At 45.8% G+C, this 576,716-nt stretch overlaps 3 protein-coding genes, 1 long non-coding RNA gene and 1 other non-coding gene across 8 annotated transcripts; 1 reads left to right on the forward strand and 4 right to left on the reverse strand.

Moving 5' to 3' along the window:
* Positions 1-55,792: 55,792 nt before the first annotated feature.
* On the reverse strand, positions 55,793-75,454 carry LOC119176045 (death-associated protein 1). Of its 4 annotated transcripts, XM_075876622.1 has the most exons (5): positions 75,255-75,454; positions 68,551-68,700; positions 67,354-67,468; positions 58,456-58,498; positions 55,793-56,284 (listed from the first exon to the last, which is right to left on the reverse strand). In XM_075876622.1, exons 2-5 carry the CDS (start codon positions 68,588-68,590, stop codon positions 56,168-56,170), a joined length of 315 nt encoding a protein of 104 aa, XP_075732737.1. In that variant the 5' UTR covers positions 68,591-68,700; positions 75,255-75,454; the 3' UTR covers positions 55,793-56,167. The 4 variants fall into 4 exon arrangements, with proteins under 4 accessions (XP_075732737.1, XP_037283058.1, XP_075732739.1 ...); XM_037427161.2 differs by lacking the exon at positions 68,551-68,700 and having other exon boundaries at positions 75,255-75,451; XM_075876624.1 differs by lacking the exons at positions 55,793-56,284; positions 58,456-58,498 and adding an exon at positions 66,794-67,035 and having other exon boundaries at positions 75,255-75,392.
* A 20,478-nt stretch (positions 75,455-95,932) lies between these two features.
* Positions 95,933-370,278, reverse strand: cv-2 (crosveinless 2-secreting protein). The gene is made up of 17 exons (XM_037427162.2): positions 370,064-370,278; positions 291,866-291,937; positions 254,078-254,160; positions 207,703-207,802; positions 206,872-206,954; positions 200,149-200,242; positions 179,215-179,300; positions 169,896-169,995; positions 143,580-143,686; positions 141,582-141,731; positions 138,627-138,783; positions 134,489-134,676; positions 134,251-134,389; positions 131,681-131,853; positions 129,398-129,567; positions 101,755-101,885; positions 95,933-100,226 (listed from the first exon to the last, which is right to left on the reverse strand). Exons 1-17 carry the CDS (start codon positions 370,143-370,145, stop codon positions 100,042-100,044), a joined length of 2,100 nt encoding a protein of 699 aa, XP_037283059.1. The 5' UTR covers positions 370,146-370,278; the 3' UTR covers positions 95,933-100,041.
* On the forward strand, positions 195,842-275,785 carry LOC142775282 (uncharacterized). The gene is made up of 3 exons (XM_075876617.1): positions 195,842-196,125; positions 205,292-205,367; positions 274,885-275,785. The coding sequence occupies exons 1-3, from the start codon at positions 196,122-196,124 to the stop codon at positions 275,141-275,143; spliced, it is 339 nt and encodes a 112-aa protein (XP_075732732.1). The 5' UTR covers positions 195,842-196,121; the 3' UTR covers positions 275,144-275,785.
* On the reverse strand, positions 200,861-200,933 carry TRNAT-UGU (transfer RNA threonine (anticodon UGU)). Its single transcript has one exon. It is a non-coding gene; the product is annotated as a tRNA-Thr (tRNA).
* On the reverse strand, positions 220,293-227,456 carry LOC119176047 (uncharacterized). Its single transcript, XR_005110399.2, has 4 exons — positions 226,650-227,456; positions 226,520-226,583; positions 224,886-224,979; positions 220,293-220,404 (listed from the first exon to the last, which is right to left on the reverse strand). It is a non-coding gene; the product is annotated as an uncharacterized LOC119176047 (long non-coding RNA).
* Positions 370,279-576,716: the final 206,438 nt, after the last annotated feature.

Genomic DNA, 576,716 nt, shown 5'->3' on the forward strand with positions numbered 1-576,716 from the left:
GTATGCCGGTAGGAGTAGTGCTTGTAGTGTTGTAGCACAAGGTCTGCTCTTTCATTTGGAAGGACTTCAATAGTAGGCACAGACCTTGATGTATTTTGTACATGTCATCTCTTGAAGGCTGCATATGTCATGGGGTTGTGACTGGGGTTATCAAATTTGCTTGAATAAATCGGGATGATGACAGTACAGCAATCACAGCTACCTTGTGTACACATGCACACACAAGTTTTGAATAAGCAATTAACATGAATCGGAAGGAATTAAACTAGGAAGGAGCATTACATCATGTAGCTAGCCTTTGGAAATCAATTCTTCGTGGTGCCATTCTCTTTGCCTCTTTCGAAACAGTCAGCTCATACAAGGTCTTGCTTGGCGAGCTTGGCTTGGTGGGCTTGGTTCCCAGTTGGCTTTAACTGCCAACCACGTGTTCCAGTCCTTTGCCAACCACTCTGTGCGAATCCCCTTCCCTCCTATCTGTAATCTATTTCCCATCTGCCAGCATAGGTTAGCTAACCATAAGCTTTTCTGGTTAACCTTCCTGCCTTCTGTCTTTTATTCTTTCCCTTCTCCAGGTGTATCCACAATACTAACCGTGTGCTGACTCTGAGGGCAAAAGCATGATGGTGGAAGACACCAAAAACCTACTCTAGAATGCGCATGTGTAAAACCAACTTGCGTGATATAAGTCTTGCAGTGCTCCCTCCAAGTTCTTTCCTTCTTCCATGTTCACATACTTCTAGAAGATCTTGTTTTGACTTTGGATGTAAACAGTGATGTTTATTATTGTAACTTCTTTGTGAAGATCGAGGTGCTAGGGCTCATGATAGGTATGAAGACAAAAAGTTTAATATATTTGTGTGCCCCATAATGACTAGAGGCACATTTGAAATTGTGCATGTCTTTGTTTTAAAGAAGGCTTTCACTGATATAAAAGGCCTGCATCTTGAATAAATTTTCTATAAAAAATTTGCATTGTGTAGTAAATTATGTAGCTATGAACTCGTATGATCTGAGTTTGAAGAAATAAAATTGTGGTTTTTATGCAGTCATAGCATGACTTCTTCTTTTTGCACGCACTGTAGCTGGGCTCAGATGGGTGATGGCCGACATTTAAATTTTGGCCTGAAAAAAAGATTGTGTATGCAGAAGTACAAAGCTCATATCTTTCAAGTACTAGTACGGTGTAGCACAGAAATGAGCTTCTGTACTTGTGCTACTGAAGTGCACGTCTAGTTTTGGAACTTTGTGCACTGTAGATGCTAGTTCAGTTGCTGGTTTGTTCTGCTTCTTTCGACATACGCATTTTCCAAATAATGAGTAGCAGGAAGAAAGTTGTGGTCACACAAAAAAAGGCAAGGATTGTGTTAACTACAGTTCTCACCAAAATGGCATGGTACATTTGGTTATAAAGAAGGTTAAGAAATTCGGATCTTCACATTTCCCCTAGACCTGCTTATAGTTCTCATAAGCAGGCCCAGGGAAAATATACGGATGTGCTAACGCCACTACCCTAAATTTTATAGACTTGGTGCCAATTTATGACACATGATACTCATGAAGTCTTTTTGAGCTATTAGTACTGTTCTCTTGTTTTGAATAGACTGGAAAGTTTAATTATTATTGAAGGGAACTATATGAACTACTGTTCCTCCAATTTGACATTCACACAGCCAACCTTGATACTCAGCAATGAGCCACTCTTGTTTTGTTTGCATCTAGTTGAAGCTAATGTGGAGCTGTATGATTATAGAGCCTCTTTGTGCCTCATCAAATCAGTTGCACTGAGATGAACATGGAAGTAGCAAGCTTGAATAGCAATGCATCTCATTTGAAGAATAAATGTCATTAGATTGCTCTTTGGGACATGCACTGATTTATTGTTATAAGCATGGAGCATTTGTGCATTTATTATCAATTTCCATCAGAAACTGACTGAACAGCGCCTTCCATGGACAGTACATGCTGGTACTAAGGGCTATACGTCGTCTGTCGCCACTGGTGGGGGTTCGTTATGTGTAGAGCGCATGTATACGTGGACGGCCGCTCCAGGTACTCTATTTGCACCGTTTTTTCGTGTTGCGAGCGCAGCCAGTAGAAGCTCCCACCTGCTGTGGGGGCAAGAGCCGTGCGCTGATCATTGCCGCGATAGCCCAACACGCTTGGACAAGTAGTGGCCTCACGCGGCGATCTCTGGAACGAGTGAGCGCGCCATGTTCAAATCCCCTAATGGCTGATAGATGGGCTTGCTACGTGTGATTTTTGGGTATATGGCGTGATTTATCGAGAGAAGAGAAAGCAATTCTTTCTGACTGATAATTTATTGTGAATTCCAGGCTGCGTGGTGCGCTATAATATTTGGCTCACAAGTTGTAGGGAGCTTCTACTACCAATCGGCAGCGTTTTCTGGCCATGCTCAGAAAGTGTTGCAGGGCCCCTTTAAAGTAAGCAATTAATTTGGTCTGAGCATTCTAAGACTTACCACATTTCAAATTTTCTTGTCTAATAAAATGTCCTATATGCACTTTCTTGTTGGTTATTTGCATTCTGCAGCTTATGTACAACAATATGAACCATTAATGGCTCAGAACCATGAAAATTTACCGTAAAAAAGTGTGCACAAAAAGAACTATATTTTATGCATTGTCATGGTATGAAACCATAAGCATGCAAGTTACTATAAAACTGATTACCTATTTGAAATGAGCATAAAATCCTATGCTTACAGCAAACATTTCATTTTCCTGGGCTACAGATGGAAGAAACTTTTTTTTTTTTCACGCAGCATCTCCTCTTAAATTTCGTATCATTCAAATGTTAGCAAAAATGAATTTCTCTTGCATGTTTCTTGGTTTGTATGGTCTGCTGGCTTCATTACTATTGCTATTGTTGCAGTCACGCACAAAAAAAAATGATAAAAAATGTTCAACAGTATATATATACACACACCCATGAAGTGAAGATTGTGTGACACAAGACATGCAAATTTCTGCTCAATTAATGTACAATCATTCCAATATAATGAATGACTGTTGGCCACAGCTCCTACTACAGGCTGAAATTTAAAAGGCTGTACATTCTTGAACTGTGTGAGAATGCTGCTTTTTCACAATTATCTTGTCCTGGGCACATTCGTTCCCATAGCATACATGGCATTTTTTAGATGCGGAGCATCTTATACTCGCGCCTTGTAGTGCGCCGTCCGCACCGCTTCTCGAACATTCGACAGCTGACGCGCGCGCATGCGCCGTCGCGCCGTCGCCCACTCTTCCACCATCTGTGCATCCCTTCCTCCTCTACACACCGCGCGCGCTTCACTCCTCCACCATCTGTGCACCCTTCCTCCTCTACACACCGCGTTCGACATCTACAATTCTCCTGATTCTCCAGTGGACGCGCATGTGGTGTCGCGCTTCGAGAACATTCAACAGCTGACAGTGCATGCGCCGTCGTGCTGTATATATACTCAAGGTCGGCGCTCGCTCGCTCAGTTGCCGCTCGTCGGTTGGTTTGTACGGCGCGTCGACGTCCAAGGTCGCGGTGAAATGAATTCCAACTAATCCACTAACACAATGATCGACGTCCCTTCGACCAGCGCCGCCCTTTCGCATACGTGTGTACGTGTTCACTCATTTAACACCCCCTCCTACAACCACGTTAACCAATTTAGCCATCGACCCAAGTAAGTCGCAATTTAACACCCCATTTCACAACCACGTTAACCAATTTAGCCATCGACCCAAGTAAGTCGCACTTTAACACCCCGTTAACCAATTATATGGTCCGCATCCTCCTCAGTGTTCCCCCGAGGGAAGCTGCGGGCAATTTTTTTTTACAATGGTTTACTCTATGGAAACACTGAAAATTTTCTTGCAGCTTAAATTTCAATGTTCAACAAACAACTTCACTTCTGCTACACAGTACATGTGTTCACATGCATACTGATATTCATTGGCTGTATCACGGCAAAATGTGTCGTCAATAGGAACATGCACACTCACACAATGTCAGTCTGCCGCATAAAAAAATACTTTTATTTGCTGCATAAAACAAAGTTTCACACTTGATAAAAATATCTGAAAAGTTTTTGCTGTCAGCTTTGTCTCAGACATAAGACCCAACAAACATCACATTATTACTTTGCTGCAATCAACACTACATTTCATGTAATTGTACATGAGGGCAAGAATTTTATGACTCTTCATTTGATAGCACCAGAAATACCTATGTCACCTTTAATATCAGAGCCAAATTTGTGATTTAGGTTAGTGACAAACAATGTTTATTTCAGCCTGTGTGCGAAGACATTAGCGAGTATGGTAAACTATGCGATGTTTAGCACATCGTCAATCACATTCCAGCTGGAAGTAGCAGAGAACAGATGCATATCTCCCTTGCATGTTGCCAACTATACTTTTATACTGTGCACTTTGAATGCCCATATGCAGCATTTTTATTTGCTCATGCATAAAGAAAGGACAACGACAAATATTTCATGCATATTCAGTACTCAAATTTATATAGAATCACATGTGTGCCAGATACAGCACCACATGTGCTGCACAGTTGAAATGTTTTGTACTTGACATAACAAAAAACACAAACTATGTAATTTACAATCAACGCTGTTATAAAAGAACGAGCACAAGTTTTTCTCGCATGTATGCATATCACCTTTGGCAAAAAATGCAATGATTCTTTAGGACGTTTTTTTTTTTTTTTTTCAAAGAATACCTAGTTGCTCAACACACGAACTTAGGACACTGGGAAAGCAATGACTGCACAAGCTGCACTGTGAAGGGGATCATCAGGTTGTACGTGCATCACAGTCTTTTGCATCACATATAACTTCAAATCGTGGCAAGTTTCTGCCACGTGCAATTTAATGTTCATTTTGCATTGAACCACATCTGAAAAAACATACGAGCAGAGAGACAAAAGGGTGAATTAACAGTGCACACATATCGGTAGATATTATAAGGGAGACTTAAAATATAAACAATTGTATGTGCTGCAGTACATTTTGCAATGCCTCATGTAGCTCTTCATACACTATGTCCTGGGACCTGTCCCCGACGGCGGCAGAGAGCCATTGTTATCATATTAGAAACAAGATGCCTTGTACTATACTGCACACATTCAGTATATAGCATGTCTGATGCAGACAATGAAACCTTTTTAATTGGACAAAACTAGGCCAAAGTTTATTGCTCTAAGCACCAAATACTCATGCCCTAATACCAACTGTTTTGGCTGGGTCTTGATGCTGACATCCGTTCGTCAGAAGTATGTATACCAGCAACAGAGTGACCCACTCATGAATTGTCTAGTATCTAAACCTGCGCTGTACAAGTGGGCGTCAACATTTTTTGAATAGGTAGGAAAATCATGACTTAGAGTTTCGGATGCATTAAATATTTAACATTCTAAAGGTGAAACTTCCATGTGGCACAACAATGCTTAAAGAGTTGACAAAGCTCGGTACAGTTTTTGCAAGGTATGCAAAGCTATTGAGGTGTGCACCAAAAACGGTCTGTAGTTTGTGAATCACGAGTTTTCATTGTTTGAAAAGTCTGATTTTGAACGCATTATGTCCAGCCCACGGAAAAGAGGGGTTCGAATTTTACAGCACTGAACCTCAAGACTTAGTTTTTCGCCGCTACTAAAAGGCTAGGTTGTCGAAGTATGATGAGACGCATGGTCATCTAAAGCAAGATTCTTCCTGTAACTGATCAACCCAAGTTGTACCAGGCCTCCACCAATGACAGCAGCGTCATACAATGCAACCAACATCATCTCGGGTCTACAGCCAAGTCTTTCACAGTATTGGACTTAGAGCTGGTGACATCTCGAACGACAGCCACGTGGATAGGTACCCTTGCGAGGTCTAACCACAGGAAAAAAAAAGAGCGCCAACTACTATGCCGTCTACACGAGAACCAAAATCGCTGTGTGAATAAAGGCAACCATGACGGTCAACATATGATGAAGATTTCATGCAAGTTATGCAAACTCATAACGTTCATAACTGCTTACAACTACTTTTGTTTGGTGGCTGATGCTGTGTATTTCAAGTGGATTTATTCTTCATCAAAGTGTTAAAGTGGTGTTTCGTTCAAAGAAAGGAAGATGTGCCACGTAGACAAACCAAAGTGATGCGTACATGCATGAAGCAACTCTGGTGCATGCTTGCCACTTGTGTGCCTTTTACTGTACTGAGCATAAAATGTGTGCTAACAAAGGCTGAGGGAGGTTTTTCATGTGAAGAGAGCTGGTTCAGCCTGTTACTTCGTCAACATGTCGAATGACACACTGCCAACTTTTGAACTTTCGCACTGAGCCGAGCTTAATATGAGGTAGGCACTTTCTTAATGACGGTTTACTCTGAATTTTAATGAAAGCTGTTGTGAGATCACAAATCGGGTCGCGCGACGTCGTAGTTGTCGGCCACCGTCGCCAGTGTCTGTAGTAACCACTATCGCACAAAACAAGAAAAAAAAACTTCGCAGGAAGGACACAGTGAAGCTCGAACCTGGGTCCGCTGTGTGCCAGCTCAGTATTCTACCACTGAGCCACGCCGGTACTTGGGACTTGTTCGTAAACTTGCCTGAGGCAGGCTTGATGTCGGGAAAGGAGTCAGGTTAGTATGAGTAACAAAACGTTTTAGAGCAGCAAAAAAACCAGGCATCGCACAATGTGAATAGTGTAGCGTGTGGGTAGTTCAATACTACAACCCTTTACAAAAGCTTGTTTTTGATGACCTATTAACTGTGGCGCATACCCACTTCAGGCATAATTCCTCATCGTCGTCAGCCACTGCATGAACAATTGGCACAAAATTTTTTGCAAATTTTTAGCGGATACCATGCTTCTCAGAAAAATAACCAAAAATAGCATAGTGAATGCCTGCCTACGACCCAGAAATTATCATTTATGCTGTAGTCGGTACCCAGCAAGTGTGCTTGTAGAAGTTACCTAATGAGTGTTTAGAAAAGGCTGTGTAAGGCTGCTCTTGTAGCTGCTGTGACTGTGCTGAGCCTTCCGTGCAGGCCTGGCGTTTTTTTTTTTAAGGGGTGAAGCTTCTAAAGGTGCGGGTCTGTCCATCCTTTGTATGTATGTACGTGACCGCATATAGTTCCACCTTTGCCAACTGCCCACTACTGTCTTGCAAACATCCCCCTACGCCCCATCACCGATCCATTACTTCACTGACATAAAGCAAATACTGTTGAGAAGTAGCCAATATGAAATGTAAGATGGTCGTGTACTTGTATCCAGTGGCGCATTAATAACCGTAGATTGTCCCACAGTGTCCATCCCTTGTTTGTACGTGACTGCCTATAGTTCCACCTTTGCCAACTACCCACTACCAACTTGGAAACATCCCACTACGCCCCATGACCGATTCACCACTTCACTGACATAAAGCAAATACTGGTGAGAAGTAGCCAATGTGAAATGCAAGATGGCCATGTACTTGTATCCAGGGGCGCATTAAGAACCATAGATTGTCCCACAGTGCCCATCCCTTGTTTTTACGTGACCGCCTATAGATCCACCTTTGCCAACTGCCCACTACTGTCCTGCAAACATCGTACTACGCCCCATCACCGATCCACGACTTCACTGACATAAAGCGAATACTGTTGAGAAGTAGCCAATATGAAATGCAAGATGGCCATGTACTTGTATCCAGGGACGCATTAAGAACCATAGATTGTCCCAAAGTGCCCATCCCTTGGTTTTAGTTCCACCTTTGCCAACTGTCCGCTACTATCTTGCAAAAATAGCACTACGCCCCATCACCGATCCACCACTTCACTGACATAAAGCAAATACTGTTCAGAAGTAGCCAATATGAAATGTAAGATGGCCATGTACTTGTATCCAGGGGCGCATTAAGAACCATAGATTGTCCCACAGTGTCCATCCCTTGTTTTTACGTGACCGCCTATAGTTCCACCTTTGCCAACTGCCCACTACTATCTTGCAAACATCGCAGTACGCCCCATCACCGATCCAGCACTTCACTGACATAAAGCAAATACTGTTAAGAAGTAGCCAATATGAAATGCAAGATGGTCGTGCATTTTTATTCATGGGTGCAATAAGAACCATAGATTGTCTCACAGTGTCCATCCTTTGTTTGTACGTGACTGCCTATAGTTCCACTTTTGCCTACTGCCCACTACTATCTTGGAGACGTCTCACCATGCCCCATCACCGATCCACCACTTCACTGACATAAAGCAAACACTGGTGAGAAGTAGCCAATGTGAAATGCAAGATGGCCGTGTACTTGTATCCAGGGGTGCATTAAGAACCATAGATTGTCCCACAGTGTCCATCCCTTGTTTGTATGTGACCGCCTGTAGTTCCACCTTTGCAAACTGTCCACTACTTTGTCCTTGCAAACATCCCACTACGCCCCATCACCGATCCATCACTTCACGAACCATAAAGCCGTCATAATGAAGCGGGAACAGAAGCGACGTATAGCTGCCCCTTACAAATACTAAAATTTCTTATATAAATATATACAGTATTTGTCACGTCTTTGATGTCGTAGTGCGCGATATTCGCGGATGGGTCATGGTTTAGCGATGAAACCCTCCAGTGCTTCGCCCCACTCATCATCATTCACTCCGTGTATATGCTGCGATTTATTTTTATTTTTTTATTATGAAGCATCGGGCCCATTGTGAAGATTTGAGAAGTGTTCAAATCAGTTCAGCTGCCACATACCTTGCTCTCACAATGCACATCACCCGAAGCTAATAAGACCAAGCACATGTTATACCAGTAGTTTCTTACTCCAAGGCATTGAATTTGTTAATCAGAAAAGGTTGGGTCTACCTGTTTTAGCTTCTTCATCATGAAAATTTCGATAATAAAAATTATAGCTCACTCCAAGAGACATACAAGATACTTCCAGTGAGCAGGCGTGGAAGTGCTTTTTAGTGTTTTGGAGCAGCTCGGGGAGCAGGAATAGTGCTGTTTTGGAGCAGCTTTGCGCAGTAAAAGAAGGGTTTCGGAGCAGGTTCGAAGCACCGAAGGGTGTGTTTCGGAGCAATGTGATTTAGTTTTGGAGCAGTTTTCTAAGGTCAAACGTCATCGTCAATTAAAGTTATTGCGGGTAAAAAAATTCCAATAGTTTTCACTAAGCATTCAGTACTAATGAGCTTGCGAAACCTACCATCTGCGCGTGCGTGTGTGCACGTGTAAGCGAGATACAAAATATGCCCATTTCATACTCAGCCTGAAACGAAAAGAAAAATATATCCTATGTGGTAAAAACACGGCGCTATTTCTTTACGCGGATGCATCTACTATACAAGGAGTCTTGCTATAGCCTCCGCAGCGTTGTAACTGATGCGCGAAATAGAGTATAGATGATCGTGGCGCACTTCACTTGGCTGAAGGTTATTAAAGACGATAGCCTTTCTTAGGGACCTTCGATGCAAAAATTTTGGTCTATCTATCTGTCTGTACATATGTCTGTTTGTCCGCTCTTAACGGCATCGGGTATTTGAAATGGCCGACTCTATCCGCAGCGCCCACCGATGTTGCTCAAGATTCAGCGTTCATACTTGTGTAATTGTCAATTAAAAAGCAATGATTGCGCATGTCTGGGCACCATAACAACGCGTATATATTCTGCATGTGTGTCTTTTACTAGGAAAGGCATGCGTAAGTAATTTTAAGGACCGTAGCGCTTATCACGCTGCGCTGACCATGCAACGCTTGCACGAAAAGGCGAGTGTTTCCAACGCTTTGCTAAGACGAGATGGTGGTGGCACCTACCCGTCACCTTGGGTTCTACACCTTATCACCTCTGAGACCGGTGCGCACACCCGTCTCAGAGCCACGCGCTTCGTTTTCCAAGAAAACTGCCAGATGGTGCTCATGTCTCACGTGTGACCTGAATTGATGCGTTCGTTCGCCTCTGCTGCACGCTCGAGGCACTCTAATGCAGCGCCTCCAGAATACCATTCACCGATTTTCTTGCGCAGAACATCAAATAAATGTTTTGTTCACTCTCTCCACAGGCAAGACTAACGTCTTTCGATGACATTTGCAGATTAACATGCAGATACGGGGCCAATTTTATCCTGACGCTAATTAAACACACTGCTCTGTTCATCTGTGCTCGGTCTGGAGTGAAGCGGGGACCAGCAAGTCACACAGCGAATCTGCACGCACGCTGAGCCGTCCGGCAGCAACGGTGCAGGCAGCGTAGGCGCCGCGCTGCACACAGCTAACCAGCAGATGATCCAAGTGCACGTGACCGCTCTGTGTTTCAATGACTTTGAGTTGTCGCTCAGTATCATATCGCGATAGAAAAGTGCACATATGAGTCGCGGAAAAATGATAGTGTTCGTTCTGTCGTTATTTCAGTCGCTGCATATCCCGGACACTGTAGTAATTTCAAAATGCTCCTTAATTGGTGTCGCCACTACACGCGATAAAATAATCGTGCGAGAATGCCAGTCCCATATGATTTTTTTTCCGCACTCGGGCAGAAAAAAAAATAAAAGACTCTCTGGTAGATACTTTGGGGGACATCCACTGTGATACTGTATTCGTTTATTGGTGGCGATGGGACACTTCAATATATTGCACTAGTAAAACTACCGCCATTTCGTGCCTGATCGTGCCGCGTTCCTGGCTGGTACAAATCATCAATATTTCACTGTACTACTAAATAATTAACAGTTACTCATGTTGTTGCCACCACTTTTGCAGGAAAACTACGGTGATAACAGCAATGAGAGCCACACAAATGAACCAAATTAAAACGCGATCGAAGTCCACTGGATATGGATGCGGCCGCGTCCTTGGTGTATAATTATTAGCTTGGTTTGACGTTTCACACTTCTAATCGACTGTTATCACGGATATTTCTGTTTATGGGCAGCCTGGCGCAGCAGGTCAGATTGGCGCAGAATGGCGGTATTGACACAGCACTATCAACCTCAAGTAAGGTACACGAAAAACAACAAGGCAGTTGCACTGTTCGAAATGCACACAACGGCAGCTCTATACAAGTTGGGCATGCAGCACAAGTCGAAAATGCACTTTGAGATCGCAGTACTCACTGTCGGCACTAATTAGAAATGAAAAAGAAAAAGAAAAAATCAGAGAAGGGGAAGGCGCTCGGCACAAGAGAGAGAGAGAGAGATGGGAAGACCGGAAGGTTAACCAGATATTGGCATCCTGTTTGCTACCCAACAATGGGAGTGGGGAAATAGGGAATCAACATATCTGCGCAGCGCAAGACTACGAGTAGTGACGACGTAACTACAGAAGAAAAGACAAGGACAGAAAGAGCGCTGACTTCAAGTCAAATTTTATTAGCGAAAACGCTGGAAATATATATACTCGTGACAGAATATCACCGCGCAATCGCACAACCTATTGCATCACAGCAAGACAATCATCATCTCATTATATGGTTACAACGCCACAGCTCAGCACAAATTCATAATCCATTGTGTCAAAGCCAGAAACTCGATTTCTTTTTTAGTCAGAGCTGGTGAAGGCATGCTTATACATCGATCACCCAGCATTTACATTTAATTGGCCTCCATTATTTCTCGTGTTAGCTGGTGACGGTGTTTGGCTACAACAGTGCACTTTTCGAATACCGGTCGGCAATTACAATCCCTACAATGGATGCCCAAATGACCTTGCACAGCTAAGTATACATTGTAAAGATGCTGCTTTAAACTTCACTGCCGCCATAATTCGGCGGCGCGCTCGTTTGTGACAGTCAGACATCAGCGGCTTTGCCTCCCCAGGTCGCTGGCTTCAGTTTTTTTGACGGGGGCTGCCTGAACGATGGCGTGTTGAGGTTGAAAATGGGGAAGGTGAAATTGATCGCCGAGGGCTTGGTGATCGATAGCGAGCAGGCGCTGGTGATCTGGGCTGATGCGGGAAACCAGCAGTTGAAAACGGACGATTGGACAAGTAATCTTCGATTTCAACGGGTCTTTCACCATCTCGGAGGCATGGCGCATTGACAGGAAACCCACGGAGACCAACTCGTCTATATGGGCACCACATTCTGTACAGGTGTCCAGCTTCGCGGCAGTGAAAACTGAGCGGCGTCTTGTCGGGTGTGCGCCAAATGTTGCTTTTCCATGGCCTTGGATCAGCTGGATAAGAAGAGCCGGTCGGTAACCACTGGGGGCTGCAAATAGTGGGCTGGCGTAAAGCATCGGTGTAAGTTGTTGGAGGACGTTCCTGCAATTGCTGTTCGATTCAAACAGGTAGTGTCTCAGGTTCCGCTTGTAGAATGGCACGACGAACTTCACCTCGAATCAAGGCATTGAGAGACAAAACCGGCGGCGCGGCTTGTGGGTGCAGTACCTTGTCGAGCTCTTCCTTGACAATGTATCGCAACATTTCCCCCAACGCTTCGCTGCTGCTGCCCAGATTTGCTGAGAATACATGTGCAGGAACACTACTGGCATCATGGTCGTATTGACGGGAACATTGCTGCAATGCCCGCTCTATGGTTGTGGCTTCGGTGCGAAATTCAGCCACTGTACGAGGTGGGTTGCGTACCAAACCGGCAAATAACTCCTGTTTGACACATCGCATCAAGAGACGCAGCTTTTTCTCTTCGGTCATGTTCAGTTCGGCGCATATGAAAAGGCGGGACATGTCCTCAATATAGATGCCGACACTCTCATGGGTGCGCTGGTTCCTGGACTGAATCTCTGCCTTCTCCCGACGATCGGTGCTGGCATATGTAGCTACTATTTGTCGTCGAAATTCGTCCCGTGTTGGTACGACTGCTTCGTAGTTTTCATACCATGTCCTCGCTACATCCTCCAATACGAAGTACATGTGACGTAGTTTCCTTGCCTCGTCCCAGCCATTGGTCTTCGCAACCCGCTCGAAGTGTTCTAACCAATCCTCTACATATTCGAACGGGTCGCCGTGGAAGGACTGAGGCATGCACGCTGGGAACAGGATAAGTTCCGATGCTGTCACCTGGGAAGCCATCGTTCCGTTCTTATCTGTGGACGCTGCCTGTTGCTGGAGCACTGGGGAGGGATCGGAATTCAGGCGGCTCTTCTCGAAGGTGGTGGCTTGAACGCTGATGTACTGGAGTCAGTTCGCCAGGTTACAATCGACGAGGATCAGGGCTCCGCTCTCTTGCACCAAGGGGGTTTCCAATAATACCCCGCTTCTCCACCAGATGTAACAGATTGAAGAGGACAAACACCAAAGACTAAATTATTATGTGTGCACTTGTGCCCTCAAAACTATAGGTGCAAAAATAATTTTTTTTTTTGCGCAGGTCAAACCCACACTGCCTCGTGCCCTTGCACGAGAGGCATGAGTTGCGCTGCCAAAAGCACGAGTGCACGCGAGACCATGGACGCTGATCCTTAATTCCGAATGCTTCATCATGTAGTTTGTCTTTGTGGCAATATCACATACGTTGTTCTTGGTTCAGTGCTTGAGTGCGATATTTTCGACGCCCCGTCTTCGTATCTTAATCAAACTTCCCGCGACAACCTGTTGAGCAGCAGGATAGGCCTAATCGGCGTAAGTAGCGGTTTGGTACATAATCAGCAAAAACTCTTCGCAATGGCTGCACTAGGAAGAGGAGGGATACATATCGTCGTTAATTAAAACAAAAGCGCCACGTATAGCACTTGATATATTGGTGGCTCGCGATTCGATTGTGATGTCTTGAAATTGGGTGCGTGCCCATGAAATCGAGCAATCGGAGTATTTCCGTGCGTGAAATTTTGAACGCGATTTGACATGGTTTCTATGTAATCGCATAATAAAGGTGGTCTGAGAAGCAGTCAGCGAATTTCCGCAATGGTGCTTTCTTTTGTTAGACCCCCTCACCTTTCACTTTAATTTCATTGGTAAAGCAGGTCTTTGGACGATGAACATTTTAACGCTTCTAAAATAGGAATGGTTTATGCACTAAACATCGCATATTTTGATTCCCGGGCATGCAAGGCTGCATGCTCAACATCTTTTTGCATAACTGCAGCCCTTGAAAAAAAATTGTTTTGTTTATATTGTGGCACCGCTTATAGTGCTAATATTCGCGATTACGGTGACTTACATTATAGCGGTTTGTGATACCTCACCACTTATATGAAAGGCTGCTGCCTTTGAAAGTTTGAACACACCTCAGCAAGCTGCAATGAGCAGCAATCAACTACGAATCACCGAAACTGCAACTGAAGCTGAATTGATTCATGGCACATTTATTGGCGGTGTTGTATGATTCTGGCATGCAAAAGGCAAAAGCTCACGCCGAGGTCACATTATTCAGCATCATACTACCTGAAACTTAATTTTTTAAATAAAGAGGCAGAGCAGTGAAAAACACAATGAGAATGCAAAACAAATGAAAGAAATTGTTTGGTATGAAACTTCATTTCTTTTATTTTTTCCCCCTCCCAACTCTCCTGCATCCCGGATGTTAAATTTTAGGGGAACCAATTGAAAGGATGTAAGAATAGGCTTGTTGGTGGTGAAACATCCTGAAAAATCTGTGGCGCACGAAAAAGACATGGACTAAGATGCACTGCAGACCACTTATATCATGTCCCGTCCTCTTTGTCAGTTCATGTCTATTTCATGCACCACAAGTTTTCCGGTGGCTATTCAGTTTGTTCGAAACTGTCTCGAAGAATGCACTTATGAAGGTACCACATTTTTTCCTTCGACAGAACGTGAAAGCTACATCAGCATGAAAGGCAATCAAGCGATGGCCACGTAATAGCTGCTTTTTAGCAACTGTTTGGCGGTGGAGATGTAAGAACCAGGGCCGTAACTAGGGGAAACTCCAGGAGGTTCCGACATCCTACCCAAATTAATTCATGCTTTAACTTTTCATGTGATACAGTATCCGCTAGCTCCTTATAACGGACCCGCATACAACAGACTTTCGGATTCAATAGACCATTATTCAGCCTAAGTTTGGTCTTTGTATTAAATTGAAGGGTCACTAAAGCCAAATAACAATTTACGTCAGAGTGAAAGCTCCATGTATGACAACCTCTAAAATGACAATATTATCGATAGCAGTACCCTACTTACCGAGAAATTAAGCTAAATGCACGAGAACAAATGTGCCACATTAGGACGTTCGAAAAATGATCGGGATGAAGTCAAAGAAACCACCTACAAATAATCACTAGTAATCAATCTATCCACACTAAATAAAGAGCCTTCTGTGCATCAAGAGACGTAATACCATGCTGCTTGCTCGTTTCTGCTAGATTCATGGGAAAAAGAACTGCCGAACGTTAGTACGGAGAATGGAGCGAGTGGTTGAAAAATTCAATTTTCGCCTAGTTAAACTGGACAGGTCGTGCCATCTAGCAGGGCCCAGTTAAACCAACCCCGCCCGTCATCTTGAAGGCCATGGCTAAAAATTGTTTAATGGTCCTTTTCCTGCTGTAGCTCTCACTACTTTATCTCTGCTGTTACTATAGTGTCGGCAGCCATGCAGCAACGTTGCGCATGGCAACAGTGACGTCAGACATTTCGTTGAGACGGGTGATTTGAAGTGCGCTAACCTGATGTAAAGCACTAAAACACGATATCATTTCGAAATATGCCCTTTCTTGGCACAAAAGTAACACTACGAGGTTTCTGGACCGCTATTTCAATCAACGTCGACTAAGTAGTTGCCTTAGTGTCTCTTTATTAAGGCGAAGTTCGCTCTAAACGGACCGCCATACAATGGGCTATCAGCTACAGTGGACGAAACTGGCGTTAATATTTGTCGAAATTGGGCGCATAAAGTGGACTTGTGCCATGTTGACGCGGGCTGGTAATAGATGTCACCACGCCGCTCTTTGTGAGCTAAGCTACGGTAATTTTAAATGGCAGCTGGGCACATTGGTGGCTCCCCACCAAGCCAGACCTACAGCTAAGCCAGCCTGAGAGCACATTGGCGACGGTAGTACAGTGTACACTGTAACGGTAGCGTCGGTAGGGAGGCTAGAATGAGGAGGTGTAAAAAGTGGCTGCTGAAACCAGTCGGCAAAGCACGCAGATGCCACTTGGGGCGCTGCACGCACCGGCACGGAAGTAGTGGTGGGGTTGGCAGGGGATAAAGCAGCCGGCGTCACAGGTGCAAGTAACACCTAGGTGCAGGACGCTCCAGCTGAAAAGTCACCGAATGTGATAATCGCCGGGGACTCGAGTTTAAATTGATGCGCTGAAGCAATCAAAGAGAGGGTAAGAGGTGACAAGAAGGTTGCAGAAGGAACGTTCCCAGGACGCAAGCTGGAAGCAGTCATGAGGCAAGCGAGCGAAAAACTTACTACAGCTAGTTGATAGACGAAACCTCGTGATAGTTTCAGGCGGTTTAAACGATGTCTTAAATGAAGATACAGAAGGACTAGCGACCACACTGGCGAAAGCGGTCGATGACATGCCACTTCTCCTCAGATACAGGTAGTGATATGCATGATACCGGAGGTACCGGTGCGTGACGGCAACCTGCAAGCGGTTGCCTAGGCAAACAAAGAGATATGGCGGATGAGTCGAGAGAAGGGTTTTGAGGTGGTGGAAATAAACAGAGAGGATCATAGGTGGGGTGGATTTCAACAAGACAGAATTCACTTTGATGGGCGGCTAGCTCATGAGGTGGGTTGGCGACTTGCAGGACGCACAGTAGCTTTTTGGGGAGGCTCGCGGGCCCTTCGGGGTGCAGGATAGCTAGTAATGAGGAAAACAACCAGGGAGACTCTTTGACAGGTGGTATGGACAGATACAATTTCAAAGTGGTACCATTATCTAAGACAGGTAGAGTCCGGGGCAGAAATAGACGTAGCCACGAGAGCCGAGCCAATTCAGACGTAGGGTATACTAACATGCAGGGTGGCAGGAACAGGCTGAAGTGGGAAGAGATAGAAGAACAGCTAAGAGAGGAGAGGCGTATGGTATACGGTTTTGTAGAAACACATCTTAGGTACACGGAACAACTTCCTAGCAATCAGGACTACGCGTGGGAATATTGTAATAGAACAGAAGGCAGCAGAAAGGGGGGGGGGTGCTATTGGGACATTCATTCATAAAAGTACAGACTGGCAAAGGGTCAAGCAGGAGCGCAAGGAGCATTTATTGCTAAAAGGGAAAGTGGCAGGGCAAATGACACTCCTTGGATTGGTGTACTTGTGGACGGGAACAAAGGCCAAAGGGGAAAACCAGGCAATGGTTGAGTGTATATCAAAGGACATTGAGGAATCAGGAGGAGAATGCGAGAGAAATATACTAGGAGATATGAATGTGCACATAGAAGATATAGGTGGGTATATCGACCCAACAGGCAAAATGATTATGGATATGCGTGAAAGGCATGATTTTATCATTTGCAACAGTACTGAGAAGTGTGAAGGGCAAATAACATGGGACGTAGGAAGGCTGCAGTCGATGATAGATTACGCAGTGATGTTACATAGGATGTATGATAGGCTCAGGGGAATGCACATAGATGAATGTGGCTCCAGAAGTTTGGGTAGTGATCACAAATGTATCAAGTAAGTTTTGGAAGAGCAGAAAAGTGAGAAGGAGACAAGATATTGAGCAACTACAGGAAAATTTTTATTCAGAAAGGCAAATACAAATAGCTACTAAACAAATAGAGAAAGTAATCACTGAGGATAATAAAACAGTGTGGACATACACGAATCTAATTAGACTCTTTGAGCTAGAGCTTGCTAAGACACTCGACAAGTCACTCCGGAAAAGAAGACACAAACCCAAGAGTTGGTGGGATGAGGAAGTTAAAAGCGCCATAGCAAAACGTCAGGAAGCCTCTAGGGAACACAGACATGCTATGCAGCGGGGTGAACCGACAGATGATGTTGAAAGAAAATGGGACATCTTTTTAAGCTGTAGAAGGGAAGCATCCCTTCTGATCAATGAAAAGATTAGAAGAAAGGGGGCTCAGTGGCTTGCAGAAGTACATAAAACGGATAGAAAGGCAGCTACGAAATTTTGGAACCATCTAAACTCCATCTAAATTATAATGTAAGGCAGTACACATTATACCTACGCCCTTTAAGTGTCATTTCTGAGAGCCATTCTCGAAAAGGCCTACGAGTGAGACTCGACAGCAACTTTCATGGACCTAATGATATTGCAGTTATTCGTGGCGGAGCTTCAGGCGCGCTAAGGAATGTAAATGATTTGAACATAGTAAATTCATTCAACACGGCGAGAAACTTCGGTACCACAGTTTCGTTTAGCTGTTCCATATGCATAATCTTGTGCGAATTTCTACAACTAAATATTCTCTTAGCGTTCAATTGTTGATCTCCAAATGTAACAGTTTTAGCGGCGTACAGTTACTCATTAACTTGTGTGAGTCACGCATAAAGAGCACAATAATCATGTGGCTCGCCGCAGATATGCGAACAGTTTTTTTACAAAAAACACTTCATTTTCTACTATTCCACGTGTTCACAACACTCATAGCTCTACTATCCCCCCTGCTTTTTTTCACATCAAGTTTGGTCCACGCCTTTAAAAAAGAAGTGGGACCGAGTGAAGAATACCATTGCACCAAAGGAACTCAGCAGATACAAAACCCTGCCGAGATACCACTGCTGCCTGGGCTAGCAGATTTAGTGGCGCATTTACTTTAGAAACGAACAGTATTGTATGCATTACCAGAAAAGTTATCGAATAGGTTGCTCGTTACGCCAACAAAAAAGAATCACATTAACACCCTACGTTGCCTAAAAAACGTAAATGCTAACCCTTACCGAAGTAAAAATGGCGCATCTTCTTCGATTATACTCCAAGGTCAGAAGTTTGAATCAGTGCATTCTCGCTGTGGGAGCCAGAATGACATCTTAATAAAACTCGTATTTATATTTCACATGTTAGAAAGCATTCATTAAGCCTGGTACCAGTGCCATAATTATTCTTGCTAAGCTAAACGTAAACCCACGTGTTCGTCGCACCAGGCACAACGAAATGTAGATTGTACCTACCCCTAGAACTGTATACGATGAACAATCATTGACCTGCAGGCTACCTTCCCTACTAAACGGTTTGAAGGGGCCCTGCAACACTTTTTGAGCATGGTCAGAAAACGCTGGCAATCGGTAGTAGATGATTCCGAGAACACGCGAGCCAAATGTTATAGCGCAGCATGCGGCCTGAACTTCACAACAATTTATCAAAGTCGGCTAAAAAATGCTTTCTCTTCCCTCGATAAATCCCGAAATATGCCCGAAAATCAAACGTATAGATGGCCCATTTATCAGCAATTGTCTGATTTGAACATGGCGCGCTCGGTCATTACAGAGATCACCGCGGGAGGCCGCGACTTGTCCACGTTCGCGTGCGCAATCACACTGACAAAGCCGCGCATTCAAAGAAAAAAAAAGTGCCGACGTCACGAGGAGCGCGTGACTTATTTATTTGCCCTTTTCACCCCTCGCTGCTTAGCTGCTATAGCGCTTTCGTCGGGACGAGAGAAGAGAGAATGCGTTGGCAGCGTGCTGCAAATCTTTGTAACTCCGCTCGTACAAGACAAATTCTTAAAAATTTTGCGGCGTTGAATGTGTGAGGCAGTAAGCTGTTCTAGTGAATTCTATGGTTACTCAAAAAAGTGTTTCAGGGCCCTTTAAACCACAAAAATTTTGATCCTTCGTATTCAAAATCCTTAATTTAAATGCTTCGCCCAACTCATTTAGTTTCCCGAATAGTGCGTGTCCCGAAATTTTGGTCACTCCTCTTATTGATTGTTCCTTTTCATGTTCATGCCGCATCGTGACTATACATATGTATTTCCTCATTCTCTATTTGTGCCACTTTATTTCATAAATTTTGTAGTACTTGATATCGTGTTATACTTGCAAAGTTTATTTTATATTCTTCGTGCATGAATGTCTGTCATACTGCTGCTTTGCTAACCTGTAACGAGGTCGGTACTTTGTTAATCTCTGAAGCTTTTAGTCCCGTACAACACGGTAGTCAACACGGTAGTCATTGCCGCTGGCTGAAGCCTGAGCAGCACCTCGGCCCATGACCGATTATTCCTTCGAAGCGGAGAACATGAAAAACGCGACCACTCAGAACGTCGTCTTCGTCTTTCTCCCCGCCACACCGGTCCTTGGGGCTTGTTGGCAAACTTGCCTTAGGGAGGCTTGCTATTGGGTAAGGAATCGCGTTATTACGGCTTATAAAACGTCTTAGAATAGCGAAAGAAAAACCAGTCGTTGCATAATTTGAATAGCGTAACGAGTGGGCTGTGCAATGCTCCAATCCATTACAAAAGCTTGTTTTTGATCATCTATTAGCTGTGGTGCATACCCACTTCAGGCATAGTTCCTCATCGTCGTCAGCCACTGTTTGAACAATTGGCACGAAATTCCTTGCAAGTGTTTAGCTGATACCACGCTTTTCAGAAGAATGATAGAGGATAGCATAGCGATATTCCAGCCTACTACCCAGAAACTATAATTAATGCCGTAGTGGGTACCCAGAAAGTGTGCTTGCAGCAGTTACCCAGTGAGTGTTTAGAAAAGGCTCTCAAACGCTGCTCTCCTAGCTTTCGCTGTAACTGTGCTGCGCCTTCCACGCAGGCCTGGCGTTTTTTACCTGAGCGAGGAATCTGGGCATAAAATACGTTCCTTCACCTTCTTTTCTGTAGCCGAAAGTATTGTTTGCGAGCTTTTGGAGTAATTTGTAGCGTTGCGTTTGGTAATGCTGAAATTATATCGTAAATGCTTTAATGCACCGTATAATTATTGCTGGCAAAGTCAACCAAGAACAATTACGCGTCACTTCGAAATGCCCGCCTAAATACCCTAAGAAACTAGCTCCTACAGTGAAGCAGTGTCTAATAGTGCGTACGCTCAAGCTTCGATGACGCTGAAACACGCTGTTTTCAAATATGGGGGGGGGGGGGGGGGGCGGTGGGAGGTGAAGAATGAAATATTGTGTGTGCTTTGAGCGTGTCCCCTTAAGAAAAAGAAAAGCCTTTCGGCGCAAACAGCCTAACCACCTCGATATGATATGTGGAGTTTAACGTCCCAAAACCATCATATATATGATTATGAGAGATGCCGTAGCTAGGGGAGGACTCCGGAAATTTCGACCACCTGGAGTTCCTTAACGTGCGCCCAAATCTGAGCACACGGGCCTACAGCATTTTCGCCTCAATCGAAAATTCAGCCGCCGCAGCCAGGATTTGATCCCGCTACCTGCGGGTCAGCAGCCTAGTACCTTAGCCACTAGTTCACTGCGATGGGGCGCCTAACCACGTCGAGAGCTAGAGTTACTGTATATGCTGCCTTTAGCTAAAGGTAGCATATACAGTAACTCTATCGAGAGCAGCCGGCCAACAGAGCGAGAGGGGTGACGAGTAATAGTTCTCGCCGGGTGCCAGTAACTGTATTGTGCGCGCCCCGCAAATGTTCTTGGCCTCTGCAACGTCCCAAGGGGAACACCCACTAAAGTGTTCTAGAAATGGAGATCAGTGGGAATCCCTGTCTACATAAAACCACAGAAAATGTCGATTGTACCCGAATACTCAGAGGAGCACACACCCTTACTTTAAAACCTAATTAAAATATCTTCTAAGCAACGCCCGCCCCTAATAATCGGTCAAAGTTGGCCCCGCATGCAGGAGTATACAACACCACAATCGTGACTTTCCAAATTTGGTGTCATGGGCCCTTTAAGATTTTCCAGAGCGGTGTTTGCGGTGTCTTGGCTGCTGTCTTGTTTCCATGTTTGCATGCCATGTTAGGGCCCTAAAACAGTTTCTGGGGCTACACAATCGAGCGTCTTTCATGGCGTTTCTCTTTGTTTCGGTGCTCTTTGTGACGCAAGAAAAATGATTCACGTAACATTATTAGGACACATACTCTCCAAAGGTCTATATACGACAAATATCAGTTGCGAATTGTTTTCTACCAGGCTTGGCCATGAATCCGCCCCCTCCCCCCCATTCTTTCTCGTGTCTCGCATAATTATTGCGTGTGATGACCTCGTTATTTTGCTGCATTTTGTGAGTTTCAGATTGCGCAAGTGGAAATAACAGATTGTAACCCACAAGCTTAAAATCCTGATAGACTCAACGCTTACCTATTACACCCGTCCTTCATGAAGACATATATGTCGAAGAGATACATCTGTAAGAATCGCAGTGAAGGGAGTGTAGTGGAGTGTAATGGAGAACATAACCAAAAGAAGATGGTCGGCATTATTTCATTCTCTCAATGGACGAATTTTTTTACAGCTAAGATGGCGAGCTTGCCAGAGCGCTTCGATGGTTTTTGCATATATTTTGATTGCGAGAAAATATTGTATGAACAGGCTTTGATCGTCGCTGCCATGTTCCATATAAATTCGAAATCAATAACTTCTTTACGCACGCTGTATGCTATTCCCGCGGATCAAAAATCTCGCGAGCGCTAGCGAAGAATACTGCTGAGGCATATATCTGAAACGAGCTGCCCATCTGCACCTCACGGATCGCGCATGCGATAACATCACTCTGCGTGCGATGCCTGCCATCGATTGCTCCTCAACCAAAGAAGAAGTTCCGCCAGTCTTTTGCTGGACGAAGAAGTAGGAAGAGATACTCAGAGAAGAAGCTGCGTGGTTCAAGCCGCGACTGTGAACTTTGATTAAAAGGGCGTAGTCAAGAGTACTAGCGCGCGCTATTTCATCAGGCGTGAGCGAGTGGCTCGTATACCACGCTATGATATCAGTGCACAAACACTGCTCTTTCCCCAGAGTGGCCGTATTCCCTTCTACCAGCGTTTTGTAGTTTTCGCGAGATTAGATGAAAAAGAGTTAGCTGCAGCCTGAGTTCGTTATGGGGCTTCGTGTTTCTATCGCATGGTGTAAAGCGTTAAGTCGTCGAAGAGTTTTCTGACTGGTTTTCTGAACTGTCGAAGTCGCCTGAAACCTATAGCGTGTTGTTCTCAAAAACCTGAGATAAGAAATGTTTTTAACTTTCTTAAGGTTGATGAGATTTCCGTACCAAACACTTAAGCCTCAGTCTTTTGAGGAATTTCAATGTTGTAGCAAGTTTTGGAATGCAGATATCCTCCTTAATTTTCATCACATTATGTGTGAATGCATATCAAAGTACGTACCCGAAAAATATAATAAATGAAACCCAAGACACTTATGGTACCAAGAATATATAATTAATCTCTCTCGTCGCATAAAGCGCTCATGTAAGAATTGTCATTCCACATGTAATGATAATGCTTCTTTATTTAATGCACTGAAAAGTAAATAAGAAGGTAAAAGTAAAAGAGGCTAAAGACTATAGTTTTGACAATGCCTGTGTTATGTTTACGAGAAAATTCATCCAGGTTCTCTAGGTCTATTACTCCTGCATCGTATGTGCCCTCATCCTTTACTCTTGATGGCCAGGATTCCTCAAATTGTGAAGCTATAGCTGTAACTTTAATAATTACTTCAAACCAGTCTTTTGCACCGATAACGACATCACTCTTTCATTTTCTGCGTGCAGTAAACTACCTGATCTTTCTAATCTTGAATTAAGCTCCTCTGGAGTAAATAACCTTTTTGAGCTTTCAATGTGATCTTCCCCAGTCAACATTCCAAATATGTTTTTTAAGTGGTTTTCAAAATGGTGCGCTTACCATATTACTGTAATATTTAAAAATCATTATTCTCTGCAGTAGTGCCCCAGCTGTGGAAACTAGCAAACGTCATACCCGTATTTAAGTACGGAAAGAAGCAAACTATACCTTGCTTTTTACCAGCTCTAAACTTTTAGAGCCTTTCATTAACAAGTACATTGTAGAATACCTAAATGCACACAATATGCTTTCACTATCACAGCATGGCTTTTGTGCTGGCTATTCTACTGTGACATATAGTTGCTTCAATTTACGCATGTCATTGCTTTTTCTCTTAATGACCGAAAACAGGTTGGTGTCATATTAACTGACTATGACAAAGTCCTTGACATGGTTTTCCATGATAAACTTCTAGCTTTTTCCTAATTTTTTGGCGACTACAAGCATGTAGGTTGATTGGATAGCAGAATATTTGCTGTCACGCTCAAAATGTGTTACGTTTAACCACGTGAAGCCATGTGACGTACATATCACAACAGGAAGGGGTCTCATGGTTCGGTGCTTGGTCCGCTTTTGTTTATTATTCATATAGATGATGAAGAAGAAATTATCAGTGATGCTCAAATTAAATTTAGAATTCACGCAGACGACTGCGTTATCTGTAGAACCATCTCTTATACTTAAGCTCAGGATGCGCTGAATAGTTTTTTATTTCGTTGTTCTGTAACAGGAGTGAAACTTCAAAAAGAATGTAGTCAGAACCTCTCCAAATAAGAAACAGTCTCTTCATTTTATATATACTGATCACGGTGTAAGTCTAGTAAATGTTATGTAGCTTGAATACATTGGTGTAACTCTCACAGCAAATTTAAAATGACACACGCACTTCGGGACAATCTGCAACAAGCTCTTCGAAAACTTTGGTGTCTCCGACACCCATTGAGCAACTAGATCTACAAAAGAATGCTGAATGACAGCGCATAGGACTTTGGTCAGACTGAAATGTGCGATGGTTGTTTCGTTGCCTCACCACAAAAATGACATAACTATGTTAGAATACGTAAAAAGAAGCAATACTACTTATATTTCGTCGCTACAACCACTGTTTCTTACGTATACTTCGCATGTGAACGCTTGCAAGTACCTCTCTCGAACATCGTCGCACTTGCATTCGTGCCATCCCCTTGCATACTCAAAAGATAGTTTACACTGCGGTTCGAGTGTTCTATCACCCATATCCTTCATTGCATCTTCTGCACACCGCGCCCAGGGATTTGATCCTCTAATTGTTGTGTCCGTTAGATTAATTCACAATTGTTTTCATTTTTGTTTGTTTGTTTTTTTTTTGCATTTCTGCAGAACTTGCATTTTTGGAATGAGCTCGGTGGGTATCTGCGCAGACTCGGGGTTGAGCAATTGGAAAAAAGAAATGTGTAAACGTGTATTTTGTTAAAGTGTATATTTTCAAGGTGCTGAAAGTTTGTATTTGCACTTGCATTGTCTGGAAAACTGAGACCACAGTGTTTGTAAATCAATAACATTAAAAACATGCTGCTATCACATTATTGCTTCGCCCTTTCGAGGAAACAATTTTTTTAATTCAAGGGACAAGTTTCTATCCACACCAACCCTTTAATCGTGATCCTACTCCACCCCCTACCGCACCGCGCCGCCACCGAACCAATAGGCCCCGGGCCGTTAACGCGCCGCCGCCGGCAATTTTGGTACCGGCACACAGGTATACTTGACACAGCACACAGCTTGTCGACCGGTCTAAACCAGTCATGAAAACTGCCCCGCTGCGGTGGTCTAGTGGCGAATGTACTCAGCTGCTGACCCGCAGGTCGCGGGTTCGAATCCCGGCTGCGGTGGCTGCATTTCCGATGGAGGCGGAAATGTTGTAGGCCCGTGTGCTGAGATTTGGGTGCACGTTAAAGAACCTCAGGTGGTCAAAATTTCCGGAGCCGTCCAGTACGGCGTCTCTCATAATCATATGGTGGTTTTGGGACGTTAAAACCCACATATTAATCAATCAGTCATGAAGACTGGCTACGCCTATACTTCCTTGTGAGGGAGAAGGGTGCCGAGGACGCGCAAAAATTTGAAACAAGCTGAAACCGATGTTTCAACCCCTGTGCCTTCCTTAATACAGCATGTATTCCCCGAATGTTTGTGGCAGGGGGATCACAAAGCTAAAGTGCATTTCTCTTTAAAACATTTTTTTTACTTCAGGGTTGTTTACTGGACCTTTAAGAAAGTTGGGCAGGAATAGAACACATTTTTTTCGCGTTTTTATCATCATCATCAGCCTGACTACGCGCATTGCAGGGTAAAGACCCCTCCCGCTCAGTGATCTGCCATCAACCCGGTCTTGTACTATCTGCTGTCACGTTATACTTGCGAACCTTTTATAGCGATATCAATCATATGGAAACTCGCAGCTGGATTTTGTCGCCGGCGTCGGCGTCAGTTACGCCCTCACCGTATATGTGTTGCGCACTCACCGTATATGTATACGTATCTATATATGTGAAAACGAAGAAAAGAAGAATAATCCAGAAAACAAATGCTGCCACAGGAAGCCTAGATTATACCAGTGAATTGAATTCAAAAGGACCAAAATAATTCTCCCATGGTAGCGAACATCAATTGCTAGCAGTACACGTGCGAAGCTGAGGTTACGAAATTTTCGCCGATAGTTGTTTTGAGGATGAGTTGCTCTTCGGTCACCACAGCGGTAGTAAAAGCCTTACCTTTAAGAATGCGCGCCAACTTTTTTCTCATATTAATACACACGCATTTCCAAGCGTACCCATTTGTAGCCAACCTAGAAATTACCCACCTTCCTTTTTTTTTTCTTTACAGCGAAACCTGTTATCAGATCACAACTCGGGTCATGCGCAGTTGTCCGTCGCCGCCGGCGTCCGTAACCACATCGTGCGAAATTAGAAAAAAAAAAAACCTAGCACTAAAGACACAGTGGGGCTCGAAACCTGGGTCTGCTGGTGCCAGCCCAGTATTCTACCACTGAGCTACGCCGGTGCTTGTGTCTTGTTGGCAAACCTAGCCCCAGAGACACAATGGGGCTCGAACCCGTGTCCACTAGGTCCCAGCCCAGTATTCTACCATTGAGCTACGCTGGTTTTTTTCTCTTTATTGACTACTTTTTACGCATTATTTTTCTTGATTGCCTTGCATATCATGACTTTTCACATTTTACATATTTACATAATGGTTCAAATTCAAGTGCGTCACAAATTACACCCACAGAATTCATTGAGGTACCGTCAGCGCTTGGCTGACTATTAATCAATACTTGGGCATTCGTAACAATCGCTCAATGCACCCAATCCAGTCTGGCACATCCTCTTGGCTTTTCAGCATTTCAAAAAAAAAAGGCACACAGATTTGCAAAAATATTGGCGCACAGCTAGCACTTCTACTTCCGCGTTTTCAAAGGCACATCGGGTTTACCATATACTGTGCAGGCCCAAAAGCATGATGAGATCATAAGGTACACCTGCCTCGTTTTTAACCGAAAGAAAACGGATGCCATGTGGACTTAACGGTAATTCTTTTTTCAAGGTTCTTTGCAGTGGGCCGTCGAATGCTCGAACCCATTACGAACGCTCCTTCTCGTTCCCCTATTAACTGTGGGGCGTACTCATTTCAGCCACAATTCCCCATCGTCATCAGCGAGTGCATGAACGATTGGCACGAAATTCCGTGCACGTGTTTAGTGGATACCACGCTTCCCAGAAGAATGAAGAAGGAAATATAGTATAGCGAATGCCGGCCAACTATCCAAAAGTTAATGTTATATTCCTATTGGGGGTATCAAGAAAGTGTGCTTGCAGAAGTTACCCAATGGGTGTTTTGAAAAGGCTCTGAAAGGCCGCTCTTCTAGCTTTAGCTGTGACTGTGCTGCGCCTTACGCGCAAGCCTTGTGTTTTTGTTGTTGATGAGCAAGCTTGTGCAAAAACGTTTACAGACCGACAGCGGCAAAATTGCTTTACATTCTCAGCAGCATTTGCATGTTGATTTGTGAAAGCTTGAAATGAAAACAAAGCGGGCTTAAACTGCCTCCTGTGAAATGACCGCCAAAAAGGACGGCCAACAGTGCGTTGTCAGTGGGCGGGAACCTCTAAGCCAAGCTTTTGATAAAGATCTCGGGCTGGAGCCAGGTGGGTCTCGGCCCGTCCAGCGAAGACCCAAACCCCGTAGCCCCCTCCTCCTCCGTTTTCTCATATTCTTCTCCCATATATGAAGTGCAGAAAAGTTTTCAATGCCCAGCTGCCAATGAACACTTTCCCCAATCCATTTCTCTGTCACCGAATATACCCTGGCGCCCATAGTACCAGTATCTGTAAGGTCTACTGGACAGACACAGCTACGCTAGCACACATGCTGTGAGAATGCGAGCCTAAAGCGAATTGTATCAGTCCCGATATTCTTTCGGCGAGGTGAGAAGCCGCTTTGCGGAGCTTCAAGTTCGCCGGCTAAGTCTGGGCAGTCCAGCAGGCCCGTGAAGTGGCGTAGAGGCAAGGTCTTGACGTCCCGACATTGGAGACCTGAGTCCGGGCCATTGATTTGCCGATCAATTAATTAAGTTTTCTCCATTCATTTATACGATCCTGGATGCAGTTTGAAGTGCAAAACCACTTTCGGTGCGGAAAGTTTTGGGAGGGTAGCGGAGAAAATTAATACATTGACTGAGAAGAAAAGGAAGAAGATGGCTTTCCCGCTCGCACAAGTCGTCTCAGGGGAATACAAAAAAAGTCCTCTTATTTTGTGTATTTGGTTTCAGAAAAAAAAACGGAAAAGTCTAGGTGGAATTTTCAGAACGCTAAAAAAACAAAAATGTTCTGATCAGTTCTACACCCAGCATACTTATCCAAAGGCGTTTGAATCATTCCGATCAAGGAAAGCAGGGCTAAATCGCAAATTGCAAATGAGTTACTGATTCTTTCGTATGGACTGAAACTTTTGGAGGAGCATAATAAAGCAATGAGTGCACCTCCTAAAAATTGAAATTTTTTTCGTGTGCGTTGAAACACACGTGAAAATGAAGGAAACTATCCGTACAAAGAATAAAAACGTGCAGCGTGCTTCATTTTCTCATGCATGCCTGTGACCCGAATGACGCAGAGGTAGACGCTTTCCAGGAGCACACGCCAGCTGGGAAGCGACTGTTTTCTCCAGGCTATTCAAGCATGCTGTAGTTGCTTTTCTTTTCTTTCTATCTTTGTTGGCAGCCGGAGTCTTTGATTGCGAATCCCCAAAAGAAAGCTATTCTCGAACTGAAAAAAATGAATATTCGTGCTTGCACAATCAGTAAAAACGTTTTTGAATACCTGGACATCCTCCGCCATCGACAATAATGTGGCTTTCCAGTGCACTACTATTTGTGTTTTTAATGCACGCCAGATTGAGCTGCGCACTCGCGCATCAGCAACATTGCATACTACGGGTCGATTGAAAGGTGGTGCTTTTTCCCCCACTTTGATTGCAACATAGCAATTTGATGTTAGTGAAGTTTTCTTCTCTTTCCGAGTACTAAACTATTCGAAAACAATTGGGGAAGGGCTTTGAGTACCAAACAGGATATCCAATATTTACGCGTTTCTGCCTCGTCACGTACTACTACGCTGGTGCCAGTTCATTTGATATATTTAGAAATGGAGCCTATATACATTTACATGTGTTTGTATATGGCCGATCACAATGAGACGTCCTGACAAATGAAAACCTACCAAGCAATAATTCCTCTGAATCATGCGAGGCAAGCAAAGCCATGGCATTGCTAAAGCGTGTCTTTAGATGTGTGTGCGCAAAGTAATCCGTTCGTGGAAGGATACAAGTGTGATACAATGCCTGTACACATGCGGCTTTAAGAAATGGAGCATGGCTCGAGTTCGGTAAAATAATAAATCGCAACAAATTCGCATATATACCATACATTCAAAAGTAAGTGTTTCTTATTGAATGACTGGTAGTGACTTGACGAAAATTATTATTTATACATTTTAGGTGAGGCAGAATATATATATATATATATATATATATATATATATATATATATATATATATATATATATATATATATATATATATATATATATATGTGTGTGTGTGTGTGTGTGTGTGTGTGTGACGTAAGAAGGCAGGGATGGTTAGGAGAAGTAGAGGAGGAAGAAGTGCAGAACGGAATAAACATAGGGTATGAGCCAGGCCACGTCTCCCGTTCATTGTAGCGTCACACGAGTCGACAGGATGGAGACCTGCATGCCCCTTCATCAGTCGCTCATCATGAACGCAGTTCCCCACAAGACACCCTGACCATAAATCATCTACCGATTCATCTTCAACGAGGACACAACGACCAGCACCATGACAGATTCATCGGCCGACCTTGACATCCCCAAGTACACCGGAGCAGCGGACGATGGACCCGTGCAGGACTGGTTCTACCTGTACGAGCTCCATGCTACCGCTGCATCATGGTCGGAACGGGAGATGATCATCAACTTTACCGACTACATCTCCGGTGAGGCTTTTAAATTCTACCTCACTCACATATTTCAAAATGACGAGTCATGGAAAAAGATTGAAGAAGAAATGACCATCCGATTTCAAGAATACAATGACGATTATGACGAAGACTCGCTTATAACCAACCATCCACATGCAATCGCACTCGGTTGTCAATTTCACAAGCAGTCTTCAAGCTCACGAATGCCCAGCATGAATCGACCACTGCCACAACAAAAAGTCGAACATGAGTACACTTACAAGCGACCAAGCGTATTTCGGGAAAACCACAGCCATCGCTCGGGCCTCCGTTTTACACGCAAGACGGCACTTCCAAAATCATCGCTTCAGCGTATGACACGAGACGTTGCCCAACCACGCCATGACGACTCGAAAAGGTGTTTTTCATCACAAGACTTTATTTCGATGGCTCAGCCAAGCTCTGGCCCTTCTATGCAGATGCATGCACCAGAAGAGCATGCATCGTTCGTTGCACAGAAAGACAGCCATTCCCAACTGGAATTTGACCAAACCACGCCTGATGCGGCGTCGCCATTGAAAACACAGCCATCTGAAAGTCCAAACACAGGAGGCTCGGAAGCGAATCCAACAGGTTTCCAGGTGCCAGAAGACTACGTAATCAATGCTGCCGAAGGCGCCTCTGATGTTCCTCCAGTCAAACCTGTCTTACCAACTTCGCTGCCTGAAAAGCTTTGTAACAGCTGCCAACTGAACAATACGTCAAATCGCCAAGAAAAGCATTGTCTAATTGCAAAAAGGCTGCCACCTCATCAACACTTATCGCAACATCAGCAAGGTCAGAACAATGAAATCGCCCAGATTAAGCGTCTTGTTATTCGAAACGGACAACTTGAGACGTCGGAAGAACACACATGGTGTCAAGAAAAACGTTTACAAACGACTCAACCGAAACGACAACATATTCAAGATGCCTCACTCGTGACAAAGAAAGCATCGAATTCCAGACGTTTTCCCAAGGGACGTCGAGTAAGTTTTCTCAAGCTGAGATCAATACTCAGGCAACATGACATACGACGACAGAAAAGGCGCAAATCAACACCCTGTAGTCCGGAAGGATGCGGAAATCACCGGAACAACCTTGGTCAACAAACATGCAGACGGGTGGCCCTGCATGTGTACCAATCAAGGCAAAGAGCACGACGCCTACGCAAATCAAGCTGCTGGTGCTCCAAAGCCTTCACACTACGTTCATTCCTTGCCAGAGTACAAACAGTTTCATCATCTGCAGTTTCCACGTTAAAGGTGTACTTGTGTTCTATAGTACGCAACAGTCAGCCTCGCCCACCAGAACTCTCGGACTAACCGGACTGCTGCACTCTCCCGTGAAGCTAGTGTGTTTACGGAAACTTCCTGGGACATGGAACGATCTTCCCTTTTTTGACTGTGATCACTTTTTAGTCCTGCATGTTCAGTTTATAATTTCTGTTAGTCTGACGCAACTTCTTTCGGGGGGAGGGGGAATCCTGTGACGTAAGAAGGCAGGGATGGTTAGGAGAAGTAGAGGAGGAAGAAGTGCAGAACGGAATAAACATGGGGTATGAGCCAGGCCACGTCTCCCGTTCATTATAGCGTCACACACACACACACACATATATATGTCGACACTCGGATCTATCCCATATGTATATACCCGAAAGACATAATGCACTGGTTTGGAGTCGGTGTAGATTGACCATGCATGTGGTGCTTCTTCAACTCGTCATATCGTCATGGACCAAATGAATCACTGACATAAAACTGCTTCATCAGGGGCTGTAGAAGCAGCAACCCATAGTTTATCGGAGGATACCGGGCGATTGTGGTATCTACGTAAGTGACCATGCAGATGAAGCAACCCGATCTGCTCATGATGCTATCCCTCAGGTAGCTATAATATTATCAAGAACAGACGTCGCTACAGGGCTTCGTTAACTTGGATGCGCATGAACTGACCCTCGCACAGTGGAACTCAACGGTTTTTTTACGGGCCTTAAAAACAGACTCTGAGCAGTGTCGTCTACCGCATTATTGTTAACCCCCTTTTTTTTATTTTCGGAGAACTGGCTAACCACCCTGTCCTTCCTCTTTCAATCCTCTTCCTACTCCTCGTTTTTTATTGTGATTGCGATTATATGGACCCTCGGCTGTATTTTGGCGTCGGCGTCACTCACCGCATATGTGTACGCATTTATATATATGAAAGTGCAAGAAAGAAAAATAATCATCCAGAAAAAGACTCTGGCGCGCGGAATCGAACATGTGGTCCTGAAATGGGAGTGCGAGCCGTTGACCACTGAGCTGCGGAGAAGCACTTCCGTCAACGTTCAAACGGCAAGCTATTCATATCTACCACTTACCGCTGGTGACGGGCATATTGGGGGGGGGGGGGGGGAGACTTATCATGCTTTCAGCATTACCAGCAAGATGGCGCAACGAGCGCGCGTTGCCATATCACTACGTGGCAGTGCGTGCTCTCATCCTCCACGCGTACTTTGCCCCGCGGGAAGGAGGGGTGGACGCTAACTCGCGTGCCCTCATCTCGCGTTGGAGAGAATCGTACGTCCTAGCTGGCTTTGGGCCCCCGCAGGGGCGCCTGCGCAAGTAGGCGTTTGGTGTGTAGCGACACCATGGACCCGAGCTAACGGGGGAGTCTCGGCTCCCTCCCACGCCTAGCCGTGCGTGGCTTTGCCGTGTCCGGGGAAAAGGGGATCCTGGGGGTTGAGCTGACGCTGGGTGATTGGACCTTTAAGGCCCCCCGGCAGAGGCAACACACCCCTTTGGCCCCGGCTTCACGTAGACGGCACCCCTGGGCTGACCCACCCAGGGGAAATTGGCAGTCGCCTTTTCCTATCTCTCTCTTCCTACATCTTCGTCTTTATCTCTCACTTTTTATCTGTCCTGTCATCTTCTCTTTTCCATTTACTTCCGAATTTCCTGGCGGCGAGGGTTAACCCTGTGTAGTTACCCAACCTTGGGTAGTTATATTCGGTTATAGCGGCGATGCATGGCTGGCGTCTCCAAGCGTTCAATAGTCAACCTTGTAGCGTCCCCTTGTTGGGCTCGGTGGTGGGTGGCCACCATCGCCGCCGAAATTTATTGTATTTTATGGCAAAAGCTTTTCCCTCCCTTCCTGATCGCTCCCTAAAAAGGTGGCGCACCGAAGATACTTTCCTTGCTAACACACCAAAGCCGACATTCCCAAAGTACCATGTAATCCACAGTCAAAACGAAAACAAGACAGTCCGAGCCATTTCACCTTTCCTCGTTTCCAAAACTCTCACAGAAGCAATAGGCCCAGGTTATAAAGTGACAAAGATGGGAAGTGGCGATCTTCTTCTGGAGGTTCGTGACAAAGCTCAGTATGAAAAGCTGTCTAAGCTTGTAGCCTTTGGGGAAACCCCTGTTTCGGTGGGCCCACACAGGTCCATGAACACTGTCCGTGGTGTCATTTCTGATGATGATCTTACTGAGCTTTCTGAAAGTGAGCTGCTCGAAGGTTGGCAGGACCAGAACGTGGTCAAAGTCCAACGAATAACAATAAGGCGCAACAACAAACTGACCCCTACAAAGCATGTAATAATTACCTTCGGAACAAGTGACCTACCAGAATCAATCGAAACCGGCTATTGTAAGCTTCGTGTAAGACCATACATTCCCAACCCTCGTCGATGTTTCAAGTGCCAACGTTTCGGTCATGGATCGCAGAGTTGCAGAGGGCGTGCCACTTGCGCAAAGTGCGCATCCATTGAACACATATCGGACAACTGCACCTCAGAAACAACCCATTGTTCGAACTGTGAAGGAGATCACGCTGCCTACTCACGAGCATGTCCCGCATGGAAAAAAGAGAAACAAATAGTAGAACTTAAGGTTATATTCAATCTCACATTCCAAGAAGCACGCCAACGTTTCGCAATACACAACCCATTTTATCCCTCCTTTGCAGATGTGACGCGCCGGGGCGCCGCGCCACATGCCTCGGCACCCGCGAATGTCACACAGTGTGTGGCCGCGGTCGTGCCGCCAGTGCCCCCAGCTGGAGCAGCCTGTACTGCTCCGCCACCTGACAAACAGGGCCGGCAGACCCCGGTGTCTGCCGAACCTGGGACCACTGCAGGCGCAGTTAGGTCCAAAAGTTCAGTGAATGTGCCTGCCCAGCAGGCACCATCCACCACTTCCCAAGAGGTGATGGATACAAGTTCCGCTCCTCCGGCGTCTCAAACGCCGATGGATAGGCGCAACTCCTTGGAGCGCGCCAAAAAAGAAAAACCTCGAATCACAGGGCCCTCAAAAGGCCCTGTAAACTAACGCAACACCTCTATACACACAGCACCACACTACATTAAAATGACACAAATACTACAGTGGAACGTCAGAGGACTGTTGAGAAACCTGGACGATATCCATGAACTTTTACACAAACATACACCTAAGGTGCTGTGCGTACAAGAGACACACCTGAAACCTAAACACACCAACTTTTTACGTCATTACGTTATCTTTCGGAAAGACCGGAATGATGCCATTGTGCCATCCGGTGGTGTTGCCATTATAGTCAATCAAGGGATTGCATGCACACACCTACCACTACAAACATCCCTCGAGGCGGTGGCTGTTCGAGCAGTTCTTTTGAATAAGCTCGTCGCCATCTGCTCTCTCTACATACCTCCGCAACACCGTCTTGAAAAGCATGAACTCGAGTCCCTCATAGAGGAACTTCCAGAACCTTATATCCTCCTTGGAGATTTCAATGCACATAGCAATCTATGGGGTGACTCTCGCTGCGATGCTCGAGGTCGCCTGATTGAACAGGTCCTGTTTTCTTCCGGTGCGTGCCTGCTGAATCGGAAAGAGCCAACATATTACAACATCGCTAACAATACGTACTTAGCAATAGACCTCAGCATAATATCCCCATCACTCCTGCCTCTACTTAAATGGGAAGTCATTAATGATCCATATGGTAGTGATCATTTTCCTATCGTTATTAGCACATCAATAACAAATACATGTCCTGCACAAGTTCCCAAATGGCTCACCGTCAAAGCCAATTGGGAAAAGTTTCAAAAAATGACTTTATTATCTTGGACTGACATGGCGGCATTGAGCATAGAGGATGCTGTATGCTACTTCACAGCTTTCTTGGTTGATGCAGCAACAAAATGTATTCCCCAAACATGTGGACCGTCAAGCAAACGACGAGTACCATGGTGGAATAATGAGTGCCGTGATGCTCGAAAAAAACAAAATAAGGCATGGAGGTTGCTTAGATACTCGCCCACAGCCGAGAATCTTGTAAACTTTAAAAACGTCAAGTCGCAAGCAAGGAGGACGCGCCGACAGGCGAAAAGAGAAAGTTGGCACAAATTTGTGTCGGGCATTAACTCATACACAGATGAGTCGAGAGTCTGGAGTATGGTTGGTAAGGTGGCAGGACGAGGAGCACATTCTCTTCCTCTAGTGAACACCCAAGGAGAGAGTTTGGAAGACCAGGCAAACACTCTCGGAGCACACTTTGAACAGGTCTCCAGCTCAACACACTATAGTGAAGCGTTCCGACGATACAAAACCGCAATAGAAAAACAGAGATTAGAGCGCAAGCCCAGAACACATGAGGCATGCAACGAACCTTTCTGTTTGGCTGAACTGCAGGCCTCACTTGCCTGCTGCAATAAATCTGCCCCAGGCCCGGACCGTGTGGCATATGAAATGTTGAAACACCTGCCCACTGAAACCCAGAAAGCTCTCCTTTCTCTCTATAATGCGATATGGTCTTCTGGCGAGCTACCCTCAGCCTGGAAGGAAGCTATCATTATCCCGATTCTAAAACAAGGCAAGGACCCGGCCTCAGTTTCCAGCTACAGGCCAATCGCATTAACCAGCTGTATTTGCAAAGTCTTTGAAAAAATGATTAACAGGTGCCTGAAGCACTTCCTTGAAATTAGTGGCCTACTTGACCCATACCAGTGTGGGTTTCGAGAGGCTCGGTCCACCACTGACCACCTTGTCCGCATCGAAGCACAAATTCGCGATGCTTTTGTTCATAAGCAATTTTTTCTGTCTGTGTTCCTCGATATGGAAAAGGCATATGACACTGCATGGCGCTTCGGCATATTGCGAGACCTGTCACATTTAGGTGTGCGGGGTAGAATGCTGACAGTTATCGAAAGCTACCTGTCCAACCGTAAATTCCGTGTCCAAGTTGGCACCGTCTTATCTCGAGTATTTGTCCAAGAAACAGGAGTGCCACAAGGAGGTGTATTGAGCTGCACACTTTTCATAGTTAAAATGAATTCCTTGCACCTGTCTCTCCCACGAAATATTTTTTACTGCATATATGTCGATGATGTGCAGATTGGTTACAAATCGTGCAACATCTCAATGTGCCAACGTCAAGTTCAACTAGGGTTGAACAAGGTATCTCAATGGGCAAACGAGAATGGTTTTATACTCAACGCGCAAAAGAGCACTTGTGTCTTGTTCAGCCGAAAGAGGGGCCTCCATCCTGACCCCGACATTGACCTGCATGGTCAACCTCTGTCAGTGAAGACCGAGCACAAGTTTCTTGGTCTCATATTAGACACTAAGCTAACCTTCATCCCACACATCAAGTATTTAAGGGACAGGTGCTTAAAAACAATGAACATTTTGAAAGTGTTGTCACGCACTACATGGGGTAGCGACAGGAAATGTTTAATTAACTTATATAAAAGCCTCGTACGCACACGCCTAGATTACGGTGCTATAATTTATCAGTCGGCAACACCATCAGCCTTGAAAATTCTCGACCCTGTCCACCATCTAGGCATTCGCCTCTCTACGGGTGCTTTCCGCACCAGCCCTGTGGAGAGCCTGTACGTGGATTCGAATGAATGGTCGCTCCACCTACAAAGATGTTCCCTGTCCTTTTTGTACTTTTTGAAGGTGAAGGCAGATAAGAAGCACCCTTCCCATTTCATAATTAATGATTTGTCTTGTTCTGGCTTGTTCGAGAACCGTCCTTCGTTTAGGCAGCCCTACGCGCTGCGTGTAAGGAGCCTGGCCGAAGAAACAGGTGTGCCTCTTCTTGAACCCAGTTTGATGGCTCCTGCAACATATCTGCCACCGTGGCAGTGGCAGCTTATAGACTGTGATATCTCTTTTGTTGATGTCACAAAGCACGCACCACTTGCACACATACATACATACTTCCTAGAACTACAACATAAATACACATGTCCTGAGTTCTTTTCCGATGCGTCAAAGTCAAACACTTCTGTGTCATATGCAGCGGTAGGCCAATCCTTTTCCGAGGCTGGCGTTCTTCATCCTAATGCAAGCATTTTCACAGGAGAAGCTTACGCAATACTGGCGGTCGTAAAACACATTAAACAGATAAAATTACAAAAGGCGGTAATATACACAGATTCCCTAAGCGTGGTCAAAGCCCTGAAAACTCCTAAAAAACACAAGAACCCCGTGCTGGTGTCACTCTACTCACTTCTGTGCACACTCTACACATCAAAACAGCATGTCGTTGTCTGCTGGGTTCCAGGGCACCGTGAAATACAAGGAAACGTTTTGGCCGACAATCTGGCTGCCTGCGCCAATGTCACTACTGCCAATGCATCAACACCAGTCCCTGCACTTGACTTAAAACCTTTTATAAAACGAAAGCTCAGGGAGTATTGGCAGAGGATGTGGGATAAACACACAGATAATAAACTCCATGCTATTAAACCGCAACTAGGTTATTGGCCGCCACTATCAAAATCACGACACACAGAAGTAATAATAACAAGGCTTAGAACAGGACACACACATTCCACACACTCATTTCTTCTGTCTTCCGGTGATCCACCATATTGTGAGAGATGTGGAGACCCCCTTACGGTTCTCCACATTCTCGTCCAGTGCAATGAGCTAGATGCTCTAAGAAAAAAGCACTTTTTACTGCCCTACCGACAGCAGCTCCCTCTACACCCTGGAATGCTCATCGGTAGGCATCCGCTTTTTAAACTGCAAACACTTTTTACGTTTTTAAAAGATGTGCAAAGCTTTCACCCGATATTTCGAGGTCACCCGTAGCACGACCTCTATAGTGTGGTCGTGGCTGCGGTGACTATATCTTCATCATGGTTTTATTATCATGACATTTTGCCATCAGCTATCACCACACATATGTCACGCCACTGTCATAATTTTATTACATTCATGTTTTAACCCGCGTTAGAGCGAGGAATTTTAAGGCCCCTTTACAGCCACGCACCATATCATTGTTCATATCTGTAGTCAATTGAAATGGCGCTCTTTGGCCATCAAGTGGCCCTTGCGCCACTAAAATCTACTCATCATCATCATAGCTGGCTTTGGGCTTTCATCGCAACGATTCTGTTGTAGCTACCGGGTGCACAAAGGTCACTGCAATCATCGCACAGTCTCCGTTTGTGAAAAAATCGCGCTTTTGAGACACAGCGAAGTAGCAACTGAGATACCTATTCGCGTTTATCAGTACTTTTGAGTTCGTTTCATGCGTCATTAGTGCGTGAGAAACAAGGGCACGTTTCGATATGCTCGCTATTCTGCGCGTGACCTTCCAATTTGTTGCTATCGCGTTCATTGCTACGCCTTTGAGGCAAAGCTGTGACTTTTTATCTCTTTTGGGTTACATCTGTCATGTTTTACTCCCCTCAGCCTTCTCTCTCGCTCAAGGTAGCCCAAGGAGGTTGTCCTCCTTGTCCTTCATTTCCTCTTCCTCCTCTCGAAAAAAAAATAGATATTTTGCAACCTCCAATAGTTAATTCTCGAATCGAATAACCGTAGAATAACTAAAATTATTTGTTTATAATTTCAAGATTCTCTTTACTCGTTCGCGCATTTCTATGGTAAGGTTATGCTCATTCCATCTGCGCAAATGCCATGCAGGAGGGATATATCAGTTCACAACTGGCTCTACGTATACGGTCGGCCTGCAGAAACTTTAAATCCTTATTGTTCACCACACTCTAGTGGTGTTCTGTGGATGGATAGATAGACAAATGAAGGACCAGAAAGGAAAAGTTACTCAATGGTTGGCACTAGCGCATTTGTGTGATCGGCACTATGTTTTTTTTGTCCTATTGAAATTGCACCACTAAGTTCATTCTCACTGAGGTGGTAATGATTGTGGTGGTGGTGATGATGATATGGAGGGTGATAATATTAAGAATAACAACAAAATGATTTGTAAATTCGCGTCTGTAATTTTCATTTTATTTTTCCATTCCTATTGTGGCATGACATATATGAACATCAGCAACCATCACAATAACGCCAATGTGGTGTTCGATTCTTGTGCGCGACCTATAGGCCCGAAATCATTCTCTTCGCACTTTCTTTTTTTTTCTCTACAGCTGTCATCTCGCGTTGTGCAGTATTTTCCTGCGCACTTTTCTTTCACCTTACATCACAGAAGCGGTGCGTTTGACGCACATTTCGGGAAGCTCTTCTTCCTGCTTGTACCGACTTCCTGCATCGCCGGTTAAGCTTCCGTATTGACGATAGAATGGAGCTACCCTTGTTCTGAAAGCATGCGTGTCTGTCCGATGCCTGAGGCGTGGAGCAATTATGCAACTGTCTGAATAGCTTTTCGAACGTTCGCTCGAAAACGATCAGCGATATGATCAACGTTGAAGATAAAACTTCGAAGGCTTCCTTCCATCCATTCCATATTATTCAACGCCTTGTGGGACTTTAAAGGGGTAGTAATGAAAAATTCTGACCTCGCTTTTTTTCTGCTGCAGTGTGTTGCTGGGAGCCTGTTAGTCTACACTTTGCTGTCTGGCGCTGGTTTTATACAAGTAAAGCATCTCAAAACATCTAAAAAATCACGCCCTATCCATGGAATGAATGATGAAAAGTGAGCAAAGCTCGAGAGGGGGGACATTATCGGTAAACCATAACTCTCCCCTGGAAAGTTATCCCATTACATCATTATAAAGACGTAAAACTTGGCGTATATTATACAAATCAACGTTTAGGTTGTTCTTGTTCGTTTGTTGTTTCGTTTCTTTGTTGTCATGACGGCCAAATCGCAAGATCCCATTAATATTACGGCTTTATGGGTCGTCAAATGAAGCGAAAGAGGCTGCAGTGGGAAGCTTGCAAACACTAAGTCTATGCACGCCCCTCGGATTGTAGTAGGTTGCATATGGATACGTCTGAGTGCGTATTTGGAAAGCATGTGCTGCACGATGCAGTCATTGGCAATAAGGTTCATTCAATCGTGCGTCCGTCCGTGTGTCTGTTCGTCCATGCGTGCGTCGTCCCATCCGTCCCTCCGTCTGTCACTAACAATAGTGCCAGCTGCTGAGCGAGTCATACTACGAACTGGTCACAAAAGAGATGCATGAACAGACTCACGGATTGTGGAGCTTCGCCCCTAAAATGGCTGATTCCATGGATATGTTGCGTGAATTGATTTTACATGCAGTGTTCCACGAATGGCCTTTGCGGCCTTTGTCGCTTTGAGGCAAGCGTTACCCGGTGAATCGATATATGTGTAAATAGGAACACAAACATGGAGTTATGGATACTATATAAGGGAAAGGAGTGTATACTTAAGGACTTGTTTTCCCATGTTTTGACACAACATTATGAGATCTAACAGACAATATTGCCAAGGAAGGTATAGGGGAAGTTATTAAAATAATTGTAATGTATATGTGAAGAAAGGAAAGTGGGGGAAAAACTTGCCGTGGGCAGGAAACGAACCTACAACCTTCGAATAACGCATTCGACGCTATACCACTGCGATACCACGGCGGCTATCTCTCGTTACTTCATTTGGTGTGTACACACACACACACACACACACACACACACACACACACATGCACACACACACACACACACACACACACACACACACACACACACACACACACACATTCCTACTCAACGCAAGTTATTTTTTCACCAACTTTTCTTTCTTATTTACATTATATTGCTTCTAATATCTTTTTCTATACATTCCTTGGAATTATTGTCTGTTAGATCTCATTAATATTGTATCAAAACACCAAAAACGAGCCCTTAGGTATACACCTCCTTCCCTTACATACATAAATACATATATATATATATATATATATATATATATATATATATATATATATATATATATATATATATATATATATATATATATATATGTGTGTGTGTGTGTGTGTGTGTGTGTGTGTGTGTGTGTGTGTGTGTGTGTGTGCAGCACAGAGACGCATACACAACGCCCGATCTCGGGCAAAATGAACAGACAAAACTGAAACTAAATGACATCACAACATATTCCCTTTCTTATTTTAAGGTTTTAGTGGTGTTAGTAGGTAAAGGAACGAAGTTAACAGAATATATTTACATAATGTACACACAAACTATTTGCATGTTCAGTCCTTAAACCATGCAGGTGCCACACAGGTCCCGTTAATTAGGGAGGCGACCGCCGAGCTAATTCCAAGGGCCGAAGTATCGGCCACCAAAACCGCACCACGAAAGCATGGACAATTTAGAAGTGGTCCTATTTGGCGCGCCAGCGGACGCCGGCTGTGGCCCAAAGAACAAGTCAGAGCCGAGAGTTGATAAACAAACAAAATTATATTCTCAATAATGGAAGATCGAAAACAATACACAAGTATGCACACTCCACAATAGTTGAGTACAATATGTCACCAATCAAACAACGTACTACACAGTACAATCAGCCACACTCGAAACAACGGACACAGACAACGATACGCACTACAATGCAGTCGCATGCATTGAACAACCAAGACACTTAAAGACTAAAGAGATAGAAAACCTATCCAGTCCAAAGTTCTTGGAACAAAAGCCTGGATGATACTCTTCCGAGAATCACTCACTCAAAGTCCAGCGTTGTCGTTCCGCAGCCCCCGAAGTTTCTCTTCCAGGAAACCTCGCCGAAGTTTCTCTTCCAGGAAACCTCACGTCTTCAATAGGCCACTCTCCAAGCTTCAAACTTCTTCGCCGGAAACACGTCGGCTTCACACACGCAGCTGTTGCCACGCGTCTTCGCTCGATAGCAGTAAACACACACTATTGCCTGTAGCTCGAGTCTTCACCCCTCAGGTGGAAATCATCTTCTTCTCCTGCTTTGTCTCTGCGAACAAAACCTTTGCCGACTACACGGCGGTATACCCTACGCGCTCTGGCGCTAACTTCCGTCTTCTCCTGACCTCTCATCTCGGCTGCTCGATTAAATACCTTCCGCGCGAGATTCCAGAAAGTTCTCGTCATTTCGTCGGCGTGATACGCAGCGAAGGCTGGGGAGAGGGCGAGACGGTTCGAATGCCGTCCGCGACGGATGACTCAACCCGGCATAAACCACGCCCCTTTCCATCTAGAAAATTCGAGTGCTTGCTCGGCCGCCGTGATGGGGTGAGGAGGTTCGTCGGCGAGCCTACGCTTCCGAGAGGGGAGGGTCGCGCGCCCGGGGAGTCTTTAGATGTTTGTTTTCTCTCTCTTTTTTCTTTATCGTTGTCCTCGCGGCGCCAATCCGGCGTTTCGTCGCGAGAATTTGGCGGCACGCCTTTTTTGAGCGCTCGTTCTGTGACACTGCTCCCCACTTTAAGAATATTATCTCATAATATTCAAAACCACACAAACGAGCGCGAACAGTCACCACACACTCCGAAAGACTGTAACATAGTCCGTCGCTCATGGCACGTCACATTCACAATATATCACTCAATACAACTGTACATTGCAATTCAATCTCACAACACATAGAGTATAGCCACAGGTGCATGAATACATTGCTCCATCACATATTCCAGACAATACAAATGTACAAAGTTCTTTCATTACAACCATTGTACAATGCTATACATCACATCACTGTAACAAAAATTTTGACTCACTCGACATACAGTTGTGACACAGGATAACAAAACACAACACATTGAGGCTCAACACAGACAAACGCATTCTAATTTGACCTCAGCACCTATCCTGAGTACTTCGAGCTGCGCTTGCGCCCTTTTTTGCGGTGCTCGCTCGACCTCTTCTTGTTTTTCCTCGTTCTTTTTCGACAAGCCCTTTCCAACGACGGTATCTGAGGTGGCGTCTCAGCCATCGTTGTCACTTCCGACACCGTTAACGGGTCATAACATTCGACGGGTCCTGTCTGTTTATTTACCAGCTTGTTCATGTCTCTACATTTGGCCTGGCTGGCCGACTCCGTCACCTTTACACTGCCGGTCGGTTGAGGTCGTGCCGACGTACGTCCAGCTGCCCAGCACGTGAACTCATTCAACACGATCATCTTATCATTCATGGTACCTTGCACCACGGCTTCACCTTGGGCTCGAGTGAGATCCGTCACGGGATGCTCCTCCACCGTATCTCGCGGCCGCTGGGTTGGCGAGGGCTCTATCTCAGGGTCTTCTCCTAAACATTCCGGATCATTCGGTCCTCACGCCCCGTCGATGTTTCCGATGACAAGGTCGTACAGGGGGGTCGTCATGCATAAAGCAGTAACCTTTCCGCTGAAGTATGGGGTTTACACCTCAATTTCTGCTTCGGGAAGCATCCGAACCGTACGGTGAATTAGGCAAACCGGTTTCGTTTTGCCTGTTAACTCACTTTCCCGTACCAAATTTTTCCGCACGATAACTGTGGAGCTACCGGTGTCTCTTAACACTGTAACCTTTTTGCCTGCAACTTTTCCAGGCAGCGTTGGCATTCCCTTCGTAACACCGGTTGGCTGTTTTGCCATTACAGCACCCAATATAGGAATTTTCTCCCCATTTTTCAACTCTACGAATCCATCTGGACGGCATTATTACCGGATTTCGGTGCCGCTTGCACACAGAATACCTGGTGAGTTTGACTCGCTCCGTTTCGACATGCGTCTGCTTTGTGCCCAGTCTGACCACACTTAAAACAATTTACTACCGTAGGGCTCATAAAGATCGTTCGACAGTTTTTCGCGCGATGACCCACTCGGTTACACAGAAAACATCGCGGAATGCTCTCTGGTGCACGCTTCTTTTCTTCGGGAGCCAATTTTTTCGAATCATCGGGACAATCCTTCTTGACCTTGGCCAAATTAGTACCACCTTGCGCTTCCAAGAATTGATCAGCCAATTCAAGCATGCCTTCAAGGGAGTCAGCCTTCCTCTCTTTCAAGTACAGCGACAGGTTTGGGTGACAACTAGTAAGAAATTGTTCTCTAATTAGGAGCTCTCTAAGCTCATCGTACTCCTGCGCTGTCCCTGAAAGTTCAATCCATCTGTCGAAATAATGGCAAAGTCGGGCAACATACTGCGTAGCCGTCTCACCATCAGCTGGCTTTCCTGTCCGAAATCTGTCCCGGAATCTTTCCACAGTAAATCTAAATCGCTTCAGCAAAGCAGTTTTCACCCTTGCATAGTTGGCTGCATCGGTCGGCGTCAGCCTACCATACACACTGAGCGCCTCACCACTCAAGCAAATACTCAAAGCAGTTGCCCATTGATGTTCCGGCCAATTCTGGCTCCTGGCAATCGCCTCAAATCGGTGAAGGTACGCATCAAGGTTCTCCTTCCTTTCATCAAACGCTACGAGCAGCTTGCTTGGGTTCAAGCGGAAGCTGTGATCTCCCCGTTCGCTGCTTTCAACTCTAGCTTGGACAATACTTTCACTTCGCTGTTGCAAACGGAGACGCTCGAGTTCCATCTCGTGCTGCCGCTGCCGTTCCCTTTCCTCTCTTCTTTCAGCTGTCGCTCCTTTGCCACTCTTTCTTCCTTCAGCTGTCGCTCCTTTGCTTCTCATTCTTCTCTCGCCCTTTCAGCTGCCAACCTCTCTCGTTCCAACTCAACTGCTTTTTCCTCCTTGGCTCTCTCAGCTGCCAACCTTTCTCTTTCCAACTCAGCTGCTTTTTCTTCCTTGGCTCTCTCAACTGCCAACCTCTCTCTTTCCACCACCTCTTTCTCCTTCTGGCTTACCCACTTCCGTAGTTCGGTGCCAGAAAGACCCATCTTCTCACCAAGAGCTATTAACTTTTCGAGATCCATGGTGTCTCGCAAATAAAGTCTTGCCGCGTGCAAAAAGTATCTGCCTAAATCAGTCTATCGGAACACTCCACTGCACTCGTTAACGAGAACACTGAGCAACACACAAAATCGTTCCGATAGCACTATCAACACTCGAGGCTCTTTCTCACTACTTTGGACGCACTGTGCACCAAAAGGGTCCTGTCGCGGACGCCAGATTTATTGCCACAAAGGTCCCGTTAATTAGGGAGGCGATCGCCGGGCTAATTCCAAGGGCCGAGGTATCGGCCCCCCGAACCGCACCACGAAAGCGTGGACAATTTAGAAGTGGTCCTACTTGTCGCGCCAGCGGATGCCAGCTGTGGCCCAAAGAACAAGTCAGAGCCGAGAGTTGATAAACAAACAAAATTATATTCTCAATAATGGAAGATCGAAAACAATACACAAGTATGCACACTCCACAATAGTTGAGTGCAATATGTCACCAATCAAACAACGTACTACACAGTACAATCAGCCACACTCGAAACAACGGACACAGACAACGATACGCACTACAATGCAGTCGCATGCATTGAACGACCAAGACACTTAAAGACTAAAGAAATAGAAAACCTATTCAGTCCAAAGTTCTTGGAACAAAAGCCTGGATGATATTCTTCCGAGAATCACTCAAAGTCCAGCGTTGTTGTCGTTCCGCAGCCCCCAAAGTTTCTCTTCCAGGAAACCTCGCCGAAGTTTCTCTTCCAGGAAACCTCACGTCTTCAATAGGCCACTCTCCAAGCTTCAAACTTCTTCGCCGGAAACACGTCGGCTTCACACACGCAGCTGTTGCCACGCGTCTTCGCTCGATAGCAGTAAACACACACTCTTGCCTGTAGCTCGAGTCGTCACCCCTCAGGTGGAAATCATCTTCTTCTCCTGCTTTGTCTCTGCGGACAAAACTTTCGCCGACTACATGGCGGTATACCCTACGCGCTCTGGCGCTAACTTCCGTCTTCTCCTGATCTCTCATCTCGGCTGCTCGATTAAATACCTTCCGCGCGAGATTCCAGAAAGTTCTCGTCATTTCGTCGGCGCATACACGGCGAAGGCTGGGGAGAGGGCGAGACGGTTCGAAGGCCGTCCGGGACGGATTACTCAACCCGGCATAAACCACGCCCCTTTCCATCTAGAAAATTCGAGTGCTTGCTCGGCCGCCGTGGTGGGGTGAGGAGGTTCATCGGCGAGCCTACGCTTCCGAGAGGGGAGGGTTGCGCGCCCGGGGAGTCCTTAGATGTTTGTTTTCTCTCTTTTTTTTCATTATCGTTGTCCTCGCGGCGCCACTCCGGCATTTCGTCGCGAGAATTGGGCGGCGCGCCCTTTTTGAGCGCTCGTTCTGTGACAGCAGGAGGTCGCCGATCTCGCTGCAGTTGCCCGGTTGGTTGCGTGGCAGTAGTCTACGCCGGCACAGGCTGCGACTACTAATCACCGGATGGAATTCAATGCATGCTAGTAGATTGTGGCACTGACGCCATAACAGCTGGCTCAGCAGAAGGCTGCGATATGGGCAACAACTCGGCAGGAGAAGCTGGCAGCCCGGAAAGCTCATGAGTTGGCACTGTTGAAGTAGCGGGCACTTCACAACAGCACAGCACGGCACAGCACACTCGCGCGAAAGTGGCAACCACTCAACGGAGCACTCACGCAAATGACGCTGGCTCTTCCTAGGGATTTGGACGAGTTTCGAGGCGTTCCAGATCCTAACAACTTGTTGCCGCAAGGAAGAAGGTCCTTGTTTCTTTACAACTTTTGTTGGTGTTGGAAAGACACAATCTCCTTTGAAACGAATGGACAACTTCCCAACACAAACATGCAGACTTCGCCTCATGCAGACTTGGGATCTTTAAAGACTCATCTCCAGCTCTCGCATTTCTTGTTACGCTGTTTTTGCTGCTCGATGCGAAGACACAATTTGAAAAGTTCCTCAGCCGGGTTTTCATTAAAGGCCTTAATCGAAAAGTCAACCATATGCAACGCCTCCTCCCGAGTAAAATGAACACGACGAAACAAACTAAAAGGATATCAAAAGATGTACCTGTTTGCATGAAATTACATATGTTTAAAAAAACCTTGGTCTATGCTAACTGCTGAAATGGTTTGATAGCACAGACCAACGACCAGCTCCTCCAAAGAAAACAATGTCGTCGTGCCAGCTTCCCTAGCAACCTCTTCAGTGCACGAAGCGAACACAGCGAATACTCCGTTTCAACACGAAGCGCAGGCGGCAGTAGGGTTGACCTCGATGACTGCCTGCCGACTTTGCGACGAACATGCACGTCGATACGAGGAACCGAGACACCGAGTGCTGTGCGGCGCAGAACGCTGGCGTACAGTGGGTTACCATCTTGGTTACGGTGGGTTACCATCTTGAAGTTGTCGTCCTTCTTGTCCGACCAATTGTCTACCTTCTCGTCGTGTCCCACTATCGTGGATGCGTCGTCGTCGTTTGTAGGTGCAATGGTGTCGCCACAGTTATGTCTGCCTGCTCGTTGGTCTGGTCGTTTCGACGGCGTGTGGGATGGATCAGGCGTCTGTCCTGGTCGCTTGCATGGTTGGGCTATGGCTGAAGTCCCAGAATGATGGCCTCACGCGAGAACGTGAGGCCATCAAGAGACAAGTTGATGAAATGCTGCGGGATGACATTATCCAGCCGTCCAAGAGCCCATGGGCATCCTCCGTGGTGTTAGTGAAGAAAAAGGATGGGACCCTACGTTTCTGCGTAGATTATCGCCGCCTGAACAAAATCACAAGAAAGGACGTGTATCCTCTCCCACGAATAGACGACGCACTTGATCGGCTCCATAACACCAAGTACTTTTCGTCAATGGACCTGAAGACTGGCTATTGGCAAATCGAAGTCGACGAAAGAGACCGAGAGAAGACGGCGTTTATAACACCGGACGGCCTCTTCGAGTTTAAGGTGATGCCCTTCGGCCTCTGCTCAGCGCCTGCAACTTTTCAACGCGTTATGGATACAGTACTGGCAGGATTGAAGTGGCAGACTTGCCTTGTGTACTTGGACGACGTCGTCGTGTTTTCCTCGAGTTTCGACGAGCATCTTCGGCGCCTTGAAGCTGTACTTCAAGCCATCAAGACTTCCGGACTCACACTGAAGCCAGAAAAGTGCAGATTTGCGTATGAAGAGCTCTTGTTTCTGGGGCACGTTATCAGCAAGTCTGGAGTTCGTCCTGATCCACGGAAAACAGCCGCCATCGCCGAATTCCCGCCGCCCACTGACAAGAAAGCCGTGCGCCGATTTCTGGGCCTGTGCGCCTATTATAGGCGGTTCGTGAAAAACTTCGCCCGCATCGCCGATCCTCTCACTAACCTTACCAAGGCCGACGTGGAGTTCAAGTGGGAAACGCCACAGGAACACGCTTTCCAGGAGCTTAAACATCGCCTCCAGGCGCCTCCGTTACTTGCCCATTTCGACGAATTCGCCGAGACAGAAATACATACTGACGCAAGCAGCGTAGGTCTTGGCGCCGTTCTTGTGCAGAGGGCTGACGGACTTGAAAGGGTTATTAGTTACGCCAGCCGATCGCTATCCAAAGCAGAAGCAAATTATTCCACAACAGAAAAGGAGTGCCTCGCCATCATCTGGGCTACGTCGAAATTTCGCCCATACCTCTACGGCAGGCCCTTCAAAGTTGTGAGCGACCACCACGCCTTGTGTTGGCTAGCCACTTTGAAGGACCCTTCAGGTCGCCTCGCACGATGGAGCCTGAGACTTCAAGAATATGACATTACTGTCATTAACAAGTCCGGCAAAAAACACTCCGACGCCGACTGTCTCTCTCGTGCGCCTGTCGACCAACCGCTACCCGACGACCCGGATGACGACTACTTCTTGGGAACGATAACTACCGACGACTTCGCTGAAAGACAGCGGGCCGACCCGGAACTTAAGGCCCTAATAGAATACCTCGAAGGCAGGACCGCCGAAGTCCCGAAGGTATTCAAGCGCGCACTTGCGTCGTTTTTTCTACGAAACGGTCTTCTACAAAAGAAAAACTTTTCACCGCGTCGGGCTAAGTATCTCCTTGTGGTGCCTTCAGCCCTGCGACCAGAACTCCTGCAGGCCCTGCACGACGATCCGACGGCAGGGCACCTCGGTATTTCTCGCACGCTCGCGAGGATACAAGAAAGGTACTACTGGCCGCGTCTTACCACCGACGTCACTCGTTATGTGAGGACATGCCGGGACTGTCAGCGACGCAAGACACCGCCGACAAGGCCAGCGGGACCTCTGCAGCCAATTGATCCACCTTGCCGACCTTTCCAGCAGATTGGTATGGACCTACTGGGGCCGTTCCCGACGTCGGCTTTCGGAAACAAGTGGATCGTGGTAGCTACCGACTACCTCACCCGCTACGCCGAGACAAAAGCCCTGCCAAAAGGCAGTGCATCCGAGGTAGCTAAGTTCTTCATCGAAAATATCGTCCTACGTCACGGCGCCCCGGAGGTCCTTATCACCGACAGAGGAACGGCATTCACTGCCGACTTAACTCAAGCGATCTTGGCATACAGCCAAACAAACCACCGCCGGACGACAGCGTACCACCCACAGACCAACGGCCTCACCGAGCGGCTTAACAAGACGATCGCCGACATGCTGTCAATGTACGTCGATGTCGAACACAAGACGTGGGATGCCATTCTTCCGTATGTGACCTTCGCATACAACACGGCGGTGCAGGAGACGACGCAGATATCTCCATACAAATTGGTCTACGGAAGGAGCCCGGCAACGACTCTCGATGCCATGTTACCCAACGTCACCGACGAAGAAAACCTCAATGTGAGCGAGTACCTTCATCGCGCCGAAGAAGCCCGACAACTTGCGCGGCTCCGTATCAAGAATCAACAGACGACCGACAGCCACCGTTACAACCTTCGACGACGCTTCGTGGAATACCAGCCCGGTGAACGTGTTTGGGTGTGGACGCCGATACGCCGACGTGGACTAAGTGAAAAGCTTCTGCGACGGTATTTCGGACCGTACAGAGTGGTTCGACGTCTCGGCCCACTTGATTACGAGGTTGTCTCCGACGGCATCACGAACTCTCAACGACGCCGATCGCGACCTGAAGTCGTCCATGTCGCACGCCTCAAGCCGTTTCATGCGCGTTAACAAACTGAAACAGTGTTTTTTGTATTATTGTTGTATCGTAATTTATTCATTGTACTTTCTTGCATTATTATTGTACCTTCATCTTTAGTTGAAACATCGAGACGATGCTTTTTTCAGAGGGGGGCAATGCCACGTTCCATTTCCCAAGTTTTTGTTATCGTCCCAAAACACCACACGATTCTCAGCGCAAACCGCGCCTGCAGTTTTCGAGAGGGTTCCGGACTGTAGTAGATCATTTTGATAAGATAACGCCCACTGTGCGAATGGTACAGATTGTTCTGGAACGTACGCCACCGCCAGCGATAGCGCTAGAACATTCGACGGCGGGAGTATAAATGCCGACGCGCTTCGCCGCTTGTCAGTTGTTGATCTAAGGCCGACGCTCCGTTCCCCGCTATCAGTCTGAGACTGCTATCTGTGCGAGACTGCTGCTGTAATTGGACTCTCTGTTTACCGGGCACAGGTTCGCCCAAATAAACAGTTAAATCCCAACAAGAAGTGTCCTGTCTTCGGCCACGTCACGACCCCGTGACAATATCAAGGGAGCGTACGATAACGTGGTTCAAGAGGAATTGTGGGGAATACTGAACACACTAGGCGTGGAACATGTAGTCACTAATCTTTTAAAGGGTATCTATAAAGGTAACAAGGTAGTTATAAAGTGGAAAAAACAGGTATCCAAGCCTGCAGAGGTAAAACGGGGGCTTAGGCAGGGGTGTCCCCCTGTCACCCTTATTATTCATGATGTACCTACAAGCATTAGAGGCAAAATTAGAAGGAAGTGGGCTGGGCTTCAACCTCTCTTTAGTCAAAGAAGGAAAACTTATTGATCAGGCACTACCAGCATTAATGTACGCAGATGATATAGTGCTAATGGCCAACAACAAGGAAGATTTGCAGAGATTGATGGACATCTGCGGTAATGAGGGAGATAGGTTAGATTTTAGATTCAGTAAAGAAAAATCAGCAGTCATGATTTTCAATGACAACGAAGGTAGTGAGCTTAGGATACAAGAGGTCACGCTAGAGATAACAGATAAATACAAATATCTGGGCGTATGGATAAGCAATGGGACCGAGTACCTGAGATAACACGAAATATACATGACGACTAAAGGTAACAGGAATGCAGCAGTGATGAAAAATAGGGCACTATGGAATTACAATAGGTATGATGTTGTGAGAGGAATATGGAAAGGGGTCATGTTTCGTGGGCTGACGTTCGGCAATGCGGTCTTGTGCATGAGATCAGAAGTTCAAACAAGATTAGAAAAATAAGCAACATGGAATAGGTAGGCTTGCTTTAGGAGCTCACGGGAATACACCAAATCAGGGAGTACAAGGTGATACGGGATGGACATCATTTGAGGGCAGGGAAGCTAGCAGCAAGATAAAATTTCAGAAGCGATTGAGAGAAATGAAGGAGGAGCGTTGGGCTAGCAAGGTTTTCGGCTACTTGTACATGAAGAATGTTGATACAAAATGGAAGAAGCGAACCAGAAAATTGACTTGTAAATGCTTAGAAAACAGCAGGGGGAAAAACCAAAAAGAATTATCGGTTAGGAAGAAGGTGAAGGAAGCTGAGATCGATATGTGGAGAATCGGCATGATTAAGAAGCCCGCACTAGAGATCTATCGAACTTTTAAGCAGGAAATTGCCGAGGAAAAGATCTATGATAATACTCGTGGTCGTTCTCTACTGTTTGAGGTCAGGATGGGAGTATTGCGAACCAATACATATCGGGCCAAGTACGAAGGGGTAGACGCGGTATGCAGTGCATGTGGAGAGGAGGAGGAAACTGCCGAACACTTGATAATGTTCTGTAAAGGGCTTCACCCTATAGTTCAGGAGGATGGCGCAGTTTTTCATAGCACTGGGGTTTAGGGACAGGGAGGGCAAAATAGTCTTTAAGCGGGTAGAATTAACTAGAAGGAGGTTATGTGATTGGTGGCTAAAGTCAAGACACGAGTGAAAATTAAACCCTTCACTGCAATGTACGAATCCTCAACCTCATTATTTAAAAGAAAAAAAAATCTAGTTTGTTGTTCATTAAGTATTACGGCTTGGTGGCACTAGCCACTGCCCTATCTAAAGGGTACAGCCATATCCTTCCATCCACCCATCCATGTTCTATATATATATATATATATATATATATATATATATATATATATATATATATATATATATTATATGACGCAATGTAATTTAGACACATATCGATTCGCCGGGTAACGCTTGCCTCAAAGCGAAAAGCCGCAAAGGCCATTTGTGGACTATTGCATGTAATGTAAAATCAATTCTCGCAACATATGCAAGGAATTAGCCATTTTAGGGCCGAAGCTCCTAAAGCCGTGGGTTTTTCCATGCATGTCTTTTGTGACCAGTTCGTTGTTGTATAACTCACTCAGCAGGTGGCGCTAGTGTTAGTGACAGACAGATGGAGGGACGGACGGATGCATAGACAGAGAGACAGACGCACGCATGGACGAACGGACGCACGGATGAATGGTCCTTATTGCCAATGATTGCATCGTGCAGCACATGCTTTCCAAATACGCACTCAGATGTATCCATATGCAACCTACCAAAATCATGGGATGTGCACAGACTTTGTGTTTTCAAGCTTCCCACTGCTGCCTCTTTTCGATTCATTTGACGCCCCATAAAGTCACAATATTCAAGGGATCTCGCAATCCAGCCGCCATGACAAGGAAGAAATGAAAAGAACGAAGAAATGAAACAACAAACAAACAAACAAAAGCAACATTTATGTTGATTTGTATAATATATGCGAAGTCTTCAGTCTTTATAATGATGTAATGGGCTAACTTTTCAGGGGAGAGTTATGGTTTTTCGATGATCTCTCCCTCTCGAGCTTCGCCCACATATCCTTCATTTTATGGATATGGCACGATTTTTTTAGATGCTTTGAGTTGCTTTATTGGGTTGGTATAAAACAAGCGCCAGACACTAGAGAGTAGGCTAATGCTGCCACGGGAAGCTTACATTATACCAGTGAATTCTATTCAAGATGGCCAAAATAATTCTCTCATGATAGCGAATACATTTGCTAGCAGAACACGTGCGAAGCTGAGGTTATGAAATTTTTCGCCGATGGTTGTTTTCAGAAGGAGTTGCTCTTCGGTCACCACAGTGGTAGTAAAAGCCTTGCAATAAAGAATGCGCACCATCTTTTCTCCCCATATTCATACGCACGCATGCCGAAGCGTTCCCATTTGTAGCCAACCAAGAAATTACCCCCCCTCCCCCCCCCCCCCTCCACCACATTTTCTTTCTACAGTGAGAGCTGTTGTGAGATCGAAACCCAGGTCAAGCGCAGTTGTCCACCACTCTGGTGTCCGTAACCGAATCGTGTGAAATTAGAAAAAACCTAGCACCAAAGACACAGTGGGGCTCGAAACCCGGGTCTGCTGGGTGCCAGCCTAGTATTTAACCACTGAGCTATGCCAGTGCTTGTGTCTTGTTGGAAAACCTAGCCCCAGAGACACAGTGGGGCTCGAACCTGGTTCCACTGGGCCCCAGTCCAGTATTCTACCACTGAGCTACTACAGTGTCTAGAAATATACTGCCTAGTGTGCTAAGCGCGGGCTAGGAGATGGTCCGCAGCTGATGACTGCCGGCGGCGCCCGCATGGTGCGCTGCTGTGCGAGTGGGTGCATTTGCGTTCAATCCTTGCTCTCCGCAAGCGCTGCCAAGCCTGCAGGAGGCCGAGCCGGGCGAGGCCAACTATTATTTTCCTGTATTTTCGAAGTGTTTTTTACATAATGCTTTATTCTATAAGAACGACTCGATTGCTTTCACTGTACTGGCGCTTTACAATACCAAATGAAGATCATTTCGTGGCATACATTTCGCCATTCGCTACTGCCCCCCCCCCCCCACACACACACACAAAAAAAAAACGCAGATCCCACGTAACTTGGGAATCAATATGCTATGCAAGGTGACTCTGTTGTAATTTTTTATTGGGAGAAACATTATGAAGTGGCACTAAATATATGCGAGAAATTGGATAGTCGACACTGGAACCAGCATTGGCGTTTCACGAACATTTGGCTTTTCTTGCAAAGTATTTCGAAGACCCTAAGCGGGTGATCGTGAGGGCACCCCAGACGTAGGCGATTCGATAGATAGATAGATAGGCAGACAGACAGATGGACGGACGGACGTATGGACAGACAGACGGACGGACGGATGGACAGACTGATAGACAGACAGGCAGACGGACGTACAGACAGACGGACAGGCAGACTGACAGACGGACGGACAAACAGACGGAGAGACAGACAGACGGAGAGACAAAAGGACGGGCGGATATCAGATGAAGAGATAGATAGGCAGATAGATAGACAGATAGATAGGTGCTCAAAGTGGTTGCAGTATGCAAAGAAATTAATTTCAAAAACCATTGACAGTAGAACCACCAGAGTTATTTTTATGACAATAACAATATATATAAACAGATCGCTTTTTCATTTGTATATTCTCAGCAGAGCGCACACTCTGAGAATGTATACAAATGAAAAAAGCAATCTGTTTATATATATTGTTATTACTTGTCATCTGCAACACGTATATTTTACATACCAAGTATCTTTGTAAGAAAACTATGCCATTTGTAATGCCGCAATTTACACGTGTATCTTGTAAAGCCGTATCACTTGCCAATGACTGACACAGGGTGATACCACACAGTGCTGTATAGATATATTTTTGAACACTGAAAACCGTTTTTGTGCTGATACAGAATAGCCTTGTTTGTTATACTAGGGGACGTGTTTTTACGGGCCTCGATGATTGACATATATAAGTATATGATTTTTATGCTGAAATGTTCATTGTGTGTGAATTACGCTTCTATATATATATATATATATATATATATATATATATATATATATATGCCTGCCCACAAACGTCCCCCCCACACTTATGATATACTTCCGGAGCCCCTGCAAATGTGACTAGCAAATGTTTAATCAAGGTTATACAGGTATACATAATCACTTCCCCTATAGCAGGAGTCGAAGATGACCACTCTCCTGGCAAAGGCATCTTCAAGTCACCCCGCCGTGTTGGCTGTAACACTCTGCAATGTGCTGGCAGTGATGTTTGAAGTTTTCCTAGAAAAGCTGGCATTGAATTCATGAACTGTCTGGGCTCATTATTAGAGACACGACCCTTCAGATGCTTGCATCTGTTGTTAAAGCACGAGAATGTTTCAACTTCAAGATTATGCAGCCCCTCTCATATGAAATTCGACAGAATGTTGCGGTTTTCGCACGTAAAAAAAAAAAAAACGAGAGCAGGGCCCATGAATTTTACGGCTTCCTGAATCTTTTGTCAGAAACTGCACAAAACTTGGGCAATATGTAACAAATCTACAGAGCAATAAACAAGCTCAGTTTTAAGAGAATCACCCTGTACATGCACTACACAACAACACATAATGTGCCAAGACCACAAGTTTATTCAAATGAAAACAGTAGTACAAGAAACCTCACAAGAGGTTTTGCTCAAAAAGTATACCAGGGAAATGGAAAGAGCTCTGGCACAAAACGATAAAAAAAAGCATAAGCCCCAAAGATTATAATTGCCCCAAATCAATTTATGAACTCAGCGTTGTCAATGGAAAAAATAAACAACAAAAATATCCCTGCAAAAGCAAGACCTCCACAGCAAAAAAAAAAAAAAATTACGAGGCACCAACAGTGACAGTGCACTGAATAACAAATTGAAATTGGTCCAAATGATAAAGTGCAAACATTCTCAGCAACTTCATCAAAACTGGCAAAAGCCACAATACACTGCCAAAGCACAGAAATGCCTACTTCCTAGGCTGCTGGATAATAGTTGGCTTGGAGGAACAGGCCCTATACTCATGTGATGGTTGTGGCTTGTTGTGGAACACCTGTACTGCTTCTGGAGGAAAATCTGCATCTCCCTAAAAAAAGCCAGGCAAAGACAAGAGCAACAATGCAAGAAACTGCTTCTTAGTGTAGCTCAGATATCTTGCATTCAACTAACTGCATGATAACTTGTGTGCTGTATACGCATGATTTAGGTCACATAACATTCATAATTGCATCATCGTTTTGGCATGCAGAACAGCATTTTACATTCTAAAACCATGATGCCAGTATGAAGCATGCCATAGTGGAAGACTCACTTTTTGTTAAAATTTGGTCAGCAGTGAATTCTAGTAAAAAATATTCTATTTTGATTTACCCTAATCGAAGAGCTGTCGCATGATATGGGTTCAGCATAAGACTGCCTTATAACATCAGTTTTTAATGCATTATATAGAAGAGTTTTCACCAGGATCAAACTAATTTGTCATAAAATGCAGGTCATAGCTGAACACATATAATCGAGGTTCTGCACTCATCCCTCGCTGCTATCTTCATTTAGCAAACACAGTGAAGAAATTTGTTTGCTTACAAAATGTTTTTCAACAGGAAACCCATGCATCAAAGCATGAATATGTATTTATTCGTGATGAATTGGCTGCCTACTACTCACGGTCGCAGCTTTTGTCCCAGTACAAAACTTTGGCAAAAGTTTCATGACCACAAGAACTGAAGCACCCTGCTGCTACCTCCACCAAAATTATCACACTTAGGAAAGGATTTTCCACAGAATTGATATAATGAAACTTTAGGCAAGAAGAATGGTTACCATAAAATCGGTGCTAGTGATATTTTTTTTGCCAAGAGTAACGCCAAGGAAGAGAGAAATGGCAAAAGTTGAGCCACCCAGACCACAGTGCTGTAAAGGGGTATAGTGTTTGGCGGCAAACTATTTATAATGTTGTTGGGCCTAACTTCATATATATTTTTGTGCATATTTCACAAAGCTCGACTGTGTACTTTTGCGGAATTTTCTTGTTTTGTGTCAAACAGTATGTGTGTGGCCATTTTCATGACAAATTTATTCTGTGCGACAAGGCTATTGCTTTAGGTCATATAGCAATTTCCAAGCCCTATCTAATCAATTCAGCCTTGGGCACACAAACCTAACAGGAGTTACTGTACCTGACAGATAGCGACTGGTTGAACAGCGAACACATCCACAGACATAAGAGAAACTAGCTTCAGGCACAGCTTCCAATTCAGTTTAGCAGTATATTTGGTTGAGACCATCAGTGCTCTAGCTGTGATTGCAATAACGCAGAGCTCGCACTTGAACTGTGCCAGAGACACCTAATCATTATCATCAGCCTGACTACGCTCATTGCCGAGAAAAGACCTCTCCCATGTTTCACCAATCAACCCGGTCCTGTGCTTTCTGCCGCCTGCAAACTTCTTAATCTCATCTGCCAAACCAATTTCTCTGTCTCTCTCATGTGTTTGTCTTCTCTTGGAATCCAGTCAGTTACCCTTAATGACCAGCGGTTTTATGCTAGAGAGACCTGTAATGGTCCAAAAAAATTTTCAACCTAGGGCCCCTCGTATAACTGACACATTACTATAGATAGTACTACCAGATACTACAAAAATCTCCAAGCCTCTCTCTCTACTGTCACTGTGCTCTATCCAAACAGACATAAAATGGGGGTCGTAGCAACCAGTAACTGCAATTGGGATTTGTGCGTGTTTGCAAGTTTATGGTGAAAAGAGGAGAGCCCGACAGGAAACAGCAGTGGCGAGCGAACGTTTTGAACTGCATGGACTTTTTTTTTTATATGCAAGTCGTATGAACAAGGTTCTGTTGTTTTGATAACTGGTTCTTGTATTACTGTAGCTTTTATGTGAAATTTGGTTGAGGCAGTTTATCAGGCAATATATGGCCTCAATAGTACAATTGGGGCCTAGTCAAGTCAAATGTTAGATGTCGCCCAAACAAATGAGGAGAGTTGACAGGTATGCAGTGTGTGCTGGTTGCTTGAGCACTATTTTGAAGATAACAATGGAGTAGTGCAAAGTGAACCATATTTATAAAACAATAGTTATTAGGGCTCCTCCGTACATTACAGAAAAGTACTACACACTTAAATCACTGGCACTGCTATGCTGAGCTGAAATTCCCTACAAAGCTTAATAAATTTCGAAATCTAAGAGTGCAAAGTGTGGCAAGGCAGTCAATGTATGGTGTAGACACACAGGACATACATACCTTGGCAACCACTCCCGAAATGACAAGATGTGGCTTTGGAGGGCTACAAAGGAAAATTAGCAGGTTATCAATAAACAAAGCATCAGTAACAACAAATTATTCACATCACTGCTGACTCAAACCCGTTTCACTATGCTCAGTGAATGACAAGCGCACTGCTGGCTCTGTGATGAAGGTTTTCAACCCATTTCCGCTATGCTTTAGGCCAGCGTTTGGAACTTTAAAAGAAAAGTGCTGAAGTTAAAACACATGTATTGGTTATATTGGCTGCTGTAGTGTGAGATCACGCCATGCACACATATTTTTATTTATTCAATACTGCAGACTCAAGGTCCAAGCAGGGTGGTAATACATATACAAATATAAATAAAATAATTGTGAAACGAAACAATAAAGGGCGAAAAAGGTTGTCTGGTAGGGTAATTCATTGATCACATGTATTAGTAAGACAGTTCCATTCACATATGGTTCTTGGCAAGTACGAAAACTTCAGTAGGTTTGTGCGAGTGAAGTATGGGATCAAGGTCTTTGGGTGGTGGTGTCGGGTGGGCCGGCTACTAAGGGGTGTCAAATACGGGGATGGGTCTACAGCTAGTTTCTTGTTCAAAAGTTGATCAAGGAATTCTAATTTAGCTTTTCGTTTTTGCGCCTGCAGTAAAGGAATGTTGTTGACTACATTTAATTTGAGGGTGAGTATAACTTGGAATACTTGTTGAATATAAATCTAACAGCTCTTCTTTGAATACGCTCAAGAGTGTATATATCACGTTTTGTATAATAAGAGTCCCATACTATGCTCGCGTACTCTAGTTTTGATTGCACAAAGACAGTGTAACAAAGTAGTTTAATATTCGTGGGAGCACTTCAAAGTTTATGTTTAAGAAGACATAGTTTGCAAAAGGTAGATGAACAAACATTATCAATATGGAGATTCCAAGATAACTTAGAAGTGAGTGTCACACCAAGGTATTTGTAGGAGTTTACTTGTTGCAGTGGTGAATACCCTAATATGTATATATATAATTGTGGATTCCCTTTGCGAGTCACTGGAAAGCACATACATTTGTTCACGTTGAGACACATTCCCCATTTGTTGCACCATTCATATATATTGCAAAGACTAGTGCTCAGATCGTTGAAATCGTTAGTGGAATGTATTTCTTTGAACAAAACACAACCATCTACAAACAATCTTATTTCTACACTATGGTGAATAACATCAACCATATCATTGATATACAATAGAAAAAGCAAAGGGCCTAACACACAGCCCTGTGGTACGCCCTATGTGACTGGAAGACAGTCCGAATATTGGCCCCCACATCAACGTACTGTTCGTAATTATTTAAATACGCAGAAATCCAACAAACGAATATTTCTGATATACCTATTGTTCTAAGTTTGGAAATGAGTTTACTATGGGGAACTTTATCGAAGCAGAAATCTAAGAAGAGCATATATGTCCTACTGTGTCTATCGATGTTTAATGCAAGAGAGTAAAACAGTGTGATTCGTGTCCTTCTTGTCTCTGTGTCGTCGTTTTGCTCTCGCGCTATAACTGTCGTCATTACCAGTTGAGTTGCGGTAGATAATTCTTTTGGAAAACCATGTTGATACTTGGTTAATATAGAGCGTTCTTCAATAAATGTGATCATACTAGTAGCTATGATATGTTCAATAATTTTACAACATTGTGAAGTTAGTGATATTGGACGGTGATTTCCTAGTGCTCAGCGGTCTCCCTTGCAACAAAAAATAATAACCAAAAACTTTGCTAGAGATAAAGCATACCATCACAGGAATCCGTTCGGTATGTTATCAGGGCCACAAGATGCCTTAGCGTTTAAATTTAGCAACATAGACACCACATCTGGTTAAGAAATAAACAGTGCTTCAGCATAAAAAAAAGGCTGTAGCATTAGATATGCAGTTGAAATCGGAAGCGTTGAACACACTCTGGAAATACTGATTAAAATGCCGGGCAATGTCTCTCTGATCGGTGACGTTGGTTCCATCAATTGATATTTGCGATACTGGTTTTTTCTTTTCACTGATAAAATTCCAGAATTCTCTGGGGTAGTTTGCAATAAAGTTAGACAATGAGGTTTTAATGTAATACTCCCTAGAGCTGTGCACAGTTTGAGCGAGACTGTTCTGCACATCCTGTATCAAATCAGCCGCTGCCCGCCTTTTTTTTTTTTTTTTCAGTCGCTTAACTTTGTCCTTCATATGAATGATGTTGCGATGGCATTAATTTTTTGTGTTTGGAAGGCACAAAATTATCTAAGCAAAAATGACATTTGTTTCATTTTTTTTTCATTTGTTTCATCATGTAGATCATAAAGCAGTGATCACCATAGTTTTTGTTGTGTCACAACTTCCACGCGCACCTTTGTTACCGAACGAGCCCTGGCGGTCTAAGTGGTTACCCCTCTCCCCCCGCTCGTTACAAGCGAGTAGTTTCTTTACGAAGTTCGGCTGCCACCCTCGACTAAAAATATACAAGTTTTTACCCATCCAGACAGTCTATGCTTTTTGGACCATTGCGCCTCGCACGTATGTCCTTGGGCTGACGAAAACTCCAGGTCCGGATGTCTTTAGACCTGATCCCCGCCATAATGAAATCGTTTGGAGTAGAAAACCGAGCTAACCGGCGAATAGCTGTTGACGTTCCGGGGCTACTTGACACACTTTCACCGTCTGAGCTAAGGTCTGATGAATCAGTCATTTCCAGAGTCTTCGATGCTACCACCATCACAAACTTCTGATGCAGACTCATCAGAATCTGTTGAAATTCGCTGTTTCCGAGGGGCAGCCACGTGCGACGTCGACGCCATGTTGAAAACAACAAGCGCTCGTCTAGCGCGATGTCTAAAGGCGCTTTAAAAATCCCTTCCCCGATGAAAAAAGAAAACAAAATCGAAACTAGAGAAAGAGTTCTCCTTTTATGCACTGGATTGCGCTAGTTGTCCCAGAACGCCCCGAACCCGAGAAAATGTTTATTGAAGCCATCAGCAGCATACTGTCGATGAGGATAGACGTGGACTAATGTTAAATAACAATTTATGTCAGAGTGAAAGCTGAATGCATGACGTCTAAAATGACAATATTATCAACAGCAGTGTCCTACTTACCGAGAAATTAGGGTAAATGCACGAGAACACATGTGCTATGCATAGGACATTCTCAAAGTGATTCCGATGACTTGAAAGGTACCGCCTACAATTAATCGCTAGTAATAGAACTAGCTGCACTAAATAAAGAACCTTCTGTGCATTAAGAGACATAATAAAATGCTGCCTGTTCGTTTCTGTTCGATTCACGGAAAAAAAAAATCACCAGAGTCAGAGGTTACTATGGGGGAATGGCACGAGTGGTTCAAAAGTTCAATTTTCGCTTTGTTAGACTGGACCCGCTAGATTACACCATCTAGCACTACACCAACTAGATTACACCAAATGGGCCCCGCTAGATTACACCATCTAGCGGGGCCCGGTTGAACCAAGCACACCTGCCATCTTGCAGGCCATGGCAGCAAATGGTTCATTGGTCATTGTTGCTGCTGTGGCTTCTACTTTTATTCCCTTGCTACTAGCACCAGAGGCTGCGCAGTAAGGCCGAGCAACGTTGTGCACGGCAACAGTGACACGACACATTCCGCTTGAGGCAGGTAACTTGAAGTGCACTAACTTGATGCGGGCCGCTAAAACGTAATTTTAAGCACTTCCTTGGCACAAAAGTAACACTAAAAGGTTTCTGTACTACTATTTTAACAATCAACGTCAACTTATTCGTTGCCTTTAGTGCCCTTTTAAACGCACCATTCCATAAGGCGAGACTGGGACGATCCAACTACGCATTGCACACTTTCTCTTCAGACAGCACAATACCGTTCAAAGCACCACAGGGCAAACGCCAGGGAGATGGATGTTTGGACGAGAAATGAGAACCCAGCTGACAACAACGCCGCATTGCGCACTTTCTCTTCAGGCAACACAATACCGTTCAAAGCACCACAGGGCAAACGCCAGGGAGATGGATGTTTGGACGAGAAATGAGAACCCAGCTGACAACAACGCCGCATTGCGCACTTTCTCTTCAGGCAGCACAATATCGTTCAAAGCACCACAGGGCAAACGCTGGGGAGATGGATGTTTGGACCAGAAATGAGAACCCAGCTGACAACAATTGTCCCGGAGCCCTCATCGGAGCCACCATCGGGGGGAAAAACTCCCGCGTAGCAGGAGAATTGAAATTGGACAATGTGTATATGCGTGCCAATTTAAAAAAAAAAAACGGCTGGGCTGAAGTGACAGCAAAGGCGTAAGTTTGCGGTCACGGCTCGTCGACATAGGCAGAAAGGCCACTCACCGCCACCTTAATCAGCTGCGAGATTCAGGAAATTTGCCAAGGGAGGCTGCCTTTCAAGCAGCACCCTGACTAAAGTGTCGTCACACCTAGCCTGGCATCTCACACCAGATGAATCGGCGGCACCACCAGCTGGACCTGAATGCAAGGACAACGACACGGAGGAAGCCGAGGTTTCTCCGAACGTGCCCAGAGTGTCCACGCACCCAAGACGATGCCCAGACCACTTCCAAGCAACAATCTAAGGAGGAAGAAGATGCTGTGTCCCGACTCCAACGTCACCTTTGTTCTCAAGGGAGCCCCGACTGTCAAAGCGGTTCACCGTACCTTCAGGGGTCCGGTTCTGAACTGCTCCCCTCTCATTACAGGCGAGTCATGACTCGTTTCTCATGAAGTTCAGCTGCCATCCCGCCCAGGAATGAACACGCTTTTACTCGTCCAGACCATCTATGCTTTCTGGACCACCGCGGCCTGCACGTACATCCTTGGGCCGACGACAACTCCAGACATAACAGTTATAAAATCACATAAAAGTGTATACATGTAAAAGTGTGTACGAGTTGTGTATGCAAAGTAGAGTAGAATTTCAAAATGTATACAGTACATCTATGTTGCCTAAACAGCTTTGCTGGTGATCCATTCCCACATGAATGCTGGGGCACCACAAATTTTTCCTAACCTGGACCCCTCTGAGACATTCGGGCCGCTTGAAAATTGGGCCTCTATGCACAGACACCCTTACAAGCAAGCATGATTGTTACATTACCAATGCTATGCTTAATTATGCTGCAAAGGACAATGCCTCGCTCTGGTATGGTACGCACTCTCAACCAGCGAGGCCAAGCTCTACATATGCAGACTGCACCATGCAACCCCTACACAGGCAGAACTTTTGGCCATGAGAACTGCCTTACAATACTACAGTAAGTGTTATACATGTTCCTCTGAAACAGTAACAAAAACTTGTTCTTCATTCCTTCCCAATTTTGGGCCAAGTTCTCACGACAAGTTCCTTTATTGCCAAAGGAACTTGTTACATACAGTTCCACTTCAGAAATTGGAACGTGTCGTTACCATTACCGCAACATTTGACTTTTCTGTCAAAATGTATTGTCTGGCGATCCCGAGGTGAAATGAAGAGAGCAATTTGAAGCTAACACCTAGCTACACATATTATGCGAATTTCACATTGCCAACAGCAGGTTATATATAGATGAAATCAATATAAATAAACGCTCCTGGAAGAATTTTTTCTAGACCAGTGGCAGGCACGTTTAGCTCCATCTTTTGTGCTTGTCTATTACAACTTCAACACATGTGCCACTTTCCACATCCGTCCTTAGGTGGGCAGTCAGGATACTGCACTACAGATATTCAAATGGATATTTCCACACCATGCCTTAATATAATTCAATTCCTTGCACAGGATATCACGTCGAAAGGAACAATACTTGGGTACTCAAACGAGTGCACATTCAATATTTCAGTATGAAGAAAAAATGATGTCCAGTATGCAGCCTTGCCACTTCCTAAACTCCCTTTTCACAATCAGCGAATGTATTTTCAAATATTTCTTTCTCTGCATTTTTCTTTCTCTATTTCAGATATCTTTACCTCTCCATCTCCCTCTACACTGATTCTCCCTCCTCACCCTAACTTTCCTTGCCCACCTCCTTGCTATATACTATACAATACAAGGCTATGCTATGCTCCACTAGTGTGCGAACATGGAAGAGAAACCTAAATCAATTAGTTTCCTCATCAGCCCAATTCATTAGGATGGTCAGTCAACTAGCACATGTATATGAAAAAATAGAAATGAGTGACTGATTGATATGTGGGGCTTAACGTCCCAAAACCTCCATAGGATTATGAGAGACGCCGTAAAGAAGGGCTCCGGAAATTTTGACCTCCTGGGGTTCTTTTAAGTGCACCCAAGTGTTAGCACACGGGTCTATGGTATTTTTGCCTCCATCGAAAATGCGAACAAATGAAAAGTTGGCAAGAATGGTATATTGCACTGTCATTGTGATTATCTTTACCACTGGAGTAGTGCATAACTAAAAAAGGCTGTTACTTTGTTTATTTGCTCAGGAGTTGAGTGCGAATTCTTTAGTGCAATGTGTTCATTATTCTGCCATAATACGAGCAGAATGAACAGGATAGTTCTCTATCTTTATTGAATTCCTTTCAAGAGCCACAACCATGTTGAACAAATACCCTGGAAGAGAGAGAGACAAAAGCAAAAACAGGTAGTTGAGTGGTTACGACGCTCACCTTTAGGTCGTGGGTATGCGGGTTCGAATTTCAACTCGCCAAGAACTTTTTTTCGTGTCTAAAATTTCTCTGTACTAGTTCCCTTGCCCATCAGTTATTGCATCCCACGCCAAACTAATCGGTTAAAGTGTTCTCGGAGTGAAGCAGAAGAGGACGAACAGGACGAAAAAAGAGAGTGCCGCTTCACGATCATGATAACTCATATATACGACACAAGAGCTCTGTAGGTAAAAAAGTAGCTGTTCCTCTTGCCAAGGTCAGTCTCGGCGTTGCACGCTTTTCTACACCCCCAATAGGCACCTTGAAGTGTTAACCAGAATGCACCACAGTCACATGACAAGCGAGCAGTACATTTTTCGCGCCTCAGGCGGTTGCCCATCCACCCTGTTCTGCATTACGTGCCGCTTACGTACACCTGTTTAATGTCATAGAACGTTTACAGAAGTTATGCCATTCCCTCTGCCGTTCTTTCGTACATTTAAAGAGTTTCGATTAAATTTCCACCGATCCTGAATGTAACGGTGAAGTTCCTCCATTCATTTCAAAAGGAACTAGTTTCTGGAACGCTGTTTCTTGGAATGTATTAAGCATTAAGAAAGAGAACCCCGACATGAAAGATTGCACGACTTTATGCATCTGCCAGATTCTCCGGCAAATACAGAATAAAACTAGCACTATGCCATGGTAACCTGGACATTAGGACATGCTGGTGCCCAAGCGTGAGGTAATAAAGTGGCCCACGACCTAACACTTTACCTTATCTCGTATCTCTCCCCAACATGGGTCTCCTGCTGTGGCTCCTTTGAAAACTTGCTGCCTAACCCTCACTTTGAAATAGCATTAGTGCAATGCTTTCTCTAGTACCTTAAACAAGAGAGACTCCCCTTCGATCATGGCACATACACCGACATATTTAATGACTTTACCTTTTGCTTGATCCCAGGAGATTTTAATGATGTGGCACTTGCAAACAACTGCGACCTCTGATGTAATCCATAAATAGTGGACTCTTGCCGAATGAAGAAGCACATTGACACCACTGCCCACTGCATAACCTTTTGTCACTCTTGACACAGAGCCTACACCCATCGGTGTGTAACACACTGCCTACTGTCCATACATATGAAAAGAATGCTAGTGTTTTTCAACATAGCTTGGCAAAAGAACACAAACACTACGATCAGACTGTCCTATTAGCCCACTTAAAGGGGCCCTGAAACACTTTTTCAAGTAACCATGAAATGAATGCAGTGGAAGAGCTTATTGCTTCACGAATTCAATGCGGCAACAATTTTAAGAATAACCATGAAATGAATGCAGTGGAAGAGCTAATTGCCTCACGAATGCAACGCCGCAACAATTTTAAGAATCCGTCCAGTACGAGAGGAGTTACGAATATTTGTTGCATGCTGCAATTGCATTCTCTCTTCTCTCGTCCCGACGAAAGCGCTGGAAGCTGGAACCTTGAGCACTATTTTCTTCTTTTTTTTTTCTTCGAATGCGCGGCTTTTTCGGTGTGATCACACGCGCATGCATGGACAAGTCGCAGCCTGCCGTGGCGATCTTTGTAATGACCGAGCGCTCAGTGTTCAAATCAGCCATTGGCCAATACATGGTCTTTCAACGAGTGATTTTGGAGCGTCTTCTGTCATTTATCGAGAGAAAAGAAAGCAATTTTTTGCCGACTTTGATCATTTATTGTAAATTCCAGGCCATATGCTGCACTATAATATTTGGCTCGCATGTCGTCGGGAGCCTCTACTACTGATCGGCAGCATTTTCTGACCATGCTCAATAGTGTTGCAGGGCCCCTTGAAGAGTTGCTAGTGACTTGGCACACAAGTGACTTTGCATATGCTTAGTTTCACTCCAATTTTTCCTCCTACCTCAAGAGAGAACTTTGGTCCCTTTCTTTCTTCAGTGAATTCATGATCACTGCAATAACAGCAACATTTTATGCAAGGAGTCAACTGTATTAGTTCACGAGTTACATGTATTGTATTAACAAAATCTGTACAACTCTAATTCTAGTGGTAAAGGTGCAGTCGGCAATGTGTTTTCTTTCACTGCAGCATATCTGCAGGTAGCCTGATACAAAAGAAACTGCGCGACGTGCAATGTAATTATGCCAGCATACTTTTAAACGGAAATAAAGTGAACACGAAACTCTCCATAGTGTGCATGTAGATACATACATTAACACAAAACACAACATCATCTACTAATTCATAAGGATTCGACAATAATACTTGCCTTGGAGAAACCTCTTCAACAACATCTTCTCCGTCATCCTTTTTTAACTCGGGGGCTTTCTCGTGAGTACTACCTGCTGGCTTGTGCTGTGTAATTCGCATGCCACCGGCCTTAACTGTAAACATAGGAAATATTGTAGATGAATTTCCAGTGAGTACTCAAGGTGTTTACACATCACACTGATTTTCGCATTTATAACAGTAAGTTATTGTACAGGCCAGCCTGTTGAAAGCAGCACAGATGTTATTTCAGACCCCACTCAAGGAATGATTACCTGGATGTAAGACAATTCTGCAAAGATGCATGGTTAGCATGTTTATCTGGCTGTGTAACTGCTTATAGATTCAGTATTTGCAGCTCCAATTTCACGAGTCTACTTGTCATTCCAGCCCAAATTGCTCAGCTCAGTGACTACAGAATAATTCTAATTTATACAAAAATACAAATGCATTCCCATTTTTAGGGCCCTTAATCACCAACAGACGTTTCCTTGCACCTCTTCATGCGTTTCTTCAATTGAGAACAGCCATCATGTATGAATAGATGATGTTGCGACCAATTGATGCTGTCAGTAGGCCACCAAGGGCCTGTTTTCTGCTAGCAGATATACACGCTTCTTGCATTTCTACCTCAGGTGCTGAGGAAGGGCCCTTAGAGAGGTGGATTGAAAGGCAACCAATGCGGCCTAACAAAGAAAAGAGTGAAACGAGGAAACGCACGTAACTCTGCCAGCGTTGTGAGTAGAGTCGTGCACAACTGCAACCCCACAACTAAATTTAGACCTCTAGGTGGTTCAAGTGCCCTTTAATCTTTTTTTGCCTCGAAAAAATAAAACCTACCATAATTGAAAGAACTACGCATAAAAGATTTCAGTAACAATGAAATTTTACATGTTGCTTCAAAAGTGTGATAAACGAGGACAGTACGAAGAAGAATTATTTAAGAATCGCCATAAATGTGTTTAGTATGTGAACTTAGTGCAGTCAAACCTTGCAGATATGTTCCAGTTTCATATGATTTTTTTGGTATGATAATACAGTTTTGAAACAAAACTGTACAATGTTTTAGTAAATTATGATCGTACCTTTTCCTAGATAGTAATTTTGTTACAGTCTTCTTCACTAACATTGATGAACAAGGTAATAAATGCTGTATTAAATTTTTCAGCATAAAGTAAGAAAAAAAGTGTATATAGACCTTTGCATTGGGCAAGGAAGACCAGTCTGGAAACCAGCATGTTCCTCTTTTCTGGCTAGCGCGCGATGGCGTGCAGTGCATGCGCTTGTGCTCAGACAAGTGGCATGGTTGTAAAACCATGCCGCAAACATATCGTGGCTGTAAAAAGGCCTAAAAGAGATATATACAACAAATGGAAGTTTGGTTCGTTTACTGGGGTGGGCAATGAGCTACATTTTGAAGTGGTAGGAGGTTAAAATAGATTAAACGTAGTTGACAAAAGATTAAAAATTGCAATGGTGTTTCGTGAAAATGGCACTATTGCCTCAACAGGTCCCTTGACCTCAAGGGCTTGGAGACATGCGCCTTTTAAACCTACCGCACCAGCAGCCTCTCTGAAAGAGGAATGGGAAACCAATATGCTGTGTTTGGTTGTTTTAACAGCTACAGAAAAAAGGAAACTGCCATCAATAAGACTTCGACATTCATCACCAAATGCGGAGCGTTTGTAGCCGTGGACTTTAAGTACGTCATTTTTGTTAAGCTACTGGTTTTAAATCAACAAATGCAGCAATATATCCACAATGCCCAGTGTTCCAAGTAGCCAAATGACAACTGGTTATGGCTAGAGCGCCCAACAAACGTAAGCTTCTGTTTATTATATTTTATTATGCGTTTGTTCTAACAATTAGCCTCCTAGCTTGGCTCAACAAGGCGATAGGTGCAGTTGAGTATTGGCAGAGTAACCCCTCTTTTTGCAATGGAGTAATCTTAGTCATAAATTAGTTTGTGCTACGTACTAACCTTTTAAACCCCAACATTCAATGAGTACTAATTGAAAAGGATGTTCCAAGATTATAATCATGAGGTTACAACTTTTCTAAAGACAGTGCGGTATATCATAGATGATATGCGATATGAAAGATGGATAGCAAACACGTTTTGTTGTTTTGTGCATAGAACAAATTTCTCTTGCTACTATGAGAAGACAATTTTTACATAGTCAAGCACCGTGCACGACGAATCGTACAATAATAGACAAGAATTGTTCATTCTCTTTTAAGCAACAAAACAAAAAGGATGTCACTACGCTTACTAGCATTTCTTGAACTGTTAATTTGGCTGCTTAGCCTTGTGGATGACAGTCAAAATTTCACAAAAACAGTAAATTTGGCTGACATAGTTATTAAAAAGAATAAGTACAAATCACCTCCAATGCCGATCTCACTGGTCGAAGAAACTTTCAAACCAAAGACCAAGAACACACACGACACAGCACTGTGTCCCTAACAGTTTTCACCTTATCTACGCTGAAGTAAATCAAATATCGCCACCCTCAGAAAAAGAGAGAAGAAACAGGTCATATGCCGGCATGTCAGCATCAGCATAGTTTTTATGTACCAGCATGTGTCTGCAAACAACTGTAGCTTTTCTACACCTTGAGGGCAATAAACGGATGAGTAACAAGAGGTCACTTAAAAATTGAGGAACAAGACGGACAACAGTTCGAGAGCAACACAAAGATGCCGTCATCGCCACAAATCAACACTGCGCACTCACGCATGAGTGTATGTACAAGCAGTAGTCAGGGAAAAATCATAAACAAAATGTGAGTGAAAAAACAAACTACAAAATTACAGTGATGGAAAAAATTTCATATTATGCCCAAAGGGTGCCAGTACTTGCTTGCCCTGCTAGAAAGAGTAAAAATATTTGTGCGTTTTTTCAGCATGATGACAACGTTAATAATGGATTCAAAGTCGGAGTCACTCCAGCAAAGTGAACTGGAACTCTGCATGATGCACTTCCTTTAACATGTTCTCCTTCTTGGGTGCACTGCAGGTAGTAGTTTGTTTTCGTGGTAATGGTGAATGACATGGATGATCAAATTGACAAATTGTGCAGCACTGCTGCTGCTGTTCGATAGCGACAGCTTTGAGTTAGAGAAAAGTTCCGGCACAAGTGATTCATTGGATAGTGACAACGACGTTGAAACTACTGTGCACGAGCATGCATTTGACAGCCGGGTGGAATAACTCTATGCAATATACTATGGGCAAATCGTCACTCGAAAGATTGAACTTCCGCTTCCACGTTTCTCCCGCAGCACGCGTTGCAAACGCGGATCCAAAATTGCTCTACGCCACAGTCAAGTGCTTGCTCATGGAGTTTGTCGGCTGGCCCGACTCTGCCATTGAAATTCAACGTAAACTAGCTTCCCCCCCCCCCCCCCATTGAATGTGTCAACAGTCAGAAACTTGCAATATAGGGTGATCTATAAACAGGGTGTCTACCAATTTGCTTTTTAAAAATTCTCTGACTTTTCCAGGTTTTCTATGATTATTTAAAGTGAATTCCATGACTGTTAAGTCTGTGGGGAAAATTGTGCACTGGAAACAGACTCTCGAGTGGTCCAAGAAAATCAGGCACTGCTATAAAATAAGTAAACAAATGTACAAGCGATCACAATGTTCCGAGAAGGTGAGGTAAATATGAAAAAAAATATGCATATTTGGCCAAAATAAAGCCTGCTAGCCAGAGAGTAAGCAAGATGGCTGGTTAATGTTTCTAAGAAGCAGAAAGCAAACACATGAGTTAAAAACAGCAGATAAAAGTTTGAAGGAGCCCACAACAGCCCTACAATGCAGCCAAAGCTGCTATAAAACGTAGAAGTGACACCACCTTATGGCATCTGTGTAAAAAGAGAATGCCGGAGCCTAGCCAGTTCCACCAATGGAATATATTCTAGTTCACTATAATGGTTACAGGCCAGGCTGCTTAGTATGTCTATTGGAATATATAGACTTGTATTACTAACTTTACTATTTAGGATGTGGATTCGATTGGTTCTGATGCAACCTGGATTGCTGTATTTACTATTGATTTGCGTCCCCATTTAAGTTGCACACCTCTAGTATATACTTTTCAGCAAAAAAAAAAAAAAAAAAAACACTACTCGCATATTCTGTTCGCCTTGCATTGAACAATGACTAACAATCTCGCAAGAGCGGTGCCGTACTATATGATGTTCCCCCTTTTTTTTTTTTCACGAAGAGCAAATGCATGTTGATGTTTTATTCCTCTGGGCTCTGACACTTAGAGTTCGACGAAGTCCTCAGATGCCTGCATTGAAAGCTAGAGGTAGCATTTAAAGTGATGACCTTTGAATATGTGCTGGCAAGAAAGAATCTGTCAGGGTGCAACAGCTCCCTTGAGTCCATAGATTCATCACAGGTGCCGGCGGGTTACCTCCATTTTTGTACTCTTGTTATATGAACATAACGCTAAAAAGTAATAAGAAATTTAATAATACTATCTCAAGATACTGAAATGAGAAATTTCGATGAAGTTACCCAACTCTACCCTTGAAACGCAAGCTAGCAGCAATAAGCGAGTAGCTGCGGACATTTGCCATTGCATCGCCAATAGTAATAATATTAGAAATAATAATAATAAAAGGCATGACATGACATGACATAGCCCGGCCCGGATTGCTAATGGCAATCCTAGCCGAACCAGAAGGCCTTAAAGCCGAGCCGAATCATGGTCAAGACAAGCATGCAGAAATTTAAAGATGCGAGCAATGTTGTGGTTCAAAAGTCAGATATGCTGTGTGATATGTAGAAGCAACAAACATCAAAATAGTGCATGTACCAACATGAAAGCTAAGGAACCCTTTAGACAACGTGAAGGACAAGTTGTCAAGCGAAAATTTCCACCGTCTTTTTTACTTTAAGCTGTCACGATTGTGACAACCAGTACATCAGTGAGACTACTGATTTCAAGGAAAGAGTTAAAGAACACGAATATGATGTAGGGAAACTATGCGTGACTTCATATGCCCTTCCTAAACAAGTGGAATCTACAGGCCACTAAACTGACTGGTCAAGTGCACGTGTTCTGGCCAAAGGAAAGCTTGCATCATGCCTGCACCTGGAATACCAGCACATGCAGACAAATGCACATATGCTGAACAGGAGTGAAGGGACACTTCCAACAATGTACTTCCAGTGCTTACATCACTTACTTAGGTGTACTAATATGCTGTGCCTTTCTTATGGCTATTGTTGCAAACAAGGCTCCCGTAGCGGGTGCCATGATGTCAGTGAACTTTGTATTCATTTGGTAGGTGTACCCTTCAGCGTCTTCACTAAGAAGCAACAGTTGTGCACTGCTTTTTTTTGCACATCTTTTAGCTGTTCACCGTAGTTGCAGCCGAAAGAGTCGCTTTGATTAAGAATAATGCTTGTATTTGTCACTATCGTGCAGACTGCCGTTAGTTTACATGACCGGGCCAGATTTTTCAGAAATTCCCCAATTTCAAATGCGTATCTATCTGTCTGTCTGTCTGTCTGTCTGTCTGTCTGTCTGTCTGTCCGTCCGTCCGTCCGTCTCCTCTTACGTTTGGGTGCTCTCGTGGTCACCACTTTAACTTGGCGTGAACCAAAATTAGCATAAGAGGGTAAGATGGTTTGACAAATATGACGTGCTTGTCAAAACATGAATAATGTCACGATGCCGTCGCATACCTCGTCAAACACTTCCTGCCAGACAGTGGCACATACCCACGGCTGGGTATGTGCCGCTGGTATGCAGATATGTGCCACAGGTGACTGACACTCAGTATCTGCCCAGGAACGACGAGAACACACATGGGCAATTTTAACGCACGAGCATCAAGAAATACCCGAGATCAGTAGTTTCGACCAGACGAATGCGAAGAATAAATGTCAGGGTCCCAGCTGGAATCGAACCCAAGTGCTCTGCGTAGCAACGAAGCATTTTACCACAGAGCTACGCCAGGTCTCGGAACTACTCTTCAAATAGACTCTAGTCTTCGTGAAACGTCAATAGTCGTTGCAGTGCTGCCTACCCAATTTTATAAGCACTACATATGTACTCCTTTGATACAGCCATCACATCGGGTTAATGCCAATTGTGGTTAGTTGCCATGCGCTGAAGTTGATTTATGTAGCAGTGTCCTGGGCCAGAATCCTTGCGAGCATCAGCGCTATATATCAGCTTCTGGTGTTGCTAATACGCATGTTTCAGTTGGCATCGTTGCACAAGCGCAAATAACTGGTTATATAAACATCTGCAACTTTTAAACATATGTCTGTGTGTGCAACATTTGTACATATATTTAGCGCCATTTCAAAACGTTTCGCGCAGAAAAAATTTCAACATGGTCACCTTCCCTGCGCATGCTTCGCATAACGTCGTTCCCTGGTACATGGGATCTGCCAAATTTTTTTCCTCACTTTTCCAGAAGGGTCCAAATTCCTGATTTATCCGGGTTTTCCAGGTTGGTAGACACCCCGATTAATGAGAAATTTTTCAGGAACACAGTTTATACCAGAAAAGGTTAAAGCTTGGGCGCATTGGTTCACGTACATAGTAAAAAACTTAGTGCTCTGTTCTATCTCCTCCCTTTCTTTTCTGTTGTTTTTGGGCTGTGTTTTCTTTTTACTTTGTTCCTAAACTGGAGACAATTTGAGTAAAACTGAAGAATAACCCCAAATGTGTAAAATTTGCCTTTCTTTGAGTTGGCAAGCATTCCAATATAAAGTTCAAAGAAGCAGTAACACTGTTGTTTCTCTCTTCGAAGAATTTCATGCAAGTGCACTCGTTTTTAAAGAACTGTGCCTCATTAAGAAGAACAAAAAAGTGAATCTAGTGCTCAACAATTCATCATATATGACACTGAATGACCCACAACGAAGTTCACCACTTTGCCTAAAAAAGCTCCACACGAAAATATGTGAAACTATCTAGCAATCAGCAACTTGGCAGTGAATGAGAAACTAGAAATGTGAACGTCATAATATCTACAAGTTATAAACACGCAGCTAAACCGAATGCTTTTTTTCCCAGTTTTCCTTTTTGTTTCCCTTCCAGCAATGTGAACTAGGCATGCATGCAACATCCTACCCGTGTGCGACACTAAAACCCTTTAGAGATGCAAATGAAAACGTGTCCGCACGTAACTATGTGTGCAAAATTTCATGAAATTGAAAGATGAACGATGAAGTTCGTCAGTGCTGCATGAATGCCTTCCTGATTTTTTTTTTTTATAATGCCACAAGTTAACTCGGAATCCGCCAACTGAAACCAACGTGGAGGCCACCATGACAACGAAAAAGGAAATGCGGCGTGTAATGTCCTGGGCTTATGCGTTGGCAGCACAAAAGCGTCCTTCCTCGATTCTCCAAGGTCATCTAAGCACGGTGTGTGCCGTTATTCTTGGCGACGTGTCACGCCGAAACTGGTTGTTTCACCACGTGGACGGGCAAGGGCTACCGACAGAATCTTCATATCAGCAAAACAGGTTACAACGAAAGTCAACGGGACCGGCGGAGGCAAGTTTAAGTTAGCCGCGATAAAAAGATGCACAGGTGACAGGGCTTGTCATGCGAACACTTCATGATGACAAGCAGGGCGCTTCCCTGGACGACACTGTCAGGCTGCCGCACTGCTCGTTTATGCACGCTTGTAGACAACGAAGCCATCACCACTGCACATGCGCACACCCAATCACACTGCAATACAACACAGATGCGCGGAGAGCAGTTTATAGAACAGATGTTACGTGACGAACACAACGTATTTGACGCTATCAGTATTTGTGCAGACAGGAACTGCGGGTAAGAGCAAACTGCGCTGCAACGTGTCGATCATAGTGACCATATGCATGAGAAGAAACCTATGAACAGTTGTTTTGTTACCTGCTGGAGGATGGCCGCCTTTGAGCTCACTACAGTCTTCGACAGCAGACATTTCCTCAACTTTAGTGATGTATGACAAGCTATCGACCTGAGTAACTTCGTTACTACTTCGCCAGGAGAGTAATCAGAGTGCACAACAGCGCAAACGCTTAGCGATCGAGCTACGTTTCCTTGAGCTTCTCTTTATCTGCTCCGCAAATGCATTGTGGGTACGAACCAAAGCTGTAAACAAGTTGCTCGCTCGTTTGTTTACTTTTTGGTGCTTCATAAAGTTCATTTCTAGTGCATTGCCTAACAAGTAATATTAAAAAATTTTTTTGAGTTGTTTAAACTTTAAAAATGAAACATTTAAACCAGTAATAGAGAGGTATTGTTTTAGGTAAAACAAAAATTGAATTTTGTATGTAGCGCCACCTCGAATAGGTAGAGGTCACGCACGGAGGAAGGAAAGGACCTTTCCTTCCTTTCCTCTGTGAGGTCACGGTACAAGTTTCTATGGTATGAATGGTGGTAGGTGCATCATGTGCGTTGTTCAATGCATGTGACGTGGTTAAATTAATCGTTCAGTTCTACGTTACGACTTCGTTGACTCGCTGACAGCGTAGAAGATTCAGATGTTGGCAACGAGCAGGACTTTCATCGGCAAGGCGTTCAAGCCTCGACTGCCCGTCCGCTGGGCATCATATGAAGGAGACGGAAAGACCACAGTTTCGGTGCTCAACAAGGACAGGGGTGACATGTTACTCGTGGATTCCTATTCTACAGCCGGGTTCCGTTTGAACAATGGCCTCTTTGTTTTTGGCCCGATCGCCCTTTTCCCGAAAAGTGTCCTGCAGTGGAAAGTGAAGTCTCCCGACGACATCACCAAAGAAGCGTTCTCGTTGTTCACCTTGCTTGAACCGAAGATAGACGTTTTGGTGATAGGCCTTGGTGACAGCGGCGAAACGCTGGACTTGTCGTTGATACAGTATCTTAGAAAACGAAGAATCGGCGTTGAGGTGCATCCTACGTCTGTCGCGTGCCCAACGTTCAACTTTCTTAACGTAGAAGATAGAAATGTGGCCGCCGCGATGATACCTCCTAGGCGTGTAGCAGCTGGAGACGAAGTTTACATTAGTGAAGGAAGAGATCGAAGAACTCTTTTGGCTGCTGAGTAGAAGGTGTAGTTACTCAACGTGTATTCATTGAAATCGTCATTAGGCCGCGCGATGTGTAGCTGCATGTAAAAATAAACGAAATCTGCCAAACAGTAAACAAAACACGGTGCCCCATTCGTTTCTGGCTCGATGTTTTTCTTGTACAAATGCCAACTCGATGGTTACCTACACAATGCTGCATTAAATTCTATTCTAGTGTTGCATTCGTTGTTGATAAGACTGAATGTTACTAATTAGGATAAAAGGTCGATAAGGTGATGTCGTCAATGTGCGAAAAGTAAGTTCCAACTAGACTATACTGTTACGTGAAATATAAGCTCATTGTTAAAGTCGCCTAAGGTGCTGCAAAAACCAAGAAAGAAAGGCAGGATGTTGCGCTCAAGCTTTCCTGGTCTATGTAGTGTGCGCATGCTTCAGGATGAATGGGCACAAACTACTCCACCTTGTAGCTCACTCGATCTTTATAAGCAACACAATCGGCTCTTGCTGCCAACTACGAGTAGCCAATGTCAGAGAGATATGTAGGTAGCCATGTATTTTTTTCTGGATGGTGCCTTTAACATTTATTCCATTTTTTTTTCCATTTTGCACTGCTTATGTGTACCTTGTTATAGTGGGTTATAACAATTTTGTCACACAGTCCCACAGATGAGTGAAGTTGTGGCACACACACACGCCCAAGAAAATAAAAACAGAACATATAGTGACATTAAAGACACATTGAAATTATTTCTTGACTTCCAAAAAGGTCCATCTGGATTCGCCATAGGACACCTTTTGGTGTTGCACTTTCGAGTTTTTCTGCACCAATCTGGTTAATCTTTGAAAGTACCAAAAGCACTTTTTAATTTTTATTTTATAATAACTATTTCCTTATTCACAACAAAAAGCTTACAGGTGAGAGATCACAATATGGTAGCGTGGAAAGTGCCGTGAAACATTTTTATACGAATTTTTCTATATGCAGTGAATATGGCCACATGGCAACGCATGTTGCAAAGAGTGAGCGGTTAGGGCTCGAGCGTGGTGGTTTATTGCACATGCATGTACTCTGTGCATGTGCGCCGTGGCTCGACATAGGCCATTGGCAGCTGTGAAGGCAGCACTGCTTCTCACAGTGCAACTCCTTTTTTTTTTACCTTGTAAGAAGCACGAAATTCAGTGGGGCTGCATAATAATACACATACTCTAATTTTGAGGACTAATTATGGTGTGCATGAGAGTACAGACTACGTACCGCTAAGTCATTGACTCCACAATTCAGCTTCAAGGCTCTTCTGCTAGGCTGCACGACATACCGGTTTATGGTTACTCATAAACGAGATATAATAATGTAAATCCTACTAACAATGGGGAAAGGATGCCGAATCTGTCATTGTATTTCACGGTCTTTTTCATTTCTACCAGGATTTAATCAGTTGTTGAGGCCACTTGTCAGTCCCTTTACCAATTAACATACCAATAAGGACATCTTCAAGATGGCTGTGCGCTTGGGATGTAACACTTCTACCCAAGCATGACATTGCGTCTGTTCGGGGCAGAACCTGGTGAATGAAACTAAGCACTAAGAAAGGAAAGTTTATCTTCATAATCCAATTACCTTATCAATTGCCTGCTATCCTGACGACAATCCCAGTCACAAGCGTTAGTGTCCTCTCATATTGTGCTTTCAACCCCCCAAACCCCACAGACTATTGAGTAATAGTACCCTGATTTAAATATTTTGGCATCAACATCATTACACTTCATGCTAAATGCTTGCATCAAACTCATTATTAGCAGTGGCAGCAGAATGGTCGCACATTCTTGATAAATTTTTTGCATCCCCCTCGGAGATTTCAAAGTAGTGCTTTATAGAATTCTTCACTGTCGGAACCTGGAATATACTTTCTTTGCCGAGTTCTACATGCTACATAAAAAAAAAGGGTTACATGTTACCATTGCATACTTCCATTCAAAACTCAATTGATTTTAGTTACCATGCAAGTACTATCCACGAATCTAATGGAGGAGTTGCTGACAAGTGAGGTATCCTCTGTATTACAGCCTCCCTGCCTTCATTCACCATATATAAATGCTGTAACTATAGTATCTATGCCCGACTACTTCACTGCATGCCCTGCACTGCTTCACACTTTGATTATCATCACAAACAATATCTGTTTGTTGTCCTCGCTCATTTCATTTCGAAAGATCAGTAGCTACACTGAAAACCTAAATATATGTGCATCCTGGGCAAAAGGACATAGCTTACGAGGACACCTTGCGTAGAAGACTGTGGTTATGTTGCCATGATAGTTGCATCTTGGCCCTCTCAAAAATGCTGCACTTAATAGTTCCTTGAGGATGGTGCTCTCAATAGGCCCAATGAAAAGTGGCCATCACTAGCAAGCCCTGTTAGCACTGCTGCGATAAGTACAGAATGCCCAAGTTTGCTGTTCAACCCACGCAGCTGCTGGTGACACTACCATGGGCATTGTTCTGTATTACCGCAGTTTTAGAAGCGAAGCTCCTTATGGAATCACCTATTCGTCTCCCATTATCATTTGTAACCACCGGTGGCACATACTCGAGAGGGCAGGTTTGTGCAACAGGGTATAGACTTTTAGGGGCGAAGCTCCTTAAGCCGTGGGTCATGCATCCTCAATGTATGTAGTAGGTAGCCATCTCTCTAGTTCTTCGAATGTCCCCTAGGTGGCGGTACTTGTAAATAATGAATATATGATGAAAAGATGTGAGATGGTGGTACTTGGAGTGTTTACTAGACGTACAGACACACGGACAGATCGACCCACGGTTGGATGAACGAACGGATGCTTCGCTCCACTCATCATCATTCAGTCCGTGGATATGCTGTGATTTTTTTTTTTCAAACTCAAGTACGCTGAGGTGCATTAAATAAGGTAAATGATTAATAAGTAGATGACTACACAAAAACATAATATATTTATGGTGAATGTCAGTGATTAGAAAAAGCAATGAATATGCTACAAAACCATAAAGTATGTCGCAGATTACGCATAATTACATCTAATTCATCACACACAAGTCTGCACCTTTATTTGAGAACTGTTTTGCAAAACGGTCCGAAATAGCCTGACACTTTTTATTCCTTACTATAGTGTCCTTACTATAGTGTCCTTACGATAAGTTATTGACTTGAAATCTAGCTTTCAACTATCATTCCTCACATACCATCATAAGACTTTGTTCATGCCATTTTTGCTATATACATAATCATCAATGAAGTGTGTAATAAATTCATCAGTAGTCGCCAGACATAAAGGGGAGCATAACCAGATCGCACGATAAATTTGGTTAATTCTTTAAAGTTGCATGTTTCCACCTGTGAAGCAATTTACTGAAATCTGTTAAATATTGCTAAAGGATATCGAACTGTGTTGTCATCATACGTCCAGCAAGTGAGCTTTACTGCCAAAGCCGGCAAGCTTCCCATTTGCTTCGGCAAGCATCCACACTCTTTCAAGTGTGGAAGGAGAGAGAGTACATCATGTGAATGTGATGAGCCCTGCTTGCTTTATTTTTCTATTTTTCTCCTCTGCACACTAGAAGTCTCTACATTGGATGAAAAACCAAGGTCACGTGCCATAATCAGTGACATCCCACGGCCAATCTAGAACAATCTGGATGCGTACACATGACTCCAGACCAGCCATGGGCATAGAGGTTGTGATTTGGGCATATGTGCATGTGATCTTTCACTCTCACAAAGAAGCTCCCATGAGAGGGAGGGTTTATAGCTTCTTGTTTTTAATTTCGATTGGTTTTGCACCATGTCAGTGTTTTATAATAATCTATGCTTTGCACTTGTTTGCCTTGTCCAAACCTAGTGAGTGGCCATTTAAATGTATCAGTCTCATTCTGTAAGACTTTTGGCTTCTTTAAGTCATTCCTTAGAAAAAAAATTTGAGAGTGGGGCTACCATCCTGCGCTTACAATGGATAAGTAACAGACTACTTATATTTCAAGAGGAATTTATTTACTTCATTCATTATAGTTTGTTCTTCTTTCATTCCTTGATTTTATGATTTGTTTCTTGAGGGCATTTTGATGTATTTTACATCATCGATGAAGTTTTCTCTAACATCTATTCTCTCTTATTCTGAGGTCTAGTGGGTAAAATAAATCAGTAGGTAATTAAAAAATAAAATTAAGGAACTGAAGGTGTAGGACAGCCACTTTGAGAACTGGTTAACCCCCCTTATCCTTCTTTTGTTATTTTTCCCCTCCTCCTTTTTGACATTTCATCTAAACGTGTGCATTAAGTTCATAATGCCGTCATGATCGAAAATGTCAGATGTTTAAGTGCTATGAGCCCTGCCCCCTCCCCACCCCAAAAAAAACTTCCTCTCCTTGGGTCTTCTGGCAGTGTTTAGCCCATCAGTGTTCGCCGGGACGTCAATATTTTCGTCTATTTTTTATGCCTGCTTGCAAGTACATACATTCCCTCAATGCTCGTCATCCTTACACAGTGAGGAGGATCACTAGACCAGGTAGAGAGCTAAGCCAATAAATGGAGCATAAAGAAGAAATGAGCAAGGGCTGATTTGAATTATCAAAGCATGTAACTCTGCTATTATGGCACAATTTCAAAATATTGTCGCGAGAGGAAATGATAGACAGGAACTCCAAGTGGACGACTGTTTACTCAGCCACAGCAGCCATTCAATTCTTCGCTCTCCTCTTCTGCCACGAAGACACCGTAGCATTATACCCTCTCCCCAAAGAAAAAAAAAAGAAGCATCGCATGAATGCCACTGCTCCAAAAAACAATGAAAGGTAATCAAAAATGTCTGTGTCCATAGAGAAGATAAAGGGTGGGGTGAAAAAAAAGTGAGAAAGAAATGTACAATTGTCTTTAAAGCTAGTGCCACATCACATAGTTCTTGACTTGCAGTCAACGCGAATAGTAAGGCTTCATCCTGGAGACATGAACCACATCCGAGGAGCATGGTCTACGAAAACGGTGCGACGTGTCTGCTAGGACAACTTCGTAGTTCACTTCCCCGAGGCGATGATGAACTCGGTAGGGTCCGAAGGACCGACAACAATTTTTCTGAGCCTCCACCTTGACGTATAGGAGTCCAAACCCAGACTAGGTCACTGCATGGGTTTGCATACTACTGCTCTGTGGTGGGTGTTGTACCGGCGAGCATCTTGATTTTGCTACCATAAAATGCGAAAGTGCACTAGCTGTTGGGAGTCTTTGGCATGCTGAACAAATGCATCTGCGTTCGGGGCAATCATGTCCGGCAGAGTTGGTTGCAGCATGGTGTCAGGCATTGTGGTGACATCGCGGTCGTAAACCAGACGAAAAGGAGCAAAGCCGGTGGTTTTCTGCAGAGCCACATTGTAGGCAAATGTTATATACGGGAGGATTTCAACCCAATTTTTCTGATCCTTGACGACATACATCGAAAGCATATTTGCAATCGTTTTGTTAAGGCATTCAGTTAACCCGTTAGTCTGCGGGTGGCACGCAGTTGCTGTTCGGTGCGTTGTGCCGCTCAGCAACAAGATCTTTTAGAGCAATTGTGCCGTAAAAGCAGTACCACTATCTGTGATGACAACAGCGGGAACACCGTGGCGGAGAATGATGTTCTTGACAAAAAAGTCAGCCACATCAGAAGCAGTTGCTCGCTGGGTGGCTTGTGTTTCACAGTACCTGGTCAAGTAGTCGGTGGCAACCACAGTCCAGCGGTTACCAGCCGTAGACTTCAGAAATAGGCAGAGTAAATTCATCCCGACCTTTTCAAAAGGTGCGTGAGGGGGGCGTAAAGGCTGAGCAGACCGGCTGGTTTAGTCGTTGGATTTTTGCGGCGCTGGCAAGCTGTGCATGTCTTGACGTACTGTCGGACAGTTTTCGTAACTTCCCACCAGTAGTATTTGTTCTTGATCCGCGCCAGAGTACACACAAAGCCAAGATGCCCTGACGATGGCTCATCATGACAAGCATGCAAAACATCATTGCAGAGAGCAGCAGGAACGACAAGGAGGTAAACAGTTTTCGTTGAATGAAAGTAAGAAGGTGTTTTGGTGTAGACAGAAAGATGACAAATCACGCGCAAACTGACGTGGGGGTTGTGGGTGACGTCCCTCAAGGTATTCTATCAGTGGTTGTAGTTCGAAGTGTTCGCGTTGCTGCTCAGCCTCGTTTAATGATGCGAGAATAGCAAGGCAGCTGAAGTCTTCATCCTTGTGTTCTGCAGCGATCTCGACAGGTGCGTGGGAAAGACAGTCAGCGTCGGTGTGTTTCTGGCCAGACTTGTAAACCATCATTATATCGAACTCCTGTAACCAAAGGCTCCATCTTGCGAGACAGCCCGAAGGATCTTTCAGATTCGCTAGCCAGCAGAGAGAGTGGTGTTCACTGAGGATTCGGAAGGGGCGTCCGTACAAGTAGGGCCTGAATTTCGTTATGGCCCATACAACCGCCAGACTTTTTTTTCAGTTGTCGAGTAGTTCTCTGCAGATGACAACGTGAGGATAGCGTAGGCGATGACGCGTTCCACGTCATCTTGATATTGCACGAGAACAGCTCCGAGGCCAAGGTTACTCGCGTCAGTGTGGACTTCTGTGCCTGCATCGGTGTCGAAATGACCAAGGATTGGCGATGTTTGTAGGCATTGTTGAAGGTCGGGGAAAGCGTCGGATTGTTTGGGACCCCAGACGAAGGGGACGTTGTCCTTGACGAGTTGTTGTAGAGGGTCCGCAATTTTCAAAAAATTTGGCACGAAGCAGCGGTAATAAGCACAAAGGCCCAGAAAGCGGCGTACATCATGCTTTTTCCTCGGTATCGGGAACAAAGCAACTGCCATAGCCTTCTCAAAGTCGGGGTGAACACCACTGCAGCTGACAATGTGGCCAAGGAATTTGAGTTCCTTATATCCAAGATAACAACACTTTTTCGATTTCAGAGAGAGGCCGGCAGTGCGAATGGCCAGAAGAACCACCTCAAGCCGCTCAATGTGCTGTTCAAAAGTTGTAGAAAAAACTACTGCGTCGTCTAAATACACTAAACAAGAGTGCCACTTTAGGTCACATAAAACTGTGTCCATCATTCGTTGGAATGTGGCTGGAGCGGAGCACAGGCCAAAAGAGAGAACTTTAAATTCATAGCGACCTTCAGGCGTAATAAACGCTGTTTTTTCTTGGTCCCGTTCATCTACTTTAATCTGCCAATATCTGCTACGGAGATTCATGGAAGAGAAATAACGGGCGTGTCGCAGGTGATCCAAGGAGTCATCAATGCGGGGAAGAGGATATACGACTTTTTTCGTTATCTTGTTCAGTTTGTGGTAGTCGACGCAGAATCATAGTGAACCATTTTTCTTTTAACCAGAACAACTGGTGACGCCCAAGGACTAGTCGATGGTTGAATTACATCGTCGTCGAGCATTTGTTTCACTTGATGACGGATGGCATCCTGCTCCTTCTGCGACACGCGGTAATTAAGGGTGTTGGCGCACGGGTTGGCTGTTGGGCTCAATGATAATTCTGTGCTTCATTAGAATTAGGGGCCTGCCGTACTTTCGACGTAGTGGCAAAACAGTCACTAAAGGATGAGAGGAGACTGAGGAGCCTTGCCCTCTTAGGTTGTTCTAACTGGCGACGTCAGTATCGCAGCTGTTCTCAGTCGAGATCGTCGTAATCAAAAGGAAGGCGTCCAAATCATCCAATGCCTCCAAGTAAGCTATGGTTGTGCGTTTCGCAAAATGCCTGTCTTCGCCACTGAAGTTCGTAACTAAAAGCGTGGTATGGCCATTTCGGAGTTGAACGAGACTTCGAGCAATGGCGACTTCCCGATCAAGCAATAACGTCAGGTTACTTTCGGCGATGCCCGTAATTGACTGCTCCCGGGGCACTCAACAAGCTCGAAGATACTACTGCAAGGTGGCAACGTGACGCAATCATAAACTGCACGTATAGGCCACGACACGATGTTCGTTCTCGATGTCGGAATCTGGAGAAACACAATTAGCAAAACTGACGAACAAATCACGCAGATTAATTATCGCTGCACACTCTTGCAGAAAATCCATGCCCAAAATGACCGGCTGAGAACAATTGGGCAGTACAAGGAATGACGCTACAAAAGCCGAAGCACAAATCTCAAGCCTGGCGGTGCACCTTCCTATAGGGGATACGAGGTGTCCTCCCACGTTGTCAGCACGTACCTTGTGTAGACAGGTGGCCTATGAAGCACTCATCACCGAGTAATCGGCTCCCGTGTCGACAAGCACAATCACCGGATAACAGTCGACGGAAACGGTAATGGCAGCGGACGTTCTATTGGTGGTTTCAGAAACTGGCTTTAATGGTACGTCGTAAGGCAGCTGCGAAGGGTATTTGTCAGTTCGGGTGACAGCGGCCTCACCTCCGGAGGTCGCCGTTTTCAGTTTCCCCGGCGTGGGCTTGCGCCACTGACACCAGGGGACCCAAAGGCGGGTCGGGCGCGGTGCGTTGATGCGAACAGACGGGGTGATGGTGACCGTGACTGTCGTTGCGGCGGGGCAGGAGCGTGATGGCTACTTTCCAAGTAATCCGCAATTTCTCGCGGGCACTCACCATAGCGTGGACAATGGGCATCTAGGTGGAATCCACGTAGGCCTATTTGTCGGCAGTAACAGTCACGGTACATGTGTCCAACTTCGTTACAATGGTAGCACAAAGGACGATTGTCGGGTGCACGCCAGACGGTGGACTTCTGCGGGACAGGACGAAAATTGGCCTGAGAATGTGGGCGATGGGCAGGACTAGGAAAGCGTCTGGGGGTCGCAGCAGGTGGAAGCAAAATGTGCCATCGACGGCGTAGAGATGCGTAAGGCATCCGCGTAGGAAAGCGTGGGAGCTTCGACTTGCGATGGTGGTGAGGAATGAACGAACTGCCTGATTTCGTTAAGAACGACGTCCGTAAGAGCAGCAATACTCGAAGGGGACGCTGCATGAGATTTCCGAAGTTCTTTGCATACAACCTGTCGTATGAGTTCTGTGAGGAACTCCCTGTTATCACCTCCTGGTACAAACGAGCACGCAGTGGACATGGTCGTCTGACGCTGATACTGCGACAACCGCTGCCGAAGCATGCGCTCCATAATCGTGGGCTCACGTATGAGCTCCGACACAGTCGTAGGAGGGTTGCGCGCAAGGCCCGGGAAAAGTTGCTCCTTTACACCTCGCATTAGCAGGCGCACCTTGTTGTCTTCTGACATGTGGGGGTCAGCCCGTCGAAACAATCGCGACATCTCTTCGACAAACATGGCGGCGCTCTCGTTCGGCATTTGAAACCATGAAGGAAGTGCCTGCTTCACTCTCTTTTTCCGTTCGGGGTTACGGAACGCCTCGCGAAGCTGCCGGTGGAATTCCTGCCAACTCGTGAATGAAGCTTCATGGTTATCTTACAACACTCTTGCCGCGTCTAAGAGGGAGATGAACACGCCCTTCAACTTACGGCGATTGTCCCAGTTGTTGATGGCAGCGACTCGGTCGAAATGGTCAAGCCAGTCTTCGACACCTTCACCGGTATCGCCGTGAAATAGCTAGGTTGGGTGTGCGAGGCGTGTTGATGACACAGGGTACGCGAGCGAATGGGTCATGCTCGGTTTGGGTTGCGGATGTGGCAAACATATTGTCCTCACGGAACTTGCCAAGGGGCCGTACTGTTGTGGTAAGCCTTGAAGGTGGCGGCTGCTTCGATGGATATCAGCAGACCCTGGTGCACTAGCGGTGGTTGCTTCTGGTTCAGGACCAGCAGGCATAAGACGTTGCAGTACAGTACCCAGTACCTCCACCAGTCTGTCGCGAGAGGAAACGATAGACAGGAACTCGAAGTGGACGACTGTTTACTCAGCCACGGCAGCCATTCACTTCTTCGTTCCAAAGACAGTGTGGCAATATTATGCCACCTAAGTGTTTTATTGTAGACTCGTGCGCAACTGCAACACCAGAACTCAATTTTGACCTCTAGATGGTTTAGAGGCCTGTAGCAACTACAAGAGGCACTCTAAGTTGCGACGATGGGGATGAGTAACTCAGAAGAGTGAAGATTGCTCTGGTATGAACCAGACTGCTTCAGGTCCGACTGGGTGAGTTAACATGCATGAGATAAGGGGAGTCGCTGGCCCTTCAGAAGAGCGAGGGCTCATCTGATAAGCCAGTGCCCGAGCAGAAGTCCACTGGTCCGAGCATGTGGGGGCCTACGTGAACTCAACCAAGCACCATCGAGTTAGTGAGGGCTCGTCTGGCAGCCAATGCCCATATGCCAACTCCAACGGTTCATGGCAAGCTTAAAAGAGTGAGAAACAAGGTCTACACCCTGCCAACGCTCAGGGGCGTCTCTGCTCCTTCGCTCTTGGCGGCTGCTTTTATAAGCTCACGGGAGGAAACAAGATTGCTAGAGCTCTAGAATGTTGAGAAAGTACAATGAGAGAGAGTGAAGATTTCTCTGTCAGACTGTAGAGCAGGCTTTCTTTAGTTTTATTTGTTATTCATTTAAAAACATTAGGTATAGCACTGCTGCGCTACAGGCCCTTTAATACAGAAGAGGAAAATTCTGGCAAGCCTCAGCGTTACTTATGTAGCTAACATACGTATGAATTTATTTTAGTGTTGTTTCCCAGAAAGTGAATGTGTCATGACATAACCCAGAAAACTGTGACTAGGTAGTTTAGGGGTTCTGCATCATTTTGTTGGGCAAGTATACTAGGACTTGCAGCATCCACTTTTATGTCTAGGGGTAGCAGCAGAGTGTTCACACATTAATAGAATATCTATTATGGTTTATGGGCTAGTTAATTGCCCAGTAAAATAACACGGGCTCCATGGTTCAACAGTTGATGTAGCATGGACACGTAACTACTGCTGCAAAATGTTGGTACATCATAGTGAAGGATAATGTACACTCTTTCTCTTGTGGTTTCTTTCCACACCCTGGTGCTATTCATCATCCTTCACTACAGACTTGTAACATTTCAAGGTGGGCTAGCTGGTGTGTGTTCACTTTATGCTGAGCAACTTGCTATAAATTTTATTGTCATTGTAAAAAAGAAAACGTTTATGTAAGTATGCATTGTATAGTTCAAGCCTTTGAAAGCTGTATCCTGAAAATCTTCCATGAACACATGGATTCTTAGGTGGGCTAGCTGGTTCCTATATGTCCTGCATGTCCTTTGTCCCGTTGTCTGCACTGTTTTGTCACAGTGTTTTACAACAGATATTGCATCAGCCTTGATTCAAATTCTAGACATACAACAAATCATAAAAAGTTGTAAAACAATGTCACTGTAAAACAAAATATAGTACAATAAGGTATATGCAGTCACTTGAAGAAGAAGACCAACTTCCATTCTCTTTTCCAAAGCACATGGTGCTTCACCAAAGCTAAAGCCTCACTTTTAGTGAAAAATATTTTCGTAGATTTTATGTGATCATGACACTTGTGAGCTGCCTCGTATGCCTTCTTATTATCTTTAACTGTTCTTTGTTCTAAAAGCCCCAGAAATTGTACTTGTTAAGTGTCAGTTGGCAAGTATTCAGCTATATCCCAGATCAAAATGTAAATACCTTATCTTGTGCTAGATCAAGCGAAGTCTTTTAATTGTTGCTTTTGAGTAACTGAAAATTTCTCATTGTTGAAGATATATTATATGGTTCATTGCATGCAGCTTGGCTAACTTTAATAACTTTAACCTATAATGCCTTAAAAATGATTGCTTTGGTGAAAGAATGAAGAGACTACAGGAAAAGCAATGCTGTGTGGAGGAAACATCAGTGAATATGTCCCTTGTGATAAGTACTTCATATTTATATAGGCCAGTGCTGTCTGTATTTTGAATACCTTCAAATTTCGATACCGTACAAGAAGGAATTTTCGGTTTGAACCACATGTCTTGTATGTACCTCAGTTGTTTTCTTCATTAGTAACAGATCAAGACATAGACAGTGAACTTCAGCTGGTGTTGTACTACTATATGGCACCATCAGAAAACACAGGCACTAAAGGAATTTCGTTAACACAGTGCCTTCAAGCTTTTCTTGTTAGTGGAGAAAAGTTATAACTGCTCCAGGCTGTCAAGGCTATAATAATGTTATTGTGCCTCATGGCTGGCAAGCGACAGTCACTTGGCTGACCCAACTGGGATGGTCCCAAGATTTGCCCTGACAATCTTTCCAGTTCCAGTATCCAGGCCAGGTTACGGTCTATCAACACACTGAGAAACCATTGGGCCTGTGTGTAGAGAAGGACTTCGCCACTTAAAAGCTGTAGCCATTATGTGTTTGCTAATTCCTGCCACAGCAGTTTAACTCTCTGGTGAGATAATCAGCCCTCATTAGCAAGATACAATGAACTGTTTGAAAGCCCTTGCTGAAGTCACCGCAGGGTTTTTTGATAAGACCATGATGCATTCTCTGTTCTATTGTCATCTGCATACATCATGACATGATGTCTTATCAAATGAATGACAGTGAAGTTGAACAGTAAAATGCATAGGGCTCGCTCTTCTGACACCCCCATTTTCAACAGCATAGCAGGATGATTTGATAGCCAGGAATAAAACCATTCTTCAAGGCCTAGAACTTCAAGAGCACCAAGAATGGTATAGGAAGAATATCTCATTGTCTTCACATGAAAATATATTGCATTTAGAACATTCCCTCACATTAGATGCTCTTCTCTCTAGGAGATGACAGCGATGTATTGTCCAATAATGATCCATCTGCTCTTCTGATATTTATTAATTAATTTCTTCTAGATAGACGTCTTGTATTTGAAGAGATTGTGTTGTTGTATAGCAAGTAGTTTTTATTAGCTTTCTCACATAGCCAAGCACAACTATATGGTTAAAGAATGCATACTTGAAGTTGCTTTTCAGGTATAATTATAAGTACAATTATAGCACACTTCCATTTGACATTGAATACCACTTAATTGTTTGATAAATTTTTCAAATTCCAGCAGTAAAAAGCGACTGTGGTTAAAAAGGTGCGGCTATAACTTGACAGCTGAGTTCATTGTCGTTTAGAAAAAAGATTTTTTTGGTATCAGTTGGCTATAGGTTAGCTTCCAAAACTAGCTTCCATGGTTACACAAAAATATTCGCAGAGGTTACCCTTCAAGAGAATACAATCAGCATGCATTGCGATTCAAGAGATTGAGAGAGAAGCCTGCATACTATTGTGCCATTTATTTCATGAAAGCATGATCGTGCTATGAGAGTGCAATGAAATCGTACAACTGTAGCTTTTGGCCATACATTCCTCTGATGATGTGCAAGCTTCTGACCATGAATTTTTGAACATGGAGTATTATGAAGGAAGTTCTGCTTTTGCTGTCAATATATACAGTTGAACCCCTTTATAAGAGGCATGCTCTGGGCAGCGATTTTCATCTTTTATATGAGATGTCTCTTATAAGCAGGATACCTCATATGCATTTTCTTGTCAACCCATATTTTACTGTAGGCACACCAGTGTCTCTTATACCCATTTGTCTCTTAATCAGTGTCTCTTATAAAGGGGTTCAACTGTATTTTCTTGAGGTAGTGTGTAACTCAGTGTTGTGCTCACTGCAAAGCATGTCAATTTGCAAGGTCTTTACAGTATTTACACTGATTCTTGCTCTGCACAGTTTGAAGTAGTGCAAAGATGTTTGTAAACATTCGGCACTGATAGGGTATATCAGGGTGCCAAAATATAGCTTCCTTTAGGCACTCGCATCTTCAGTCTTTCACACCTTAGCTAGTGGTATGTCATTGAGCATCTCAGGGTGAGGTACTGTTAGAAATTACTGAGAAATCGGAAAGGTTTTGGTTTACAAGTCTCATTGCTGCAGTGCCTTTATAGTAGAGTGCAGTTTTTGTCACGTGGCCACAATAAACATCGATTATGCATTTTCCTTCTTTAAAGCTGTGTGCTAACTACTTTCTTATCAAGAATGTCACAGGACAGTTAAACATGCACAATATGCATTTGTGACAGGAAAGTACTCAATATGCAGTAAGAAAAGTTTGCGTTCGTAAATGACTACCATAGTTGTGTGGCAAATTGTTTGATGAATGTGGCTGCCTGAAGTTTTTATTTGTTTAGTTGTCATTTCACTTGACAAATATTTGTACTAAAAGATTTTTTTCACTATTCAACCATTAGAATATCCAGTGTTAGCCAGATTTCCTTTGTCAATGGTACTGGACTCCTCTTATATCGCTGCAGAAATCATTGACATATGTTAAAGACTACACTCCTCGTGGTGAGCACTGTCCTCCTTACTATAGCATCATAAGCTACTCAAAGAAGTACATGTCCATTTTGTCCTGTTTCGGTTCACCATCTTTGTTCATGCAGACAGCAACATCACCTGTTGAAAACATATCTATGCTTGCGTTTTGCGGGCAGTGTTTTTATGATTCCTGCAGGCATACAAGAAAACATAGTATTGACGTGAATTACTTATCAGATACAAAACATGGTGTTGCTGAGCTAGATTAGTCGCGCCTATTATGGTGTAGTGGGTTGTGAAGCGAATGCAGTACATTTTGTTTTCTGTCCCATCATTAAGTAACTTTATTTTGTGCCCTGCTACACATTAATCATAAAGCTTTACATTGTGCAAGATGAGGAATGCTCTAAAGTACATGCATGGTCATATGCTTAGTGTTAATTTCCAAAAATGCCATGAACCTTGGTACAGAGCAGCCAAGTGAACAACCTTGTTGAGCGATCTCTACAAAGGCACCAATATGTGTCAGCTGAGGTTTGCATTTGGAGATGCTTGTGGGTTTTTCAGTGTTTTTAAGTGGGCCTACTATGTATATGCTCACATCTCCTGAAGTTTTTTTTTTGCATGTCCTTTTGTTTTAATAATTTTCCTTACTTTCTACATTTTACTTTCTTCAGGATACAATCATATTATCTGCCATGTTCAGATTATGAGCCAATGATGATATTGACCACTCACGCATGTAAATGAGTGACAAATCAGTGTACAGTTATATACAAGGTTTATTGGTCATAAATGCAATGTTGTGTTGAGTTGTCAATTTCGTTTGCCTTCATTATTATCATTTCGTGGTATTGGATCTGGCCTGAAGTTGGCAAAATGAGGCCTGTGCACGTTCCCCTTGTATTTGTTGGGTGTTTCCAGTCATATGAAATGCATCGTAGAGCATATCGAGACATCATATACTGCACAAGCCAGTCGTTCGAGAACATCATCGTCATCAATCGTAATGGCCTTTAGTGCATACTTTGCATGTGCTGGGCTACAACTGATGCCAATGTCGCCAACGGACAAGCCTCGGACTTAAGGAGCTTTGCCCCTAAAATAGCATTCCACACTTGTGCCAACGGCAAAAGGCAGCGCTGATTGACGCTCCCAAGTTTAAATGCACATAAATACTGTATAGAGTGGATGGAGAAATGATTGCTACCGTAGCTCGATCAGTGATAGAACATGAGATGAATTATTCACAAGTCACATGTTCAGTCCCTGCCAGTGGCAACTTATCTTTTCGTCAACTTTTACAGAGAAAGCTGTTATGAGATGAAAACTTAGGTCACGCGTGGTGGCTTAGTTGTCCGCCGCCGCCGGTGTTCGTAACCACTATTGCGAAATAAGAAAAAAAACCTAGTACCAAGGACACAGTGAGGCTCGAACCCAGGTCCGCTACGCGCCAACCCAGTATTGTGCCACTGAGTAATGCCATTTTTTTTTCTTTGTTATCTGAGCCATGCCAGTGCTTGATACTTGTTCGCAAACTTGCCTTAGGCAGGCTTGATATCAGGAAAAGAATCGCGTTAATATGAGTAATAAACCATTTTAGAACAGCAAAAGGACAACAAGCCATCACACAATGCAAAAAGCGTAACGAGTGGGTCGTCCAATTCTTCAACCCATCACAAAAGCTTGTTCTTGTTCACCTATTAACTGTGGTGCATACCCACATCAGGCATAATTCCTCATCGTCGTCAGCCACTGACGATTGTTGTGAATGCTGTTGTGAAAAATGGCAAAAAATACCATTGTGAATGCTGGTCTACTACCAAGAAATTACCAATATTAATGCCGTAGTAGGTACCCAGCAAGTGTGCTTGCAGCAGTTTTCCAATGAGTGTTGAGAAAAGGCTCTGAAAGGCCACTCTTCTGGCTTTCGCTGTGACTGTGCGGTGCCTTCCATGCAAGCCTGGCATTTTTTTTCTTTCTTTCCATTTAAATTACACTCATTTCTAATAACATATCCACTATACTTTCCTTGGCATTATTGTATGTTAGTTCTCGTTAACGTTTATTTTGCATGTAACACATATATATGCTCTGAAATGAAAGTGTCAAATGTGAATGTGTTTTATAATTGTAGACACTGTGAATGGCTCCAATACCTCAATGCAATGTACCTAGCATGTTCATATATGATATCCATTGTGCACATGCTAGAGATACCAGTAAAATATAGCTAGTGTAGTCAAACCACCATGAAAGGGACTTCTACCATACAAAATCAGCACATCATTGATTTATATATATATCTCAACAATGAATGTCATAGTGGTCACTGAGATTTCATTAAGAAAAAGTCTGTTTCTTGTTGAAGACACTGTATGCCTTTACAGCGTAGAAGTAGCCAGAGGGATGGTTGAGGCCTGGGTTCAAATGCTTGGGAAATTTTTTAGTTTATTTTTGTATATATGCTACAAAACATCACACACACATATATATATAGGGATTGGATTGCATGCTGCACTTTTAAATAAAGTCATGCCTCACCTCCTCCGTATATAAACACTGCTTTGCACAAACTTTTTCTATAGTTTCTGCCATGCAAACTTGTGTTATGACATCATAGATATGCTACAGCACATTAACTTTTTGTAAAAACTCTTGTATTTGTGCTTACTGTAAATTATTGGCTTCATTCTTTACCAATTCTTGTGAAATATGAGAGTATATGTGTATCCTTTGTCCTTACATATAGCCATTTAAGTAAAAAAAAAAGAGTGGGGGAAGGGGAGCATCAAGGACAGAGACTTTTTCATCAAAGAAAAGCTTTTGTACACAAGTCATTGTTATAAAGGAAAGAAGGTGACAGAACAATGCACTAAAGGATGATGCCAGAGAGTTGGCAATGTATCCAGGTAATTGTGTGCAAAATAAAATAATAGTCTTTGATGAAGAAATGTTTTTCCAACCATACCAAGCAGCCATTCTGTTGGGAAACAGAGTTTATTACTACCTATCTATTGCCAAGATAACATGTCATGGAATATAATGTGTCTGTACAATCATAAAAGTAGTAGAGGCACTGAGAAAATCGAGAAGTGTAACTACAGTTCACAGCACTTCTAATGAACTTTGCAAGCTTCTGCCTAACACATAAATTACATATTTTACAGCAGTTGTTTTAACGTATTCCATCTACAGTGTGACCTTCCAATATTCTATGCCTTTCTTTCTGAGATTCTCATCTACAGTGTAACATGGACTTGAGTACTCACTCCTCAAGGTGGCTTTTCATGAACTCTCTCTGTGGTACTGTTAATGAGTATCAAGCAGTTGGGTAAGAGGCCCTGTCAAACTTGTTTGATGACCGCACATGTGCCTATGCTTGGTCACTTTGACAGGTGCATTAAGTGCCATTAGAGGCTACAGCGTCTGCTGATGTTGCCAGGTCTTGTGTAAAGGTGTTACTGAATTGTATTTTCATTACATAAAGTACTTATAAGTGAAGCATTCTGAAGTGTTGAAAGTGAAAATGAGTGTATATAGACTCAAAGGACAGAAATTATAAACACTATAAGTTGACCCACCATTTAAAAAGGGTGGTGCCTTGGGTGTTATTTGCTGCAAGCATATCCTACAGCTCTAAGAAGCATAATACATGCACTGAAGCTCTTTTATTCTCGATAAATAATTTAAATTGCTTTACTTATGTGGACAACTCTCAGTTTTGGTAACTGGGTGTCGAGTTGGGCAATGACGTAGCAGTGTAGGTGCCTTGGTCACGTGACCACACAAAGCTGGGATGTATTGTCTGCTCTTGCACTCATGTGCCATACAAGCATATGCAAAACAAATTGCATATGCAACAAAAAGCATGCATATGTAACAAAAATGCATATGCAAACAAAAAATTGCTATGGCTAGCTGCAGCAGCCACAGAAGCTATAGCCATGGCACTCATCCCCAAACTGATATAATAGGCGGGAGGGCGCTGTGATGAACCTTCGTCCCCCATAAAGTGGAACCCAGGTGCACACCTATGCTCACTACAGATCTGGTTTATGTCACTACAACTTTTATTGTCCTTTCTATAGAGCTATGTCAGTGTTCGACACGCTAGCGGAGGGCCTCTATCGAGAGAATGAGCATTTAGGTACACTTTGAAAGTGAAATAAAATATATTCCAAACGTCTGCTGCATTCAACAATTCGTGTGGAGTGTTCTTGCAAACAAAGAAAACCCACAACGGGCTTGTTATAGCCTCAAAATATGATGGCGCCACTCCTTCAACCCGAAAGTGCTGTAAATAAGATAAAATGGCTTGGCTGTGGCATGAAGGAAGAAATTAGGCACTCACCTATAATTAAATCCTATAATTACACTCGTAGTGCAGCCTTCACCTTCTTTTACACAGAAAGACAAAAGTGGACCATCTCCTCGAAGAGAACCCTGATAAGATGCGAAGCAGCAGCGTTGGGCACAGGTGGCATCGCGGGTTAAACGGCGCTATCACGGGTGCTGCGGTGAGCTCTAGAAGATTTGGTTGAAGCGATGGCTTGCATAGGTCTTGTAGGTGACCCGTACAGACATGTTTCAACGCATACCTTAGGCACGCATCAGGTTTATTGCACGTGAACTGATGAGTCGGCGGTGTAGCAAGCGGCAGTCGCAGCAGCTGTTGCGGGCAAACAGACGAGGCGGCAACTACGGGCGCCGCAGGTGAGGGAGAGAGTGACGTCAATGTGCAGCAGTGGTGTGACCTAGTTAGCACTGTGCCAACACCTGCGGCGCACAGTGCATTGGTATGGAGAGAGTGTTACACAGGCTAGTCAAAGAGCTGCTTTGCATCTAAACAGCTTGGGGAAAAATGACCATACTTCATTTCAAAATGTAGAGTTTAGAAGTGGGATTCCTCATTGTGCACACCTGTGGTCACTGAGGCACCTTAGTTGGAAGATTCTCGTGGTAAAAGCACTTAATTGTAACTTGTATTATGCCTTCTTAGCTTTGGTATTACATTCTACTATTAAGAAAAGAAAGTTTTTGCTTTAACCATGCCTTTGCTTAACAAGGTCAGGCACTTTAGAAAGTTGGTACACTCGTGTTTTGTTTCTCAGTTCAGCACAAAAGGACTGGGATTCTATTTACGGTCATCTTATCACTATTCTTGATTGTACTAAATTTTGCACTGAATTTATTGGGTTACCATGTGCCGAGTATTCTTGCTTCTTGTAGCATTGGGCTATCAGAAAGTGAGAAAGGTTTACTCAAGTATTCTAAAACTTAGCTTTGTGGTACATGTACTCAATATACTCTTTTTATTTCAGTACATATAATGTGGGCACAGACTAGGCTATGTGGACTAAAGACAGACTTTCTGAGCATGAAACCACAACATTCTTTATATATCAACTATTATGTACATATAAGTGGCACTAACATCGTGCAAGCATTTATTATAGAAGCATAAAGCAGAAAGACAGGTTTTCTACACTAGTGGTGCATGTTAAGATTGGTGAGGAACACTATATACTACTGTCACAACAGGATTGCATAATTATACACTATGCCAATTGGTCCAGTGCTTTAACACACAGTTTACGAGTGTTCACTGTTCAGAGCTGCTGAGAACTAATCCTCCTAAACATAGCCAGATTTAATATTAAACTATTGAATTCACAAGTCACACTTTTACAAAATAAACTCGTATTGAGGACAAAAAAACTAACACACCTCTTATTATAAACCCACTTGAAGAATCCCAAGTTTAATTTTGTTCAGCTTAAAACAGCTCGTACATGTTTTTAAGATTTTTCGCAAAATGCACAGATGTGTGTGAAATAAGTTAAATGATTGAACATTAAGTACAATGCATATTATCACAGGGCAAACTTATACAGTAATTTTCTAAACTCTCTTTTTGCAAATGAATGCAACTCATCACTACCTCATAAATGGGATTTTATAATGCCACTGCAGACATTGGTACCAAGATTGATGCATATGAAAGTAGGGATGATGCTTTAACTTGGCAGGCAAGAAATGCAAAAAACAAATATAACCACTTGAATTGACAGTATAACCAAATGTTGTTCTTTTTACTAAAGAAGAATGAACTGTGATCAAAGTACACACATACACATAAAAAATGGTGCTAGAGAACCTAAATAAATTATATGGTCACAACAACATTCGTGCTTGACACAACAGTACACACAAAAAAAAGGACTACTGCCTGTCAACTCAGACTGGTTGAAAATAAAAATAAAAATAATAAAGTCAAGGGCATAAGATATTGAAGGACACCAAAACTGGACCACAGCATGCACTTAAAAGCAATGAGTCTGCTGTATAACCACAACATGCAGCGTAAACTTTTCTAGTAGACAACAAATACAATCTGTTATAATACTGAAGTGTCACAACAGCAAAGTACCCATGAGGTGAAGATTGGGGGCACCACTATTTTTAGCACGTACGAAAACCAGCATATATGCTGCCCCTCTTGATGAACAAAAAATATTGCAAAACCAAATTCTGCAACACAGAAGCTGTGACATCAAAACTAGTTGGCTTATTGTGAATCTTTTGTCTCTTTAAAGTTGTCAGACCTATACTTTCTACTGCTATGTATCGGAGCTTTTTTTTTTCTCAAATAGGCTGGTTTCAATTTGACACTTTGATTCTTTTCCTCAAGTTAAAAATAAAATGACACTTCTCTAAGTTATGAAAAAATGATATAATAAAAGTCACGTAAATATGTTGCAGAGAGTAATTCTCCGTAGAAAAGATAAAAAAGAAGTTCTGCTCGATAACCTTCAAATAATAACTGCCATTTCTAGGCGGCTGCATTATTAGGTGGCATTAAGGTGTTTCAAGTGACTAAACCTCATGGAAAGACTTGTCCTGAGGTGAATGGTGCCAATGGGAGCACAAAAAAAAGAAAGTAAAAAACTCATGATGCTTATCACTTCCACCTGGAGGTGGCACTGTCACTCAAAAACAGATGTTGCACTATGAACCTGCTTAGAAGAATATATATTGAAGGATCGTGCTCGTTTGTATTGCAGCAATTAATTTGACCATTTTCTGGCTGGTTTTTTAAACATTAAGCATAATTAAATATTGTATAATTTGTGTTCTAAAATTCAGCGTCTCACGTAATAAAAGTATCTGAGGCTGATACACATATCTGTCTGTTTTGTTCAGTTCATATTTAAGGACTGCCACTGGCAATTCCTCAAAACCTACATAAAAAAGAATGATACGCTTAAGATCATAGTATTAAAAGGAGTATTTTTTTCATCTCCAATTCAACCCACGTTGTGACAGTTGGTTTTGTAATGGGCTGAAGTCATCACAATATACTATTGCAGAGAGCTTTAAAACTTTATCTGCTCATGCAATGTCTGAGGTTCAACATTTTAATGAATGCAAATGATAATAGTAACGGAGAATTCCATACTGGCAATCGGAGGCAATGATAATGATTGACTGAATGCATACAGAAAAATTGAGATAATGATATTTATAACTGTTAAAACACAGTTAGACAGCTGCAGATGTTTTAAAATTTTCAACTGAGAAAGAAGACACCATATGAGATGCTGCAAGGCTAGTGCATGAAACTAACTGTACAAAACAATGAAACAATTAAGGTGTGTGAACTAATTGACATTTTAAAGCACAGCACTGCAATAAATTTTAAAAAGACAGTGTCTTATTCTTACAACATTTGAAGCCATGTTGTAACTTGGTGTAGGCTAATACAAGTTGAAATTTCTTTAATGCCAAATCAGCAATACATATATGTGTAACAGCTGCCATAACAATTAGCTAAGATACCATGATCTGCATGCATAGATCAGGTTAAAATAAAATGCTTGAAAATACACCTACAATAAAATTTTACATTCCTTGCAATATTGACAATTTATCGGGCATTGAAGACTTATTTTGCAAATTCCTTTAGCAAATGAAAATTGTAGCATTAGCTTATATGTGCTGCGAATTCCCATGAACATTTTCTACTGCAAGCAGTTTAGTATATGATAAATGTAATAAATATTTTCTTTTACTGAAGCCTATAGAATACACTCACTAGCATCACCAGGGTGCATAATAAAACAGGAATGGTGAATACAAAACAACGTCTTGTGGATGCTAGTTCAGATCTCTCATGTGTGTGAGCGGACCACGAAGGTTCTGAGAGCAATAAAAGCAGAGAGGGAACATAGGGCTGATAGAATGAAACATGATCTTATAATCTGTTGATTCTTTCCTCGCACATATTTACAGCTTTTGTTTTGGAACTTATGCAAGACTGAACAAATGCTATAAGCAGTAATGGTTATCGAAACTGAATGTGCAAGTATGAAACAAATGATGTATGGTAGCTTAAATCTTAGTACACATGTTTACGGCTAATAGCCAACCACGAACACACATGACATTTGATGAGGTACAATAAGAACAAATAGCGCATAGAACAGTGCGAGTACACAGTTTTCGACAGACATAAATATCAACAGGCTCGGAACGTGAATAACAAGCTAAGCTGCTCCGAGTCGATTGGACCAGAATGCTGATGCCAATGTCTGAATGCGGTCAGACCTGATGTTTTCACATTGGACCTGGACGCACCTTTGTTGAAATGATAGGAACCAAACAACAGACTATGACTGCCCCACCGAGGCTTGAACCTGCTACTATGTTGTAAGATCAACAGCAGCCACACCACACAGCACTTTTTGCCACCCCCACCACTTCCCTCTACATCTCTATATTGCCCTCTATATTGCAGATTAGTTTGCGGAACATGAATTACTTGACTGCCATGACCGCTTAGAAACTAGATAGAAATGGACACAAAATGTCAACAATTTAAATTACTGCAGTTTTTTTCTTGATGTTGTCTATTCATCTTAGAGATATTGCTAGAAAATTTTAGATTGTATTTGTGCAGCTTCAAATTTTTGAATGAGGTAGTATTAACATAAGTTTTGGTGTGATTATTTTGGAAAAAACATTGTCAGAACATCTAATGAATAGTGTTGATGGAATGTTGCCCATTTATGCAGCATATTCTGCAGGCAAGAACTGCACTGTACTGCCGATATCAGTGCAATAAACAGGAACCGCATTGCGTGCATTATAAACTACCAGACGTGGGGCAGGGTTCTATCCAAGAACACTGGCACCTTCACTACTCTTGTATCCCATTAATGCGTTAACTTGCATTCCAAGTCAAAGCCATAAGCAGGGTATGTGTTCACACAGCCTGCGGTTGAATCTAGCTTGCGGTAGAGTGAGCGTGGCTTCGAATAGTTCACAGGCCTCGGAGGGGGCAGGGTTGAAGTGGGGTGAAGGGGGGTTTGTTGACCAGGCAGCTGGCCCATCACGAGGCCACAGGGCACTCTCTGGGTGAAATGCAGTGATCCCTGTGCCACACAAGGCCTGGCTTGCACTGACACCCAGGCTGACACTTCCGTCGGCAAGGCCGCTCTAGATGGTGGTTCTTGCATGTCCGCCGACATGGGGGCCCACATGGTGTATAGTCCGAGCCTCTGGGGCAGTGCATTCCTGCATGCAGTGGCAGTGAGCCTTCAGCCACATGATACATAGGGCTGCACATGTTAGTTAAATTAAACTGTCCCATTACAGTTACATAAAATTAAATTTCGTGAAATAAAAGCTCCCTGTGACTTTATTAGAACAAAACTTTCTGCACTATATGCAGACTCATTCATCTGTCTACACATGTGGTTGATACTGATAACTTGCACGTCAGGACACGCACATACAAATGAATCTTCTTAAGCCTGAAAACACAGAGTGGTTGAAGGCTCTACATGGATCTTCATGTTTCTGTTGTTAGTTGTATACAAGAGGGCAAGATGCTTCACAAGCTGTGACTGTGGTCCAAATGTACCGTTACCATTCATATTATGTGCAATAATAGTATTGTGAGTGCATCACTTTCAATGGCATTCTTTATGTTTTGGGTGCTGTCACAGTTGATTCCATGAGATTTCATGTGTAACTTCAAAGAGATGCATGCACAAAGTAGTAGATATAATATTTTTTTGCATGTGACTCAGCTCTGCATATAACCTGCACCCCTACTTCAACTCTAAAAGAAGCAAACAACAACAAAAAAGCAACAAAAAAAAAGCATATAACCCACACCCCCACTTTTTACAGTGCATTCTGCCTTTCCTTTTTTTGATGTGGGTTATATGGTTGAAATTACAGTATATAGTGTAAGGAGGCTACTCGCAGTTTATTATTCACTGAATTGTGCTCATCATCTACCAAAGTACCATCTTTGGTGTCTCCCATAAGAACATGCTACTACATCCCAAAATTGTCACCTTAGTATTTTACCTTCTTGCTCCTGGGGAAGTGCATATGAACCTTTCCACCTGCTACTCTCTCTGTCACCGCATGCTGAACTTTGAAACGTATGCATTTGCAAATTGCAAAGTGTGCTGAGTAACTGCTGTTTCAGGTGATATTAGTACTGGGCTTAGAAGAGTGAAGAAACTATTTGTGCATCGGTACTTCCTCACGGTGATGAAGTAAAGAGGGTATATATATATATATATAACTTTCCAGATGGTATATATCACTTTAAAGGGCATCTTAACAATTTTCTGGCTTTTTCAGCTCAATGACAGGTAGGACCAGTACCACATGGGAAGCTAGTATGCATACATCTGTGTGTGCATGCAAGGTAGGGATAATACTGCTAATATTAAATTGTGTGGTTTCACTTGCCACAGCTATGATATAATTACAAGGCATGCCGTAGTGGGGCTTTCCTGATTAATTTTTACTGCCCGAGGTCTTTTCATGTGCATCTAAATCTAAGCAAACAGTTTTTTGTGCATTTGGCTTCATCAAAATGCAACTGCTGTGGCACCTGTGCTTAGAAATTCCACACCTTGGCTGCTAAGTTACCGTGGTAGGTATTTGTGCATGTAATACTGGTCAGCAGGCAAGTGTGGGCTGGCTGCCCTCCCTTGGTGAGGGAGCCTATTCTACGCTGCCTCCCCCGTGCCCCTCATGAATTGGCATTCGAGTCATGGCCAGGGCGACAGTTGCTTACCTTCACAGTTTGTGATGTGCTTCCAATCTATTTTGATCCCAGCCCTGTTGCATTCCCGCGCATAGGCATTGAGTGAGTCACAGTAACACTTGTCTGATGGGAGGCACTCGCACATGTCCAGCATGCACGATCTGGAAACAAGGGTGTAAAAAGAAAAAAAAAGGGCATTAATCAACTGAATCTCCCACAATTTGCCATGTATCTATGCATCTAATTGTGAACATTTTCTGATAATATATTGTACAAGAGGCTGGTGTTATTGACATGAGTAAGGATGTTAACTGCAGCTGTTGGTGTTATTTAACAAGGCGAATGAACAATGCTGTCTAACACTAACCATTCTCACCAATAGAAAGTCTTGACCACTGTAGACACCAAGGTTGCATATAAAAATTATGGGACGTAAAGAAAGCGTGCATGCACAATATGCACACATACTACAACTCAAGCCACTTTTGGTTGTAACTCAGCTCCAGAAATTTATTAACGTGAATGAAGTATTTTTAAGTAAATGCAGGAAGAAGTGGAGTGGGAATGGCAGAATGGTTGTTAGCTGCATTAGTATTTGGGGCCACGTACTCAATTTATTGTGTTATTTTTTGCTAGCAACAATTTACATAAGGTAAGATTTTGAAAATCACAGCTGCCTTCCCTGTATCACACGTTTAAAACTTTTAATTTTGTTTCTGTGCCCACGAAATGCTTCTGTAGTCGTGTATCTGTGGGAGCATGCACAGGGACACTAAAGGTACTGCCACGGTAAAGACATGCTGGATTTACCTCCTGCAACAGTTACTGTGGGCTTTGCGTGCACCAGGGATGTACCAGTTTTCTCTGGTCATCAAGAGGACATAGCGGCATTGTAAGCAGTGGCAAACCAAGAATAAGTCGACCAACCCCAAATTGGTCTTCAGGCATGTGCTAAACAAGACCGCAAAAAGGTGCGAGCTATATAAATGCATGCCTGGGAGCCTTTCAAAGAACTCTATAGGCTGAATAAATGCAAAACTTACACATGAGAACAAACAAAGAGAGTTCCCATTATTTTGCATGCAAACCTAGTTCATAAAGTAGAACATTATTATATAATCTTTTTTTTAACTAGCCTCACCATTCTGTGAATGTCCAAAAGGGTGGTGCTATAAGTTGCATCAAACTTTAGGGAAATATTCATTTTATTAGCTCTATTCAAAGTGTTTCAATGTGTTATAAATTACAGATTACAGAAATTTCTTACATTGCATAAAAAATAACCAGTTCTCAATATGAGTTTCCGTAAGCAAATCCATGAAAGTCACCCTGAACGTTAAACATAGATTGAGACACACTAAAGAATGTCAGAAAAAAGTCTATGTGGCCTGGTTATTTTTTATCCAAGAAAGATTCTTGACAGGACAATATGCGGCATTCTAGCGATGACATTATTTGGTTATGGAGCAAAGCCAGGGTATTATTGAGGGTTCTATCTCAATGCCTGTGTTTGATTTCTATGCAGTTGACATTCACTAATTTTGACAGGACCAATGAAATCGATTCAATTATCACGCTATTTGAGTTAAGCAAGAAGCAGAAATAACAAGAAAGCAGACTGCGGACCGATTTGGTAGTATTTATGTCTTGATGATAGCACATTGTTGTATTGACTGTGCACTATTTTATCTATATAAAGTTGTAAAATCATGTAAAAATTATATTGGTGTGTCTGAAATATATATAACCACAACCCAGACTGATGTTTCTTTTGCAGAATATATTTTCTTCAATTCTGGTAATAAAAGTCGAAACCAGCTATATTTATCTTCCCAGAAAGGCTATTTTCACTCTTTATAACAATGGCAGACAACAGAATGCTACATTTGTATGATTTCAGCATGCCTACCATTGTACCGTGTTGGCAATATTACATTAAAAAAATTCAAAATTATAATGCTGATTTTGCTTTGGAGCCTGATTGTAGTGCATACATAAATTTAAGCGGTACATCTCACAAAGAAAAGAGTGCTCATCAGTATCACGCAAATAGGGTACTGCATTTATGCAGTTGGTAGCCACTTTGATGTCCTGTATTTCTCAAACGACTCTTCAAAAATTGCAAATGGGATGGTGGCACGTGCCTCAACTGACTGCTAGTTCATCTGACACAGGTATAGCTATAATCGTAGAGAGCGATTTCGTTATCAGACTGAAAATGGCATGTTGCGTGATGGGCAAACTGTTGCCACTTATGATTGCCATATTGTGATTGCATAAGTGGCTGGCCAAGCTGACATGGAGAGAAAGTTGTTGCAAATGAGGTTTTAACAGAGGAGCTGTTTCACGTGAGTCGCACCGTTTGTCGACTGCACAAAAATAGTGAAGCGGGTGAGAGCGAAGCTAATAAAAGAGGAAAGCAGAGTACAGCTATGCGATGCATAATAATGATATTGGGGGGTTTTACATCCCAAAATCATGATATGAACATGAGAGATGCCGCAGTGGAGGGCTCCAGAAACTTTGACCGTCTGGTGTTCTTTAAGGTGCCCTGATATCGCACAGTACACGGGACCCTACTGCTGTGTACTGCTCACACCGGTGGCTAGATGGAACATAAGGCGATGAATTCGGAAAGCTGAAAGGTTCTTTCAAATGGTTTGTTATGACAGCCGTGCAAAAGGCGGCAGCCCAAACTGCCTGCTGCATTCAACATGGCTACTCCGCTCCCAGGCAGGTAGTCACCACAGCGATACCACCTGGCAGTACACAACAGTCCCTTCCCCCCACAATGTACTTCAGAGAAAGTCTTTAAGTAAGCTGGTCGCCTGACATGGCAAGGGCAGCAGCAACCCGCTTGAACTGTGTCTACGCGCGAGTTTTGGCCTAGCAGAGCTAGTTTCTGGCCTGTGGCTGCTCAGAAAACTCGGAGTCCACATGGTGACGCTGCATCTGGTCGACATGTCGCTGCAGTTCCTGACCGTCAGGCGTGTGAACCTGGTATGACAATGGTCCCACCACCTCAGCAACACTTGCTCGAACCCAGCATGGTCTAAGAGTGTAGTTTTGCACATACGCTGCGTCCCTTGAACGCAAAACTGCGCACTGGTATTTGCTCTTCTTTAGTGCAGACGGTCTGGCCTTAGTCATCTTTCATTCTATCGGGCTGTAGTCTGTCTAGAAGTGTGTTGGAACGGTGATTGATAAGTAGCTCTGCAGGGCTCCTTCCTGTACTAGTGGATGGAGTAACATGCTGATGAAGCAGGAAAGCTGTTAGATGTCAGTTCTAGTTGCCTTGGATGATCCATTTCAAATGGTCCTTAGTTGTTTTGACCATGCCCTCAGCCTGCCTATTGGCTGCTGGATGAAAGAGGTAGACGTCGCGTGGTGAGTCAGGTTACCTGCTAAAAACTGTTGCAACTCGTCAGACACAAACATGATTGATTGATATGTGGAGTGACATTTGAAGCATTCGAAGTGACAGGATGGGTGGGGTTACCTTGTCCAGCTCGAAAATTCCCAGGAGGGGTTGTAGTTTGTCACAATCATGAACTCACGCTCATATAGTCGTGAAATTTCTTCACGCTCGAAACTATGGCCAGTGATTCAAGATCAATCTGTGCATAGTTGCGCTCTGGCTCTGATTAATGTGTGCGAGTAAAATGCAACGGGTACCTACCTAGACTCTTCTAGTCTGTTGCTAACCTTTGCCCCAATGGCCACAGGGCTTGCGTCGCAAGCTAAAACCACAGGCTTAGTTGGGTCATAGTTTGTCATGACGGTGTCCGAGGAGAGGAGGCCCTTAAGTGCATCAAATGCCTTGCTGCCTCATTCCCCAGGCCCACACTGCCTTTGCGTCCAGAAGACGGTAAAGGGCCTCGGCAACTGTGGCCTCACCCTTCAAAAAACTGTGATAGAAATTGAGCAGGCCAAAAAATGCTTGTAGCTCTTGCTTATTCTTGGGAGGTGGTGCCTCATAGATGGCAGCAACTTTCTTATCCGTGGGAAGAATACCAGCAGCACTTACAAGAGAACCAAATAATTCTACTTTCAGCACATTAATAACGTAATTTCTCTTTTTGACCAGCAGGTTGGCATCCTTGAATTGTCGAAGCACCTTGTAAAGACATCATGCAAGTTCCGCTTGAGTCACAGCAGCAATAAGTATGTCATCAAAGTATGGAGCTACCCCAGGAATGTTCTTGAGGAGCCCATCCATTAGCATTTGAAGATTCAGGGAGTACTGCTTATCTTCACTACAGTCTCTTTACTATATATGCCCCTCAATTCGTGGCGATGGTCTGAGCATTGGCTGATGCTTCATCTACGGACAGTTGTTGATACGCTTTGGCAAGGTCTAAATTCACGATCGCACTTCCCTCCGGATAAACATGACAGCAACTGACTACAACAGGAATCAGATATCTGTTCGGAGCCTTGTTAATTGTGGATTTGTAGTCCCCACATATTCTAACATCACCATTGCTTTTGAATACGGTCGACCACAATGGGCGTCTCACATATTGGCTGTGTCACAGGCTCCAGCACTCCCTGCTGAACTAGGCGGACCAGCTCCTTCTCCACTTTCGGTTGAATTGCAAAAGGTAAGGTGTCTCCATGTATGAGCCGCATTGGTTGAGTGTTGGGGTCAAGGTGCAGAGATACTGGTGGGCCCACATAGTTCCCAAGGCTCTCCTCAAATACCTCACTGAACTCTGTGAGCGCAGAGTGGACCACCATTTTTTTTACCTGAGAGACACCTGTAATTATAATGCCGTGGTCTAAACCAGCCAACCCCCACCAGGTTGGGAGGGTGCCCCTTGCTACCATGCAGTACCATCACCAGATCTGAAAACTCCTTGTACTCCACGTGGACGTTGCAGGACCCCATAACATTCACTGGACTCCGCTGATAATTGACCACTGCTGAAGAGAAGTCAAGCCAGTGTCAGCTCTCCATTGCACTGCTGGAGGCGGCGAATGTCCTTTCGGTGAGGATCGAGAAATCCGATCGAGAGTCCATGTCTATTTCACAAGTCTGGCCCTCAATAGCAACCTTTGCTCGAAGCTTGCGAGACGCATTCTGCGCCGACGCGATTGATGTAGTAGAGACTGGTGTAGTAGAGCACATCATCATGAGGCAGTTCACGTCGTACACCACTTTGATATTCCGTGCATGGCTGTCGGGGCGGCAGGTTTTTGCTGCTGGTCGTTCGAGTCGCCACTGCGGCAGACTCTTTCGATGTGGCCGATTTTCATGCATGCTCGGCATTGCACGTTCTTGAAACAGCAGTTGGCGCCGAGGTGCGCTCCACCACAACCATAGCAGGTGCTATGACTCGTAGCTAGACAGTCCGTCACTCGAGTGCGCGGCCAGTTGCAGGCGTTTAATTTGGTTATGCAGATGTTCGAACAATCGGTTCTGCAGATGTTCGTCTCGGAGGCCTCACACGAGACAATCCCTCAGCATTTCTTCGAACTTGGGGAAATCGCGCAGTGCTGGGCCAGGCACCGGAACTCGGCGATCTAAAACGATACGGTCTCCTTCGGTGCACGATTCCGCTTGTAAAATGTATTTCTGCGGTCTGTTCCCGATGGCTGCGGTGAAAAATGAGCCTTGAGCACCTCGAACACCACGGCAAGTGTTTTGGATTCACGCTTCGCCGGGGCCACAAGTGTGATTTCAGTAATTCAAACGTGTCCGCGCAGCACACGCTGCATAACACCGCCAAACGACGCTTCTCTTCCACCACTGCGTTTGTATCATCATCATCATCATCATCATCATCAGCCTGACTACGTCCACTGCAGGACAAAGGCCTCTCCCATGTTCCGTCAGTTAACCCGGTCCTGTGCTTGCTGCTGCCAATTTATACCCGCAAACTTCTTAATCTCATCTGCCCACCTAACCTTCTGTCTCCCCCTAACCCGCTTCCCTTCTCTGGGAATCCAATTAGTTACCCTTAATGACCAGCGGTTATCCTGTCTACGCGCTACATGCCCTGCCCATGTCCATTTCTTATTCTTGATTTCAGCTACGATATCCTTAACCCCCGTTTGTTCCCTAATCCACTCTGCTCTCTTCTTGTCTCTTAAGGTTACACCTACCATTTTTATTTCCATTGCTCGCTGCGTCGTCCTCAATTTAAGCTGAACCCTCTTTGTAAGTCTCCAGGTTTCTGCTCCGTAGCTAAGTACCGGCAAGATACAGCTGTTATATACCTTCCACTTGAAGGACAGTGGCAATCTACCTGTCATAATTTGAGAGTGCTTGCCGAATTGTGCTCCACCCCATTCTTATTCTTCTAGTTGCTTCAATCTCGTGGTTCGGTTCTGCGGTTATTACCTGCCCTAAGTAGACATAGTCTTTTACAAATTCAAGTGCACTATTACCTATCTCGAAGCGCTAAGGTAATAGTGCACGTGAAGTTGTAAAAGACTATGCCTGCGTTTGTATCAAGGCAGAACTTAAACCTTGCCGGCGTGGACGTATCAAAAGGCTCGATCAGGCCTAGCATGGAAGCCACTGTCACGATGAATTTGCGCAATGTTTCAGCGTACGCACTTGACAATACAGTCCCGTCCTCGTCGCCACTGCAGTGTACTGCTCGCACCTGTGGCTACATGGAACAGGAGGCGATGATATCGGAGAGCTGGAAGGTTCTTTCAAGTGGTTATGACAGCCACGCAAAAGGTGGCAGCCGGAACTGCCTGCTGCATTTATCATGGCTACTCCGCTCCCGGGTCTCCCAAGATTTAGTCTTAGGGGCTTTTTTTAGGTCTCCCTAGAGTAACTGTATATGCTAAGGACCATATACGGTTGCTCTGGGTCTCCCGGGTAAAGAGCGACACCACCTGCCACCACAACTACAATTTCACCTCCATCGAAATGAGACCACCGCGGTGGAGATCGTCGAACCAGTGACCTTCCGGTCAGCAGCCGAGCACTCCAGCCACTGATTCACTGAGGTGGACAGCTGTGCAATGCAACAATAAAAAAAGCGTTGGAGAGTAAATGCATCGTTTAGTATAGCAAGGGGTGGGAAAGTGAAGTGAGGGAGAGTGATGGCGAGGATGAGAAATAGAAGGGGAGAGCGAAGACCATAGTGTAGAGAGAGAGAGAGAGTGAGCGAGCGAGCGATTGAATGAATGACTGATTGATATGTGCAGTTTAACGTCCCAAAACCACCATATGATTATGAGAGACGCCGTAGTGGAGGGCTCAGGAAATTTCGACCATATGGAGTTCTTTAACGTGCACCCAAAACTGAGCAGACGGGCCTACAGCATTTTCGCCTCCATCGAAAATGCAGCCGCCACCGGCCGAATTCGATCCCGCGACCTGCGGGTCAGCAGCCGAGTACCTTAGCCACTAGACCACCCAGAGAGAGAGAGAATGAGAATTTATTAGAGGGCAGAGGCGTCAGCCTGAGCTAATGCGCTCTAGCCTGCTACTCTACACAGGGGATAAGGGAAGGGGAAAGAAAAAGCCATGAATTGTATAATATAGCAAGGGGTGTAAAAAAGAAGTGAGGGTGAGGGATGAAAAGGAGGATGGGGATAAGGGAAAGCAAAGCATAACCATGCATAATATACTATAGCAAGGGTTTGGTAAAGGGAAGTGGGGGTGGGGAACGTACCAGGACGAGGAGTGAAAAGAGGATGGAAGTTAAATGAGAGCCTTGTGTAGAATAGTATATCAACGGGTGGCAAAGAAAAGTGATGGAGAAGAGCTAGTGAGGATGAGGACAGAGGGAGTAAATTATAGCATAGCTATGCATCGTATAACAAGGGATTTGAAAGAGAAGTGAGGATGAGGAGGGTGGAAAGAAGGATGTGGATAAAGTAAAGCATAGCCCAGCCATGTATAGTACACTATAGCAGGAGGCAGGAAAGGGAAGTGAGAGTGAGGAGGGGCGAGGGTAATGCATTAAATAGTCGTGTATATTATAGCAATGGGATGGGAAATGCAATTGAGGGCGAGATGTGAGCAGAGAAAGGAGGGAGAAAGGAGTGATATGCTTCATTCACACTTATACACAGCATACACGTGTATAAGTGTGAATGAAGCATATCACTATCATACCCACTCGATGACACGCTTGACTGGCCCCATTCTGGTCGCTTGTTTCTCAACGCTTGGCTACGTCGGCTTCACATCTAATTATGCGCATACAAATGTGAATATGTGCAGTTGACTCTCTTGCCGACTGTTCACACACCTCGCGAAGGCACATGCCCAGTAGCACATGTATTCTGCATTGACTCAAGATTTGTACGAGAATTGCTGTCTGCGTGTCCTTTTTTTTTTTTCGCGCCGTTACATCCTCAATCCACCACGTTACGATGCGTGTGGTAAAAACAAAACAAAAAAACAAAACAAAACGTGGCTGATCCTTCTTTCTAGGAATTGGTATAACACGAAAGCGAAACGCGTCTTGACAGAAGTAGTTTAGCGTTTATTGTGCCCTGCTTCGCCACAAAACGAAGGAGTGAATGCTGAAGCAACAACTTGTAATGTCGCGCGGGGAAGCAGCTCAAAACTTGCAGCGCGCACGTCACGCAGAAAGCACGCACGAAAAGCGCAAAACGACAAGACGAGCGCGGGCAAACAATTGTCGAAGCTCAAAAGCGCACTGCCCAAACGGAAAGGAAGATGCACGAAACGAGCGCGCAAGTATACACAGGACCGAGTGCGTCACAATTCTTACTTCGTCGTGCCAGCAGCCTTTCGTAAGCGCGACGGCGGCAGCGAGCGAAGTGACCTTCAACTTATTTGCGGTGGAAGCACAAGTGGTACGAAGTGCCCGAATCCCGAGATGCGCGAGCGACCACGCATGACCATTCCGTGTGGACGCGTGCGCACATGTCAACGCCCGGGACGATGACAGCGCGCCCGCCCAAAGCGTGCTCCTCGCGCCATCTCGCTACCGATGACGAAAACGTACTGAAGTTGCTGAGCTCGGAGGACTCCCAACTGTACATGCGTTATATTAACTCTATGGATAATCTTACCAGGAAACGTACATTTGCAGATATTTACGATGATTACATGCGACGGCAATGCCTGGCACACTGGCGGGCTGGGACCAGTCTCTATCCACTTCGTAGTCTTTTCTTTCAGGCAGGGACCCTCTACCGCTTTATGCCCCAATCCCACTACTGCCTTGTGGCACTACCCCGTGGCGTTAGAGCGCCGACCCGGCGCTTGTCACGAAAGGGGAGTGTTGGGTGACACATAAGGCTTCAGTCTTACGACGTGCCCAACAGTGGGTGGTGGTGGCGTTGAGTGCGCTTCGTCGACGACTCGCTGTATCTCGTAGCTGAGGTTGGTGATCTTGCGTAGGACTTTGTATGGTCCGTCATAGCGAAATAAAAGTTTTTCTGAAAGGCCAATGTGAGGACATGGGGTCCACAAGAGCGTATATGAATAGCTCACCGTTAAAAATGACAACGTACGCTCCGTGGCGTACTGGTTTGCGCAGCGCGCTGCGAAACGAGAGGTCCCTGGTTCGACACCGCGCTTTCCCTTATTGTTTGTGTCTTTGCAACCTGTTAGTAATATTTTACAGCGTCATTTACGTGACGGAAATACGTCAGCGCAGTCGTGGTGTAGCCCGACATAAAACGCTTTTGTGTAAATAATAAATGTCCAGACGATTATTTTTTTCGCGGTTCCCTGTGCAGAAGCACAGGTTGCACAGTGGCCTCATAGAACCAGAGCCCACAATTCTCCGTTGCTATCGGATGAGCGCTGTTGCTTTCCGCGACCTTCGATTGGCATGGCTACGAGCTATAACTGAATGGGCACTTGCAGAGCACGTAGAAACGCTCCTTCAGTTATAGGGACACTGTGTTGCTGAAGACGACAATGTAGTCATTGTATTACTCCTCCCATCTGCAGAGGACGGAATAGTCTTTTAACCAACTACTATATACCAACAATCCGTGTTCCTGAATTCCATCACCTCTTATATATATATATATCCCTGGAATTTGCGACATTCGCTGAATACACTTGATTTATAGCAATGTTTTTCACATACCCAATCTAATTTGTTTGATTGTTCGCATAACTTCGCTAAACCGAGCAAGCTCGGTTTATATTGTTGATTCATGAAATCATTCTGAAAGCATGACAAATATCGCGCTGAAAAATTCGGCAGATCCCCACGTACCTTGAGAAGCGATGTTGTGCGAAGCATGCGGATCGAAGGTGACGGTGTTTTAATTTTATAATTGAACAAAACGTTGCTAAGTGGAGTTAAAGATATCTACAAATGCACGCAACGACGTTAAACAGCCGTATATGTTTGATCCAACATCACCTGGATGCTATCACCCAGTATTTTGCCCGAAGTGACTGATTCAAAGATTATTTTTTTCCGCACACCATTAATGACTGGAACAGCTAACACACTTGTATTTTTCACACTTGTATAATTTGGGTTACTTATAATTTGTTTTTTTTTTGTTCTTTTTGTTTTTCAGTTGTATGTTAACGACTTTAGTTCAACCAGCAAGATTGTTTTACTTTTGGGTTGTATTTTGCCTACCCTGCATGGACGTTGTGTCCGCAGTATGTATTAAATAAAAATAAATAAATATAACGAGTTGTTTACCGTTGCCTAACTTTGTGAACAGCAACATGGATATTACCAGAGGTAAGCTGAAATGAAGCGCTGGTGCTCACGCTGGTGCTGCACGGCTACATAAAATAATCAGCAACAGCGGATGACGCCTAACTACAATTCACATTATTTCCGACGTGACGGCTGTATCATAGACGTACATATGTAATGTTTATAAAGTCGGATAGCCAGCACTGAAACTACAACCGACGTTTTCCGAACATTAGGGTCTACATGAAAACTGTATAGTTCCGAAACCTGGCATGGCTATGTAAAAGAATACTTGAATTGCCACGTACATAGCTGGGGTTCGATTCTTGCTGAGACCCTGACATTTATTCTTTGCATTTGTCGGGTCAACACTGCCGATGTCAGCTTTTTCTTAATGCTCACGCGTCAAAAATTACCTACGTCAGTTGTCGTCATTCTTGAGTAGACATAAACTGTCGATCACCTTGAAGTTTTTGCTCAAGCACACGGAGACAAAGATGAGAAACGCAAACGGACGCCCGTTTGTGATTCTCGTCTATGTCAAGGTGTGCTTGCGAAAGAACATCAAGATGAATAAGTTCCAACTAGGCTGAATTGAAGCTTTTTGTCTAACACCTGTGGCACACACTCGCATACCTGTGGTACATACGCGCCCGCGGCTGTATGTGCTGCACATCTGGCGTAGAGGGTTTGTTGACGTACGCGACGGCATTTTGACATTATATATTCATGTCACGACCAGCGAGTCATAATCTTCAAACCGTCTTTAGATAGATAGATAGATAGATAGATAGATAGATAGATAGATAGATAGATAGATAGATAGATAGATAGATAGATAGATAGATAGATAGACAGACAGACACAGACAGACAGACAGACAGACAGACAGATAAATAGACAGAGAGGTAGACAGTTAGATAGATAGATAGATAGATAGATAGATAGATAGATAGATAGATAGATAGATAGATAGATAGATAGATAGATAGATAGATAGATAGATAGATAGATAGATAGATAGATAGATAGGCAGGCAGGCAGGAAACACGTGTACCAACGCAGCTGCTCACTTTGTTGGTGCCTTTGTTGACGCTGATGATTAAATATGTCTGTGCACTTTGTAATCAGTGGGCCTTTGTCCACGAACCAGTTGTGCAGTTCACGCATTTTGACGCCTACCACGAACATTGCGTTCGTTATTATGGAAACTCCTCGCTAGATGACCCTCGAACAGTATTTTTTTTTCCTTTCGGGAAGCAGTTCCAAGCAGCGCTTGGCTTTGTGTTAGAACTCCTGCTTGCCAAGCAGAAAGCCTGGGTTTTATTTACGCTCGAACCAATAATTTTTATTTGTTTGCATCTACCTTGGAGCTTTATCTCAAGGATAAAGCCAATTTTTGGCTCACAACAACTGATGCCGACACCTATACCAGAATTTCTGCGAAAGAAGCTTTTTGCCTTTATAAAAGAAGAAACTGGCTGGTCACGCCAGGTTACTTAGCGAGAAAGCATCATCATCATTATCATTCGCTCGAGCAGCCAGCTAGCCGATAAATGAACAATATTTTTTTTCAGTCCAAAATTACTTTGTGTTTGAAAAACCATAAGCCTTTTACTTAAGATCCTGCCGCCCGGTTCTTGGCCGATCCCCCTTTGTGGGTGTGCGCCAGTGTAACAAGGACAAGGACCACCACCACCACCACCACCACCACCACCACCACCACCACCACCACCACCACCACCACCACCACCATCATCATCATAATAATCATCATCATTATAATCATCATCATCATCAAACAAACAAACATGGCTTCAGCTGCGCCACGCAGCGCAACGCACCACGCAGCCGTCCTGTAACCGATAATAAACGCCATCATCAATAACGATAACCTAGTAGCAGGACGTTATGCAAGAGGTACAATAGGCCCTACGCGTACCGGAGTCGCAGACATGGATGACAAAAAGGTGAGACTGCAATTTCCTCTGAGGCTTTTTTAATTCAGACACCACGAAAACAACCAATCTATTTTTTGGTAAGGAAATTTCATGGTATACCCATGCCCGTTACCGATAAGTTCTGACATTTAATGTAGTTTGCAGACCCGTTTACGCGTTGAAGAGCTTGAGTGCAGTATTTCTGGCAATTTACGGTTAGCGGTGCCAAACGGTAGCACACAGAACGTCCTCGCCAGGGGCGGCGCGCCAGGAATTTTTTACTTGGAAGAGGAAAAAGCCACACCAAACAAGAGTTCCTTCAGGGGTATAGGAAGGTATAAAATCAATTGAGCCTCCTGGCAAAAAAAAAAAAAAAATCACACTCCCCGTCATGGCTACGCACACAAACACTCGAAGGTTTAAGTGCACAGATATGCCCGATAATGTGAACGAGGAGACGACTGCGGCGTAGCTCGATTGATGGAGCATCCGACGCGCTATTTGAAGGTTGCGGGTTCGGCCCCTGTCGGCGGCAAGTTGTCCGCTTAAATTTTTTCACATTCACTGTATAATTGCTAGAAATAACGTCCCCCAGTTTCTTTGGCTTGATTGTCTGCTGGTTCTCATTAAGGTCGTTCGTATAAACTTACCCTCAGTGTGTGATTGCCTTGCGAGCTTCGTATAGTGTACAGTGGGAGGAATTCGAGCCAAGGTATGAGTGGTTCTTAATAAAGAGAAAGGAAGAGAAAAGTGAGCCCCGTTATTGTCTGCTTCAGTGAGCGACACCACCACAGGGCTCACAAGGGATGGGGGTGAGGAGGGATAAAAAGGGTAGCAGTAAAGGTATAGGAAAGAGGAAGAAGAAGCAACAACAAACTGAGGGGATAGGATAGACAGGAAAGATGGAAACACGGTCACTGGAGTCCGAGGACGGGGTACACTTGCGAGAGATGTTGTCGGCGTCTGTAGATGGCGTAGAGCAGGTCCAGTAAGTCAGAGCTTCACTGTCGTCGAAAGCCTTCGGCGGCAGGAGGTGACGTAGGGCCAGCCCAGTGGGCCAGACCTACGGTGACGCCGAGCGGGCGCACAACCGGTCGGCACGGAATCCAGCGAGCGAGTCCAACCGAGCCAAGGTAGCACACTACGTGATGACACTGTCTGCATGTTACGCTATAGCTAAAGCCACATTGTTTTTTTTTTGTGTGCATTGTGTCTTCGGGTAGCTTTGCGTCTAAGAATTTTGTGCAAGTTAACTGGTATAGATATCAAGAGATGAGAAGTGCAGCCAAGATGGCTAAATGTTAGGCGGAGCGACGAAACTGAGAAGTTAGCAAGGCGTCAAATGAATCGGCTCGCACCAGACATGGTGGGCTGGAAATATTGGGGAGGCGCCTTCATCCTAGAGCCAACATTGCTTAGGCTGATGATCGATTAAGTGATGTGTTCTTTGTTTCTAATGGCACACTAAAAAGAAAATTGTTTTTTCTTGTATTATAGTAATCACTCCTCTGCTTTACAATGACAAAATCACCACGTTTAACACAAGAAGACGCTTTTATAGTTTAAGCGCGGCCGCTGGATTAAACAGTGCTTTTTCATCTAGTGACCTTTGTATAAGCAAGGAAATATGCAAAAAGGAAATGCAGGTGGCGAGACCACCTTGAAGTTCCTGCACCAATCACCATGACGTCATAAGTTTTGACGGCACGTACTAGGACACTTGTCTTCGTCGTCTCTAACGGGTAAAAACGTAGTGCATTGTCTTCTGCGGTAGCCATAAATATAACATACCAACTTTCATGAAATTGTGTTGGGCTGATGTCGCCAAACTATGAAAGGTTCACTTTGAAATTCTTGACGTCATACGGGGAGATTTCAGAGCGAAATTTAAAAATGAGATTTTGACCTCGGTTTTCTCGTTTATTTTAAAGACATATGGTAGGGAAATGAACCACATTAGAGTTTTTCGACTAAAAACGATCAATATAAGTCAATTCATTGTTTCGATTTAGCACCCTTCTGAGCATCCGACACTATAGGGGAAGCATAACTGGAGGAAGAAATAAAGCCCAAGCCAAAGTACCTGGTGAAAATGACAGCCGGAATATTTGGATTCCTTCAGCAACGACTTAATAAAAGGGGTGAAACTTGCAGCGCAAAACGTTCGGGACTTCTTACTTCGACCCGCGTTTTTGGTAGTTTTCTCGGCAGTTCATGCGTCTAGCGACATCGATAGGACTATTGTGTTACTCGTTTTAACGTGACATTTTCGGTAGTTGCGCTATAGTTCTGTCGTCGACCATCTAGGAGAGTCTCTTCCCTCACGGCCAGGAAATCTCTACATTGCGCATTATTTGCTGAAATTTGCCGCAATGCACTGTCGTGATTCAATGGGAAACATTTTCGAATTACTATTTTTAAAAATATCGGGCGAGTTTCAACCATTTTCGATTGGTTGTCGAGAGCGTATACCTTCGAATAACATTCGTATTTACAGCAATTAGTGCTAACTTTCTTGTTCCGCACAGCAGCATTTTGGTCATGACTGAAACACGGCAGAAACGTTACGTTTAGGTGCCATAAATGCGCAGGCTCATCTGCACAAATTTCTGGACGCCGAGGAAGAAAATATTATCAAGTGAAAATGGATTAGCAAATTGCACTTCTGTCATACCAGACAGGTCGCTTGCAATGAGTGAAATGTTTTAGGCCACAAATGCAAAAAAAAAAATCCATCACATCACAAATCCATCAAACTGCAAAAATATCAGCGTGATACTCGATATGTGTCACCTTTGTTCTGTAATGCAAGAACACATTGAAACTCATAGGCGTATCTACCGGGGGGGGGGGAGGGGGGGCAGGAGAACGGAGCTACCCTCCCCCATTTTCGACGGTCTGTCGGCTGCACACTGAGAAATTACGCACTCTGGCGAAGTTTTCTTTCAACACAGCAGTCACGCTATTATATAAAGAGTTCGGTGCTTTCTTCTGCAAAAATTGTCTTCCGCGTCTCACGATCCCCCACTGCCTGTATATGCGATGATATGCCTGCCATATCATATACATATACGGATATATACATATACATATACGGAGTATATACATCCGTATATACTCCGTATATGCCTGTATATGACCAAAGTCCTCCGTTTTCTGTACCGAGGAGATTGAATTGACAGCCGCCCTAGTTGGTCTTTATTCATATTGAGTTGAATTGTACGGCGCGTAACACTTGCAACTCTGATGGCAAAGAAGCAAACATGACCAGCGCTGTTTCGTTCTCTCCCCCCTCTCAGCCAAATCTCAGCAAGCTGCTTTTACAGAACTGCATACGCTCAGGAACAGCTCAGCGTCGTTATATGCTAGAAATGATGATATTTCTTACACTTACATGAATTAATATCGCCAGCAGATATAAATGGCCTCTATATATCTGTGAGAGCGGTATCAGACGCATTCCGGCTATTTTCAAAGAAATTCATGTATACATAGTAATGCGGTGTTTATTGTACACAGATAATTCTAACGCGAAATTTCCCAGATTTTTTCACGTTCCGTAACAAGCGTGCGATTTTATGGCACACCGAGAAACGTTTGATGAATGGCGAATAGCCAACTGGTCAGAAATATCCTTTACTGAATACAGCGCGTTCGCTTATTCTTTTACGCAGTCGAGCATAAGTGGTCGCTACGTGACTGATCATTTTCGTGTCGCGTTACAATCAGGTGTTGGGCACATGCATCAGAAATTTTCGACGAGTCATAAACAGCTAACGATTAATGTGACTATGCGGGGTCGTTAAACAATATAATCACCCATGGGCGTCGGCAAAGGGGTGCAATAGTGGTACTTGTCCCCTTATAGCCTCACCAGCAGTAATATAATAAAAGTAACATAAAAAATAAGACGACTAATAATAATAATAATAATAATAATAATAATAATAATAATAATAATAATAATAATAATAATAATAATAACATATTAGAAACGCTTCTGGGGCTATAGCAACCAAGAAAAATACAAGAAAGGCAAGCCTGAATGTTCGCAAGAAAGTGCTGTATTAGCTTATGAAAAGAAAAAGTGCATTCATTGCTACCTAAAATAAAATCGCAATTATTAGTATAAAGTATGCATACTTGAAGTTGTTGCGTTAGTGTATAAAAAGTGATGCTTGTATAACATGCCTAAAACACATATCATATTGCCACACGCCACTCTTTCTTCCCATTCTTATGACAACACCCCATTACATGTTATCCGCTGCCTTGCGCGAAACGCGTCCTAATGACTGGGGACCATGTAGATTATCTTACCTCCGTATTCTAAAACGAGCCTCGATAAGACTTTCGTCCTTCACTTGACCGAGTTGAACACAGCGCCGCTGCTCGACTGAAGATTACGCTGTCGGCTTCGCAACCATCTCAGCAGATTGGCACTGACATACGGTGATTTGTTCTACCTAGAGGCCACGCTCCCGTCTACTTAGTCAAGTCAAGGTGAAATGCTGAGTGAAGGGACGTTTTGGAATACGTGGGCTAGAAACGTTCGATGTAATTACGCGTACCACGCGAAAACTTTAGTTTCTTTTGGAGGTTACGTGGCCGCCAGCGATTATACGCTGGAATCTGTGATGGAACATGTATAAATGCCGTCGCGCTTCACCACTTCTCAGTTTTTATCAACGGCCGACGCTCTCTTCACCGCTATAAGTGCCAGTATGTTTGGCTTTCAGGTTACCGGACACAAGTTTGGTCAAATAAACAGTTTCATTTTGGACATACCGATCCGCTGCCCGCTTGAACGTCATGGCCTCGTGACAAATGTGTGGATGTACAGTGTATTGTCGCGAGAGCAAGGTTTCCAGCTCCAGTATCTCCTCAGGAAATTTGTGCAAAACCAACTCCTCTGCTTCTTTTTTAAGTCTTTCTTTGTACTCTTCTAGCTTTGGGTTTGTTTCTCTGGCCATTACAGAGCTTTGGCTTTTGACTTTAATGGAATGTGGGATAAATTGTGTTTTCCAGCCTGGGACAGGCGCCTACACGCTGCATTTACGGCTTACCAACGGAGCAGTCAAGGCCGCCCCGTTCGGGATTAGAAGGGGAAAGCTTACTAGGAAAAGCGTCTAGCGGGAGGCAGGTCCGGCGCCACCGTCTGAGTCTAAGCCATTGTTAACAGGCACGCGTGTCATTGAGAATGACATGGGGACGCGACCACTTAGCCTGACCGAGACATAGTGGCGGCAGGTAAACGACCATATTCTCTCGCGCTGTTGTTAGGATGTCGGGGCGCCTCGCTGTCGCATGTCCACCTGGTAAGCAATGGTGTACCCATCGCCCTTAAGGACGCTTCTAGAAAGCAACAGTTAATGGAAGAACTTACGGGGTCCGAGCGTGGGAACGGCCGCCGACGGTAGTCGACCGAAGGAAGCAGCACGGCCTGGTATGGGAGAGAGTGTCACGTGCGGAGGACCTTTCCCTTTGCGTGTTTCATTTTGGTAAGGAGGTTTTTACAAATGTAGTGCCTTTTATGAAAGTGTTTCTGTGATTGGTTGTGATGCTGCGAGTCCCAACATGTGATTGGTTTTTGTGAAGACTCTTTGTTCGACCAAGGGTTAAAAAGAGGATGTTTGAACTTGAAAAGTGAGCAGAGCGGAGTCGGGGTCAACGGCGGATCTCACCACCGGAGACCAGCTATGCGGGCCGAGGGGTATGCCACCATTTTCTATGTTTTGTCTTTGTAACCCAGTGCATTTTGTAACTTGAAGTTGTGTTAGCTAAATAAACCCCCAATGAGTGCTCCCCGAATTCATCGTGTTGACGTCTCATCGATTGCCTCCGCGGAGTTTCAACCACACTTATTCGTCTCCCTGGTCGTCCGATGCGCCTAACTTGAACAACCCCGACGTTTCGCTACAAAGTGGTGGAGGTTGCTCGGTAACGATAGTCCCGCTCCGAAATTATGCCCCGAGTCAACAACAAATATAAGGAACCTACCTCTGACAGCTCCACTATGACGGAACCCCATACCTTCTTCTCTGCTATGTCTACCCCCCAAGCTAAACCATTCATCGGACCACCAGTCTTTAGAGGTGCGCCGGAGGAATCTATTTCCGAGTGGCTACTTTGCTACGAACATGTAGCATCACTTAATAATTGGGACCAAGCCACGAAAGTGAAATTTCTATATCTGGCCTTAGACGGAGATACGAAAAAGTGGCACAATACTCAAATTCTAACCGGTGCCCCTAATACATGGGAAGAATGGGCGACGCTACTAAAAACGTCCTTTACGAGTCGCCAATCAGTCGAGATCGCCTATTTGCGGCTACAAAACCGCACTCAATTGCCGTCCGAAACCCCCGAGCAGTACTACTATGACGTAGTACAGCTGTGTGCAAGAGTGAACCCGTCTATGACGGAAGATGATCGGTTGCGGCACCTTATACGCGGGTTACGTCCGGATGTTCAGGAGAAAATGATAATCGCAAACCCGGAGAGCTGCACTGCATTCCTCCAAATTTTGCAACGCATAAATCTGGCAGCTTTGATGAGCCGTGTGTCGGGGCTACAACCAATTGGCATCCAGTATTCCACCGGATCGCAGTCGTGGATGCAAAACATCGCGCATCCCGTAGGGTTCGCACCCGCCGCAGCGACAGGGCACCCTCCTCCTACGTGTGTCGCCACTTGCGCCGCGGCCGAATTGCGTTGCCCGCGGGAGGTTGCCGACCGCGAGAGACACCTGAAAACGATTGCGGACTCGGTTGCCCTGCTGTCTGACCGGCTAAAAAGCATCGAAGACGAGGTGCGTCGCCCCCCAATGCCTTGGCCTCAGAGAACTTGCCGTGCCAACGACGGGCGTCCCCGATGCCAGATTTGCAGCCGCATAGGTCACATAGCACAACAGTGCTGGCAGCGGTTCCGAGATGGCAGGAACGATCAGGCGGAGCTCCAAGGCAATCAGAATGTGCAGCCTAATCCTTCGGGAAACGAGAACGGCCGGGCCTAGGGGGCCAGCCCGGCCGCCCCATCGGCACATTGTCGGAAGGTCAGCTTCTCACAGTCCCCACACGAGCCAACGGTACAGAAACGTTGCAACACCGCCCTGGCCTCAAGAATAGAAATGCCGACACGCTTTCCCGCCTTCCTCATGATCCCGTGCCTATAAGCGAAGAAAACCCCTTACCGTTGCTGGTTCTGGATCAGGTGGATGTTGGAAAAAAGCAGAGGGCAGACCCATGGATGAAAGAAATTATGCAGCACCTCGAGCACCCGGATGCGCCCGTTGTCAGGAAAACTAAGAGAACGGCACGGAGCTTTCGGTTGATCGACGGTGTACTGTATCGAAGGGCGAAAGGGTTTCAGGAGGATCGTGCTGCGCTCGTTGTCCCCAAGTGCTTGAGATCTGAGATTTTAAGGTACTGCCATGACGCCACCACGGCAGGCCACTTAGGTGTCAAGCGCACATGGGAGAAAGTTCGTTGCCGATATTTCTGGCCGAAGATGTTCTCGTACGTAAGCAAGTACGTTCTCTCCTGCCCCGACTGCCAGACACGAAAGCAACCACCGGGGAGGCCGGTCGGTTTCCTCCAACCGATCCCACCTGCAGGTCGACCTTTTCAGCAGGTGGGCATGGACTTCATTGGGCCTTTCACTAAATCCAAAGCAGGGAACCGCTACATCGTCGTGATTACCGACTACCATACGAAATGGGTCGAGGCTGTCGCGTGTCCAGCGGCCACTGCCGCAGAAGCAGCCAGAGCTTTCGTCGAACAAATCGTCCTACGTCATGGTGCCCCGGAGAAAGTAATAAGCGATCGTGGGCAGCACTTTGTCGCCAACTTGACCGAAGAAGTATTCCGGCTCGTGGGTAGCGAGCATGCCACCACAACAGCATACCACCCACAGGCCAACGGCTTGTGCGAGCGTTTTAACCGCACGTTGGCTGACATGCTCAGCATGTATGTTTCCTCACACCACCGCGACTGGGATGAATTCCTACCGTACGTTCTATTTGCATACAATTCTTCCACCCACGAGACGACTGGATTCACTCCCTTCTTTCTTTTTCACGGACATGAACCGACACTACCGGTGGACGTAGGGTCGGGCGCGCAACGCGGATTCGACTACACCCTGGATGCAATGAAAGTGGCCCGCAGGCTGCGGCAGGCTCGAAAAATAGTAAATGAACGGGAGAAGCGTCAGCAGGAGAAGAACAAGCGCAGCTATGATGCTAGGCGACGAAGTGTTGTTTATCATCAGGGCGACTTGGTGTACTTGTGGACTCCCTCCCGGGCGAAAGGGAAGACGACAAAGCTTCTTCACAAATATCACGGACCTTTCCGTCTTGTGCGCCAGGTAGCCGAGAACAACTGGGAGGTGGTAGACCAAACTGGAAAAAAACGTGACGTTGTGAATGTGGCGCGTTTAAAGCCCTGCCACGTTCGATTGGGCTCCGATGCCAACGACGCGGACGATGAGTCTGATGATAATCGCGAGGTGCGCGATCTCGGTGGTGTTGTGCGCGAGTGCAGTGCAAGGAGAGATGACCACGGATTGCATCGAAGTGTTGTGCGCGAGTGCAGTGCAAGGAGAGATGACCACGGATTGCATCAAAGTGTTGTGCGCGAGTGCGGCTCCAATGGTGATGTGCGCGAGTGCGGTTCGCGAGTGGGTCAGGAACTCCGTTTGCAACATTGTGCGCGCGGGACACAGACCAGTGTTCCAGTACAGCAGTGCGAAAGCTACGACACGGACACTGAACTTTACTCGGACTGGAAGACATTTTCAAGTAATAACAACGCACAACAGAATGTCAGTGCTTACGAAACGGACACTGAATTGTATTGCAGTACCGATGAGTGAACCCATATATTTCTGTGTCCAATGATTTTGTTTTGTTTTTCATCTGTTGTTTTATGTAATTTTTTAAAAACATCTCACACACTTGTTGAATGCAAAACCTTTTTGTATAATTAGTCTATTTATTGTCGTGTTTTGCAGATAAAACGAGTGGGGCACTCTTTTTCGTAGGGGGGAGGTGTCGCGAGAGCAAGGTTTCCAGCTCCAGTATCTCCTCAGGAAATTTGTGCAAAACCAACTCCTCTGCTTCTTTTTTAAGTCTTTCTTTGTACTCTTCTAGCTTTGGGTTTGTTTCTCTGGCCATTACAGAGCTTTGGCTTTTGACTTTAATGGAATGTGGGATAAATTGTGTTTTCCAGCCTGGGACAGGCGCCTACACGCTGCATTTACGGCTTACCAACGGAGCAGTCAAGGCCGCCCCGTTCGGGATTAGAAGGGGAAAGCTTACTAGGAAAAGCGTCTAGCGGGAGGCAGGTCCGGCGCCACCGTCTGAGTCTAAGCCATTGTTAACAGGCACGCGTGTCATTGAGAATGACATGGGGACGCGACCACTTAGCCTGACCGAGACATAGTGGCGGCAGGTAAACGACCATATTCTCTCGCGCTGTTGTTAGGATGTCGGGGCGCCTCGCTGTCGCATGTCCACCTGGTAAGCAATGGTGTACCCATCGCCCTTAAGGACGCTTCTAGAAAGCAACAGTTAATGGAAGAACTTACGGGGTCCGAGCGTGGGAACGGCCGCCGACGGTAGTCGACCGAAGGAAGCAGCACGGCCTGGTATGGGAGAGAGTGTCACGTGCGGAGGACCTTTCCCTTTGCGTGTTTCATTTTGGTAAGGAGGTTTTTACAAATGTAGTGCCTTTTATGAAAGTGTTTCTGTGATTGGTTGAGATGCTGCGAGTCCGAACATGTGATTGGTTTTTGTGAAGACTCTTTGTTCGACCAAGGGTTAAAAAGAGGATGTTTGAACTTGAAAAGTGAGCAGAGCGGAGTCGGGGTCAACGGCGGATCTCACCACCGGAGACCAGCTATGCGGGCCGAGGGGTATGCCACCATTTTCTATGTTTTGTCTTTGTAACCCAGTGCATTTTGTAACTTGAAGTTGTGTTAGCTAAATAAACCCCCAATGAGTGCTCCCCGAATTCATCGTGTTGACGTCTCATCGATTGCCTCCGCGGAGTTTCAACCACACTTATTCGTCTCCCTGGTCGTCCGATGCGCCTAACTTGAACAACCCCGACGTTTCGCTACAGTATGCTGCGTAAAACTGAATTACGCACACACACACACACACACACACACACACACACACACACACACACACACACACACACACACACACACACACACACACACGCACACACACACACACACACACACACACACGCACACGCACACACACACACACGCACACACACACGCACACACACACACACACAGTCTGAGATGCTAGCCTCCACCGCCCCTCGTGAGCGAGTTGATAGGCCACCGAATTCACCAATGCTCTGGAGATACGGGCATGTAATTCAAGAACGGTAAATTTTGTGCTTACACTCTAAAAAAGTCCCAGTCTCGCAGGAAGGGCAAAACAACGAATGTGACAGCAACATATATTTGAATGTTATACGAACACTGGCGCGAGGGAAGCAACTTTCGTGATCTCTATATCGTTTCAACGCAAACTGAGTGGTGCGAACACAGCGGGACATACTCATACGAGCCGTGTGCTATAATCGCTTTCAAGATATGGGCGCACGCGGTCGCGCCCCGCCCCACAAAGAATGCAATTTTTGCCGAAGTCACAGCGCCCACGCACCAGAAACCCCCACAAGCTTTTCGCACGACGGCCCGCGAGTTTCCTCTCCGCTCATTGGCAGCGCTCTCATGCTTTCACTCGCACACAGAACATATGAAGCGCGGAGCGATGTTGTCGATTTGGACATTACACTTATGAGGGAGTTCCCCAATACACACGGAATAAGCGCCGCATTTGTTACTTCGCAGTGTCTGAAAAGTGCGCCCTTTTCGCAAACTGAGACTTTGCAGCGAGGGCAGTGGCCTTTGTGCACCCAGTAACTACAACAGAATCGTTCCGGTGAGAGCCCAAGGCGTACGATTCACCCCCCCCCCTCCCCGAGATCTGTAACTGTTGAATATATGTCTGTGCGTGTAACATCTGCACATATATTTCGCGACATTTCATAACGCCTCGCTCATTAAAAAAATTACAGCACGGTAACTTTTCCTCCGCATGCTTCGCATAACGTCGATTCCCAAGGTACGTAGGATCTACTGAGTTTTTTTTTTTTTACCGAGGTATGTACCACTCAACGGACTCCAGATTGCAAGTTATTCTACAATACCCCTAGTAGAGTGAATCATTTGACCGAGGCATTCTACGCATGTCAAAGTGAACTAATGAGACGGCACTGATTTCCCTAATCTCACCCAGTGAAAGAAAAAACTGTCCCGCACGAAATGTTCAGCGCTATGGGGTATATTGTGTGCAGTGGAAAGCCGAAGATTTAATATACTCTTTCGCTCTTTCTCGTTTTCTTGCAGGCCTGGCCAAAAGAAGTGTGCTCCATGATGTGGTGGTAGCACCGACTTGTTTGCGGTCAAAGGAGAAGACGCAGTTCTTGTGAACATACAGTAGCTTTCATGATGGTGTTTGTTTTATTTGTAATAGGTCTGTGTTTCGTGGGTTGTTTTTGCAGACCTTCGAGATAGCATGTTTTCCATCAATAAACGCCCCCCCCCCCCCCCCCCGGCTTTAAAAAGAGGGAGGAAAACACGAGAAAGAATAATAAAGATTCAAGCTATACAATACTTCACGCATTGAAGCGAAAGCTATGGGATTCCTGTTGGCCGCTAATTAATGACGAGAGCAGATTGCGTGTTTTCAGAGGGGGTAGGGTCGCTGATTGATGCTGATTTTAACGATTTCAAATGTTCGCTTACCACAAAAATAATGGCAGGCTACAGTAAAATATCAATATAACGCCGACATTACTTCGAAGAAAGAAAGGCAAAATGTGCAGTTACTATTTGAAAACAACCACTCGTTTTTTTAAAGCTTTCTTGGAATGCGCGGGTCAAACAACGCCCAGCACTCCCTGCAGACATTATTCATCAGCGAAGCTGCAAACGTGCGGCACCGGTGTTTGTTACTGGGAGAACCTCAACGGATGGCTAGTCTTCATCGCTTATTGGTAACATCCGTCCAAAATTTGATGTTTCCCGCATATGATTTATTCTCGCCCATTTTTAATGGTCCATTTACACGTACATTCAGTCTCTGCGGTCGTCTTCCTTCTTACTGGTACAGTGGCGAGTATAGCGACGCTTGCCCAATTTCTGTCACATACGCGCCGCTTTGCGCACGCAAAACACACAAATTTTGGTTTCTCCCTGTAAGGCATGTTCAAGGAAGGCGACGTTCTACTATACGACCGTTTGTCAAAAAGGTTCCATCCGTCAAACAGGAAAACGGTTACAGCGAGACGGGGAACGAAAGAGAAAGATCTTAAAGTCATTCGGGCCAGCAGAAACAGTTTAGGAACGCAAAAACATCTCAGCGTGCCGGTCGATGCGTTACTGAGACAACACGACAAAAAAAAAAAAAAAAGACAGAACATAATGGAAGTGGAAGTGCGCCGCAACACGGCCGCTGCAACGTTCACGGAGAAATCGGCCGCACCAACCGGAGACATTTCAGGGGCGGCCATGCTTTTAGCGCGGTGCTTCAAGCCGTGAAAAAAGAGCCGCTTCCGGTGCTCTTAGCGACGCCGTGCATACACACGCTTGAAATCTGGGGGGGGGGGGGGGGGGGGGTACTTTCTCGGACCTTGTCGGCTTACGATAATTTCAACTTTCTGAACGTTGTGAAAGAGCGCTGCGTCTGTTTAAATGAGAGATAGACGAAAAGCAAAGAAATTTTTTTTTCTTCTTCTTCTTCGCGGATTGCGTGGGGAGAAGCTTCTCGGCTCTGCCCAATAGCCGCAGAAAAAGCAGCGCTTTAGGTACGCAAACTTCGCAACATGGACGCATCAAGGTTCACGAAGGTGAAGGTAGAAATGAATGTAAAAAAAAAAGCGGGAAAGAGAGAGAAAATGCTTTTCTGGTGTGCTCTGAAATAGTGGTACGTGGCCACCTGGAGCGGTTGAACAAAGTCGAGAAGTACGGGACTGTTCTAGTTGGTTGACTTATCTGATTTAAATTCACAGTGCCGAAACAAACCAAGGACAAGAAGAACGTTAAAGGAAGACAAGTGCTTGCCTTCGCATATGTTCATTTTGTCATCGTTTCGTTTCTGCCTGAGAAATTTGCAACATGGTCTGGAAAAGCCTTGCGTGCGTTTGGCGTGACTCGGGTCATTTTTTTGTGCTTTATTGCCTGTTTCCAGACACTGTGTACATAGAATAATGCCGTAAAGTTGACGAAAACAAGTGGTGCACGTCTTATATACTGAATAGACACTAGCTTTAAAATTCCTCGAAAGCTGTAAGGGGTTCCACCCTCAACAACCACTCAGGAACAGACTCCTGTGTTTTCGTATGTTCCACAAATTTTCGCCATGTACTTCTGAAAGTACATTCTTGCGTGTCGTACATCTGAATCACAGTGAGAACCTGCCATACGGGCCCACCATAAACAGTGGAGGCCTGTTAACATTATTAAGTCAAGTGACAAACCATCCTCATTAATTGGTTGCACGTGCCACCTCTTTTTCGCCTGCATGCATGCCTCAGCATGCTAACTGTATACGTTGAGCGCATCTATCGAAGCTGCGGGCTGTAGCGCATTCTACGCCACGGGAGACCAATATAGTTCAAAACCTCTGCTTATGGTTGCTCGCTATACATCTGTATATTCGTAGTATACAATAAAGTCGAAGTCTGGGTGAGTTGGTACATGACGCTAAAGCATAAACCATTCATAGAAGATAAGGAAGAAAAGTGACACACCCAACGACTGGACCCAACAACACACCCAATCGCGCTGTGTGTCGCTTATCTGCCTTGTCCGCAGTCGTCTTGACTGGTTCATGCATATATGTGATTCGCGATATACACAACTCGTTGTTCAGGCTTCTCCGATTCAATATTAAATTTCACAAACACGCAGACCGTAGGTCCTGTAGGAATTTATGAGCGGAGCCATCATTCTTGGCATGTGCATAAAGATTGGGATCGCAATGGCTGACCACCATGCATATATGCATTTACGCCAGACCGTTGGCGGTGGTGCGCGATACCTTTGCAGCGTTATTGCGATAAGAAGCTCTCGGAAAACGTAAACGCGAAGGATCGCACAGACGCGTTATCACGCAGCAAGCGTAAGTGCTGACACAAACGCATAATAATACACGAAGACGCGAAATAACTAAACACATGCCACAGCACGCTGAAAATCCGAAACCGTGTAGGGAATAGCGTTTCGGTAATTTGGAGGCACATGGCTTAAGTTGCGTGCACGCGCGCAACATTTGGCTGAGATAGTTGAACTAATATTTCATAGGGACAACTAATCATTACGAGAGATAGAAGTGGGGCGCAATACGTAACAGCGACTAGAAGAAGAGAGCAGCACAAGCGCACGTGATGCGGCGTCACCCGTGCGTCCGAGCGCTTTTCCCCCGAAGATGCGATAAACGTGTCCCCCCCCCCCCCCCGCCCCATATTGATATGTCTGTCAGATTTGTTCCTTCTCTCGGTTTCTCCTCCAGTCCCTGTTACGTACAGCATTCCACTTCTATCTTTCATAATGAACCGCTACCAACCAGCCCAGTTGGCTGTTTTGCGACAACTAATCACTTACACCAAACTACAGTCACACGAGCAGCTTCCTATTGTATTGCGATTAAAGTTCGCACAATGAAAGTGTGCTACTGTGTGTTTAGTCAAGTGGTGCGAACAAAAAAAAAACATGTTTGATAGGACGTGCTGTTGGGCTAGTTGGTTCATACTGTGCAAAAGGTAATAACGCAGCGCGAGGTGATAAAGACAAAAGCTACTTTTTTCAGGCGCCTCTTATGCTTTCTTCAGCTTGCGTTGCGTTGTCACCTCGCAAAAAAAAGAGAGAGAGAGGCAGTTTTGTGAATATATACTGTGCTGACCAGAGAGTGCGGTGTTGCACGTAAGAATGACAGGCGTAAGTCCAGTCTCTTTTATTAATTGTAATAAGAGACTCTGTGTCCTTGAAAGTGCATACACGCCGACAAAACATCGATCTCCTCACCTGAAATAGGATGTTGCCTCGACGACCTTGTGGCACGCCTTGAATGGCTCCTGCTTGATGTGATTGCAGAGCTTCAGGTTTTGCTGGCGCAAGTTCCAGTGTTTGAGCCTGCAGTCCAAGGGATGACTGGCTCGAGTCGCTGGTCGGAAGCACCTTTTCCGACGGCCGACCTGAATGAGAAAGAATAATAATTTCTCCTGTAGACGTTGAAAGCGACGAAAACGTAGAGGAAAATAATGCAGTTTCTTTTAATCTGCCCAACAATTTATAGGTACGCGTTAATCTTCCGGCTTTATATACAATTAATTTCGCTGGAGTGTGCTCTAAAGTAGCGCCTTTGTGCAAGGTCTGTCCGCCAGTTAATCGTTCTTCGGCGTGACGTCATGCACAATAACTGGGTGCGTTTTGCGCACAGTGAAATTCAAGTTATTTGATGCGTCGCAGTCCAAGCCTACAGCACATCGGCGCGGTGGCCGAACATTGCTGAGCTTGGCAGCTTGATTTTCAAATATGACCGAAAGTTAACCTGAGCGAGAGTTACTATGTATATTTAATGCATATTAGGTCTGTTTGATTGTTTTTGCACTGCGTGATCCAGTTGAGTGGGTGCATGGGTTCAACGTCCCAAAACCACGATATGATTCAGAGGCGCCGTAGTGGAGGGCTCCGGAAATTTCGACCACCCATGGGGTTCTTTAACGTGCACCCAAATCTGAGCACACGGGCCTACAACATTTTCGCCTTCATCAAAAATGTGGCCGGCTTTCCGTCGAATTCATATTGCTAATTATATGCAGGGACATCTTTAAGTCACCATTTGTTTTAATGGGGTAGGAAGGCAGGGGCGGGATGGGGGGGTTGATGATTGTATAAAGCAGGTTTATACAGCACTCCACCGCTGTAATACCTGCGAGACAAGTGTACCAACAGAGATATCGTGAGGTAACAAAACATAAGGTTATAGCCTGAGTGCAGGACGATAGGATACATATACTGACGGACGTGTCGGTATACAGACCGTGCACTTCCATAAGTATTAAATTAGAGAGAGAGAACTTGATTGGTGTCAGTCGTCATTGACAATTTGAGAGAGTTATTATGACACGTAGATTGCCACTATCCCTCAAGAGGAAGGTATATAACAGCTGTATCTCGCCGGTACTTAGCTACGGAGCAGAAACCTGGAGACTTACAAAGAGGGTTCAGCTTAAATTGAGGACGACGCAGCGAGCAATGGAAAGAAGAATGGTAGGTGCAAACTTAAGAGACAAGAAGAGAGCAGAGTGGATTAGGGGACAAACGGGGGTTAAGGACATCATAGCTGAAATAAAGAAGAGGAAATGGACATGGGCCGGGCATGTAGCGCGTAGACAGGATAACCGCTGGTCATTAAGGGTGACTAACTGGATTCCCAGAGAAGGGAAGCGGGTTAGGGGGAGACAGAAGGTTAGGTGGGCAGATGAGATTAAGAAGTTTGCGGGTATAAATTGGCAGCAGCAAGCACAGGACCGGGTCAACTGGCGGAACATGAGAGAGGCCTTTGTCCTGCAGTGGACGTAGTCAGGCTGATGATGATGATGATGATGATGATGTCATTGACAATGCGACTAGCATAACGGCATCAACGTTGTGAAAATGCGCCAATAGTCTCATCGCACCAGCTTGCACCACGTAACATTCCCGAGGACAACATCCGCGTTGTGGAAACGCGTCTCGACGCGGTTGCTTGCTCACGGGACAATCTTAAAGGTGTCTGCTGCCTAGTGGCTAGATCGCTTGGCTTCTACTAGTTGCCCAGGGTTTCATGTCTATGCTCGCTTATCCAGTGTCAAGGGCGTAGGCAGAAATGTTTACCGGGGAGGGGGGGGGGGGGCATCCCCTTGAAATGGCAATTTTTCGCTTATGATACGGAGAAGAAAAACTTTGAAGGGGCGTCTCTCATAATCATATGGTGGTTTTGGGACGTTGAACCCCACATATCAATCATCAAAAACTTTGAAGGGGTGGGGGTACGGGCTCGTTTTGCTATCCCGTGGCTACAATATAATACTGTGCGGTGATGTGCTTACGTCACTCGCATGCACGGCTGACGCTACGCGCCAGAGGTTGGGCCGTCCACCCATCTAGAATCTGCCGTGCAAGTCGCCCCCTCCCCCCCACCAAGAAAAAGAAAGCTATTCACGTTTAAAAGGAAAGAAAAGAAAAAAAAAATGCTGCATATAATGCTAGCAATGGTGTTTCGCCATGCGCAACGACGTATATATGTTCACTTTTGAAACGAACCAGCCAGGAGTTGCCGAAAGCGTTGGGGTCCGCTAGGCGAGTGCCGTTTCTGGACACGAAATCGTCCTCCTGTTTGTCGTTGTAGTTGCCGCACAAACCACACAGCTTATTCTTGTAGGTCGGCGACACGGACACTTCCACGTAGTTGTCGCCATCCCAGACCACCTTGACACCTGAAAAAAAAAAATCCTATTACCAAAACAGTCTTTCCATGGCGTGCCAAAAAAAAAAAAAAGAGGCACAGGGTGAGCGCAAGCTAACGGGTCATACCCGCATATCTAATACGGGTGTCATCCTTAATCGTGACGTAACTGACGAGCACACCTTGTTATTGATATCATACGACCTATCAGTCACGTTAATCGTACATCAAGCTTCCAAGCCGATATTGGTATCTTGGGGAAGGGGGCTTATTTCTTTAACATTACCCATCCAGTAGTGAATCGGAGGTTCTGCACAACGAACATGACATCGCTGTAGATGCTAACGCCTTAAAAAACAAAAAAAAACATGACTGTTTTTTATAGCATTTAGGCAAAATGCATACACACTTCCGGTCGGGCGCATTTGTTGCTACCTGTTGTGTAAAGAAAAGCTAAAGATCTGTACTTTGACGGTTAAGTGCCACGCAACTCACTCAGGTGCGACTGCATCTGATTAACGCGTCTGTAGTGATTATGATTTACATGACTGCTCCAAGCATCTGTGTAAATATGGCGTATATGCGCCACACCCACGTCCACACGCACTCACAAATGCGCACACACGCGCACAATAGTGCTCGCAAGCCCCTCGCACGGAGCGAAAGAAAAGCTTTGCGACAGATGTAATTGCAGAATAAGCGCTGTTATCTCATTTATGCGAGTGGTTAGGCAGCCATAACCATGCACCGCGTATGCAGTCACTAATTGGAGGAAGAAAACACGGTTCAGCGATACACTGTCACATAAAGCGGCAGAACCACGCTGATGAACTGCGCGCAAGGACACTATAGACAGCTATAGTTTACCGTTAGCGTGATAGCGGAGGTTAAGGGAATGGCGTTACCGTGCAGCGAACGTTCGTGACGGAAAGTGTCTTATAGTTTAGCGGGATAGCGTTTACATGGTTTACGTGCCCCAACTGGGGAGGTGGCGCTACCTATTGAATGTTTGAGAAGTAAGAACAGTGAAAGGAAAAAGAAAACGAGAATGTCTGACAGCGCGAAACATTGTTACAACTTTATTTTAGTAACATGAAAAGTAAATAAATACGAACCACGCGAAAACACTTATGTTGCCGGTTTGTTTACACCGATCTTGTAGTTAAACCTAGACACGTTCGAAATGGGAATCTATCTTGAAAACTACGCCAACCTATCCGTAATACTCGGTCATCGAAGCTAACTGAAGGCAAGCGAAGCCACTTTAACCAGTCGTTTGCTGCGAAAAAAGTGAATCGTTCAACCACTATGCGCCAAAATCACTTCGAAGCGGGCGTCCGAGAGCCGCCATGTTTTACGTACACTACGCACACCTACGGTAACTCGGTAACGTTAAAGCTGAAAAATGGCGCGGGTACGGTAAGCGGTATGAGTAACGTACGTATCTGCGCGTGCGCACTTCGATCCCACTATCACGGTACGCCCGATATACCGGTAAGTTCGGTATACTAATAACTGTCTTATAACGCTTTTACTACGTGCATGCAAACAACAGGATCTTCGTCGTTAGTCCTTAAAGTTTTTGCTCGTTTATCTTCTTTCCAGACCGATACGTGTATTGTGCTTTTTTGGCATTACACAACTAACTCGGTGGTGAATGACACTGTACCGAGGATGTTTGCACAGGAATGATTAAATTCGAAACTGAAGGTGACCCCGCTATGACTTCAAGAAATGTCAGCTTCATACCCTCAATAGCTTATTCTCTCAATGAAATAAGCACATCTTCATTCATTTATTTCTTTTTTGTGTGTGTACGTGTGTTTGCACATATCTGAGAAAGAAAAAGAAAGAGTGCGCGGCAAGCGACCCTGTCCCACATTTTAAAGTGGATTTCCTGAAAAGGCGGAAATTACCTGCATGTGAAATCGTTATCTCCAAATAAAGGAGCAATGAAATAATGCATGTTTAGCCGAAGAGTAAGATGTATCTGTCTCAAATATGCGATAGGCGCTTCAGTTAAGAGATTCTCAGAAAGGTTCTTCCAGTGAATGAGGGGATCTCAACGGTAACGACGATTTCGCGGAATATTTTGACGGAAAGCTTGGAGATGGATACCTAGAGAAAGGTGCTGTACAGTCTTCAGACTTACTCGAATGCAATGTCATGATATCAATATGCATCCTAAAGCGAAATAGTGGGGAAAAAAGTACAGTCGGCAACTTGTCTTGAAATTGATTTCCCTCTTCAGGCAACCAAACTCAATAGGCACAGGCACGTTATGATGCGCTTCGTGTGGTTTTCAAAAGTCTTTTAGAAATAAAATACACAATCTGTATGGGGAGATGTATGGGAGCGCATCTGCACTATCCATCGCTGTTCTAACAGAAAGGCGATATTCTTTTGTGGGAACTATAGTTTCACACACCTTTGTTAATTCTGACGACGATGTTGTGATCTTCCTGGTTGATGTTGAGGACTTGCAGCATCACGTACGGCAACTTGACACGTTTCTTCTGTATCCGAACTCGCATAAACTGTCCCAGCTTCACCCTGACGTCCTTTATCTAAATGAACAGAAAAAAGACAATAGTAAACGACAGTTCACGACTGCGCAGCGCAGTGCTGGCAACAAGCGCGTGTAAAGATGAAAGTACAAGACGAACCTTGATGACGACAGATTTGGTCCATGAGAACGACTTGGAGTAACGGACGTCGTTCCACACTTCGATGGAAAATGTGCCGCCAACGCAGTCTGACGCGAGTACGTATCGACACGGGCCCTGGTAGTTGAACATCCTTCCATCGAACGTCCTGTAATGCGGGTCTCCGTACACCGTGCAGACACCGTCCTCTGCAAAGAGTAGAGAAGAAAAAAAAAAGAGATAAATACTGTTGATTCTCTTTATTGACTAAAAATCAGTTCTGTTGTGATCCTTTTCACATACAAAACAGCAATTATGTTTTCTCTTAAGATCAAACAATGATCCCCTTTCTCTTGTTTTTTTTCAGCGCGCAATAGATCTCGTTTCACTTCCATTGACAAGTTTCGTGAAGCTAAGTTTTAGAGAGACTAGGGAAAATCACTTCTCCAGTGGCTAAGTGTTCAATGTTATGTTATTTGCGCACCATTAGAAGAAGAAGAAGGCAGAATTTCCATAAAGCAAGAGTGTTATTTGCGCTTGTATATATGAAATTATCTCCTAGACGGTAAAGTGGTGCGCGAATAATATGACAATAAATGAATACCAACCAGTGCAAATAATAAGCACCCTCCTAATACCCCTGTCACGTGGGCACTTCAAAGACGTTTGAGCGAGAAGACTTCATAAAATGAGTTTTGCCCGCAGACACACGCTATAGCAGGTGATCACTTTTTCAGAAGTGGTCTTTTTTGGTAACAGCGATCCTCGACCTCTTTCAAGGCCGTATGAGAGTAGCCTCGATACCAGTGGGCGCCCGCAATTATGAAACGGTGAAAAATAGGCAAATGTTAATTCTGGCATCTAAGCTCATAATGCAAATGAATAACAAGCCGTTAAATTTACACTTTCCTTTATTCATAGCGAGTGTCTCGTTCTGGCTGACTTCACGTCATGAGGTGTTGTGCGAGGGATTAGAGTTACTGTATATGCTACCTTTATGTAGCATATACAGTAACTCTGCGAGGGATATTGGTCAGCTGACATCTCGTAATAATATTACGTGCTACGTGACGCCACAACAAGCAATAAGAGTGCTCTACACTCACCGCAGCGGCAACAGATGGCGCTGACTAAAGCTTTAACGTTTAAATGCATGTATACACCCTCTAAAGTGAACGGAGCGATGACCGCCACCGTCAGTGCTCAGTAGTAGAGTATCAGATGCGTTATTCGAAGGTCGCAGGTGCGTATCCTGCCGGCGGTAAGTTATCTTTTAGTCCGCTTTTCTCTCTTCACATTTACATTACACTTACTTTTAATAACAACCCCTATATTTTCCGTAACATTATTGTCTATTAGTTTTCATCATTATTGTGTCTAACAAATAAAACGAGCCATTAAATTTGCACTTTCCTTTATAGGTTGTAGAAGGCATACCGAGCCCTTTAAATTATTCTGTACTATCGTAAGCAGGTTGATATGGGGTCGGTGATACAATCCGGTACATGGTGACGCTTAGCGCGTCGCAGGCAAGGACGCAAGAAGCGCGGCATCGTAATTACGGCCAAAGTCGGTGACCGAAAAGTGAATGCAGACTATAGGCAACTTCTACAGGGATCCGAGAGAGACATTGCATTTTTGATATTGAGATACATAATTTTGTTTTCACTGATTTTGCTTTGAAAGCTAGCGCCACGGTTTCGGTGGTGCGTTCGGAACAACACACTAAAAAGAGATCATCGGTGCCGTGTGCCCGCGAGGCAGCGTCTCTTTAATAACCGTGTTTTGACTTTGTAAAAGACCGCTCACGAAAAAGACATTTTGCGTACTAGTGTTACAGGGGTATAATATTTGTCGATCTCCACACAGACAATATGGTTAAAAACGTGGCTGATCCCTTCACCGCGGGAATCGGTAAAACACGAAAGTGAAACGTGTCTTCACAAAGGTATAGTTGAGCGTTTATTGTGCATTGATATGTGAGAGCTCCAGTAGACATTTGAAAGCTGCCTATCGGCGTTTGGCAGCTACAGCACCATCGTCACGACTAAGCCCCATGATTATGATTGAAACATTCTGGTAGCTCTAGTTGTTCGCGTATGCCCGGACACAACATGTCGTGAACTCCGCGCAAAGATGGCATCAACAACCATATACAAAACTCACAGTTTCACCACAAGGGCGAAGCAATGAATGCGATAGCAACGAATGGGATTGTCCCGCCAAAGTGCAGCAAGCAGATCGAAATTTGCAGCTCTCTGCTCAAGTGCAAAGGACGCACGAAAAAAAAAAAACAGACACAGGACCAGCGCTACCAACTTTCACGGCTCGACGTTTCAAGCACGTCGCTAAAACACTACGGAGGCATAAGATAAACTCGTGAATATACTCAAAACGAGCGGTAACTAACAACGGTCACAGTTGTTGCTTCCTTGTGTTTTATCAGCGTGGCCTTCCTGCAAACATGGCAGCTGCAGCGAGCGAAGTCACCATCGTGCGCCCTGCAACTTCACGCAAACAATACGTTCAAAGCACAAGACGTATATACGAACTCCACTATTCTCAGGAGTAAAGCACCCGTGCACGGGCGACCGCGCCCCGCAGCGCTAAGTACAGGCGCCCGCGCATTGCAATGAGTGGGGCAAGGACCTTTACAACACGAAAGTGTTGTAAAGGTCCTCGCCGTGTTGTAATCAGCGAGATGGTTGCAACTGCCCTTCACGCAGTTGGAGTCATCTGGTTCATTACAACATGTTTAAGTGCCTCCAAGCTCCGCGTACCGCGAGTGGCTTATGCGGTGTGTATAAACAGCTCACCATTACTATATGCCGCGCAAATGTATACGCTCTGCGGCCGAGTTCGTTAAAACTGCGCGCTACGGAGCGAGAGGTCGTAGGTTTGATGCCCGGGGATGGAAAGTTTACTTGTTTCTTTGAGATCTGTTCATGTATACTTAAAACGTCATGTCCGTGACGGAAATACGTCCATCAAGTCTTGGTGGACCCCACATAAAACACATTTATGTTAAAAAAAATCTAAAGGCACAGTTACGTGGTGCGACATTTTCTAATAGCTCGTTCGTATCAAAACAAGTGAATACCACGTCGTCATGAAAGCTCTAATTTAGTCCATTTGTTTTTTATACTCTATTTCATAGGTCAGGTTTAATGGAATGCAAGCTATCGAGACTTCTCGTGGATCCCTTTGCGTTCGCACGAATAAATAGTTCTGGGATTTTAGCACCTGTAACGCAACGTTTTTTTTTGTTTTAGACTCAGTATTGAATGAAAGTGCTTTGTAACTTATAAATAAATAAACTCCGATATTCATACGATTGTCAACAAGTTTTTTTTAGGATCGCTTAGCATTTCTTTGTGCTCGTATACCGTCATCTCCAAGATTAGTTCTGGTAGCGTGCAGGCGAAGCCAATCGCAGAAGCCACGTTTACAACCACTAAATCCAAGCAAGAAGCGTGCGGAATCGCATAATTCTTGCATAACTTCCAAGGCGTTCCACCTGATGTATTAAATGAAGTATAAAGGCACGTTCATACCGAGCGTGGATCCGGAAAGCGGACGTGAATTATCCGCAAAAGCGAACTATCCGCGGCCGCTTCTCGGGATCGCGCCCGGGAACGATTTTCTCCGCGCGGAAAAGTTGGCCGCTTTGGCCGCAGCCAATAAGCAACCGAGATGCACGTGCGCAGTATCGCGTAGTGCCGCAAGATGGCGAAACGCCCACCGTGGATTGGTGGATTGCCTCGTGCCCGTGGCAGAGCGAGGAGAAGGGAACGCGATCGGTCTGAAGAGCCGCGCGCGCTCGCTGCCTCACCGCCCTCGGTGTGAACGCGCCCTCGGTGTGAACGCGCGATGCACCACAGATCCACGTGGTGCATCGCTCACGGAGAGTGATCGCTGAAAACGACAAAAACCTGCCCATTGTTTCGATATGGTTAGCAAACTCATCAAAATGTCAGCCGAGAGTTAATGCTTGTCGATGGACCAGTTGGTTTGGAAGCATTTTAATTTAAAGAAAAAAAAAAGGAGCGGAAGAGGACAGGGATGAAAGGGGCAACCACACGGAGCTCGTGTGTGTGCCTCTTCCGTCCCTGTCGTCTTGCGCTGTTTTTTCGTTAACAAGCCTAGAGTTAACGCTTACCTTCGACGCAAGTGGGACAACATTTGCCGGGAGGCGTGGCAAGCTTCTTCTTCGGGGGGCAGACTGGTGCGGATATGCATTCCTCCACACCGCAGCGCACCAGCCCGTGATGACAGGAACAGGTGGTGCACTTTTTGAGCTTCCATGTTTCACCGTTCTAAGTCGCATGCAAACAATGACTCGTGAACATCGTGAAGTACACACACGAAAAAAGGCATAATGCTTGTCGGGCGGCTTATGTTCGGGCTCTCAGTTTACCGCGGGTTTTACTGGCACCGCTAAGTGGCCCAGGGAGGAGGGGGGAGGGGATATCAATTATACAGTTGCGGTTAGAGTGACGGCAATGCGGCCGTTACAAGCACACGTATCGGTGTCAGCACTCGGAAGAATATAGACCTGCAGCTCAGTGCAGCAACAATATTTGCGCTGGAAAAAAAAAAAACGCACGATTTGGAACAATTATTTGCAGATCAGTTCTGCTGAATAAGGCAGTGTGGCGGCACTGAACTAGTGGGCGCCAGCACTATCTGTCCTCCCAATCAATCAATCAATCAATCAATCAATCAATCAATCAATCAATCATATACCAAAACGCCCAATCCTACTGTCCTTTACAGAAAGGAAAATTGACAACCACCTATTTACAGCACAAACCTACAACGAAATCTACAACGAAATTTACAGCACAAAGCTACAATGAAATTCCGAATTTCATGGATTCCCCTGAAATCCGGGATTTCATGGGGATCCATGAAGTCTATGCGGATATCATAGATTTCGTGCAAACGGGTGGTTATCAATTTCCTCTTCCTATCTTGGCGCAATGCAGTATTGTATACGTTACCGCCCTCCGTAACCTCGAAAAAAAAAAAGTTAGCGCGCATTACCGTTACCGCTGCTGAAAAAAAAATTACGTATGTGACTTATGCCGTTACTCCACGGTAACTTATTTTAATCAGTGCGTCTTCGCTGCTGAAACCTGATGAGCAATTCAACAAACCTCATTAATATTTTATACTAAGCGAAACAATGAATTTAGATTAATTACTGATATAACTAGTAAACTTCGCACAAGTTTGCCGGACTTTCGCAACATTGTAAAGGTCTAATGTTCACTGTAGAGCGGCATGTTACGGCCTATAACTTTGTGGCGCCTGGTAATGGCATTTCTCAAAGTTGTTGTCAACAGAAAATGAGATTTCATCATTAAAGCTCTTCAAAAAGAAAACATTAGTGATGACTTAAGAGAGAGAGAAAGAACACAAGGAGAAAGGCAGGGAGGTTAATTAGGGCTGAAACCCGGTAGGCTACCCTGCACTGAGGAAGGGGAGAGGGGAAGGAAAGTTATATAGAGGAGGAGATAAAAGGTCACTGACTGGGCCGACGCGTAACAGTTTCACCATCACAAACGATGAAATAGGTCGGTGTCTTTGAGAAAATGCAACAGTGCTTTCGTTGCCTTTTGAAAATTGGATTGGAAGTGCCATGGTCCCTATATACTTTTTCGACAGCGAAATCACTGAGTTGATTTAAAACACTGCGCAGGTGACGCCTCTCGTTTGTGTATGCCGGGCAGTAACATAAGGTGTGTTCAATAGTCTCATCGACGGCACAGTCGTTGCACTCCGCGCTGTCGGCCATCCCTATCTTAAATGAGTAGGCATTGGTGAAGGCTACGCCCAGACGCAGACGGCACAACACTGCACATTCCTCCCTAGAAAGACAAGAGGGTAGCCGCAGTCATAGAGATAGATCGAGAGAATATAGTCGTTGATGTGCGAACTGTGATGACTGCCACTTCTGGAGTGTCATGTCCTGCGCCAGCTTACTTAGGTATCTAGCCAAGTCAATCCTAGATAAAGGTACGGACACAGGGTTTTCTTGTACGTGTGCATTCTGGCTGCTTCGTCGGCGAGGTCATTGCCGGAGATACCGCAATGACTTGGTATCCACTGGAACACAATGTTGTGTCCTTGTTGGGTCGCATAGTGCACCATTTCTCTGATCTACCATACCCGTTTTTGTTCGTAGGACCCGCGACGAAGTGCCGACGAAAGACATTGTAGAGCCGCCTTGGAGTCGCAGAATACTGCCCAACGATTAGTCGGTTTTAGCAACAACAGGCTCACGGCAAGTTATTTTTCCACCGACTTTTCTTTCTTCTCATTTACGTCACATTGGTTCTAATAACTTCCCCTATACATTCCTTGGCATTATTGTCTGTTAGATCTCATTATATTGTGTCAAAACACGGAAAAACAAGCCTTTAGGTATACACTTCTTTCCCATATATATTGGTCAGCTATTGGTCAGCTGCCAGTTAGTTAAAAGTTCGTGTGCTACGTGACGCCAAACAGGCTCATAAAGAGTGTACCACACTCGCCGCCATGGCTACTCGTGGCGCTGACTGACACTCCCACGTTTAAAGTGACATAGATACCCAATAAAGTGGCTGGGGGGATAGCTGTCGTGGTAGCTCAGTGGTAGAGCATCGAACGCGTTATTCGAAGGTCGCAGGTCCCACGGCAACTTATCTTTTCACCCACTTTTCTTTCTTCTCATTTACATTACAATTGGCCTAATAACTTCCCCTATACCTTCCTTGGCTTTATTGTCTGTTAGATCTCATTAATATTGTGTAAAACACGAAAAACGAGCCCTTAAGTATAAGTATACACTTGTTTCCTTATATATATATATATATATATATATATATATATATATATATATATATATATATATATATATATATATATATATATATATATATATATATATAGTGTGTGTGTGTGTTCTAAGGTTGCACTCGTTTTTACAGCTCGGCAAGACCTTGCAACTCAAAAATTGCACATAGGCGCCTCTTAGCGGAAGTGCGACGGCAATGTGCGCACATAATGCACATCTCTGGGAAGGCCGACTGAGTGGCATGCATTGCCTGCTCAATCACAAACTCACGTATCGCTTCTGGCCGTTGTATATGCACATGGCTTTCTTCTCTTGGGGCCTTCGGCACTGCGAGCAGCAGCTGTCGGGGCTGGCTTCCTGGTGCTCAGGAGGACACTGTAGTGGCGGGCACACCGTCCGCTGACAGATGATTGTCCCATTCTGCAAGGACAACAGGTTTCGACATTGTGCAATGCAAGCTCCGGTTGCAGGGATGACACGCTTTCCGGCTGCCTATACTCCTAGCGCAAGAAAAAAATTTCGAGGCTCATTAGGACGCGCGGATGACAAGACGATACCGAACTTACTGAAGAAACGAAGAAGGAAAAAGATACAGCTATAAAATATTAGTTGTTTTTTTTTATTTCAGTGGCATTCTTTAGCTAGGGCGACGAGTTTCAGGATGAACGCCGGCTAAACACCGGATAAGCAAAAAATAAACCATTTACCATTACCAGGATTTGCGGACATCTGCACGTAGCGCCATTTCTCGTCGGCCACAGCGGCGGCCTGCCTTAATTGAATGGTAAATAGGCAGAAACATATCTGACGCAAATAACTAGTTATCACAAACTACTCCCGGTTCTATACAGCAGAGGCTTATTTGAAGTCTGGCAAATTTACAGTGTAGCACTACAAACCACGTGGCTTCCCAGTGTATTTGCCAATGGTGTCTTATGTGTTTCCATGGGCGGTGTTCAATTGTCCTGGCAAGCCACACGCCTTGTAGTGCGATTCTGTAATTTCACCAAAATTTAGCGTACGATGAGTTAAAATGCGACAAAAATGTGAAAATAGGGAATAATATTTTTTTTATTTCACTCTTTATTTACAATTAAATGCCAATGCAGAAACCTTCCTTTGGCTACAAGGCTGCATAAATATGGCCATGTTGCCACAGTTTAAAGCGGTGTTTTAAAAAAGAAATTTAAAAAAAAATGCACCAGATGTCTCATTTTGCCCCAACCTGAGGGGCAAAACGAGACAGTGTGAAAAAATTCCATCTCTTGAGATATTGCAGTAGAAGCACTTGAAATCGATTCCATGGGCCCCACGCAATTCTTTATGAGCCCACTCCTTTTACTCCACGCAATCAATACAGACAAAATCCGGCGCTGTGTTGCTACAAAACTCCTATAGCAGATGAAGCATCACCAGTCCTTCTTTGCGCTAATGGTGTCTTTTGTTGAACGCTTGCACTTCATTAGATCATTCAATGATTGGCGGCTAGATATGTCCTGACGAATCTTCTTCGCCTCTTTTCGCCGTTTTGATGCAGAAATCCACCGGCATTTCGTGCCTTTCAACTTCGTCAGCCGGGTTTTGTGAGGCGATAAATTTCGGATATTTTATAACTTGCTATATTTTAAATTTCGGTATGAAAAAAGCTTATTAAAACTCCATTTCCAGAACGTGCTTGTGAACAGCTTGACTTGGCGATTCTTTCAGTTTTTTAATGCGTGTCTCGAGAGCATCCTTGAGAACGCAGAACAGCCTCGATGTGGCGCGAATGAAGCGATTCCTTACCTCAACAGCAATCAGTGTTTTTTAATGTCGTTTTCTATCAACGATGCTCTATATAACATTTTCTTGTACGACCTAACATTCTTAAAGAAAAACACGTAATATACAATTAGTATGAGTAAATGGTTCACCTGATGAGACACCCTCTAAGGCATTTCAAAGCCGTTTTGTCGCGTTTTGCCCCTCCCACATGCCCGAATCGAAAACAAAATATGCTTTGACACCGTGTACCAAATGAACCAAACTTTTGGTGGCATGTAGCTAGTGGTATGAAGTAACAAAATAAATGTGCAAGTTTTACTGAAGTCGGAGTAGCTTCATGCACGGATCCGAAAGTTTGGCCGAGCAGCATTTCGCCCCTTTTTGACGAGTCACGAACACACCCGGAAACAAGCAGCCGTGTAATTTTTTTCCTCCGGGAGCGCTGCGGGTATGTGACAAACTTGCACTCGTAAAAAGGTGAAACAAAGAATACATCGCCACTACCTGGCATTGACAGTTGGTGCACTGGTCGTACGGCCACGTCGACTCGTTGTCGTACATGTCATCTCTCATTCTGCACTGTCCGCGCGAGTCGGCAAGCCTCATGCCACCTGTGAACGGGGTAAAAGAAAAAAAAATGCTCTCAGCAAGGCCATGACATACGGTTTATAGCACAGTAAGGTTACAGTGATTATTTGGGGGCACAGGCACAGAACAAGGCGGACGAACGAAGTTAAAACGATGCTATGCCTTGTAAATGTATACAACTCCTGCCTGGAACAAACGGTTGCATCTGGCCTCCGGCGGAAAGCAGGAACTTCACATTGGACGCACAGAGCTCTGCTTTCTTCGTGGGATATGCACGTGCTGTGATGCGCAACTAGAGCGAGCTGCAAGAACGGCAGCCCTAGCCAGTAGAGCCCTGGACTTGGGGGCTCCACCCATAGAGCTCATGACCCTTATAAAAATGTTTTCTCGCTCTCCTGGTAATTATTTCTGTTCAAGGGTGCATGATGTGCGTGAAGTAAATCTGAAGCCCTCTAACAGGAATATTTTTTTTGAAATTCATAACCATCAGCTTTTGCAGTGATCTCGACAAACAGAATTTGCACTAAGATTAATTATTTTTGTCTAGAAGGGAGAGAAAAAGACAAGTTTGCTCTGACGAGTTTCTATGCACGCAACCAAGGTGGGTGAAAAAAAATTACGTATCGCTATAGCCGGAAGGCAAGCGAAACGTGTGTTAGACCCTTAAATAAAACTGAATATGTGCGCTCGGGGCAAGAACTGCGGTGTGCATTCTAACACACTGTTTTGATCCGAGAGGTGCTAAGTGGAAACATCCTAGCAAATCGCATACGTGTGAGAAAGCGACAGCTGCAGACATTAATCAGGCCATGTCCAAACACTGCTAGACGCAGTGAAAGAACGTTTGAGAGGCGAAGCTACTCATGCACTGTGCGCGGAATACAACTTTCTTACGTGCACTGCCAAAGGAGTAGACCAACGTAGCTAACTGACTTTTTATCCTCATCGTAATGCGCGTTGCCCAGCCATCGTAACAAATGACGGAAGGAGACGAGTGGCCCGAAACTTTGAGCGGCAGGACCGAGGTCCAACGATGTGTCACGCACGGTGACGGTGGCGCGCGTGCCTATCGCGCCAAGTACGTCTGCAAACGCCAGTTTTGTTAGAACGCTTATAAAATGTTCCAACTGTTTGGTGAAGAGTATTGAATGCGCCCGTATACCCTTTCGTACCACTGGCCTTCCTTGCGCAAGCATATATACCGGCCTGGTTTAACCAAACTCTCCGTGACACATCGTTAAGTTTCTCGTGAGGTGGAGACGATCGGAGGTCTTAATGGATGGCGCTGTCCGTGGGGAAGTGGCGAACTCTCGAAGTTCTCTCGTGACCAGAGCGCGGCCGATCCAGGTGGCCCTGCGTGCGGACCCCTGGGCCGACGAAGCGCGTGCCACCTGGCAGCGCTCCGCCCTGTCGAACGTGGTAGCCAATCAGAGCGAGGGCCGACCGGCTCACGGGTGGTCCCGTGCGCTGATCGTAAACTGCGGCCCGCGAGAGACATTCATCGCCACAGTGGCCGAACACACGCGGCCTTGCAACTCAATCGGCGCGGCCACCCCGGGCGTGCTGCTATCGGCGCGTTGCAATTCATATGCGTTTGCGAAAGCGGCCCAAATGACCGACCTCCCGCCGACGGCCAGGGCCGGAGGTCAGCTCGGCGGCATACCCGCGGTAGAATGGACGGTCTCATCACGACCCTAAATTTGCCTTCGGATGCCGCCCTCCGAGGGACCCGTAAATTGTGTGTTTTTGCCGCTCGAGCCCCTCTTTGTCGTCGTCCAGGATCCGTCCCAGCGGGGGCTCCTCGTCTCGGAGGCTTGTTATGATTTCGCTTCGCTGCAGTGCCGACAGTCCTTCGCAGAGAACAAGCAAGGCATAGGACTCTCGGTTCTCCAATTACCATGGCACTGTGAAGATGCGGCCCCAAGCGGACAAGGAGACCCGCTATTTCGGTAGCGCGCTTCTGCGTGAAGTGCAGGCGACTCTCAATGCTCCCGGAGGCATTTCCCTGAACTTCCGCCTCTGTCGTAAGCCCGAAACTTACGCTGTAGACGCATATGATGAGGGCTCCAAAAGCCCTTATAAAACAAGAAATAATGATACGATAAGTGAGGGGCGTAATAAACCCCACGAAAAAGAACGAGTTTTAATTACACGACAAAGAATAAAGAACGCAGCCTCGGCGACTGGAGGATATTTACTTTCCTGCAAAGCACAAACAGCACATTTCCATTCGAATCAAATGGCCCAGGAGGCCATTTAGTTAGAATATCCACAGGCAATATAATAGACAAATATTAGTCACAATTAAATATATGCAGTCATGTAAAAAAAAAGAAGAAAAAAACATGTGCAAAATTTTTCTATTCTATACGTATTCCAATGTGCATTATTATTATCTTTAGACAATAGTGATTCGCTGGGCAGTCAGCATCCTCGACATGCGAGATAGCGTATAAACCAAATAAGACGTGTTCCAAAGGGCGGCTCCTCGTCGTTGCAACACGTCAACTATGCAGAAAGGCTATACCGTAGCGAAGTACATAATCGCTTGCTTGAGTAAACGAAGTAGAAGCTTTTTTTTTATCCGCCATAGGGGCACATTCTCGAAGTTTGTGAGCACTGCTTCCTGAAGGCAACATGTAACTTAACCTATAGACGATGATTAATGATCCTCAATTAAATTATTTTGCTGGAATAACAAAAGAAAATGCCCCTGGTATACTCGACACTGGCATATCCTAAAGGCAAACGGTGATCGCGCGCTTACAGGCGATGCCTATTGTTACAACATTCATGATCGCTGGTTCATACTTCCTAGATGCAGGCGGTTACTACTCGACACGTAGGCCGACCTTGGTATAGTACGTATTCCTTAGCAGCAGCTTACGCACGATGGAGAGCTTATAGTTGATGATGGGGTTAACTAAATGATGAGGAAATGCACAATGTAGACGTATACGTTTATAAAAGCCAATATTACACTCACAAAAGGGAAGTTCACTTATTTATTGTGGAAAGTGAGAACACTATCTTCCTTTTCGAGAGCGCGGTGTGACACCTGAAGATTGTGTATATCGAATATGCCAGGGGCATTTTCTTTTGTTATTCCAGCAAAATAACTTAATTGAGGATCATTAACCATCGTCTATAGGTTAGGTTACATGTTGCCTTCAGGAAGCAGTGCTCACAAACTTCGAGAATGTGCCCCTATGGCAGAGGAAAAAAAAAAAAGCTTTTACTTCGTTTACTCAAGCAAGCGATTATGTATTTCGCTACGGTATAGCCTTTCTGTTTACTATCCATATTTGTTTCTTACTTAAGTTTCTTGTTTAACTATACACTCTTAATCAGGTTAATATAACCAGCACAACCAGACATTTTTCATCTGGTTTCCCCGATATGGCCAGAATTTACCCAGGACCTGATTAAGACTGTAGTATTTTTTTTAACACAGTCACTGCCCCCTACAAACCACTGGTAATGCAGCATCGAATTTACCCACCAAACAGTCGTCTCCGAGCTGAGAAGGTCCGAACATGGCGCTTTACTCGAATAACTAAAGCAATGTGATCATTTGCAAGAAGGCTGGTAACGAATGCTTTCTAAAAGAGAATTTCACAGGAGATTGGGGCCGTGAATCCTTTTGACTAAAGATATTTGATGCGCGCAGTATAGGAGTGGTAGAATTATATAGGATATTTTAGAAAAGCCTTCTAAACGCAAGAAAGAACAGACAACAAAGCGTCAGGCTTAAACGCTACTTAAACGAGTGCGAAAAAAAAAGTAAAGCCCACTAAGTTACAAATTGCCGACATTGCCCTGCGAGTTATAAAATAGTCCCACCTTGCGAAGACTGCCTCGGGCTATAGCCCACGCGTTGGCGTCATAATTGCACAACACACAGTTTTTTTTTATTTCAGCATTTCTTTAATGGACGTACCGGTTGTGTGCGTACACGCAATAGCACTCGTCTCCTCATTTCTCCCTTACATCATGCGTGGTTCCAAGAACCGCGACGTGCATCATCCGTGGGCTCTTTAAACACATCGAATCGCTCTGACGTAACGACCTCCTTATTCTACTTCTGCGTCACGAGCAGAAGGCCTCCGTTCGCACCGGACGCCCTTCATCGGTGCAGACATTTCCTTTCGAGCATTGTTCTTTCCACCCGGCCTCCGTGCGCGCAGCAGCAGTGCGCGGCGCTGAACAGGTGCATCACGCGCTAGGGGGCGGCGGCAGGCGATGGAAGGAGATGGACGAGCCCCGCCACTGCGCCACCGTTTGTTGGCTCGGCCGTTGCTGAGGTGGGGAGGCCCGGCGTCGACTTTTTTTAAAGTAAGCAAAGAGTCGCGGGCATCTGCACTTGCTCACTTCGGCCTGCGCAAGTCATCGGTTCGGGTAGCCCCGTCCACGCAGGCTCTGAAGAAGCATTTCGCCAGCACCAGCCACACAAGGACACGAAGGTCTGCTGCGCACTTGGCCACTTTGAGCGTCCGTGACTAAGACGTGACCGACGTCTGCAACGCGCCTACGACCAGACATCACACATCTAAAACCACGAAAAAACTGTAGCAGTATTGTGTCATGGCGCCATATGTTTATCTCAGATCGCTCCTTCAATTGGTCTCATTGCGTCCGTCATCGCTGGCAGGCCACAGTCACTCGGGTATCCAGTGTCGACGCTCAGCTGAGTCATTTTACCGCAGTAGCGTTAAACAGCTCGTGTCGCAGTACATGAGGTGACGGCGTGAACGTCGGCGGTGTGGCCGCGAACTAAAAATCCCGATGGATGCAAATAATACCAGGGTTCGAGTCGGAATTGAAACCGCAGGCATTCTGCGTGGCACTCAAGTATTCTACCACAGAGCCATGCAGCACTGATTCAGAAAAAAGATTCTGTACATTGCTCATTACAGGCAAGGACTCGCATTAACAATTGTAGTATCGCGTGCCAGAAGCAGAGAATCGCACCAGGCGTCACACCATGGGAACTGGGCTACGACTGAGTGGCCGTAAGCTGCTGACCGATTACAAGAAGCTCAGCGTCACTACCACTACCACCATCCACAGAATCAACAAAGAGTACAGCTACGTATATGGGTGCACGTAGAGAGGCGTAGTTAGCACTTCGCAGCCGTGCTTTCAACAGGTGCGCTATATAGGAATGGCCAATGTCACGCGGACTGACGTTCCTCCCTCATCGAACGGTTGTATTGGCCAAAGAAAAGCGAAGCATGGCAAGCGAATGAGAAATCGAGGCAAACGGGACACGGTTATACGCATTCGAATTGATATTTTAAACGCGAAGTTTAAGATTTCTCCCAGTTTTTGTGCCACTTTATAGAATTTGTGAAGTCCCTACCGTAAGATCGTAAACACAGTGCTCTCTGAACACAAGCATCTCAGAGGAGACCCTAGGAGACGCCCAATCATCCTTAGTGCCGTGGCATAATGCACGGCCGGTATATAGCAACCACGCCGAACATTAACAATTGTCTTTAGTTCGCTGCATCACCTAAACGACTGTTCAAGCTTGCACGCGCTACTTACTACCCAGTTTTCGGCAGAGGTGAGCAGGCCTCATCTTGAACCCCGCAGACTTTGTCCGCTCGTTGCCTTTCAGTTCATCCGATGTCTTCACGTCTTGTGAAACCGGAACGATGACTTATGCATGCAGCGTTGTGCTTGGTTCTAAACATAAAGCTCCATTCCCGATGAAAGTGGAACGTGAATTCAGTTTTCACGTACTGCAGCGCTTTAGGTGAACGTTAGAAACCTTGTGGTGTCAAAGTTAATCCGGAGCCCTGCGATAAAGCTTGTATTTTTGCCCCTCAGTTGCCATGGGGACGTTGACCATAAAGCAGGTTAAGCAAACAACCTTGACTCCGCTAGACAGGGTGTCCCACATAACTTGAGCCAAAAATTTGAAAGTGAAAGGCACTAAAGAGGCGAATTGTACCAAACGCATATACTCGCACTAGGCTGTAGGTATTCAGGCAATTTTTTATTTTTCCCCATATGAATTAATTCATAATTCTTAATTATCCACTTTTATTTATCGGCTGGAAACCCAAAATATTAATATTGAGATGTAAGCCCTTTCAGAAGCAACCGACTAAATTGTTTCCAGTACGATACGTCTCACGCTGTTATTTTTTTCACGTTGCAAAGAAATCCCGCGAAACTTGAAAAGCCGTGTGACGGGCCGCGAGCGCACTGCTATAATAGTGCTGCTATAGGCTTTCCTTACAACGCAGAAAAAATAACAGCGCTAGACGTATCGTACAGGAAACAATTTTGTCGGTGGTTTCTGAAAGTGCTCCACATCTCAGTGTTCCTATTTTGGGTTTCCAGCTCATAAGTAAAAAAATAGGTACTTAAAAAGTATTGATTAATTAGTATGGGAAGTGAAAAATAGCCTGAGTACCTACAAGCTAGTAGTGCGAGTAGTACGCGTTTGGTTAAATTTGCCACTGAAGTGTCTTTCATTTTCAAATTCTTGGCTCAAGTTATGTGGGACACCCCGTATATAATTTACATCGCGGTATCTTTAGAGCCAACGCGTAAACAAAGAATAAAAAAAGAACCTATAATGGGCCAAAGATGCTGAGACAACTACTTTTTATCGACTTTCTACAGACTTTATGCTGTAACTGGCTGTCTGTATGCAAGCGCAGTTAGTCAATTTAGTTTCGTTGGTCTTCACAGCAACGTGTCATGTGGCAGTCATTAGTAGAGCTCCATGATCCATGTGCTGCTCTATGATTAGAAATATATTTCAGTGCTGTTTAAAGCTGGCAATTGGACGATAAGAGTTTAATCAAAATTATGCGAGATTTCCAAAAAAAAAGTCGTCAATTGCATTAGCAGATCAATGAAATGCACAGGCGTAGGCTTAGTAACAGGGAGTGGAGAGGGAGATCTGGGGAAGCACTCTCCTCCTCCTCTCCCCTCATACCCGCTGTTCTATAGGTAGAATCGGCTATAAGCCCCACCGAGCACACAGTACATGGGAGCGGTCACCATCGGCAGCGCGCAGGAAAATCAACCAACGTGAAGTTTTCTTTCAACACAGCAGTCATGTATAGCTAGCTATATTATGGATATATTTCTTTAACATACATACCCTGCTTCTGCAGTGAGGGCAGTATTTCGTGTCCCACCACGACACGGCGTATATAGGGCGCCTGCGGTGCAAGCTGCCTATGCGAAGATTTCTCGCCTATAGGCGCCAGTATTGTGAGCGAGGCCACCGCTGATCAGGGGCTGTATAGCGTCAGACATTGCCGTCCAGTTTTTATGCCGCTCTACCTGACGTCCAATTTACATGACCGGCGGCAAGGGCGCGAAGAAGCAACTTTTATTGGCCAGGCGAATCAGATGCTCAATCTGTCAGCAGTAAATTATTTTCTTTTTACTTTGAATGCCAATGTAATTGGCTGCTCTAACTAACCGGCAGCTACGAGTCGATGAGCCTGCAAAGATGTTCTTTTAGTTATAGCCAAGCTCGGGAGATGAACATTCCGCTTGCGTCTTTAATCAACTTCGCCTTGCTCAGCATCCTACGGCAGAAAAAAAAAAAGATACCGTGGGCTGGCGTCAAAACGTTAAAAACGCTACCTCAGCAAACAATGGTTCAACGTCGCAAAACCATAATATGAATATGAAGGACGCCGTATATTGGAGGGCTCCGGAAATTTCGACCACTGTATACGACACACGGGCCTCAAGCATTTACGTCTCTTTAAAGTGCGGCTGTCGTGCTTTCTCAGCAAATAAAACTTCGCAAAACGTTATCATATACGGACACCGATGAATCGCATGCATTTTACTACGATTGAAAAAATTTCTTATACGCATATAGTCACCATTACCAGCTGCTATATGAGTAGCCATTGGGAAAATTATCGGTGGGCTGTCACCTTCCAATTCGTTCCGCACACCGTCCAGGTATTTCGAAAAGCTTTAAGTGGCGAGGACTTATGCACTATCAGAAATAATTTGTCTTATGCTCTGCCTTATCAGATGAGCAGTCATTACGTCATGGGCCGTTTTCATGGTTCTCGCTGTATCGGGTTACACACAGGGGTTGTAGGCGTGGCCGAGATTTTAATCAATAATAAGCAGCTATCGTAATGACGAATACATAGTCGAAGCACTACGGGATTGTTTTTGCATTACACCAGCCCAGATATCATAGAAGCAAACTTGAGTTTGCACCACTTGTGGGCGTAATTATCGGTAACGACGGGAGGGTCAAAGAGACACACGCATGTCTTTACGCTGGCAACAATATAAGTGCAAGTATGACATCTAGGATTGGTAGATCTTCACAGCATGGTGTATACCTGCCTCAATACGCTTCCACTATAAAACGATATGAACTGAGCTGCTTTTCTCAAAAGTAACTCACACGTAAAACTCTGACAATCGGAAAAGCGTTCTTGGCTAATTTTCAGACTCCTCCAAAGCCTTTGAACTAGTCAGCCATATCATTTTGCCAGGATAGTTACAGTTTTATTGTATTATAGACATTCTTTACTCTCATATTGTTTACGATATCACGCCCAGATTGTAAAGATCACTCGCAGAGTTGTCGTTGGTGCCTACTTTGCGTCTCACTTTACGACCTCGTCTGGTCAACTGGTTGATACACCCTGTCCAAGTGTCTTCGCACTCAAACTGCGCACGGGGCTCGGTATACCCGAGTTCCAGCGTGGTTTAGCCAGCCTCGATGCAACTTTACAGCGGATCGCTGGCGAGTTGAGCCGCGAACGGGTGGTTCGCGGGGACGGCGAGGCACGACATCTCGCTGGCAGGGTCGGTCGCGTACTTTTCCGCGTAATTTGCGAAATGACGCCTTCCTTCCCCCTCCAAGCAGCCGCCACGGGTGATGCCACGGCCTTGCAGAGGAGACCCCGCCACTTCGCGCGCTCGGCCAGGCTGCAGCACCGACGGCGACGCGAGGTGCCAGCCAAGAGGCCTGCGTGCCCGTTGCCGCAGCAGTGCTTCAGCTGCTTAATGTTTCTTTTAGTTAGACCTGTTACCTTGGGAGTGCTTAATGCAGGAAAATTTTTTCACAGCTGCGGACTGTGCAGCGCAAATGATGCGACCACCGATGTGTATAACCAAAGCTCTGACGATGGCGCCGTTTTTTAACATAAGTGCATAGCATATGACCATGTAATAGGTCGATCACTATTCTAGTTAAGATAAAAAGGATCGAATGAGACCACCATAAAGATTGTTATAGCAGATATGATGATATGTGGGGTTAAACGTCCCAAAACCGCCGTATATATGATTATGAGAGACGCCATAGTAGGGCTCTGGAAATTTTGACCACCCGGGGTTCTATAACATGCACCCAAATCATGAGCACACGGGCCTACAGCATTTTTGCCTCCATCGCAAAATGCAGACACTGCAGTCGGAATTCGGTCCCGCGAACTGCGGGTCAGCAGCCGGGTACCTTACTACCACGGCGGAGTGGTTACAGCATATAAGGCAACAAGATCCTCCCGTGGGGACGAGATGAACTTCAAGTTGTTTGTTTTTAAATAAGTGAATTTATGACTGCAAAACATAATATCAAGTGTAATAATTCCACACGCGCCTTATTAGTTTGCAAGCTGCCATTATGTGGTCGCGCGCTGGCGTGTGCTATCCTCCTCCTTGGATTTGTAGTGCGGCAGTGGTCCCGCAACTACATTGCGGGCTTGGTTTGCGCACCAGTAACGTATACTAAGGCATTCACTTTTTCATAGAAGCCACTCTAATACGCTTGTACAGCTTGCAGGCCTATACAATGAGGTGGTTACACTTTCCTTTCGTAAACTGATTTCATAGAAGACAAGGTATTAATGAAAACTGACGGACAATTATGCCACAAGAAAAGTATAGGGCATGTTATCCGAAGTAATTGTAACGTAATTGTGAAGAAAGAAAGGTGTACGAAAAGGTAACTTGCCGTGAGTAGGGGGCCAAACCTGTGACCTTCGAATAACGCGTCCGCTGTAAGGTCACAGGTTCGGTACTTGCCCGTGGCAAGTTATTTTTTCGTCTACTTTTCTTTCTTCACAATTACATTGCAATTCTAATAACATCCCCTATACTTTTCTTGGCATAATTGTCTGTCAGTTCTCATTAATACTGCTTCTAACAAGGAAAACAGAAAGCGCTTAAATTTACCTTTCTTTCTTTCGAGCAGACAAGGAGGCAGACGAGGACGCGGCGAAAGTTTACAGTCATGAAAACTTGAAAAATTAAAGCTCCCGTGTAGTGATTTTTTTTTTTACATTTTCTTGCAAGCACTGTTTCTACACATAACACGCAGTGCGAGCCTTTCCACGCGCGAAAGTTCTGGATGCTACTTCCTGTATAGGTCTCAAGCATCGGTGAAAGCGTAAACAAAATTTTCCCTCGCTCTCTCATTCTTTTTTCAAACATTCTTTGGGCCATTGCCGCCAGAGCTCACACATCAATATACAGTACATCATATTGTCTTGTCATGTTATGTCTATCTTCCGGTTAACCTCCTCGATTTTTTTTTCACAGTGCACACACGGTTTAAAAGCTAGGAGCTACAGATCTCCCATTCTGTCGTTACTTTCACAGCTCTCATGTGGCTTCGGTGGAGGAGTGCATTAAAGAGCTTTTGTTTTGAGACCTTCCCTCTGTACTGCTGATTATGACTGTTGCTCTTGCTCGCTTGCCGACTAAGTCCCCGATTGGTGCCTGAGTGATGGAGGACGCAAACGTTTGACGCTTTTTTCCTCGAGCACTGCACACAAATGTGCCGAAAATTAGGCCAGATCACGCATGCGGCACTGATACGGCAGATAGTTGCCTTGGAATCCAGCTGCTGCCTGCCTGCATGTGCGTCAGTATAGCCCCGCGCGCGCATCTAAGGGGAGACCGGGTATTCAAAACACATGATACAGAAAGTCAGTTTGCCTTTTAGAGCGCCTATAGGTTGCAATGGTTGCACTGAAATAATCATTACACTCTTCGCCGACACAAGACCTGAACGTAAACCCGAGAGGTCAACAGAAAGTGGACCAAAAGAAGCGCCGCGCCGAGCAAGACTTGACTCCGATATGCTGCAGATAGATTTCAGCAGCAAACATTGGGTTTGCTGTCATGCTTTGAAGCCACGGCTAATCAATTTCGACATATTTTTTTCACTGTTTACGCGTTAAAACAATGACGAATGTAGAGAAAGCCGTATGTATGCGTGAACCCCGTATACACTGGAATATTCGAACTAATTTCGACAAATCGTCCTCGTGCTTAGCGTAACATGTTTAGCTTCTCAGCTTCCAAGACTGCCACAAAATTCACTTCGCGGAGGATGTTGAAAGCGACGGGCCCGCGAAATGAATGAAAACAGAAAGAGCAAAATATCTGTCGTTAGATTCCTCTTGGGCTCATTGATATGTCGTGTTTTTTTTTTTTTTTGTGGGAGTAAGATAAGTACTTTGGCAAGTGGCGCAAACAGCAGATCTTTTGATATCTTCTTGAGCTAGAGAAGCACAATTCCTTAAGCGTGCAACGCATTTTCAAGTTCGAAGGAGCTCAGCAACTATGTTTAAAAAATAAAAAAACAGCGGATTCCCCGCGCACTTATTGCACACTTTACTATAGAATGAGCGTAATCAGGGCCAGCATTCTCGGCCACGCACCCTTTGTCAAAAGACCCCTACTCCACACACCGTGGTAGAAAACGCTCTTGTTCAGTGATCGCAGCCATTCGGGCACGGAGTCTTCATAAAAAAACAAATAAGAACTTCGAAGCTTAGCGTGCAGCTTAGGCGCCTAAGCTTAAGGCAGCAGGTCCTGCGCGCATTTTATGCTGCTGTGCCCAGCCCTGCCGTACACGGCGCTTGGACCAAATGAGAAAAGCGTCATTTCTATACTTTAACGTTAGCAGGCGACAATGTATAGCGAGCTTCGTTATCACACTCGAGGGAAGGGCGCCATCCGAGCTCCCGGAGTAATCCGCTCCTTCCAAGGAAAGCCCACGCGCAGCGGGGCAGCGACTTCGAGAAAAGCACGAGAGGCTGTACTTGCGCCACTGAAATCTCACAGTGTCCGCCAGCACAATGAGACTGCAAAAGCGCATATCGTTAAGTCCGCCTGCCAGAGCGCCAGATGAGGGCGACGAGTGCTGACAAAAGGGCCGCTCCAGTTTTGTGGAATGGCTAATGCACAGAGTATACAGCAGCACCGATATGCGCCGACTCTTTCGTTATTTATATTTTCTAAAAAAAAGGTGAGACAACAGACGATGTCGTATCTTTCGAGAGCATTATGCACTCTTATTGCTTAAATCCCTCTTATCGCTGCTGTAAGCGCAGGAATTCGGAAAAAAAACTACACAAAGAAAAAAATATGAAGACATTTACGCTGCTGCCCGAGCGTTTTTTTTTTTCATGTTTCTTGTACTCCATGCATTATTTCACTCCCGCGCATAGCATTCAGCAGTCACCACTTTTTTTTCTCTCCCCCCGTTTCTAGTTTTGACGAGAACAGATGCAAGCGAGTGAGTGTTTTACACACTCATTCGATCTCGCCGAATGCGAACGGTACGATGTAACTTGTGGCGCGAAATAAGCGGTTGCCCGCAACGTTACGGACAGATGGAGGAACAAGACACGTTGAGGCAAAACAGGAATGATGCATTGCGGTCCCCATTAGCGTTTCCCTTCAAACCAGCTCAACACTGCATGCATGCAGCCACTTCGCCTCACGGTCTAATCAAAACGCAGCGCACCGAAAGGGTACCACTTATTCATACTTCCGGGATGCGAATCTTCCCAGCTTGTTAGCCACCAAACAAACAAAAAAAACCCCCTCCGCTGCTTAAACTGTAGTGAAATCAAGCAACATGCCTTTACAGCAAAGACGGCTGTATGTATGGCCGTGGTAAGACGAGACCGACACGAGGGCGACGTTGGTTGAATGTGTTATACGCCTCGAACGAGCCGCCATTCATGCAGCGAGTCTGGCAAGCACAACAACAACTGCAGGTCGTATAATGCAGCGAAGCCAAATTGGCCCCTATCGACATTACCGGGCGAGCGAGACGAGAATCGGAATGGCGCGCGCCGCGCATATTTTGATTTCCTCCGACTGATCGCTCCGGCTAAAAGAAAGCAAAAAAAGACGGACTCCGAAATTACGTTTTCTTGTAAATGTGAGTGATGCCAAACACAGCCCATACCACTGCCCGGAACCCCCGAATCATCCTGTCTCGTGCGTTCATTTTCCTTGCCGCCGCTTTGACTCGGTGCGCAGCTGCGTCGCCAGTATAGGGAGCGTACGCAGACGGCCCACGCGCAAGTTTGGATGGAGAGCCACATTGGACAACGGCAACAATGCAAACGGCGCTGCTCGAGCCAGACGACCGGAGCCCCCATCGCGGCTTGTATTATAATGCGCAGCGCAATTTGTCCCGGAAGAGAAGCACTCGCGCGCGCGCAGGCATACAAGAAATGTCGCAGAGGAAGACCTCTGAGAGGAAGGGGAGAAGAAAAAAGAAAACACAGAGTCCGCAATGTAAGCGAAAGCTCGTCTGTCTGAGTTGCAGTCCTCTCAGCGAAAAGGGGGCAACCTTTCCATCGCGTCTACTAGTCGGCGAGCGAGAGCAGTATGGAGGGGCTTTAAGGGCAACGATCCAATATACGGCGCGGGAACTGCGGCCCCCGTCTTGACACAGTATATGCGCACTCGCAGACGCAAAGAACCGCTGCGAGTGCCACTGTGATGCATGCAGCGCGCGCGCTGGCTGGGCCTGAATGTTTGCGGACCATTGTGTGCTGCTTATGGTGTTGCACGCAACCCCATAGTGTCTGGTTTTAGTTTCCGTCTATTGCATACACTCCACAAAACTCTACGCATGATTCGCCTGCTCCCACTGGTGCACGCCTATGCATATTTACGTGCCAGATTTGCGAACGTTATGGAATAAAAACAACCGATCACGTTTTGAATAACTACACTCAAAATAGAAATGGCTACGGTGACCGGTTATACTGTAATATATCTACGAAAAAAAAAACTGAACAAGTACTTAAGGGTGATGGACTACTTTTACATTAAATTAAGCTAATCAAACTGGCTGATCCGCCTCTTCCTGGAACGCCGATCGACAGCCCTTTCAGACGTTCGTTATATATCTGCGAACAAAAGCGACTCAAAATTTTTGACGGTCGCATTCGTTTCTTCAGAACACATCGAATACGTTTGAATACGTTTTTCCTTGACATAGTGCGTGACACTGAGCAATCAATCGATGCAAGCGCACTGGAGGATGACATTATTTGGATTTAATGTAACGCCCCGAAACCACGAATTTGATTATGACAGACGCCGTAGCGGAGAGCTTCGAAACGTTTTGACCATCTGGTGTTTTTTAATGTGAACCTAAATCTGATTCGTGGAGCCTTTAGCATTTCTCCTCCACGTAAAAGCGGCAACCAAGATCTGATCCGATGACCTTCGGGACAATGGTAGAGAAGCATGACCACCAAGCCACTGTGGCGGGTATCACAGGAGGATATAGCGCGCCGAAGCGCAGATTATGATACACTCAATGGATCTTCGTCGCGTCTGAACACGCGCAACTACACGAGCTTGCTGCGTGGTAGCTGGCATTGTGCTGAAGTACCCGAGAAATTCGAGAGGCCAAAGTTACGTCAGCTGTTGCAGCTTTTCTTGTCAGCAATGTAGTTCTTTACACAAGGAGCGCGCAATTAAATTATAGTGATAGTTACTGTATAAAACGTGACAAGGTACAAACTGCGTAAAGCAATGAGTCTGAAGTCAGTACTGCAGTTCATCGTGTACAAGTCGTGTGCGGGAGTGGGAGAGGGTAGATAAATCTCTTTCGTTGAATGTAATTCTAATTCCGAGAACAATACACAGATTATGGCATCTTGTTCAGCGGTATGGCGTAAACAGTCAAATATCGATAACACTAAGATAGAACGACGACGAGAGCTGCTGGCAAGTTATGTCACAAACTAGCATGCACAAATATTAGCTGGCAGTCCTTACTGATATTTCAAAATGATTCATATTTGGCTTGGAGTCCCGAAATATGCGATATAAATTATACGGACACTCAATACAGGCCGTCACCATCGGCGTGACTCGACGCCGTGAGATACCGTATAAAGTCAAAGACGTTGTAAGTGACAGTGAAAGCGTGTAGGGGCAGCCGACGATCGGGACTCAAGCGGAGGGGAAACGCGCTGGCCGTTTTCCTTCACGCGAGAGACTTATGGAAGTTCTCGGGGGCTGTGGCTTCGGCTCAAACTGCACATTTTGAGTGACATGTGGTGCGGTCGCGCGCGCCCATTTCTTGAGAGGAATTAGCAGACGGCTCATACATTTGTACGTGCTGCTGTGTTTTCACCACTGAGTTTGCGTTGAAGTGATAGTGATCACGAAGGCCATGTCGCTCACTGCCGCGGCAGCGTTTCCTTACAGTAGCGTTTCGCGGAATTACACCACGTCGGATGCTAAAGGAGTTAACGGCTATAGCCTTCTTATAATGCGGAAATTTGTTGAAATCGTACTCATTGATCTGCCCTTGCGGCGAAACTGTGACTTTTTGTAGCGAAGCTGTTTAGAGTGAGCGTTCAGTGTATTTCCCAGTGCGTAAACGAACCCTCCCAGAAATAAGTAAAACAATGTAAATATCTTGGTGGGTCTGGCTTTGAACTTGGGTGCCCACGCTCCAAAGGCGAGTTCATTAACCACTCGATTACGAAGCTCAATTGTCCTCATATCTGTTTAGAATGGCTACTGAATATTTTTGCCAATACACATCTATTAGTCAAAATAAAAGCAGATTTGCACACACGGACATGCTTCGCAAGAAACGTGTTATACTTTTTTCCACCTTACGAGCCGTTGTTGTTGTATTTTACGCTTCGAGTGCGTCCTTGCGGTAGTGCTTCCATCTTTGTTTATTGTCGCAGTGTTTTGCAGGCCCGTGTTAGAATGCTACCAGGCAAATCAGCCACGCTTCCTTCGAACGTATGATATCGGAGGAGAAAAACAAACAAACAGAAGGTTAGCCATTTCTCAGACCGGCTGGCTACCCCGTGATCGTGACAAAATAATTGACGCATGATATAGCTTACAAAATTTCTACAATGGTTACAGCTATATATCATATACGTGATGTAAGCGCTGTTTTCACTGTCCAGCACATTAATAGCAGTTCACATGTATGCAACAGACAATTTCGATGTGGTATGCCATTGTTTTTTTTGTTTTTTGTTATCGAATTGATACTAAACGTAATCACTTGTTTTTCATAATTACGCATTTAATTCAGCTTTATAATTTTCAAAAACCTCATTGAAATTGCAAAAATTTACAATTGTGTTTTACCTAAAGATAAATGATCGTTGGGCACATAATAGGCGACAGATGTTAACAGGAGCATGGCAAAAGGTGGAACCTTTCATGGAACAGAATGATAGTTATATACGTATAATGTTAGTACCAAAGCTCAGGGACATTGGGCAGCGATTTGCCATCGTGCAATATAACATTTTCGCCATCTTCACTGGGCGTTGTCGAAGAACAAAACTTGCTGGTATACGCACAAGTTCATTCCATACCGATCTATGAACACTTCCGTGTGTTCCCGTTAATACCTTCTAATTCTTTTAGAAAATAATAATAAAAAATGAGCACGTTAGGTGGGCACGAAATGGCAGTCAATGCAAGTTAAAGAGTTAAGCTGCGAATGCTGCTGCTGCTGCAGGGCAAACGAGCAATACCGACGTGGAGGGGCAGGGGCCGAAAACAGCGCTCGGACGAGTGACTAGTTTCGCGCGGGACAGAATTTGGCGCCCACATACAGCTGACATAACCCACCACTTGCCAAACAGATTTCACAACAGCCACGCCAAGGGATATCTGTAGCCGATCCTTCAAACAGGCCGCATGCGACGTTGCAAGCAGTAGCAGAAAATGCCTCCTTTTTTTTAACTGTTTCCACGTAAAGGCGCGGCACATCCGGCGAGTCCAGAGCTATGAATACCACCAAATGTTCTAAAAATGCTCTGCCGCGTCTCGGGCTCACTCGTGATGCGCTTGCGGCTTCGCGAGCAAATTCGAAGCCGCAAACGACAGCGCGTTGGCAGAAAGATGGCTTGAATTTACGGAGTCATAGCAACGTGAACGACATTACGCAGCGATGTACAGCGGCGCGCGTCACCGGGAAGGCGAACGAGTCTTTCCAGTATGACAGCGGCCCCAGGCCAAAAAGCATCGGCGCGAGCTTTGCGGCCGCCGGTCTGCGCGTCTTGGCAGGCCCGAGAGGAATCGCTGCGTCGGGGGCCCACGGCAGCGCGCGTAAATCAGTCAAGCCGCGGTCTGGTGCTCCAGTTAAACGAACACACAATCCGGGGCCCCCGTGCACCCCGACGCAAAACCGCAGAAAGACAGGCCAATGAAAACGCCGTTTGATCCAGCTACCGTCCCTGGGGCTCCCTTTTTCATAATATTTATTCCTCACGTCATTAAAGATTCTTTTTGTATTTCTCTTTCCCAGCAGCAATCTGTTTTATAAAGACGAACCAGAAAAGGAAAGGTGGAAAAAAAAGGGGGGGCAGACTGCTGGCAGGCAGAAAGAAAAAGCGAGCAAATGCAGGCGGATTTCCCTCACCATCGTCATTTCTGGTTCGCCTCGATCTTCGTCCGAGAAAAGAATGGGCCAGGGGGGGTTGCCGGCGACGGCTCCAGTGGCGAGGATTCGCAATAAATGTTTATGCTGCAAAACCACCGAGCTATATAGGCTCCCAGCGCACTATATACCAACGTTAGCTTTCTTCTGAGCGCCGAAAAACAAAGCGTGGCTGTAAACCGCCTCGCGCCCCTTCGTATACCCCGTTGCGATTTATATAGAGGCAATCGTGGCCCCAAGCAGGTGCACTTTTTCTCGTCCACCTTCATTCTCCCACTTTCTGGGCCTTTTTTTCTCTCAAACCCCTTACCTACCGATTTGACGCAACTTATTTTCCAGCATTTCTGTGCAGCGCGCGCTCTTGACCCCTGGCTTTTGTGTTGCTCGGGCGCCTGAGACTAAACACAGGGAGCGGTCTAGAAACAAATTTGCGCCGGCCCATGGGTGTTGACCCAAGGCCCTTGGGCGTGTTGCAACACTGTTGTAGAAGCCGGCCCGCCGCTTGTCTGCCGCAGACGCCACGCGAGCCGGCGGCCCTCTGCCAAGGAAAACCCCACAGGCGGCCGACCTGCTGTCATTTTGCGCGTCTCGGCAGCCTCTGCGTTTTTGCGCTGCCATCAGGCCGGCACGCCCAGGGGTGAAACAAAGGGATGCAGCACTCGCAAACGACACCATGCGCGCCGCCAGAGGCCACCGAGGCCTCGCCTGTACCAATAAAGCAGCAGTGTAGATGGGCAGCTTGCCCAGATTCCACTGGCGAATCACTACGTCAGAAGTATGGGTAGCTGGTGCACAGTTTCGAAGTAGTTACACAGGCCCTCGATCGCCGCGGAGTATAGGTCCGAGAAGCTTCAGGTATACCATAACGCGCGCCCTTACGTGGTTATATAGTCATGTTATGATGGCTCTGAAGAGTGAGTTCTTGTGTACGTGCTCTCTCTCTCCTCTCCCTCTTTCTTCATCTTTAAAACTCCCTCATCCCTTTCCCCAATGGAGCGTATCGCATACCGCTCCTTCTAGACTGGTTTACATTCCTGCCTTTCCTTTCCCTCACGTTCCTTCTTTTCCTCGTCGAAGCTTTAAATGCAGAACTTCATCGCATTGCGTTAGGTTCGACGCGATGCGTTGACAGCACTAAGGGACAGAAGGCGATACGAAACAGAGTGTCGCGACCTTGCTCACCTTCCTTTACTTCTTCTTGCAAACGGAGTTTCGCCAAAGCGTTACAAGCTTAGACATAGGTGCATCCCAAAGCACGCTAGACGGTCGAAATTAAAATACTGACCTCCTTCTCCCCATCATGGTAGTGTCTTGACAGGAAAAACCACTGACCCCAATTAAATAATTAGTTATCAATACAAATATCCTGCAATCGTCTCCTAGAGCAGACATCCCACCATAGTTTCGTTTAGGTTTCGTCATGCAATAAAACCATAGTGAAGAAAACGCGCGATAAGCCGCGCAGTACGTATACTGACGTATATATGCAGCCCAAAGGGCAATAGATGAAATAGAGCAGAAAGGAGCGGTTCTGGAAAATTGTGTTTATAGCACATACGGGTAGTGTAAGCCTTTCCCCCTTATATGGCCAGCTCAGCCACCACACGGTTGTCTAAACTCTGGAGGCTCCCGCGCGTTTTTAAAGAAAATAAACGAGTCTGTCAGGCATAGTCGTGTTTAAGCTCACATTTGGCGGACATTTGTCAATGAAGACCGCTTAGGAAACCATCTCTTTCGCAGAAATGATTTATGGGCTCATTTGAAGCAGGCGGTGCGGCGCTTCGCCGCATTGTGTGTATGTGCTTGTTCGCGCGGGTGTATAAATGCGCGTGAACAACAAGCGTGGCCGTTGTTGAGTGAACGATGCCCCCAACGATAGCCGCGAACGGACGGCATTTGTGGGCTTTCGATCGGCTAAACTCTTGGCGCGTTCAGTAGAGCTGCAGGATGGTGTAAGCACTGATTTACGGTATAACATGCGCCTATATCGAGATTCACAAAAGCGCAAAAAAAAAAAAATAGTTCCAGGCGCTGAAACGCTTCATACGCCATACGAAGTTTATTAGGCAAAGCGGTGCCTGCCGTTGTGCCCGCGATCCAGGCACTATATATGTATACGTGCATACGTCGCTCAAGTACACTATCGGCGTCTTATGAAACCGAACAACAGCAAGCATTATAAGTTGTGTAGTTCGTGCCATGCATCCCCGTTGAGGGGCGCACAGCACTCCGGTTTGGCAGCACCTGCACATGTGCACGGGCATGATCGGACGGCGCGCACTATAACATTTCTGATGTTTTCTGGTTCCTGTTTCATTTTACGCCACGATAGCGCATACATCCATGATAAAGGATATAAAATGGATAATGCAGGATTATAACAAAAATAATGTATTAGACATTCATTGCATCGCACCCTCTGAGGTATATACTTGCAATTTTCCCAATGATCATGTCAAGACGCATGGGGGAGGCCACTTTTCGATGGGGAAGCATTGAATGGGTCCAATAATTAAAAAAACACACCCTTGTGCGTTGATTTAGCCACGCGTTAGAGAACCCCGGGCGGTCGAAATTAATCCGAAATCCCTCTCACGGCGTGCAGCATATTCTATGGTGATTTTGGCACGTAGAACCCCAGCGGCTATTATTACATTCCGCGCATGGCTGAATTATAATCGACGTTTGTCGTGTAACATATATACGTTAAGCCAAACACTTAGACAGCTGCTTCAGGCTCGGCCTTGCCGCATCTTGCAAATGATAGCGCAATCTCCACTTCGCGCCGCGCGTGTTCCGACACTTTCAAGCGATCCGGAAGGAGGGAAATAAAAAGCAGGTCACTGCCGGCAGAGATTTCAGGGCCTCGCAGCTGCACTTCTCGGCATAAGTGCACGCGCGGAGTTCCCGAACGCTGTCAGGCTTGCCTAATTGAGCAGTTCTTCACACGGACAGTCCAGGACGAAACGCAAGCTCTCCCGCGTCGCAGACACTGTAGCTCAACTGGCACGGGGTCGCGCCCGCAGTTTATCATCGATGTTCGGCATCGCAGCGCAGCTTGAATACCTACATCTTTCGTTATTTCTGTCTTTCTTTTTTTGTTTCTGTCGTCTTTTCAACCGCAGCAGGATTCTGCCATCTCCTAAACATGGTCACCACAAATGACCCTTTCACTCGAGGGAAAACCAGTTTGGTTCCTTAAAAGTGCGCCTATTTGAAGGGTCTCACCTTGAAAAGTGCAATTACGCGGAATTGCGCCAGTCCCGAAGCGCCCCTTCGTCACAGCTCGGCCGAGCAAACGCGTCGCGTTTCCCCGGTCGAGTCGGGCTCCGTGTATGCTCATGCGCTCTTCCCCAGATTTTCTGCATCTGGGCCCTGTATGCACGAAGATTTTCCGTTCGCAACGGCTCCTTGCGATTGACCGAGCGCCTCAACTAATGATGAGTATATTCGTATTTATACAAGGCTGCCTATACAATGTCTATATCAACATATATAGCGCAAAAACTTGTTTCCGTATGTATGTGCGTGTGAATATGAGCCCTGCATGATGCGCCTGACGCGTATCACGTCCTGCTGCAAATGATGAACGCTTTACGCTGTTATCTCCCTTTTTTTTTGGGGGGGGGGAGGAGCTGTCATTCTCGTGAACATTAAAAAATGTGGAATTTCGGGCACTTGGGTAATTTACATTTGGCTAAAGGAAAACCAGTAATGATAGAAGAAGTCATAAAAGATTTGGAGAGCATGCAAAAAGGCAAAGCTGCTGGTTAGGATCAGGTAAACTCAGATCTGCTGAAAGATGGAGGACCGATTGTGTTACAAAAACTAGTCACCCTGTTTACGAGGTGTCTCCTGGCGGGAAGAGTACCAGAGTTTTGGAAGAATGCTAACATAATCTTAATACATAAGAAAGGAGATGACAAGGACTTGAAGAATCACAGACCAATCAGCTTGCTCTCTGTAGTATACAAGCTATTTACAAAGGTAATTGCTAACATAGTAAAGAAAACATTAGAATTCAATCAACCAAAGGAACAAGCAGGATTTCGAACAGGCTATTCAACAATCGACCACATTCGTACTATCAATCAGGTAATAGAGAAATGCTCAGAATATAACCAACCACTATACATAGCCTTCATAGATTACGAGAAGGCGTTTGAATCGGTAGAAATATCAGCCATCATGCAGACACTGCGGAATCAGGGCGTCGATGAAGTATATATAAACATTCTGGAAGAAATCTACAGGGGATCAACTGCTTCCATAGTGCTTCATAAAGAACGCAACAGAATACCAATCAAGAAGGGTGTAAGGCAGGGGGACACAATCTCCCCAATGCTATTTACCGCGTGTTTACAGGAGGTTTTCAGAAGCCTAGAATGGAAAAAGTTAGGGATAAGAGTTAATGGAGAGTACCTTAGTAACCTGCGCTTCGCCGATGACATTGCATTGCTGAGTAACTCAGGGGACGAATTGCAACTCATGATTACGGAGTTAGACAAGGAGAGCAGAAAGGTGGGTCTTAAAATGAATCTGCAGAAAACGAAAGTAAGGTACAACAACCTCTGAAAAGAGCAGCTCTTCGAGATAGGTAATAGTGCACTTCAAGTTGTAAAAGACTATGTCTACTTAGGGCAGGTAATAACCACGGAGCCGAACCACGAGATTGAAGTAACTAGAAGGATAAGAATGGGGTGGAGCACATTTGGCAAGCACTCTCAAATTATGACACGTAGATTGCCACTATCCCTCAAGAGGAAGGTATATAACAGCTGTATCTTGCCGGTACTTAGCTACGGAGCAGAAACCTGGAGACTTACAAAGAGGGTTCAGCTTAAATTGAGGACGACGCAGCGGGCAATGGAAAGAAAAATGGTAGGTGTAACCTTAAGAGACAAGAAGAGAGCATGGATTAGGGAATAAACGGAGGTTAAGGATATCATATTTGAAATAAAGAAAAGGAAATGGACATGGGCCAGGCATGTAGTGCGTAGACAGGATAACCGCTGGTCATTAAGGGTAACTAACTGGATTTCCAGAGAAGGCAAGCGGGTTAGGGGAAGAAAGAAGGTTAGGTGGGCAGATGAGATTAAGAAGTTTGCGGGTATAAATTGGCAGCAGGAAGCACAGGACCGGGTTAACTGGCGGAACATGGGAGAGGCCTTTGTCCTGCAGTAGACTTAGTCAGGCTGATGATGGCGAAAGGAAAACAGCACGAAGTTGACAGGTCCGTATCGCAGACAGGACAGATGCATGCCATGATTGCCTCATCTATATATGATCCTTTGAGTTATTGCACGGTTTTCCGTTATCCTATAGAATTCCCGTAACAACGTAGGGAAATTTCGCTGAAACAGCTGCTTGGGCGAGTTGGTTCAAGATTAAGATAGATTTACAACACACAAAAAAGATGGAACATCTAGGAAGAACACCGTGCTGTGTGCGTGTGTCCTTCCTAGATGTTGTATTGTTCTTTTTGCACCGTTAAATTTATTTTCGTCTGGAAATTGCCCGCAGTATACATTGTGAAACTCCGCTCGAGCATCACGACGGCGCTATATGGACCATTGTCCGTCCCTATACTTTGCTTCCTTATATCAACAGTATAGCCTCAACAACCTCCCCGCAGTGCAGCGACCATCTTACGGGCTGAGCACACGTTCGCACTGCAGTGCATCAGCGCATTGCTTTTTGACGTTTCATGCGCCGCGCGCACAGCTTCCTGTCTCTCTCTCTCTTCATGGAGAGGGCATGCGCCGCGCCCTCTCTCTCCCTCTCTTCATGGAGAGGGCATGGAGCCGCGCCAGAAAGCTAAGCGCTGACGCCCTGCAAAGCGAACCTGTGCTGAGGCCTTTACGCTCGATTATAAGATAAACTGTTTGTTAAGTGTCTTTGCTGAGCATCCCGAAAAATATTGATATCCCGAAATGACCTGCCACCACACACGACTTGTGCAGACACGTCATGCAGACGACGGCATCGCAATCTTTTATAGATAGTCAGCACAGCGAGCTCGCTGCATAGAAAATGCGAAGAGCTCTGCGGTTTTCCGTCAAACGCCTTTGCACGTTTTCCGCTGAGCCCGTGTGCCTACTTCGCCCACCTCCGCGTCCCAGCCGTGACCGCGCATTACGCTGTGATTATTCGTGTACAGGAAAAGAAATTTCAGCCAATACTGAAGCCAATTGGACTGTATACGAATTGTACGCCTCGTGAATGCGGCCCCTTGGGGTGTGGGGAGATTTCACTTCTTGCATCTTACTGCATGCCGTTTTGTACTGATCCGCTTCTTGGCTTCCATGTGGCTGTATTTTAAAGTTTACTTTGCCGGTGTGGATATATTCGGTTACTCAATCGTGTTTGTTCATTTCCTCGGCGACCGCGCTTTTCGAGACCGCGCGCAGAGCTCCTGCAAGGCAGTGCTTGTCATGTGCACTGCTCGAAACCGTCAAAGGCTGTGTGATTAATGGAGCGTGCGTGGGCAGCGACCGCAGAAGTGGATTCCGCTGCGCATCCCACGACGAAAAATGACCGATAGGCCGCCAAAGCATAGACGCGGTGGGCGACAGCCGAACGGTGTCTTTTTTCTTCAGATGCCACGACTGACGAAGATTAAACGCGCTAACGTGCACTACAGGAATAAATGTTCGCTCACGAATGCACGTTCCATTCAGTATCAAAAGGAATTCGACGTGCATTATTGCGTTGTGCACATAGTCGCCATTTTTTTTTTCATCCGACTGAACAACTTACGCCAACACGGCGCACCAAATCACATAGATTACAAACGACGAGAGCTGTGCAACTATCACTCGAGATGCGTTTTGTTTACGAGTCTCACAAACCAGCTTTAGAGAATATCCTATTCCTGCTACATAAATAAATCATACATGAGAGCATTCTCTTCACACTCGTGGGCACCAGAATGCGTGACTAAATCACGTTCGCGTTTTCTTACCAATTATGCGCATATATATATATATATATATATATATATATATATATATATATATATATCGGTCTTCGATCGACCAATATAAATGTAATATGTGTGACCAATATTATATGGATTCCGAGCCGCCTTTTATTAATGATGCGACATCGACGCACTTACGTCTACAGTGACTAGACATGAGGCTCACGATGGTTTAGTCAGCAAATACGTAAAATTTGTTATGATGAGCCAGTGAACGCGTTCAGATAAAAAGAGCACGCATGGTGCGCGTCGGGCACGGCATGATGTTTCATCTGGAAAACTCGCTTTTTTGTATCGAGGCCATAATAAAAAAAAAAGAATTTCTCCGTCCCACACCACGAGTGCATGCGGCAGGGCATGTTTGTGTAGAGTATGACTCGATGAAACCAACACTTATACAAAAATGGTACTGAGTTAATTACTAGGACGTCATGACCAACTAAGGAAATTTAGACACCGAGATGAAGAGCTTGACACTGCACGGTCGAAATCACGTGAATTATTCTTCGTTTCATTTATATGATTCAACACCACATTACAACGACGTTACGCTTAAAACGTTTTTTTTTTCAGCGGTCTTTCTTGCAACTGCTAGTGAGCACCAGATGCACGAGACTGGCGTATACTAAGCTCTCAGAGCAAGTTTAGGGGCGAAACTTTCGTTACAAAGCGCCGGCGTCATGCAGGTGAGGCTAACTTGCAAGATGAAGAATTTTGTGTCACGGTCACTCGATACTTGAGAAGGGAGCCAGTGGTGGTGCCCCAAAGTGGCTTGCATACACATGCTCTTGCGTTCCTTTTAAGCAACATGGAAAACTGGACGAGTTGGGGCAGATTCCTTGTGGCAACAGCGCGAGAGCCCAGACATAGACTAGTACCATGTCAGCTTCGTGCCGAATCGACTTCTATAGTGCCGTGTCCACATACTGCCTTGCCCACTTCTCGTCTATGTCGGGGTTTTCGCGCCGTTGTCACTATGTCCCTTTTGGATCCTAGCCGCAACCGAGAGAGAGAGAGAGAGAGAGAGAGAGAGAGAGAGAGAGAATTTATTAGAAGGCAGAGAGGTTGGCCTGAGTTAGTTCGCTCTAGCCTGCTACTCTACACAGGGGATAACGGAAAGGGGAAGGAAAGAGGGATGAAGAGTGATGATGGGGATTAGAAGAGGTGACGCGTATGTACAGTAGCCTCTTGGCATAGTACCCTACAGTATAGTTTCTAGTCCAGTGCTTTTTATAATGTCTAGAACAGTCTTTGTAGCAGTTTTTGACACTGCTTGGTCGTTCATTGCTCACAATATGTGGCTTTCACTTAATGGTGTTCGTCCGATGCTTGCCAACGTTGCAGTCAGCATTTTTCTTTGCGCCACGTATAATGCACAGTCACAAAGACACACAATGGGCTCGCGTACGCAAGCCACTTGCAGAGCCCTGACACTATATAGAACTGTCTCTCGCGCATCGTTACGTAACTGCTACGCGACAGGGACCCGTAAGATGTGAAAGTGAAAGCGCCCTGCACGTGCGTGAAAATATCAACTTACTTCGGCACTCCGGACAGCATGTGCCGGGTGTCTGGGCGATACGGCTCGGCGGACATGGCAGCACCGGGCACGACTTCTTGGTGCATGTCACGCGGCCACCCTGCGAGAAAAGGACGTACGCGTTTGTGCTCGAAGGAACGAGCGTACGACACACACATTCATTTTAAAACATATACGGCAATGTCGAGGACTCGTAATTTTTGAGCTGACCTTATCCAACGAGCTAAGAAAATGTCGGGCTCCGCTGTTGGTTCGTTCGCGCTCACTCGCCGCGAAGCCCGCCGCAATGTCACAATGGATATGGATCGTTACATGCCACGATGGGTACACCATAGCAAGACTATGCAAAAAAGCACATGAAAAAATTCAGAAGGTCAAAATCTCCGGAGTCCTCCACTACGCCGTCTCTAAGTAAACATATGGTGGCTTTGGGACGTTAAATCCCACATATCAATCAATTAAAAAACACGAAGGCAAGTGCAGAGGTCTTTCTTCGTCTGTGTTTTCCGGGCAACACATCTACACGTGTTCAAGAAGTCACAGCTTTGCCGCGAAGGCGAAGCAATGAACGCGATAGCAACGAATTGAAAGGTCACGCGAAGAATGGCAAGCAGATCGAAACGCACCCCGCGTTTCTCACACACAAATGACGCATGAAACGTGCTCACAGGTACAGATGAACACGAATAAGCGTCTTGGTTGTTACTTCGATGTGTCTGAAAAGCGTGCCCTTTTCGCAAACTGATACTGATTGATATGTAGGGTTTAACGTCCCAAAACCACCATATGATTATGAGAGACGCCATAGTGGAGGGCTCCGGAAATTTCGACCACCCGGGGTTCTTTAACGTGCACCCAAACATGAGCACACGGGCCTACAACATTTCCACCTCCATCGGAAATGCAGCCGATTCGGGATTCGGGCCCGCGACCTGCGGGTCAGCAGCCGAGTACCTTAGCCACTAGACCACCGCGGTGGGGTTCGCAAACTGATACTGTGCAGCGAGTGCAGTTCCCCCCGTAACTACAACAGAATCGTTCCGGTGAAAGCCCAAGGCGTGTATGGTTCTCCCCAGCGTCCATCCCGCCTCCTCTCCACGGGGCACAGTACGCGTGGGAAATGAGAGCGCGCGCCAATGCCTTGTGACAATCTGCAGCGACGCGTGCTCATTGCGCCATCTCACCGGTAACGCTGAAAACACGATAGCTCTCCCGAGATGGCCATCACCAGCGGTAAATATGGTATGACATGGTATGGTATGGTACGGAAAAACTTTATTGTGGTCCATCGGTTCTTGAACTAACACGTAGCGAACCGCTCCCACGTCGGGACAGATAAGCCTAACCTGTCCGCCACGTCGTGGCCACGTTGGACTGCCCATAGCTGCGTCCTTAAATCCACGCAGCATCCCACTTTGACGACGTAAAGTTTTCAACCTGTAACGCAGGGTACCGCCAGAGCAAGTGGTAGATAAAAATAGATTGCCGTTTGAACGTTGAAGGAGGTGCTCTTACGTGCTCAGTAACTAACGCCGCGCACTCACCAACAATTAGGAGGTCGGAAATTCGATTCTGCGTGCAGGGGTCTTCTTTCTGGAACATTTTTCTTTCTTGCGGTTCCTTACACACACACACACACACACACACACACACACACACACACACACACACACACACACACACACACACACACACACACACACACACACACACACACACACACACACACACATATATATATATATATATATATATATATATATGGGATCTAACATACAATGATGCCAAGGAATGTATATGGGAAGTTATTAGAACCAATGTAATGTAAATAAGAAGAAAAAAAGTGGGTGAAAAAAATAACTTGCCGTGAGCAGAAATCGAACCGACGACCTTCGAATAGCGCGTTCGATGTACACGGAAAAACGAGCCCTTAGGTATACACTTCTTTCCCTTCTATATATATATATATATAGATAGATATATATATATATATATATATATATATATATATATATATATAACGCCTCAGTCAGGAAGCTATTACGGTGGTATATATAGTTGCGGCGGCCTTTTAGCGATGAGTTTCGAATGCAAAAATACATGGGTGCACATTTATTTAGGCACACATATAAAAAATTTGTTTTTCATGATTAATCCAGATACTCATTTCTTTAAAGGACCCCTCATAGTGAACACGATAGTTGTGGAAAGTTGGGCGCCATTAGTTACTTAGCTAACAAAATTAAAGAGATTCCCGTCTTTCTCCTCGGCTATTTGACGTGCCTATGGCGCGAATGGCTTTATTACCAGCTAACTAGATGAGTGAATGCAGAACAATTTACTTTGTAACCGGCATACTTAAGCCTTCTTATCTGGACGTCTAAGGTGTGACGTAAAAGGGTACTCAGGCGTAGTTTTAAGCGTAGTGTATCCAAACTGGCAATCACTTGGCCATTCATGCTCGCCAACTTTACACACGCGTTTCGCCTAAGTCAAATATTTACGTGGCATCGTAAAGAGGCGCAATAGTTAAGAGAAGCAAGAGAGACAAAGCCAACGCCTTCGGGCACGCTGCACCTGGACTGGAAGCGTCAATTTCCTCCATGTGTATTCGGCGCACCCAATCAAATCGCGGAGTTCCAGAAACACAATGTCCTTGCCAGCTTGGAGCAATTCCAACCAAGTCGCGGTCGTCTGTGATAAATGTTCCTTCATAAGCCGTTCTCGCAGATCACGCACTATAGAGGCCAAATATCAAGCTCACACGTGTACGCGCGCGTGCCCACGCTAGTGAAAAGAAGAGAACACTCAGGCAAGTTGACGCTGCGAAGCCATGTCGCGAATTCAGCCGTGATTCAGCATGCCACGAAATCGGTACAGCATGCGTGTATACCACGGTGTGTTCTGCGCGACGTTCTACCACGTGGCCTCACTTAATTGTTAGTCCTATGCCGTTGAACAAGCTGCAGCAAAAAAGCACTAGTGTATACGGCTCTCGCACAGTATCTTGCGAGGCATGTACCACTTCGATGCGTGCAAGTCGCGCAAAGTGACGTAAAAATGTCCGTGCACTCCAATACAAGTGCACGTTAAGTAGAGTCAGGTGTGGAAAATTAACTCAGAGTCATTCACTGTGTACGGCGTGCCTCACAATGCATGGTAGTTTGGCATGAACAATGGCGTAATTTAATTTTTTTTTCGAGTGATGAATAGCGCATGCATAGGCAGGCAGCATGACCTCCATCAAATCACAGTGTTGCGTTTTATCTGTATTTTTAACACGAAGGTGTTTTATGCTGGTGTCCACGAAAACTTCAGAGACACATCTCCATTACCACACAATCAGATGTCAAACAAAAAGAAGTCAGCGGGAGTCAAACCCACAACCTGTTGGCACGCTACTCCAGATACTTGGCACGATAACCATTGCTCACGGTCACAAACACAGACGCGCCTTTTATATCTCCTTTTTTCTCGCTCAGTGTGTTTTGCCAGAGGGGTAGTGTCGCCCTTTCACAGTGGCAAAGCGAGGTGACGCATCATGACCAAGGCCTCCGCGATTGTCTCTTGCAACGCGTCATTGCTTTGCCTCCAGCCCGTTCAGCGCGTCTTTCAATAAGAGTATAGTACAATTTTGTAAACGCATGAAAGCACTGTGAGGTGGCGACCTCAGCCCTAACATTGCCCTCACTCGTAGCGCCCATTCATATACTAAAAATAGCTCAACAGTGCGTTTCCCGGTTACGTTCGTCCCAGGAAAAATCGCGGCCGGCCTCCTGGCGACATAGGACGCACATTGTGCTTCCCTATAGCCCGGTCTCCTGTTTTTTTTTTTTTAATTAACTCTTTTACATGCCCCAGGAGGGCGACCTTAGCACAAATTTTGTGTTTATTCAGCGATACTTTTCTGGCTGTCACACCACTTTTTCTGATCGCACTCTCGTCATTAAAGTCTAGAGCTACAACTATAGGGTTGTTTCATACTCAAGGGCGTTAGTCGCCGGGATAAAGGTATAGTACCAACAAGCGTCAACTTGGGTGCATACACGTTAAACGGTGTTGTAGCTGGCAACGCACCAAAAGAGACTGCAAGTTGTCTTATATCAGTGTACAGTAAACACTCAACTACTTCTGCAAGGACAAGTTTTACTTTCTCGCAATACTGATTCATGCGACGAAGGGATCAACCATGACTTCTACAGCTTTATTTTAACGCGACAGCAACTAAAGGGCCGATGGGACAGAAATTCCGGCTTCGGCGTCGCTAGTTACGAGCACAAAATTGGCGTTGTCAACAACAAAAAAATCGCGGAGGACGCACATTATGAACATTATGGGTTCGAGCTTGAACCAAACCAATGCAGTCTTCTTTGTGGGAGCCAGGGGTTCTATCTCAGAGCTACGTCCGTGCTTGAAACTTCGCCGAAAAAAAAAAAACCTACACGGGCGTCAAGGAGTCGCGCTACAGGCTCATTCGCATCCGCAGCTGGCAGTGGTCGCGCGACCGTATGCGACCAGCGGTCAAAAAGCGATCTTATGCTTCTTCAGTAACTTTCATTGTAGCGCCCTTAAAGGCCAGGGAAAAATGAAGCCATACGTGAAGAGACAGAGCGCCTGTCCTTTACGTGTGCTACAAGGAAGCTCACTGAAGATGCGCTACAAACAAGCGCGCATCGCATCCCTCGCGACCTTATGCGACCGATGATCGCAGCTGCAGCATGCGGCTTATGCCCGTCGACACACAATTTGCGCCGGCTCGCATTGCTATTGCGCCGCTAAATAAGTTGATTTCCCTGCTTCCGCAGGTGCGTCTTATTGGTGCAAAGGTTCGCCACTGCAGTGGCGTGGCTGAAAACAAATCGAGCAGTGAGCGGCTCGTCCATGGCCGTTTGCAACAAGTCGCTTTGCGATTGTAGCTTGGTGGTGCAATTAGTGCTAAAGTCTCAGTTGTGAACTAGGCTTAACACACGAAATATTCCGTGTCTGGAGTCTAGAATCGCACCAGGCGTCCCACCGTGTGAGTTGCGCAAGGAGTCAGTGGTTTAAGGGCCCTACCCATTACAAAGCAGGGTGTGATTATTCATCATTAGCGTCAGCAAGGTCCGTAGCTGCGTCTCGTATCGCCTTACGGACGCGAAGTTCGCGGGTATACTGCGCTAATTCACAAAAGGATTCATCAAGACGCAGTGGGCATTCCGAAACTGCAGCGTACGTGGAGCCTGCATGTACGCACACTATAGGAGAGTTTGCAGAGAGCACGCACACGGACTCTCTTTTCCCCATGAAGTATCCACCGAGGAGCGCCCACAAGGAAGTGAAGACTGTGTGAACGAGGCCTAATTGCGCTATCGCTGGTGAAACTCACACGTCCTCCACTTTTTATAGCCGATTGTCGAAAATCTGTATCGACGTCCATGCACTCCGAGCCTTGCACTTCAATGGCTTGTAACAAAGATGCGGAAAAGAAGATGGAGCTGATAATGCCACTCGTATACCTTCACGTTTCGTGCTTCTAGCAGCAGATGTTAAAAAAATTGAAAAGAAAACAAGGGTGCTGTCCATGTTTAATTCAACACGCGTACCCTTTCGAGTATATACTTTTGTGAGACGTTGCGTGAAAAAAGATAGTGCTGTTCAATTATGAAAGCGTTTATGCGGAACGAACATGACGCCAGGCATGCATATTTGAATAAGTCATACCTCGTGGCGCAATAATCGCGCGATATAGAAGCGCTCAAGAATATACCTTTGTCGTACGTGTGAATATCGAAGTTTTTCTCTCGAACGTGTAAACAAAAAGAAAACAACAACAACAACAAAATGAAACATTATTATTAACAAAAAAAAAAAGAAAGCAGGACAGACTGTGATGTTTCGACGCGAAAGGCTAAAGCTTGGAAAAGAGCGTGGATAGGTTAAACTTTGAGATCAAATAGGAAGAGCGTCCCATTATTTAAGCGTTGCTCGAACTAATGCAACTGCGCACGAAATAGATTCCTGTGTTGTTACTCTGAACGCATTTTGGGTTAATCAACTGTGATGGTGCGTGTTTAAGCCGAGGAATGATCCAGCTAAGGGTTGCACCCTTCTTCCTTGTTTTTGCAATGACAAAAATATAAATGTATATACAGGGTGTCCCACATAAATTTAGCCAGAGTTTGAAAAATATGTCGGAACACGGAACTAGACGCGACCAAGTGCATGTTGCTCTCCGTTGCCTGGACTATTTTTTGTGTGCTAAAATATTGTTTAAGTAGATCTTCTTAATTAACTAACTTTTGAAGGAACGAAGATGGATAAAAATTCCAATGAGAAAGTTGTAGATTGGTTTGCAAAACTTCCAAATAAATAGTTTTGAACTTTATATCTGTTAAGTATTGGTGTTTTCCTGCTAATTACATATGCCCGCGAAATACAAAAACACCACGTGACCAACCCGCTCGCGCGTCAGTTCGCATGATGATTCTGGTGCTCCCTAACGCTCCGCCTACGAACGACATGCTTCCCTCGCGCCGGTTCATGACAGTGATAAGCAGTCACAGCGGTTATCTTTTTTTTTTTTTGTGGCCGATAGCAAAACGTGTTCATCGTAAAGCCAACATCATCGTTGCGGCCCTGCCGAGACAGCACTATACGGGGCAAATGCTATGGTCTAACGTACGCGGAACGTTATAGAAGCACTAGAATCATTGTGCGCATCTGGCGCACGAGTGGGTTTGTCATGTGAAATTTTTGTATTTCGCGGGCACTTGTAATTAACAGTAAAACACTAATACTTAAAAACATAATGTTCAAAACTGCCTATTAAGATGTTTTGCAAACCGATCTACAACTTTCTAATTGAATGTTTTATCTATGTTCGTTCCTTCAAAAGTTAGTTAATTAAACATATATAATTAAACAATATTAAAGAACACGAAAAGTATTCTGAGTAACTCCAGGCAACGGTGAGCAGCATGCGTTTCGTCGCGTCGTAATTACGTGTTCCGGAATATTTTTAAACCCTGGCTGAAGTTACGTGGGACACCCTGTATGTTGGGTCACGAAGAAGCCCTAAAGTTATGAAATGCTTAATTATGCATCACTATAGCACACGAACAGGTGTAGCGTGTCCAACGTCCTGAAGTAAACAGTTGACTATCAGCGCATGCAAGATGCACAGTATGAATAGTCGGCGTATACACGCGGACTTTGAGTATGCTTTCGTGCGCATACTTTTGGTATACGTGCAGCCGCTATAAACACCGCAGCTTCAGCGCAACCATGGGAGGTGAAGCTTTAAGCAAGCCTGACTCAGTTTCGACTCTTGAAGCATGCTGCAGCTACCTCACTTTCCTGTACGACAGGATGTGCGACCTTCATCGTTGCTTCGTTTCCTACGTCCGATACGGCCTTCTACCCTATTTCAAGATTCCCGCCATTGCAATCGCACACACATTGCTACTATTTAACAATAGTAAGCGAACCGATAGCCCTTAGGTCTTTTTTTTTGTCGGGTTAATGTTTAGTCATACCACATGGGAGGAAAAAAAAACAGTAAGGCTGCACTGCAAAAATTCTCATGCTAGAATTTGACGGTGTTCCGTGGTCCTTAATTTCCTATGAGACAAACAATATTACGTTGTAGAGCCGAAAGGCGGGCGAGTTGGAACTTATCCAAATAGTGGGCAGCGCACATAATGAAAACGCACACAAAAATGGAAAGAGCACAAGCGCTGGACAAGCCATTGCCATGTTTGCGGTTGCACTCTTTTTTTTTTTTAGCAGACCTCAATCATTGATCGCTATCATAGTCACACGTGAGATAGTTGAAGCTTAGCGCATGGCGAAGTGTGTTGGCAATGGCGTTAGCCAGCCTTCTGTTGCTTTATCAGAACAAGAAATTTGCTTCATTGATCGGATGTAATCTTGCTGCTCGCATGATTTTCTCGCTCTCTCTTTATATATATATATATATATATATATATATATATATATATATATATATATATATATATATATATATATATATATATATATATATATATATATATATTGCGTGTGTGCTTTCTTTCAGATAAATTTTCTGTTCAGTGCTTGTCCTGTTTCGTTCTCTTTTGTGTTTTTTCATGTTGTGCTCCGCCCGCTATAGAAGTTTTTTTTTTTTTTCGAACAAAGGGAGAGTTTAAACAGATATGAACGTAAAATTCGCTCAGTGCCGAAGTCAGCCTCAATGGTGATCTACCACTTGAGCCGTCACTCTACGGCCAGAGAACATTCTTAGAAAAGATGCACATCACTCAGAGGCAGGTGAACTCGACTGTTTATAAGCGTAAAATGTAAACAACTGCACGCAAACTTGGCGAGTATACGGAAGGTGGCGTCGCGGTCCCGGCGTGAGGATGGCGTCCACCTGCGGTGACCATTGAAACACGTGGAGTGCTTGGGAAAGGACACGCTACTCTTGAGCGGTGGTCCCACGGTGCGCTGTGGGTAGCTAATTAAATACCCTCTCACAACAGAGGGACGCCGCCCGTCTCCCCGCTAAGCTTGGTGATTTTGTTTCTCGCGACAGAAGTATCCGCGGGGTGTGAAACGATCATATTAACACATTCTGAGAAGCAGTTGCCATTAAATGTAAATTGAGCCCCGAAGCTGCTGGCAATTACATCAACCGTAGACGTGCTGCGAGCGGCCAATTGTGGGCGCTGGCAAGTGTCCTACGCGATGCGCGTCGATCTGGCGTGGGTTCCCTTGGGCCCTCTTTCTCCCATTCGGCTTTTTATTTATGCTATAATCACTCTTCCCCAACAGCTCTATCTGCTGATACCCGATTAGCACAGAGAAATACAGAAAAAAGAGCGAAACGCAACCCTCCTCCCGTGTGCGGTGAAGAAGTGCGTCAGCACTTTTTTTGTGCACAACATGGCGCAGATCAAGCGATGGTGGCGTGAGGGCCGTACAGTATACTCATCGTTGTCTGCACAACACCAACAGCAGGCGCCCGACCTTGTCCCTAACACTACGTCTCTCGAGCATTCGTAAATTGTGTCGACGTCTTACACTTTTTCCCATAACACACACACACGCACCCCCCCCACACACACACGCACGCACGCACGCACACTACTTCAGTAAGCCATCGTGACGCGGTTTGGACGCGCGCACACACAAAAAGATTATACATACTCTGTTCTCTTTGTATATGTGCGCATCATAATAAGAAATGTTGCGATATTCACCAGTGTAAAACTAGTACTGCATCCCTGGTTCCACTCTTGTGAGTATCGTAACCGCAAAGCACGAATTTGACGGATATTTATGAAAGTGCATACGGTACCTTGCAGAGGCACACTACGCAGGGGTCCCGTTCGTACGACGGTACGACGTCTCCTTCGGCGTACTGCCTGCCGTCCACCGTGCAACCTGCAGAGGGAAGGCAGCAGTGCTGTCTATTTATTGTTGGCGGCAAATTCGACAACAGGAAACGTTTTTGAAACGTACAATACACAACTTTGTATTGAATAACATCAGCTTTGTTGGCCACTGTTTTTTTTTCACATTGTTATAATGTATGGCATAATTTTAGCAAAATATTACACAAGAACGATGCCAGGGCGCAGGATTATTTGACAAGATCACACTGCCATGCCATTTCGTGGTGTAATACAGATACGATGCTTAAAGGCTAATGTGTTTTATACAGACAAATCGCAAACGAACTTGAAACCCAAGAAGTACTGAACGCGGTAAGGTTTAACGCTGGTTCATTTTTTTTTTTTTACAGAACAGCTTCTAGTTCGCTGTTGAGGCTACATTTTCTCGATAAACACCATCTGAAGGGAAAATGGGAACTTTCGCAAAGTTTGTAGTCAGAGATGTGGGAACTGATGTACATATACTGAATAAACATGCCTTGCACACTGACTGCAGCTTCAAACATACAAGTGCACCATGTGGCCAGCGATTGATAAAAAAAATAAAATAGGAAATAGTTGCAGACTTTCGGTGAAGAAGTGTCAACCAATTATTATAGCACGATATGGAACGTCCGCCGATGCGAGTAATACGTCATCGAACGTTTACCGCACCATTTACGAGAATTCGTCAATTCGATGAGACGTCGTGTACTTAACATAGTCCAACGCAAGTAAGCATTCCGAGCTATCTTCTGGCGATACAAAAGAGGAAGAGAACAACAACAAAAAACGCAGAGTTTTCGCTCAGCAGCGAGACTTCACTCTTCTTCGATTCTCTAATTTTGGAACTATGGAAGCGAAACCTTTATTGCATGTACGACGATCGCCTTACCAGCGCTAACCTCTCTTATCTACGGTGTGCACTTCGCTTTCTGTGCCTCTTCGCGTCGTACAGGTAGCATAAACGCTGGCTAACGCAGCGCAGCGTAACGTAGACCCGAGCATGACGTGTTACTTCGCATATTGCGTGCGTCGAAGCGTACGAAAGGCTGAGCAAGCTCAGCGGCTTCACATGGTCGAAAGGCGGACAGGGCTGCGAAGGAGCCGTCATTGTCCTCCCGCTTGTTCGGGCACCGAAGCGAGCATCGGCGTCCGAGCGCGTTGGTCGGGCGGGCCCCGAGCGAGCGGCGGCGTTCTATGCGCGATGCCGCAACGAGTCGCGCGACTGAGAAGGACGCGCGCAGGATTTCCTGCCCGCCCCTAATGAAGCGCGCTGTCGCCGAGGATTGCACAACCAATAATCGCCCCGCGGCGGGCAGCCCGCGTGTCTGGCGCAGCAAGCATGGGTCGGCGCTCCGCCGTCCGGGGCCGACCGTTTAATTGGAAACTGGCGCCACTTGAGGATGTTTACAAGCGGCGCAGCAATAGCAGCTGGTCTCGTGCCCACTGACCGTGATGACAACGACGCGGGGGAGCACCTGACGCCGCGTCCCAGGTACACCATTGGGCCGCGCCAGGCGCGTGCATCACGTGGCGAGCCCCGCGCGCCGCCCTGGGCAAGCGCGTAGCGGCGCACCGACTTGCGCTTGGAAGCGATCGTGTGTGCTCTCTCTCTCCTACGAAATTATCTCAAGGCAAGTTCTTTTTTTCTTTTTTTGTCGGCATCAGAGAAACAGAGTGCCCGACGCAGCGCGAATGCGTGCCGTTTCTGCAACTCAACGATTGCCCTTCAGAAAATCGAATTTGCGAGCGCGGGATAGTGGAATTTAAAAAAAAAATTGAGAAGAAGAAAAGGTATGGCTGCATCTGGCTTCGTACAGAAGAAGAAATGAACGATCGAATTTACAAAATGAACGAATGTATACGTACAGCTTGTGCGAATGCGCACATACTACGGGATGAGCCATGCAGCTGCAGCGCGTATACGTCGCGATTGGTGCGCGCCTTATTGCTTGGCGCGTCTTCGTAAATGTGGCGATTTGAACGTGTTATTCTTTTTGTGACGTGATTGTACACTTAATAGATAGTGACTGCGGTCAGTCCCCTTGATATGCTGGCATAGTTCACCGGCGGTCTTGCAATTCGGAGTCAATCACAGCCATATATGCTGCGCCATCGACCTTGCCTTCGCATTACGCTGATACTAATAAGTCCTTACGGTACGCTGGCGTGATGTAATCACACTTCTCGCAAAGGACGCTAAGCTTTACTATAAGCATGTGCACGAGTAGGAATTGCGAGAATGGTGCGTGGGTCTGCCAAAGGTAATGGGCCAGAAGATAAAACATTACTTGACAGATCGAATTGTCTCGCGTAGGAGAGCGTGAATTAATGATAACATAATCTCAGAACTCGTTTGGCAAATGTTTGTATCGCCCTGAGTCCAGTGTATTGCATATAGGCCTCCCCAACGCGCATACCCGCTGTACTTGAAGTCAGTATATATACAAGGCCTTGACAACGCGATAAGAAACAAAGGCGACTTGTTGAAAGCCAGCGTAGCAGATATGTTTGCTGATTTTTTTTTTACTAATAAAGGGCGACAACTTATTGCAGACCTCAAATAAAAGGTACTTAGCTCTATGCCAATATTCAGTTACGGTGACATAGTTCGATAACAGTCGCCGTACAACGACACCACAGAAGCACATCACATAAGCATCACATAAGTGCAGTGTGCATAGCAACATTGCATATAGTGCAGCAACACATAGTACGTCCTTTGAATTTTGGACAGTAGACGTGTTTGTCATCATCAGTGGACTGCAGAACCTAACCATACCAATTCAAACAGCTGACAGTGTGTTTTAAGCGCAGATATTCAAGTCAAAGGAAACTACCGCGACCTCATAAGAAAGCCCAACGTTTCACGCGGAATTCACACGTTCCCGACTTACATAGCTGCAGCGGCCTCAAGGCCAACGCCTATACATTAGCGGCACACAATGTCAGCTTTGATACTTCGAGAAGCCGACGCGAATAAGGAAGGTGTTGTCCGGATATATATAGTTAACGCCTTCCGTTCTTGAAAGGTGTTAACATATGGTTCTGCAATAGGATGGAAAGGTGGGCTAGTTGGTAATTCATGATGGTTCAGCGAACTGGGAGCGCGGGGGTAAACACAGACACAAAGCAAAGAAGAGGCAAACAGCACGAGCGCTCATATGGTTCTACTCACTTCGCGACTGACACGTGCGGCTGAACGAAGCCGACCTTTGCTCTTGGCCAGTCGCAGATGAGCGCTCGACCTCCTCACATTTCTATATGCACTGTCGATTGGTCCTTGCCAGTAGGCTAGTGTAAATCAGGATTTTGTACAAGGGATAAACGCGCTGAGCGTAGAAATTTTAGTGATTGTTGTTTGGTTGCTCACTTGAGAGAAAAAGTTTTCCCAATAGAAAGAGTAATACCTGGTGTGGCGGGTACGCTCATCTCTACGAGGCGGCCCCTTCTTCTTGGCTTTTTTTTCACTCCCAACAACATTGCGCTAGGTTCCGTTATGGTTTACAAGAACAAGCGGTCTTTCCACTCCTCGAACCGATATATCTCCCTTAGCTGCAGCTCCACGCGCGCGCACGAAAAGCGTGAGATTGCGGGACAGCCCGCATCTAGAGATTCCACCCGAATTCTGACAAACATTCTGCAGCACCATCGGCAATAGTCACATTGTGGTGTGTCCGCGATGTATCGCGGAAACCGGTCAGCGTCCCGCTCAGGCCACGCCACGGATGGCCCGAGAATCGTGGAGTGCCGCAGGGACAGCGCCCTTTCAGGAGGTGCAGTACCGGATCCCATTGGGTCAAGGATTGCTGGCGCGGGCCCGCTTATGTATGAATTATTCGGGATGCACTGCTAACGCGTGTATCGCCTCGTAACGGTGTTCCCTTGCACCACAGGCGTCGACCAATGAGGCGCGCACGTGCTACAAACAGGAGTATACGCGAAGGAATGCGACGCGAAGGCATCTTTCTTGGCATACCCTCGCAAACATAGTTTTCAGCCGGAGCTGATTAGGCTTTATTACATGTACTTCAGTCTCGCATATACATTGCCTGTTTCTGATATTTATATTCGTCAGAGTCTTAATACTTTATTGTTACGCCAAACAATCCAACGTTTTTTTTTTCAATCCCAACGTTTCTGAAATATCGAGGCGTTCTGCGCATCTTGCGCGGTAATAACTTGACGTGTGATTACAATGTGTTCTGTCCATTCCGTATACTTTTGTTGGAGCAGACACCTGCCCTCTCCTGTAAGTAAGATTAGCTTTGGCACATTTTTTCTTTATTTTTTTTTTTGTCCTCAGGCAGTCGGCTTGACAGCATGCGCACGCGGGTTCCTGAACTTGCAAGGGTATACCTGGCACCGAAATCAGAGAAAATGATTGTATGTGCAGTAGTGCCGCGTAATACCTCGCAGCAACTTGCACGCTTGCTACAAGCCTCATCAATTTTTTCCCCAAATAGGTCAGCATGCGAGGTTCGTGGTTACTACTTGCCTAGTGCGGTGTCAGTCGGCTCGTGGCGCCCTTCGTGGGAATTGTCCCTCTGTGCAGCAATAGCTGGGTATACCGATAGAAGTGCATAGTGTCCGTTTGCGCGAGAATATTTAGTCGCTACCTGCCCTTTCTCATATAACCTATCACACTGCTTGAAATGTGCAGTTCAGGTCTGGTTATTGCAATCCAGTTAACTCGCTCGATGATACATTATTTATAAGTAGTAATCACCCGATATATGTGATATTTGCAAGTTTTTTCATCAGAGTCCTTATATTTCATTGTTGCGCCAAACAACCACTTTTTTCATCCCAACGTTTCTCAAGTATGACTACGCACCAACTAGGTCAAGCTTTCACTCTTGTGCGATATATGTGATTTTGCGTGGTGCATACGCCTCTCATGTGAAGCGCCATTGTGTTCACGCGTGTATTTTTTTCAGATGTCATTTATTATCTTGTTATGGTTACTTCTCCCCTGTGAGGAGAGGTCTTGATCCGCAAATTTGTTATCGCGGTTCATGCAACATCTGATGACAAAATGCTTCAATTAAGTGCAATTCTAATCACAATGGCACACTCACGAATGCTCAATCTTTCTTTGTCACCATCTCTCCTCCCGCTTTTTTTTTTCATTAGCATGTCGTACAATCTTCAGCTTGTATGTCTACTAAGCAACAAGAAAGGCGTGACAACATTTGAACATGGATACGCAAGCTTTAGCGCCAGCTAGGAAGCTGCCTTCAGCAAAACGCTGCTGTTCTCACTGCACATAACAGTAGACTTTGTTGCGCGTGACGGGAACCACTTGGACGTGAATTTGGAAAACATTTGGCTCTCATACGTGGCGCACGAGGATCATTTGGTTAGCAAGCACACCACGTGCACGCAGATCGGTTGCTCGTTAATTGAGCTCCCCTGTTGTAAAACTGCTTAACGACTCAATGCGGCGCGCTGCCAACACAGTGTTAGCCCGTTCCGTCACTCGACGTATCAAGCATGGCGCGAGAACAAAAGCACTCGCCGTATTCTCCCGTTGAAGGTCTTCACGCCTCGTATTACGCTCTGGTGTCGGTGGTTGCGCCCAGGTGGTCCGAAACCTACGACGTCTCTTTGACAAGGCACGTGAGAGTGGACGCAACCGACGGCCTGCGTCTCCAAGTGTCGTGCACCAGGCGGGCAGAGCTACTGGCCACCACAAAGGTGTAGCGCAGTAGCGACATGGACACCCCCGCGCTGCACTTCTGTTCGGTCGCGACGGAAGCAGCTTTCGAGTGTTGAAACAGGCCCCTGTCAGCGCTAGCGGGCGCGCAGGCTGCATGGCGCCGTCAAAGAAGCACGAGCCCCCCTTGTCCTCCACTACGCGCGTGTAGCAGCAGCATTTCGACCCTACACTCGTGGCAGGAGCGACGTGTTTGATCGCAGACCGCGACTGAGGTGTGCTTACAGAGGCAGCCTGCCAAGGAGTGAAGCACGGCCGAAGTAAACCGGTCCCCTCGGATGGGTTGATTAAGAGAAGTTCGGGAGGCCGCATAACACACAAGCGAGAGCATTTGGCAACTTTGGTTTTCTCCCTGACACCTCCAGGAAGGCCGCTCGACACACATCCAAACCAAGCCTCCCCCAGCTCCCCCCCCCTCTCCGACATGTCAGCGCCTCCTCATGCTCGATGGCGTGTCGCTCCCACGCACCATCCGTTTTAGAGTGACCCCCCCCCCCCCCCTCTCTCGCCCCGCACATACATCTGTCGACAAAGTAGCAAGACAGGTAGCGTCGACAAGATCGATTTCGAAAGGGTTGAGCTTCTCGGAGATGTCTAAAACTCCCTATATATATATATATATATATATATATATATATATATATATATATATATATATATATATATATATATATATATATATATATATATATATACGCGCACGCATATATGCTTTAACAAACATTTTAATATTTGCCGCGCGAAGAGCAGGCAATAAAGAACGAGGTGGGTTGGCTGCATATAATTCGTTTTGTAAACGTATTCATGAAGCCGTTAAATGTAAAATGACATTTTGCCAACTAGTAGAAGCATTACTACAGTGCGACATGTCGACGGAGTGAGCAATGCTGTCTTCGCTTTCAGCGGCATTTCGTGCTTGAATTCTATAGCTTCGAAGATTAATGTTCAGAGCTTCATATTTTCCATACGAGAGCGGGCAATGCGCTGCGAGTTAGTTACAGTTAGTTACATGAGAAAATATGGCACAGTCGCCAAGGGCGGATAAGTCGACCACTACGCTCGTGCCTCAGTATATATAGCAACTCTAACATTATGAAGTGTTCTTCGAAGACTTTCTCACCGTTTGGCATGCGCCAATGAAATTGAAGTGACCTATCTCTTTCATTTCTTTTCCCCCCACAGGGTGGATTATTGGCACAGCCGCATACCACAGACGCGTAGCGAGTTCGGATGTGTATCCATTTGCCGTTCACCGTTGAAAATATGTAAATCGCCGCATATCATATCGAATATGTCTATTGCTAATGGTGTGAGAGCGCGCGTGATCGACACGGCGGCGAGGGAGCAACCTTGTTCGCCCGCGACCCTGACAGCGTGGAGGAAAGGTCACTGGACGCTGCACGCAACGCATCCTGCGGGCCGGCTGCCAAATGCCCCACGGGTGCCACGAAACTTCGCACCTCGACCCACGTCCTGGGTTACCTCCCGGCAACCAGCGCTGTTTCGTGCGACAGACCGCCTGGTGCCGTGACGGCGCTCGTGCCAACGCCGATCGAGCCTCCCAACTACGTCAGTGTGGTCGCGACAGGCAACAAAGAGGCCGCCGCCGATTTATTTACGATCTCGACCTCCGTTCCGAGGTTATTAAGAATGGCCGCACAAAGGGAGCGACCCGCTGATTGCCACACGGCGCGCCAAAACCGAAGTTCAGTCGGATGGCGAATCACAATGGGGAACTGCGGATCTTGACGTCATACTGCGCAAATCGGTTTGCATCGACGCTCTCCCCAGGGGACGCCCTCTCCGTCGCTGCACACTCGGCGCCAAACGGTGTGGATTTCACCTCTTTTGCTTTTGCCGCTTCGTCAGGGATCTCAATGGCGAGATTCACCGATATATTATCGCCAGAATCAGCAGGTGACGCAAAAGAACCAGAGCCGAACGAAACGAGGAGTTTGTTGCACGGCACCGTCCATTGGTGGCTTGACTAGCTTTATTTGTGCTACTATATACTACAGAAGTCTATATTCGACTAGCCAACGAGTACAGGTTGAGAGTAAGAACGTGATATAATGTACATTTGTCGGGCGGGAATGAGTCAGTACCGAAATATTTACTGAATGAGTACCGAATGAGTCAGTACCGAAAGCCCACATTCTACTTCGTATTTCGAAGAATCTCGTCGTTGTCATTGGATTATGTATCCAGGGCCACTGCCTACGGTCACTTGAACTTACATTTCGGGTTCACTCAATCTTATAACGCAGTGACGATACAACCATTCTTATCGTTATGGTGATATACTGCGCCACAGATTGTGAGTATAGACCACTAAAAAATTATAATTACTGGTGTTTTACGGGCCAACGCCAGGACATGATTATATGAGACACGCCTTAGTTGGGGACTCCGCATTAATTTCGATCTGGGGTGCTTTAGCGTGCTCCCAAATTTTAGCACGCCGGTGTTCTTTGGATTCCGCCCTCATCAAAATTCGGGCTTCGTGATGTGGAGTCGAACCCACGCGCTCACGCTTAACAGCGCAAGACCTTACGCGCTAACCTAGTGCACGGCGGGCCACAAAGAATAAAATGGAAATCTCGTTAGAGAAACGCCTCCTTGTACAGAAAACGAAATTCACGCGAGTGCTGCTCGCGCGTTTACGCGGAGATAACTAAAGAAAGGAGGACAACTGGGCAAGTAAGTGAGATGGTATAAGACTACGCCAAAAAACAAACAAACAAAAAGAAACACAGGGATGACGAAAAGCTTGCGCTTGTCTCGGCGTGTTCATTCGTCCGTTTCCTTCTGCGTTGTATGCCAAGAAAGAGGGCAGGCAAATTGACAACTCTGCCTGTAGCCCGTATGCGGCCGAAATGCAGGGGCTCTTTATTGTGCGAATCAATCTAAGACGAACAGTGCCTGTGATATACTTGCCGGGGTGCACACGTTCGCGAGAAAATCTTTTGAGTTGGCATGCGGAGCGAGAGTCGCTTATCTAGCATAAATACATGCGCAGTCCAATATGTGGACCAACGCTCGCCCGGCGGCAATTTGAGGTGGCTGCAAACGGGAGCCGACGCTGGCGATTATACTGCACGGAGTGGGGCATCTCTGTGCATGAGAAGCCCACCAGGGTACCACAAGAAAGGAGACGTACACGCGTTTGCTTTATTAAAGATTTTGTACTGATTATCAGGTATGTCCGTTACGATGAGCATGTTGAGGTATCGGCGGTCTGCGTCATTTTACTGCGCGGATACGCTCGCAGAGAAACGAGTGCGCAACCAGGAGTCCATTCGTGGAGCTAGTTCAAACGGGGCAACATATCCCCAAATTTCAGAAGTTCAGAACTGGAAGTAGCACCGTGTTGTTAGCAACAACCACTATAGTATGTGGTAGTGCGATGTGGTGCGTAAGGGTCAAATCAATGAGGGGAGCTACCAGATAGTCTCCATCAGGAACGGACGGGAAGGGCGACAGAGGAATGTGCATAGCAGCCTGGGGCGGTAGCCGTAGAGACTCCACGGATCGTAGCCGAGTGCGACTTGGCGGAGTGAAATCGGAGCACAAAGGCAATTTGAGCCGTAAGATACCGGTAGAACAATCGATGAGGGCGGAGTGGGCGGTTAAGAAGTCAATTCCAAGGATGACGTCGTGTGGGCATGCATCGAGGACTGCGAAGAGAACGGAAGTGTGGTGGCCAGCAACAGTAACGCGGGCAGTGCACATACCAAGCACCGATGTTCGACTTCCGTTGGCAACTCGAACAGTAGAGAACATAGCTGGTGTGAGAACTTTTTTCAGGTGAGATCGAAGTGTAGAACTCATAACAGATACTTGGGCACCAGTGTCAATTAGAGCAGTAACGGCGTGGCCATCAACGAACACCCGAAGTAAATTGCGTCTTGAATTTGTAGCCGGTTGAGGGTTTTCGTTCCGAGTCGTCAACGCAGCGCCACCTCCAGGAGCTGCACTCGTCAGTTTCCCGGGGAATGGGCAGAATAAGCCGGTGATGCTAAACTGATGCGAACATTACGCGTTATCTTTTATACGGTGTTTTCAGTACGGATCTCAAGCTGCACGTGCAGTTTCACCTGCCCGTATGAACAGGACACGACAAAACTTGCCGAACGCCATGCACGCGCAGCCATTAGTGCGCGTCAATCATTCGGGTTAAGACAGTAAAACAGAACGGACGCGACTTCCTTTGGCGCGAACAATAAGAGAATTCGGTGCGAAAACGTGAACATTTGCTTGTTCTCTTGATGATTCTCCATATCTGTAATCTTAGAGGAGCTCGTATAGTCTGGAAAAGTATGGCGACATCCGCGAAAGAAGTGATCCTGCGTGCTGTGGGTCACAGTGAACGAGTTTCCATCTTTTCGGATGACAGGACCGAAATTACCGTATACGCAGTCACAACGAAAGACGCTGGGAACGTCAGGATCGAATCGTGCCGCTGTCACGTTCGTATTCAACCCACCGCGGTTGGACCACCTCCAAAAAAGATGCGAAAAGAGTAGAACTAAAGGTAGGTATACATTGAATAGTTCCAAGCAAAATGTGCAATTTCTTACCGCTCAGATAGCAGCTTAGAGGCTCCGGTGCAATCATGACAACACACGACATTACACAGCGCGAGAAGAAAAATTTGCAGATGGGGCAAAGAAGAAGATGAAAAGACAGGACCTTTCGTGCGTTTTTTTTCTTTTCTTCTCTGCTCACTTTTTTTTCCTTCACGCTGGAAAATGTTTGTGAAGTTTCAACTTGCCATACTTTTCACATTTAATAACAAAATGTTTTTTTGTGAAAGAAAAAAAAAGAGAACTAATGCTTACGAAAAGGGGAAGAAAATTCGGCAAGTTGATACCATACTGAATGCTATCGATTGATTGATATTTGGGGTTTAACGTCCCAAAAGCCACCCTATGATTATGAGAGACGCCGTAGTGGAGGGCTCCGGAAATTTCGACCACCTGGGGTTCTTTATTGTTCACCCAAATCTGAGCACACGGGCCTTCAACATTTGCGCCTCCATCGGAAATGCAGTCGCCGCAGCCGGGATTTGATCCCGTGACCTGCGGCTCAGAAGCCGAGTACCTTAGCCACTAGACCACCGCGGCGGGGCGTGAATGCTATCTAGGCAAACTGTCCATATACATATTTCAAAGCCTACTACGTGCGATGACTGTTCACGGACAAAGTTGTTGCAGTATACTCGGATGGTGCCCCATTCCCTAGATTTTTTTTCTACTGTGACAAACTCTTCTTCTCTTTCACTGTTATGCACCCCATTTTCCCCTTCCAAGTACAGGGTAGCGAACCGGAGTTTTACTCTGGTTAACCTCCCCGTCTTTCTTTTATATATCTGTCTCTTTCTGACGTGCGTTTAACTCAACGTGCGCGATGCAGAATACTTAAATGAAGACAGGCAAGAACAACCGTCACATTTGCCAGAAAACAAAAAAGCGGGAATAAATAAAAACTAGGAAAATAAAACAACGCGCGAAGATGCTACGCTCATTTATTTTTCCCGAGCGGTGACAGAAACCAGCTTTCAGGGTTAGAAGTTGTGGAATTTCGCATATACAGAATGTTTTTTTTTAGTGAATGCAGAATTTTCATAAAACTGCTGGGACAGTCAGATGCGCAATGTTGTCTTCGCACACAAACTCTCCGTCATGACGAATATACCTTGTTGAACCTAGAACTGCGCTGAAGTGGTTAACTAACAAGCATTAGTTAATTGACATCTTAGTATTAACTAGGGAGGAAACCCCCCGAGTCTTAGCTGAAGAAGAGTTTCTACGTGTAAAATTTACAGGACGTGACAATTTATGGCACAGCCTTTTTTTTTTAGGTCACCAAAAACACACGTAGTTTGATATATCAATCATTGAAATTGAAGGTTCGATTGGCGTGCTATCGAAACAGAGCCCTCCGGGCACGCAGAAAATGCCGCTGCAGTATGACGTCAGACCAGAATTTCGCGTGACGAAGTTTAAAAAAAAAATTAGAGGCGCCCCGGTAAGGTTCTAGTCGGGAAAAAATGGCAAGCCACCAAAAATACCTAAGTAGACAGCTTATTAAGACGAAAACCTTAAATGGCTCACGTCCGTCTTGGTCGAGCATTGGTTACGGTGCTCGGCCACTGACCCAAAGGGTCGCGGGTTCGATTCCCGTGGTCGCATTTCGGCGAAACGGTAGAAGCCCTGTGCAATGCCAGCGCACGTTAAAGAACACCGGATGTTCGAAATCTGCGGAGCCCTCGACTATACGGTGTCTCTCATAGTCATATCTTGGTTTCGGGACGTACAACTCCAGATATCATCATACTGCCGTTCTTCATGAGCAGGTTATGCAGCTACGCGCCTTTTCTTAAAGTTCGTTACGTGAACTTAGAAGTGTGGCAGTTTGGGCTAGCTGGTATGGCATGACGATAGTTATAGCGCGAGAACAAAACGACGACACAGAGTTCGTGTCCTTCTTGTCTCTGTGTCGTCGTTTTGTTCTCGCGCTATAACTATCGTCGTTACGTGAAGTTACGATTTGACGCGACACATTGGTGGCATTTCCTCCGCGCCCGCAGCGCACAGCTTCGATATCGCCCCGATAGGAACCTTCAATTTTGATCGTTAGTGTCTTGAATAAAGCGTATTTTCTTAATAAAGTATCCGTGTGCCGCAAACTGTGACGTTCAACAACGTTTCCAATAAATAACTGCTTTAAAACATAATAACAATTAGCTAACTACTTTTTTGTTAATTGGTCAATTACCCATTAGGCGCGGCACCACGACCAGTGGCTGACTCTGATAGCCTCCCCGACAAGTGGCTGACCCTGATAGCATCTTAATAAGATATCTCTATTGTCATGAAAGAAGAGAAAGAAAGAAAATGTGTACGAATGCCGGCCTCTCGCTCACATTTCTCCGTCTTGCACTAGGAACATCGTTTGTCGCAGTAGCAGTACCTGAGCATATGCTTTTTCAGATACGCGCCGAAGCTCACCGATTATGCGCGTATTGCTTGAGACCGCGAAACTAACAAACGTATGAAAAGCGCAAGAACATTTAGTCATGCGTATGACGACGAGTGCCGTCGGGAGCCTGACGTGGTGGCTGCTCACCACGGTTGCGTTGGCCGATGGAAACGCGCCGGCAACCGAGCGAAGCTCCGAGATGAGGGAAGACAGCGTGTGGGAGTGATCGGGCCGGCGCTAAGGCGGCCGCGCGGAACGTTTGTTCGCCACGAGAGCCCGACTTGGCTCCTGGCAGGGCTCTAAATCACGGCCTCTCGGCTACGAGCACGTGCACCTTTACATACAGGCAACGGGCGAGTGAAACAATGCCCCTGCCGCAGCCAGCTTGCCGGTCAAAGTAGGCAAACATGCCCACGCCGCCGTCGTGCCCCCGAACGGAAATTGGAGCTCCCGGCCAGCGCGTCCAGTGACGCGCGCGCCGAGAGGCAAGTGACCTCCCCGCCGACTTGGTTTGGCGCCGACGACAGCCCTCGTCCGCTTCCATGCCCCTGCGCGACCCCTTGCTTTCTCCAAGAGAAGAAGAAAGCCTCTCCGATCGCGGCATATGCACACTAACCGCAGCGGTTAAGGCAGCGCTTAGTCAAACGCCGTCAGCGCCAGACTCGCATGCTCACGCTGCGGGGGGGGGGGGGGGGTGCAGCGTTATCTGCGAGCGTACAGTCGGCCAAAACTGCCCCTATTATACGCAGCGGCCACTCTTTTGTATGTCAGCGCCGTACGAAACAAAGTTACAAAAAATTGCTTCGAGGAGATGTGCTCTTTGGGCATACACCTCTCTTAACCTTCTTGAAACTTAATCCAGCAGCATGGCAAAGATTCACAAAGAAAAACTACCACTCATGCAGAATAGCTAAAGTTTTGGCCGAATGTACCTGAAAAAGAAAGAAAAGACGGAAAGCTGCTCGCATTATTTGAAAATGCTCTCCATCTCGCTGCCGAAGGTATTTCGTATTGCAACCCAGGTCTGAAACAGGAATCCCATCCTCTCCGGATCAGCTGGCAGGCCCTTATAACGTCTCCGCGCTTGAGCTGTTGCAAAACATCCTTGGCGTCCTGCACGTTATGTCGGACGTAAGAACTTGGGGAAAAATTTGACGGCCCGATAAGTTGTTCGCGTCTCGATGGCACTAAATTTGAACGCCTGCACCGCTCTGCACATTGTTTATTCTCAGCAACAGTAACAGAAAGTAGTAATCAACAACGTAACCCCGGAAAAATGACCAGGATGCATACCAAAATGTGACACAGCGCACCATTTTTTTGTGTCGCTATCTATCGAAGAGACGGTGATTGGTGTATGTCGATAGGTGGGGTTAGTGCGTACAATCCTTATATATATATATATATATATATATATATATATATATATATATATATATATATATATATATATATATATATATATATATATATATATATATATATATATATATTCTTCTTATTTACATTCCATTGGTTCTAATAACTTCCCCTGTACATTCCTTGGCATTACGGTCTGCTAGATCTCATTAGTATTGTGTTAAAACACGGAAAAAACGAGCCCTTAGGTATACACTTCTTTCCCTTATATTATATATATATATATATATATATATATATATATATATATATATATATATATATATATATATATATATAATATATATATATATATATTCGAACATCCACACACCAAGGAACTAATCCAAAGGAGCTCGGACCCCTCTTCCCGAAATTAATTCCTGTACAAATTCTCTTTGGAAGGACTTGCCGTAATCTACATCTTCACGAACTTATATTGACGACGGGTAAATTGGACCCGATGCATGCTGCAGTATGCAGTAGTTACTGACAGCATAGTCATGGCCGAGGAATACACCATCGTTAGAGGCAGTCAGCAAGAGATTTGCAATCAAGTCCTGGAACTCTTTTGGAAGGTTTAGTGCATGTCGATGAATGGCTTCCATCGACGGAGGTGTTGGCTTGACCCCCAGCCACCGCCCGCGTTCCCCCCACCTTTGTAGCTCGGGAACCATGCACGTCCATTTCCTCCGAGCGCTGCGCTGTTTATAGATTATACGAGTCACTGGGGTTTAACGATACACACTGCAGCAACTGCCGGACAGACATCCTCCATTTGCGGGGACGCAACTTTCACGCGGCTTCTTAAACGTTTGCCCCCCGATCACTCGTAAATCTCGCGTTTACTGTAGCCATAAACTCTGAAGCCCCCCGTGTACGTGCTTGTTTACATACGCGCCATTACTGCGCGCGCACCAAACACTGAGATGTTTCGGCAGCCGCACTACACTGGCGTGTGACTTACAACAACATACACAAACAGGCCGCGCAAAGTGAACCAATTCTTCAAGGGCCGCCACAGACAGCTCCTGCAGCGATGGCAACGACCTGCTCCTTTTCCACAAACCGTGTTCCCCGCACGCGCGGACGTCGGCGGCGGCCGCTCGGGCGAATGACCGAGTTCCTCCTTTGTATATACGATCTAGTCACCATGAATACGGACAATTAAAAACGTACGTAAACAAACACGGAAAACGCACCCACCGTCAGGAGGAACGCCGGTGGAGGCCGAAGCGTGGAGTGAGTGACCTGATACCCTCTGCGCCCTTGTGCGTCATGATAATCGATTTCAGTTAGTGATGCTGCCGCTCCAGCACCTCAACGTAAAATGAGCGAATAATATTACCCATCACCTTCAAGTTCTTTTGCCAATTTATTTCTGGCAAAAGGCCAGAGCAGCCGGTCGGTTGGGTAGCCTCCCCTTTCTCTGCGTATAAGGTGGTCACGCGTTGTACGCTATGCACATTGCAGAAGCGATACTTCGGGAGCTGCCGCCAACACACGTTAAGGCTCGTGTGCGATGGCACTCTTGTCGTTTCATTTCGCGTACCGGAACAGTATCAGCGTTGTATTTGACCTAAAATGCGGCTTAGATCATGCCGGTCATTGTACGAACTAGATAGAATAGGGGCTGGTACCGAGGCGATAGTTCTACGACAAGATATTTCGTCTGAATAGAGTAAGGACTCACTGTCATCCACTGTGCCAAGGTTACAATGATTACGTAGCACACATTCATTACATATAGGGCCACCCTGCGCTCAGCATTTCTGCCCCGCCGCGGTGGTCTAGTGGCTAGGGTACTCGGTTGCTAACCCGCAGGTCGAGGGATCAAATACTGGCTGCGGAGGCTGCCTTTTCGACGGAGGCGAAAATGCCGTAGGGCCGTGTGCTCAAACTTGGGTATACGGTAAAAAACCCCAGGTGGTGAAAATTTCCGGAGCCCTCCACTACGGCGTCTCTCATAATCATATGGTGGTTTTGGGACGTTAAAGCCCATATATCAATCAATCGCTAAGCATTCGTACCATCTACGACAAAAAAAAAAGGGGGGGGGGATTATGAAGTGCGTCCACAGAAATAGTGATATCACTCCTACACAATCTCAACAGCCGCACTGCACACTGTATTGTTCTAAGGTTTCGCAACTACTCCTTTTGGACTGACTGAGGCAACCGGATGCCCGATCTTGGTCATTGGAGGCTACCCCATTTGTACACTCGTAAATATATCATAATGTAGTGCAGCGCGAAAAGCAGACAGCAAACGAGCGAGGGCACGAGGACAAGCGCAATCTTCCCACTAAAGTTGATTAGATTTGGACGCACGTATATGGTGCTCGCGGAGTGTGTCATTCAGACAGCGTCCCGTCTGACGTCAGAGGGATGCCGTACACGACGCCTTCAAAGCATCGTACGGGCTTACGCTTGCGGTCTGTGGTGCAGCCTCTTTTCTCTCTCATCCGAGAGGTTGAGAAAGTTCGTACGTTGCATTGAACGCGTCGTGTACGTCATCCCTCTGACACCAGACGGGACGCTGTCTGAAGGACTTACTCCGCGAGCACCATCACAGCGTTTACACTACAGTATCGGAGAACCTCGGCATCCATGTGCGGGACTGCAAGTGTAGCCCTATCTTTGAAAACATCGCGGCCCTTGTACGTAATCGAGACCAAACGGTGAGGGAAATCATCGAGGCTGAGGAAATCAAACGGTCTGGAGACGCATGGGTAAGCATGTCTTCCTTGCACCTTTCTGATAAAGAGCGTTTGTTTTTGGCGACTCATGGAAAGGGGGCGGTGTTAGCGCATGCGTGTGACTTATCAGCACTTCTCTAAATTTTACTTTTTGATTTTTACTTGGTTTTTATCTTTTCTTGATTTGCTTGTGTATATATGTACGTGCGTCCCAACCTAATACATTTTTGTTGGAAGATTGCACTGTGTCCCTATCATTGCTATAGCAGAAGTGATTTTCGTCAGCGAGACATCTGTAAAGATAATGAAACCGTCCTCTCGAGTAACACGTTCAGCCTCAGGGCCTGTTCACATTTACTCTCGCACACAAGTCTGGCGCAAAGCCTCTTACAAATGACAGTGCTGTTCAAGAAATAAATACGTGTCTTCTTCATTAACTACAGTACGACGGACCGACCCCCCACGAGTGGGCGAGCTCATATCCTGAGCCGGCGAAAAGCGCTGTCAAAGCTAGCTTCCCCATCATAAGAGACTTCTTGGGGTGAAGCCCACTTTAGAGTTGTTGTTTTTGTTTTTTTGCGTCACATCGTATGCAGGAATCTCCCAGGCGCGGCTATAACCAACAACGCTACTGTGTCAGCGATATGCCCTGCCTATGGTACGCATTGGTTCTGGATGGTCAATGCCGATGTCATTTTTAGCGATCGATAGCTATGACCGATAAGGCGTGCGCATATGACGTATGTAGTAAGGTTCTCAGATGTGTCAAGAATTAAGTGTGTGAGAACGCAAATTCCACACAACTCGGAACTGTTTCAAGTGTTTTCAAAGAGGCTTCATAGGTTATAGTCACAGGGGAGAGGAATGCTATCGGCAGGAAGTACCGCTCTAGATTGCACGAACTTTCGAAAAGCTGTCGTCGAACCATTCGCGTCGTATCACACAAGCGGAAGATAACCTTATGGTTTATAAAAACGGCGAGAGTGAATGCAATATTTTTTGGCAATAGAAAATTTAGGCGACGAATTCACGTGAAATTTGAAGGTTGGTCTGTCAAATTTGGCAGAAGGATTACGTTCTTTAGATGGAGCTTGATATAAAAAATATCGCAATATGAAGCTCGAAATTGAAGCTGCTATCGCAATTTCAGCACTGCTCCCCTATCATATACAGCGTCGAACCGAAGCATGATACCGGGTGATGCCGTGAAATTGTCTTGCAAATATTAACTCCCGTATGGCAGAGTGCTTTAAGGGTTAATATTGCGGAACCTCCTCACTGCTTCCCTATAGAGAAGGGGCAGCCGTGTAAACAGGTATGCACTCGCCGTGGCATCCCCGTTTTTATCTCTAATCCGCGTCACGACTTAGAAGAAAGTCCCTTATGCCACACGTACCAGCGCTCCGAGATTGGCCGACACGTGCCGTACGACCTTTGAGAGGAGGCTCTGATGGAAGCGGCGGCTTCGCCCAATAAATTCAGCCCGATAACCCCGACGCCGGTCGCCCGGTATCCAGCCGCGTGCGCAACTTGGTCGTGATGTATACTAAAGTGCCTGCGAGGCGGCGTCGGACGGCGTGCCATCGCCACGACCACAGCGCCGCGGGCGTCCGTCAGCTCTGGTATCGCGGCGGCAGTCAGCTCGAGGCTTAGAAGCGGCGTGTCCAAGTCTAAATACCTCGGTTGTTGACTGCTTCTCGGGGAGACCGCGGGCCCTGGAGTCACTTCGGCGCGTTGTGGATATCTGGAGGAGAAACACGATCATCGCGGTGGACAGCGGTGACGCCGCTAGGGGTTCGCTCTGCTCGCAGGTCACGTAGTATTGGTCACATGGCCTCGGTGCTCGGTAGAAGGGCGCCGGCCTTTAAACGCTCCGGCATTTCTGCGCGTCGTTGGAAGACTAGGCGAACCTCAAGTGCTGTGCGAATTCTACAGACTTTTGCGGGAAGGTGAGTCTGCCCAAGAATCGGGCTCGAACCAGTGATAGCGAAGAAAACTTTCGTGTTCACGTTCCGGAACGTCAAAGCACCGGGAAGCTTTAAAGAACTCGCACAGACTCACCTTAGGCCAGGAACGTCATCCAGTAGCCTCGAAGCTTTCGAAACGCCGTAAATTTAGGGGTGATGCTGAATCCCGTCAATCGAGATAAGAAATAATGCGAGCCAAACGATGCTAGTAGGACGGGAAGACACGGCGGTGGTCTGTCCTCGAGTTTTTGTTAGAAAGCTTTAGCGAATGTGATCTTGTACGCAAATTACTACACACTCTATCATTCGCTTACGTCAGCAAGCGACGCGAGTTGCAGGTGCTGCTAGTTAGCACTGAAGCGGCCTGAATGGTGGTGCACAAATGTGGTTGGAGAGCAGCAGCGTATGCTGTCAAAAGACCTACTTTTCTTGTGTTGCTTGTCACACATGCTAGCATTTGAATCATAGGAGCTGTAAATAACCAGACACCAAATAGTCTTCAGTGTAGCCACAGAAACTCAGCAAAACGCGTGGGCCACGTGGTGCGCAACAGTGCTTGATGAATCACCGAAAAGCAAAAGCGCGGGCTGCGCTGAACGTTACTTCACTTCGCCCGTCGTAAACAGTGTCTTCGGTTACTCTCTAATCTCCCCTCGTGTCTCGACGTCATGGCGTTGCAAGTTTGAAGTGTCCTATATACCAACAGCTGCTTGCCTTATCCCGCGTCAAAAATAATCGCTTGTGTATGAATACGGTCGGGCGTGCGTCACTTTATGGCTGCACTGATAATTGCGCGCGTGGATTTGATAAATACGATGGTATTTCTACACATCGCAGGACGACGCTGAGGAACCGAGCTTCAGCGCAGTCATTGCGCGGTGACGCTTCGAAGGAAGCATGCCGGCCAGCTGCGCACAACGGTCTGGCAGTCGCTGTACATTATCGGTATATCGACATCATTTATCGCAGGGATAATACTACCAGAAACCCGTGGATACACTTTGAGAGAAACATGCTCACTCACATGAGCGTGAGCAAAACTTACGGTACAAACAGAGAATATGCTATGAAACTAATAGCTTGAATACTAAATGTAGAGTGTATACGATAATAATAATATCTAGGTTTTTGCTTGCCAGAACCACGTTACGATTACGAGGTATGCCCGATAGTGGAAGGCTCCGGAAATTTTGACCGTCTGGTTTTCCTTAACGTGCAGCATACGGGCTCCTACTATTTGGCCTCCATCGAAAAGCGACCGCCGCGGCTGGAATCGAACACGCGACATTCGGGCCTCTATGCTACATACGATAAGCTGCAAATGTGCTGGTAGCTCAGAAATAGCCTCTTAATTGGCTCATTAACTGAGTAAAATGTTTGGAGTCTCTCGAACACGCACTGTGGAGATCGTTACCACGCCTGTAGCACGGTTACGATCCTTATTTATGTATATTTGGCAAAACATGGATAGGTAGGCTACGTTAGAGCCGGCTATACCAACATCATGACAGTGATGTACAAGATGAACACAAAATACAAAAAATTAAGAATAAAAGAAGACGAATATAATCAGAGACACTATATACATATGTACACTATATAGAGCTCATAACGCTTGAATGAGCACAGTATGTATGCATGGTCATAGTCCAGTTTATATATCGGAATCACATTGCGGATACAGTCCGTATTAATAATGGCAAGGTATATTATGAACTAAATATAGTTAATTAAATTTGTGTCCATTAAAACATTACGGAAGGCGCTTACTGCGCGCTTTCGATTATCGGGATTTGGCCACGGTCCAAGTACTTTTCCAATCGTAAATAGTTGTCTGTTGAGTCGATTCAAGGGATCACTTAGTTCAGCTATCCTAATCCTGATCTGTCACACATTTCGAGCGCTTTTGTTCGGTGCAGTATTTTTGGTTATACACGTATACTTCTCGACTATAAATGTAGCATACTAATTACAGAAATGACCTCCAACTACGCAGAAGTCTATCAAAGTGGTGAACGATGTTATGCCACAATGAGACCCTTTATGCAAAAAAAAAAGAACAACGACGATGACAACAACAACAACATACCTTCGCAGTAAGGGCAGCAGTGTCCTTCTGGCGGATTCCGAGGATTCTTGCAATTCACATGGCAGTAGATTCTTGACTCAGTTATGACACCGGACTGCAAAAAGAGCATATAAAACGCATATAGAAAGCATATAGAACGACAAGCACTTCAAATAAGGGTTATGGTGATCTGCGGTAGTGCTTGTGCCCTTCTATACTCTACGCACTATGAGCATCAGCGCCCCGCTCCCTTTTCTGTGCGCCATCGAAAGTCGAAAGTGTGGCTTTGTGTGGTCCGCGCGTCTGACACACAACGCAACATTAGTGTGGATGACGAAATAATTTTGAAAGACCAGAGTCTGCCCCAGCGAGCCCGGATCGAATTAGTTGAAATGTTTTATGGTAATAAAACAGCGCTTTTGCGGATGGGTATGGCACGCCACTGCGCACATCTTTGCGCGATGACTCAGCGTACAAACATCGGGGTTGATTGATATGTGAGGTTTAACGTCCCAAAACCACCATATGATTATGAGAGACGCCGTAGTGGAGGGCTCCGGAAATTTCGACCACCTGGTGTTCTTTAACGTGCACCCAAATCTGAGCACACGGGCCTACAACATTTCCGCCTCCATCGGAAATGCAGCCGCCAAGCCGGGATTCGAACCCGCGACCTGCGGGTCAGCAGCCGAGTACTTTAGCCACTAGACCTCCGCGGCGGTGCAGGAATGGGAGCCGTGAGCAGGAATCGAACCTACGACCTTCGAATAACACGTTCGATGCTCTAACCACTGAGCTACCACAGCGGCCAAACATCGGGGTATGACCAGGTTCAAGGTTTCTATGAAATTTACCTTTTACCTCCCTCTTTGAACACAGTGCAAAGAATGGAAAACCGTGGGCTAAGCTTTGTCACATTGACAATAAGGAATGAAACCAGTGATTCCAAGATGTCAGTGAAGCGTCGCAGATCCCATGACCGCAGATTATCGCTAAAAAGGCGGGAAGCTCTCGAGGTGGAATGACCGTTGCATGCTAGTGAAGTAACCGAACTGTAAGACAAAAGCTACATCAAGAGGCAGCGTGTTTGCTGGGGACTCGCTCGCTGGATACCGTGCCGACCGGTTATGCCCTCGCGATTTCCGACGTCAGCATAGCTCTGGCCGACTGGGCTCACCCTACGTCTTCTCCTGACGCCGACCTCCGACGACAGTCTATGACCGACTGGACTTGCTCTACGCCACCTCCTGACGCCGACAAGAGCTCTCGCAAGAGGTGCCCCGTCCTAGGACTCCTGTGACCGTGTTTTCATCTTTCCTATCTCTCCTATCCCCTCGATATATGTCGTCGCTCTCTGACTTACCACCTCATGCTTCTTTCTCTCTCTCTACACCTTCATTCCTATCCTTTTAATTCCTCCTCACCCCCATCCCATGTGAGCTACTGTTGAGGTGTCGCTCGCTGAAGCAGACAGTTACGGGGCTCACTTTTGTCTTCCTTTCTCTCTTAGAACCACTTAGTTGTAGGGACTTGGAACCACGTCGGGCGCTCTTGCGCATGCCAACGTGGAGAGGTAACATGAACGGACCAAGAGTTCTTGTACATGAGATGGCTGACGACCGGTCATTTGTGGGTGGCCCATCTTAATGGCTCCTCTAATGGTATAACTCCAATTACGCTTTATGTCGATTTGCATCCCCAAGCAGAGTCATTGGAAGCGGGGAAGGTAGGACCCTTATCTGATCGGGGAAGTGCTCGTACCGGGCCGCTCCCGCTGGGCCAGCACCGGGACACGTGGGGACTCGGAACACAACAGCTTTAGGGCTCTCAGGCAACAATCTGGAGGCAGATACGTCGCACCATTTGTCACGGTCCGCACAGCGAACACAGAGACCGACGCGAAGCCCCCTATTCAAAGGAATCACCACCAACGCACAGCAGCTCTTTTTTTTTCCTCCCTCAAGCTCAACGACGACGTCCGAATGTTTATTTTTCAAAGATAGGCGAAGCCCCTGGGTGTCTCTCAGCCGCATTCCTAGGCTACGGCTCATCACGTCTGGAAACTTGTTTTAAAGAAACTCGACCCTCAAACCAAACAAAGAGTCAGCCGGAACAGATGGACAAGGCAAGAGCAAGGCAGCACGACAGAAGTGACTCCAGTGGCACTCTCGGGCTGCAGACAGTCTCGCGCAAAGTCAAGGCTGAAACTCTCGTAGTCTGGCGTATACTGACTCATGGCCAGTCTGCCGTACGACAAGGCAGCCACAGTCTCTGCGTACGCTAATGGACAAGTGCCTGCCTAACAGGGCTCTGGATGCCAAGTTTACTAGTGGAATAAGCGGCTAATTCAAAGTAGGCTACGATTTGAGATCGCATCGAAACGATACAACCCGATTCGAGAAGGTCTAAATTTTATACATATCGCTTGGCTCGTCAACGGGTGTATAGTGAATGAAAAGGCAACGGGAGTTTAGCTTGCTTGTACCTGGCTGCTATTCACCGATGGCGGAGGCGAAAGAGTGCATCAAGAGGAAAAAGGAGAACAGGAGAAAAAAATATTGTGTGTGTGTGTGTGTGTGTGTGTGTGTGTGTGTGTGTGTGTGGGTGTGTGTGTGTGTGTGTGCGTGCGTGTGTGCGCACACACACACACACACACACACACACACACACACACACACACACACACACACACAACCACGTTCCCCACGCAATACGCAATATCGCAGAGCTTAGTCGTCTTCAAATAGTGGTGCAGTGCTCTTGTGACCCAGAGCTCCGGTCTTGCAGAGCCTACGTTGCAGGCATTTGTTTTTCTTCATCAAACGCCCTCCCATACATCATTCTTAGTGCCACGCGATTTTTGTCGTTTATTGCCAAAATAAGGGCGGACGATGGCAGATGATGATCTGTTATAGTATGTCCTCGTGACAACCAAGGTTCCCTTCGTAGAACACTGCCCACCCAGCCGAACCTAAGTGCGCGACTCGCTGAAGTTACTTCACACTCAGAACAATTATATGGCCGAAAGCTCAATGGAGCGTCAAAGAGCAGCCACGAGGTTGTAGATTCTGGCGAATTTCAGTTATCCAAAGCATAGCACGGAGCTAGTGAGCTGTAGCAAGGCACTCTTTCTTCAAGATCCAACTTACTTCCCCTGAACATTCCGCAAAAGACAATGTTGCTATGAAGCAAATCGGGCCTGAAGACCAAGAACACTACAGATGTGAAAGCTGCAGTGTCTAGTGAAAGCAAAGGCTGCCCCCAAGGCTCACTGCATCCCCGATGCCCCCTTAGCACTATACCAACAATCATTTGCACGACTTCTGCTCAGCCTTTGAGCGGATTCGCTTCATATATTTGAAACACACTCCAACACTAGCCTCGCAACTTGTCAGATGTCAAGCGTACAGCCAGTATACATTGTGGTCTGTTACAATGAGATAAAGCGCTTAAGCTACAGCGCTAATTTAATCGCATCAGTTGTGAACAGCACGACCGTCTTGCACACCGCTCAGCGAGTGAAATCGGCATGTGTGCCTTTCCGCACGCCTACTCTGCGTTGATGGGCGGCCGGCAGCAGTGTTTATAATCAAAGGACCTCCATGGCTTAGCGCTGAGCAAACAGGAAAGCCTCCGTCAACGTCACGATCATCTTGACACGGACAACCGGAATTGGACGTGTGGACCGGCGGTAATAAAAACCAGTTTGGAGCTCTCAAGGCGATAGAATCTCGCTTGGGCGGCCGCTTGGGGTTGCTCGGCAGCTGCCGATCCGTGTAGTGTGCGAAACCGCTCATGCCGCGCGAGACCTGCGACTTCTTGGGAGCTGCCTTAATGCAACAAGTGGTCAGTTCGCCTTCGGGTGGCACGGGTACCTATCCTCTGTGTGTGCGGCACCATGTCGCTTACAAAGTAAACGTCCACGCACACTCGTGCACATCCGGGTGCCTCATGTTGCTCTCTTCGCTCATTACTACAGAGAGAGAGAGAGGCCTCACTTGAAATATTCAGCAAGATTCGCAAGCTCCGGTAAATCTCAATTCAACTCTTGCGGACGATAACTTCAGCGACGCATGAATTCGGTCGCGTTGCCAGCATTCTGAAGTTTTTTGAGTTCAAGATGTGCGTTTGCTTGGGAGCTTTGGGAACAACAACAAAAAAGAAGCATCTCTGAGGAAATGCGTCTAGCATACATGACGTCCAATACTTCGCTTCTCATTACCTCCAAACTAGCGCGAACACGCCCTTCTCTTACATTACCGAGTTGATGTCTTGCAGCTTATAAGGAATCGGTCACAAGAATTCAACGGTAATACGAAGTGATCGCAAGCCCTCGAACTCAGTTTCGCACCACCCTGGAGAACCCCGCGCCGTGTTAGCGGAGGTGGGGAGATGCCCTCAAAAGAGCGGAGAATGTCTCTCGGACGACGAGTGCTTTACCCTCCACCGCTTCTTTCGCTGCCGCCGTGTGCGCTGTATCCGAAACACGCGAGGGCATTCCGTGCCTCCCTTCTTTCGCCGCACAGCGATAGCAATCTCGCGCGGTTCTCGCACACGCTCCGAAAAACACCTCTTGTACGTGTATATAAATATATATTTTCGTTCGAGATCACCGGCTTAAAAAGCCCATATAATGCGGCAATTAGGGCAATGAAACTGCGATACGACGCGATATCGGTCGCAAGCGCGCGCCACGCTCGCCCCCCTTCCCTTCATCGTCTTGCGGCGACCTTGCGGAGCGTGGTTTCCCCGCCAAGTGGACCATCGCCGCCGCCACGCGGCTTCGTCCAGTTTGGCCGACACGGCACGCATGCTAACGAGACACTCCATACGATACTGTCTCTTCCTTTAAGCATTCCGTGAGTGCGGGGAATGTTTTCGACACACCCGTCTGGGGTCCCGGCCGGGCCGGGCGGGCTTTTTGTAGTGGCCGCTACACATCGGCAGCAGGGGAGATGGACTTTCTCGTCTTCGCGGTGGCCGACGGAAAGGTGGCCTCCTCCTCGCCCGAAATCCGCGCTTCTCGTTTCGCCGGCCCGGCACTTTGCCTCTCCGAAAAGAGAAAGTCGACGGACGACTGTTGTCGCTGCTTGTACCTTTTTTTCGCCGGCCGTCATTCCTCGTCCGCTTATCGCGGTAGCGCGATTTTCTTTTTTCTTTACAGGTACGGCACTTTCCATGACGCAGCACTTTGAAGGACCCTACAATCTCGACGCGCAGGGCAGGGAATCCCGTGACAGGTGCGGTATACAAGCAGTGTCGGCGTTGTCATTGAAGTGTTAGCTTGCATTCTTTATCTCTCTCAATTGTGCCTGTAGCGCTGCTTCAAGCACCCCGAGATGGTCACAGTTTGTACGATGTCGGTACTCCTCACCAAAGAAAAGCTGTTAAAATACTGGGGACAGTAAAGGGTTTCATGTTGCGCGTCCTGTCAAACTACCTGCAACGTGACCTAAAGAAAACGCTGAAGAAGATGAGAAAAAAGAGAGGGGGGGGGGGAGGATGTGTTGAATTCACGAAGGCCTTGTTCCTTAAGGACTTCTTAATTACTGGTTGACCATTTTCGTAAATATGGTAACCTGCACAACGTATGTGCACTGTGGCGCTAGGAACATCAGTGAAAGCCGCCGACAGTGCAGCAGTCGAACGAAGACCTTGGTGCTATCGCCCACTGTATTTGAACAGTGTCATCATACGCGTCCATGGAATTTCATGTGCAGACGCTATTGCGGAAATATTGAAGTGGTGTTGTGGTATATGGTGGATTTTTTTTTATGTCACCAAAAATTGTGCCTTAATGAAATCATATACTTTCTATTACGATTTGTGATATAATCTGTTCGCTACCCATCACTGCTGTGCTTTGCAAGTAGGCTCGTTTTGAACTTTGTACATATCATTAGCCTTCCAGAAAATTACTAACCTGTTTTCGCTGATATGCGTCATTATTTTTATTTCACAGTCGTTTACTTAATCAGAAAGATGCTATAGAGGATCTAACGGTGTGCAAAGCACACCATTTTCGTTTTTATGCATGTGGACCAGCTGGAAAAGATAGCAGTACGAACCTCAGTCATGCGGTTTACATTCGAACTAATGGCCAAGTAATCCGCCATTACAAACGACAAATCAGAACACGACATTTGAAACTTAATTCCTCTTGGGCAGCTGCAAGTAATGCTTTTCGGAGGCGATGGGTCCTATGTCCAGAGAAAAAGCTCTTTGAGGCTTAACGAAGAGTCACTTTATATACCATGTCGATGTACTGTCCATCCTTTCACCAACCTCGCGTGCAAAGAGTAGCCTAATGTAATAATGTAAATGATCTCCCATCCTTCATTTATTCTCCATGTGCGCGGGCACAAAATAAAAATAAAAGATCAATCTCGTATTGCTGTGCATTCTTATTGTTGCATATATACGGACGGTTTTGTTCTGTTGAAAGTGCTTAACATTCGCATTACTCTTTTCTCTTAACGGCTAAGACTTCAGGATGCTGAAATGTACCATATAGTTTTTTTTGTTTCTTTTACACCAGCGAAACATGACACGAGGGAAGATATATGAATAACACGCCACTATTTAATACTGCAATGCACATACCTTGCGGTAGTTATACTGAATGACGACAGACATGTTTTTTTTCGCATATTAATATAGCGATCATGAGCTGCCTTTAGTTAGCTCTCACCTCCCTCCTACTAAGCGTTCGGATGTGGTTGGTGTGCGAGGATGGAGCCTCACCTGACAGAAGAATCGACGGCACGGATCGTGGGGATCAGTCCATTCCTCCGAGCTGGCGTAGAGGCGACCCTTGTAGAAGCAGCCTGTAAACGAAGTCGAGCGGACAGATCACTGTAAGGTCCAATAGTCATATTTTTCAGGTCACTGACAACACGCGTACGCTATACAAAAATACCAATAACTGTTGTGTATGCATTTATATAAACTGCGCTGCGCAGAACGTATAACTGCCACCTCGAAGGGGCTGTCGTCATAGCATTGTCTCAGTACTGCAGTGCAGAATTGCTTTTCATCGGGCCGAAGTTCTTTGTAACCACTTATTATGTGCAAATGGCGTGGCACTGCACGCAATTTTATGTAATGAGTGCACCCGCAATGGAGATGATTTGGTTGATGTGTGGGGTTTACCGTCCCAAAACCACCATATGATTATGAGAGACGCCGTAGTGGAGGGCTGCGGAAATTTCGACCACCTGGGGCTCTTTAACGTGCACCCAAATCTGAGCACACAGGCCAACAACATTTCCGCCTCCATCTGAAATGCAGCCGGGATTTGATCCCATGACCTTCAGGTCAGCAGTCGAGTACCTTAGCCACTAGACCATCGCGGCGGGGTATCCGCAATAGAGAGTATGCCCAGATTGGCAGATCTCTGTACACCGAGCTAAACGGTTGCCTCTGTACAGCTCTACAACGTGCACGCGCTCAGCCATCCGGCTCATTGCAGTTCGAGCTGAGTAGCGAATAAGCAAGGCTATACATGCGCAGCGTGGTGCCGTTCATCGCCTCCAACGCCATATAGAATGTGCGCGTGCCGCGGTAGCGCGTTACCTTTGCAGACGTCGCAGCACTTGTTTCCCTTGGACTCCTGCAGGAAGTAGCAGCCTCTCGGCAGGGGGCAGGTCTCGCGTCCGCACTGTACCACGCTGTTCTGCAAAGGGGCGGACAACAGGGAGCTGCGTTAATAGCTTTATTTATTCTGGAGTGGCCCGCGCAAGGCCCCTCATGTGCACATTGTAAGTGCAAACGGTAAGGCTAAGTCATGTTGGCGCAACCCAAACATGTTACTGACGATGACGGTGGTGTGAAAAAGTACGTCTATCCAAGTCCACGTTTCAAATTTAAAGATGCATTCTGGCGACCATCGTTCTCACTTTTTCCCAGCTGTAGGCGGTTAGTTTCCTTAGAAGAGGCAATTACGCAAAGAAGCCAATTAGCACCGCCAATCGCAACACGTTTCAGAGCTCCGTACGTCAGCACGAGAAGGTTTTCGGCGTACACAGTGGCGTGTCTACATCACGCGAGCTCTTTAGGGAAGGCCTCGCTTCACGACGCAGCGCGCAGGCGTTTTTGCCACTCGTGTCGGGAATGCATTACTGTCGTAAGCCGTGACGCTTCTTCCATCGCCTTTTCGTAATGCTTTTACGCTACACCGGCTCTTTTATCGGTGACCTGAACAACTGGGCGTAGTTACAGTGGCCTGATCTGCGCATGCCGGCAGCAGGGTACCGATGGCGACGACTGGTGGTTCGTGCAGCGAGCGCGCGTCCTTTCATGCGTGACAACGCTGGCAGCGTCCTCTGTGGGCCTGGAAATTGGCCGCGGCGAGGGTCACGTGCCCGGTCAGATTGCGCACCCGCTCAAGGAACTGGGCGGCGCAGACTTGGACGGCTGTTGCTCCACGCGTTGACCGGGGGCCGCGAGTGCGTTCCGGCCGCCGAGTACTGGAACGGGAAAAACCGCGCGGAAGGCGCACGTGTGTACGCGTTCAGGAGTGGCGACCATCGGTGCACCCTTCGCACCTCGGGGAGATATGCGCGGCGGTAGAAACGCTTACCGCAGGACAATCCCGGTAATGGAGCAACCGCCGAGAAAGCGATACGTCCGCGGTCTTCGAGCATGCAGCGCCAAGAAACAGACGCGGAAGGCGACGTGCGCAGTGGAAGCGTCGGAAACGCATCGTCGGCACTTTTCGTACACTCCGACGCACGCGGTCACGCTTGCGTAAGCACGACTGATACACCCCCACATTCCGACGGCGCAAACAGTGCGCCTAGCTGCATTCCTGTCCTCGACAGCCTGTGTTCGCGGCTAGCGACGGGTAGTAAACAACCGGCGTCAGTAGACTGCTGACCGAAGACTCACGAAATAGACCCGGTACTGCGCAAACGTCTGCCCTTAATGTATGCGGAGACCACGGATTATTAGTAACGTAGTTGTTCTTTAACGACCAAACTGCCCATGAACGCCAAATTATTTGATAAAGACGTCATGATATAGTTACACCACATTTGCCTAGCCTTTTCTGCTATTGTCATTGAAATTGTCCGATGCATACAAAGCGAAAGTGTTAGAAAAAAAAATCAGGGCACCAAATTAACTAATCGTGTGGCAAGTGTGTATATATATATATATATATATATATATATATATATATATATATATATATATATATATATATATATATATATATATATATATATATATATATATATATATATAGTAATAAAATGAGACAAAGACAACGCCCTTCCAGCAGGCCAGCTATTCTTTTTCTCCCACTTCTTCTTTCCCTTCGTTCGACTAACCTGCGCCCATGCCTGAGCGCCACTTTTTATCATAAATATGCATTTAATCATTATGCATTCAATCTCTGACCAAGGGTCAAAATCATGGGCATAATTATAATGGTTACCCTTTCACCATTGACTGGCGATAGCAAGAACTGACTGCTCGTCCCACCAGGGAGTAATATTTTGCTGATCCTCACAATCTTGCATGCGTAATCATGAAAAGCAAAATTAAACTTCGGAGCGAGATATCTAGGAGCATAAACATATTCAAAGAATTTTTCCTAGTGTGACTGCATAGAAACACGACTGCCTCCAACTTTTTAATGCAGACATGCTCGCTAACTGCAGTTACTAAAATTTAAATTTTTAATATTGTTAGTTGGTTGGGCAGCTGACAGCATTATTTTCTTACTCTGTGTCTCCCTGAACACACAACTTATCTGCAAAGGTGTTTTCTCTGTTCCTAGGGCTGAGTTTTAACGCAAATACAAAGCACATCTCTCAATGTGTCAGTGTTGCTTGATTAGCCTCTTATTGCCTATTTGTTTTGTTTTTCAAAATATACCGAGTGAGTTGCGATCCAGACTCGCATGTTATGTTTTGAGGTACTATGTGCAATTATCTATTAAAACTTTTTTTCTGTTATGATAAAACAGTAGCACGTTAATGATATTATTTCTATTGCAATATTCACCGTATATTTTATTTTATTACGTTTTTGTAACCTTAGTTATCTCATTGTCTCCTGGAAGTTCTCTTCATAAGTGCAATCAAGTGATTTCCTACTGGCATACTTGCCCATACCTAGCTTTGCCAATGCCTAACCATGTGTGACATTTCAGTGTACATGTTTAACATTGTCAATGATAACTGATAGATGGCATTCTGGAATATTGCGACTTGAGTTCATGAACTGCGGAGTGAATGGTGACATTTTTTTTTAACTGCATAACGATATCTCCTTGCTTTACTTTGTGTGACGTGTAATGCGAATAACATTTGCCCATTTTAACGTGTTAAAATCACGATATGATTATCAGGGACGCCTTAGTGAAGAGCTTCAGAAATTTTGACCACACGCGGTCCTTTAAAATACACCCACCTCAAACAGATGGGTCTCAGCAATCCTTCACTGAAAAAAAAAATGCGGCCAGCGCAGCCATAGTTTGATTTCGTGGCCTTCAGTTCAGCGGTCAAGGGTTACGTGGAGTGTATACAAGTTGTGGGCTGTGGTCTTGCTTCCAATGATGCATGCTATGTACGGCAGCTTGGCGCCAATTAGGCATCTCTGCTAGTTCACTGATGTTGTGTCTGTCGCATTTCTAATTTACTGCAATGTTTATTTTAGTATGCATGCATTTTTCAGCAGCTCTGGGTAGTGTGTCCTGATGTTGTTTACCACATTCCTAATTTTTTGCAACATTTAATTAATCTTGCGTGTATTCTAAGTTAGCTGTGAAGTTATGATTGTTCCTTTTTTATACCTTTTTAAGGCTACGTACATTTGTTATTAACCTATAAAACCGAACAGGTTACTGTGATGCCCTTTGCATATCGTACATCAGATGAGTAATTTGAATTTTCAAAGCTTATCTAAATAGGTCATAGTGTTTCGAATGCCTTGGAACTTGCCTTGTCGTAAAAAATTACTGTCGTGATGAGTGTGTTTTTAAGAAATTAATGTAGTCTTCATTCATAGAAAGATGCTGACTTTTAAAAATATTAATGATGTGTTCAAGCTTCATGGGGTCAATGCTCACCTCTTAATCTTACATTTCTTCAGCCACCGACAGATGTAAATTACCTGTTTGAATATTGCCTGTAAAATGCTCTACACCGTAGTACAAAATCATAATAAATCAATAATTTTGCAGAGTTTTGTATGCATGTTCATGTACAAGCCAATTACAGCAGCCGTATTATGCCGCACCATGCAGACAGTGCAATGGGCCTACTTCTGGTCTGCATTGATGGTGGCTACATATAAGACACATACAGGACCGACACTTCGAGGCGACATAAAAGCGGCGACCAAATGGTGACCGTTGGGAGACATACAGGTTGCGTCCTCATAGTGTTTCGGGGAACCATACAGTACACTTACAGGACGTTGCCATTTTCATACATATATATATATATATATATATATATATATATATATATATATATATACCAAGAAGTGGAAACTCTTTATTTTTCCTACATTTCAGCCGCGGACAGGCCTTCATCAGGGAAAACACGATACAAAAATGCGCTTTTCTTAAGTAGGCATGGTATATCAAGGGCCCCTGTCCCGTGAACTATCCCTATCATGCACTATCGACTGTGACGTGGTGAGTAATGAACAGCAGAGAATGTCAAAGCAATGCCAAACAAAGATATTACTGTACTTTTCAAACTGCTATTCATGTGATCTACTTGATGTAAACACCGTTAATGCATTCTCATAATCTTTCTAACTATCACTGGGCCAGAGTTCGCCCAACGTAGTTTAGGAAACTCTACGTGGTGACCCACGCTAACCCCACGACTTCCCTCACCTGAAAGCTGCAGACAATAGAAGTTATGATGACGTCATGGCCACCATTTTTTTTTTTTTGCCACGTTTGCTCCCGCCTCCAGCAGACTCTGCTAGCGAGTTCGTGGCCGTGGCGCACGCGTTAAAGGTTTTGTTTGGTGACACTGTTGTCCTGTTTTCTGTTCAAACGGACTTCTTGATGCGGACGATTTGAAAGTGCGTCGCAGTTTTGTGTGCTGACGTGTCGAACGTTGCACGAGCTAGATGTTGTTGGTTGCACCCGGCAGCTTGTCGTTTTCGGAGCTCTCTCAGACCGAAACTGAGACTGTTTGGTAATGAAGAGCCTGTAATTATCTGTTGCGCACTGAAGGAAACAATGTACCGCGTCGTGACTAGAGACCAGATAATAAGCCAACGCCTATATTGTTTCTTGCGTTCCTATCCTGTCACTTTGATATAAACGCTTGCGTCTAAATTTTTATAAGTACCTCCAAATGCCAATTTCAAAATCGCCGTCTATATGAACGCTAGCTAACCTCGAATTTCGCTTTTGAGCAGAGTTGGAGAGCGGTATTCATGTTACCGGACAAATTTAAGCTTTCGGAACTCTATGGGGTGCAACCTATACTCGATCTCATACGTTCCTTTCAGCACTGCCAAGGCTACAAGGCCTCTTAGCCAATAGGAAGGCCAATTACCCTCTACACATGTATTTATCTGCATCGTGTCTGCTCGACATTTCCCCGGCGTCTGCTCGCATGCGTAGGGAACAGGAGGTGCTTCTATGCAGCCGCAGGATGATGAAGAACGAATTGGAAACCATGAAGTGTATCAGGAGAAAGTAGAGTGTAGGTAAAAAAAAACAAGGGATATCCTCGAGGTTTCTGTTTCGTTTATCACGTGTTTCTTAAACGGCGTTTCACAGGTCACATGAGAAACTTTACTTAGACAGTGAAAGTTGTTGAGTGCCCAATGAACAGGTATATAGTAATAAAAATGTTAATTCATTAAGTACAAGCCGCGAAAGCATGATACGAGGAGGTGAGCTTCAAACCTTTACCACACTCGCCTGGTGTAGACTTCGCAAGCAAAATTCCCCCTGTCTTCTTCGGTATCGAAGCAACTCAGAGCCGGGAGATCACACAAAGCAGACGTATATACATGTCATGCACACGCAAGGTCACACTCGCTTGACATGCCCATGCAGGGTCGTGCACGCATGCGGTTTTGTGTCGTTCCGACATTTTCAGTATTGTACTGCCTATTTCTTGTGGGATGAACCCCTCTGTGCGAGCATGTTTAGAGAGGCTGGCGTGGATCACGCACGCTAAATACATGTCACACCACTGGACCTGCTCTGAGGGACGATGCACCAAAACGCGACAAACGTTGTGAATGCTGGCACCCCAGCACAATGCGAGAACGGCGAGAACACCAATGCGAACGAAATGGAAGGAGCTTATACCCCTGTCACACGGGCACCCGCGAAGACCGTTTAACTCCCTCGTCCTTACGACAGCGAAGATGCGGTCCGTGTCACACGGCCACCCTTACCCAAACGAAGGTAAACGGAGCGTTTCGCAAAGGACGTTCAACGATCTCCCTTCGCAGCAAAACGAGGTACTCTCGTCCCCAGCAGTCTAGAGGTCAGAGAAAAATTTCGAGCACTAAGTGGCCTCAGTGAAAAAATAGTACATTTTGGCAATCTTAAACGTTGTTTAGTTGCAGTACTCATTCACAACGCGTGTTTGTTTACATATATTTACGCCCGCAAGAGTTCACTTACTCTCAACACTGATGCTCTACACTCCGTGCCTCGCACGTGGTGCCTCACGAGTCGGGCTGGCCGGCGCCATTGAAAAATATTTCGTCCATGCGTGTGGTCGTCCCTGTGTCACTCTTGGCTGAAGAACACAAGATGTGCGCTCACGAGGCAAGGAAGCACAAGAACTTTCGTACACAAACATGAACACAGGCAACAAAACAACTAAAAGCACAATGTGGCCAGCGTCACTAGCAGCATCGCTACATTTAGCGAATTCGTTTTTCTTTGAGAATATTTTTATGGTTTGTTAGCCTCTTACCTCCTTAATAGTGGTTTTTTGTAAAATCCCTAGAACGAGGATTCACAAAAAAAATCAATAGAGATGAAATTAGAATACTTTTCCGAAAATCAAACAGTGCCAGCTGAGCCCCCTCGCGCCAACTGTTACAACCTTTTCATTGCCGTGTGACACTGCCACAACTCCTTCTCCGTCGAACCACCTAGGGGAGATTTACGTTGACGGTGTTCAACGGAGTTTAGTGGTGGCCGTGTGACAGGGGTATTAGTCCCGAATCTCGCTCTTTATTAAGTTAAAAAAAAATAACGCGCATAGATTTCATTTTTACGTTTTAATACTTTTGTCAACTTTCGTACTTCTAATCAGCCAACAGATTGCACAAATTTCACTCGTCGCCTTGAATATTTCTCACAGCTTCACGTACTACGTTGACGTACGCAGGTCATCCACTACATTGCATGGGGTGCGTGCCAGTGAGCGGAAGGTCAAGCGGTGTTTAGTCTGACGTTTCACCTCTTTTCGGGGCTCGTAGCATCGACAATCTTGGCAGATGAGATCTTGAGAATTCTTCTAGCCTGCTCGCAATTATCGAACCGGCTGAAATGCCCTTTAAGGCGTTCGCGGACGCAAGAGAAATTGACCCTGTGCGGTTAGCGCTTCCGTCGTCACTTTCTGTGCGTGTTCTTTGTTTACATTGTATGTGCTGTCATATGTTGTAGCTGATAGACTAAGTTATAACACGGCAAAAAGGCTTTTCTGGCCTATTAGAGCTCTCGCTATTGGCTCCCGTGTTACCCTTCTCAGCTACGTCAAAAAGAAAGAGACTCAAGAGCACGTTTATTCGACGGTGGACAGTTAACTCACCATGCTGGACTAGAAAATGAGAGACCGTATTCTGCAGACACTGCAGGAAAAAAAAATGCATGACACCCATTGGCGCCTCTGTACTATCATAAACTGAAACATTTCTGTTTGCTTTTCTGTCATAGACACTGATCACACAAGTATTTCTTCGAAAATTTCCGTTTAGTTATATTTACGATTTTATATTTACGATTTTAGGGGAATAAAACAGCGTTTTTCCGGCCTGTTTTTTGCGCCTGAAACACGGTTTTTTAGTGCCTATAAATACGGCATATATATGACTAACAGGTTCCCAGCAACACACTGCAGCAGAAAAAAGCAAGGCCTGAATTTTTCATTAGTACCCCTTTAAAGTCCCACAAGGTCTTGAATAATATGGCTTGGATGGAAAGAAGCCTTCGAAATTTTATCTTCAACGTTATCATATCACTGATAACTTTCGAGCGAACGTTCCAAAGACTATTCAGACAGTTGCATAATTGCTCCACACCTCAGGCATCGAACAGACACGCATGCTTCCAGAACAAGGTGAGCTCCATTATATCGTCAATACGGAAGCTTAACTGGCGATGCAGGAAGTCGGTGCAAGAAGGAAGAAGTGTTTCCCGACAAATGTGCGTCAAACGCACCGCTTCTGTGGTGTAAGGGGAAAGAAAAGTGCGCAGGAAAATACTGCACAACGCGAGATAACAGCTGTAGAGAAAAGAAAAAGAAAATGCGAAGAGAATGATTTCGGGCCTATAGGCCGCGCAAAAGAATTGAACACCACATTGGCGTTATTGTGATGGTTGCTGATGTTCATATATGTAATGCCACAATAGGAATGGAAAATAGAATAAAACTTGCAGACGCGAATTCACAAATCGTTTTGTTGTTCTTCTTAATATTATCATCCTCCCCATCATCATCACCACCACCACCACCACAATCATTACCACCAACTTAGAGGTGCAATTTCAGTACGACAAAAAAAAAAACATAGTGCAGATCACACAAATGCGCTAGTGCAAACCATTGAGTAACTTTTCCTTGATGGACCTTTATTTATTTATCTATCCATCCACAGAACGCCACTAGAGTGTGGTGAATAATAAGGATTTCAAGTGACTGCACGCCGACCCTATACGTAGAGCCAGTTGTGAACTGATATATCCCTCCTGCATGGCATCTGCGTAGATGGAATGAGCATAACCTTACCATAGAAATGCGCGTACGAGTGTGAGAATATTGAAATCATAAACAAATAATTTTAGTTATTCTACGGTTATTCGATTCGAAAACTAACTATTGGAAGTTGCCAAATATCTTTTTTTTTTCGAGAGAAAGAGGAAATGGAGGACAAGGAGGTTGGCTGGTTCTCAGACCGGCTGGCTACCTTGAGCGAGATAGAGGGCTGAGGGGAGTAAAACATGACAGATGTCACACAAAAGAGATGGAAAGTCACAGCGTTGCCGCAAAGGCGTAGCAATGAACGCGATAGCAACGAATTGGAAGGTCACGCGCAGAATGGCAAGCATATCGAAACGTTCCCCGCGTTTCTCACGCACTGATGACGCACGAAACGACCTCACAAGTTCGTTTCGTGACGTGTATGTACATATATATATATATATATATATATATATATATATATATATATATATATATATATATATATATATATATATATATATATATATATATATATATATATATATATATATATATATATATCCAATAAAGTGACAAGGGGAATAGCCGCCGTGGTAGCTCAGTGGTAGAGCATCGAACGCGTTATTCGAAGGTTGCAGGATAGCACGGCACAGCACACTCGCGCAGAAGTGGCAACCGCTCACCGAAGCGTTCACGAATTGACACTGGCTCTTCAGAGGGACTTGGGCAAGTTTTGAGGCGTTCCAGATCCTAACAACTTGTTGCCGGAAGGAAGAAGGCCCTTGTTTCTTTACAACTTTTGTTGGTGTTGGAAAGACACAACCTCCTTTGAAACGAATGGACGACTTGCCGACACGAACGAAATCGCCTCCTGCAGACTTCGAATATTTAGGGCCTCTTCTCCAGCTTGCGCATCCCTTGTTACGCTGTTTATGCAATGCTGCTCGATGCGAAGGTGCAATTTGAAAAGTTCCTCAGCCGGGTCTTCATTAAAGGCCTTAATCAAAAAGTCAACCATATGCAACGCTTCCTTCCGGGTAAAATGAACAAAACAAAACTGAAATTAAAAGGACATCAAAAGATGTACGTGTTTGCATGAAATTACATATGTTTAAAGAAATCTTGGTCTATTATCTTTGTCTTCTCAGTGGATGACGAAGTAACTTTACTTACGCCGAGGAATTGGTCAGGTGACGGGCGACTTGATATAGAATTTAGAAATTTCTTTGCTTATATGAGAAAAGAAGAAGAAAACCTGAATGTCTTGCCCCTCATCATCATCACTATCACCTTGACCTTCGCGCTTGCCACGTTGGAAGAGACTACGAGTACGGCTTTCTTCATTACCTAGGCCGCTGTCCGCCGCATTTCGATAGCTGAGAAAGCACGTCCCCAAGGCAAACATGACGGATAAAACTACCCAAGGTGGGCGTATTCCTCGTTTAAATGTGTGTTTTGCCGTGTTTCGCAACGTCTCTTGAGACGACCAACACAGCGTTCTTGATCGGCTGAGACTTGTTGAGATTATTGAGCTCCGCTCTATGGGCTGGAAAGTGGACCAAGCCGTCAAGGATTAGTACAATCGCAAGTACGAAGAGCTCATCAGGTCCGCCGAAAACAACGACGTTCCGGGGGAGAAACAGGCATGCGCAATCAGCCAGCCGCATAAAAGTGAGACACTTCCTCAACTGAGAACTGGCCAACCAGAAACCAAGACTTGGGCTCCATCTGCCAGGAACCCTGTTATTAACAGCGGACATCTGAAAACACCATCGGTCGCTGGAGAGAAATGGGGTTAGGTGAGTCACTGTCGGCACGGAAGTAGCTTATATGAGTGGAATGAGCGAGGGTGTCATGAGCATGATTTGGTCAGCAGCGCAGAGCCTTTATCCCAACGCAGACACCCTTTGGCGCACGAACCAAGCGCTGACCTTCATGCCACCCAACTCAACTGCGACACTCACGGGAGAAGTGGTAGCTCGGCCTTTGACTGACTTTTTGCGGTCTGGCAATTTATTGGATGCTCTCTCCACACAACATACTCCCGAGCCATCTGGTATCTCTAATAGACATGAGAGTAATCCATTTAGGGGACTTGAAAGCCGCACATAATGTAGTAGCACTGGCAGACATCAAATGCTTTCAACGAACCTCAAAACACGGTGCAGTGGTGATGGACCTAACCAAAACAAGTGTTTTGACGAGCTTCGAGGCGCAGTGCAGTTTTCAAATGGCTACAGCGGATATGGCTTTAACACATTAGAAACTGCCAGCAGAAAACCTGACCAAGAAGAGTGCCTTAATGGGCTCTTAAGCTCAGTTCAGTATTCAGGATGTGTAGACAACGAGCATGTGCTTTCGAGTGCCTTCAAGACTTTGAACACATCCAGCGAACGTGGCCAGCTCAACCACTGCTGCGGTCATGTGGATCCAGCATGGTTTTCAAGCGGTGATGACAGCCACTTCTTGTCCACTGACTTGAATGCACGAGGCAGCGCCTGGGCAGACAGCGTGGAAAGGCAGTTTAGGAGACATACAGGGTTTATGCAGCCTTCAGGAAACACTGAAACCAAAAAGGGAAGCCCTCAGGCACAGACCACTTCAAGAGATTGGTCAGCAGTGACAGAACTGAGAAGAGCAAGGAACCTTTTGATCCGTCAAGTTCAACCCGCCATTTTAGCAGCTCTGATGAGCAAGTGCTTCCGACCAAAACACTGGGCAACACCAATGCAATTGGCCAGCCTGCGCAGTTGAAGGATCAACTAAGGGCTCAGTATTCAAGCAAGACTGATGATCAACACGAACGGCGATTTGCAGCAGCATTCACTTGGACAGGCGTTCGTGTACAGTGTCAGACCGAGCAATATAGGAGACCTGGAGAACAGTTTTCAAGCACCACTGAAAACCAAATGGTGTCTTTTATTGACAAGTCGATGGGCAGCACAGATGGCACCAGTCACCCCAAGCAGTATCAGATGCATGGAAGCTCGACACAGTTTTCAAGCAACGCTGTTGAGCACGTGCGGCAGACTGATTTTATGACATCGAGCATCGGTGGCCTACCAGCGGAGAAAGAGCATGCCCAGAGTGCTTGAGAGTTCAGAAGAACTTCCGAGCAATGATAGCAACTAAGTTGTTCTGTCTTATTTGCCGGAAACTGCTGGCCTTCTCGACTGTTTGTAATTGCCGCTTGCTTGTGAAACACTATCAGACTTTCTGAAATAGGCGATGGTCAGGAAAGACCGCGTACAATTGATGTTTTGAGAAGAAATGAAGCTCGAGTGCTGTCTTCTCTGCTATAGCCATGTTCAATTTTCCAGGGCGATGCATATTGGCGATATGTTGACCTTCGCTCGATTCCGTGAGACTCGCACCGGACATCAGCTGTCGGGCACATTGCCAACTATGTTCATCTACGTATTGTTGCTTGCAGACGCGGATGCGAGAGACAGTTTAAGGGCCAACTACTAGCACTTGTATGTACCCACCTTCACGTGAAAAGCGCCTAGTCGTGCCGATGTAGGAAAAAGGCACCTTGTGAGAAAATTCAATGTACTTTTATGAACAGGCTAATATCGTTCGACATCTCATTCGTTAAACTGTCTAATGTATGTCTAATGCACTTTCTAATGCGAGTCTAGTAGTAATTGGCCACAAATAGTCTATAGAGTCATGAAGTTAGTTTCTGATGACCATTGTCTAGCATAAGTCTATAGAGGCCCGACATGAGAGTTTCTTATGACCATTGTCTAACGTAAGTCTACAGAGGCCGGATATGAGAGTTTCCGATCATCATTGCTTAGCCTTAGTCTATAGAGTCCTAACGTGCGAGTTTCTGATGGCTGTTGTCTAGTGAAGTGCAATCAAGCATATGCTTTAGATTAACATCAAACGTCGTATTGTAGACTTAGGCCCTACTAGCAACAGCACGTCTACTGCATGCAGGGCAATAAATCGTTTCATTGTAATACGAATGTGTGCACACATCACAGGATTACAAAGCAAGCAAAGCAAAGATTACAAAGCAAAGACAATTTCCACTAATGAACAGATCAAGGTTTTTTACATGTTAGAATCTTTTCTGGCCGATGAATAATGCTGGAAGTATATAATGCCTGCATTTGGAAACACCCATTACATTTTCAAGCAATTTAGTTTCTATAGGACAATAAATGGAGCTAGTTCAACCATGTTTAAAATTTCTGTTCCTGCAAAAGTGCTGTTTTATAATGACAAACAAACAAAGTAACATCAAGTGAGACATTTCCAGAAGTAACTGGATTTCTATTTAATTTCCGACTTTGCACTGATAATAGGGTCTCTTGCAGTACTGTTGCGGTGGCTCCGCTGCTGTATTTACAACCTGCAAGAGAGAACATGAAAACTTTGTAGACACTGAATATACATTTTAGAACAGCACATGAAAAGGCATTACAATTGATGACTTATACCTTTTCTAAATAGTGATATATTTCTGTCAGTTATATTGAATATTTTATCTGCATTCAATGTCGAACCAAATAGCCTTAACCTCATGCTGCTTTGAAAAAAAAAAAACAACTAACCACTACACCTCAGTTAAGAGAGCTCCAGATTTATTCGCAATCAGAGAGAAGCTAGCTGTCACGAATAGAGAAATTAGCTTAGTGAGCATCTCTAATGGAATATTGCAGAATAACCTCCTTTCACGATTCCAACTGCACTCCGTGTATGACCACAGCATGCATCAGTGAGTCTATTCCACAACTTTATTTTACACAAAACTTCCACACTAAAATCCCTCTTTAACAGAGAACTATTGAGAGCTCATGTTTGCTAGGTGCCAAATCATAGGCGTGCGCTGGGGTTTCCCTACACTCGGGTGGCGGGGAGGTTCACCACAGCAATTCCCCCCTTAGTCAGTTGAGTAAGTTTCCAATTTTGTGGCTTCCATCTTAGGTAACAAGTTGAGGAAGAGGGGGGCTGCCCCCACTCCTATGCACACACCTAAGTGCAAGGTGAAATTGAGCAACAAACAGGCACATGAAATGTGGAGTTACGTCAAGGTGATACAGCTACACAACTCCAGTGAAAACAAGTGTAAAATGGTGCTTACTGTAACCTAGAATATAATACACAGATCTGCATGTTTTAACACTTTACAGGTCATTTTTGCACATATCTTTTTAGAAGCACATAATTGGAGGAAGCAAGCAAAACATTTTTGTACCCTTTATTACTTTTGAATATTATTCGTTAGCTAAAAATACATTATTTAGGTACCTTGGAAAGGTGACGAAAGTTTTATAAAAATGGAAATATTTTTACCTAGCTCTATGCTTTAGAGTGCACAGCTGCCAATGTTCACTAGCCAGTATTGCAAATTATATAATTTATCGCTGGTCATTAAAGGAGCACCGACATCGAATCAGCTCATGCCAAAATTTTTGCATCAACAAGTAGCTATAGATCCCGTAGCTGCGATTCGAGACCTAAAATGCAACTGAGGGATGAATAACTATCACTTTTATTGATTTATTGGCCACCAGTTTCTAGCGAAATTCAAAACGGCCGGCAATCCCACTATTTTTAGCCCTAGGGGCACTACCAGTAGTGCGACCTCGCGGTCACCTCCAGATCGCGCCACAGCTGTCGACTTCTTCATAAAAAAGGTTGACGTCAGGCTCAGCTGCTCCATAAACATCTAGTCTGCTAGGCGGACACATTTAGTCATGCCTTGTCACCTGTATTGCAGTCGTCGCCGTACAATGTGTCGACTGGGTTTGAATACCATAGTCTGGAACATGGAATACTCGTGATTCGAGTGGAAGATGGAATCCTCGTGATTCGAGATGTCGCAAATTAGTTTTGCTTTGATCGACATTTTGATTGATATGTGGGGTTTAACGTCCCAAAACGACCTTATGATTATGAGAGATGCCGTAGTGGAGGGCTCCAGAAATTTTGACCACCTCGGGTTGTTTAATGTGCACTGAAATATGAGCACATGGGCCTACAACATCTCTGCCTCCATTTGAAATGCAGCCGCCGCAGCTGAGATTCGAACTCGCGACCTGCGGGTCAGCAGCCGAGTACCTTAGCCACTAGACTACCACAGTGAGGCTTTGATCGACCTTTTACAGAACAGCGATTCCAAAATGGATGCTTTCCAAGCAGCACTGAGGAGGTGGCCAAGGTTGTCATGTTCACTCGTGTATCTCAGTTAGCTATATTGATGTGTTTTGGGGTACACAGCATTCAGGTATACGCAAAGGGGTCAATGAAATATTGCTATCGGGAATGAGCATCAGTGAAGAAATAAAATAGGTTCCCTGCTTGCCAGGTTCTTCTGTGCCCCTCCAGATGGCTCCACCTATCCAGCCTCTCTCGGTTGCAGCAGCAGTAACCTGGTATTACGCGGACGAACTATGCAGACGAACTGAAATTCAACAATACCTACGTGTTACTTGCTAGCGATGGCATCTGTCTATACTGTGTACCACTTAGATAGCTTGTGGTCGTGTTGGCGTGTAACATATACGCGATATGAAAATAGACCCACATTGTGCTTTTTCCGTGCTTCGAACGAGACAACTGCAAGTCGCAACGGTTCCCCGACATGTTGACCGAGAAGCACGCCTTGAATCATGCTTTTTCCTTACGCGGTTTTTTTAAAAGTGGTTTGCATTTTGGTAATTTCACCAAGTCATGCAAAGCGGTGCGACGAAGATCAGACGTGACGAGCCAGTGCGTTTCTAGGCTTCGGGGCCAGTTGGCGCCACGATAAGAACACTCGGATCGTAGACATCATCGCTACTAGCACATCGACATTCAGGATGGTATGTGTGGAATGTATCACACCGAACTCGTAGCACTAGTGTCGATGTCGCAGGGCACTCCGTTTTCATTAAACTCACGTACGCTGTTTGTTGTCGAAATAAAATAACTTCCACTGAACGGATTCGATTCAAATTTGTCCAAGATGCCCTACGCATTCCGAGAAATTGCAGGAAGGGCACATCTCGATACTCAAATTTGATGTCAGTGCTCCTTTAACAAGGACAAGAGTCTACACTGGGGTGTGTTGGTACTTGCTGAACATCTTGATAGGATAAGGATAGCAATCCTTTCTAAAGAAAAATTTCAACAACAGGAAAAACATGATCAAACATGAACAACACGAACTAGCGCTAGTTTGTGTAGTCTCCCTTTTCTCTGTTCATATTTTGCCGTACCTTAGAAGAGTTTCAAGGCGATAAATTACCAACCGGACCGAAAACTCGTGTTAATGAAGCATTTAGGGAAAGAGCACATCACAGTGTTGATCTCATGACTATTTTAGATCGTGCAGATGCCAAAAATACCGCCTGAACCCACATGTCACAGAGATAATACAATTTAGAGTATGCGCGAGCTAAACGAAGAAATAAAATGTACACTTAGAAGTGAACAGCATTATGAGGTAAGATGCCAACACAGAAAGAATAATGGATCCAGCTGACCATGTATTTGCTTGCACTCCTGTTTCCTCCCGAGTATGTACCAACATGCCCAGTATGGTTAACATATATGTACATCCATAAGAGTATGAATTCCTTCAACGATTTAACCTTGTGGTCCAACAAGACTATTCAAGGCACTATCACATAAATTATACTTCTCTGTGTGGTAGGCCTCCATGTCTTGAAAACTGTATGACATACACATATTCATGGTATTTTTATACATTGTAGTAAGAATACGTTCCAAACAATAGTGATTAAACATGAGTATGTGCTGCCTTCCAAGAAAAGCTGTCCTTGATTCAGATGATCAAACTCTCAGGAAATATATATTATCTGAAAAGGCTTTGTTAGAAAGGAATAGGCACTTGCATGTTGCACGATGTTACTTAAAACACGATTGCACCACAAATCTGCTCATACACATAAAAATTTGAAAAGGAGGTGAAACAACGACCCCTGTAACTTCCTTAAGCACGAATTCGCCAAATTCTTGCGGCAGCATGTGCACATAACAAAAGTGCGCTTGTTTAACTTCTTTAAATTTTTGGACTTCAATATTTTTTACTGCCCCTTTAAAAAGTGCAAAAAAAAAATGAATGACACTTCTACATGTAAAAAAAATCTTTGTTAAAGAAATCTTTTGTTTCCATTAAAACAAGAAAATTTAGGTAAAAGAAATTGTCAGAACAATAAGCAAAACATGATTGTAAGTGAGATTTCACTGCACACAGTTTCCTGGCAGTCCAAACAAAATGGATGTTGATGGAAGAAAATTGAAAAGACCAAGAAATCCTATAAGAGGAAATGTCGCTGCAGCAAACCTTCCAACTTATGTGACATTTAGCAGAATGTAACACTAAGACCAGGAGAGAGGATGCAACACTTGCCATAACTTCATATAAAATGGATTATTGCAACCGAAGCACTAAAATATACAGGGTGAGCATCACGCCAAAAATTTTTGTGCTTCTGTTACAATAACCCATTTTGTTTATTGTAAGTGCACCATTCTCATCCTCGTGTTATATTGAGCAAAATATTACCTAAGGTTTTACAACCAATGCTGAATTTTTCCCCTTGTGCAACCCTTCAACAAGATCTCGAGCCTTGGTCAAGACAGCAGTGACAAGGAACAGCTGTTCCCATTATCAGATGCCTCCAAGTGTCACAACGTTGGCTCCGTCAACATTCCATGTTCAAGGATTACAATCCATATGACATGTTCCATGTGCAAAGAAAACTGCATTGAAGTGCAGGACATAGGCTTCTCACACCTAAGCTAAAGGACATTGTATGCTATATCTGAATAGGTGCTATTTGTCCAAACTGTCATACTGTAGTAACAAAAAGAAATGCCTACCACTTAATAAGGCTTGTCAGGGCTTGCAGAAAGACCGCTCCAATCGTGCACTGCAACCAATCCTCTGCGCTGGGGTCATGAACAGCTGTCACCGCTGATACATACACAACAAATACCACAATAAATTACTTTCACACACAACAAACGTTATATCACACACAGAAAGCGAGTAGCAAACATGTCTCAGCCAAGTGTACACTGATACATTAAAAGGTCAATCCTTGAACAAAGGGAACATGGCACAATCAAAACAGGCACTATTAATTTGCAAAGAGTACATGGTCTATGTGCAGCGCCGCCACGGTGGTCTAGTGGCAAAGGTACTCGGCTGCTGACCCGTGGGTCGCGGGATCGAACCTTGGCTGCAGCGGCTGCATTTCCGATGGAGGCGGAAATGTTGTAGGCCCGTGTGCTCAGATTTGGGTGCACGTTAAAAAACCTCAGGTGGTCAAAATTTCTGGAGCCCTCCACTACGGCGTCTCTCATGATGATATGGTGGTTTTGGGACGTTAATCCCCACATATCATCATCATCATCATCATCATACGTGCACATGGCATGTGTGAGAGCGAGCCATACATAATGTATTACATCATAAATGTAAGCTATTTTGGAAAACAAACTATTCGTATTCTGAAGCTAATTCTCATGTAGTTTGACTTGTTCACACAAGCTATTTGTAGGATTTCTTTTAGTTGTATAAACCCTTCACAAAAATAATATTCTGAAACTTTCTGTCAACATCTGGAAACATATGAATAAGATCTTTGTGCTTGTAATTTACTACCTCAAAAAAAAAAAAAATCCCTGAACGTTACACATTGCTTATACATCCTCGTCATACAAGCAAGTAGGTAATATCAGTACAACACTGATGTAAAAAAATAAAGCATGAAAATACAACTTGAAGCACCACACAATCAAGCAACAATTATACTACATGAGCACAGTGTAAGTTATTTGAGACTGAGAACCTGGTATGCCTCAAGGAGAAAAAGATTTATATAGATAACAAAAGTTCACACAAATATTGCAGCAAAGGCTGTCATGTATTAGCATAATTAACTTAATTGAAATCATATGTTCTTCTACAAACCCTACTCGATATCAACATATCTTAAATGCAGTGGTAGGAGTGTACTCCTAGTTTCAACACAGTGTAGTTTACTGAAGTACGTATACTTCATGTTAGCTATCTTAAAATATTTATGAGGCAGCTAGGATGAAATCTTGACATCTGAGGAATTACTTGAATTTCTGGTTAAAAGGATTCAGAGCGCAGCCACAATAACATATACTTCGTGTGTGCTTGACAGGGCTGTGCGTTTTTCTGTCTACATGCCTAGCCGTGTGATTGCTTTGCGCGTAATAACGCACAAACTATCGAGTTAGGTGAACGTGAACTACTCTCGCGACACCCGTATGTTTAAAAGCTGACACTTCTATACGGCGACAAGGGATCAAAAGATAATCTCGTGCAGTAAACACACAAGGAATAACCGCACCATACGAGGCTTGCATGACCGAAGGATAGATCGCGTAGCGCAACGCGAATTAAAAAAAAAAAACATGTAATGAACGCGTCCAGCGACTGGTTCTTACGGCGATATAAAGTAAGCCATTTCAAAACGTACCTGCATATCAGGTCTCTGGTTCATCATCCTCGCTGTGCCTGCGCGCCGCCCGGGCCATCGCTTCCTGCATACCAGTTGTCACGCAATGAAGTCACCCAGTTACGTAGCTCAGCGACTTTCTTCAACTTACCTAAGCTTGGCATTGGCAGTGCACTCTTCAGTCGCCCGTCAAAAGGCTCACGCTTTCGCTCTTGTACAACACCAGTCACTGGTTGTCACAACACGGGGTCGTGGATTGTTTTCGGAAATACTCTTGGCATTGAATCACGCGAAGAACGCGAGTAATCGATAAATTAATGGAGAAATCACTTTTGAGAGCGCACATAAAGGCGCGCGTCTGATGAGGCTGTTTGGAGCGGCGACGTACGGCGAAACATCGTCCGCTACTTGAATAATGCAGCAGAACTTTCCGACACGCGGAAACTATTCAGTAGACGAATTCCAAAGGAGGATAAGCATACAATTCACGCAATATCTATCAACAAGGCAATTATGTAACCGCAGACTTGCAGCTTATGTGCTCGCGTGAGCTGGTAGTGAGCCTGCAGTACAACGAGGCCTGTTGCAACTGCTAGTTTACAGTCCTAACCAAGATAAGCGTGCAAGCGGCAGCACTAACGATTCAATAAAGAAATAATTTTACAGTAAAAGTCAAACGCAATTCTAACTTTTCTTGCAAAATAGGTTGTTTATAATTATTTTAGTCATATTTGTGTGCAGGTGTGTGTGTGTTTTGTTTTGCATAACAAAAAAAGATTTCAGAACTCAAGTCAAAAGCGATAGTCATCTCTGAGTCTCAGTAACGCAAAGCCAATAAGTACAGATCTCAAGGGCAATGGTTTTGCGGCAGCGGCTTTGCATGTGTGTAGAAAAGCATAAATGTCATGCATTCCTGCACAATAAAATGAAAGGTATCTGACCGGGTGTCCGCTCCTTTACCTCTCTACGCAGTGGCGTAGCCAGGGTAGGTCCCTCTAGCCAGGGGCTGACAACCAAGCCGGTGACCCCCCCCCCCCCCCCCATGCCTTTCCGGCGATTTTTTTTTTTTTGTCGCCGTGGCATACATGGAGCAAAATGACTATTTGCCTGCCCCGCCTTCCCCCCTTAACCCTCTCCGAGACAACGAGGTGTTCTTTTCCTTCCCCTCGCCGATTTTTTTTTTTCTTACCTACACGGCTGTCTTTACGCGACAGCTACCGTCGGGACAGCAACCAGTGGCGGGGAGAGAGGCATGGCTGAGCATTAAGCTTTCTCTCTCCCTCTCCATCACGCCTTCGCTAGCCACGACCTACCCGGGGTGGGGAGAGGGGCGCACATCTGGCAGTTGCCGCTCCCGTTCGTATTTTTGTTGTAAAAGTGTAAGTGATATTTAAATACGCTTCCAAATGCTCTCTACAACGATAAGATGAGTTTATCTCCTGTGCTGCCTTCGGTGTCCAAAAGTCCGCTAATGTAACCGTCCCCCTCCAAGCGAATGGGAAATTGGCATGTCTATGTAACTATTTGGGATACCGCTTTACTCTAAGCGATCGACCCTATGCTTGTTAGTTTTAAATACATATTCAAAATTTATGTGCACAAGTTGGTCAAAAGAGGCATCCCTGAATGCCCCAATAAAGTTTGCCTCCACATCGCGCCCCTGGCACAAATATCTCAATAATAATAATAATAATAATAATAATAATAATAATAATAATAATAATAATAATAATAATAATAATAATAATAATAATAATAATTTTAGATGCGCCTCCACAAAAGCCTTAAAATTGTTTCTGGGTACGTAACGTAAGGAAATAGATAAATAATTGATTCATAATGAAATCGCAAGCCTCAGATGCCTCTATAAATGTAAAATTTGACCGCTGGTGGCGTCTCGCATCCTGCGGTGTAGGGAACGAGAGATGCATGCAAAAAAATGGCAGCATATCTACGGAGTGAATGATGGAGAGTGGGGCGAAGCATTCGTCCGTCCATGCGTCCGTCTGTGTGACCGTCCATGCGTCTGTTCGTGCGCCCGTCCCTGCGTTCGTCCATGCAGCCGCCCCTGCGTCCGTTCATGCGTCCATCCATGCATCTGTCTATGTGTCCGTTCGTCCATCTATTCAACACTCCAAGTACCACCATCTCGCATCTTTTCATCATATATTCCCAATATAGAAGCACCGCCATCCAGCAGACATTCCAAGGACTAAACGAGAGGTGGCACACGCACACTTTCTTACGGCTTGCGCTTCGGGTCTACTTTCCACCTTCAACCACCTTGAATTCATGGTACATACTGGTTCACTGTATTCATGGCACTGCGGCCCAATGCTCGCTAAACCTTTCTAAAACCAAGGAGGTTACGCCCAGCGAGTATAACGTAGCAACCTTTTCCTGTCAGATAGTGCTCAATGTACATGCCAGTGGCTGCTAATGTGAAATGAGAGACAGGAGGATTCAGCTTTTAATTTCTTACGGCTTGCGCTTCGTATCTGCTTACCCCCTTTAACCACCTCGAATTCATTCATTGTATATACTAGTTCATTGCATTCATGGCCCTGCGGCTCAACGCTCGCCAAACCTTTCTAAAGCTAAGGAGGTTACACCCAGCGAGTATAATGTAGTAACCCTTTCTTGTCCGATAGTGCTCAATGTACATGCCAATGGCTGCTAATGGGGATCGCAGCGTGCGCGTTGACTAAAAGCCGAATGCTCCTGTCTCTCATTCCCCATTAGCAGCCATTGGCATGTACATTGAGCACTATTTTATATTGTTAAACAACGCACAGAAGAAATCTCTCACCGGCACCACCTTGGAGGTCAAATGTTATACCTATTTCGGGTATGTGCCACTGGTGGTTACGTACTACAAGGGACGCCCAAGCCATGCCATAAGAAGCTTCGCCCCTAAAAAAAAAAATAATGACCACGAGATGACGTCTCATCATAGCGTCTCATGATCAAGTCTTTACATCGCTCCAAAACGCATCATAGCTTGTCCAAAGGCTGGCTGATTGCGAAGGCTTCGCAAAACGGTGTCTTCCTTCGAGTCGTCTTACGTGAATCTATATGAGATCCTGCATCATCATCATCATCATCATCATCATCATCACCATCATCATCATCATCATCATCATCATCATCATCATCATCATCATCATCATCATCATCATCATCACCATCATCATCATCATCATCATCATTATTATTATTATTATTATTATTATTATTATTATTATTATTATTATTATTATTATTATTATTATTATTATTATTATTATTATTATTATTATTATTATTATTATTATTATTTCTCTTATGGTCTAGCTGACATACACTTAAGCATGTGTACGAATACATTCTCATGTCAAAGTTATATTTACTGAAATATGATTGGAAAATGTATGGGCATACAAAATGTGTGGTGTTTCATATCTCCGAAAGACAAAATGTACAGGAATGTTCAGATCAGCAAGTAATCTATTAGACTTAGGTGCACGTTAAAAAATCACAGATCGTCGAAATTTCCGAGGCACTCTGCTTGGGCGCTCATAAAGTGGTTTTGGGATCTAGAATTCCCACCGTTACTACATTTAGTCGAAAGAAATTCAGTTTTTGTTAGCTATAAAATATTAACGTAAATTTCTTCGTTGTGATGTTTTTTGACATTAGGACACGCACTGGAAAATCTGCGTACTTTGATCATTGCGTGCAGTCTTCATTCCACGCCTGCTGCCAAGAGATATTAAGCTTTGCAGGTCTAATGTCAATCTAGTGATTCATTAGGTGTGCATTAGGTGCACATTATACTCTCAAAATTCGTTTTCATAAGGAGAACTGTCCAAGTTTAGCACAGAACGATGTGTTCTCAACTGAAGCTGGTTCGTACGTTTTTGGAGATGTGATAGCGCGTTGCAATGTTGATTGTGCCTCACCCTCCACAGTTTTGACTATTTGAAAAGTAATTGACATCGCAGTGGCCCATGCAAGTAACTACAACGGTACGCAGCAGAAATCAACATCTGTGCGTGCGCCGCTCCCACGAACGGAAATTTGCGTCTGGGATCTGGGACGCTGCTCGTCTATTAGAGGCGCGAGAAGGGTTTCCTAAAGAGGAGGGATGGGGAAAGGTTCGTCGCAGTTCCCCCCTCCATGTTGTGTCATTTAGGAGCTGACTGAGCGCTTCCACCCTATCATGTAAATCTATGGAGTTGACATTGCGCGCCCCCCCCCCCCCCTTTCTTCGATGACATAGAGGGTGGCCGCCCCCCAAATCAGATTCATAAATCACCAGGTTCCTATACCTACACTACCAAATTCATTAATATTATTGTGAATATGCTGGTAAATTCAGTACATTTAGACTTCATATCTTACAGCTCTTATTGGCTTAATTATCGCGCCTGAAACTTCCTGATGTGACAGATTTAGGTCATAAGACTGCAATTGTGCCCTTGTGTAGAAGGCTTCCGAATGATGTGTGCGTTAGAAATATCCACTAATTCAACAAGGCACGCCTGGCTCCTAATGATACAACAGATATTGGTCATAGGATAGGAACCAATCACTGCGTAGAATGCCTTTGTACATTTGCCGTTGTCGAAATACGCTGTAACACAACTAACTGTGCCTGGCACTTCATGATGTGACAGATATTGGTCATAAGACTGTGACTGAATCTTGTATGGAAGACTTCTGGGCGTTGTCTGTAGTCAAAGTATTCTCTAAAGCGACAAAGCGCACCCAACTCTTCATGAAGTCATAGATATCGGTCATAATATTGCAACAGTGAACCCTGTATGAAAAGCTTCTGAATGTAGTCTGCAGCCGAAGTGTTCTCTCATGCAACAGACCGCACCCGACACTTCATGATGTTACAAATTTAGGTCAAAAGACTGCGACTGAGCCCTGTTTAGAAGGATTTCTCGTGATGTGTGTATTAAAAATATCCTCTAATGCAACAAAGCACACCTGGCTCTTAATGATACAATAGACATTGGTTGTAAGATAAGAACCATGGCGTAAACGAAAATATCGTTGGCCAAAATATCAAGCCTCGCTTGATCCCTCGCGCCTCGTCACGTATGCCCCTTTGACGCCACAGCACCGAGAGGTGCATTTGAAGCGTACGCACGACCATACGCTTGCCAGTGGTCGGCACATCGTACTCGCGAAAGGAAAAGTACCGGCAAGAGTCATTGCTCGATAAAGTTCCAGCTCTTCTATTTTTTTAGTAACATTTATCCAGCCGGGACTTGTCCTGAATGTGATTTTGTTTGGCTTAGAGTTATAACTTTCTGCTGCATTAGTAATTTCCTAAATTACTTGGAGGCATTGGATTACGTGGGTGTGTTGTTCCCTATAGGAGTTTGCTTTGTAAGCGGTTTTGTACAATTCTGAGAGGTTGCAGCGCTTTCACGAGGCCTCGTGTGTTTTAGAACTGTTCCAACCTTGCTCATTTTGGCGAAGTTCGGGAAGAATTAAAGTATTACTGGTTCTTTTCACGCGAAAGCGTTATTGTGCTTGCTTGTTTGCTTCCTTGATCTTTTTTCGTGGCTCTCACCCACTAAGGGGGATTGGCCAAGATGCCAGCGGTTAATGTAAGTTAACAATTTAGGACTATGAAGGCTATAAAAAGATGACTACTTAGTTTTAACAGGACGGGATTATTTTGGCACATTGTGAAAAAAAATTAAGAACCGCCCGTGTCACCGAAAATCTCGTTTGTTCCCATCGGCATCGCCGCCCGTGGGTGAATTGTTCTGATGGACGCAAAAAATAAAAATCTGGGCAGGTTGTTGCACAATGGCACACTCAGTATACAGTGGTTCTGCTTAAGCACGCTTCACGTTGACAGCATGAACATGTACCCAAAGGTTAACCACAATGTATCGGAAAACGACAAAAGAAAAAAGACGACGTAACTGTCTCTTCATGACCCCCTCAGGCCCTTCAAGGAAAGCGCTTCAGAAGTTGGCGCGAGGAATACGACTCCAGCGCATGCTGTGAAGACCAGGGCCCAAATCCTTCTCTCTAAGTGGTTATATCAGAAGAAAAGAAGGGAAAAGTGCCAACCCGTAGCTGTCTCTCCTTACGAGGACACCTCAACAGGTCGGCACAGGGATTGGGTATGGGAAATAAAAGATATCATCATCATCATCATCATCATCGTCGTCATCATCATCATCATCATCAGCCTGACTACGTTCACTGCAGGACAAAGGCCTCTCCCATGTTCCGCCAGTTAACCCGGTCCTGTGCTTGCTGCTGCCAATTTATACCCGCAAACTTCTTAATCTCATCTGCCCACCTAACCTTCTGTCTCCCCCTAACCCGCTTCCCTTCTCTGGGAATCCAGTCAGTTACCCTTAATGACCAGCGGTTATCCTGTCTACGCGCTACATGCCCTGCCCATGTCCATTTCTTCTTCTTGATTTAAGCTATGATATCCTAAACCCCCGTTTGTTCCCTAATCCATTCTGCTCTCTTCTTGTCTCTTAAGGTTACACCTACCATTTTTCTTTCCATTGCTCGCTGCGTCGTCCTGAATTTAAGCTGAACCCTCTTTGTAAGTCTCCAGGTTTCTGCTCCGTAGCTAAGTACCAGCAAGATACAGCTGTTATATACCTTCCTCTTGAGGGATAGTGGCAATCTACCTGTCATAATTTGAGAGTGCTTGCCGAATGTGCTCCACCCCATTCTTATTCTTCTAGTTACTTCAATCTCGTGGTTCGGCTCTGCGGTTATTACCTGCCCTAAGTAGACATAGTCTTTTACAACTTCAAGTGCACTATTACCTATCTCGAAGCGCTGCTCCTTGACGAGGTTGTTGTACATTACTTTCGTTTTCTGCAGATTAATTTTAAGACCCACCTTTCTTCTCTCCTTGTCTAACTCTGTAATCATGAGTTGCAATTCGTCCCCTGAGTTACTCAGCAATGCAATGTCATCGGCGAAGCGCAGGTTACTCAGGTATTCTCCATTGACTCTTATCCTTAACTGTTCCCATTCTAGGCTTCTGAAAACCTCCTGTAAGCACGCGGTAAAAAGATATAGGAAGGATAAAATTGGGGAACAAATAGGGAAAAAGGTGACAGTCATTCCATCCCGCAACAGACTGACAAGCCCCCGTGCACCACGTGCAGCCGACCAGGAAAGCCACCAAGCAGGCTGACAAACTTTTATTTTGTATCTGCTACTTAACATTTGTAGGGCGCCTTCACTAATGATATGTTAGACGTGCCGATTGGCCGGCATCTTCTTTTACGAACAATGCTAGCGTAAGAGCTATTTTCTGATTAGGGGCCTGATTTCTCTTCACGTCGAACCGCGAAATCATTCGGTCGCATTTCCAAGTCGAGCCTCTCCGTTGTACTAAACGGCAAAACAGTAAAGCCTGTTGCGGACGTCTGCGGCCTCACCAATGCAAGCCGCCCCTTTCCTTCGTCGTATAACGAACGTGGATCTCGACTTTTCAGTTGCCGAGATGGCGAGAGAGCGCCTGCGGTAATTTGCTCAGATAGCGCTGTTTTACAAAACGGGTGTTCTCGATGACAGATAAACAACTGCGCCCCTGCCTGCCTCTAGAAGGGCAGCAAAAATAAATTTCCAAGCTGACGGCTTCGAGCAAGAAAACAGTGAGCGGCACCCGAGAAGATTTTTCTGCCGCGTCGCGAAGATCAAGATTAAGAGGTGGCCGTGTCCCTCTTGTAGCTGGCCTCCCCTTATAAGCTCCCCGCTGCGAGCCCGGCTCTCTCCCAAAGCGACCGGCGAACCACTTAAATAGAAGACTCAGTTGGCGGAATGATTGCGGATGACGGAAAAACAGCAGAGCGCCCCACGAAAGCAAACAAAGCTGCCGCCCTGAAGATGCCACTTTAAACAAACTGCTACAGTGGGTGCAAGCCCAAAAAAAGAGCGGCTTTACGACCATTCGAATCCGAGTGGTGGCGGAGAGAAAGGCGCACCCCGACTCGGGTTTCGCGTGACAGATCACCACCGAATGGAGGATCGCCCCGCTCCAAGCCGAAATAATAAGAGGGCCGTTTGCCATCGGACAGTACAAATGTAATTACGAGGCAGCAGCAGCAGCAGCAGTGGCGGCGGCGGCGGCAGCAGCAGGAACGTATACGCCGCTTTATACCGTTGCCTCCTTGCAGCGCCATCGATACGCGTCGAGGAACACTAACACCATAACGGCTTGAAGTCTTGGGGATTACGCCCTTCTCGGCCCAAAACACTATGCGGTCCAGCGAGAACAATGACCTCTGCCAGCTCCCGGTACCATTGGAAGCTCTTTTTCTTTTATCAGGCTGCAGACATTTGTGTGTGTCTCATCAGTGCAAATATCATTTTAAGTTTTATTTATATCTCGAGTTGGTTTCTTCCCATTAGGGATATGCGCGTCTATCTACTGATTGCACATACAACTTTCCCATAGAAAAAGAACCGTCGTCATATGTGTGCATGTGTGCACCCCTCTCTTTAATCTTCTGCTAATCTCTCTCTTACGTTTTTTAATGTAGCCTGTAGATTTCACCATCAACACAAACTTAGCATGCTGTAAAAAAAACAAAACAGTGCTCAGCTCTTCTGCATTCGCTGAGTGTTACTCATAGGGAAACTCAATGTACCCAATGACCAGTGCCCGTATTCACATTAGGAGCGCATCTCGCGGTGGTATTGTTCGAGAGAAATAAAATTCAGCCAACCATGATGCCAAAAATTCGTGAAGTCGGCTGTCCAATGGCAAAAACCAATCTCGTGCTAACCGAAAACTTTGTGAGTTTGGTCCCGGATTCAATGCCGGACGATCCGCAGGATCTCGAGTATATTGCGCGCGAAATTTTCTCGGCCGCTGGAATTGTAACGGTTCGATATATCTTGACCCTACACTTGCGTTGCAGAGTTTCCACGGACGCAAAGGTTCACTTTTGCGGCAGTTAAAAGGGAGTTTTAGAATAGCGCACCGCGAGCCCTTGCGGTGCGGTGGCTGCCAATGCGCATGCGTAGTAACGCGAGGCGGCGTTCGCGTTCGCGGACCGCACACAAAAAATCCGAAATTGCGTGCGGTAATGGCGGCCCGCCCGTGGTTCGCAAGCGCTGGTTTCGAGGCTACGGCGGTGATGGCGGCCCGCATGTGTCCCGCAAGCGCTGGTTTCGAGGCTACGGTGTCGCTGGGATCGTGCGTTGCGGCCCGCAGCAAGGCAAACGCTATTCTAAAACTCATATGGCGCCCGCTACGCCCGCAATGCCCGCAGCGCTTGCAAACGGTATCCTAAAACTCCCTAATGTCCTAACTGGCGCACTTAGCTCCCAGCGTATTACGTCACTCGTCGGGTCGGAATCGTATTCCGGGAGACACGTCGCTCGCGCCGTTTAGGGCCAAACTCCATAAGCGCGAAAATGCACGCGACAGCGACGAGCGACGCTATGAGCGACGAAACAGGGCGTTCGCGCGACGTGTCGCGTGCTCGTTTTCGCGCGATCGCTCGGTTCTCCCGATTTGGAAACCGTCGCTCATCGCCCGGAAGTGCTGGGCTCAAGCAGCCAATAGCGAAAAACCGGAAAAGACGAAGACTACATAGGTGCACGTGACCCTGCCCGAGTCACGTATGCGCAACAAGAAATAACGCAATGTTTATTACGCATGTGCATATAAAAAAGTGCTGCAAGGCAATAATAAACACTTTCCGTTTCATTACACAACAATATATCTTATTTTTAAATTGCATATCGCTCGCTACGCGGTTTCCTTGGTGCGAGTAGACGGCCTCATGCCAGCAACAGTGAAATTCGCTCGCCGAAGCCGTCGCGTGAATGAGGTTTGCCTGCGCTAGCGACTGATCGCGCGAAGCCGATCTACGTCGCGTCGCTTGTCGCTGTCGCGTGCATTTTCGCGCTTATGAGGTTTGGCCCTTAACGTTTGTCGCGATCGCGTAGCGACGGGAACGCGCGCGAAGGCGGCTTGTGGCGCGAGAGAGAAGCTTTCCTCTCCGTCTTTCCACTTCTTCGTTTTCATTCGTGTCTTTTATCAAACGCGAAGGCGCGCGTCATTGCTCGGCACGCACGCATGTGCAGTGGCGGCGCTCGTGAGATGCCGTCGACTACAGGCGACGGGCAGAAAAAAAGAAGAGGTAACGAAAGCTCGCGCGCGCGCGCGTAATTCCACTGAGTTATGCTGCCGGTGTAGCAAGAAGGAAAAAACAGAGAACGAGTGACGGGACAGGTCCGTCGCTGGACACGTAGAGGTGGCCACCACACTTCTCAGAAGCACCGCGCGTATACCAGCACACGTTGAGGCCGATTGTGCGCGATACGTCGAAATGCGAGCGAGCGAAATGGAACTTTGTCGCTGCGCTCACAATCAGCCCGTGGCAGCGAGAAAGCAAGTTTTCTTTTGCGTAATTAGGCGGAGGCAACGCGTGACCCGGTCGCAGTTCCTGCGACGTCAGAAGCGACGCGGCACCGGACAACAACCGAGTGCCGCGAGTGAGGCATGCCCGAATCGGGTGAGTGCTCCACGTTGGTGTCGTTCGATTGATTGATTGATTGATATGTGGGGTTTAACCTCCCAAAACCACCATATGATTATGAGAGACGCCGTAGTGGAGGGCTCCGGAAATTTCGACCACCTGGGGTTCTTTAACGTGCACCCAAATCTGAGCACACGGGCCTACGACATTTCCGCCTCCATCGGAAATGCAGCCGCCGCAGCCGGGATTTGAACCCGCGACCTGCCGGTCAGCAGCCGAGTACCTTAGCCACTAGACCACCGCGGCGGGGCAAGCGCCGAAAGAAAGCACAACAACCGCACTCCACGGTTACCTAACACACACTGCCTTTATTTTACAGTCGCCTTGAAATCCTAGATGCCAAAGCGGCGCCCCCTGGCATCCTCACATGTCAATCCGAAACCGAAACTAAAAACCCAAAACACAACACCTCGTTGAGTCAATCCTCTCGTCGACGCTGGCCACCATGGTGCGGTAGTTCAGATTAGAAAGGGCTGCGTGTACAGAAGTTTTGTAAACGGAATGGTGGTAAACAGCTGATTAAGAACAACCTCGCGGCGCCTTTAATTTGTGTACTTGCCTTTTTTTTTGTACTCACGGCTTGCAGGGATGAGCACACACCCTGTGTAACACGTGCACTCAAACGATCATGCATGCGTAATGGTGTTCCACGTATTCATTTTATCTTTCTCCGGCTGATGCACCTGCAAGCTTGCATTATCAGTTCAGATCAGGAATGGCCAAACTTTATGTCGGGCATGAGAAGTTTGACAAGAGCCCGTTAATTAATTAGCGCGTCTCGCAAGAACGCGCGATCACCACCAAACCGATTCACCGAAGAAAACATATCCTATAGTGCTGTCATGATCATAAAATTCACGTAAAGTCTTTTAGAGGAATCTGAATGTAAATTATCTTGTCGGCAAGATCGAACAAAACCTCTCAATATGGAAATCGCATGGAGGCGCTCGCGGTGTGGAGCAAAGGTCATTCACACACGGTGCCGGTCGGAGCCCCATGCTCTCCTACGATCGAAGCTTGCTTCAGCTTTTCAGAAGCCAATGAATGTGCTCTTGAGTGAATAGTCTTGGTAAGAGTCATGGTAAGCGACGGCAAATAACAGTGCTGGACATCGAAGAAATACGAGGTCTTCATAGACGCTCTACTGTACCACACGGTTCGTAATTGCTTCTTATTTGCTACTATATAGCTAGGAAAGAGAGGCTCCCCTCTGCAGACCTCTTTCCTTGATGTCATCTGCTGTTGAGTTGCTTCACAACGCCCATCTTAAGCTACGTAAGTAACCATCTTACTCTTGCATGCAGTCTTACTCAAGGGAATCCACGCAAGTAGCGCCTACTTATCGCCACCCACAGTTCTTTTTATAATAATAATAATAATAATAATAATAATAATAATAATAATAATAATAATAATAATAATAATAATAATAATAATAATAATAATAATAATAATAATAATAATAATAATAATAATAATAATAATAATAAAATAATAATAATAATAATAATAATAATAATAATAATAATAATAATAATAATAATAATAATAATAATAATAATAATAATAATAATAATAACAATAATAATAATAATAATAATAATAATAATAATAATAATAATAATAATAATAATAATAATTACGCGTTATCTCCGCGATCTACCTACGTTTTTCGTTCAGTAAATCCCTACATCGGTTACCGGCTTCAGGTGTGCACAGTTTGAAAGAGAGTATATATGTGCGTAATTTCGCCCTTTTCGCGCCACATATGTACTTATTTCAGTCTCGTAGATCAAACGCTAGCTTGGTTTTATCTTCTTACAGCGGAGCTCTTGTGGTCGAGGTTTGATTGATATGTGGGGTTTAACGTCCCAAAACCACTATATGATTATGAGAGACGCCGTAGTGGAGGGCTCCGGAAATTTAGACCACCTGGGGTTCTTTAACGTGCACCTAAATCTGAGCACACGGGCCTACAACATTTCCGCCTCCATCGGAAATGCAGCCGCCGCAGCCGGGATTTGAACCCGCGCCCTGCGGGTCAGCAGCCGAGTACCTTAGCCACTAGACCACTGCGGCGGGGCTTGTGGTCGAGGTTTGCCTTGAGTTGTGGATAGAATATTGCCCTCATCACGAACCGGCACGAGCTTAATAACCCCCCAAGCATTATGCACACACTGCGGGTGCTTAACGACCTGACGAAACGTGCCCACCAACTCTGCCGTGACCTTGCACGACTAAGTGCAAGATGCGCGAATTTCTATCCTAGCACACTACGTCCCCCACCCCCTTATTTTCCCCTTAAGTACCTGCATTAAAATGTCTCGAATAGCACTTTTTAAAGCGAATATAATAATAAATTCTGATATTTAACGTCTTAAAACCACGATATGATTACAAGAGACGCCGTAGTGGAGGGCTCCGGAAATTTCGACCGTCTAAGGTTCTTTAACGTGCACTGAAATCTGAGCACACGGGCTTACATCATTTTCACCTCCATCGAAAAGGCAGCCGCCGGGATTCGATCCCGCGACCTTCGGGCTGGCAGTAGAGCGCCATATAACCACTATAGTGGTTATATATACCACCGCGGCGGGGCTTACTTCAAGGAAAGTGACCGGAAATTAACTGCCAGATACCTGCATGCAGGCCACGAACTCTAAATCGACATATTCCAAATATACGGGCAATAGACTAACAAATTTACCGCGCACACTTATACACGGTCCAGTTATAAGCTTTTATTGTATAAGTAATCAGTTTAGCGTTTTCTTTTCACGTGTCATCAGTGTTTGGTATTGTTCAGTAACTGAGCAGTGGCTATAGGTGTATAGTACACCTTAGCAACGTCGGTCATCAAGCGTACGCTAATAACTGCGCAGCCCGAGTGGTTGCTGGGCGGTATGAGAATCTGCTATTGGATCGGCCTTCGCCGGACAAACAGTGAGCGGCCATAATGAAGCACGCGCCCGACTTCGCGTATAAGTGAGCGATAGCGAAATGAAGATAAATATGCGGCGTCAACTTTTCTATCGTTGCCAGAGCCAAACGGATAAAAGGGCACGCGCTGGCGCACCGAGCCAATCTTCTCGCGCATATAGAGTGCAGATTTAGAGGCGACGCGTAATTAACACTGATAGGGGAGCACATGGATGGCCGCGAAAGTGTCTCATGCCACGCGAGAGGTGCGACACGTGATAGTGTCGTGTTCGGCCGCAGTCGTGTGAGTAACAGCTGAAACGATTTGAGGCGTTCCTCTATTGGCTTGCCCCGTGGCTGCTTTCGTTTTGTTACACCTGGGGGAAATGGACGACCTCGCGAGTGGCCTTGGAAGAGAAGGCAGCGTCAACGGGCTCCGTTGTGACGTTCAACGCGGGAACTAATTGCGCTACGGCACGACTTATACATGCCAAAAGTGCGACTTTCCACTCGTTCATGCCTGAACACCTTTCGCGGTCGTCAAAGCAGCGCCACGTAGATACGCGGAGTGCGTCACGGTAACCCCTCGTGGCTTTTGCGCATATATATATATATATATATATATATATATATATATATATATATATATATATATATATATATATATATATATATATATATATATATATATATATATATATATATATATATATATATATATATATATATATATATATATATATATATATATATACACGAGCGTAAAATGGAAGCGTGCGGCCGCGTCTCAAGAACTGTTCCTGTCCGAGTATGTACACGAGAAACATTTCCATTCAGTAAATAACATGTTTGGAATCCGTCGCTGCGTAATATACACACCTGTAAATTTGAGAAGTCTAGAAAAACGTACATGACAATACTTTGTATTTGGTTTAAACAGGTTTGTTTCTGTAAACATTCACTTGCGTTACAATACTTTCTGTCTCCTCTTTTCGATAGTCGCGACGAGATCGCAAATGTCACGATTCGCCCTATGAGACAGCCCACATGCCCATTTTACAAAATTAGACGCTTACGGTGTCAGACGCTACGGAACACCTCCGTCAATGAAATGGTAATGGTGTGAATCGTTTCGGCTTCACAGCCGTAAAAAATGCTTTCTTTTGACGCGTTCCGAAACACGATCGCTCTCAGACTCTCTGTGGCAACGGCGTCCTTCCACGCACTGCTTCGCCGAATGCCATTTCAATCCACGAACTCTTTACGCGCACAGCGTTTTTCGCCTGAAAACCGAGACACGGTAGGAAGACGGCATCCAGTTGCGCGCGCAAATAGCTCGTTTCCTTCGCCCAAGAGTCGGCATTGCCGGAGTTCATGTGGTTCGCACGCCAAGACTTGTCACCTAGCGCCGCGTGCGCAGGGATCGTGCGGCGGGCAAGCCCTCGAGGCGCACGGCGAGCCGAATGAGTGTCGACAGCGCGGCTCCACCCGCTCTTTGGCTGCGCACCGTCGCCGCCCGGCGAGGCCATTTGCCAAGCGCACGCTCTCGTGTTCCTCCTCGTCGCCCGTCACCGCAGCTTAACCTAAACGTGACAGAACAGGCTGCCTGGCAGCGAAGCGTGCATACGGCCGCGAGGGTAACGAGAGTGAAGCAAAGCTCGAGGCTATAGCCTGCCCCTTTCAGGAGGCCAGCATAGGTGTTCTGTGGCCAGCATGCACTGTCCCGCCGGGAGCTCCTTAGCCGTATACTTTGCAATAACGCCACCGTGCCGCAAAAGCAACCATTCGCAGCGCACCAGTCATCTGCTACGCAAACCTGCGCGAAGTTCAAGTATAAAACGGCCGCTGCTTATCCAATGAAGACAGGCGTCAATTGATTTGATTGTTTTGTGGGGTTTAACATCCCAAAACCACCATATGATTATGAGAGACGCCGTAGTGGAGGGCTCCGGAAATTTCGACCACCCGGGGTTCCTCAACGTGCACCCAAATCTGAGTACACGGGCCTACAACATTTCCGCCTCCATCGGAAATGCAGTCGCCACAGCCGGGATTTGATCGCATGGCCTGCGGCTCAGCAGCCGAGTACCTCAGCCACTAGACCACCGTGGCGGGGCAAGACAGGCGCCAAGGAGCCGAGAAAAGAAAACGTATCCTTATTGCTGCAAAGGACAACTTTGCAGGAGAGGTTTCATCTTCGTAGATTAATGATTGAATCCAAAAGGTCCGATCGGAGACGGGAGAACCGCTGGAGGAACGACAAGGCGGGCTCCCTCTGCTTAATCGCTTATGTCCTACAATTTTCTCTTTGGCTTAGATATGATTGTACCATGGCATACTATCACATGTCCGCAGATGTCAGGTTACTTGGACTGGAACGTCTCGAGCTCGGAACTACGTCTTACCACAGTCGCGCAACAATGCGAGTGTTTTATCGTTGTTTTTGCGCCTAAGCACGACACACGCGCGAATGACCTCATCGAATGAGCTGCGTGACGTGTCGACTGGACCACGCACTTTTCGTGATGAGGCTGCATCCTTGGACACGTCCTCTTCACGGAAGCCGTGGCCTTCGCAGAGAATGCCAGCTATGTTTCGCTGCAGATTAACGGCCGTCCCTGAAACTGTAGAACGTGGCTTCTAGAAATAAAGACAGATAACGGTAACGCACTCGTGACCTTTAACGCCTAATCGCTGAATGGCTCGGCGTTCCTCTAAAACTTCGCATCAAAATAATTTGAAACGTGACATACGTCGTCCCTTTGCTTTCGATAAACTCGATAACGTCCACAGTGGCGCAGACATTCTGGTTTCGCCTGCTTTGCCTAAATATGCAAGTAGTACTATATAGCCAACAGCCTTTTATAGTGTGAACACCAGACAAAGAAATTTACCGCGTCAACTGTATAGACAACTGCACGAGTTGTGTTGACAACCATGGTGCGATAGCGATTGTGTCACTTACAATAGTTTACAACACTGGAATGTGTTAGATCACTGCAGTATTGCCTTTTCGGTTTTTCTCGTTGAACTTTGCGTCCCAGGATGTCGCAACCAGCGTTATTGATACCTCCAACTTCCACGGTTATCCCGCGACCGTTAGTAAGTTTAGATCGACAAACTACAAGCTTATAAATGTTATGCCCCTTAGTTCAGGCGTTAATTCGCAGCAAGCTTGCGCGATGGAGACGTACTCTGCGCCCTGCTGTATAGATGTCATACAAAATATCGTGTGCGCGCCGTGCTTGTTTGCCAACTTACTCGTGGACTTGGGAAGAGCTTTAGGGAAGGCACAAGCTCTTCCCGGCGTCCTTTTGTGTTTGGGTGACGGCGGACCCTTGCTCCTCTAGTCAGGTATCGGTGCGACGCCGGCCCTCTGGCGCACGCCTTTACCGGCGGGAGGGCGCCCGTAAAAGCGCGCTGCAGCCACTCGCGCCGTTCCCATGCAGGGCCGGACGCGGCCGATAAGCGAGGGCCTCCCCCGCCGACCGCGTCTTTAAGGGGCCGCGCGCTCTCTCGCGTTATCTTGTCGATATCTTTATGCGGAGCCTCCCCTTCTTTTCTTTTTTTTCTTTTCTCGGACATATATGAAGTTCGCCGCGGATTCTCCGAAACTCCCTCCTCCAGCTCCTCCTCTACGCACAGCAAAGAGAAACAGGCCGCCGATACATAAACAAGCTCGGCTTGTGTTTATAACCTCTGCGTAGGATGGAACAAAAAAATAAATAAAAAAGGCTGCCTGTTATGGAAGAAAAGAGCGAAATGAAAGGTAGCCGCATGCGTGTGTTGCCTTCATAAAGAGAAATATGCCCGGTGCGGAATACGACGCGGAGCGATGCTCTCGCGATCGTACCAGACAAAAGCCGTCCAGAGGACGTCGCCACGCCTGCATTTTCGGCGCTTGTAGCAACCGCAGCTGGACGTCGCCGCTATCGGCGCGGCCACCCGGGTCCGCCAGCCGTGCGTTTAAGAGTGCCCCCTTCAATGGGTCACTGGCATAGGCGGTCATCGCACACGCGTCCACCGCGAAGGTCGTCGTTCTTTGCGAAGGGCACCAGTGCTCGTGGTCCTTTTTCGCGCTCTGAGAACGTGAAAAACGTCTTCGGCCGACTGACTTAGGTTTGTTAACGGAGAAAGAAGTAGGACCAGCGATTCCTAAAAAACGAAATGAAACAATGTTTGTCAAGTCCGTTTTGGCAACTGATGCGCCGGTGACAGCGAACTTGCGCTTACATGTAGGAGTGGTCTCGAGCCCCGATTAAGTCTGTACAGACGCCGCATGTGCATATAATGTGGTTGGCGACTATTTATCCTATTAATTGGTTTTTAAGGTCCCTACAACCACCATTTGTCGATTTTAGCAGAGTGTTTACATAGAGTGTACATAAATATGCAGATCTATAGGTCCGTATAATAAAGGACAATACAGCAACGAATGCAGCGAGTGTTCTTTATGGCCAGTTCAGCATTGTGAATTGTGCTCCACCTCTTTAAAACGTTTGTTTAAATTGGGCAGCTGAGACAGCTAAGACCATGAAGGAAGACTGGATGAATCAGACCCTTCTTTCACTGCAGTATCCGTTTTTGAATTTCCCCAAGAACACGTTCTACTGACATAGTGACGAACCGGTTAAGCTATTCGCGTTTCCGACCTTGAAACATTACTGGCTGATTTGTTCTAGCTCGAAAAAAGTTGAATGTGAAAGCGTACGCCGTGCATACTACCGGCGCTCAGCCACGTGTAACGGCCCCCGAAGCGGCGAAGCTCCGCCCCGCACCAAAGGGACGAGCAGGTGTTAACACAAGAAGCCACGCCGGAGGGCGAGACCCGGCGTCCGTTCCCACGTCTCCCCTCCGGAGACGCGCGAGCCGTAAAACGTACGCTCCGCGGCTCCATTACGCCGCGCCGCGCAGTCTGCGGCGTCGTCTATTTGGCAAGATGAGAAATACGAAGGACCAAGGGCGGCGCGGAAAAGAGACGGGGGCAACGGATGCCTCCGCTGGCCGTGCGCATAAATCAGGCGCAGACAAAGAGTTACGCGGAGGAATTCCGCCCGTGTCCCTCCGAGGGGAACCGAAAATGGGTCTTCTTTTGCCGGTGAACCGCCTATTACGATCTCCGCCACTTGCCGGAGGGCCGCTCGTAGGCGCGGAATTTCCACTCCAACTCACCGGCAGCAAAAAAGAACAGCCTATCGAATTACAAGCACCTTACCCTCTCCCCATCCTCCCGCCGTACCGGGCACTGAACAAGTCATTGCGGCAGAGCCTTCCCTGGTTTCGGCGCAGCGAAACGGACGTTGCGTGTAAGCGCATTAACCTTCCCCCAACATTCGAGCTAAAACAGTGGATTCGAAACGAGACGTCAAGGCTGACGTCTATATTTAGCAATATTCACTACTCCCCTATTCTGGCGAATTATCTCTAAAAGTAAGTAAACCACACGTAGGGATGTCTGAGCAGTGCATGCGAGATTTTTACCACCTTATGTTGAATTTGTAAGTTTTCTTGACTATCTCTCAACTAAATGCTTGGTTGTTGATAAATATCTTCAGTTCTTTATTTTTAGACGCTAACGATGTTTCTTCGACATCTGCAGTTCATACACACCAGAGGGGTTCGTGAGCGCCCGTCCTGCGTGTATATCATACTCGCCCCGTGTTTCCTTCGTGCTTCTCAAGAATGAACTATCCCCCGCCGCGGTGGTCTAGTGGCTAAGGTACTCGGCTGCAGACTCGCGGGATCAAATCCCGGCTGCGGCGGCTGCATTTCCGATGGAGGCGGAAATGTTGTAGGCCCGTGTGCTCAGATTTGGGTGCACGTTAAAGAACCCAAGGCTGTCGAAATTCCCGGAGCCCTCCACTACGGCGTCTCTCATAATCAAATGGTGGTTGCGGGACGTTAAACCACACATATCAATCAAGGATGAACCGTTTCCAACTAGGCCGAGTAGATACTAGAGTTCGTACATATCTGTTCAATCTGGAGTGTGCCAGCGTGTTATTAGATCAACCCTGTGAAAAACAGCTCTTGCAAGCGCGATAACCCCAGCGAATTCAGTGTGCACTTTCTGGGGGCAATCGCTAATACGAAGTCAGCTCTTTTAACCAATGTTCAGCTTTGTAGGTTAGAAATGGTTTAAGTACGCCGAGGTTTTTGTGACTATACGTATAGTTCACCGATGCTGCGACCAAAAGTGGTGCGTACACGCTCGCTACCAAACGTAACGTTTTACGTTCACTAATATTGCCTCGCCAGAGTATACCACCTCGTTTTCACTGAGTAATGCATGGCGTTACACAAAACAAGACGTATACGTGTTACTTGCCACGGATACTATAAAACGAGCGAACGTCACGTTTGCATGCAAGCAGCTCGGTTGCATAGAACACAATTTCTTTCATTATCACAGTGTTCGCATTGAAGCTTCTGCCCCGCCGCGGTGGTCTAGTGGCTAAGGTACTCGGCTGCTGACCCGCAGGGCGCGGGTTCGAATCCCGGCTGCGGCGGCTGCATTTCCGATGGAGGCGCAAATGTTGTAGGCCCGTGTGCTCAGATTTGGGTGCACGTTAAAGAGCCCCAGGTGGTCGAAATTTCCGGAGCCCTCCACTACGGCGTCTCTCATAATCATATAGTGGTTTTGGGACGTTAAACCCCACATATCAATCAATCATTGAAGCTTCAGGAGACTCGAGGCTAATTTTTCGCCTGTATACACGTCATAACCTTTCAAGGACGACTTTGGGGCGAAGATAATGGGCGGTGCGCCCTTGGACACTATACGCTTCAAGAACGACAGGTGCGTGAACAACGCTTACACACTAGATTGCAAAACTTTACTGGCATTGTTGGTTGGTCGTATACGGATCATAGAAGTGCAATACGCATGACCAGTTATGCCGGCGATGCTTTTATCAAGTCAACCAAACCAGCCGACAGACATGACAAACTCGGAACCCGCGAGTGAGTCAGACGTTGATGCCTCACGCAACGACAAACGCGGAAACGCGCACGCCTTATTCGGGTTTTGATAAATTATGGCACGTCGAGGAACACTGTCATCGTCGGAGGCGTCATGCGCGCGGTGTGCATATGATGATAAAAGAGCAACATTAGCGTGAACTTCGTTCCAAGCGAGGTCGAAGAGAGTGATTAATCGGCGCTGCTCGCTCCGGTATGTATACGGGAAAAGCGGGTCATGTGGCCAGGGTTGGCCAACCAGTGCGGATCGCCCGAGGATGTCTTGGAGGAACAGCGAGCGGCGGCGTCCTCGACCGCCGCGCTATTCGCAGATGCCAGCAGCGAAAAAAAAAAAAAAGAATATGGCGTCCGACAAGTGACGCGTCTGCCTCCGGCGAGCCCGGCGGAAACCAGCAGCAGTATGGGCACGCCTATGGCGCGCAGGCGTTAATTGCGTCACTGTCCACGACTGCTGCCGCGCTTTCCTCCACTATGCGGCAACGGACTGTCACAATACGCGTCGACAAGAATGCCGAAAGAAACGTATACACGCTGCGCATGTCGCTTCGCACGCCGAGTCCTAAGCGGGTTGAGTGAGGCACGCGACACCCTTGAGAACGAATAAAACGTTTCAGACTACCTGCAAGCGCAGTAACATTGATGGACAGCAACTTTTTACCTTTGGAAAGGTATACGCTAATTTGACAGGACGAGAGACGCTCGAAGTCCTTGCTGTTTATCACCGCTCTGCAGTGTTATTGTTGTCAAAGGGAAGCGAAGGCACCGCTTGTGCCCGGGTCGTTTAATTTTTCTTCTTTCCCTGCTTGCTCCCATGCCTCTCGGTGTTGGTGCGAAGTTTGAGGCGTTTCATATGCGCTGAATATTTTGCTGCTCTAGCTTGGAAGAAAACCAGAACGCGGAAAATGGATTACCGACAGATGAAAATAAAGAGGCCGCAACCATGTCGGTAAACTCTTGACGAGTGGTAATGCCGAGCTAACTAAACGAGCCGTCGTGCTTCCGGAAAGCCAGAGCAGTGCCCATCGTTATTGTTACCATTACATGTCCCTCACTGCAAGGGGAAAAAAAAAAAAGGTTGTCAGTCTACCCAACTTCCATCTCCAGGCTCGATTGTGTTTAGCTGAGTTGTGTACCTCTATGGACTCACTTTCGAGGGCAATCTCAGGCTGAGAACAAAAGTGGAAGAGGGCGAGCAGCAACAGCGCTGCAACTTCCGGCAACACTTCGGGTCTTGGCTGCAGAGCTGAGCTTCTGCGGCTCCTCACTTGAGACGCGCTCGCAAGAAAGCGGCCGGCCCGCGCGGCGCGACGAGCTGTCGTCGGTGCTTGCGCCAGTGGAACACAATTGCGGGCCACTATGCGCGTGCAAAGCGCGCGACGGCGACGAAAGCGTCTCTCCCCACCCCTCGGCGGAACTAGGGAAGAAAGGGGGGCGACGATGCGAACTCAACCTTGGCTCGGCTGGCGCCACTCGCGGGCCGAATCTCGACCGCATCCAGCCGAAGAACAACACAGAGTGCCTGAAATATTACAGAGCCGAGCGTTCGGCCGCGGACGGGCCGCTGCAAGCGACATCTCGTCGCTCCCGGCGCAATTAGAGGCGAGGCAACCTCATTAAGGAAAAAGGCAGCGGCACGCACATTTCCGCATTGCCGGCTCTCGACCTGCCCCAGGCCAGAGCTCTGCATTCACCGCGCAGGTGCATACCGACACATCTTCGCGTTAATAGAGAGATTTAGTACTGCGTACGCTGCGTACGTGGTGGCGTTGCGTACGTAAGGACGCCACGTTCTGCGTAGTGCGCATGCGCAGACCGCAACGCGCACGTACCGCGTTACGTATGCAGTCGCTACGTACGCACGCATGAGATGCGTGCGTGCGTACGTATGAGATGATTGCGCCACTCTCGAACAAGTTCGCGACAGAGCGAGACTTCGTTTTGCAAAATGGCGGCATCGAAGGCAAGCACAGACCGGCTCTGTGGCCTTAAATATGGCTATAATCTGGCTATAACACTTGGATTGGCTCTTATTGGCTGTCAACAACACGTACTTCTATTTTGATTTACCAGATGACGCAACACGCTTCACGCTCGTTACGTACGCGGGTACTACGGCGTACTAAAAGCCGATTAGTGGCAAACAACGCCACGTAACGCAAGGCGCTTGCGTGATGCACCATTCCGCAGTACTAAAACTCTCTAATATATAAGCTACGCACGCGCCATTGGACAGCGGGGTCGTACCACTGTGTTCGCTATACTGCAGAGCTCTGCACTACTTCTGCACCATGTGCCATGGGCACATTTCGCGGTGGAGCCCTAAGTTGCGCTGTTCCGCCTAAGTATTGAGCTAATATTTTTCCGGCCACGTTTGCACCCGACAAGCTTTTTCGTAGTCACAAAGCTTCTGCCATGCTCGTACGCCACTACTATTCCCTGTGTTGAAACGAGGAAACGCACGAGTTGACAGCGCATGCCCCTTTCAGGAATATAGACGATCGCAAGCGCTAATTAAGCCGTCTTTCTTGCTTTCCGATGCACTCAACACTTGGTCGACGACGGCTGTGATTGATAGCGCTTCCTTCTCAGGTTTCTTGTCACACTATGATTAAGCACATATGCCCGGACCCATCGCACGCGAGGTCTTTAATACACCTACCCCGTCGTAATGACTGGCACCGAACGCCTCTTTATGAGCGACTTGATTCCGTATTAATGACAGCGCTTCCGCGGACTGCTGCGGATATAGCGAGCTGGTTCGAGTCATTACGCTTTGCCAGTGATACATTAAGTGTTCTGTCATCTATACATATGTTTAGTTTTTGCTCCTGTGAGCTGTTTAGTGCATCTACAAGATCAGGCTGTTACTGCAAAGTTCAATTCCCGACGGCGTGATCTGTGCTTCAGATAGGTCGACTGAATATCCTGCAAGCTAATGTTCTGTAAAATCAGTGACATTTGTGGCATCTCCAATTGTTAAGTCATCCGAATTCGTTGGTTTGTTGCGCGAGCATTTTATGCTTTGTATTATATAGAGAAACATACGTCAAGCACGATAAAAATTTCAAGTTCCCTCATTGCCTTTCACATACTAACAAAAAAAAGCGCAAATATGACCTTAACTAAATCATCGCTACGATTTTCATCATTAATTCATCACTACCAACTCTTGCTTTTTAAGAGATATGCCATGCTGCCGATTCGATATGGTTGCTGCTTGAGATAAAGAAAGAGAGAGATGAAAGGAGATTGATTGATATGTGGGGTTTAACGTCCCAAAACCACTATATGATTATGAGAGACGCCGTAGTGGAGGGCTCCGGAAATTTAGACCACCTGGGGTTCTTTAACGTGCACCCAAATCTGAGCACACGGGCCTACAACATTTCCGCCTCCATCGGAAATGCAGCCGCCGCAGCCTGGATTTGATCCCGCGACCTGCGGGTCAGTAGCCGAGTACCTTAGCCATAGACCACCGTGGCGGGGCGAAATGACTCGAATATTTTACATGTTTTCAAAGGATACCAAATTCCATAATGAACGAAGTGCGCGGAGCGGCAAATACCGCGCTCTTCCAACGTGTAGTTCAATGTGTTCACGAGTTGAGTGTGTATGACATAACGCATGGTATAGTTTAGCAGTGCTCTAAATACAGCAATATTGCATCGCGACAAGCTTTCTGCGCTACCGATGGGCCGATCAGCGGCAGCAAAACTTGACGCCGCGCGGGCTTGATCCCTTGGCACGGCGATCAGCGTCAGCGGTGGCAATTTGGGCACAACGTCTTTTCAGGACAGCACAGAGATCACCTAAACGGACCTCTCACCGGCTTGAATGAGAGCTGTGATACAAACGATGCTTACGAGGGTGTGCTGTACGTGCATACACTGCAGCTGCACGCCATGCAGTGCAGGGCGAAAACTCTGCCGTACCAGCATCACAGCCAACAAGGCCACTGAAATAGCCCTATTCCTTTCAACATGTGATATCACGAACGCGACATAAAGCGGCATGACGATAGTTATGGCGCGAGAACAAAACGACGACACAGAGACAAGAAGGACGCGAACTCTGTGTCGTCGTTTTGTTCTCGCGCTATAACTATCGCCATGCCATAACAAGTAGCCCAAGCTGCCACCCTTATAAAGCGGCAGCAGCGGTAGCAAAGATTATGTGCCCGAGGGCGCACTGCAGTTTCGGTGCCGAGCCGTCGATCCGCTGAGGCCGTCGCCCTATTCTGCCGCCGCAGTGTGTGTGTCACCATATACATCCTTATACTGGCTGGTGCCTTCCTTGTGCAGTAAGATATATTTTGCCGTTCACAACATGTCTGCGAGGGTAAACTTTTCAAACGGCATGTGGCCAGTCGCCGTCCCAAGGTAGCAGGGATCGTTTCATAGTTACTCACGTGTAACGCATCACAAAGGCCTGCGTTGACAACACAGTGTACATAAAAAGAGCTTCTAGGACGAAAAAGACGTGGAAAAAGCTTTTATATTTTTTTTTCGTCCCATTGCTTTGTTTTTTTCCCGCCTTCGGATCGCAGATTTTGGGGAAATTCTTTTCTGCCTATATACCTGTACCGCTCGCGTGCTGACGTTCGTTATATAAAGAGGATGTTTGCTCGCATGACAACAGGGACTAAATTTTCGTTTTTTTTAATAACAGCATGAATTCAGGGAAGCAACGCAAGAGCATCAACACGCCGAGATGACCAGGCCACATGTAAGCACTGTTCAGCCGCCTTTTTTTTTGTTTCCTTAACGCAACAATATGCAGTGAAGCCCGAAACAATACTATCCACAACAAGTCTAAACTCAAGTTTTCAACGCGTTGAATCGTCTTATGCACCGAGTATTCGTGCCAAACGCCAAAACACTTGAAGCATGCAGCAAGCAGCCGCCCCTGCAGAAGCGCCCCGAATACTCCAACAATAATGGCGGCAGCGCCGCTGCTGGAAACCCACGCAGGTGCAGATCATCTGGTGATATCGCCATAATGACATCAACGGGCGTGCGAGCAAGCAAACATTATTCTCTTGCCGCATCAGTGCTCGAACGGAACCACGCTGGTTCGTTCATGGGCTGAGCGGGCTGCATCGTGGGCTAACTGATTCCCAGAAACACTGTTATGTCCCGGTATAGCCAGTGATGAATAAAATCATGTCCTCTTGCTCGAGCTTTATGGTGACGTTTTTTTTTTATTTCATGCACCAGTTGCTCATGATTCCTCTTACGCATGGCAAACTGCAAACTTCGAATCGCTGCCATGAATTGCAGAATATCACCCACTTGCATGAAGTATCTCGTATATATATATATATATATATATATATATATATAAATATATATATATATATATATATATATATATATATATATATATATATATATATATATATATATATATATACCATTCAGTAGATATCTGTATTCGGTCTGAGTATGTCTCATGTATTAATAGATGGCAGTGTCGCTTGGTGTAACGCTCTACACTCTGGGAGGGGGCCAATCTTTCTGATATAGCAAGTACTTCAAGGCGTGCCTGTGGCTGGTGGATGCTCCGCAAGGGATGCGCAATTCTCGTAGCTGGCGAATATCCTGACGAAATGCTGTTTAGGTGCTTGACTATGATGTGTAAAAACTTAGCATGTGTTCTTTGGATTGGGCAAAAGGGCCAAGTGGTGATATACGGGACACGGAAGGTATGTCGAGTGGGCGCTCCGAGGGAATCAACAGCGGCTTACATCCTGACCGAATGACCTTTGGCAAGCACTATCGTAGCATATAGGTAGAAGAGCACCTGAGCAGCCCTAGACAAATGCAGTGCCTGACTCTGCAAACTCTGCAATCAACGAATATTAACTTTGGAAGCATTCGGAAATATTGGTAAGCTGCAACGCAATAGGCCCCAAAATAGGGCCCTGTGCATCTGAAACATGGGACCCACAGAGGTTCGCCAGCATTTCTAGCTCGAAAAGCTGTAGAAAAAACAATGCGATGAAGCAAATGCCGTATACGTAAGATGATTTAGCTGGAACATACATTTCGTACGAATAAAAAAAGGGCCAAATTTTACCAAACCTGAGTAATGTGTCCCGTTTTTTCGGGAATGTATATATAGAACCACTCTGGCGTACAAGCCATTGAATATAAGCGCAGGTGACTAAAAAAAATTGTAATGAGGAATGAAGTCAAGAAACGCACAAGTAAAAAATTACGCGCATTTTTCAGCAATATACGAAAATTATTAATAAAAAAAACGGAAGGATGACAGCCACAATTTTGAATGTTTTCGTATACGCGAGAACTGCCATTACGCCTACACTGGAACTTGAAGTCGAGCAAAAGTTATTTACAAACAGCCACTGTTCCGAATCCATGCAGCCCTCGGCAGTCAAGATAGCGCTTAATGGCATGGTCCACAGCACCTACAATGTGGAGCAGAATTTATACCCCCCTCCTCCCACCAATCACGTAACATTTCCTTTTATTGGAAGTTCCTTCATAGCAATATGAAGTCCGAGCTATAGCAGTAAAGCAAATGAACGAACGTAAAAAACAACATTAACACTTCCTGTCAGTCACTCAGCACTTCAGAGCGTGCCACGCAGTAAGCAAGAACGTGGACCCGGTTAAGCGCAACTGATAAAACACGCACGTACATAAATATATGAATACACAATGACCCGCTGTTTCTTTATTACTTTTTTTTTTCGTCGCGTGCGGCAACGCGTTCAGCCATATGGGGACTGACCAATCGGGCCTTCCAATTTCAGTGACGTAACACGAATCCAGAATTATCACGAAACGTAGCATCACAGGACAGTGTATAGAAACGAGAATCACTCGAAATAAATATTGATGTTGTATTAATGATGCCCAGAAAAATCCACTTTCGCTGAAAAAAAAAAAAAAAACCCATAAAAGCTAGCCTTCATCCACAATGGCACTATTTTTTTAAGCTATGCAGTGACTAATGATATACAGGTCAGACGTGTTGCTATGCTGTGCCCTTAAGCACAATCACAGCCTGCAGGCTTCCGTCGACCGGCCCAGACAAGGCACGACTGGGGCACGAAGCCGGAAACAAGAGAAACGGGAAAGCCCGAGTACGCACGCAAGAAAGCACTGCCTACCTGGCACTTACAGGTGATACACTTTGTCGAGATGCCAGGGACGTACGTTATTTCGCCCTCGTTGAGGCACTTGATCGAATCTCCTGCAAGGAGACAGAGAAAAGAGGCGTTACGCGAGCAGAAGGCAAAACTCTCGCAGATCACGCACTGCCCCGTAACCAGCTGCTCGAAGTGACTTATAAATAACGTCAGTCACAAGGTCGTTAAAAAAGACAACATCCCTCGTTAACAGGAGGGTGGGGAAGCAGCAAATAGAGAGAAAAAAAAACAAACAAACAGAGAAGTGGCTTGTGATAAGTGGTCTGATTCTCAAGTAAATTCTGTATAGTACTTGACACCACTAATATGTGGTAGAGCGAAAACCATTTCAATTGAACAAGTTACATTTACACGCCACTCCTAATAGAAGATCAAAGTTCTTTCATATAGATGTCATAATTTACGGAAACATTATTTTCATAGTCTCGATGGAGGCGAAAATGATGTAGACCCGTGAACTCAGATTTGGGTGCACGTTAAAGAACCCCAAGTGGTCAAAATTTTGGGAGCCCTCCAATACGGCGTCTTTCATAATCTTATGGTGGTTTTCGAACGTTAAACCCCACAAATTATTATTATTATTATTATTATTATTATTATTATTATTATTATTATTATTATTATTATTATTCCCCTTGGAGTAACGTATTCTTTCTTTCTTCCTTTCTTTCTTTTTAATACGGAAAGACGGACTAGTTGCTTCTGCTGCATACTGAAACTTTAGCGCACACGCACGAGGAGCTTCAGTATACTCTTTCTTTTGCTTGTTTGTTTGCTTGCTTGTTTCTGTCATGTGTACGAAACACTGCGGAAGCGATTATAGAGAACCCAGTAAAGTGATCACATCTTCACGAAATAAGTGGGTACAGTGCGACATACCACATGATAGAAAAAAAAAAACGAAAAGAAAATCAATAACCATCAGAACTCAGTCGCCAGCCATCTTCTGCTCGAATGAAGAGACGATGACCGCGTAAAGGCGGCACAATGATGATGATGATGCACGACGTCGAGTCGGCAACAGCGGTGACGAGCTGCTCGTTGCTGACAGCGTGGTTGGGACAAGTCTCAGTGACGCTTATTAAAAGAAATGGGCCGAATTTAGCCCCTCCTGAGGCTGGCACATGCCCAGCAGGCAAAAAAGCGGTACCTCGGGGACAGGACAGAGTGGTCCGGAAGGACCCTCTAATGCGATAACTGGGTTATGAAATGGAAGACGCTCTTGCGCGAACTCGTTCATCTCTCTTGAAGCATTTTCATTTTATCTCCTTTCTTCCTTCTTGCTTTCAGACCCAAACCACATGTTGAAGTCGCAGCACTGGACTCAATCGTGTAAAAGCAAGCGTATCTGCCACGTAAATGACAGCGCGGTTTTTCACCGTTTCACAGTCGAACAGAATAGACAGGTCACCAACTTCAGCAAGGTATACCTATATTCAATAAATGTTGAAAGGTGTGGTATGAAACTGCTTTGACACTGAACGCTGCTGTGAGAGAGGTTGGGTTGGCTCCTTGGCAGGTCCTCTTCTATTTTTTTTTTGTAACGCAGGCACAACGACTTGGGGCAACGTTGCTATAGCATAAACTCAGTTTCAAAGCCGCCGGAGGGGCGGGCCGCGTAGCGGGTCACAGAACAAGTGGCGCTGCATGTAGTCAGATCTTGCTTCCACGGCCGGCGCATGTTGAGATCGCCGGCGGTGACGTGCGAGCAAACGCTCGTTTTCTGTTTTGTTTTTGTATACCAGCGTTGTTTTTTGTATACCATTAAGTCAACTTGTTTGAGGCTTTTACAGACGTTTTGGGTCATATTTCATCTAGGCAAGACGGCTTTGGTTAAAATGGTAGCGGTCGCCTAAAGCAACGATGAAAATGCTCATTCACCTAGAGCCTTCCGTACTTGCACGTTAAACGCAATGCAGACAGCTCAAATATAGGCAGGACATCAATTCTTAGCCAACCCTCAATGAACAACGCATCCGGGCCACCCTGTACAGGCGACCCTATGAGTATTCACATAAGCAGTCGACAAATACGACGCGAAAAGGTCGACTAGAAGTATGACGTTCATCGCGCCGTTTCTGTATGATGTCCTACGGCACGACGCCGTAGCGGACGTTGCGCCGAGAGTAGCTCAAAATCTCACTGCAGCGCCGCTATCACGACCACCGTTTGGCCCACCTTCCTCTGCTGGCGGGGATACGGAGCTTTGGAAGTGACTTTATTCTAGTAACGCTGATTTGGACATAACAGGCAGGCCCTTGGGACAACACGCGTTTTCCGTTGTTCAACGTTAAGGACGATGCACTCACTGGTATCATACGATCAGATCAGTAGTAAATACAATTATTGTTACTCCCGCGTATAGTCGGGACATCACTGCTATAGTGGCCCACACAACGGGTTCAGACAAACGGAGTCAATGACTGATTGATATGTGGGGTTTAACGTCCCAAAACCACTATATGATTATGAGAGACGCCGTAGTGGAGGGCTCCGGAAATTTAGACCTCCTGGGGTTCTTTAACGTGCACCCAAATCTGAGCACACGGGCCTACAACATTTCCGCCTCCATCGGAAATGCAGCCGCCGCAGCCGGGATTCGAACCCGCGCCCTGCGGGTCAGCAGCCGAGTACCTTAGCCACTAGACCACCGCGGCGGGGCAAGCGGAGTCAATAGCAGCCATGGATCAAGCCGGACTGGTGACCGGGATAGGCTACAAGATAACCTCTCTTTCCCTCCGGCTTGAATCAAAGAATATTATTCACGAAGGACATGAAGATGAGCTCGCGCTAAAGCCAGGCCACGGCGCGGTCATGTGGAAAGGCCGTCCCGCAGGTGCACTACACCAATACGCATGCAGGTAACGGCCGTTCGTACACCGCAGCACGATGAGCTACAGCGTATACTCGCGCTCATTTATTAAGTCATTATACATCCTCCATTGTTACTGCTCGCAAGCAACCCCAGGCACGCCTCAATTCAGAACGTGCCTTTTTTTTTTTTTTGCTTAGCTCTGTTACTCCAGAGAGCAGCGAGTGAGGGTACGTGAGCGTCAGTGTGGTAAACTTGAACCCCGTGGAGACGCGTCATTGCCACATGGCCGCGGTAAACAGTGAACATTGCATTATTAGCGCAGGGGCCCGAGGAGTGTGGTGCCGATGAGTGACACGTTGCCGCAGGCCCCTGTGGCGCGAAGGGCCGTGAAAAGTTGGCCTGTTCTGCCCACGCGAGACGTACGCGCCTTCGTTAGCATAATGGCACAGAGCACGCTGCATACTGCGGTGGTCACCTTCCGATCGAGATCCTCCTGGCCTTCGTGACTTGCACAGCAAGCGGTATCTGCGCGGCGCTGGGAACCCACCTCGCGCGAACCAAGGTTCGGGGCGCGCCACCAGGAGGCGCCCCCGAAGACAATGCATGGCCACCGCTGCTGGCGTAATTACGCGGAAGGATCGGGCAGAAGGCGAAGTGTTTGTTTGCGGGAACACCATGGGCATTGCGAATGCAAATCGAGCATGCGACCGCGCTTTGCGTATAGCGCGGGCAGGGCAGCGTATACATAATGCTCCGCGGGCGGACATTAAGGAGAGCGGGCACATTGGTCTCTCCGTGCAGCTAAGCACGCGTAAAAACGCGCCGGGTTTTCCCGAGACCGCCGCCAAGGTCTATTCAAATAAGGTCACGAAAGTTCGGGCAAAAAGCGGTTCAGAAGCTATTGCCAGCGACATAACCATAGGGAGTTATGGGAGCTGAGATTGATGCGCGACTGACTAGGTGTGGAGGGAACAAACAGTGAAAAACCAAGTTTGATTCAAAGTCGAAGCGGTCACTATGTTTTAAAAGTTTCCTTGCCAAGCAGAGGCAGAGTGAACTGTAGTACACAACATCATTATCTTGTCATGAGTCGGTATTAGATAAACTTGAAGCGCACTCGCCTTAGCGCGAGTCTTAGTGCGATCAGAGACCTATGAAAAGTGATTTGAGATCAAAGCTCGTGCTAGTGCACACAAAATAACGTCACTTGTTTACCAGCTATTGCGTCACACCCACTTTATTTTTTGTTGAAGTGTTCTCTCCTCACAGAGATGGCGCTAAGCCCCATGAGGAGCTGATCAGCCGCCATTTTCTCAACGTATGTGCTTCTATGGAGCCTTCGCTATACCAGTTGCATCTACCCTGCTGCCGTCCTGAGACTGGCTTCTCTCCGCTATACTGTATTCGATTGCGCCCGCTAAATAACGACGCTAGCTCGCCCTCATGTATTTATTGCGCGCAGCAGCCGGCCGTGCGGCCTGGAATGTGTGATAAACGGCACGCGCGGTTATACGGTTCGCTTTGCCTTCGGGCTGCTGCTCCATAGAAGCCGTCTGGGTTTTGCCTCTTTTCCGTTGCGCTGTATGTGTTTTGTTTTTACCGGTGCGGGCGCTAGAAATGTGCCGATGACGCCACTGATGGTCTCGTTGATACATCTGTCGAGTCCGGTAATCGCTTGTCTATTGCGCACTCTCATTGCAACAGCCACTCGGTTTCAGGTAAAAAACATGGCGCCAGTCACAGGAGGTCGCAAGCAGCGAAATACCCGTGAATTTTTTTTTACGCGATGAAGTTTTTCTACTCAACTGAAACTTTTTTTTACACGCCTAAGGCTTCCTTCATCCTTTGGAAGCTTCGCTGTAATATATACGCCGATTTTGGTGGCATAGCTGTGATAGGTGAACAGTGTTGCATTATGGGTAGTGAAAGTGTTTTCCTTAGTAGACGTTGATGGTATACGCTATAGCTCTAAGCCGAATAGCTCTAAACCGAGCTAAGCACAAGTGCTTAGCTCGGTTTCTTTCTACTTATCAGGTAGCACCAATGGCTGCTGGAAACATCACAATGCATCAGCTTACCTAGATCCTGCTGTGCATATAATAGACGTGTATTTGTCTCTTTAGTGGGTGAATTTCAGTTTCCCGATATTATTGCGGTAGTCGGGGTGAGCTCTGTCGAGACGTTACATCCTTCATTACATGTATGGACGAAGACCGTACCTCAGCCTTCATACGGAGAACTGCCACTTCGCACAGATGTATAAATGCAGTATCTTGCCTAAGGGGCTTTTGACGATGCTCCTTTCCACGCGCACTAACAGTCGTCGCGATATCTGATTGTTGTGCATCAACTTGGTTTCTTCTTCGATAATACTTGTTGGTGTTTCACGTCTTAAAAGCTCGTCACGATTATGAGGGAAGTGGAGGGCTCCGGAAACCTTCACCATCACGGTGTTCTTTAACGTGCGCTAACATAAGTATACGAACCACGAGCATTTCGCCTGCATTGAAATGCGGCTGCCGCGGCCGGGATTCTATTCCCCGACTTTTGGGCGAGCAATCGAGCACCTTAAGGTGTATTCACACGAGGGAACGGAGGAGGAATTTTCGCAGCGGAAGGCGCATCACGTGACATGCGCGTCATCGAAAGTCGCCGTCCTCTCTTACTCCGATCGCGGCACGTATGGAAATGCGTCACCGCAATTTCGATCCGTCCGTTTGACGGTCGTCTGCCCTTGATCGAGAGGATTCAGCGTCAAATCTGTCAACAGTCGTCGGATTGACGAGGTTAGGAAGCAGGCTGCCGGCTTAAAAGCCACGTGTTTTAGTTTTGTGGCAACGACCGAATGTGTTTCGTGTGACAGTGGAAGAGGCGAGTGGTTTCTGGTGGTTTCGGTGGTGTATTGGTGGTTTTCATTGTGCAGCGCCTGGCCTGCCCGGTACTGTAACACCGCGGAAAGCGTCGCATGAGCGCGCTGCATAAGCACAGGAGTCGAGAGCACGCACGAGGATTCCGCGAGCTCCGGCTGTGTGCATGCGACGTCTCCGCTGCTGCGCCGGATTAAACTAATCACGTGACTATTCGGTCCGCGGAAAAACAGGATTTTGCCCTCGTGTGCGAATCTACCTTTAAGCATTGACTGGTGATGATTCCCTTTTTAGTGACCGTGAACGTTTGATTAATCTCCTCAAATTGCACTTGCCCTTTTCCCCTGCCCTTGTTGTTTAGTTTCGGAGCTATACTATTTATGTTAAATATAATGCGAGTGAAAGTTAGGAGAGCCAATGAAACATGGGCCCTCGAGGGGTGATCACCCACAGTCGTTTCTCGAATTCGCGTGGTACATAGGGGAAGACGAGCGAAAAAAAGAAAGCGAGAAAAAAAAAAGCGTGAAGTCGCAAGCGCGCGGCATGCAAATCAATGGCGCATCAGCAACGTGTAGCGCGCGCGCGTGCTCGGGAGGCTGAACAACAAGACAAGAAAACTGTGCGAGCACGCAGTGGACGACGAGGAGGCGCGCGTTTCGCCTGCAGCGATACCAATCTGGCGTAAGCGATGGCCTTCGGGCGCCACCGATTACCCTTGAATTATCACCCCGAAGCGCACTTCGCAGTTCCCTGCCGATGCGAGCCTGCCACGTTGGACACGGGCGCTGGCTGTGTCGGGCTCTGGTATACCTACGCTAGAGTACCTACGCCCACCAGCGCTTGACAATCGCCGACTCGCGGGGACAGGTTCTCCCGCGGTCTGGCTGGTGGCGCTCGCCTACGGCGCATAGAAGATGACGTTAGTGATCCAGTAGCTACTGCCCATACAGGGAAGAAGAGGAAAAAAATGGAGGGGGGGGGGGGTCTCCTGACCAATTGTGTTTACTTGCGTCGTTTGTGTCTATCACCCCACGCGCTGAAGTGTACCCGTCGTTCTCCACAGGTACATGAACCTCCTTTAGAGCTTCCTCTTTCCCGTTTGGCTCTCCTCCTCCTCAGCCTCTCCCGAAACGTGATCGGCAAGCCAGACCATCTCTCGTTGCCATCTCGCTGGTCACAAGCCGGTAGCATTGCATCCAGGAGGGAGAAAATGCTCGGCAGTTTTAATGTCCCCCCCCCCCCCCCTCAACGGTGGATGATTGAGACACGTTTCTCTACTCTCTTGATCGTACTAGGTTCGCACTTCCGTCAGCCCCCTTGCCAAGTCGACGTAGCAGCTAGTGGTTACATATATATATATATATATATATATATATATATATATATATATATATATATATATATATATATATATATATATATATATATATCTTGCCGTGAGCAACTGCTCACAGCAAGTAATTTTTTACCCACTTTTCTTTCTTCTTATTTACATTACATTGGTTTTAATAACTTCCCCTATACATTCCTTGGCATTATTGTCTGTTATATATGTGGTCTTCGTGGTCTCTCTCTCTCTCTCTCTCTCTATATATATATATATATATATATATATATATATATATATATATATATATATATATATATTTATATATATATATATATATATATATATATATCAATAAAAAGAAGACACACGTCGAAAAACAAAGGTTTCTTTACGTTTCGGCCATGGGACCGGCCTTCGTCATTCTGACGAAGGCTGGTCCCATGGCCGAAACGTAAAGAAACCTTTCTGTTTTTCGACGTGTGTCTTCTTTTTGTTCATACTATTTACCGGCGTCCAAGAATTTATACCCTGAAATTATATATATATATATATATATATATATATATATATATATATATATATATATATATATATATATATATATATATATATATATAAAGACAACAAATAGATACCAACAGCAATTGGCACTTGTGATGGTGCGCGACCTCCGTTGCAGTGAAATACCCCGCATTAGCGTTGATGTGACAGATGATAACCAAAGACCTCGTTAACACCTTGTTCAGAGAAATGCGTTCCGTCTCAAATTACAACGATAGCAGCATTTTTGTCAGCGCTCACGCGATGCAATCAAACTTTGTAATACAGTCCGAGTCATATGATTCGTAGGATAAGCTTTGAAAAAAATAATACAATGATCGAGTGGCCGAGAATGGCTATGCGCATACTTCTCTTACTTGCGAACCTCCTTGTATCCGCTGACGATGATAAAGAAAACAATGCTTCCGCTAAGAACTGAAGTTAATAATTTCTGTTTTTGTGCAGCGGTGCGATAAAAAAAATCAAGCTTAAAGAAATGAGAGGTTATTACTGTTGTCTCACCGGGAGAAGCGTTCAGACATTGACGTAAAGTTCCCTGTGCTCTTTCATGCGCGTACAAAGTATGTTTCATTCAGGATTGTCAATATAGATACTTCATTATCGCCATCCCTGTCCTAAAATACAATCACAGCAAAAGTTACTTAATTAGATCGAGTTTGTTAGCGCTACCTTTCGATGAAGATGCAGCACACCAAACTGACACAGCAGTGGGTGGTCGTTATAGCGTAAACTATAGTATACGTTCCCAAATGTTGGATGCAGCGAGACAGGGTTTTGTTACCCGTCTTCAGGTTCTTTCTGTTCATTCGTGCTAAGAGGGTTGAGGAAAGCTCAAACTGACCGTCTGCAGCTCTATCCACTCACTGATCACATGTTTCTACATGAAGGTCATAAATAAAGAAGGTAGAAATAAGAATACAAATTCGGCAGATCCCACGTAAATTCGGAATCGATAGTATGCGAAGCATGCGGATGCACGGTGAAGTTGTTTTTTTGTTGTTCTGTTTTTGAGCGAGACCTTATGAAGTGCCGCTCAATATGTGTACAAATACACGCACACACATGCGCTAAAGAGCCACATATGTTTTTTATTAGCATTTGTTTGCACTTGCGTAACGGCGGCAACAGCAACATGGATATTAGCGACACCAAAAGTGGTAAGCTGCATGATTTGAAGCACTGCAGTGTTTGCGATGGGGCTCACGAAGATGGTAGTGCTCAACAATGCTACACCGATAAACTTCGGTGGATGGTGCCTAACTACAACTGACGTTAACCCGGGATGTTAGCAGTATCATATGCGTGCTTATGTCACGTTTATAAAATTTGATAACCAGTACTGCAACCAGAATTGATATTTCACGAACATTAGGGCCTATTTGCAAAGTATTTCCGAGACCTGGCATGGCTCTGTGGTATAAAATACTTGATTGCCACCCAGAATGTTAGGATTGAATTCGTGCTGGGCCACTGACATTTATTATTTGCATTAGTTTGGATAACACTGCCTATGGCAGCTTCGTCTTAACGCTGCAACGTTAGAATTACCCATGTGTGTTCTCGCCGTTCCTGGGTGGTTATAAAATATCTAACACCTGCGGCCCATATACGCGCATACTAGTGGCACGTGCATACCAGCCCCCGGGTATGTGCCACTGTTTTTTGAAAAGTGTTTGACGACGTACGCGACGATATTGTGACATTATTCATGTCAAGACCAGCGCGTCGTATTCGTAGAACCTTCTTACGCTCCCGTATTGATTTTTGTGAGTTCCAAGTCAAGGGGTGATAATGATAGCGCCCAGATGTAGGCGGATATATATATATATATATATATATATATATATATATATATATATATATATATATATATATATATATATATATATATATATATATATATATATATATATATATATATATATATATATATATATATATATATATATATTATAGAAGCCAGGAATGCTTGCAGTGTGCAAAAGCAATGCTTAGAATAAAAAAAAAAAGACGCCCAATCACTCGTACGGGTGTTGAATCAGCGAACCTGAAACGTGCAGCACCGGTGTTAAGAAGCAGGCTAATCCCAACTGTGTATTGAAGCCTTTATCTAGTGTTGGTATGGTTTGAACGGCAAGATCTACCGGTGTTGGATGATATCGAGGATGACGTCGAAGAGGTAGTTGTCGTGTATCGCACACGGACAGTAGCATTGCTTTAAAGTTCGATGCGTTCGAGGAACGATATCTCTTGCATGGACCGTAGTTGCGAGTGGTCACCACGCACCATGATGCGTTCTAACAGCTCAATTAAGCGCTCCCAATAAACTTCAGGCGCAGACAAAATTAGAAATGCCGTTGGCTTGCCGACTTGCCTTGTCATTGCGAACACCTTACTTGCGTTCCTGGCATAGAATGAACGCTATTTCTCGATCAAGCGCATCTCTCACGAAGTCACCGCTTGCCACAGTTGTTGGCGAGTGGTGTTTGAAACATCGTTGGTACGGATTGTGGCGGTCTTTTCGACGACATTGAACCAGATCACTTTCACGGCCATGTAGAAGATGTGAGCCGGTTCCACGCCTGAATAGTCCGAGCACCGCATCTGAGTGGGGGCTTTGGAGAACGGCGTGGCGCGGGAACTTCTCATTTCACGCGGATTGCCGAAGTATGTCTGCGGAAGTGACAACTCATCCGCGTGTTCATCGTAAAGTAGTGACAGACGAACCTGCCCTTCTCCGGGAGCGATGGCTATAGGTAATGCGTGCCGTAGAAGAGACGAGCTGAGTACACAGCTGCGTCGTCGAACACCGCCGTGTGGCTCACTGCGTGCAGCCGAGGCAGTCGTATACTGCTGCTGACAAACTGCTGAAAGCGGGCGTTGGCACCAGCGAACGCATTCGCGCCATTGCCCCGCTGACGCATGCATGCCCGCCTCGCCTCTTCCTTGCCGCCTCTTCGAAGCATCCGCCCGCCATGGCACGCATCCTTCGATACGATGGAGAGACCGATGTCACAGATGACGCATCCAGCGGCACACACGCTCGGATACGACGAAGAAAATGAAGTAGAGAGTGACGGCGTAGCCAATAGAGACGTTTAGCGCGACAAGGACGAAAGAATTTGTGTTTCGCCTAGTCATGTATAATCTGTTTCACTCTCAAGGGAAATCTCGTAGCGCATGGCCTCGCGATGCGGCCATGATGCGACCAGCGCGGCAGTTGCGCGCCGGCTCGCGCTTGCATAGTAGCTTGGAGGGCATGGTGTTCTTGCGCGCGTACGTGAGGCGACGGATCGAATGCTATTTACTATTTACCATTTTTCTTATTTTTAAAGACGATAGTCTTTCTTGGGGACCTTCGACGGAAAAAATTTTGGTCTGTCTGTCCGCTTTTAACGATACCTGAAACGGCCGACATCATCCGCAACGCCCACCAATATTGCTCAAGATTCAGCGTTCATACTTGTGTGATTGTCAATTAAAAAACAATTATTCCGCATATATGAGGTACCATAACAATACGTCGAAGTTTTGTACGTGTGCCTTTATACTAGAGAAGGCACACCCAAGTAATTCTAAGGACCGTAGCGTTTGTCACGCTGCGCTGACCGTGCAGCTTGATGCTCGAAAAGGCAAGTGTTATTAATGCTTTGCTAAGACGACACGGTGGTGGCACCTGTACGTCGCTTTGCGTTCTACACCTTATCGCCTCCGAGAATGGCACGCATCTTTCTCCGCATGCGCGCGTGCCTTCTTTCGTTTTCGAAGATAACTGCCAGATGGCGCTTGTGTCTAACGTGCCTCGATGCGCTCGTTCGCCTCCACTGCACGCTCAAGGCACTCTAACGCAGCGCTTCCAGAATACAATTCACCGATTTTCTGGCGTAGAACATCAAATAACAGTTTTGTTCACTCTCTACAGACCCAAGACTATCATCTTTCGAGGACATTTGCAGTGTAACATGCAGATCCGTGGCCAATTTCATTTCTTCTGTTCCTTTGATTCCCATTCCCCCATCCCCTGTGCGGTGCTGTGGAGGTGTCCTCGATAGAGAAGGACACTAACGTCACCACGCTTATTTCTTCCTTTTCCCTTTCAGACTCACTCGCATTGTGTTGAACGGCTGAACCGCGTCGTCGGCTACGGCAGCACATGCTGGCCGCATGGTCAGGCAACGGGTGAATTGCATTGTTGCTGCGGGAGCTGCGCCGATATTTCTCATTGTGTCACAGTACGCGTCATTGTCGTCCACAATGAGCGCCGTCATCGCTGACGCTGGGGACATGACAGGGTATTAAGTTAAGTTTAAAGCGTCACGCATGCATTTCAGCACCTGCATGCGAGTGAGTGCTATCTGAAGTAACGAAATGCCAATGCCACGAAGGAGAAGCACGTTCAGGTAGTTACCTTAGCAGCATTCATGAACTTGTTTTTGTTTGTTTTATTGTGTTGAACCCGCATAGCTGCATAACAGTCGCTGTAGGGTGCTTCGTTTTTTTTTTTTTGCGTGCAATAAATACCACGCATGGTGCGTGCCCATTATGCTATTCCCCATCGTAGTGTATTGCGGTTCACACTCAAAGAAAAAGAAAATATACGCAAACGCACTCAGTACCATGGCGTTAAGAATGAGCGAACAACGCATGCTGCCAAACTCTGCTTCTAGAGCCCCATTATCGGCAATAAAGGCCGAGAGGTTGGCATTGCACTACGTCTATAACATGTAGAATATCGTTTTAGTTCCCGCAGCAACGACGAAAATCAGCGGACTGCCCGACGATAGGGAAACTTAAAATAGCGTTAGCAGGCGTTGCGGGCCTTGTGGGTGCCACACGGGTTTTAGAATAACGTTTGCCCCCCCCCCCCTTCTAGAAAAAAATTTACGGACTCACAAAAACGTTCAATAAGCCACGACAAACGACCACACATATTTTAATTTATGCACAAATCGTTCGCTTTTAAACATGTAATAGGGATACATTTTTGTAGGCAATATTCACTTCATAGGGCTATATGAGAAGAAACTCATTCATTGCACGCAGATTTTCTGCAAAACTGCGGAATATCACGATATTTTTACGAAACATTCCCTCTTAAACTCGGCGTAGAAAAATGGTGAACTCTTTTAAATGCAATCCTTAAAAAGGGCATGCATACTTATTAATATATTCTTTGTTTTTATTATTCTTTTGAGTAGAGAAAGAAGGTATGCACGTTTATACAAGCGTTTTCGGGCCTTTTGCTTGGTCAGTATGTTGATGAGCTCTTCAACATTTAGTACCCTCCTTAGATCCTCTGTCTCTACGCTCAGCAGTAACAAATCACTGAGGCGGCTCTCACTCACCCAAGTGACAAATCACGTGGGCGAGTAGGAGGTTTTCACCACAGACTACAGAATTGTGAGCTGACTTCAAGATTATGCAAGTTATGCAACGAACAATCTCTTAGAAGCATGCATATTGATTATTGAAATAGGTAATCTGTTTCTATCAGGAAAATCCAGCAGGAGGGCTAAACTTTTTCGAACAAAACAACCAAGTCGGCCATTTTTTCTGGCCTTTGGAGGGGGGGGGGGGGGGGCTAAAACCGGAGGACCTGGTTTATTTGAACCTTTTGAACCCCGAATGATTTGCCCCTGCTCCCAACGTAACCTTCAATTATGATTATGCAGCTTATTCATAATTTCCCTGGTTAGCTATTGTTTCGTGCGAGGACATTGTTTTCAAGTAGACACTTTCTATAGGCCAACTGAATGAACGTCTGTCCAATTAAATTAGATAAGTTGCAGCCGTTTGATGCACACAAAATGGGGAGGTTCATGAAAGCATGTATAATGCCATACATGAATCAGGACCGCAATTGTTGAATGGGTAAATAAGGCATATAAGTGGTTAGGTTCATATCGCAAGGATATCACGGTCACAAGCAAATTTATACCTCCCCCCCCCCCTTTTTTTTTCTCCCTCGTAATTAAATAGCAAGGTACAGGAAAGGTGTGTCTCATAGCCGGCGGTCTTGCAATTTATCCTCGCGAATTGCTCATTGACGCCCGTGATTGTTTACAATGCTGCATGCGTGGTATTATGAAAGGTTCCCGCTAAAGAAAAAAAAAGAGAAATTGAAGGGCCGACAGTGCACAGGTTTTTTTGTTTTTTTTTTTGTCGAGGGCCAGTTGGCGCTCCCAGCGTTACACCGACGGGGCACGTGAGCCGTACGAGTAGGTACACAAACGCGGAAAATACCGTCGTTGCCCAAGTGAGACGGCATGGTGTGCGTGTAGGTATACCGTCCCAGCACCCCGTGCAGCAACAGCTGCTGACACGAGGCCTTCGGCGTGCGCCAAGAGGGGCGGAGACCGCATTAATTAGATTTCCAGCGCGAAAAGAATCATAATTGCCGACACACAGAAGCGGCGCCATCATTAGATCGTTTCGGCCACCACGCCGCCTGCGTGCGTTAGAAGGTGACAGGCAGGCGCGAAATATGCGCGCGCGCCTGCTGTGTGGGCGTGCCGCTTTGCCCGCAGACATGAGTATGCATGCATCGGCGGGGAAACAAAGTTCCCTTCCCTCTCGCCCGTTAAGGACGCCGATTGCGGTGCCCGTGCGATTGAACCTCCTCCTGTGTATTCCCGCATAAACTCTATTTCAAATACAATATCTATCTATCTATCTATCTATCTATCTATCTATCTATCTATCTATCTATCTATCTATCTATCTATCTATCTATCTATCTATCTATCTATCTATCTATCTATCTATCTATCTATCTATCTATCTGTCTGGGTGTCTGGGTGTCTGTCTATCTATCTATCTATCTATCTATCTATCTATCTATCTATCTATCTATCTATCTATCTATCTATCTATCTATCTATCTATCTATCTATCTATCTATCTATCTATCTATCTATCTATCTATCTGGGTGTCTGGGTGTCTGTCTGTCTGTCTATCTATCTATCTATCTATCTATCTATCTATCTATCTATCTATCTATCTATCTATCTATCTATCTATCTATCTATCTATCTATCTATCTATCTATCTATCTATCTATCTATCTATCTATCTATCTATCTATCTATCTATCTATCTATCTATCTATTCATAAGTATACCCTCAAGACCCAGAGGGCGTTACAGAGGAGGTTTGCACAATATGAAAGCGCCAAAAGTTGTAAACAGTATGCATTGAAGGAAATACAACAAATCGCAATATTGAAAAAAAAATACAAAAAAGAGAGACAAGAGCAGGCAAAGAACGGTAGCCTGTAGTCGCATCATAAAGTGTTTTCAAACTGCTGACTTGAACAGCCCTTGATCATTAGCGGCAGCAATAGAGAGGGGGGGGGAGGCAGTTCCAATCTCTGTTATTCTTCGGAAGAAAAGATTGCAGAAAATGGTTCGCGCGGCAAAAGGGAAAGGCTACTTTATTCGGGTGGTCAACACAAGATGAAAAATATGTAGGTTCTCATGCAGGCATAAAAAAAAGATAAAAAAAGCAGCGTGCTGCGTACGAAGAGCTCAATAATCTGCCAACCCTGTTACGGATATATATATTTTTTTCGAACGATCACTCCGCACTTCACTCTTCTCTACGAATTAAGGACCCAAAATACATGTCGACCCAAGTCAGGCCCACTACCAATATATATATATATATATATATATATATATATATATATATATATATATATATATATATATATATATATATATATATATATATATATATATATATATATATATATATATATATATATATATATATATATATATATATATGACCGCGTGATTCCCTTCGGCTGTTTGGAAACACTAGCGAATCAAGCACCCACGCGCTGCTTCCGCCTCAGTGAATGCAAACTTGTGAGTCGGCCGGAGCACCAAGTGCATACTGAACACGACGTCCAGAAAAAAAAAAAAAAACAGCCCGCCACAGCCGCCGGAAAGGCAGTGAGGTTTGAACCGCCAGGTGGGCGCACGCGCGCGACCTCCGAAGAGCGGAAACAAACCGCACACCACAAGCACCGGACGTGGCCCAGCGTCGTACCGTCACCCGGCCACTCATTCATTCATCCGCACGACTAAGTTGCCCTACTATCGTGTAATACACTACTGAACACGCATAGACGACTGCTGAAATCCCCGGTGTTGTTCTTTCCTGCACGGGAGCCCCATGTTCCGTGCGTGCACCGTTGGCTGCCCCATGTCGAGCGAAATCGCAGAGTCCGGTTGCGGTTGAAATCGTGAAAGGCTCGCGGAAATCTCGTGTTCTGCCGTATCTGCGTGTTCGTGCTTTGCAGAGCTTATGGCACACATCTTACGTCAGTGCCCACAGGTCACGGTAATTTACAGAGGGGACAATCTGACCGGAGACCTTCTCGAGGAGCGATGGCGCTGAATAGCTCAGATATTCACGGCTAACTCTGCGCAATCAAGCAGGCCCGGACGACGGTGGGAAGGTTATGCCTCGCCGCACATAATGCCCTGGGTAGCCTGAGCCGTAAAGCTTGCAGGTGTTTTCTTTATTGAAGTTTTTTTTCCCGTCCGTTCGTCCGTCGGTCTACAGTGCATGTACACACCGGTCTGTAAGGGCCAAAGCGGGAACACCGTGACCGATATATAATCACGTGATTTCAACGTTATTTATTTGAGAAAACTCTGGCGAAATCTGTATGGCGCGCCCAGTAGCGCAGGTGTTGGATATATCTGAAGCTACAGCACTGCTCAGGAGCCTGCTGTGCCACATTTATTTGAAGTGGGCAGGAGCATGGCCCGGCGTACCATTGTGTACTGGCCGAGAACTACACCTATGGCAATGATGATGATGACGACGATTGAAGCAGAGAATATGCTGACCTCGGCGTTGGCAGGAATAGAGGAGCAGAAAAATAGACTGCAAAAGCAATGCACGCAAAAAAAAGAAAACTAGAATATTATTCCGAACAGCAACAGTGACGCGTAATTAAGACAGATTTTCCCTTTGGCGACATTGCCTGTCAATGTATTCGCAATTACACAGCAGGTCTGCGCGAAGAACCGCCGGGCCTGCACACACCGCGCAGCACAATCACAGCGAAAGTTGGAAGAGCGACGCTTGGTAGCCTTTGTGAAACACTCTTTGGGTCATTGCTGCTACACACACTTGCAAGGTACCAACTACGCCAGAAATCATAATAGTTTTTGTGTAGTAGAGAGGGATTAATTCACTATGCCACCTTTCCTCATTCTTCGGAAATGCATGCTACTCGATGGTGCAATTTTTTGGATGGTGCTGTGGCTGACGACGCTTAAGAACTATGGCCGAGGCTCTTGTTATGGGTCGGGGCATTCGACGACCCCCTAGTTACGCAATCCACATTGTGTAACCCCTGCTTGTCTATTCACTGTTCCAAAACGCTTTATTACTCATATTAACGCGATTCCTTTCCCGACACCAAGCCTGCCTATAAGGCCAGTTTGCAAGGAGTTTGAAGCACTTGAATGCATTTTACACCGAGTTTCTAGGAGGTGACAGGGCGCTAGACGGATGTGTCAAGAGAAGTTCGTAGCTGGAAAAGGAAACGACGCGGCCATTTGGATTTAAGCAATAGAGCAGTAGCTCTATATCCAAATGGCCAGGAGGGGGGGTTGGTTCCGAAACCAAGTTCCAGCAACGACACGCGCAACACGGCGGCATGCGGCGGAAGCGCTTTCGACTCCGACACCGTCTTGGCGACACGAGACGAGAAGCAGCATGACCGATGCGCTTTCAGCAGAGATCGTCGCTAGCGTGCGTCGCTCGCGACAAAGAGTGGCACTTTTTTTGATGTCCCCCATTTACGGAGCCGCGCCTCTCGTAGGCTGCGCCAACTGGGTCTCCCTCGCTGCCTAGATGTGGCGTGGAGGCGCATCAAAATTTATTGCCAATTAAGCGAATAATGTTCCCGGAGATGCGCAGCAGAAGGAGACGCATGCCGGCGAAGTAGCTACGAGTGTGCTATGCAAGCGCGGCGACCCAAATAATCAGCCGCTGCCACGAGGGAATCCAGCGCGACGACGTTGTAAGAGCGCGTCTCGCGGCTGCGGCTCGTAACGGGGCGGAGAGCGGGCGCGCGTCTGCACTAACCGCAACTCCATTTGCTCTTCCATTCGCTGCTCCGGAGGCAAAGGGGAACCGAACACAAAGAAAACGTTCGGCGAATAAGACGAAAAACCGACGCGAAATGGGGGCAGATATGACAAATGCTCAGCGCGCCTTATTGAGACGTTATCAAAGAAAATGCGTATCAGCTGTTAAATAAATAAAAAAAATTAGGAGGGGAAGGCGACAGTAACCACCACATTATCTTGCTGCAAGTGTAGGTTAGGTCAAATACAAACCGAGGGCTGGGTTAGCCTGCACGTCGATCGGCACGCTCGCAGAACACGCCATTAAGGTTATTACCGTCTCTGCAAACATCTCTTCGGCAAAAAATAAAAAAAAAACAAAAAAAAACTCTCGTCTCGCCTTCGTCTGCGGCTTCGCGCTATCCGAGAATTGGACAGAGTGCGGCCAGAGTTCGCGTTGGACGTCGTCCACGGCCTGACCAGCGTGAAGCGGAACAAAGTTTGCGGGTATACCAGAAGTCTGTTTAGCCCGATTCATTTTAGTCGCGGTCGCCTTCGAGATTGGCTGACCCCTTCTTCGCTTGCAGCATGGCGGTTCGGTGACTTTCCGCAAACGGCCGAAATCACTGCACGCCACATAGTCAAGAATTGTGAGAGCTGTTGAAGTGTTCCTTAAATAGTTTGCGTAGGATTTCTCACGCTAGCTTCATCCATGGCGTTATTTAAGTGCCGTCGGTGAAAATTGAACTCTAAGTGGAAAAAAAAAAGAAAAAAAAGACAGATCGCGGCATCCCTATGAATAACTTGAAAGCATGGCGTATCATCGCAATTGAATTTATCATTACACAGCCACTTGGCTTGAACAATTAGAAAAACTCGACGTAAACAAGGACGATCACATCATCATCAGAGCCTATTCGAACATGCATAAAATTTAATAATAATAATAATAATAATAATAATAATAATAATAATAATAATAATAATAATAATAATAATAATAATAATAATAATAATAATAATAATAATAATAAGGGGGTTTAACGTCCACAAAACACGATACGATTATTAGAGACGCTCATGCATAAACTGCTTGTTTTTCAGCTAATCGAAACATGATTAGTAAATGCAAGTAGGCGTAGGACTAAATGGGATGAACCTGGACACGTTAAAAGCTGTCGCCCTCCGGCTGCTTCATTTCAGTGCTGGCCCGGGCCGTGGTGGTCTACTGGTTATGGCCCTCTACTGCTAACCCGAAGGTCGTGGGATCATGTCCCGGGCCACGGCTTCCGCATTTTCGATGGAGGCGAAAATACTCGAGCAAGCCCGTGTACTTAGATTTAGGTGCACATAAAGGGGGTCGAAACTTCCGCAGCCCTCCACTACAGTGTCCTAGATGTGAACGTTAAACCCCAGTATAGTCACTGTAAACAAACAAACAAACAAACAAACAAACAAACAAACAAACAAACAAACAAACAAACAAACAAACAAACAAACAAACAAACAAACAAACAAACAAACAAACAAACAAACAAACAAACAAACAAACAAACAAACACTGAATAAATAATAAATAAATAAATAAATGTAAAAAAAGAAAGTAAAGAACAAGCTTTATATAAACAACGCAGGTGGTTCAATGTTCAAAATCGCCTCGTGTACAACAAGCTTGCCTAGGTAGAGAGAGAATAAGCTTGTGAAAAGCAGGGAGGTTAACCAGACGAAAATTTCCGGTTTGCTACGCTGCACTGGGGAACGGGAAACGGTCATAAAAAGGTGAGGTGCGAAAAAGGAGCGAACGGGCTAGTTGGATGGTTGCCATAGCCACTGCAATGAGTCAAGGGACAATGAATGACCGTCCAGCGCAACAAGTTCGAAGCGCATATAGTCAACGACATATATAGTCTATGTTATTGTCCGTTGCTCCACACTAACAGACGTTTGTATGGATAACGTTTTTACGAACTAAGTGTAGACAACCAAAAATGTAGATACATCAAAATTCAACTGGACGTTTGCGACATAAAATAAATCTATGAATACATCGGTAAGGTTACAAAGAGTCACTATGTACTTTATTCACGATACTGCATCTAATGACTGGCGGTATGTGGGCATTCACACGAGTATGACAAACAAAAAGAAATATATTATGCGTTAAAAGTTAATTTTCGTTTGGCATTCCCGTGTGTCGGTCGCGTTCAAAAAATGTCATTCACGTTTTTATCTATATATTCGTTAAGTTCAGTCTTCGACTGGCTCGCACTCTAACCCAAGTCGTCCGCCAAGGCACCATTTCGAAAACATGGTCCAATAATACCCGAACGGCCACTAAAAACAAAACAAACACGCACTTCTCAGCTGCATAAGGGTCATTTTCTCGTTCTTATTCATTTTTATATATTCCTTTTTTATCACGTTTATCTCGGTCATCTATAGAGAAGGAGTGACAGGCGGCGGCTTTCTTATCAATCACAATCCCCAGCGACGACGGTTTTTTCCCTCTAAAACAGCCAGTAAACCTGATTGCATCTGGCACAATATAATTTGGTCATCGCTGGCTGTCTCAAGGTCCCCCGCGGCTGGTCTTCCCAAGAAGACAGGAGCTTGGTCATTGCGGGCGGGAGGCCGCGCGCTTTAAAAGAAAACGACAATAGAGAGAAAAAAAGAACGAAAAGCAAAGGCGTGGAACAAAACACGAAGAATGAAGAACCTCTGGCCCGAGGCAACGCGGGTGCAAACAAACCCAACAGGAAGCTCGCTCAGAAATGGCCCGAGGCAGCTCTCGGACGTAGTCACGTGTTGTAGTACATACAAGAGAGAGCGCGTAACGCTGTAACACGAAGACGCGAAGGCATTAAAGGACACGATGTGAAAGATGCCGGTTGAGAGGAGTTAAAAACGACCGAGTGGGCCAGGAAAGGGTAGAGCAGTTAGACACTCGACCCTAACCAGGCGCGCAAGACACCGACAGTCAAGAGGCAGTAAAGATGCTGACCACGGCCATGTTAGTTCTCTCTCTCTCTCTCTCTCTCTCTCTCGTGTGGAGACCTTCGGAGGCGACAAATAAACAGCGTACCCTTTCTTTTGCAAACAGGTGTGTTTGGCGGACTGTCGAGGCGAAGTGTCCTGCCCTTGAGGCTCATCACACCGCTCCTCCTTCTACGGTTACCGTGCGGCTGGCAGTGCAGAGCCGTTTGCTGAACCCGCCGGAACCATTAGATTTCGCTGTCGTCCTACTGGGCCGATGGCACTCGGAGCGCGCGTACTTGAGACGCCTGGGGCACCAAGAGCGCGCGAGCACAGCAGCGGGACTCGCACTCAAAGCTTGCCGACGACTACGTGTCCCCAAGTGAGTCCCTGTTGTTGAAGTGGGTTGTCAAGGCAATGGCAGAGACTACTACGCAGTGCGCCGGCTGATTGTGTACAGGCTACAGCTGGGTGACACGAACTGTGTGAACGTGCTGCAGAGAGTTGAGTGTTCCGTGCCATCAAACACATGTATCGCCCCCCCCCCCCCGCCAAAAAAAAATTCCATGTGTATATATACACAAACACGAACGTACATAAAGTATGATTCACAGTACCATGTCAAACACCTAATAAACTTTTGCAATGTGTTACATCTGCAATGGGCTAAAGAGTGCGTCATGTGGTTGCACGCAACTTTACGTTAATAAGACTTGCTTCCGGCCAGTTGGTGCAGATATGAAAGCGAACAGGATTCAATGAAAGTAGCGCTTGTCAAACAGCTTAAAATGAAGTGTACAAAAGCCTTGCGTGACCTCCTGCTTGTTTAGTAATTTTTTTGACAATTATAAACCAGACTAGCGTGAATATCAAGCCAGTAGCTTAGAACAAGCACTGTGCTGATACCCATTTAGACAACCTTGATATCGTGTAATCAGTAAGATTGCGTGAACTCATGTAACATTCTACAGGCGACGAACAGTTCAAATCGTGCTGACATTTTCATAAAATAAATCGGCGACTTTGAAGGAGCTCCGCGGGTACCTACGTAGCACACTTAGCATGCTTTGAGATCACGTGTACAAATATATATATATACACGGTCTGACGCACGTTTTCCCTCCATGGGTTTTTCCAAACCATGCTGACTTTGATATCACAATACCAAACGAATGCTCTTGAAGCAAGCCTTGCGATGGTACCCAGGTAGCGCACTTTGAAACCTCGCGGACAGGAGTGTCAAACGACTTTCCGTGAATTGCTAAGCCATATGGACGATTCAGAAACTACCATTTAATCACATGAAATTGAGGCCACCAATAGAAGAACGTAGCAATAGCTTGCATGACAACAACGTTTATATTACAGTGGCAAGGTGTGTGTGTGTGTGCATTAAGAAAACGACTGCAGAGCAAAAAAAGAAAAAAGAAAGACGAATGTGGGGCAAAACGACTAATGCGAATGGTCATTTAGATATTGGTGATGTATAGTTGGGTATTATATGTAGTATTAGAACCATCGACTTGTCTGACACTTGCTAACTGATCTTTGAAGGTGGACATTCATTCTCGTTGGACATTCCGTCTCAATAGACATTCATGCTCTGAATGAAGTTTAAATGAAACAGTGGGAGAGTTTGAGTATGAATTGGAAACGGTGAATGAGTCGGAACACCGTAGCGACGCTAACATGTGAACAACACACTCACGTCTCGAAATTCGGAGTGTTGTGGCTTCGTCGTGTGTGTACGCGAAACCCTGGAATACTTGCTCAGGGGGATGACAAAAATAAGGTAATTACACTGCATGTGCCACAACCACCCAAACAGAAAAGAACAAAACAAAAACAACACCCGCAACAAAGACGGCGAGTCGAATGTAATAAAGACGACGCATTTCGACGCGTTCGTCCAAGACGGCCGCCGGGAATGCTAAGGCGGTGGGAGTCGAAGGCCACATTCCAAGCAACCCACCTGGGTTCTTTTGGCGGTGTGGCGCATCACTCGAAGCGCCTCAAGCGGCTGTCCGGCGTGCACATACACGACACGCGTTGGGCACGTGACCGCGGTGGTGCCCCCCCCCCCCCGCCCTTTCCCGACGTACGGACTGGGATGGACGGCTGAGGGATGCAGACCGCTGGGAGCTTGATAAACGATACACGCGTTTTACAGCATAGTCGTAAAACTGCCGCCCCTGTACCACCAACTTACCGGATATCGTTTTTTTTTCTTTATTTAAACAGAACGCAAATACGATGCTAATGATAAGAACGACGCTGGCTACGCCTTAGATAAACATAAATTAGTACACGTATATGGTGTCGTTGGCTCTTGTCGTTCACATTGAAAGTCGTATTAAACTCGCTTAGTGAGGTGTTCACGGTTGCGTGTACTCGCACATTCTACGCATATGGCATAGTTTTTTTTTTTCAAATTTACACTCTTTCGCCTGCTTCTTGGGTTTCTTTTCGCAGACTTGGCGACTCTGTAGGAATGCCATTCTCACCTTTGAGTGCGAAAAGCTGTTCACGCGAAGGCGCGTTGCGTGGATGAGTTCGCCACATTGATCGACTGATAGGTGGAGTTTAACGCCACAGAAACACCATGTGATTATGGGATACGCACGGTAGTGAAGGGCTTTGGAAATTTTGACCACCTGGGGTTCTTTAACGTGCACCCAAATATGAGCATATGGGCCTACCGAGTTTGCAACTGAAGATGGCAAACTTCCGTAAGCGTTCCAAAGATTTCAACATGCAGCGCAAAAGCGTTAGGGTATTTCATATTCACATCCGAGGAATAATCGAGTGGTTGCTCAGACAACAGTGCGTGCTTCGTCTCTGACACAATGAATGAATAACATTGACACCTCGTGAACGCATCGAAATAGTGAGAGAAGAAAACAAAGTTGAACTCTAGGTACATTATTTGCACTACTTTTACAGGCCCAAAACAAAAGGATGAAGACGATTTTTTTTTGTCTATGGAGGTCGCGACGATTGGTGACAGTTGGTCCCTGCCTGCCCGTTCCAGCTATTCTCCTTTTAATCTCTCCAGTGGTTGTATTATCGCCGGGGGCTTGTCCAACGGGAGCAAAAGGCAAAAAAAAAAAAAAACAGAAAAAAACTTTCTCGTGTACTTCGATTCAGGTCCTCGTTAAAGAGTCTTATTGCAAGTAATCAAATTTTATCCGGTGCTCCCCTCATAATCAGATCGCAGTTATGGCTCGTAAAACGCAGGTACTTGCTTAAAGCCTCCCCCCATTTCACGACAACCATTGCTGTGCAGCAGGACACGACGTTGAATTAAGAGCTGTGTACACGAAAGTACGACGACAGCGACTGATCCTTACATTGCTAAGCGTCGAGCTGCGACTTTTAATTATGCTCGCTCACTTTGCGGAGAATAGCGGAGCACTGCGCCGCAAGCGAGCACCTTGAAGAGAATCGTTGAACTTGGCCTATAGGCTACTGCGTTGGAATTAAATAACAATAAATTACGACGCACAGGTGCGCTCGACGCGTTTGCACAGGCGCTACTCTCACGAAATGTGGCAATGCAGACGCGCCCACCAGGACTGCGCACACACGAAGACAGGCGCCAGACGCACGCCCCACGGACGATGTCGCACCGAATAAAGACTCTGAACGCGAACTAAGTCTGCCTTGCTAATGCGATTTCACCTACCTAATTTATTCACGAACATCCCGTTTTTCTGCGTGAGCAACGACGCAAGGAGGCGCGCGCGCGCTGTTGAAATTGAGCAGGGAAAAACTCTCGCACGCAGGATCTACCGTTGAAGCGTTTGACGCGTGAGGGGCCCGTAGACCACGTCCGGGATGGCATACGCTGTGACCACGCGGCGCACTTTATGCAGCCGTTATTTCGAACGAGGAAGGAAAAAAAATCATCATGCGCGAAGATTGACGAATGGTATACGTGTGCGTCCTCAAAAAAAGTGCAGTTATGCCACACTGGCCGTGGAAATATTTAAGGGGAACCTTTGCCAAGAGTGTACATTGCAGCGGTATACCTTCTGTTACAAAGCAGTAACGAAGTCCTTGGGCCGGATGCCCCCAAGCGTGCCTTCCCGTCATCTCGGACATTCTCTGTGGGGGCGGGTCGTCACCTGCACCGGCTCTGTTTGTCTCGGCTGTGCGCTTTGCCTGCGGGGCAGTTGCTACGGGCGGGCCCCTCTGGAATGTGCGGAAGGCCGGTTGTGTGCTACAGGAGGGACTGCCGTGAATTTCTCCTGCGTGGTCGCTTCCGAGTCCCCGCGCGTGTGCCACGTGCATCTGCCACGTGTGTGAAGGGACGTTGTGCTCTCCATGAGTAATTGGTTCCCCGAAGAGACATTCCGCCGATATCTTCGGAACTGCACGGCGAGGCAGCGGGAGCAGCCCGGCAGAAGAAAACAGGAGAATGTCGCGAGAAGAGTCGTCGTTCGGACGTTACTGTCCAACATGTTGCAAATAAACGTCTTGTTAAGTTTTTCTTTACGCCTGTCCCTCTGCCTCAGCTCTCGAGAGTTCTGAACGTCCCCGTGGCCTGCGGAATGACGACCACCACCCAGCTCCACGCTACCTACTGGGTCCGCTGCGGCCACCGACGCGGCTCGTGACAACTGGATGGCAGCGACGGGATTCTGCTCACGCCAAGTCGCAACAAGCTCGGGCCAGCATCGGGATCGTCTCCGCTGAGATCATGGCTGCAGGGTGCGGTGAGTGCTTGACTTTTCTTCACTGAGATTTTACCAGGCTTTATCTAGAGTTTTGTAGGAAAGGTGGTAAATTTGGATAACTACTCTACGTTGACCTGTGCATGGGAACGTAGCATCCTAGTAGTAGTGAAGTTAACAGCGCTTGTAGCAACCATGAATCTGAAGGCACTGAAAAAACCGCTTTTGCTAGAGTTAGCTAAAAGTTTGGGTTTGGATGCTCGTGAACAAATGAGAAAGCCAGAGATTATCGAGGCTATTGAGAACCTTAACGCAGACGACGACGAGCTCTCAGAGTGTCTAGAGCTGATAGACGAACATGAAAGACGTAAAGCTGAAGAGAAAGAGAGAAATGAGAGGCTCATACGCGAAGCAGCAGAAAGGGATCTTGAGATGAAGCGCCTTGAAATCGAGCTGCTCAAGGCTCGAGGTAGTAGTGAAGGTAGCGAAGCGTCTAGCGGAGTAGAACGGAAGTCGTTCAGGATGAAAGACCTAATGCAACCTTACCGCTCCGGAGAGGACATGGGTCTGTTCTTGGTAAATTTCGAGCGCACATGCAAGAAGGCGCGTGTTACCAAAACGATGTGGCCGCAGTGCTTGCTTACCCTACTACCCTGTGAGGCTGCCGAGGTAATTACCCGCTTGACAAAAGAGGAAGCAGATGATTACGACCAAGTTAAGTCGAGCCTGCTAAAGAAATATAGATTGTCAGCAGAAGCATTCAGGCAGAAGTTCCGGAGCGCCGTAAAGCAGAAAGACGAGTCGTATGCTGATTTCGCATACAAGTTAACGTCTAATATGAGGGAGTGGCTCAAAGAGGCTAAGGCGTTCGAGCATAAAGAGAAAATCGTGGAGTGTTTCGGACTCGAGCAGTTTTACTGTCGTTTGCCCCAAGACGTTAGGCTCTGGGTGCAAGACAGGGAGGAGGTAACCACTGTGTCGAGGGCCGCGGAGCTAGCGGAGGATTTTGTTTCGCGCCGCGCGCTTGATAGAAGAGAAATTCCCCAGTGGGAGGGCCAAATCAAAAAGGCAACTGGGTGGAGGGGACATTCAGTCCAAGAGAATCGAGAGCGCAACACTGGTCCCGAAAAGCAACGGGAGGTAAGTAATGAGACCACGGTTGAGGAAAAGCACCAAAACAGTGCGTTTGAAAAGAGGCGACCACTTGTGTGCTATAAATGCCACAAGCCAGGTCACATTGCGGCCGTCTGCAAGAGTCCAAAAGTTGTTTGCTTCTCAGTCGACAGCGAGGGTGAAAACATGCGACTGCTGGAACCATATATTAGAGAGCTGATAGTAAATGGAAAAGAGTGTCGCGTGCTGCGGGATTCGGCAGCGACAATGGACGTGGTCCATCCCTCGTATGTTGAAGCTGAACATTTCACAGGAGAGTGCGCTTGGATTAAACAAGCAGCGGAGCCATCAAGCGTATGCCTTCCGATTGCTAAGGTATGCATCGAGGGCCCCTTTGGCGCATTGCACACAGAGGCTGCAGTATCTGCTTATTTGCCAAAGCAGTATGCATACTTGTTTTCAAACAGATCCGATTGGTTACTAGGACAGAATAACCTAGCGTACGGGGATGGGGTTGTGTGCGCGCTCACTCGCTCAAAGGCGCGAGAACTCGCAACTAGAGCCGCACAGCTCGATGTTCCCTCGAGAATCACCGAGAAAGCCGGAGATGGAGAGCCCACGAACACGGTAGACACGATCACAACAAGCACTGATCAAGTGAGCGATGAAGGCGCGGATGAAAACGAGGAAGACCCTCTTGAATCTGGAAGTGTGTGTGAGGAAATGATTACTCCTGCATCTAATAGCCTGCAGACTTTGCTGAGAGTGGATCGATCGTCCCTTATAGAGCAGCAAAGAGCAGACCCCACTCTTCGAAATATAAGGAGTCAGACTAATGAGGGTATTTCAAAGAAAAACGTGATGTATCAGAACAGGGTCGGGATACTTTATCGTAAGTATCTAGATCGCAGACGGGTGCAGTTTGATCAGTTAGTGGTACCGGAACGTTACCGCCGTGATCTTTTACACTTAGCTCACGGTAGCTCATGGTCGGGTCACTTGGGGGTCAAAAAAACGAAGGATCGCCTGCTGCAGGAATACTATTGGCCGGGTTGTTTCCGGGAAATAGAGAATTTTGTCAGAACCTGCGACACCTGTCAGCGTGTAGGAAAACCAGGGGATAAGGTTCGTGCCCCAATGAAGCTCGTGCCAGTGATCACTGAGCCCTTTCGACGACTCGTGATCGACACAGTAGGGCCTCTTCCAACAACAATATCCGGTTACCGTCATGTCTTAACAGTAATTTGTCCCACGACCAAGTTTCCTGAGGCAGTGCCTTTAAAGGAACTGAGCTCGGTAGAAGTGGTAAATGCGCTGTTGTCTATTTTCGCACGCGTTGGTTTTCCCGCTGAAATACAGTCCGATCAAGGGACCGTTTTTACGAGTGCACTGACTACAGCTTTCTTAGAGAAATGTGGAATCCGATTAATCCACAGCTCGGTGTATCACTCCCAGTCAAACCCAGTAGAAAAGTTACACTCGGTAATGAAACGCGTCCTTCGAGCACTCTGTTTCGAGCGCAATGTCGACTGGGATGTGTGCTTGCCAGCAACCATGTTTGCGCTCAGGACTGCACCTCATGAAGCCACTGGATTTACCCCGGCAGAATTGGTCTACGGTCGCTCTCTGCGATCCCCACTCCGTATTCTTCGGGAGTCATGGGAAGGGCGAGCGGAGGACCCTACGGTGGTTGAATATGTGCTAACTCTGCTAGAAAGGTTGCATAGAGCACAGGAGCTGGCAGGGGATGAGATGAGCAAGACACAGGCTCGGGCCAAACGCTACTACGACAGGTCGGCAAGATCACGCCGGTTTGAAGCTGGAGATCAAGTAATGCGGCTGAAACCTTCACCAATGAATAAGCTAGATGTCCAATGGGAAGGACCGGCGGAAGTCGTTCAAAGGCTGTCCGACAGAAACTATCTGGTAAGGATGCCAGGTAGACGTAAGACGCAGCAGATCTACCACAGCAATCTGCTCAAACCGTATCGAGAGAGAGAGGTTGTCGTAAACATGGCGGTAAACGTGCCCGAAGAGCCACCACTAGATTTCCCCTTTTCGGGAGCGGAAAGAAAGGAGGGTAACGCTGGTCAAACGCTCAAGGCCATGGTTGAGGTAGCTGAGCTCACAGCTAACGAGAAGCGTGACCTAGAAAGCCTCCTGATAGAATATGAGGACATGTTCTCGGAGAAACCGGGCCCAACAAATTTGGTAGTGCATGACATGGAGCTTACGGCCACTTAGCCCGTGCGGTCAAAGGCGTATCGAGTGTCGCCGCGTCAGCGTGCCATTATTGAGACCGAAATTAAAAGAATGCTCGAGATCGATGTGATTGAAGCTTGTGAAAGCGATTATACCTCTCCGCTTATATTAGTGGAGGTTCCTGGGAAATATCCGCGACCATGCGTTGATTACCGGAGGTTAAATCACATAACGAAGGATCAGACCTACCCCATACCAAATATAGAGGAAAGAATTGAGGCAGTAAGCAGTGCTAAGTACATCTGTACTTCGACCTCGTTCGGGGTTGTTGGCAGGTGCCTTTGACCGAAAGGGCCAGCAGATATGCGGCGTTTATTTCTCCCATAGGAACATACCGCCCTAAGGTGTTGAGCTTCGGCTTAAAGAATGCCCCCTACTGTTTCTCGGCTCTCATGGACAAGGTATTGCGGGGTTTAGAGGGGTTTGCCCTGCCTTATCTGGATGATGTAGCAGTATTTTCAGGGTCATGGTCCGAACATCTCACCCACTTGCGAGCAGTGCTTCAACGTTTCCGCGAAGCAGGTCTGACCGTGAAGGCTCGGAAGTGCCAACTTGGCCGAGCAGAGGTTACATACCTGGGTCACATAGTGGGGCAAGGCCACCGCAGACCTTCCGATGTCAAAGTGGCGGCAGTTAATAATTTTCCGCAGCCCCGGAAAAGACAGATGTGCGGTCGTTCCTAGGATTGGCAGGGTACTACCAGCATTACATTCCCCGTTATTCAGAGCTTGCCAGCCCGCTTACTGACGCTCTTAGAAAAACCGAACCTCAAATTCTGGAGTGGGATGAGAAGAAAGCGAGGGCATTCTTAGCGCTGAAAAATGCGCTCATGAGCCAACCTGTACTTCAAGCCCCCGACTACGCTAGACCCTTCGTGGTTCAGAGCGATGCAAGTGACCGCGGCATGGGCGTAGTATTGTGTCAGAGAAACGACGCAGGAGAGGAACATCTCGTGCTATATGCCAGCCGCAAACTAACTGTAAGGGAGGAAGCCTATAGCGCTTCAGAGAAAGAATGCGCCTGTGTTGTATGGGCGGTTCAGAAGCTCGCATGCTATCTCGCGGGATCAGAGTTTATTATCGAGACGGACCACTGTCCCCTCACGTGGTTGCAAACGATGTCGCCTAAGAACGGCCGGCTACTTCGCTGGAGCTTGCTATTGCAACAATACTCTTTCGAAATTCGTTACAAGAGAGGCAAATTGAATGGCAACGCTGACGGCTTAAGTCGTTGTTTCTAGGGATCTTGATGGCGTCAGGTAATCTGGCTTGGGTATTTAGGTTCCATTTTTTTTGTGTGTGACAGGTTTACAATTGCTTTTTTGTATTTGTGCTTTATCACGACACGTGTTTGTGAATTTGAGCAGCCTATTTCTGGTTGGGTTGTTAGAATTGCTGCTGCTATTGTAATGAAGAACGGGTCGTTTTGGATGACTTAAAAGCCTGGTGGGTCTCAGGAAGAGAGTATGGGCGCTTGCCTGCTTGGCAGTTGTGTTTCTCGCGTGGTGGACACATGTGCTGTCTTTCGAGAAGGAATGTTGGCCAGCAGAGCGGGAGCCTTTCTCCAATTTTGGACGATGCTACCAGAGGCTGCAGATCACCAGGGTGCCAGAGGATTGCAGCAGAGCCGCATCGAGGTGTCCACGGCTTCAGCACACCAGCATTGTCTTCATCGACCTCTCCCCACAAAGGTGGATGACCTTCGTACGTCGAGGTCTCGGCCGGCCGCCGGGGAAGCTGTTACAAAGCAGTAACGAAGTCTTTGGGCCGGATGCCCCCAAGCGTGCCTTCCCGTCATCTCGGACATTCTGTGTGGAGGCGGGTTGTCACCTGCACCGGCTCTGTTTGTCTCGGCTGTGCGCTTTGCCTGCGGGGCAGTGGCTACGGGCGGGCCCCTCTGGAATGTGCGGAAGGCCGGTTGTGTGCTACAGGAGGGACTGCCGTGAATTTCTCCTGCGTGGTCGCTTCCGAGTCCCCGCGCGTGTGCCACGTGCATCTGCCACGTGTGTGAAGGGACACTTGTGTTGTGCTCTCCATGAGTAATTGGTTCCCCGAAGAGACATTCCGCCGATATCTTCGGAACTGCACGGCGAGGCAGCGGGAGCAGCCCGGCAGAAGAAAACAGGAGAGTGTCGCGAGAAGAGTCGTCGTTCGGACGTTACTGTCCAACATGTTGCAAATAAACGTCTTGTTAAGTTTTCCTTTACGCCTGTCCCTCTGCCTCAGCTCTCGAGAGTTCTGAACGTCCCCGTGGCCTGCGGAATGACGACCACCACCCAGCTCCACGCTACCTACTGGGTCCGCTGCGGCCACCGACGCGGCTCGTAACACTTCCCAACAGCGCCAAGCACTGGATGACGCCGTATACACCGGGGGACATCATGGCAGCACCTCCTTCCTCGCCCGAAGACCGAATCATTGCCCATTTGCAACCAACGTACAGTCGCCGTCAGTGGCGTGCCAACACACTTTTGCGAGGGGGGGGAAACAACCTACCTCACTCATCAGGCAATATATATATATATATATATATATATATATATATATATATATATATATATATATATATATATATATATATATATATATATATATATATATATATATATATATATATATATATATATATATATATATATATATATATATATATTTATATAAATGAGATTCAACAGACAATAATGCCAAAGATAGTATATAGGGGAAGTTATTAGAACCAATGTCATGTAAATAAGAAGAGAGAAAAGTGGGTGAAAAAACATCTTGCCATGAGCAGGAATCAAACGTGCGACTTTCGAATAACGCGTTCGATGCTCTACCACTGAGCCATCAATGCGGCTATTTCCTCAGCCACTTTATTTGGTTTATATGTGAATTTAAACGTGGCTGTGTCAGTCAGCGCCACCTGTAGCCACGGCGGCGAGTGTGGCACACTCTTTTATGAGCCTGTATGGCGTCACGCAGCACGTGAACTTATTACGAGCTGGCTGCTGACTGAAAGTTATTTTTTAGCTACTTTTCTTTTTTCTTATTTACATTACATTAGTTATAATAACTTCCCCTATACATTCCATGGTATTATTGTCTGTTAGATCTCATTGATATTGTGTCAAAACACGGCAAAACGAGCCCTTAGGTATACACTTCTTTCCCTTATTCATTAACGAGGGTCTCGTACTGCCAGACTTGGTGCCGTTAGGTTGTATACGAGGGACTATTGCCCCGCCCGGCTGATACGCCTATAGTCGCCGTGACATATGAAGTGTTATAACGAACCGGTGTATTGGCGAATGAACTAAAGGAGTCAGGCGCGAGTTGAAAACGGGCTGTGCCACGAAATGCTTATCTCTTGCCCACTCTTTTGCTATATATCCCTCCCCCCTTTTTTTCTTTTATACATTGAAATATCTACGCTTGCAAACTACGGGAGTTTAAAAACTGGAGAGGAAGTCAACCTAAAGGCAGGAGAAAACAAAGGTATGAAGCCGAGGTCAAAGCAACCTTCTGGTTTTTCTGATTAAGTGTAGCTCCTCATATTTGTTGTGTTGCTCACAATTATTTGCTAGAGTGTGTGGAGCCGGTTTCTTATTACCATCAATAGAGCTTTGGGTGTGCCATAGTGTTCTGGGGCTCGTGGACCTTGTTCACGCGGAATCCGCATCTTATGGCGGGCATTTTCCTCCAGTAACAGTAAACCCGCCAGATAAATAGTGATTATGGACAGTTCCGCTAGAGAAGTTCTCAAATCATAATCTATTTACTGCACTCCAACAGTAGCGCTTTAACGGACACTGTATACCACACAGTCCATTTAAGTGTCTTTCTCGTAAAAAAAAAAAAAAAAAACGAGTGACAAAAAAATATCGTTCTCCTACGAAACGCGAGCTGCCGCCTACTGTGAGAGTTCCCGCCAGCGTATAACTTCTCCCGGCTCGGAACCCTTTCAACATTCGGAGTTTGCTCTTGATTCCTTGCGCGGTACCCCGCAGCCCCCGGAGCAAAACGGCGTTCACTGGGAAGGTCAGGAAAGGGGCGAAAAAGAAGAAGAAGGCCGAGGAGAGGGAGCCTCGGGTGCTGACAGCCACAAATCACGGCTCCCCGGGGACCTTTTCAAGTACGTGTCCACACGCATACTGCGGCGCGCTGAGCCGGCCCGTTCAAGGAGCCTGCCGCCTTTATGCCTGCCCCAAAGCGTGAACTAAAACTCGCGCGTCGATCCCCTGGCTGGCTCAGCGGGCTTGAATGCCGCATTCCCCGTGTCTCTGTAGCGCGAGCCAAAAGAGCGACTCCTCCTGCTGCGGAGCCGCGATAGTTCGCCGGGTTTCCATACCCCCCCCCCCCCTCCCCCCGCTGCCAGTGTACGTCGTGCATACACGCCACATGGGCTGCGGAAGGGAGAAACGGCTTACGTTCCGGACGGGCGAGTACCGATCGTCGAACCAACTATATAAACGAATCTCTGCGTTTATCGCTCGTTTTCTTCTTTCGCGTGAAGGCTGTAAAAGGGAACTTTTTCGCGTCCACTTTATACGACAGGGAATGCCAAGTCGTCGGCATCAAGTGAGTTTTGTTTGTTATTTTCATGGCCCTACCCGAATCGTTACGATTATGCTGCGAGTGAATTTATTTGCTGAACGCACCTTATAGAAATCGCACCTTAAGCTATGAAATGTCCTTTGACTAGCGCCCCAGACGAGAATCGCACAAGGAAGGCGCCGGCAACTTTCATGCGAGATGTTGATCCGAACGAGGTACTTCACCTTTATTTTATTGCTGGTTTTACGTTCGTTAGGCGTCGGTCGCCCGTATCGCTTCATTTATGATTTCTTCGCATTTATCAGCATGCTAGGCGTGCCACCGTGTAAGCGTTTCCACTTGTTATTAAAGAGTCTGGCTGCCTTTAATTTGTGGTGTTGATTAGAATGCCTAGTCGCAACGTCCAGAATCTGCAATGCATCTGTTGTTACGAAGTTACTCATACAAAAAAAAAATAGTTGATTGCTGTAGAAAATTATCCTCCGTTATAACACTGGGTCTCCTGGTGTTCCCAAAATAAACAGTTTTATTGTCATACCATAACTGTAAACGTGCACGCTCATTCGTACAGTGAAATTGTGATAAGAAGAAAATAAAAAAAAAAGAAAGGTTGACCGCGCCCATGTCTTGCTCGTTGGAGCTATAAAACAACGTTAACGGCGTCAACTATAGCTAAAGATCTCTACAATCTCAACCACTGTTAAGATTAGCGGAGTCGAAAAGAGCGATGTTATAAACTCACTCTGACAGCCACGAAGAGCGAGATTTATTCTTTTCTGTCATGGTCGCATGAACCAACATCGAAACAGAAGCATGTTCGGCATTTCAACGCGTACGTTACGCAGGGGTCAATGAATAGCGAGTCGAACTGGAGGCGGAAACTGTACGGCTTCTTCCGATTTACGACATTTCCTCGGAAGGGAGGTGAAGAACGCCCAACAAATTCAATCCGTGTGCAAGCCTCTTCTTCCGCGCTCGCTATTGTCGTTAAGGATGTGGACGAAGCTCGCGTCGTCACACGAGACTGTTGTCGTCGTTCGCTGCTCATCAGTGATGCCAGCTATGTCCAAAGAGGCCACCCACCCTCAGAGAGTCGCGGTAAGAGAACATGCGTTGCCGGCACTTTGCTTTTGTGGATATTAGTGATCGAAACGAAAAACTGTCTTGCACGCTGGTTTGGGCTTAGCGAGCACGAACTCCCAGCAAAATCAGCGACGCAATAAAGACATAAGGCAAAGGAAGGTTGATTGCGTTGATTAGTTGGCGGTGCGCCATTTTGCACATGCTGATGCCGTCCTTACACGATTACGAAGCTGGAGATGTCTCATAATTAAAAGGCGGCGACAGTGATACTCTCTTCTGCGGTGGCGCAACATCATCCCTTCAGGCGAGCATGTACACCTCGAATTCTCGAAGCGGCTCTCATAATCCTATGGTAATTCTGGGACAATAAACCTTACATATCAATCAAATAAATCGAATTGTCGAAAGCTTATCTGGTGTTTTCGTTTACGTTGCTAATTTAAATGGTGCTCATCAGAAACAAAAAAAAAAACACTGTCTTGCATCACTGTTGCGTCGTTGAATAATGAGAAATAAAAATAGTTTTCTGGTGTATAACGAACGGGCTCTCTGATCGCACTCAGCAGTATTCTTCAAACTCTCTCGTAATGAGCACTCTTTATTACTTAAGAAAGCACAATCCTATTCTTCGGGCTTTGTTACAGTAGAACGAATGCCTACTTGCTATGCGACAGCTTTCGTTTGGCCGCGCTCAGCTAAGCCGTGCCGCCGAGCGTGTTTGCTTCTCCACGTGTCCGCGCCCGCGCATAATAAAGTGGCAGAGACGCGCTTCATACATATTCAGGAGGCGCCTTATGCAAGCCCATTATCTTAGACCGCGCATTCGTCGCCGCGCCGGACACCCGAACTATCAGCGGATAGCGCTCCGAGGCATGTCGCCACGCTAAAGATGCTCCGCACAGTTCTGCGGCACCTAATTACAATGGAGAATCGCTGGCAACAGGCGACAAGGTAACGCCGCACAGCCTTTCCGCAGGGGGGACCCGCGACATAAATCTTTCGGCGGCTGTCGCGAAGGAGAGGGCGAGTAAGAAGGACGTTCCACGATTCGCCCAGTCGTCGCAGAAGCTCGTGCACGCGAGCCCGTTGACGTGAGATATTTTTCTGGCTGCCTAAACGCAGCGCTGCTGTTCCAAATGCAGCTGTTGCACGCTCTCAGTTTTATGACCGCTCGCTTCGCACCCACTGCACTACATCGAGCTGTCCTCGCTTCTATAAAGAGCGCATTAACTATAGCCAACGTAAACTGCGATATTTCATACACTGCGGATCCTTCGAGTCATGTGGCAAGCCCTTTTCTTTACTCTGTTCTTTCAGACAAAATGAAGAACTGCGACTGAAATGAAAAGTGACGGCAACTTTTTTTTAAATACTTCCATGCTTTTCCTTCTGTTCCACCCATTTCAACGGCATTTCCGAAGTTGTCGTTCAGTATTGCTTTCTCTATAAGTTAGGCAAAACAGTAGGCTTTTAGAAGAATATGCTAGTAATTGCGAAGTAGCTTAATAGAGGCAGAAACTTCACGCCACGGGAGTTTTAACAGTTGCTCCCTCGCTCCAATCAAAATGAGTTTAAAAATGGCAGCAATAGACATTCACATTGTTCAGCGACGGTGATGTACCCGTGACCAAGTGCGTTTCACGAACCTGGAACAAAACGAGGGCTTTGAGGCGTGGTCTACCGAACGGAACATAAATGTCAAATTCCCACAAAAAGCCTGCATGACTGCCATTATACTAATAGCCTTTCTATCACCCACTCCCTCATGTAATATCACAACCGGGACCTTTGAGGTAATAAAATGAATGAAATGAATGAATAAAAAAAAACAAAGCAATAAAGCAACACAAAATGACATGATCACGAGAATAAATCGCAACACCGAGAACTATACCCAGCTGATGTGCTCTTCTTGTGTATCGAGGCTGACTGAATGCAGTATTGCATTCTGCAAAGAACGCACCAAACCCGCTCGTATTAGCGGCCGCGATGAATAGCCGGTTTTTTCTCGCGCACCTCTACTCTGCGGCCCGATGAGAGTCCCGAGACTCGTCTGGCCGCCGCCAGTGTAACAGACCGGCTTGCCTCCCACGCTGTCTGCGACGAGCACTGCATGCGCGCGACTCCACCCTTTTACAGCGCGGCATCCGGAAGTAATCGACGGCGCTGGCTGCATCAGAATGGCTCAACGACGCACGTGCGTCCAAGGCTCGCACGAAAAACGAGGTGGGCCGCGCAACAAGAATAATAGGAGAAGCGCGAAAGAAGCGAACATAAAAGAAAAAAAGTCCGGTCTCTCAGCGCGCGCCGACGGCGTTCTTGCGCAGTCTAATGGCATCTTCAGCTGGCGGCACTGGTGGCGTTTTCTGTGCACGTGCCGTACGTTCGTCTGGGCACCACGCGTGCAGTGCCACATTTCGGCCGGCCACGACACGAGTGCACGCCACGGCGGAGGTTCACGGTGGATCGTGGTGCAATCCCATCAGCCCGCGCGCGCTGGCAGACGACGCGCCAACGTTCCATCATTGCAGGCGTAATTTACAGCTGGCGCTGCCGGAGAACATGGCTGGACGGCACAGAAAACGTACGTGAGCTTACATCGTCCGACCGTACTCGCAGAAGGCTACTTTTGCTGCCAGGCTTCCACTAGACACCCGGAAGGCGATGAGAAAATTGCCGTAACCCTCGTCGAGTTGGTGCAGAATCGATGCAGCACAACCGGCCGGAGAACAGATGCGCACCCAACTGGACACGTGGCGTCTCGCAAGTGTCCCTCATCGTTTGATTTTCTGTTGTTTGCTCTCTTATTACCAGTACAAACGGGACGCATGGAAATCGTCGTCTGCCTAATGACGTCTCTCGCATACAGCGCTGCTGTAGCGGATTCGAGTTTTGTGGTTCACACGTTCGGCTGGCCCGTAGCGAGGCGTGAAACTAGGGCGGTGTTTGACGTAGCTTCCTTTCCACCGTCACGGTACCAGTGCAGCTCAGCCGAAGATGCCACTAGATTTGTGCACATGCACCGGCTTTCCCGCCGAAACGAGCGGCCGCGCGCATTTCTCGCGGCCCGCCCCGTTCTGCTCCCTTTCATGTGCAGCCTCGTCATTCTGGCGACCGATAAAGACGTTCCAGATATGTTAATTTCCCCGCGACAACCACTCCTTCACCCGCACGCCGGTGCGTGCAATGAACGCTTTCCGATAAGGTAACAAACATAGGATGAGCGCGAAGCAAGCTAACAACGCTGCATCGCGACAACGTTAGTTTGCATGACGCAAGCTCACCCTCGAACGTAGAAAGGCGACAGAATCAAAGATGCTCGCAAAATGCAACACTACGTGCTATGGTCGGAAGCCTTCGCGCTCTTGCAGGGCTTCTCGCAAAGCGGCAGCATGGTAAGTTACACGCTTCAAAAAAAATGCGAATAAACTGCGCGTACCTGGCTTCAGGAGTGTGGAAACCGTGAGAGGGAGCCACGAAGCGAGGATCAGCACACAGGAGTGGGAGTGTCCTGCGGCACGTGAAATAATTGTTGGTCAGTTGAGGCACACCGTACAGACACCGAGTACAGATGAAACACAAAGAACAGCCGCTTTCAAAGAATTAGCAATCACTTTATCCGGGTCGATAATGCATCGCAGACCACTTTCATACCTCGCATTACGATGAAGAACAGTGTAGCAAATAGTGCGATGCAATCAATGTTACTGCGCAAGTATATTCAGGAAAAGACAACACGAAAATGACAGGCAAGAGCACGTGTACAGACATCTCAAGTCCGGATGCAAAACGGTCGGAAGTGCTCCGAAATGTTGCCATATTTATCACTGAGTTGCTTTGGGGAGTGTCATCATGTCTGAATGCGGCCAATCAGTTGACGAAGACGGCGCATTTGTGTACTCCCGCCCATTTTTTTTCAAAACCTGAACGCGTGAGCATCAACCGCCGAATCTTCAAGCGCTTGATGCGGGCCTCCTAGGTTGGGAAAAAGATTGGGAAATAAATAAGACGCAAATAAGATTGGGAAAAAGAAAAGGTTGGGGTAGCACAGAGCACTGCATTTCTGTAACTTTAGACATCAGAGGTGATAATTATTTACAGCGCAACAGAACTGTTATTCGCAGGTATTGCAAGCATTCTGGTTCATTTTGCCACTGTGCTGTGTTAAACGCCGCTTATGGACTGGGCAGTCGACGCTCGCGTGTTCAATAGCAAAAAAAAAAAAATTAAAAAAGAAATGGGCGACTGTACGTTCCTGTTTGCCGATATAGTACCTGTTTATGGATATGCTCTTGTTAGTTTTTCTCTCATCAGGTGACAAACTTGCCAATACGACATGCTCACCAAGTTTTGGTAATAATAATAATAATAATAATAATAATAATAATAATAATAATAATAATAATAATAATAATAATAATAATAATAATAATAATAATAATAATAATAATAATAATAATAATAATAATAATAATATCATTATTAAATTGCTATTACTATTATTATTAGGCTATATGCCTAAGAGCACGTTCGGTACATACACATTTTATGCCATATTTGCGTATAATTGCACGAAACAAAACAAATACTAAAATAAAAAAATACAAATTGGGATCAGTTGAAAACGACAGTTTCCATCTGGTGCCCTTCACTCCTTCTATTGTTCGCAATGTAAATGCTTTCATTAAGCAAACCAAGCTAAAAAAAAGTGAAAGCGAGGATTCAGGTCTCTTTGAGGGAATGACAACTGTATGTGCGTAGCAGTAAATTAAATTAAATCACCTTTATCTTAGCACAAGATCACAATAAATTTCATAATGAAAAAGACCTGGCAAAATAAATAAGTAAATAAGTAAATAAATAAATAAACCAGGGCGGAATATAGCACACTCCTTCCAGTGAGCTGACATGCGCTGCTGGCACAAATTTCAAGCTGGAAAGTGAATAATGCGCTAAAACTATGGTTCAACACCGCGTATAATTAAGTGTGCTAGGACAGGTAAAACGTAGAAGTCCGCGACTCTCTACAGAAACTTTGCACACGAGAGGCCATAGTTAATTGATTCACTTCCCTATGTTAGCTCTTAGTGGGATTCTGTTCTCAGAGGATGCCATCACACCCCACTGGTGGTTGTCTCGGAGTGTTATTTTTCCCCTTTTTTGCCACAAAAGGCACGCTCACCACCGTAATTGGTTGCGGACAAGTCATACATACCGCATGTTCAGCACCATTTTTTTATTGTTTAGAATACCATTTCAAAGATTTGTGCATCCTGAAACCCGTATCATCGATGTAAGTTGGCCAATCGCCATGATCGGAGAAATTAAATTTCAAACATTTAAACGACAGTGCAAGCTCAGAAACACAGTTTTACTGTATCGCATAATCATTAGCTTATCGTAATTTAGCGATATTAAAATACGTTCAAGTTTTGTTTGTATTGCTATTACGAGTAATTTAGGCCACCCATCTAGTACGCAGACTTGACACAAAACGACGTACGACGTTTGACACACGAAACGTACAAGTGCATATTCTTGAGTGAGTGCAAATAGTTTCATCGCACGTAATTGAAAAACTACACTGAGCATAATTGATAATCAAGAAAGAAAAACACTAGACACTTCCCTCAAGAACTTGACAGCTGTTCGAGAATGGCCGTGACCAAGCGCTTTTCGCGAACTTGCAATAAGACGCGGGCTTTGAGGTGAGGCCCACCGAACACGAATGACAATTTCCCCCAAAAAGCCTTCACGGCTGCCAATCTGGTATCGTAAAACTCGAGCTGGTAACCAAAACCACTATTCAGCAACGCAGTGCCACGCATTGATAGCCTGCGTCACACAGGTGTTTTTTATGCAATGCTGAAAAGCTCAGTCGTGCAGTGTTTGGCTTCCCCTCAAGAACACTGGGCTTGCCGTGCTGCACGCTTTCCAGTGCTCTGCTGCACACTGGCGCCGTGCAACGGCAACGCGGCGAATTTGGCCGCGCCGCGCCCCCTCCATGGGAGCGTACGCGCCCTTCCACCGCGCTCGGCCCGAAACAACCGCGCGGCCTTTTACGCCCACTTAACGCTCGTTCAGAGAGGCCCGTCAGCGTTAGAAAAACCCGGTATTGTAAAATCAGCACACCTGTAGAGATTAATGCATCAAAGTTGTTTAAATACGGCAGCCATTTGATCATAGCTGTCCCAACGCGGCACGGTGTTCTGGCTTCGGCGCCTCTATATTACGGCACCTCATGTGGCGATGTCGTTGTCCCCATAAAAAAAATACACTGTGGTGCATCCACGTTTATCGATGACTGCATAGAAGTTGCAGTGATTGAAGAACGATTGTCTCTAATGACTCACTGATGCCAGGCAACACCACGCTGAGAATAAATCTTAAAAAAAGTGTTATGCGCGGTTGTTCTCTTTTTCAAGAGAAACAATCTCAATCTTCACAAAACAGGCTTTTGTTCATGACGTTTGGTAATGACTTTCACGCTTAGGGGCAGCAAAAAGCAATTTTTTTGCCCCACATAAGTGCCCTCCGGAAGCAATTGACACCTTAACGTACTTTCTATGACATAATTACTAGCGCGAGAAACCAGACGCAAATAAGATTGGGGAAAAGAAAAGGTTGGGGTAGCACAAAGCACTGCATTTCTGTAACTTTAGACATCAGAGGTGATAATTATTTACAGCACAACAACAGAACTAAAGTTTTAAGCAACGACACAAGAAGGTTATATGGGGTTGGAGGTAGGGGACCATTGGTGTTGCATACAAAACGCTTTGGTCAAAACTAAGAAGTGTGGTCTCGCAGTATGCGTAAGCCTGTTAAAACTTCCCCTAAAGTATTCTTAATTTGGCATTGGGCCCTAATAAAGGAGGAGGAAGCAACAACAGGGAGAAGGCAGGGAGGTTAACCAGAAAGACATCCGGTGGGCCCCAATAAAGGATATTATAAAAACTCTGATGTTATAATTTCTTGTGGCCTGCCATCAAGCAGTGTTAAATAAGCACACTAAAAAAGCATGCAAGTGTAGCTGAACATTTAAAAGTGTCATCGGTCAGACTCTTAGCTAACATGAGCGCGAATTGTACAAACTTAACTCTGCAACTCCTTGCAAGGAGACCTTTGCGAACGTGCAAGCGGTATGTAAAATGCATTCTAGGCAGCAGATAACGATAGCAGTTGTCGTATTGGTTTTATTATGTGAAAGTTCTAATCACTGTTTGACTAAGACTGGTTTGTGGAAGAGATTGTGAAGCGTCTAATATAATTTCAAGAAACGGTGTTAGTGAAAAGATGCCTCTTCAGCGGTCGCCAGACATTAGAAAATCTAAAGAAACAAAGCGTGATCTCAAACTAAAGGCACGGTCTAAAACAAGATGAGTCTGTTACCAGAGTTTGTGAGACATGCACATATGCCCCTCGACTTGGCGTGAGCCAAAACTATAGTATGACATGGTAATGTTGAATTCCAATGGCAGATGCAGATCGAGTTTTTTCTGCTCCAAGCGTAGAAATCACCTTCCAATGGCGGATTCGGAGTGTAAATTGTGCGTTCCATTGGCAGATTGAGAGCAACCACAGATCACGGATTGCTCCGCAGAGAAAGAATTCTCGCTCCACCGAAATCGGCGGATTCGATCAGAAGTTCACGTAAGGTGTCTCTGTGCGGCCGCCTTTCATGCAATCACAAATGGATGTTTCATGGTCGCGGGCAGCCGTGGACGACCGGGATAACGCTTCACGCTCCTTCGCTAGATTTCCGCTCACCAACCGCTCCCATCGTGACGCGCGCGTTACAATAGCAGATTCGGCGAAAGCAATCCCGCTCGGATCTGCACGCTCCGCTCTCGATCCGGCTGGGCGCTCGCGAACTGCCATTGGAATTCAACTTAAGATGGCTTGACAAATACGACGCGCTAGTAAAGACATAAATAATGCCCATATCCCGTCACGTACATCGGCAAACACATTCCGCCAGACAGTGGCACATACCCGAGGGCGTGTATGTGTTACTGGTATGCGGGTATGCACCACAGGTGATTGACACTTAGTATCTACCCAGAAACGGCGACAGCACACACGGGCAATCTTAACACGTGAGCCATTCTAAGCGAACATTGGCAGCGTTGACCCTAAGAATGTAAAGAATAAATGTCAGGGTCCCAGAAAGAATCAAACCTGCGTGGCAATAAATTATTCTATACCACATAGCAACGCCAGTCTCGGAACAACTTTTGAAATAAACCGTAGTGTTCATGAAACTGCATTGTGGTTGCAGTGCTGACTATTCAATTTTGAATTTTGTAAACATTACATATGAACTCCTATGATACATCCGTCACATCGCGTCAGCGTGAATAGTAGTTAGGTGCCATCCGCTGAAAATGATTAACGTAGCAGTGTCTAGAGCTACCATCCTCGCGAGTACCATGGCAGTGTTTCATATCAGCTCATCGTTCTAGTTTTCTAGTACTGATGTTGGGATTGTTGCACAAGTGCAAACAACTGGTTATATAAACATCTTCGACTGGTCATCTTGTTTGTGCATTGAACATTTGTACGCATATTTAGTGTCATTTAATAAAGTGTCGCTAAAAAAAAAATACGACGTTGTCACCTTCCCTCCGCATGCTTCGTTTAACGTCAATTCCCAAGGTATACGTGGGATCTGCCAAATTTCTCGTTAGCAGGACGACTGTATTTGGCAAAGAACAACGCTGTCGTCGTTAGAGTCGCTTGTACGTTTTTTTTTCGCTTGACGAGAATCGGAAGTACTCAGTTACCGGAAACCTTTTCCTTCGTAAATGAATCGCACAGGTAAAAGCATTAAGAAAGCCTTGTGATATATTACAAACACGAGTGGTGCTCAACGAGTGATGCTCACAGTTAGTTCAGTTAGTTCCGCAGCCGTACGAAGCCAGACCGACGTATAATGCTCTCGTGATTCGTGGTGGGGTTGGCTACGTGCGGCCGCCTACGCAGATACGACGATGCTCGTTGGGAGACGACTGCGTGGGATGGCCCTGCATCACGTAGTGCACGACCGGGTCGGCTCGCCCACGGGTGTCACAGTCTCCCTCTGGCTACAAACAAACTCGAGTCCGTGGATATCCTATAGGTTGCCCTTTGAACAAAATGTCAAGGCACGAATACTATGCCGGCCGGACATCGTGGCCGTTGGGCCCTTCTCGCCCGCGGAGACCAAAGCTGGCGAACTCTACTGGCGCGGTTCCAACGTGTCAATCAGCAGGCTTGCCGGCGAGCACCACTTAGGCACACAGTGGCGCACAGCTATAGTCATTCGGCGTGCTTGTCGCCAGAGCTGCCGGGAATGTTGCAGGGCACGACAAAAAAAGGGCAGCGACACAAAGCCGCGCGGGAAGACAAGATGCGTGGCCCACAAAGGCGCTGCTCTGGACGGCCTCTGCCGAAACGCTTCCTGAACTAAAGCAAGATGACCAGGCGATATAAGTTGCGCCAGCTTCCCTCTTGGAAGGGACGAACGTCCAATCCTGTCAATTTCCGGCGGCGAGGAAAAGATGGATGCGATCGGGCTATTCACGTACTCACCGCTGGAGTAGAATAGAATGCGGAAGGGTTGGGGTTGGGGGGGGGGGGGGGGCAGGCAGAGAATGCAGCATTCTGAAGTTAGCGCTAACACTCGCACCGGGCGGCGCATGGCAGACGCCTGCCTTGACTCTTTTTCGCCCAAGTGCGCCGTGCACTCCACAAATACAGAGTGCTGCTGGTGGTAGAAGTTTTCCATTTTGAGGGCTTCTGAGGCTGTGAACCGGTGTATCTCAAATCAGGGTAACAATAGCGTAGAACGCGGTTAGAAGTCAGTCATTGAATAGAACGCAAAAAAGACCCTCGTTTTGCGTTTGACTTCGATGCGTGAACATCTCTTCTAACGTCTACGACAATAATACTACGCCATTACCCTGGAGGCTGAGGCCATCGCCCAAACGTTGCTCTAAATATACTCCTTAACGCGAACTCGAGCTCGGTGAGTCACGAATGCATAGTGCGGCATATAATAGCGGCCCGGTTTTAAGTAATCTCCAGCGTCAACCGCTTCACCCCCAGTTTGCGAGGTAAAGTAGGAGGCGTGACTAACGTGTCGACGAATAGCAGCCAGATGGTGAGAAGCCGCACGCTCGCAGATGTCCCCTACGAGAGATGGCGCGAGCGGGAGATCTTAATCGAGCAACCTGATCTGACCTCGCAGTTGACGATGCACGCTGAGGCCGCGTTCCAGAGTAGCAGCTAGACGGCCGACGCCCTTTGTAAGTGACCCATGAACTTTCTTTTAAAAAAGTCTGAAGCTGTAAGACACCACTGAAGGCCAGCATTCACAATGAAAACTTTTTCGTTGTTCCTTTTTCAATTTTTTGAATGCTGCATTGACAGGTGGCTCTTTTAGAATGTTCATCGTAAGGTGTTCAATATACTTTAAGGAGGGAGAAGCTTTAAAACCGTATACGCAAGAAAAAGCGTACGGGGCAGAACAACCGCCACGGGTAGCACTGCGACTTGAATAATACGGTGGCGTGCAGCACACAATGTAGGTTATCGTGGACGCACACTCGCACAGTCGGCCAAAATTTTAGCTATTCTGCGCATCGGCCACTGTTTTTTCTGTCAGCACCACATTATGGAATGAAATTACAAAAAAAATTGCTTCGTGGGCATAAACTTGTCTTCACCTTGTTTGAAACTGAATTCATTCGTAAGACAAAGATACATCAACAAAAAAAAATCTGCCACTCACGCATGATAGCTGAAGATTTGGCCCACTGTACGTCGCCCACACGCGCACACAAGTGAAGGACCGAAAATACCACTTTTACGTCGTTCAAATACCTGTGATGTGTGGTGCGCGTTCAAAGTGCGCGCCTTCGAAAAGTGCGCGTCACGGGAAAACAAAAAAAACAAAAGGAGAAATACCAGAGTGCACGTGCGGTGCTGCTTAAACAAGAATGACGACGTTAAAGAGCGTCAAGCACGAGGATGCGTGGCAGGACGTGAAGTAAACAAAAGGTAAAACATCCAATGGGCAGCGAACACGGAGATTTCAAGGCCCAATGGCTTGACACCACGAAAGAGTAGTATCTCCAATGAGAACGAGACAAGTGGGCCAGAGCTGAAGCAGGAGCCTGGGGAGACCAGAGCAAGGGGAATTCGAGGCAGGCAGTGCAAGCGGAAGGTCGTCACCGGACCGGGCGCTGAAGATGGGCCGTTGGGTTCCGGACCCGAGCCTACAGGACTTCCACCGGCCGGGGCCTCCTGCTGTCGGGTTCCCGCTCCAAAGGACCGTGGCCATCCGGTCCTGAACTCCTTTCCAGAGCCTGCGGACTTCGGTTCCGGCAGGCGAGCTACAGCCGTCGGGCTCCGGGCCCGAGCTGTGCGCCCAGCTGCTTGACTAGGTCGACCCTAGTTCCCGGACGCGTCGCCACCAGCCTGCGTTCTCCCGTCTCCGACGTGTCCACGCTCCTCAAGCCGAAACCATCACGATTTGGTAGGGCTTTTCGACGTGTCGCCAGCAGCCAGCGTTCCCTCGTCCTCGTCCAGCCCACGCACTGACGCAGGAGTCACGGCGTTCCGGTTTCTCATCACCGCCGAAAACCAACGTGTGGGTGAGACTGCACCGATACTCTTGCGCTACTCCCATCACTCAGCCCCTTTCGAACGTTAGGTTTAGTTACTGACTTTGAACGTTTTTGTTGGGTGTTTACAGATGTGTTTCGTCATGTCCAGTCAACTGTTTATTAAGTGTTTTGTTTTGTGAGGAATCTTTGCCTTTTTTCTTTTCAATTAAACTTTTTGTGTGTTTCTTGGAAACCGAACGGCTTTGTCCTTATTAACAAAACTCTCTGAGGCTCAGCCCGGGAGAAAAACAAATCAGCAACAAGAACCCGCATCACAAATTGGCGTCCGCTCCGACAGGACAAAGTCGTTTGTTTTTCCAGTAGATTTTTTGACGCGGTTAACACGATGACGAACACGTGGGAGTTAATTGAGTTGGCGGATAAAATGGGACTGACGGGAGCGGAGTTTAGAGTATGGTACGAGGAGCGGATGGAGAGGGAGCGTGAGCAACGGGCTGCAGAACGAAAGGCGGCGAAGGAAAAGCTTGAATTGGTGCTTAGAGCTAAGAAGGAGGAGCTAGAGCGCGTAACGCGTGAAAATAAAGTGTTGCTAGAGCGTCAGACACGCATACTGAAGCAGCAGCTCCAATTAGAGAGGGTGGACTACGAGCGGCGACTCGAGCTTGCGATGGCGAAAAGGGGGCAGCTGGCGATGCAGAAGGTCGAGCAAGCGGTGAATGTTTGCTCCGATAGCAGCGTTTGCTGGAGGGAAGTCGATTCCTGCAAGGTTGGCCTCGAGCCTCGCGACAGCCTTACTTCGGAGCGAGAAGCTCAGATAGAGGAAGGCAGAGAGGTGGACAGCCAAGAAGGCAGGAGTCATGAGGAGTTTGTTGAAGCGACGGAAAGCTTCTCTGGCTGGGAACATATTACTTCCGTTAGCTGCTTGGGGACCTCTGAGAGGCCAAGCACCTATGAAGAAGAGCGCCTGGATATGGGCGACCTAGAAGCTGTGGAAAATGTTGTGGAGCAAAGCTTCGATAGCAGGGAACGAAGAAGCTCCATTCAGAATGAGGTGTGTATCAGAACGTCTCAGAGGCCGAGCACATTTCGGGAAGGGGTAGGGCTACCTCTCAATAGCTCCATGGAAGGAGCGCTAGAACGTCATTGGGAAGATGGCAGCGAATGCCATGAAGGCTCTGATATAGTGGCCACTGATTGTTTTGTACCGACAGAGGTAGCAGCAGGCACCACGTCAATGGTCCTAGACCATACGTATATCTCACTCAGAGAGAGAGGGGATTCTAGTTCACAGGATAGCGTAACTGCTATTTGTCCGAGAAAACACGATGGGAGTGCTGAAGCACTCTTCAAAATAAACAGTATCGAATCGGAGGTGGGCTCGATAGTAGGTATGGAGAATGCCAGACAGGGTCTTGAACCTGAGAACGTGATTGGTTTTGAACCTATAATTAAGTCCACTCAAGATGAGCTGTATAATGACCGAGCACAACGGCATCCCTTCTCAAGAATCCAGGAACCTCACACGCTTGTCGGAGCGTTTGGGCTTGCTGAGGGCACCCCGAGCTTGTGTTCATTAGATGGTGAACTAAAAGAAAGCATTTGTGTGAGAGATTGTGGCATTTGGACATTCGTGTCTCAGTGCGTTTCGTGTCGACGCCGACGGCTCGAGACCGCGCCCTGTTCCTCTGTGACCGGTAAGCGTTCATGTGGCCGGCGGGGGCGCAGACACGCGTTTCAGCGAAAGTGCATAAAAGCATGTTTGCCACAGTTAATTTCGAAACGCGCGAGAAGGGCAGTGCGTCTGGTTTGGGACGCGATAACCTGAGTGTAGGGTTAGAAAACCGGTAGCTCTTTCTGGACTTCGACTTTTAGATGCGGACACAAGTAGCTTTGTCCATAGTCGATTTTGTAGTAAAAAGGTTTATTCCGGGTTTCAGAACTTTTAAATGCAATTGGGTGAATCTAAAGTTTAAGTGTGGACATTTGGACGATGTAGCGAACTGTAGCCCGGTGATGTGTTGAACTGCGTGGTGCAAATATGTGGTTTAATTGTGACGTAGTGCAGAACGCGCACTCATCGGCAGTTTTTTTTTTCTAAAAAAAAAACTTGAATAAAAGGGGGGCGTATGTGATGTGTGGTGCGCGTTCAAAGTGCGCGCCTTCGAAAAGTGCGCGTCACGGAAAAAAAAAAAAACAAAAGGAGAAATACCAGAGTGCACGTGCGGTGCTGCTTAAACAAGAATGACGACGTTAAAGAGCGTCAAGCACGAGGATGCGTGGCAGGACGTGAAGTAAACAAAAGGTAAAACATCCAATGGGCAGCGAACACGGAGATTTCAAGGCCCAATGGCTTGACACCACGAAAGAGTAGTATCTCCAATGAGAACGAGACAAGTGGGCCAGAGCTGAAGCAGGAGCCTGGGGAGACCAGAGCAAGGGGAATTCGAGGCAGGCAGTGCAAGCGGAAGGTCGTCACCGGACCGGGCGCTGAAGATGGGCCGTTGGGTTCCGGACCCGAGCCTACAGGACTTCCACCGGCCGGGGCCTCCTGCTGTCGGGTTCCCGCTCCAAAGGACCGTGGCCATCCGGTCCTGAACTCCTTTCCAGAGCCTGCGGACTTCGGTTCCGGCAGGCGAGCTACAGCCGTCGGGCTCCGGGCCCGAGCTGTGCGCCCAGCTGCTTGACTAGGTCGACCCTAGTTCCCGGACGCGTCGCCACCAGCCTGCGTTCTCCCGTCTCCGACGTGTCCACGCTCCTCAAGCCGAAACCATCACGATTTGGTAGGGCTTTTCGACGTGTCGCCAGCAGCCAGCGTTCCCTCGTCCTCGTCCAGCCCACGCACTGACGCAGGAGTCACGGCGTTCCGGTTTCTCATCACCGCCGAAAACCAACGTGTGGGTGAGACTGCACCGATACTCTTGCGCTACTCCCATCACTCAGCCCCTTTCGAACGTTAGGTTTAGTTACTGACTTTGAACGTTTTTGTTGGGTGTTTACAGATGTGTTTCGTCATGTCCAGTCAACTGTTTATTAAGTGTTTTGTTTTGTGAGGAATCTTTGCCTTTTTTCTTTTCAATTAAACTTTTTGTGTGTTTCTTGGAAACCGAACGGCTTTGTCCTTATTAACAAAACTCTCTGAGGCTCAGCCCGGGAGAAAAACAAATCAGCAACAAGAACCATGCATCACAATACCCCGCTACATTTACCTATACCCTCTCAAATCATTCACCAAGAACAGCGAGACGAAACACGGCGGAACAAAGGGAGGGAATGTCGGTCATTTGTGCGCATACAGACGAGCACGCAGACACAAACACATATAGACAGATACGCACGAAACGGCCGATGATATAGCTTGCACGTTGTACCCACTCTTGCACGGGCAATAAAGCATCCGCGCAGTTTTACTGCGTGCTGTTCGAGTCGGGACGTCTGCCCGGACCAGTGCCTTCCTTTAACGGCCGCCACTCAACAAATAAGGCGGCGCTGAGATGGCCGTTGCCACAACAAAAGGCGGTCATCACCGACATGGCTATTTATGTACAATACGCAAACACGCCGCCTGAGTTACGCGCAGTAATTTTGTCTCCAAACCCCATTTCAAAGAAACCTCGGCAGTCACCATGGCGCGATGCCGCATTGGGCGTAAAGTTTAGAGCTGCCAGCATATAAAGGCGAGAAAGCGAGTGCCGTTAGGAGAAGCCCGCCGTGAAAACTGCCTGTGCGAGATCTGTGAAGCGTGCCACTCATACAGCGCTGTTCGGGCTTGGCCTGGCTGTTTGCTCTTCTTTTTTTTTCTGAATGAACGACAAGAGCAAAATGTTCTCAGACAGCAGCAGAATTGAGCTGTTTAGCTCACCAAAAAGGGCAATACAAAATTACAAGCTCGTCCCCCTAAACCATCGCGGTCGACAAAGCCGTGCTTCGCGCGTCTAGAGATTCGCTTCTTCTTTGTCATAATGCTTTTGTAGTTGGCGGGTTTCTTCGTTATTTCCGCGCGTGCGCAAAGCGAGGCGTAAAGTGCGGCGCGCACGAGGAAGCACACTCGTTAACGACATCCTCGCTCAACAAAACGCTCGCGAGCCCCGCCTCCTTTTCTCCGTCAGACTGAAGCGCGCGGTGACATAGCGTTTTGGAACCTCTTATCTTATGCAGTGCTTATTGCTGCTCACGTTTGCTCGGGTCACAGCAACCCGCGACTTCAGTTTCTTTGTACAGAATATTTTTAAGCACGCACTGAAAGGTAACAGAAAAATATCGTTGGTTTATCCATACTTCAATCGCAGAGCGTTGAAACATGCGGCAGTGAAAAATTTTTCTTACAACGGCACAGTTTCTTCTTTTTCAAGTGCGAATAACATTTCTTTAGATTGCATGACGGATTCCCAAAGAAATCCGTAATGTCAGCTCCTGCCTCCGGTGTGACGTCACCCGCAGACGCACGTGCGAGCGTGCAGGAAAGGCGTAACCACCGCGCGTACCGTATACCAGATAAATAAAAAAAAACTGGACAAGAAGTATGGGTGTATAGCACCGAGGCCCGATAACGGAACAAGTACACCCCACAAACGCATGCCTCATCAGCCAGAAGAATAGAACGCTTCTAAGAATGCTCCACGTGCAAGCGAACCCGTTTTGGAGAGTCTTCCACAAAACTGATGGTTTGGTTCCTCGAGACTTTATATCGTGCAAGCTAGCGGGTTCAGTGGCTTGCCGCGTTTTCACAACTCTGAAAGCGGAGTGTCACCGAATCGATGCTGTGCTATTCGCACGGTAGATGAGAATTTACACCTACCAATCTCTGCTGTAAAATTTTTTTTTCAACTATTAGTGTTCGTTAAATGTGAACACCATCTACGCAGTATGCGTGGTGGTCTGTATAGAGAAAACCTCAATGCTGTAAACTGGGACTGGAGCACAGAATCGAAGTGAGGGCTCCGAAGAGTTAGAGAGCTTCCTTCCGGTTTCCGTTTCGCTATCAGTCAAGGTTTTCGGATGTGCTTCAATGAGGGGCGACCTTGAACGTAAAAGGTTGCAGCAACTCGTATCGCTTGACGCCACGGCAGGAAGTGCAGCAATCCCACCGCGTCGTCTATCAATAACATCATTCATCGATTCAGTGCCTATACGTGTTGTAAAAGGGTACGATCATTTGTAGCATGCATCAATGGCAGTGCCAACGAACGGTTCTACCTTCACAACGACTGTGAGAGACACACGCGTACCCAAAGAGTTTCAACGTCACCATGCACTCGAAGTAAAGAGAAAAAGGAAAGTCGTCGTCCTTTACTTTTTGCTCTTCCCAGTTGGAACTGGGAAGGCCGTATAAACTCATCATAGAGTGCCCCGCTTGATTAGCTCTTTCGCAATGCTCGCTGTAGATTGTTGTCTTGGCATTCAAATATGAATGAGAGGCCGACTTTGGAAGGTTCAGTTGTCACATATTATGCTTCCCTGATTACATCAGAGAAACTCGCAATGAACTGCCGTCTTTGAAATGCACCATAAAACAGCAAAGCAGAGCAGTCTATCGTGACTCTGTGATGAAACACAGGATGGATGTGTCAGTACTCGAGCGAACATAAGAGAATGTAGACGAAAAGGCATGGATTTCCAGGCGATAAACTGGCACCACCAGTGCTTCCAGCTTGCTTTATGGGATAACTATGTTATCACACTCGCGGCTTGCATCTTTCATTAACGCGGACCTTGCGTACAACGGAAGGGTTGCATAAAAAGAGGCAGTCGTAATTCGACTCCGTAAATAAACGAAACGCTGGTTTCTCAGCTATAAAAACAAAGAGGGTGAAAAAAAAAAAGGCTGTCGCGTTCTCCGCCATAAATGGGCCACTAAAGCCGCACGCAACGGAAAAAAACCACTCCACACACGCCCACCATGTCGCCTCGCTGCGATCGAGGAGTTGTTTTGCAGGCCGAGTTTTTATGTATTTCCTTTCTTTCCTTTTATCGCCAGTCCCGTATATTGTGCGGCATAGCCAATGCACTGCCACAGACTTGCCGAGATTCTAAAAGCAAGGACGGCTGACGCGAGTGTGATTGCCTTGGTTCGCTCTGTGTTCGTTGGAGCAGAGCAGAACGCCAGAGACGCCGCCGCCGCCACCTACCCAGTGGGAGACGCAAGGACGCCAGCGAGGCGAACATCCGATCTTCATTACAGCGCGACGTCACACGCGACAACACGGCTGCCACAATGTAGCCGCTTGCATCTACTTACTCGCATGCGTATGCAGGAGGCACTGTTGTTGCGGCAGCGGCCGGCGAGAAAATGAGCGAGAAAAATATACAGACAGACATACAGAGGCAAAGAGAGAGAGAGAGAGAGAGAGAGAGAGAGAGAGAGAGAGAGAGAGAGAGAGAGAAGCGAGATGACCACGAAGACCGTTTCCCGTATCTTTGTCTCGCGCCGAGCGTGCTAAGCGACGTGCTAGGTGAACCCAAATTAATGAGTCGACATCGATAAGAAGCCAACAAAAGTCGCCGAGAGAATATGTTTAGGCGGGAAGTAAGGTCAACTCTGGCTCTTAGATCACCCAAACCTTCATGAAGACGGCCAACAGCAAGCCATTCAGATCCAGGGGCTATAGACATGCTGTCCTGCGATGCATAGCAATCGGTGTATAACAATCATGCAGATGGTTTCGTACGACTGCCTCACGTGTAAATAAAAAAAAAAGGGCGAGATTGGAGAGACGACAATTTATAATTGTTGGGGTTCGACGTCTCGAAGCCACCACATGATTATGAGAGACGCCGTATAGTGGAGGGCTACAGAAATTTCGACCACCTGGGGCTCTTTGCCGTGCACCTAAATCTAAGCACACGGGACTCAAGCATTTTTGCCTTCATCTAAAATGCGGCCACCATGGCCAGGATTCGATCCCGTGACCTGCGGGTCAGCAGCCGAGTGGCTTAACCACTAAAGCACCGTGTCCACTAGAACACCATGGCTTAGCTACTAGAACACTATTGAATTGCTGCTGGCCAGAATGAAAAGAAGTGCCGGACACAAGAAGTAATGCGACGAAATTGTGATTAAGAACATCTTATTGAAATTCCCCGTATTAAGTTAAACATGAAGGACGCTCGAGCTTCGCCTTCAAGTATAGAAAGCGATAGAGATATCGGGCGCCACGTGCATTACCTTCTCTCGTCCAACTTTGGTTCTCGGCGCATACCTCAATCGTGCCGCAAGTGAACGAACGTCTCCAATGCGAAACATTGGCCATTTCAAACTATCCTAGAATACCTGCAGCAATTGTGCACACTACGCCATAGTTCTTTCTTTTTGCGAATGAGCGAGGGAGCCACTATACGCGTCCGTAAGACAAAAAGCAAACCACAGTCAACGTCGATTTTTCGCTCACAACCAATGACGACGGCAGCAGCGTGGACGCCGAAACCAAAATTTTTGCGAAACGAGCTTTCTTACCGTTATCGCGTTAATCTTTCGCATTTTATCTTTAATTTTCGCTTCCACAGTGCATTAGTGAAACTTTATTGAATGAATAAATGAATGAATATTTCAATATTACTAGCGAACATGCACAAGGAATACAGACACAAAGACAGGACGACCACTTGTCTTTTTCTCTGTTACCTTTGTGAGTATTCGCTAGAAATATCTAATCATTCAGTCAATACCCAGCTGAATGCATTAACGTAAAATTTGAAGCTCGTCAGATGAGGACACTTGTATTGAACCTGACAAAGACGAGTCCCATTGTGAACTAAAACGCTGAATCTGAGCCAACAATGATTTCCGTATTCATCTCTTCGAATAATCATGTTAGTTGTTCGTAGCTCTCGCATTAGTTTGCTGCATCTTGCCGGTACTTAGCCACGGAGTAGAATCCTGGAGGCTTACAAAGATGGTTCAACTTAAATGGAGGACGACGCAGCAAGCGATGGAAAGAAAAATGATAGGTGCAACCTCAAGAAACAAGAAGAGAGCAGAGTAGGTCGGGGAACAAACCGGGGTTAAGGATATGGCAGTTGAAATCAAGAGGGAGAAAAGGACATGGGCCGTGCACGTAGCACGTAGGCAGGATAACCGCTGGTCATTAAGGATAACTAACTGGATTCCCAGAGAAGAAAAGCGGGTGAGGGGGAGACAGAAAATTAAGTGGACAGATGAGATTAAGAAGTTTGCGGTTATAAAGGGGCAGCAGCAAGCTCAGGAACGAGTTGACTGGCGGAGCATGGGAGAGGCCTTTGTCCTGCAGTGGGCGTAGTCAGTCTGACAATGATGACGACGACGAAGAATGCACAATGAATCGTGTCATTTATTTTGTTTTTATCGAGTGCAATCGTTGGTATACCTCTTTCGGCAGCCCTCGTGCTACGTTAGGAAACGTTGCTGCCAACGTAATACCCCTGTCACACGGCCACCACCAAACTCCGTTGAACAGCGTCAACGTAAATCTTTCCTAGGGGGTTCGACGGAGAAGGAGTTGTGGCAGCGTCACAAGGCAATGACAAGGTTGTAACAGTTGCCGCGAGGGGGCTCAGCTGGCGCTGTTTGATTTTCGGAAATGTATTTTAATTTGATCCCTATTGATTTTTTTGTGAATCCTCGTTATGCGGTTTTTACAAAAAAGCACTATTAAGTCGGTAAGCGACTAACAAACTATTAAAAGTAATTTGAAATAAAAACGCATTCGCTAAATGTAGCAATGCTGCTAGTGACGCTGGCCACATTGTGCTTTTAGTTGTTTTGTTGCCTGAGTGCATGCCCGGTACAAAAGTTCTTATGCTTCCTTGCCTCGTGAGCGCACATTTTGTGTGATTCAGCCATGAGTGACACAACGGACGACGTGAGGAAGTGGTGCGATATTGCGCTGGTAATGACGTTGATCGGCTGGCGCCGGCCGGCCCGACTCGCGAGGCACGGTGTGTAGGGCATCGATGTTGAGAGTAAGTGAACTGATTGATATGTGGGGTTTAACGTCCCAAAACCACTATATGATTATGAGAGACGCCGTAGTGGAGGGCTCCGGAAACTTAGACCACCTGGGGTTCTTTAACGTGCACCCAAATCTGAGCACACGGGCCTACAACATTTCCGCCTCCATCGGAAAGAGAGTAAGAACTTTGACGGGCGTAAATATTGTAAACAAACACGCGTTGTGAATGAGTACTGCAACGAAAGAACGTTTAATATTGCTAAAATGTATTATTCTTTCACTGCGGCCACTTATTGCTCGAAATTAAGTGAACTCTGACGGGCGTAAATATTGTAAACAAACACGCGTTGTGAATGAGTACTGCAACGAAAGAACGTTTAATATTGCTAAAATGTATTATTCTTTCAGTGCGGCCACTTATTGCTCGAAAATTTTCTTTGACCTCTAGACTGCTGAGGACGAGAATACCTCGTTTCGCTGCGAAGGGAGATCGTTGAACGTCCTTTGCGAAATGCTCCGTTCACCTTCGTTTGCGTAAGGGTGGCCGTGTGACACCGACCGCATCTTCATTGTCGTAAAGATGAGTGAGTTAAACGGTCTTCACGGGTGCCCGTGTGACAGGGGTATAAATCACTGACAACGTTGGAACTACATTTTGTCCACGCACAACATACGCCGTTTACCGATATAACCACTGAACTACGAGATTGTTTTATTTTGCACCCACTGAAGCCAGCTAATCGTACATGAGCCATCAAAATGAAGCGTTTATCATCGACAATAATTACTAAAAAGGCTTCTTAGACCACATTGTAACCTTAAATTATTAAATTGTATTGAAAACGAGAAAAAAATTGCATAATGCTAAATCTATTCACGTCATTATTTATACCGGTTTAATACCCAAACACTTTGCATTATATTTAGAGAAAAATGAGAATGACGTATAAGGCACACATTTTCAATTTGGTGTCTCTTCTTGTGGTTCGTAAAACATCGACAGCGGTAAATTTTACTTTAATATCTCTTCCTCCATAGAATATGTGAAAAACAAAACAGAAACATGATGCAAAAAACTATTATGCTTGCGCTTTTGTGCACTAAAGTATATACAGGGTGCCCCAGATATCTTTTTTTATTACACCAAGAAGTGTGCTCGTTCGGGCTCATGCTACGTCGGGCTGAACGTGCCTTCAGACATCATGCACTGGGCGATTGCTTTGACATTTTAAAGCCCGAGGTCGACTTTTCTCTCGCCTTCCTCTCTGTAAAATTGGAAAGATATTAGCTATGCAGGTTTATCTTCATAACGCACACATGATCCGTAGAGAGGATGCACCGCATGTGCCGAGCATCCCAACATGTGCATCATACTTATCCTCGGTGCTGGAGATTATAGGCCAGGAGAGCGTTGAAGCGAAACAGTGTGGTCTCTCTTACGTGTTGTTGGAGGCACGTGATGTTGAGTCATTATAACGCTTCACTTAGTTAAGACGCAACGCGTCGCCATATGGTGGGGAAGTATGCGACGTTTATAAGTTGCGCCCGTCCAGCGCAGCGATCTCGGTCGCATGTATGCGGAACACTCGGAAAGGGATTGCGCCGCAAGAGGAGTGCTGCATCTGCCGTCAAAGCGGTCGGCGTCCGCGCGAGGGAGAGGAGCAGTGGCAAGGGAAGATGAATCTTCGTCATGAAGCCACGGGGGCCACACTTTTTTTTTATTGGTCAGCATTAAAATCACGTTTCATGCCTGCTAGATTAGGTTTCGGGGAAGAGACAAGCGGGCCCCGCGAGCGAACTCACCGATAGGGCAAGCCGGCCAGGCCGGCTGTGGAATCCGCACCAGGAGGAATGCCCTTTTCCCCCGCTGCTATCTCTTCCCGCGTTTCTCTCCTCGCCACAAAAACTGCTGCCGGGCTTGTTTGGGCGCCGCCGCTAGCACGTGCCTCGCAGGGCTCCCGTTTGCCCAGCGGGCCTGTTCGCATTCCTCTCAAGGACGCTGGCGGCGCCGCGGTGAACGTGGAGTCCGTCCCGGCCCGGACTCAGAGCTGAAGCGCGGGATCGAGGTCCGCCACTTTAGGTCCGAGTAAAGGCGGAAGTCGTTTGCCCGAAGCGAACGACACGTAGCCGAAGGCTACCAGGCGGCGCCCAGAGAAACAGGCAATTAATTCTAGAGCGCGTTCGGTCCATTACGCACGTGAGCATGCAGACTACGGTAAGGTCTCGCGGCTCCGTTTTCTGGGGTCGCTCGAAGGCGAGGTAGAGGCGGAAGTTACGAATTCGATTATCTCTCTCGGCATTTGGTCGCTGCGTGGATATCATGCTTCATGAGCTTCCTGGGGTGAGCGCCGACACAACATTTTTTTTGTTTGTTTCACTCGTATAAGCAGCTAGCAAAGGTCGCACATTTAGCTCCGCGAGGCCGTGGTTAGGTTGCTTAATGACGAACGCCAGAGCGATCGCGCCACTCATATCCGCCGTGCATTACGTGTTCGCAAATGATGATGTGTGCCTCGAGGCGGGCGTCCCGGCGCGCGCAGCGCACCACGGCACTTCTCTCGTTCGTAGCACGTGTACCCTCCCCACGCGTGAGAAAATGAGCACATAGTCAAGCATGTGAGTTAATATATACCACTCCTGTGTGCTGTATACACCAGGAAGCGCGCTGCCGAGACAAGTGGGATTTCCTTGCGACCACCATCAGTTACAAACCGTAAGCTTGGCGTCTAGTCAATGTCGCCTTTTAGTTTCGACATCATAATCGCGTGGCACTCCTTGGCGATGTGTCACTCATTTTAATAGCCACTAGTAACAGCGGAAATGCAGGAACAATATGACTTCTTCCATACGGCGACGCAGTCTCGGAGCTTTTATATATATATACTCACGCAGCCAAAAGCTCCGACCCCCCCAGTCACTCTCCGCGACTGGGGGGTCGGAGCTTTTGGCTGCGCGCGTATATTGGAAGGACCCTGCAGGGTTCTGCGCCGACAACTCTGCAGCGCCGTGGACCGAAGAAAGCCAGCCTAAAGCGATGTCGTCCCACGCGTGCGCTGTCGCGTTGCTCGGCGTACGAAAGTCGGTCGCGGATCAGGCGTTCCGCGAATTTCCGCAGCGCGTGTATAGTGAACGCCGGCGGCCGAGGCGATGATATAGGCGCTCTGGCTGTGCGTGCCAGGGTCAGCAAGCGCCCCGGGCACTCGCTGGCAGAGCGTGCCCGGGTGAACAACCGGCCCGGGTTTCATCACTCCGTATTTTCACTCGCCGCCATCGCACATTGTTTCTGGAACGCACAGGGTTGCCTTCCGGCGCAAATGCGAGCCCACTGCCCTTCACATAGTAGGGCAAAGACGAGCTCCAACCTTCCGCGCAGGACTCCGGCCGCTGTGTCACAGATGCACGCGTGCCTTGCACGAAAACCTGGTATGCGTGCTTTTTAAAGGGACACTAAACGAAAACGACTCATTGGTTTGGACTGATGAGTTACACTCTGAAAACTCTATAGTGTTCTTAATCTTACCCTCATATGTTCACAAATAGAGGAGAAAATCAAAAGTAAATTTGCAATGCGTCCGTAAATTTCGTGCCGAAATCTCCGCATGTGACGTCATGGATTTTAAAAGTTATTTTTATTATTTTGGTGACATTAGCTCAATGAAATTACCTGAAATTTGGTGCGTTAAGTCTGTGGCCCCTTCAGAGAACAATGTACCTCATTCTTACCGACTACACTCTTAGAAAAAAAAAAGGTTGGTATATTCACTGACCAAGTACTAGCCCGTTACTTGACACTGAATTCACTAACCAGCTAGTAAACGAAGCTAGTAAAGGTAACCCTAATGAAAGGCACTAACTCGTTGGGCTCGTAAGCAACATTATCCCAAATACTAACAGGCTGGGTAAAATCACTACGTCGTGGGGTAGTTAAAATTACTACCTAGTTAGTAAGTGAATAGTGGCGACTCGAGTAGTTAGTTCATTACTAAATTGTTAGTAACCCCCACAAATAGAGGTTTACGCCTATTTTGGTAAATGTTCGTGTGCGTGGCCATACCAATATGATTCTATTACAAAAGTATAGAATAAAAAATGAATTGACATGACCCTCGTAAATGATTAATGGCTCTTAATTACGCCATGTAACTATACTGGGGAAAGTGCGTAGCACAGCAACATACCTAAAGAAAATGGACGACATGATTATATGATCAAATCAGATTCACATATCTATGATCATATGTGAATCTCATATGCTCATATAACTCATATGAGCATATGATATGCTCATGTGAGTACATATGAGCATATAATTTTCATACTCACGTGATTATATGCTCATATGAGTATGATAACTCATATGAGCGGATCACGAGAGCACGCATGCAAATGTGTGCACAAGTAACTTTTCAAGACTGGGACATATCAGAGTTCTACTGTAGCAACAGTGTGAAGACTATATATACCCCTGCTTTGGGACCGCACACCGCGTACTGGTTAGCAGTCACAGAATTTATAAGATAATTCTTGTTTTCTATGCATCATCATGTCCCCTTCTATTTACTTATGTGTGTTCCATTACGTAGCACGGAAATTCTATTCCAAGGTAGTCAATAAAATTGAAGCTTGCCTAAATATTGCTTACGATATCACCATTACGGCAAAATATACTGCGGCATCTACGACCAATCTGGCAACGTAGGTGGCTCAGTAGTTACTCAGTTAAAAACACTAAGAAAGCTTCCCTGGTTAGTAACGGCTAAAATTACTAGCTGTACTAGCTGGTAGCTAGTAAAGGTACGCCTTGAAGGTAGTTAAATGCTCCGGAAACTAGTGAAAACACGCGTTTACTAACTGATTACTAGCTTTTTTTTTCTAAGAGTGTAAAGCTGTGGATAACCTAGTCTATGCCATTACCATTTGTGACGTCACGACGTTTGCTGCAAGAATTTTATGATTGAATTAGTACCCTCATTCTCTGTCCGTGCGTTTTTTCGCTAACCAAGCGTATTATAGTGGTTACAGTGGTGTTTTCCACACCGTGAAACTGTAACTTACAAATAAGCCTAAATCATCGGTCATTTTCGCATCCCTTTAATTGCACCATTTGTAAGATGGGAGTTTTCTTTTTTGCTGCAGTGGCTTGAATGTTTTTGTTGCAGTCAGGGCCATGATGAAAAGCACAAGGCGAAGAGCGTACAGGCCTCTTATTTGTGCCTCATCCAAAACAAGCGCATATACTAAAGAAACTGGGAAAGTTCTTAATCCGCTTCATGTGTGCGTTCTGAGGGTAGCACAACAGAATAACAGTGAAACAAGGCCTAAACCAATTCAGTGAAGATGTTTTTTTTTTCTAAATGATGACGATGTTTGCCTAATTGTAATGTCTGCCTTATGCTGCTTGAAATGAATACGATGGAAATATAAACATTAAGCACGGTGCATATCATAGACGACACACCACGACGTGAAACGCCGCAATCAGGTATATAGCTACTTGACATCAGTGTCTCTAAGGGAGGTTAAAGGCGCCTGGACAGTTGCGGCACGGAATACAATGGTTTACAGAGGTAACATATTGAGCAAGGACGGCGCGCCCTTGCCATATGCACTGTTGGTGATTGTGCTCCCCCGTCCTTACTATAATTCGCTTCGTGCGCTCCATAGAAGTGCATGAACAAAAATTATGCGCCAGAAGTTATGACATGCGTTTGACATTCCTTTGTCGATTGACATAATTAGCCAGAACAATGGGAAAACGTTAATGAAGTATAGCAGATCATAGCACGTTAATTTTTTATGCACTTGTTACTGTAATACAGGTTGTAATCGTTCACATGGTGCACGATTCTTGGCCATTGAAGAAAGCGAAACTATCTGCTACCTGCGCCAACCAGCGCATAATGAAAGCGGAGGTAGCTTTTTCGCGGTATTTCTCAGATTTCGCATAAAATCACGCATAGAAAGAAACATTTTTCTTTATCTGTCGTTGGCACATGAGGAGACCGTTCAGCTCAACCTTCTGCCAAATGCGTGCCCGGGCTGAATAGGGAACTAACTTAAGACGTCGATTTCGTTTTCTCCTCTAATTTTGTTTCACCACTATACGCAATGACACTGCTGAAATGACACCTCGTTGTTAGATACCTAAACTTATCTTTGAGCGCCGTTCGAGATGGAAGGCGATTGCTACGGCATTGATAACAACACAGCCAGAAATTATCACGTCTCGACTTGAGATTCCCTAGACACCAGTGGGGTTTCCTTTATTTTCTTCCTTTTTTAAGACATTTTTTTGTTTGCACAAAGAGAGCCTTATAGGAGAACGTAATTGGACGTTTCGGAATGTCCTAACAGGGCGCGTTGATTGATCGCTTCGGTGCCGAGCAGTCACTCCAGGACAGGAAGCCGACAATCATCCGCGCTTCTAAAGCAAGGAAAGTAAACATGCGGCTCGCAGGACGCTTTAAGCAATTCATCACGTATTCCGAGCAAAACCCTGGCGGCCGGGACTGCAGAAGGGGCTGGCCAAGGGCACGAGCGCCACTGGCCACAGTGTCACTTCTTGCGCCTTGCGAAACAGGCACGCGTTTCGTCAGCTCAGGAAGTCTGCTGCTAAAAGCCAACAAGTGACGCAGAGTCTGGCCAGGCTAAAAGACTACTTTGCAAGTGACATCACTGGCGGAAAATAACGAGACTTCTGGTGTGTTGGCCCTTCTTGTTTTCGCGTTGCGTTTTCTGTGGACGGCAGACAGACCGACAGCATACGGGTATCGATGGCGTTTGCGAAGAAGAAAAGAAAGAAACTAGTGAGTTAGAAAGAAAGAGAGAGCAATGTGACAACTCGAGAACAGGAAATGCGATGCAATGCGTTTGTACTGAATGCTACGAACTGAGAGCGCAGTTGTTTATGCAAGTCAGAAAAAGAGTAAAAACCAGGCGAAAGTTGCAAAAGGGCGTGTAGGGGATTCGCAGTCAGCAGGAAAGTCCCTTCCCCTGTCACGCAGAAGAAGCCGAGAGAGCTTTCAGTGAAGTTGGACACTGTTTTGGTAAACAGTGTGAGAGACAGGCAGACTGCGCTAACAGAGCCGAGCTCTTTTAAATCCCTTCGCCTCTTTCTAATTGGCCTCCTGAGCAGTTTCCTCCTCTACAGTCCGACACACATGTTTAGCATTGAGATGCACCTTTTCGCGACATAAAGCCACGGTCGATTCAGTCGCCCGCGCTCTGCGCCGCCACATTGAGAGCGCGAGAGAAGCGGCGCACGAGGCCGCCAAGTCGAGCAGAAATACCTCGCTGCCGGCTCACAACAAACTGCCGCCGCACTGGCACAGTGATTATTCTGATTCCAAAGAAAGAAAGCAGGGGACAAGAAAAGAAGAGGCTTGGAACGTCAGCGAGCCAAAAATATCGGCCTTGCATGCGAAGCCACTCGCGCACGCGCGCACGTAGGCATGCAGTCGGGAAAGTCATTGTGAAAGAGACGTGCGCGTAATGATGCGAGAGGATAAGAAGGTTAAGGATGTGGCGCTCTGCACCAGCAGGAAGATAGCGCCACAGTCGGGGTTGGCCGCGGAAGCAAACGCTGACGCTTACGTGGCACCCTCCTGTCATCCCTGTGACGAGTGGCTTTCGCTGAGCCGGTTATGCCCACGCAAGTGGCAGCCTCGTACTTTCTCACACACACGTTTTCGTCGCAACCACAACATTAGTACACTCAGAGATGCTTGTTAGATAATGCTGAGTCACGGCTTCGTAACACGAGTGTTGTTGACAAAGTGCAACGCTGATTGGTGCTCCGGTTTTTTTTTTACGGTGAAACAAAATCAAGCGTTCCTCCACTGCATAAATCATAAAGTCGTCATGAACAAATTCAACAAACGGGCAACCGAATATCTTTTGCGAGTGTTGCTCTTGTAAATTTGCAACAAGCCGCCCTTTTGGCTGCTGTAGCCACATGTTGAAAAGATGCACAATAACTGTGACGAGACGAGATCTTGGAGATGTGGTGCGTTTTATACATGTGGCTAAGCACCACCTGCTGGTGCTGCTGGTGTTTAAGAGGTACGCGGGCCAACAAAACACAACAGTAAAGAAAAGAAAATCAGGAGCAAAGAAAAAAAACTCCGATTTATCTATTTATGGTTTTGTTTCGGTTCCTTCCTTGCTGCACGCGTTCATTTTCTCGCGGCACGGTTCAGGCATGCACTGAGAAGTACGCGGCTAGCGATCAAGAAAGCGGAGCCCTGTTACGCTATCGCGTTCAGTTTTCGAAAGTGAAGCTCAAGTGTCTTTAAAAGTCTTCTCAAAGCAATGAGAAAACGACTCATGAATTCAGTAAGTTGAGGACACACACACACACACACACACACACACACACACACACACACACACACACACACACACACACACACACACACACACACACACACACACACACACACACACACACACACACACACACACACACACACACACACACACACACACACACACACACACACACACACACACACACACACACACACACACACACACACACACACACACACACACACACACACACACACACACACACACAGTTTTCTTCTTTTAGTCGGGACCACAGATATCTAAAGAACTGACATGCCTGGTTGGATTTATCTGACGAATTACCGGTAGTTCCACGACTAGCGAATTGAGCTTGGCTCAGTAACATTGGGCATAATAAATTAATTTCACCGTGTAGACAATATTCCCTTTATAGTACACGTCCTCATTAACAGACTTCACGCAGCAGCACTGACATCATGTGACAAAATGGCTTCTCTGCGGTCTCCTTGCAACATAAAACCTGTCCACTGTGAGTGTAAAGGTGCATGCAAATTTGGTATACGTATCGTGAACCAGGTCGACGCCGCTTTGTACCACAACTGACAGATCAGTCGCCAAAGCTGCAAACGAAGCACAGGTCATGCCTGTTGGTCTGGCTGCGACATTTCCTCCTCACTGGAGTTCCACTGCAGGACTTGTACCGTTAAATGAGGCGGATGAAGGTGACGTAGGTGGCGATTACGGAAAGTTCGCGTTCATATGTAAAGGAAGGATGTGACGTGCTATGAACGTTTGTATTTTGCGCACCATGACTCGAAATGAGCTTGGATGAACTAACAACTCATGTTTGGGCTGCAGTTGGGATTTGGCGACATCATAGACCCGTATAGCTTGTGTTTTGGCAGTGAACGACACGGGGTCAAGAAAAAAAAACACGACGAAGACCTATAGAAGTTTAGAAACGCGATAAGCCTCATGCGAACGTTTCAGAGCAATAATTTGTAATTATGTTGGTGAAGTAATCACCTATCATAAATATTGCCGTCTTTTATTTGGCTGAAAATTACAGTTTCTTATACATAGAAGTTACTACATTCTCTTGTGTCTACCTACTAATTAAGGAAGTGTGTGAAGGCTGCTTTTACCTTACATACTTGTCGCTTTGCAACCCCAACATTTTGTCGCACTAGTTGTTGACCTGAACTAAATTTCACATACTAAGCAATAACGAGTGGTAATAATAATAGTTGGGGCTTAACGTACCAAAACCACGATATCATTATGAGCGACGCCGTGGAGGGCTCCGGAAATTCCGACCACCCAGCTGGGGTTCTTTAACAAGCACCTAAATCTAAGCACACGGGCCTCAAGCATATTCACGCCCAACAAAAATGCGGCCGCCACTGCCGGGTTTCGATCCCGCGACCTGCGGCACCGTGGCGGGCTAAATATTCCTTACATTTTATTATTATACCATTTGATTACTAGGAAGAGCGTCACGTGCAGCCGACCACTTTCCAGCATAGTAAACGACAGCAATGAAAGACTCGACAAATACAAATGATTCTGGGTAGGCAATCACCATTGATAAACACGCGTTTACGACAATTGACATTCAAACGGCGAGTGAGTGAGTACAGCAGCCAGTGTTTTCGTGAGATACTTTGTGACATCTGGCAGCAACGCTGGCACGACTTCGCACGTCGGAGGGCGTCAAACATCACGCAGCAATCGTTCGTTAATACTGGCGAGCCCAGTATCGCCCTTGGCCGTGCACCGCTTGGTTACGTTGCAATCGAATCAGCTGTCCCAGCACAAGAGGCGCAGTTGGAAGGCGCCGTGATGCCACTTCTCTCGCCGGAGCACCGTTGTCATCTAACGGCTTTCAGCGAAGGCACGCGGCGTTCAACGTCCGGAGCGGCAAAACAAAGCGGGGCGCGACCCTGCGATGGACTCGGAGGGGCGGTTAAGTGCGGTGTTGGGTTGCGGGAAGGACGGGGCCTCAGCGGCGGCCCGTGGAGAGGACAGGAAACCCGTCCGGCCGAGAGAGCAATCGAGAGCCGCTCACTGGTTCTGGACGAAAAGGCCCTCGAGGGGGAGTTCCAGGATTTCACCTTGAAACGGGGTGAAGGTCGTCCACCGCAAGGCCGCATTGCGCAGTGGGTCCACGCGGCGGAATGCAATCTGGCCGACATCGAAGGCCGCGTGTGCCCGGCACGCGCCGCGCTCGGACACCGCCGCGCCCCCTTCCTGCGGGCGGAAGAGCGCGCGCCGCCATCCCGGAAGCAGAACCACCGGGAGACATAATTGCCGCCGCTTCGATCTCAGTCACGCCTCGCAGACAAGCAGCGACGCTCTCACCGGTACGGTATGCCCGGACGGTTGCGGGCGAGCACTGAAAAGACGCTCGGCGATTTACGGGCGAAAGACCGAGCAGGACACCGCAATCTGCGTACACATCCCTGGGCGATCGCGGTGCATTGTTGACATCCTGGCCACGTCCCAAGTCGAACGTAAGCCGCAAGACTGCGTGTACTGAGAACGAAAGTAGCAGGGCGCCAGTGTTGCTCCAAATACATTGCATGAAGGATGGCTCCGTCGCCGCTCCAAACGAGAACCAAAAGGACTCGGACACAAAGGAAAGAAAGAGAGGCTGGACCTGTTTTACAGGCGCTTCAAGTACGGCGCGCCCGCAGCCTCCGGGCATTAGGAAGCAACTTCAGAGCGTCACAATGGAAATAGACGATAGCGGTGATTATAGAATAAAAATGAGAGCACACGCGCAAGAGGCGAAAATGAAAAGTGTATACCTTGTAGGCACAACCGCAGCGAACATCGGGAACCCGACTATGGTATTACACTCGGTAGGAGTTTTTTTTTTTTAACATTCCCGTTCTCGCATCCGTGGTCGCTCTTCTTTTTCTCGTACGAAGTTTTCTTAGGGCCACGAAGGACGCGACCTCGATCTCAATGGCCTTCTCCCTCTCCTAGCATTGTTCTGTCTACCAGCAGGAGCAGTCGCAAGCGGGCCACTGAGGTCGCCTCATGACTTTAATGAGTGGTATAGTGCGCAGACACGCGACCAGCCGGAATGTATACGCGGCTGTATGTCACATTTGAATGCTTCCTCCTAGTTCGTCACTTGCTTGCGTAACCTGCTGTCTCCTTATGTCCTTGTTTGCTGCACTCGCTGGCATTCCTGACTCACGCATTTGCGACGTCTTCTCGGCGAGACCAGATTTTGTTCCCTCTTTTCCCGTTAATGAGACAACGTTCCGCCGAGAAAGATTGAATTGAAGCTGCGGGCGTAGCCCACGTAAGAGTCACGACGCCGCGCAAGAGTCATCGCGCCTGACGAGTGGCCATCGTGCTTCCTACGTTCATATAGCAAGAAATCGGCAAGCTTTTGCCATTCTAACTTTTCTTTTTCATTTTTGCACAATTAGCCGAATCTTTTTCGCACGTGAATGTGCTCAACGTTCCCGAGTGCTGTTCTCGCACGCGTCACACTCGCCACTCACAGATGACGTATCGAGGCGGTTATGAGGTTAAATTCATCTTACCGACTTCGCGTCCTAGTGCAGAGAGACGTGCAATTAACTTTAGCCCTCCAATGTTATTTAACGCTGGTTACACGAAACACGGTGTGCAAGAGCCTGTGCATTGAAATTTTTTTCTGGTGGTTGTGGGTTCCAACATACTTTATTTGATATATTGCAACGGCATGAGCCGACAAAAATCACAGCATATCCACGGAGTGAATTATGATGAGTGGGGCGAAGCGTCCGTCAGCCCGTCTGTGCTTCAGTACGTCCGTTCTTTTTTGCTTCCTTCCGTCCGCGCGTCCATCCATGCGTCCGTCCGTCTGTCCGGGCATCCGTCCGTTCGTGCGTCCACCCGTCCGTTCGTCTGCTGGTCTGTCTGTCTGTCCATCCGTGCGTCCATCTAGTGAACACTCCAAGTACCACCATCTCTAATCTCGCATCCCCTGTGGCACATACCCGCTCTAGAGCGGGTATGTGCCGCCAGTGGCTACCTGTACTACTACTACATACATTGGAGAATGTACAGACCGACGCCTTAAAGACCTTCGCCTCTAAAAGAAGTGGGAGAAGAAGACATTAGTTGGGAAGCCTGCAGTGTCAATAGGTCTATACGCCGAATCCGTCACCTCGCTCGACTGCCTCCGACACTACTGGAGTTTCCGATGTCTAACAACGGCGACCAACAGTCATCTACTACTCCTCCGCCCCACACAACCGATGCCTGGATCTGTCATATGGAGCCACGCCCATTCTCAGAAGAACCCGTCGAGGACGTGGAGGAGTGGCTTGTCCACTATACAAGCTCGTCAGTAAGTGCAATGGCTGGAGCGCCGCGGCTCAGCTAGACTATGTCGCTCTTTTTCTCACTGACACGCTGGTGTGGTCCGAGAATCGCGAAGAAGCATTAACAAACTGGGACCGCTTCGCGACGGAAATCACGCAGTGCTTCGGAGGTTCCTCTACGAAGAAGAAGCGAGCAGCGCAGACTTTGCTTCAGCGTGCTCAAGTGCCTGGTGAGACCTGTACAACGTACATAGAGGTGGTCCTCAAGTTTTAGGACTGTGAATCCCCAAATGCCTGAAAAGAATAAAGTCGGGCACTTGCTGAAAGGTATTACTGAGGATGTATATAACTGTCTACCTAATCGGCAAGAAGAGTCTTTCGTCGGTCTCTGATGTCAGTAAGCAAGTTTGAGGTTTTCAAGCTACGCCGCACCACGCCAAAGTTTGGTAGGTTAGCGAATGTCGCAACCATGGCAAGCGTTGATGACAGCTACAGTTTTCAATTATTGTCCGTAAGGAGCTCGACCGACACATCGCATCGATAGGTGTCGAGCGGCATGATTGCGATTTTAACCAACTTCATGAGGCTGTATTGGCTGTGTCCACATCATCGACCAACCCTGGTGGTGCGGGCTCTCGAGGCGACCAGCTGCGACAGCCACGACATTGGTTTCCACGAAACGACATGACTTTTCCAGAGGACGTGACGTATGATCAACGCACTCGTGGGTCTGCCGCTAATAAGCATCCGGAAGATGGCGTTAACTACCAGCAGTGCCCTGTAGAGTTTATCCCGATGCCTACAATCGCCTTTCACCTGTCCGTTACAGCTGTGGTGCCATAAGACACATTTCTCGCTTTTGTCGCCAGCGCCGCCGGACAAAGTACGAACAAGCACCGACTTGGTCAAGTGTTGAACAAGGCAGTTACGATAACAATTGGCCGACTGAACTCCGTGCAGCAACCACCTCAGGCTGCCCACCAAGGAATCCCTCTCGGTATAATAACAGGAGTAACTCGCCCGCTTCAGACCACAGCTTGACGCCACCAAGTAGCCAATGTCGCTCACCATCTCTACCATCCTCGGGAAACTAGTCGGCGCTACCAATGGAGGTAAGGTCACCGGCAAGTCTGTCTAAGCGAACTATTCTTCGTCCCACAATAATGACCAAGAACAATGTGCATGCGTTAATTGATAGTGTAGCCGCAACTGCATTAGTAGATACCAGGGCTACAGTTTCTGTCATGAGTGTGACCTTTAAAGAACGACTGGGTCGGAAAGTTATGTTCCCGTAGAATGGTAATGCGGCACTTTGGGGTGTCAGTGGAGAGTGCCTTAATTGTTCCACTTGGTATTTGTTTTGCAGATGTTTTATTGGGTCAAGAAGATTTTATAACACAATTTCTAGTACTATATCATTGCAATCACGATGTGATTCTCGGAATTGACATCCTTCAGGATTGTGGTGCTTCCGTCAACTGTGGCACAGGCGAGATTACGCTGAATAGCGCGCTTTTGTCTACATTTGCCGACACTTCCCCACAAGAGAAAAAACTATCGTGTTGTTTCGAATGACTTGCTTATCGCGCCGTGGTCGTTATCACGTGTCCTTGTAAGTGCTCCCACCACCGACCTATCATCGTTTGACACACAAATTCGTCCACTTGTGGCGGGTTGTGTTAAGAAAGACGTACTCGTGCCATTTTCTCTCGTGACAGCTGTGAATGGCGCCTCAAACTTGGGGGCTTTCGATTGTTCCTCGGTCCCAGCTATCCTCCCACGTGGCATGAAGCTCGCTGACTTTGATGAAGTCACTCACAGATCCATCACTGATTTAAGCGAGAAAAAGCAGTGTAAAAATAGCGACCCCTGGCAAAGTCCTTTTGAAGAGCAGGTCCTAAGGATGATCAGCAAGTCGTTGCCCACAAATGAGCGACACGCTCTTGCACAAGTCCTTCGGACTTGCGCAAGAGCATGGCGATAACATGCAAGGTGACAAGAAGCAAAATTTCAGTGTTGCAATACAAACCACGTGGCTTATCAGAGTAGTTATTATCTTACAATAAGGCCCCACGTATTTCCAATTGGCGGTGTTAAAGTGTCCCGGGATGCCACATGTTCTGTAGTGCGACACTGAAATTTCAGCAAAATGTTCCGATAGGTCTCTGCGGTATATATTCCGGAGTCGTTTCTGATGACTATAGCTTAATTCACAAGATATTTTTTCCCCGTTTTTTTTTTTTTCATTCAGTTATGGCTGGAAACCGTTGCTGCCTCCGAGAGATGGCGCCACGTAAAGATGTCACTGGATCCTGAGAATGCATGTGCTAGTATGGATGTAGAGTGCAAATTTTCATGAAACGAAACACGCAAGCACGTGGCCTGCGCTGTGTCGTGGTTGTCTAAAGCACCGTCAACCGACAGACAAAGAAAGTGCATTCACTTTTCGCGTCATCTGTTAGCAAATGAAACAACGAGTCATGACCGTTGAACAAGCGCTGCTTAATCGTGCTCCCGCTCTGGTCTCGCAACGGGCGATAGCGTCATAAGCGGACGCGCTTTCTTTATCTGTCGGCTGATGGTATACCGTAGGCAGCCGCAGCAGAGCGCAGGCCACTCGCTCGCGCGTTCCCGTTCATAAAAATTGATACACTACCTCATGGCAATCTCTCCGGAAACATTTCGCAAATTATACGTGCCGCAGGGTAATTTTTTAGCGACTTGAATTTCAGTCTTTCTAACGAGTAATAACCTGGTTGTTCGACCACCTTTTGTCGTGGACAGACTTCCCAGCGGTTCAACGCGTCTTACGATGGTGCAACGCGTTCACACCTCAGTGCAGTGGCGGAGCCCTGGCGGCTTCACTACACGCCTCACGCGTCGCACCTTGCACAAACGCCGATGACATGGAAGTCGGCACTCATTCTGAGATTGTACGAGTCTCTGCGCAGTATGTAGCTTTTCGGAATGAAAACGCGAAACTGGGCACATTTCTTGTCGGGGCTTCGATTGTGGCCCTCTGCAAACTGCAGCAGTTAATAATAATAATAATAATAATAATAATAATAATAATAATAATAATAATAATAATAATAATAATAATAAAACACTAATGCTTTTTTTCGGTATACAGTTCCAAATTGCGGCTGTGTTACAGACATGCAGAAAGATCAAGGCATCCCCCCCCCCCCCCCCCAAGCAACTGAGCATGCGTGTGCGCCCGCAATGCATTGTGGGTGCACACGCATGCTTTCCCATGGGTGTGCTCCCTATCGGTGTGCTCCCCATGCGTGTGCGCCCACAAAACTTTCCCATGGGAAAGTTTTATTCGATACCGTGCTCTTTTCGGTCGCAAGAGATGTACAGACGGACCTCATAACGAGAAAACCTACTCACGCCTCGATAAGGGGAAGGGGTGGGGGGGGGGTGGCAAACTAGGTGACTAACCTCCGTATTCACAAACGCTACTCGACTCGACTTTCACCCTTCACTTGACTGAGTTGAGTACTGCGCCGCTGCTCGGCTGAAAATGACGCTGCGCTGCTGAAGAATCGTACCACTTATTCGCTATGTAGTGGGTCGCCGTGCCTGAAGAGGGCACTTCATCGGCTTTCTCAAGTGAAGGTGAAGTGTTGAGTGAAGTTACGTTCTAGAATACGGGGGTAAGGATTGCGGCGCTCACTTTATTTATTTCGCTCCGATTCCGTAAGGGAGTCTGCGTCCTCGCTCTTTAACTCGCCTTTTCTCCTCTCACAGTCAATACCGACTTTTTTTTTCTCTTCTGGCGTCGCAGTATGAGTGCTTGTTCTCGGCAACTTCTTTAATGGTGCTATTGCTTTTTTTTGTGTCTTTACCCCATATAGATGGTAGAACTGGATTTAAGAGAGATTTCAGGCAAATTGATGGTGGTGTTGAGAACCAGTGACAGGGCAGCCAAAATCAAACTGTGTCCACAGAAGTTTGATGGTTTCTCGAACTCATACGCGTGTACATGTGCCTAGTGAGCCTAAAACATGCAAGTGTGGCCTTGCACGGCCTTATTACAGCGTCAATATCATTCCTGCATCTTTTTTTTTTTGCTACTCACACGAAAAAACGAAAAATGCGACATTACTGGAGGGGAAAAAGAAATCAAAGAAAAAAAGAACGTTGAATTCCGAGAGAAAAAAAAAAAAACTTAGAACAGGCTTGGAGGCGTGCTATGCTTTATATTTGTCTCACTCATACCATTTTATTCGTGCCTCAATCGTTCAATATACTGGTAGAACATAGTGTGTAAATTCCTTTCCATTAGAGGAAGAGGATAAGGTGAACTCAGTAAAACCATGTGACGCATTATTATGGATCGTGTTTTTTTCTCCACGGCGTACACTTCTATAGCGGTCATTTCTTTCGTGTCGAACTATTGCGACATTGCACATAGGACTTTTTATAAGTACAACAGTGTATAAGCGCCGATATGCCATAAATTTTGCCACAGCGCAAAGTTTACGTCATTACACCACGCCAGCATCTAAACTTTCTCGCTTTTTCCCCGCTTGTTTCAGAATATGAATGTAACCTTTTGTGAAAGCCCAGTGTGACAAGAAGCACATAAAAAATGATTACAAGCTGCCTTGCTGCTTGCATGCGAGCCGATTTCATTGCGTCGCTTTGCTTTGACGAGCTCTCAATTTCACCTCCGTTAGTAGACTTTCGCATCTCGACATCAGTATCGCAATCACGTGAAAATACGCTCTAATTAAAATAAAAGGTCGCGTAAGATGCGAAATGCGTGAATGTCTTAAGAGAAAAAAAGAAAGAATCACGAAGACAAAGCGTTCGAGCAAATAACGCTTGCGTAATGAAACCGAAGCGCACGGCGTCCATAAAATGTATATCATGACGATAAGTGTCCGACTGTTACTCAATCGTCACTTAATTTCCCCCCAACCTTTTACGCGCCCGTATCTATCTTTATACGGGAATACGAACACGACGCGAGCACGACCGGAACATAAATTCCCCTGGCACCCCTTCTATTCTGGGCCCACGCCAGAATCCACCGAAGAAAAGCATGCGCTCGCAGAAGCGTAGTGGCTTTCGGAGTTCCGTAATTCAAGTGTATTTTTTATGCTGAAACGGCCATTGCGGACTTCTCTGACAATTCGAATCCCACCGCTGTCGAGCGAAAAGAAGGAGAGAGAGAAAAAGAAGAGAGTTCGCGGCCTGCTCGACAGTGGCGGCACGCAGTGTCCACCAGTCATCTTTCAGCGGCCCGCGGTCAGAGCGCCGGAGGCTGGCAAGGCGGGCTTGGCCGCAGCCTTGTTTTAGCATGGCGTCCCAAGGACCTGGGACCGAAATAAGAAGGCGAGCGCCGTTGTTCCCGAAAGCATCAATTTGTCGCTCGCGGTCGTGGCGTGTGACAGCTGTGCGCAACAGCCTTCACTCATTTCTCCCCCGCCAGTTAAATAAGGGGAACTAACGCGGGGCGGCGCAGCGGCTCGCTCAGAACGGGGCGCGCTCGCTAACGGCGTGAACGACTCGACCAATGGCTCATAGAAGAACATTATCGGGCCAGCTCACTGCCACCGTGACGTCATCGTTTTGCCCAAGCAAGCGCGCGTACGGTATACGCTGTGAATCCATTGCCACCATCGTCTCCCGTTCAAGGATCAAGCGTTCGCGGCGAGTTTTACATGCTTAACAGCTTTATTCTGCCTTTTGAATATAAAGGGCGTTGGTTTGGTTTAAGTGTATATATATATATATATATATATATATATATATATATATATATATATATATATATATATATATATATATATATATATATATATATATATATATATATATATATATAACGTATTGCAATTGAAAGTGTTAGGGGTTTCACCTGTGAGCCATTTATTCCACTAAAAAGGTCAAAGATTGTGTGCTATCGCAGGTTTGTGTGGTCGATCTATAAAAGGAAACCTTGATGGACCACCACAGTGACGAAATAAATACGGTAAATTTTAGTCAGTTTTCATTTTTTTACACACATGCCCAAGCACACACATTATGTAGAGAATGCATAGAAAGTGTTCCTACTTATTTCCAAATTCACCGCAGTTGTATTTGTACTCTTACGAACCGTCTGTCTTCATAGACGCGTAATTATTGAGAGTGTGTGTTGCTGCCACAAATATGTTATTCAGCACAATATCAGGGTGATGACCAGTGCAAGGGAAACGAAATAATTCGTTTCGGGAAAAAGAAAAGCGCCTTTGACCAAAACGAGAAACAGTGTTTTCTCTTTTGATCTGACCCCTCTCGCAGTAGTGTGTAGTCAGTCATATAATTTAGAACCTGGGAAAAATGTTAGTACTGGGTTTATATCCAACCGTGTAGCCCCCGTGAATGCTTCTACTGCACTGCTGGTTCTTGTATCGGTATATTTTTGGTAGTGGTTATAAATATTCTAGCTTGAAGTAGAGCTCACACACCTGAAAACCAATTAAAAAAGCGCTTCACCATAAGTTTCTACACGCATCTAAATTTCTAGGAAACCTATTAGGCGAAGGTGCTCACGAGACTGGCGCAAAATTATAATACCGAAATAGAGTGGCAGGAACGCCGGCAAGAACATAATACGCACAATACCAATGCACTAAGTAATGCAACAGCAATCCTTCCATTTTTATCAACCAAGTAATCAGAGGTGTTTGAACAAGTCCACGGCACTGATCGCCAATAGAAAAAATGTTTACCGACCACGAAGGAAAAACGCCTCTTCTGAAAACGTACTGCCACGCGCTTTTATTATTTCAATGCTAGTGCTTACGCCAACAAGTAAGAAACACACATGACACCTTTACTTTAGAGAAAGAACGAAATATGGTGGAGATGGGTCCATTGGAACGCCCCGCCGCGGTGGTCTAGTGGCTAAGGTACTCGGCTGCTGACACGCAGGTCGCGGGTTCGATTCCCGGCTGCGGTGGCTGCATTTCCGATGGAGGCGGAAATGTTGTAGGCCCGTGTACTCAGATTTGGGTGCACGTTAAAGAACCCCAGGTGGTCTAAATTTCCGGAGCCCTCCACTACGGCGTCTCTCATAATCATATAGTGGTTTTGGGACGTTAAACCCCACATATCAATCAATCAAATCCATTGGAACGACTTAGAAATATGTATTACGGGCACACCTACCTTCGGCTCACGAACCAAATGGACGTCGACGTCAGCTTGACGAACGACACGCGCCCATTTCGTTCTTACGTTGTATTTAGGAAACGAGAACACTCGCAACCTCGGTCCCTTTACTGCGACAATTCACCACGCAGCATCGTGCAAACTGTTCAGACGTGTAGCCACACAAATTGCGAATATCAAGTGCACAAAACGCATCACATAACCACGCTTTAGTTCACGGACACAGATAAAGACGGTCTGCTCGAGTCGCCAACGAGCACCCCTGCACGCCACGAAAACGTTCGTCGGGCTTGGCAATCCTTGTCGGTCGAGCGCTGAGAGCAAGCCTAGGCACGTCTGTGCAGCGAAGCACATCGGTCTAAACGCAGTGACGTCAGAACCAGAGGCAGACACAGCCAGCAGGCCTGAAATTATCTAAGTGGCATTCGCTCGACACGATCGCGCAAATGCAGACAAAACAGGCGGTGGTGGAATCTCTCGCATCTGTACGACGTGCGCAACGGCTCGCGTGGCTTTTGTAGGTATTTAGGGTTCTTATACTGCGTCGTCGAGTTGTCCAGGCAATGCTTATGCGCAGTCTCATAGTGAAAGTCTTTCTTTCTTTCTTTCTTTCTTTCTTTCTTTCTTTCTTTCTTTCTTTCTTTCTTTCTTTTATTCTTTCTTTTATTCTTTCTTTTTTCTTTCTTTCTTTCTTTCTTTTTTTCTCTCTTTCTTCCTTCCTTTTTTTCTTTCTTTCTTTCTTTCCTTCTTTCTTTCTTTCTTTCTTTAATGTGTTTCGAGTGCATACGAAGCAATGTAGGCACAACACACATAATCCCTTAGTGCCTGTGGTGTGCCTCTCGTAGGTTCGTATATTAGTAATCGAAGTTTTTAGTTTGAAGAATGTTGTCTGCAGCTAATGCAGATTTTTTTCCCAACCGTTTCTCTTATATTTGAAATGGCGTTGCGATTCTGAGTGACTTTTATGACAGTGCCATTAAAAAAAATCTAGTCGGGAAGTGCATGAATGAAATAAACGTTTAGATACGTCAAGAAGTCCTTGATTTATATGTGGGGTTTAACGTTCCGAAACCACCATATGCTTATGAGAGACGCCGTAGTGGAGGGATCCGGAAATTTGGACCACCTAGGGTTCTTTAACGTGCACCCAAATCTGAGCACACGGGCCTACAATATTTCCGCCTCCATCGGAAATGCAGCCGCCGCTGCTGGGATTCGGACCCGCGACCTGCGCGTCAGCAGCCGAGTACCTTAGCCACTAGACCACCGCGGCGGGGGTCAAGAAGTCCTGCCCAGACGCAAGGAGGCATGCCCTGTGGGTGTTACTAAATGCTCTCGCACGCACAAAGAAAAGGAATGGAGAAAAGATTACGATGCTGTGACCGAAACAATGAGTGGCTTCGTTTTACCTTCCAGAGCGTACGCCGTGAAATTGAAACAAACATATAGATATTTGCACGTTCGTCATGCATTGGTGATTTCACTGATGTAAAACAACGCCGCGCCGACGTCCTTGCCCGCACGAGGGTGGAGCCTTCTTTTATAGTGGTTTCATTCCGACTATGCAGCACGGCGAGGCACATGCTCTTGGGTGTGTGCTTTGTATTCGCCTTGGGATAGGACTGAAACTGCTGCCGGCTTTTGACGACAGGGGCACACGTCGGAACACACGGACGTGCCGGAGTTCTGCAGCCGCCGATCGCTAGCGAGAACGGTCTGCGGAATTTATGTGTCGGACGCCGTGGAAGAACCTATATTGGCGCTCCTCTTATGCACAGAGACCGTAAAGAGAAAGGCGTTTTTTTTAAAGGAACTCGGCTAGATCACCGCAAGAAAATGAAAATGACAAACTTGATATATGTCGGAAGGAGAAATATTCTAATTATGTATGACGCCACATCCCTCACCGGACAAGAATGACGCACTCGTTGAACTGGCTATGACGTTTTCAACAAACGAAGTCTTCAGGTAGGGCCGTTTGCCGAACGCACAAAACTGGCGAAGCGAACAAGCGAAAGCCTGCCCCGCCGCGGTGGTCTAGCGGCTAAGGTACTGGGCTGCTAACCCGCAGGTCGCGGGATCGAATCCCAGCTGCGGCGGCTGCACTTTCGATGAAGGCGGAAATGCTGTAGGCCCGTGTGCTCAAATTTGGGCGCACGTTAAAGAACCACAGGTGGTCGAAATTTCCGGAGCCCTCCACTACGGCGTCTCTCATTATCATATGGTGGTTTTGGGACGTTAAACCCCACATATCAATCAATCAACAAGCGAAAGCTAGCATAGCTAAGCACTGCAATGGTGAGAGAATTGGAGGAGAGTAAATTTGTACTAAAACATGGTATCGCATTTCAAGGGCGTGAGGAGAAGTAATGAGAATGAGGAGGAGAACAAAATAGTATAGCAAGTGAGGGTGAGGAGGAGAGAAAGGAGAAAGGGACAGGATAAAACATGGCATAGTCATACATAATACAGTATAGCAAGTGAATGGGAAAGTGAAGTGAGGGCGAGGAGGATGTAAGTGAAAAGTGGAGCGGGTAAAGTGTAGCATTACCATACATAGTATGTTATCGCGCAAGGACAGAGGAGGAGAGGGAAAAGAGGGGAGAGCGCATTGCATGGCCGTGTAGTACGGCATAGCAATGAGTGGGAAAAGGAAGTGAGGGTGCAGCAATGTCTAGCGGAGGCGAGCTGAAGACATGCAAGGCAGGGCCACCAGCTCCGCTTTTACCAGTCTTCGCACCACCAAAGTGCACAGCTGCCCCGTATTCCTTTTCGCGCTGCCCGGACGAACGCTGACAAAAGCCATGACAAACTATTCACATTAGCCTTTTCTTCTTCTGCGAGCATTTTGCCTCGCTACACGCGTTTTTCGCTCGCATATCGCAGTGACAATTGGCTGAAGTTTTAGCAAACAGTTTTAGCAAAGTTTTTAACAGTTTTAGCAAAGTTTAAAAATATTCCGGCACACGTGATTACGACGCGACCAAATGCATGTTGCTCATCATTGCCTGGAGTTATTCAGACTACTATTTTTTGTGCTCTCAAATATTGTTTAATTAGATATGCTTATTCAACTAACTTTTCAAGAAACGAAGATAGACAAAAATGCAATGAGAAAGTTGTAGATCGGTTTGCAAAACGTCGAATCAGGCAGTTTTGAAGTTTAAATCTGTTAGGTATTAGTGTTTTTCTGCTATTTACAATTGCCCGCGAAATACAAAAAATACCACGTGACAAACCCGCTCGTGCGCCAGTACGCACAATGATTCCAGTGCTCCCTAACGTTCCGCGTACGAACGACCCATTGGCCTCATTGTGCTTTCTCGTTAGGGCCGCAACGACGGTGGTGGCTTTACGATGAACACGTTTTAAGTGTGAATACACTTTATAAGCGACCCCAAACCATCCACCGCCGTCGGCGGCGTCCGCAGCCTTCTCTCTATCTTTAAAAGAAGGAGGACTTGGCGGGCCGCAGCGCGACGCTCTACCGAATAAGCCACGGACGCGACGCTGATATCGGTGTCAGTAACGCGCCTTATACCCCCTCCCCCTTCGCTCGCTCCTCCGCTCTCCTCGCTGGCTGCAGCTGCGCGCGCACCCCTCTCTCTCGCGCGCCCGCCTACTCTCTCAGTCTCCCGTCGAGAGCGGGTCGTGAGGGGGAGTAAAGTTAAAATCCGTTGGCATTCACCAGTGAGTTAACGTAAACTCCCCCGTGTGATCAAATTGCGATTCCCAGGAACCATTACACCATAAAGGCACCATAGTGTGATTAATAAATATAATAGTGCGAATTAATAAATACCCCTCATAGCATCACCCCGTGTATTCGCACTTAACCGTGTTCATCCTCGGGGAAATGCTTGGGAGTTTTTTGCTATCGGCCACAAAAACGATAACCGCTGTGACTGCATATCACTGTCATGAACCGGCGCGAGGGAAGCGTGTCGTTCGTACGCGGAGCGTTAGGGAGCACCAGAATCATCATGCGAACTGACGCGCAAGCGGGTTGGTCACGTGGTGTTTTTCTGTATTTCGCAGGCATTTGTAATTAGCAGAAAACCATTAATGCTAAACAGATATAAAGGTCAAAACTATCTATTTGAACGTTTCGCAAGCGAATCTACAACTTTCTCAATGAAATTTTTTTTATCCATCTTCGTTCACTGAAAAGTTAATTAATTAAACAGACACAATTAAAAATATTTGAGAACACAAAATATATAGTCTGACTAACTCCAGGCAACGGTGAGCAACCTGCGTTTGGTCGCGTCGTAGTTACGTGTTCCGGCATACATTTTTAAACTCTGGCTATAGTTACGTGGGACACCCTGTATACGGGGCCAAATCACCCTGTGTAGCGGCGACGTCAGCTGCCGCTGTATAGATTAGCCAACTCTTGGCAGCACGCGCCGGGCTCCTTATTAATTCACGATTCGCATCTCAAAAGCAGCGGCGGAAAGACGCCTGCGCGCTCTCCGTTCGGAGGGTCTAATTTCCTCGAAAACGGTCGGGAAGAAATTTCAAGAGCCAGATGCAGCCGTGGTGGAAAGTCAACGAATTTCCAGAACGGGAGCGGAAATCCACCCGGCTCGAAGACGGCGTGCGCGTTGACATCGATGATGCACCCTCCTCTCCAGCCCCCCTTTCTCCTGATCACGCGGTAACCAGGTTTCGCAGCTCGAAACTGGAAGCTTTTTCGGACCCGAAGACGGCAGACAATAGAAACAGGACCAGCATTTCCTTTCCAACAGTCGATCGGCGCCGTGTAAGGTGCGGCGGCGAACAACGGACACGCATAGCCGTGGCAACCCGTTCTGCACGCAAAGCATCGCCGCCGACACACGAGAGCAGCGACGACAGGACGCTGAGAATGGCGCGCAACGAAATCAACAGGAAGAGCGACGCGGCATCATCGCGGCGCTGCCTGGCATTGTTCGGGAAGCCGGAGCTCCTTTTTCGGAATAAAGACGAGAGAAAAATAACGCCTATACCCGCTGGCGTGGGATCCTGCCGTGCACACGGCACCGTCGTCGCTCTTTTTGCACACGCGACGCCTCATCCGCCGATCACACTACACACACTGCCGTCACAGGAAGTCGCGGGCACCTTACACCGGTGCGACCACGTGACAGTGCGCGAGGAAAATAACCGCCGTGTGCGACACGGCAGGTGCTACTGGAGAGTGTATTTTCAGCACATGCGCCTGTGTGTAATATACACCATTATCGACATCACGCGAGTTTCGGCACTAGTAAGCAAGGCACACCGTCCAAGGAGGGATTCACTTGGACATTAGACATGGATACATGCATGCAATCAGCGTTCCTATATAGCGAGCGGGACGGTGACCTGTGCGGCCTCAAGCTCGAAAAAAAAGGCACATTACTACTACTACTACTACTACTACTACTACTGCTACGTTATTATTATTATTATTATTATTATTATTATTATTATTATTATTATTATTATTATTATTATTATTATTATTATTATTATTATTATTATTATTATTATTATCTTTTGATGCAGCTCAAGGCCAGCCCAATGCCTCGTCCGCTTCATCTAAGTGAGTTTTATAGACAGCTGCGCGTAACAATCATGCACTACCGGTGCGGGGACGCGAAAACCTGCGACTTGCCGGCCACTGTACCAATCGAGGCCAAGATAGCCCCTCCGTAGAGACGACCCGAGCCATGTCCGGCCAGACTCTTCCTTGTCGAGCGACGCCGCGGGGCAACAGGAGGAAAAGAAGCTGCTAAGTTCACCGTGCGCAGCTGTGAAGTTTGAACGAAATCGATGGCTGCACTGCGAGCAGGCAAACCAATTTGGGAAGCGTTCCGCGGAGTTATAATTGTGCCTGACGCCGATGAACAGCTCTGGGTTTTCGGTGTTCCAGGTGCGGCGCAGACTGGCCAACTAGTCATAGACCAGGTTCGCTATTCGCGAGACAAGTATATTGGTCGTTTATCCCGACAAGTCAGAATAGCTCCCGAAAGAATGCGCAAGCGACGTGTGACGTGAGCTTGTATAAAATAAAGTATAGAGCAAGTGTAGTATTGGTCAACATACGCTTAACATTTGCGCTTGCGATGTTCCTGATCTATTTATGTTTAATGATGTTGCGTACACATAAAGAATTTTCTGCATTTATCAACACCCGTATCTCTTGATAGTCACTCGTTCATTCCGACCAAGATCGCAAAAACTTTCATATTCTAGTACGCTGGGTTTTTACTAGCATTGACGCACTCAACACGAGAAGCTCGTTTCGTTCGTTATCAAACAATCGCGAGGTGCATATGCATGAGACTTAAGGTCTTCGGGTGCCTGTCTCTTCAAGCATTTTAAATACTTGCAAACCTCTGCGTAGGCCATGCCTGTACACGAAGATAGCGTTGTGTAAAATTGTGAAACATTATCCAGCAGCTTGCTGCATAAACGTACGCTAAAAATTGTAAAAACACAAATGTCATCTCAGAACGCAAGCGTTATTATTCAGCGCCGTTGTCTCCACCCTTAATTGGCAATCACCCACGACTCGTATAACTCGCGCACCATCTAGACAGCGCTACCAGGAACTTTGATAGTGACCCTGCCATAAGATGTAGTGCGCTGTCTTTGAATTTTAAATAATGGCTGCATAGAAGGATACAAGTTGCTCGCACGCTGACCTCACGGTTGATTTCTCTTCAAGTAGCACCTTTAAGGCGAGAATTTCCCCCTTATTAATTAGCTTATGCCCTGTTACGGTTGTAACGTTCTGTCCAGCGTCGTTATTCGGCTTGCCGCGACGAAATTAGGTTTACGAGACAGACAAAACCATGCGGTGGGGAACGTTGTCGTCTTCGCGTAACAGTATTTTCCGAGCTTGACCTGTAGCTTTGGCGGACTAGAAGAAGTTAAACAGCTCTGACAGCAGCGTCATCAATTCCAAAACAGGGAATAAGCTATAGTTGCTCTGCACTGTACACAACCCGATTATTTCCTTTATTTATTCATATATCTATCCTATACTCTCACTGCATGCCGTATTAGCTTCATGAGTGCTCTGCTGACCACTTGTCGGGTGTCCGAAAACTTCACTCATTTCAATTCTCTTTTCAATCATACTTATTTTAATTAAGAACTAAATGTACAGATCTTTTACGACCAAGGGTAAAGTTGAAGCAATAAAAACTCTCAATTTGAGTTTTTATTGCTTCAACTTTACCCTTGGTCAAACTCAAATTGACTCAATGTCTGTCAATTTGAGTTTCACCGTTCGAGACGCTTACACATACGCCACAATCTCAGTTTAAAAACCTTGCTGCCTTCCACGTCAATCGCCGCTGCCGGAAATCGAAGCTGTGACTTCTTACTCAGCCGTTGACTGCCATAGATCCACCGGAATCTAGTTTGGCGTCAATATTTAGTAGCGCTAGAGGCATACGCTACAAGGACGGGTGAAGAGGAGGAACCCATGGACAGACTGCTGCAAATGCTGCGACAATTTGGCCTGCCAGGTTGCTGGGCAGATTGGAGTGTCGCGGAACTGCGGCATGCTATAGGCGAGTCTCGCACGCTGACTATACAGGACACCAGCCGGGGTGGGCCCCACTGCAGCGTCCTCGAAATCCACCGATGACGTCAGCGCATAATCGCGGAACTCGGGCGAGCGCCCCCGGGAGGAGGCCTGCGCGCCGCCGACGGGACGCCCAGGGGCGGCCGAGTCCAGCGGCAGTGGCAGGCAGCGCCAAACCGGTCGCCAACTTGGCCGCAGCCGCCCTTTTGCGCCAGGAGAGCAACGCCCGACCGCATGCTTACCCGTAATTGGTCACCGATAATGGCGCCCGCCGCCACAAGACACCCGCTTCGGCATCCCCCCCCTGCGGCCAGGTGGCCCCGCGTCCGGGCTCCGGCTGCCTCTACGCGGGCAAATTCGCACGCGAGGAGGGATCAGTGCTCTCGTGTTGGGCGTGCTCCTTCTTTCTGGTTCTCACCGCGTGAAGTCATCGTCCTGACACTAAATATACATCGTCATTCTTGAAAAAAGGGAAGAAGGCACCTGAATTCTGTCTGCCTCGACACAGCGCAGTGCCTTGCAGGAGAAGGGGAAATAAAGAAAAGTGAGGGATATCAGAAAGGAGACCGAGATCCGGGTACTTGAACACTTTCAGGACACGAAAGGAAAAGCCCACGACTGCTCCAGATTTAACTGCTGAGCTCCTTAAGGTCTTTCGAGGAGCCTCCGGCATTCCTGCAGGAAATCAGCTGACAATTCCATCATTGTATACTTGTGTAACAGTGTGTGTGCTAGCCACGGACGGTGACTAGCATCCACATGCTTCAGCAGGAAAAGCCAAAGAGCCACCGAGACCGACGTGTGCACCAGTTTCAGAAACTGCATGTATAACGATGCTCTCGAAAGGTCAATGGCAACGTCACTTAGCCGCCTTTTCCTTCCATCGTCACACTTGATTCTATCGCACGCGTTATAATCGCGCCGAATGCCAGACAAGCGGTTAACCGGACGAACGCGAGTGGCAAAAGAAAAGGCAAGTAACGGCGCCTGGCGTCAAGGGCTGACGAAAGCGAACAAGGCGGATGCTTGTGCCCCCGCGAGGGTCGTCTCCGTGCGCGCGCTCGACGCGTGCTCAGAGTGGAGCGCATGCATCACAGCTAAGCGAGGACACAACAGAAACTGTGTGCACGCGAGGCTTCCCCGGCATGCAGCGTATACGATTTGAGCACTGCGCGTTGAATGAGCGTTTCAGCGCAGACGCGGAAGGCGCCGCTTGTGGACACGTGCCCGCCTGACTGCCGAAATGTCGCACGGACGGGATAAGATCGGGCTGATCATTAGGAGGACGTCTCGCGAGTATGGACGCTTTCTTTTTCATGTTTGTTACCGAGAAGCAGAAAACTCTACAATAGACTTTGGAGACCGTATCGTGCAGAATTGTCAGTAACCAAAGCCTTCGCTTGTCGGACCCATCATTTGACGATATATGCAGTCTTATTTGTTGACTAAGTGGAATCGCTCTGCGTCTTTGGCCACACAAACTGGACCAGACCCAAACACAGCCGGGCAGACCGTTAGGATTGAAAAATGACTTCACGAACTGCGGAAGACCAGCCGCCGGTGCGGCGGCAGCGCTCAGGGTGGCGCGAATGGCTTGAACGTTTCGCCGTCAACAAATCAGCCGAGGAGTCTGCGTGGCGTGGGCCGCTCGGGGTGGGGTATGCTGGTGCACCCGCCGGCCGACGAGCAGTGCCTGCACTCGCTAGGCGCGATAATGGCACTCAATATACGAGTCGATAACTCCATATTTCACGCACCGGAGCGGCCTCAAAAAGTCCTGAGAGTGGGACAGGACAGGGAAAAGTACTTGCTTTTCTTGTGACGCGCAAAGCGTTCGCAATTTCTGACGTGGCTATGACCTCTTTATTCGATCTAAAGGTAAACGGCGGTGGGGAAACTGGTGGCTGGGCTACACAGTTGATTGCCGTGGAGCAATTTCCATAACGGCGCCTGCCAGGCATATTGGGAGGCACAAGCGCAGTGTTCAATTGCACATTTCCTGCACTCGAAATCCGAAATAAGATTTGAGCTCCGTTCCCTCATTTGGCATAACTCCTTCTAGACACTTCTTTCCCTGCCCCACCTTCCTACATACGGGCAGCCCCCTTGCAGATTGAACGAAAGCTGTCATAACCTGTTTCTTCAGGCAATGGAAGCCATGTCGTAGCATGTAGTAGTAGCACATGGCAATCGTGATTCATGATACGAGGAGAAATGAATAGAATTTCTTTGCAACCGCCCCAGAAACGCTAACTTAACATCTCATTTATTCACAGCTCTTGACGGGAAGCAAAAGTAGAAATGGTCGGGCACAGGGTTTACCTGCTCCTTCAACAACGCAAAGAAGCCGACAATGAGCTTGCGGGTGGCACCTTATGCACTCCCGGAGGCGTAGTAGTGAGACGTATACTGCCCCGGAAGAAATAAAAGAGAGAGAGAGAGAAAAAGAAACGAGTATTCGTAGACGTCGACCGGAAGTTGCACTATTACGAAGCAGAGCCGCCACATGTCATTAAAGCATCACTTCTTGCCGACGCACGGTCAAACAAACAGCAGGCGCGTCGCGCCGCCCCTTTGAGTGTGCACCACGAGAGCCACAAGTGATTGTTAGCGCGGCATCAGTGGCCACGGACGCACTATGGCAAGCCCTAGCAAAGTCCGGGATCCGAGCAGCATCTTGGGCCTCCCGGACTCTCGCACCTTCCTCCGCCCCTCATCGTCTGCTGTCATTCCGAGAACCGGGCCACCTGAAAGGAGAGTGCATCATTGTGCGCCGGTGGCCGCCCCGCGAGTCGCGCACGCACTGTGGGCCCTGTTCGCGCGCCGAGGGCTTGCGCGCCGTGGGGGTCCGGCCCATTGTGCACCACCATTGACCAGCGGGTGATACGCGAAGGCCGGCGAGCCCAAAGCGTGACTCCCGCGCACAGCGGACCCACTTTCTCGCGGCGTGCGCCTTTTCACGCCACCTCCCGAGACGGACACTGAGCAGTGCCGCGGGGCGCTGGACCTCACTGCAGTCGTGGCCTTTCGCCGCTGGAAAACGGGGGTGGTGTTGCGCTTCTCTTGCTCTGAAGGACTTCGGTCAACAACAGAGAGGAACAGTGCGCTTTTCTGGCACGAAGCGGGAACGGAGCCTCATTACCCACTCCTCGAGAGCGATGTAGTACCGTGAGTTACGTGCAGCGACGAGTGAATAGAAGTGCGCCCGGGTGACAAAGAGTACCGTGCTTGCATTCGCAGCCCTTTCATGCCCGGCATGAGTGGTGTCAATGCGGGTAATGTTTATTTTTCTTCCTCTCTTCCCGCGCCTTTCTAAACGCGCATCGGCTTCATTCTCTAACAATACGATCGTTAAAAAAAGAATTTGAAATGTGATCGCTGCGTCTCTCCGTACTGCTTGCAAACGCCGCGCCCACAACCGCTGACCGTAAAGGGACCTATCTCCGCGTTGCTTATCAACATCGACTTAGTGGCTGCTACCGCCTCCAGCTGGCGCCTTGCCCATCTTCCGCATATATACACCCCGAAGCAATATCTGTGGCGTGCACGCTGTACGTCAGAAAAGACCAAGCGGCCGTGGAGGCTTGACAACGCACGACGGCTTCCCCGCTCTCGTTTGTTGCAGTAGTACGTTGATACCGTATGCCTGAAGATGAGCTGTAATTACGTAACGGTTGCACGTGGGACTTGCGGGACATTGATGTCTCAAGAGGCCATGCATACAATTTCAGCGAGGAAGCACAGAATTTTTCTTTTGAATTGTTTAACGTGCATTTGGTCGACAGCCCGCGCTTTCCTGTATATAGCAATTTCAGGGGCATGGCTCCTGTGAAAAAAGTGACTGCGCCACTACATAAATATTCTTTATAGAATGGCTATGATGACTAGGTTTTTATGCGGTGAGCTTTCAGAGGCATGCGTATTTTCCTGAGCTTTTTGACAGGCAACAGAAAATTTCGCCGTTCAAGGTTGCCATCTTTACGCTCTTATTATGCAATGTCCATTACCCTCATAGATTAAACATTGATAGTAAGATCAGGAAAACTGTCCCTTCTTTCCAAAGAACAGTTTACGTGCTGTGTTAATAAGTACGTTCATGTACGTACGTCCCTTAACAGCAGTGTTGTGTGGTAGCTCGCCATTGCGCTTGATGCAACCTCATATAATATAGGATTGGATTTTGCGATGCTTACGGTAGGGACATATTACAAAAAAAAAAAAAAACACAGAACACAACGTTAACGGAAAGAACGCCACCTTCAACTGGCTTTTTATTCATGCTTAGTCGATGTAAACAAAAATCCACAAGAACACAAGGAAAACAATTAGTACACTTGACCCGCTTATGTGACGTCCATAACGAAATCGATTTCAGCAGGGTAGTTTTATCGATGGCTCACTGACAGATGCTTGGGTGCCAAGAGATGCCATGACAGTGGCTTCATACACTATTCTTTTCCTGTCGTCTTTTATCTGCATCATGATTGTTATTTCTTTTCCGAACTGGGGTGCGCATGCGCATTGGTTGCAGTTTATTTATATCGATTAAGCAGGGATGAAAAGATGACACCATCCCCCACTAAAGGGACCCACGAGTAGATGCGAAGCAGGGGGCGCTAACGCTCACACTGGCGGCAACGTTTGACGCTGGCGTTCACCGCGGAGTTTCCCAGGAGAGAAACCTAAAACCCCTGAATAAAATAAAAGCAACGACAACTTCTCTCCCCCTCTTTCTGCGCCGGCGTTCGCTCGCCTTTCTTTCGATCACGGCTTCACCATACGTGGTGCATAGCTATATGAGACGCTCTCCGCGTCCAACGCTGTCGCCGCGAAGCACTCGCGCTCATCAGCTGGTATTTTGGTGGCATTTGTTTTTTTCATGTAAAGTTATTACTGACTGCAGAAACACAACGAGAGGACATCGACAGAAGCACAGACTGAAAAAAAAATAAACTTTATTGGCAAGTGTGTTTGGAGCCCCTGAGGTCCTCAATTGGATCATCGCGCGGCTTCACGCCACGTCTACACGGCCATGCATGCCTATCGCGGCGATGACATCGGCAGCCCGAGTCACCGCAGCGAGCTACGATTCCGGGTGAGATGACATCGAAATGTTGTTGCGCTTGAGTGACGGCAAGAAACAACCGCGTGCAACGGCGGATTTTATCGGACTACTCACGGCTGTGGATATCTATCCGCGGGATGACGCGTAGGGGGAAAAATTTTTTCGGAGCGACTGGTACTGAGAAAAAAATCCGAATTTATTAGTCAACAAACGCGGCAATCGCACACCTAAATTTCAAAACGCACGCCGTGTTTTCGGCACGCGGTGGACGTTGACGTCACGGTAGAACGCGCATTGCGCGCAAGCCGAGAAGCGCCTCAATCTAAGAAGCAAGGATCCTACGCCATGGCTAACAGAAACACGTTTAAAAGCTACTTCGAAGAAGCCGTGGAAGCCGCACACAAGAATTAAAGTAAACGCAAAAATGAACACGTGGCCCTTAGAAGAACGAAAACTTATGACAATATAAGCGAAAGGCGAAGAGACGTTCGCACAGAGTATAGACACGGTTTTAAGTCATTCCAGCAGATTCTACGCAGCCAGATCTTCCTCCGTGGCGCGTCTCGCTTGTCAAACGAAATCCAAAATGTAGCTTGCCGTTAGTTTAACGCATGCTCTAACCGCAAGTGCACCAAAGGGGAATCACAAACACATATTTGAACTGACACCACGCTGCCCCACCGCGCTGGCCTAGTGGCGAAGGTACTCAGCTGCTGACCCGCAGGTTGCGGGATCAAATCTCGGCTGCGGCGGCTGCATTTCCGATGGAGGCGGAAATGTTGTAGGCCCGTGTGCTCAGATTTGGGTGCACGTTAAAGAACCCCAGGTGGTCGAAATTTCCAAAGCCCTCCACTACGGCGAGTCTCTCATATAATATATGGTGGTTTTGGGACGTTAAACCCCACATACCGATCAATCAATCAATCAATCAATCAATCAATCAATCAATCAATCAATCAATCAACTGAAAGCACGCAACAGAAGTCCGAAAAAGAGACTAGCCACACGCTGCGCGCATGTGAAGCTCGTCGTGCTGGGCACCACTATGGAGCTCGAGCCCAAGAGAAACAAAAAGCAAGCAAAAGAAAAGGCACGCGAGGGGCACGTGATGGCGTTCGACCAATGGGAGCACCGAGCGTCGGAGGAAAGCGCAGGAGAGAAGGACAGGTGAAAATAACAATATATTCCGTCACTTCTATTTTATTCGGGGGCTTTAGAGAAACATGGGGAAGCACAATTCACGCCGTGAGATATATATATATATATATATATATATATATATATATATATATATATATATATATATATATATATATATATATATATATATATATATATATATATATGTATATATATATATATATACCAGTGTTTCCTACTAGAACATGTCAATCGCTGCTAATGGACAATGTGAGGCAAAATACTCCGATTTGAGACATAGACCTACAGTCCACTTTTAGTTTTCATTGTTAATAATTTTTATCGTTGAACAACTCAAAGGTGAAATATCCTACCGGCGCTACCTTGGAGGTCAAAGATCGAGTGCCTATATACAGGTTGTTTCAAGAAATGTGTCCAACATTGCTTTAAAATCAGCAAAAGACACTTCTTGCTCGCTGTCTTCACAGTTGCTTTTTTGTAGCGGCAGACATCTGAATAGGGTTGATGACATTATTTGTAATTAGGAAAGGTAAATTAATTTTAACCAACTTTTTAAATTAGCGGAGTGAGGTAGTTAAGCGAAATGAGAGAATCGAAGCCCTTGATGCGAAGGACCCATTGCTCCTTTGAGATTTCGGAAAAGCGGCCTCTAGTAAGAACTGCGAACAAATGAAATTTTCCTAAATACCGCGGCGAAACCGAAACCAAAGAACCGATGAGCGCAACAAGCCGACGACTTCAGTAACGTCGCTGTTCAAAACAGCGGTTACAGGGGTGCAGTTCTTTCCTGTTCGTTAACGCATGTGCGCCGTGCGTCATGTAATTGCAAGCGCAGCACGCAACCACAGGACGTAGTCGATTGATGGTTGATATAATAACGCTCCCTCATTTCAGTTGCGCTCTTTCGTGTTTCGGTTTGGTTTCGCCGCGGAATTGGGGAGACATCGATTAATTCGTATTTATTACTAGGGCCCTTTTTTACGAGATATCAAAGCGGCAATGAGTTTTTCGCCCCAAGGACTCCAATTCTCTCACTTGATTTATCTGCTTAACTCCCCAAATAGGACGTTAATTAATTTAAATTCCCTAATTAATGTTGCAAATCATGTCTTCAACCCTCTTATGATGCCTACTACTACAGAAAAGGCAGCTGTGCAGACAGCGAGCAAGTGGCGTCTTTTGCCGATTTTAAAACAATGATGGACACATTTCTAGAAACACCCTGCATACGGGGTGCCCAATGAACGGTTGTGCAGCGCGAGCAGTCGGTTTTCGTAATCACAAAACATGGCTAGCAGACGCTGCATGCATCGTGGTTGAGAGGCGAGAGAGAGGGGAGAGAAAAGGAGGGGACGCGCATGCGCAATGGAGGTGTAAACGCTGCGGGGAGGGTTGCTGAGTGGAGGGAGGGAGCGTAAGTTGGCAGACGCTCCCAGCGGCGGCCTGGTGAGGCGAGAGAGGGAGACGTACGCGTATGCACAGTAAAGGTGGTCACGCCGCACAACGTGCGCAGACACTGCGCCGCGCTCCCGACCGGGTTGCAGAAATTAAGTGCCTATTCTCATCTTCTAACCAATACCACCACCACCACATCGGGTTGAGCTCTACCCTAAAATGCTTTGCATCAAAAAAAAAAAAAAAAAAAACCAGCTGAAGTTTGCGCTCGTTCTGTTAACAGTGTGTCTTGTGTTTTCCTTGTAATCTGTCCCTACCGTAAGCGCATCGAAAAAGATAACATGAACCAAGTATCCCCTTTCATCGCATTACTCATAACGTAGGCCATGCATCTGTCCACCTCGGTGGGACAGTGGCTAGTGTGCTCGCTTGCTGACCACGAAGGTCGCGGGTTCGATACCGCCTGCGGCGGTCGCATTTCGATGGAGTCGAAATGGTACAGGCCAACGTACTGTACAACGTCAGTGCACGTTAAACCACTTGGTCAAAACTTCCGGAGCCCTCCAATACGGCGTCTCTCATAATCATAGCGTGGCTTTGGGATGTAAAACTCCAATTATTATGATTATTAATAAGGCCATGCATTAGAACCCTAGCGTATATTATTAGGTGAAATGGTGTACCAGTCCGAAATACGAGCCTGTAACACCACGTCAATTCACACACATGCACCTCGATAGGCGGTGTGCGCTGAAACTTGGGCTTTATTTGTTCTCTACATATGTGACGTCAGATAGAGTGTACAACGTAAGGCTGGCTTTGCAGTGGCACACTCTTATACGCTCTCAAGTAATGCTGAAAGAGACAGCAAAAACGTAAAAAAAAGACAGCAATACACATGCTCCTTTTGGTTGCCAGAGTGAAAAGTGCTTCGCTGAAATGGTGAGCACTTTGCACCCGTGTCCCGTAGATGCTGTCAAATAGCTGAAGTATAGGCTACATCGTAACACTACTGATAATGTAAATACAGGCAACTGAACCATACTATCTAAAGCTTCGCTGCATGCAGTAGTGTGTGCGTGCGTGCGTGCGTGCGTGCGTGCGTGCGTGTGTGCGTGTGTGTGTGTGTGTGTGTGTGTGTGTGTGTTTGTGTGTTTGTGTGTGCGTGAGCGTGTGTGTGTGTGTGTGTGTGTGTGTGTGTGTGTGTGTGTGTGTGTGTGTGTGTGTGTGTGTGTGTGTGTGTGTGTGTGTGTGTGTGTGTGTGTGTGTGTGTGTGTGTGTGTGTGTGTGTGTGTGTGTGTTTAAGTCAGTTCTCTTCTCGACTGCTTTTTCTCACTCACACCTTCAGTACAAGTGCGCTGACGCGAGGGGGGTGGGTTGAGGGGAAGCTAATGATGGCAGGTGGCGCCGCCATGCTGTCAAGATTTGCGGCTCGTTGAAGCGCGATTCAGCCAGCAAATGAACTATGAATAGCTAAATCAATAATTTATACCAGTACATGATGGCAGCACCAGAAAAAAGATGTTTTTTTTTTCTTTTCATACCAGATTATCATAAACGTACGGGGCATGCTTCAACCATAGAATAGCCGGTCTCTCAGCGCATTCTTACCACCCATCTTGTCTTTCTCTCTTTTCATTCGTGCATTAAAAAAAATTCAGTATGATGAATAATCATTAACCCAATAAACTTTAACAATCAACAATCGCACTCTAAAAAGTTCGTTTTAATCATTAACCCAATAAATTTTAACAATAAACAACCGCACTCTAAAGAACTACGTTTTGTACTAACAATTGCGACAATTGCTCCTCAACTCCCAGAAAAAAGAACAAAGACATCAACAATAAAGTTTCGCATCCATCCATCACTGATCATAATTGTAAGGAGGAAATCTGCGGGGAAAAAAAAACAGTATCTCCGTCTTCGAGTCGGTCCTTTATGGCTGTCTTCTAATGTTGTTGCGGAGAAGCCACCTTGTAAGTCCACAACCGCGATGAAGAGCACCCCTTACGAGGCGTCGATTGGCAGCTATGATATACTCAAACAGCGAGAGGCTCTAATGCTTCTACGGCCAGTGGTGCATTATGAAACTGTACTTACACTAAACCGATTCCCGCGACACAGTCTCAGTTGAAGACGCCAGCGCGTTTTCCACTGTACATAGATGCCGGACCTTGGCGTGAACGTGCATAATGGTCACGAGCCGCGCACACCACCTTGTTTACTCGCATTAGGCCCTGAGCGAGCACGATTGGCTGCTGAATGTGTCTCAAGGGGGTCTTGCTCACCTTGACGCAGGTCGCTATCATTTTGTTCACATCTCAATTAGTAACATTACCTCCTCCCCCGTCCTTTACAGACAGGCCATTACCATGGCATATCGTTACCCCCCAACTTTCACGACTGCATCCTTCATTACTCACAACCTTCTTACGGGCAAGCACAAAGACGAGGAAATGCAAAAAGCCAAGCTCGTTATGACCCTTACACGGGCCCACGCACCTGCAGGTGGCCATACGGAGCGCGCACCCTTGACGAGCGTCAAATGGCGGCGCATTCCGCTCGGATGCGGGATTAAATGAGGGCGCCCAGTCCGCGCGAACTGTGGATGGCGCTGTGTATCGCTGGTGATGAATCGCAGCCACATCGGGAACGCGTAAGAAACGGAGCAATAAAACGCGCGGGATTAGCAACTCGAGGCGCTTTGAAAACTGACCCTTTTTGGCTGGTCGCCAGGGCTGTCTCCCATGCAGCGCGGGAGGGAACACCGCCGAGGCTGCTCGCCCTCCACTATCACACACCGCGGGGGCGGCGCACCACCGAGGAGCTTCCCTCGGACGGGCTAAGCTGATCCGGATCACCTCGCCGCACTGAACTCGATACTGAGCGTGCTCGATTATCATGAGGACGCGCGCGGTTACGGGGCACACAGGCAGTGGACCTCGCGTGCCATCGGCGGCCTTGCGTCGTCTCCTGCGTATAAAGTGACTCGCCGCCGATTATTCTTCGCCCGCTCTGTCTTCTTTTCCCGAACCTCAAAATAAATGATGCCTCTGACACCGCTCTCCGGACAGCCACAATATCGTACGCCTGTAGAAAATTTATGTGGCGCTATCAACTGCCGTTGGCCGGACTTCTGCTTTGTCCTTTCTTAAGTACTGACTTAGTATAAAACCGGACCGCGTCACCTTTACGCGCATTCGTTAACTTGAATCTGGCTGTGCTAATCAGAAAAAAAATGTGTCCTTCGTAGAATGTGCGTAATCACAGTTAAACAGTCTGGTTAGACTACAATACGTCTATAGCCACGTATTCCTGTCATCGCTGGCAGCGTATACAAAGGATTTATACTATATAGCAGCGACCCTCGATGGTTCGGCAATACGAAAGAGAACAAGGTCACAAAGCTCCTCCGTCCGACCTTGCGCGCTGCTCCCGACCAGCAAGCAGAAGGCCTCGGTCGGGGACTTCCGAGAATGCTGCTTGAGTTCGGGATTTCTCAAGAGTATACATTCTGCGCTCGGGAAAGCACTGCACCTTGTTGAGCGCACTACGTACGCCGTACATTCTACGCTGGAAGTACGTTGCAGCAAGCTGGCCGTTAGTGAAATTTTGTTGATTTTCCCCGTTGATTGATTGATTGATTGATATGTGGGGTTTAACGTTCCAAAACCACCACATGAAAATGAGAGACGCCGTAGTAAAGGGCTACGGAAATTTCGACCACCTGGGGTTGTTTAACGTGCACCCTAATCTGAGCACACGGGCCTACAACATTTCCGCCTCCATCGGAAATGCAGCTGCCACAGCCGGGATAGGAACCCGCGACCTGCGGGTCAGCAGCCGAGTACCTTAGCCATTAGACCACCGCGGTGGGGCTTGATTTTTCCCGTTATGCGTTAGCGCGTGTAAAGCAAAAACAAGCTATTATTACGAAACCCACTACAATAAGTCATCATCAACATCTAGAACTTTTATTTCGGTGATATCAATGTAATGCGCTATTGTACTGACAGAACTTCGGAGCGGCAGAGGCAGGCTGGAAACAGACACAAGAGGATGCTTGCTATTTCAAGTGCTTCTGATTGGTGGCTACAATCGAGGCGCGAGTGAAATTCAATCCTTAAACACAGTGATAGTACTTAACTTTATGGCTAGGTGGCGTGAGCCACCGCCCGATCTAAAGGGCACAGCCGGATACATCCATCCATCCATTCATCCTTCGGGTGACTTGCTCATACCAGATTTGCTGGACATCACTGCAGCTGCGCATACCAGTCGCCGAACAGAGTTTGTGTAAGAGAGACGGCAACGGATGAGAGGAGGCACGCATGTTGATGATAAAGACATCCTACGCTAACTTTACGCGGTACGAATAAGAAACCAAAATTGACAGAAATTCCGTGCTGGTAATTGTCAGAAAGCCAATGTGACAATAGTCGGAAAGAGTCGACTTTGCGACATTCCTCGATGACGGTCGATTGCCCCGCCGTTAGTCAGTGATAAAAACACAGAAAAAAGCATGAAACGATATAGAGTCATGACAATTCAGCTTAGGGACACGCTCGAATATTGCCGTGAAATCTGAACAGCATGCAAAAATACGTAGGCTCCAAGGACATTCGAATATCTGACAATACTGACCCTAAGACATTATTTCTGGAGTGTTTTATCACCGCCCAGTAAATTGTTTTCCAGAATAAATTCTTTTCTTTATTTAAATAATTATATGCATCAGATTAGGCACCACAATTTTCTAGGTCATCTGTAGTATTTTTATTATATAACCTCCATCATTCTAAAACTGCACGCTATTTTGTAAAACCACTCAAACCTTGGCCAAACCCCCACAGTGAGTATGCACCACGAGCAATAGGTGAACAAGAACCAAAACACTCCAGGAACATAGGCACTCTGTGACCCAATGTCAGAATATTGCAGAAAACTACAAGTTGATCTGTATACATAAACATCAGTCAATTCGGATGACATATTTGGTTCCTCAATTTAAAAATTGCCCCCCCCCCCCCCGCCCTCTATTTCACTTTTCCGTTACGATGGGTCGCGCGGTCACCATCATTAAATGGTGCGACAGAAACTCGTCCTAAAATCCTGGTCATAGTGCGTAAGCATTATATATTTGCACTCGTGCAACTTAACATATGACAACACCAGCTGTCATTATTTGCCCCACTATAGGCGACATATATCACCATTAGCAAACATTACCCGACAACAGCGAGTCGTTATGAACGGCCTTTCGATATTTACCGGTGCTCTGAGTTGTATGCGAGTGACGGCGGTACAGGGCAAAGTGCTGGTGAGTAAGTACGGCAGGGCAGTACACCCGTCATCACCGTCCTCCGCTCTGTCAAAAACGAAAGGATATTTGCTAAGACACGTTGCCGGGCTAGTTGGTTGGGGTTCATCATTTATAAGGGCATAGCGCACCACGAGAAGGACACAAAAAGAGAGACGCACACACACAGCACTGTTGATTGATTGATATGTGGGGTTTAACGTCCCAAAACCACCATATGATTATGAGAGACGCCGTAGTGGAGGGCTCCGGAAATTTCGACCACCCGGGGTTCTTTAACGTGCACCCAAATTTGAGCACACGGGCCTACAACATTTCCGCCTCCATCGGAAATGCAGCCGCCGCAGCCGGGATTCGAACCCGTGACCTGCGGGTCAGCAGCCGAGTACCTTAGCCACTAAACCACCGCGGCGGGGCCACACACAGCACTGTGTGTGTGTGTGCGTCTCTCTTTTTGTGTCCTTGTCGTGGTGCACTATACCCTTATAAATGACGAAAGGATAGCACATTTACGCCATAGATAAGCTCTCACAGATGGTATACATTCACTCCATCATCATTAACGGGACTTCTGCCGGCACCTCCTCGCGAGTTCGGTATCGCACTATCTCGAGGATTGGCACATTTGTAATGCGCAACGCGCCACGTTGTAGGCGAACGTACGATTTCTCGAGGGAAGTAAGTCCAGGAATATTTACGCAATGCAATGAAAGGATTGCGCGTGGACAGCGACACGCATTTAAAGGCGCTCGTTCTGAGCAATAGTATGCACTACAGTGGCTCTATCGCTATGTGGACTGCGGAGTTGGTTAGTATCCGATGAACGGATAGAAAACAGCACCGGAGAGGAATTCGCTTCGAAGTCAAATAATCGACGGTGGCGCCTGTGAATAAGTATAGTCAGTTTTTCCTTCGCGCACAGGAAGCGCACTATCAGCTATGCCATTAATATGCTGTGGGGAACGTAGCAGATTCGGAATAGGTTGCATCTGAGTAACTTTGCCAAATATTTAGCTTCAGTTCGGCGCGCGTCCGTCCAGCATTATAGAAGAAACAAGCACGCACCCAAAAAACAAGGACAGAAAAAAAAGAGAAGACAAAAGAAACAGTTTACTTCTGAGACAGTGGCGTGGTTAGCTCGTCAACAAACGAACCGAGGTTTGTTTCGCTGCTCATTCGGCGATAGATTGCAGAATTAGTGTTTCTTGAGAAGCAGCCTGCCCGCAAGCTGCAGCAGTCATAATCATGATTTATGAACGGCCTCGTCGAGATAGCAAAAAGGGGGCACGAAAAGTGTCGCGTATCCAGCTATCGCCGCGAGTTCCGCGCTGAGAAACAGGGTGAGAAAGCAGCACAGGCTGCTGGAAATCGGCTTTATCGCGTGACTGGCTTCCACTGATGCATATGCGCCGAGTGCAAGGTGCAAGCCATAACAAAGAGTAACCAGGACACCAAGGTAGAGGGGAAGCGAATGAGCAGTCCTCAAAAGCATGTTGTGAAAGTGGATTCCAGAATGCCAAAACATTCATAACCTCAAAGGAGCGTGTATTTTGTCCCTGAAGTATAAATATAGATCGGCTACGATTTGAGATATACGATGGAAAAAACTATATGCACCTCCGAATGTAAGAATAGCGCGCGAAAAACAAACCTCGGGCTGCTTAGCGGGAAGAAAACAAGGAGCGGGGACAACCGCGTTAATTATACACAAAAATTTCGGCTCGACCTCGTTTACTTATTTCCCGGTGCCAAGCCAAGCGGCGGAAAGCGTCGCTCAAGGGAGAGGCGGAACGTGTGGCAAATTCTTATGTTTTTTTTTGTTTTTCGAGTTTGCTGCGGCGCACTGAATTAACCCTCCCTCTTTCGCCTGAAGTAACCCGTTTGGCGCATTCGTTAACGTCCGCCTGCAGGGGATGCTCGCCGGGCATGGCGCCAATCTCGGAAGGATCTGGCATGCAAGGTTTGCGTGTAAACCTCCACCAAATGCCTCTTCTGCCCACTCGCTTGTGCTGCACGGCGGCTTCGCTTTCGTCGTGCCCGCTCCGGCTTTGGGGGCAACGCGGTGTCAATAACTGCACTTGCCAAAAGAACAGGCGTGGCTACTTCTCTATTAGGGTGCTCGGCGGCAGCAGATGTCACGAAATAACGCGCGCGTATTACACGACTGGGAGCGGCCCTTCCCTATCGAGGTCGCGCACGAGGCATTCCTTGAGGGGGAGAGCACAGCCCCCCTTCTCCCGGAGGAACGGACGGCCGATAACGGCACGCGCACGGAGGTAAGGCACGCGCCGGCCGTTTTCTCCTGCTGCTACCGTGGTACCCCGGAGGGGCTGCCCGCTCCTGCCTCTCGGGACAGGTTCCTCGCGAAGAGAAGGGCGAACACGAAAAGGGGCAAATTGGAGCACTCCGCCACGCTCATTATTTGTCGCGACGGATATTGGCGACGACGATTCGTTAGCTATAGGTCGTTCGTTCGATGCTTTACTGTGACTGCAGTGACCGGGTGAATGCGATCAATAAATAGATATACTACCCGCGTTCTGATGCTTCCCCATGCGAGTGTTCTCTTTCACTCCATTTGTGGGACTACACGTATAGTCGTTCAGTTGCGATATTCGGAGCTGTAGCATTTCGGGTCATTGCCCACGTATATTGGGAACAGCGTGCAATCCGTAGACGCCGGCAGTTGATTTCATGTATCACTAAATAGTGCGAATCCGTTAGGACGTGAGCCGAATGCAGTAAGGGTGGCGACACGTTTCTTAGCGGCCAGAGCAGGCTTGTTTCATTGTGAAAGCCCGCCACCGTGTCATTTCCTCGAGCTTTATTATCAGCCTTTTCAATTACAGCATGCTTCTCGGACTTCGTCCAGTCCCAGCGTAAGGGCGTGGAGATTTATTTTGCGCTTTTACCCTCAGCTTGCGCTCAGAACAGTGTGAACTTATGTTTATACCACTAAAAAAAACGAAAAAAAAAACAGGGGGGGGGGGGCGTGGCAAGAAATTACCGCTAACAAGATGACCATCCTATTTAATCTGTTTGCTTACTTTCGCGGTCTTCGCTCTATGAAATCGGCAGCTAGAGCCACGTTTCCTCTCAGGGTTGCCGGTTCGAATTCCCGCTTTCCTTCTGTTTCCGTTCTTCCTGTCTCGCTCCTTTTGGTGCACTGCAAAAAGATTTCTTGCACGTCCAGTGATAGTCAAGACAGACACGGAAAATGCCAATGGTCCCATTAAAGGCGTGCGATGAGAAGCTATTAGTGGCCGCTTCCGCTAAGCTGAGAGTCATTTACTCAGTAACATTAATCGGCTCGTAGAGTCCACAACGCGGGGTGCATGGCGGCCTGGACGTCGGATGCCCTATGGGTCGCCTCCGCGAACAAGGCCTGCGGTGCTTATGCTAATAATTGCCGCATATGGGTCGCATCGTATAGAGGCTGTCCCAGAGGCCGCCAGAAGCCGACGGCCGCAGATGCAAAAGAATCGAGAAGCAGGTTGGCGAAACGGTGCGTGCATCGAGCTTCGTTGCCGAACGCAGTTTTGGTGCGTGCGACGCTGCGCAGCCTGCTGACCCTCCCTGTTGTGGCGAGAAACACAGTCATTTTCACTGGATGTCTTTGAAAGTTTAATGGAATGGGCCCTATCAGTTCAATGGTTACCTGTGACCCACCAATGTGTATGTAAGTACCTCACGTGCACACTCGGCCGGCAACTGCAGATGGCACAACAATACAGATGGCACAACAATACGTTTCGCCCCAAGTTGCCAATGCCTAGTATTTAGAGCCTATATGGGATAATATTTGTGCACATTTTACGCGCAGTCAGCTAGTTTAACCTCTACTTTTGTTCATTCTTATTCATTTGGTGTAGCCCTTGTTTCGACTTCTATGGTACCGGTATATGGAGTTTAATTTAGAAAGATTTTTGTTCACACGAGCTGTTCGCGAATCATCAGCAGCTTTCGGCAGCATCGGATGCAACAAAGAAACGAAAAAAAAAACCAAGTGCCTTCGGAGCCACAAGCTCAAAAGGAGCATAAACAATTACGTCAAAAACGAGCTTGTTAATCATCCTCACGATCAGGACACTCTTTTTGTAACAAAATGAACTATTTGTAAATATTAACCACGGTTCCAATGAATAAATAAATAAATAAATAAATAAATGAATAAATAAATAAACCTTTGAAGGTAAGAAGTCAAGTAGAGAGAGAGAGAGATAAAGATGCAAGGAAAGGCAGGGAGGTTAACCAGACGCACATCCGGTTTGCTACCCTGAACTGGGGAAGGGATAAAGGGGAGAAAAGAGGTTGCAGAGAGATGAGAAGGTACACACAATCACGAGCACACTCGGGGAGCACACACAGTCTACAGGCGGTCGCTCAAGTTTGTTGACTTTAAGTAAAGTAGCAGTGCTTTAGTCGCTTTCTGCGCAACTGAGGGAGACGCCCAAGGTCCTAGTATCTTCTGCACACAAAATGGTCCGGGGTCAAGTTGATTCAAAACCATCCGGAGCTGGCATCGCTGTGTGTCGTAGCAAGCGCAGCTGCACAGGACGTGTTCGATGGTCTCTTCAGCTCCGCAGTAGTCGCATGTAGGAGTGTATGCCATACCAATGCGGAAGGAGTACACCTTTGTAAATGCAACACCCAACCAAAGGCGGCATAACAGTGTCGCATCGGAGCGGGAAAGTTGTGATGGTAGTTTTAGCTTGAGCGAAGGATCCAGTTCATAAAAATGACACCTTTGGAAGCTGGTAGACGACCAGAACGTGTGTGTGAGATCTCGAGCCAGCAGGTAAAGTTGTCTTGCTGCATCATTCCTTGATAGAGTAATCGGGACTACACAGGTTCCTTCATGGGCTGAGCGGACTGCATCATCGGCTAATTGATTTCCGGTAATACCGATATGTCCAGGCAGCCATTGATATATAATATCATGCCCTCGTGCTAAAGCTTCATTATGGCAATGTCCTATTTCTTGTACCAATTGGTCATGTAAGAAGTCAAGTATGTGCGCAACGTACGAAGGAGGAGGCCAGCAGCGTTCCTAGCACGTATATAGTACAAGGCATTCTGCTGCCCTATCTAATGAGCCCACTAAGGAAAATCTTACTTTGAGAACTACGCCGAACGTTCTTTTCCCGGCAGTGCAAATTTCTCACTTTGTTGTAAAAAGCAAACAAATAAAAACGGGAGTGGGAAAGGGGGGTGAGGGGTTTAACGAAGAATCGGGTAACCCATCCCATTTTCGAGAACACAAATATATCTGTCCACTTTGGTAACACAAGGTCAAAAGGCATAATAAATTTATTCGAGACCCTGCATATACATGAGCACTTTCATGAAACTGCCTGCGATTACGGATAAAGTGTGCTTCGCATAAAACGAACCCGTTCGATCACGCCATATACCGCAGCACGCGCGGTGGTTCGCTCATGCCCACATGACGTGAGGCAAAGGCGGCAGCAACTGTACTGGAGTGTTCTCGTTCCACTATTTAGGCGTACTACGCACTTGAAAGCGCCCAGAATGTACAGGCACAACGTCGACAACAACAGTTACAAAAAAGTGCTATGTATGTAAATCGTGCATGTCTGTACAACGACACAACTCATACGCAAGTCTCCGCAGTGTTGGCTAACATTATGGTATCCTAGCTGCAGGTAAAGAAAACAAAGTGGGGGTGGGGGCGTCTTGCAGGTGGACATGTCACCTGCAAACGTAGATCGTTGGACAAGAAGACACATTTACCACTCGAGTGTTTTCAAGAAGTGCCACACGCGTAATCACAAGATGTGAGCAAGCCATTGAAAGAGCTTGCACAAGTCCTCTGCTCCTGTCCGCAATCGCAGATGTACTATGCGAAATTGGAGCCCGTACGTGGATCCCGGTGTCGTGTGCGTCATAGATACGCGGGACAGATAATGGGAGATAACACCCATTCAGGCGTGCGTGTACGCGCTCAGACCTGCGCGAGCGCGAAAGAATGTCTTCTGTCACGGTGTCAAAGACTTCCGGGCACAGTGAAAAGAGAGAGAGGAAAAAAGAAACCCTGAAATTTGTTGTCATCACACTGATGAAAACGTAAGCAAAGGTGGACGCCACACTCAGCTATCTTCGCAGGGTCAGCGACATGAATGTCGAAAGCCAAGAGCGACAGATGATGTCGGCAGTTTGGGTGCACAAGGAGAACTTTTTTTGACAACATACCAACAAAGTGCAGCGAATAAGCGGCGAACTTGGCCATAACTATTGTGATCCATCCATCCATCCATCCACCCACCTATCCAACCCGTAAATATATATATATATATATATATATATATATATATATATATATATATATATATATATATATATATATATATATATATATATATCGCTGCTGCCAATTTACACCCTCAAACTTTTTAATCTCGTCTGCCCACCTAACCTTCTGTCTCCCCCTAGCCCGCTTGCCCCTTATATGAGAATCCAGTTAGTTACCCTTAATGACCAGCAGTTATCCTGTCTACGTGCTACATGCCCGGCCCATGTCCATCTCCTCTTTTTGATTTAAACTATGATATCCTTAACCCCGGTTTGTTCCCTAATCCACTCTGCTCTCCTTTTGTCTTTTAAGGCAAGCACTCTCAAATCATGACAGGTAGATTGCCACTATCCCTCAAGAGTAAAGTGTATAACAGCTGCATCTTGCCGGTACTTAGTCATGGAGCAGACACCTGGAGATTTACAAAGAGGGTTTAGCTTAAATTGAGGACGACGCAGAGAGCGATGGAAAGAAAAATAGGTGTAACCTTAATATATATATATATATATATATATATATATATATATATATATATATATATATATATATATATATATATATATATATATATAACAAAACAATAGTTTTCAGTGTTTTCGCGCTTGTAGATTATGCTAAGCAGCGGTGATGTATTCGCGTGACCATCCTGTCTTTCTCGACCTTGCTTGAATAACTATATATAGCTTCGGGATAGATCACATGCAAAGTATGTATTATATTTATTGTGTTTGCTTTATTGCTTGCTGCGTAGACATACTATAAAACTGACAAAACTGTATGGTTACATGTATACCTACATATAAGCATGCCAACGAATGAAAAAATAAACATCGAAAATGTTAAATCTAGCACAAAAACGAAGGGCCCTGAGTATATGCGCAGTTGTCAATTTATATTTGTATAACTTTTATGAGCCTTTCATTTTTTTTTTCAGAACACGGCCACTTTCCGCAAGTTGTGTTCAAAGATCAGCAAACACCATGGCCCATACCCGGCACATTTCTCACTTATAATATATATATATATATATATATATATATATATATATATATATATATATATATATAACACATAAATAAAATCATTGTGTCCTGGCCTATCTTTCCGAAGATGCTTACGAGATCTGCACTACATTTATTATAGAACTCTGTGAGCATAATAAAATGCACCCGCCCTTATATTTTCACATGTGCTCTGGCCACACTCCTGATGAACTCAAAATGCGCGCCACAGAATAGCATGTTCATATAATGATGCGAGCGAGTGGAGTAGCCAGGAGGTGGCGCACCAGGACACCGCCTCCACCCCCCGACTTTTTCCCCCATGGGGTACTGAGTGAAAAACGACCATTTCAAGGGAGGGAGGGGTGGGGGAGAGATATCTGTCTACGTTCTTGATGCGAGCGACAGGTTATAGCAGTATCTCTGAACTAATTATGCAAGGCCAGTAAACTTAGTAAAACTGCCCTAATTTTGATCGATCAGGTCTTTGCATCATGAATGTCAATGATACGCCACCTCTCGTTTAGTAAAACGTGTTGTTGAGCTAGTTGGTGCGTGTTACAAAAAAAAAAAAAACGCTCTTTTCTTTCGACTGTTCTTCCCCGATAGATTGCGTCGTCTCTCGTTTGCACATTTTCCAATTTCGTCTTGGAAAAAAGGGCCAACGACAGGCATTGCAAACATAACGTAACGACTCAATCATTCACTCACTCAGTCGCCCACTCAATCAATCGATCAATTCATCAATCAATCAATCAATCAATCAATCAATCAATCAATCAATCAATCAATCAATCAATCAATCAATTGATCAATCAAGCAAAACATGACGTGATCAGTATACCTCATTCACTTACTCGAAAATTTCGTGAAATTAGGCGTCGTAAAAGATGATGCAATTCTATGGGAAGATCAAGAGGGGCTTACATCTTGATCTGACTAAAATCGATAAGTCTTTCACGTAGATGTGACTCACCGACATCCGTTTGTTTGTGACCTTTCCGCTAACGCTATTCAATGGCAAGAACCCACTATCGGTTTTTTTGTTGTGGAACGCGAACTAAGAAAAGAAAAAAAAGTTACCGGCTCGGTTCACTGCAACGTAACTTCCGCTTGTCACACTACAACCTCGGCTCACTGCTGATAAAACTAATAAGCGATGGTATATCCGCCAACCTGTACGAATCTGAATGCGTACACAAACGCGAAACTAAAACATTTATTTCTTCCTTGGCATAAAACCCACGCACAGTGGTCCTTCTGCAAATCATAATAAACGTTAAATCATTTTTTTATGCGTTAGGTATATAAATAAGGTCTACATTAAGCCCATTCTTTTGTCTCTCTTTTTTTCTCTGTATTTTCTTCTTTTATTCAATGATTCTGATGAAGGCCGGACCCGCGGGCGAAACGGCAATAAAATCTGTTCGTGCATGCGTCTTCTTCACTGCGTATATATATATATATATATATATATATATATATATATATATATATATATATATATATATATATATATATATATATATATGTGGTTGTGTGTGTGTGTTTGTTTGTGTGTGTGTGTGTGTGTGTGTGTGTGTGTGTGTGTGTGTGTGTGTGTGTGTTTACGACGCATACTCGTCTCAATATCAGTTTTCAGGCCAACTTAGTTCTTTATCTCTCTCCGTAAAACATACAAGGATGACGGAACTCTTTCACTGCATCTGCGTTTCTCTTTGTCCATAGCTGCGTCAACCATCCGCGGGTGTGTTCACCTACGTTAGACTTCTGATATTTTGGTTTGAAATAAAATTGATCGAAATGAATCTGCACACTCATATACTTGCTGGAGAGGCGATACCTATACTGTGGCTCGGGGACATTAGGCCCTGAAATGATCTAGCAGTAACTTGGGTACCGCCACCTATGCTCATTGATTGTACTTATATACGTACTAAAAAGACCAAGCTGAGCTGACGCTGGCGTCGGCTAGAAGAAATCATTGCTTCCCGCCCCTACCATCCTACGATGCCAAATAATTTTAATTGAGATTCGGAATACGCAGCAAGGAGCTCATCGCATGTAGTATAAGCATCGCAACAAATTTATACTGGAACTAGTTTAGTGTATTATTGCGTTTTCCGGTTATACGGCGGACTGTACTGATGTAATTTATACTGAAAACAATCGTTCTCACTGTGCCCTTCCATAAAATTACGAGCAATGCCTGTTCCGATTATCTTTTCTAGTTGGCAGTATAAGCTATTTACGTGTAGAACGCATATTTATTACCATTAATCACACTCCTAGCTTTCATTTACTTGAGCTTATGGACGCACATTTAGAAATTGATGCCTGGCAGGCATCTGTTGCGCTTTCACGAAGACATGCCTAACTAGGCGTGTATACAGAGAAAAGTTTCACGCTAGAAACTTTCGTAAGATGATATAACAGCCACTCACGACGTGTAACATACCATTAGTAAAGCAGGCTGATCAATAGGGAAGCGCATTTACGAAAACGTTTTCTGCGTGAGGCCGCTGAATAGTATACTCAGCATAATCCTAGCCTGATTCGGCTAAAGAACGATGCAGGGCAACACAGGAGACGAGGCAGCACGAACATCCGCGCAGACTGTTCTGAAAAAGGCGCGCTCTGCGCAGAATCCGGATATGAAGGGCGCAGGTGGACTCGTGCCAAGCCTTTCAAAAGTATTATCTTTCATTTCTCTCACCTTGCTCCGTTGGCACAGAGTGCCAATACCCGTAGGTACACATTTATAAGCGGCGATCAAGATTACCGACAAGAATAAATGCAAATGTTTGGATGCTATTTTACATCAATTATTTGGGAAAGCTGCCTTTTTACTACCTCATTTATGTACGGAAATATTTAGCGCTGAGAGCGTCGAAAAACTTACGCACTGTACTATACGAGTGAAAAATATCCACCGAAGCGGGTGAAGATAGCTGCTCTTATACAGAGTGAAACCGGATCTTTCCGTCTTGTTGTGTCATATAGATGAAAGAGACTACTTCATAACTGTTTGGGAAGAGTAATGCCAAAATTGTAGGAGGCAATTCAGAAAGCTACGAAAAAAAAAAACGCATTCTGCAGCGTATCGGACGTTTTTTCTCCCTGCTCACGTACAACGGCTATTGGGCTTCATCGAGCCAAACTGACCCAGACTTACAGTTCTCTTTCTGCCGAAGACTACAATTTGGGAGGGGGAAACAGAGGCAAGTGCGGATGGCGGTGGAGCGCGCATTGAGTCAGCGACGTGACCGAGCCCGAGAGAGACGAAAAACGAAAGCCAAGTAGTGATCATTGTTCAGCCAAGTCCATTGATCCCAATCACGGTAATCCTCGCGAGCCACTTCCGCGCGGCGAAGCGCTGTATAGGTCGCCGGGCCGGAGGTCAGGTCGGCTCAGCGGCGTCTATCAGGGCTCACCCGAGCGAGCATGCGTGGGCGGACGAAAAGCGTCCGCGAAACCCGGGGGAAGCCGAATTAATTATCGGGTTACACGGCGCCGCCCGATTATTGGGCGCAACTCTGCCAACGCCGGGCCGTTTATTGCGATAAAGGCTGCCGTCGTCTCACAGAGGTTCACGCGCACCCATTGCCTGACTGCAGCCTACTCTGAAATAATAGTTAGGAAGATCGCTACAGGTTTTCGTTCACTATAGTATACGCCCACTCCTTCCGCACTTATTCGTTCACTGAGTGTAGCCGTCTGTGTAAACTATAGCCGCATATAGTGACTGTGGTACTAAACAGCTGACCCGAATGTCACGGGATCGAATCCCCGCCGCGGCGTCTGCATTTTTGACGGTGGCGAAAATTTTCGAGGCCGATGTACTAGAATTTAGGTACGCGTCCAAGAACCCCAGGTGATACAAATTTCCGCGAATATAAATTTTCCCTCCCCGATGGCGTCCCTCGTAATCACAGCGTGCTTTTCGGACGTCAAACCCCAACAATTATATATATATATATATATATATATATATATATATATATATATATATATATATATATATTAATGTGTGTACACTATTCACTCTACTACGTGAATACATGCTGCAACGTAAAAGGGCTGCAGCCTATAGGGGATGGAGAAACACCGTATAGCAGCTGCTATAGAGCAAACAAAGTACCATTTCGCTTACGTTTGTGCATCTATGTTTGCTTGTAGTATTGCATGCGTGAGCACAAGCGCGTGAGCATAGTTGAAAAATGGCAGCTGGCTTTTGTGAAGTTGCTGTAACTTCATTTTGTACAGGAATAATGAGCAGTTGCTATCCTGTGCTAGGAATAGGAATAAGCAGGCTAAGTGCTTAGCTCATATTCATGCCCGACGGCGATGGTATGTTTGCTCATAGCAGTATAAGTACTGAATTGATTATCAAGTGATATCGGGCATGCATCGTTCGTAAACTGTACAGGGATATTTCCTTGCTATTTTATGCCAAACTTTAGTTTTGACTTCAGTGAAGCTTTTGTCTATATGTATCAGAACATACAAGCATTTTTTCATCCCCTCTTCCACTCGCCTCGCCTAAAGGAACTTTTAGTAAACTTTATTCATTTATTCTAAAAATTCATTCCTTATTTTGATGAAGTTCATTGCATTTAAAAGAAAATGATTAAAATTTAGTACAGAATCAAGCAAAAGTATTTATCAATATTTAAGTAAAATAACATGTTGAAAGTGTCATAAATTTAAAAAGAAAGAAAAAGAGAGAGAGAGAAAGTGAGTCCGATAGAAAAAAAATTAACACGAAAATAACTTGAACTCAGCAATTTAGTTATAACTTGATAACTCAGCTACCTACTTCTACACACCACGCGCAATGAATCGTTGTCTGTATAAATACTAGGTGTTTCGTGTCATATATTGTGAGGTATATGTGCACACTCTTTAAAAAAGTAGCAGCATTTATCAACTTCGAAGTATTAAATGCCAGTAACAACATGCATTACCTTTGTGGTAAATGCACGCAGGTTGTAAGTGCGTAGTTAAAACGCTAGTACCATGACTAATTATATTCTCCACCTAAATGAAAGTATAGCAAAATAAAATTTATCACTTTACTGCTATTACCGTTTAAAAACAATAATAAGCTACAATTATCTAACCATAGGTTCACACCAGTTTGGCTCAAGCGTACCATTGTAATTTTAGCATCAAGCCAAAATTATTACAAAAACAAAAGCTATTCTTAAAAGAGTGAACCGGCATAGCACTTCACTTTTTATATACAAGACACAATGGCTTGTTCGCATACTGTATATACGTATATAGAGGGATGAACGAACCTTAATTGTTAAGACACCTATATACACACACACACACCCACATATATATATTAAGACTTCCTAGCGATATACCCTCCAACAGCAAATTTAAGGCTATGCATGATCCTCTGGTGCAGCACACGCTGTATAGTGGTGAGCAGCCATGAGCATAAGATATTAATTGGTGTTTTGTACCCATATCTTTATACCTTACTGCTTCCATATACGTGTGCCATGACGTAGCACAAAGCTGCTATTCTGAAAAATAATAAGGACAATTGTAATTTGCGTAATTTTTTCATACGACTGTTCCAATTCAAGCATAGCATACTTTGGTTACTAGAAGTAGCAACGATTACCCGCCGCGTGCATGGGTAGTAAAAAAAAATATATACAACCCTGACACGGTGAGTAGTAATAACAACGTTTCGTAACTCTCCCATTTTTTCATTAATAGTAGCAAAACGTTAGCTAAACGTAGTTAAAATGACAAGGGGATAGTAAATGCTGCAGAGACCAACTTTTTACTATCTTTCTTCAAGAGCGTGGAATTACAACTTGCAAACGAAGAGCGTATGAAAAACTCTCAATATTTGTTTATGTCGTCTCGTCTTGAGAGAGCTAATCAGTGCCGACAGTCGGAACACCACAAAAAAACTGGGATACGCGTGTCAACCAGTCTGAGTATCTTGATGTCGGTCTCTTAGATTCCCCACTTTTTTTTTTAGTTGTTCTCTCGGCAGATAGAAGGATTCGCGTCCAACGTCAAGTATCTGGCGAAGAGCTATACGTGGGGAGTCGCGCCAAACTTTTACATGGGCTTTTTTTTTTTTTGGCTGACAATCTACCAGTTTCAAGACCAAATTCTTCCTTTTTGTGTTTGTGTTGGTGCCCCAAAGAAACAATTTCAGGCTACAGGCAAGATACAAACTATTTGAAGCTTCGCAGCGGCCGAAGCTATACAAACAATCACATATAAGCGTGACCAGTAAATTAAAAAAAAACTGCTCTTAAATTTTGCGGGTTGTAAAACTGGTGAGTGAGTGAAGATATTTATTGTGGCCTGTTCTATCTCTACAACGTTGTCTTCGGGCCACATGGGCACGGCGTTTTTCGCCTTCTTTTTAGCGCTCATCGGCGTCTCGCACGGCCCCATGCCATGCGCATCGTGTGATCCCGTCCCCGCCTTCCCCCGAAATGCGTGTTTGGGATAAACTTTTCTCGAGATTTCAATTTTCCTTATGCGTGAAGGTGCAACATTTTGGCCTTGACGTCTTGTCTCACACAGAGTTTTCATTCCGATCTTACGAAATGCGACGAAGCCTTCGTAGAAAGTGTTCTCCGTGAACATTGGTATTGCATCGTCGGCGCGACACAATCACGAGGCTCTGATATGTTCATATTCTGTAAGCATGAGTGTGTAATACACGGGTTTTATAGGCACTCGCCATCGGAATTTTGGCGTCCGGGTTCAAACACTTGCACCGGAGTGAAAATTTATTTTTTTTGTTTTATTCATTTATTCCTCCGTGGCGTGGTAGCAATAAGTAACTCGCGGACGCAGCGTCAGACTTACAGTTAGCTCATAAAGTTGGCCTAAACTTTTTCGCCAATTTCATATACTCCTAGAGCATTCGTGATACACTATAGAGGCACCACGTTCCCAACTTATCTAAAAGGACAGGAAGCCAGTTGCATACACAGAACTTTTGCATCACATTCAAATAAGAAAATGCTGGTGAGATTACAGTCAAGACGCTATCTGTAACGCCGGACGCAAGAGAGAGGTGTACACTGTCAATTTCCACCAGCTGTCTTTATTTCCCTGGGCGCTTAGTTGATCTACGTCTTGGTGCGTGGTGTACAAAGTCGGAGGAAATCAACACGGCGTCTTCGTAATCAAGAAACAGATTTCCGCACGGCTCTGGTTTCAACAGCAAGATAAGAAAAGCTACCGGAGGTTATATCTTCGCGGATGTGCCACGGAATGGCATCATGAAACTTTTTAGAATTCCATTTACTAAGCAAACAAACAACAAATTAGACGCGTCAATATTAGAGATATTTGCTGAACATACCATCGTTATTTAACGCATAGCAAATTGTCTGTATTTCACTCAGTATTTGCTATATTTTGAATAAATATGTATGGCTACAGAAAATAAAAACACATAAATCGTGCATGCTTTGTTTCTTCAGAAACACTTCTTGGGAAAGTCTGTTTTTATTAGTGCTACAGGAAATGCTGCTCTCTCTTTTTCAAATCTCCCCCCCCCCCCCCCGCTTCCAACACACACGCACGCACAAACGCACAAGCAATGACAGAGCATTCTTTATGATACCTCTTATTTATAGAAAGTTGGAGAATATTTAGATAAAGAGTTCCTTTTTTATTGCTGCATGAATCACTTGTATACATGCAACGTTTCAAAAGGAAACATCACACCATAATCATTATTCTGTCGCTTGTTACTGCTTTGACAAACCTACGTCTCATTTTTTTTTCTACTGTCCTACGTCCTATTTTGCATTTCCACACTTGAAGTGCGCAGGCGCCACGAGCCAGCCCGTTATCTTAAGAGAAGCACGTCTTCAAACACTGAGCGCAACTATATAAAGCGTTCCCCCCAGTTTCAACACCTATGTAAGTCCGGCCGGCGTACGTGTTAAACAGGGCGCCGTGGAGATACCGGTTTGCTTCCTCACCTAGCTTTAAAAAAAAGGGTATTAGTTCTCCGATGAGGGAACGTGCATCTACACTGCAGCCACATTCTTATGCGTCTGCCACCTCGAACAACGTGTACGGTTCTACGGGAATGACGCGTGATGGACAGCCTCTCGAAATATTCTTCGGCCGGGTCGATCGTTCTAGTTGGATGGCGGAGCCTCTCCCGAACGGCCACCGGCCGTACGAGACCCCGCAACAGTCTGGCACGTTCTCAACGATTACGCGTCAAGCGGGCAGTAAAAAAAATCCCCAGCCGCGTGCAGATTAGCCGCGGTCAAGCTCACAACGAGTGCACGGCCCGAAGTTAAGAGTATCACCCTTCCGCGTTTCTCGGCCGTACATTTATCGAACTGGTTGCGTGTAACATTGGAAAACCTGTTGTACGCATACTAATTCTTTCAGGCTGTTTCCGAGAAGGGATGCCGGGCCTTTCCTCCGTGCTTCGTTCAGTATTACTTCTTTTTTTTTTCTTCATCTTCACTGGTACCTACCTATATTCTGCGCACTCTACACGAAAAGGGCTTCGCCGGACGCGACTGCAGCAGGTTGTCGCCGTTGCTTTATTCGGACGTGACGAAATAGCTCAGAAATGAGCGCGAGCACTGCTCGCGAGCGCTTCGCCGGCTCAGCCCGAATTCGAAAGTGTAACGCCTTCTACGCGAGAGAAGGCGCGAACCCCGCAAAGACGGGGTGTAATAGCCTGCGTTCATTTCTGCGCACCAACAAGGGAAGATGCCCAGAGGGTGCGTCAGTTTCTCATAAATGGGGGGATTATTTTATTGGAGTTATACTGAAAGTGCACATACTTTTCAAACGGTTCTGCGAAAAGGAACAAAATGGAGCGGGGGCAGAGAGTGAAGTGTGCGTGCAAATTACGCGAGCGACTTCGCTCGCGCCTGAACGGCTAAGAACGAAATTATCACTGAATTTCGCCGGCGTTGCCTAAAACAAAGAGATACTCGTTTGTGAGAAGTCTTCCATTGGCTGGTCGCTTCTGGTGAGAACGTATTCGCTATCCCAATTGGTCAGCGTCCAGAGAACTCTTCGCTCGTAGAAGCACTTGTTAATGGCCGGTCGCCATGTCTAAATTCGCTATCTTGATTGACCGGCGCCAGTTCCGACGGACTAGATCAGCCTAGTGTATACTCGGCCCTTCGGGGTGACGTACACACATTACCGAAGGCCACCGACCAATGGCAGTATGTAATTACAATCAAGGCGCTTTATTGATTTGGCAGTTGGTTCAGTATTCATGATGCAGTGCATGCACGAAACGCACTTGGCAAGAGGTTGCGCCTGTCAAATGTCATGGCGACGATAATTTATTAGCGAAGACAGTCGACTATAGTAAGCAAAAACCAAACAAATAAAAAAACCCTAAAGAATTCGGCCAATTTCGCCCACAATCCCACATTCACAAGAAAGTTAGTTCAAGCCTCAGTTGGCCATATATGCACAATTAAGCAGGTGTCTGCTTATCTTTGCAGAGGACACGTCAATTAGAAAGACCGCGCATGACGAAAAGTTCTTACGCAATTAAATACATGTATGAATGCCGCTCAATTTTATGGACAAAGTTACAAACTTCCTCCTAATGTGAGAATTATTTAACAATACTAGCATCGCGCTTTTTATGATAGTGCGTTAACTGTTCCTTTTCACTGGTAATTACTCGTTACCTCCCTTACGAAGCTTATTTAGCGCAAGATGTTTACTAATAAACTCAATCATTAGGTTTTTACGTCCCAACACCACGATATGGTATGAGAGATGGCGTAGTGGAGGGTTCCGTAAATACCGACCAGCTGAGGCTCTTCACAGTGCACGAAACTCTACTATCTCGCCTCCACCAAAATGCCAGCATTCGATGTCTTGACGTTATAGGGTCAGCAATCGAGCACCGCGCCCACTCTGGTGGGTTGAAGACGCGAATAAATATTCCCCGATACTGAATTCACAGAAAAGAAGAATATTAATTTTACGACAGAATTGTTCGTAAGAGAACATTTCAGTCAATCTCGATGCTGGCCACATTATCGCTGAGACCTGCCCGTCAACGGGCGCAAATCACGAAAGAATAGCTTTCAGAATGCGGTGCTTGGTTAACAGATGTTCGTATTTCGTTGGACAAAAATGAACATTATTAATGAAGGGGAACCCACCAAAAATAAAATGATCAAAGACATGCAGTCCTATGTATTCGGTTACATCTTGCGATTGCTCCGCGCACGCGCGCGCAAACACACACACACACACACACACTCACTCACTCACTCGCACACACACACACACACACACACACACACACACACACACACACACACACACACACACACACACACACACACACACACACACACACACGTGCATGAATTGCTCGTGCGAGCAGTATATAAGCAACGAAAAAAAGCACATGCAGTGAATACGTAGAATTAACAATTGAATATGGCTAATGACAAACTTTAGGATTGAATCATAAGCCTCTGGTCATTGTCATCGTTGTTGCAATGCTGATCTTACGCTAAAACGTTGCGCAAGCGAAATTTTCAGCTAGTTGAGATTACAAACACAATGTGAGATACTGCGAACTGTGAATATGAAGCAGTCCTTACAATGGAAATTCTTTCTTACAGATGCCTTTTTTTAATTGTAAATCATTTTGCGATTGTATGTCACCTTATCAAAGTATTTCTACCCTCGAACAGTGCTCCGTGAATACGGCAAGTACGGTGGGCTTGACGAATTTTCATGCTAGGAAGATTTCTTTGTCATTGGCTCGTACTATATCCAGACCGTCATTTGTGCTGGTGACCAGCCAATGCTGAAATACTCATACAAAGTAAATATTATGCGGAGCTCGTATTCCCCAAAACGTCGCACATTTGAATTGTTCCTAAGAGAAAGTATTTCAACCAATCGTTACCAATGATACATGTTTAGTGGCGAATAGTAGTTACAAAAAAAATTGTGAATTCAGTTCTAGGCAATTGTCTCCCTCCTTCGCAGCAGTTAAAATAGGTAAGAGACGTAGGCAGCAAGTTTTTCCGGGGGTGGGGGCTCACCTTTTTGAAATGGTAACTTTTTGCTCTGTATACGCTATGGCGAAAAACGAATTCGGGGTGGGGTATGGGGCCGGTTTGCCACTCCCCTGGCTACGCCACTGACATAGATGCATGATCCAAGAAAAAAAAAAAAAGCAAAGGGAACCTTCACTTCTGAATAGAGCTCTATTCTTTCAAAGAGAGTACATAAAACAAATATGCGTAACTGTTTAAATGATCAAGAATAACGTTTGAGTGGACGCACGTGTTGCGTGCCTTTTGATAGGCGAGACGTCCACAAACGGGTCAAAAAATCATGTCGTTTTACGAGCTCAAATTGCGTGATCATTATCAGGCACGTATTAGGAGGACTCTAGTTTAAGTTAGCCCACCTGAAGTGCTTTAAGGTGCATCACAATTCAAGTACATGGGCGTTATTGTGTGGCCTGGAATCGAACCAGCGTCCTCAACGATCTAACTACGAGAGTGTACGTAATATCAGCAAAGTTGAACGTCCAGCTGCAAAGAGATCTTGTGAATTTTCATGACTAAGTTGCATGGCTTCACCCTGGAAAGGTCTTGCGCACTGCGTCAAAACAATTGGTGTGCGAGACAAACCCACCGACAATTTTTTTCTTAATTTTTTTTCTGATACATTAGTGCATGCCCCCAATTCCTCTCTTATCTGGCAGTCGTAAACTTGGACTGTCAACGCTCTAAGTGCAATTTGAAGTTTTTTTTTTTTTGCTAGACGACTGCTGTTTAGGTGTGCCCCGGGAGTGATTGGGAAAGGAAAAAAAAATACACTGGAGGGGGGTCCAGCTCGTATTCCATGAGATTCGGCACAGAAAGCGCTTTAATGCACCGCCGTATATGGAACATATATAACTCTCTGCGAATGGGGCAGTCAGCCACTCCCATCAGCAGGCAATGTTCCAAGGATAAGTCATATCAAGATAAAAGAAACAGCCGCTGTATTAGAGGAAGCAGCGGCGCTTACAAATGTCGTACTTTTCGCCACTTTACGATACAGAGCAGTCGCACGGACAGCACTTTCGTTGAAACATGATGCATTTCTACTTTCTACCACCACCGTAACTGTGTAGGCGCTGCAAGTTGTACTGGTTTATAGCAAAGTATGTACATGTCCATGCATATTTCTAGCGAGCATTTCAGATAAAAAATTGCAGAATACACTGCAATTTTTTACCGAGCGCATTTCAAGGTGCCGCGCGACTTCAGCGACTACACTAACATTTGGGGCATGATTTGGGGACAAAAAGTGCCAAAGTGTACAATAAAACAAAATGCACGCGAGAAAAACACTTCTGCATTTACGAATGGTTACGACCGACATAACGAGTATCAGGCTCATTAAGCGTACCAGTTCCATTTCAAGCCACTTCCGCTCAGTTTTGCTAACTGTGACGCAAATTATAACGCACGATGGTATTCCAATCAACAAATGAAGCTCTAATTAAATTATATAGCTCGGACGGCAGTACACGCTCTCGGCGCACGCAGCCAGCGGAAATATGCCATTTCTTTTGATGCTATTTCATTTCAACATGATGTCAAAGGTTAGTTACAGCTTACCTAGAGAAATTATAAATATTATTTCACGCTCAAAGCACCGGCGCATCAACAAAGCGGCACCACGTACGTTATATTGCAGTGGACTGGTCAATCACCGATTCAGACAAGATATATTAATTTTGTTTATTATTGATGAGGCTAGTTAACTTGCGTTCCTGGGTTGTCGGTGCGAGGCCCGCGGCAGAGAAAAGACGGTCCTGCAGTGCTTAGAACATCGCGTGGCTACAGCAAGTGTTCGTTCGACGTATGCGCTGTCCGTTCGAGTATTATTCGGATACTGGCGCATGCTTGCCCCCACCGTATTCGCTCGACAAATCAAACAGGGAAGTAGCCAGTGAGGTCGCGGGCGTGGCGAGAAGACCGCCGTCCACTCAAAACATCAACAGGACAGCGGGATATGGCGATGAGCGGTGAAAGCATCTCCGCGTGCATCTACGGACGCCCGCCGTTTGTTGACAAGCGGACCGCGCTCACGCACAAGGAGCGCGGCGGCACGCGAATCGCCGCTACTGCTCTGATCGCCGCCGGACAGCGCGAGGAAAACGAGAAAGAAGAAATCGCCGGTGTGGATTGGGCAAGCGAAGTCGACTGGCTACGCAGATATTCACGCTCGGCCGCAACGCGTGGGGTAAGTGGCCTCTCCGCGTTACGGCAAATAATGTCTGAATATTCGCAGTTTCGGTTGTGTCGTCGTCCTGTAGCAGACGACGCGCGCGCGACGAAAGCGCGGGCGTATCAGCTGGCGGTTAGCGCCGGCTCAGGGTGAAGCCGGGCCTGTGGCAGGGAGCCCAAATGTTATTTCTATCCCAGGGAGGGCTCACCTTTGAGATTCGGATTGGAAAATCCGGCGACGAGTGCAGGTGTGGTTGCCAGCAGTAGGGTGAGCAGATGCGCCGGCCGCATGGTCTCGCACGGAGTGGCGCTCGGCTGGGGCGCAGTCCATGCGCACACACAGGAGAAGGGGGGAGCACACGGCCGCTCGCTGGCGGAGAGCCACGTGAACGCTGCCGGACCCGATGGGGGGCTGCCTCGCAGTCAGCGCGGTCTTTGCGCCGATGCCGCGATGCGAGGGGCTCAAATAAGCGACACAGGCGACGCCCCGCGGATGATCTCGGCAACTGGCCTCCCGCTAGCTTCGCCGCTCCTGATTCGGAGGAGAGACGCATCTCACCTGTGGCTGCTCCGGCAGCATTGCCGGACACCTCGGTTGTCTGGCGTAACCGACATAGCCCAGTGGCGCTTCTACCAAAAGTTGGGCGTAAGTACCAATCACCGTTGATGACGAAGAACGCCGAGGAAGTTTGTCATATTTCATCTGTGACACGCATACAGGGGAAGCAAGTCAAACGCGAATATAATATCTTTCAAATATTTCATTCGTACTGAGTAACTAACGGGACTTCACGTCGCTTCCAAAAAGCCGGTTAAAAACCAATTTCTTCGAGAGCTGGCAAGAAGCAAAGGAAATGATATAGCCCAAACTACGGCTTCATCAGCGCTGTTGATTTTCACATTAGCAAACAATAAATATGTATAGATCACGCACTTGTAGTGGTTACGCGCCCTGTAATTTGAAGACATTTAATTAGGGCAAAAATAATCTTGGGTACACTTTTTCTAATTTCATTTCTATCGTGTGTTCAGGGAGACGCGTAATGAGCTTCAATAACTCATATAAAACGTCAATTTTGTCTGATTTCATCACTCATTAATACAGCATCCAATAATCTGATGAATGTTTCCAATGTGTGGCACTTGAGACGATCTTCAAGCTAAAACGAAACTTTACAATACAATTTTGAAAACAATACGTGAAAATTAAATTTAATGTTATGCAAAACAATGCTAATTCTACTAGAGATGTGAAACTTCTTACGTGTCAGGCTCAATGAATCTTTTCCAATTTCCCGGAAAAGGAAACTAAAATGTCTCTCGCTCGACCTCACAAATAATCATCATTAAAAACTGGAAGCTACAGAACTATGATCGGAGAAATGCAGCGCGCCTTAGACGACAAGTGACCCGTGTAGACACTGGCAGTACTCACCCGTGCCTGATTTCTTTGCCTAAGTCACGCTGCATTTCTAGCCAATTAGCCCAAGTCGAGGTATTACAGCAACAAATCTGTTTATGGCACCTTTTAACGAAAAGTCGGCTGATCTCACGTACCTTGGGAATCGATGTCTTGAAGCATGCGGAGAGAAGGTGACTGTGTTGTAATTATTATTATTATTATTATTATTATTATTATTATTGCATTATAGCTTACCCTTTCACATTAAAATCATTTCATGGAGAAAAAGTGCAGCCTGTTCTTAGATTTTCTGGCATTTAATTCCCTACTGCAACATAACACAGTCATTCATTGCAGACACAATGTCACAGACTCTGTCTGTCAAACGATAAACCCATTCAAGTCTTATGCTCAAACATCTCTCTTGTTCGTGCTGACAATTCCACCAACCAATTAGCGTAAGAATATCTGTATGCGCCAGAACAACTAGCTACAGCAGTCACTTTAACCAATCTCCAAAATTTGCTTTAAAGGCACTCCTTGTCTTTTATCACTCCTTGTCTGGCGATGATTGGTCACAGGTCACCGACAAACCAAATGTTGATGACCAATTTGAGCATTTTGCGGAACTTGTACTAAGCGGCATGCGCAGTTTTATTCCGCAATACACACCTAGACAAAGTAAATATTCCCACTAGTGCTCCCCTGAACCTATGAGTGCACTGAAGCATAAAGAAGGCTGTGTGTTCTCCATTCAGCGAAAGGAAGGAACAGTTCAGGTTTTTCAAACTCTCTCTAAATGCCTATAGAAACGGGACCACACTTCATATATTCAATTAGGAAAAAAAAAAACGCTTCTGACAGGCTGGTTGAGGTTTGGAAGTATGTACGCAAATGGTCTAGCAAAAGGGTCGAGAATCCTTCAGGCTACTGGACTGGGACGATCTTGAAGTGCATGCTGTCACTCACTGTTCTGCCACGCATTTTTCATCGCTTTATAGGGCTTCATATTCAAGCACTGAAATTGGACAACCCCCCAAGGCAGTTAGCACATCTAGCGGTTTGTCGCTGGGTGAAAAGCTCATCTGCTCTTAGCCCAGATGGCATCCTTTCCACCATACTAAAGGCTTACGGTAGTGTATTTGCCCCAGTACTGACTACAATATTTATTAACTGCCTAAAGAATTCCATATTTGCGAGCATGTGAAAAACTGGGCGTATTTTTTCAGTATCTAGGTCGGGCTCCTAAATTGCTGTTTCTAATTATCACCCGATTTCTCTGCTGTGTGCCACATCGAAGATATTTGAGCTGGCTTCCCACAACATATTATATTTTATCGTGAAAAACTCATTGATTCCTTATCGACACGGGTTTCTTCCTGGCCGCTCAACTAACACAAGGCTTGCTAGTTTTATGACACAAATCTCCCCCAATCTCCTATTTCTCAGAAAGCACAGGTTGAGGCAGTCTACTGTGACCTGAGCAAGGCTTTTGATGTAGTCAGCCACTCACCGATTCTGGTTAAACTTGCACACTTTGAGGCCGACTCGTCTGTTGTGCATCTGCTGCATAGCTATCTGCTTATTAAATCATGTTGCTGCAAATGGCCAAATGTCTTCCTTGTACAATGTGACAAGTGGGGTTCTGAAGGGTCGGTATTAGGCCCACTTTATTTTAAGTTTCCGTTTATGATGTTTCTTTTGCAACTGAATATTCTTCTTTCCTCTTGCATGACGATGACTTCAAGATATAAAAGGAAATTCACTCAGTTAACGACTGTCACTTGCTGCAGCCAGATTTGTGTTCTTTCTCCAAATGACGTAACAATAATAAGTTTCCCTGAATACCTCAAAGACCACATTCATGAGTATATCTCGTAAAACATCCATCATGTCATTTTTATACTCTGTAAATCATGTGTCATTATGTAAAGTTTATGATATCAGTGATCTTGGTGTAGTTTTTGATAGCATGATAAATTTTTCTGCTCACACTAAACTTGCCTCCATGCAAAGTCTTCGTTCTTTCGGCTGTATTTGCACAATCTGTCGAGAATGCAAATCTCCTGCAGTCTTCCACATATTGTACACCGCAATATGTCTCCCGAAATTTCAGTACGCATCTGTGACCTGTTGTGGTATTGCTACATCCAGCAGTAAAACCATTGATCGAGTCCAGAAAAAATTCATCAGCATTTACAACCATCGTTTCGCTAGAAATGACCCTGCATCTCGTTCTAACACTGCTAGACTTGTCACCGCCATAACTTTACTGTCGACGATATCACCCTGACCTCCTATTTCTTTACAAGCTAGCTCGCCATATGATACCCTGCCCTTCACTACACAGTTGTATTAATTTTCGAGTTCCGCGGAAGGTAACCAGAGAGAATCGACTGCATTATGTACTGGCGAAGTTATTCCAACACGCTACCATTCACAAATTTGAAGTCTTTATAACATTAACTTTCTTGATCTTGATGCTGTACATAGTCCGCAACCATTATTTTTATCTGAGCTTTGCACTGTCTTAATATACTTCTTCAAAATGTATAAATTCTTTAATTTTCTGTTTTTAGGAAGCCTTCCGCATAGTTATGTATATTCCCATTATTTTTCATTCCCTTTCTATTATTCTAGTCGTGTCTTTTTATTGATTTTTTATATAAAGACTGTCTGCATTGTCGTGTTTATTTTTTATTGTTTTAATTTTGCGTGCGCCTACTCAAAGAACCTATAGTTATTCCTGGACACGTTAAGTAAATTATTGATTGATAATTAGTAATTGTTGGGGTTTAATGTCCCAAAACCAACATATGATTGTGAGAGACGCCGTAGTGAAGGGCTCCGGAAATTTCGACATCCTGGGGTTCTTTAACGTGCGCCGAAATCTGAGCACATGGGCCTACTGCATTTTGATTGATCGATATGTGCAGTTTAACGTCCCAAAACCACCATATGATTATGAGAGACGCCTTAGTGGGGGACTCCGGAAATTTCGACCACCTGGGGTTCTTTAACGTGCACCCAAATCTGAGTACACGGGCCTACATAGTTTCCGCCTCCATAGAAAATGCAGCCGCTGCAGCCGGGATCCGATCCCGTGACCTGCGGGTCAGCAGCCGAGTACCTTAGCCACTAGACTACCGCAGCGGGGCATCTGTCTATCTATAAAGGATCGCTTTTCCGAATGAGATCCATAGGGCCCCACAAGGAATACATGGGAAGCACATATATAGTGCGGAGGCTCGAACCCACTACTTATTGAGTGTGTCCGGGCTCAAACCCCCGACTTTCTGAGAGTGTAGGGCATTGAGCCCACGACCTCTGTAGTATGTAGGGACTCGATCCCCGAACCTTCAGAGCACCTTTGGTATGAAAGATAATGGAGATTATGAGTAAGTGGCACAATGCTGCCGCGTAGTTCGACAACTGCAATAGAGTTTTAGCAGCAATTTTTTTTTTCAGTAAGACGCGGGGTTTGTAGTACTTACGGTGCTAGGACACTCCCCCGAAGGTCAGGGATTAGATGCCGGCTGCAGTGGTCGTATTTTGGTAGAGGCGATATGGTAGAGGCCAGTGTGCGACGTCTGTGCACGTTAGAGATGGCCGAAATTTCTGGGGCCCTCGACTACTTCGTCCCTCATAATCATATCGTGGTTTTGGGACTGAAAACCCCAGATACTACTTCTCTCTCTCAGTTTTGCTTTCCAGTTCATTTTTTTAGTGGCGCCACTTCGTGTTTATCATTAGGTGGTTAAAAACGAAGTCAGATGTGATGCTTAGAAATGTTAGAGCATGTTGGGAACGCCATTTATGTGCGTGGCCTAGCGTTTTCCTGGGGTATGTTTCCATGTACCAAAAAGAGCAGCAGTGCACGGAACATACGGTCTATATATACGTCACATGCGGGAGAGTCACGTGAACTGAGCAAAAACAGCATATATGACGTTAAAACACCGCGAAATTCTCGAGGAAAGGGAAAGGTTCCACGTGACGTTGAATAAAGAATCGATATTGCACCACTGTTGGTGGTTGGCCTGTGCCCTGGGCGACCAGTGTACCTGGAGCGCGCTGCCTCACGGTTCTCACTCTTTTGCCAGCATCCCTCCTACCGAAACCAGAGTGGACGGTAATGTGCCACTCTGCCATTGACGTCATGCATGACGTTTCTGCTCAACTCAAGTGACGCTCCCACCTGCGACGGTGACCGAATGTTCGGCTGCGTTCTTTAGGACATGGAAACGTGCAGGCAGACACGATCACCGCCACGTTATACGAGGGGCGCGCTTTTTTTGCATTTCCGAAACCTGGTGCGGGACAGAACATTGAACCCGAAACGTCTTCTTTGATGCCGGTAAAATGATGTAGCACCACTTGCGAGATATAAGCTATGAACTGTTTATTTTCCAATACATTTTTTCGCATGTTATACGAGCGCTTGGCCGCTGTGAATAATCTTGGGTACCACGTTAAAAAGAAAGGACTGTGAGGGCATTGTAATTGTGACGTCTTTGTTGGCACCAATGCAATCGGTGCCTTCGACACTGTTTTCCAATGAGCGCCTGCTTCTTGGCGGATGTTCTACTAAACTACGCGAGGCCGCATAACCATCGCAGTCGTCTCGCGCACCTCTATTGTGCCGATGGCACCGCTTTCACGAGCGTGACCACGATAAATATTGCAACACACCTGTGATCTTGTCAAGCACATCTAGGCATTCCGCACTGGTATTGCTTGTTCGGGCTTCTGTAGTACAAGTGCTCTCAATAGCAATGTAATCTGGAAGCCGCTGAACTTTTCAGCCCAGTAATAACGACAAACATTGCGATAATGCAATAATTAAAAAAAAAAGATGCGGGAAACGCGCCGCTCCAAGTTGCGCAAAACTCGACACAGCGATGCTAGTTGATCCCCAGCTTGTCGTGCTGCAGTGCGGATATGGCAGCGCCGGGGGCGATTGGATTCAGCGTGCTTGACTGAAAAGGCGGCAGCCAGGAGACGGCGACGGGTGCATTCGGCACACGTGTAAAGCATGCGTGCCGTTGTGATGGTTGTCATGACGATGGTACAGCATTTTTTTTTTAGGGGCGAAGCTCCTTAGGGCGTGGGCTGTGCGTCCCCTGTAGCCTGTATGTAGCCACCTCTAGTTTAGTTCTTGCAGTGTTCACTAGATGGCGGTACCGTCCCCTGTATGTAGCCACCTCTAGTTTAGTTCTTGCAGTGTTCACTAGATGGCGGTACCGTCTCCTGTATGTAGCCACCTCTCGTTTAGTTCTTGTAGTGTTTACTAGATGGTGGTACTTGTAGCTGATGATGAAAAGATGCGAGATGTTATAAACTAGAAAGTGGTACTTGTAGTTGATGAAAGACGCGAGATCTTATAAAATAGGTATGATGTCACATATGGCGCGTGTCATTGGTTGAAGGCAATCGTTCGATTCAGTGCGGCGACGTACGCTAGGGGGAGCGATGTAATAAAATCGAGTGGGCAAAATGTACAGAGGATTCATGGTTTACCAGGTTTACCTCCGGAGCTTCGCCCACTCATCATCATTCACTTCGTGGATATGGCGGAATTTTTTTGTTAGCAGACGTGTCACTGCCATTTTTAACAGGTTCTAAAAGTGCCTTTTGTATAACTAAAGGTGCGTTTGATTGGGCAGATGAAAAAAAAAAAAAGCAAGATCCCTCCCTTGCTCAGCGTCCGCTTTGACGTTATGACGATTCCCGGCCGCGAAGCTCAAATTTCGAAAGCGAAATGCTAGAAGACTGTGTACCTATATTTAGGTACACGTTAAAAAACACCGGTTAATTAAAATGTATAAAAATTACCACAATGGCATTTACCAGAATCATATTATGGTTTTGCGACGTAAGACCCCCGCAATTACTTTCCGTTATGATAGTGACGGTGACAAAAAGCGTACGTATTTCAGGGCAGAATACAAACAGAAAGAAATAGCTTTATGTAATGACACTAAATTTTCTACCTCAAACTATCCTCAGCCCGGCTCCTTTCAAAGATAACGAAGTGTAAGTTTTCTGTCGTATATTACGTTTATGACCGCAAGAAAATAAGAAATATTGTGTTTCAAACTTCCCCTAACAGTTGTTTTCTGTACTATCTTATAGTTTGTATCCGGGCGATTACATATTAGCGATGTTTTGCTTTTTACGCACGATATTTATCGCCATAATCATATACAAGAATCGAAACAGACACATCATTAAGGTTCCTGTGAGATCCTTATCAATAACCCGTCGTTCTTGGCCATGCGAACGTATGGTAAAGATGCAAGAACCCCTCTATGGTAATTGCACCAAATGACCGCTAGCACTGATTTATAGTCCGACTAACTGAGTGTATTTTAATAACACTAAGGGGATGTCGACACACGATAGGCGAGGCACAAAAGTAATAATGTGCTAAGATTGTGCATGTTATTGTTATTGAAGGTCATTAGCCAGCGTTGTAAATCTAATGAAGCGGGCACGAAAAGATAGCCATCGCTAATAATGATGTCCGTTTCACGATATGGTCATAAAGGTTGCGAACCACGCTCCATACCTGCAAAACTGTTAGAACCCGCAAAATCAAGGCGTACCCAGTGAAGTGACGGGCCGATTAAGACAGGAGAAAAATGGACACACTGCTATTTAGAATGGAAGTTCCAGTCCTCATCGCTGGTATTCTGCTCGATTAGCGTAAAAGATGCGGGCACGTTAAACTTGCCGTCGGTTTTTACTACCTTGATTGATTAATATGTGGGGTTTAACGTCCCCAAACCACTACATGATTATGAGAGAAGCCGTAGTGGAAGGCTCCGGTAGTTTCGACCACCTGGCGGTCTTTAACGCATAGAGTTTAATAAATTAACTAGAGTGGACACTGGCACTGCGATCGTTCAGCGACCATGGCAATGATGCGAAGTACACGGATTTGCCTAGTATTGGTACTTGCGGGCGGCGAATCGCACTTGTGGCTTCGTTTATCGCTTTGTTTCGGTTTTGTTTAGAAGGAGAAAACGATGCCTTTTAAACTTCGTGACCTGATTTTTAAACGGTAAGCCTAAAAAGATAAGGTGGTGAAGCACAACCGCTGAACATTTGCCGATTTTTGTTTCGTGAGAAAACAGCTCCAAGCCACGCGAACACACACGGAGCCAGAAGCAGGCCAGAAGTGCGAATATTAGACAAATCTGTGTACTACCCATCGTTCCCATGCTCGCTGAAGTGCCGTGTGTTGCAGCTCCCATAGACACTAGCGCCAGAGTTCCCTCTAGTGTATATTAGGAAACTCTATGCTTCAACGTGCATGCACCCAAATCTGAGCACATGGGCCTATAGCATTTTCACTTCTTCTGGCTTCCCGGGGAATAAAAGACAACAGCATAGGCAATGAAAGAGGATGACGGTCATCTGGAGATTGCATTGAATGCCAAGTTACATCTGACGGACGTTTTCAGAGCGAAACACCGTTGCTTGGAAAACAGGGCGTGCCAGCACGGACATAAGAAGTGAAAACAACACAAAGGTTTGTGGTGTCCTTCTTGTGTACATGTCTGCACGCCCCCCCCCCCTTTTTTTTTTCCTCAGAAAGAATACTCACCAAATAGCTCAGGTCTCTGTTATTTTACTGCAATTCTAAATTTCGCAATGAATTCTTGCATGACAGGTCGCGGGTTCGAATGCCAGCTGCGGCGGCTGCATTTCTGATGGAGGAGGAAACGTTGTTGGCCCGCGTGCTCAGATTTGGGTGCACGTTAAAGAACCCCAGGTGGTCGAAATTTCCGGAGTCCTCCACTACGGCGTTTCTCATAGCCATATCGTGGTTTTGGGACGTTAATCCCCACACAACAACAACAACAACAACAACAACAACAACGTTAATACCTTCCCCTATACTTTCCTTTACATAATTGTCTGTTAGATCTCATTATTATTGAGTCAAAACAGAAAAAAAACGAGCCCTTAAGTACATACTTCTTCCCCCCCATATATATATATATATATATATATATATATATATATATATATATATATATATATATATATATATATGTATGTATATATATATAAAAATTAAAAGTTTCTATTGTACGGAAGGGCAAATGTGGCCAGAGGCCCTCTTATTCAGCTTTCTTCTCACAGCGTCAGGGATGCCCTAACCTATCCGCCACGGTGGAGCAGGGGCTATGGTGCTCGGCTGCCAGCCCGAAAGGCCCGGGTTTGAACCCGGCGGCGGCGGTCGCATTTGATGGAGGCTAACGGGTTGAGGCCAGTGTGATGTCAGTGCACTTTAAACAACATCAGATGGTCAAAAGTTTCGGAGCCCTCCACTACAGCATTTCTCATAATCAGATCATGGTTTTCGGGGCGTAAGGCCCCAGATATTCTTCTTCTTCTTCTTCTTCTTCTTCTTCTTCTTCTTCTTCTTCTTCTTCTTCTTCTTCTTCTTCTTCTTCTTCTTCTTCTTCTTCTTCTTCTTCTTCTTCTTCTTCTTCTTCTTCTTCTTCTTCTTCTTCTTCTTCTTCTTCTTCTTCTTCTTCTTCTTCTTCTTCTTATTATTATTATTATTATTATTATTATTATTATTATTATTATTATTATTAATATTATTATTATCACGCCGTCACCTCGCCCTTACGCTTAAAAGTCTTGCCTGCCCCTTTCTGACTCTCACTAACGTTGGGAATATTAACCTTGACTGCGCTTTGCTTTGCGGCAACTACAAGTGCAGTATTCATGCTTTCTGGGAACTTGGCTTGTATACGATTTTCCTTTCTGTATTGCTGAAACGTGTCAAAACAGAATGACTTAACAAAAAATTATATCGGACCAGTTGGTATGAATCCATCTTGATAGGAAGCGCACAACATTTACACAGGAACACAAGTACGCAAGCGCTTAACTTCAACTAAGCGTTTATTGCAAACGTCCGAGTATATAGAGGGGTGAAAGAAGAAAAAAAAGGAAAGGGCAGATTAACAAAAGCACACGTGCAGCGGTGCAAAGTTGTGTGCTTCATACCAAGAAACATAAAACACAATGGCGTATGGCACCGGAAATGTTCGCCGACAGATTCATCTCGCCTGTCAGCTTTAATGAAATTATTGTCACCTGTACAAAGTGCTCCTTTTACCGTAACTGCCCCATGGTGACATAAAGAACCACCGATATTTCGGCAACCATTAAAGTTAGCAGCTTATTTTGATTCTTAGCTGCGTACATGTATTACACACCATGTCCCCGAACAGATGTACGGTCGCGTTTCATTGTAAAGCGCACTGAAGAATAAAGCATTTATACTGCTTAAAGGGCGCCCATGCCTGCTTCAAGGAAGTTGTATATTCATAAAATTAAGCTTCAGAAACAAATGCTTCTCACTGTGTATACATTCTTCTGAATAACGTCTATAGTTTAGTACCCTCAGCACTGTTGCAGAAGGGAAACAATGGATTAAAAGATTCGGCAGATCCCACGTACCTGGGAATCGCCGTTATGCGAAGCATAACGGCGATTACCACCCATGCTAATTTTTGTTCACGCCAAGTTAAGGGGGTGACCACGAGAGCACGTAAGCGGCTAGAAAGATAGATAAATCGATAGATACGCCCAAAGTCGCCGAAGTTTGCTAAGAAATGCTTCGCATTTAAAATAAAATGCTTTAATGACTGAAGGATTGTTCGTTGTGAAATAAAAAAAGTTCATTAGGTTGAACCAGGGACCAGAAATTCACTTACGATATATATTCACTAAGATTTTTGTAATATTTCAAATAATTTATAATTGCCGAAGGTAGATCAATAAGTGAATTGTTGACGACACTATGGGTAGGAATGTTACTTTTTCTTTTTTTTAAGTCAGGCTTTGATCTAGGTTATTGTCTATTACTAATACAAAAACTTTATAGTGGGTACATTTTAGTGATCATCAAAATTTTGTCCTAAACTTCATAACGCTTCCATTTTATAACTTCTAATTTACTCAAAACTTAATTAAGGTTTTATAATACCACTCAATCATTGGCCAATTCCCCACGGTGGGTATTAGCCACAAGAAAAGACCAACAAGAACAAGTGTAAAGAATGTTAAAAACAGCAAAAGTGCTAAAAATGTTGAGAATACTAAGACCGCAGCTGAATTAGGTGCACTCAACCACTGTGTGCAAAGCATGACAATGTTTCAGCTAGTTATTTCCACAATTAGAAATTACTACTTCACAGAAAGGGAAAAAACTTGTTTAATTGTGCAATGCCGTAACTTATCTTGCCCGTGTTCACTTGATAGCTTTCTACGAACAAATGATGGAATCTCAATATGAGGCCATATGTTAAAAAAATTCTGAAATATATGGTTCAACCATGCATGTCATGGAAGTGCGTGCGAAGAACTCGTTTCTTTCCCGTGTTCGTGTTTCGTCTCGTAGTGCTAGAATCTTTTTACTGTAGTTGTGGGTTCGCTCTGTGATGGTGCGTGAACATTACATCCACCATCAAGTACGTGTGGGAAGTTCATCGTGTACGTCGTGTGGCTCCTACGAGACACTCGACGAACATTTTATCTTAGAGTGCCACGCATTGGTTATTCAGTGCGCATACCGCGTTAACTAACATAGGATGCATGCACTCAAATGGGGACCCTTGATGAGTGCTTGTTTCCGACAGGGTATGCTGCTCAGAACGACGAGATATATAATGTCATGCTAAGATTTCGGCACTAAAGTTATTGGGCTATTCAGTTGTAGATATTTTCATGCTATCTTACTTTATTTCCCCCGGGTCACTGGCTTGTTTATTTCCTGGTTATTTCCTTTTTCTTTCTTCATTTGTCATTTACAATCTTAATTTCCTGAATATTTTGATGTTCCTTTCCTCCAATCTTCATTTACTCTACTTTTTTAACTTCATTTCCTCCAATCTAATTTCCTCTATTTCCTCCTCTCTAAATAGTAGGCAATCAGTGCGCCACTCTTGTTGGTGGCAGTTGACGAACTGCTCCATCTCTTACGGGACGAATCTCCTTATTTTCTAGGGCAATCCCGCGTCCTTCCGGTGACGTAGCCAGCCCAGCATGCACACAGACAGACAGACAGACAGACAGACAGACAGACAGACAGACAGACAGACAGACAGACAGACAGACAGACAGACAGACAGACAGACAGACAGACAGACAGACAGACAGACAGACAGACAGACAGACAGACAGACAGACAGACGCTTCGCCCCACTTATTCTCATTTACTCCGTGGCGATGCTGTTATTTTTCATTCTTTTGCGTCCTTGTACGTTTGCATACGACAAAAAATAGCAGTGTTCTATAGGCATTCTTTCAGGCGACCCGAACGAAGAAAACCATTATCGCCTTCTCAGTAGATGCCCCAAAACCTGCTACCCTCTTTCCCGAAGGACTTTCTGCAAATAACGTAATTTTTCCACTTTTTTATTGAAATAACAAATAAACGAAGGAGTTTACGTCACCATTACTTGGCGACGGCTACCCCTTTCCACTTGATTGGTACAAATAAAGAATAATAATAAAAAACTATAGCATATATACATATATTGTCCTACATGGGTGAGAGCAAAAGTTCTGTTACGGGTAGAACAAACACGTAGACGTCACGCTCACTTTTAACTTTTGTCCACTCAGTATTCGTCACAAATCTTCGTTTCTTCGAAGAACTGTTGCAGCACCTTCATTGCTTTGCCATTTGTTTGGATGGCCATGGACCTAGTACTTTATTCAACGCAAATGGCTGCTCAGGAACTAACTAATGGAGTTCCTGTTCTAGTCACCTTCGGTGTGTCATGTTTCGGACAGTCGAGCAAGACGTGACAAATATCCTCGTCGTCATGGCCGCATGAACATGCTGACGATGTTGTACGCTGAATACGAAGTAGGAAGTGCTTTGTGTAAGCACTACCTGCACGATCGCAGGCAATGGAAGCTTTCTGGATCTCACTTGGTCTAGCACTGCCTCCATTATTAGCCTACCCTCAGCCATGTTATCTGATGACGTCATGAATACGCTGCAAATACTGGCCATATAGTGACGTCATAATGTGATGAAAACTTTGCCTCCATCGTGTCGCAATCATCGTGTGATAAGTACTTTTTCGCAACTCTTGTGTCGACTGTGACGCATACGGTAAATTTTTGCGCTTGGTGAGGCATCTAAGACCGTAGTCTTAATAACCATAGGTTGTAAAGACAGCGCTGTCAAACGCTATAGGTGCTTCCAATGAGTTTTAACCAGCTGCAGTTGATTAGTATTGTGTGCGTAAATCTTTCTATACAAAGGCACTTCTATTTACGTACCTAACGAAAGGTTGCCCTGGTGGTCGGAAATCGAACCTGTGACCACGAGCTCGGTTGAATTGACAAAGCTCTACGGGCTCGATTGAATTGACAAAGCTATTCAACCGTAGGGTGCCTCGTCGCGGTGGTCTAGTGACTAAGGTAGTCGGCTACTGACCCGTGGGTCATGGATTCAAATACCAGCTGCGACGGCTGCATTTTCGATGAAGGCGAAAATGCTGTAGGCCCATGAGCTCAACTTTGCGCGCACGGTAAAGAACCCCAGCTGGTCAAAATTTCCGGAGCCCTCCACTATAGCATCTCCCATATTCATATGGTGGTTTTGGAATATACTACCCACATATCATTCAATCAAATCTACAATTTATGAATACAGGCACACGCCCTAGTGACTGACCTACCATGCCGGTTTCCCGCCCACGAATTGCACAGAATCGCATTTCAGTGTTCATCAATGTCGCAGGTAATGAATGTAAATTTAAAAAACCCCAGCTGGTAGAAATTTCCGGAGCCCTCCACTACGGTGTCTCTCATAACCACACGATGGTTTGCGACGTTATAGTCCACATATCAATCAATCAAATCAACAATTAGAATCGGTAGAAGTTTTCTGTCATGAATACTTTCTAGCGTGAGACGTTTTTTTTTTATGAATACAGGCACACCTTCTAGTGACTGATTTACCACGCCGGTTTCCCACCCATAAAATGCACTGAATGACAGTTCAGTGTTCATCAATTACGAAGGTAATAAATTTAAAGTTAGAAAACCTCAGCTGGTCGAAATTTACGGAGCCCTCCACCACGGCGTCTTTCATAATCACATGGTGGTTTTGGGACGTTAAACCCACCTAATAATCAATCAAATACAATTAGAATCGATCGAAGTTTTCTCTTATGACTATTTTTTAGCATGAGACGTTTTTTTTTTATGAATACAGGCACATGCTCTAGTGATTGACTTACCATGCCGGTTTCCTACCCATAAAATGCACTGAATCACATTTCAATGTTTATCAATGCTGAAGTTAATGAATGTAAAGTTAAACAACCCGAGGTGGTCGAAATTTCGGAATCTCTTGACTATGGCGTCTCTCATGATTATATCATGGTTTTGAGACGTAAACCCCACATATCAATCATTCAAATAACAAATCAGGATCAATCGAAGTTTTCTCTTATGAATATTATTTAGCGTGAGATGTTTTTTATTAATACAGGCACACACTCTAGTGAATGATTTACCACTTCGGTTTTTCGCCCATAAAATGCACTGAATCGCATCTCAGTGTTCACCAATGTCGAGTTAATGAATGTAGAGTTAAAGAAACCCGGCTGGTGAAAATGTCCGAAGCCCTCCACTATGGCGTCTCTCATAATTATATGTGGGGTTCGGGACGTTAAACTCCACATATCAATCAATAATATCAATACTTAGTATCGATCAAAGGTTTCTCTTATGAATTTTTTAGCGTGAGACGTTTTTGTGTGTGAATACAGACACACGCTCTAATGAATGATTTACCACGCCGGTTTCCCGCCAATAAAATGCACTGAATCACATTGCAGTGTTCATCAATGTCAAAGTTAATGAATGTAAAGTTAAAAAAACCCACCTAGTCAACAAATTCCGGAGTCCTCCACTACGGTAACTCTCATAATCATATGGTGGTTTTGGGACGTTACACTCCAAATATCAATCAATAAAATAAAATAAAATAAGTTAATGAAAGTGGAGGAATGAGAAGACTTGAATTGTAAGTACTGAGGCCTATTGAATAGGAAAGAAGAAATCCAGTTTACTAATGCTTCGTTTTTTAGAATAGCAGTGAGCTTTTTTAGCAGTTTGTAATGTGAAACAGTGTCGAAAGCTTTGGAAAAGTCTATGAATATTGCCTCAATTTGATCACCAGCATCAAGGACCTGGAGGATGTCATGAGCGAATTCACTGAGCTGTGTTATGGTACTAAAGCCACGTCGAAAACCATGCTGGGCATCAGATAAAACATTATTGCACTCTAAAGATTCTATGATTTGCTTGAAAATTATGTGTTCGAGTATTTTACAAAAATGGGATGTGATAGAGATGGGTCTGTAGTTCAATAAGGACTGCTTTTTTCTGGATTTGTATAACAGAAGAATTTTAGCCAATTTCCACGTTGTAGGAACAACAGACGTCGAGAGAGATCTCTGAAATATAATGGTCAAGTACCGACTAGTCCACAAGGAGTACCTAATGAGGAATTCGTTGTCTATATTATCAGGACTACCTTTCTTCTTCGGACCAAGTTTTAAATTGAGATTCAGCACACCTTGGTTTGAAACCACAATATCGTCAATAGAACTGCGAGTATGCCCTACAAAAGGAGGAACAACAGAGTTATCAAGTGTAAAACAGATTGAAAGTAATCATTGAATGCATCTGCAATAAGAGCTGTATCGCCTGTAACTGTGCCGTTTATTTCAAGTGTGTCAGTGTCAGAATACAATAGTAGGACAGATTTCCAAAATTTACGTGGATTATATCTAAGCAAACCGGGGAGTGTAACTCGATAGTAAAAATCACGAACAGCATTTGTTTTGCTTCGAAGTTCCCCCTTCAGAGCAATGAATTGTGCGGCAAGAATAACATCACCAGTGCGTTAAACACGCCGCAAACGCCCAAGTCATCGCGATAGGTGCAAAATTTCCCGTGTGATCAAGGCAACTCTGAATAGTTTTTAAGGGTACAAAACGCATAATGCACTTTAAAACAAGATCACTGAAGAATTTGTTAAAGTATCAACATCTTCAGAAATACTAATCGCTTCAAACTGGGCAAAAGAAGTGCTAAGTGTATCAATAATGCCAATGTCGCCAGCATGGCTCATATTGCGGAAAGTAGAATAGATGTATCGGGTTTTCGGTACAGGACATGAAATAGATGCAAAAACAGCTTTATGATCCGATATGCCATCCACAACAGTGTACACATAACCATATACGCAGACTCTAGGGCTGAAGAATAAAATATCTAAAATTGACATGCCCCTTGTGGCATCACTGACTATTTGCTTTAGGCCGTAAGTTAGTGAAAAGTTCAATGTTTCTCTGTGAGGTTGGGAAGCATGACCTAGCACAGATAACGACGTCCAGTTTATATTGGGGAGATTAAAATCACCCATACATATTAGATTTGGTGAATGAGGAGCTATTTCTTGGACGAATGCACTCAGGAAAACCAAAGAGTCCGTGATCAGGTTAGGTGGACGGTGAAGACACCAATAACAAAAGTCAATTTTTCAAAGTAAACTTTACGCCAAACCGATTAAGTTTGAGACGCAGCATCAAGAACAGAAAACTTTAAGTCGGAATGTAAATATAAAGCAACGCCACCGCCTCTACCATCGATTCGATCACCTCTTACGACATTGAAGCTCGGCAGCGAAATATCGGTATCACAAATTTCGTTATGAAACCAAGTTTCCGTGACACCGATGATATGAGGGGAGTAGGACAAAGGAAGTGACAAGAAATCAGGAAACTTGTTGACTAAACTTCTTGCATTAATATTTAAAATGCGAAGATTATCAGAGAAATCATGGGGGAGTCAACAAGAAGTAGGAGTAGGAGCCGAAGGAGATGCCATCACCGCAGTATCGCGATTACGAGACTGAAAAATTGTGTTTGACTGCGCGTCCCAGTTGCAGCGTACGTTATCAATAAACACGTGTTTGTAAACAATGCGCACGGAAGAGCCGCTGTTGCAAAGGGTTCTGGTTGCCTCCCGTAGCTTTCTTCTGATGAAACGTACGTTATCAGAATGTTATCAGAATAGTCTTCGAATATGCGTTGATCGGAGCCCCTCATCTTTGATGCGTTTTTGGGAATATGAATTTTCTCACAGAAATCCAGCAACCTGAAAATGATGGGACGGGAGCGGCCTGTGTGACGTCTACCTAACCTATGACACCTTTCGATCTGTGTGCAATCCATGCTCAGCGTTTCCGTGAGAAATTTTGAAACAACGTTGGTCAATGCCTTATCATCATCTGGAGATTCAGGAATACCGTGAAGAATCAAGTTATTACGGCGCAGCCTATTTTCTAAGTCATCATTCTGAGCCGTGAGCGTAATCAACTTTTTATTAAAAGAACAAACTGAGCTTTTTAAATCTTCTACCATATATTTAGATGCGTTAGACATAGTACTGGATGACTCTAGAGCATTAAGTCGCGACTCAACAGCCTCAAAGCGCGAATTGACTGAAGAACGAAACTCGGCAATATCCTGGGCTATTTTATTTTGCCCAGCTAGCAGGCTGGAAAACATGGCAGAAACAGAAGGTTCACTATCAATGGATACCACGTGGCTATTGGTTCCGCGCACATCCCCACTCGGTAACAGAGTAGATACTCCAGAGTCAGTGCCGGAATTACTAGTAGAGGTACCTCTTATACCCCTTGGCTCAGGGTTTAGCTAAACGTCTCCACTCAAGTACAGAGAACTCAAACAGTACACATCATCATCATCATCATCAGCCTGACTACGTCCACTGCAGGACAAAGGCCTCTCCCATGTTCCACCAGTTAACCCGGTCCTGTGCTTGCTGCTGCCAATTTATACCCGCAAACTTCTTAATCTCATCTGCCCACCTAACCTTCTGTCTCCCCCTAACCCGCTTGCCTTCTCTGGGAATCCAGTTAGTTACCCTTAATGACCAGCGGTTATCCTGTCTACGCGCTACATGCCCGGCCCACGTCCATTTCCTCTTCTTTATTTCAACTATGATATCCTTAACCCCCGTTTGTCCCTTAATCCACTCTGCTCTCTTCTTGTCTCTCAAGGTTACACCTACCATTTTTCTTTCCATTGCTCGCTGCGTCGTCCTCAATTTAAGCTGAACCCTCTTTATAAGTCTCCAGGTTTCTGCTCCGTAGCTAAGTACCGGCAAGATACAGCTGTTATATACCTTCCTCTTGAGGGATAGTGGCAATCTACCTGTCCTAATTTGAGAGCGCTTGCCGAATGTGCTTCACCCCATTCTTATTCTTCTAGTTACTTCAATCTCGTGGTTAGGCTCTGCAGTTATTACCTGCCCTAAGTAGACATAGTCTTTTACAACTTCGAGTGCACTATTACCTATCTCGAAGCGCTGCTCCTTTCCGAGGTTGTTGTACATTACTTTCGTTTTCTGCAGATTAATTTTAAGACCCACCTTTCTGCTCTCCTTGTCTAACTCCGTAATCATGAGTTGCAATTCGTCCCCTGAGTTACTTAGCAATGCAATGTCATCGTTGAAGCGCAAGTTACTAAGGTATTCTCCATTACCTTTTATTCCTAACTGTTCCCAATCTAGGCTTCTGAAAACCTCCTGTAAGCACGCGGTAAATAGCATTGGGGAGATTGTGTCGCCCTGCCTTGCACCCTTCTTGATTGATATTCTGTTGCTTTCTTTATAAAGCCCTATGGTAGCAGTTGATCCCCTGTAGATATCTTCCAGAATGTTTATATATACTTCATCTACGCCCTGATTCCGCAGTGTCTGCATGATGGCTGATATTTCTACTGAATCAAACGCCTTCTCGTAATCTATGAAGGCTATGTATAGTGGTTGGTTATACTCTGAGCATTTCTCTATTACCTTATTGATAGTATGAATGTGGTCAATTGTTGAGTAGCCTGTTCTGCATACTGCTTGTTCCTTTGGTGTATTGAATTCTAGCGTCAAATCATGAAAGTTTCAAGTACAACAGACAAAATAGAACTGGCAGAGCTTTCGAAGTTGATTAATAGGCGTAATGGATGCGATGTAAGAAGGTATAACATGGAGAGAATTGAACACGCTTTGAAAAACAGAGGAAGCGTCAAAGCAGTGAAGAGAAAACTTGGGATAGGCAAAAGTTGGATGTATGCACTAAGGGACAAAGAAGGCAAAATAACTACCAATATGGATAGGATAGTCAAAATAGCGGAGGAGTTTTACAGAGATCTGTACAGTAGCCGAGACAACCACGACCTTAATACTATAAGAACTAGCAGTAACCCAGATGACACCCCACCAGTAATGATTGAAGAAGTCAGAAACGCTTTGGAGAGCATGCAAAGAGGCAAAGCTGCTGGTGAGGATCAGGTAACATCAGACCTGCTGAAAGATGGAGGACAGATTGTGTTAGAAAAACTTGCCACCCTGTTTACGAGGTGTCTCCTGACGGGAAGGGTACCAGAATCTTGGAAGAACGCTAACATCATCTTAATACATAAGAAAGGAGATGACAAGGACTTGAAGATTTACAGGCCGATCAGCTTGCTCTTTGTAGTATACAAGCTATTTACAAAGGTAATTGCTAACAGAGTAAAGAAAAAAGTACACAAACTGGGCATAAATGGAAACATTTAGAGATACAACGGTCTGTGGGCAACAGGGCAGCAGCAAGAAACGATCATTTGAACGGATAGAGTGTGCGTTGTCCAAATAACATACCTGCTCAATAAAGAAGCACCGCGTGAGCGTTGTGTTGTCGCTGCTGCCGCCTTGCCCACTGAAGCTGCGCTGTGGCTGGGAGCCCTTTATATCCGATGCTGGTGACGTGGCGAAGTTAGACTTGATCAAGGTTTGTTGACTCAGTTGATAGCGTAGATACTTCGGGACAGCGCAGACACAATAGTTGAACTAACTCGATCTTTCGGCTGCAAGACAGGAAGGGCGGACTGCATATATCTGCGGTGATCGGCGTGTTGGTTTGCGCAAGTTGACGCATTCCGAACCGCCGCGCCGTCCAGGCAGAGTGCCCGGGAATCCACAAGGCTGGCCAGAAACTGCACAATAAAGAAGCACTGCGTGAGCATTGTGTTGTCGCTGCAGCCACCTTGTCCATGGTGGTTTTGTGAGGTTAAACCCCACATATCAATCAATGAAATACACAATCAGGATCGATCGAAGTATTCTCTTATGAATATTTTTTAGCGTGAGACGTTTTTTTGTGTGTGAATACAGGCACACGCTCTAGTGACTGATTTACCATGCCAATTTCCCACCCATAGAATTATTGCACTGAATCACATTTCAGTGTTCATCAATGTCGAAGTTAATGGATGTAAAGTTAAAAAACCCCAGCTGGTCAAAATGACCGGAGCCCTCCACTATGGCGTCTCCCATAATCCTATGGTGGTTTTGGGACGTTAAACCCTACTTATAAATCGATCAAATCAACAATTAGGATCGATCAAAGTTTTGTCTTATGAATATTTTTTAGCGTGAGACATTTTTGTATGAATACAGGCACATGCTCTAGTGAAGCAGTTACCACTCCGGTTTCCCGCCCATAAAATGCTGCCAATCAATCAAATACATAATTAGGATCGATCGAAGGTTTCTTTAATTAATATTTTTAGCGTGAGACCTTTTCTTATGAATAAACGCAAACGCTCTTGTTACCGATATACCACGTCGGTTTGCAGCCCATAAAACGCACTGTATCACATTTCAGTGTTCATAAATGTCGAAGTTAATGAATGTTAAGTTGTAGAACCCATCTGGTAAAAAATTTTGGAGCCCTCCATCACGGCGTCTCTCATAATCATATGGTGGTTTTGGGACGTTAAATTCCACATATTAATCAATGAAATACACAATCAGGATCGATCGAAGATTTCTCTTATCAATATTTTTTAGCGTGAGACTTTTTTATGAATACAGGTACATGCTCTTTTGATTGATGTACCATGCCGGTTCCCCGCCCACAAAATGCTCTGAATCACATTTCAGTGTTCATCAACGTCAAAATTAATCAATGTAAATTTAAAGAAACCCAGCTGGTCAAAATTTCCGGAACCCTCTACCATGGCATCTCTCATAATCATATGGTGGTTTGGACAATAAAGACCCCATATGAATCAATCAAATAACAAATTAGGATTGATCAAAGTTTTCTCTTATGAATATTTTTTAGCGTGAGACTTTTTTTTATGAATACAGGCTCATGCTCTAGTAACCGATTCGCCACGGTGGTTTGCCGCGCATAAATTGAGCTGAATCCCATTTCACTGTTCATCAATATCCAAGGTAATAAATTTAAAGTTAAAAAACCTCAGTTGGTCAAAATTTACGGCGCCCTCCACAAGGGTGTCTCTCATGATAACATGATGGTCTTGGGACGTTAAACTTCACATATCATTCAATCAAATCAACATATAGGTTCGATTGAAGTTTCCTCTCAGCAAACTTTTTAGTGTGAGATCTTTTTTTATGAATAGAGGTACACGCTCTAATGACTGATTTGCCACGTAGGTATCCCACCTATAACATTCACTGAATCAAATTTCAGTGTTCATCAATGTCAAAGTTAACGAATATAATGTTAGAGAACCCCAGCTGGTCAGAATTTCCGGAGCCCTGCATCACGGCGTCTTTCATAATCATATGGTGGTTCTGGGACGTTAAACTCCACATATCAATCAATAGAATATACAATCAGAATCGATCAAAGTTTTTTCTTATGAATATTTTTGAGCTTGAGACATTTTTTTATGAATACAAGCACACGGTCTAGTGATTGATTTACCACGCTGGTTTCCCGCCCATGAAATGAACTCAATAACATTTCAGTGTTCATCAAGGTTGAAGGTAATGAATGTAAAGTTTAAAAAATCCCAGCTGGTCAAAATTTCCGGAGCCCTCTACTACGATGTCTCTCATACTCACATGGTGGTCTTGGGACGGTAAACCCCTCATATCAATCAATGAAATAACAAATTAGGATCGATCAATGTTTTCTCATATGAATATTTTCAGCGTGAGGCGTTTTTTAAATACAGGTACACGCTCTACTGATTGATTTACCCCGCCGGTTTCCCATCCATAAATTGCACTTAATCACAATTCAGTGTTCATCAGTGTCGAATTTAATGATTGTAAAGCTAAAGAACCCAAGGTGGTCAAAATTTCTGGATCTCTTCACTACGGCGTCTTTTAAGATTATATCATGGTTTTGGGACGTTAAACCCCACATGCCAATCAATCAAATAAACAATTACGATTGATCGAAGTTTTCTCTTATATATTTTTTTAGCGTGAGACGTTTTTTTATGAATACAGGCGCACGCTCTAGTGACTGACCTACCATGCCGTTTTCCCGCCAATAAAATGCACTGAGTCAAATTTCAGTGTTCATCAATGTCCAAGGTAATGAATGTAAGGTTAAGAACCCCAGCTGTTCAAAATTTCTGCAGCCCTCCACCTCGGTGTCTTTCATAATCATATGATAGTTTTGGGACTTTAAACCTCACATATTAACCAAACTATCAACAATTAGGATCGTTCGATTTTTTCTCTCATGGGTATTTTTTTAGCGTTAGACGTTTTTTTAATGAATACAGGTACACGCTTTAGTGACAATTTACCGCGCCGGTTTTTCGCCTATAAATGCACTGAATCACATTTCAGTGTTCATCAATGTCGAAAGTAATAAATGTAAAGTTAAAAATCCCCAGCTGGTCGAAATTTCCGGAGCCCTCCACCACAGCGTCTGTCATAACGATATGGTAGTTTGGTGATGTTAAACCCCACATATCAATCAATCAAATCAACTATAAAATCAATTGAATTTTTTTCTCATGAGTATGTTTAGCGTGAGACGTTCGTTAATGACAACAGGTACACTCTCAAGTGACGGATTTACAGTTTTCGCCTATAAAATGAACTGAATCACATTTCAGCGTTCATAAATATCCATGTTAATGAACGTAAAGTTAAAGAACTTCAGCTGGTCGAAATTTCCGGAGCTTTCCACCATGGCGTCTCTCACACACTCAGGAATTCGGGACATCGTTTTAGTCCGTTGGTTTTTACACTACATGGCGTACAGACCTTAAGCTTTCAAAAGTGGCGCGATAACGTGTGCCGCGCGACAGACAAAGTGGCAAGCATAAAAAAAGCAGTTCGATGTCGGCTATCGTGACCAAGAGCGAACCGTGATCGCTGACTGATAAGCCCCACAACAACGAGTGGTTTGTTGGTTGCTCAATTGTGGATGAAGTATTTTTTTTAATTATTAAGTTCCAGCGCACAAGTCACTTCGCTGTGCTTAGATAGATATGTGGGGTTTAGCGTCCCAAAACCACTATATGATTATGAGAGACGCCGTAGTGGAGGGCTCCGGAAATTTAGACCACCTGGGGTTCTTTAACGTGCACCCAAACCTGAGCACACGGGCCTACAACATTTACGCCTCCATCGGAAATGCAGCCGCCGCAGCCGGGATTCGAACCCGCGCCCTGCGGGTCAGCAGCCGAGTACCTTAGCCACTAGACCACCGCGGCGGGGCACTTCGCTGTGCTTGAAAAACTTTTATTTTGAAAGGAAATGCTGCCCTTTCTGTCATTGGTTTCAATGTATTTCGTCTGGTTGTATAGTCAACAGCACACGTTCCTTGAAAAAAGTTTGGACGTCCTTTTGTCACTACTGTTATCGTAATCTGCAAAAGCTAATTGCGAGAAAATATCAGCCTATTATATGGCGATGACTCTTTTAGATTATGCAGAGACGGGCCTCAGGTTGCTAATATTTGTTGGCGTCACTTAACAAGTGTTTTTTTTTATGTGCGCTATAGCGTGAAGGCAACTTGCACGCCGTATTCTCTGCCAGCTCAAAAGTAAGCAGGAAGAAAACACCAAAATTATTACAGGAACGAAAATGCTATATTGTCTTCTAATTATGAGAATTTTAAGACGCAATAATTTAAATAACGCTTTTTATGTTTATAGAGCACATAACGAAAGCCACGCGAAATAGTGTATTTCATTACGTGCATTGCATGCTATACAGCTCGTCTTGCCCTTCTTGCTAACTGTTGACGGAAGTGTAATGAATTCAATTACATTCGTTTCATTACGGCCGTAGTGCGAAACCGTCTGCTGCTACCGATGATGCGATCGGCTGCTGCGGTGATGTACCCGTTGCAGTCCTCGGGTACTGACCCGAAAGGCGCGTGTTCGACTTAGGTCGCGGAGGTTATATTTCGATGGAGGTCAAATGGTGGAAGCGTGTATATATAGTTTGCAATGTCAGTGCATGTTAAAGAGCACCAAATGACGGAAATTTACGGAGCCCTACACGACGGCGTCCATCATAATCATGTTGTGGTTTCGGGGCGTAAAACCTCGGTATATATTTGGATGTATGCACAACCGTAAAACACACCTTTTTGTTTCAATGCCTTTGCGGTCTGCGCATTGATTGATATGTAGGGATCAACGTCCCAAAACCACCATATGATTACGAGAGACGCTGTAGTGGAGGGCTCCGGAAATTTCGATGCGGTCTGCACAGCGGCCCCAGCTCTTGGTTGGGGACCCGGCTATTTTGGCCACTTTTATTTAAAACGAAGAACGCGCATAGGCATGTTTGAAGATATATCGCTCATCGGGTTTCCATGCTGCTGCCAGTGTAATTGTTTCATGGCGCGCCTTGCTCAAGAACAGCGCGGTGAGATTTTTACGCGGTAATGTTTCTTAGAAGGCACTTTGTAAGACCTATTCACCAGAGATAGTGTTGAAGAGCTGCCCCGCCGTGGTGGTATAGTGGCTAAGGTACTCGGCTGCTGACCCGCAGGTCGCGGGTTCAAATCCCGGCTGCGGCGGCTGCATTTCCGATGGAGGCGGAAATGTTGTAGGCTCGTGTACTCAGATTTGGGCGCACGTTAAAGAACCCCAGGTGGTCAAAATTTCCGGAGCCCTCCACTACGGCGTCTCTCATAATCATATGGTGGTTTTGGGACGTTAAACCCCACAAATCCCAGTGTTGAAGAGCTGGTTTCGCAGAAATTCTCGTGTCGGCGTCGTCGGTTGTGATCGAAAAATCATCTTGCGCGAGACTGAAAATTCGAGAAAGATGCATATGAAATATGAAAACATTCAGATATTGAGATATGTTAGAACCCGGATTGTTTGCGTAGTTTGCGGGTGTTCTGCGACACTGTCTCACGTCCGTTTCTGAACATAGTGAAAATAACTTTCTATGCTCAGAAACGCACACGTCCTGTGCTTCGCAACACAATGAGAAATATTGCAGTGATAACGCGGGGTGTACACGCGTACATTGCCATCGGGCGTCAGAACACGTGATTAAAACGCGCATCAGGCTAATGCCATGATATATTCACGCGTTTTGCTGGACCCATTAAAAGTTTATTCACTCACTCGCTCGCTCGGAACATGTGCTTATCATAGTGACTTCTAGTTTAAAACCTCTCAACCACTACAAAAGGCACACACGTTACCGTGCCTGTTTCCTTGCGCGGTAGTGGGTGCATAGACCGTTCAAAAACATTCATACACTAAGTGTTTGAAGCATGCATTAGAGACAGGGTATTGCTTTTGCGCTAAACTTCTAAAAGCGAAGCTTAAAGGTCCCGTGATTTTTTTGTTATTGTTTGCTTGGGGCGCTTATTTGCGAGTTTTTAAAGCATCCACCAATTGTGCAATTCAATGTTTTACGCTGGTGCAATACTACGCTTCTGCGACGCAACAATACACGCGTTAAGGGGCCTACTCACAGTATATGACATTATCATGTTTTTTTTTTCGAACAGTTTCAAGCACCGGCATGGCTGTGTTTTAGAATGAAGACCTGTTTTTCGTGCAAAATCACTGGGTTTAATTTATGCACGCGCTGAATAAAAATATTATTAATTTATTGCATCCATCTCGACAGACCCCGACAGCAGTGTCGACACAGCATTTTCGCAAGAGATCACTCTTTTTTGGTATAATTAGACACCAATAAATATTCACGTGCTGCTCCGAAAACGCGAAGTTGGTGTAATAACTGTAGCACTGCATGCATCGTTCCCGTTAGTGACGCCTCTAATGACACTATACTTACTTTTTCAAAGAAAATGTGGAGCTTACATAGTAATATTATTATAAATATCAAAATTTGTTATTATTATAATGCAAGTAACAACATTATTATTAGCAAATGTATTATTGTCATATAAATATTGTATTGCTGCTGTTGTTGCTGTTCAAAAATTATTGAATTCAGTCGTAGGGATCGGCCGGTAGCATGACCAATGTCTCTAAGAAACGGATCTTGCAAGCGAACCAGCTTTTATGGACATGTAAAGGATTGCAGCCAGAACGCTCCCGTCACCTCGCTCAAGCCGGCTTTCGCTACAGCGACACAGCCAGTTACAACGGCTGGATATACATGGAAACAGATTCCACAAGACACTACTTCACTTCATACACAACGCCGGCCTAACAGCACACATCTAACAAAAATATTATGCCTTAAAGGCAAGTATTTTTCGCAATAAAAAAAAAAGAGCAGCGCCCTCGAGCAATGCGCAGTGCAGACACACCTGCCATGTCACAGGGGATGATGGCCCACTATAGCGTTCGTTTCTCTTCACTTTTATTATTATTCGGTAACTCTGGCAGTGACGCAATTAAGCGAGTCCAGAAAAAATTCATAGGCATTTACAATCCTCGTTTTGCTAGAAATTACTCTGGATCTCGTCCCAACAATACCAGATCATTATCATTGCCATCACTTATTATTATTATTATTATTATTATTATTATTATTATTATTATTATTATTATTATTATTATTATTATTATTATTATTATTATTATTATTATTATTATTATTATTATTATTATTATTATTATTATTATTATTATTATTATTATTATTATTATTATTATTATTATTATTATTATTGCAAGTTGGACTCAATAACTCAACAGTTTGATTGGTCTAATTTTATATCTGCTGGACCCACTGGTGAAGTTTATAATAAGATTTGCACGAAAATTACGCAGTCTTCAACACTCTTGTACTCGTATTAGAAGGGCTAAGCAGAGACGTAGTCGCAGCTGGGTGTCCCTAGATATTTTTGAAGCGATTTCTGACAAAGATTTGCTTTGTAAATGGTTTAAACGCTCCCCGGGTGATGCGGAACTCGGTATTAACTACATCGCAAGGAATGAAGTGGTTGCCCTCACCCGACTGGCAAAACGGCGATATTTTCACTATCAGCTTCAGTTATATGCCAGAAACCCGGCGCGGATGTGGTCACTGATAAAGCACATTTGTGCTAAAGAAAGTAGCGATGCTAAACCTACTGATGCGTTTACTGATGATCCTGCACATAAAGCTGATACATTTATTCGCGACTTTGCGAAAGTGGCTATTGGGGTATCTTCAGTGCCGGTTTCCCACTCTGGTTTAAATATATGAATACCTACCTCTGCCTTCTTCCCAACTTTAACAAAAGAAGAACTGGTTAGCATAATTTCTGGTTTCAAACGGCAGAAACCAGATGGTATTGATGGTATCTCTGTATCTTTGCTGCAGCGGAATTTGGACGCATTATAAGAGATTGTGCTCGTCATATACTTAAGGGATTTTCGGAAGCAGCTTCTCTGCCACCAGGCATAAAAACAGCAATCGTAAAGCCCCTTTATAAAGAAGGACCTAGAGATATCGACATATATGACAGTTATCGACCTATATGAGTTTTGCCTATCTTATCCCAAATAGTTGAGAATTTCTTATTGCAATGCATGACTTCGTTTCTATAAAAAATTTCGCTTATTTTAAATCGCCGCTTTGGTTTTGTTGCAGGTCGAGGTACCATCGATCACCTTGAAGAATTTTCCGATGAACTTTATGATGCTTTCGAACATTTTCTTGACCGCTTCCACATGGTTCGAATCGATAATCGGTTGCATTTCAGCAACACGCTTGCCTTTGAAAAGTGGTATACCACAGGGATTCATTTTATTTCCTCTTTTATTTATTTTTTTCATAAATGATTTCACTACTGCTGTTCCAAAATGCTTCGCATTTCAGTACGCAGACGACACTCTTGTTTTAACCAAACATGTCTGTTACAATAAAGCGTTGTCACTATTACAAGGGAGTGTTCATGAGGCTGCGTCATGGTTCACTATTATTTGCTTAGTGATTATTCGGTAAAAATGGAACTAATTTGCTTCAAAAATTCATTGAAAGCAATAGTGACAAAGACACCACTATTTCGTCATGCCCGTGATTGTGCTTCTTGTAAGTGTACTCTTACTAAATATGTTAATTCTGTAAAATATCTCGGTGTGTTCCTCGATAGTGACCTGCCTTGGAATTATAATTTGGCTTACATATGTCGTAGACTACAGAAAAGCTCATGGTTACTTTTTATATTATATAAATTGCGGCCACCAGTATTATAGTGGCCATTATACTTGCTACTGCGTACAGTGTCTTGCATTATGGCATCACATCATTTGATCTCTGTTCTTACCGATGGCAGTGTAGGGTTGATAACATTTTGAAAAACACATTGAAATCCATTGTTTACAATCGTACTTTAACATACAATGCAAGTTTATTTTCTTTACTTCACCCGCCATCTTTCAAAGCGTCATTTATTCAAACTGCGGTATTACGGCATTTATGGAACTCGTTCAAAAAAAGGGTGCATTTTCCTTCGTATATTGAAAAAAGTTCCCGATTTTTTTTGTACTATTCGTCAAAACACGATATGCAAAAGCTATTACAAAGGTCTACATTGCTTCTGTTTTTAATGACCTCCCCGACAGTGTTTTTTATCTCTAACGACGAAACTCAATTTACGAAATGCCCTAAAATCACTTTAATGCTGCACTTTTACCGCAAGACTATTTTCTTACCCTCTTTCATGCCGGGTATATATCTCGAAAGATTGCTCAATCCATATCTCAACATTCCATCGTGAACTTACTTACAGCGCAACACCAGAAAAAATACAGGACAGGGAAGGAGCAAAAGAGAAAGAAAAAAAAAGCGCCGTCTTTTCTTTCTCTTTTGCTCCTTCACTGTCCTGTATTTTTTCTGGTGTTGCGCTGTAAGTAAGTTCACGACGGATCCTAACCAACTGGCCCAACTAACCGTCTTTCTCAACATTCCCTTGCTTAGGTAGTATTGCTTCAGTTAGTTTGATGTTTGTATTACATTGTGTTTAAGTGTAGTGTAAAAGAGATACATGTCTTCTTTCCTCTATCTATTTATGCAGCAAGCTCTTTAATATGTATGTCATCTTTCGTTTGCCAATAAGCGCCGGGCCTAGTCTTCCAAGCTCCATCTGGCTTAAACAGGCTTGTTATCTGTGTTGTGCTTAAGATAACAATGAATATTATTATTATTATTATTATTATTATTATTATTATTATTATTATTATTATTATTATTATTATTATTATTATTATTATTATTATTATTATTATTATTATTATTATTATTATTATTATTATATAAACCCCAAACAGTGAGTAGTTGTCTTAGCAAAGGCGTAACTAATGTGAACAATGAAAGTTACTATAGCTATTACACCAACCAAATGTTTTGGAACAGCGCATGACTTCAATGGTGGCTGAGTATTCTTGGCGAAAACAAGCGTGTCTTAGGTGTTGGAATTGGACATATATAGAAATAAATAGACAATATGAATATTCGGCTTGAGCAGAACTCTAATCTAAGACTTCGCACTGAAAACACGTGCTCTACACTGTTTTCATAAAAAATGAACTATAATATTGTTTTGTAGTGCGTGCAGCCCCCATCACACATGTAAAATTGTGTGGCAGAAGTGTAGAATAATACCAGCATCGTACATTCGACTCGCACGATGAGTAGTTGCTTTGAAGGCCGACCGATTATCAAGTGAACAAAAAATGGTAATCATAATTATCAGCAACACTATAAAAAAAGTGTGCTGCTACGCATTTGCACGTGCAACCTTCTGGATCTCAGAAAAAAAATGCTCTAGCGAGCCTTTTGCATAGTGTTCTTACAAAATGCACTGACGGATAGTTTTCAACAGTACATGTTACGCGCACAGGCGTACTTGTGGCAGAGTGGATGAGTCCGCAGAGAAATTAAGCGAATCTAGCGACTGAGAAGACGAAGCGAACCAAGCTCGATTGCTCTAACGCAATTTCCTCGTGAAGGCGAAGCTCGGGTGCGCGTGAAGCTCTTTAATTGGTTTATGGCGTGCTAAATAGAACCCTGTTCATCGGTGTACTCCAGTTTTAAGAAATATCACATTGAATAAGAACCTTTTATTCACATCACGTGGCTGACGTGCTGTGCCCAATACGGGTGTTCTCCTGTAAAATTGCACAAATGAACAAGCTATATGTATACTTGATTCAGAAAAACAGGGCACCGTTTCTGGTGTGTTTCTTCGCGATAGAAACAAGTGCAATAAATATTTTTAATGTGACTGAGCACTAACACACAATGATGGCAGGAAAAGTATAAAGAATGTATGTGTGGTAATTGTAATGTAAATATGTAGAAAGAAAAGTGCACGAAAAGATAACTTGCCGTGAGCAGGGACCGAATCAATGACCTTCGAATTACGCCTCCGGTGCTCTATACCAACTTAGCTACAGTGGCGCTGATCACCCCGTCTATTTTATGTAATATATATGTCCATTTGAAGCCGAGAGCGTTAGTCGGTACCGACTAAAAAACCCAGTGATAATTTTTGGGAGTGTGTAACCGTGGCACTTTATGGTGCATGCAAATACACTTCCAGTTAAAATGCAATAGTACTGAAAGTTGGGCTTTTTGGTACGGGTGAATTTTTGGTTACGGCAAAACGACGAACACTGAAACAAGAGGGACACAAACGAGCGCTGTCTCGCAACTACAATTTATATTTGAAGAACACAAGAACGATAAAAAAACACAAAAAGTATCACCATTGAGGAGAATTGTCAAAAAAGAATATAAAAAGTTACTTAGAGTATCACTTGATGGCGCATGTGCTGAGAAAATGTGCGAACTCTTTTTCTGTGACATATAACGATGGCTCACTGACGCATGCTTCATACATTCGTTAAACATAGAAAGCCTTTGCCACTTTCCCAGTTATCTGGGATCTGTGCTTCGAAAAACCTTTGTATCGGCAAAAACAGATCGACAGCCTCATGTAATGCAGTGCGTTGCCAGATTCAAGGTTTTCGAATTCCTGAGCGAATTTCTGTGCTCTCTTAAACACACATTACTGCAACGGCCGCTCTGCCTCACGTCTGAATGCCCACATGTAAGAAGAATCTGCTAAACGATACCGCGCTTGAAGGGCACAAACGTGGAAACATGAATAATTACACAGCCACTTGTTTTCTTAAAATTTTACTCCACTCTACTAATAACCATTGAACCAATTCTACTGCTGTTTACTTACATGCGACAATAATCAAGTGCTAATGGGGTGCATGGCAATACTATCAATAAATATAACCTTATTATGTCCTACTATGCGGACAGTTTGTCCACATATCTTTAAAATGAATTGTTACTTTAAACCGTGCCAGTGATTACCCGTGTTTAAAAGAGAAACATTCATATGTACATCAAGGTCTTTCTTGGATTGTTACTTCTTACTTTGAATGACACAGAGCTACTCTTGTCTTTGATCGTTTTCTCTAATTTACCGGAGACGTGTTATCGCTAATCATCAACTTGAGACCTACACAGTATAAATACCCTGCGCATGTTGAGCAGCCTCAAGAAAAACAACCTTACATGCAAGGGCTGCGAAATTTTTACGTTTTGGAGTAAGCAAAAGCACTAATCTTACATGCAAGGGCTGCGAAATTTTTACGTTTTGGAGTAAGCAAAAGCACTAATAAGTGCGGGTGCCCCTGCAAAGGAGCTTCACTGCAAAACAAGTTTTTTTTTATACAAAAGTGTTTGTTGAGCCTCAGGAACTTTGCCGATATAAGCGAAAGTTCACAGGTACGAAGACGAAGTCGTCTAGATTTTGTAACTTCAGTGATTTGAGGAGATGAAGAATATTTGTTTTTATAAAAATTTTTGAAACTCTCTTCAATGGAGTCTTTCATAGCACACAAAAATCGGTCTCGAAACAAGAAATTTAATGGGAATAAACGGAACTCTCTCGCACTATGAGAAAATGACGCCCAGATTATAAATTCGGAGTGAATTCAGCATATACTCAAGTGTTCGACTACAATAAATGTTAAAAGGTCATCTCCCATTGAGTGACGCTACTGTTTAGCAGCGAACCAAACAGATGACGCTAGTTGTTGATGTCCAGAAGTCCTGGACATGTAGTAATCATATGGTGGTTTTTGGACGTTAAACTCCACATATCAATCAATCAAATCAACAATTACGATCGATCGAAGTTTTCTCTTATGAATATCTTTTACCGTGAGACGTTTTTTTTTGTAAATACAAACACACGCTCTAGTGAGTAATTTGGCACGCCGATTTCCCGCCCATAAATTGCATAAATCACATTTCAGTGTTCACCAATGCCGAAGCGAATGAATGTAAAGTTAAAGAACCCGAGGTGGTCGAAATTTCTGGATCCCTCCACTACGGTGTCACTCATGATTTATGATGGGTTAGAGACGTTAAACCCCACATATAAATTAATCAAATCACTATTTAGGTTCGATCGAGTTTTCTCTGAATATTTTTAGTGCGACACGTCTTTTTACGAATACAGGCACACGCTCTCTTGACTGATTTACCACAATTGTTTCCCCGTCCATAAAATGCACTGAATCACATTTCAACGTTCATCAATGTCGAAAGTAATGAATGTAAAGTTAAAAAATTCCCAGCTGGTCCAAATTTCCGGAGCCCTTCACTACGGCGTCTTTCTTGATTATATCATGGTTTTGAGATCTTAAACCCCACATATCGATCAATCAAATAACAAATTAGAATCGATCCAAGTTTTTTCCAAAAAACATTTTTCAGCATAAGACATTTTTTACGAATGAAATGCACTGAATCACATTTAAGTGTTCATCAATGTCGAAGTTGTTGAATGTAAACTTTAAAGAACCCCAGGTGGTCGAAATTTCTGGATCCCTCCGCTACGGCGTCTCTCATGATTATATGATGGTTTTTGGACGTTAAACCCTCCATATCAATCAATCAAATAAACAATTACGATTGATTGAAGTTTCCTTTTATGAATATTTTTGAGTGTGAGACGTTTCTTTATGTATACAGGCACACGCTGTAGTGACTGATTTACCACGCCCTTTTTCCACCCATAAAATTCACTCAATCACATTTCAGTGTTCACTAATGTCAAAGGCAATGAAAGGAGAGTGAGAGAACTACCAGCTGGTGAACATTTCCAGAGCCCTCCACCACGGCGCATCTCATAATAATATGGTGGTTTTGGAACGTTACACCCCCTTTCAATTAATCAAATCAACAATTAGAATCGATTGAAGTTTTTTCTTATGAATATGTTTTAACGTGAGATTTTTTTTATCAATACAGGCACATGCTCTAGTAACTGATATACCACGCCTATTTCCCACCCATAAATTGCACTGAATCACATTTAAGTGTTCATCAATGTGGAAGTAATGAATGTAAAGTAAAAGATCCCAGGCTGGTCAAAATTTTTGGAGCCCTTCACCATGGCGTCTTTCCTAATCATGAGGTGGTTTTAAGGATGTTAAACCCACATATAAATCAATAAAATCAACAAAAAGGATCTATCGAATGTTTCTCTTATGAACATTTGTTAACGTGAGATGTCTTTTTATGAATACAGGCACACGCTCTAGTGACTGATTTACCACGCCTGTTTCCCGCCCCTAAAATGCACTAAATCACATATTAGTGTTCATCAATGTTGAAGTTAATGAAGGTAACTTTAAAGAACCCCAGCTGGTCAGAATTTCCGGAGTCCTCCACCACGCCGTCTCTTATAATCATATGGTAATTTTGGGGCATTAAACCCCCCCATATCGGTCAATGAAATCAACAATTAGAATCGATCGAAGTTTTCTCTTACGAACATTTTTTAACGTGAGACGTTCTTTTAACAATACAGGCACACGCTCTAGTAACTGATTTACCACGCCGATTTCCAACCCATTATTTGCACTGAATCACATTTTAGTGTTGATTAATGTGGAAGTTAATGAATGCAAAGTTAAAGATCCCAGGCTGGTCAAAATTTTCGGAGCCCTCCACCACGGCGTCTCTCATAATCAGATGGTGGTTTTTCTGATGTTAAACCACACAAATAAATCAAACAAATCAACAAAAAGGATCAATCGAAGGTTTCTCCTATGAATATTTTTTAGCCTGAGACGTTTTATAATGAATAGAGGCACATGCTCTAGTTACTTATTTACCAAGGCAGATTCCTTGCCCATAAAATGCACTGAATCACTTTTAAGTGTTCATCAATGTCGAAGTAATGAATGTTAGGGTAAAGAACCTCAGCTGGTCGAAATTTCCGGAGCCCTCCACTACGACGTCTCTCATAGTCATATGGTAAGTTTGGGATGCTAAACTCCCCATATCAATCAATGAAATCAACAATTAGCGGCTCGATCAAAGTTTTCTCTAATGAATATTTTTTAGCCTGGGACGTTATTTAATGAATACAGGCACATGCTCTAGTGACGTATTTACCACGGTGGTTTCCAGCCCATAAAATGCGCTGAATCACATTTCAGTGTTCCAAAATATCGAAGGGACTGAATGTAAATTTAGAGAACCCCAACTGGTCAAAATTTCTTGAACACTCCACCACGGCGTCTTTCATAATCTTATGGTGGTTTTGGGACATTAAACACCACATATCACTCAATCAAATCAAACATTAGGATCGATCGAAGTTCTCTCTTATGAATATTTTTTAACGTGAGATGTTTTTTTTTTTTGTGAATACAGGCACACGCTCTAGTGGCTGATTTAGCGCGCCGATTTCCCACCCATAAATTGCACTGAATCACACTTTAGTGTTCATCAATGTCGAAGTTAATGAATGTAAGGTTAAAGAATCCAAGGTGGTCGAAATTTTTGGACTCCTTCACTACAGCCTCTCTCATTATTTATGAAGGTTTTGTGACGTTACACTCCCAATATCAATCATTCAAGTCAACAATTAGGGTGAATCGAACTTTCTCTCATAAATATTTTTCAGTGTGAGACGTTATTTTTATGAATACAGATACACGCTCTAGTGACTGATTCACCATGCCGCTTTCCCACCCATAAACTGCACTGAATCACATTTTAGTGTTCATCAATGTCGAAGTTGATGAATGTAATGTTAAAAATCCCTAACTGGTCAAAATTTCCGGAACGATCCACCATGGCGTCTCTTATAATCATATGGTGGTTTTTGGGATGGTAAGCCCCACATATAAATCAATCAAATCAACAAAAAGGATCAATCGAAGGTTTCTCTTATGAATATTTTTAAACCTGAGATGTTTTTTTAATGAATACAGGCACATCTTCTAGTGACTTATTTAACACGGTGGTTTCCTGCCCACAAATTGCACTGAATCACTTTTATTGCTCATCAATGTCAAAGTAATGAATGTTAAAGTAAAGAACCCCAGCTGGTCAAAATTTCCGGAGCCCTCCTCTACGGCGTCACGGTGTCTCTCATAGTCATATGGTGGTTTTCGGACGTTAAACCCCCCATATCAATCAATCAAATCAAACATTAAGATCGATCGAATATGAACATTTTTTAACGTGAGGCTTTTTTTTTATAAATACAGGCACACCCTTTAGTGGCTGATTTAGCACGCCGATTTCCCACCCATAAATTGCACTGAATCACATTTTAGTGTTCATCAATGTCGAAGTTAATGAATGTAAGGTCAAAGAGCCCGAGGCGGTCGAAATTTTTGGACCCCTGCTTTACAGCCTCTCTCATAATTTATGAAGGTTTTGGGACGTCACACTCCAAGTATATATCAATCAAGTTAACAATTAGGATCAATCGAAGTTTCTCTCATGAATATTAACAGTGTGAGACGTTCTTTTTGTGAATACAGATACACGCTCTAGTGACTGATTTACCAAGCCGGTTTCCTGCCCATAAAATGCACTGAATAACATTTCAGTGTTCATCAATGTCGAAGTTGATGAATGTAAAGTAAAAAATTCCCAGGTGGTCAAAATTTCCGGAGCCCTCCACTACGGCGTCATGGCGTCTCTCATAGTCATATGGTGGTTTTGGGACGTTAAACCCCCCATATCAATAAGTCAAATCAACGAATACCATTGATTCATTGATCGAAGTTTTCACTTATAAATATTCATCAGCGTGAGATGTTTTTTTATGAATACAGGCACACGCTCTAGTGACTGATTTACCACACCGATTTCCCGCCCATACACTGCATGAATCACATTTCAGAGTTCATCAATGTCGAATGTTATGAATGTAAAGTCTAAAAAAAAACCCCAGCCGGTCAAAATTTCCAGAGCCCTCCACTACGGTGTCTCTCATCATGTCATGATGGTTTTAGGACGTTAAACTCCACATATCAATCGATGAAATCAACAATTAGGATCGATCGAAGTTTTCTTATGTGAATATTTTTAGCGGGCGACGTGTTTTTTTTTAAATACAGGCACACGCTCTAGTGACTGACTTACCATTCCAGTTTCCCGCCCATAAAATGCACTAAATCACATTTCAGTGTTCATCAGTGTCCAAGGCAATGAATGTAAAGTTAAAGAACCCTAGCTGCTCTAAATTTCTGGAGCCCTCCACTATGGCGTCTTTTATGATATATTATGGTTTTTGGACGTTAAACCTTACATATTTAAGACACGTGTACATGCTGTTTGTTCGAAAGATAAATAATGTCAAATTTGTTTTATTACTTTTCACTCATTGTGTGTACAATTTGATTCAAGTTTTTTTTTGTGTGTGTGCGTGTTTGCCGTTGCGTGTATCCCATGATGCATGCGCGCATATAGCGACTATACTCAGCATGATCAGTTCCTTCACTGCTCATACATCATATACTGTAAGAATGAGTGAGTTTTCACCGGATTTTGGGATGTGATTTTTTATATTTCCGCGCGTTTTTTATTGGAAAAATGCTGCTGGCTCAACAGGTTTTTTGCTATCCACAATATGCTTGGAGGATCTTCAAGTTAGCCTGGGACCTCGGATTCGTTGTTGGAAATAAAGTAAACGAACATTTATCGACGCTGGGCTTGATTTCATTAAAAGCGCGCCCTTTTATTTTTTAATATTCGTGATCTGTAACACGCACGATGGTTGTATTTTCTACGGCGCAAATCTTCGTCGTCCGTTATTCGTGCTACAACCAAAACTATTGTAACGCATATCGAAGTTTCTGACTTACAGCTGTGCAGCGCACGGAAACGCGAGCATCGCACGTGTTGTGTCCTTCCTTTGGACCCCGTTTTATCGGCGCTATGGCTTCATTCAACGCTGTGAAGTCAAAACTTGATGTTACCTCGAAGCTGCCGGATGAATACAAAGTGTGTTGATGAATGCGTGTTGATGAATTCTATTTGCGAAATCGAGCGGGAAAAAGGCCACTCATTCAAGTTGTCAATCACGCTTAAGCCTACATTTGGTTCATTCAGCTTCCAGTGTCGGTGAGTGCAATAGGAGCGCGTGTATATCCAAGCAAGTGCGCCATTCCCGAGGCACGATTAATAGTTTTTCGGTAGAAGCTCCATTACTTTTCTGTCACTGTCTAACTGCAGTCACGGAGCATGTGTTGGAAATGACCGGGGAAGTGCATATCGCCTCACTTGATCAACGTAGCCGCTTTTTGTGTGTAGTCCTGACGCGAGTGAGAGCAATAAGAACAATGTTTTTCGTTCAATTGGCTTCTGAACAGCTATAGTCACCTTATTGTCTTGTCTCTCGGGATATCCTTAAAACCTCGTCGCAACAAGTGATGATGCCGAACGGAGCTCGGAGCAACAAAGTTAGCATATTGGATGCTATGTCTGTCCAGGAAGCTGCAAACTTTTTCCCATTTTCCAGGAAGATGCAAGATCTGTTATTACGACGTAATGTCATTTCAGAGCTTTTCAAGTGAAAGAAAAAACAGAAAGTTCATCGTTTAATATAAAGTTAGGCACTACGGAAGGCTCTGTAGTCCTTACGAATACAATAAGGTGCTATGTGGATAACCGCTCGTGCACTTCGTGTATATTGTATTTGCTACTGAGAGAGAGAAGGCATACTACAATTTAAAGTACAAAATGATGATGTCTAACCTGTGGAATATCAGCCTATTATAACATTATCAAATGTGTTTATTTATTTTAGGTTGTCAAAAGCTTTACAGGCACAGTAAATTAGATAATTAATTAAAACTAAGAAAAAACTGAGTATAAAAGGGATATGTGCTGGCTCCGATGCTGCTTAACATCGTTTTCTTGTCTCTGGAATGGAAAGTGCACGGCGCCACCAGTGCTTCTTTCCTTATAACGATTTCAATACACATTCCATTTACGTGCAGTCGTGGATTCCTCCTGTGAATATGTCCAGGTTGCGGCTTTCGAAATGTATTCAGCATAATAGAGGATTCTCAGGCTGAAAAGATTTTAAGTGAAAATCAACCAAATATGTAAAGCGGAAATCGAAAAGGTGCTGTGGCCTTGACTAGATAAAGTCCGCCAATCTGAATAATCTCGTAACTCGTGGCTTTGAAAGGTCAGCAATGCGTCCACAACTCACCGTTTATGGTGCATGATTGTTCAAACGAGCAGTCTAGTCCTCAACCCGCGCATCGTCTACTATGCGCAATTAATTGCACCGTCTTACGGCTCAGCCTTGTGTAAGACTCAAATGTATGACACTAGATGCTATATGAATAATTACCTCAATTCTTTATCTTTATAATAACCCAAAAGTTTTTAAGAATACACTAATCTCAACATAACCTGATATCTCGTAAATCAGCAAGATATTGCCAGAATTGTTAAAGGATAGCACATTACGATGGTCCCAGCTAACCTGCTCTTAACAATAATTTCGCTGGAGAGCCCCTTCTCGTAATGATACAAAATGACCTTACCCCATGGTGCTGCATCATGTCTTCTATTACAAACACGCAATCCGACCTTCGCTGACGCAAAGCCCGCTTGTACAGCTCTCTCTATAGCCCCTCAGGGCTGTTGCCACAGATCAAGTGGACAATCCACAAGCCCTACATTCATGTCATGTCGAAAGGAAGCATACACCAGGGAGGAGTAAAAGAAAAATTCTATACGCACAGTGGTGTCACGAAACACCATACTCGCTGTAATTAACAGCACATGATGTCATAGATCGCATCGGTGCACTACAAAATGATGCAGACCTATGTAACACTACTGGCTTGCTCAGTGCATAGCTGGAACTAAAGAGTGTTAGTACGGCAATAGAAATCTTTAGCAAGTAGCCACTTTCAGTGTTATATACTGTGAACTTCATTCAGGGACACAGTTGAAATCTGTTAAGCAGTCTGACCGACTGAATAAGTCACTTTTTCCAGTGCGTGACAACCAATCAGCCTCGCTCATGAACTCCGATCTCCACAAGAATCCTGGAAGCCGATCCTCCAGAGGACCACGTGTACACATGCTCCCACATCTCAGCTTCCTTTCTCGTGACCTTTGCCGGGTGAATGGCGTTCATTTTCGAAGGGTCCATGCTATATAGGGTGGCCCTGACACTGGATGTCACCTGCACCTGGGCACCTGCCAGTGACAGTGCTACAGTCTGTTTAGTCTGGAATATGTGCCCTTCTTTTCTTTGGGATTGTGCCCTATAGTTCTACGGATACTAGGTGCAAGATGTTTACAAAGGACCAATCAAAGTAGAATGTTTCATATGACATTATGTACATCAATGAAAGAGAATTTCGCAAAGACATCGACAAAACAAAGTTTATGTCGTTTTTAATTCCTAAAACCACTAAATGTTTGTGGGGCAATGGGGCACTCGGGATTGATTTCGAAAGCCGGGTGTTCTGTAACGTCGACTTAACGCATGCCTTTTTATTATTATTTCATCCCCTTGGAAATGTGGCCGCCCTGGAAACGAATCTAACGCACGCTCTCAAATCAGCAACGCTAAATCTAAGCCACTAGGCTACTACCACTGCGAATAGTAGATTGTCACCCTACCTCCCCAATAAATAGTTATACATGCATTTATTTGATGCCCAGCTGCGGTTTTTTTTCTGCAAATGCCTTGCCGCGAATACGTAGAATAATATAAAGAATTGACTGTGGTATCTGTTTGTTTCAGTATTTGCCAAGATTGCACACTGACCTGCATCATGGGAAATCCAGTGCGCAGACTCCCTCAACAACATGCACCTTTCGTATTGGCCCAGCCGCAGATACATCACTGGACCCCCTCCTGAGAACCTGTCAGGACCTTCACGAGGCCAGCACCTGGGTGGCCTTGGCTCAGGCTGGTCGACCACCTGACTTAGCGCGGTGGACCCGTGATCATCTGCAAAGATCACTTCGGAACGTTATCCAGGAAACCGAACAGTACCTTTTAATTTAGACTACGCCGCAGAGCATACTGGCAGCAAAAAAATCACAGCAAATCCACGGAGTGAATGATGATGAGTGGGGCTAAGCGTGCGTCAGCCCATCCGTGCTTCCATCCGTCCGTTCCTTCTTGCTTCCGTCCGCTCGCGCAACCATCCGTGTGTCCCTCCATGATTCCATCCGCCCGTCTGTCCGCACGTCCGTCCGATAATCCGTCCATCCATCCATCCGTGCGTCCGCGCATCCATCCGTCCGTCTGCTATAGTCTGTCTGCCCGCCCGTCCATGCGTCCGTTCGTGCGTCCATCGAGTGAACACTCTAAGTACCACCATCTGCCATCTCGCAACCCCTGTGGCACATACCCGCTCTATGCGGGTATGTGCCACCGGTGGTTACGCACTACTACATACATACGGAGGAACGACAGACCCCAGCCCTAAAAAGCTTCACTCATAAAAGCATAAGAAAAAGAAAGAAAAAGAAAGAACCATCCACACCTTGGTCCCTTACTTATTGCGTCTATACTCTATTCACAAACATCCGCGTCTAGCCGATATTCTTTCATGCCTCATTTAGTTTCTTTCTTCGTATTATCGGCTGAGCTTATTTATGTATTTCTTTAACTAATAACGCATTCTTGATTTATTTTATTTTGCGCGAATGAATCAGCTATAGCTGTGAAATGCTATTGTTACGGTAAAAAAGGAAAAGTGTTGTGAAGAATGATGGGAGAGGGGGTTGTGAGGAATGAGGGAAAGTGGCTTTCTTTTGTCTCCTGGTCGAATTTCCACTTTGAAACAAAATGTCTTGGGGCTATATAACTAAAACCATGAAGCATGCGATGCATGTATCTATGTATGCAAACGCCCCGAGGTATCCGTTCTTTTAAAGTTGTTGAGGGCAACATCGCCGAGCTAACGCCTGTGAAACCCTTCACTGCTTGTGTGTGGTGTGTGCGTGGTGTGCAATGTCCTTCTCCTTCTCTTTCTTTATTTACTCCCTTATTCCCCTCTCCCCAAATGTAGGGTAGCAAACTGGACGTAGTATAGTTAACCTGCCCACCTTTCTAACAATATTTCTCTCTCTCTCTCTCTTAATAGTGTCGCAAATGTTCTTGCACGTTGTTCTTTCGGCCCCTCCCGGTGACACGTTTCAAGAATAACTTTTTGTGTGTGTTAGGTCACTGTTTAAAATGCAAGATACTATTGTTACCATTATTTATAAATTTATGAAACTTCGCCCTCTTGTTCAAGATAAACTTGTTTAACGCTGGCTTATCATTTCTGCGAAATTCACGTGAATTTCTGCCGTAACTTCCAGCCATACCTTATAATGAATGATTATTTTGTATTTTAACAAACTTCCGACTCCAAGATTGCCATGTAGTTTATTACCTTATTTTATGCGGTTACTTTAAATTTTACGTTTTGAGTACGTAAACTCAGCACGTATTTTTCGTATCCGCTTGATGGACCATGCTAACTGGAGCTTTTACGGCATGGACGCCCTACTGTGCACTTTTTAAGGGCTACTGTGCCACTCGACAGCCATCGATTGCAAGGTGACCTTAGCTTGTGCTCATCTATTCATTTATTTTTCACTTTTCTACTGGCTTCTTGATTCAGTAAGGGCAAGGTAGCAAATTTGGCGCTATATCTTAGGACAAGTAGCCCCGCAGCAACCAGTACAAGTAGGAAAAAAGTGCCAGAGTTTAGCTAATACGCGGCACCATATTTAGATGGCAACGAAGACTTACGTTCCAACGCGAAGAAAAGGATAAGATATGCGACCCAGTAAAATGTAAAATAAATTGAGTGCCAGATGAAAGAGAGGTCAGGTTCGAGTTGACTCAGTGAAGATTGAGACCAAGTGTGTGACTGGTTTCTAACTTTTTATTTTGTATGACAAGAAGAATTCAGACTAATGCATAGTTCATATAGTTCGCTGGACTTTATATAACAGAGCAGAGTCGCCGATTCTTGGAGGAGAACTGGTATTGGAAGCTATCGAATGCTATTTCAATCGCCTACCCAGTTGTGGCACCAGAGAAGGGGAGCACGAGGGAGGCGGCTGCCCACCTCCATATTATCACCTTTGCTTTGCATCACCACCACACACGAGCTAACATAGCCAAAGCGCAATGCTCCCCTCTTCCCGGTAACACCGAAGGAACTCACTTGTTATGAACGGATACAGTTAGCAATTGTAACAATTATATAATTTTTGACTGTCAAGCATGTGTTAACTCGAGCATGCACAAAGAAAGGGTTTCGCAACTTCAGCGGATAGCAATATTGCCACCTTTCAAGCAACGGCTTTTCTTGCTTGTTTTGCCGCTACAGATGTTTTCGCGTTTCTTCGCTATCGATTGAATACTGTAGCGTCTTGCGACACAACAAAGGCATAACAGGGAGGCACGTGCATTGTTTCAGGCTTTTGACTATGTTATTCACGTTCCTTAATGACACCTCGTCGGGATGCTATTGTCAAGTTTGGCTTACCACATGCCCGGCTATGATCTCTATAACCTGTGCAGTTGCGAAAGTTTGGGAGTAAGCGCCGACCACTGCGGCTTTCACACGCGAACGTGCTCATGCGAGCAGCTTCTCCGTAGCCACACCATTTTTTTTCTGGCACGAAGTAACTACTCTCACTACACCTGCTGTTTGCTCTAAGATGACGCAGGTGGCGTGTTGTACTACTGTTTGAAGCTTCTCTGCTAAAAATGCGTGAAGTCTGCCTAAAAGCGCACTGGTCCCCTACAAAAGGGCTTCTAAACAACCACCGAAAATAGGGGGAAAAAAAAGCGCGTTATTATCTCCCAGTCTGTCCCGTCTTATCAGCACATTTCGTGAAGCTAGCAGTCTGTTCACGTGACGTCATGAGGCTACAAGCTCTCCAGTGGTCCATGTACGATGAATATAAGTTCTGAAATATCTAGGCAGTTGCACCCACCGGTGTGCCTTGTCGTGACCATTATGCGTGATCAACTGATTTGGCGTAGTTTTGAACGTCTCAGACTGCGGCCAGAGATGCCGGCCAGAGGCTTGCGAACGAAAGCATTGTGAGGTAGCTATACGATGTTACAGACACAAATTACCGCTACGATATTCGTTAAGAAGAGTTGTACATCACATGGAAGAAGAAAATTCGTAGTTCCAAGTAATCAGGTAACTAGTAATTGGTTGCGTGTCTTACACCTGATGTCAAGTGACGGACAATGCTGTCCTTCTTTTAAGTTTTCTTTTTTTTTCGGTCACACGCCAGAGGGCTCGGCGATCTTGTAGGAAAATGATGCATAAGATCTGACGATGCAGTTCTGACATAGTCAAATCATATCAGACACGAAACTTGAAATGAAAAGTGTTTCGAACCTGTTGCCACAGGCATCAACGCCCACCGACGATTGAAGCGTGACTAGGTGAGGAGCGGATGAATGGATGGATGAATAACTTTATTATCGTCCTTGTATGCGTGGGTTTAGCGCGCACCGGGACGCTCCCTCGTCGGTACAGAGAGACCTTGCCCTTCCGCCGTGTCGTACGCCCGAGTCGGGAGCGGACAAGCAACCAAACCCAAGAACTCAATGCGATTTTAAAGATTGTCTTTCTTGGGGACCTTCGACGCAAAAATTTTGCTCTGTCTGTCTGGCCAATTGTCTGTCCACCCTTAACGGTACCGGGCACTTTAAACGGCACCAGCGGATATTCCAAATGGCCGACTCCATCCGCAGCGCCCACCAATGTTGCTCAAGATTCAGCGTTCATACTTCTGCGATTTTCAATTAAAAAGCAATTATCGCGCATATCTGAGGCACCATAACAACACGTATATATTCTGTATGTGTGTCTTTTGCTAGAAAAGGCATACATAAGCTATTCTAAGGACCTTAGCGTTTATCACACGGCGCTGACCATGCAATGCTTTCACGAAAAGAGAAGTGTTTCCATTTCCAACGCTTGGTGGTGGTACCTACCCATCGCTTTGCGTTTTACACTTTATCACCTCCGAGACGGGCGCACACGCCCGTCTCAGAGCCGCGCGTTTCGTTTTCCAAGATAACTGCCAGATAGCGCTCATGTCTCACGTGACGTGACTTGGTGCGCTCGTTCAACTCCGCTGCACGCTCAAGGCACTCTAACGTAGCGCCTCCAGAATACCATTCACCAATTTTCTTGCGCAGAACATCAAATAACGTTTTTTTTTTTCAATCTCTCCAGATGCAAGACTATCGTCTTTCGACGACATTTGCAGGTTAACATGCAGTTACGGGGCCAATTTTTTTTCCTCTAAATAGTCGTAATTTTACGTATGTCAAAGTTGACTATACATTTTCTTTATGCTTTATCTGACACTTCGATAAATGGTTGATTTCCTCGTTTTTTGATCGAGTGCAATAAAGCGGGGGCATATCCAGGCAATCTGCCATCAGCGCTTGCGTTTATATAGTTCAGCACATTGCCGGGTCCACGAGGCATATCGCTCACTTTGGCGTGGCGGTTTTGTGCGTATCTTCCGTAAAGAAAAGGAGGAAGAAGGAAGGAGAGAGAGGTTAGCCAGTTCTCAGACCGGCTGGCTACCCTATGTTGAGAAAGGGCGTAAGGGGAATAAAAGATGACAGAAAAGAGACGTTGACGAAGAAAAAAATCTTGCGTAGTTTATTTATTTGCTTACGTGCTGTTCACTGTTGTGACATTTCAGAGCTGAACTAACGCACAGAATGTGTAGATAGCCGCACCTGTGACTGTCAACTGCCTTCGCTGGTGCACGGCGGGCCTTCTCTCGCCTTTGGTGACAGTGAATGCGACTCGCTAAGCAACGAGACGCTGCACTCCACGGTTGCCAAAGCGATATTCTCAAGTCTGTTGTGTCGCTGCAGTAGTTTTCCAGGGATTGGGAAACGTGAGTTGTCGGAATATTGTGCTATTGCTATTGTGCTCGTGATATCATGGTTTTTTTTATCTGTAAAGTTTTTGGTGTGTACAGAAAGTACACTATTTGGCTAATAGCCCTTGCTTTCTTCTTTGTCTTCATCTTCTCTCCCACACTCTATAAACGAGCCTTAAGGCACCATAAATTTGTGTATTGATAACGGCACGTAAAATGTAAGCAGTTAAGAAAATATTTCAATTTCGTGCCATGTAGGGCATATGTACGACGTCTTTACCGCTTCCACTGTGTGACGTCATATTTCTTATTCTTTTATTTTTTGCTGTTGTTTCTTACATACGTAGATGGCGACGGTGGCAACGAGCCGCCATTTACTGCATACATTGGCTTCTATAGAAGTTACGCTAACAGTTTACACATACCTTGGTTGTTATGCAGCCCTGGTGAAATGGTCCTGGAGTTACGGATCCAAAAACCCATACATGAAACGAATGAAATACACAACGCGAGAAAAGGAACATGAATGAATGAATGAGTGGGAAAGTTTATTTGTTACCGTAAAGGGTACTTGAATTTTGTAGTAATGTCAAAGTTCTCGAATCATATCCACAAAAATTTTTCGAGATCGCAGCGTCACGCCTGTTTCGTCGCCAAAGCTGGTTCGAACGGTTCGAACGGTTCGAAAATGCTTGTGCCCAATAAAAACATAATGAACAGGATTGACAGAATCACGTGCTAGCAGTGTTAAGACTCCAATAACGTTCCCCGTATTTCTGGACTCATTCGGGTTAGGAGTCCATCCGACATCGAAGTAAACTTAGCCAAGTACCGAATGTATAACCAAGTCTATGACGTATTCGTATACTCTTGTGTGGTTTTCCGCTCTCGTTTTCGTTTGTGCCGACGAAGTTGGAACACAGCCTCCTGTGTCTGGCGGTGAACGAACCGCCAGTGCTCAGAGGGCATGGGTGTAGTAGCTGGTGCATTTTTCTTCAATATGTGGAGTTTTATGTCCTCAAAGCGCAATATGATTATGAGGGACGCCGTATAGTGCAAGACTCCAGAAACATTGGCCATCTGGTGCTCTTCAACGTGCACTGACATCGTACAGTACACGGGCTTCTACGTTTTCGCCTTCATTGAAATGCGACCGCCATTGAGTAAAGGGTGGATGTTCGCAGTGTATTTGCTTACATTAATGGTTTGACGCCACCGTGCTTCTTTATGACAGGCTCCTCGCAATTCATGAGTCATAATCAAAGTACATTATTCTCTGTCCGATACTCAAGCAGGAGTGATGGGAACACGGGGTCTCGAGGTCAAGCGTTTGCGGTCCACAGTAGACAGCACACCACAAGAGCCTGTCGGTTATATGTGGAAAGAGTATCAGGTCGGAGCGCACAAAGTGCGCTAAAGGGCCCGCATCCGATGTGTGCCCTTTTTCTTTCTTTTTGACAAAAAACAAACCACCGCCTCGTTTACGAGCCAGCAGTAGCGCACAACGGGAGGAGCGCGATGTTTGTTTGGCCAAAGTGAACCTAATTGCGGCGCCATCAGGGTATTCCCCGTCCTCCGTAGCCTCCCCTCCCCCCCCCTCTCGGCTTCTGACCGCATTTTCTTTCTCACTCTTTGTATTCCACTAGTGAACTTCGAGAGCTCAACACAGAAAGGGAAGCGCTTCCAGCGCAGAAAAGAACACAGGGAGTAAATCGCCCGCAGAACTCGTAAAACTCGAAAATTGTTTCTCTGTCTTGTGGCCCCGGTTGGGCGGCGAACTGCCCGAGACGGCCGTGAAAAACAAAGCTGAACGACGGACGCTAGCACGTTTTGTCATCGACGTGTTCTGTGGCGCGCCTGCCTTATATCAAGCCGGGAAATACGGCACCGCTGGCAAGACCTAAAGGAAGGCACGGGAGGAGCGTGCCACAAAGAGGAACGAGCACGGCCCTGAAACGAGGTCAGCGTACACACAGGCACGCCTCCTGGGTTCCACGCTGCGAGAACCACTCGCCTAACAGCTTAGTGCGCCATTGATCGAGCAATATTAGCGCTTCCCCCGACTACTTTGCGCCCTTGAATTAATCGCCACTCTGCGCCGGCATACGCTAACTGTGTACTCGGGATCCTGCTCACTGCCAAAAAAGCTTACGAAGATTTATTTTTAGGCAAGAAATAAAGAAAGCAAGTGAACCCCAGAACCCTGTTACTTTCGAGTCAGACGTTTGTTGACAGACGTGCCTGTCCAAGCAGACGAAACTCTGCAAGGTCGTCGCTTAGACGGGTTCGGTCAAAACGTTAGACGCGAATAGTTGTTCTGAGCTTACAATTTTGATGTAGCAGAAAGTAGGCTACACTGAAGCACCCGCACACAAAGTTCTCTGGCGTCCGTTAGCAAGCAAAATGTTGCCGTCTGCCAGATGTCATCGAATCCAAACACAAAGCACCCACCATCGGTACTTGCGTGATGTAGCCAATTAGAGTAGAATTTTAACAATTAGTGAAATGGTGAATCAAACCGGAAATCATAGTTTCCGAAAACGGTGCTCTGCCTGTACTGAGCGAGGAATCACGGACGCAAGCAAATATCCGATCATCTGTGGTGCAAGGTGTTGCAGCAGGCGCGGTTAGCCTTGCGTACACAGTTATCATTTGTACTACCTTATAATCTCATGAGTTCTTGGGGTGTGCCACTAGGTGTAAAACAAGCCAGTGTTCCGCGGGAAGGCGATCAGCAGCAGTGGAAATCTCGACATTGCCGCGGAAGAAACGGCGTCTTCAAATGTTCAGCACATAAGTACGCCCACTTTGCAGACTGCAGCCATAACATCGCTTCCCTTTATTTGTCGAAACATGAGCAGATAAATTGGTGAAGACCCTGCTGATGTCACGGAAGAAATATAAGAGCGGTCTGCCGCATTTTGCAGTCTTGAGTGACCAAGCTGGGCGGTGGTTCTGATGCTTTACAATTGTTGCCTTTTGAGCGAATACGTGGGTCCCACAGGCTTGGCGGGGTGTCTCTTCGATCACCCTTAAGTAATTGCGCAAACATCCATATTATTTGGAATAAATCTTTGCGGCTCTTACTTTTTGCACATAAGTGCGCGATTCGCGTGCAAGAGCATCGGCTTCTTCGTTTCCTTCAATGCCACTGTCAGATGGGATCCACCAAAACTGTACAATAAAGTTCTTGTCCATCAAATCTTTCATAAGAACCGGAGGTTGTCTTGTATGCTTTTTCTTTTGTGCTGGCAAAGTGAGAGCAATGCGTTGTGACACAGTCATCAAAATAACCCTGCAGCCGTGGCAGCCACAGCACTATGTTATGCGGGACAGTCGTGTTCCCAAATATTGGCATCAGCCGGACTGTGGAATTTACGTATATACGTGGTTTGATGCTTTGCTGAAATATTCAAAACTAAAATTAGGACATTGTAGGTAGCCGGTGGATCTAGAAAATCGTGCCACGGTCTGATCAAACAGACATAATTTAGAACTGAGCAGAAAAAAACAGCGCGTCATGACGCAATGTTCATCACATCTGGCGCGCGTTACTTCAGGCTCGACCACATACGAAAGCTCTTACGTTACGCACTGGGACCAGGGTTGCCACTGGCATTCGAATTAAATTCGCCAAGTGATGAGCCAAATGTCACCAAAGGTCGTCATTTTTCTTTAACTTTCGCTAAAGAAGTCGCCAGGAAACATACGTGTAGCGTGCCTAGTGATAAAAATTACGAATCATGTATAGTTCCGTGCAGTACGGTACCACCCATAAACCCTGAATTATTTGAAAGTTCCTCAATGCCATCACCCGCTTCCCAATTGGGGCACTGAGAAAGAGCGTACATGCACTAGCAGCGTCCCTGAATGCTAGCGCGTTATAACAAAAGTTCGCGATGGTTTCACTTGTAGCGAAATTTCAGTGTGAAGCAGTGGCTGTAACAAGATAGGGACACCGTGCGTAGCCTTCCATCACATTTGGAGAATTTCACTACAGTGGAATCTTTAGTCTGATAATCGAAGAACTAAATTCGAAAGTAAGCTGCGTAACCGTCGCGATGTCCGCACCACGCCTTCTGTGTGGTCGTGCTTAAGCTGTAAATTCGCCTCACCGTAGTTTCTGAAGGCTTCCCAAAGAAGTCCGGCTTTTTGGCCCACCCGCAAAGTATCTTAATAACAAATTTAAACTCAACATACCAAATTAGGGTGTACTACAGCGGTGAAAAAGTTGATGAGCTATCCTCGACAGTTAAAGCTGCGGTCCGAACACGCGGTCTAACCATCACATTGCCACTTCAGACGCAATGTAAACTTTGAAGACGCCTAACCCCCCCCCCCCCCCCCATATTCTAGAACGTCCCTTCACTCGACGCTTCACCTTCACTTGAGAAAACCGATGAGAGCGCTGTCTCTAGGCATGGTGAGTCACTGCATATCAGCGATAATATGTTGCAATTTGCAATTCTTGAGTAGCGCAGCGTCATTTTCAGCCCAGTGGTGGCGCAGTGCTCAACTCTGTCAAGTGAAGGGTGGAAGTCGAGTCGAGGAGCGTTTGTGAATACGAGGGTAAAGTGGTTAAAGCACCTAAAAAACGTTGCATAACACCACCGCCCCGCGGCACGCGAAACAATCCACTGAAAAAAAAAAAAACAAATGGTCGGAGGTGGCTGGCAGACGCACGAGTGCGCCATTGACGGCCAGAACTAGGTAGGTGAATTAGGAGATACACTTGAGAAACAGGACAGGCGTACTAAATTTCGAGTAAAGAGCACCTTCTACTGGCGGGTGTGAAACTAAGAAAAATAGAAAAAGATGTCACCAATTCATTTTGAAGACACCGAGTAAAACGCGCTTGCATTGCATGCTTTCTGACCGTTTTGTGGCATGCGATTATATGAAGATATGGTGATGCCAAAAGTCACGGAAAAAAAACTTCAAGACAGCCACAAAATGAAACCAGCCACAAAGAGCGCATCGTTTATGCAGGCGTGTGTTATCAGTCAACACGCGCTTCGTCTTATGAAATAGATACGACGAAAGCGCCCCGAGCGAGCGTCGATCTCCGGTTAAACAAGCACAGCTTCCAACGTTGTCACCCGCGCAGAGCAGGCCTGCATGTTTGTAAGACCGCGCGTGCTCCTGTGCTACCTGTCCATGCGACGTCACAAAGCGCAACGACCGCAAGGTGTCGCGCCGCATAGCAAGGCCACTTGCTCGCGCTACACAAACGTGGCCGCGGCTGTATACGAACACAGCTATGTACACATATCACTATTCAGGCCCAGTACGTATATTTAAAATACAGTTTGTGACATAAGGGCGTATATATAAGGATCGCACATCAGACCCGACAAATGACAAGTCGTCATATACTCATGATATATACGCGGGTATCCACGTCCACTTTAGGTCAAAAACAACCTATGAGGGTATTGCTTCTCAACACTATAGAGGTCACAGGCTCGATCCGCACCAACCAAGAGATGGGGCGCGCTTCGAGTGCGCTATAAACTTGAGTGGTCAAAATGAATCCGGAGCTCTGCATCATGCTTTCCACTTTACAATAAATAAATAAATAAATAAATAAATAAATAAATAAATAAATAAATAAATAAATGAATAAATAAATAAATAAATAAATAAATAAATAAATCTATTGATTGATGCAACATAAAATGAATGCAGCATAAAATTATCTATAAGCCACGATCACTTGTTGAAAGCTTGCTTTAAGTAATGGGATGATGGGCCATTTAGTAGATACCAATCAATACATAGCGCTATCGGATGTTGGGTCGTTCCAACTCTCCCCGTGAAGAGTGAGCTCATAACTGCACACTATACACATGCGCGTTTCCAGCAAAGATGCCGGAATTGTGTTTTTATGCAATGTGTAATTAGTTTGAAGATTGGCAAAGTGGCATTCGCGGGATGAGGTTTGGAAAATAACATAGCTCTTGCTGGCAGACAGGGTTAGGGCTTCACTTGAATGCCAGAAACTTTAGGCCCCGCGTCTAGTCCTTCAGCGATTTCGTTAAGAGACTCCGAATCGCTAAGCTCTACCGGCCCTGATGAATGACGGATGTCTCTGCGGAAAATTCAAACGGAAATATCCCCTTGAATTACGTACACCATTTGTCAAATGTTCTAGATCGTGTCCACAAGTGACCGCTGCTATTCCAGGATCGTGCAGTCGTTCCTCTGGAGCATGACGGGCGCGATAAGAGTAAAAGTTGAAGGAGAATTCTGCTTGCTCTTTCAGTATTTGGGGGAGCCTTTGTTGATACCACAGAAGCTGGATTGCAAGCACGAAAAAGTAGCTGATGGCCTTCTTACGTATGACGAATACTTCACATCTTAGCAAAACAAATTACGAGCGAGTGACGTAAAATAAATGTGAATATATCTTACGCACGCCATTGCCTAAAGTAGGCGAATGCTGAGTCCCCGCATATATAGCCGATAAACGCGGAGCGATGTCAAAACTGTGGGTCTGAACATGGGACAGCTTGTTAGAGCATAATGGAGCACAAATATTTCAAAGACAACGATAACAATAAAAGAAGAAGAAGCACAAGCAGTATTCGTTGATTCTCTAACTGGTGTGCAATCACACACACACACACACACACACACACACACACACACACACACACACACACACACACACACACACACGCACACGCACACACGCACGCACGCACACGCACGCACGCACAGACGCACGCACACGCATGCACACACACACACCCACACACACACGCACGCACGCACATACACGCACACACACACACACACACAGAGATAACACATACACAGAAAACAAACAAGAAAGGAAACAAACAAACAAAAAGTGATTTTTTATCTAAACATCTAGCGCACTCTATCGGCGCTCTGCGTTTACCTGCACTCGCTGTGCTGATATTCAAGAAAACTTGAAGATAAAGGAAGAACACTCATAAGCGTTTAATGTTCTTCGAAACGGAAATGCTCGTACTTGAGGCATGCACTGAATTTATTGAGTGTTCGAATAATCAAGGCATTCAATTGCATTTACGGGATAGGCCTTTACTTGGACGTTACCTGCGTCCCTAACCTGGTTGGCTGCAAGAGTGCCCTTTAAATGTGTGCCCAATGCCACGACGTAAAAGATCGTTTCCGCCACATGCTTGGACGCACTCAGATTTATTTTCTGCGGTGGAAATTAATATACTTTGTATTTGTTTTTTTATTAACCGAGAAATCTGCTATTTGGTGGGCTGCTCACTGACACGTTTTCATGCTAGACGTTGACCACGCATACGTAGCAGTAAGGCCGAAATCGTCGAGCAACAAGAATTGCGGTGAACAGGCTTTGCTTGTTATGCTGACTGCAAGCACGCTTGAGGAACTTGTTTAAATTGTTCTTGCCAAACATGAGCAAGAATAAACTCAAAGTTTATAGGTGTCTGTCGGATAAACCAATCGCAGTTTCGCATCTCCGTAGCCTCCTTTTCCTGGCGCGCACAAGAAAACTTTTGAATTTCTCTCTAACCTGTGCTCCGTTTTTCTTTATGCCTTTCCATCGGCAGAGCCACGACAAAATGAGCGGGACCACCACCTACAATGTTGTGCTTTTCCCATAGCATCGCAGCAATGCAGTGAAAGCTTGGGTCAACTTGATTTGTTAAGACCGCACTGAGCTAAGCACTTTCCCGATAAAACACATTTTCTGTCTCTTTCCTCGAGCTTGATAAGCTTGATAACGGTAAAGGTCATTACAAAGGGCCCGTGAACTTGGCTTACGCAATGCATGTGCACGTGCGAGAATCGCAAGGTTATTTCACAGGTGCCATAAACAAAATGCGGTTATCGATATTTGCGATTCGAACAACGTATTGCCCGACATATCTGGAGGGTGGGCTGTCTACAAAAAATGCAGCAACTAGTAAATGTCACCGGAATGTCTGCTTTATGAAGTAAACTGCAGGCATTGGTACAGCTGGTCATCATTTTTACTGCATTATCAGCATAGGATTCAGTAGAGACACCTACAGTCATGAAGGCCTAGCATAATGAATAGCGGCAAGAATATTTCAATATCCTGCCATGAATACGTAAACTACACGATATACTGTAATCATTAAAAATTATGAACCATCTCCCCAAAGGGAACCCTGATGGAATGCGAAGCAGCAGCAGTGCACATGGCGTTGACCCGGTTGAAACGGGCGTCGAAGTGGGTGCTGGAAGAACGGTTTGAAGCGAAACTCAGTGTAGCGTTCACTGGAGTAAACATTTGTTTGAAACACAAAGACACGGGAGGCGGATTGGGTTTTCAGAAAGTTTTATCACAGAAAGACTGTTCACTCCATGTGCGCTCGAACGTTGAGAGTAGTGGAGAGGGTGAAGCGAGAGGGATGACACGCGGCGAGCGCCGACAGGCTAAGGAGAGAGTGACATCAACGTGCATGCACTGCGAGTGAAGGTGTGACCTACTTGGCACTGCCCCAACACCAGCGGCCAGGGGAGCGTGGTGTGGATGGAAGGACGGCGTTACACAGGCTAGTCAAAAAGCTGCTTCACATCTAAAAGCTGCAAAGCTGAGTAAAAAGAAGGTCAGGGTATGAAAGGTAAGCTTTACATCTGTTTCATTGCATCACTAGATATGATGACTCCAACTTTGACTTAATACGATCAGTGAAGGGACATCTCAGAGATCTGCAATTTACAGGCGACAGCGTGTTGTTCAGCATTGCTAGAGTTAAGCTGTCACAAGATGACTGAACACACCAGCCGACAAAATGTAAGCATATACCAGAAGTTTAGTACGCAGAAGAAAAGGTATAGAATGTATGAAGAAAGGAAGGACCCCGAGCAAGAATTCCTCTAGGACAAAGCATATAAATTGGGTCGTTGCTCATCTTCGGCGTTATTAACGTATTACTGACTTGCAAGAACAGCTTTTACAGATATATTGCATGATGTTAGTTATCCTGACCGTAATTAGAAAATAGGCGTCGCTACAAACACTTCGATGTAATTGTGCGCGTGAATGTTGAAAATTGTGTTTTAGAAATTTTTATGAGATACCTGTTTTACGTACTTTATATGCGACATTAACTGATTCATTTACTCTCATTGATTGATTGGTATGCGGGGTTTAACGTCCCAAAACCACCATATGATTAGGAGAGACGCTGTAGTGGAGGGCTCCAGAAATTTCGACCACCTGGGGTTCTTTAACGTACGCCCAAATTTGAGCACATGGGCCTACAACATTTCCGCCTCCATCGGAAATGCAGCCGCTGCAGCCGGGATTTGATCCCGCGACCTGCGGGTCAGCAGCCGAGTACCTTAGCCACTAGACCACCGCGGCGGGGCGATTCGTTTATTCTCTGCACCTTTTTTTCAACTTCATGCCGTGACCATGTAGCCCCTTGCACAGGCAAGCTGAGCTGTATATATGAATACAATATATATGAACATAAGCAATAATGACTGTAAAAAAGTTTTTGCGCTAAATATGTTCGTAATACAATATTTCATAATTGAACTTTTGTTGAAGCGAACCGAAAACACACGGACAGTAGAAACTGACAAGGACAGCGCTTACTGATGAGCGTTGTCTCTGCCAGCCTCTTTTGTCTGTGTGTTTTCGGTGCACTTAAATAAAATTCCAATTAAAAACGTAATCAGAGAGGCACAACTTTCTATCTCGCTACAATGTGTCCCGCGAAATTAACTGCCTAAATGACGTCACTACCCTTCAAAATAACATTGACACCATCTTTAACTGGTGCACGACTTGGCAAATGGAACTAAATTCTTCCAAATGCAAGGTATTGCGAATTTCTCGAATATCATCTATTGTGTGTGTCCTCTCTGAGTGTGTGTATTTTTGTGCTTGTTTCATCATGAACCTTTACCAACACGCCCAACTGGCAGTCATCCTATCATCCTCTCCTGCCACTTACTCACTTAACAGCATTCCACTCAAATCAGTCACCTCTTACCATTATCTAGGCGTACACATTACCACCTGTTTAGGCTGGTCACTCCATATCTGCTTCATTATTATTAATGCAAACCACATGCTTGGGTACATTCGTCGCAACTTCTCTTCCACACCTGTCTCACTTAAACTACTAATCTACAAGACGCTGATTCGTAGCAAGATAGAATACGCCACTGCAGTATGGGATCCGAGTTCAATTAATTTAATCAATGCTCTTGAAATAATCCAAAACAGTTTTGTTCACTTCATTCTTCACAACTATAGTCATCACGCTAGCATTTCTGCCATGAAAAACTCACTCGAACTGCCGGCTCTTGCCTCTCGTCGTATGCTCTTGCGCCCTGTCTATTTCACAAAATTTATCATCGTATTCCAACTCTTCGCGAGTCACTTATTTTCAACCTTCTTATGTATCATCTAGAATTGATCATCCAAATAAAGTTGGGGTTATGTCATGTCTAACCAAAACATGCAGCGATTTATTTATTCCCAGAACATCAGTAGACTAGAACCGCCGTCCCAGATTTCTGGCCATCTTGACCGATCATCACTTGTTTCGTTCTGCACTAACTAGCATTGTATAAACGCCCACATTTACTTATTTATTCTGTTTGCACACAATGCTTATATTTTGCGATTTCCTACCTATTTTTATTTTTTATTATTATCTAGCACTGTATGAGTAAAAAATCACGTTTCACTCCCTCCATAATGCCTTTGACCCGGAGGGTATTACGAAATAAGTAAATGCATAAATAAATAAATGAATAAATATTTCAGCCGATCCTGATGCGGGACGTATCATTAGAAAAGTCAGTCGTCCTGTGACAGAATACACTTACATGCAAGCTTTGTGAATGCGGGCTTGTTTTTTTCTTGCTAGTGACACCGACATCAGATAAAACCCACTGAAACGTTATCATGTTCCAACTTTTGGCAATTTATGCAAGTGATGATAATAATGAAACGGGGTTTATTGGCGCAAGTAGTACTTGCACAGCAGGTCTATTGATGCGGAATGCGGGTGGCAGCAACGGACCCAGGAATCACAGCACTCGGGGCAAACGCTCGCGCTTGGCTCCTCTCGCTAAAGGCGTGACCCACTGCGGCACATAATCTGCTTCCTCTCTACAATACACCTGCGACGAAGACGACCCATCCTGGCAAGTCAAGGTGACGAGAGTAGGAGTGGGTCGTGATATGGCTTGAGACGACTCACGTGGACAGTCTCACGACCAAGGCGTCACCTGTCTGTAGATGGCGTGACCGGCTCGATCGCGTATGTTACATAAGATCGACGTTCGACCACGCGATAAGGACCGTGAAACTTGGGGCCAAACATAGAGGACATACCTGGGGAGTGGAAGGGCAGTCGGAGCCAGACGAGTGAGCCCACGGCAAAAGTATCGACTTGCTGGTCGCGGTCGTGGCGGTCTTTTTCGAGTGCTTGCTTGTCCGAGGTGAATGATCGGGCCAACTGACGACACTCTTCAGCGTGGTGCACAATTTAAGAGAGAGGGTTGAACTCTGAGACGTCGGGGCGATACGGCAAAATGGTGTCAAGGGTGGAGCTTGGCTCACGCCCATATAAAAGAAAGAAAGGCGAGAAGCCTGTGGTTGACTGCGTCGCGGTGTTGTACGTATAAGTCACAAATGGAAGAATAACATCCCAGTTCGATTGGCCGGAATTGACATACATGGCGAGCATGTCTCCTAGCGTTCGGTTGAAGCGCTCAGTTATACCGTTGGTCTGCGGGTGGTAGGCTGTGGAGGTGCGGTGCACCGTGCGGCATGCCCGAATGAGTTGTTGTACAACTTCGGATAAAAAGACACGCCCTCGATCACTCAGCAGTTCACGTGGTGCCCCATGACGCAGTACAAAACGTCGCAAGACGAAATTGGCTACGTCACGTGCACCAGCCGTAAGTAGTGGAGCTGTTTCAGCATACCTCGTCAGATGGTCGACCGCGACAATGATCCATCGATTTTCAGTGGCAGTGTACGGAAGGGGACCATATAAATCGATTCCAACGCGGTCGAAAGGGCGCGCCGGACACGGTAGAGGCTGTAATAATCCGGGTGAATGGGCCGCTGTCTTTCGTCGTTGGCATAATGAACAGGACCGAATATATTTTTGTACAAAGGTGTACATACCCCGCCAGTAGTAAGGCTAGCGGATACGGTGATATGTTTTTAACACACCAGCGTGAGCATGTTGTGGGTCGGCATGAAAATACGCACAGACATCAGATCGCATGTGGCGTGGTATATAACCAAGAGCCATTTACGACCATCCGCATGGTAGTTTCTGCGGTATAGTTGCGTATCCTGTATCTCGAAATGTGTGGCTTGGCGGCGAAGAGCGCGTGGGTACGCAGACGTTGAGGAGTCGGAAAGAATGTTGAGGAGAGATTTTATCCATGGGCCTTTCCGCTGTTCAGGCGAAATGCTTGAGACGGAAATTAGAGCGATTGGAAAGTTGGCGTCCGAATGCAGGTCTGCACTGGATCTCACTCGTGATCGTGAGAGGGCGTCCGCATCACAGTGTTTTCGTCCTGAGCGGTAGACGACACGAATGTCGAACTCTTGTAGGCGAAGAGCCCAACGTCCAAGGCGACCTAAAGGATCTTTTAGCGACGCCAACCAACAAAGTGCGTGGTGGTCTGTCACAACGTTGAGACTCTGTCCGTACAAGTAAGCACGAAACTTGCTTAACGCCCAAACGATTGTGAGGCATTCTTTTTCAGTTACGGAGTAGTTCATTTCCGCTTTCGTGAGTGCGCGGCTTGCACATGCGACGACGTACTCTGGAATACCGGGCTTTCGATGCGCGAGTACTGCTCCCAGACCAACGCCACTAGCGTCTGTGTGCACTTCAGTGGGGGCACTTGGGTCGTAATGGCGTAGAATCTGTGGCGACGTAAGCAGGCGGCGCAGTGTAAGGAAGGCTTCGTCACATGCTGGAGTTCAGTTAGAAAGATTAGCTGGACTATTCAGTAGTTGCGTAAGTGGGACTATTATTGATGCAAAGTTGTTGACGAAACGGCGAAAATACGAACACAAGCCGATGAAGCTCCTAAGTTCTTTGAGTAAAGTCGGCTTCGGAAAGTTGGCTACGGCTCGAAGTTTGTCCGGGTCGGGGCAAGTTCCATCTTTTGACACAACGTGACCAAGTATAGTAAGTTAGCGAGCCCCGAAGCGGCACTTCTTTAGGTTAAGCTGGAGGTTTGCCTTAGTAAGGCACTGAAGAATTGTGCGCAGACAGTCGACGTGGGTAGGGAAATCAGGAGAAAATACGATAACATCATCAAGGTAACATAAGCATATCTGCCATTTAAGGCCGCGTAAAATGCTGTCCATCATTCGTTGAAACGTTGCCGGTGCATTGCACAGACCGAATGGCATAACCGTGAATTCCCAAAACAGCGTTCGTTACACTGTTTTGGGACGCTAACACTCTGCCATCTGAACCTGCCAGTAACCTGAACGTAAGTCCAGCGAAGAAAAGAATTCGGCACCTTGTAGGCAATCGATAGCGTCGTCGATGCGGGGAAGAGGGTACACATCTTTCCGTGTAATTTTGTTCAGTCACCGGTAGTCGACACAAAATCTAATCGAACCATCTTTTTTCTTCACTGTCACAACAGGTGAAGACCAGGGGCTAGAAGATGGTTTGATGACACCGCGCTGAAGCATATCATCCACCTGCTCTGCAATTACACTTCGTTCCTTGGGTGTTACGCGGTAGGGGCGTTGCCGCAAAGGAGGGTGCGTTCCAGTGTAGATTGTGTGAGCGATGGTGTTAGTTTGACTAAGTGCCTTTTGAGGAAGGTCAAATGAATCACGGAATTCATGCAGAAGGGTTATTAGCTGGTCCCGTTGATCCAGAGGAAGCTTGCTGTCGATGGAATGATCGAAGATATCCGAGGAGTAGTTATCCCGCGTAAAAGGAGGAGTACCAGCGTTCAGTTGAAGTTGCTGGCCAGGGTCGTGGGACTCAATAGGCACAATAACGTTGTCATCAACAAGAAGAACATAGCCCAGTGTTTTGTGAGCTCTTAAGGTGAGAGGGCATGAGGTAGGATTGCAAACGACAATTCCGGAAGTATCTTGGTGAGGTGGCCGAACGGCGTATGGCAGAGACGTACCATGGCGGCGACTGAAAACGTCAGATGGGGAGAACACAACGAACGGTAGAGCCGGACAATTCAGTGCGATTGACGGGGACAATGATGACACTAAGAGGGGGAACATCTATTTCGGAAGCAACAAGAAGCTTGCCAAGGTTAGTGAGCTCATTGTCGGTAGATGGCGCATCAGAAAACACAGAAAATTCCACCTGCGTGCGAGCGCAGTCAATTACGGCATGGTTGCGTGACAAAAAATCCCATCCAAGTATCACGTCATGGAAACAAGTGGCCAACACGAGAAACTCGATGTGGTACAGGACGTCCTGAATGATTACTCTCACCTTACATGCTCCGACTGGTCGAATAGGTTGCGCGCTCGCGGTATTCAACAATACGCCGGAAGGTGGCATCGTTACTTTTCGTATCAAACGGCAGAGTTTTTGACTCATCACAGATACGGCGGCACCCGTGTCAGCAAGCGCAAGAGTTCGTAGACCTTCAACAAACAGTTCCAGAACGTTTGTGGGGGACGGGCGAGGACTTCTACAACGCGACGATTTCGCAGCTCGTGCCTCCGGAGCTGCGGCAGTCAGTTTTCCGTCTCCACGGGGTTGGGTCGGCGACGCAGCGGGGACGGAGAACGGTAGCGGCGTGGGGAGGATGAGCGACGGGGACCGAATGGTCGGTAGTTGGCAGCAGGGTGGTGGTCTAGTTCGGATGGGGACGGGTCGCGTTGCACTGATTGTCGGTCGCATTGACGGGGCATTTCTCGTTGCGCGTTGTACGGGGCCGGGAAAGAGTCGTCAGAATACCTCAGAGCTGCAGCCGGGCCCATTGCGAAACGCCGGCGACAGAAGCGCGCCACGCGACCTGGATATCCGCATGCGTAACAGATTGGATGACTGGCAACTGTGCGCCAAGGGTTTCCGTTATAGCGCTGTTGTGTTGCTGGAAATGGCGTCGTTGGTACTCGTAAAGGCTGGGGAGTCGGCCGAAATGGAGGTCGTGGTGGAGTAGCAGCAACAGCAGCGTAAGTCAATGGCGCGGTGACAGGTGTTGTCTGAGAGACGGGCGGCAGTGCCTCAGAGACCTGCGCCTGTATTATCTGTCTGATGGCGGGCGCGAGACGCTCAGAAGAGGGTTCCGTTGCCGGTTGATACGACAGACACGAAAGTTGTCGGGCCACCTCCTCGCGCACGTATCGTTTGATTTCCGACATGATTGTGTTGTGGTCTCCACCTAGGGTCAATGCCGCGAGAGTTTCGTCGGTAGCCGCTGGCCGCCATGTCATGACCCGTTGTTCGCGCAATTCCTCGAAGCTCTGGCAAAGAGTGGTGAGTTCGGACACGGTACGGGGGCCGTTGGCCAGCAGCATCTGGAAGGCGTCGTCGTCTATCCCCTTCAAGATGTGTTTGATCTTGTCTGCTTCGATCATTGAAGGGTCAAGGCGCTTGCACAAGTCGAGCACATCCTCGATGTAGCTTGTGAAGCCTTCCCCCTGAAGCTGTGCGCGTCCCCGTAGACGCTGTTCAGCACGGAGCTTGCGTACCTCGGGGCGACCTAATACATCGGTAATGCGTAGCTTAAAAGCACCCCAAGTGGCGAATTCCGAGTGGTGGTTGTTGAACCAGAGACTCGCTACCTCTTTCAGGTAGAAAGGTACATATTGCCGCTTCGATGTGTCGTCCCACTTGTTGCTTGCGCCTACCTTTTCAAATGTCGACAGCCAATCTTCTACGTCTTGCTCATCTGTACCGTCGAAAAAAGGTGGATCGCGCACGCGTAGCGCAGTGGGCATGATGACCATCGGAGGCTGGGTCGCACCTTGCTGGGTGTTTTCTTCAGCCATTTTTGGGATGGCAGGTAGTTTCCTGTTGCGGAGTTCCAGGTTGAGTTACCCAGCACCTCCACCACTCTGAAACGGGGTTTATTGGCGCAAGTAGTACTTGCACAGCAGGTCTATTGGTGCGGAAAGCGGGCGGCAGCAACGGACCTAGGAATTACAGCACTCGGGCAAACGCTCGCGCTTGGCTCCTCTCGCTTAAGGCGTGACCCACTGCGGCACATAATCTTCTTCCTCTCTACAATAAGCAAAAATGGAACATGCTCAGTGGCTCAATTGTTGACTTTCAATCCGAGAGTACAACAACCATTTCTTGCCCCACCGCGGTGGTCTAGTGGCTAAGGTACTCGGCTGCTGACCCGCAGGTCGTGGGATCAAATCCCGGCTCCGGCTGCTGCATTTCCGATGGAGACGGAAATGTTGTAGGCCTGTGGGCTCAGATTTCGGTGCACGTTAAAGAACCCCAGGTGGTCGAAATTTCCGAAGCCCTCCACTACGGCGTCTCTGATAAACATATGGTGGTTTTGGGACGTTGAACCCCACATATCTATCTATCTAACGACCATTTCTTCTGGTAGGTTCCACAGTTTGCGATGAGCAGCTGCAATGACTGCACCCATCGAAAAGACCAAGTGACAAGTAGTCTAAATGACCAGACTACGCAGAGCCGATAGACGGGACACATCTGTGTACAGACAGGAATGTTTGGGAGAGTTTGCTTTACAAAATCTGTCCTCGAAGGGTGTGGGTAACCGGGAATTATTCATTCAGCCAGACCGAATAACGCTGAAACTCACGCCCAGAGCGTCCAATGTGAATGATTTTGTTGCCTTCCTGCTTAGGAGGTCGAGGATCCCTATAAAGTATTTAGTGTAACCCTCAAGTGGGATCGATTCCTGTTGCGAGTTTCCGCGAAGGGCTTTTCCAGGGAAGGACTTACACTGCCCGGGAAGTTTAATTAACAGCTTTTGGAAGGTCACAAGACGTAGTCGTAGCAGTGTAAGGGAGAGAAGCCCAGATCCCAGAAGATTGGAGCCAGCAGAATTGACACCTGTGCACCAACACATGAGTCGCCGACTACGTGGTGAGCAGCCCGATTTCGGCCCCCTAATTGATCCATCAAGACCTGTCGAGACCTCAAGCACAAGAGTCACTGCGATGGCCACCCAGTCGATGCCATCTCCATCTCACCTCATCGTGGATTCACCACGTATACGAGAGGTCTTCCACGGTGACACCTTCGAAGATGCCGAGGACTGGCTCGAAGGCTTTGAGCGCATTGCTCGTTTGAATGGTTGGGACGAAGCCCGAAAACTTCGTTACGTTTACGTCGCCCGGCAAGATTCGGCACGTACGTGGTTTGAGAACCACGAAGCGTCCTTGCTGTCGTGGGACGACTGCCGAAGAGAGTTGATCGCAACCTATTCGAACACGGACCGCAAAGAGAAGGCAGAGGCTGCTCTTCAGGCGAGGAACCAACGGAATAACGAGAGCATGGCCATGTACATAGAAGACATGTCGCGGCTTTTCCGCCGAGCCGACGAAAACATGGCCGAGGAGAAGTTGCGGCACCTAATTCGCGGAGTAAAACAAGAGATTTTCACAGGCCTAGTGCGTAATTCACCGCGAACTGTGGCGAAGTTCCGGTCCGAGGCAACGACCATGGAAAGGACACTACAGCAACGTGCGCGACTGTACAACAGAGACTTTGGCGTCTCAGGGCGGAGTCAACAACCCTCACCACTAACGTTGACGTCCTCCGAGAAATGGTGAGGGCTATCGTTAAGGAGGAGCTCCAGAAACTGCAACTCACCCAAAGTCCTCCAGCGATGCCCTCAATCGCGGACGTTGTACGTGAAGAAGTGCGGCAAGCAATTCTTCAACCACAGCCTCAGGTGCCCCACCGCACGCAACCAGAACCTCAGCCACAGCTGTCGTACGCGCAAGTCGTTCGGCAAAACATCAGACGCCCGAACTTTGCACAAGCTCGCGTTATGCCACCGACGTTTCCTTGCAGTACGCCACCGCCGATGCCAGAAGCGAGACCCCGTAGAAGTGATATATGGCGCACTGCAGACCGGCGGCCCCTCTGCTGCCACTGTGGGGAGGCAGGTCATCTTTATCGGACATACCACTACTGTCGGGTCGGGCTACGTGGCTTCCCAGTGAATGCACCCTGCCCTCATAACGGTGAGTGCCCTTATGAAATCGAAGAATTTTTATCTTCGCGCTATGCCTCCCCAAACACTCAGCGACATGAATCGCGGTCGACTGCACCGATGCGCAATAGGTCGCCGAGTCCACGCCCATCATCTACTTTCCCGAGGTGTCGTTCACCAATCCCGCGACGGGAAAACTAGAACCAGCTACCTGTGGAGGCAGGGCCGCTGATTTTTGGAAAACTTAAAACCCTCCATCGTTAACCGGATCGGACGACGACACTGACACAATAACGGATAAGACGGACAAGTGCAGTAATGGCGACGTGACATCCGAGCTACAAGTCAGAATCGATGACGTCGAGACCGTAGCGTTAATAGACACTGGTGCAGACTACTCAGTAATAAGTAGCATGCTCGCAAAGAAGCTGAAGAAAGTGCTCATTCATTAGGCCGGATCGCAGATACGCACCGCCGGAGGGCACCTAAGTAGCCCCGTAGGATTGTGCACAGCGAGAGTGGGAATAAGAGGCCATGTGTACGTCTGCAGTTTTATTGTTCTCCCCGAATGTTCCCGTGAGGCAATTCTGGGCATGGACTTCCTGCAAACAAACAGTGCCATCATCGACTTGCAGAAATCCCAAGTTCCTTTCTCTACAGAGAACGCTGTTGACGTGTGTCATGTGGAGGAACCAATCGCTTCGTCTCTTCGTGTTGTGAATGAAGGTGTGAGAGTGCCGCCACGTATTAGCGTGACAGTTGCTGTGAAAAGCGACGTTTTTCGTGAATATGCCAGAATAGCTGATGGAAATATCAAACTGCTACTCACAAAGGGGATATGCGTGGCGAGAGGTCTAGTGAACCTGCGGAACGCATACACTGATGTGCTATTGACTAACTTTACCAACGAGGCACAGCATGTGGCGAAGGGAACAGCCATAGCATCACTTCATGACTACGCACAAGTCTCAGATATTTGCATCATAGAAAAAGCACCAACAACTTCCTCAACAGTGGACAGTGTCCTCAAGAAAATAGATATTGTCCGAAAGCTTTCACCTCTGCAGAAAGACCAGATTGTGGAGTTGATCAAGGAATTCGCAGAGTGTTTTTCCTCTTTATCGAAATTCGGATGTACTCCTGTAGCAAAGCACCGCATTGTAATCGAAGGACATGTTAGACCAGTATGTCAGCATCCATACCGAGTAGCTCTGAAAGAAAGGGAGGCGATAAAGAAGCAAGTACAGGAGATGCTCGACGACGATGTCATACAGCCCTCCAAAAGCCCATGGGGATCGCCGGTAGTACTTGTGAAGAAAAAGAACAACACCGTGCGGTTCTGTGTTGACTACAGAAAACTCAACCTTGTCACGAAGCGGGACGTGTACCCACTGCCATGAGTCGACGATACGTTAGATAAACTGTGGAATGCTCACATTTTTTTATAGTTGGACCTAAAGAGGGGGTACTGGCAAATAGAAGTCGACGAACGAGATCGCGAAAAGACAGCGTTTGTGACACCCGACGGACTCTACGAGTTAAAAGTACTCCCATTTGGTTTGTGTTCTGCCCCCGCTACCTTCCAGCGGATGATGGACACTGTGCTCTCCGGCCTCAAATGACAGTCATGCCTTGTGTATCTTGATGACGTAGTAGTTTTTTCCACTACGTTCGAGCAGCACGTACAGAGATTGAGAATGGTACTGAACGTGATTCACACTGCTGCACTTACGATCAAACCCAAAAAGTGCCACTTTGGATTCCGTGAGCTTCGTTTCCTCGGGTACTTTGTCAGTTATCACGGTGTCCGATACCCAGATAAGATCACTGCGGTAGAAAATTTCCCAGGGCCAAGAGACAAAAAGGTTATGCAACGTTTCCTGGGGCTTTGTGCTTACTATAGGCGCTTAGTTGAAAACTTCTCCAAGATTGCGGAACCACTGACACGGCTTACAAAGGAAGGTGTACCATTCATCTGGCAGCAAGAGCTAGAAGACGCCTTCTCTGAGTTACGACGGCGTTTGCACTCACCTCCCATACTCGCTCATTTTGATGAAGATGCCAAAACAGACATTCATACGGACGCCAGCAACGTTGGCCTCGGTGCTATTCTTGTTCAGTGGCAGAACGGGGAAGAAAAAGTTATTGCTTACGCAAGCCGCACTCTGTCAAAAGCTGAGTATAATTATTCAGCTACAGTAACGCCTCGCTGTTATATGGGCTGTCAGTAAGTTCCGTACATATTTATACGGTAGACCATTCCGAGCCATCAGCGACCATCATTCGTTGTGTTGGCTTGCAAACCTCAAGGATCCTTCGGAATACTTGCTAGATGGAGCCTGCGTCTGCAGGAATATGACATCACCGTAGTCTACAAGTCTGGTCAGAAGCACAATGACGCGAATTGCTTGTCACGAGCACCAGTCAAGCCCTCATCTTCTGAGCATGAACAAGATTCCGCACTTCTTGAAGCCGCGAATGTGTCGGAGATGGCTCATGATCAGTGAATGGACCAGAATTACTTCTGCTCATTCAATACTTAGAGGGGCAGCAAGTCGAAGTACCGCGAGTTTTCGTCCGTGTACTACGTTCCTACGTCCTCCGCAACAACATTCTCTAAAAGAGAAACTTCAAACACACCGGTGAAACATTCCTGCTTCTGATACCATCGTCACTGCGAGCGGAAATTTTAGAAGCGTGTCATGATGACCCATCGGCAGGTCATTTGGGCATTAGTAGGACTTTGGCAAGAATCCGCCAGAGATATTACTGGCCAAAATTGATGGATTCAGTACAGCACTATGTCAGATCATGCCGAGAATGCCAAAGACGCAAAGTGCCGCCCCCAAAACCAGCAGGTCTTTTGAAACCGATAGAGCCACCGAAAGTCCCATTTGAGCAGGTCGGAATAAATTTGCTAGGACCATTTCCTATGTCATCGTTCGGAAAGCGCTGGATAGTTGTAGCAACCGACTACATGACCCGGTATGCCAAGACGTTATCTCTCACAAAAGGAACGGCAAATGAAGTGGCTCAATTTTTTGGACCCAGATAGTGCTCCGACATGGCGCACCTAAAGTCATTATAACTAACAAAGGAACTGCGTTCACTGCCAAGCTAGTACAGCCTGTCATGAAACTAACGCACACCGACCACAGAAGAACTACAGCGTACCATCCGCAAACTAACGGTTTAACCAAAAGGCTGAACAGGACGCTTGCTGACATGATCGCAATGTATGTGGACGTCGAGCATCGCACTTGGGACACCATATTACCGTATGCTACATTTGCAAACAATACCGCAGTACAAGAGACAACTCATTTCACGCCATTTCAACTTGTTTATGGTTGGACAGTAATAACGACATTAGACGCGATGCTGCCTGTCAACAGCACGAATGAAGAGGACCCTGACATCAGCGAATATGTAGAAAGGGCAGAAGAGGCATGACAACTAGCAAGGAACCGCATCATTCAACAGCAGCACGTCGGCGCGCACCGTTACAATATAAGACGAAGGGACGTTCACTACTCCCCTGGAGACCAAGTGTGGGTCTGGACGCCCTTACGTACATGTGGCCTATCAGAAAAGCTTATGCGGCGCTATTTTGGCCCTTACAGGGTTCTTCGTCAGCTAGGCCCATTAAACTACGAAGTGATCCCTGAAGGTCAAGTATGCACAACACGACGCAGGAATATCCCGGAAGTTGTACATGTAGTACGGATGAAACCGTACTACGACAGAAACTGAACAAGCGAACTGACTCACGTCGTCTAACACAAAGAGAAGTCTTATTGTTTAGAAACGTTCAGCCGGCTGTACGCATCGCGGCGATGCGTGCTAGGAGGGGGACTAATGCCACAGTTCGACATTCGCGGAAGACGCGTGCAACAATTTGCGTTCGTAAAAGCCGCCACAAAAGTAGCAAGAAAGCCGCGCCATGAAACGCCATCCTGCACGCGCCACGATGCTACGCCACGGGACCGGCACGAGACTCTAGGGGAAGAGGAAGAGACCGACGAAGTTGAGACAGCGAGCAAGAGACATTTTGGCTGACCATTTAGTTTTGAGTTTACGGGCACAGGTTCTCCCTAAATAATCAGTTTTTATAGTACCAGGTGCTTTATTTATTGGTAACAATGTATATATATATATATATATATATATATATATATATATATATATATATATATATATATATATATATATATATATATATATATATATATATATATATTGCAACAAGCAAGGTTGCGTAAAAACACAGGTTATTATTCTAGAAACGTTAGCCGCAACAAGCTGGCACAGGCAGGAACCCGGCAAGCACGAGCCACACACGGACGTCAACGTCTTCATCACGCTGGCACAGAGCTGGCGCCACTATGCTTCGGTACAATTACTCCCCGCGCAGAAAGGAGCCAACCTGGCGACCTAGGGAAAGGACATGACAAGGGGGTCATAGCACGGTTTGAGGCGTGATACGTGTACTGTTTCATGCCCACGGCAGCGTTGGTCCGAAGGTGGATCAATGGGCTCAACTTCATAGTTGACAGGAGATGTTTGCCGCACCCCACGGTAGGGGCCATGGTATTTCGACGAAAGCTTCGGGGAAAGACCGGGAGGGGTAGACGGGACCCAGAGCCAAACCAGCATTCCTGGGTTATAGTGTACAGTAGACGCAGAGGAATCGTGATCAGTTTTCTGGCGCCATTGGTCTTCTGCGGTAAATGAGCGAGCGAGTTGACGACACTCTTCGGCATAAGCAGCTGCTTCGGAAACAGGCGTCGCTTCGGAAACATCAGGCCTGTAAGGGAGAATGGTGTCCATGGAGCATGATGGCTTATGTCCGTACAGGAGGAAGAAAGGAGAAAAGCCAGTGGTTGTTTGTGGCGCAGATTTGTACGCGTACGTGACAAAAGGGAGCACTTGGTTCCAATTAGTGTGGTCGTCAGAGGCGTACATGGCAAGCATATCTCCAAGGGTACGGTTAAAGCGTTCCGTCATGCCATTGGTTTGAGGATGGTATGCCGAGGATTTCCGATGAACAGTGCGACATGCTTTGAGTAGCTCGTCGACGGCGTTCGAGAGAAACACGCGTCCACGGTCACTCAGTAATTCACGAGGTGCACCGTGTCGCAAAATGAGATGATGAAGAAGAAAAGACGCAACGTCTTTCGCAGTGGTAGCAGGCAGCGCAGATGTTTCAGCGTAGCGTGTCAAATGATCCACGGCGACGATAATCCACCGGTTGCCTCGAAGAGAGTTGGGTAGAGGACCATAAATATCAATTCCGACGCGGTCGAATGGTCTCGCTGGGCAGGTTAAGGGTTGCAAAGGGCCAGCAGTGCTGTGAGAAGGCGTCTTGCGTCGTTGACACGTGGTGCATGACCGAACGTACTGGCGAACGTGCCGATACATGCCGCGCCAGTAGTATCTTAGACGAAGGCGAGAGTAAGTCTTAAATACTCCAGCGTGGCCACACTGGGGGTCATCGTGAAAGGCAGCGCAGATGTCCGAACGCAAATGACGAGGAATGACAAGGAGCCACCTACGGCCGTCCGTCACGTAATTGCGGCGATACAACAAGCCTTCACGGACAGCAAAGTGTCTTGCTTGACGAGAGAGGGAGCGTGAAGTCGTTTCTGACGAACTGTGAGAGAGGACGTCGAGCAAAGAATTGATCCAGGGATCCTTGCGCTGTTCGGATGTCATGTCAGTGATGCTCAGCGATGACGAATTGCAAATGGCAGTTGATAAGCAGGCAAGGTCAGGAGGCAGTGGAGAACGGGATAGTGCATCGGCGTCTGAATGTCTGCGTCCTGAGCGATAAACAACACGAATATCGTATTCCTGAAGGCGTAAAGCCCAACGAGCGAGGCGGCCAGTAGGATCTTTCATGGATGCTAACCAGCATAAGGCATGGTGATCTGTGACAACATCAAACTGGCGTCCGTAAAGGTAGATGCGAAATTTTCCTATAGCCCAAATGATAGCCAAGCACTCCTTTTCCGTGACGGAATAGTTAGACTCTGCCTTCGTTTGTGTACGGCTGGCATAGGCGACAACCTACTCGTCGCAGCCATCCTTGCGTTGAGCGAGAATGGCACCGAGGCCGACACCGCTTGCATCCGTGTGAATTTCAGTGGGTGCATTGGGATCGAAGTGGCGGAGAACTGGCGGAGACGTGAGTAGCCGGCGTAGCGCCGTGGATGCCTCATCGCAGTGGGAATTCCAGCCAGAGAGGTCCGCGCTACGGGAGAGAAGCTGAGTCAGAGGGGCAATTATAGAGGCGAAATTGCGAATGAAACGCCAAAAATAGGAACACAAGCCTACGAAACTACGAAGCTCCTTTAGGGTAGTAGGCTTGGGGTACTCGGCAACGGCACGCAGTTTGGCAGGGTCTGGCGATATTCCTTCTTTTGAAACGACGTGGCCGAGAATTGTGAGTTTGCGGGCGCCAAAACGACATTTCTTGAAGTTTAGTTGCAACCCGGCTGCCGTAAGGCACTGGAGAACTTGTTCCAGACGGGAAAGATGAGTTTCGAAATTTGCCGAGAATACAACTATGTCGTCTAAATAGCAAAGACATATGTGCCATTTAAGTCCACTGAGGACACTGTCCATCATTCTTTCAAAAGTCGCAGGCGCATTGCAAAGACCGAAGGGCATTACATTAAATTCATATAAGCCGTCAGGGGTCACAAACGCCGTTTTTGGACGATCTGGTTCAGCCATTGGCACTTGCCAATATCCAGAGCGCATATCCAGTGAAGAGAAAAACTCCGCACCTTGAAGGCAATCCAAGGCGTCATCAATGCGTCGCAGGGGATAAACATCCTTGCGTGTGATGTTGTTTAGTCGACGATAATCCACGCAAAACCTGATGGAGCCATCCTTTTTTCGCACGAGGACCACTGGCGAAGCCCAAGGACTGTGTGAGTGCTGAATAACACCACGTTGCAGCATCTGATTTGATTGATATGTGGGGTTTAACGTCCCAAAACCACTATATGATTATGAGAGACGCCGTAGTGGAGGGCTCCGGAAATTTAGACCACCTGGGGTTCTTTAACGTGCACCCAAATCTGAGCACACGGGCCTACAACATTTCCGCCTCCATCGGAAATGCAGCCGCCGCAGCCGGGATTCGAACCCGCGCCCTGCGGGTCAGCAGCCGAGTGCCTTAGCCACTAGACCACCGCGGCGGGGCACGTTGCAGCATCTCGTCGACGTGTTGAGTGATGACGTCACGCTCAGCCTGCGAGACGCGGTAGGGGCGCCGACGAAGTGGAGTATGATGACCGGTGTCGATATGGTGAGCGACAACTGACGTGCGTCCCAAGGGAGGTTGTCCGTGGTCGAAGGAGGTGCGGAAACGGTCAAGTAGTTGAATGAGCTGATTGCGCTGGTCTTGCGTAAGGCCGGTGTCTACGCTGCGCGACAGAACGTCTTCGTCAGGTAGTGAGGGCGCGGTGCCAGCTGTGACAGCATCCACGGACATCGGCGTCGTATCAGAACGGGCATCGAAAGGAAAGATGTCATCATAAGTGTCAAGACTCCCAATGCATTCGCCATGCAATAAGGTAGCGGGACAAGGGAATGGATTGCACACGTACACGGCACTGGAGCCATCGGCAAGTGTTATGACGGCAAACGGGACGACAAGGTTCCGGCGACGAGCGCATTCTTGTGACGGCATAAATAGGGCAGTTGAATCGGAAACGGAGTCGCACAAAAGAGATACTGCGGCGACCGAAAAAGCAGAAATGACGATGTCAGCGGCGACAATCACCTTTTTGGGTGAGCGAGGGAGATCTATGAATGTCGTGCTGAATGGAAACAAAAGGAGTTGAGCACGAGCGCAGTCAACAACCGCATGATTAGCGGAAAGAAAGTTCCATCCCAGGATGATTTCATGAGACGCATGCGGAAGGACGACAAATTCAATGATGTAAAGCACTCCTTGAATCACAACACGAGCAGTGCATGTGGCAGAAGGTTGGACGTGTTGCGAACTCGCTGTTCGTAAAGAAATTTCAACCAGTGGTGTCGTCACTTTGTTCAGTTTGTGGCATAACACTTCACTAATTATACAAATAGCGGCAGCTGTGTCGACAAGAGCAGTTGTGGCGAAACCGTCCACAAACACGGCAATCTCGTTAGGGAGCGAAAGATGAGGCCTTGGAAATTTCGTCGGTGGCGCAGCTCTTGCCTAAGGAACTGCGACTGTTAGTTTTCGTGGTTGGAACGGCGAAGCATGGGGGAAGGAGACCGAAGACGGGGTGAAGGAAATCGACGTCGGCTGAAGTCTGGTCGACGTGAGCGGGGGTCATGTGAATCAGGTGTCACATGCGATTCTGATTGCCGAGGATGTTGCCGAAATGCTGCACATCATTAAAATAGAATCCACGGTGACGACAGCAGCGCGCGACATGTCCTGGAATACCACAGTTGTAGCAGACGGGCCGGTTATCGGGAGTACGCCAAGAGTTTACAGATGCTCGAGGTGGTGGAAAGGGCCGATTTACCGGATAAACTGAAACTGGTGACCTGTAGTAGTTGGTGGGTGGACTGTATGAAGGGAGCGGCGGTTGGGCAGGAGGTCGGCGGACGGCTTCTGCATAAGTCAGCGGTGCAGCTACTGATATTGGGGATGCGGGCGAAGGGAGAGCCTCGGCAACTTGCGTCTGAATAGCACGGCGAAGTGAGTGGTCCAGTGTTGTGGGGGTCTCGTTGATGGTGGCGACAAGAGAGAGCTGTCGAGCAACTTCTTCCCGGATGTACTGTTGAATTTGAGGCATTAACACGCTGTCGTCGGGGTCACTGCTTTTGCACTCCAAGGCCGAAATATCAGCTGTTTGCGTATTAGCGCGACGTGTAGAAACTCGTTGCTTGCGCAGTTCGTCGAAACTTTGACATAACTGAATCACGGCCGTGACGGTCTGTGGGTCTTTGGCCACAAGCATATGAAAAGCGTCGTCATCAATGCCTTTCATTATATTCTTAATTCTGTCAGCCTCCGTCACCCTGGCATCAACTCGCCTACAGAGGCTGATCACATCCTCAATGTAGCTCGTGAAGCTCTCACCATTTCGCTGAAATCGTCCCCGCAGTCCCTGTTCAGCACGAAGCTTACGCATGGCTGGACGACCGAAAAACGAGGTGACGGCCTCTTTGAAAACCGACCAGGTGGGGATGTCGGCTTGGTGGTTGGTGAACCATAGGTTGGCCAAATCCGTCAAGTAGAAGATGACGTGAGTCAGCTTCACAGGGTCATCCCACTTGTTAATCGCGCTGGCATGCTCGTACTCTGCCAGCCAGTCCTCGACATCTTGATCTTCAGTGCCGTTGTATACTGGTGGGTCACGCAGACGAAGTACACCAGAACACATGACAGGTGGCAGCGTGGAAGAGCCTTGTGGGGGATCGACGCGCTCGGTCATCACGGACTGAGATGGTAGCTTACGGCTGCGGAGCTCCAGGACGTTACCCAGCACGTTTCCACCAAATGCAACGAGCAAGGTTGCGTAAAAACACAGGTTATTATTCCGGAAACGTTAGCCGCAACAAGCTGGTACAGGCAGGAACCCGGCAAGCACGAGCCACACACGGACGTCAACGTCTTCATCACGCTGGCAGAGAGCTGACCCCACTATGCTTCGGTACAATTTATAAATATATATATATATATATATATATATATATATATATATATATATATAGAGAGAGAGAGAGAAAATGTGAAACATTAATATAACACACTAAAATACAAAGAAAAAATTCCCAAAATGCGGATATTTAGCAAAAGATGTAATAATTTTCTGCACAGCTTCTTAATTTGAAAACAGCAAGTTCAACACACAGTCGCATTTACTTTGAACGCAGTGTGTCTAGATGCGGCATGTCAATGTTCAAAAATTGAGCATATGTTTCTAGCAAAAAAAAGTCATGTATTGAAGTCCAACATAAAAAAAATGTTCAACGCGGGTGCTAACATTAAAAATGTAAATTTGTTCAGTAGAAATGAAAGTGCTCTTTTGAACTTTTTCGCACGTGTAACTGACACACTTCTCTATGAAAACCGCTAGTCACATTTGTGTTGACGCGTACAGCTAAACTAAAATGCTGCATTTCCCAAACACAGCATGGTTTTGTGGCACGTTTACGCAGCATACACCGCCAAATTTTTTTTTGCCAGATAACATATTTATAGATATGCGTATGACAACATTTTAATGCTTTTCACTGAAGCATCTTTTTTTTTGCGTATAACCTAAAGAAAACTAAAAATATGTAACTTTAGCAGCTAATGAGCAAAACTCTTCAATTATTTTCTAATAGGAAATCCTGTCAAGAAGCTATAATGCTGAAAGTCTTCATTACTAAAAATGCCATTCTCGTTCTTATGTATATCAGCGGGCTGGGATAACACGTAGAATATTTTTATTTACTCAAGTAGGTCAAGGAACGAGACGTCTTTTTATTTCTGTGATAATAACTGTCTTGTGTTTATATGAACTAATATAGCAGATGGTCGAGCGAGCCCCGCCGCAGTGGTCTAGTGGCTATAGGTACTCGGCTGCTGACCCACAGGTGGCAGGATCGAATCCCGGCTGTGGCGGCTGCATTTTCGATAGAGGCAGAAAAGTTGTAGGCCTGTGTGCTCAATTTGGTTGCACGTTAAAAAACCCCAGGTGGTCGAAATTTCCGGAGCCCTCTACTACGGCGTCTCTCATATTCATATGGTGGTTTCGGGACGTTAAACCCCACATATTAATCAATCAAGATGGTCGAGCGTGGTTGAAACAGCTGGCACAGGGTGACCCATGTACGATCAGACCAAACCAGGGTAACATTTTATCTGGTTGAAGTATTGAGTCAAAGCTGACAGGCAAACTAGAAGCCGTGCTTGGGTGAGCAGCATCCGATTTCTCGCGCAATACTCACAAATGACCTTGCTCTTTTCCGCATTCATGTGACTGTGACTGTAGGAAGAACAATTCACTTGATGCATCGAACAGGTGGCTTTGTTTTCGTCTTATTTTGTTTTACGCAAAAAAGGAGTAAACAGAAAAAAAACGCCAGGCCTGCGTGGTAGGCGCCGCACAGTCGCAGCGAAAGCTGTAAGAGCGGCCTTTCAGAGCCTTTTCGAAACATTCATTGCGTAACTGTTGCAAGCACACTTTCTTGATACCCACTACGGTATTTAGAGTGGTAGGCCGGCATTCGCTATGCTGTTTTTTGTCATTATTCTGAGAAGCGTAGTATCCGCTAAACACTCGCAAGGAATTTTGTGCTAATTGTTCGCGCAGTGCCTGACGACAAAGAGTAATTAGGCCTGAACTGGGTATACGCCACAGTTATTAGCTGAGCAAGAACAAGCTTTTGTAATGGGTTGCAGCATTGGACGACCCACTCGTTACGCTATTCGCATTGTGCGACGACTGGTTGTTGTTTCACTGTTTTAAAACGCTTTATAAAATGTATTTAGAACGTATTTTATTGAAAGCCGCTATAATGCACACTAACCTTTTATTCGTCATGAACACTTTTTTGATGTTGTGATTAAAGTACCAGGCTAATATTCACACGCGCACACACACGAAAAAAGTTTTACACTTGAGGGGAGGGTAACAATAGCCAATCTTAGTGCTGGAGATTTCAACGAAGGTGGCCGGCGAATGGCAAGGAGTCCCTATACGCACGAGATGTATCGTAAATTCCACTCTTGCTTGCTTTGTCGCAGTTTTGTTGTTAATTTTTTTAATTGCGTAAGCAAGACAGCTTATCTTTTATTCAATGTTTTAAACTGCTTTAGCACAGAGCAGCTGCCGCCATAGGGTTGCATTTCTGTTGGGTTTTGTTGCTTGCAGAGCGATACTCTGACTTATTTGCACATATCGTCTAATAATATATTTACTGTTCTTAAACACAATCTTCTACTTCATAGCTGTTTACTCAGTGCGGATAATGCTGCTTATTCTTTTTTTTACGTGCACCATATGGGTGCTCGCGCTAGTGATGCGATAGCTCTAAGTGGCTATTTAGAGTACACTTTCTTTTTATTGTTCACTGCCTCCAGAATTTCTTTTTTTATGGCTTTGCTACTCATTCCAAATGTTTCCGAGGGATAAATTAGGTTAGACGAGAATGATCTCTCACGTTTTATAAACAAAAATGATTTTTCTGCAATTGCAAATGAACCAGTCGTTATAACAGAAACAAACCTACGCGAATGACCCCCCACAAAAACCTGCCTAGAGACTTTTTTAGCCGTGGCATACTCGAACGGCAAAGAAAACATTCTGCTCAATTGACGCTTTCGACGCTGAATCATAGTTGATCGCGGAGGGCCCCTGAGGCGACAGGAAGAGCAAAGGAGAAGAAAATGGGGAGATAACATACGTGACCTGGACTGTAGGCGCATCTAAACTGCTGTTCATTGTGCGATGCAAACGAGTGGCACAGAACACGGCTGATAAAAGACGGAAGCGCAAGAGTACGAAACAGAGAGGCGAACGATGCCGGAGGAGGAGAACTGGCTTGGGATGACAAGAGCTGGGGGAGAGTGGCCTCGAGCTTGAGAGCTAAACAGAGTGCGGCAAGAAGGTCCCCCGGCTAACCTCGGAGTCGAGTCGAGCGCCCGAGAGAGAGACTCCACCATCTGGCCGTCGATACTGTACTGAGAGAATGTGCACCAGGCGCAGGTGGCCATTGCAGACGTTGCGTGCTGGAACGTTGTGGCAGGCAACAAAGGCCTTTAGGCTGGCACTCCGTTTACACATGCGGCAGGAACGGGTTGAAGGCTGCGTAAACATGGCCGTGCGCCGCAGTGTTGCGCTGCTGTTCCTAGTAGGCAACCGGATACTGCACGGCCCCGAGTGACCGAACCTTTCACGCGCCCTTCCGCCATCACGTGCACGCTACATATGAAGGCCCAGGCTCGGATGCCTGCATTATATTGTCATACAGTTGCGCCACCCATGGGCCCTCAAGGGTCCGCTCTCTGCTCCCCAGCTACTTCTAGTCTCCGCGTGAAAAAAACCTAATTACGTTTCCCACTTTTCTTATTCTTGTCATTTCTTTCTCTCTCTCTCTCTTTTTGCTTATAGAGGCTTCGCATTTGTTCTTCTGCACGCGTTTTTACACAATTTGTTCAACGCGACTAGTGAAATGACAGTCACCTTCCGAAACCTCGCAAGGCAACTGTCTACTCACTTGTTGTTACACCAAAAAAGATAACGTAATATGCTCTAAACAAATAATAACTAATGTACTAATCAACTAACAAAATAAATAATTAGTCATTAATGGGAATTAATGTCCCCAAATCACGCAGTAGTGGAGGGCTCCGAAAATTTCGAACACCTAGGGTTTTTTAACGTGCACGTAAATCTAAGTACATAGGCCTCCAGCATTTTCGCCTCCAACATAAATGCAGCCACCTAGGCTGGGATTCGTTCCCGTGGCCTGCGGGTCAGCAGTCGAGCAAAATGACTAAAATCCTAACCAAGTATGACCTCACAAAGAAAACAGCGTGTCGAAGCACGTCAACTCTACTGAATGGCGTCAGATGGTTCCTGTTCACTTTACATGCCAGGAAAAAAGCAGTGAAACTCATTGACTGATTGACATGTTGGGTTTAACGTCCCAAAACCACCATAATATTATGAGAGACGCCGTAGTGGAGGACTCCGGAAATTTCGGCCACCTGGGGTGCACCCAAATCTGAGCACACGGGCCTACAGCATTTTCGCCTCCGTCGAAAAGGCGGCCGCCGCAGCTGAGATTCTATCTCGCGACCTGCCTCTCCATCTCCCCCCCAGTGATACTCAGGAAGAGGACTCAGAAAGAGGCGCATTTATTCAAGAACCGGACTGAGTGTGCCTCTTCTGCGTCCTTGTCCTTAGTTTCGCTGTTTTTTTTTTCTTCCTCGCATGTAAATATAAAGAAACCGTCCCAGCTTTTCACACTTCTTTTCACTTTTCATGATTCGGTAACCATGGCATGATGCTACGATTACCCCCTCTACACTAAATACAATCGATATTACGTTGTGCTTTTGCGAGATGGTTCTGCTTTTTTCTATGTACGTATATATAGTAGTATACGATAATTTTATTTAGGCCGTTGGGGTGCGAACACGCCTGTTGCGTGCCGCTACCATGACGGGACTTTTCTTGACTGAACGTTGGAAGCTGCCAAACCAAAGCGCATTCCGGCTGCCACGCCAAGAAATAGCACTTGAGTTTACTGATATTTTTTTTTCTCATTTCTCTTGCTATAGTAAATGCTGCTTGATTTATTATGAGACTGAAACAGTCGTGGAAGGTTGTAGTTATTGTTCACTTCGAGGAATTCCTTGAACAGTCACATATGTAACCACTTAACATTTGCATAACGATGCCAAAAGCAACACCGGTATTACGCACACCATAAGCGGAAAGCTGATAGGAAGCTCCTGTGCTGGAAAGGATGAGAGCCCTAGCTAGGGCTGCGTAGACTGAATTCAGTGGATAGCCCTTACCTATATTTGACGTTCATCCGACGTGACACTTTTATCATAGTAGTACATGTGCTTATGTAAAAAAAAATAGATAGCCTCCCCGCCACAGTGGTCTAGTGCCTAAGGTACTCAGCTGCTGATCTGCAGGTCGCGAAATCTAATTCTGGCAGCAGCGGCCGCATTTTCCATCGAGGCAAAAATACTGGAGGCCCGTGTGCTCACATTTGGCTGCAGTTTAAAGAACCCCATGGGCTCGAAATTACCATAGCCTTTCACTATGGCGCCTCTGGTAATCATATGGTGGTTTTGAGGTGTTAAACCCCACATATTATTATTATTATTATTATTATTATTATTATTATTATTATTATTATTATTATTATTATTATTATTATTATTATTATTATTATTATTATTATTATTATTATTATTATTATTATTATTATAAATAGATGACCTGTAATGTAACAACATTTGACGTCTCATTCACATTGCACCTGCGTATACTGTTTTCCCAAAGCAGATTTGAGGCATGGCGTGGCTCTGTGGTGGAATACTTGATTGGTACGTGGAACACTTGGGTTTGATTCCTGCTGGGACTCTGATAATTAATGTTTGCATTCGTCGGTTCAAGGCGGCTACAGTCAGTTTTCCTCCGTGCGTTTAACTTATCAATGTCTGTTCTCGCTGTTCCTGGGCAGATGTAACCTGTCAATCATCTGTGGCGCATAGCCACATACCGCAGCCCGGGGAATATGGCTACGTACCACACGTGCCCGCAAGAAAGGGTTTGGTGACGTACGGGGCGAGATGCATGTCACGACCAGCCAGACGTATTTGTCCAACCCTCTTACCCTCCCATAATACTTTTGGTCTGCCCCAAGTTAACGAGGCGACCACGAAAACATTCATGGAGAGACAGATAGATAGGTAGATAGAAACGCTCAACCTGTGTGCAGTTCGCTAAGAAATGCTTTGCATTTATTAATTGAGTGATTCTATCCTAATTTTTTCAATACGATTTTCCAGTAGCCCAAGTAACATTTGTGTACGTTTATTTTAGTGTTTAACAACATGGGGGGAAAAGAGACACACTTTTTCTTGTAAAGACTGCTTAAACAGGTTTCTGACATAGGTGACTGCAAACAATTTAGAGTGCATATATTATTCAAGTATAAGCTACGAGAACATGCTTTTCACATACAAATTATTGACATATTATTTGATGCTTTTTGAGAGCAACTGTCACAAAGAATTGAACACTCAGTTAAGGAGTCAGCACATGGTAAACACTTGGTAATGTCTTCTGAACATGGGTACTATAGTATTGTATTCCTTGAACCACGGAAGAAAAATGAGATCGTTTTTTTTTTCTATGTCCCATGACTCACGTGTACGTGATCCCTTTGTGAATCATCTTAACCGTTCAGTATACTGCGTGAAGCTTTTCGACGTTCCGCAGTAAAAAAAAGAAAGAAAATACAGCTTTCGCTAAGTGCTTTCAGATGTTCCCCGCCATTCAGTGTACACAAAGAGGGGAACAAGCTGACAGCTGCAAAATGCATAACTCATCTGTTCCTTCTTGGTATTCTTTCTTTCTATTTTACTTTTAGCGCTGTGTGTATGTTTTATACATCCGCCTTTTATTGTTGCGGAAAGCGCAGACTCGACCGTTTTTATCACCTGTGTTTCCAATACCATAAAGGATGCGGGAGTAAGTTATATCACGTCTTTCTTTATTCATACGAAATGGACGGCAAGTCAAAAAGAAAAAAAAATATGCACATGGGTCGCAGAGTATTGATTAGGTGGTGACCTTTCATTTGTAAACCAGAAGTCATAGGATTGCCGCGGAGAGGTCAATATAGCAACAACCAGACGTAGATAGACTACCAGCATGGCTGCAACAGTTAAGTGGGTTTATAGATGGTTACGGTCATATGGCTTTCTAAAATTTGCATATGAAATGAGACCTATTGAGGCACTTTACCTTTCTTCCTTCGCGGTAGTAAGCAAGAAACGAGAAGAGACGAAGAAGGCCAAGATATACTTGGTGCTTTACGTACCAGAAGCAACTGAACACCATACGGAATGTGAGAGGCCACATAGAGGACGGCTCTAAATATTTTAGAGATGTTTTTAACGTCCACCACAGGCACATGAATGTTTGTGTACATTAGACCAACATGCAAACGGTGACCATTGCGGTGGGTAATTGAACACGCGACATCGTGCTGATACGGATACTTTATTGCTTACACCTTTGGGGCAATACAACATTTTTAAATTTCACAGGACACACGCACGATATGATTATTGACCACGCCATAATGGGTGACTATGAATTAAGTCTGATCAGATGGAGTTCCTTAACGTGCACATAATGCATGGTAGACGAGCACTTTTGCATTCTCTTCAGCGGAACTTCAGAAGTCGGGTGAGTTTATAAAAGACTATATTACGATGATTTAACTGAGGGAGATTATGTCTTGCCTGCTATTCTGAAATATGAACATTTACTGATTGTTTTACAGTGTTGCCGGGTCAGTTCCTTAATGAGGTGCTGTAACTTTTCGACTGTGTAGTCACGACTATAAATACCACATACACCCCAAGCTCAAACTGTGCAAAAACGATCGTGTTTTTCAGGTCTCATTCTCTGTCCAGTATAGTGAGCTGTTTTGTCCTTGATAATGCTACAGCAGCTTTCCTGCGCCCCTACACTGCTGTCCGGTCAATCGGAAACGCTATGCCGGCTCTTCCACTTCCAGGAGTGGCACAACTCAGAAATAGGAAGACCGCGGACGTTTGCACGCGAAGTGTTGATTTTCTTGGAACTGACCGCTAAGACAATCCGATCCGAGTCTTGCCGCAACACTTTGTTTCCTCGAAGCTGTCGGACTCGCTCCGCACAGCGTCCATGAGGAACGACGAGCCACCGGGGATCTCTTCTTCGAAGTGTCGCTTCGACTTAGCGGATCAGGATGGTGTAAACAGTTTAGTCGCACTCAATTGATCCTCGTCGCGCCGGCTGATCAAGGATGTTACCCTTTTATTGCACACATGCTGCCCGCTTTTATGGTGTACTGTTTCTACGGTCATCGCTGAAATCTAGCCACACATCACACTGCCCGCGCTGTTTTTCGCTCCCTACCTTATCTTAATAGGCATCTTTAGCTTCAGGGGGACTAGTCAGAGGCTCTCATTTTCTGTGGGAGAACAAGGAACACTATTTGTGTTTTCTTAACTGCATAGTAAGGCTTCATTGTGTGTCGGCTTTATTGGTGCAGAAAACGAGCCCCCCAGGCTCTTCCCCTACTTTCGTACTTTCTTATCGAGGGGTTTGTCTCGGCCTACTTGATGCCTTAGGTAGCATGCAAGGTTTTCTTATTGGTCAGCCGCCACCTTGAGCGAAAATTGCGTGCGTCGTGACACCCTCTGGCAAAAAATTGTGTTCCAAGCTCACCGCCTGGACAACGGGGGGCGCTGACTAGCATAGGTTTGAAGTACACATAAAAACCCTAGAAATAATAATAATAATAATAATAATAATAATAATAATAATAATAATAATAATAATAATAATAATAATAATAATAATAATAATTGGTGGACAGGGGAGCGCCCAACAAAGTAGCTCTAGGTCGGACACGTAATTCGAAGGTTGTGGGTCTGGATTCCACCAACAGGTGAGCTGATTTTTTGTCCACTTTATTTTCATTCAAGTAAGAATGATTGCATTACAGTTAAGAAACGGAAAACAATAACTCCTATGTTTTTCTTTGCTTAATTGTGTGTCAGTTCCATTAGTTAATCTTTTGCTTTATTTTCTTATCGACGCTGAATAATTTCTCACCCCGGATTTGTTGATTGACATTTGGCATTACTTTTGTTCTTTATATTATGACACCTACGCTGTATACATATACAGGTGACATTACATGAACTTGGGAATGAATTGATATTATCCGTCCAGTCGTGCGCAGTGGTTTTGATGCATTAAACAAAGAGACCTTTTGTAAGCAGTTAGGAACACAATAAGGGTGACAGCTTCAAAGCAACTGGTTTTCTGGCATACATGCAGTGCTAACTAAACACACATACACAAAACAAGGAAGCAGACAGACAGAAAGAGCCCTTCATCCCATCCTTTTTTTTTTCAGTTATCGTCAGCGTGGTTTTTTTATTACTGTCTCTGCAGTCTGTATATAACTGCAAGTTACAGCAACCAACTTTGCCTCCCCAGCTCCTCGAAAACGACAAATGAGAGTGATGTGCTGCCGACGGTGACGAGACTTCATTTCAATATACACATTACAAGAAAAATTGTTCTTTCTTTCTTTCTTTCTTTCTTTCTTTCTTTCTTTCTTTCTTTCTTTCTTTCTTTCTTTCTTTCTTTCTTTCTTTCTCTCTTTCTTTCTTTCTTTCTTTCTTTCTTTCTTTCTTTCTTTCTTTCTTGCTTTAACATTTAACAGCGGAGCTGTCTAACTTCTCTTCATTCCGTCGGTTTGCGTGACTAGAAAAATGTAATCATCATGGGTGACCTTAGGTGTGCCTAGCGCGTTAAACGTACTCGACCAGCGTGCACAACCTTTCTCCTCTCCTTCATCTGAAGATTGGCAGTAAGTAAAGATTGTTTGCTCTTGGCGACGTATACACTCGTGAAGTGAGGACCGTTATATAATACATTTTAACACGAAAATGTTTTATGCCGGGCTCCACCAAGGCTTCAGTGACGTATTTCTCTCCCGAATATGACGTTGTAAATTACAATCTATCAAATGAGAAATAAAAAGAAAATCTTTCAACAAAGTTACCCCGCCAGACGTCGAACCTCAGACTTCTTTGGAAGCGATGAAAAGCGCCAGGCGTTCTGCTGACTGAGCTATTGAGGCTTTTTTTCATGGTATTTAATAAGCTATCTGCGTAATAAGACAAAATGGAGCAAACAAAAGTACAACCACATGGCGAGACAATGAGCGTTCAAGCATTACTAATAAACACTCAATGGCTAAGTTCTTCACATCGAGAGTTCCCCACATCGGGTTATACAAACAAGACATGAGTGAGGCGAAACACCTAATCAATATGGAGTACCAGTCTGGTCTAAAATTTAGGTCGTCGTAAATGTCTCTGAGGTCAATAGCCATTTGAATTGAGTGTGTGCTTGAAGAGGTGGAGGGTTCTGCATTGCGGTCATGCATACGTGTCTTCCATAAGCTGTGAAAAACCATGTGGAAAAACATATCACTTGGCACTTCATCAAGTAATGCTGGTAGGAGACAACGTATGGCGTGAGAATGGACCTCTCCCTGTTTGTAAACAGTGTGACGTCACTGCGGGCACCCCGCCCACCCTACCCTCTCTCGAAGCAGGTGCTAGTTCGCAAGAAAGTTCCGCCGGGGGCATCTTTCCGCAAAGCAGAGCTGTGTGTCTGCATTCCTTCGACAGAAATATATACATTGCAATGCTCTAAAGTCACAGCTTTTGAAAAAAGGGGGTCGCGGAAGAGTCACTGCTCATAGCGTGGAAATTTGCTCGACTTAGGTCGATAGAGAAACTATATTTAGAGTTGAAGAGACGCGACTAGCACGCATTGGGCTTCACCCACGTAGATGGCAGCCATAAAAAAATCTGATCCTTTTCGAAAGCGAACGTTTTCAATGCACATGGCGACTGGCACTTTGAAAAATATTTGCATGGCACGGATGTAAGCTTATTCAATTTCCGTCGTGGCATGTGCAACGGAGTTTTAAACGAGGTTTAGCATTGGCGGCAGCATGCTTTTGAGCTGCTGTGCGTAACGTCACAGATAAGATTCTCACTTACTGAGAAAAAAGTCTGGTGTGAGAGAATTGAAAAAATAAAATGAACACTTCTTGCCGTGCGAAAGGCTGAGGTTAACATATCCTCGTGAAAATTAAAGTGAAAATCTGCCGCCGCGTTTCTCAATAACCCAGTGAAAATTCATGTGATGTAAAACCCGATAGCTTAATAATATATAATATTATTTGGCACAGTTACCTTGCTGCATTTGACACTTATAACGTGTTTTCGTGACAATATTGCTCCTTTATGCTTGATACACAAACTTCTAATGTACATTGTCACTTCATAAGGATTGAGCCGTAAAAGTACAAAGTGGATAAGAAACGAAAATCTCCGCTGTTTGCCTTAACACGTATGAGGTATCGGATAATACGATTTGTAGCTGTGGTGAAGCGTATACGCAGATTCGGCAACGCTACAACATGCTTATAGACTCATGCGTAGTCGTACATATTACCAGCAGATCATGAACTTTTATTTCTCTGCACGCCGCCCATACGCTGAGATGTACCCAGTCGCGGACGATCGCGTCAAATGCATTTTTACTTTGACTAAAAAGATCGTGAAGTGCCATCGACAACTGGTTACTGCAACCGGCCCACAACGAATAGCATTGTTTTCGCAAACAGGACGCATCGCGTTATTCACACTGCACACACCACGCACAATATTCCCAGTTTGACCGTCCGTAAAGGTGAACCAATATTTTAGATACCTTTCAACGCACACCACACACCATATTCAACACTGCACATTTTCCAAGACGATGCCGCTGTTCGTCGCCCAGGCCGCCACGTGTGTTCACTTCTCAGAGATGAACAGCCAGTCAGCGTGGCAAATATTTCATCAGGCACTTTACCACACAACTAATGTTCTCCGATACATACCACAGCTCAAGTTTCCAATGTGAGATAAACAATAATTTTTCGAAAAGAAACAAAAACTTACCTCAAGCACGCAGCGACTGCACCTCACTCAGCTACCGGCAGGAGTGTTTTGCCAACCACTGCCTTGCACGTCCCAAAACAGAAGAAACAGAATGGCATCCTTGCAGCTAACAAAGCAATGTTCATTCGTTTCCGGCACATTAAAAAACCGGCAGTTAACAGATGGAACAAAAATGCCTTTTCTTTTTAACCACGTTTTTACCGGCGAGAGTGGAGTTTACAGAAGAATGTTTATAAATTCGGTGAAATGTACATTTTTCATACTGGTTTCAACACGTCGTGGCCTGGAACATCGGAGTACAATGACCGGTACAGCGGAGGCGAGAAGGGCACACTTAGTTGATCCTTTTACAGTACCTTGGGCGATACTGTGTACAGGTATTCTACAGAAAAGCGAGCTTTAAGGGACTGAACCACGAGGTAAACTTCCTGCATGAATCCCCACAAACATGGGCGTTCAGAGAAGTTGGATCAAACAATTATGCCTGGTAAGTAATCATCAAGGGTAACCTGCAAGGATAAGCGGATTACAGGACGGGAATCGTCTCGAAAAAAGAAGAATTCTGACAATGATTGCCATAAATAAAGGTGTTTTATTCGTAACCCACACTCACTAACTGGCTTGAATATGTTGTCACGACACCTGGGCTGAAAAGTCGAAGACCATATGAAAGTAACGAAAATTCGATGAAAACATTGTATGTAAAATCTTGCGCAATGGATAAGTTGCAATCCATAGTAAAGCTTTGTTGCTATAAAAGTATTGTGGGCATTTAGTATACGCATCCTCTTCACCGGTACATTATCATCATTATCATGTGTGGCTCATGCATCCCCATCGTTGTCGCATCGTTGTCGCATCGTTGTCGAGAGGAACTACACGATCACCGAGCAGGAGTGCCTCGCCATCGTTTGGTCCGTACAGAAATTTCGTCCATACCTGCATGGCCGCCATTTCACCATTGTGACCGACCACCATGCTTTATGTTGGCTTTCGACACTCAAGAACTTGTCGGGACGCCTCGGACGCTGGATTCTACGCCTCCAAGAATATGATTTTGAGATCGTGTACAAGTGTGGCAGGAAGCATAGTGACGCCGATGCTCTTTCTCGCTGCCCACTACCAGCGACTCCACTCGGGGTTTCAGCCGTCAATTTGCACAACACGCCCTCGGAGTCCACGTCTACGGCGGTTTCCTCTCTCGCCTCTATGGACCAGCTGCCTTCGGACGACCCGCACGAGTTTCCTTCTCGACAGTTGGCTGACCCATACTGTCGACGTATTATAGACTACCTCACTGGCAGTTCCCGTCCACCTAATACAAGGCTCCGTCACCAGTTCTCGCAATTTAAGCTGGACAACTCGGTGCTGTACCGCAAAATTTACCATCCTGACGGTCAGCGCTGGGTTCCCGTTCTACCCCGATCGCTTCGGTCCGAAGTCCTCAGGGCACTTCATGACCATCCGACTGCTGGTCACCTTGGTTACCATAAAACCTACGATCGCCTTCGAAGTCGGTTTTATTGGCCAGGCATTACCACTAGCGTAGCTCGGTACGTCGGGTCCTGCACTACCTGCCAATGTAGAAAACTACCAACATCTGCTCCCGCCGGTAAACTACAGCCTCTTCCGTGCCCAGCCACACCATTCGAAGTTGTAGGCGTCGATCTTTATGGCCCCCTCCCAGTCAGTGCTGCTGGAAACCGGTGGATAGTAACAGCCATTGACCATTTGACGCGCTACGCCGAGACGGCATCCGTTACTACAGGTTCAGCTTCTGAGATTGCCGATTTCATCCTCCGAGCCATTACACTGCGTCATGGTGCTCCACGTGTGTTGCTCAGTGACCGTGGAAGGGCCTTCCTTTCACAACTAGTGAACGAACTTCTTCAGGCCTCCGGCACAACTCACAAGACTGCCTCTAGTTATCATCCCCAGACTAACGGCCTCACTGAGCGATTCCACCGCACTCTTGCTGACATGATCGCCGCCTATATTCAACCAGACCACAAAAACTGGGACGTTGTTCTCCCATTCGTCACTTTCGCCTACAATACGGCCATTCAGCGAACAACCGGCTACTCGCCATTTTACCTAGTTTATGGACGCTCCCCTACTACTTTCCTGGACGTCTCCTTCTTTACCTGCCAAGTGAATTCATCTCCATCCTCTTCAGAGGAATACGTTTCACGACTCGCACAGTGCCGCCAACGAGCTCGTATAAACACTGAAGCCCGCCAGGAAGACAGAAAGCTAGTTTATGATGAATCACATCGTGATGTATTCTTCCAACCTGGAGACGAAGTGCTCCTTTTGACGCCTGTTCGCACACCTGGTTTGTGCGACAAATTTCAGCCTCGGTTTATCGGACCGTACACAGTTCTTGAAGAGACTTCACCAGTGAATTATCGCGTGACGCCACTTGTAACCCCAGCAGATCGCCGTTATCGAACTACAGAGGTCGTCCATGTCTCCCGTATGAAGCCCTTCATGCGACGTTCTTTGTCCCCTTGACTTGCCGCGGCCAGGCTGGCCGCTTTCACGTGGGGGGAATTGATGTGGGCATTTAGTATACGCATCCTCTTCACCGGTACATTATCATCATTATCCTGTGTGGCTCATGCATCCCCATCGTTGTCGCGTAGCATCATCATCTTGGTCCGATCATCTCAGCTGTCGGCTGCCGGTTCTTCGGGCCTAATAAAGGTCTTCCAAACCAAGACTCCATAGTATTGCAAGATTCTGCTCTTCCTTATATTGAAATTTGATAGGGAACAAATGTATGGGTCTGTCGTTCAAGCTTAGGGACGCGCTGCTTCCAGTAATGTGCAATGAATCTATACGCATCTAATGGTACGCCGAGGTACGCTGGAGAAGTTCATGTCCAATGCGAACTAAACATGTCAAATGCGAACAATCCCTGTGAACTAATATGTCATGCTACCTCACAAGCCAAATCACAGTCCTAAACTCTTAGAGGCATTTAAACAAGCTCCTGATAATACGCCAATAGCAGATACCACATTTTCAACGCTTGGCTAATCTGTGCAAAAGAAAGCGACATCCTCGGCATAAGCTAACACTTTAACTTCACTGCCTAATATACTGAAGCCACGTATGCAACTGGACTGTATTATGCTTAGGCACTGCAGTGGTTCTAGATAAACTGCAAACAGAAGTGGTGGCCTCGGGCATTGCTGTTTAACAGAAGAGCGAATAGAAACAGGTGTCGAGAGTTGACTGTTAACAATAAGATGATTTGATCAATCATTACAACAAAGTTTAGCGCCTTTAAGAGCAACTTTGCCAACATTGGCATAATCGAGAACAGTAAAAATGAACGAATGACTAACGCGATGAAAGGCTTTTGCAAAGTCTACCTGCAGCATTGCAAGATACTTTTTATAACCATGGCAGTATTGAACAACTGTACGAGCGACATGGATATAGTTCTGTATAAATTGACCCCTAATTTCACATGCATTATGAGACCAAACGAGGATCAATATCACAAATCGCAAGCTATTTGATAATACTTTTGCACAAATTTTGCAGTCCATGTTTGACAGCAATATCGGTCTGTAGTCTTCGTTGGAGTGAAGTTCTTCTTTTTCAGTTGCTTTCGGCATTGTTACAGTGTGACCTTCGCAAAAAGATCGGGGGAGTGTATCCATGTCATAAATAATTTGAAAAATATCCGGTAATATAGGAGAAAGCATTTTGTTTGAAAGCTTTCTAAAATTCTCCTGAGATGCCATCAGGGCCGCGTGTATTCAATAAAGGTAATTTGTCCATTGCCTGCTCAATTTCCTGTGTATAAATGGGTCCTTTATTGGCTGCACAGTCATCGTCCTTCAAAAGGTTCACAAGAGAAACAAAACTAGCCTTGAGGTGAACGTCAGGATCATCAGAGAGAGAGCTAACTAAACTCTCATGATACTTTCCGAACGCCAAAACACTGTCTCTTGTATCTTTTATAAGCACATCGTTAGAATATAAGTCTAGAATCACCTCAGAAGTTTAATGGAGTTGCTCATGAAGTAAAGCTTGGCGCATCTGTTGTTTCGAATTTAAGGTGTTCCGGTTTCGAGATGTGATACGTGCCCCTCGGTAGCGAGCAGCACCATATTACAGCGAAAGCTGTTATCAGATCACCACTTGGGTCTCGCGCAGTGCCGTAGTTGTCACCGCCGCCGGTGTCCGTAACCATATCACGCGAAAGTAGAAAAAAAACACAGCTTAGTACTGATTACACGGTGGAGCTCAAGCCCGGGTTCACTGTGTTCCAGCCCAGTATTCTACCCATGAGCTACGCCGATGCTTGGAACTTATTGGAAAACTTGCCTTAGACAGGCTTTATGTCGGGAAAGCAATTCTGTTAATACTACTTATAAAGCGTTATGAAACAGCGAAAGAACAAGCAGTCGTCGCACAATGCGAATAGCGTAACGAGTGGGTCTTCCGATGCTCGAACCCATTACAAAAGCTTGTTTTTGTTCTGCAACTAACTTTGGCGCTTAGCCCCTTCCACCATAATTACCCCTCGTCGTCAGCCACTGTATGAACCATTGGCACGAAATTCCTTCCAATAATTTACCGCAGACCACGCTTCTCAGAAGAAGGACGAAAAATAGCATAGCGAATGCCGGCCTACCACCCAAATTTTTTATTATTAATGCCGTAGTGGGCATCAAGCAAGTGTGCTTGCAGCAGTTAGACAATGAGTGATTAGAAAATGCTCTGAAATGCCGCTCTTCTAGCTTTCGCCGTGACTGTGCTGTGCCTTCCGCGCAGGCCTGCATGGTAGGCGTTTTTGTTATAAGACAATGTCACACTTAAGCTTTGAAGTTGTCGTTTAATATTTTCAATGTCATTGATGTAAGTTCCTGGTATTTCGCATTCCATCTCATAGAGATTGCAAACACTTTTAGGGAGTGTCTTCTCATCATTTTTTTCTATAAAAAGATTTAACAGCCCCAATTTCTATAGCTATAGCACGAACTTCTTGTTTAAAAAGCTCCCAAACAGCGAATATATGCAAACCAATTGAAAAAGATTGCCTTATTGCTGTCTGAACACGATTCATGAATTTCTGATTACAGTGAGCTTCGCATTAACTTTCCAAAGAACTCACTGGGGACGGAGTTGCTTGGGACGATTTCCCCCAATTTGCGCAATAACAATACAATGGTCGGAGAATGACCCAGCTTCGGTGCTGCAAGACATTTTACGAGAGAGGAGTGATGAGGACACACAAATCCGGTTAAAGCGAGCATGAGAACTGCACTGTGCTCTTGTATATGCCGTTGCCAGATTCGAAACCGCGATGTGAATTAGTCCTGCATTATCTAGAATTAAGGATAAAAGCTCGGCAGTCCCGCCTCCTTTGCCACAAGGAATATTACGATAATTAGCATCACATACGCAGTTGAAATCTACCATAAGTACCGTGCATTTCTCTGATTCAATTAAGTTACACACTTTTTCGAATAATTGAAGTCGTTTTGCAACCTTATTAAACGCATATAGATTGATCATTCGCCATGGTGATCCTTGCAACAAAAAATGACAGCATATATACCTGCCCTGATTATCAATCGGACTAGTGCGCCATGCTGAACATGGTATGCTCTTTCTCAGAAAGAGCCCGCAAATAAACCTTTTGGATATGAAACACACGCAATCCATTCAGACAGAAAAGGCCACAGGGACTTCAGTCTCTTCCTCACTCTCGATATTTGTCTCTAGGATGGAGACAAAGTCGAGATGATTTTGATTGAAAAGTCTACGGAGCTGCGCGTCTTTCTGCGAAGACCTAAGGCCGCGTCTGTTCATGGTAGCAAAGATAAGTCGTTCAGACTGTGGCATGGTGACTGCCTCCTATAGCGTTTATTGCCCCGCTTGATCAGTCCCGAGAATTGATGGCGAGGCTTCCCATGAACCCCCATCAGGCCTCCTAGATCGGGATCGCCAACACTTCTATCTCGGAATGGACGTTTGGCGACGGCGCGACTTCCTAGTCATTGACGTTGGGTCACTCCCCTTGCTTGACTCTGATCTGTATACGATACGCGTCCTTTAGGTATTGTTGCATGCATAGAGGCCTGAATGTCATCTTCTAGCCCCACACAATGATAGAAAATCTGCTGCGGAGCTGCAGCACAAGCAGGTGAAAAAACTTCAGTGGGATCCTGCCCAGAGTCTCTGGCTTGTACTAGCGGCTGTTCTGCGCCAGTATTGGTTAGCGCAATGCCACTCCTCATAGAGACTTCTACTTGTGCTAGGGGTTGTGTGGAGCCATTTTGAGTCAGCTTCTTGCATGATTCATTTAGCTCTTTGCACGCAAAAGTCTCAACTGTGTTGACAGCGACTGACTTTCTTTCCACTTCTGGATTCATTTTGGTAGAGCCCGCAGAGTCTGAAGTGGATGGAGCGTCTCCTGTTGCATACAGAACCTTTGTGGAGTCCATGATATGCTCTTGTAGGCTATCATCTGGCTGTTGTGTGCGCTGTCACAGCTTGTTGGCGTATGTCACAACGCAATCCTCGGCCGAGTAACTGAAGCGTCGACAGTCGTCGCAGCAAGGGGTCCTGTAGTTTCGACAGATTTGTCCGACCTTACAGCCCCAAAGGCAAAGTGGTGGGCGGCCAGGTATCAGGACGAATCTTTGCACTCCGCACGCAGCAAGAATAGGAAAAATATCAGCAACACGAACTCCATGAGCAAAAGACAAAACAACATCCCGATTTAGCGTGTGCATTTGCTCCATGTCCGATACTCTCCAGCTTTCTTGTGATATTGTCTTGGCCTTTCCACAAACTCGCCGTGCCTCGTGAACATAGGCGTCCTACATGTGCTCAGGAAGCTATTGAGCTATTGAGGCAGTGGATGTCCTTCCATAAACGTGCCTTATATATATTTTACAGATTCTTTTGCGCTCCGTGTTCTCTGTTGGCGAAGCGGGGTGGTGCCACCACCTGTGAGTGCTAAAGAAAAGGAATGCGGCATGACGCAGTTAAAGCATGGAGTCCGAGATTACGAGCAGTATTGGAAGCCTTGGCGATAGCTTCTTGATAGCAGTGAAAAACCCTGACTGAGTCGTGAAGCTTACGCATGCACCAACGATGCTTCACCGCCGACTACTTCAAGTGTGATAGCACTGGCTTATTAGGGGCGAAGCTCCTTAGGGCGTGGGCTGTGCGTCCCCTGTAGCCTGTATGTAGCCACCTCTAGTTTAGTTCTTGCAGTGTTCACTAGATGGTGGTACCGTCCCCTGTATGTAGCCACCTCTAGTTTAGTTCTTGCAGTGTTCACTAGATGGCGGTACCGTCTCCTGTATGTAGCCACCTCTCGTTTAGTTCTTGTAGTGTTTACTAGATGGTGGTACTTGTAGCTGATGATGAAAAGATGCAAGATGTTATAAACTAGAAAGCGGTACTTGTAGTTGATGAAAGACGCGAGATCTTATAAAATAGGAATGATGTCACATATGGCGCGTGTCATTGGTTGAAGGCAATCGTTCGATTTAGTGCGGCGACGTACGCTAGGGGGAGCGTTGTAATAAAATCCGTTCGCTGTTGGCGCGCGCTCGGAGTCGCCGGATGGATAAGGCTGCACAGCGGAGAGAGCGCAAGGCGGCAGCAGCGCGCGCTCGCAGACAGAATCCCGATGTGCGAGCGCGCGAGGCAAGGGACATCGCAAGCCATCCATCGTCTAAGAACAAATAAAAGTTGATTTGTGTATATACACACACAGCGTTTCTCACGTCTTTACATGATGGTCGACTGGGCGAATTACACGGAAGATTCACAGTTTACCGATGAATGCCTCCGGAGCTTCGCCCATTCATCATCATTCACCCCGTGAATATGCCGTAATTTTTATTTAATAAAACTGCTATGCAGCAAGGCAACGATGTGGACGCCCATGGTTGACTGGCGAATGTCGTGCCTTGGTGGAGCGAAACAGAGACTATAGCAGGACGTGGAGCGCCGGCGCGCGTTCGCGGCTCGAGCAATACCAACCTCTGCGTCCCGCGTAGCTGAAGCGCAGTGTGCGTTAGCGCTGGCATACAGGGTTCAGGACCGGACATTGTGCTGTTTCTCTCCATAACTGGTGATCTTTGAAGACGAGCATGACCAGTATCAGTGTTCAGTGTGTGATTGTTGATGTCATCTTTGTGCGCAAATAACGATAAGCTGTGTACAGGTATGTGGTAATAACTTCAGCTACTACAATGGTTGAATAATGATTGTGAAAGGTAGTCGCGATAGAGACATGCCACTAGGCGTTAACGAGGCTGTGTCCATGTCAAACGACGATGTAACTGCGAAACGCCAATACAAACTGTACAAACTCTCATATATAACTGCACAATAACTATACGTCTATGAAGACACGTTTCACTTTCGTGTTATACCGATTCCTATAACGGAGGGATCAGCCATGTTTTTCTGTATCACCTGGTAATTAGGTGGATAAGGACTATGACCGATGCATGGAGGAAAGAAAAATATAGGAGGGAGTGTTGCGCAACGCGATTGAAGCCCACCAAGTCGTCCCAACACGTGACCAAATTGATTGATATGTGGGGTTTAACGTCCCAAAACCACCACATGATTATGAGAGACGTCATAGTGGAGGGCTCCGGAAATTTCGACCACCTGGGGTTCTTTAACGTGCACCCAAATCTGAGCACACGGGCCTCCACCATTTCCGCCTCCATCGGAAATGCAGCCGCCGCAGCCGAACACGTGACCAAAACGTCAGCGCACGTGGCAGGTTTTAGTTCTCTCGATTTCGTTTTGTTTAAGAAGTGCTTCATCGCTCGTAGCGCAGAAGCACTACCGTGAACGCTGTGCTCACGTTTCTGGACTTTGGCGTTGAATCGCAGTGTTTCTTCAAAGCTAAAAGAGTTTTCGCTGTCAATGATCTTATGTAGACACGTCTCAAGGAATGCGGCGTAAGATTATTGCGAGAAGTTAAAGAGCGAAAGTCTTACTACATGGCTGTGCCCCGTTGCAGGTAGGGTTGTTTCTGCGGTAAAGTTGCGCCGCCTTGTAAATGCTTCGACAGCTCTAAAAATGAAGCTTTCCTCCCTTCCTTCGTCTGTTTGGCTATTTCTTAGTTCCTTCGTGAGAACCTCGCCCAGCATTAACTTGCTTCAAAAGAGCCTGCGTGTCTTGCTCGAATTTTATATTCTGAAGATGAGCAAAAAACCGAGAAAATGAAATCCGCAGATGCGTCTCGCACCCCCGCTCATCAGATAAGCTGACAAATGTGGACCTTCTGCAGTGAGGTAATGCAGGACGACGTTCTCACGAAGAAACAGCCAAGCAGACGATGGGCCCAGCTGAGCGCTCTTCGTGGGCATGGCTTACTTTCGCTCTGTTTGCAACTTGGCTCCGTCGTACCACGTTGACGCACAGAAAAGTCGGCGCTCACGCATGATAGTTAAAGCTTTGAGTGGCTTTACGCAAAAACAAAACAAAAAAAACAGTGCAGTTTAAGAGCCGACTGGCCTCCTGCCCATATGCCGGCTGGCGTACGTTCATGTGCTCATATAACACCGGCAACAAGCAGCTCACACATGTACGCAGATTCTGTTGCCATATATATGCTTCGGTAGACGGCACCGGAAGCGATTATTTCTCTTTGCAGTCGTAAACACGGTTTTTAGATGAAGAAATACACCAGTAAATCTTTATCCCCTCATTTCAGCATCGTTTTCTGAATGCGCTAGTGGTAACATGAGAAGAACAAGGGGGTCGTGGATAGCGCGAGGGGCCACACTAGTGTGCCACCGAGAGAGCGCAGAAGCGCATTTTCATTCGCGTGCGCCTGAGTCAGGTTTCAATACGTCTTGGGGCGGACGACGCTTTTAGTCCAAACACTACACCGCAAAACGCCACATCAGCCAGAACATGGTTCGTAACATTCCTTTGCCTAAAACGTTGCGAAAAGATGCTACGCTCACACGTGCAGGCAAAGCAAGTCTTACGTGCTCGCGTGATAAGTCCGCGAATAGCAAGTGTGCACTAATTTTAACAAAATAATGCCAGAAAACGTAGATCTGAATACTAGATTACCTGATTCTTTTATACGAGAGGCAACAGCATTTCCCAGGGTGCACAAAAGAGAAAACGCACAACGGCTGCGAAACCAAACTTTGCTTACCGAGATCAGCAATTATGTTGGGGGCGCTGGAATTGTGCACGTCACAATGAGACTGTGCATCGAATGGGAACCTCGGCATCGTCGACGGCGCACACCACAATATATTGAATCACATTGGAGCTCATTGCACCGAGCACGTAGCAGGCTGCAAATGTCTTTGTGCTTGACGGGCATTTTAAAATCATACCGAGCACGCCGCCACACGTGTACAAAGAGCGCGTCACGTTCAGGTACTGGGAAGAGTGGCTCGACGCGGGGCTCCCTTGAGAGACTCACGGTGCCAGGAGAGGGCGCCGAGTGCTAGAGAAGTGCTGTAATCATGGAGCAGACAGCTTCCTGAATAGCAACTGTAGCAGTTATTTCCGTGAAACTTCAAATCACACAATTTTGCGGTGATTGTAGAAGACAAACTAGTAAATTGCTTGTCTCAGCCACCATAATCTGAATTGAGAGCATAAGAGCGTTCCTGTCAGCGCTTTATGGGCATAATTTCTTGCAGCGCTGGCTGTCGGTCGATAACGGGTGCTTTTGTTTGGCGTATCTATCTATGTATCTATCTATCTATCTATCTATCTATCTATCTATCTATCTATCTATCTATCTATCTATCTATCTATCTATATATATATATATATATATATATATATATATATATATATATATATATATATATATATATATATATATATATATATATATATATATATATATGGTAGATGGTCTGACACCCAATTTGTGAACAAGGATAGAGCTATCCGCACGATGAACCATCGTTATTGACACACGTTAGAAATAACGCCTCGTCTTCCTGTACCCGTCGCGTTTTAGCAGTTCTCTTCGGCAAACCTTGCTCCAAATCAGGACCGCCGAGTAGCGGTAGCACACCTCAGATTGCCACGGCCCTCTAAGTATTCCTTCGCTCTAACAGCCACCTCGCCCACATTGCCGCGCGCCGTGGACGGCGCACTCGCCAGTTTTCTAGCACACGAAAACATCAAACCATTTTAGGACTGCTTGCGCGTGATCGGAGAATTATGATTTGCATTTACGCTCGCCCTCACCGAATTTCTAATCCTTGCTTCCTGAATGTAAACGCCTAAACGTATACGCGAAGACTGACAGCTCTAAAGGTCACTGTTAAAGGTATACACGAGGCATATACCTTTAAATTTAGATTGTAACCTCTGTGAATTAGCATGTAAACCTTTAAAACTTAGAAAGACAAAAACACAAAAACGTCGACCCATGTAACCGATAGGATAAAGGATACATTTTGGTGAATGTATATATAAAGGATACGCAATTAAGAATGTGGATATCGTGCTATCGAATCATACAGGATAAGTGAAGTTTCGCTAACGCGATTGATACCCCGTTTCTTTCGTGAAAGGCCTCCAAAAATTCTCGCGATGTGAATACACATGAATGACAAGCGCGCTTGAATGGGCACCTCTCTCGAGCATGTTCCCTCTCTCAATTGTTTACGCAGCGCTCCGTCTGGCTAATATGTCTCTTTCCGCACGAAAGCGGTATTTCGTAAAACACTTCAGTGGCACACTTCCTGAACGTCCGCGCATGCTTGTTTTTGCAGCCTTTCAGCTGTTGAGCATGATTTCCAGTGATGCAACGGCACAACTTCACTAGTTTGTTAGGGGTGGTGAACTCCAGGAGTACTTCATGCCGACTTGCCCCACTTTTAAGTTTTTGTGTAACCTTATGAATATATGAGACTAACAGATGCAAGCGAGCACCTGTCTTGTCTATGTCTTTTCTTCGTGTGGTCGTGATTTTGGCGCGAATTCAACTATTCAGTTCAGGAATTCATATCTATTTACAGTACATCTTTAATGTCCATAGCACAATATTACATGTCGTTATCGTATTTATATTTGCGTGTTCAAGCGTACAACAGCTGCGCCAATTGTGTTAATTAGATACAATTTCTTATTTTGCACAAAACTGGTCTAAAATTCCCAACCAGTCTCAATATTTTCTCAGTATTGTTTATTTCAACAAGAAATATAAAATCCAGTAATCATGGTAAGTTTGTGCATCATCATCCAATGGATTGATGTGTACAGTTCAACACCCTAAAACCACCATATGATTATGAGAGACACCTTAGTGGAGGGCTCCGGAAATTCGGACCACCTGGGGTTCTTTAACATGCAGCAAAGTCTTAGCAAGCGGCCCTTACAGCATTTTCGCCTTCATCATAAATGCAGCCGGGATTCAATCCCGCGACCTGCGGGTCAGCAGCCTTAGCCTTAGCCTTAGCCACTATACCACGGCGGTGGGGCCATCATCATCCAATCCAATGCAGATGCGCCAACCGTAACCCTGACTTCTAGTTCGCTACACCCTAACCTCATGACAAAAGGAAAGAAGAAAGTAGAGCGCTTTTTTAAAAAAAGTTCCGGGCCTTGTTCTAAAATGTGCATAACGCCTTTCAAGTCACTTTTTCACAGTGCCCCTCTGCTCTGCAAAAAAGTGCTCTATAATTTGGAAGTGGCTACTAGTACTCGCTGCCTCAGGACACAAAATATTTTTATCTTCATTACTGAAGCATGCAGATGCCATACGATTAAGATTACTAGTGTGGAAGCTGGCAGACTTTCAAAGTGGTGTATGAGGTTTCTGCGGCCTTAAGAAACTATACAAATCATTGTATGCGACTTTTTTTTTTGTTTCGTCACCCCATTTACCCTCCCCCCTCCCCTTACGACTCTCTCAAATTTCTGGGTTGCCTGTAAAACAGTTCACAAGCTTGGTGAATGCTAATAAGAGTTTCAGCATTGTTTGCGTTGTGGGACAGTTCAAGAGACTGTTTCTATTTATATAGCTGTGCTCTTGTGTATTTTGAATGGAATTGCAGATGTTAAATCATTTCTACATACATTTTTTCTTTTGTGTAATTCAGTCTCATTTGTTGTACTACTGTAAACTTGAAATTACAGGCTCAGAAATGCTGTGTTTATTTTTACTGAAACCTGCTCCAAATTTAGATTTTCTTGCTGGAAATGCGAGATATGATGCTCCAAAATATTATTCCAGATCTTAAGTTGGCTGTCCTACCTCTGCTAGCAGTAACTGGTTACTCTTTCACCCTGCTTTCGTGTATCCATTTTATGTTGTTTGATGTTGCATTGTTTCAGGGCGACATGTTATTATGTGATGTGCTCAATATTTTATGTCTTTAAATCAACTGTTCTGCCAGGTTAGGATGTAGTGACACTGTTAAGCTTTTGCGAATTTGCTTATTCTTTTCACTACTGTGTTATTGTTTCTCCAGTACTCTAAATGTCTGAAAACACAATGGTTATTGTGAAATGAAAATGCCATTTTAAGAGTGTGTAGTCATTTTATTCATTGGAATACAACTAGCTTTGCATGTTATGCATCAAGTATTTCACAACACATGCAAACTGTGGCGTATCAATGTGGCAACTGCAGTGTGTTTTGATCTATTATTCAGTATATTGGAGAAATTATACATGCTGCATTGCACTACTGTTTTTGCTGTATGTATGCTTCACTGCACTTCATTTTTGTGTTGCATTGAAGAATGTTAAAATCAGTCCATTTTTAGAGCAAATAAAGGTTATTTGTTGTACTTTGATCCACATGGCTTGGTCGTTAGAGCTCCAAGCCATGCCATTCACGTCTGATTTCCTGTCTTTTTTCGCAGCAAATAGGATTTGAGCTCTGCACACTTGAAAAAAAGGTCTTTGATTAAGCTACAACTTGTCTCTGAAGCTTGTATGCACTCTGTGTTTAATAAACTAAAGATTGATTTCATTTTGCACTATGGGATAACAGTACAAAAGCCGTATTATATGTGACAGCTAATTTTGAATGATGCCTTCGTATTCAGCTAATTGGATTGGATAAACTTTTATTTGTATTCAGCTAAGATTACACGCTATATGTGAGAGGCATATAAGCCGTGCTTCATATATGCACCATAAAATCGGTGCTAGGGCCAGGATTTTTCCAATGTGGCAGGAGCCACTACAGTAAGACGTATGCGTCTGAAAGGTCTACCTAAAGGTCTAGCTTTCTGGGGCTTCTATGGGGCCTACTAAAAGGGGGTATCACTCGAATTATGGTATTTTTTACATGAGTGTTGGGGCGTAGTTCTACAGAAATACCACCACACCCTTTCGCTGTTTGGGTGTATTACATCCCTACACTAATTTTATTGTTTGGGTGTAATCTTGCTATACACCCTCACACCCTTACGGCCACTTAGGAGTACATTTGCTTTTACATCCTCACACCTTTATGGCCACTTGGGTATACATTTGCTTTTAAATCCCCCAAAAAGTGTTCACAGCCTACGGTGGAAATTTCAAAATACGCCCATTGCATAGGTGTAGTCCTGCTTGTTACACCAATTTCGTGGAGTGTAGGGCTGTGATTATAGACACTATGTTACACCTATATGGGTGTAGTTTTGTGTACAGTGTAGGCGTTTCCTCAGTGCGTGTGCCTTCTGCAGACAACAAAAGAGAAACATAGAATGGTTAGACGAAGAGAAGAGAGAAAAGGAAACAGAAGGAAAGAGGACGAAAGAAAAATCGAGAGAAAAAGAGAAAGAAAAACAGAGAGGGTACCTTGCTGATTAAGGTGACGCTCATTAGATCACGCCAATCAGAACTATATTGGTTAAAACATTTGCAGTCAGGGTCTTGCCAATTAAACCTCACTAATCGTCTAGGTTGGCCACAACCTCGGCTGTTAGTCCGGCCTTGCCGCTCTAGTGAAGCTGCCAACACTTACAAAAAAAAAGGTAAGGGATGAAGCACACTATATTCTTCAGCTCATAAAAAAGCAGGGCGCCGTGTCACTAGGAAACTAATACACTTATTGCAGAATACAACTGAAAAGGTAGGAAATATGAATGTATAGGTGCGGAAGCGACTTCTAGCGCAAGCCACAGCGACGTTTCTTTCTTGTTGTTTGGATGCGGAGCATCTCTTGCCCGTGGGTTTGTCCCGTTTCCTCACTCTCCTCCTTTCTCTCTCAAACAACTGCATGTTACACTCCCCCTTGTTTCCTGCCACCTGCTTTAACTCACTCCCCCAATGCGCATACGCGTCCTCTTCCTTCTCCTTTCCTATGCTCTCCTCTCCTGCCTCACAAGGCCGAAGCAGGAAGCGTCTGCTAACCTACCCTCGCTCCCCCTCTCCTTTAGGCAATTCTCCCCGCGGCGTCTCGAAATGCGTACGCTCTCCAAGCGAGTTTCTTCACTGAAAAAAAAAGTACCACCGCCTCCCCTAAGAGAATCGTGAGGAAATACGCATGCATTGCGTAGCGTCCATAACAGCGTATCGCACGTTAGAACCCACACTCCAAGCCAAAAGGGAGCAACGGGGGTATAGGAGTTGCTCCTTTCAGGGAGCAATTGCATTGCCACACTCATTACTCCCCTAAAAGGAATAACTGCAGAGGGACGAACCGTTGCTCTCCTTTCAGTTTCTCCTTCGGAGGATGAACAGCTACTCCCTCCAGTTGCTCTCTGGGGACCAACAGTTACTCCCACCAGTTGCTCCCTGCGGACCAACTATTACTCCCACCAGTTGCTTCCCTAACACCAACGGTTAGTCTTTACCGTTCCTCGCGCGTGTTCGCAATTACTTTCTGATGACCAACTGCACATGCTTCCAGTTACTCCTTGTGGAAATGAATATTTATCTCGAGTATGCTTGTCACACGCTTAACACATGGCGATAGCTCCTTGGAAGAGCACTGCTTGGGTGCTTTTAACACAAAAATTGGACAATATTGAAAGGAAAAGAAATGCTTTATTGTTTTTCTTTCTTTAGGCGACGTGTGAGCCCACGTAGAAGTAGACTTCACCACACCACAGCCAGCACTAACCAAGTGCCATAATACATCAAAGGTTTTCTGCGTCGTCCGTGGAAAAACACTCTTGAGTTTATAGTATAGGGCACTCTGTGTCATCATTGGAGATATAAGGGCAACTTCTCCAATTGCGAAGGACTCGAGTTTCGCAGGACTGGTGTTTCCACCAGGCTAGCGCAGTGGAATGTCACCGCAGGCATATGTGAAGCATCTCATTGCTGCAAGAAAACATAGAAGTGTGAGGCTTAACATGCCAGAATCAACAAATAACATTGAGTCACACACACTGCAGCAGCATTTACATTCTAGGAAGTCTACTGCAAAAGGAAATGTGAAAAAAAAAATGGTAGGTTCGGCCAAACGTTACTTGGCCAGCCATATAAATGCTGATGTGGAAGACGCTGTTCACATGATGTCTAAAAAAGCAATATTCTGGAAGAAGATGTGCAGCGCCTCAAGAAGGCATCATATTTGTAGCAGTTAAAGCTACCCTTCTTGAGGCAACTTGTTTCCTATACACAGCTGAGTGACATTTCTATGAGCCCGTTAACCAATGGGCATTCTAAGCGAGATCGTGTGCGTGGCAAATAACACGTACCACCCGCTCATGTTAAAATACATATTTAGCTCGTGCACATAGTTGCTCTCGATTCTACTGTTCTATCATACGCTGCTGCGTCATGGATTGTGCAATACCTGTAGGCACAAGCCAAGCATGCAAAGCCTGCTTGAAAGACCATTTGCAGAGGCTACATGATAATCTTCAGTATGTTTCCTTGCACCTGATGTAAACGGCTGGACAAAGCTGTAGACACAAATAAATATAGACCATGCTACTTTCAAACAATGATTTAAATTTAGGTAACTAGGATGCACTTGTTCACTCAGTTGACGAGTCACAGCCACGAGATTTGTGAACGAGGCAATATATCTTAAGGCAAGCACAGATATTCTAATCCTTTGCTTGACAGTGTCACAGACAACTTGCTGATACACATACATCTGAGCGACACAATATGTGAAGCTTTTATTAGTTCAACGTCTTGTTGGTTCACAGCCGAACAGGTTACTGATCTGTTGGACAAATTGGAATAAGTGCACCATAGTTTCCAAAAAAAAAGCATTATTAGAAGTTAGCGCCTGGTGTGAATTTCTGCCTATTTATTTTGTACTGCCTTCTACATGTGCCACAAAGACATTTGTTGAGTATGTGCTACCATTCAAGCCCACATCGCATACTTGGTCAACGTGATGAAAATACAAACATTAGGAACACTGCCACCTCTAGTAAGAGTATAACACTTCAGGATCTTGGAACAGCAAAGAGGTGCACAAGAAAATTAAGCACACTCTTGCAGAACTTTAAACGAGAAATTTTCAGAGTGGGAGAGGTCAACATGCTGTGGCACTTTTAAACCCACGAAACATGCGCAGAAAACAGGGTAAAGGCGAGTCAAGAAACGCTGGTATGAAGGCCTGCGCACAGACAGCTTTGTTAATCTAGGTCCAAGTGTTATGCTTTGTGCAAGCCAAAACCCGTGTAAATAGGGACAACGTACTTTTAGTGGCACCAGCGTAAACAAATCTTAGCAGTTGGCTTTCTAGTACAAACAGCAATCCCTGCAATGAAAACAAACATTTTATCTTAACGGTAACAGTGTAAGCACACACATTCACGGCTTGCCAGGTAACAGTGTAAGCACGCACTTCAACGGCTTGCCAAGTTTTCACAGCACATAAAGATTTCATGATGCAGAACAATGACAAGGCTAACGTGAACCTACAACATTTATGATTGCCTTTCACAATATTCAGTTTTGCGAAGGTTTCGGATCACTAAAGAAATCTGAAAGATTTGGGTCATTTCTCCTCCTATTGCTCTGTTCATATGCAAGGTGCTCGCTTGATGGTGTGGTTATGAAATAATACGTTCAGCGTAGAGGTGAAGCAAATGACGCAGTGATGTATGCAGATGTCTTTTTTAGGCGTGCGGGGAGGGGGGTGATCCACTTATCTGAAGGCCGGGCAAGCAAATATAGTCGTCATATCGGGCTCCCTATGCCCGGCCCGAAAAAAATTCTGTGCGCCACCACAGCTCGGAGCTCAACGACCAGCTCTGGGCTGTCCGGCAGGCCGAAAATGCCGCCCGAGTTCAGGGACTCAGCGCCGCCATCTGAGGCCACCAAGACCAAGCTGCCGGACAAGTTCTAATAAAGTTTCCGCTCTCTCTCTCTGCGCCACCACCTGGCTATGCCTGTCAAGTGATGTGAAAATGATTTGTTCACTTACTGGTCTACCTACTCTCTACAGCTCTAAAAAATGCGGCCGAAGGCCCCAACACCCAGCCGTTAACGTTACATAAAGCCAATGATAGACAAGTACCAGTATGAAGCAGCTACAACCACACCCCTATGTTTTTCGAACTAGGTATTGTTGCGGAAAGGAACTTTTAACAGCAAAAGTACACTGGCACTGCAGTAGTGACAGAGGCAGCAAGAGGGTATGCAGGCGGTAATAATAGAGATAACTTAGTCCGATACGGCTAGCAGTGGATACGGTGAATAAGCAAGAGCAAATCATTTCTCTTTTGATAGCGCAACCACTCAACATTGTCTTTGGAGAAAAAACCATGCGCGAGCTGTTCGAGAGCTCACCATTTTTCACAAGCTGTGAACAAGCACAAATTTGGGGTTTAAAACGCCGCAACCAATGTTATACAGTAATTACCCACACCATAAGAGCATCAAATGTTGCTAGAAATGCCACTCACCTGCAAGCTGATGCATGCGCAGTCTTTTGTCCGACGAGAGAGCAAGTTTGCAGATAGCTGAAGACGTCTTTACGTTGTGTTTGTTCCATCCAGCAGCAAAATCCACAACAACATTGCGCTCTCTAAAGATAAATATACACTAACCTTCATCACGAATAAGTAGGAACGCAAATCTGCGACACACATGCACGATCAAAACATCGCACACCAGCTCGCCTGTCCATGAGCTCGCCGACCATAAACTATATGAATATGAGTAGTGCGAACGCGAACCTATTTGCTCCGAAAAAAACGTCGAGCAGCGGCAGCACGGGCGTCAGCGCAATGCTCTTAGTGTGTTCTCCTAATACACTTATAAAATAATCTTACATATACTAAAATTTACAAATATTTATAAATTTGAGTTAACTTTTTATTCAGTGCTAGTACGCATAAACATTGAATAATGATCACTTTGTAAATTTTATTGCTCGCTATGCTAGCGCCACACTTGTCATGCGGGCGCAGATGGCGCAGATTTGTCATTCTGCCCTCAAACTACACGTAGAAGCGTGCTACTAAGTTTCACGGCTGATGAAAAGCGCGTCTGGTTCAGCTTTTTTTTTTCTCTGATACATTGGGGGGGGGGGGGGGGGGCTCCTATTGCACGTGTTTCGGTGCTTGATTGGCTTTGACGCCCTTCTCTAGCAGACGAATGGCGTGTCTAGGCTTTTTTTAATATACTTGTTTTTCACGTGGTTCGGCGTTTGGTCCGCTTTGACGTGCCAACTCTCTATGCTGATGCTGCGTGTGTTCTCAGGCCTTCTGTGTTCAGCCAGCGCTGTGATTTTATTATCTGCGGATGCTAAAATAAATCACGTTTTGGTTTGGTGAAGTTAGGCACACAGAACAAATAATAATCTGGCCCATGATTATCAATGCAGGCGACATGCATATTTTTGTGCGGTGTCGTTCAGGGGAGTAACTGTTGGGTGACGAGAGCATCTACAGCGGTTCCTCCTTCCGTTGCTCTCTCACAAACTTAAGACTAATACAGTTGTTCCCCCGTTTTCGAACATGTCAGCCATCGTGTTCCACTTGGTCCTTTCGGGGTGTAACAGTTGGTCTGAAGGACCAAAAACAGCCGTTGCTCCCATTTCGGCCGTTTTTGGCTTAGAGTGCAGCACTAGAATGGAGGCGGAAATGTTGTAGGCCCGTGTGCTCATATTTGGGTACACGTTAAAGAACCCCAGATGGTCAAAATTTCCGGAGCCCTCCACTACGGCGTCTCTAATAATCATATGGTGGTTTTGGGACGTTATACTCCACATATCAATCAATCAATCAATCATTCAATCAATCAACCCAGCGTTAGAAGAATAATGTTTTTTTTTTCTTACAGCGTGCAGTAAATAGCGCCGTTCGCTGCATATGGCATTTTTCTGCCGCAAGAAACGCGGTATGCGCTTCCAGCTCTAGTAGCTAGCATGCACCGTTCAAAAAATACTATGAAGTGAAGAAAACAAACAGCGTTCTCGGCTCGGCATTGTCGTTTCACAGCTCTTGAGAGGTGCCCGGGCCGCGAACGGTTGAGGGTGAGGCGTGAGCGGACGAGAACATGGGGCGCAGGGAGGAGAGAGTGAACGGCGAGAGAAAGAGCGGTGAAACACCGCACCTGTCATTGTACTTGACGGCCATGATGTGAGCGTCTTATCATCAGAAACGACGCACAAACGCTGGCAGCACAAACGCTACGAGCTCCTTTCAAACACGCGGCATTGTGTCGGTAGTAAGTCACGTTCAAGTCAAGCAGGTGGGGGCTCCGGTTCCTAGGGGCGAGGATAAGCGCGCGTGCCGGCATCTGTTGCTGACAGCTGCCGACGCCGAAGCGTGACATGGTGGGGGCTCCGTTTGCAAGGGACGCGCGCGCACGCAGGTGTTCCTATGGGAGAAGGCGGTGAATGGATACCGACGGACGCCTGACATAGCCCGACTAAGAAATGCATTCACATTTAAAACCGACTGCTCGCGCTGCACGACTGTTCACTGGCCACCCTTTCAACATAGGCACTGTGTCTGTACCTCAAGTTTAGTGCCGGCGGAAGATTTCTCCAGTGTGTTTTTCAAAAAAAAAAATCGCAACGTGCGCGTTAACTAGAATTACACCATCTCCCCGAAGGGGATCGTGGGGCAGTGGCGTAGCCAAGGGGGGGGGGGGGGGGGGGTTATGGGTCAAAATTTTTTGCCGATTTTTCGTGCAACTCGCCACTTACCCACCTTTTATTTTGTTTTCGTCACTTCGCACTGACATCATTCAGTAACTAAGCGGTGCTACTGTCACAATATCATTCTTGGGCGCTTTTACAGTGAATAATGTCTGCATATGGAAAAACGTGTCACAGTGTTTGTCAAGGTAACGAAACTCTGTGACATTTTGCGCAGAAATCTTGGCCATAAGGGTTTTAAGTTGGCTTGGTGACGGGACTAATGCTGCAGCGGTGGTCATACATGTGCCCGCCGAAAGAGATCTCGCCGGAGTCGATCACTACGGTAATTTTCACTAGACAGAAGTTCGTTTTAATGTTTAAAACGAGACACAGTTTCAAGGTCTGATAGGCCACGTTCAAGCATAATACAGTGTGACTCTCCGTATGTGTGCTAAGATATACTCAAGTCAGAGGCTAACATTTTTTAACCTTCGCACGTTCTGCTAACATCTAAACACACGCACACACACGCACACACACGCACACAAGCGCGCGCGTGGCAGAATATTCGGCTCATTCACCGAACGTCGCTTGCATGCGAGAGTACAATGTATTGATACATATTTTTACTATGCCCTAACGGCTAAAGGCACTCTGAAGTATTGTTTAGTGATGAAGGTGCAACACAGGCAAACGTGCAGGCCAATCACAACCTTAGAAAGGTCTACTAAAATACTCATCAAGTAACTTACTAAGATGATAAATAACAACATGGTGGTGATACTCCTAAAGCAGCGTAATGAGAAATACTGCGTGAGCGTGATGCAGTGGGGGCAGCTGTAGTCAGCAGGCGTGTTATTGTTCAGCAGTGGGACAAACAGCTCAAGAGTAAGGAACATAAAGCTGAAAGATATACGACAATATATATATATATATATATATATATATATATATATATATATATATATATATATATATATATATATATATATATATATATATATATATATATATATATATATATATATATATATATATATATATATATATGGGCTATAAGAAGCATCACGCTGGCTCTGATAGTGTAAAAAGAAGCGTAATTCACACAAAGACCGTTTCAGCACACTTTAGACCAAAAAGGTGTAAAGGTCAAAAGTAGTGTGCTAAAACGTTCGTTGTGTGAATTACGCTTCTTTATATATATATATATATATATATATATATATATATATATATATATATATATTGTAGCATTGATATTTGGCACAGGCCGGAACGCCAGCTGAAGAAGAGAAGGAAGAGTGTTGTTGCTGCTCGCGCTCGCTCCGCTTGACAGCTGGTCGGTTCTACCGCTACGTTTTCCACAAAGTAAACGTCTCTTCTGCTCACCACTAAAGGTGTACTATCAAGTGGTGGAGGGTGCGGGGTACCTTTTTCCATCCTGGAACTCCGCAACCGAACTCTACCTTCGCCATCAACAATGTCCATCGACGCTGCACAGCAGACGGCTCCTACATCTCCACCTGTCCACTGTCCCGGCGTCCCGAGAGAGCGAGATCCAGACATCTTCAACGGCACCGATGAGCAGGACGTCGAGGACTGGCTCTCTTCGTTCGAACGAGTAAGCGTCAACAACAGGTGGGACGAAAACGACAAACTGGGCCGCGTCCACTTTTACCTCAGAGGAGTAGCAGAGCTCTGGCTCAACAACCACGAAGCCGAGCTTACCGACTGGGCCACTTTCAAGACCACCTTCGCGGACGTGTTTGGCCGACCGACAGTGCGCAAGCTCCGTGCAGAACAGCGCTTGCGGGATCGCGCCCAACTGTCGGGAGAGGGTTTCACGTCCTACATTGAGGACGTCGTAGGCCTCTGCCGTCGCTTTGATCCTGACATGTCGGAAACCGCCAAGGTAAAACACATTATGAAGGGCATCGAGGACGATGCCTTCCACATGCTGGTGGCTAAAGACCCGCAAACAGTTTCGGAAGTCATCCAACACTGCCAAAGTTTCGATGAGTTGCGAAAACAGCGCATTTCAACGCGACGGCCTACTTTCGACATGACCAGCACGCCAGCATTGACCGTTGGTGCAATATCTCCAGAACAGACTGTATTGACCCCGCAAATCCAGCAATTTATCCGAGAGGAAGTGGCACGCCAGTTGTCCCTTGCCCCCTTGCTTCCCAGCAATACGCATGGGCTGACCTCGTCACTGCGCCAAACCATCGAAGAGCAAGTCTGCGAGGCACTTCCCCCCACGTACCAGCCACCACCTGTGTCCGCTCCCCTGACTTACGCTGACGTCGCGCGAAGGCAGGTACATGCGCCGTCAAACGTCGTCGACCCTGCCCACCAAGCGAACGCCTTCTACGCAACACACGTACCGGCAGGCTCGCATGTTCCCATTTACCGCCGTCCTTCAACGCTTCCCAACAACCCTTGGCGTACATCGGATAACAGACCTATCTGTTATTACTGTCGTCAGCCTGGCCATGTTGAGCGGTTCTGTCGCCGGCGCGTCCCTCACTCAGGCATTATTCATGGCACCTACGGCTACGCCCCCACAGAACCACCACAGACGCTGCCGTTCCATGCAGCTTCGGACACTTCTCCGCCGAGCCGCCGCGCCTTCAACCCACGCCGATCGCCTTCCCCGCGCCGACGTTCGCCTTCACCAATGCTTCGGCGTGCACCACCTGCCCAAACGGAAAACTGACCATCGCAGTTCCGGAGGCAAGAACTGCGCCACCGTCGAACTCCACAAGGCCTCGTTCTCTACCGAATAATGAAATAACTGTCTTGATTGAAGGTATCCCCGTTCAAGCATTAATAGATACCGGAGCTGCCGTGTCTGTATTGAGTGAAGCATTGTGTCGCAAGTTAAGAAAAGTTACGATTCCGCTTTCTGGTCTCTCCCTTCGTACGGCAACAGCGCATCACGTGAACCCTTCTATGACGTGCACGGCTCGGTTAATCATCCAGGGCGTTCTGTACGTGGTTGAATTTATCGTGTTTCCGCACTGCTCACACGACGTCATATTAGGCTGGGACTTCCTTTCCACACATCATGCCGTTGTTGATTGTGCCCGGGCCGAACTAGAATTGTCATCGCTCTCCGACGACGATTATAATAAGCCTTCTATTTCTCGTGTTGTCGTCGCCGCGGAGACTGATATTCCACCTATGTCTTCTGTTATTGTGCCGATCTCGTGCGACCATGCCGCTTTTTCGGACGTCATGTTCACGCCGTCAGAAGACTTCACTTCTCGAAAAAACGTTCTTCTGCCTTTTGCTCTTCTGACGGTCGAAGCCACTTGCGCAAACATTTATGCCACGAATCTCCTTTCTGTACCAGTCACCCTATTCCGTGGCGAATGCATCGGCCGCCTTGAGGACATCGATTGTGTTTGCACCAGTCAACTGCCCTATCAAGCAAAAAGCCTTGAGATCGCCAGTGTTACTTCCGCTCTCACATCCGCCACCTCTTCCCTCGACGTCTTCCTTCCATCGATTGATCCTGACCTTCCTGTTGACCAACGAACTCAACTCTTGACACTTCTCGACCACTTCCGCTCATCGTTCGACTTCAAACAAACCAGTCTGGGCCGAACATCTGCAATTGTCCATCGTATTGACACTGGCACCCACGCACCATTGCGTCAGCGTCCATACCGGGTTTCCCACGCCGAACGCCAAGTTATAGACGATCAAGTGTCTGATATGCTCAATCGTGGCGTTATACAGCCGTCTAACAGTCCGTGGGCCTCCCCGGTGGTACTGGTCAAAAAGAAGGACGGGGGCATCCGATTCTGTGTGGATTACAGGCGCCTTAACAAGATCACGCGCAAAGATGTTTATCCGCTCCCCAGAATTGACGACGCTCTCGACTGTTTGCAAGGTGCAGAATTCTTTTCTTCGCTGGATCTTCGATCGGGATACTGGCAGGTACCCATGGATGAAGCTGACCGCGCCAAGACTGCGTTTGTAACTCCGGACGGCTTGTACGAGTTTAACGTGATGCCGTTCGGCCTTTGTAACGCCCCAGCCACCTTCGAGCGTCTGATGGACAACATACTTCGAGGCCTTAAATGGCAGACGTGTCTTTGCTATTTGGACGACGTCGTCGTTTTTTCAAAAGACTTCGATACCCATCTTCTGCGCCTCGCAAGTGTCCTGCATTGCCTTACACATGCTGGGCTCCAACTAAATTTGAAAAAGTGCCATTTTGCCGCCCGGAAGCTCACCATCTTAGGGCATGTTGTCAGCAAGGACGGCGTTCTACCTGATCCTGGAAAACTCCGTGCTGTCGCCCAGTTTCCGAAGCCATCGACACTTAAGGAACTCCGGAGCTTTATCGGCTTATGTTCATACTTTCGCCGATTTGTCCGTAATTTTGCATCTGTCATGGCCCCTTTAACACGGCTACTTTCTGACACCGAGGGCATTTCGGCGTGGTCTTCCAATTGCGATAAGGCATTCGCGAAACTACGTCAATTGCTGACATCTCCACCGATTCTCCGTCACTTTGATCCTGATGCCCCTACAGAAATACACACCGACGCAAGTGGAGTCGGACTTGGCGCTATTCTTGCTCAACGCAAGTCTGGATACGACGAGTACGTCGTTTCTTATGCCAGTCGCACTCTTACTAGGGCTGAACAGAATTATTCAGTCACAGAAAAAGAATGTCTAGCCATCGTCTGGGCAATCACAAAATTTCGACCCTACGTCTATGGCCGTCCATTTGACGTCGTGACTGATCACCACGCCCTCTGCTGGTTATCGTCACTAAAAGACCCATCTGGCCGTCTCGCTCGTTGGGCGTTACGCCTCCAAGACTATGATATCCGTGTCGTCTACAGGTCAGGCCGCAAACATTCAGATGCCGACGCTCTCTCCCGCTCTCCACTTCCCCATGAACACGGAAGTACTTCTGTATCCAGCCTCGATGCTGTGGCACTTTCGTACGCGGACATGCCCTATGAACAGCGCCAAGACGCTTGGATAGCCTCTATGATAGAGTTACTGTCTCGGCCGTCCCAAGTTACGCCCAATCGTTCACTGCAGCGCACAGCTCGACACTTTACCATCCGCGATGGACTCCTGTACCGTCGCAACTACCTTTCTGACGGCCGCAAGTGGTTGCTTGTGATTCCTCGCCACCTACGTGCCGACATTTGCGACTCTTTTCACGCGGATCCTCAATGCGGCCACGCCGGTGTGATAAAAACGTATGCACGTCTCCGGCTGCGGTACTATTGGCGCGGAATGTACCGCTTTGTCCGACAGTACGTGCGTTCGTGCTCCAAATGTCAACGCCGAAAAAGCCCACCACACATAGCCAATGGACAACTGCAGCCGTTGCCTTGCCCCTCCCGCCCTTTCGACCGCATCGGAATTGACTTGTACGGTCCCCTTCCCTATACGCCTAACGGGAACCGCTGGGTGATTGTCGCCATTGATCACTTGACACGCTATGCTGAAACTGCTGCGCTGCCAGAGGCCACATCACGTGAAGTTGGCTTATTTATCCTTCACAATCTCATTCTACGCCATGGCGCGCCTCGTGAGCTACTCAGTGACCGCGGCCGTACGTTCCTCTCCGAAGCGGTACAAGCCCTTCTTCGCGAATGCAACGTTGTGCATCGGACAACCAGCGCATACCATCCGCAAACGAATGGAATGACCGAACGGTTTAACCGCTCACTGGGCGACATGCTATCCATGTACGTGTCCGCTGATCACACCAACTGGGACCGCATACTACCCTTTGTAACTTACGCTTACAACAGCGCCACTCAGTCTACGACAGGATTCTCTCCGTTCTTCCTCCTTTACGGGCGCGAACCTTCCTCATTCATGGACACCATTCTCTTGTATCATCCAGACGCTTCGGAATCCACAACTCTATCTGAAGTCGCCACCTATGCAGAAGAATGCAGGCAACTCGCGCGTTCCTTAACCGCCCAAGATCAAGCGTACCAGAAGAACCGTCACGACGAAAACCTGTCTTCGCAGTCATACTCGCCTGGCGCCTTGGTATGGCTTCGGGTTCCCTCATCTGTTCCTGGTCTTTCCACCAAGCTACTGCCGAAGTACGAAGGCCCCTACCGAGTCCTACGTCAGGCCTCACCGGTTAACTATATTGTTGAGCCGGTTCAACCATCAACAGACCGACGGCATCGAGGCCGCGAGACTGTTCACGTAGATCGATTGAAGCCGCACTACGACCCACCCGTCGTACCCGTTCCATAGGTCGCCAGGATGGCTCCTTTTCTGAGGGGGGAGTGATTTGTAGCATTGATATTTGGCACAGGCCGGAACGCCAGCTGAAGAAGAGAAGGAAGAGTGTTGTTGCTGCTCGCGCTCGCTCCGCTTGACAGCTGGTCGGTTCTACCGCTACGTTTTCCACAAAGTAAACGTCTCTTCTGCTCACCACTAAAGGTGTACTATCAATATATATATATATATATATATATGTATGTATGTATGTATGTATGTATGTATGTATGTACGTATGTATGTATGTACGTACGTATGTATGTATGTATGTATGTATGTATGTATGTATGTATGTATGTATGTATGTATGTATGTATGTATGTATGTATGTATGTATGTATGTATGTATTATCAGCCTGACTAAGTCTACTGCAGTACAAAGGCATCTCCCACGTTCCGCCAGTCAACTCGGTCCTGCGCTTACTGCTGCCACTTTACACCCGGAAGTTTCTTAATCTGATCTGCCCACCTAACTGTCTACCTCCCCCTAACCCGCTTGCCTTCTCTGGCAATCCCGTCAGTTACCCTTAATAACCAGCTGTTATCTTGCCTACGTGCTACATGCCCGGCCCATGTCGATTTCTTCTTTTTGATTTCAACGATGATATCCTTAACGCTGGTTTGTTCCCTGATCCACTGTGCTTTCTTCTTGTCTCATAAGGTTACGCCTATAAATTTCCTTTCCATCGCTCACTGCGTCGTCCTCAATTTAAGCTTGCAGAGAATGCAGGGAGGGAAAACTGCTGGTGAGGACTGTTGTATATTGGTCTATTTGGTTTCGGTTCCACTATCACTGCGCAGGTGGCGCCAGTGTTGTTTATGTATATAAACACGCGCAAGTTGGAATAAAGGGGTTTTTTGTTCCGATGGGCACTCAAGTTGTCTAGTCGTTCGTTCACCGGCGGCACACGCCGCCATGGCGACGAGGATGCTCGTTTAGGAGGGGGTCTGATATTCGTCATTTTCGCCATTTTCGCCGACTGTTTCCCGCACCATGAGTGTTTCAGGACTGGCACCACTACCCCCGTTCCTGCCCACGCCTGGCCACAATGGATCCGCATCTTCGAGAATTTTCTGCTCGCATCTGGTGTGTCGGACTTTGCACCGGACCATCGCAAGGCTCTCCTAATCCACAGCCTCGGCGTAGAAGGCCAGCGCATATTTCAAACACTACCGCTTCAGTATTCGGCCAACGCAAAGTCCGGTGAACCAACTACTGATACGTATTCGGAAGATGTCAAGTACACTTCTCAGACACAGCATGAAGCGTCGTCGTACGATACCGCTGTCGCAGCGCTGCATGCGCACTTCACGACAACAACAAATGTTGTGGTCGAACGACACCGGTTTGGTAAGTGCGTGCAGCAAGTCGGTGAAACAATCAATGAGTACATTGCCACGTTACGTGAGCTTTCTGCTACGTGCTCTTTTCCTTCTCGGGAAGATTCCTTGCGTGACCAGTTCGTTGCAGGCGTATTATCTCGGAACGTGCGCGAACAGTTACTGATTGAAGGGTCTTCTCTTTCGTTCGCTCAAGCTGTAGTAATAGCGACGCAGTTTGAGCAGGCAACCAATGATTGCAAAGAATTTGCTACTGCAGATGTTCAGAGCATAAAGGCTCGCGAATACACCCCTCCGCCCGCATCTTCTGCCAGCGACCCCTCGAAGCGGTCGCGCAGCCAACAGGGCCAGTGTTACCGCTGTGGTTCACCTCGGCACAACGCATCTTCATTCCGCTGCCCCGCCAAAAACAAGCGGTGTCATTGTTGCGTTATTATGGGCCATTTTTGTTCAGTCTGCAACAGAAACGCTGCTCCTGTTCGTGAACTAGACGACGAAAGTTCGATAACTGAAGTATTGAGCATTCTTGCCGTGATCACATCCACATCGTCTCGCAATCTACGTATTGGTAGCAGTTGGGGAAACGAAGTTAACTTTCCTCGTGGATTCAGGGTCATCAGTATCGATTTTGATGCATGCCCTATTTAGGCAGCATTTTGAAGGTCAGCAGCTTTCAGCTGCTCGAATTAGACTACTGAACTATTCGAAGAAACCCATTCCAATGTGCGGTTGCTTCTTTGCTGATATCACGTACAATATCTGCACAACAAAGCTTCTTTTTTATGTCGTTTAACAAGGCACCTCGCTTTTGGGTATTGATGCAATTAGGGCGCTTAGTCTGAAGATTGATGGGTCGTCACTACAGTGCCTTGAAACGACAGCGGTGCGTACTAGCGCTCGAACGGAGCACATCGCAGTCATTAAAGGGGCGGAGGAGTCCACTCACCTTCCATCAGAATTAGTCGAAGAGTTCGGTGCTATTTTCGATCCAGGACTTGGCATCGCAAAGGGTTTTGTTCATTGCGTCAAAACACGGTCGACAGTTCAGCCAGTTGCTTCAAAACTCAGGCGCCTTCCGCTCTCACTGCAGCCACGAGTCTCGGAAGAACTGCGCCGCTTGGAAAAAATGGACGTGATAGAGCAAATAGAGGCATCCGAGTGAGTGTACCCATTGTTGTGGTTGAAAAGAAAACTGGAGGTATCCGTCTTTGTGTAGATCTTCGACAGGTAAACAAAGCCGTCGTAGCAGATAGCTTTCCCCTCCCTCATACAAAAGAGCTATTGCATAGTTTAGTGGGGGCAACCCACTTTTCCAAGCTTGAACTTGCATTAGCGTACCATCAGGTTATGCTTCACACCGAGAGCCGTGATTAAACGGCTTTTATGACACACGACGGCCTCTTTTGTTTTAAGCGCGTGTGTTTTGGGCTCGCGTCGGCACCATCTGCTTTTCATAGTGCCAGTGCTGCAGCGGCGTCTTGTTCAATATCGATGACATCATTGTGTTTGGTTAGGGCAGAGAGGAGCACATGGTGAATCGTACCGCAGTGCTGAGCTGTGTAAAGGAGGCAGGACTCAAATTGAACACGAAATGCGTCATTGATACGCCGGAGCTTGCGTTCTTGGGCCACAGGATCACTGCAAACGGTATTGTGCCGTTGAAGGAAAAGGTTGCTTCCATACGAGACACTCCAGCACCTACGGATCCAGCCAGCCTTCGATCATTTATGGGATTGGTCAAATATTATTCTAGGTTTATTCTCAATTTCGCTGACATGGTTTAACCAATGCGTGTCCTGCTAAGAAAGGGGCAGCGATTCATTTGGTCTGACGAGATAGACGCTAGTTTCAGAAAGACCAAAGACGTGCTGGCATCTAGCTCTATACTGAGAATGTTCGATGAATCTCTTCCAGTCTTAGTGTCAATGGACGCATCAGAGTGTGGAGTTGGAGCGTTCCTACAGCAGGTGGACGGACATAAACTGCACACTGTCGCTTTCGCGTCTCGAGTCCTTTCGCCAGCTGAGAGGAAATATTCGGTAGGAGAACAGGAAGCGTTGGCCGGTGTTTAATTGGGCGTGCAAGCGGTGGCACGTGTACTTGTGGGGACGCCACTTCACATTGCTCACTGATCATCAAGCCTTGGTAGCATTGCTTTCAACTCAAGGAACAGGAAAGCGCGCCTTGCGGGTAGCGCGATGGACAGAGCGCCTACTACGGCACAACTATACAGTCGAGTACCGCAAGGGGTCGCAAAACCAAGTTGCGGACGCACTCTCAGGCCTGCCTGCGTCGTCTTTCCAGGAAAAAGAAACGCTGTTTGACGAGGTTGTATCAGTTCTCAAAATTCCTTCATGCATTACCAGAGGACAGTTTGAGCAGTCCCAATTGCAAGATAGCGCACTGCAACGAAGCAAAATCTATGTGCAATCGTCGTGGCCTGCACACAAATTGTTATCGGCTAAGCTTCAGCCATTCTTCAAAGTACGTGACGAACTTTCTGTGGTAGACAATCTTATCTTTCGTGGCGAACGGCTTGTGGTTCCCACGTCACTCACGCAGCAGGTAGTCGCTGCAGCACGTTAGTCGCATCCCGGAGTGGTGCGAACAAAAGCGCGGCTGCGAGAAAAGTATTGGTGCCGGGCATGCACCGCCAAGTCGAGCTATAGCTATCCAGATGTGTAGCATATGCCAGGCAGCAGACAAGAGCGTCAAGGTGCGAGCTACACCCTTGCAACCGGTCCCCTTTCCAGAGCAGCCATGGCTCAAACTCGGCATGGATATTGTAGGCCCACTTGAGAGGGCGCCCTACGATTGCAGATATGCAATCACGCTTGTAGATTATTATTCCAAATGGCCCGAAGTGCTTTTCTGTAGCGAGACGACAACCAGCACAGTAACACGCTTCTTAGTCGCTGTGTTCTCGCGCGAAGGCTACCCAGCCGAGGTTATTTGCGATAACGGTCCACAGTTTGCATCTCGGGAGTTGGAGGTATTTCTTCAAGATCGCGGCATCTAGGTCAAACATTCGTCCGTATACTATCCACAAGCAATGCCCCGCCGCGGTGGTCTAGTGGCTAAGGTACTCGGCTGCTGACCCGCAGGTCACGGGATCGAATCCCGGCTGCGGCGGCTGCATTTCCGATGGAGGCGGAAATGTTGTAGGCCCGTGTGCTCAGATTTGGGTGCATGTTAAAGAACCCCAAGTGGTTGAAATTTCCGGAGCCCTCCACTACGGCGTCTCTCATAATCATATGGTGGTTTTGGGACGATAAACCCCACATATCAATCAACTATCCACAAGCAAACGGCCAAGTGGAGTGCTTTAACAGAGTACTAAAAAGCTCCATTCAAGTGGCGGCTCTTGAGCAGCGACCCTTGCGCCAGGCGGTAACAGAGTACCTGGGTGTTTACCGATGCACACCACATGCTACAACGGCAAGGGCTCCAGCTCTTCTGCTACACGGGCGGCTGCCAAGAACTCGGCTGGATGTCGTCGGGCATCCGTCGGTAACCTTCTTTGATGACCCTAACTCGGAACTCCGGCGCTTACGTGAGCGGGTAAAGCAAAAGCAACAGAGCAGCAAACGATACACGGACGCTCGGGGGGCTGCAAGAGAAACCAGAGTTGACATTGGTGACTTCGTCAGAAGGAAAAGACCCACTACTAGATTTAAAGGCGACCTGGAATTCAGCTACCCAGGAGAAGTCATCAGCAGGAAGGGACCATCTTCTTTTCGCCTGGCGGATGGCAAAACGGGGAATGCATCCAAGTTCTCAAAGGTGCCACGAGCCTCTGCCACCCTTTATACGTGGGGAGGAAATGATACAGCTAGGGGAGGAGGATCTCTGCCTACATGCGGGGGCCCCACCCCAGAGATAACTACCAGGACTTCAGCTGCTGCTCCTTCGGCTGCGCAGGCACCCACGTTTCCTGCGTACGCTGCGCAGGCACCCACGTCTCCTGCGTACGCTGCGCAGACACCCACGTCTCCTTCGGCTGCGCAGGCGCACGGGTCTCCTGCTGCGACGCAGTCAGCCAAGTCTCCAGGAGCAGTCACACAACAACGCAGGGTGCAACCCCTAAGAGACTACCATGAGAGTGTTATGGCTACAAGGTGTAGCAAGAGAAGTTGTGCTAAAGTGAATAAAACGGACGTATCCAGTGTGGTGGATTCTTTTTGTAAATTGTGTGATTTTGTAGTACTAAATAGTTACGTTCATTGTACAAGTTGCATTTTTGTATAGTGTTTTTTTGCATATGGGCTAACACACTAAACTACTAAATCACTAATCCATATAGCTGTTTTTAAGGAAGGGAATGTGTTGTATATTGGTCTGTTTGGTTTCAGTTCCACGATCACTGCCGCAGGTGGCGCCAGTGTTGTTTGTGTATATAAGCATGCGCAAGTTGGAATAAAGGGGATTTTTGTTCCGATGGGCACTCAAGTTGTCTAGGCGTTCATTCACCGGTGGCACACGCCGCCACTACAAGGACAAAGCAACATCAAATCTGCTGAAAGACGAGGACATATTGTGCTAGAAAAATTAGCTACCCTATTTACGAAGTGTCTCCTGACGGGAAGAGTACCAAAATCTTGGAAGAATGCTAACATCATCTTAATACATAAAAAAAGAGATGACAGGGACTTGAGGAATTACAGGCCGATCAGCTTGCTCTCCATTGTACACAAGCTATTTACAAAGGTAATCGCTAACAGAATTAAGACAAAATTAGAATTCAATCAACAAAAGCAACAAGCAGGGTTTCGAACAGGCTACTCAACAATCGACCACATTCATACTATCAATCAGGTAAGAGGAGAATGATAAGAATACAACCAACCACTACATATAGCCTTCATAGATTACGAGAAAGCATTTGATTCAGTAGAAATATCTGCAGTCATGCAGCCTTTATGGAAGAGGCCCTAAAACATTTTTTAAGTAACCATGGAATTAGTTCAGTGGAAAAGCGTAATGCCTCACAAATTCAACACCGCAAAAATTTCAAGAATCCATCCAGTACGAGCGGAGTTACAAAGATTTGTCACACGCTGCAATCGCATTCTCTCTTTTCTCGTCCCGACGAAAGCGCTGGAACCTAAGCAGGGAGAGACGGGAGGGGCAAACAAACAACGCCACGCACGCCTTATGACCTTGAGCTGTTTTTTCTTTTTTTTTAGTACGTAGATTTTGCAGTGCGATTGCGCGCACACGCGTGGACAAGTGACGGTCTCCCGCGGCGATCTCTGTAACGACCCAGCGCGCCATGTTCAAATCAGCCAATGGCTGTTACATGGGCTTGCTACGAGGGATTTTGGGGCTTATTGCGTGACTCGTCGAGAGAAGAGAAAGCAATTTTCAGCTTACTTTGATAATTTATTGTGAATTCCAGGCCACGTGCTGCGCTATAATATTCGGCTCACGTGTTGTCGGGAGCTTCTACTATCGATCAGCAGCATTTTCCGACTATGCTCGAAAAGTGCTGCAGTGCCTCTTTAACACCGAATATGGCTAGAATCTCAAAACCATTTAGCGTCAGTCGACCAACAACAGCGAATCACGAGTGAACACGTGACACCATTTGTAATGACAATGAAGGGTAAGAGGTGAAGCTGCGGGATCACTGTCGGCGTACTCGATGCGAGCGGCGTCGAAATGATCACCTGAGAACAACGGTGAATCATCATGGGAAAAATCTTGTGGAGATCCCGCCTAGCAACTGATTTTGTTTGTTTTGTGCTACCTCTTCGAAAGTCCTCATGTGGTTGGAACTCACAAAGGGCAGCGCGAACGCGATGACAAAAGTGCATTTAATTCTCTTGCTGCTAGTCGTTTTATGTTGCGCATTGTTAATAATAATTGTTGGGATTTAACAAACCAAACCCACCTTATGATTATGAGAGACGCCATAGTAGAGGACTCTGGAAATTTCGACCAACTGGGGTCCTTTAACGTGCGCATAAATCTAAGCACACGGGCCTCAGACACTCTCGCCTCCACTGAAAATGCAGCCGGCTCAACCGGGATTCGATTCCGCAAACCGTGGATCAGCAGCCAAGTGCCTTAGCCACTAGATCACCGTGACGTGGCGGGTTTGTTGTACATTGTTCAAGGCTGCTTCACATTGGTTTGACGTATACGATGGTACCACAGCTTCGCTGGCCAACAATCTTCACAGCGTACATTGGAGCCTGAATTAACTCCCCATACTCTTTGCCTTGATCCCCTAGATCGCATGTATGAATATGGGGCGCCTTTTCTGACTGCACGCTTCAGGACCCGCTAGACACGCGACAGCGCGCTGACTACCAAGTGGAATGACTGAAAGCTGGGCCAGTTGGTGATAATACTTGAACGTATTTTAACACAGCTCACGACTACGTGGACACAAGAGAGCATGAAGAGACAAACAGAGCTGCGGTTTTTCTCTTCTTCTCTTGTGTCCGCGTACTCGTGCGCTGTGTTAAAATATTGTTGCGGGTTCGCGGCTATGCAGCTATGCGGGCGGTGCGAAGAAGAAGACGACGACGTTTTTGGGCTGTTCGAAAATACACAACGGCTGCCATCTTGACTGCTGGAGTACTTTTCTACTCTAAAGTAGTAAATACATTCGCAACATTTTGGTGGTGGCGCTGGGTACGACGCAAGACGGAACTTCGAAGCGGACGTGTTCTCGACTGCCCGACCATGGCAACAGAAACCAATTCTGCCGCTCCTGTTTCAGCCGCGACTCCGGCGCAGCCTGTACAGCCGGTCGTATTGACGCAACCGCGCGACCCTGGCAACTTCTGCGGCACCGACCATGTTGACGTTGACGACTGGATTCCGAAGTTCGAGCGGTTTGCAGCAGTGTACCGGTGGGACCCTACGATGATGCTCGCCAACGTTGGCTTCTATCTCTGCGGAACAGCTGGCGCGTGGTTCGAGGCTCATGAAGCGGACATAACCAGCTGGGATACTTGCAAACAGAAGCTTCGTGACCTGTTTGGTAAGGCCGTCGGACGCCAGCGGGCCGCTTCTAAAGAACTCTCTGGTCGGGCACAAACTACGACCGAATCATATGTCACCTACATCCTTGACGTTCTCGCCCTTTGCCATCGTGCCGACCCCAACATGTCCGAGGAAGACAAAGTAAGCCATTTACTTAAAGGCATTGCAGATGATGCTTTTAACATACTGGTTTCCAAAGACTGTTCCACCATTGATGACATCATCAAAGAGTGCCGCCGATTCGAAGAGCTGAAGAGTCGCCGGGTCGCCAAGAATTTCTTGCGTCTTCCGAACACGGCCGCTACGTCATCTTGCGAGGACCTTCAGCCGCCATGCAGTCAACCACATAACAACGAGAGTGTGGTTCGCATCGTTCGTAGAGAAATCGAGGCCGCGTCTCCGTCTTTTCTGACCCGCCCATCTGATGATCGACCAACGATCTCGTTGATCCAACAGGTCGTGAGAGAGGAGCTGGCAAACGTTGGGCTGCAGCCTGTATGTTCGTTGACGGAACCTCGGGTCAGTACCATAGCGCCTTCTCCTGCACCAGAAAGATTCCGCCGCTATCGTGATCCTGCTCAGTGGAGGACACAGGACGACAAGCCTATATGTTTTCATTGTCATGGTGTAGGACACATCTCCCGCTACTGTCGTTTCCGCACGTATCCACCTCGGTCGTTTCCTGGCTATCGACGTGACGACAACCACCGGCCCCTGCAGTACAGCGCTCGTGACGATGGACCGTACAATGGCACTCCTGCGACACCAGTCCGCCGGTCCAGCCGTTCGCCGTCCCCGCATGACCGTCGCTCCAGGTCACCTCAGCACCGCCGCTATTCGTCGCCCCACCCTAGTGGACGCCCTTCTTCGGAAAACTGAGCAATGCAGCTCCCGGAGGTGACGCTGCATTGGACTCCCGACCTGAAAACCCTCTGCTGACCTTGACTACGGACAAAAACCTGCTTGATGTAGAAGTGGATGGCCTTCCTGTTACTGCCCTTATTGACACCGGCGCACATATTTCAATTCTGAGCTCTGACCTCCGTGCACGATTAAACAAGGTCCTTACGCCGCCAGAGTCCCTATTTGTACGTGTCGCTAGTGGAGCGACCCCGGCTGTGCTCGGAATGTGCACCGCGCGTGTGAGATTCGCCGACCGCCAGACGTCCGTTCTATTCCATGTTCTCGCTCACTGTCCACATGACGTCATCCTTGGACTCGATTTTTTGTCCGACCACTCCGCTGTAATTGACTGCTCAGCCGGCGTCGTGCAACTTGACTTGCCTGCGGCCACCGAAGAGTCGAAGATGGTACAGAACAAGCTTTCGTGCGCTGAGTTTGTTCGCCTCCCACCCCAAGCCCTAACTTGTGTCACAGTTGAACCATATCCCAGTGTTCCGGATGGGGATTACGTGGTCTTTCCCTCTCCCGGTGTTTTACTGGCCCGCAACGTTTCCTCCCCGTACACCATATTAACTGTCACAGCGAACAAGATGTGCCTTCCTCTTCTGAACTTCGGACTCAGCCCTCAAATCCTACCACAAGGCATTGTTCTCGCCACTCTTTCACCGTCACACGAGTGCCAGATCTCATCAGTGTCACGTGAACTGGCCACAGTCGCCTCGCCGAACCCGCATAGCACCGACGCAGCCAACTCTACACGGCTCAACAATGTAACTAAGATGATTGCCTCAGACCTGTTGCCGTCTCAGGTCAAAGACCTCACTGATCTTCTCACGAGCTATTCGGACATATTTGACTTTGACGGTAGGCCCATAGGTCAAACATCGCAAGTCAAACATCGCATTAATACCGGTGATGCAGCTCCAATTCACAGGCGTCCCTATCGAGTGTCACCATCAGAGCGCCAAGTTATCCAACAGGAGGTGAATAAGATGCTCACAAAAGGCATCATAGAGCCCTCATCGAGTCCGTGGGCGTCCCCTGTAGTCTTAGTTAAAAAGAAGGACAATACCTGGCGTTTCTGCGTGGACTATCGGCATTTAAACAAGGTCACCAAAAGGGATGTCTACCCGCTTCCTCGTATTGATGATGCCCTGGACTGCCTTCATGGCGCAACCTATTTTTCTTCGATAGACTTACGCTCCGGTTACTGGCAGATCGCCGTGGACGACCTCGACCGGGAGAAGACCGCCTTTGTAACGCCTGACGGTCTCTACCAATTCAAGGTAATGCCGTTTGGCTTGTGCAATGCGCCGGCAACGTTCGAGCGGATGATGGACACGCTTTTGCGCAGCTTTAAATGGTCTATCTGCCTGTGTTATCTGGACGACGTGATTGTGTTTGCCCCAACCTTTAAGTCTCACCTCGAGCGCCTTTCCTCAATTCTTTCAGTATTTCGAGAGGCTGGGCTCCAACTTAATTCTTCGAAATGCCATTTTGGGCATCGCCAAGTTACTATTCTAGGGCATCTCGTTGACTCCTCCGGCATCCGCCCCGATCCCGACAAAGTCCGAGCTGTCCTGGATTTTCCTGTACCGACTTGTGTCAAGGACGTTCGAAGTTTTGTGGGCCTATGCTCATATTTCCGACGATTTGTCAGAAACTTCGCAGAGGTCGCACGCCCCCTCACTGATCTTTTGAAGAAAGATGTACCATTTGAGTGGGGTCCTGATCAAGGCACGGCCTTTTCCCAGCTCATAACACTTCTGACCACGCCACCGATTCTCGCCCACTTCGACCCGTCTGCCCCAACAGAGGTCCGCACTGATGCTAGTGGCTACGGTATTGGCGCGGTTTTAGCCCAGCGTCAATCCGGTCACGATCGAGTTCTTGCGTATGCCAGCCGGCTCCTTTCTCCTGCCGAACGCAATTACTCTATTACGGAACGCGAGTGCCTGGCGCTTGTATGGGCAGTTGGTAAATTCCGCCCCTATTTATATGGCCGGCCTTTCACAGTTACCACTGACCATCACGCTCTATGTTGGCTTTCAGCCCTCAAAGATCCAACGGGGCGCCTTGCTCGTTGGGCTCTGCGCCTCCAGGAATTCACATACACAGTGGTTTACAAGTCTGGCCGTTTACACCAAGACGCCGACTGCCTCTCTCGGTACCCCGTTGACGCTCCAGATCTAGTAACCGACGACGCCTCCATCTGTATTTCCTCGCTCTCTGCTTTCGGCAACATGGGATGTGAGCAACGGCGTGACGCGTCCCTACGCGAGCTAATCGACCGCCTGAACACAGGCTGTACAGACAGTTCGCTTCGCATGTTCGTTGTCATAGACGGCATTTTATACCGCCGCAACATGCACCATGTGGGAAACGAACTACTACTCGTAATACCCACTCATTTGCACTCGACCGTACTTCAGCAACTACATGATGTACCAACGGCTGGCCACCTTGGTGTTGCCAGAACGTACGACCGTGTCCGCCGACGCTTTTTCTGGCCCGGCCTCTACCGTTCTGTACAACGTTATGTTAGGTCTTGTGAGTCGTGCCAACGCCGCAAAAGGCCAGCGGTACACCCCGCCGGGCTCCTTCAACCGATCGACGTACCTGCCGAGCCTTTCTATCGTGTCGGCCTCGACCTGCTGGGCCCTTTCCCTCTTTCTACCGACGGTAACAGGTGGGTCGCCGTCGCCATAGATTACTCGACCCGTTTCGCAATTACGAGACCTCTTCCAAGCAGCTGCGCTACAGATGTCGCCGACTTTTTGATTCAAGACGTCATCTTACATCATGGTGCTCCTCGTCAACTGGTCACCGATCGCGGTCGCTACTTTTTATCTAAGGTAATTGACGATCTACTTCGTTCTTGTGCAACCAAGCACAAGCTTACGACGGCCTACCATCCTCAAACAAACGGCCTCACAGAACGTCTGAATCGCACACTCACTGACATGCTCGCCATGTACGTGTCGACGGATCATCGTGACTGGGACATTGCGCTACCCTTTGTCACTTTCGCTTACAATAGCTCACGCCACGACACTGCTGGATATTCTCCCTTTTACCTTTTGTATGGAAGAGACCCGACATTGCCGTTCGACACGCTTGTACCCAACCCTGCCGACCTGTCCACAGCATATGCTCGCCGCGCTATTAGCACCGCGGAGAAAGCCCGTCAGATTGCCCACCAGCGCCTTTCGGACTCGCAGCTCCGTCAGAAACGTAGCTATGACAGCCACCATCGGGACGTCCACTTTAGTCCAGGTGACCTCGTTCTTCTGTGGACTCCGTCGCGACATGTTGGTCTGGCTGAAAAGCTTCTACCCAAGTATTCCGGACCTTATCGTGTGCTACGGCAGGTAACTGATGTTACCTATGAAATAGCACCTCTAAACCCTTCGATACCTTCCACATCTTCCGACATCGTCCACGTCGCTCGCCTCAAGCCGTACATCTCGTCCAACACCTGCTAACAAGCGCCGGGTCGGCGCTTTTCGCCGCCGGAGGTCGATGTTGCGGGTTCGCGGCTATGCAGCTATGCGGGCGGTGCGAAGAAGAAGACGACGACGTTTTTGGGCTGTTCGAAAATACACAACGGCTGCCATCTTGACTGCTGGAGTACTTTTCTACTCTAAAGTAGTAAATACATTCGCAACAATATGTTCAAGTATATACCAAGTTGAATGTTTACATTGTGAAAAATGGTTCGCTTTCCTTTAAGAGGAGAAAAAGCAAAGATGAGCAAGAGAAACTTCTGCCGTATTCGCAAAGGTGATAAATTTCGCGATAGCTGAGACCCACCAATGCAGCGCTGTCGCATGTGGTCACACTGAGAGAAATAGCAAAGCCTTGCAATTTTAAACGCGAACGTTACTCGCAATAAGTCCTCCGGACGCGCGCAAATGACAAAGTGGATGGCGCCATCATATGCCAGTTTTTACAGTGAACCTTCGTGCTTTCGCAGCCGGTCTGTGTCACAAAGCCCAGTTTGATCGATGCAAGACTGACTGCATCGATAGATAGACATAGGGAGGTAATATTACCCATAACTGCCTGTAGGCTTCGAACAGAATGAATGAATCGCCGTAAGTGACCCTTGTTGACAGTCTGGCGCAGTAATGCAAGATTGTTTTTTGGACTGATAAAACTACCACGACTATGATGATTCCGACAGCTGTCGACAAAGAATTTCACAATGGCGGAGTCTTGTGCCGATCGAAAAGTAATCAAATTGTCGTCGACGTACCGAAAAGCTCTTGTGGCAACGAACGTGTCATCTTAGCAGCTAATAGCAGGAGCTTGGTCAGAACCATTGCATAGGCCATTTTTTTTTTTTAGACAAGTAAGCTGTCCTTGTGGCTAACTGCAGTGCTCGTGAGATAACAGTGAAAAGGTTGTTTCAATGTTTGTTTGATGACGCGTAAAGCATTTTTAAAACCGAGAGATAGGTATTTGTTTGCTCTTTCTGCTATGTCTTTTTCTATATACTATGCCGCCACATTGATTGGTGTCACGATTCGACGCAAGTACTCTGAGTAACCAGGCACCTTCGCGAGTCTTTTTTTGTTAATTTATACTGTTTACACTAAGGTCGATCAATACGAAGACATTGCAGAGAAAATCACCATAGTTGCAGCTTACAGTGTGTTTTTCTCTTTTTCTTTACTTCGGCTTTTTAAATTCGTGCGATGCAGGGGCTCGTATCAACCAACGAATTACAATATGAAGCTGCGTGTTCAGGAGGAGGGCTCGCCACTTGTGCGCTACTAATATCTCTTTCCGTGAAGATTCTACTTAATATGCATCACGAAAAGGCAAGTCATAAGCGGGCAAATGAGGATCCCTTCTGATGTGGTTGCGACTGGCTCAAGCGACTCGTGGCTTTCTCTGTATTAAACCAGGCCGTTGACTGACAGAGACAACAGGGGCGACTTTCACGAGTACAATTACAGCAACAAAAAAAAAGCACGAGAAGAGCACAGCCAGAACGGAGCCGGCGTTCCGACATGAAGTACGCCGTAGTCCTGGTGCTTTTCAAAATACACAAATCTGCGGGAGAGGCAGTTCAAAAGAGCCGCGCTTGCGCAGTTATACACATTGCGGGAGGCATAATACGGAGAAGAATAATATAATGTGCGTGAAAAGACGTATACTTCAGCTACAATTAGCCGAAGAGCTCCCCTTGCGTCCATTGTTCGAGTGTTTGTTTTTCGTCTGTCAGGCACGTCATCTTTGTTATGTCTCGGTAAGAGCCGCGTGGAATGAGGAAACGGCAAATAAAGGCTAAGTGGCCGACAGCCCGAGTGTGCCAGCCACACCACATGAGGAGGAAGATTGGCAACTGCGCACGCGATTCTGTTAGACTGCAAAGAATCGAGTAGAATATATGTAATGTACTTAGAGAGCCCAACAGCACTATAATAACGTAGGTACATCAGCTGAAGGACGCAACTGTCACCGTCAACTTGAAGTGAACACGTCGCGCTATTCATGGTTCTAGAGTAAACACGTCGCATACCACCACAATGTTGCAGTGGAAAACAGCGATCGAGTGAGCGACTTATGTCTTTTCTGTTTTTTTACATGCAGATATGAGAGACAGAAGTGCCACCTACTCACTCGCTCGCAAAGCGTGAACGAGTGTATATATGAGTAAAAAAATCCACGCAGTTTCACAAAGTGAATGATGACGAGTGGGCGAAGCTTGGTCCTAAGGTCCACAACGTCTTCGTTGGAGTCACCGATTAGTATAGAGATTAGACATATGAACGGACAGACGGACGGACCAACAGGTGAGGCAGGTGGTTTTTTCGCAGCTGTGTGGCAGGTGTTGTGATACGAATGTGGACGCTGGTACACCACTGGACACCGGACAAGGCTAGCCCCTAAAGAGCTTTGCCACAAAAAAAAATTAAAAAATAACCACCTATTCAAGGCTTATAAGTGAGGATAAACTTGAGAATGATAACAGATATTGGATGAAATAATGCGCACCGAAAGTGAACCTGAAGGAAGTTTTCAGCCTGGACAACACACTTACGCTCGTATCAATGCACGAGAAAGCCGAAAAAAAAGAACAAAAAATGTATGAGGGAGGCAGGCGTTAGGAAATAGGAATAAGGCACACCAGACAAAAGGAGCGAAAACTAATGGAAAGTTTCTTTTCTTTTATTTCTTTTTGTTCTTTTCTGAGACACGAACTTCCAAGTATAGTGTCGCCTGATTGACCGTGATAGAAGCTCGTTGAAGCAAAATGCTAGACTAGGGGCAAGTGTAGACGAAGACAAGTTACTGTTGTGCACACGTTCGCATCGTTGCCATTTCTTGTTCACACCACTGTTAAACACTTCCGCGTCCTCTAACATCCTGTTTACCTCCCGTATTAAGCATCTTCATCCTAAGTACGAGTACGACCTGCATCGGCGTTTAGATGCCCTGCACGCGATGTGGGTCCAAACGAAATCGGCGAGACGCGCTCTATCACAACTATACACCCTCAGAGTCGTCAGTTGCGAGGGGGGGGGGGGGGGGTTACAGATTAGCGCCCGTTTTGTCCCTCCTCTTCCCACAATTTGCCTAACTTAGCAGTCTTAATTCGAAGGTGCATGTCGCTGTACTGTCCCTATGGGGAAATACGCGAGCAGCTGAGAGTGTGGCGTTCAGCCCAGTCGAACACCGACATGCCTCGTGTCCCTTTTGGAAAACTTCCGCTTTCAGCCGACGTCACTGTAGCGCTTGAATCTTGGTCCAGGGCTGGCGCTGTCGCACCGCATGTGCTTTCCCAGTGTCAGGCGTGAATGGCAGATAATAAGCACTTGCGGCATGATAAAGTCAGCTGGAGCAAGATTCTTGCGCTACAGTGAAACCAACTGAAAGTACACATTTCAAGCTACAGATAAGGCATGTGGGAGTTCGACTGGGCTCAAACCCACGCTCTACGCTGTTCGCACTTCTTGCCACAGTGACAGTACGCATCTATTACAATGCTGGACTGAACTTTTCACAGAAAAAACGAGCAAAGTTTGATCCCAGCACTAACAGACCTATTGCGTGCTGCACTTTCAAAGCACACTAAGACCAACTTCACTCTTGATGCCGGTTGTGTCGCGCAACCCCCTCCCTATCTCGGAAAACAGGATAACCAACGCCTCTGTACACATTCGTAAACTAGCAGCAGGTATGACGCAAGTTGCAATTATTTGTGAGTATGTGAAGATTGTAACAAGGCCGTACAAACAACAGTAGTAGCTTTTAACAGAGTGAGAGCATTGCTCAACGAACCAACGTTAGGTTGCAGCGCGACATCGGCTGAGAACTTGCTGCAACGCAGCACACGCCTGCAATATCCGCTAAAGTTTCCAGAAAACATCGCGATTGGCGCGCAGGCCAGACGGAACAAATAAACTGTAGTCTTCCAGTTATCGTTGTTTCCCTTATACAATAAAAAGCGGAACATCGTAAGTTTCTGGAACATTATTTACCTTCATCTTGCTGAGAAAACTGAGCAGTTAGACACCCTAGAAAGATACACATACACGTAGACTCTCGAAACGGCTCACAAACAACTTTATGGGAACAGATGGTGTCATGTATATATCCATGTTGAAACCGACAAGAAAACTTTGCTTTGGAGAGATTGCGACACGAGTTTTGAAATATCACCCAAGAAAACGTCACCTCGGGTTCACTGACAAACAGAAGGAAATGTTTTCGTTGATTTTTTAAATACTCGATGTCCGATACGGTTACTAAAAAAAAGCTATTTGAGAACTCCGTCCAGTGCGATGTCTCTGCTGTTTGTAATGGCAACGCTGATGGCAGATGTGATGGCAGCTCGACGTTTCTGCCGTCAGAGGCACGAGGTGCTGAATGTTAGACGTAGCACTCTCATGGCCAGAACTTTAGCTGATAACACGTGATACCGACGAGTCGGGGCATGTATCCCCCAATATATTATTGAAAAAAAAATAAACGAAGCGTTAAGCTGGTGGAATCACGTGGCTCAAAAGTAAAAACAACATACTGGGTCACAAACGAGCGGACCATAGAAGCGCAAGTAGGAGGACATTAAGATAGGAGTTTCAGTTCACGATATCATATTACGTTTTCGATACGCCAGCTCATTCTGACTTTTTGATTGCGAAGCATTTCATAGCGAACTTCGGTGACCTTGAACGTATCTATCTATCTATCTATCTATCTATCTATCTATCTATCTATCTATCTATCTATCTATCTATCTATCTATCTATCTATCTATCTATCTATCTATCTATCTATCTACGACTATATGCTGCAAAACTCGTATGGTAAGATATGGCTGCATGGCAAACACATGTGACAGACCCTAACGTGGAAATTATAACCATGCGTGTCATGTAAGAACATGACAACATATTACGCTCATGATGCGCTCACAGCCGTCTCGCTAGTTCCACATATACCAAATACGTTATTACTTGTCGTGAATGGACGACGAAGGTAAGTGACACGTCTAACATGATAATCATAACATGGAAGTCATCATATATATATATATATATATTTATATATATATATATATATATATATATATATATATATATATATATATATATATATATATATATATATATAGAGAGAGAGAGAGAGAGAGAGAGAGAGAGAGAGAGAAAGAGAGAGACTGTAAGTGAGAGAGACTTGCGATAATAATGTGCTCTAATGTTTTATTTTTGACCAAGTTTCTACCCACCCACACCCTCATTAAGCAAATTTCACATACTGATTTCGTATTAACGTCATGGGCTCTACTTTCCTCTACATCGTACGTGCTCTCATGGCCTCGTCACTCGGCTCTGTCAGTAACGCTTGCACGAGTGCATGTTTATTGAAAGGGAAGACAGCAAATGTTCCGATAAAACAAAGACGAAAGGCAGGGTATAATAAGAAAATGAAAAGCGTATGGTTCCATACTCAATGATATCAATCGCAGTTGCACGACAGGGCGTGCCTGCAATAGGCAAACTTCATGCGCATTGCAGCAGTCTCTCCAAGAGATATGCTTCGGGGAAGAGAAAGCTGCGATTCGTTTTATAACAGCATTAAAAAAACAAATCAAGCGCTTAGCTTCGTCTGTGGCTTCTTGGGTGTGACGATCACATCTCTAGATTCCAAATCTCCCTTCAATATGCTCATTTCTGCAGAACGCATTAGCCATCTCCGAATTGCACTGAGAGTGCCGCTCAGAGGCTTCCTATATAGACACACGGGCACAGGAAGGACGCTTTGCAGGAGGCACGCAACCTACTCTATTTGGGTTGATGGAAGCATTTCACCGAGCTTACCCGCGGAGGTCCCAGGCGACCACGCATTCTCCCCCTTGTTTCAAGTCCCTTGCACTTGTTGCGTAACGCTGAGACCCACCGATGGCGCGGCACCGAAAAAAGCAGTCGCGATTGACAAAACAACGGCGCGGCGTTTAGGCCGTTGTTGCTGTGATGGAATGTAACGCAGCAATCGTTTGAAATATATATGAAATACTTAGTGCTCCTTGCAAATATGTTGTTATTGAGTATATTACAGACGTTGAAAAACACAAATCTGTCTTACATGTGTACGACCCACTAAACTCGCGAATGCTTCATGCATGCTGGAGTCGTAAAACGAACGTTAAATTTTACTTTCTCCAGACAACCACCAGTTATAGGCCCCTCTCATTTAGGAAGCCCCTGCCTCGTTCTTTTGCTTATGCGACAACGCCCTGATATTGGCGTGTTTGTTGACGGCGCTACTCGTAACGGGTGAAGAGGGAAGATAAAAACACCAAAAGTGCCCTTGGCCGTCCCACGCATTTGCTAGCCCGACCCGGGACCATAAAGACAACAGACGATGGCGTGGTCTGATAAACTGGCTGAGTGTGCCTGCTTCGGTTCTTTTGTGTTGTCGCGCACAACCCCCCCCCCCCCCCCTCACACCCCGTAGCCACCACGGTCATCTGGCGCCGCCTTCATTCGGAGCGGCGGGTCAAGCACGTCGACCACGATTGCTGGGTGGCCCCGTAGTGACTCAATCCGGCCGGGACAATCATAACATTGGGATGTACTCTTTATTTACTTGTCATCATTGGGTGCCCGAGTAAATTGCTTCCAGAGCATCGAAGCAACGAAAACAATATGTGGCGACTGCCTTCCTCGCTGCAGAAACTGCAACCACAAACAAACGCAGTAGTGAGTCCAGTCGCGGCATGTAAATATTGCACCGGCGGGACAGCGATAGATCATTATCGGTCATTTATACTGAAAAGCAAATTAACAACGCCGATGAAACAAAGGGACATTGCTTCGCGCGTTGGAATTTTATGCGTTATCTGCGAATTTCGGTTCGTACAAACTACTTCTCTCACTACTTAGCCGTCTTGGGGTGAAACAACATGCACATGATGGTTCGTATCAAGCTTCCTTCGTGTGTTTGTAATGATAGAGTGCACCAACCATCGGTTACCTCCGTTTTGTATAACGCTTCTCATTAACACAAGCAGCAGCCAATCATTAGCAAACTCACTTCTGTCCATTGTAGGTATCCCAGCGTGAATAACTGCTCCAGATCTGTCATAAATTGTGTTACTTTATTTCATTGCTTTTTGTTAAGCAGAGCATTCCTCCCCATGGACAACGCATCGGTGTTCTTCTTTTTTCAGTTATGCTGTTAAAATCTTCCACACCAATCTATAATGACCACTGCCCATAATCGCAAAACACCTCCTTTGGCAATGGCGGTCCTGAATCTTCGTCACCATAGCTTTCAAGCGTCGCGAAGGCTTCGACGCGAGTGTCTGCTAGTGAGAAAATGGGTCTGTGCGAGACAAGTAACAAACGCGTTTCCGAAACCCAAGATACACGAAGCGACTTTTACACCGCAAAGGGAGATGTCAGTCATTCGATACATAGAAATACATTTTTAGCCAAGCCCGCTTACGAATGATAAACCTTTCTTACGAAATAAAACTTTCGAGAATTCAGAATCAATTCTGAAAACACGCAGAAGTTTTGCATGCAAATCACGAAATAGACGTCCCAGCGAAGCTAAAATAGGAAGTCTCGTCTATATTCACTCGCACTGCCACATTTCGAGCAGCTGAGTAAGTTGAGGGGTGCACTCGATCGCCTAAACGCCCACTTCGTCTACTCCTCATCGTGGGCATGTCGCAGCGGCTTTCAAGTCACGGAAGCTTCCGCGAATCGAAGAGATTGTGTTGATATTTTTTCGCAGTTCTCCTCGCGCACTAGTCGTCACTTTCTGGTAAAAGAGACAGTGACAGCTATGAAGAAGGCAGAATAAAAAAAGAAAGAAAAAAAAGACAAGTGCTGACCTCAATTTCAGGCAGTCACTCAGCATCTTCAGTTACAGAACTTTTCGTGCTCTTGGCTTTTTTGCTCTCTGTAAATGGGCATTTTGCCTTTTATGAAGTGAAACATTCTGTGATGGAAATGCGTGCGATTCTAAACCATAACCGCATCAACATTTATTTCTTTGTTATTTTTCTTAGAAGTTATTTATTTATTTAACTCCGTTTCCAATCCAGCCTGAGGGTGACAAGCACTGCACTTAATCAGCTCCAACCACCAACCGAGCCAATGCAAAGAGAAAAGGAATGCGATCGCGGAAATCCGCTGTGGCTGGAGAAAACTGGCGCGCGCTGAGGCAGTCTACGCCTCGCGAATAAATATGTCGCACGCGCCAACACTGTCGCTCGTCGTTCCTTGGGCATTTCGCTTTTAGGGCTGCCCCCTTAGCCAAGTTTTGAGGGCTGTCCCCTGCGAGGAAGCTCTTGCATCCACAGGAATTTCGACTTCCCTCAAGGACGGGTGCCAGTGAGACGTGCCTGCATCGCACATTTACCAAACTAGAGCACACCGAGTGCTACTCTCACACTACAGTGACAGCCTGCTGGGCCCCAGTATTTTTTTTTCTTTTTCAACGCTAACAGGCGTTCAAAACGCCGCGCCAAAATATCGGCCAGGCACGCTGAAGGCCACATTTAAAAGAAACGCGTGTGTACTACAAGAGATAGCGACGGAAAAGCGCAATAGGGAGGCGAAAGCTAGACTATACCGAAGAGGCGGAGCTGGGTTTCTTCGTTTGTCTCACTCATTGAAAAAGAAAACAGAAAAAGAGGAGTTAAGGCACGTCAATCAGCTCAAGGGGGATAAATGTGTTGCTTCTGCGCCCCTTCGCCCGTGGCTTTGAACAAGTTCCTCGCATTGCGTGGGTAGGGTGTCGCTGCTTGTTTCTCCCTTTTTGTCGATTTCCAGTTACCCTTTTTCCGGACGATCCTCGCGAACCACTCATCCCACATGTGTCGCTTTTTGCACATGTAAAGGACAAAATTCCGCGACCGAGAAGGGGGAAGCGCTTCTCACTGGGCCGCGTATTTTCTGGCTAGTGTGAGTGTTTTTGCTCAGACGTTTGTGGCTGGCCCGATTGCTTGGGCGATCGAGGCAGCCGTCTCGCCTTTCATAAATTGTCTCCGCGACGTTGTTTTTCGCGGACGGCTCTCTGGTGGCCCAGAGAAGGCGGTCACGCTCCAACCCCACCCGCCCCCTCAAGCCGCTCTTCCCCAATGGGCTTGTCATTCAAACGACACGGCTGAACCCAATTACCAAAGTGAAATCCGGACGACCTCCTTGCTTATGCTAAACAGGACGCCACTGTACGGCTTCGGCAGAAAGGAAATATTCCACGGCATTCCGAACTAATAGAAAGAGTGGTGCGACTGATTGATATGAGGGCTGTGCGGTCGCTCCGATGCCTTTCCCGTAGCGTTTTCTAAAATGGCGTTGAAGCGAAGAACAACGAAAGATTAGAAAAAGGAGAAACACTCGAGCAACGAGATATGATTGGGAGGATCGATGAATGCAAGCAAATTCGCATCGCTAACGAGAATGGAAACGCCGACCGCAATTATTTCTCTAAAAAACATGGGTCATTTTCGCTATTTTTCCAATAGGCGACCCACTTAGTTTATCGCGAAATTGCAGGAAAACCAAAATAAAAATAAAAACAAAACCTGTTTCAGATTAATTCGTTACGCTGACCACAATCCTTACTTGCATGCATATAGCTAGAAAAAGTGACGTGCTTGTTCATTTCGTGATTTTATAAATTTTCTGAATCTCTTCATGAGCAGACTCATAAGCAACTTAGTAAGCTGTATAACCTATACATTGAAAAGAGAATGCGAACAAGGAACAGTGTAAATAGGAACATGTTGCTATCACGCATCACAGCTTTCCCCTCTGTTTCTTATGGCGATTTTGGTATATAACAGCCTACATTTTTAACACGAAGGTTTTTTATGCCCGGGTCGGCCATGGCTTCAAAGACGTATTTCATCACGGAAAGGACATGAAGAAAATGCGCACCATCAGATCACAAAGAAAAACGTTTCGTTAGAGGGTGTCCAATCCATGACCTCTTCATCCATTACAGCAGCAACGGGGCACGCTATCCACTGCGCCATGGTCACATACTCTGAAGGCTTTGCAAGTACACTTTTCAAGGGGATCTTTCCTCTCACAGTGCTATCGGTTGGCGGTGAAGTAAATAATTATGACCGTGGAATCCGCGAGTAGCTCCTGCAACACATCGTGTACCCGTCCGATTCAAAACGTTTCTGAAAGAAAAGTGCGAGTTCGTCCTCGCCTTAACGCAATGCGAAGTGTCTACCTTAGTCCATGCGTTGGCCTCACTCATAGCATACATCCATAGAAAAGAGGGAAAAAAATGACAGATCCCAGAATCGACGTTATGCGAAACATGCAGAGGGAAGGTGACCGTGTGGCATTTTTTTTATTGAGCGAAACGTCATGAAATGACGCTAAATATATGTGCAAATGTTGCACGCACAGACTTATGTTGAAGAGTCTTAGATGTTTGTATAACCAGTTGTTTGCACTTGCTCAACGATGCCAACTGGAACAGGCATATTAGCAACACCAGAAGTTGATATGATGCGCTGATGCTCGCGAGGATGCTGGCCCTGGACACTGCTACATAAATCAACTTCAGCGCATGGTAACTAACTGCAACTGATGTTAACCCGACGTGACGGCTATATCAAAGGAGTACATATGTAATGTTTATAAAATTGGGTAGGCAGCACTGTAACCACTATTGACGTTTCACGAAGGTTAGCGTCTATTTGAAAAGTAGTTCCGAGACCTGCCGTAGCTCTGTGGTAAAATACTTCATTTCCACGTAGAATACTTGGGTTTAATTCTAGCTCAGACCCTGACATTTATTCTTTGCATTCGTCGGGTGTACGCTATCGATGTCGGGTATTTCTTGACACTCCCGCGTTAAAATCGCCCGTGTGTGTTCTCGTCGTTCCTGATGATTGATTGATTTGTGGGGTTTAACGTCCCAAAACCACCATATGATTATGAGAGACGCCGTAGTGGAGGGCTCCGGAAATTTCGACCACCTGGGGTTCTTTAACGTGCACCCAAATCTGAGCACACGGGCCTACAACATTTCCGCCTCCATCGGAAATGCAGCCGCCGCAGCTGGGATTCGAACCCGCGCCCTGCGGGTCAGCAGCCGAGTACCTTAGCCACTAGACCACCGCGGCGGGGTTCTCGTCGTTCCTGGGTAGATACTAAGTATCAATCACTTGTGACACATACCCGCATACCAGCGGCACATACCCACCCGTGGGTATGTTCCGCTGTCTGGCGGGAAGTGTTTGACGACGTACGTGACAGGATTGGGACAATATTCATGTCGTGACTAGCACGTCATATTCGTCAAACAATCTTACCCTCTCATGCTAATTTTGGTTCACGCCAAGTTGAGAGGGTGACCATGAGAGCACCCAAACGTAAACGGATAAATAGATACGCTCAAAGTCAATGAAGTTCGCTAAGAAATGCTTCGCATTTAAAATTGGCAGATACCACACCTTGGGAACCGATGTTATGCATATGCACTTATGCACTTATGCATGTCAACTTTTGCCGTTGATGAATTTTGTGAGCACGTTTGCACAGATTTACGGGCTGTGGTTATTCGACAAGGCTGCATCTCGAACTCATGAATGGCAGGAACGGTGTTCTGCATGGGAGCTCTTTAAAACAAAAGTATTTGGCGTGTGTGCTTTTTAATTTTGCAAGTTTAATGAAGCATAAATGAATATAAATGAAGAAAATAAATAAAAGCCACATGGCTTCCAACCATGCATCGTGCAATAACTGCAGAAGTGGCTCAACACACTTGCTGTCCGTCACCCAACGGCTGTGGTTTTCAGGTATGCCTGGCTCCAGTCCAGCCTTTCCTAAAATGTTTAGTCTGATCGAACGTGTTTCAGGGCACAACCAAAGCAAAGGCCCAGCATCTGCTTTTTCAGCTGCATGTGCATTACTACACGCGCGCAGCTATAATTTAATAGAAAAGAAGGTGATTATTACCGACGCACCCTGAGTAATGGTATCCCACTTCAGATGAGCAGCGTTTTTATTTATTTATACAGAGAAAGCCAATAGTACCGTGTCGTCTATCTAAGACAAGTCATTGGTCTCTAGAATATTCTCAATATGTGTAATTCACTTGGGACAAGGCACCGTTAAAGAGCAACGGTGAAATCTTGGATCATTCAAGGAACAACAATACAGTTTTGAAGCACTCTTCAGGCATTCTGATTTACACGCACTTAAAAAGCGCTGGTACTGGACTTGCACAATTTTTCCACCTGAACTCGCAAATATCTAGTCCGGCATCTGCACTGGTACCGCGCGAAGCACGTGGCAAATGTGGGCTTTGTAGAATGCCTTTTATGACATTCGTAACACACCGAAGCTGTTTGCCTAGAATTGCCAACCGCTCCGATTCGTCGGATGCTTTACGGGTAGGAACGGCCTCGAAACAGTTGCACTCACGCGCAATGTTGAATATCTGACGCAGATCGGGCTTGGCGATACGCATATATAGTAGAAGAATCGCATGAGTTGACAATTGACATTGACCACCGTTACCGCACAAGCCAAGTCTCGTATCGCTAAGGCTTGCGACGGTCACAAACTTGAGTCCACCTGGAAACACAGGTTGCTCAAACCATAACTCAAAGTGTGAGGGAGCTCGGGGAAAATTTGCGACGACGTTCACGTTCGCTGCTCTACACCTCATCTTGAAGGGGAAAAGCTGCGAGGCTTATGGGAAAACAGACATGCCTTGCTGTTGCCGTCTCCTGGTGCTTCCCGTTTTTAATCCTCACGTAGCAAGGAAAGCCTGCGCGACGGACAGGACAAATAAACGAGCCTGCCTTGGATACGTGTGCGTGAAGCAATGGCTGCTTTGCGCCGAATCATTCACAGCGCGGTGTTCGGTCTGCCCGTCGTTTCACACAACTTTCGCAATCTCATGGTCAGTATAGCGCCTGCTAAGAGCATGGGCCCCAGCCGTCGTTTTCATCAACTCGGAGGCTAGGGCAATGCACACACGGGGCCAGCTCTGTGCTGACCCAAGGCGCGACCGAAAACAAAGTCCAAACCTTTTCAAGCCCGCTCACGTCGACCTTACGCCGGCCACCTCCAATCGGTCGTGGGCAGTCATAAATCGCAAGCTTGAAGGCACTCGCTCAACGCGTCGCCAGATCGGTGCCCGTAAACTAAAGGGATCTCTTTTAGAGAAAGTCAAATAATAAAAATACTGACAGCATCTGGTTGGCCCAGAGCAAAAGCGAAAGCACGACAGGATATATCATGGTGCACAAACATTCAGCTACATGTACAGCCATCAGCATCTTTAACTCGAACGCTCCGACGCGCCGGCCTCGGCTCACTTGGACAGAGGTAAGTGCCGCCAATAGTTGAAAAGGGTATGCTTCCTGCAGTTACGATAGTTGCGAAGCGCGCGTTGGTTTTACTAGTAAATTTCTGTTTCTAGTCTGTATGGCCGGCAGGCTCGAACGCACTTACATGGCATCCCGTTTTCGGCACGTTTTACTCGTAGCTACATTATCAGGCGCGCCCATGGCGTTCCTTGTCGCATACTTAGCTTAACAAGGAACCATTGCGTGTGACAGCTTGCATACCTTTTGAGCCTCAATTCGCAGTTGCTGCTCAAAAAAAAATCGCAAGTATAAAAAGCAAGGCACACGCACGTTCGTGGCGTTTGTAAAAGTTGCGCAATAAATAAATTTGACATGCGGTGGCGTTGTTCATATTCTGATTCATTATATCAGAGGGCGTGAATTGAACTTTTCTCGCAATTTACAGTGTGCCTTCCTTTTATGTTCATGCTGCACGGAAGATGTAATCCTGGAGCACAATATTTGTGCGTGTAATAATATCTGGGGTTTAACGTCCCAGAACCACAGTTTGATTATGAGGGGTCCCGTAGTTCTGGTCTCCGGAAATTTCGACCCGCATCAGGAAAATATGACGGGGCAACCAGTTACTGTATCTGCAGATTCACACTGCTACTGTCTGGTATATTTTATTTACGATCAGTATTCTTTTATTGAACGAATCAGTCTCGCATTTCATAAGATGGCAATTTCAATGTTTATGCAATAACTACGCACGAAAATAGCTTTGTTTGCATTGTATCCACGCGTCTTCCTTGCTTAGAATACGCAAAAACATTGCGTTAAGATCGCACCTTCCGTGCAGCGTGAGCCTCACAGGAAGGTACGTGCACTCTAAATTGCGAGAACAATTCAATTCACGCTGTCTGATTATAATGAATCCAAACATGAACAACGCCACCGCATTTGAGATTTATTTATTGTGCAACTTCGATTGATATGTGGGGTTCAACGCCCCATAACCACCACATAATTATGAGAGACGCCGCAGTGGTGGGCTCCTGAAATTTTCACCGCCCGGGGTTTTTTAACGTGCACCCAAATATGAGCACACGGGTTATTGTGTAACTCTTACAAACGCCATGAACGTGCGTTTGCTCTGCTTTTGATACTTGTGATTTCTTTTGAGAAGCAGCTGCGAATTCAAACTCGAAAGGTGCGTAAGTTGTCACACGCAATGGTTCACATTGTCGAGGTGAATGTGTGGCAACGAACGCCATGGGCGCGCGCGAAGAAGTATATCCACGAGTAAAACGTGCCGAAAACAGGATGCCAAGTGAGTGCATTCGAGCCCGTCTGTCAAGTGAACTGGAAACAGAAATTTACTAGTGGAACCAACGCACACCCCATATATCGTTAACTGAAGCAAGCATGTCACTTTGAACGCTTGGCGGCGCTGATCTCAGTCCAAGCGAGCCTCGGCCAGGCGTCGGAGCGTTCGAGTCAAAGGTGCTGACGGCTGTACATGGTATGTGCACAATGTAACTTGATGCTTAATACTGTTGTACTGGTGCTCATGAATAAACTTCATCATTAGGCTATGTGCACCTTATATTCCCACGTTTCCCATCCTAATTTCGTTCCCATAATTTTCAGGCACGCTATCAGCTTAAGTTCCTGCGTAGAATCCGGCGTATACATTAGTGCATACTGGTTATTTCAAGCACACAGGGCAATTTATTGTAGTAGAGTAAGAAACGTAAGAAGCTTTGCTAACAGCCTATCTCATACTCTCCTTAATTAAAGGATGCCTGCGACACGTTTACAACTAATCATCGGATGCTTTCATTAAAGGAACGTGTTGCCTCAAGAATAGATCATCACAAAAATTTGTTAAAGTATGTGAGGTACAAGTGGAATTGCAGTGACTTGGTGCTTCCTCTCTACGTTCGTGTGATCGAGCACGCTGAAAGATTCGCCGGGGTTTGGAGGGGATGACCAGTGGCCAAGAAGCTACGCCCATTCGTACGCGCGCGTCATGACCTCGAGCCGTTTCTTTGGTTTCTATTGCGGGGCTGTTTAAGCTCAGCGTCAGGCCATAATATGTGAACGGAAGTTATCATCATCACAAACTAGCAGGCGCTCTTCGTCCTCTTCATCTTCTGCATCGCTCACAGAACACGTGCGCCGATTTGTCGGGCGCATGCTTCTGCTAACTCTGATGTGTGAGAGAACGAGTGCAGAAACTCAGAAAAAAAGAACAAAAGAGAAGAAAAAGAAAGAAAGAAAGAAAGAAAGGAAGAAAGAAAGAAAGAAAGAAAGAAAGAAAGAAGGAAGGAAAGAAAGAAAGAAAGAAAGAAAGAAAGAAAGAAAGAAAGAGAATGATAAATTCTTGGCAAAAAATATCTTGACGACGTAGCGATTCAACCCGCGTACCAACGAGTGCATGGGCAAGTCGCGCCATTCCGCGGCGGCTACGGTAACGATGCAGCTCACGAGATGCCCAAACGAGCCAATGGTCATGAACCTTTCGTTAATGGCGTGGTAGTTTGCATTTATGGCGTCATTTGTCGAAAGAAGTGCTAGTGATTTAAAGCTGACTCCGAGATATAAAGTCCCAGACCACGTGCTTCGTCGTAACGTTTGGCTCATATCTTCTCAGGAACCTCAACTATCGATCAGCAGTATTTTGTAACCATGCTAAGAAAGCGTTGCAGATTGTTTTTAGGATTAGAAAAACCAATAGCTTAGCTTGCGCTTGTTAGCAGCATCTGTTAATGAACTTCCTGCACAAAAACTATACATACTGTAACACCACCACAAATCGTTCGTCAGCATAATAAAAAGAGAGAGTGAAGAATAAGAGTTTGTAATGTTTCACTCTCAATGGACCAGACTTACGGTCACTCGCAGGATAGGAATACGATAAAATACATGCTGCAGGCTCTTGAGTAACTATGTTGCTTGCGCTTGCACTGCGATGTTATTCAACATCACAGGACAGCGTAACTTAAAGTACAAAGTCCGCGTGATTAGTGCAGCGTAATGCACTAATTACAAAGACAATTCAGCAATGGCAATACAATTGCTTATGTTCACATGCTCATCTCAAAAATGTCACTAATGTGTGTCTTTACAACTGCCATGTCAATAACTGCACGTTAGCGCACGTCTCAAGCCTATACAATGAGTGCCATATGATTGATGACCGCAATAGTAGAAACGTCCGGGTAAGGCGAACTTCATGGGTATTCTCACTTTTTTAAAAGCGAAAGCCTTAGAAGCCTCTTCAAACGCGAAAATTCACCGACGTTTCTTGTCGGCATCCCCTGTCAGCAGCGTCAGCAACATGTGACATAGCTATGACGTCATCGTGTCACATGAGGTCATTGCTTCGTCAAAGATGGGCCCATTCCGGAGGCAGTGCAAAAATAGGTCAGGAGCAGAAAGACACAATGCCTCCGCCTTGCAAAACCACGTTACTTGAAAAAAAAAACTTTCGGTGGCGGATGCGAAAGGTTCCCCACGTCGACTTTTCAAAAAAAAAGTTGGCATATTTCGACTTCATGTAGATAGAAGCGGCTGCACAAGGGAGCCTAGGAGTATTTCTTTTTCTGTCTTGAATTTAGCAGTCGTGCTCGGCATTTCAGTCAGCCAGGACCGACCACGAGGCATTAACGGAATCAGATGGGAAGAATATTCACATATAATGCGGCAAGAAATTTCTTTATTTAGAGTGTGCCTTATGAAAAAAAAGAGGAGAAAATGAAGGGGCTGTAATGGGCGAATGATTCCCTTTACCGTTGGATGTCCAAGACATCCTCACTCGAAAGTTCTGCTTGCGATTACTCGGCCGCCTTGGCTAACAATATGCTCTAGATGACAATTGGATGATTTCTGTCTTTACGAACAGTGGCATAAGAATGTGTTATTGTGAGATGCAGGTCAAGATACTATATTGCACGCCTGCCATGGTTGTGTCACCCTACATACATCCTACTTTTCCGGGTTATCATTACACTTTGCCTGACTATTCTTGCGACGGGTATCATATAGCCTAGACAAGGTGAAAATAATGTTGGTAAGGTTTCCGCAGCGCGTGCGTCAATGCACGTGTTCGACCAAAATTTTTTTCAGGATGCATTTTCTCTCACTATTTGTAGGTATAGGCGCGTTATAAAAAAACGCGCATGCTATAGTTAGAGGGCGTCTTATACCTAGGGGCGCTCACAGACCTGGCCCCTCCGCTCAGCTGCCACAAAAGGGTCAGCAGTGTCCGGTGGCGAGGATCCTGGTTTTGCCGCCGCTTGGTCTCGTGCCCGCCTGTGGTGAAAACAGCCAGACCGAAACATGGCCATGGGCCAAGTCGAAGCCCGCCGCACTCGGTTTTCTCTATTTCTCTCTTTTCCCTGGCACGCCATGCGCCAGATCTTGAACAGCTCACTCACTGACCACGACGACTTCATGTAAACGGGCCGAGCCGGCTCCCCTTCTGGCCGTCATGTTACCAGCGCCAAGACCTCCCCTCCCCCTCCTCCTCTTGTCGACATCATTTCTTCCACGCTTTCCTCCGGCCATCACGCCACTCGTTGAAAATTCACCCCGATACGGTGACACCATTTTATTTTAAAGAAAGTTAACAGTGCATGTTTTCATTATAAGTGCTAACTCGGAAGACGCACTGACAACACAATAAACCCAAGGCGAGCACCAGAGTGTCGATAGGCCCCGCCGCGGTGGTCTAGTGGCTAAGGTGCGGGCTGCTGACCCGCAGGTCGCGGGATCGAATCCCGGCTGCGGTGGCTGCATTTTCGATGGAGGCGGAAATGTTGTAGGCCCGTGTGCTCAGATTTGGGTGCGCGTTAAAGAACCCCAGGTGGTCAAAATTTCTGAAGCCCTCCACTATGGCGTCTCATAATCATATAGTGGTTTTGGGACGTTAAACCCCACATATCAATCAGTCAGTTATGTCCTACCAAACTTGCCCAAGTTTCCACATTTCATAGCTTTACTGAAATCAAGAAAGCCGCTAGGCCTGCGCCGGCTGCGCAGCAGTCACAACAAAGGCTGGAAGAGTGCGCCTTTTTTTAACTCTTTGGGGGACTGCTATGACCACACTTGCATGGTACCCACTACTCCATAAATCATAATTTTTGTGCAGTATCGAGACATTCGCCATGCTATCCTTCATCATTCTTCGGAGAACCATGGTACCTGCTACACACTTGGAAGGTATTTTGTGCATTTTTTTGCTGTGGCGGACGAAGATGAATAATTATGCTTGATGTTTTTGTAATCAGTTGGAAAATTCGATGACCCACTCGTTACGCAATTCGCATTGCGTGTTGCCTGGTTGTTCTATCGCTGTTCTAAAACACTTTATTACTCCTATTTACCCGATTGCTTTCCCGAAATGAAGCCTGCCTAAGCCTGCACTGGACTTTGAAACACTGGTGTGGCTCAGCGGTGGAAGACTGGGCTGGCACGCCGCGTACCCTGGTTTGAATCTGATTGGGTCCTTGGTGTTTTTTTTTATTTACTGGCTTTTTTTCTTATTTCTTATTTCGCGCGAAAGTGCTTATGGACACGAGTGGTGCGGCGGTGGCGGACAACTACGCGCCAAAAACGACCCATGTTGTGATCTCATAACACCTTTCGCTGTAAAAAGAAAAAAAAATGTGTTCGGGAGGCTATGATCGACTCACCTTCAGCTTCGCATGACATCAACTCCCAAAATTACTGGGATCTGCTTAATTTTTTTGTTGGTTTTGCTGTCGGGCACATCGTGCTTTTTGGCTTTTCTGCTGCAAAGTGGTGGAGAACAATAATTCACTGTCTCGCAGCAAAGGAAAAGCAATGAATGCAATCAACAAATTGGAATGCTATAATACCGATTTCGACTGCTGAAATTCGTATTATACCAATGCAGCAGTACAAATATTAGCAGTCGTGCCGACACGCCGGAATCAGGGCGTCGACAAATCATATATAAACATCCTGGAAGAAATCTCCTGGGGATCAACTACCACCATAGTGCCCCATGAAGAAAGCGGCAGAATTCCAATAAAGAAGGGTGTAAGACAAGAGGATACAATCTCCCCAATGCTATTTACCACGTACTTACAGGAGGTTTTCCGAAGCTTAGAATGGGAGGAGTTAGGGACGAGAATTGAATAGAGAGTACCTTAGTAAGCTGTGCTTTACCGATGACATTGCATTGCTGAGTAACTCGGGGGACAAATCGCTACTCATGATTACAGAATTAGACAAGGAGAGCAGAAAGGTAGGTTTTAAAATAATCTGCAGAAAACGAAAGTGATGTACAACAACCTCGGAAGAGAGCAGCGTTTCGAGATAGGTAATCCTCACTCGAAGTTGTAGAAGACTTACTTATGACAGGTAATAACCACAGAGCCGAACCATGAGATTGAAGTAACTGGAATAATAAGAATGGGGTGGAGCACATTTGGCAAGCACTCTCAAATCATGACAAGTAGATTGCCACTATCCCTCAAGAGGAAGGTATATAACAGATGTATCTTGCCGGTATTTATACGAAACAGAAACCTGGAGGCTTAAAAAGAGGGCTCAGCTTAAATTGAGGACGACGCAGCGAGCGATGGAAAGGAAAATGATAGGTGTGACCTTAAAAGACAAGAAGAGAGCAGAGTGGATAGTTGAAATCAAGAAGAAATGGAGATGGTCGGGCATGTAGCGCGTAGGCAGGATATCCGCTGGTCATTAAGAATAGTATAACTGTCAGTTCGAGCGCACGAATAAACAGAAAGGAAGAGAGGACAAGCGCTTTCTCGCAACTGAACTGCTTATTAGAAAGGGCAGAATATATATACAGGCAATTAAAAACAACATGTGCAAGCAAAAAAGTACACCCGTGGCACATCGAGAACACAGGGTAAAAGAAGACAGATTATCTCGGAACATAATCTAGAAAACCAAACTCTTTACCGTGCAGCAAAACCAAAGGCTGGCTGACGCATTGTTCCCCTCTTTTTTTTTATGTTAAAAGCTTCTGTCAACTCACGAGCTAATTTATTTTTAGATCGAAAAACCACTTCGGTATCCTGAAAGAGAGGATAACAACCGCACTCTCTGTAATGAGCCACGAGATGCGATGCACCCAAAGATTGCAAAGAAGAATCGTGCTCTCTGAGACAAACATTGACGCACCTTCCCGACTGACTGATGTACACTTTACCACAGCTAAAAGGAGTCATGTAAACAACGCCCATTTCGAAGTCCACGAACTTTTTGCTGTGTTTCATGCGACATTGCGGAAACTCTCCGCGCATGCGTGAACAAATAGACTGCAGTTTGTTTTTGGCTGAGAAAAGCACATCGACTTTATATCTATTAGCGAGTTGCTTAAATTCATGCGGTGTCATATGAAGGTAAGGAATCACTGCTATCCTCCTACCTTTTCTACTCTCATCACGACGCCCCGAGTGGTTCCCTTCAAATTTAAGTTTCTTAATCATGTTGTTACAAACGGACGTGATGACAACATTAGGGTACCCTACTTGTGTTAGTTTCTTTACTTGACTATAAAAGCTCATTTTCATTCTCTGTTGACAGGACTTTTTTAGAGCAAAACCCAAACACGTAGTAACTATACCTCTCTTCACTAGCTTAGAGTGGCTCGATCTGTAATTGAGTATAGGCTTTACGGATCTAGGACAATAATACCAGCAAACATGCTGGGGTTCGAAGACCAAGTTAAGATCTAGAAATTGCAGTTGCTTTAGACGCGGCCGTTCAAAAGAAAAGTTACTCGCGTACAAAGGATGCAATAAACAAGGACAGAAAAGTTATAGTTACTACGAGTTTGGGTTTTGCTCTAAAAATGTCCTGTCAACACAGAATGAAAATGAGCTTTCATAGTCAAGTAAAGAAACTAACACAAGCAGGGTATCCTAATGATGTCATCACGCCCATTTGTAACAACATGATTAAGAAACTTAAATTTGAAGGGAACCACTCGGGGCGTCGTGATGAGAGTAGAAAAGGTAAGAGGATAGCAGTGATTCCTTACCTTCATACGACACCGCATGAACTTAAGCAACTCGCAAATAGACATAAAGTCGATGTGCTTTTCTGAGCCAAAAGCAAACTGCAGTCTATTTGTTCACGCATGCGCAGAGAGTTTCCGCAATGTCGCATGAAACACAGCAAAAAGTTCGTGGACTGCGCAATGAGTGTTGTTTACATGACTCCTTTTAGTTGTGGTAAAGTGTACATCGGTCAGTCAGGAAGGTGCGTCAATGTTCGTCTCAGAGAGCATGATTCTTCTTTGAAATCTTTGGGTGCATCGCATCTCGCGGGTAATTGCAGAGAGTGCAGTTGTTATCCTCTTTTTCAGGATACCGAAGTGGTTTTTTGATCTAAAAATAAATTAACTGACAGAAGCTTTTCACATAAGAAAAATAGGGGAACAATGCGTCAGCCAGTCTTCGGTTTTGCTGCACGATAAAGAGTTTGGTTTTCTAGATTATGTTCCGAGATAATCTGTCTTCTTTTACCCTGTGTTTTCGATGTGCCACGGGTGTACTTTTTTGCCTGCACACGCATGCGTTGCTTTTAATTGCCTGTATATATATTCTGCCCTTTCTAATAAACAGTTTAGTTGCGAGAAAGCGCTTGTCCTCTCTTCCTTTCTGTTTATTCGTGCGCTCGAACTGACAGTTATACCATGCATATCCAACTAGCCCAACTTTCGATTCTGTTGCATTAAGGATAACTGACCGTAATCTCAGAGAAGGCGAGCGGCTTAGGGGGAGGCAGAAAGTTAGGTGGGCAGATGAAATTAGCATGTTTGCGGGTATAAAGTGGCAGCAGCAAGCACAGGACCGAGTTTACTAGCGGATCATGGGAGAGGCCTTTGTCCTGCAGTGGACGTAGTCATGAGGCTCATAATGAAGACGATAATTAACAATTTAGGCCAGCAGTTTTGTTTTTTCGCATATGACGTTGCATAATTCATCAAAACACCGACAAAAAGAAGCATGACAGCTACAGCGAGCGACGTAATCTTTATACTATACATTGTTCCAAAGAAAACAGAAATGCGAGAAGGTAGGCCGCATAAAGGCATGAGCCCTGTGCAGATCACTGTGAATCTAGGCTGCGAGTGACCACGCCCGGCAGCTCAACGTACGCAGGTCCAGGCGGATCCACGCAGTCAATAGAGATTAGCATTTTATTTACTAGTATATCACAATGAAATGAAAAAAATTTAGAGATTCGCGCTCAGTTGTTCCGAGACATTCACGGAAGAATGATAAGCACGTTTTGATAAGTCCCCTTATTTATCGACCTCGGGCTTCTCTCTGCAGTATGTGTTAGCGCCGTCTTCGCCGGCCAAGCTGCAAGCCATCAGGACCGTTTCCCACGGGCGTCAACGCTTGGACAAGCGAGCGTCATTCCTCATTTGTGTTGAGAGGGCAGAAGGGTCGATAAAAACAGCCCGATCATCCGCTGTTCTTGCAAATGGCCACTCTGCCTGTGGGGCCCATCTGTGCATCTGAAAGCCTGTCGCTCAACGGAAGCACGGTCGCTTGCCTCTGCCGTCTAACTGAACTAATAACGGACAAAACCTTTTTTACTCTTCAACGCACGGGCAAACAGATCTGCACTATGATGCAAAGCCGGCATAGGTTGCAAAACTGGCTGCGCCCGAGCTGTTCCACTAATAGGCGGTGAACGTTGCTGTAACGAGCTCTGACCATTTAACGCGCATAAGTACAGCCATCGCCATACTTAGGGGGCCCCTCACCAAAATCTAAAGATGGAAAATGCAAAAAAGTAATAACAAAAGAGCACGTTACTCTCTTCGAGTGTTTCTTGTCTTTTTGGTGCACTTCATCGCGCAAAAACAGTGAATCACGTGACGTCATTACGGTAGATACCCTGCATTGGATCATATACGCAAAATATCAGTTGTGAATCGCATCCTTCGCTGCTTGGTCGTGCAGTGGCCCACTTGATCTTCCTTGTATGGCGTGACTATCGAGGTCAATCGACTGATTTCACTTCATTTTGTGTGGTTTCGACTGCGCAAGGGAAGATAACAGCGTGTAGCCGAGAAGCCCGAAATCTATAGTGCAGGCATTGTACAAGCGCTTTTGGAAATAAAAGGAGAGGAGGAGAGAGCACGTGAAGGCAGTGTAGCTAAGGCGGGAAAAAAACCGCTCTCTCATCGTTGAACGCGGAGTGGTTAGGGGGCTTTTATAGGTAGCATTAGGGGCATTCAACTTCGTTGAAGTGACGGAAGTGGAGGTAGCTTCCATTTTCTAGCTTAACCTATCTTTCCGAAGCGTAAGATGTGTGCTCCTTAAGGCACTGCTTTTTCTTATCTTACTTTTTTTCAAGTTTAGCCACTATAGAAATGTCTTCATTGTTCAGGGTATACGTTCGACGGTTGCTGCGCGTCAAGTGGGCCGACTGCTAAATTATCTGCTCGTATGACACTTTCTAATTAAATGAATTGTCTTAAATAACTCCCTGACACTTGTTCTTGGTAAGCGATGTGTGAGTAAATGTGGATCCACGCTTCATGCAGACTTAGAGTGGAACGAAGACAAGCGTGCACACGGGGGCACAAAGTCTGCCATATACTTTACCTTAAGAGGGAGGCGGCGAAGCACTGCGGTAAACTGAAGCGGAGCTCTGCGCACACGTATGGCGACGATGTAACCATGCTTGCAATTGTCTGGATTTGAAAAGTAGCCAGGATTAATGCTAAACGTAGCCAAGGCAGCCCTATGATTTAATCTTAGTGCCAAATTTGTAGCCAAGTATAGCAGATATGGTACTTTGAGTAGGGGTCTTATTATTGAAGAATAAATATTTGAATTTTAAAATACGAAGGTGATAGAAACAAAAGTACAGTTTTTTTTTCCTTTTTCTTGGTCTTCAAGCCACAAATAAGCTACAAATAAATAAATAAATTATAAAAAATTCAGTGTGATACGCATATAGTGTACATAGCTTATGTAGAATAGACAGAGTAAGTTGAGAGACCTTGAATACTTTTTGAACATCCCAGCCAACTAGTAATTCGAACATCCCACGTTGAAGCAGTTTTTACGTGCCGCAGAGTGAATTTATTTAGTAGAACTTATGTACTGCCAGTCCAATTTTAGATGGCTAAATCTTGTCGATATGAACAGTGTAGCTTTATTTTGTTGTGTATCTGTTTTAGTCAAATTCATGCAAGAACAAGCGCTGTGCATTAGACTTAAAAACTTCCACGTAGTATCGGTGTAGCTGGCCGGTAGCGTGAGCTGCGAGCTATTTACACGTTTGCCAACATGCATGTAAGTATACCATTTCGTATTTGCAGCGCGCGCCGTGCGCCGCCCAGAAATAGCCTGGTTTATCTGGAATGAATATAAAAAATAGCTCGTTAATGCTCACGAGCCAAAGTTAAAAAAAAACAACCAGAAAGTAGCCATGGCGGCCACATGAAGTTTTAGTCGTCACAAGAAGACGTAAAGTAGCGGATTTGGTGTAAGGTAGCCAACAACGGCAACCCTGGGCGTCAGGCTCTTCGCGATCGGTAAGCTTCGTCGCACACATAGCGATAAGTGCTAACTGCGTGATTGACGTTCCAGCTTTTTTTAGAAAAAAAAGACTGTTCCGTGCAATTATTCATATACAGGACATGTACTCTGCCCAAGCGGGCCATATCAATGTTCATCCTTCATCTGTAATATATCTCGCATAATTTCAGCAGTCTATGAAGTGACGACGCGATCAAATACACCACCACGGTGAGTCTTCTTTTTTTTTAACCTTAGGAACGCATGCCCCGGAATCGCTCTTCTGCACTTGATATAAATATAACATTTCTGACCAAAAATGTATACCAATTTAATGATATTCCTAGAAATAACCATTTACAAGAGAGTTTCTTGCCATGGCGAACCGTCCACAATGTCAGCGCTCAGAATCACCGCAAGAGTTCCGACGAGTTCAAAGCGTCGTCTGACACGGCTGCACAGGCGTCTTATCATTACGGCAGAGACAAGGGCGGCAATATGGGCACGCTGTTGTGTTAAATGGAAGATGAAGAAAGCGGGAAACGCACGCCCGCACGCACAAATGCACCCCCATGCACACACACACGTGCGCCCACACACAAAATGAACTTTTAGAAGCAATTCATTCTCATGTTACTACTTTACAACTCAAAGACATCACCATAACCAAAGTACGTCGATATACCAGCGCCACAAAAAACGAAAGAAGCGACAACTACCCAATCTGCGGAATGCATGCTGGCATACGAAGAAAAAAAATGACATCTCGCTGTTACACGGAAAAAGGCACGCTTAGAGACATGCCAACGAGTTTTGGTTCTGCTTGGTTTTGGGACGCTAAACCCCACATATCAATCAATCAATCAATCAATCAATCAATCAATCAATCAATTAATCAATCAATCAATCAATTCTGCTTCAATAACAATAAGAACTATAGATTGTCATGTGGCTACAATTATGTCGCCCTAATCAGCTGTTCCCAAATAATTGACTGGTTACGGTGACATTGTTGCAATGTAGAGGGTGTTGTCTAGAGTCTTTTTTTTTTTTCGGTGCGTTTTAAGAGATTTCGATACAAACCACCTGCTTTTTTACTATCTACTGGCTGAAGCTGTAGTGGTCACTGAAGCAGAAGTCCTTGAAAAGCTGGGTGACATGCGGGTTACCCTGTATATGGTATACGCCTTCCAATCGATAAACAGCAAAATAACTTGGTTTTCTGGAAGTACCAGCTGGTTGCATGTAAATGTGGTAATTTCTCATATTTATGTTTTTGTTGCACTGTGAACTGACTTCCTCTGACTGGTTCTTATGTCGGTGGGGCATGAAATGTAATAGCAGGGTCACAATTTCAGGGATCTTCAGGAAAATGAGGCAAAATGAAGAGATGTAGTAGTAGTAATAATAATAATAATAATAATAATAATAATAATAATAATAATAATAATAATAATAATAATAATAATAATAATCTTTATTGTCATCTTGAGTGTACAAAACAAATAACAGGCCTGTCAAAGCCAGACAGTGGCTTGGAGGACTTGGCCCGGCACATCGGCAGACGAAAGATGACATATATATTGAAAAGCTTTTCATGTAAACAATCAGAGAAAGAACACATGTAACTCAATTACGCTACATATAAACACAATAACAATCGAGAATCAAATTAGCGGAAGCAATACTACCTAAACAGCAGAAATGTGAAGACAAGCATTGAAAAATTTTAAACAGATTATACCCAGTATGCAAGAAACTAGAAAAAAATAATAATGCGATAACTGATGCAGCATTAAAGAGACCTTACGCTCTTTCGCAGACTGCGTTTAGTCGTTGCCGAAAAAACACTGTCAGGGATGTCATTAAAAACAGTAGGGACATAGACCTTTCTAGTAGCTTTGCCATATCGTGTTTTGACGAATGGTACAGAAAAGCGGGCAATTTTTCTAAATATACGAGGGGTAATGCATTCGTTTCTGAACTGAGAGCCCCAGAAATGCCATAATACAACAGTTTGGTTAAAGGACGCTTTGAAAGACGGGAGGCGAAGTAGAGAAAATAAATTCACATTGTCTGCTGAAGAACGATTATACAAAATGGATTTCAACATACTTTTTTAAAATATTGTCAACCCGACGCTGCCATCGCGAAGAACAGAAAGCAAATAAAGTGATGACATATCGTAGGATATACTATACACAAGAGCAAGCATGATTGTCACTTTAATATTGGTGGGTGCAATTGATCTAATATTGAAAAGTAACCACGAAATTTTTCGTAGTCTGTCACAAATGTAAGCCAAATGATCATTCCAGGACAGGTTGCTATCGAAGAATACACCAAGATATTTTATAGAATTAACATATTCAATGGGAGTACACTTACAGGAGGCGCAATGACGAGCAGGAAAAAGTAGGGGTGCATTCGTAACAATTGCTTTCAATGGACTTTTAAAGCAGATTAATTTCGTTTTTTTCTGAATAATCACCAAGCAATTATCTGTAAATTATGACGCAGCCTCACAAACCTTGTCTTGTAGAAGTGACAACGGTTTATTGTAACATACATGTTTCGTTAACAAAACAGTGTCGTCTGCATACTGAAATACAAGACATTTTGAACCAGCAGCACTGAAATCATTCATGGATATATTAAATAAAAGAGGAGATAAAATGGATCCCTGTGGTACACCAGCTTTCAAGGGAAGCCTATTACTGAAAGGTAACTGATTGTGTAACCGCATTACCTGGGAACGATCAGAAAGATAATTTTCAAGAAAGTCGTAGAACGGACCCCTAAAGCCGAGAAAATAAATTTTTTGAAGCAATATAGAGTGGTTTACGGTGTCAAATGTTTTATAGATATCAAGAAATAAAGCACAGGCAAAAATGTTATGTTCCAAAGCATCATTGAGCTCATCGGAAAATTCCTCAAATAGATCAGTTGTGCCACGACCTGCGACAAAACCAAAATGGCGGCTTGAAATGAGCGAAAATTTATCTAGAAACGAATTCATGCATTGCAATAAGAATTTCTCAATTATTTGGGATAAGATAGGTAAAACTGAAATGGGTCGGTAACTGTAAAGGCAAAATTTTGGTCCACCTTTAAATAGTGGCTTTACAATTGCTGTTTTTAAGTCTGATGGGAGAGAAGCCGTCTCCAGGAATCCATTAAGCATGAAAAGCAGAATTTTCGATGATGCGTCCAGATTCCGCTGCAGCAAAGATACAGAGATACCGTCAATACCTGCTGGTTTCTGCCTTTTGAAGCCGGAAACTATTCTAGGGACTCGCTTGCTGGATTTCGGGCTGACCGGTCGCGCGCTCCGCGCGCTTGCGACCTCCGGCGTCAGCGTGGCTCTGGCCGACTGGGCTCGCCCTACGTCACCTCCTGCCGCCGACGACCTTCCACCTCCGACGACAGTGCAGCTCTGACCTACTGGACTTGCTCTACGCCATCCACCGACGCCGAAAGGAGCTCTCGCAGGTGCGTCCCGTCCTCGGACTCCAGTGACCGTGCTTCATCTTTCCTATCTCTTCTATCCCCTCATCCTGTCGTCGCTCGCTCTGGCTCACCACCTCACGTCTCTTCTTCTCTTCTCCTTCTTCGGCTTTCCTACATCTTTACTCCTATCCTTTTTATCCCTCCTCACCCCCATCCCTCGTGAGCTACTGTGGCGGTGTCGCTCACTGAAGCAGACAATAACGGGGCTCACTTGTCTCTTCTTTTCTCCTTTTTAAGAGTCACTTTATAAACTATTCTAGTGAGGTCATCTATTGCTATAGTTGGAAGGAAGGCCGAGGCAGGTGTTGAATTGTTTAAACCAGAACGGCCTTTCGCCGCCGAAGGAAGTCCACCAAACACATTTGCGAAGTGGCGATTGAAAAGACCAAATAATAATAATAATAATAATAATAATAATAATAATAATAATAATAATAATAATAATAATAATAATAATAATAACAATAATATATTATTATTATTATTATTATTATTATTATTATTATTATTATTATTATTATTATTATTATTATTATTATTATTAATATATAATATAATTATAATATATAATATAATATATATAATATATATAATTAATATATAATAATAATAATATATTATTATTATTATTATTATTATTATTATTATTATTATTATTATTATTATTATTATTATTATTATTATTATTATTATTATTATTATTATTATTATTATTCGCGGAGCTCTAATGACTCCTCATCTTCTTGATTGTGTTCTTGTTTTCATTGACTTGTCAAAGCAAAGAACCGGCACGTATACCTCAATAACTACTACATTTGAATAGAAACGTTAAAATATCACGTTGTTGAGCTCTCCGACGCTCACCTGGTGGATCGCCATACCATGGACACGGTTATCGAGGTGAGCAGTGATGACGGGCTAGAGCGAAAGCTGTCAAGTCACACACTGTACATGTCTCCCATCAGTGTCGGTGTAGTCTTGCCCATGCCGCTCTCTGGTTGTGATCAGCGAGCATCGTTAGTCCTGTTCGCGATTACGAGCTAGCACATACCCTCTCACATGATATGGTAGTTTTTGGGACGTTAAACCCCACATATCGATCGAGCTAGCGCATATCTCTCGTTCTGAACTCCGCTTTGCAGCATAACCTCCTTCTTCATTTTGATTTTTTTAGCACGTATCCCGCCGACGCTCAACTCTTGGATTCATTTTTTTATTCACATACTTGTTTTATCGTGTTGCAAGTGACCTTCACGCTTCTCTATTTCTATTGTGACCTTTTCTAACTCATGTTGCCTCTGGCTGCGCAACGTTGCAAGAAACTGAAACTTACCACTACAGTTATTACACATCGATCTCTACAAAAAGGAAACATATTTAACTTTAGTTGTGACGCCACTGTTGCGTCATCTAGGAGACCCCAGCGTCGCAGAGAAGCATAATTAGGACATTGGCAAGTGTGGCATTATTGGTACACGTAATGGCTTTGCGTCTACTAGACACAACAGCTGTCAGTTGCAGCCAACACTCACAAAGTGAACGAAAGGGGAAAAAATAATTACTTTTCAAAAGCGTATTGTTTGCGTATGAAACGTATTGACATTATGTTGAATAATTGAAAACCTCTGGCCCGACACAGATGTCCGCATCCCATCGATGGCACTGGGTGATATTGTTTACATTTGCATATCGCCTCCTCCTGCCTTGCCTTTCTGCCACCAGGATCCAAATTTAGACCTTTCTAAGAATGAACGATGATATGTATCTAATAATTTTTTATGTTCGGCATTACTTTACCGGTAAGGTCAGATTTGTACGGATAGTTCCATAAGACTTTCGTGTATATATTCAATTTTGTTGCCAGCAGTGGAGTTGAAAGAACTTTCAATCCTTCCTTTCACTCATATGAAAATTTCTGCACTCATACAAACACATGTTCGCACATAAAGCGAACACAGAGGGAAAGTGCGCCCCACTCAGCCCTGCCGTAAATACATTTGTGGCAATGCCCAATTGAATCATGTTGAAGCGAAGTTGCTCGTGTGAGGTCGTAGAATGCGTTGTGCAGGAAGATTAGGTTGCCTTCGCAATATTGTTACTGATAGAAACGAATCACCTCCACTCCGTCACCGAAAATTTATTCAATGGCAAAACATCAGCATTGGACTATCGTGTTCACGAAAGGTCTCTTCATGTTATCGAGCTTTTTCTTCTTTTTTCTCTTTCCGTTTTCTTATCACGAACTGAACAGCTTTTCTTGACGTCTGTTGAAGCCAAATAAGGACAAGCAGAATAGTGCTTGGTTCCTGCTGCAAAGTGCACGTGGGGTTGTGGGTGGGAGGAGTAGTTATTGTTATTGCAGGGAAAGTGTTTCTATTCAAACTGCTCGCGCATCGCCATCTCAGACAGTGGGTGGATAGATAGTGAAAGCAGGCATGCCAGCGATACCGGTGCTCCCAGCCTCCGCTCCACTCCCATGCACATCCCTTCCTCCGCAACGCACCGAAGCAGGTATCGGACAAAAGCACTTCAGGACGACCTCGCCACTTTTCTGCCATTACAGTTCCTCTGTCCCTCTCTGTCCTGTCGGCACTCCATCAGACCCTGACACGGGCTAACGCGTCGCGTGCTTCACACTCTTCCTTCAACTGGCGTGCTCCCGTGCCGACCGTCGGACGAGATGACAAAGTGAAGACCAAATCGCTCTGGAAAAAACGGCGACCAGGGGGGGGGGGGGGGCGCACGGGCGCCGAGCCACCGAACAATAGTGGAACAGACAAGGACCGGTACAACCACCGCTCTTGACGTGGTGTGGCGACACTGGTCACGCTGGTTTGCTTAAGGCGGAGACAAGGCCATCACTGTCTTCCAGCCTTTTGACCATCGCAAGTGCAACTTCATACGGCAAGCTGTTCCGGTGTGGTCCATGTATACATGTTCAGGGGTGGTCCGCTGGCCATTGTTGTGCCTTGCGGACGCTGAGGCAAAGTGCATGATCACCACGTTAACCACCAGCACTGCCGCGATTCAGAGCTACAGTCTCTATGAGAAGGTTGTACTGGTGGGCTATAGTTCGTCCCTCTTGATATCTACAGAGCATGTGCAGCGCAATGAAACGACAACAAAGACACATAAATGACAGACTGGCAATGACTTCCAACTACATTCATTGGAAAGCATGAAGCCTGATTTTATACACGCGTACATGTTATCAGAACTCAAGACGCATCATGGGTCAACAAAAAAAAACAACTGCATTTCTTTGCCACTTGAATACAGCCTTGGCGTGCTTACACACTTCTATGAGACACCGACCGTTTGCATGAGGATCTACAATGGAAACTAGCCAATATATATATATATATATATATATATATATATATATATATATATATATATATATATATATATATATATATATATATATATGTATATATATATATATATATATATATATATATATATATATATATATATATATATATATATATATATATATATATATATATATATATATATATATATATATATATATATATATATATATATATATATATATATATATATATATATAGTCCAGTGGATCCTCCGTGAGCGGTCACAACGTCGTTTATTTCGACGTTTCGGCCTAGAGTCTGGCCTTCATCCTGATGAAGGGGGCCTCCCTTCATCAGGGGTCCCCTGATGAAGGGAGGTCCCCTCCCGAAACTGTTGGGAAATAAATATATTTATCCTTGTTGACAACGCTCCCGTTGTGCCATATCCCATATATATATATATATATATATATATATATATATATATATATATATATATATATATATATATATATATATATATATATATATATATATATATATATATATATATATATATATATATATACACGGTGTGTTTCCAGCACTGTGTCCAATATTGTTTTTTTTAATCAGCAAAAGACGCTATTTGCTCGCTATCTTTACAGTTGATTTGTCTGTATCGGCAGGAGTCTTAAGAGGATTGAAGACATCATTTGGAACACTAATTAGTAACATTCAGTTAATTAATTATCTTTTTAATAATGGAGACAGCCTATTAGGTCAAATGAGAAAATGAAAGTACTTGATGCGAAGAACCCATTATCACTTTGATATTTCGGAAAAGCGGCCTCTATTAATACCTGCGAAATAATGAAATTTTTCTAAATTCTGCGGTGAAACCAAAACCAAAGGACCGATGAGCGCAACAAGGAGACGACTACAATGACTTCACTGTTCGAAACAGCGGTTACAGGGGTGCAGTTCTTCCCTGTTCGTTAACGTATGTGCGTCATCCGTCATGATTGCAAGCGCAGCCCACACACCCACAGGACGAAGTCGATTGATGGTTGATATAACAACGCTTTCCCATTTCAGTTGTGCTTTTTCGCGTTTCGGTTGGTTTCGCCGCACAATTGGGGAGACATTGATCAATTCATAGTTACTACTAGATGCCACTTTTCCAAAGCCTCAACGTGGCAATCGGCTCTTCGCATGAGACTTCAATTCTCCCATTTGACTTCACGCCCTAACTACACTATCTAAAAGGTAATTAATTTAAATTTCCTAATTACTGTTTCTAATTATGTATTCAAGCTTGTTAAGGTGTCTGCCGCTACAGAAAAAGCAACTGTCATGAAAGCGAGCAAATAGCGTCTTCTGCTGACTTTTAAGCAATATTGGACTCATTTCTTGAAACACCCTATATATGAAGCGGTACCTTACAAACTCAACCTAATTTTACTTGTCTCTTTCGTTCTCTTTGAACACAAAGCATGATAGAGAAACATAAAAAATAAAGGAAGGGACACAACTAGAACATACATTTTGGTTCGCTACCTTGCATTAGGCAGACACGGAAAGAAAGTTTGAAATAGATGTGAAGAGAACAGCAGGTGCGAAAACGAACTAAAAAGGGTACGTGTGGGGAGACTATACTATGTAAGTACTATAGGCTTCTTCAAAAGCGGGAAAAAACACCACCATGCTGGGCCACGCATGCGAGTACGAAGGTTGACGTCACAACCTCGGCAGTGCATTTTCGAGGGGTCACTCCTGTTTAGCGCAGGCCCAAAAAGCATTATGCCGGCGCCCAGGGCACCATGCTTAACCCATGCAGACAGCTCGCAAATGCCCCCCCCCCCCCCCCAACACATACACACACTTTTTTTCAGCCGATAATAGTTATGCACATGTTTCATTTTTAAGTCAGAAAAAATGTTATGACCCTACAAAGTCGATACCAAACTTCTTGGAATCAAATATGCATGGGAGATATCAGTAAGAGATTTACGGGTTCTGAACGAAGATTCGGGACAAGCATTTAGCGGCATAGTTAGAAGTAACGTAAGCAATAACAATTTCAATTCATTTATGACTTCAACGTTAATGACTACAGTGACAACGTCAAAGGAGCAGTTGCCCTGCATAGTTGATTATTTGAGGTTTGTCCACCTTTATACGGTCGTGCATCTGCCGAACCAAGATTTGCCAACAATATTTGCCTTCAGTGCAGCACCTTGCCAGGTACTGCACCGAAGGCAAGAACTGTGGGAATAAACAGCACGTTGTAATTGTGCACGGGCCTTAGGCAGGAAGATGAAACTACAAGTCTAGACTCATGTAAACGATTCCTGCCGCGATAGCGTTTCTTGTTATCATCCACTTGACGGACTGACGAGAATGCAAGGTCATGCACTTAACGATATCGACGTTGAAGAATCTGTCGCTTACACTGTTCTGCTTATTTGCTCATATCCGGCATTGTTGTGTTTTTCGTTACTCAATCGATGGTCAAGGCTCGACCGAGACGTCTACGCTCTCGAGGAGCGCGTAGTATAGTTCCTGTCTAGACGGGTTCCTGTCCTGTTTAGCGCTGATTCGTTGGTTCTTGTTTTGTCGCGTGTTCCCGTTATAGCCCACTCCATAAATGACAACCGCTGCGAGAGCCAAAGCAATGCGAGTGTCGCAAAAAGTGCAATGCTAGTGCAACGCCAGCTCTATAACTTTCATCTCAAACAGTGCTGTAGCGTCGTTCGAGACGAAGTTGAGCTTCTGCGTATCAGCGCATCGCTACGGGCAATGAACGTTGCGTGGCGAACGAGCAGAGGACCTCACTTTCTCGAGACGACCGGTACTAAGGCTTTCTGAGCGCCAAGCACTCTTTAAACTCCACTGGTCACAATATCATGATTACATTCGTGATTTCAGTTTCCACGGCCGCCGAACTAATAAACCATGACTAACTTATGCTCGTCTTACCAGCTTGATCTGCATACGTAGCTTAATGTTGCACATTCTCCAATATTCTAGAATTATTTAGCAAGAGCGGACAGCGCATACTGTTTCTTTCCAGAACATTTGCTTCGCATGAGCGATTGCGCTACCATTATTCATAATAAATCAATATTGGAGCGAAGAGAAGCACATTATGAAATGAAGTGTTTCTGTTGTGACTATAGAGATGATTAAATGTAAGATGTGCTTCATACTCTCAAAAAAAAAGACAAGTAAGCGAAGAGGAGAGACAGAGAGATGCATAGGATTGTCACCACGAAATGTTCCAGTTGATTACGCTACGCTGGGAAGGAACACGGGACTACAATGAAGAGAGAGGGAGCTTAAATCGGCGAATGCGTGCATACCCAGAAATCAGTGCTGTCAAAAGCGCTCGAATGAGTCAGGTTCAACAAGCGCAAACCATCGCACCCATCGGGCGATGGGGGCGCGGTGGTGCATTTAAGCGGACGAGTAAAAGAGTGTGAGAGAAATGTCGAAAGTGCATACGCATTATCTCAACAGTAATGCGTGTTTCGACTGCGTAAGCTTGTGCGATTGATATGGTTTTCGTCGTCAGTGCACATGTAATCACAGCTGAACGGATTACTGAGAACACGACTTCGCAATCCTTTCCACTTCCTTGTTGTCTTCTTTGTTCCACAGTGGCACAAGATACTGGTCCATGGTGAAAGGAAAACACGACAGTATAATACTTGCCGTCTTTGGGAATCGCACCGACAACCAGCGCGACACTTGCCACGCTCTCCCAATCGAGCACCGAAGACGCCTCTCTGTCAACTTTGGGAAGTTTGTGAACATGTACTGTAGTCACCCGAATGTGTAACGATGCTTGTTTCGTTTTTGCGAAGCATTCTAAAAGGTGGAGATCAACTTGAATTCGAGGATGCGCTTTGGCCGAAACCAGCACAAACTCAACATCCCAAGGTGGCCATATTATGGCCGGAATAATTCAATAAATGTGACAACTGCATTTCGAAGTACACACCTTGTAAAAAATGCAAAAAGTCTACATTGCGAGAAGGTACCGCTTGTTGCTAATTTTATGCGGCACAATAACGGCCAGTATTGCTTGTAACTACGGGGTATAAATACGAACAAGCATGGCGTCACTGGGTTCTTGTTTGGACATTTGTTACTTGCAGATGTCTAGAAACTGCAATGAAATGCTATTTGATATCGCAGTCTAACGTTTTTCTAGTTCGGCTTGCATTCAAGTCATGTTCTTGTGGGTAGCCTGTGAAGCAATAGTCAGTTAATACAACATATCGATTTTTGCTCTGAGATCATTACACCACTAAACTTTCTCAAGCTAACACATTCACAGATAACTAAAATTTATAATCACTATTTCCACGGGTTCTTGCCATTCTTTAGCGTACCACATCAGAACTGCAGAATGTTTTTGGCGAGCGATCATCGCAGGCGGATCATCTACACGAGCTGGCTCGTAACGACATATCAATTCTCGTGCGCGCTCTGTGAGGTCTCGCTGCGGTTCGGTAAATATCATTCAGAGCCAGCGCTGATTAAAAGCCATCGTTTTTATGCCACGCACGAACGGCACTTCTCTAATGTAGACGTTGCGCTTGGTGGAGGAAGAAAGGTTTGACTCTGGGTGCCGGGTGGCCTCCTTTCACTGCGGTCGAGATAAAGATTCTTGGAGACCGAGCCAAAGAACAGAGGTATATAAAAAAAAGGTTAAACAGTCAACAGCGGTGAGAAGATGCGCACTAGTCATCCACAGGTCCCCTTTACGAAGAGCACGTTGTCTTGACAGCCGTGGGAAGACGAGAGCAGGAGAGGCCGATGTCTTTTGATGGTTTCGACTCGAAGATAAGAAGGGCTCCTCGGTTCGGAATGGCGGCCTAAGGGAGCGGCTCCTTTTTTGCGAGGGCGAATTCTTCGTCTCAGTATTCGTGGTATGCGCGAAACGGAAAAGAGCCCGGAGCACTTGTGCGCACGTAAACTACCCGGCGAGAAAGACCTCTGTCCATGCTATCGACGTCCATTCAGGGAATGGCATGAAAACACTCGCGCAAACCGCGGCGAAGCTGCACAGCACGCGCGCTGCAGCGACCCAAAGTAGAGTGAGGAGAGGTGAAGGCGCTCCCGTAGCCGCGCGTCACGGGCTTTCAGCTCGCTACTGGTACCTGTCATCGCGCCCTCTCTGGTGACACTCGAAGATGCAAGCGGAACAAGGTAACGCGGCCCGCCGCATATTATTGAGCTGAAATGCAGCCTTCGAGCGGAATTTGTGATGCCGGAGTACAGGTGTAAGGCGGTCTCATGGACAGAGGCCACCTTTCAAGTATGTTTGTACGCAAATGGGCCCTTTCTTTACTGCTGCGTTTCTACAAAATTTCTTTTTGTGTGTGTGTGTGCTTGGTTGTCGTGTGCACCGCATGACATCGTACCATGGCTCGACGACACGCGCGCTTTAGTGCGATGCGCAAAAAAAAAAAAACTTTCAAATGACGACATTTATTGACCTCGAATCTTGTTCACTCTTACGTCTTCTACTTTTATTGTTAGTTTGATTTTGCGCGACAATGAGTTGTTTTCTACATAAGTATCTAGTGCTCACGAGTTGTGTGGGTGCATTGGAAGTTTGTGTAACAGTTTAAACTTAGCGTCATCATTTTCACTAAATAACAACTTTTGTTATCGATTGCTATATCACACGAGGACATAGATATGTTACTTACAGAGACTGTATTTTCCATGTGTTCAACGAAGTGTCCCCGGAGATGGTGGTATTGTGGTGCTGAGGGATTAAGTTGATTGATTGATTGATTTGTGGGGTTTAACGTCCCAAAACCACCATATGATTATGAGAGACGCCGTAGTGGAGGGCTCCGGAAATTTTGACCACCTGGGGTTCTTTAACGTGCACCCAAATCTGAGTACACGGGCCTACAACATTTCCGCCTCCATCGGAAATGCAGCCGCCACAGCCGGGATTCGAACCCGCGACCTGCGGGTCAGCAGCCGAGTACCTTAGCCACTAGACCACCGTGGCGGGGCGCTGAGGGATTAAGTTACAAGACCGCATCTTCGCTTTAATAACACGGCTTACTTTAACATTTGCCTGTTTAGTTCCTATAATGTCCTTGCTTTTTTATGTCTATTTTAAGGTGCTCGACTCCCTTTCAGAAATAATTTTCTTGCCTAGAATAATGCATCAAATATGAGGCGCAGTTTGCGCTTGCCGCAACAAGCGCGGCAGGTTCACCCGTGTGTAAAGGGTTACCAGTGGACCGTGTATAAGCTATTACCGCAGAATATACTGGCTAGCAAATAGCAAAAAAACCGACAACGCCTCGCCACGATGACGGGTCAAGCGGTCATCGTGAGGACTTGCCCAAGGCGCTGGGGCAAGTATAGGGAACGAGTTTTCCACGAGGCGATTCCGTCACGGCGTTGACGAAGTGGAGAGCCCGGCAGTCTGGTGAAACGCAGAAACAAAAAGCGTGCTCGTCTGACCCAGGAAACTGGCGGCATGACTCACTCGGCCAGATCAATGCGGCGACGGTCGCGGCCCACGCACAGAGTCTGTTGTTTCGCGTCCAAGTCATTGGCTTTTATTGACTTGGAGGTGGCCGCGCTCGCGCTGCTGTGAGTCATGAGCACTGCGCTCTGAATTTATTCGGTACATTTACTGCCGCTACGTCTTTACCGCAAAGATGAAAAAAGTGGCCACGCAAAAGAACAGATGAAACGACAAGGCAGCGTTCTGGGCGAAATGATGTACAAAGCAGCACAGCCGGACGAGAGTTTCGGGCAACGCAAAACGCGGCGTGCGACGGTCACGCGGTGCATAACTTAGTGAAAACAAGTGAATATCACATCGATGCCAAGCTGATGGGAGTGTGCATTTCTGAAACGCTTCATTATTGCTTCCGGCTCAGTAATAGCGAGAATCCGTATGAGGCTGCTGTCTTCGTGTGTAATAAATTGTTCTCAAAGATAATGTCGCATTACATATTCACGACGTGCATTATAGGTTACATTACAACTATATATTCAGCACTTCGATCAGCGCCTTCACGAAACGTCGAGTGTTTCGTCGTTTCAGACTTCAGCAAAAAACCTTCCGAACTCTATATTATATAAATCAAAGAGGAGAGCGAAAGGGGGAGAGTAGGGGGCTAAACAGAAAGCATCAAGCCCCATAAACAGACAATAACCTTCAGAAAAGCAAAGAGGAAATCAAAATATAATTAGATCTGCTTTAAATGTTTTACACCGAAAGCTGTTAATTGATAACAACTCTGGTCACGCGCGGCGCCATTGTTGTGCGCCGCCACCGCTGGTGCCCGTAATCGCTATAGTCTACGAAATAAAAAAAAGAGAGAAACCATACTAAGTAGAAAACACTAGGTACACAGAGTCGCTCGAACTTAAGTCCTCAGCGTGCCAGCATTCTACCACTGAACCACGCTGATGCCTGGAAGTTCTCTGCAAACTTGCCTTAGGCAGGGTTTATGTCAGGAAAGGAATGGCGTTAATATGTGTAATAACCGTTTTATATCATCAAAGGACCAGTCAGGCGTCACACAATGCGAATAGCGTAACGAGTGGGCCGTCCAATGCTCCAACCCATTTGAAAAGCTTGTTTTTGATCACCTATTAACTGTGGCGCATACCCATTTGAGGCACAGCTCCTCATCGTCGTCAGCCACAAAACAATTGGCACGAAATTCCTTGAAAGTGTTTAGCGGATACGACACTTCTCAGAAGAACTACGAAGGATAGCATAGCGAATGCTGGCCAATACTACCCAGAAATTACTATTAGTGTCGTAGTGGGTACCACCTACTGTACTTGCAGCGCAGTTACCCAATGAGTGTTTTGAACAGGCTTTGAAAGGCAGCTTTTCTAGCTCTCGCCGTGACTGTGCTGCGCCTTCCGTGCAGGCCTGGCGTTTTTTAAATGAGAAGAATTTCTTAGCGATCTTTGGCGACTTTGGCATATCTATCTTTTTACCTAGCCACCTCCGACTTTTTAGCTCTCCTGGCCGTTTCAATAACGGGATTTATAACAACATTGATATGGCATAACGTGACTGTATGAAGAGAATAATTGACTACTTATAACATGAAAATTATGACACGTGTGTCAGGAATGTCATGATTTACATGTCCTAGTGTTGCCGCTTTTGCGGTGGTTTGGTTCACATCACATATTGCAAAACTTGTATAGTTTTGATTGACTGATATGGGGGGTTTAAGGTTCCAAAACCACCATATGATTATGAGAGACGCCGTAGTGGAGGGCTCCAGAAATTTCGACCACCCGGGGTTCTTTAACGTGCACCCAAATCTAAGCACACAGGCCTACAGCATTTCCACCTCCATTGGAAATGCAGCCGCCGCAGCCGGGATTTGATCCCGTGACCTGTGGGTCAGCAGCCGAGTAGCTTAGCCACTAGACCACCGCGGCGGGGCGAAACTGGATATGGTATGACATGAATGTCTGGCTAACATAAGTGACAGGCCCTCACGTGAAAATCATGACATGCGTGTCAAGTAAGAACATGACTACATGCCACGCTCATGATGCACTCGCGACCATTTCGCTAGCTTCACATATACCAAATTTAGTATTACGTGACGCGAATGGACGACGAAGCTAAATAGCACGTCCGAACATGATAATATTATTATGCGTATCATGTAAAACATGACTACATGCTACGCTCATTGTGCGCTTGCGGCCGTTTCCCTAGCTTCACATATGCCGAATTCGGTGTTTCGTGACGTGAATGGATGACGAAGGTATATGACTGGTGCAAACATGATAATCATGCATGGTATGCGTGTCATGTAAGAACATGGCAATACACCGTGCTCATGATGCACTCGCAGCCATTACACCAGCTTCACGTATACCAAATTTGGTGTTACGTAACTTGATTGAATTACGAAGGTAAATGTCACGTACAAGTATGATGATCATGACATGCTTGCCATGTAAAACATGACCGCATGCTACGCTCATAGCGCGCTCGCGGCCGTTTCACAAGCTTCACACATACCAACTTTGGTATGGATGACGAAGGTATATGACTTGTGCAAACACGATAATCACGACATGCGTGTCATGTTAGAACATGACTACATGCCACACTCATGATGCGATGGCGGCCGTTCTGCTAGGTTCACATATACCAAATTCGATATTACGTGACGTGAATAGACGACGAAGGTAAAAGACACGTTCAAACATGGCAATCATGACGTGCGTGTCATGTAAAGCATGACTACATGCTACGCTCACAGCGCTCGCGGCTGTTTCGCTAGCTTCACATATACCAAACTTGACATCACGTGACCTGAATGGATAGAGAACACTGGCGAAAGCATGATACTCATTACATGGAAGTCATGTACGGCATAATTTACATGCTTACCACTGTTGGTGCTGGTATTGCAAACGTTAGTGGTACCGTCGTTACGCGACTATAAAGAACTTACTAGCATGTTATATCGCCCCACCACGGTGGTCTAGTGGCTAAGGTACTCGGCTGCTGAACCGCAGGTCGCTTGTTCAAATCCCGGCTACGGCGGCTACATTTCCGATGGAAGCGGAAATGTTGTAGGCCCGTGTACTCAGATTTGGGTGCACGTTAAAGAACCCCAGGTGGTCAAAATTTCGAAATTTCCGGAGCCCTCCACAACGGCGTCTCTCATAATCGTATGGTGGTTTTGGGACGTTAAACTCCACAAATCTAATCTAGCATGTTATCTAGATAGGCGAGTGCACATAAAATTTCTACTTGTCTTTATTGTGTACTACGTCCGTCCGCCTCGTAACGTTGGGCCGAATTTGAAGTGGCATATCAACCTTCCTCATTCGCGCTTTGCATATCATCGATTCCTACTGTACGTGGGTCTGCTATTGTTTATTCTGATGTTTTCCCTTGAACTTACCTTTTCGTGGTTGTCTGGTAACTTCATTCGGTTGTTCCGTGAGTTGACGTGTCCAACTTATTTTAATTTACGATTCCAGCGCAGCGGTCTGTGTGGCATAATATAATTGTTGGAGTTTTACATTCCTAAACCACGATATCATTATGAGATATGTTGCTGTGGAGGGCTCCGGAAATATTTAGCTCATGGTGTTCTTTAACGTTCACCTAAACGTAAGCACGCGAACCCTTTAGCGCTTCGTCTCCGTCGAAGTGCGGCCGCCACAGCCGGGATTCCATTTCACAAACTTCGGGCCAGCAGTCAAGCACGGTCTCTGCGAATTCTACGGCGAGCAGGACGCATTCCTGATGAGCCGTATGCGCCTTGTACGAGTGTTACCTGCATTGGTTATCGGTGCTCGCCCGGCGCGGGGATTCGAGTCAGATATCTCGCACAACAGATCGTTTTTTGTCCCGAACACCTTGTTTAACAAGGGGCTTCGTACGCGTCAATGCAGAGATTCAAAGCGCATCTATACAGTGAAAGCTCATAATTCGAACAGGCACCCGACAAATCCCCGTGTATTTGCAGGGGCGAGAAAACTACCGATAATTAGAAAACGTGGGTATCGACAACGGTTTATTCGAACTGGGAGATTTGAATTATAATTAAAACGCGCGAGTGTCGGGAACGATTGATTCAAACTATAGATGCAAAGCAAAGAAAGAGCAGCGTTTTTCAGCAGTTGATAATTCGGACGTTGCGCTGTAGAGCTCACGGACATGCTGCGAGCGATGCTCGTTGAGTCGTGACAGAAAAAAAAAACGTAAGCAAATGCATTTTGCTTGCTACTTCGATTTTGAGGGTCTTAGCTTTGTCATGTAAATAAATGTGTTTAGGAGTATAAATATACGGCATCGTACATTTCAACAACAAGGCTCACTTCTCACGTGAATGTATGTCGGTGCTTGTTTCTGGCGTATCAGAGACTGACAAACTAATTCTGTTTGCTGTGGGAGCTCCATGAACTTAGTTTACGAAATCCTGCCAGGAACATGTAGTAGCGCCTAATTCGCGATAATGAGTCCAGAGCTTTTTGTTTGTATGGGGGGGGGGGGGTTATTTCAAACTCTACTTTATTTGAACAACTTCATATGTCCTTTCGAGTTCGAATTAACTAGTTTTTACTGTAGAAGAATTTGCTAGAAAACGTATCCTTTTCAGTTAAACCACGCTTGAATGGCGGAAGCCACGTCGGTGAACGGCAGCTCATACGTAATCTGAATAAAGTGTAATCAGTGTTTTCAGAGGACCGAATCAATTGCTGCGAATTTAAAGCAAGAATGGGTGAAAGCTTCTGGGGGGAACAAATAATCATCCTTGCTATTACTTGAACGTAGGTCGGAAACTTGAAAATACTCGCAATATCTCACGCGATAGTCGATATTGATGAAAGAAGGGGGAAGGGGGTGGCTCAGTTCATTCCTCTTTTTTGTCTCGGCCAGCTGAATTTACAATAACAATGCGCCCCAAGCTTCCCCCGGGGTATACACTATAGGGTGAAATCGAAGACACTCTGTTGCCGGCTTCATACTCGTCTTTCACAATCGTCTCAATCGTCTTTCAGTTTATTGTTATTCATACGATGCGAGACGTCTAAACATCCAATTGATTGATTGTAGCGCACTGCGCGAGGGAACAGGCGGTTCTTTGAGCACATGTCTGTTATCCATTTGTCATTCACAAAACTAAACAGCTGACAAGAGTTAGCAACTGCTTGTTATCTAACTTTTCCGTATTTTGTTCCATATTTGCGCCATATTTACGCCATTATAAGTACACGAGATTATCCTTAGGCCCTGATAACAGACAATTTATTTGTTAATTTATTTTACTTATTTCTGACGAATTTGGCAAATTCACAGGAATAGATTTATTTTTGTTTATGAACAGCTGTCATATAAGCCAGCAGTGGAGGGAGTCTCATCAGGAGATGAAGAGGTGTTCCACCTGCGGGTGAAGGCTTGTCTTACAAACAGAAGAAAAGTGTGTGTATACCTCCCGTGGGCGAAGACGTGTTCTGCAGTCGCAGCACGTCTTCCCGACGTGTTACTGGCAAAAAAGTTCTGTTATTGGAGTGCGGACATTTGACGACGCGAGAGTTTCCTGAAAGAGAAACCTCGGATGCAACGGGGCGACAATTAGTGCTGGAGCTTGAATAAATGTTTCCTTGAAGGGAAACCTTCAAGCTTTCTTCTAAGAACTTTCAACTGAACACGTTTGACGAACATTTCAGCCTATAAGTGTCTTGGTTAGTTAATGCATAAGATTGCAGTGTAGCGCATGTTTTTGTTTGTGCCCGTTGTTCTGAGTGCATCTTGTGTTGTGTAGCCCATTTTTTGAAGAACTTGTGATTGGTGACGTATTGCATTAGGTTGTTGCCGAGTGTGCATGTTTGTGTGTTATTGGTTCTGCCTTATATCTAAACTATATTTTTGATTTTGTTATCAACGATCGGCTTTGCCTCACTCTTTGGACCACAGCCGGCGTTCGCTGGCCCCGCCGCGGTGGTGTAGTGGCTAAGGTACTCGGCTGCTGACACGCCTGGCACGGGGTCCAATCCCGGCTGCGACGGCTGCATTTTCGATGGAGGGGAAAATGCTGTAGGCCCGTGTGCTGAGATTTGGGTGCGCGTTAAAGAACCCCAGAGGGTCAAAATTTCTTGAGTCCTCCACTGCTGCCTGTCTCATAATCATAAGGCGGTTTTGGGACGTTAAACCCCACATATCAATAAATATCAATTGTTTTGGTTTTCGTGGCGTGTTCCGGGGCCGACACGTCTGCTCTTGGAATCATCTCGGCAATTGCTTCTATAATTACGGCACCAGTGACAACAACAGAAAAGCAACGCAACACTGCAAAGCTAACAAAGAGAGAGAGAGAGAGAGAGAGAGAGAGAAGAGATGAGAACACATTAACTCTTAACTCTTTCGTTACCACGCCTGCTCCAATCGATAACCGGTGATCGACGTGTTCGGATCGTCAATTTTGGCTTGTTAAACTTGTTTCTCGTGCGCCCAGCACGTTTTAGTAGTTAGCCCAGCCACCCAACTTCCAGAATTATTGTTTGATTTGCCTGTTTTGGCAACATAGTGATTTTTGATAGACCTTCGAGCGAACCAATTGTTGGAAAACTGCACTAGGCTGGCAAACTTGACACAAGTGCGTGCCCCTCATAATTATGCTACACTAACGTGCAAGTTTTGTGATGAAAAGAAACTTTGCAAACCAAATACCGAATTAGAATTACACCTTTGCAATTCGATTATTTTTAGCAGTAATATTTGCCAGAAATTTATGTTGGCTATTCATTTGAGGGCTTTTCCTAGGAATCAGAAAAATTTTGTTCTACAAAAAAAAATATTTACAGAGGTCCACCGCATGTTAAAATGCCGACGTGGCCTTCTATGACAGTTTTCAAAAGCTTTGGTTTTGCTTAATTGTTATATTAGACGCGGGGTCGCATTTAGTGCCACTAGTCGCTCCTATGACGTGGTCGTCACGGGCACATCGGTGCGCACCAGCGCTGCAAAACACATGCGCTGCTCGAAATTACCTTGCAATCCCACATGAATTAAACGAGGACGAGCTTAGAGTTCGAGGAGGACAGCACCTCAGCTTCAAATTTTATGGAGACAATGTTTTGCGTGAGCCTGAGACATCCGCAGCCGTTCCTGTGTTTGTTATGTTTACGGCCTCGAGTTGAATCGTCCTTCACCGCAAGAGCGTAACCGCTGACCTTTGTGCACAATCTTATAGCTACTTCGCTGGAGCGCGGTGGGCTGGCACCGGTTGCTGTGCTTCTCCTCTCAAGAAGGCCACCGGAGTACATCGGCCCACTCTACGGAATAGCGCGAAACGTTTTAGAACTGCGCGCGATATTGTTACTTTGTAATACAATGTACAAAATGCTAAGAAAAAATATTCTTGGACACATATATAGGAATGCCAACCTCAGCAGAGTGAAGTGGCTCGTGGAAAGAGGTTGCGCTAGACGAAATAGCGAACTTTTTTGGACATCTAATTCATACAGAGATTATTTATATCACAGATAATCATCTATAGTAGAACACCTGGAGACTCTTATCGCAAAACAACAAAGATTTACATAGAAAAGAGTACGAGTACACTTGTGTCTCACGAATAGCCATGCAATGCTTCATCACATGGCACGAGCAACGAAGCTGCACCTCGCTTCGGATTTTCTTTGTTTATGAGTAGAGAAGCAATTTTGTACAAATTTCAGTATTTTTTACACTGTTCTTGGGTAATTTATCTACATTATGTATATTCTGATTTTTTTTTGTTTTGAATGTTTTGGCATGATATAGCGATTTTTATTTCACTGTTTACCAGCTGACAACCGAAAATTTAACATATTTCAATTTTTTGTCTTTCTAAAACATTTTTGTTGCTCTACAAAATAAGTTCTTGAAAGAGCATTTCATTGTGCAAACTTTGGTATGTTGCAATGCGCGCTGGAGGGCTTTCCAAACAGAAAAAAAAAATTATCTTCCCGAAACATATAAAAGAAACAGTCATTTTGGCACGGTAACAAAAAGTTGAACAACAAAGTGGGAATCAGCACATACACGTTAGTCTTCTAAAGGCAATGATCTGGTTGAACAAGGCAATGCATTTCATTTTCAATAGCGTGTGGAAAGAAGCCTAATTTCAATAGGTTATTACGTGGTTGGTGCGATGGAAGGTGGAGTTTGTGGCTATTCCTTGTAGGTTTCTGTTTATCGGGAGACAAATACTCGTTAGCTAATGTGTAACGCTTAGTAATAACAAGAATATGCAGCAATTTTAGGTATTTTACATCGCGTTGCTCGAGCAGTACTTGTATACTTAGCGTAGCAAGATGAGAGGAGGTTGAGAAATTCCAGTCGTAACGGCAGAAAACGAAACGAATAGGTTTATTTTTTTTTTTTGAAGGAATTGTAGCATGCTGATGAAATGATAATCTATGAGGGTTGAACGGATGAGAGATTTACGTGTTTACAATTTTGTTTCGCGTGGAGCATCTTTTAACGTACAATTTAGGTAGCCAAGTTTCTTCAAAGTTTTACGGCAAGTGTATTCGATGTGTGAGCTGACATGCTAAGTATGAAGATGAGGCCTAGGTGCTTGTAATCAGACACACGTTTCAGAGAGGAACAATTGAAAGAGTAATTGGACAGAAAAACAGAGGTGTGTTTAAAGAAAGAAAGAGTGACTCTTTTAAGAAAGTTTATGTTCATTAGTCATTTCTCGCACCATCTCCAAAATTGGGCAAAAGAATCATGCAGTAAAATTTGGTCATCATTCGTAATAATTACATTATATAGTACACAGTCAATGGCGTATAGGTGGATTTTTGTGGACTGTTAATTTGATGAACCATCTATGTGTAATAACAACAAATGTGGTCACAGAACCCAACCTTGGTGGTCTCCGGATGATACATTCATTGAAGCCTAATTTGCGGAATGGAAACATGCTAAAACAGTTTTTAATTTTAATTGTTATGAAAGGTGCAAAGTTTATGCAGACGTTATGAATATGTAACAGTATCGAATGTCTTTAAAAGTCGATGAAAATTACATCTATTTGGTATGAATAGTCTAGAGCGTGGGAAATGTCATGTGAGACTTCTACAAGCTAACTTGTACTAAAACCTTGGCGGAAACCATGCTGAGCATCACTAAAGGTGTTGTTTTCAAGAAACCCCATAACATACATAAAGTATATGTGCTCTGAAACTTTACATGACTGAGACGTTAATGAAATTGGTGATAGTTTAATGGCACCTGATTGCTGCCAAATTCAGGCATTCAAATGATCATTGGCATCTTAGGTTGAAAGGGAAGGATGGACAGCAAAAGGGCACAGTTTTTCAGATAGTTTCTCTTTACTGGTCACGCCACTAAATGTATCATTGACACATGCATTCTTGACTGCCTAATCACGTCGTTCTGTGTTTGAAAGGCATTCAAGAAGCCTCGTAGATTGGCAGCATGCTCAATAGAAGAATTTATTCCTGAATGTGAAATAATCAACCTATTTTTTTCCTGTTCTTTTTTTGTTTATCCGATTGGTTTCAATTTTCTACAGCGACTTTTTATGAGTTTCGCAAGCGTTTGTTTGAGCCACCCTGTATTTGCTTCGGCTTTTCTTGGTGGCGATATGAGGCATAGGCACAAACGTGCGGCCTCCTAACAAAAACGAGCCGAAATTTTGGTTATTTCCTCAACGATATCTGATCAGCGAAGCTGTTCAGAAAATTGTTTCTTTTCCTGCGAACCAAAAAAAAAAGTAATTACAATAAAGCACATGGGCGGGTAACTACTCACCACTGATCCACTCAAAATGAAGAAGGTTCCTAACAAATGAAGCTTCTTCCAAAGAAAAAAAATCCTAGGTCATAGCGGGGACTGAACCAGGGTCGTTTGGGTCCGAGTGCGAATCGAACTCGTGTAGTCTGCGTGGCAAGCAGATACTCTACCACATGGCCATGCGTATACTTGTGATTATAGCGCAAAAATTTTTCCTCTGCTCGAAAATACAGTGCCAGTATAGTTTTCATGGTTTACAAACACACGCGTCCTTTATACATGCTTCACAATTCAACATGAAATATTTCAGTAATAATGCGTGGTATACAGGCGCCCATTGCCAGCGGGCGTCGGAACATGCGATTATCATATTGACTTCGTGGTTTAAAGCCTGTCACCCACTACGAAGGGCACACACGCTACCGCGCCTTAAGGCCACGTAGTGTGTGTATGGCAACTTTGAAAAGGTTTGGTGCACAAAGTGTTTGAAGTACGTACTAACAACAGGATATCGCTATCGCGTTCAACTCATAAAGGCGAAGCTTTGGGGTCCCCTAAATTTTAAAGCAATAAAGACATATCTCTATACGTTCTTATTTCCCTAGCTTCTATTTTTTCTTCATTTTTCTTTCTATCGCTTTTTTCTCTCTATTTTCTATCTATTTCTTTCTCTCGCCCTTTTTCAGGTGCGCGTTTTCGTTGGACTCTCGCACCTCTTGCACACGGTTGTGGGGCTTACCGAATTCCTGTTGCAAATACTTGCCTGAGTAGTTTGGCACTTCACTGTAAAGACAACGAAGACAGTGCGAGCTGGTTCGTATTACTATAGCTTTTTTTTACGATGCAGCACAAGTTATCGAGTGCTTTAGCGGCCTCGCTGTTAAAAACGCACAAAAAACCTCGGCGAAATGTGAAGTGAAGCAAATGTTCTCGCTTTTACTGCGCTTCTCGCGTCGATAATGCGTTTCGTGATGACGGTAAAATCTATCGTCGTTATTTTGCAGCAGGCATAGTGCTGTAATATATTTGTTGTTGAAGTCGCCAGGACGCTTTCTGAAAGTCGTCAGTTTTAGCGAAAAGTCACTGCTTGATGATGATCATATCTCAATAATGATGATGATAATGTTTCTCAAAATTTTTCTTTTCAGTTTGCGTCCAAGTAATTATATTCAAAACAATATTTTGGACTGCTTTCTGTTGTGGTGAGTGAAGTCAATAGGTGAAATGTGAAAATAATTTCTATAGTGTTACTATCTATAGTGTGAAGCAGAAGAACGTGTAGTGTGGGCAAACTTCCGTACGCCACGCTTTTCCCGCGTTATGAAGGTAGCGAAATTTTATCAAGGGGCCTATGCCGCGTTGGTAAGCGATAGGCAAGGCTGTTTTATTCCCGTATAAACAGGCAGAGACAGGCTTCCCTTTGGTACAGGAAGGCTTGGTTGAGGCTGAAAATGGGAGTTTTTTCTGTTGAGAACTGCATGATGATTTGGATTACATTTTGTGGATGGTGGTGGCATTGTCCTTTATGGAGAAAAACTTCGCATGAAATTCGCATCTATATCCCTGCTGTGGCGGCTGCATTTCTGATGGACGCGGGAATGTTGTTGACCCCTGTGCTCAGATTCGGGGCACGTTAAAGAACCCCAGGTGGTCGAAATTTTCGGAGCCCTCCACTATGGCGTCTCTCATAATCATAAGGTGGTTTCGGTACGTTAAACGCCACATATCAATCAATAAAAATTCGCACCTACATTGGCACATTGTGTTCCTATTGTTAGTTGTCCACAGGACGTTACCAGCTTTTAAGCTTGAGCAGAAATTTCCAACTTTTTTATAACGGTGATCATACTTCGAAGGCGTGATAATTTAAAGCTAGAATGGCATACTTCAACGCATGAAAGTCTCCAGGAAACTTGCTAAGACGCCATAAATATATAAATGTCGCTTGGATGACTGAACAGGCGCTAAATTTAGCGACGTTCTCGCTAAGTTAACACACATGTGGCAGAACAGCGTATCGACAACACAAGCATGACGAAGAAGCCATGATGAATGTGAGGCAACGATGGTGCTTTGAAGTCTGAGTGAAGCTGTGATGAGCCAGCTATACGAAGTAGCGCCTACCTCAACAAGAGACGCGTGCAGTGGGCTATACTGTATACCGGCGTCAAATGAAACCCGAGCAGTGGAGCGCGCTCAGAGAAACATGCTTACACAAAGAGCGGACACTCCCGTAGAGCCCTACAACCCAGCTACTGCGCTGCTTTCAGCGCTCCGAGTGGCTGGTCAGACCTGATAATGTCTTTTGCATAAATAAAATAACAAAACTTTTCCTTTCCGATGCTGAGATTTCAACCCGTACGCTCATGCTCCGAAAACGAGTGTCTTTACCACTAGGCTACACATTCATTCGTGCATGAAAGCAATACATCTACAGTACATCTAAACCACATGAATTTGTACACTTTGTGCAAAATAAATGCAGAAAAACAACCCTTTCTAGTCAAGCTTTACAGGTTTTTGTGGTAAAGCATTAAACGTCCTCAGTGGGACACGTCGTAAAGTGGATGTGCAAAATTGCACAAATCAATGAAATTTTTTCTGTGCAAAAAAAAACTTGATGCTAAACCTATGTTTTCATTGACCCCCTGAGGCGGCTATTATATGCCGTGACAGAAGATTGATTGATTGATTAATATGTGGGGTTTAACGCCCCAAAACCACCACATGATTATGAGAGACGCCGTAGTGGAGGGCTCCGGAAATTTCGACCACCTGGGGTTTTTTAACGTACACCCAAATCTGAGCACACGGGCCTACAACATTTCCGCCTCCATCGGAAATGTAGCCACTGCAGCCGGGATTCGAACCCGCCACCTGCGGGTCAGCAGCCGAGTACCTTAGCCACTAGACCACCATGGCAGGGCACCGTAACAGAAGAGTGGAAGCGAGCATGGGCGCGTCATCTAGCGGTTGGTCAGAGCCTATCTTGCTGGGCCGCGAGGAGACTCGAGTGGCCACTCTTTGTATAGCATGTTTCTCTGTGGAGCGCGTGTTTCAAGCATTAGAAAGAGTATAGTGTGTGCCATCCAGTCATCACCACTGACAGGCGTGCACATCAGGTTTGACACCACTGCGGGATCCCTCTAGAGTGCGTTGTCTCTATTCTGCCCTAGTTTTCGTATGGTGATAATGGTGACCATCGTGGGCGTGCCAAGGGCTTTCCATCGTATCACTCGCAATTCCTTGCTTTTACTCCAGCGTCGCAGAGCAATCAGTGTCTTTGCAAGATAAAACAAAAAGAGAAATGTAATCGGCTTGCAGTTGATTTTTAAATGATCGTCGTATCTAATTCGCCAGCGCTGCTTCACCTGCACCCTTCTTTCAGAGATTGATTGATATGTGGGGTTTAACGTCCCAAAACCACTATATGATTATGAGAGACGCCGTAGTGGAGGGCTCCGGAAATTTAGACCACCTGGGGTTCTTTAACGTGCACCAAAATCTGAGCACACGGGCCTACAACATTTCCGCCTCCATCGCCTTCTTTCAGAGACCGACCGGAAAAAGCTAAACCACTAACCTGGAAATGCCGAGCGTTTCTTCGAAAGAGAGAGCGGAAATTGTTCCGCTTTATCGGCACGAAGTGAAACAGCGTGAAATTGCCGGCATTGTGAACCGAGTTTTGTCTACTATAAATGGAATTTGCCAGGCACTTCGTGATTATGAACTCCGTGATGACAAATCGTGCTACAATACTCGCCTTCGATCCGCTGCAGTAGTTTAACCTCTGTATTTTTTTTTTTGTTCCTTTGAAATACCACCACCATACCTGAAACACAAGCAGAAATGTTGCACTATGGGCGGATCTCGCAGTACTGCCACACCGAGTGTGCGGGCCTGTCTGCGTCAATGACTGGTGAACGGCACGCACTATGTCATTGATAAGGCTTCTGCAACGCGCTCCGCTGTTCGCGTTTCGTTTGATGCCGATAGTACAAGCTGTACAACTGTACAAGCTCGGGCAGTGGAGTAACGACGGCACCACCACTGACCCCAGCATAAGAAGCATCGGACGTCGCCTAGCTTTCGCTCGAGGGCACGTTCGTCTCTAATTGCAATTCGGCGACCAGTCCGCCCCTTCCAATCCAGTTTAATAGTCTCTAAACCACGAGCCGCTCCCTTTACGCCTCCAACTTATGGTGTTGCCCTCACTCTAAATCGAGGAATTCGTCCGCTGAACAATCAGTAGATCGGCCAGGTAGCAAACGAAATCTACTCCCTTTAAGTGGATTGGTACTTGTGATGGTATTTAAGAGACAAGATGGCTGATAATAGCAGCAGTTGGTAAAAATTTGTTCTCGAAACATTTGAGGTAGAACCTGTCCTTTGGATTCTATAGTGCCCCAGCCCGAACGATTCCACTCATTGCATTCAAATCACTAAACAAAGAGCACGCACATGTAGACACTGTGTTGGCTACTTCACGCTTGATATTTTCGTTCCAAATAAAAAAACAGAATTACTTGGAGTTAGCAAGAGGAAGGTTGAGGTCAGTCGGTAGGGGTTCATGTTTTAAAAAGCGCGAAAGAGAAAACACACCAAAAGGGACTGAACAACACAGCTTTCGTGTTGTTCAGTCCTATTCAATCTGCTTTTGTCCGTGGCTCTGTTTAAGACATATATATGAAGTCATTATACACGATAAAACAAACTCAAACCCATCTTAACATGCCATAAAGCTCAACAAGTAAACAAAGTATAAGATATCCTCGTGAAAGATGAACGCGGAAAGTGCTTGAAGTACAACAGTACACAAGCCACAGAAAAATGACACACGCCACTTAATTTCTTCCCCCACTATTGATTGATATGTAAGAATACTATAAGATGCCACGCCGGGGTGAAGCAACCATTAAATGGGCCTAACAGCAGCGAGACAGCAGCCAGTGGTCTCAAGCACAAGCCTCCGCCACAACAAACCTCTTCTTCGACGTTTCTATAGCAGAGCCCGTATTTGTCACTACAAATATGTTTATAAGATGTTCGCGCCTCTGACCGGGCTACTCCTCCTTCACCTTTTTGCATAACATAGGAAAAAAGCTGATACCACAACGACAAATATCTTGCTTATCGAAAGCCCATAAAAAACAGTAAAGTGCTACAAATTTTTCCAAAACTCCGCAAGCGGTTAGAAGTAGGCAGTGAAAAAAAAAAAGCCGAGAGGGGAGGGGTGGCTCATAGTTTTGTAAACCATAGGGAATGCAAAATTTAGAATTCTTCAAACAAGAAGCAGGCTGACTACAAATGCCCGCATTATAAACATACAACGCTTGCAAACTCCCGAGGAACATTGCTAGGCTCACGGTATATATATATATATATATATATATATATATATATATATATATATATATATATATATATATATATATATATATATATATATATATATATATATATATATATATATATATATATGAACGTTTCGCGGAAACGAAGAGACCTGGATGGCAGTACGCTGTTCATCCGGTAGTGGAAGACGGTGATCCTCTACGAGCGCCGAGCTGAGGCTTAGGACGGCCAGAATCTTCTTACCAGCCGGCGTAGACGACAGGCGCATTAGCCGTGCAGTCTCTTGAGCTTCAATGATCTCATCTAAGGTGTTATGAACTCCTAGCTGCATAAGCCGTTCAGTGTTTGTTCACACGGGGAGGCCCAACACCCTCTTTACGCTTTTTCTGATCAGAGTTTCCAGCTCCTTCTTTTCGAATCCATACCAAGAGTGCATGGCAGCAACGTACGTTATGTAACTAATGAGGAATGCATGAAAGCGCCTCAGTAGATTGTCCTCTCTGAGTCCCCCCCCCCCCCTACTTCTGTTCGAAACCCTATTAATCAACCTGATCATGTTCACGGTCTTGGTCGAATTGTTAGCGATGGTTTGTCCGTTGTACCCGTGCGACTCTATAATCGTGCCCAGCACTCTAATAGCATCCACTCTCGGAATGGGGGCGCCACTTTCGGTGTGAAGTACAATGTCTACCTCTGATAAAGGCTTCCAGTTTTTTGGCCTTGCTCCTTTTCTATTGGGCCTGAATCCAAGGTATAGTAAAAATTTACGGGGCCCTCTACTACGGCGTCTCTCATAATCATGTGGTGGTTTTGAAACGTTAAACCCCACATACGTATCTAAAATATTTTAAGCACACCGCCATTACCCGTCGGGTAGTGGCGACGTGCTTTTAACTTTTTCAATGCTCTAGGATTATTAAAAAACAAGATGGATGAAAAGTTAAAATGACAACCGAAAATGGCTAATTAAGTGCCATTTATGTGCATGATATCGAATCAACTGTAACTTGTACACCTAGTATACAGCCTGTCATCATGCGCACCAGTGGTAACCGATCACACGCATCGTCCTATATCTGAAACATCATGAAAATTGCTTGCGTAAACTATACATCAGTTATGTCATTATTTATTATTAAGACATGTGCGTAAATTATCAGAAGGCAAAAACAACGTTCTAATACTGTGTTGCCGGCCATATATTGCATTATAATTCTGCCCCTTGATACTGTAAAGCGGTTGAATATAACCCGTCCTTTAATTACCCGAGGGGGAAGATAACCTTCTATAAAGCTAGCACTATAGCCCTTTTCGATTTTCTATACAGTATCATAAATAAAACAAGTGACAAGAAATATTGTGACATGCATGATTCCCTGCCGAAAAGCCCCGCTGACTCCTCACACTGATGTGCCATGCAGTGAAGGTGAGGCAAAGGCAGGCTTTCTACTGCTTTGTCGTTCTTCAGATGAAACAATTTTCTCCCTTAAAACTGGAACTCCTCTTTTGAAATTTCCAGCATTTCGTATACTAACAAACCATACAATACAACAATATATACGCGATATTTTTACTCTGAGCGCTACATTGCGAAAATAATCCCCAATATGAGTCGTAATGCTAGTCTTCCCAACTTTGTCACAATATTCGGGCAATATTTTTACTTCATTTGCTCCCGAAGTAATTTATTAATATAACTAAGAAGCTAAAACAACAGAAAATGACTATATATTACTGCGTAAAGTATTTGTGCTTTTCATAAAAAAACGCTTAAGATGCAGCAAATTGAAATTTTTCAACAAGGCGAATAAAGAAAGGTTAAAAATCAACTCAATAGCCAATCATAACCCTGAAAGAGTAACGCCTTGTGATCAAGAAAACGTTGTGTCATAGTAATTGCTTTCACTTGGTTTCCAAATGCTTAAAGTGCCCTCTAAGCAGCACAATTTTATTTTGTATGAAACAAAGTAGACTCCCTTTCAGACGTACTCGGAGGAACCACGATACTTTTTTCGTCTTATAGGAGTTCATCTTATCAGAAGTGCCGCCCGAAACCCAATGCTAACTTGTCAAGTACGCGAAATGTGTTTCTTGAAAACACTGAATGAAGCGTACTTTCGATAGGAGCAAAAGAACAAAAAAAAAACATTTATTTGGCTCAGCATGATAAAAACTATACTTTCAAGTAGAGTATTCAGACTAATCTAACGAGTACCTGATTTCACCAGTTCATAATAAATATGCAAATGAATAAATTGCTTGCACATTTTAACAATAAAACTGTAGCACGACCATATTTTGACGATTACAAAAGGGTAAAAAGGAAGAGACCAGCACAACCTTCCTTCAAAGAATGAAAAATTTATTCTTCTGGCTGTTGACCTTACGAAAGGCTCTTTTACTGGCTTTGTTATCACTTTTGGGTCTCTATTGCATACCGCTTACTTGACAAAGCCCACATATATGCCAAATTGCTTATAAAGGTCTGCGAGCTTTTCTTTGAGGTGTGAATTGCTTTCTTCTTTTCAGCCCACAGTAACCTTTCCTGAACGCCATGCAGCAGAAGATCTCCATTTACGCTACTCAAGAACCACCCCCAGGCACAACACACACACACACACAAACACACACACACACACACACACACACACACACACACACGCACACACACACACACACGCACGCACACACGCACACACACGCATGCACACACATACACACACACGCACACACACACACACACACGCACACACACACACAAGCACACACACGCGCGCACACACACGCACACACGCACGCACGCACACACGCACACACACACACTCACAAACACACACACACACACACACACACACACACAAGAGGCTGCTATATTTAGTGTACAAAATGAGCTCCCTCTGTCATGCACTTTCATAATGAAAGTGGCGCATCACAGTTTGCTGAATTTCACGGCGGAGAGATATGACATGCACAGGCCTTATGCAAAACAACGCAAACTGACCACAACATGTGCTCAGGTGCCATAGTGTGACGGAGATGACAGTCTAACTCCTCTGATGGGAGTGCAAGTGCCACATATGTGACTTCCATTTTATGTGATTATTATGTACAGACAATTTTTGTTTCCATTTTTACTTTCATTTGGCTTTTCTATTGGTCCCCCTTCTTTTGCATTTTCCTCTCCAGCCTACCTCTTGTGTTCTCCTGTTTCCTACTTTACTCTTGTTGGGGAACTGAGGAACGCGAAGAGAATACAAAAGGTCGTGGGGTCTCGTATCACTAGCTTTTTATATAATCAGTAATTAGTGTAATGTAGGCGAGATTCATTCCTTTACCAAATCGGTGACCCGGAGTAGAACAGCAAGTGCTTCAAACCTGAAAAAATTCTGCACATCTGGCCAGTTTCTCGCAAAACATCAACGGTGAGCACAAAGACGACCACCGACGCTACCCAGACGGAGAGATCCTACAAGTGCCGCAATATCCTGCCATCTCCGCGGCTGCCCTCAAGCTTCCGTGTTTCTGGCCTGCTAACCCTGCCCTTTGGTTCGCGCAAGTGGAGGCCCGGTTCACAACAAAAATAATTGTGTCTCAGGTAACCAAATTCCACCATATTCCTGCGGCCCTAACGCCAACCAACATATACAACCTGCAAGCCGTGAACGCCACGCGAATTGCAACGTTCGACCAGCACTCCCTGACAATGAAGTTCGGGCTGTGCCGAACCTTTCGTTGGGTGTCTTTGGTAGCCGACGTGAAGCACGCGATTATCGGAGCTGAATTTCTTCGCAACTTCGGACTTCTTGTGGACCTGAAAAACTGCTGTCAACGAGATTCTACAACACACTTGAGCATTCACGGCATCACGTCATGCATGGAAATGATGACTTCAACGCTGCTTCGACCAGAAGTGCCGAATTCCAACTTCTACAACACAGACTTGCTGACGGACTTTCCTTTCATCACGTCTCCTGTGAGTACAACATCTCCGCTCAAGCACAGCGTGACGCATTACATCATGACAACAGGACCACCAATACACACCCGTCTTCGCCGCTTGCCACCTGAGAAGCTGGACATTGCTCGGCGTGAGTTTGAACATAAGCTCGAGCTGGGTATTGTGCGCCCATCCTTCAGTCCTTGGTCATCACCTCTTCATTTAGTGCCGAAGTCTACAACAGGCAACTGGCGTTCATGTGGTGACTACTGTTCTCTTGACAAGGTGACTCAACCGGACCGCTATCCAATTCCCTGTTTGCATGACTTCATTCGAACACTTCAGGTGCCGTCATTTTCTCTAAAATTGACCTCGTAAAGGCATATCATCAGATCCCGGTAGAAGAGACTGACGTCCCGAAAAGAGCAGTCAGAACACCATTTGGCCTATTCGCGTACACCAGAATGCCATTTGGAATGCAAAATGCATCCCAAACATTCCAGCGCGGTTTATCGACGAGGTGACCCGAGGCTTGGATTTCTGCTATGCATACGTCGACGACATCCTGGTTGCCAGCGCTTCGCCAGAAGAACATGCTATTCATCTGCGGCCCCTCTTTTCGCGTCGAAAAATATGGGACCATCGACAACCCATTGCAAGTGCCTTTTCGGAGTTCCAGAGATTTACTTTTCAGGGCATCGTCTCACAGGCGAAGGTATCAAACCACTGGACGACAAGGTTCGTGCTGTTCGAAATTTCCCTGTACCTGAAAACGAGCGAAAACTTCGGCAATTCCTCGGCTTAGTTAACTTTCACGACGCTTCATACCGGCTTGTGCACGCACACTGCAGCCATTAAATGATCTCCTGTCAACCCCCGGACCGGGAACCGCACCACTAGAGTGGACGGACAATGCTCGTGCCACCTTCGACACGATCAAAAGTGACCTCGCGACGGCAGCTCTCCTCAATCAACCGCGGCCTGATGCACCAACCCGCCAAATGTTAGACGCATCTAGCCGTGGCGTAGGTGCTATACTGTAGCAATGCATCGGAAATGACTGGAAGCCTTTCGCATTCTTTCCAAAACGCTGTCGCCAGCCCCAACCCAGTACAGCACGTGCGAACGTGAGTTTCTCGCTGTTTATTTGGCAGTGAAATATTTCCGCCACTTGCTGGAAGGCAGGCCATTTTATATTCTCACTAACCGCAAGCCAATGACTCATGCCTTCACGACTCGATTGGACGGACTGTCGCCGAGAGAAATTTGAAAACTGGCATTTTTATCTGAATTCTGTACTGATATTTGCAATGTCACCGGCTCTGCGAACGCTGCAGCTGACGCGCTCTCGCGTTCCCACGTAAGCGGTGTCACTTTGCTTTGAACCTCTGTCGACTTTCACAAAATGGCATTGGCACAAAGGGCAGATGAAGAGCTCCGAGAGTTGAGGAATTCTTCATACACTCTCGTATTCCAAAATATTTCATTGCAAACCTGCACGCAACTGCTCCCATGTGGCATGTCCACTAGCACGCCTCGTCCATTTTTACCAAAACCTTTTCGCCGCTCCGTCTTTGACTCTCTACACTCAATTTCACAACCAGGAATTCGTGCAACGCATGCAAGCACTTGTGACCGCACGATACCTGTGATCATCAATGAACAAAGACGTTCGAAATCGGTCGCGTACGTGTACTCAAGGTCAACGGTCAAAAATACAGCGCCACACTGCCGCTCGGCTGTCAACAGTTCTCCCTCCAGATGCTCGGTTCAGAAAGGTTCACATTAATAAAGTTGGTCCTTTGCCAACTTCTCAAGATTTCTGCTACATTCTTACCTGTGTCGACCAATTCCCCCGCTAGCCAAAAGCCTTTCCCATGCGAGATATGTCTGCTGAGACTGTGGCAAAAGCATTCCCAGACATTCCTCCATATGGATGTATGGGTCATTCCATATCAAGTGTACCCGGTCAATTTTTCAAAGTGGCGTCTGCGATCAGTTGTCATGGCGTATATATATATATATATATATATATATATATATATATATATATATATATATATATATATATATATATATATATATATATATATATATATATATATATATATATATATATATATATATATATATATATATATATATATATATATATATATATATATATATATATATATATATACACTCCGACGAAGGCAGGCCCACCTGCCGAAACGTTACTAAAACTTGTAATTTCGCACGTTTTTCAGCCTCTTTTTCTACCATATATATATATATATATATATATATATATATATATATATATATATATATATATATATATATATATATATATATATATATATATATATATATATATATATATATATAGCCCCGCCGCCGTGGTCTAGTGGCTAAGGTACACAGCTGCTGACCCGCAGGTTGCGGAATCGAATCCCGGCAGTGGTGGCTGCAATTCCCATGGAGGCGGAAATGTTGTAGGCCCGTCTGTTCACGTTAAAAGAGCCCCAGGTGGTCGAAATTTCAGGAGCCCTCCACTACGGCGTCTCTCATAATCATATGGTGGTTTCGGGACGTTAACCCCCCCCCCCACACACATATATAAATATATATATATATATATATATATATATATATATATATATATATATATATATATATATATATATATATATATATATATATATATATATATATATACATTGCTGGCAATGTTGTAGGCCCGTGTGCTCAGATTTGGGTGCACGTTAAAGAACCCCAGGTGGTCTAAATTTCCGGAGCCCTCCACTACGGCGTCTCTCATAATCATATAGTGGTTTTGGGACGTTAAACCCCACATATCAATCAATCAACACATTGCTGGCAAAAGGCCAAATAAAAATGTTTGTCTTTTGAGAGTGAATCACCGACGGCTGAATAGTAAATAAACTTTTAGCTATCCAATTGCCATATCATCATGTCGACACCCAGAAGGGTGTGTTTTGCTTCTTCTTAACGGGAATCTGAAAATTTTCCAGGCAGCTTCGCACACTATTATCGTCATCATTTTACATTTACAACGTGGCAGCAGCAAGCACCAAGCTCAGGAACGAGGCTTGATTGGCAGAACACGGGAGAGGTCATCGCCACGTAGTGGGCGTGGTCAGCTAGCTTTGCACTTGTGGTGCCAAGTCAAAGTGTTTGTTTCTCTTCATTTTTGTTTTCTCTTTCGTCTTCTCTCGTTTTTACTTTTTTATGTCTGGGTTTTTTTTTCACTTTATTTTTTGTTTATGCATTTCTCTTTCTCGCTCTTTCTAGCTCTCTTTCTCTTCCTTTCCCCTATTTCCTGCCTCCTCTTTTTTTTATCTTTTTTCTCCCTTTATTTTTTCGATTTTCCTATGATTTTCTCTCTTCCTTTCTTTCTGTTTTCTCAATCGCTTCTTCTTACTTTTCTGTGTGTTTCCTTTCTTCTTTCTATGCTATGTTTTGCACATACCCCTCCACCTCATCAGCACATCTTTCCTCTTAAGCCTCATTTGCGTTTTCCGTCTCCTCACTATACTCTACATTTCTATGATGCACTCAGCTAGCTTGCTTGGATAACCGAGTGGTTACAACGCTCGCCTTCGGATGATGGGTTGGCATCCAGCCACGCGAAAGCAAAACATTCTTTTTTTGCACCAAAAGTTTTTATCTTCCTTTTTTGTGTTCTCTCTGAACTCGTCCTCCCTCCCATCAGAGTTATTACATTACTGAAGAACGGCTATTTGGGCTAGTTGGTGAGAATCCATGGTGATAAGGGCTGCAGCGCGAGCACAGCCCTTATCGCTTCTTCTAGCACCTTCGTGCTCGCGCTGCAGCAGCCCTTATCACCATGGATTACATTACTCGTCGAACAAATCGACGCACGTGTTCCATGTGCGAAGTAAAATATGAAACAGATGACAAAGAGAAGGCTTGGAGCTGGGCGAGCGTGTCCGGGGAGCGAGCAGAAGATGAAAAAAGTCGATGATATTTCTCCGGTGACTCCGAACAGCCTGAAGAAAAGCTTAACAGCTTGCCTCAAGGAGTTCCCAAAAGAAGTGCCTATATTTAGCAGCAGATATCTATGTATATAGTAATCGCAAAAGCTCGACCAGCTTTGCCTAGCCTAGATATGGGATAGCCAAACAATGGTCAATTGATAATAGACCATGAAGTAATGAATTCTACGAAATGCTTGGTCGAGCTCAACCTAGCTCAAAATGCATGGTCAATACTTCGTAATGGCCAATCGATAAGAAATTGGTAATCGAACAATAACCAATAAATTGTTGAAAATGCCTGATTGAGCTCATTCTGACAAATGTGTGAGAAACAAGGAGGCCCACCCAGCTCCACTCTACCTTCAGGCTGAGCGCCTCTAACTGATGGCCTAATTTTTTTAAAGTTGCGGGAAATTGATTGATATGTGGGGTTTAACGTCCCAAAACCACCATATGATTATGAGAGACGCCGTAGTGGAGGGCTCCGGAAATTTTGACCACCTGGGGTTCTTTAACGTGCACCCAAATCTGAGCACACGGGCCTACAACATTTTCGCCTCCATCGGAAATGCAGCCGCCGCAGCCGGGATTTGAACCCGCGCCCTGCGGGTCAGCAGCCGAGTACCTTAGCCACTAGACCACCGCGGCGGGGCGCGAGAGTTGCGGGAAGGCCAGGAGCTTTACTGGAGCATACTAGTCTCCATTCACGTCTCATTACTTCGGATATCGGCTGGCCTCTTCGTTCATTATGCTCACGCTAATGTTGATTTGATTGATATGTGGGGTTTAACGTCCCAAAACCACCTTATGATTACAAGAGACGCCATAGCGGAGGTCTCCGGCAAGCTGAGGTTCTTTAACGTGCACCCTCACGGTAATACCATGGCGTCTTTTGCATCGCGACATTCACAGAAGCTGTTACACAAACATTTTGTGAAGGTAGAACTCGGCCATTAAACTTGCAACGGACACGTAAAAATGGACGCCATTTATTTATCGTTTACTTAATAATATTACAAAGTTTTCTTTTGTTTGTTAGCTTTATTCATTATTTATGCGTAGTTCATCGTTAAGTCAGCATGCGTTATTGTGATTTTCTTTTGTTTATTGTTATGTGACTTAGGCATGTAAACAGTTTCAGGGGCCTTTTCTTGAGTTTACTACCATGGCAATTGATTCAAGTTGTCGGCAGCTAACGTTTTAGAGGGCCGTCATAATAAATAAATAAATAAATTAAATAAATAAATAAATAAATAAATAAATAAATATTGGGCGTTGTATCGAAAATTCATTCTATATGGCATCCAGAACTCAACGGGTCAAATTCATCAATCCCAATGAGTGAACAGAAACTATTTTTGAAAATTCAAATAATGTTCATTAAGCCTTGATTTCAGCTGGCGGCATCCACGCGGAACATCTGGCATAAAACGTCCTCTCGTTCATTCTTTGGACCATCCACTGCGGCAGCGAAAGCATACACGGAAAGAGAAAAATATTCAATGACTGCAAGCCCAAATTGATTTCTACGCACGTAGACTTCCCACCAATTACCTTTCTTGTTACCATAAACAATTTGCCTAGAAACAAGGTAACGCTTTGTCATTTGTTGCTACTTGCTCAAAACAGCCATGCATTGTGAAGTATTCGATTGTTTTACTTCTTTCTTCACATTGCAACATTGCGATAGAAAATATACGTGGCCACTTTAAGTGAATCTTTTGGCGTAGCCGTGATCTCAAGTGTACATTTATGTGTAGGGCATGCCAATTGTATGTGCAGAGATTCTATGCTACGTATTATTATTACGGTGTATTCACTACGAATATTGTATTGTTAAAACGTATTTGTTGGCGCCGTTGGAAAGCCTTTCAGAGTTTCTGAAAATTGCAGCGTGCGCACAATTCACAAAATTAATGGCGCATACTTTCGACGCCGAATCTCCTGAAACAGGGAACTATTGTAAAATAGACAATGGAGCTCACGATATGAAAATCTGATAATGATGGAATTTCAGTGGTGACAGCCCCAGAGTTCTTTATCTGCAGCGCTGTAGTGCTAGCACGATGTCATTACAAGACCCGACCGCACGGTTTTATAACAAGATTTTAAGGCTGGGATATATTTTCGCTGCAACTGAGCCGCGTGCACGAACTGTTGCACAATCCGAGCAGCTCAAAACAGAGACGCTGAACATTGCTGTCGCAGCCAATGTTTTCCTCCTTCGGCGAGTGAATCTATTACTCTTCTTTGAATAATTAGTTACTAATTTCAACAGTTTTACGTACAAAAACAAACGCTTTGCTTAAGAGACATGATAGTTTTGGACATTATGCTTATCTGGTGTACTTTGAAGTGGACATTGACCGCTACACGGGTCTCTGTAGCATTTCGCCACCGTATAGAAATGCGATTGGTGTGTACGGGATCAAACTCGTAACCTTGGGGTCAGCAGACGAGCACTGCGACCACTGTAGTAACAAGGCGGGCGTGAATAATTTATCAATAGAATATTTTCCTCCATGTCCAGCAGACAAGGTGAGCATTTGTATGCGGTAAACTTTGCAAGAAAGGCTAGTACTCGGGATAGACGAATCCATATATTGAGCCTCAATAGTCGAAGTGAGCACGAAGCTGAGTTATCATTGCGCACAGTCGAATAGAAAATTAGTCGTGTACTTCCAATACACCAATCCGTAGCGCCATTCGCGAAGTGAAGAAACAACCATGAAATAAATAAGTAACTTCGTCGTGTAGTTTCAGTGTTGGATTTTGTGATATACTGGACAGGTACGCAATCATACTGGACAAGAAAGGCATGACGCTCTGTACTAAGAAGTCTTTGCAAACTGTTACAAGAGCGCTTTTGTCGGACTCTCCGGCAGTCTCAGTGTCAGTAAATCGGTTGGCCACACCACAAAGCCGCACGATGTACTCGGAGGAATTGTTATACGCACAATGGTTCGCCGAGACTGAAGGGGGGAGTATACGCAGCGCACCGAGGTGTGAACTGCGAACCGTCGGTGTAGCGCAGTTGCACAACGTGGTACATGTATCACGCCCAAAAGTTGGCGCAACGGCCAAGCGTTGCCGTTGCCAAAACAATTTCTCCAGAGGTGATTGATGCCGGCCAACTGTCGCCGACCGTCTGCGGCTGACTTGCGCCCCACGTCATTCACCTCACGCAAAGAACGATACACTCACGGAATCGCATCGATACTCACAGAAGCGGTCGAATGAAGATGACATCGTTTGACACAGAACTATAATGGTGGCGGCAATTTTCAGAGACATCGGTGGTTCAGAAAAACAAATAATAAACAAGGAAGAACGAGAAACATATTATACAAAGTTTCTCCACAAGCATTGTTCAGTTCATTATTATTGTTGAAATTGAAATTTTTGGCTTACTTTAATCAATATGCCAGAATCTTGTTCAAAGAAGTGTTACCATTTCTATTTGTCAGCACTTTTCATTAATCGAGCATCGTCTCTACTACGATGTTTCAGATATGGCGCTCTGATTACATGACACGTCGCAGTATCCCTTCACGTTTTGGTCGCAGCGGGTTAGCCACTTCGTGTGCCTGCTGATGTTTCCATGAGGTTGCGAGGTTAACGAATGACATGGGCACACATAGGTGGCAGCACTACAGAAGCACCGCTGAGCTGGGAGCCATCTTCTACGATGAATAAAGCAATCTTCTGTACCCTCATTTAGAAAAAAAAATATTGTGAAGATATGCAACTACTCATTGGATGAGAACTTCAGTAAAAACGCATATATAATATGAATCTCTTTGACACAACGTTGTAGTACTTAGCCAGTCATTCAGGGCGGTGGCCGGGCTCTACGAGTAAAAGCTTCCGGCTATGTTCTTGTCCAGGCGAGTCCACACTGCTAGTGGTAGGGCAATTAGGCATTTTGTGTTGTGATCAGAAAGGTAATAAGAATAATATTATCTGTAGTTTTATGTTCAAAAACCGCAATATAATTAGGAGAGACGCCGTAGTGGAGGGCTCCGTAAATTTCCATCATCTGCATGGTGTTCTTTAACTTGCCCTGACATCGCACATACGCGGGCATCGACGGTCGTAAAGGTGATTGATTGATTGATTGATTGATTGATTGATATGTGGGGTTTAACGTCCCAAAACCACTATATGATTATGAGAGACGCCGTAGTGGAGGGCTCCGGAAATTTAGACCACCTGGGGTTCTTTAACGTGCACCCAAATCTGAGCACATGGGCCTACAACATTTCCGCCTCCATCGGAAATGCAGCCGCCGCAGCCGGGATTCGAACCCGCGCCCTGCGGGTCAGCAGCCGAGTACCTTAGCCACTAGACCACCGCGGCGGGGCGGTCGTAAAGGTGGGGCAGGTGGGCGGTGTCACCATTTTTAAAACCTGCAGTGGAATCCTTGATGACCTCAACAATTTTTTTCACTCATACATTCATTTCATCCATCCACTCGCAGTTGACAACAAGAATTGAGGCTTCAATTCTCAGTCCTCGGGGAAGCTTCAACTCGTGTGAGGTTGCGAAGAAACTAGCGGGCGCACGTGGGAATGAGAGTTCGTTTGTCATTTTAAATACAACATTTCACTTGCTTGGAAGAGGGCCAAAGATAAAGCTGTAAGGGTGGTTTCTTTTTTTTCTTTCCCGTCATGGAAAGCATGATGATGATGATGATGATGATGGTGCTGATGATGATTGATATATGGTGTTTTATAGAGCAAGGACCATTTGATGGCCCAAGAGCGCCAGACCATGTTGACGCATGAAAAGAATGAGATGTCGGACAAAAACAACGCTAAATGATGTTTTGACAAGAAGACTTCAGCGTCTTTGTCGTGGTTATAAACGCATAGCCGAGTTCCCTTTTTCTCAGGAAAATAGGGAAAATAAATTGGTGTATAGATATGGGTACCATAGGTCAGCCTTTTCTTCAGTTAACCTTTCAATTATTCACATTTGACTCATTAAAAAGTCAGTTTTTCTTCATTGCTGAAGTGAAAAGGGAAAATTCCGTCTATAGTCACCCTTGTTTGCACATCGTTGTGTCTTCCTCCACCTTCACCCGAAAGTGGGAGAGAGTTACCTGCGCACACATAAGAATGACATTATACTTTTGCCCCGACCAGTTTAGTGGTTTCGAAGTGAGCATTTCGGTGTTAAGAAAAATTCCTTTAACTGAACAATCTCAGTGGAAGGGCAGAAAGGGGAGAGGGTACAGAACATACACAAACAATTGTTTTTTTTGTGTGTGTGCCGCAGCTGCAGAGTTGCGTGTATAAATGCCACTTCTTAAAGGACCACTAACCCCTACCGTCCTCGCAAGCAGGCGTGCACGCGTGACTCACAGGACGTAATGCACGATTAAGGCACCGCATACTGGCTGACTGACTCACTTCCAGCTGGCCGTTGCTCGGCAGCAGTCTTCGCGTAACCTTTGGCATTCTAAAATGGTTCCAAAGAATGTATAGCTGCCGAATAGCTTCGCACCGGTGTTCCCAGCGTTCAGATGCGTCACATTTTTGTCAAGTGGCATCATTTGTTTGCAGCAGTGGTCAGTTGTTTTTCCATACCTATTGAGAACCGAAATTCAGGCAGAAGGGCATATCTCCTAAAAAATACCACGCTGGACTTTACATCAAAACTATCCCCCCCTCCCCCCCCCCCCAAAAAAAAACAACGCACTATTTTTTCTACCGCATAGTCACTTTATAAGAGCATTATTATAGATAGTTCCATAATTCTACATTTTAGCAAATCAGCGCAAAGAACGAGACAGTGAACGAACAAGCCGGGCAAAGCACCGTCTCGTCGTTCGCACTATTTTGGAATAACGTACGTAAACGAATAATCTCCGCCAATGAGCTCGTAAACCAATTAGCCCATTTGTCCATTAGTGTGCACACATGGTCACGGCTCTTCATATACGTGCGGCGATTGTTTGTATTTATGAAACCTTGCGAATATAAGGTTGGTCATCAACTGCTTCTAGTAAAATTACACTTACGTATTTACCCTTTTTTTGTTCCAGTGGATATAAGAATATCGTCCTAAGCGTAAACACTTTGTATCCACTAATGAAATTGATTTTCTTCCGATAGTGTCATGTTCAGGTATACCCCAGGATTTCGTTCCAGACTCCCGACCTTTGATTCAAATCTATAATAATGATTTACTAAATAGCATATTCTCGTCTGTTATAATTTTCGTGGAGTAGTATACGTTATCTTCTGCAAAATTACTAACACTTACGACGTCTAGTACCTTCAGGCGGATCCTCATATGGTTAACCCGGTGATGTATTCCGGTTCAGAACTATACTGCGGCATCGTTTAGTACACCCGCTCTGAGCAGTGTTCCGACGGGATGAATTCTCCCGGTGATACGTCACGAAGAATCTACAGCATCAAGGGCGAAACCCGGATTACGATGAGAATGGATTGGTAATGACGAGTGATCAACGCTGTGACAATGACGACAGTGGGGTGTGCTGACCCGCAGGTCGCGGGATCGAATACCAGCTGCGGCGGCTGCATTTCTGAGGGAGGCGGAAATGTTGTAGGCCCGTGTGCTCAGATTCGGGTGCACGTTAAAGAACCCCAGGTGGTCGATATTTCCTAAGCCCTCCTCTACGGCGTCTCTCATAATCATATAGTGGTTTCGGGACGTTAAACCTTACATATGAATCAATGTTCGGTACTGTGTTACCATCTATCACTCAGCCAGCTGAACAGATGCGCTGTAATGACTCTGTGTTCCAGCAGAGTGCGAAGCCGTATATAGTTCAAAGATAGAAGATAACGCTATCAAGCGAAGTTCAATTAAGCATGTTAGGAATGATGTGGTGGTATACTTGTATAGCAGGCGTAATTAGCCTCCTGGCATAAATATCCATCGATCGTTCCACCCAAGCGTCTCATTTGTCAATAATAGTAATTAAGGTGCTTTACGTGCCAAAATTATGACATTAATTATGGCGCACGCTGTAGCAGGAATTCGTGAAGCAGCGGGGCGTTCGGCTGCTGATCCAAAGGTTACGGGTTCGACTCCAGCCGCGGTGGTCGCATTTCGGTACAGGCGAAATGGTAGAAGCCCGTGCATGTCAGTGCACGATAAAGAACACCAAATAGTCGAAATTTCCAGAGCCCTTCACTACGGCACCTCTCATAATCATATATCTTAGCTTCGGGACGTAAAAGCGCACATATTAATTTTATCACGAGGTTCCGCAACTTGCACCTTATAAAGGAACACTAATGAGTAGAAATATTGTTCTCGTGTATTGAACTGCTCTTTGACGATACCAAAAACTGATCACTTGCCGCGAAAAGACGGTTCGTAAGCGAGGCGTCGCGCAAACAGAAAATGCGTGTGGCGAGGTCAACTTGAAGTTTCCTCGAAATTCGTCGTCACGTCACATGTATTGACTGTTCGCTATAGGTCTTACGTAGTTCCCAGTGGGTGAAAACGGAGTGCGTTGTCTTCTGAGAGGGCTACGAATTTAGCATATTAGGGAAATAATAATGAGACTATTAGGTTTGCCGTTGGTGCGCCAAAGTGGCTGCTTTTCAGCCAGTTTGGAGGCGAAAATTTTCAGTTAGCGTCATGGCTATTTGCTGGCCATCGCACTTCTGAATTTCCAGCTCTACTTATTCAAATTGATTCTATTTTTTCCTTAATAGTATAGACTCTCTTCATAACACTGGTCCTGTTCTCTTTAGTGACCAATTCGGGAACAGTATTATATGACGGCCACTTTGGTGACACTTGGCTTCAGCTCTGGCAGCTTTTTTTTATTCCATCCAACGGCAACCCTGGAGCCAGTGGAGCCAAAATACGATAATACCCTTTGAAATTCGGGACGCCACGTGAGGAGATTTCGGCACGAAATTTATAAATGAATCTTCGAGCTTGATTTTTTTTCCTCCAATAATAAACCTACGATGAAGAAATAATGTCATTAGAATTCTAAGACTATTTATCTATTCTATCTATTCTATTTATCTATCTATCTTATTTATCTATTCTATTTATCGATTGAAACTGATTCATTGTTTGCCTCGCCGCGGTGGTCTAGTGGATGAGGTACTCGGCTGCTGGTGCAGCAGGTTGCGGGATCAAATCCCGGCTGTGCCGGCTGCATTTCCTATGGAGGCGGAAATGCTGTAGGCCCGTGTGCTCAGATTTGGGTGCACGTTAAAGAACCCCAGGTGGTCGAAATGTCCGGAGCCCTCCACTATAACGGCGTCTTTCGTCATTATATGGTGGTTTCGGAACGTTAAACCCCACATATCTATCTCATTCATTGTTTCTCTTTAGTGTCCCTTTGACCTAAACACATGCGTTTTTTTTCTCTCTTTTGCAGTTTGTCCTCATCGAAATGCGGCTGCCATGGCCTGGAATGGAACCTGTGCCTTCGAGCTTAGCAATGCCACACTGTAAGCTATCATAGCGGAAAGCCCCTCGGAAGTTCGCACAACAGCTTTACACGAAAGAAAGAAAGAAAGAAAAAAAAAGAAAGAAAGTAAAAAAGAAAGAAAGAAGAAAAGCAAGAAAGCCACTTTTTTACGCGCGTATCTCAGTTTCCGTGCAATGAAACTAATTGTTTTTACTGTTATGTATTTATACTGATGTGCACATCGCCAAACCACGCTCATTTTCACGTGGTGCACCTACAACATACCACTTCTCTACGAAAGTTTTTTTTTCTATCAGGAGCAGTAATTCAATTTTGCTTCTAAGGAGCGCGGCGGATTCCTTCCGCAGTTTCTTTCACGCAAAGCATTACCCGCGCAGGCGCATGCCGTCTTTCTTGCCAAAACGATCTCCACAAGGCGTCCTTTGGGCATTATTTTCGCATATCACTTGCCATCGCCTCTCCGTCTGGTAACCCTAGACGACGATGAGTCTCGCTCGCGTTCGCAACACAGGTTAAACGAGTCGCGATGAAGCCGCAATAAGGAACCCAAGCTCAAGTTTGGGCGGAATGCTCGCGCGGCGAAGCTATGTGTTACTGGGGATAGACGCTGCAGGCGGCTTGTCACCGGATTTGGCAGCGGTGGCCGCAGGATCACGTGCGCGCGCACACTCCTCAGTCTGCCGGGAGCACTGCTAGTCAGCAAAAGTTACATTGTTGCGTCCCACAGATCCAATCACAGCGGCCCGCCGCTACGCCAAGGGCCTCTGTCCCTCCCCGGCCTGCAGCCGCTGCGGAGACCCAGAGACCCTCGAACACCTCCTCTGTGCCTGCCCTGGCTTGGCCCAGGAACACTCGAGGGCCTACACGGCCTACAGGAGACAAGGTCTGCCCGTCTCCACCCTGGAAGACCTGCTGTTCCCGTCTCGTCCACATCCAGCAGCAGTCCGCAGCCTGGCGAAGTTCGTGGAGGAATCAGGAATTGCTGCCTACCGCTGATCCCAGGAGCCATGTTGCCCTTGCCCTTGCCGACGGGCTGCTGCTCGCGCTGAAGCGGACCGGACATCCCTCCTTACACACCGCACACTATTTCTCCTATCCTCTTTCATCCCCCTCCACCCCACCCCAAAGGCACTGCGCCGTGTCGCCTGTAGGCAGACAGAAATTAGGTGCCTTCTTCCTTTTTCTCATGAACCACTAACAACAACAACAGATCCAATCTGAGAATTCTGCGCGTGCGCGGAAGCTGGGGGACTCGGAATCGCGAGTTGGGTAAGTTGGTGTATGTTCATCGTGGAATATTTACGGCACAACAGCTTAGATACGGACAGCACGTTGTGTCCCTTCTCTGTCCGTATCTAACCCGTTGCGCTGTAAAATATTCTATACTGTGAAGCAGGCGCGGCAGTGTTGTGGTGGAAGAACGCGCCGTGGGTCATTCCCATGCTACGATAAGATCAGTGGCGCCTCTCGACGTTAACCACACGTGACACTCATGGAATTTATGTCTTTGTGACGTTACTAAATGGTGCTCGCATTATATTCTGGCCTATCGGGAATGCTAACGCTTTGTCCGGGAAATATACGCACACGTGTTCAGTCTTAAGCAGTTTTTTTTTTTTTTGCGGCATGCCATTCCGTTACCTTTTGTTGAAACATCACCCCGAAACAATAACTCTACACTTGAGCCCAGATTTTAGGCTCTGTGGAGATAGGTACCAATGTGCTTGTGAACCATCGCGTCATATACATGTCAGAAATTATCCATATGTGAGATATGGCAAAGGTCGGCTTTCAACGTTTGGTTTCGTATTGTTCAAGCTCACCCTCTCTAACTTCCAAAGGTTTGCTGTCCCGGCTCCCAGAGGGAGTGAAATCACGATCGGGGCCCGGTATCCGATGTGAGCTTGAGAACCCTGCTGAGGCCGTGTAAATCTGGAAAAAACAAAAAAAAAATAGCGCGGACAACATGACACGAGAAGAGTGCGTCACGAGCGTTGACTATCAGCGGGTGGTTCCATTCAAGGAACAAAAATATACGTAAAAAAAGAGGCGTAAAGCAATGAATGGTAAACTTCACAGTACAACTGAACCTGCAGGCTCTCTGGCACCAAAATAACCAAGAGCTATGCGGGCGCCTTGCCACTATCACAAACTCTGCCACACAGGCAAATACGATACTTCTGAAAAACGCTCAAAGCAAGTGAATAAAATTAAAAAACAAACACACCAGGCCTGCGTGGAATGTGCAGCCCACTCACACCGAAAGCCTTTCAGAGCCTTTGTTAAACGTTAAACATTCTTCGGGCCATTCCTACAAGCACACTTGCAGGGTACCCCCTATGACATAAATCATCCTAATTTTTGTATGGCAGGGAGACACTCACTACACCATACTTCGTCATTCTTTGGAGAAGCATAGCATCCACTAGATATATCAACTTCCAAGGAATGGTGCGCAATTTTTTATGCTATGGCTGACGAAGATGAGAACTTATGCCTGAAGCTTTTGTAATGTGTTGGAGCATTCGATGTCCCACTCGTGCCGCAGTTCGCATTGTGTGACGCCTGCTTGTTTCTTTGCTGTTCTAAAATGCCTTACTACTCATATCAACGCGCTTTTTTTCCCGACATCAAGCCTGTCTAAGACCAGTTTGCAACGAAGTTTCCAGCACCGGCGTGGCTTGCTGTAGAATGCTGGGCTGGCACGCAGTGGACCCGGGTTCGAATCCCGTTAGGTTCTTCACTTTTCATTTATTTAGGTTTTTTTTTCACGCGATAGTCGGTACGGACACCGGCGGCAGCGGTGGTTAACTATGGCGATGCGACCCTTGTTGTGATCTGATAACAGCTTTCACTGTAAAAAAGTAGTTCCTCAAATAGCACTGAACTTTAACGTTGCCTTATCGAGACCTGTTCCACTAACTATCACAATTCATCTCTGCTACGCATCTCGACATAACACTCGTGGTGGTGATTAGATAAGAACGTGGGGAAGTTCACTTCGCATGATTGTACCTTAGACGTGAATAACGGTTATTTACGAGATGCCAAATGCAACGCGATAGTGATTTTCGCTTCTGCTGCATGCACGTCGCATGACTGGATCAAGTTTGCCGTCGAAAGCCATGTAAATATTTCAAACGGTGCAGTAGTTCGTGCCCTTTCTCGCCCACAATCACTTTTGTAGTAGTTTATGCGACTAGCACAATATGGTGCCTCATCATCGACGAGAGACAACGTTTCTAGTATGGCTGCGCTAAGGTGCGTGCTTGGGACTGAGATATATCCCTGATGTCACGCATGTGCGGAATGGCAGGCGTTCCAGGCGTCAGGGGAATTTTAGCGAACGTGATCTTATGCTCCAAAGTGACTGACCGACTGCACTGCTTCAGGGATATGTGAATGATACCCCACAGTACCCACTGTATTGTGCACATGATCCAGGTTTGGGAGTGTAATGGACAAATCTGCAATAAGATACTATTCGCGTGGGAAAAATTCTGTGTAAGCTGGAGCCTTTGGACCTTCTGCAATCAAACACCCGAAGGAACCCCAATGACTACCCACCTGCCAAGACATTCTCCCGAATAGTCACTACAACCTCTCTTCCTTTTTATTCTCAACACATTGTGTACTTCATTCACTTAGTGAAATGAGAAGTCTGCCGATGTAAGCCTTACATAATAGCACCACCAGCTGCGAGAAAATATTTCGACCCGGTGGAATGCGAAAAGAACACATTCCGTAACACCCGAGGCGTAACACCCGAGGAGAGGGGAAAAAAACGGCAAGACAGAGAGAGAGTATGCCGAGTCCGGGGAAAAGCGATGTTGAGTGATACAGTGATCGGAGCACCGCCAACGAAAAAGAAAAACCACCGGGGGCATTAAGCGTACAACGATCGGGTCGTGGCCATTCATTCACCTTTCATATACACCGGGCAAGCAAACGGCGGCATAAAAAGGACGACGGATATTTGAGGATTCGCTCTCGGGCAGTTGTTGCTGGTGTTTTTCCTCGCAGGATGCCTGAGAGACGTCCGAGCAGGGCTGCGGGACGGTGATTCCTGTAAGCCGGCCGCTTTTGGTTTTGCTCGGGGGTCCCGCGATCGTCTGGCAGTTCAGCTCGCGGTCGTGGACGCTGCCTCCCCCCACCTGCTCCTCACTTTCGCGAGGCGGGCCGTTGGAGAACAGAGGAGCGCTGGCGGAAAGGGAGAGCCCCTCGAGCCCGGGCCGATCACCGCGGCGGCGAGTAAGACAAGGGGCCCCGCGCGTGACTCGGCGGGATCCGCGTTCCGAAGGCCGCGCGGGACGGCATTCCAGCGGCGGCAGAAACCCCCCGCCACAGAGCGAGGGGGTCCGGCCCAAATGACCGCAGGGGGGGCAGCCACTGGCCGGCTTCCGTTCTGCGCAGTCACCCCGAGACCTTGTTACCGAACGCGCATCTTTCGCTCCAGCGTCCACGCGGAATGCGCCGCCACATCCTCCTCGCGTCCTGCCCCGCGCGTCACGAGCCGTCGCCAAACTACTCCTCGAAGTACACGGCGAACGCTTTCACCAGCGACAACGATCGCAGTTGCCGAGAGTCGTGATGGAACTGATGCTTTCTCCGGTTATCCGTCAACGACTGATTGTGTCTTCTCTTACACACGGAGAGTGAGCATGCAAGCACTTGACTGACAGCGTACCAGAGCATCCCGGAAACGGGTGGGACGTTGTCGGGCGTCCTTCCATGCGTCAGCAAGTTGCGTTACCGTTCCCGCCCCGGAGAAACATCCACACGCAGTTCCGTGTCGAATCAATAAATGTGCAGCGCAAGCAGACTGAAAAAAAGCGTCTTGACAGTGCTTATCGTAGAGTATGTTGTATGTTTGACATGTTGCCAGTAAGGCCATGAATCGGTTCATGTCGAAGTCTTGGATATCGGCAAAGTGAGGTATTGGGCTACTTGGTTTTTCGTGACTGAAAAATTGCGCTACAGTTGCTGCGGAGAACGAAGTTAGTCAGGAGACAAGAAATGAAGTGAACAGTACAAGCGCAAACTATCAACTGAAGTTTATTGAAAAAACTTGGAAGAAAAAGGGCTTCCAGGAAAGAGAAAAATGGGTTTACGAATAGCGTGGGGTGCGGCAACCTTGTTCTGTCTTCAGTGGAGCTGTTCCAAGGAATCGCAACAAAAAGACGCTCGTTTTTCCGTGTTTGAGACAATATTAATGGAATCTAACAGACAATAATGCCAAGGAAAGTATAGGGGAAGTTATTAAACCAAATTGCATTGTAAATGTCATATATATATATATATATATATATATATATATATATATATATATAACTGTACCTTACACCTTCACATGTAGGTGATGTGTCAGATTCACACGCAAAAGTGAGAGTGCGCGAAGGACCTAAATAAAAAAAAAACATCAGTAGACCATCAAGTCGAAGTAACGTATTAAATAAAGAAAATTCAATAATTCCAGTGTTGTCACAGAATTTGGCAATTCTAAGATGAGTTGCCTTCAGAATTTTCTTTTTTCCCAATAAAATGCATCACTACTAAATATGAGATCGTTTTTGCAAGCATTAAAATTATCAATAAAGCACCTTTGCAATTCGTAAAGTTTTTCTGTCGCTGAAGAGCTAAGCAAAAGGCGTACCTTTTTGGATTATCCAATAAACGAATTTATATCAACGAAGAAGTATTTGTGTGTCCTCGTCCCTGCAACTGCAAGAAAGCGCACGAATGGTTCCGCTTTCCCTTCAGATCTAATATGGGTGATACCATTCTGAGAAGAAACAAACAGACGCCGAGTAGTGTACGACTCCGCCTCTTAAGATTCTATATGTAAATGTATTGTTTCCCTGCTATAGATATTGCAATTTTGCTCCAACTTGCATTATGTTATACACAGTAGTGTCATGTGCGTAGTGTAATAGCTGTTATTCTGAGGCTGCTTGATATAATAGCATACACGCATATGTATAAGCATACCTTCACTCTACTTGACAGCCAAAGGGCATTAAGGAGTCTATCGGTAAGCCAAGCTGCTCACCAGACTTACAAATTCAGCAAAGTGCTCGGACTCACGCCACCACACGTTCGCCAGCGAAGGGATGAGCGCGGCGCAGTCGGCGAAGCGGTGGACAAGGGCGCGGAGCATGCGGCCATTCAATCACCCAGTCACTCGTAATCCGGCTGTCGGTGAGCGCACGAACCCGCCGATCGGCGTGTATCTATTTGCGCAGCGGGTTAGTGGCCCCCGCCGGGCTCGCCGGAGAGCAACGACATGAGGCGGCTCGCCTGGGGCAGACAGCGGCGGACCAAACAAGCAAGCGGGGGTCAATGGCGGTGCGCCACCCCCGTCGTTCACGAAGTGCCGGACCCGCCAAAAAGGGCCGCTTGATGAGGTAATGAGCGCTCCTCCCCGGGCTTCACCTGGGCTGCAGCATCGAGAGTCTCGCCTCCGCCGGTGGCCGCGGCGGCCTGTTTTCCCAGGCTCCCTTTCCTCTGTCCACACGGCGGTCACTCGCCAGCGAGCCCCCCTGCGAGCTCCACGGCGCAATCGCCGTTACATGCGCGCGACGACAGGGCCTTCCGCGCCGCATAAGTCACCCGATTCGCCACAGGTGGCCACTGCTGCTTCTTGAACGCTTCGCGCCGCCCAAACTCGGTCCACGCTGCGACATCACCTGTCCAAGCAAAACAAACGGGAAGGCAAGCGGTTACAACAACAACAAACAACAACAAACAACAAGAACAACAACAAAACATTCAGCGTGCAATGTCCGGGAGTTGTTTCTAATGTATGTTTCCAAGTTGCGGAAAGGAAAATTCGGCTAAATGGTACCACATTTCACGATGGTGTTGGGTGCTATCCTCGTTGTGACGCACCGTATAAATGTTGATTTGCAGAGTTCGGCTGCTCCGGTCGCGGGATTGAATCCCAGCTGCGGCGGCTGCGTTTTTGATGGAGGCGAAAATGCTGTAGGCCCGTGTGCTCAGATTTGGGTGCACGTTAAAGAACCCCAGGCGGTGAGAATTTCCGGAGCCCTCCACTACGGCGTCTCTCATAATCATATGGTGGTTTGGGACGTTAAACCCCACATATCAATAAATCAGAGTTCGGTTGCTTCCCTCTACAACAAAACCCTACAAGAAGGGTCACCCGCAACCCGGGAAGCCGGCTGCAACAGTCTTTTACAGTGATGAGGAGCATAATATTATCTATCTGATATCTAAACTATTCTTGGTAGCGTCCACCTTAGCGTAACCATCTTTACTGGCATAGAGGATATAGCCACGCTTGCACCAGTGATTCACGCTTTCTTTCGAAATGTTATCTTAGGCTTATCATGTTTCTGTAATGCTTGGGATGAAGAATGCTTGACAAAATGTCGCGATACAATGCGCAAGTTTATTTCATACGTCCGAAAACTTGTCCTGCTTTGTTGACGAAATACCACTGATAGCGTCGACACAGACCCCGACTCTACTGACCACAGCTCGTGTCACTGAAAGGTAAGGCCCACCGAGTTCAAAGGAAAAGCTGTTTAAAAAATTCGGAAATTAGGTTACTGTGCATGTGAGAATAAGGAAGCGAGCTTTTTTAAATTCAGCTGGATTTGGTTCCCGCTCGAGTTATGTAACACAAATATTTGTTTTGGTTCGATAAAAATAACAGAATAATCGTTTGGTTGAGCAAAACAGTTTACAATAACTCTGTGCTCAAATTCGATTAGAAGCTGCGAGCTCATTTTCACACCAAGACGTCCGTGCACGGGAGCAATAGACTATTTCGCTCCGATGAGGCAGTCGGTGAAAGTAGTAGCCGAAAAAAAGGCTTTCAGCTTGTCGAAACCAGTCGACAGCCTCAATGCACGCTGCCTCGCCCACATTTCCCAAATCGATTCATGCCGTGCCCGCGACGTAGCTCTTCTAGCTCGAAAAGCAGCGTCAGGCGCTCTGGTGTGTCACTCACAGTTGGAGTGACTCGCATCTCTGACCTCCGCGGTCAAGTGCGGGGCACGACACAATCCTATCAAGGTGCTCGGCGCAAGCTCTTCACCGGAGCACGGGGTATGCAAAAGCGGGGGGCGCCCTGCATTTACGCTTGGTCTGCGGCGCTTGTAAATGCAGGTCCGGCGAATGCTATTACGGCTCACTGGGGAGGCATCCGTAATGATATGGTCAACACCGGAGTCAGCTTCCTGGGCGGGCGCGGATTCCTCGACTGTGTGGAGACCGCAGACAAAAGGACTCAGGGCGCTTCGCACAGCGTCGCGTTCGCCTCCCCCCCCCCCTCATGGCAGCTCTAGAAATGAACACGTTCCGCCAAGGGCACCACACGCGTCGTCACTGGGCCTGTAGCGCCTTTTGTTCGATTCGCTGATGAAGTTGTTCGTTGCTGAGGGGTGGCGAGGAGAATGCGCCATTGCGTATTCCGTTCGAGAAGCGGAGAAGCGGGAAATAATGGCAATAATAGAAAAAAAAAAGCCTTTCAATCTGGCCATTCTTCGGGCTACGTACAGGAAACGCTGTGCAATGTGACTGTGCGCGCCGTAGCGTACTTCTGCGAATTCGCTTTCACGGTTATCACGCCTAGCAAAAGCGCCACCACGTCGCTCACGCGGGAAACATTCGTTGGGCAATCAATTTCGCCCCCCCCCCCTTTTTTTTTCTTTCTCAATCTGCCCTCGACAGAGGACACACTCTTCGCTTTTTCTAACCTTTCGCGACCAATTATGACGCACACTTGGTCACGTGGTAACTTGACTATGAATGGAAGTCCCCGACTAACGAGTCGAAAAGACAAATGCGCGAGGACATCACGCAGGTCTTCTTATCGTCCGACCGCTCCTTCGGCTCACGCAGCGTTGAGACGCAGTGCGTCGTCGCTTGCGCGGTGCGCAGTGGTTTTGTTTTTGCCCATCAACTCGGGAACAGCCACCCTCCCCGAGCGCCCTCTCTGTGGGCAGTGCAGACGACTCTATCGCTTCAGCTCGCCTCCCACTTCATCACTGTCCGTCTGCGCCATTAGCCTTCGCAGCTTTTGTATGTCTGCTGCAGCATGATCTCGAAAAGGCTTTGCTCACTCTCTTTCTCTCCAGCTAATGAGAGTCGCTTTCAAAAGAGGAGGGAGTATTACTCGTCTCATCCGTCGCCGCTCTTTCAACACAGTAGCGTTGAATGGAGAGGAGCAGATGGCGTTTGCTTCACATGCATTACTCCCTCGCTACAGAGAGTGAAAATGAAAGAGAGAACACGATTATGTCGGACGCGCGCAGTGTTCCTTTAAGGGCTCAATGCAAGCACCGTTCGTAATTCATTCTCGTTCAGAGCGGCTGAAAAAAAAAATGCAACGTTATTCATTAAATATTTTGCTAAATAAATCCTTGTTTCCTCAGCCTGCCCATCGCATTGCGCTACAGCGCAACTTAGGTAACAATTATAGGTAACAGACGCTGGTGTTGGCCAGGTGAGCATACCGGACGTTGCCTTTATCGCGTGTTATCCGGTCTGCTGGGCATTCACTCGTAAGTCATGGCGGTAAGCAGTGTCGAAATAGTAATTCTAGCACAGACAATTTAACCTATACACTAGTGCTGAGAAATTTACATGCTTCAGTAAGTTTGTCGGTGGACAATGCAGTTATTTAAATGCCAAAACACAATTTTGTCGTACTGCGTCTTAAGCTCAGCAATTACATTTCAAACTTCTGACAAAAAAAAAATTAAATAGAGCAGCTTGAAATAAATCGCGCGAGGCTGGGTCACAGCAGATTTTGTGGGCATATGGCTGGTCCTGTCTTAGCTTTTATACCCAGAACTTTCTCTTTCCCACTCCTTAATCATCATCATCATCATCATCATAATCGTCGTCGTCGTCGTCAGCCTGACTACGTCCACTGCAGGACAAAGGCCTCTCCTATGATCCGCCAGTAAACTCGGTCCTGTGCTGGCTGCTGCCACATAAAAGCAAACATCCTAATCTCATCGGCCTACCTAACTTTCTGTCTCCCCCTAAGACGCTTGCCTTCTCTGGGAATACAGTCAGTTATCCTTAATGACCAGCGGTTATCCTGCCTACGTGCTACATGCCCGGCCCATCTCCATTTCTTCTTGATTTCAACTATCCCCTCTGCTCTCTTCTTGTCTCTTAAGGTTACCCCAACCATATTTCTTTCCATTGCTCGCTGCGTCGTCCCCAATTTAAACTGCACCCTCTTTGTAAGCCTCCAGGTTTCTGCTCCGTAGGTGCAGTACCGGCAAGCTGCAGCTGTTATATACCTTCCTCTTGAGGGATAGTGGCAATCTACCAGTCATGATATCAGTGTGCTTGACGAATCTGCTCCACCCCATTCTTATTCTTATTCCTACCCCCTACTATACATAATATTGTTACGTACAATCCAAATGGTGTAAAATTAACTGTTTATTGGGGCTAACTTGTGCCCGAAAAGTAAAGAAAAATGTAGCGGCGTTTCCAACAGGCGATCAGCAAAAGGGGATCAATCTCCGAGAGATCCTCGAGCGGTGCACCACTTCTTTTTCATCAAAATCCCGTCCTGAGGAGGCACGCGCCGTCACGGCCTTCTCTTGTTTCATCATCAAGCCACTGGTCTCTTGGGGGGCGCACGAACTAGCGCGCGTAGTTTGAATACTGCGTTTGCCTTGCGTCATTATCCCTCCTCCAAAAACGCATCGTCCCGATGCGTAAAAGCAGTGTTGCTGAGATGGTCTGAATGCGTGGTTTCCATTGGAGAAATAGGTATTCCTCATGATCGGGTGTGTATAGTTCGATGTTCATTGCCTGTCATAATATGGCTTCATTCTGACTACATGCACGATTTCTGTGCTCCTTCGGCATCTTGATGAGCTCACTTGTCCTTCCGGTGACACCTCGTAGTTCAAGGAGCTGACGCGACGAAGGACTCGGTAAGGGCCGAAATAGCGGCGCATGAGCTTTTTGGAAAGACCAGGCGTCCGCACGGGAGTCCAAATCCAAACTCGGTCGCCTGGTGCGTAGTCGGCTACTCTCCAACGAAGGTTGTAACGATTTGCATCCACGCGTTGTTGTTGTTTTATGTGATGTCGCACTAACTGCCGTGCTTCTTCGGCTCACTGAATGAATTCGCTGATGTCAGGCTTGTGCTCTGTATTGTCGCCTACAGGCAGCATTGCATCTAATGGTGTGGTAACTATTCGACCATAGACTAGCTGGAATGGCGTCACTTTAGCAGTCTCCTGCACAGCAGTATTGTAAGCGAAAGTGGCGTACGGCAGTATCTTGTCCCACGTACGGTGGTTCAAGTCAATGTAAATGGACAACATATCGGTTAGAGTTCTGTTGAGTCGCTCAGTTAGCCCATTCGTTTGGGGGTGGTAAGCCGTTGTTTTCCTATGACATGTGTGGGTAAGTTTCATAATGGACTGCGTCAGATTGGCTGTGAATGCAGTTCCTCGATCCGTGATAACCACCTTTGGGGCACCATGCCGTAGTACAATGTTAGTGACGAAAAATTCAGCGACTTCTATAGCCGTGCCCCTGGTGAGAGAGGCTGTCTCGGCATACCGGGTTAAGTAGTCTGTCGCCACTACTATCCATCGGTTGCCCATTGATGGCGTAGGAAATGGACTAAGTAGATCCATTCCTACTTGTTCAAACGGAGATTCAGGTGGTTCGATTGGTTCGATTCTAAATCCTGCAGGTTTCAATGGAGGCGTTTTGTGTCTCTGGCAATTTCTACATGTCCTTACATAGTGCTGTACAGCATC

Source organism: Rhipicephalus microplus, chromosome X (assembly GCF_043290135.1).
Source record: "Rhipicephalus microplus isolate Deutch F79 chromosome X, USDA_Rmic, whole genome shotgun sequence".
NCBI classification, from domain to species: domain Eukaryota; kingdom Metazoa; phylum Arthropoda; class Arachnida; order Ixodida; family Ixodidae; genus Rhipicephalus; species Rhipicephalus microplus.

Excerpts from the sequence above, each read along its gene's own strand:
- LOC119176045 (XM_037427161.2), bottom strand. The coding sequence starts at position 75,306 with ATGTCTGCTGTCGAAGACTGTAGTGAGCTCAAAGGCGGCCATCCTCCA. Across the intron at positions 67,469-75,254 it reads AGGCGGCCATCCTCCAGCAG|TTAAGGCCGGTGGCATGCGA; the intron begins GTAACAAAACAA and ends CTATGTTTACAG. Across the intron at positions 58,499-67,353 it reads GTTGAAGAGGTTTCTCCAAG|CCCTCCAAAGCCACATCTTG; the intron begins GCAAGTATTATT and ends TTTCCTTTGTAG.
- LOC142775282 (XM_075876617.1), top strand. Across the intron at positions 205,368-274,884 it reads GGCAGGGAATCCCGTGACAG|GTGTGTTTGGCGGACTGTCG; the intron begins GTGCGGTATACA and ends TTTTGCAAACAG.
- cv-2 (XM_037427162.2), bottom strand. The coding sequence starts at position 370,145 with ATGCGGCCGGCGCATCTGCTCACCCTACTGCTGGCAACCACACCTGCA. Across the intron at positions 179,301-200,148 it reads CTGCTGCCCTTACTGCGAAG|GTTGCACGGTGGACGGCAGG; the intron begins GTATGTTGTTGT and ends TTCCCTCTGCAG. Across the intron at positions 100,227-101,754 it reads GCACATCACAAACTGTGAAG|GAATGCACTGCCCCAGAGGC; the intron begins GTAAGCAACTGT and ends CACTGCATGCAG.